Source organism: Carcharodon carcharias, chromosome 10 (assembly GCF_017639515.1).
Source record: "Carcharodon carcharias isolate sCarCar2 chromosome 10, sCarCar2.pri, whole genome shotgun sequence".
In the NCBI taxonomy this organism is placed as follows: domain Eukaryota; kingdom Metazoa; phylum Chordata; class Chondrichthyes; order Lamniformes; family Lamnidae; genus Carcharodon; species Carcharodon carcharias.
The window spans coordinates 111,975,884-112,552,599 of NC_054476.1; the positions used below are offsets into that span (position 1 = coordinate 111,975,884).

The window sequence follows — 576,716 nt, forward strand, 5'->3', positions numbered from 1 at the left end:
TGAGTCAGATGATGAGCCTCTGGAATCGGTCATGTCACAGTTGCTGAAGCTGCAAAGGCAGACTAGAGAATATCAGGAAGGGATGCACTCCTCAGATTGCAATGCACAATGGAGGAGTCCGTCCATCTTCAGGCTGAGGTGATAGCACCAGCATCGCAATGCACTGAGGGGCAACACTGGCAGGATGGCGGCCGCCATGGAGACCTTGGTCCAGGACATCGGTCCTGCACTGCTGCGCAGGCTGAACTCCATCGCTGATGCCATAGTTGGCCTCCAACAGTGTGTATGTGAGATGGGTGCTGGGCAGCTCGATCTCACTCCAGCTGCACCTTCTCCTCAAGGAGTCAGCCTGGGGCCCTCAGGTACCCATAGGGAGGAGGATCAGCAGGTCAACACTCCGGGGCCATCCATCCAGGTGATTCTGAGAGGGTCCGGCCCATCTGAATCTCCTCTTTCTGTGACCTCAGCAGCTCCAACTTCTGCAGCTGCTCCAGCAGCTCTCCAGGCCGAGGAGGATGCCACTGCCACACAGCAGGACCCCGAAAGCAGGCCGGAGTCCTCCAGGTCTCGGCCCTCCAGAGGACACCTGTCAAGGTCATTACAGACAGCGTGTAGCAGTCAGCAGGCCGCCTCCACTGCTCTGGATGTCCGGGGAGTGCCAAGATGTAGCGGCAGGTTTAAGAAAGTTTAGGAGAATTAGTTGCACAGCCTGGGCACGGGTGTTGATCACTTGTACATAATGTTCACTATTGTCAATAAACTCCGAGGAATGTCTCCTTGTCCATGGCTCCTTGTTCTGATGAGCAGTGTTCTTGTCATTCAGATGTGAAACATTTCTGTGCAAGATAAAGGCAGTCTCAGTCCAGGGCCTCTTCCTTGTGCTCTGTGCAGCCTTCAGACCAAAGTGATGGTCCAGCCTCACACTCCCTGACCACATTACTGATGCCTGCACGTCATTGCTGCCAAAATGTCATGGGCAGGCATCACGGAGTTCCATCATTCTCTCTGTGTGCTCTCAGCACCTTTAAGGTGGGGCTGGCCCCTATCTCTTCAGCATCTGTGACCAGTGATACTGTGCTCCAGCTCCTGAAGGGCTCAGGTGTTAAAGGCAGACAAAGGATCAGGTAATTTTAAAGTTTCATGGCTGTATCTCTATGATATGACCCTGATCACAGAGCGCAAGTGAGCTGCCCTCTGCCAGACAGGAGTCAGACATTCTCAGAGGCTATGTGAAGATCTATGGAGTATCCTCACTGCATGTTGTCATCATCCTCCTGCAATCGAGTGACTATTAGGGCCTGCACTGCATCTCCATGACAGGAGCATTCTCACAGAGGGTATTGGCACTGCCATAAGCCAGACTGGAGGCAAATGTTCACAGATGCAATGTGAGGAACTATGGTGTCTCTTCACTGCATGTCGTCATCATTCTCCACAAATCTGACAGCTATGAGGGCCTCCCGAGCACGCCTGCCTCGTCTGGCCAGTACGAAGGTCTCATCGCTGTAATCGTCGCCCTCAAGGACATCCTCACCCTCATCCCTGCCAACGTCCTCCTCATCGGAGGAGACTTCCAGCTCCTCCATAGCCAGATCCTCTCCTTGTTGCAGCGCCAGGTTGTAAAATGCACAGCACAACGACGATGTGTGACACCCTCTGCGTACTGTATTGCAGGGCTCCACCAGACCGGTCCAGGCACTGGAACCACATCTTCAGCATCCTGATGGGCTGCTCCACCAAGTTGTGAGCTGCTACATGAGCCTCATTATACCTTTGCTCTGCTGCAGTCTGAGGCCGCTGCACAGATGTCATCAGCCACGGCCTCTGTGGGTAGCCCTTGTCCCTGAGGAGACAACCCTGCATATTCTGTGGACCCTGGAAGATGTTAGGGATCTGTGACCTGCTGAGAATGTAGGAGTCATGGACACTCCCTGGGAACTGTGTGCAGACCTGCAGGATACGTTTGTGGCCAGCCACACACCAGCTGCACATTCAGTGAGTAGAAGCCTTTGCGGAGGACGTAGCTGACCACATGTTGTGACGGAGATCTGAGCACCACATGAGTGCAGTCGATCACGCCCTGCACTGTGGGAAACACAAGATTTGGGCAAATCCAATTGCCCTTGCACCTTGATTGCCCTTGTCCTGGGCGAAATGAACAAAGTTGTGTGCCCTTACGAAGATGGCATCCGTGACCTCATAGATGCATTTGTGGGTGGAGGCTTGTGATATCCCACAGGGGTCACCTATGGAGCCCTGAAAGGAGCCACTGGCTTAGAAACTGAGCACACGGTCACTTTCACAGCCACTGGTAGTGGATGCCCTCCATGTCCCCGTGACACCAAGTCCTGCAGCAGTTGGCAGATGTGACTGACCAGTTCCCTAGACATGCAAAGTCTTCGGCAGCACTAGTTCTCAGTCATCTGCAGGAATGAAAGGTGGCATCTATAGACCCTGGAACAAAAACAAAAATTACTGGAAAAGCTCAGCAGGTCTGACAGCGTCTATGGAGAGGAAGACAGAGTTAACGTTTCAAGTCCGTATGACTCTTCATCACAATTAAAGAGAAGTAGAAATGAGGTGAAATATAAGCTGTTTAAGGGGGTGTGGGACAGGTGGAGCGGGAAAGAGGGCCAGTGATAGGTGGAGGCAAAGGAGAGATTGCCAAAGATGTCATAAACAAAAGGTCAAAGGGGTGTTGACAGTGATGATATTAGCTAAAGGATGTGCTAATGGTGATATTAAGGGTAGAAAGCAGGACGAGCAAGGTACAGATAGCCCTAGTGGGGGTGGGGTGGGGAGGAAGGGATCAAAATAGGCTAAAAGGTGGGGATTAAACATTAGTTTTAAAAATAATAATAGAAATAGTTGGGAAAAGAAAAATATATATATAAGAAAATGTATAATAATTATTAGAGAAAAGGGGATCAAGAAGGGGCTGAGGATGGAGGAAAGAGTCTATAAACCCTGGGGTCTAGCCAGCCAGTGACAGCTTGCTGTGGCTCTTCAGCTGTGCGGAAGCCCAGCCGCCATTTCTTCCTGAGGGTGTTGCCCCTCCATCTATACAGCCAGGCACTTCAGTCACTCTCTTCTCCATCATCTGCACTCTCTGTACGGCATACAGCTAGGTCATCAGGCTCCATGATCCTGATGTACTTCTCCTGCAGGATGAAAGAGAGAGAGACACGTGGTTAGCATGGGTGTACTAAGAATCTGTCCTGGTTAAGTCTGAAGGCCCCTTAATGCATCCCAGAGCATGCTGGTCACACTCTGATTGCTGGCCAGAGTTTAGTGTGCTGCATGGATGCCCAAAACCCCACCTTCTCCACCCCACTCCACCTGACTGATTGGTGACAGCTTTGCCCACTGGACTGCATGCTGTGCTCTCAGCTCAGGCACAGGCATTCTCCTCACCCGTACTGCAAGGCAGACCTGTTAGCTTGAACCATGGGGGAGACTGGTCCAAACCAGGATGCTGACATTGCAAGGGGCTGTGAGAGCCTCCACCAGTGACTGCTTCATGGCCAGCTTTAGCAAGGAAACAGTACAACATGCACAGTCGTCTAACAGTGCTACAGTCCACTAAAATGTTCATGAATTTGCAGTCTGTGCTGGGGGGTGAAAAGCTTTGGAGCATTTGGGTCGCATTTTGATGCCTCTGTGTTGCTTGGGTGGGCAGAGAATCTAGAGGCCTGACTCCAATCATATCAATGTGGCTGTGCCTGAACTATCTCAGCTGCAGATGAATGGTCACTTTATGCAAGGTGTCCCTAATGCGTGGCCTCTTCCCTTGCCCACACCACCCACCCTTCACCCCCCATGTGTTTCTGTGCTACCTTCAACTGCAGGGCAGCCCTTGCCCCCACCCCAAGTCACCTCAACTGCAGGCAGCCCTTGCCCCCACCCCAATACACCTCAACTTGCAAGGCAGCCCTTGTCTCCAACCTCTCCTCACAGCGCCTCAACCTTGAAGTCCAAGCAGGCGACCTGGGTGAGCGCTCTGCAACGTTACTGTGTGCTGACCTCCGAGTTCTCCTCAAAGCTCACACCTTTTTTATGCTGTTGTGAAACACGTTGGAGTGAAAGGGCGTGTGATCCGGTGGGGAGTGGAGGAGGGGTGTGATTCCAGTGGGCTGGTTTTATAGTGATTTGCTGATGTATTACAATGAGTTTCCCGATGTCTGATGGCGGGAAATGCGCCGCACCCTCGGCAGGCAGCACAGACAATCACAAATTGGTTTCACAACATTGTGAAATCGATTTTTGGCCTTCTCGCCATATTGTCTGTTCACGCCACCAAACACGCCCAACATCAAGCAGGCACAGAAAATCCCAGCAAATAAGTGAAACCATTTGCTTTAGTGCAGTTTTTTAAATGTTTATTCTTCTCTCTAAGTTATACGCATCTTTGCCCTCTCTCTGGTTTTGAACTTTCTGCTGTCCATATGTATTATATTGAACATTGATGCAACATAAGGCACAGGAATTTTATATGATTTATTTATTCTATTTTATTTTGCAGTTATCATATTATAACCTACCTTAATAATGATTGTGGCCCTATCCTGTGGTCAGGTTGCCTAGGAGGCTGCTTGTTTAAGCACACAATTTGCCATTTAACAGATCTGCCCTGCTGGCCATATGGTCTAACAGGCCTCTATTGCACTAGCTCACGTCACAGCTTAAATACAAACATAATACCATTACACTTAAATAAACAAATCTGTAGAAGTACGTGTTGCAAGAGAAACAAGAGATTTCCAGCACAGAAATAAATCATTCATCCCAATGTATTTGTTCCTTTGCTGGAGCAATTCAAAATTATTACCATTTTCTCCCCATAGCCCTATATCAATCCCAGGACCCTGTCCTCGACACCTACCTTCACGCAAGGGCCAGCTAGTTTTTTAAAAGCCAGCAGCTCCATCCTGCCCAGAACAGGTGAGTTGGTTCAGAAGAAGGTTAATGAGGCCCCTTGGCTCTCAAATCTCCTCTAATGTACATTTCACTCCTGCCTCATCCCCTGTCTGCCTGAAACCCTCTGTCTCCATCCCTTGACAAAAAGACTGACTTTAAAGCATTGCATCCTTTATCAAATTGAACACCTAATTTTCCTGGCCACACTCTCTCGCCTGCCCACTGTGGGAAAGCTGTTTACCATGCAGCTGTCTCCACCATTGGCTAAGGATTTTAATGGGCAAGAAAGAGATATCACTTCCTTAGGAACATCAAGGTGCTTTCTGACTGACCTCATGCTGTGTTAGGACAGAACAAACTTCTTCATGTATGGGTCTGTAGCTGTATGGTTTCGACAAGACTGTTTTGGCTTTTGCCACCTCTTTACTATATTCTTGTACGATCTTCTGTTCATTCCAAACGACCCCTCTTCTTTTTCACCTCAGGATTTGTATCATTTCTCTCTTGCTAAGTTTACCTTTGATTAATTTGCTAATCAATGATTTGTTAATCTTGTTTACGTATTTATTCTGTACGGTCAACATTATGTCCATTAAGGTGGATTCCTTGCCCTCTACCAAAGTGTTGTTGAATAAATGTCTTCAATCAATTCACTTAAGCTCCTTCCTCTTTGCTTTAAAGTCAGCCTATAAAAATAAAATATTTGGATTCCCTACTTAAAATTGTATATGCAAGTTGTGTTTCTCTCAGCTTAAATCATTTTAATGACATTCATGCAGCTTGGAAGGCAAACATCCTGGAGACTTAAGTTGATTTATTTTTGATCTAAGGTTGTGGGAGTTTGACAGCAATGACAAAGGAAATTCCTATGAGTGATTGAACGCACATTAATATTGCACCTCGTAGAATGTCAGGGCATTTCAAAGTACTTTACAGCTGACAAAGGACATTTGAAGTGTAGTTGCTGTTGTAATGTAGGAAACACAGCAGCCAATTTTAGCCCAGCAAAACCCAACAAACAGCAATGAGATAATGAGTAGGTAATCTGCTTTTAGGGATTTTGTTTGAGTGATAAATATTGGCCAGGGCACCAGGGTGAATTCAGTGTTTTTCTATGGGCAGAATTTTGCCCTCATCGGGAGGGTACAGCGGGCAGAATTTTGCCCTCATCGGGAGGGTACAGCGGGCAGGCCAGGAGTGGTTGCAAAGCCAACCCCTGTCCGTGATCGGGCCCTGACCGCGATTTCACGCTGGCTGGCCAATTAACAGCCAGCTAGTGTGAAAGGCACACTGCAGCGTTCAGCGCTGCTGGGGTGAGGGCGGGAAGAGCACGAGCGCTGGAGTTCATGCATGCGCATAGGTGCACGCAGTAAAAGCTCCCTGAGGCAGGATTTTTAACAATAAAAATAAAGAAATTAAAAATAATGAAAACATGTTCCCTCATGTGACTCTCACATGAGCAGGGACATGTTAAGTAGGAGTGTTAAAAGATTTTATTTATTTTTTAATCACTGGTCGAAATCTCATCCCATCCGTGGAAGAGGTTTTGCCAAAAGCCTGCCCGCCAACCAAACAATTGGACGGACAGTGAAAAATTCGAATCAATTAACTGATTAAGGGCCTTAATAGGCCACTTAATTGTCAGCAGGCACGCTGCCGACTCCTGCGCACACTCACCAACTGAAATATCGCACGAGTGCGCGATGATGTCGGGACGCTCACCTGATGTCATCTCGCATCATTTTATGCTCATTTGAGTCGGGCAAGCGCCCGAAGGTGAATGGAATGTTGGCAGTTATTGCAAGAGGAATGGAATATCAAAGGAGGAAAGCTTTACTGTAGCTGTACAGGGTATTGGTGAGACCACATCTGGAGCACTGTGTGCATTCTTGGTCTCCATATTTTAAAAAAAAAGATATACTAGCTTTAGAAATAGTTCAGAGAAGGTTCACTGGACTCATTGCTGGGATGATGGGTTGGCTTATGAAGAACAATTGAACACCATGGCCCTTTACCCATTGGAGTTTAGAAGAATGAGGTGATCTTATTGAAACATTTAATATCCTGAGGGGACTTGATAGGATGGATGCCCGGAGGATGTAAAACAAGGGGATATAGTTTAAAGAGATCTCCCTTTTAAGATGGAGATGGGGAGAATTTTTTTCTCTCAAAGCATCATTAGTCTGTGGAATTCTCTTCTCCAGAGAGCAGGGGGAGCTGGGTTACTGAATGTATTCAAGGCTGAGTTACACAGATATTTGATAGGCAAGGGAGTCAAGGGTTATGGGGGGCAGACAGGAAAGTGGAGTTGAGACCGCAACCAGATCAGGCATGATCTTATTGAATGGCAGAGCACTCAAAGGGATGATTGGTCTACTCCTGTTCCTATGTTTCTAGATTATCTTCTCAAGTCCCTGGAGTGGAATTTGGTGACATAGCCTTTTGTCTCAGCGGTGACATACTGGACTTGCATATTGTTAACTGAAGTCCAGATGGGCTCCTGGTGGGCTGGGGCGGGGCCGTGGGTATGGTTAAACTCATTGTACCAATTAAACTTCTCTTGTATTTGTAGTATTTATGGTTTTGTTAAATGTTGGACTGTGCCTTTAAGAATAGTCCTGTGATGTAAGATCACATGATCTGTGTAAACCAATGTGTCAGCAGCACAGGCTACCTCCACAGGGAGTTTAGAGATAGAGATGGAGTTGAAAGCCCACATGTAGTTGCTGTTGGCTGTATTGTAAATAAATCTAATGTTTCCACTTAGAAAGTTGCCTGCAGATCAACTCTATTACAAATGGGTGACTTGGACACACTGCAACAAACTGACAACAAGGATAAATCAGGACAAACCAAGAGAAATCAGGATTGGTACTGTAACTCGCCCAGTGATTGTGAGTATCAATGTCATTTAAAATAACAGAAGATATACTCACCCAAAATGCCACAATTTGGTAGAATTGATCCCTTTAAGCCAGCCATAGGTGATTGGTCTCAGTATATAGAACTTCTTTTAAGCAACAAAATCATGGGGGAAGAGAAGAGGCGAGCAATCCTCTTGAGTACTTGTGGGAGCAAAACCTACAGTTTGATTCAAAGTTTGACGGCACCCAGTGCCCAGATTTGAATAATTTTGGGGAATTGGTGGACCTCATGAAGGGACATTTTCAATCCAAGCCCTTAGTCACGATGCAGAGGTTCTGCTTCAATTCGTGAAATTGAGCCCGATGTGACACAATTGCTAGCTATGTGGTGAATTTGAAGCAACTAATGGAACATTATGAGTTTGGTGAGACTCTAAACGACATGCTTAGAGGTCATTTAGTCCATGGTATGAAAGAAGACACTATTCAGAGAAGGTTGCTGGCTGAAGTGAATCTGGATTTTAGGAAGGCATTAGAAATAACACTGGCCATGGAAAGAATGGTCAGAGATTCACAAACAATAGAAGGGGCGCAAAATGGTGTGTACTCCAAATCAGGTGGGAACAGTCAGCTGAAAGTGGCTCAAGAAAGCGAGACTCCATCGCGAAGCAGGAAACCGAGAAATAAGAAGAAATAATTTAGCGGCTAAATTGAAGAACAACTTTAATTGATGTGGAGACAATCAGTCTTTTAGTGATTGGCAATTTAAAAAAGTAGAATGTTACTTTTGTCACAGAAGTGGACATATAATGAGGCAAAGAGAGATTTAAACAAGCTTGCAAACAACAGAAGAAGCTCAATGAAATCTATAGTGTAGAAGAACCTGAAACAACAAATTCAGTCAGTGGAGCTTCCACCACTGTAATTGGAGAACAAACTTGCAGATATTTAAATAATGGTGAACATCAATTAAATTTGGAACAAATATCTGCCAAGTTGAAAACATACACAGGCAAAGAAACCCAAGTAATAGGTATCAGCAGAGTAACTGCCCATCATAGAAACCAATTGGCACAGCTATCAGTGATGATATTGAGTGGCAGAGGACCAAGCCTTCTAGGGCGAAACTGGTTAAGGGAAATCAACCTTGATTGGCTAATGAGATTTCAAAAGGAAGCTGGAAGAGTTCAAGTCTTGAAAAAGGAACAAGGCAAAGTTTGGCAGAAGGAGCCTGAAGAGTTCAAGGACTGCAACAGGATGAAAAAGGTGCATGAAAGGACTCAGTAACCTAAAGAAATACATTCTATCTCAAACAAAAACATGGAAGAACAGCAGAAGAAACTCAAGGAGGCCCTGCTGAGTGACAGATTTCAAGACAAAGTGAATAACCTTCTCAAAGGAAAAGGAAAACCTGTTGAAAAACCTTCACGCATGACAAGATTCCCTCAGGTCAAAGTTAGTGCCTCTGGAGCAGTACGAGGAGAAACAGAAAGAATTCAGCCCCTTTCTGAACAAACTGAAGAACCAGTTGGCAGAGAGGTGACACATCAATGTTCAAGTTTCTAGAAGGCAGCCAACAAATACAAAAAAGAGACAGAAGAGCTGGAGAATCTGCTAAATGAGGCCAAAAAGGCTGTGAAAACAAAAGTCAGAGAGACTTCCAGGAGGCGAGTAGATAATGAAGTTTTGGGAGACTCAGCTACTGAACTAAGGCAAGTTGAGATTCCACCTGAGAGAAGTCTGGCCAAAAGTGAAGTCAAAATGAAGGCCGAGACTAAACGCTGTGGTAGAAAGAAGGCAAAAAGGAAGAAGTTTCCTAAAAGACAATAAAATTGTGTCTGGTAACACCTATAAACACTCAAAGGAGGCAATAAACAAATGATCAAACTGTGCCTACTTTGATATTATTCCAGTCCCTCACAATGGTTTGCTGGATGATGATGTTGAAGATAAAATCAAAGAAGCACAAGTTACTTCCAAGGTCTTATCTGGAAAGAATTCTAGGTGCTGTAGACAATATGAAGAATTCAACAGGTGATTCATTGAAGACCAAGCTTGCATGCTTTCTTTTTCACTACAGAATGACCCCCCACATGATGACAGGAGAAACATCTGCAGAATTGTTGATGAGGCACCATCTTAGGACAAGACTGAGCCTAATATTTCCAAATTTGAAGGGGAAGATGGAGAAGAGTCAAGGAAACCAAAAAGCTGCACATGACTTGCATAGCTGTGAGAGACAATTTACTGTTGGAGAAGCAGAATATGTGAAGAATTTCAGTGGAGAACTGAAGTGGTTACCGGGTAAGTGGTCCAGTAAGTTCAGTGACCGGACCATTATCATTTTTAAAAATTCATTCACGGGATTTGGGCTTCACTGGTTGGACCAACATTTTTATTTCCCATCCCTGGTCGCCCTTGAGAAGGTGGCGGTGAGCTGCCATCTTGAACCACTGCAGTCTATGTGGTGTAAGCACACCCACAGTGCTGTTAGGAAGGGAGTTCCAGGGTTTTGACTCAGAGACAGTGAAGGAACGGTGATATATTTCCAAGTCAGGATGGTGAGTGACTTGGAGGGGAACTTCCAGGTGGTGGTGTTCCCATCTATCTGCTGCCCTTGTCCTTCTAGGTGGTAGTGGTTGTAGGTTTAGAAGGTGCCGTGCTGTCTAAGGAGCCTCAGTGAACTCCTGCATTGCATCTTGTAGATGGTACACACTGATGCTACTGTGTGCTGGTGGTGGAGGGAGTGAATGTTTGTGGATGTGGTGCCAATCATGCGGGCTGCTTTGTCCTGGATGATGTTGAGCTACTTGAGTTTTGTGGGAGCTTCAACTCATCCAGGCAATTGGGGAGCATTCCATCACACCCCTGACTTGTGCCTTGAAGATGGTGGACAGGCTCTGGGGAGTCAGGAGGTGAGTTATTCATTATATGATTCCTAGCCTCTGACCTGTTCTTGTAGCCACAGTATTTATATGGCTAGTCAAGTTCAGTTTCTGGTCAATGGTAAACCCCAGGATGTTGATAGTGGGGGATTCAGTGATGGTAATGCCATTGAACATCAAGGGGCGATAGTTGGATTCTCTCTTGGTGGAGATGGTCATTGCCCGACATTTGTGTAGCGTGAATGTTACTTGCCACTTGTCAGCCCAAGCCTGGATATTGTCCAGGTCTTGCTGCATTTGGACATGGACTGCTTCATACCGCATGGAAATGGAAGGCCAAATCATCCATAAGCATGTGGACCATTTAAGAAAAAGAGAGATACCACAGCAAGATATGGTTCCATCTGTAACCACTACTGAACCAGTGTTTCCTGTTGAACATTCTCAACCAAGGACTGACATGTCTGATGTCTTTATCAGAGTGGAAGACACTGCAAGTGCCCACTGAGGTACCTGTTGTTCGTGCGGCTCCAAAGAATGTGGTTCCTGATAAAGAATCTGAAACCGTGGAGCTGTGATGTTCCACATGAAGCAGGAAACTGCCTGAAAAATTGAACTTGTAAATTTCATAACCTGTATAAGTATTATAAGGTCATGAGTTAAATATAATTATAAAGACAATATGTACACCAAAGTTAAAGGGGGAGGAATGTAGTAATTATGGTTTTGTCAAATGTTGGACTGCACCTTTAAAAATAGTCCTGTGATGTCAGATCACATGATCCATGTAAACCAATGTGTTAGCAGCACAGGCTACTGTCAGTCAGTGTAGAAATAGAAATGGAGTTGAAAGCACATGTGTAGTTGCTGCTGGCTGTATTGTAAATAAACTTAATGTTTCCACTTAGAAAGTTACCTGCAGATCAACTCTATTACAAATAGGTGACTCAGCCACACAGCAACATTCCTTTCTAACAATTTGCCAGAAGACTCCCGAGGGTCTGGAAATAAATCAACAATTAGTTCTCAGCACCAACTGAAGTATTTGTTGAGACGCAATACTCAAGATGTCCCATGGGGACTTCGGCTACCTAGGTATCTGGGATTTGATGAGATTGTAGGACTTAGACTTAGCTGGGTTGGGAGAAGCCTGTCCAAACCTTTGTAGTCATGGATTGGGATCAGCCCAGGAAAGCTTACATTCGGGGTGGGGAGGGTAGTGGTGTTGCGGATGGTATGGCACAGACCCAAGAAAGACTAGTTAAGACAAGTTATGAAGCTATGGGATGGCAGGGCTTAGGGACAGGCTGCAGGAACAGTTTTCTGGCTCAGACAGACAATAACAACAACTTGCATTTACATGATGTCTTTACTGTGGTAAAACATCTCAAGGCACTACTCAGATGCACTGTCAGGAGTTGGCACTGTGCCAGATAAGGAGATGGTAGGGCAGGTAACTGAAAGTTTGTTCAAACAGGTAACCTTTAAGGAATGTCTTGGAGGAGGACAGAGAAGCAAAGAGGTTCAGGGAGGCCAGACTTTTAGGGGCTGGAGAGCTGAAGGCATCGGCTGTCATTGGTGGAGTGAAGGAAGTGGGGATACACTCGAGAGCATGGGGATCTCAATAAGGTTATGATATCACTGGTTTGGTTGAGTGGGCGGAAAAATGGCAGACGGGATTCAACCCAGAGAAGTGTGAGTAATGTATTTGAGGAGGGCAAACGAAGCAAGAGAATACTCAATAAATGGGACGATATTGGGAGGGGTAGAGGGAGTGAGAGACTTTGGAGTTTATGTTCACAGGTCCCTGAAGGTGGCAGGACAGATGGATATGGTGGTAAAAAAAAGCCAGATGGAATGCTTTTCTTTTATGGATGAGTTATAGGATACAAAAGCAGGGATATAATGCTGGAACTGTTAAAATGCTGGTTAGGCCACAGCTGGAATTTTGTGTACAGTCTGACACATTACAAGAAGGACATAACAGCTCTGGAGAGTGTACAGAGGGGATTTACAAGAATGCTGCCAGCACTTGAAAACTGCAGCTATGAGAAAAGATTGGATATGAATATATGGAAACATATGAATTAGGAGCAGGAGTAGGCCATATGGGCCCTCGAGCCTACTCCACCATTCAATAAAATCATGGCTGATCTGAATGGAACCTCAACCCCACATTTCTGCCTACCCCCAATAACCTTTCACCCCCCCTTGTTAATCAAGAATCTATCTAGCTCTGCCTTAAAAATATTCACAGACTATATGCTAGGCTTGTTTTCCTTGGAACTGAGGAGGCTGAGGGGTGACCTGATTGAGGTTTACAAGATTATGAGGGGTCTAGATAGAGTAGACAGGGATGCCCTGTTTCCCCTAGTGGAGAGGTCAATTACTAGGGGACACAAAGTTAAGGTGATTGATAGAAGGATTGGAGGGGACATGAGGAAAAATGTCTTCACCCAGAGGGTAGAGGGTGTCTGGAATTTGCTGCCTGATTTGGTAATGGAGCAACTCATTTAAAGTGTACCTGGATCTGCACCTGTAACCTGCAAGGTTATGGACGCGGTGCTGGAAGGTGGGATTGGAATGGGCAGCTAGTCTTTAATATTATCTTTTTCGGCCAGCCCCAGACATAATGAGCTGAATCTTTTCTTTGGCTCTCTAGGGTTGGGAGAGGTTACAGAGTTAGCGAGCAGAGAGCCCATAGAAGGACTTGAAGATGGAGATAAGAATTTTGAGCTGGGGAAGAGACCGTATCATGTGTTTTTAATAGCTCATTGTCCATGTGATCTCCTGGACTAGTTCCAAATGCTTGAGGAATTTTCGAAGGAATTTTCCAGAAATGCTCTTTTACCCTTTTTAGTCCATGGATTTTTTTTCTCCCAAGAGATCACATGACTGTGCAGAAAGGGTGGTGGGGAAAATGAAAAGTTTAGGATGCTTCAGTTATTATGAGTGTAGAGCAGACTTGATGAATCAGCTGTCCCTCTGCTGGCCATCAGTTCCATTTATTTGTACTGATGAGATTTCTCAAGACCCTTCTCCTGGACTCCAGCACATGTACAAGTGTTAGAAGATAATGGGGCAAGACACAGGCCTGAATTTTACCCTTGGCAGGCATGCGCGATCAGTGGGCCTGGGAGCAGCCGGGAAATGGACTGGAGTGGGGGTGGGGGGGAGGCGGCTGTGGGAAGAGGGCAGACGATGATGCCACTGTGGGCACGCAAGAGAGCTCCCTGAAGGCAGACAGTTGCCTTAGGGAGCTGCAGACCTGTAAATAATGAAATAAAGGTTTAAAAAGCTGCAAAAAAATGTCCATGCATCACAACCAAGCACCTGAAAGCACACCTCATATAAATGCTGTTCACAGGTATTTATTTTTATTTAATTTCATAACTGAGATTTCACCCCACCCAATGGATGAGGTTTGATGAAAAATGTAATGGCCGCCTGGCCAATTCACCCGTCCGCCAAGCGTAAGGTTGGGCAGGCCATGAAAATTTGGAGTTAATTGCACCATTAATGGGCTTAATTGCCCTCTTAATGGTCAGCCGTTGCGCTTCCGACTTTTGCGCATGCCTGCCCAGCGAAATACCACGCAAGTGTGCGATGAAATCAGGACGTTCACCCGACATCATCTCACGCAATTTTATGCCCGATTGGGTCAAGCACGTGCCTGCCCACAGGACTTAAAATTATCCTCTTTGCATTCTTTCCAGTCATGGTCTGATGCCCAGATACAAGAGACAGAAGGATAGACCAATGTCTCCCATCAAATTTAATGGCAATTTTTCTCGGCATTTAAACACCTCAATCTGTTTTATTGCACTTTTTATTGAAAATATATCTATGTGGGAACTAATGCCCTTAACTCTGACAATTCATTAATCTCCATGTTGCAGGACTAGTGTTCTGAGTAGTCAGTGTGTTCCAATGATGTTAGTATTTCTCAAAAGTGCCAGACTCCCTTCTGACAAGCATTTCCATTATTTAAGAGATTTATCATCCTGTCACTGATAAATATCTTTAATTTAATTCCATTTATTTTGGAAAAAGGATGACTCAAGAATGTAGCAACCTCATGCTGCCCTTCTTCAGCAATTGTGCTCAATTTGTTTTATCCCCACATATAAACACAAGTATAAAAACAAAGTACTTATGCTAAACCTTCATAAATCACTGGTTATACCTCAGCTGAAGTATTGTGTTCAATTTTGGGCACTATGCTTAGGAAAGATGCCAAGGTCTTAGAGAAGGTGCAGAGGAGATTTACTAGAACAGAATCAGGTTTGAGGGACTTCAGTTATGATCAGGACTTGAAAAGCTGGGGTTGCTTTCCTTTGAGCAGAGAAAGATCAAGAGAGATTTGCTAAGTAATGTGTTCAAAATTATGATGGGGTTTTGGTAGAGTAAATAATGAGAAACAATTTCCATCGGCAGGATGGTCAATATCCAGAGACGCTGATTAAGATAATTAGCAAAAGAACCACCACCTCCAGCTGGTTTTAACATCTGTCATCTAGTTAATCACATAGACATCTCATCAATGTTTTGCTCCTACTGCTTAGATCTATTGTCTCACCACAAGGTTCTTTCCTCTCAAAATGTGGTGACAAAGATCAGTCGGTTGCATAATTTCCATTTTAGCACAATAAGCAACACAGTCAACAGTTTACCCAGTGAAGTAACATGTCAGCTTTATCTTATTTACGCATTAAGCACTCCACCCTATACCCTCTTTAAGTCCCAGTGATCTGGAATACACTGTCTGAAAGAGTGGTGGAAGCAGATTCAACAGTAACTTTCAAAGGGGAATTAGATAAATATTGAAAATGAAAGACTTGCAAGGCTATGGGAAAAGAGCAGGGAGTAGGACTAATTGGACAACTCTTTGAAAGAGCCAGCACAGGCACAATGGACTGAATGGCCTCCTTCTGTTCACTAAAAACACAAGATCACAAGTGCATTCTCCTATCCTGAAGATAATACCCTTTCCTTGGTTTAGGAATGAGGAGGTACAAATATTGGAGAGTAACTACTTGCAGGGGAACTGGACCAAACAGTTGCTTTTAATTTGGGCATCTGCATTCAAATGCAGCCCAAACTGATAGGATGATGGATCACTGCTTGTGAGTTTCTTCTGGGCAATTTGTGCAACCTCTGCAATTTGGTGTTGCACTGGAACTACATTGCAAAGCTAGCTTCTTATTTCCACATCACTGACATTGTCATCATAAAAAGAATGGCTGATGTGGGAAATGCTGGACCGGTGAGGAAAAAGTAAGCCTTGCATTTATATAGCACCTTACACAACAACAGGATGGCCCAAAGCACTTTACAGCCAATGGGGTATTTTTGAAGTGCCGCTGTTCTGGCTTAGGAAACCCAGCAGCAAAACTGTGCACAGCAAGCTCGCACAAACAGCACTGAGATAATAGCCAGGTTATTTCTTCTTGATGTTGGTTAAGGGATAACCATTGGCCAAGCACCGGGAAGAACTCAGCTGCGTCTCTTCAAAAGAGTGTCACAGATCTTTCACATCCATCTGAAAGGGCAGGAAGACCTCAGTTTAATGTCACATTTGAAAGGCAGCTCCACTAATAGTACAGCACTTCCTCAGTCCTGCACTGGAGTGTCAGCCTTGATTTTGTGCTCAAGTCCTGAGTGGAGCTTGGAAACACAATCTGCTGATTCAGAGGTGAGGCTGCTACTCACTGAGCCAGATCTTGCACCTAGAAGGGGCTCTCCTGAGGTCAGAACTGAGTAGAGGGAGTTTAGCATTGCACCAAAGTTGTGCTGCATGATTCTGCATGAGTCAATGTAGGAAATACACCAGGGTCACATCCTGGATCAAAGATTTGGGGCAGAGTTTTCCATGCTGGCTGGCGTCGGGCATGTTCAGTGGTGTGAGTGGACAAAATGACGAGAAGGCCAAAAATCGGTTTCATGATTGAAACCAGTTTGTAATCGTCCGCTCTGCCCATCAATGATGGGCCGTGTTTCCCGCTGTCGGAAGTCAGGAGCCACATTGTAATACATCTGCATATCATTATAAGCCCATCCTGCCAGAATCATCTCCCCACGCTAGATCACCCACTCATGCCGACATGTTTCACAACAATAAAGCATGAACTTGGTGGGCTGCACTTTGAGGGGAACTCGCAGGTGAATGCACAGTAATGCTGCGCAGCGCTTGTGAGGGTCACCTGGTGGACCTCAAGGTTGAGGTGCATTGGGTGGGGGAGGTAAGGGCTGCTCTGCGGTTGAGGCGAGTTGGGGGGGGCCAAGGGCTGCCCTGCAGTTGATGGTGGTGCACAAGCACGTGTGGGATGTGGAGGGGAGGGAAGGGGCCAAGCATTAGGGAAACCTTGTATAAAGTGACCATTCCTCTGCAACTGAGACAGTTCAGTCACAGCCACATTGATATGATTGTAGTCGGGCCTCTGGCTTCTCTGCCCACTCAAGCAACCCAGAGGCATCAAAGTGGCACCAAATGCTCCAGAACTTTTCACCCCTCAGGCACAGACTGCAGACCAGTGACTGCAGAAGAGTTGGACAACTGGGCAAGTTGTACAATCTTCTTACTAAAGCTGGCTGTGGAGCAGTCACTGGTGGAGTTGCTCACAGCCCCTTGCAATATCATCATCCTGGTTTGGACCAGTCTCCCCCATTGTTCAAGCTAACTGTGCAGTCTTGCAACGTGGGTTAGGAGAATGCCTGTGCCTGAGCTGAGAGCACAGCATGCAGTCCAGTGGGCAAAGCTGCCGCCAATCAGTCAGATGGAGTGGGGCGGAGGAGGGTGGGGTTTTGGGCATCCATGCAGCGCACTAAACTCTGGCCATCCATGCTAACCCACTTGTCTCTCTCTTTCATCCTGTAGGAGGAGTACGTCAGGAACAGGGAGCCTGGTGAATGAACTGTATGCCTCATGGCTTACAGAGATTTAAGACAATGGAGGAGAGAATGACAGGGATGCCTGGTTGGGCAGAAGGAGGAGCAGAACCCTCAGGAAGAGGGTTCATACATGCCTCCCAAGAGCCACAGTGAGCTGTCACTGGTTGGTGCCGAGCGACACCCAGGGTCTATAGACACCACCTTTCACTCCTGAAGATGAGAACCATTCTCGCCGAAGACTGCGCGTGTCTAGGGAACTGGTCAGTCACATCTGCCAGCTGCTGCAGGACTTGGTGCCACGGGGACATGGAAGGCATCCACTGCCAGTGGCTGTGAATGTGACTGCGGCACTCAATTTCAACACCAGTGGCTCCTTTCAGGGCTCCACAGGTGACCTCTGTGGGATTTCACAAACCCCCACCCACAAATGTATTAATGAGGTCACGGATGTTATTTTCGTGACTTTTTGCATTTTTCCCAGACCAGGACAGCCAGGTTGCAAGAGCAATTGGATTCACCCAGATCTCAAGTTTCCCACAGGTGCAGGATGTCATTGACTGCACTCACGTGGCACTCAGATCTCTGTCATAACACGCGATCAACTATGTAACTGCAAGGGCTTCCATTCACTTTACGTGCAGCTGGTGTGCGACCACCAGGAATGCATCCTGAAGGTCTGCACATGGTTTCCAGGGAGTGTCCACGACTCCTACATCCTCAGTCAGTCACAGATCCCTGGAGTCTTCCAGGTTCCACAGAAGCTGCAGGGATGGCTCCTCGGAGACAAGGGTAGAGGCTGTGGCTGATGATACCCGTGTGGTGGCCTCAGACTGCAGCAGAGCGAAGGTATAACGAGACTCATGTTACAACTTGCACCTTGGTGGAGCAAACCATGAGGATACTTCTAATGACATTCCAGTGCCTAGACCGGTATGGTGGAGCCCTGCAATATAGTTCACAGAGGGTGTCCCACATCGCTGGGGAGAGGAGCTGGCTGAGGATAAGATAGAGGAGCTGGAGGTCTCCTCCGATAAGGAGGACATAGACAGGGGCGTGCGTGAGGAGGTCCTTGAAGGTGACGATGATGGCGATGAGGCTATGACACTGGCCAGACGAGGCAGGTGCTTCGGAGCCCTCATTGCTGCTATATTTGTGAAGGATAATGAAGACATGCAGTGAGAAGACACCATAGCTCCTCAGATTGCATCTGTGAATGTTTGACTCCAGTCTGGCTGATGGCAGCATACATACCCTCTGTGATAAAGCCTTCAGTACCTGACTCCTTGAGGAGTCCAGCATCACTGGTCACAGATGCTGAAGAGATGTGGGGGGCAGCCCCCTCTAAAGACGGTCTGTGACGCCTGCCCACAACATTCTGGCAGCAATGATAAGCACCATCAGTAATGTGTCCAGGAGGTGTGAGGCTGGACCATCACTTTGGTCTGAAGGCTGCACAAAGCACAGGGAGGAGGCCCTGGACTGAGACACCTGCCTTTATCTTGTGCAGAGAGGTTTCACATCTGAGAGACACGAGCACTCATCATCAAAACAAAGAGCTATAGGCAAGGAGATATTCTTGTCAATTTATTTACAATAGTGAACATTATGTACAAGTGATTAACATCCGTGCCTGGGCTGCGCAATTACATCTTCTTAACCACCCGGTGCGGAAGGGGGTTGGGAAGGAGGAGGACCTCCTCGTGAACCTGGTCCTGGGCCTGGTCAAGTTGGCCATTAACAGGTCCAGGCAGCGGGCGATGGACGGGGGAGTCCCGCCCAATTGTTTGTCCCTCTTCCGCGGCTACGTTCGCGGCCGGGTGTCCATGGAGAGGGAGCACGCAATGTCTGCCAGTACTCTCGAGGTCTTCCGTGCTCGGTGGGCACCGCGGGGACTGGAGTGTTCTATTGACCCCTTTGATCACATTTTGGTTTAAAGTTTGTAAGTTTCCTTTAAACTTTGTCCTTAGTTTTACAGCTGACCTGAATTAGGGGCTGTGCTTGATTTATCCCGCATTTTGTTAATTTAGTTTAATTGTTTTAACTCAAAAAGAGTTACATCTTCTTAACTTTCCTAACCCTGCTGTTACGTCTTGGTGCTCCCCAGACATCCAGAGCAGAGGTGGAGGCAGCCTGCTGACTGCTACACCCTGTCTGTGATGACCTTGGCTGGCGTCCTCTGGAGGGCCAAGACCTGGAGGGCCCCGGCCTGCTTTTTGGGTCTTGCTGTGTGGCAGTGGCACCCTCCTTGGCCTGTGGAGCTGGATCTGCTGAGGTCACAGGAAGAGAGGATTCGGATGGGCCGGACACTCCAGGAGTCACCTGGGTAGATGGCCCCAGAGTGTGCACCTGCGATCCTCCTCCCTATGGTTGCCCGAGGGCCCCAGGCTGACTCCTTGAGGAGAAGGGGAAGCTGGAGTGAGATCGGGCTGCCCAGCACCCCTCTCACATACACACTATTAGAGGATAGCTATGGCATCAGCGATGGAGTGCAGTCCGCGCAGCAGTGCAGGAGTGAAGTCCTGGACCAATGTCTCCATGGCAGCCGCCATCCTGCCAGTGTTGACCTCAATGTGCTGCCATGCCGGCGCTATCACCCCAGCCTGAAGGCGGACGGACTCCTCCAACGTGCCTTGCAATCTGAGGAGTGCAGCGGACATCCCTTGCTGATGTTCCCGAGCTTGCCTTTGCAGCTCCAGCAACTGTGACATGACCAAGTCCAGAGGCTCATCATCTGACTCAGACTCAGCAAATTTCTGGCCTCCAGCATTCCTCCGAGTGTTGGGGACCAGGGAAGTCCCTGCTGCCACCTGCTGTGGATCAGACAGTGCAATGTGCTCACCAGATTGTGAACCCAAGGTCTAAAGCCAGGTCTCACCAAGATGTGTGTCTCTGCATAGGTGGAGGGTGTGGGTGAGCTCTGTGACAGGACTTCAGGGAGGGTGCCTTCAGATTCCTCTTCAGAGGTTTCGATTGGAGGCCCTGGGTTATGGACTCCGTTGGCTTTTTTCCAGATGTGCCTGCGAAAGGAAGGAGAGTGCATGGCAGTTGACTATGAAACGGGACACATCACTCACAGCATGGTTGTCTGATGGATGTTGCACTGCTGGACCCTCACTTGGTAAAGTACCGCCGACCTCACCATCAGCACAGGAATAGTCCAGATCCTAACCAGTCAGCTGGATGGTTCTATTTTCAAAATCCATGAAGACCTTGATTTCAATCAGTCAGCCCCTTGTGGTGTTGGGCATAGACTCAATATTTATCCACTTGCTGTAGCTATCGACAAAAACAAGGTACCCTTTCCTTTCCACTTCAAAGAAATCAACATGTACTCATTCCCAAGGTTTTCTTGTGTTTGAACACAGAATGAAAGGAGCATTGAGTGGATCATTTCTCATTCTGGGACACACTTCTCAACTTTTCACTAACTCTCCAATACCTCTAGCTACGTTTGAATGGCTTCTTGCTATTGCTTTTATATGGACCATTCCTGTGTGCTCTTGATGAAGTTCCTCTTACAATTTCTTTCTAAGTTGTGAAGAAAATATCATTTTTTTCAATATTACTGTGGGGTACCGTGAAGCAGGCTTGTGGGGACTATCTGTCGTGTGTGTGTGTGTTTGTGTGTGTGACAAATTTAATTAGACTGAAGACAGGCTGCAAGGTTTAAATCATCAAAGTGTTAGGATGTTTGATGTGGAGATGAGTGAGCTAAGATGGGATACCAGTAGACAGCATGAATAGGAATTTGCATTAGCAGATAAATGAGGGGTGTATTTTTAGCTATTGAATTTCAATGAGAGAAAAAAAGAAGTTTTACAAATGGCAAAGATCATAAATAAATAAAGCAAAGTTATTATGTTTATTTTTCCCAAAAGTAGTGGCTGTAAAGACAACATGAAAGATTTTTATATTCTGGGAAATTTAACTTCCAAAAGACAGTTAAGAACAATGGGTTTAAAGATGAAAGGGAGAAAATGTATTTAAGGGAAGATTGAAAACTATGAGGGGTATGGCCATGTGATTTTGAAGAATATGATATGCAAGCACAATCTTGTGAAGTAAGCAGCTTCTAGCCACCCCAGAGAAGTGTCTGGTTTTTCCAGAAAGTGAGGTTTTGTTACAAGCCTTGGATTGTCATTGTCAAGTGAGAGGGAGAGAGAAGCTTGTGAAATACCCCTCTTACAGCAACAGTGGGCACCTTGCAGTAATTTTACTGGATGTTTTATAGATTAAGAATCTATAGGGACTGTTGCCTGGAAAAGGGTGTTTATTTGTGAGTGTAGCTAACTAGAAATCTTTTGGGAAATATTAAAGACTAAATTTAACTGTGTAACTGTAATGTTGTGCGTTTAAGTTTTCTTTTCTTTTAATAAATAAATGTTTAAATTAAATATTTAAAATCTCCAAAAGTGGCAGTGGAATCTTTACTTCTGACTTCAATACACATACCTTCTTTTAATAAATACAAATTGCAAAATCGTTGTGATAGCCTGACCAAGTTCCCCTTTGGGATTTGGTTAGCCCAGCAAATGCCACCTGCCATTTCATAGCAAAGCCAGGTTTGCCCAATCCCTGGCCCATGGCTCAGGTCCAGCCCACCATGCATCTCTACCCTGACCCCCAGGCCCAGTGTTCAAAATGCTGGTAAGTGGAGTGGAATGTTCTGCAAGGAGCTGTTCCTCCAATCACAGGCCAGTTTTCTCCTGCATTTGCTGCTAATAGGCTGAGCTTCTTGATGTGAGTGAGTGAGAGTGTGCATATGTATGAGAGAGTGTGTGCGTATGTGAGAGAGAGAGAGGATGTGTGTATGTGTGTGTAGGTGTGTGTGTGTGTGGGGGGGGAGTGGGTGGGTGTGTGAGAGAGGGGGAAAGTTTGTGTGTGTGAATGAATGAGTGTTTGTGTGTGTGTCTGTGAGAACGCGAGTATGTGAGAAAGAGAATGAGTGTGTGTCTTGCTCATTCCCAGTCTCAGGGTTCTCAATTACCTTCATCCCCACACGCCAATACATAGTAACACGCACTCACATAGTGAGTGAGGGTGAGTGAGAAGCAGCCTGAGACTGGGTGTGAGCAAGATACACACAGACACACTCACCTTCTTACACTCTCATTTAATTTACTATTTTTTAAAAAAACTATCAATTTATTGCTTTGACATTGCTTTCTTTTTTCTCAGCAAGTTGTTTCTTTTCTTCATAGCTCAACTTTTTCTTGAAATTTATGTTTAATGTTTTGCCAAACCTTGTTTTTCCAAAATTTGTTTATTGGCTCCTTGAGTGAGAAAAAAATTGAAATGTGGATCATCGCCTGAGAAGGTTCGAGGAGCCTGCTCTAAACCCTGGTGGAATAATGACACTTAAACTCCATAGGAGACAACCTTGATCTATGCTCAGTTCATTTTTGCATGTGAAATACTCCTGTAGCTTTTCATCATCTCACTCTTTAGGTCAAGTTGTTCATGACACAATTGAGCACTTTACTGATCACCACATTAACGCTAGTTTCTTCACTAATTTCTCTGGCAGGTATTGGCATGTCATTTGTTGATGTGAAGTAATTCACAGGTAACTCAGTGGCTAAGAATGAATCAGCATACATGGGAAATCTTGACAGAACATCCGCATTTTCATGATCTGTTGACTTAAGATATTTTATCATTTGGTCCCCCTTGCTCAAAGACCACTTTCCCACAGGGATAGGCACTTTGAGTAGAACTGGGGGCATTTAGATGGTTGTTGGGTACATGGCAATGGTAGCATCTACATTTCTGACTCTGAGACTGTGAACCTGGCTGCTGTGGCCTGGATCCCGTTGAAACCTGGTGGACCTCACCTGTTATCTCAAAATAGGAACTCCCTTGCAATTGTCTCTTTCTGCCATTTGCATGGGTGTAGCCTTATCGCAGACTTCCTTCCATATCAGTTAATAAAAGCTTGGTCTGGATTTTATTGTTCTTTAGGCCTTCTGTGAATGTGTCTCTAAGGTTGATTTCTAAGTTTGCACCAATACCCACGGCGACAAGAGACCTTCTTTAACTCCAGGATGTAGTTAATTTCACCTGGAAACTGCTTCCTTGACGGAATGCAAGTCTCAGTACAATTTCCTTTTAGTCATGCCATAAAAGAGGTCCAGAAACTCATTTATTTCAGCATTGTACTGGGGTTTAATGGGCAATACTGGTTAGACACTACAGCAAAAGCATCTGGTCCCATCATGGTGCAGAAAACATTTACCTTATTCCCATCTCCTATTTTAATCACCTTCAGCCAAATGTGTAACTTCTGTTTACATATTACAATCGGCCTTCTTTGTTAGGTTGAATTTTCCCATTGTCCCCAAATATGCCTTCTGTGCCAATTTTTTTCATTCAGTTAAGTACATTGCTGACGCATGAGCTGTTTGCAAACACAATGGGCAGAATTTTGCCCTTGATAGGCGGGCGGGCCTGACCGGCTTGGCGGTGGGCGGGCAGCCGATCACCGCAGCCGAAACGGGACCCGCCGCCATTTTGAGAGGGTGGGCCAATTAAGGCCCGCCCAGCGGGCGGCCCGAGGGGAAGTGCTATGCACTTCCTGTGCTGGGGGGGAGGGATTCCCCAGCTGTCAGAGTGGGCTCTCTCGCGCATTTGCGTGAAAGAGCACACATCTCCCTGAGACTAAGTGCTGTCTCAGGGAGAGCGCTGACATTTTTTGAAAGTTGAAAAATAGAAAAATAAAACAATTATTAACATGTCCCCGTCATGTGACAATGTCACATGAGATGGGACATGTTAATAAAAATCACATAAACTTTATTAAAGTTTTTTAAAACAGACATGAAACCTCATCCAGCCACTGGATGAGGTTTCATGCTTTTTCAGAAGCCCGCTGGGGCTTCTGGCCTGGTCGCCAGCCTTAAGGTTGGATGGGCAGGGTCTTTAATTAGCTTAATTATCCTGTCAATGGCCTCAATTGGCCGTTGACAGGTCGGCGGGCAGACAGCTGATCGCGCTGTGCCTCCGCCTTCCTGAATATTTAAATGGGGCGGGATGATGTCGGGCGTTCCTCCCAACGTCATCGTGGGTCATTTTCTCGTTGGTGTGCAGGCCCCGCCCCCAACTTGCCGACGGAAAAATTCTGACCAATGTGTATACAAGAAGCAATCTTCCAGACTGTGCAAACTTCCTCAAAGTCAACTTTTGAGCATTCCAAAACATATGTCACAGTCTTTGCTCCTTAATTCCTCAAGTGAAATGCAAAAATAAAATCCATTCCAACTCTGTCGCCATCTTTCTGTTGTATACTGTACTGAGAAAAGATTCACCATGTAGACTCACTGTAAGCAGCCATATTGAAGCACCTTTTTTTTAACACCTCCCCACCAGAGAGGGCAGCAGCTTTACAATACACAACACTCATTATGTTATGTAATTCATGTTAATTTCTATAATAATTTTGATATAGGTAAGTGAGGTTCTGCATTTTGGGAAAAAGCACAAGGAGGCCACATACTCCTTGGAAAAATAAGAGGCCAAACAGGTTAGAAGAGCAAAAGGATGTAAACAGACACACAAAACTACAAGAAGTAACAAAAAGTAATCCATATAAAATGCAAACAAAAGACTGGAGAACAAAATTCAAAAGTAGAGACGTTAGGTTTAAACTGCTGCAGAACCTTGACTACACTTGGAATACTGCGCTCAGTTTTACCTCGTTATTACAAGAAGCATATAGAAGTTCTGGAGTAGGTGCAAAATTGATTTACAAGGATGATACCAAAACTGGGAGGCTGTAACAATCATGAAAAACGGAACAGGCTGGGAGTCTTTTCTCCAAAAAAGAAAGCACATTAGTGAACCAGATGGGTTCTTATGACAATTGATGGTAGTTTCCTGGTTACCATGAGTCCAGCTTTCATTTTTTTGTTAATAGAATTTAAATTCTACGAGCTGATGTGGTGGAATTTAAACCAGTGCCCTCAGGGGTCTCTGGTTTATTAGTTTAGTACCACAGCAGGAACACTGCAGCATCCACCTACTCCTAAACAAACATAAATCTTATCACTTTCTTTCAAATCAGAGTTTGTTCTTGAAACAGGGGCCTACAGTGGGGTGAGATTCGGGAGTGAAGAATTACAGAATGAGGTAAGCACTAAGGCCACACAACACTCTGTGGGCTAGGAACTAGAGTCTGTGGGCGAGATTTTCCGGTCCTGCTAGTGGTAGATTTTGTGGCGGGCAGGAGCGGAACATTTGGAAAGAGGCCAAAAATCAGATTTCCACCGGCGGGAAATCAGTTCGGAATTTTCCCTTCACCACTTTCATGATGGGCATGTCGATTACCCACTGATCCATGTCAGGGATGTCATTTGCATACATTACCATGTCATGAATTCTCATTAAAAACAACAGTTACCAGAATCGCATTCCCCCTCCCAATCTAGTACCATGCCGGTGGGAAATTAGATTGGTCTAAATCATGTTCGGGAATGAGTGATGTGCAGCTGTCTGCCCCTACTTCTCTTGTGACTTTGGGGTGGGTGCAACATTCAAAGCCTACCTGCAACAGCACTGGTCCTGTTCCTCAGCAATGCCAGTGTGATGCCACACTGCTGGGGGTGTAGGGTTGGTCTGCTCATGGTGGATGCCTCCATATTCTGGGAGGGCAGCACTCAGTGTGTGCTGAGGGTCTCAGGCATTGCTGCACTCTGAAACAGAGGCCAGCATTGAGATCAGGGGGCGAGGAGTGGGGAGGTGGGTGGATGCCAGGGTAAGGATGGCAGAGACAATGGGGTATGGAGGGGGGGAAATCGATGGCAAAGGGGAGACTGAGGGTGGGGAAGCTAGAGCCCATCATGGAAGACTAGAACGCAGACACAGAGGTAGATGGGAATTGAACTGTATGAATGGGTGGGCATGCACACATACTCCAGAATAGGAGTGGGGGGGTGGTGGGGGTTGTGTTAGTGTGGCACAAGAGGATGAGTTGCACAGAGACTCGTCGAGGGAGGTGGGGGGGTTGGGGGTAGAGCGATTGTTGTGATCAATCATGAGGGAACGGGAGAGCTCATTGAAAGGCAGTCATAGTCCCTGGTCTGGGGCCAAGAGGTCAGAGTGAGAGATTAGAGGCAATCCTGGGGTCTTGTGGGCCACGCTACAGGGCTATGCAGGGCACACACGTAATAGTCCTGCTTCAGGGAGGGGCAAGGCCTGTGCACTCAGTTGGGATCAGGCACAGCTTGGGCGTGGTCATTATCTTACAGTTGGTGGCAGTGAGGTTGTCTGGCTCAGTACTGGGCTGCAGCTGGGATGGTCATGGTTAGGGAAGGCATCTGCAGCCTGTAAATGAGGAAAACATAATAAAGGGGGTACTCAAATCTCTCCTGGAAGGGGTCTCTCCTCTATAAGTTACCATGCACACAGCTTTCAGATGGGGAGGGGTGAGGTCCGCATGGGGCATATGGACGTCAACAGTGATGGGTTCAGGGTGGGGGAAGGCTGGAATGTCCACCACAACAGCAATGAGATTCAGGGTTAGTGGGGGAGGCTGGAGAATAACCGGAGGGAACGCTATCTGCACCTTGTGAAGTTCCAGGAAAATTGGAGGGGCCCGAACACTGACAAGGGTAGGGTCAAAGCTGGTCTCAAAATAAAATGTAGCACCACCATCTTGAAACCCTGAATTTATTGTGCAGCTTAAAATTGAAACTGGAAAAGAATCTGCGTGGAAGGGGCCTCAGGCAGTGTGGAAGGAGCCCACGGCTGGACTCAGGGGCCTTTCAGGGGGCACCTTCACATTGCCTAGAGTCACAACATTCAAATATAGTCAGAGCTGAGAGGAAGACTTCCATGAGAAGGTGCAATTGGAGCCACTGCCTTTTGGTGCGCTTTAGCCAAGAGACCACATGGGTCATCAACTTCGCAATACAGTTTCTCCATTTGAACATCAACAGAGAGGTATGTGAGATTAGAAAATGCAGGCAGCCGTTAAGGAAGCACAGCTGCTGCATATCTGCCATATCATCAATGAAAGCCTCTAATGTGCTTTCTCCAATTGGCATGGGTAACAGGCCAAAGGGCATCCAGTCATTGCTCATGTGCAAGTTGAGCTATATCAGCATGCCAGATCAGAGATTGCAGGAGTGCCTTTGGTAAGGTGGCACATTTCGTGAAAGTGTCCAAACCTCTTCCAACCTCAATGACATTGAGATGTCAAGTGTCAAGGTTGGCATCTTGGTCACATAGATCTGTGAGTTTGACTGCACGCTATATCAGCAAAAAGCCAGTAGCGCAGATGCAGCTCTGGGGCATGACATTGGCTTTCTGTTTGCGAGTGGGAGGTTTACTATATTTACCCAGTATTCATTAATCTGTTAGATCCATCAGTCCACAGAGAGAAGGAGGATTGAATGATGGAGACTGCACTCAATGCTGCCTTCTTGATGGCAGTGATCCAATGGAGGAGGAGAAGGACCTGATACCACCTAGTGCAACTTCGAGTGGAGGCCTGGCCTGAAGTCCATGGTCCAGGGGAGCTCCAATAGGAACCAGAGGATGACGAGGTTAGACCCAACCCACGGAGGCAGCTTACACAATCAAGAGACTACCAAAGAAGACTTTTGTATCTGGAGATGAGTGAAAGACAATGCTGTGCAGGTCTGCGCTTGTCAAGAGATGTGGTGGATCATATCTGCCACATTCTACAGGAGGATCTAATGCCCCATAGACTGGGAGAACATCCCCTGCCAGTGCCCCTGAAGGTCACTACCACACTCAATTTATTTGCCAGGGGATCGTTCCAGGGATCCACAGGGGGCCTCTGCAGCATCTCTCAGTCCTCAACACATAAAGGTATTGAGGTGACAGACACCGTCTACAGTAAGGCTCATCATTATGTGAAGTTCACACTCGATGAAACTACCCAGGCTGAGAGATTTCTGGGGCTTGCAGCTTTCTCAGGCTTCCCTAGAGCACTGGGCGCAATTGATTGCACACGTCTGGCTTTGAGAGCTCCATAGCAGCAGCCCCTGATGTTCATCAACATGAAAGGGTTCCACTCACTCAACGTTCAGTTAGTGTGCGATCATCAGAGGAATGTCATGCATGTCTGTGCCAGGCACCCTGGGAGTTACCATGACTCATACATCCTGAGTCACTCCCAGGTGCCTCACATATTCGAAGGTCCTTGGCGATTACAGGGCTGGCTGCTTGGGGATAAGGGGTTCCTGCTCAAATGATGGCTCATTGACACTCGTGCATCGTCCTCAGAGTGCCTCGAAGGAGAGATACAATGAGGCGCATAGCTTGGCATGATCCATCATTGAGAAGACCATTGGCATCCTGAAGATGCGCTTCTGATGTTTGGACAGCTCAGGGCTCTGCAATCCTCTCCACAGAGGGTATTCCAGGAAATCATGGTCTGTTGTGCCCTTCACAACCTGAGGCTTCAAAGGGGGAATCCCTTGCCAGAGGGAGACATGGAGAAGGCTGAGAGCTCCTTAGATGATAAAGAGCAGGAAATGTAGGAAACTGAAGAGGGAGATGGAGGCCAACATCCACATGTGGATGCCATTGAAGAAGCATGATATGGAAGATGTACCTGTGCCACACTGATAGCCACAAGATTCCAGGAGGAGTAAGGTGCAGGCAATGGGGCACAGCCACATTCCTCCTGTCCCTTAGTGCCAGGTCAGTGTACTGAAAGGCCTTTACAATCAGTAACATTGAGAGCAGGTTCACCATTCAGACTAGCACCATCAACACTCATGATTCACCAGGTCCTAATCTTTGGGCAGTGAACCCTGTATCCATGTGCTCTGGGAAGTGAAAGTTGGCACAACAGCGCAAGCGCTGCATCAGCTGGACTTGATGCAGTCATCGCCACCTTAATGAGAAACTTTTAGCGGACACTGAGATGCACGCATGGCTGGAGAGACCTTCATGGCTGCAGTGGTCTCATTTTGAGATACATTTACAGCTCACTCTCCAAGGCTATTGTGCACATGTTGTAACCCTCCCTGTATGTCTCACCTAACTCTATGTTGTCTTGTAAGGAGTAGAGGTTACAAATGTATTTTGCAAACACTTCCAGTAAAGAGTTTGACACGTCTCCCTGACATAACACAAGGGCTGAGTAACTAATATGACCTGGCTACGCATCACATGAATATGAGGCTCACAAAGGGAGGTGATCACTGAGTGGCAGCATAGCTCACCCTTGCAAAAGATGGCACATAGATGCATATTCATGATGCTTTCAAATGACGAGACCATTCTCAAGAACAACAAATGTATTTATAAAGGTGCATGACATACACAGTGATTGAAGAGCTGTGACCTAGAAATGATGTAAAATTTCTTAATTCGTCTAATCCAACCGTTATGTCTTGGTGCATCCGCGACATCTGCAGCAGAGGTGGAGGCAGCCTGCTGACTGATAGTCCTGTTTTCTATGATGACATTGGCGGGTGTCCTCAAGAGGGCTGAAAACTGGAGGGTCCTGGCCTGCTTTGGGTCTCCTGCTGTGGGGTAGGTGCACCTTTCTGTACAGCTGGAGTGATGGGGTCACGGACACAGGGGATTAGATCAGATGGACACTCCTGGAGTCACCTGAGTTCATGACCCCAGGCCTCCAGCTGCTGCTCCTCCTCCCTATGAGTGCCTGAGTGCCACTGCCTGACTCTCTGAGGAGCAGGTGCTCCTGGAGGGAAATCAAGGTGCCCTGCCCCCTCTCGCCTAGCCACTGATGGATCCCACCAATGCCTATAGCGATGGAGCGCAGGTCCATGTGCAAATTCAGCAGGATCTACCGGACCAAGGTTTCCAAGGCAGCTGCCACTTCGAGGAGACCTTGAGGCACTGGCATGTCAGAGTCATCAGACTCCTCCATCTGTCGTTGTAGTCCGTTGACTGCCTCTGACAACTCTAACTGATTTTCTGCTGCCTGTCTTTGAATCTCTAGCATGTTTGACATGGTTACTTCCAGAGGCTCATCATCTTACTCAAATTCAGCAGGTACCTGATCTCCAGCAGTCTTCCGAGTGCCAGAGACCTGGGCTGTCTCAGTTGTGGAGATGTGTCTGTGAGCTGTTCTTCGGAAGTGACCCCGAACCTAATCTAGAACTATGACCCACCCGGGTGCGTGTCACTGCGCTGGTGGAGGGTGTAGGTGAACAAAGTGATGGGTGTTCTTCAAATGGATCCTTATCATCCTCCTCTGAGGTGGCCTGAAGACTAGGGCTTATGTTGCCTGTGCTGGTCTGCCTGAACCTGCTGGTACCTGTAGGAGAGAGCAGAATGATTTAGTTCATGAAACAGGCTGAATACAACATTGCATGTCACCCACTGACAGTGTCAGGATGTGATCAACTCAGGGAGGGCTCATCCATACAGGCTTGCTGGGAGAGACTGATCTCACCTTACTGACAGGAGCGATCACTGTATTCCCCCGCCAACTCAGCAGCATCCTCCTCGAATTTGGAAAGCTCCTGTCTGTTGGCCCTCCCTCCTCCATTCTGGGATCTCTCCCTCTTGTTGCGGGCAAGCTTGGCCTGCAGGAAGACAAATGGAGGAAATGTGATGCGAGGAGATGGAGGAGAGGCTGGGAAGCATGCACGCCGTGTGTGCTGAGCCCTCCCCAGCAAGGGCTGAGGATGGAGTTTGTGCAGCATGACAGATGAGATGCTGATGATGCTAAAGTGCCCATGAGACAATTAGTGCTGATGTCTCCCCGGGTAATATTGTGTGAGACCCCTGAGCAGTATAACCCTTCGAGTGCATGATGCCATGATGAGAGTGTGAAATTGGAGTGAGCTGAAGGTTGACTTATCCTGGCAGAGTGAATGAGATCATTCATCCTCTTCCTGCACTGGGTCGCGTTTCATGGGTGGGTGCCCGAAGAGCTGACCTGCCTTACAACCGCCTCAGAGGCCAGCGAGGTGAGGCTAGCGGACCTCCTGGAGCCAACCCTCAGGAAGAGGACATCCCAGTGCTAAAGGACTCATGGACAAGGGCCTCAAGGGAGTCATTACTGAACCTTGGTGCAGCTTTTTTTTGGGTGCAGCCATGTTGAAATGTCTTATCCAAACAGCTGGGCTGGAGACAGTGAGTGTGTCTGCTCGGGTGGCATTTAAATATGACGTGCAGACCTTCAACCCTATTAGGTTATGGTGGAGTGAACGAATCATGTGACTTGGAGAGCTACTTGCCAATGCATAATTAATTAACTTGCAAGTGTGAACTTGGGCTCAAATTCCCACCATGCCTGCCAGTGGGAAACATGCCACAGAACCCGCTCGCCACTGCACTTCATCTTTAAATTGGAAAATTCCATCCTGTCTTTCCTTATTAGACTTTGATGTGCAACTCTCTGGAATAGAAGTGAAGGAAAGTGACTTAGTTTGTTGGTATATTCCTTTGTTTAAAGCTAAATTATACAGAAATCAGGTGTATTTCATCTGAATTCTATTACATTTAGCTTAAATTTACATTTACATTTAAATAAGGATTATATGTACATGAGGATTCCATCTATAAAAGCTGTATAAAGACACTCAATGCTTATGGTATGAATACTAATCAAACTATGGGCACAGTTAACAATTTCAAAATGCAGATTGTTGCTGAGAAGCAGCAAGGCTGAAAACAAAGCTGATACAGAAGGCATAATTTATCTTGTCTTGTGAATGTATCTACGAACATACGAAATAGGAGCAGGAGAAGGCCATTTGGCCCCTCGAGCCTGCTCTGCCATTCATTAAGATCATGGTTGATCTGTTTGCGTTTCGAGTTCCACATTCCCATTTACCCCTGATAACCTTTGATTCCCTTGCCTAACAAGAATCTACCCACCTCCACCTTAAAAATAATAAATGACCCCGCCTTTACTGCCTTCTGAGAGAGTTTCAAAGTCGCACAACCCCATGAGAGAAATAATTTCTCCTCATCTCTGTCCTAAAAGGGTGACCCCTAATTTTAAAACAGTGCCCCCTAGTTCTGGACTTACCACAAGAGGAAACAACCTTTCGATGTCCACCTTGTAAATACAGTTCAGGATCTTACATACATCAAACAAGTCACCCCCACTCATCTAAACTCCAGTGAAAACAAGCCCAGTCTGTCTAACCTTTCCTCATAAGACAAACCGCTCATTCCAGGTATCAATCCAGTAAACCTTCTCTGAACCACCCCCAATGCATTTACACCCTTCCTTAAATAAGGAGACCAAAACTGCACTCAGTATTCAAGATGTGGCCTCACCAATGTCCTGTATAATGAAGCATAACGTCCTTACTTTTAAGTTCAATTCCTCTCGTAATAAAAGATAGCATTCCACTAGCCTTCTTAATTACTTGCTGTACTACATGCTAACGTTTTGTGACTCATGCACTAGAACACCTGGATCCCTCTGCACCCTTGAATTCTGCAGTTGCTCTCTGTTTATGTAATACTCTGCTTTTTTATCCTTCCTGTTAAAGTGAACAATTTCACATTTTCCCACATTATACTCCATCTGCCATATTTTTGCCCACTCACTCAACCTATCCATATCCTTCTGCAACCTCCTTATGTCCTCTTCACAATATACTTTCCTTTCTACCTTTGTGTCAACTGCAAATTTAGCTACATGCCTTCACTCACTGCAACTAAGTCATTCATGTAAATTGTAAAAAGTTGAGGACCCAGCACAGACCCCTGCAGGACTCCACTCGTCACATCCTGCAATCAGAAAAAGGACCCATTTATGCATACTCTCTGTTTTCTGTCAGCCAACCAATCTTCTATCCATGCTAATACGTTACCTCCTACACCATGCGCTTTTATTTTCAGCAATAACCTTTGATGTGGCACCTTATCAAATGCCTTCTTGAAATTCAAGTACAGTATGTCTACAGGCTCCCGTTTATCCATAGCTTATATTACTCCTTCAAAGAACTCCAATAAATTGGTTAAACATGATTTCCCTTTCACAAAACCATGCTGACTCTTCCTGATTACCTTGAGTTTTTCTCTGCCCAGATATAATCTCCTTAATGATCAATTCTAATACCTTCCCTACCACAGACATCAAGCTAACTGGCCTATAGTTTCCTGTTTTCTGCCTCCCTCCCTTCTTGAATAGAGCGGTTATATTTGCTACTTTCCAGTCTGATGGAACCTTTCCAGAATCCTTTGTGGAGTCTAAGTGCTGTCTGGAGTAAGAGTGCATTGGTATTCGAAGGAAGAGAATTTATGTTTCCAGTCCAATATGATTCTTCTTCTGAAGAAGTCATATTGGACTTGAAACATTAGCTTATATGTAATTCAATGTATACAGGATATTTCACACCAAGCCAGAATCATGGATAGACAGCGATGGACGAAAGGCAAAGAACAGAAGTATATTTCCAGTGGGACAGTGAGGCAGTCAGACACCTGACATCTCCTTGTCAAGCATGGAGCCCAGTTACTCTGAACATGGACAGTCTATTTTTTTGTCTTGTACACCACGTTTATTAAGAAACCCCACATCTCCTATTAGATATGACCATTAATTGAATATGAGGCCATACCAGAATTCTAATTCCATAAGACAGTTTCACCTCTGTGTCAGAGATGGCTCTGAAATGTCGGATATGACAAGGGGTGTGGCCTAGATATTGCAGCACACCCGTTTATCAGGCACTGTATGGACTGAGGCCCCATATTGGTGGGCAAGACTGGAAGTGTGCAAGCTCCATAATGGACAAGGACAAACAATATGCCCTTTCCTCACCTGAAGAAAGCATAAGGCATGTCAAATAAGGGGCCTGATATTTATTTGAGGTCTCCTTTCCAAGATTGATTTGTCCAAAGGCAGCATGCACTATCATGGAGACCTACTAGGTTTGACTACAAAAAGGAAGGCAAGTTATTTATCTTCTGAATGTGGAGCTGGAGAAATGGGTGTGCTTCTTTTAAACTCACATTTAACCCACCTCCAAACCTTAATCCTGACCTTTGGTCCAGGCTCAATTTCCTGAGGATGTTCCACTCCTTTTGGTCAATAGGCTGCATTCTGCAAAGGCTCTGGCTACACGGTCCAGGAACCAATATCTAGGCAGCCTTGGACCTCACTATACTGACACCGCCTCCCTAACAGCACTGTGGGTGTCCCTACAGCACATGGACTGCAGCGATGCAAGAGGGCAGCTCATCTTCTCAAGGGCAATTAGGGACGGGCAATAAATGTTGGCCTTGCCAGAGACGCCACATCCCGTGAAAGAATTTTTAAAAATTATGCCTCATCTTCCCCCCTTCCACACTGCACAGCCCAAAATTGAGCACACAGAGATTCCTGCACGATGCCTGTCACTGATGGGCTTTGCAGTGACAGAGAAGTCCTGGGCTCATACGATTAAATTTTTCTTTATTCATTCACAGGATGTGGGCAGCTCTGGACAGGCTGGCATTCATTGCCCATCCCTAATTGCCCTTGAGAAGGTGGTGGTGAGCTGCCTTCTTGAACCGCTGCAGTCCATGTGATGTAGGTACACCCTAGGGGTGTAAGAGAGGGAGTTCCAGGATTTTGATCCAGTGACCGTGAAGGAACGGTGATATATTTCCAAGTCAGGGTGGTGAATGACTTGGAGGGGAACTTCCAGGTGGTGGTGTCCCCGTGCATCTGCTGCCCTTGTCCTTCTAGATGGTAGTTATTGTGGATTTGGAAAGTGCTGCTGAAGGAGCCTTGGTGAGTTGCTGCAGTGCATCTTGTAGATGGTACACACTGCTGCTGCTGTGTGTTGGCGGTGAAGGGAGTGAATGTTAAAGTGGCGGACGGGATGCCAATCAAGCAGGCTGCTTTGTCCTGGATGGTGTCAAGCTTCTTCAATGTTGTTGGAGCTGCACTCATCCAGGCAAGTGGGGAGTATTCCATCAGGCTCCTGATTTATGCCTTGTAGATAGTGGACAGCCTTTGGGGAGTCAGGGGGTGAATTACTCGCCGCAGGATTCCCAGCCTCTGACCTGCTCTTGTAGCCACAGTATTTATATGTCCAGTTCAGTTTCTGGTCAATGGTAACACCCAGGAAGTTGACAGTGCGGGGATTCAGCGAAGGTAATGACATTGAATATCAAGGAGCAATGGTTAGATCTCTCCTGTTGGAGATGGCTCTTGCCTGACACTTGTGTGGTGTGAATGTTAATTGCCACTTGTCAGCCCAAGCCTGGATATTGTCCAGGTCTTGCTGCATTTGGACATGGACTGCTTCAGTATCTGAGGAGTCATGAATGGTGCTGATCATTGTGCAATCATCAGTGAACATCCCCACTTCTGACCTTATGATGAAAGAAGGTAATTGATGAAGCAGCTGAAGATGGTTGGGCCGAGGACACTACCCTGAGGAACTCCTGCAGTGATGTCTCTGCACTGAGTTGACTGACCTCCAACAACTACAACCATCTTCCTTTGTGCTAGGTATGACTCCAACCAGTGGAAAGCTTTCCCCCTGATTCCTATTTGCTTCATTTTTGCTAGGGCTCCTTGATGCCATACTCAGTCAAATGCTGCTTTGACGTCAAGGTCAGTCACTCTCACCTCACCTCTGGGGTTCAACTTTTTTGTCCATACTTGGACCAAGGCTGTAATGAGGTCAGGAGCTGAGTGGCTCTCCTTGAATCCAAATTGAGCATCAATATGTAAGTGCTGCTTGATAGCACTGTTGATGACCCCTTCCATTACTTTACTGATGATGAAGAGTAGACTGATGGGGCGGTAATTGGCCGGGTTGGATTTGTCCTGCTTTTTTTACACAGGACATACTTGGGCAATTTTCCACATAGCCGGGTAGATGCCAGTGCTGTAGCTGTACTGGAACAGCTTGGCTAGGGGCACAGCTAGTTCTGGAGCACAAGACTTCAGTACTAATGCTGGAATATTATCAGGGCCTATGGCCTTTTCAGTATCCAGTGCTTTCTGCTGTTTCTTGATATAACGTGGGGTGAATCGAATTGTTTGAAAACTGGCATCTGTGATGCTGGGGACCTCCAGGGGATGGATCATCCACTCAGCACTTCTGGCTGAAGATGTTTGCAAATGCTTCAGCCTTACCTTTTGCACTGATGTGCTGGGCTCCCCCAACATTGAGGATGGGGATATTTGTGGAACCTCCTCCTCCAATGAGTTGGTTAATTATGCACCATCATTCATGACTGTATGTGGCAGGGCTGCCAACCTTAGATCTGATCCGTTGGATATGGAATCACTTAGCTCTGCCTATCACATGCTATTTCCACTTTTTGGCACACAAGTAGACTTGTATTGTAGCTTCACCAGGTTGACACCTCATTGTTAGGTCAGCCTGGTGCTGCTCCTGGCAAGAGCTTCTGAACTCTTCATTGAACTAAGGTTGACCCCCAGGGCCTCAGGGGAGACCCAGGGCTCCCCCATCATTGAGGACGGGGATATTTATGGACCCTCCTCCTGCAGTGAGTTGTTTAATTGTCCACCACAATTAATTGTTGCCACAACTGGATGTGGCAGGACTGCAGAGCTTAGATCTGATCCGTTGGTTGTGGAATCAATTAGCCCTGCCTATCACTTGCTGCGTATGCTGTTTGGCACGCAATTAGTCCTGTGTTGCAGCTTCTCCAGGTTGATTCCTCATTTTTAGGTATGTCCGGTTCTGCGCCTGCACTCTTTATTGAACCAGGGTTGATCCCCTGGCTTGATGGTAATAGTAGAGTGGAGGTCATGAGGTTACTGATTGTGTTCGAGTACAATTCTGCTGCTGCTGATGGCCCAGATTGCCTCATGGCTGCTCAGTCTTGAGTTGCTAGATCTATTCAGAATGTATCCCATTTAGCACAGTGGTAATGCCACACAACACAATGGAGGGTGTCCTCAATGTGAAGGCGGGACTTAGTATCACATAGGAGTAACCACCTGGAGACAGTAATGGACAGGTGCATCTGTGGCAGGCAGGTTGGTGAGGATGAGATCAAGAATGTTTTTCCCTTTTGTTGTTTCCCTCACCAGATGCTGCAGACCCAGTCCAGCAGCTATGTCCTTTAGGACTCGGTCAGCTCGGTCAGTAGTGGTGCTACTGAGCCACTTGGGCCAGAATTTTACTTCCCTCAGGTGGGTGCCCACCTGCCCCGTCTGGGTGCGAAATGGCGTCTGATGTCATCATGCACTTGGGCAATCTCTCGCTCGGTGGGTGCACATGGCAGCTGGAAGTGCGCCTGCCGACAATTAAGCAGGCAATTAAGCCCATTAAGGAAGCAATTAAAAGAGATTTTTCATGGCCCATCCAATTGGCCAGGCGGCCTTTGCATTTTTGCTCAAACCTCGATCCAAAGTGGGATGAAATTTCCGTGGGGAAATAAAAGGAAAAGATATCTGGGGACTTTTTTAATGAGGTACGTTTTCAGGTGCTTGATTGTGCTGCAAGGATATATTTTGCTGCATTTCTGTTGTTTTGTTTATTTTGTGGAGGTCTGCAGCTACCTGAGGCAGCTGTCTGCCTTCAGGTGCTCAGTGGAAGTGCTCACCAGCACCCGTGGTGATGTCATTGCCCTCCCTCTTCCTGCCCTCACCGGCAGTTCTGAGCCTTTTTCAGCATCCATTTCACACTGCATGGCTGTTAATTGGCCAAGCAGCATGAAATCACAGTCAGGAGTCAATCACAGTCGGAGCCCTGTTTCCTATCCACTCCTGGATCCACCAATTGAGCGCGCCTGACGAGTGAGAAATTCAGGCCTTGGTGACAGACATTGAAGTCTGGAGTAAAGTGTCTTAGAAATTTGGGCAACAGGTGAAGCTAGCTGTTTCACGCTGTTACCATGCAGTAGCAAAATGAGTGTTATTCACCACTAACAGGATGCTGCCATCAAACCAAAAAAATGTTCTGCCTATCACGCAAATAAGCAATGTGTATATGAATTTCAGTGCCTGTGTGATGCCAGGTGTGTAGTCTGTATGTCCCAAAGACTAGCAGATCATATCAAACAGCAGGTCTATTCAGCTGTTCGCAACCGGCAAAGTACTGACCACACCCAACCAGCTTGTGCTAGCAAAACTCAAAACATAGCTTCCAATATTAGGTGTGATTCTGCAATTGGACAGCATTTGCTAAACACTCTTGATTGTGCCAAGAATTACACTGACAACCAGTTTAAAATTATTAGTCAGACGTGCACTATGGCTCATTAACACATGTTAGAAGCTACATATGTTCAAACACAGGGCCCTGTTCTTTTCAGTCAGAAGGAGCATATCCACGTCTTGCGCTTTTCACGACTAAACAAAATTTGGGGGGACAACCATTCCCTGGTTCATTTCCCATGGCAATGCCTTGACTAATCAGAATTGACATGACTGATTTGGATTTTAACAAAAGCTTGGCAGTTAACTGTTCCCCCGTGCATTCTCCATAGTGGGCAGCCTTCCCAATCCAGGACTGGTTGTAAGTTACCCGAAGAGAGATCTAAAGAATATTCAAAGTGGAAACCGATCCACATACCAACAACAATGATAACAGAGACTCCTTGGACTTCCTGAGCTAGTGTTTTGTGTCTCCATTCTGTTAGGTTAATAAATTTAGCACAAAAGTTAGAGTTAGAATTAAAAGCAATGGCTAAGAAAGCAGAAATAATTGAGTAATAGAACAGCATCTGGAATTGGAAGAAGCAAAAATGAATCCAGATAGCAGTTCATCTGAATTAGCTAGAATTCAATTGCAGATAAAGCAACTTGAAATGAAAAAAGAAATGGAAATGCAAAAGCTTGAGCTTAAGTTTCAAAGAGAGAAAGAAATCTGACAGCATGAGCTGGCTAGGGAAAAGCTTAGGGCACAGAGTGAAAGAGAGTCTAGTAGTTTGGATGAGGAATTAAGTCCCTTTAAGAGCTTTGATATAATAAAGGAACTTCATCTATTGCCTAAACTCACTGAGGTTTAGGCACTTATCTCATTTTATCTCATTTGAAAAGGCGGTTAACCAACTAACTTGGCCAAAGAACAAATGGACTCTCATTTTGCAATGTGTTTTGGTTGAGAAAGCTATGGATGTGTATTCTACTCTCTCAGAAGAACAATCTTCAAATTATGAGATAGTTAAAGCTGCAGTAGCTAATGCTTATGAGCTCCCCCCTGAAGCATATCAGTTGAAATTTTGGACTTTAAAGGAAAGGCCAGATGAGAGGTTTGTAGAAATCACTAGAGAAAAAGAATTGCTGTGGGGACTGGTGGTTTCGATCCCTGAAGTTAAAACCAAGTTTTGAGAAAGTGCAGGAGCTAATGATAATGGAAGGATTCCAAAATAGCATCCCAATAGCTATTAGGTCACACCTGGAAGACCATAAGGTTTCAAAGGTAACAAAAGTAGCAGTTTTGGCAAATGGGCATGCTATATCACATAGGCAGCTAGGGGCCAGTGGATCTCCATCTGTAACTCTTTCGAGTACAAACCCATTTCCATCTATTTCAGATGAAGTTACATTGTTTCATAGTTTGCCATTGTGAGATTTGAACTCTTGATCTTGAGGTTACAAACCCAGTACCATAACCACTTGGCTATTTAAACCAACAGAGAAACTAGGGGAACAGAAAAGAGTCTAGCTTTATGGAGAAGGCAGAAGTTCCAGTCAAGAAAAATGATAGTGTAGAGAATAAAAAGAGTGAAAATAAACGGTTATGCTTTTATTGCCGTAAGGCCGAGCACCTCAAAATCATTGTTGGAAGCTGAAAGTTAAAACAATGGCAGTCGTAAGAATGCTTAAAGAACCCTCAGAAAAGGCGGTACCAGAAGAGGAAATGGATACTAAAACCATAGCAGTGGTACAGGTGAAATGTGTTCCCTCAGAGCACAATAGAAAAGGGGATATGGTTTAGAATAGTCAAGAGAATTCTTTCTTGAGAATTGCTAAAGTAACTCAGGCTACTGGAAATTCTAAATGTTTCATATCAAAGGGAGAGGTGTTTCCCTTACTCTCCCAACAAAATAAGTACACCAGTTAATATTTTGAGAGATACTGGGACAAATCAGTCATTGATTGTGGTTGATGATACAATTTGTATTCCAGATAGTTGATAAAGGAAAAGATATAATAGGAAATATTCATGAAGTTTATAAACCTGTTCCCTTGTGTAAAGTTAATTTACGAAGTGACTTAGTAAATGGAATTGTTACAGTGGGAATTGTTCCTAGTTTACATATGGAAGGGATAGATTTTTAATTGGGTAATGATTTGGCTATCAGAGACAGTAATATGGCAATGAATGTATAATAACAGGCACTTAATCATGCAGATCTTAACAAATTCCTAAAAATTACTCTGGCCAACCAGAAGAAGCTTAGTGCTGCTAACAAGCAATTGAAGGAAAAACTGATCAGTGTTGAGAACCAACTCTCACACACCAAAGATAAGCTTGCTAATGATAAACGAAAACTGGTAAGAATAAGGGAGTGCCGGTCGCATGAAGTAAAAGGCTTGAATGAGGACTTGAAATGTCTAAATGATAAAGTCATTTGAGCAAATTCAACAAGGGTAGATCTTGATGAACTTCAAGGATGAGAAATCCCTGAGGTATCGCCTTGAACAGGAAAAGGAATTGCTGATGAATAGAACAGTTGGTTGAATACAGAATTAAAAACCAAGACCGATGAACTGTTAGAACTTTGTTGTGAAAAGAGCAATGAGCTTAGAAATAGCATTGCACCCACAGTTGATGAGGATGACGATAGTTGGACTGTGGACTTGAGCAAAACATTTCTTGCTGAGTTAAAGACTGAGAATAAAACTAAGAAGAAGAAGAAGAAGAAAAACAAGCGTTGAGTTATGACATTTGTGTGTGTTTACATGTTGCTAATCCTACTTGCATGTGTATTGATTTTTGTTTTGGTTAAAACTTTGTAATTGTATCATACGACGTGTAGTAGTTGTGAAACAAAATATAAAGTTTATCAGTTTTGTGTGTAAAAGCTATTTGTTAAAAGTATGATGTTAAGTACTTCTTGTAAAGGAATTGATGAGCCATTGTAAAGAAACCTTCACTGTAGCCAAGCTTTCCTTCTTTTAAGGGTTAGGTGTTAAGAAATCCATTGATCTGTGTGTCCCTGTGGTCATTGTAAACTGTAAGGTACAGCATGTTTCAATGAGATTGGTTGACTAACGCCTGAGTGGGTTCTTGAGAAACCAAAGGACTCTGTCGTGGTTGCATCTGTCATTTACTCTATAGTGTGGTGTGTATGACCAGTTTGTCTGTTCATTGCTGTGTACCTCATGTTAATCCTGAATATTAGAGTTTAATGTATATAGTAGATTGTTTTACTTTTCTAACTTTGTATAGTAAAGTTTATTGTGATCGTTCAAAACCCATGGAATCTAGTGGCTTTTTACCTAAAGTAGGTGTCTTGAATTTACTTTAATCTAAACTTAACTGGTCCCTAACTGGATCTCTCTCCATGTCCAGAGAATCTGGCCAAGGATTGTAACGATTCCCAATGCCAGATCTTCACTGTCCAGGGTTAACTTCATACTGTCAAACATACGAATTGGAAGCAGGAATAGGCCATTTGGCCCTTTGATCCTGCTCCACCATTCAATAAGATGATGGCTAATCTGATTGTGGTCTTAATTTCAAATTCTGTCTACCCCTGATAAGCTTTGACTCCCTTGTTAGTCAAGAACCTATCCACCTCAGCCTTAAAAATACTCATTGACCCTGCCTCCATCACTCTCTGGGGAAGAGAGTTCCTAAGATTCACAACCCTAAGAGAAAAAAATTCTTCTCTTCTCCATATTTAATGGGAGACCCTTATTTTTAAACTTCACATTTTCCCACATTATACTCCATCTGCCAAATTTTTGCCCACTCACTGAACCTATCTATGTCCCTTTGCAGACTCCTTATGTCCTCTTCACAACTTACTGTCCTATCTATTTTTGTGTAGTTAGCAAATTTAGCAACTATAAATTCAGTTGCTTCATCCAAATCATTAATATTGTCATGAAAAGATATTAATGTCTATAATATTGTTGGAAATTATTTTAAAATTGGAATTGTAGTAGGGTTTGTGTCTATGTGTGTGTCTCTGTGGCTTAGTTGGATTAAAGCCAGCTAGTCTGGGTACTTTGATGTATAGAAAGAAGTAGGTTTGAACTGGTAATTAGGTAAGCCTGAAAGAGTTTAGAAACATAGGTGTCAAGGGGGAAATTTGCATTTTTAAATAAACCATTTGAAAGAATGGATGATATCTTGCACCTAGCTGGGAGACGCCAAGCAATGTGTTTATATCACTAATAAAATTAGTGGAATGAAAATGTTATTGTTAGAAAATGTGACGTAAAAAGCTTAGGCTACCATGGAAAATTTATACTTTGCTTTTCCTTTGAATGTAAGCAGAAAGGAGTTTGTGTGTGTAAGTCAGAGGCATTTAACATCTAACCAGTCTGTAAGCCTACAACTGTTGTCTGCAAAGGAACCACGTTGCAAGACACCTCATTTTGAATTCATAAGGTCAAATGTGTTTTGCCTGGTGTCTGCTTAAAGTCTATGGGTTACTGTTGTCTTGGTGAAGATTTACCTGGGAGTGATTAATTTGGGGATTTGTTTAAAAGTTATTGTGGTAGTAATTTATAGACATGCATATGTGTTAATTTGTTGTTAAATTTAAAACTGTTTAATTTAGTTTTATATAAAAAACCTTGAGGTTCAGTGGTCTTATTCCTGAATTCAGAGCTGTATCTCAAACAAAGCAATTGGAAATATAGGTTAAGACAATTGTTCAAGTTTCCCTCTGGAGTTTAAGCAACTCAGCCTTTACCAACTGCTGTATCATAACAATATAAATTGTAAATAGTTGAGGCCCCAATATTGATCCCTGAGGCACTCCACTCGTCACATCTTTCCAACCCATAAAAGACCCATTTATCCCGACTCTCTGCTTCTTCTTAGCTAACCAATCCTCTATCAGTGCTAATATGTTACCCACCTACACCATGTGCTCTTATTTTGCATGATAACTTTTGATTTGACACCTTGTCAAATGCCTTCTGAAAACCTAAGTACAATATATCCACAGATTCCCCTTTATCTACATTGCTTGTTACTTCCTCAAAGAACTCCAATACATTAGTAAAACAAGATTCCCCTTTCACAAAGCCATTATGATTGCATTGGAATTTTCTAAGTGCCCTGCCATAACCTCCTTAATAATAGATTCAAGCAATTTAACTATGACAGATGTTAAGCTAACTGCCCTGTAGTTTCCTGCTTTCTGTCTCTGTCCATTCTTGAATAAAGGAGTCACATTCACTATTTTCCAATCTGATGGGACCTTTCCAAAATGTAGAGAACTTTGGAAAATTAAAACCATTGCACCTGCTATCTCAGGAGCCACTTTTTTTAAGGAGCCTAGGATGAAGTCCATCAGGACCTAGAAACTTGTTAGCTTTCAATTCTAATAATTTTCTCAGTGCCCTTTTCCCAGTGATTGTAATTGTTTTAAGTTCCTCCCTCCCTTTCACCTCCTAATTCACATATATTTTTGGGATGTTATTTGTATCCTCTACAGTGAAAACACATGCAAAATATCTGTTCAATTCATCCTTCATTTCTTTTTCTCACTCTCTAGAAGACCAATGCTCACTCTTTTCCTTCTTAAATATCTGTAGAAACTCTTAATGTCTGCTTTTATGTTTGTAGCTAGATTTCTCTTATGCTTTAATTTCCCACCCCTTATAATTGTTTAGCTATTCTTTGCTGTTCTTTATATTCTGTACAATCTTCGGACCTGCCATTCCATGGAATTATACACTTTTTCTTTCAATTTAATACTATCTTTAACTTCTTTAGTTAGTCATGGATGGTATGCCCTTCCCATATCACTGGAATGTATCTTTTCTGAGTATTCTGAAATATCTCCTTCAATGTCTCTCATTGCATCTCTACTGATCTATCCCTTAACCTAATTTCCCAGTTCACTTTAGCCAACTTTGTCTTCATGCTCTTATAATTGCCCTTATTTAAGTTTAAAACATTAGTCTTAGATCCACTACTCTCTCCCTCAAACTGAATGTGAAATTCAATCATACTATGATCATTGCTACCTAGGGGCGCCTTCACTATGAGGTCATTAATTAATCTGGTCTCATTGTACATTACCAGATCCAGTATAGCCTGATATCTGGTTGGTGCAAAACTGTGCTGCTCTAAGAAACTGTCCCTAAAACACCCTATGAACTCATCATCCAGTGTGCCATTATCAATCTGATTTGTCCAATCTATATGCAGATTAAAATCACCCATGATTATTGGTATACCTTTTTCACAAGTACCCATTATTTCTTCCTATATACTTCGTGCTACAGTGGTTACCATAAAGGAGCCTATAAACCACTCCCAAATGTGACTTCTTACCTTTACTACTTTTCATCTCTATCCAAACTGATACCACATCTTGTTCTCCAGAAATAAAGTCATCTCCCTCTATCATTACAATATCATCCTTAATCAACAGAACTCACCCTCCACTTTTTACTCGAATCATAGGAAAGTTACAGTACAGAAAGAGACCTTTCAGCCCATTACATAAAAACATAAAAAATAGGAGCAGGAGTAGGCCATTCGGCCCCTCGAACCTGCTCCACTGTTCATTACGATCATGACTGATCATCCAACTCAATAGCCTTACCCACTTTCTCCCCATATCCTTTGATCCCTTTTGCCCCAAGATCTATATCTAACTCCTTCTTGAAAACATACAATGTTTTGGCCTCAACTACTTTCTGTGGTAGCGTATTCCACAGCCTCACCACTCTCTGGGTGAAGAAATTTCTCCACATCTCTGTCCTAAATGGTCTATCCATATCCTCAGACTGTGACCCCTGGTTCCGGACTCTCCCACCACTGGGAACATCCTTCCTGCATCTACTCTGTCTAGGCCTGTTAGAAATTTATAGGTTACTATAAGATCTTCCCTCATTCTTCTGAACTCCAGTGAATATAATCCTAACTGACTCAATCTCTCCTCATATGTCAGTCCCACCATCTCAGGAATCAGTCTGGTAAACCTTCGCTGCACTCCCTCTATAGCAAGAACATCCTTCCTCAGATAAGGAGAACAAAACTGCTCACACTATTCCAGGTGTGGTCTCACCAAGGCCCTGTATAATTGCAGCAAGACATCCCTGCTCCTGTACTTGAATCCTCTGGCTATGAAGGCCAACATACCATTTACCTTCTTTACCGCATGCTGCACCTGCATGCTTACCTTCAGCGACTGGTGTACGAGGACAGCCAGGTCTTGTTGCACATTCCCCTCTCTCAATTTATAGGCATTCAGATAATAATCTGCTTTCCTGTTTTTGCTACCAAACATGATAACCTCACATTTATCCACATTATACTGCATCTGCCATGCACTTGCCCACTCACTCAGCTTGTCAAAATCACACTGAAGCATCTCTGCATCGTCCTCACAGCTCACCCTCCCACCCAGCTTTGAGTCATCTGCAAATTTGGAGATATTACATTTAGTTCGCTCATCTAAATCATTACTATATATTGTATATAGCTGGGATCCCAGCACCGATCCCTGCGGTAACCCACTAGTCACTGCCTGCCATTCGGAAGAAGACCCGTTTATTCCTACTCTTTGTTTCCTGTCTGCTGACCAGGAAACTATCCATTTCAATACACTATCCCCAATCCCATTCGCTTTAATTTTACATGCTAATTTCTTTACGTGGGACTTTGTCGAAAACCTTCTGAATGTCCAAATAAACCACACCCACTGGCTCCCCTCATCAACTCTACTAGTTACATCCTCGTAAAATTCCAGTAGATTTGCCAAGCATGATTTCCCTTTCATAAATCCATGCTGACTCTGTCCGATTCTGCCACTGTTTTCCAAGTGCTCAGCTATTAAATCTTTTATAATGGACTCTAGAATTTTCCCCGCTACTGACATCAGGCTGACTGGTCTATAATTCCCTGCTTTCTCTCTACCTCCCCTTTTAAATAGTAGGGTTACATTCGCTACCCTCCAATCTATAGGAACTGTTCCAGAGTCGAGAGAACCACAGAAGATGGCCACCAATGCATCCACTATTTCTAGGGCCACTTCCTTAAGTACTCTGGGATGTAAGTTATCAGGCCCTGGGGATTTATCGGCGTTCAATCCCAACAATTTTCCCAGCACCATTTCCCTCACTAAATCCTGTGTTCCCTAACATTTCTGGAAATTAGTTGTGTCCTTCAATGTGAGGACAGAACCAAAATATGTATTTATTTGGTCAGCAGTTTTTTTGTTCCCCATTATAAATTCCCCTGTTTCTGACTGTAAGGGACCTACATTTGTCTTCACTAATCTTTTTCTCTTTACATACCTATAGAAACTTTTACAGTCAGTTTTTATGTTCCCTGCAAGCTTACCTTATTTTCCCCTTCTTAATCAATCCCTTGGTCCTCCTTTGCTGAATTCTAAACTGCTCCCAATCCTCAGGTCTGTTGTTTTTTCTGGCCAAATTGTATGCCTCTTCCTTGGATCTAATATTGTCTCTAATTTCCCTTGTAAGCCATGGTTTGGCCACCTTTCCTGTTTTACTTTTGCACCAGACAGGAATAAACAATTGTTGCAGTTCACCCATGCGCTCTTTGAATGTTTACCATTGCCTATCCACCATCATCCCTTTAAGTAATGTTTCCCAATCCATTATAGCCAACTCGCGCCTCATACCATCGTAGTTTCCTTTATTAAGATTCAAGATCCTAGTCTCAGAATCAACTACGTCACTTTCCAACTTGATGATGAATTCTATCATACTATGGTCGCTCATCCCCAAGAGGCCTCACACAACTAGTTTGCCAATTATTCCTTTCTCATTACACAATACCCAGTTTAGGAGGCCTGTTCTATAGTTGGTTCCTCAACATATTGGTCCAGAAAAACATCCTGTATACCCTCCAGGAATTTCTCCTCTACGGTATTGTTACTAATTTGATTTGCCCAATCTATATGCAGATTAAAGTCACCCATAATTACCAGATGTTCCTTTATTGCATGCATCTCTAATTTCCTGTTTAATGCCATTCCCAAAATCACCACTACAGTTTGGGGGTCTACATACAACCCCCACTATTTTTTTTTCCCTTAGTGTTTCTCAGCTCTACTCATACAGACTCCACATCGTCGGAGCTAATATCTTTCCTCACTTTTGCGTTAATTTCCTCTTTAACCAGCAATGCAACTCCACCACCTTTTCCTTTTTGTCTGTCCTTCCTAAATACTGAATACCCCTGGATGTTCAGTTCCCATCCCTGGTCACCCTGCAGCCATGTCTCCATAATCCCGACTATATCTTACCTGTTTACATCTATTTGTGCGGTTAATTGATCCACTTTATTGCGAATGCTCCTCGCATTAAGGCACAAAGCCTTAGGGCTTGTCTTTTTAACATTACTTGTCCCGTTCCCACTATTTTTCACTGAGGCCATTTAATTCTTAGATTGATTTCTCTGCCTATCACTTTTCTTATTCCCCTTTCTGTCTTTTGTTCTTGTCCTTGATTTCCTCTCCTCTGACTCCTTGCACAGGTTCCCATTCCCCTGCCATTTTAGCTTAAAACCTCTCCTGCACTCCAGCAAATATTCCCCCTAGGACATCAGTCCCAGTCCTGCCCAGGTGTAACCCATCCAGTTTGTACTGGTCCCACCTCCCCCAGAACTTGTCCCAATGTCCCAGGAATCTGAAACCCTCCCCATCACACCATCTCTTCAGCCACGTATTCATCCAATATATCCTGTGATTTCTACACTGACTAGCACGTGGCACTGGTAGTAATCCTGAGATCACTACCTTCAAGGTCCTACTTTTCAACTTACTTCCTAACTCCCCATATTCTGCTTTTAGGACCTCATCCCTTTTTTTACCTATGTCGTTTGTACCAATGTGTACCATGACCACTGGATGTTCACCCTCCCCCTTTAGAATGTCCTGTAGCTGCCCTGAGACACCCTTGACCCTAGCATCAGGGAGGCAACATACCATCCTGGTATGTTTCGTTTGCGGCCACAGAAATGACTATCTATTCTCCTTACAATTGAATCCCCTATAACTATTGATTCCTACACTTTTTATTCCTCCCCTGTGCAGCAGAGCCAACCATGGTGCAACAAAAGCAGTTGTTGCTGCTTTCCCCTGAGAGGCCATTCCCCTCAATAGTATCCTGTTTGGCAGGGGAATAGCCACAGGAGATTCCTACACTGCCTGCCTAGTCCTCTTGTTCTGTCTGTTGGTCACCCATTCCCTTCCTGCCTGTGGACTCTTAGCCTGCGGTGTGACCACCTCTCTATATGTGCTATCCATGATATTCTCCGTCTCATGGATGCTCCACAGTGTCCCCAGCCGCCCCTCCAGCTCCGAAACCCAGGCTTCCAGGAACTGCAGCTGGAGACGCTTCCCACACACATGCTGGCCCTGGGAACTGGAAATGTTCCCAGCTTCCTACATAGAAAAGGAGGAGCACAACATGGCTTTGAGCTCTCCTGCCATGATTAAACCTTTTGGAAGGTACTTAATATCAAATAATATTAATTATTCTAGGGCCCTTCTTCCCTGCTCCTCATTGTTACAGAATATAGCCCTTATAAACAATGAACCACAAAATAAGACCTTAAAAACTATAAGCGATAAAAGTAGTAAATACTTACCCAACCGTTCTTATGGTACTCAAAGGATCACCTCGTTCCCTCCTCAGCAAATTCCCTCAGTCACCAAACCCCAACTTAAGCACTCTATTGCAGCCCAAAGCAGCACTCCAGTACAGGTCCATTGTATCTGCACCAGTGAGAAAAAAAAATAAAACGCTAGCTGCTCATTCTAATCCCACCTTCCTCATCTGGTCTGTAGCCTTGCAAGTTACAGCACTTCATGTGCAAATCCAGGTACCTTTTAAATGGGTTGAGGGTTTCTGCCTCCACCACCAAACCAGGCAGCAAATTCCAAACACTCACCACCCTCTGGGTGAAGAAGTTTTTCCTCTTGTCTCCTCTAATCCTTCCACCAATCACCTTAAGTCTCTGCCCCCTGGTAATTGACCCCTCCACTAGGGGAAACAGGGTATCCCTGTCTAGTCTATCTAAGCCCCTCATAATCTTGTACATCTCAATCAGGTCAGCCCTCAGCCTCCTCAGTTCCAAGAAAAATAAGCCCAGCCTATTCAATCTTTCCTCATAGCACCAATCTTCAAGCCCTTGCAACATTCTTGTAAATCTCCTCGCTCCTCTCTCCAGGGCTATTATGTCCTTCCTGTAACGTACACAAAATTCCAGCTGTGGCCTAACCATCATTTTATACAGTTCCATCATTACATCCCAGCTTTTGTATTCTATACCTCATCCAAAAAAGGAAAGCATTCTGTACACTTTCTTTACATATTAGCCACCTGTACTGCCACCTTCAAGGACCTGTGGACATGCACTTCAAGGTCTCTCATTTCCTCTACCCCTCTCAAGATCCTCCCATTTATTGTGGATTCTCTTGCTTTGTTTGCCCTCGCCAAATGCATTACCTCACACTTCTCTGGATTGAATTCCATTTGCCACTTTTCCGCCCAATCAACCAAATCATTGACCTCATTCTGGAGACAGCAGCTGTCCTTTTCACAATCAACTACACGGCCAATATTTGTGTCATATGCAAATTTCCCAATCATGCCTCCAACATTTAAGTCCAAATCATTAATGTATGCAACAAACAGCAAGGGACCCAACACTGAGCCCTGTGGAACACCACTGGAAACTGTTTTCCATTCACAAAAAAGATCCAACAACCATTACCCTTTGTTTCCTGTCGCGGAGACAATCTTGGATCCAACTCGCCACCTTCCCCTGTATCCCATGGGATCTCACTTTCCTGACCAGCCTGCCATGTGAGACAAGTCAAATACCTTACTAAATTCCATGTAGACAACATCCACTGCACTACCCTCATCAATCCTCCTTGTTACTTCCTCAAAGGATTTGATTAAATTAGTAAGACAGGACCTTCTCTTAACAAAACCATCCCGACAATCCCTGATTAATCTGTTCCTTTCTAAGTGACAGTTTAACCTGTCTCTCAGAATTGATTCTAATAATTTACCCACCACAGAAGTCAGACTGACCGACCTATAATTATTTGGCCTGTCCATTGCACCCTTTTTAAGTAATGGTACAACGTTCGTAGACCTCCAATCCTGGGTACCTTGCCTGTATCTAATGAGAATTGGAAAATGATCCTCAGAGCATCCACTACTTTATCCCTGGCTTCCTTCAACAGCCTGGGATACAATTCATCCGGCTCCACCTTCAAGGATGCCAGTCCCTCCAGTACTTCCTCTCTCACTATGCTTATTGTATCTAATGTTTCACACTCCTCCTTATTAACTAGAATATCTGCTTCATCCCTCTCTTTAGTGAAGGCAGAGGCAAAGTACTCATTGAGAACACTGCCTACATCTTCAGCATCAGAGTACAAGTAATCATATGCATCTCTGATAGGCCTACCCTTTCATTAATTATTCTCTTACTCTTAATGTACTGGTAAAACATCTTTGGGTTTTCTTTGATTTTACCTGCCAAATTTTTTCATATCCTCTCTTTGCTTTCCTAATTACCTTTTTTACTTCACCCCTGTACTTTCTATATTCTTCTAGGCTTTCTACAGTATTAAGCCTTTTGACTGTCATAAGCTTTCTTTTTCTGCTTTATCTTACCTTGTATTCTTCTGGATAACTATGGAGCTTTAGATTTGGCAGTATTGCCCTTTTTCTTTGTGGGGACATGTCTACACTTTGCCCGTAGAATCTCGCTTTTGAATGCCTCCCACTGACCTGTCACTGATTACCCTTCAAGTAGCTGTAACAAGTCCCCTTTCGCCAGATCCCCTCTCAGCTTTGTAAAATTTGTCTCTCCCCGATTTAAAACTTTTATTCTTATTTACTTCTTTACTCTTTCCCATAATTATGCTAAATCTAACTGTATTGTGTTGTTAGCCACTATGTCCAAAATGGCCACTCACTGCTACTTCATCCATTGCCCAGCTTAATTTCCTAAGACTCAATCTGAAATTGCACCCCCTCTCATTGGGCTTGTTATGTGCTGGCTGAAAAAGTTCTCTTGAATGCAGTTCAAGAATTTTGTGTCTTCTGTGCCTATTACACTGTTCCTATCCCAGTTGATATTAGGATAGTTGAAGTCCCCAACTATTATTGCCCTATTGTTTTTGCATTCAGAAATTTGCCTACATATTTGCTTTTCGATCTCCCTCTCACTATTTGGGACTCTATAATATAGCTCTACTAGTGTGGCTGCTCCCTTTTTATTTCTGAGTTGAACCCATATGGCCTCATTTGATGATTCATTTAGAATACCATACCTCCTCACAGCTGTAATTGATTCTTTAACCAATAATGCTACACCCCCACCTTTTTAGTCCCCTCTCTATCCTGCCTGAAAACTCTATATCCAGGGATGTTGAGCTGCCATTTTTGCCCCTTTTCAAACCAGGTTTCCATTATAGCGACGATATCATGCTGCCATGCGTCTTTCTGTGCCCTCAGATCATTGGCTTTGTTTGCTATACTCCTTGCATTTACATATACACATTTTAACATTGCCAAATTCCTGTGCTGTAAACCTTTTAACCTTTGCTTCTTCTGTTTTTCAGAGTCGCTCGCTAATTTCCTGTCTCCTGCTCATTGTTCTGTATTTGACCTATCTGAATCTGCCCTTAGGTTCCCATCCCCCTGCCAATCTAGTTTAAACCCTCCCCAGCAACACTAGCAAATCTCCCTACAAGGACATTCATCCCGGTCCCATTCAGGTGCAGGCCGTCCAGCTTGTACAGATCCCATGTTCCCCAGAACTGGTTTCAATGCCCCAGAAATCTGAAGCCCTCCCTCCTGCACCATCTCTTCAGCCACACGTTCATCTGGTGTATTCTCCTACTTCCATACTCACCAGCACATGGTTTTGGAAGTTATCAGGGATCACTAAATCTGAGGTCCCAATTGCTAACCTCTTTCCTAACTCTCTGAACTCACCCCTCAGCACCTCATCCCTTCTTCTATCTATATTGTTGGTACCAATTGAACCACGACCTCTGGCTGTGCACCCTCATCCTCCAGAGTGCTCTGAAGCCACTCGATGATATCCATGACCCTTGTACCAAGGCGACAACATACTATCCTGGAATCACGTCTGCAACCTCAGAAGTGTCTGTCTGTTCCCCTAACTATAGAATCCCCTACTACTATTGCTCTCCTATCTTTTCTCCTCCCTCCCTGCACAGCTGAACCACCCATGGTGCTCTGGTCATGACTCTCGCTGATCTCACCAGGGGAACCCTCTCCCCATTGGTACTCAGGACTGAGTACCTGTTAGAAAGTGGCATGTCCTCAGGAGACAGCTGAACTACCTGCCTTGCTTTTCTTGTATGTCGGGCAGCCACCCAGCACCCTTTGCCTGCTCTTTCACAAGATGTGGGATGACTACCTTTTGAAGCATGCTGTTCATGTAGCTCTCATCCTCACGAATGCTCCTCAGTGACACCAGCTGCTCCTCGAGTTCCAAGATACGGTTCTCGAGTTTTTCCATTTGGTGGCACTTTGTGCACATGTAGCTGTCCAGGACATGGATAGAGTCCAGGAGTTCCCACGTGGTACAGGATGTGCACTTGACTGGTATAAGCAACTCTTTCATGCCTCGAATTATTTATTTACTGCACTGAAATTGAAATTTAAGTAAATACTATAAAATGTTAATTAACTCTCATTCTATTCTTGCGCTGGTTTCTTTTTAAATCCCCAACTCTCACTGGAACCTTTGCTCTGTCCTTGCACTGGTTTAATTCAAATCCCCGACAGTAAATTCTAGCCATTTTTTTCTTCTTGTATTTACTGCTTTAAATGTGTTGCCACTTTAAGGCAGTAACCTTTTTTTACTCAGGCTGCAGTTGCTAGGACACAGTTGATTCCCCTTTTTTTTGGGCCTTGTTGCTGGGCATTGAAAAAAAACTTTGCAGGTGTTGTATTTTGCAACAAATATATCACTCCAGGTACAGATTGTTTTTTTGTATTGCCCTGCACTGCAGTGGGCTTGGAACTTAGATATGCCTCTATTTTAGTTTGGGAGAAAAATCTGCACTCCTTATTTAAAATGGGAGTGCTTGAAGCTATTTCCCTTTCAGTTTAGAGTGCTTATAAAACTCAGATTTCAGCATCTCTAAAATGCTTGAGGGGTTGCACTCACAGCTTGTGTTACATTTCACTGGTACTGCTGTTTATTATCTTCTGGTCCATAAATTTCCTTTTTCTTAAACCTTTAAAACTGCAGCAATTTCTTCAGAGGTCTTGCAATGGACTTCTACTCACTTGGGTAGATTCCTCAACTTCCAAGTCTGTACTGAAGCTTCTTCAACATATTCTCGAAGTTTTTGTCTCAGGTGCATTTCAGCTAAGAGCTGAATTCCAGAAGTAAGGTCAGAGTGTTTGCTCTTGACATCAAAGCAGTGTTCACAGAATAAAGCGAAGGCTTTCTACTGCAGAAAATCATAAACTGTGATAATACAATCCGTGTTAGTTTTCAATAGACGATTAACCACCCACAACAAAAACAAAAACAGAATTACCTGAAAAACTCAGCAGGTCTGGCAGCATCGGCGGAGAAGAAAAGAGTTGACGTTTCGAGTCCTCATGACCCTTCGACAGAACTTGAGTTCGAGTCCAAGAAAGAGTTGAAATATAAGCTGGTTTAAGGTGTGTGTGTGGGGGGCGGAGAGAGAGAGAGAGAGAGAGAGAGGTGGAGTGGGGGTGTGGTTGTAGGGACAAACAAGCAGTGATGGCAGCAGATCATCAAAAGATGTCAACAACAATAATACAAAAGAACACATAGGTGTTAAAGTTAAAGTTGGTGATATCTAAACGAATGTGCTAATTAAGAATGGATGGTAGGGCACTCAAGGTATAGCTCTAGTGGGGGTGGGGAGAGCATAAAAGATGTAAAAAAAACCAAAATAAATAAAATAAATAAATAAATATTTTTTTTTCTTTTTCTCTTTTTATAATGGAAATAGGTGGGAAAAGGAAAATCTATATAATTTATTGGAAAAAAAAGAAAAGGAAGGGGGAAACAGAAAGGGGGTGGGGATGGGGGAGGGAGCTCACGACCTAAAGTTGTTGAATTCAATATTCAGTCCGGATGGCTGTAAAGTGCCTAGTCGGAAGATGAGGTGTTGTCCCTCCAGTTTGTGTTGGGCTTCACTGGAACAATGCAGCAAGCCAAGGACAGACATGTGGGCAAGAGAGCAGGGTGGAGTGTTAAAATGGCAAGCGACAGGGAGGTTTGGGTCATTCTTGCGGACAGACCGCAGGTGTCCTGCAAAGCGGTTGCCCAGTTTACGTTTGGTCTCTCCAATGTAGAGGAGACCACATTGGGAGCAACGAATGCAGTAGACTAAGTTGGGGGAAATGCAAGTGAAATGCTGCTTCACTTGAAAGGAGTGTTTGGGTCCTTGGACAGTGAGGAGAGAGGAAGTGAAGGGGCAGGTATTGCATCTTTTGTGTGGGCATGGGGTGGTGCCATAGGAGGGGGTTGAGGAGTAGGGGGTGATGGAGGAGTGGACCAGGGTGTCCCGGAGGGAGCAATCCCTACGGAATGCCGATAGGGGGGGGTGAAGGGAAGATGTGTTTGGTGGTGGCATCATTCTGGAGTTGGCGGAAATGGCAGAGGATGATCCTTTGAATGCGGAGGCTGGTGGGGTGATAAGTGAGGACAAGGGGGACCCTATCATGTTTCTGGGAGGGAGGAGAAGGCGTGAGGGCGGATGCGTGGGAGATGGGCCGGACACGGTTGAGGGCCCTGTCAACGACCGTGGGTGGAAAACCTCGGTTAAGGAAGAAGGAGGACATGTCAGAGGAACTGTTTTTGAAGGTAGCATCATCGGAACAGATGCGACGGAGGCGAAGGAACTGAGAGAATGGGATGGAGTCCTTACAGGAAGCGGGGTGTGAGGAGCTGTAGTCCAGATAGCTGTGGGAGTCGGTGGGTTTGTAATGGATATTGGTGGACAGTCTATCACCAGAGATTGAGACAGAGAGGTCAAGGAAGGGAAGGGAAGTGTCAGAGATGGACCACTTGAAAATGATGGAGGGGTGGAGATTGGAAGCAAAATTAATAAATTTTTCCAAGTCCCGACGAGAGCATGAAGCGGCACCGAAATAATCATCGATGTACCGGAGAAGGAGTTGTGGAAGGGGGCCAGAGTAGGACTGGAACAAGGAATGTTCCACATACCCCATAAAGAGACAGGCATAGCTGGGGCCCATGCGGGTACCCATAGCCACACCTTTTATTTGGAGGAAGTGAGAGGAGTTGAAGGAGAAATTGTTCAGCGTGAGAACAAGTTCAGCCAGACGGAGGAGAGTAGTGGTGGATGGGGATTGTTCAGGCCTCTGTTCGAGGAAGAAGCTAAGGGCCCTCAGTCCATCCTGGTGGGGGATGGAGGTGTAGAGGGATTGGACGTCCATGGTGAACAGGAAGCGGTTGGGGCCAGGGAACTGGAAATTGTTGATGTGACGTAAGGTGTCAGAGGAATCACGGATGTAGGTGGGAAGGGACTGGACAAGGGGAGAGAGAAGGGAGTCAAGATAACGAGAAATGAGTTCTGTGGGGCAGGAGCAAGCTGAGACAATCGGTCTACCGGGACAGTTCTGTTTGTGGATTTTAGGTAGGAGATAGAAGCGGGCCATCCTGACTATCAGGTTGGAAGCTGTGGGAGGAAGATCCCCAGAGGAGATGAGGTCAGTGACAGTCCTCGAAACAATGGCTTGATGTTCAGTGGTGGGGTCATGGTCCAGGGAGAGGTAGGAGGAAGTGTCTGCGAGTTGACGCTCAGCCTCCGCGAGGTAGAGGTCAGTGCGCCAGACAACAACAGCACCACCCTTGTCAGCAGGTTTGATGACAATGTCAGGGTTGGACCTGAGAGAATGGAGTGCAGTAAGTTCAGAGAGAGATAGGTTAGAATGGGTGAGAGGAGCAGAGAAATTGAGACGACTAATGTCGCGCCAACAGTTCTCAATGAAAAGATCAAGAGAAGGTAAGAATCCAGAGGGAGGGGTCCAGGTGGAGGGAGAATATTGGAGATGGGTAAAAGGATCCGTTGAACTGGGAGAGGACTCCTGCCCAAAGAATGAGCCCGGAGACGAAGACGGCAGAAGAAGAGTTCAGCATCATGCCGAGCCCGAAATTCATTGAGGTGAGGGCGTAAGGGTATGAAACTAAGTCCTTTGCTGAGCACTGAACGTTCAGCATTGGAGACGGGAAGGTCAGGGGGTATAGTGAATACACGGCTGGGGTTGGGATTGGAAGATGGGGTGGGGACGGAGGCACAGGCCGGGGTGGAGGGTCCTAGATGGGTGTTGGTGTCGATGAGTTGTTGGAGCTTGCGTTCCTTAGCACTTGAGAGAAAGAGAAAAAGTTTCTTGCTGAAGCGTCGGATGAGCCGAAGAATAAAATGAAACTGGGGGCATGCGCAGCTTTGAAAAAGGGTACGGCGGTGCTGCTGGAGGGAGAGGTCGAGTGTGTTCATATGGCGGCGCATGGCACTGAGTGTGGATTTCAGAATGTGACGGGAACAGCAGTCCGAGAAATGTTTTATGTCCTGGAGATACCTGTAATCCTGGGTGGGTTCGAAACATGAGGGGTGGAATTTCAGTTGAAATCCACGTGGGGTAAGTCGGAGATGGAGACAGTCACTGAGAAAGGAGATATGGCTGTGAAAGCGGGTTTTAGTAAATACCTTGTCAAACACCAGGAGGGAAATGGAAAGCAAGGAAGGTGAGCAGGGCAAAAGAGAGATACGGAAATCTTGTCGCAGAGAGGAACAGAACTTCTTCAAGGAGGTAGGCATTTCTTGAAGAGCAGTGGCAGTCAATTAAACACAGAGATAAAAACAAAAAAACTGCAGATGCTGGAAATCCAAAACAAAATTAACCACCCAGATAATTGATAAAATATCAAGAAAACGGATATTGTCCTGTGCCCATTTTTATCTCAATGCAGGGGGGGGTGACTTCATGTAAAATGAAGTCACCTCTGACTTATGAGTGGTCCGAATTGCTCCCACTCCCTGGGTTCTAGACCTTGGACTTATTTGGGGGTTGTGACAAAGTATAGCAGACAACTGGTTTTGGTGCAAGAAAAACTGGGTTTATTGAAGGCACAAATGAACTTATAACATTAGGATTACACTGAGTTTATACAGGCCTACAAAGTACACTTAGTTAAGAATGGGGAACACACGGCATAACGAGGGAAAATCACGCTACTAATCCCCTTACCCTTGTACCACCCACCCCCAAAACCTAACTAAATTGAACTAGGAGAGGTCAGGGATCATGCTCACCAACAGAGTTCCTTGACAGTTCGAAATCCAGCCAGGTAAGCCGGTTGCAATTTTAGGATATGCTCTTTGTGTCCTCTGGGGCCTGCCGTCCCCACGTGGTCCTGGTCTGTGGAACCTACAAAGATTCTTCAGTTGGGTGGAGGGCGCGGTTGTAGGTGGTCGATCTTCGTGGAGGGCTGCGGTTGCGGCCTTGTTGTCTTCAGTTCAGCCTGCCGCCCTGTGCCCCTCACCGTGATGTTGCCTGCGGGCCTGCAAACCTCCAGATCTCCTTCCTCTGCTTGACTCAGCTACCTCTCCCTGCTTAAACTCTGCTTCAACCACTCCAAAACTGCTCACCCTCCTCCCCTTTGTAACTGGTGGCCCAGTTATACTGTTTTTCGAATTTCTTATCCGAATCCAAATCAAGGTTAGTACTTTGTCTGATTTTGGTGGGCTCCTTCAGGTGATTGTTGTCTCGTTGTTTTTAATGGGCTCGCATGATGTTTATTGTTGTCTTCCTGTCCCCATCACTAGTCTTGAACTGCAAGTCATTGTATATGTGGAGTATTGATAGGTTCGTATAATTGCATTGATTGCTGCCTTCCTGCCTTAGTAATTAGTAGCGATTATTTATGCAAGATTTTGATGGGCTTTAGTTTCATGTAAAATGAAGTCTTTCTCTGGGTTGATTGTTTCAAAGGGAAGAATGCGTATTCTGTCTCCTCTTGTCTGGTTTCAGGCAACAATCCACACTGCACTCAACAAGCCCGGGAATGTCCAGTCCCAGGCCAGGCCTTCATGGGCCTAGCCTCCCGTATGCAGGTTTCTACACTTAACTCAGCCATTGGGCCCTCTGTCATAAAAGTCCAAAAGTCATATTCTTGTTGATGATATGAAAAATTGTGGGAATTTTGAGAACACTTCATCAACCAGCATCACTAAAACAAAGATTAACTGATCATCATGTCATCACTGTTTGTGTGAGCTTGCTGACCATCTCCAGCAAGATAGAATCCTAAAATTCCTGTCCTTCCTTTGAATATTCAGGTCTCAAGCTTTGTCATTTTGCAGCCATGTCTACATATGGCTATCAGATCATACATATTTATTTCTACTTGTGCTGTCAATCCATCTGTTTTGTTATGAATGCTACATGCATTCAGATACAGAGCCTTTAGTTCTGTCTTTTTACTTTTTTTGTATCTCTAGCCTTACCTGCTGGTGTACTCTTAGGTTTGTACTCTGTCCCTCCCTGCCACGCTCTGATTATCATTGCCCTTACTCCTATCTTGCTCCTTTGCCTTGTCTTCTCTATTTAATTTAACACATTTTCCCAAACGTGATCCCTTGCCACCACTATTTAGTTTAAAGCCCTCTTTACTGCCCTAGTTACACGACTCACCAGAACACTGGTCCCAGCATGATTCAGGCGAAGATTGTCCCAATGGTACAGCTCCCACTTTCCCCATTGCTGGTGCCAGTGCCCCTTCAATCAAAACCTATTTCTCCCACAATAATCTTTGGGCGATGCATTTAACTCTCTAACCTGATTTATCTCACACCAATTTGCTTGTGGCTCAGGTAGTAATACAGAGATTATTACCTTTGAGGTTCTGCTTTTTAATTTAGCCCGTGCTGCTCATACTTCCTCAGCAGAACCTCCTCCCCAGTTCTACCTCAATGGTACCTTCATGGACCATGATGACAGAATCCTCCACCTCCCATTGCAAGTTCCTCTCCAGCCCAGAGCAGATGTACCAAACCCTGGCATTGGGCAGGTAACACAGCCATCGGGACTGTCACTCTTGGTTGCAGAGAAATGTGTCTATCCGCCTGACTATACTGTCCCGTACTATCACAACATTCCTATTAACACTCCCCACTTGAGTGGCTTCTTGTAGCATGGTGTCATGGTCAGGTTGCTCCTCCACCCTGCAGCCACCACTTTATATATACAGGGCTACAAGAACCTCGAACCTGTTGGACAATTGCAAAGGCTGAGGCTAAAAGATGTGGGAAGCTGCAGTTATACCCATCATTTCTTCACTTGTATCAGAGAGGAGAAAACTATTGTACATGAAATCCTACAAAGTAATACAAATGATGAAGGCAGAGGGTTTATTTATTGTGGGGTAGTTGTGGAGTGGAAGAGAGGAGGAGGTTTGGGGGTCATTTTTCTTCACCTACCCCAACCTGAAAATGTTCATTTTTGATAGCTTATTTGCATTTTCCAAAATGTTGTAATTTGCACCTTGGATATGGGCATTGCATTAAACTTTTATTAAAAATAAGATGTTTATATTTTTTGAAAAGTGCTGGAGCCCTTCTCCACCTCCTTGCACAGCATCTCCCAGCATTGGATAAGCACTTAGGTAAGGATACTTGGGGGAGAATTTTCTCCCTGTTGGGTGGGCCAGTCGGGAGTGGGCACAGAGCCGATCGCTGCCCGTGATCGGCTGCACATTCCATTTTACCTGATGGCCTGCCCAGTGTGACATGCACCTGGTAGCTCTCAGCGCTACCTGTGCAGGCGGGAAGAGGAGGAAGAGTCGGGGCCTGCGCTCTTTTGCGCATGTGTATGAAAGAATGCAAAAATCTCCCTGAGGCACAGAGCTAGACAGTGTCACATGAGCTGGGACATGCTTATGAAATGAGCAAAATTTATTTATTAATTTAATAAAACCTTCATGAAACATCATCTCGCCCGTGGATGAGGTTTCATGAAAAACGAGAAGGCTGCTTGGGCTCTTTGCCTGCCCGCCAACATTAAGGTTGGAAGGGCGGCATTGAGAATTAGCTTAATTGGTTTATTAAAGGACTTAACGGGCCTTTGACAGTTCAGCGGGTGCACGCCGGATGCAGCTGTGCGCCCGCCGAATGTAAGATCTGAATGACATGCGGTGATATCAGGACGCACGCTCGATGTCACCACGTGTCACTTTACACGTCAGAGAATGGGGCCCGCCTCTGCTCGCCAACATGAAAATTCTCCCCTTGGATAAGCTCAAGGTCATTAGGCAGAATCAACATGATTTTGTGAAAGGGAAATCTGTTGAACCAACTTATTGGAGTTCTTTGAGGAAGTAACATGTGCTATAGATAAAGGTAGATGCCTTGTACGTAGATTTCCAGAAGGCATTTAATAAGGTGCCACATCAAAGGTTATTGCGGAAAATAGAAGCTCATGGTGTAGGGGGTAACATATTGGCATGGAAAGAGGATTGGCTAGCTAACAGGAAGCAGAGCATTGGCATAAATACGTCTTTTTCATGTTGGCAATGAGTGGTGTGCCACAAGGATCAGTGCTGGGACCTCAACTGTTTACAATTTATATAAACGACTTAGATGAAGGGATGGTTGCCAAATTTGCTAATAACACAAAGGTAAGTAGGAAAGTAAGTTGTGAAGTAGACAGAAGGAGGCTACAAACAGATATAGATGGGATAAGTGAGTGGGCAAAGATCTGGCAGATGGAATATAATATGGGAAAATATGAAATTGTCCATTTTGGCAGGAAGAATAAAATAGAAGCATATTATCTAAATGGTGAGAGATTGTAGAGCTCTGAGATTCAGAGGGATCTGGGTGTCCTAGTGCATGAATCACAAAAGGTTAGTATGCAGGTACAGCAAGTAATTAGGAAAGCTAATAGAATGTTATCATGTATTGCAAATGGAGTTGAATACATAAATAGGGAGGTTATGCTTCAGTTGTTCAGGGCACAAGTGAGATGACATTTGGAGCACTGTGTACAGTATTGGTCACCTTATTTAAGGAAGGATGTAAATACATGTAAAGCAGTTCAGGGAATGTTTACCTGGGATGGGTGGGTTGTCTTATGAGGAAAGGTTGGACAGACCAGGCTTGTAACCACTGAATTAAGATGAGTAAGGGGTAATTTGATTGAAACATATAAGATCTTGAGGGGGTCTTGACAGGGTGGATGTGGAGAGAATGTTTCCTCTTGTGGAAGAATCTAGAACTATGTATCACTGTTTAAAAATAAGCAGTCGTCCATTTCAAACAGAGATGAGGAGAAATTTTTTCTCTCGGAGGGTAGTGAGTCTTTGAAACTCTCTTCCTGAAAAGGCAGTGGAAGCAGAGTCTTTGAATATTTTTAAGGCAGAGGTGCATAGGTTCTTGATAAGCAAGAGGGTGATAGGTCATCGGCGGTATGTGGGGTGCAGATTTCAGGTTACAATCAGATCAGCCATGATCTTATTAAGTGGCGGAGCAGGCTCAAGGGGCTGAATGGCCTACTCCTGCTCCTTGAACATATGTTTGTATTGTTTTCCCCATACTCCCATACTTTTACCTCCTGTTGTTACTGCAAGTGATTGAAGGCCACCACATGTGAGCCAGGATTCCTGAAGATATGGTGCTCCTACCCGTGGTCTTCAGAATCACTCAGTCACATAGAGCAGCAGCAATTGCAGGAAGTTTGCCCCTGAAATTGGGCTGAGGTGTCAGTGGGCTTGGGGAGCCTAGACCCCATTTGAAAACACAGACAATGATTCAAAACACTGACTGCCCATCTAACAGTTGGCGTGTGTGCTGCTGTAGTTGAGGATATTGGCTGACCCTAGCAACTGTGTGTATGAGTTAGTTCACTTAGAATTTCATTTATTTTTTGAATCAGATGCTTTGTGACTGAATAGCAAACAGTTTCTGCCATGTCCTACTGATAATGTTCACTGTGGATTCTAATGTATAAGCTGTTTTTATACCTGTGGGTTGTGCGTTTGGTCATTTGTGACATGGGGTTAGGAGCAGATTGGTACAATTCCAGCCTTGTTGAACATTTTTAACATTATCTGTGTTTGTATATTATTTTAGATTCATGATTGACAAGGGAGTAAATGATATAGGGGGTAGAGGAAAGTAGAGACCACAATTAAATCAACCATGATCTTATCAAATGGTGGAGCAGGCTTGAGGGGCCAAATGGCTCATTTCCCGATCAGCACCAACCTTCATTGGTACCTCATCTTCATTTCTTTCAGCTGCACCTTTGGCATTGGGGTCTTCAGTCAGTTTGATCATGCACGTTACCAAACTGTGCCTAATCCACTCTGCCTCGCTATCGATGGACCCTCTAATGTCTGTTTTGCTGTATGTGGCTGCCTTGTTGCACTGCACCATTCTGTAGGACTGATGCGCAACCATGCCATGGAGTCTATTTATCCCTGTGCTGCATGCTCTCAGTTTCTGCGGGGGTGTGGGTGTGGGTGTGGGAATGGTGGGGGGATTAATGCAGTCAGACAGACTGACCCAATACAGGCAGACAAACTGCACTAGTACAGACAATTAGACGGTACTAATAAAGACAGATGGACTGCAATAATACAGACAGACAGACTGCACCGATTAGGACTGACAGTTTACACCGCGATATTCAGACTACTGCACTAGTACAGACAGACTGACTGCACTAATACAGATAGACTGCACCAATTCAGGCAGATAGATTACACTAATACAGACAGATAGACAGACAGACTGCTCTGTTAAAGAAGACAGCCTGCCTCAATACAGGCAGACACACTGCACAATTGTAAACAGGCAGATTGCACCAATAGTCACACTGCAGTAATACAGACAGGAAGACTGCACCAATACAGACAGACTGCACTAATTAAGACAGACAGACTGCACTAATACAGAGAGACAGACTGGACTAATACAGAGAGACAGACTGCACTAATACACACAGAGAGATTGCACTGATGAAGACAGATTGCACCAATACAGACAGACAGACTGCACTAATACAGAGAGACTGCACCAATACAAACAGATAGACTGCACTAATACAGGCAGTCAGGCCGCAGCAATACAGACACACTTCATTAATTCAGACAGACAGACTGCACTAATAAAGATACAGACTGCACTAATACACACAGACCGATTACACTGATGAAGACAGACAGGTTGCACCAAGCCAGACAGACAGACTGCACTAATACAGATAGGCAGACTGCAGCAATACAGTCAGACTGCACTAATACAAACAGAAAGACTGCACAAATACATACAGACTGCACTACTACAGAGAGACAGGCATCACTAATACACACAGACAGACTGCACTGATAAAGGCTGACAGATTGCACTAATACAGACAGGCAGGATGCTCTAATACAGGCAGACAAACTGCATCTATAAAGACAGACAAATTGCACCAGTACAGGCAGACATACTGCACCAGTTCATACAGACAGACTGCTCTAAAGCAAATAGGCAGACTGCATCAATACAGACTGCACTAATACAGACAGACAGACAGGCTGTACAAACACAGACAGACTGCACTAATACAGGCATAAGAATTGCACCAATACAGATAGACAGAAAACACTAATACAGACAGACTGCACTAATAGAGATGGGCAGAGTGCACCAATAAAGACAGGCACTCCAAACCAATATAGACAGGCTGACTGCACTAGTACAGACAGAGTGCACTAATACAGGTAGACAGACTCCACCTATAAAGACATACATCATGCACCAGTACAGATAGAAAGACTGCAGCAATACAGACAGACTGCACTAATACACACAGACAGATTGCACCAATGCAGAAAGACTGCGCCAATACAGTCTTGCTGCACTAATATAGACATAGGGCAGCATCTTTCAGCTGGTGAGCGGGGTGGAAGGACCCACTCGCTAACACATAAAATGACACGGGGATATGTTGGGTGTGCATTTTGACGTTACCCCGCGTCATTTAAATTTTCAGTTTGGCAGGAGCACAGCCGAATTAGCTGTGCACCCACTGAACTGTCAATGGCCTATTAAGGGCATCAAAAAAACGAACCAACCCGATTGATGGACCTGCCCGTCCAACGTTAATGTTGGTGGGCAGGCCAGGGGCTCAGGCAAGCCTCGGAAAAAAAATGAAACCTCATCTATGGGCAGGATGAGGTTTCGTGGGAGTTTTTTAATTTTTATCAAATGTTTAAATAAAAGTTATGGACATGTCCCAACTCATGTGACACTGTCACATGAGTGGAATAGCAGAGAATTTTTTTTATTACCTTTATTCCAACTTTTTAATCGGAGTTGATCTCCCTGAGGCAGCACTTTGCCTCAGGGAGATCTGTGCGCTCTTTCACACACAAGTGCAAAAGAGCATGCTTCTGGCTGAGGGAAACACTCCCCCCCGCCCCCCCCCCGACAGCCCCCCTCCCCTTCCTGGCAGACGTCATGTTGGGTGGGCCTTAATTGGCCCGCCCATGTAAAATGGTGGCGTGCCCCTGACCGGGCTGGGCTGATTGGAGGCATCCCCATTTGCGCCCGCACTCGCTCCCGTACATCTCCCCCCCTAACAGGGGGCAAACGTTGCCCATAAAGACTGCAATAATACAGACAGAAAGACTGTACTGATTAAGACAAACAGACTGCACCAATGCAGACAGACAGCACCAATACAGACAGACAGACTACACTAATGCAGACAGATTACGCTGATAAAGAGAGACAGACTGCACCTCTGAAGAAAGGCAGAGGGCACAAATACAGACAGACTGTACCAATACAGATAGACAGACTGCATTAATACAGACAGACAGGCTGCAATAATGCAGATAGGCAGATTGCACCAATAATGACGGACTGCACTAAGACAGACAGACTGCACAAATACACACAGACAGATTTCACCAATACAGATTGACAGGCTGAACTATAACAGATGGACAGGCTGCTCTATACCAGACAGACAGCGTGCACTAATACAAGCAGACAAACTTCACCTGTAAAGACAGGCAGCCTGCACCAATACAGACAGACAAACTGCACAAATATAGACAGACATGCTGTAATAATACTGACAGCCAGGCTGCCCCTACAAAGACAGGCTGCACCAATACAGACAGACAAGCTGCAGCATATAAACAGACAGGTTGCACCAATGCAGATAGAATGACTGTATTAATACAGACAGACTGACAGGCTGCACCAACGAATACAGGCAGGCTGCACTACTACAGGCAGTCTACACTAAAGCAAATAGACAGACTGCACAAATACAGACAGATTGCACTAATACAGACAGAAAAATTTCACCAATTAAGACAGACAGATTGCATCGATGCAGACAGGTCGATTACACAAATACAGACAGACCGACTGCAGCAATAAGACAAGCAGACTACACCAACACAGACAGCTGCACTAATACAGACAGTCAGGCTGCACAAATTCAGATAGACAGACTGCACCAATACAGGCAGACAGACAGCTCTAATACAGACAGACAGACTGCACCAATAAAAACAGACAGTCTACACCAATATAGATAGACAGACTGCACTAGTACCAACAGACAGACTGCACTAATACAGACCGATTGCAATAATACAGACTGACAAATTGCACTAAAAGAGATAGACTACACTAATACAGACAGACAAACTGTAATAATACAGACAGATAGACTGAAAATATAAAGACAGGCTGACTGCCACAATACAGGCAGACACGCTACACTAATACAGGCAGGCAGGCAGACAGACAGCATGGGTAAAGACAGACAGCCTGCCCCAGTACAGGCAGACATACCTCATTAAAGCAGAAAGACTGTACTATTGCAAACAGGCAGATTGCAGCAATACAGCCTGACAGACTGCAACAATACAGACTGACAGATCACACAGATGAAGACAGACAGACTGCAGCAATACAGACTGATGGACGGCACCAATTTGGTCAGTCAGATTGCATCAATTCAGACTGACAGAACCAATTCAGTCAGACAGAATGCATCGATACAGAGAGACAGGCTGCACTAATACAGATGGGCAGACTGCACCAATACAGATAGACAAACTGCCCCAATACAGACTGACAGAGTGAAGCAATGCAGACAGTCAGACTGCACCAATACAGGCTCACTGATAGCACTAATTCAGACAGACAGGCTTCACCAATACAGACTGATAGAACCAATACGGACAGACAGGTTGCACCAATACAGACAGACAGACTGCTCCAATACAGACACACATACTACACAGATACAGGCAGACAGGCTGCACCTATACAGACTGACAGACTGACCCAATACAGACCAACACATTGCGTCAACACAGACGGACAGACTGCACCAATGCAGATGGATAAACTGCACCATTACAGTCTGGCAGAGTGCAGAATTGCAGACAGACTGCACAAATACAGGCTGACAGACAGCACTAATTCAGACAGGCAGGCTTCACCAATACAGATTGACAGTCTGCACCTATACAGACAGATTGCACGGACACAGCCAGACAGACTGAACCAATACAGAATGAGAGGCTGCAACAATACAGGCTGACAGATCGCACCAATACAGGCAGACAAGCTGCACCAATACAGACTGAGAAACTGCACCAGTACAGACTGACAGACTGCATCAATACATTCTGACAGACTGCATCAATACATTCTGACAGGCGGTACCAATTCAGTCAGACCGACTGCACCATACAGACTCACAGAATCATTTCAGCCAGACAAACTGCACCAATACGTACTGACAGGCTGTACAAATAGAGATAGACAGGCAGACTGCACCAATAGTAACCGACAGGCTGCACCAATACAGAGTGACAAAAGGCACCAATACAAACTGCACCAATACAAATTGACAGGCAGCACCAAAAGAGACTGACATTACTAAAACAGAAAGACAGACTGTACAGATACAGACAGAGGGACTGCGCCAATAGAGACTGACAGAGCACACCAGTACAGACTGACAGACTGCACCAATACGGATTGACAGAATGTACAATTATAGAAAAACAGACTGCATGAATACACAGAGACAGAGTCCACCAATTCAGTCAGTCAGACTGCACCAATAGAGGCTGACAGACCCAATTCAGTCAGACAGACTGCAACAATACAGACTGACAGACTGAACAAATGCAGACACACTGAGAGCACCAATTGTGACAGAGAGACTGTACCAATTCAGAGTGGCAGACTGCACAAATACACACTTCACCATTACAGACTGACAGACTGCACCAATACAGAGTGATAGATTGCACCAACATACACTGACAGACTGCACCAGTTCAGACAGACAGATTGCAGCAATACAGACAGACATAATGCACCAGTACAGGCTGACAGACTGCACCAATTCAGGCAGAGAGACTGCAGCAATACAGTTGTACAGACTGCACCAATACAGACAGATGGATTGCACCAATTCAGACAATGAGACTGCACTAATATAGACCGACACCAATACAAATAGACTTCCCCCAAAAAGAGAGACTGCACCATATAGGCAGACAGACTGCACCAATACAGACTGACAGACGGCCCCAATACCTACTGACAGAACCAATACAGACAGACTGCACCAATACAGGCAGACAAGATGCAGTAAAACAGACTGACAGAGTACTCCAATACAGTTTGACAGGCTGCACACTTACTCAGAGACAGATGGCACAATACAGACTGACAGACTGCAGCAATACAGACAGACAATCTGCACCAGTACAGACTCGTAAACTGCACTAATACAGACAGACAGACTGCATCAATATAGACTGACAGAACCAATTCAGACAGACAGACTACACCAATACAGAATGATAGACTGTACCAATACAGGCAGACAGACAGCACCAATAGTGACAGACAGTATGCAACAATACCGGCTGACAGCCTGCACCAATACACATTGCACCAATATAGACTGACAGACTGCACCAATACAGACTGACAGAACAAATTCAGTCAGACAGACTGCACAAATACAGACTGAAAGACTGCACCAATACAGACAGGCAGGCAGCACCAACAGTGACAGACAGATTGCACCAATTCAGACTGACAGACTGCACCAATACACATGCACTAATACAGACCGACAGAGCGCAGCAATACAGATGGACAGAACCAATACAGAGAGATAGTCTACACCAATGCAGACCGACAAACTGTACAAATAAAAAAAGTCAGATTGTACCAATACAGAAAGACAGGCTGCACCAGTATAGGCAAAGAGACTGCACCAATACAGACAGACAGACTGCACCAATACAAACAGAAAGACCCAATACAGGCAGAAATGGTGCACCAATACAGACTGACAGACTGCACCAATACAGACAGACAAATGGCATCAATTCAAAATGAGAAGCTGCACCAATCTGTCAGACTATACAGAGTGCCAGAACCAAACAGGCAGATGGACTGCACCAATTCAGACAGACAGACTGCACCAATAAATACTGACTACACAAATACAGACAGAATAACTTCACCAATACATAGACAGACTGCATGAATACAGGCAGACCGACTGCATTTATACAGGCAGCGAAATTGCACCAATCCAGACAGACGGTGTACATAATGCAGAAAGGCAGCCTGCAGCAATACAGACAAATAGCACCAATACAGGCAGAGTGCACCAATACAGACATATTGTATCAATACTAACAGGCAGAGGCTACCAAGGTGGACTGAGAGTCTGCACAGATAAAGACGGACAGACTGCACCAATACAGACAGATGGACTGCACCAAGATAAATAGGTAAGCTGTACCAATACAGACTGACAGAACCAATAAAGGCAGATAGAATGCACCAATATGGACAGTCAAACTACACCAATACAAAAAGACAAACTGCACAAATACAGACTTACTGACTGCACCAATACAGGCTGACAGACTGCTCAAATACAGACAGGCAGACTTCACCAATACTGACCGGTGGACAGAACCAATACAGACTGACAGAACCAATACTGACAGAAATACTGCAAGAATACAGACAGACTGCACTAATACAGACAGGCAGGCTGCACCAATACAGACAGACTGCACCAATACAGACAGACAAACTGCATCAATACATGCTGATAGGTTGCACAAATTCAAGCAGACAGACTGCACCAGAACAGACAGGCAGACTGCACCAATACAGACTGAAAAACTGCACCAATACAGCATGGCAAATTGCACCAATACAATCAGGCAGGCTGCACCAATACAAACTGACAGAACCAATTCAGTCAGACAGACTGCTCCAAAACAGACTGACATACTGCACAAATATAGACAGAAAGACTGCACCAATAAAAAGAGACTGACTTGTAAGAATACAGAGTGATAGGCTGCACCAATACAGACTGACAGAACCAATACAGACAGCCAAATGGCACAAAATCAGTCAGATCGACTGCACCAATACAGACTGGCAGACTGCACGAATACAGACAGACACGGTGTGCCAATAGTGACAGACAGACTGCACCAATACAGACTGACAGCCTGCACCAATACACGCTGCACCAATACAGACTGACAAGCTGCATCAGTACAGACTGACAGAACCAATACAGACAGACAGACTGCGCCAGTGCAGACAGACAGACAAAACTAATACAGATTGACAGAGTGCACCAATAGAGACAGACAGGCTGCACTAATCCAGGCAGACAGGCTGCACCGATACAGACAGATAGAACCAATACAGACAGAAGGCACGAATTGAGTCAGACCGACTGCACCAATACAGACTGACAGAACCAATTCATTCAGACAGACTACACCTATACAGACTGACAAACTGCACCAATACACAGAGACACACTGCACCAATAGTGACACATAGACTGCACCAATAAACACTGCAACAATACAGACTGACAGACTGCACAAATGCAGGATTACAGAACCTATACAGGCAGACAGAATGCACCAATACAGATTGACATAGTGCACCAATACAGGCTGACTACACAAATACCGATAGAATAACTTAACCAACACAGAGACAGACTGCACGAATACAGGCAGTAATACAGACAGCGAGAGTGCACCTATACAGACAGATGGAGTACATAATGCAGAATGGCAGGCTGCAGCAATACAGGCAAACTGCACCAATACAGGTAGGCTGCACCAATACAGAGATACTGCACCAATAAAAACAGGCAGAGGCTGCCAATGTGGACTGACAGAAGCAATACAGACAGACTGCACCAATACCGACAGATGAACTGCACCAGGATAGACAAGCAGGCTGCACCAATACAGACTGGCAAAACCATTAAAGACAGACAGACTGCACCAATATGGACAAATGCACTGCACCAATACAGACAGACAAGCTGCATAAATACAGACTGACAGACTGAACCAATACAGACTGAAGAACCAATACTGACAGAAAGACTGCACAAATACAAACAGACAGACTGCACAAATACAGACAGACAGGATGCGGCAATACAGACTGACAGACTGCACCAATGAGGCCTGACAGACTGCACTAATTCAGTCTGACAGACTGCACCAATACAGACTGACAGACTGCACTAATTCAGACAGACAGACTGCACCAATACACACAGACAGACTGCACCAATACAGACTGACAGACTGCACTAATTCAGACAGACAGATGGCATCAATTCAGTCAGGTAGACTGCACCAATACAGACTGACAGAACCAACTCAGTTAGACAGACTGCACTAATACAGACTAACAGATTGCATAATGCAGAAAGGCAGCCTGCAGCAACACAGACAAACTGCACCAATACAGCGGTGTTGCTCCAATATGAACAGGCAGAGGCCAACAATATAGACTGATAGTCTGCACAAATAAAGACAGACAAACTGCATCAATGCAGACAGATGGGTTGCACCAATACAGGCTGACCGAACCAATAAAGACAGATAGACTGCACCAATATAGACAGACACAGTGCACCAATACAGACAGACAAACTACACAATTACAGGCTGACAGACTGCACCAATACAAACTGACAGACTGCACCAATACAGATGGACATAACCAATGCAGACTGCGCCAATACAGACTGACAGACAGTGCCAATACAGACAGACAAACAGCACCAATGCAGACTGCAACCATATAGGTAGACTGCACCAATACAGGCAGTCAGATTGCACTAATACAGGCAGTGAGATTGTACCAATGTAGACCAATAGATTGCATAATGCAGAAAGGCAGGCTGCAGCAATACAGACTAACTGCACCAATACAGGCAGCCTGCAGAGTGAATACAGACCAACAGAACCAATGAAGACAGACAGAGTGCACCAATGCTGACAGACAGACTGCACCAATATAGACAGACAGACTGCACCAATACAGACTGAGAGACTGCACCAATACAGCATGGCAAACTGCAGCAATACAGTCAGACAGGCTGCATCAATATAGATTGACAGGCTGCACCAATACAGACTGACAGACTGTACCAATACAGACTGAAAGGCTGCAGCAATGCAGACAGACTGGCTGCACCAACACAGACAGACAGAAGCAATACAGACTGCCAGACTGCACCAATACAGGCAGATGTTCTGCACCAATACAAAGAGAAATACTGCACCAATACCAAGCAACAGACTGTGCCAATACAGACTGACAGACAGCACCAAGACAGACATACAAACTGCACCAATACAGACTGAAAGGCTTCAGCAATGCAGACAGACAGGCTGCACCACCACCACAGACAGAACCAATACAGACAGAAAAATGGCACCAATTCAATCAGATCAACTGCACCAATACAGACTGACAGAACCAGTTCAGGCAGACAGACTGCACCAATGGAGACTGACAAACTACATGAATACAGACAGGCAGCCTGCACCAATACAGACTGACAGCCTGCATCAATAAGCACTGCATCACTACAGATTGACGGAGTGCACCAATACAGACTGACACAGCCAATACAGGCAGACACACTGCACCAATACAGAGAGACAGACAGCACCATTACTGATTGACAGAGTGCATGCATACGGACAGACAGGCTGCACTAATTCAGGCAGAAAGGCCACACCAATACAGACAGGCAGGACCAATATAGACAGACAGCTGGCACCAATTCAGTCAGATCGACTGCACTAATAGACTGACAGAGACAATTCTGTCAGACAGACTGCACCAATACACACTGCACCAATACAGACTGATAGACTGCACCAATGCAGAGAGTCAGACTGCACCAATACAGGCAGACAAACTGCACCAATACAGATTGACAGAGTGCACCAATACAGACTGACAGACTGCAACAATCCAGACTGACAGACAGCACCAATACAGACAGAAAGACTGCACAAATACAGACAGAGAGACTGCACCAAAGCAGAATGACAGTCTGCACCAATTCAGGCAGACAGGCAGCACCAATACAGACTGACAGGCTGCACCAACACAGACTGACAGGCTGCAGCAATGCAGACAGACAGGCTGCACCAATACACACAGGCAGAACCAATACAGACAGATAGACGGCACCAATTCAGTCAGATTGGCAGCACCAATACAGACTGACAGAACCAATTCAGCCAGGCAGACTGCACCAATTGAGACTGGCAGACTGCACAAATACAGACAAACAGAATGCGCCAATAGTGACAGACAGACTATACCAACACAGACAGACAGACTGCAACAATACACACTGCATCAATACAGGTTCACAGAGCACACCAGTACAGACAGACAGAAGAAATACAGATGGCCAGGGTGCACCAATACACACAAGCAGGCTGCACTAATTCAGGCAGACAGGCTGCACCAATACAGACAGACAGAACCAATACAGATATACAGATGGCACCAATTCAGTCAGATCAACTGCACCAATGACAGAACAAGTTCAGGCACACAGACTGCACCAATGGAGACAGACAGGCTGCGTCAATAGTGACAGACAGGCTGCACCAATACAGACTGACAGCCTGCACCAGTAAGCACAGCACCAATACAGATTGACAGAGTGCACTAATACAGACTGACGGAGCCAATACAGACAGACAAACTGGTTCAATACAGAAAGACAGACAGCACCAATACAGATTGACTGAGTGCATCAATACAGACAGACAAACTGCACTAATACAGACAGAAAAACTGCACCCATATAGACTGACAGACTGCAACAATCTAGACTGACAGACAGCACCAATAAAGGCAGAAAGACTGCACCAATACAGACTGACGGACTGTACCAATTCAGTCACACAGGCTGCTCCAATACAGACTAACAGACCGCACCAATACAGGGAGACAGGTTGCATCAATACAGACTGGCAGGCTGCACCAGTACAGACAGATAGAACCAATACAGGCAGACAGGCAGCACCAATTCAGACAGATAGGCTGCACCAATACAGATTGGCAGAACCAATTCAGCCAGTCAGCTGCAAAAATAGACACTGACAGACTGCACGAATACAGACAGACAGACTGCACCAATAGTGACTGACATACTTTACCAATACAGACTAACAGACTACACCCATACACACTGCACCAATACAGACTGACAGAGTGCACCAATACAGATTGTCCTAGTGCATGAATACAGACAGACAGACTGCACCAATACTGACAAACAGAGTGTACCAACACAGACAGACAGACTGCAACAATACACACTGCACCTATACAGGTTGACAGATGGCACCAATACAGACTGACAGAACCAATACAGATGGCCAGGGTGCACCAATACACACAAGCAGGCTGCGCTAATTCGGGCAGACAGGCCGCACCAATACAGACTGACAGAGTGCACCAATACAGATTGTCCAATGCACAAATACAGACAGACAGCTGCACCAATACTGACAAACAGAGTGCACCAATACAGACAGAGTGACTGCACGAATACAGACAAACAGACTGCACCAAACAGACCAACAGACTGCAGCAATACAGAAGGACAAACAGCACCAGTACAGACTGACAAACTTCACCATAACAGACTGACAGCCTATACCAATGTAGACTGACCGACTGCACCAATACTGACAGACAGACTGCACCAATACAGGCTGCAGCAATGCAGCCAGGCAGACTGCACCAAAACACAATGACAGACTGCACAAATTCAGACAGACAGGGGCTGCACCAATAGAGACAGACAGAACCAATTTACATGGACAGACTGCAAAAATACAGACAGACAAATAGCACTGTTACAGACTGACAGTCTGCACCAAAACAGACAGACAGACTGCATGAAAACAGACAGACGGACTGCACCAACAGTGACTGACAGACTGCAATACAGACTGAAAGATCGCACCAATACAGACAAACAAACTGCATCAGTACAGGCTAAGAAGCTGCATCATTACAGCCCAACAGACTGCACCAATACAGTCAGGCAGACTGCACCAATACAAGCTGACAGACGGCACCAATTCATTAAGACCAACTGCACCAATACAGACTTGGATAACCAATTCAGTCAGAAGGGCTGCACCAATTCAGACTGACAGACTGCACCAAGACAGGAAGACAGACTGCACAAATAGTGACAGGCAGACTGCACCAATACCGACTGACAGGCTGCACCAATACACAATTCACCAATGCAAACTGACAGACTGCACCAATATAGACTGCAGAACCAAAACAGACAGTCAGACTGCACCAATACAGTCATAGAGACTGCACCAATACCAACTGACAGAGTGCACCAAAACAGACTGACAGAAAAAACTAATTCAGACAGAGAGCGCCAATACACACTGACAGACTGCACCAGTATGCATTGCACCAACACAGGCAGTCAGACTGCACCAATACAGAGAGGCAGACTGCACCAATACAGAAAGACAGACTGCACCAACACAGACTGACTACACAAATACCAACAGCATGACTTCATGGATACAGAGACAGGCTGCATGAATACAAGCAGAGAGACTTCACTAATACAGGCAGCGAGATAGAACCAATACAGACAGATGGAGTACATAATGCAGAATGGCAGGCTGCAGCAATAAAGGCAAACTGCACCAATACAGGTAGGCTGCACCAGTACAGAGATATTGCACCAATAAAAACAGGCAGAGGCTGCCAATGTGGACTGACAGAAGCAATACAGACAGACAGACTGCACCAATATTGACAGACGGACTGCACCACGATAGACAGGCAGACTGCACCAATACAGACTGGCAAAACCATTAAAGACAGACAGACTGCACCAATATGGACAATTGCACTGCACCAATACAGACAGACAAGCTGCATAAATACAGACTGACAGACTGCGCCAATACGGACTGAAGAACCAATACTGACAGAAAGACTGCACAAATACAAACAGACAGACTGCACAAATACAGACAGACAGGATGCGGCAATACAGACTGACAGACTGCACCAATGAGGCCTGACAGACTGCACTAATTCAGTCTGACAGACTGCACCAATACAGACTGACAGACTGCACTAATTCGGACAGACAGACTGCACCAATACAGACAGACAGACTGCACCAGTACAGACTGACAGACTGCACTAATTCAGACAGACAGACTGCACCAATACACACAGACAGACTGCACCAATACAGACTGACAGACTGCACTAATTCAGACAGACAGATGGCATCAATTCAGTCAGATAGACTGCACCAATACAGACTGACAGAACCAACTCAGTTAGACAGACTGCAGTAATACAGACTAACAGACTGCATGAATACAGACAGACGGACTGCAGCAATACAGACAGACAGACTGCAGCAATACAGACAGACAGACTGCAGCAATACAGACAGACAGACTGCACCTATAGAGACAGACAGACTGCACCTATAGAGAACCAACTCAGTTAGACAGACTGCAGTAATACAGACTAACAGACTGCATGAATACAGACAGACGGACTGCAGCAATACAGACAGACAGACTGCAGCAATACAGACAGACAGACTGCAGCAATACAGACAGACAGACTGCACCTATAGAGACAGACAGACTGCACCTATAGAGACAGACAGACTGCACCAAAACAGGTTGACAGACTGCACCATTACTGAGAGGCAGAGATCACCAATACTGACTGACAGACTACACCATTACAGAGATACAAACTGCATTAATACAGACAGACTGCGCCATTACAGAGATACAAACTACACCAATACAGACAGATGGGCAGAACCAATATAGACTGACAGACTTAACCAATACAGGCAGATAGACTGCAGCAATCCAAACATACAACTGCACCAATCCAAACAGACAAACTGCACTGATACAGACTGACAGACTGCAACAACACGGAAAAGCTGACTGCATGAATACCGAAAGACAGGCTGCACCAATACAGATTGACAGACTGCAACAATCCAGACTGACAGACAGCTTCAATAAAGACAGATTGAATGCACAAGTACAGGCTGGCAGTCAGCACCAATTCAGTCAGACAGACTTCACCAATACAGACTGAAAGATTGCACCAACACAGAGAGACAAACTTCACCAATACAGACAGACAGAATACACCAAAACAGACTGACAGACTGAACTAATACAGACAATCAGGCTGCAGCAATACAGCCAGACAGGCTACACCAATACAGACAGACAGACTACAACAATACAGAAAGGATGACTGCACAAATACTGACAGACAGGCTGCACCCATAGAGACTGCCAGACTGCAACAATTCAGACTGACAGACGGCACCAATGCAGACAGAAAGACTGCACAAATACAGACAGAGAGACTGCACCAATACAGACTGACAGACTGCACCAATGCAGAGAGACAGGCTACACCAATGCAGACTGACAGGCTGCATCAACACAGACAGACAAGCTGCAGCAATGCAGACAGACAGGCTGCACCAATACACACAGGCAGAACCAATACAGACAGACAGACGGCACCAATTCAATCAGATTGGCAGCACCAATACAGACTGACAGAACAAATTCAGCCAGGCAGACTGCACCAATAGAGAATGACAGACTGCATGAATGTAGACAGACAGACTGTGCCAATAGTGACAGACAGACTGTAGCAATACAGACTGACAGACTACACCAATACAGACTGATAGAGTGTACCAATACAGACTGACAGAACCAATATAGACAGACAGGTTGCACCAATACAAATAAACAGGCTGCACAAATACAGATTGACAGAGTACACCAATACCGACAGCCAGGTTGCATTAATTCAAGCAGACAGGCTGCACCAATACAGCCAGACAGACACAATACAGACAGACAGACATCACCAATTCAGTCAGATTGACTGCACCAATACAGTCTGACAGACTACATCAATACAGACTGACTACACAACTACCAACAGCATGACTTCACCAATACAGAGACAGACTGCAAGAATACAGGCAGACGGGCCACAGTAATACAGACAGCGAGATAGCACCAATACAGACAGAGTGCATAATGCAGAAAGGCAGCCTGCAGCAATACAGACAAACTGCACCAATACAGGCAGACTACACCAATACAGAGATATTGCACCAATAAAAATAGGCAGAGGCCAATACTGATAGAGACTGCACCAATAAAGGTTGACCAACTGTACCCAGACAGACACACAGACTGCACCGATACAGACATTCTGCACCAATACAGCCAGACAGACTGTACCAATTCAGTCAGGCGGACTTCATCAATACAGTCTGATAGACTGCACAAATAGAGACAGGCAGAACAAGTAGAGACAGACAGACTGCACCAATTCAGACAAACAGGCTGCACCACTATAGACTGACAGGCTGCACCATACAGACAGACAGATTGCACCAACACAGACTGGCAGGCTGCACCAATGCTGATAGAGAGACTGCACAAATACAAACTCACAGACTGCACCAATGCAGACCAACATACTGCAGCTGTACAGACTGACAGGCTGCACCAATACAGACTGATAGAGTGCACCAATACAGACTGACAGAACCAATACAGACAGACAGGTTGCACTAATACAAATAAACAGGCTGCACAAATACAAATTGACAGAGTACACCAATACCGACGGCCAGGTTGCATTAATTCAAGCAGACAGGCTGCACCAATACAGCCAGACAGACACAATACAGACAGACAGACATCACCAATTCAGTCAGATTGACTGCACCAATACAGTCTGACAGACTATATCAATACGGACTGACTACACAACTACCAACAGCATGACTTCACCAATACAGAGACAGACTGCAAGAATACAGGCAGACGGGCCACAGTAATACAGACAGCGAGATAGCACCAATACAGACAGAGTGCATAATGCAGAAAGGCAGCCTGCAGCAATACAGACAAATTGCACCAATACAGGCAGACTACAGAGATATTGCACCAATAAAAACAGGCAGTGGCCAATACTGATAGAGACTGCACCAATAAAGGTTGACCAACTGTACCCAGACAGACTCACAGACTGCACCGATACAGCCAGGCAGACTGTACCAATTCAGTCAGGCGGACTTCGCCAATACAGTCTGATACACTGCACAAATAGAGACAGGGAGAACAAGTAGAGACAGACAGACTGCACCAATTCAGACAAACAGGCTGCACCAACACAGACTGGCAGGCTGCACCGATGCTGATAGAGAGAATGCACAAATACAAACTCACAGACTGCACCAATGCAGACCAACATACTGCAGCTGTACAGACTGACAGGCTGCACCAATACAGACAGACTGTCTGCACCAATGCAAACTGACACACAGCTCAGATATAGACTGCAACAATACAGACTGAAAGGCTGCACTAATACAAGCTGAAAGACTGCACCAATACAGTCACACAGACTGCACCAATATAGCTTGACAGGCCGCATCCAGAGAGACTCACAGACTGCACCAATGCAGACAGACAGACGACATCAATACTGACTGACTGTACAAATACAGGCAGACTGCACAAATACAGAGAGACAGACCACACCAATACAGACTGTCAGACTGCACAAAAAGAGACTGACAGACTGCACCAATACAGGCTGACAGGTTGAACCAATAAAGACTGACAGACTGCACTGGTACAGTCAGACAGACTGCACCAATACAGACTGACAAGCTGAGCCAATAAACGCAGACTACACCAATACTGAGAGATTGCACCATTCAGATAGACTGCACTAATACAGGCTGACAGACTGCACAACCACAGACAGACATACTGCACCAATACAGCCAAGCAGACTGCACCAATTCATTCAGATGGACTGCACCACTACAGACTGACAGACTGCACCATACAGACAGACAGACTGCACCAACACAGACTGACAGACTGCACCAATTGAGACTGACAGGCAGCACCAATACAGACTGACAGAATGCACCAATACAGACTGACAGGATGCACCAATACAGACTGACAGACTGAACCAATAAAAAAAAGACTGCACCAATACTGAGAGACTCTACCATACAGATAGACTGCACTAATACAGGCTGAAAGATTGCACCAACACAGACATTCTGCACCAATACAGCCAGGCGGATGGCACCAATTCAGTCAGACAGACTGCACCAATACAGACTGACAGATTACACCTATTCAGACAGACAGATCCAATTCTGATAAGCAGACTGCACCACTACAGACTGGCACACTGTACCAATTCAGTCAGACAGAATCCACCAACACAGACTGACAGACTGCACCAATACAGATAGACACACTGCACCAATTCAGGCTGACAGACTGCACAAATGCCGGCTGACAGAACCAAGACAGGCAGACAGATTGCACCAATACAGACAGACAGAACCAATACAAACAAACAGCACCAATACTGACAGGCAGCCTGCACCTAAACAGACAGACAGACTGCACCAACACAGACTGTCAGACAGCACCAAAATGGACAGACCATCTGCACCTATACAGACAGAGAGACTGCACTAATATAGACTGACAGATTACACCAATTCAGACAGTGAGGCTGCACCAATACAGACAGACAGAACCAATACAGACAGGCAGGCTGCACCAATATAGACAGACAAACATTTTGAATATAGACTGACAGACTGCACCAATACAGACTGACAGACTGCACCAATACAGACAGGCAGACTGCACCAATACAGACTGACAGACTGCACCACTGCAGATTGACAGACTGCACCAGACAGACAGGCTGCACTGATACAGACAGACAGACTGCACCAAGTCAGACTGACAGACTGCACCAATACAGACTGCACCAATGCAAACAGACAGGCTGCACTAATTTAGTCAGGCAGACTGCACCAATACAGACAGACAGACTGCAACAATACAGACTGACAGACTGCACCAGTACAGACTGACAGACTGCACCAATACAGACAGGCAGACTGCACCAATACAGACTGTCAGACTGCACCAATACAGACTGACAGACTGCACCAATACAGACTGCACCAATGCAAACAGACAGACTGCACTAATTTAGTCAGGCAGACTGCACCAATACAGACAGACAGACTGCAACAATACAAACTGACAGACTGCACCAATGCAGACAGACAGACTGCAATAATTTAGTCAGGCAGACTGCACCAATACAGACAGACAGAACCAATATAGACAGACTGCACCATTACCGGCTGACAGACTGCACCAAAACAGACAGAGTTGGAGGAAGCCCTTGGTGAGCTCACTGACTCATTGTATATTGAGGAAGTGAAAGCCCGTCCTGTTGATGAATCTGATTGGACAGTTGTTGGTAGCCTTAATGGTCACATGGGTACAATCAATGAGGGCCTGCTTCTGGGTAGATGATCGATGTTGCTGAATAACACTGCCCTTTGTACCTGAGAGGACACGTTTATCGTGAAATTATTTTAAGATCCAACTCTGGCAAAGAGGGGATCAGTGACCTGCGGGATGCATCGCTGTTAAGCTCCGCAGCTGATCCTTGGAAGGAGCCAAAAGCGAAGAGCTTCAACACCACAATGATTTTGCAGCTGCTGGCAGGGCATGGCAATCAGTTCTGTGAGGTGTGGGGTCTTCAGTGAAGTGGTCACACAGATCTCTGTGACCATCTGCTTAGGGGGTCGCAGTCTCCTTTAGCAGTGTAGATTTTGGTCATCTCCAAATAGCTCTGTCTTCAGAGGCAGATCTGTGTTGAGAGTTTGACCTCTGTGTCCTTCCTGTCCCCTAATGCCCTCCTGTAAAGGGTGCTGCTCCTCATCACCACTGGGCACAGAACCAGATGATCGTGCCCCCATTGCCAGCTGCAGCCTTCCTTTTGGACAAGTGGCTGCACTATTGTGATTGGCAGCCTTCCCTCCTGCCCTTCTGCCCCCCATGATGCCAGGGAGTTACAACTCGGTTCAATGCCTGAGCGCTGACTGCCTACTCTCCCTGTCAAGTGTGCCTCCTTCCCACAGGCTGAGCCCCATCTTCACTCTTGAATCTTTTATTGAGCCAGGGTGATACCCTCAGGTGGCCGTGACTTGCCTGCCCACACTGCAGACCCCCTCCCTTAAGCTGGTCAGCCATAGTCACTCGCCTGAAAATTTCAACCTCCCCCTTTAACAAGCTCATAATGGGCTCTCAATTAACTTTGATTAGCCTTATTTTGTGGGTGGATTGGATCACTGCTTCCCACAGCACCCCCACCCCCTTCCCCATCCCCCCTGGTGAACAGTGCCAGTGCTATAGGAATGGTTCTCTCAATACCAACATACCACCAAACATTGGTATTTTTGGGCACCACATCTGTCACTCTTTCTGCCCCAACGGAGCCTGAAAATTCAGCCCCTAGTAGTTGCTGATCACGCCCCAATGCTAATTTTATCTTTAAAGTCTACTAAATGTTTTTAATCACTTAACAGCCAAAATAGACAGCAGTAACTTTGTGTCATTCAGCTGAACTGCAGTCCTTATGAGTTTCAATGGAATTAAACACCACAACAAAGATGCTGCTTTTTAATTTTATCTTCGATCTGGGAATATTCCTGGATCATGCTGACCTGCATCCACAAAGTAAGGATATTCTTCAGTATGCAAATATGAAATATATTGAATTCATTTTCATCATGTCTCTGCCAATCCTTATCACAAAAGGGGGGAAATCAGACTTTTTGTAACAAAACCCAGGAGAACAATTTTCAGGATTAAGTTACAGAATCGACATGACCATCAGTAATGAGGACCCTTCATTATATTCGCAAAATTGTTTCCAATTTGCTTCAGACTCCATCCAGCCACAAACCCTGTGCCATGGTGTCTCTGAGGGTGTAATAGGTCAGACAGTCACAGGATGGCGAGAGAGGACTGTTTAAGGATGATCGATGAAGCATAGTTACAGTCTGGAGTGCGACATTCCAAAGGCCCTTCAGCTCACATTCTGCGTATTTTATACATTTTCTCAGGGGAGAGGTTACAGTTCATTAGGAGAGGAAGTGGGAAGTTTTGACTGAAAAAAAAGCTATTTACTGACTTCAAGGTTGCTGAGGTGAAAATGGGCAAGGGAATTCTCCAGGATTTACTGAATAGAAAAATGGAGAACAGTGTGAACACAATAAACACAAAAGGTTAGCCATTGGGAAGGTGAATTGCAGTGACTATCATGAGAGAAAATGTAAGGTGGAGTTTCTCTCAGCCCCCAATATCATATCATACAACAATGAGTGTCAGCTTTGTTTTAATGGGTCTGAGTCAAAAGATCGTAGGTTTAAGTCCCATTCCAGGGGTAGGATTTTTAACCCGGCGGGCAGGCATGTTCCCGACACACCTGACCGTTTAATAAAGCGCGTTGATGTCAGCCGAACGTGCAGATGTCAACGCGCAGTCTCACGATATTTCAGTAGGTGGGCGCGCGATGAAGGCGGAGGCGTTTCCACCATTAATTAAGGGGCTAGTTAAGGCCCTTGAGACACTGATTGTCTCTGACTTTACATAGCCCGTGTGATTTTTAGGCCGTCGCACGGGCAAAACAGGCAGGTGGGTAGGTCACAATTATCTAAACCTCATCCACGGGCGGGATAAGAGGGGTCAGTGGCCTTGTCAAAGAGATTAGTGAGGAGTGCAGGACATCACTTGCTGCTGGTTGCTTCTGTGAACAGGACAGCTTCATCTCGCTTCAGAGCTACATTCAGGGAATTTTGAGGCTTCATTTCAGGGTTCGGTGTTGTTTTCCCGGCCCCTGGAGGATTCACACTGCCTGGGGCCTTCCAGGTATCAGAGAGCCTTCCCTTACCCTGGGAATGGGGATTGTGGTCTCCGCTGGAGGCACCTCCTCTGAGGAGGAAGGGAAGGCCAGAAGGGAGGGGAGGCCAGGTGTCCCTATTCAGCCTCCAGGGGAGCGACCTGTGGGAGGTGAGGCGCAGGTACAAGGGGTGCAGGGCCAGCAGGAAGTCCGAGGCGGAAGGGGCTGCCACTATCCTGCTGCCAGGGTTTACAGGCGGTGATGCAGCTACCTCAATATATCTGATGTGCAGTGCCGAAGGAGGCTCCGCCTCTCAAGGGAGACAGTAACCTCCATATGTCAGAGGATCAGCCCTGAGATCAGCTCCAACTGTTTGGGTGGACACCCCATGCCAGTGGCACTGAAGGTCACAGTCGCCCTCAGCTTCTATGTCTCCGGCTCTTTCCAGGGCTCAGTGGGGGATCTGTGTGGAGTCTCCCAATCAGCTGTCCACACTTGTGTCAAGCTGGTGACAGAAGCTCTGTTCAGGCAGGTATTGACTTTCATTCACTACCATAAAGATGAGCTCAGCCAGGCAGAGTGAGCCAGAGGCTTTGCAGCCTTTGCTGGCTTCCCCCGTGACCAGGGTGCTATAGACTGTACACATATGGCCATCAAGGCGCCAGCAGGTGAGCCCGGTGCCTTCGTCAACAGGAAGGGCTTCCACTCCATGAACATGCAGATAGTGTGTGATCACAGGATGCAGATTCTACAAGTCTGTGCAAGGTACCCTGGCAGCTCTCACGACGCCTACATCCTCAGACACTCCCAGGTGCCGGGGCTCTTCAGTGCTCTAGCCCGGCTGGGTGGATGGCTGCTGGGTGACAAGGGCTATCCCCTCAGAAGGTGGCTCATGACGCCTCTCTGCCCATCCAAGAACAGAAGCTGAGCAGCGGTACAATAGGAGCCATGGCACCACAAGGGCTGTGGTGGAGAGAGCCATTGGTCTTCTCCAGATGCGCTTCTGATGCCTGGACCGCTCAGGGAGTGCACTGCACTATCCCCCAGACTGTGTGTTGCTGATAGTGGTTGCATGCTGCGCTCTCCACAATCTGGCGCTGGTAAGGGGAGATGCTGTGGAGGAAGAAGATCTTGACGCAGCTGCAAACGCAACAGATGATGAGTCCTGTAGTGAGTCCGAGGATGAGCACATTCAGGAGAACACTGAGGGGATAGACGCTGACCTGGGCAACCACCAGGGAGACAGGGACACCCGGGACGATTTGATCCAACGCTCCTTCAGCTAGCCTACCAAACAAGAACCACCACCACATGTCAGGGCTGCAGGCTCCTTACTCGATCCCTGACAGGACCAGTTCCTTGGTCAACAACATACACTCTGTGCCTGGGCAATAAAGTTTCAGGAGACACACGACCATCATAACATCATGGACTTCCCTGCACCTACAGAACAAATGAAGCATCCAGATGCCAGTAGCACAAAATAACATCTCAGTTACTTGTCAATGTCAAACATTGCTGAAATTAACATTAAACAGTGTTTGCAATCACACCATTAAAAAATGTAAAGAAAACTAGGGAAACAAATATCACCCTTGATAAGCCCATCTTGTGCTTAAGGTGCTTTAACTTTTCACTTGTGGGTGCTACATCTTGGTGCTCCCCCTCGCTGGCACCGACATTGGAGACAGCCTGCTCACTCTGCTGCCTGGTTGGCCTTGATGACCTTGCGGTCGTCCTCTGGCCCGTGGAGCCTGTGCTGGCTCCACCAGGGAGGGAGTGGCCAGTGGCACGGCTGGCATCTCCCCTGTCGCCACAGCCTCAGGGTACCCAATCCATCTTCCACACTGACACTGACCAGATGAGGTCATTGCCAGTGCGAGGGCTTGCAGGTCCAAGCGCACCCTTAGGAACCCCTGATTCAGCTCCTGGAGGAGCCAATCCATGAGAATCGCTACTTTCTCCATGGAGGAGGCAGTGTGCTCGGCCATGAGGGTCAACACTGCGTTTATTCTCCGGAGAGACTCCTCCACAATGGACATCATACACGCATTCCCTCATGTATCTCCGCCAGATCCTCCCGCACACCCTGCTGGACTACCAGCATCTGCTGCCTCAGGGACAACTCCAGAGGCCCATCATCAGCCTTCGGCTGAGCATATGCCTGGTCCCCTGCAGTCCTCTGACTGCCAGCGCCCTGGGCACTCTGCCTCCATCTGCACCTCAAGCAATTGTGAAGTGACCGTGCACCAGCATACTAGCCAGAGATGTAATGCCCACCAAGGTACTGTTATCTGCACCAGTGCCTACTTGATAGAGAGGGTGTGACGCAGGTGCACGGTGAGTATGGTGGTCCTCAGGGCTCAGGGATGGGCCTTCAGGCTCCTCATGATTACCACCTGCTAGTGAGCCTCAAAGGGAGAAGAAGGACATATTTAAGTCATGACACTGTCACTGTGTGTGCCTGGCACACTGATGAGACAGAGATCTGCATCATGGTGCCCTCACCTTCCGATTATCAATGGGGATTCCAGGTTTGAGGCTCACATCAATATAGAGACTACACTGGAATGGTTGCAATAACTGACATTCGCACCTCAGTGTGCTGCACTCTTACATTCCTCTGGCACCCCAACCTCACCGCGGCCACTTGACCGAGGTGCATGGCACCTCCCCAGCTCCAGGGCCTCCTGCTCGTACCGCGTGAGGATGAGGAGGTGTGGGGGTCCCTCGCCAGTCCACGACCTCTCAACATTGTTATGGGATATTTTTTCCTGAAAGGATAGAGGAGCATTGATTAGTCCACTCTCTACCTGCAGCCTGGCCAACCCCACCTGAGGAACACCTCGCAGGGCACATCCAGCTCGTGACACTGAGCAGCCAGGGCTCAACCCCTTGGCCAGATCCTACCTCATTGACATTTGCCACTCACACTCTAACACCTCTGAGGTCCACGGTGGGGTGGGCAGCTCTTAACTGCTCTGCAAAGTGACTCATGCCAACACGATGCTCACCCTTCCCAATCACAGGAGATCATTGAAGCCCTTCTGGCTCTGGACCCATGTGCGCCTCACCACATTGTGGCTGCTGACCCTGGATGCCACCTCCTCTCAGGCCTTTTTGGTGAGGTGGGGGGCCTCCTCCTCCCATGTCTGGGGATAAGGGTTTCTCTCCTGGCTGTCCCCTCCTCCAGGGGGGCAGCGAGACACTCATCGGAGAAAGCCGGGGCCAACTGCCCCATCAACCTGCCCTCCCACCCACCGTGTCCCCCCGCAATGGATTCCATTGTGCAGACTTCAGCGTCTTTCCGTGGCAGCCTTCCAGAATCAGCCACTGGGTCGCCATTGGACCCGGCGGGCATCATACCCCTGCCCGCCCTTTCTCACTCATTCATAAACCGTGTTTCACTCTGGGCGGGCCTTAATTGGCCCCCCCAGCGTAAAATCGCAGTGTGCTGCTGATCACAGGCGGCAGTCAGCTTCCCGAACACCCCCACCGATCCCACACTCCAAGGGCAAATTTCTGCTCCAGGTCTTGAGCACAAAAAGCAAGGCTGACACTCCAATCCAGTACTGAGGGAGTGCTGCATTGTCAGAGGTGCCTGGTCTCAGATGAGACTCTAAACAGAGGCCCTGTCTGCTCTCAGGTGGAAGTTAAAGATCCCATTGCACAACTCTGAAGCAAGGGAGGAGACTTCACTTTGCTGTCCTGAATGATATTTATCCTTCGTTTCTCACCTAAAATGGATTACCTGGATTACCTGGTCGTTATCAAATTGCTGTTTGTGGGAGCTTGCTGTGTGCAAATTGGCTGCCACGTTTCCTATATTACAACAGTGACGACAGTTCAAAAAGACTTCATTAGCTATAAAGCTGTCCAGTGGGGTGTCCAGTGGTCGTTCGTGAAAGGTGCTATAGAAACAAAAGTTTTTCGAGCACATCCCTATCACATCCCTACTGCCTATCTCACACAATATAAGGAAATCTAGCTCAGTGTGGGAGGAACTTACTGTGCTGTGACAGGTGCTCACTCACCACAGCAGTTTGAATGGGCCAGCTGCCAATAACTGGTACTGGGGGAGGTTCATGCAAGAAAAGGAACCTTGGAAAAGTTTCTTGCCAAAACGCGTGGGGGGTAAGGCTTTGACACACACTTTTCATTAAAAAATTGACACAAATAGGTTCAATAAAATTAGGACGCCTGATGCAGTAGAATCAATCAGAATTATGACCCAGGAATTGGATAGAGTTGTTTCCTTTTTACAGGCATAAAATGGGTGCCTAAATGTCCACTGTGGTGGCTGGAGCACATATGGTTATTCTGCACCAGAAGTGTGCCGCTACTCATATTGCAGTGCTCCGGGGGTACTGCAGTTAGCTTCCTCAAGCTGGTCTCATTCGGTGTCTGCACTAGGAATGTGGTGTCATTCTGGTGTGACCCAATTGCTAGTCTCATTGTGTTGTATAATCAAACCAATTAATGGATTCTTTCCATCATTTCCAAGTGCCCGAGTCCTGATGGACTTCATCCGAGGCTAGTAAGATAGATGATGCATTGGTTTTAATTTCCTAAAACTCCCTAGAATTAGGGAAGGTCTCATTAGATTGGGAGATAGCAAATGTAACTCATTATTCAAAAAGGGAGGGAGACAGAAAATAGGAAACTACAGGCCAGTTAGCATAACATCTGTCATAGGGAAAATGTTAGAAACTATTATTAAAGAAGCTAGGGCAGGGCATTTAGATAAGCTCAAGGTCATCAGGCAGAGTCAACATGGTTTTGTGAAAGGGAAATAGTGTTTAACCAACTTATTGGAGTTCTTTGAGGAAATAACATGTGCTGTGGATAAAGAGGTGGATGTACTGTACTTAGATTTCCAGAAGGCATTTGATGAAGTGCCACATCAAAAGTTAATGCAGAAAATAAAAGCTCATGGTGTAGGGGGTAATATATTGACATGGATAGAAGATTGGCTATCTAACAGGAAGCAGAAAGTTGGCTTAAATGGGTCTCTTTCACGTTGACAAGATGTAATGGATGGTGTGTCACAGGGATCAGTGCTGGGGCCTCAACTGCTTACAATTTATACAAATGACTTGGATGACTGGATGGAAGGAATGGTTGCCAAATTTGCTGATGACAGAAAGATATGTAGGAAAGTAAGTTGTGAAGAGGACATGAGACTACAGGAATATAAAGATAGGATAAGTGAGTGGGCAAGGATCTGGCAAATGGAATATAATGTGGGAAAATGTGAAATTGTCTATTTTGGCAGGAATAAAAGAGAAGCTTATTATCTAAATGGCGAGAGGTTGTGGAGCTCTGAGATTCAGAGGGATCTGTGTGTCCTAGTGCAAGAATCACAAAAGGCTAGTATGCAGGTACAGCCGGTAATTGGGAAAGCTAGTAGAATGTTAACATTTATTGTGAGGGGAATTGAATACAAAAGTAGGGAGGTTATACTTCAGTTGTACAAGACACTGGTGAGACCACATCTGGAATACTGTGTACAGTATTGGCCTCCTTATTTAAGGAAGGATATAAATGTATTGGAAGCAGTTCAGGGAATATTTACCAGACTAATACCTGGAATGGACGGGTTGTCTTATGAGGAAAGGTTGGGCGGACTAGGCTTGTATCCACTGGAGTTTAGAAGAGTAAGAGGTGACTTGATCAAAACCTTTAAGATCCTGAGTGGTCTTGACAGGGTGGATGTGGAGAGGATGTTTCCCCTTGTGGGAGAATCTAGAACCAGGGGTGACTGTTTAAAAGTAAGGAGCCACCTATTTAAAATGTTAATAAGTCAATTTTTTTTCTCTCAGAGGGTCATGAGTCTTTGGAACTCTCTTCCTGAAAAGGTGGTGGAAGCAGAGCCTTTGAATGTTTTTAAGGCAGATGCGGATAGATTCTTGGTAAGCAAGAGGGTGATCGGCGGAAGGTAAGATGCAGATTTGAGGTTACTGTCAGATCAACAATGATCTTATTGAATGGCAGAGCAGGCTCGAGAGACTGAATAGCCTATTTCTGCTCTTTGTTCGCATGTACTTTCTTTCCTCCCACCACCAGAACTAATACCTCTCCTGTGCTGGTGTTATCTCCATTGAGGAGGGGAAAGGAAAACAGGGGAGTAGTGAGAGGGAATTATGAGAGGGAAATACAGTTGAGCCCTGGCTACTTGCCATCATTAACATGGACCATGCAGGGCAAGCGATGCAATCCAAAAAGGACTGCAGGGAAGTATCTACTGCCATTTAGAGACTGAGTTGATATCTCCATCTCTCCCGCTTACCTCAATTCTCCATCTGGGTCCCAACACAGGTGAAGAAAATCCACCTCTTACTATAATCACAGCATGGGGTGCATGCCAAAGATAGAGTGCCAGGGCTAAATTATACGGGGCGCTGTGGTCTCCGCATGTCCCACGCTCCGTCCCCCAGCCTAGGGAATGAACGGCTGTCCCCGCAGTAGGCTGGAGGTGGGATTTCCACCCCTCAGTGACTGGAAGGCCCACCTCAGAGATTTGCCAGACAATCAGAGGCCAGCAGCCCTCAAAGTACTAGTAGCACCACTAGGCCAGCAATGTCCACTGCCAATACCGCATGTGGGGAATGAGGACTCAAGCTGTGATGGATTGGAACTTTATAAGTGTTGGGAGTTCGGTGCAAGGGTGAGTGAGGTGGTTGGGGCTGGGGTTTGATTGGCCATCTAGAGGAGGGAAACCTGAGGGGTGCATGGGTGGCCTCTGATAGGCCCAAGAGGCCAGTTAAGGAGAGACATCCATGTCACCCAACATCACTCCACTCAGACATCGCAAGGGGCTATGAGCGCCTCCACCAGTGACTGCACCATGACCATCTTTCACAAGGGGATTGTACAACTTCCCCATTTGGCCAATTACTCTGCTGCCCACTAAAACACACATTAATTTGCATTTTGCATCCGAAGGGTGAAAAGTTCTGGATCATTTGGTGACATATTCCCGCTTTTGCATTGCCTAAGTGGGCAGTGAATCTTCAGAGGCCCGACTCCAACCATGTCAATAAAGCTGCAGCTGAACAGTCTTAGCTGTGGAAGAATGTACACTTTTGACAAGCTTTTCCAAGTGAATGGCTACTCCCCTCACCCAAAATCCTCCCACCTCCCTCTGGCATGTGCTTGAGTCTTTCCTTGAGTCTGTGCTGCCTCGTCCCTTACCCAGCACTGCACAACCAGCCAGGAGAAAACGACTTGCTTGTGTCCCCCGCAAATGTACAGCGCCTCTTCCTTGGCGTCGTATGGGTAATGCTCGTGAGCACCATGCCAGGTTGTGTGCACTCACCTCCGGGTTCCACTTGAAGTTCAACTCACCAGGTCACAGCTTTATAGGCAAATGTGAAGCATGCTGTTCTGAAGTCACACCGACGTGAGCAGTAAATTTGACATGGGGGGATGATTCCAGCCAGCAGGGCTTATAATGAGATGCTAATGTATTGAAATTAGCTTTCCAATATGCAGCAGCGGGAAATGTGGCCGCCATTGACGAATGGAGCAGACAATCGCAAACCAGTTTCACGACAGCATTAAACTGATGTTTGGCCTTCTCGCCATTTTGCCCCCCCTCCCGCCTGCCTTGATGTCCAAAGCCAATGGGGTTGCAAAATTCCAATCTGTGTTTAACCATTTATGTACTGATTGCAAAGAAATGAATCTGACAGGCATTCTTGAGACTTAAAACAAAAAGGGGTTAGTTTTTGCTGAGTTAAAAACCAGAAAAAGATAGCAAAATATTTCAAAAGGTAAACAGTGCTTCTCAAACTTCCACAACCCACATTCACACATTCAGGCATGCAAAATTTACAAGTTATACTGTGGATAGTTACTCTCTTAGCTAAATTAAAATGCAATGCTGAAAGGTAAGGGAATGGAGAATTCACTGTTTATTAGTCCTTGGATGCGGCTGGAATTTTTCCAAGTTTTTTTAATTCTTGTTGAGTTGAAGCCAAGTAAAACTGCAAATGCTGGAGACAATTTCTTTTTAAAATGTAATCCGTCTTTTCCAGAAAGTCGATGAGTTTTGCACCTGAGGTTCCTTTCGTTGGAAAATTCACTATTTTTGTGCTGGATTTTTTTAAACTAAGAGATAGGGTGTTAACTTGGGAAATGAAAGAAGGGAGCTCCTACAGCTTGCATACTGTGTTAAAGAGATTTCAAAATGGTTACTTCAGTCACATGACCCCCCTTTCCCCATAATGATTTCTGAAGGTGTTTGTTTATCTAATTTCTGAACTGATGGTGCTTTGTTTCATGGCCAGGGTGTGTGTAGATTCTGTAATATCCCAACCATTAATCCCTAAATTAATCATTAATCAAGTTGATGTAATAGGAAGATATATCTCCATATAACCATTGCTCTAGCAGGCTTTCTGTCTCTGCTGGAGAAGGAGTCTTAAAGAAATATAAATACTATGACCAGTAGATCCCTTTGAAGTGTTTGTTGACATCCTCAGGAGTGAAATTCCAGAGAATTACATGTTATGGTATGTCTGAATTATATTCCACATCGGAATTTCCAGAAACGGGTCACTTGCAATGCTAGCTGTCAGATGACTTGTGACAGCTATCTTTAGTCAGTATCGTTTCTTGTCTTTAAAATTCTTTTTAAACAGTTCAGTACATGTCTGGTCAGCCAGTGAAATTACAGATTAATATCACTCTTGCACAAGTCACACCATCGTGACACACTGTCTCAGCAAGTTGCATCTCTTGGATATCTGAAAGGAAAAATGTACAAGGGTAGGGTTGTGGTGCAGTGAGGAAGAAAAGGTAAGAGATGTTTGCTTACCATGTGCAGCTTGTAAATCCGAAGAGGGCATGGGATGAGGAGGAGGTGGGTATGAGGAGGATGATTAAGTATGAGGATACTGTCATCTTTAATGGTTCAGCCTTGCTGCTGGCCACAATCTCAGAAATGAACATCCCACTAATGGCCAGAAGCACCTTATCCATGACAGGCATCAGATTCACCCGTCTCCTTCCCTCCCTCCCACCACCCCGCCACCCCCCCCCCCACCCCCAACCCCCCTCCCCTATCTGCCTCCAGCTGCGTGCCACCTTGCCCAGCAAGAGACAGGGATGTGTATCAGTGACTATGATGCAAGCTGGTTGACTGATGTGGCCATTATGGTTGAATAGATGGCAGTGTGTGCACATTGTGTGATGTAGTCTTTGCAGAGGGGTGAGGTGAAGCTCTGAATGTCAGGTATGATTCCTTATTGATGGAGATTGTTGCTAGGTGAGTGATGGTGAATTGAACAGTGGGTGCAGTAGATATGACTCGTGTGAGATCACTACATTTTTTTCAGCACTGTATCCACTTCATTCCTGCGATTGACATCCACAGCTACCTACCGCCTTTGACTGTGAGTCTGGAGTGCTTCCTTCTCCTGTGTGAACACTGGACATCTTTCCTTCTTTCCACGTTTTTTTTACCAAGCCCCCAGTGCAGCATTCAAAAACCTTGGAGCCCACTGTCTCCCCTGTTGTGCTAATCCTTCTCAGGTCAGATTCACTGCTGATGCAATGAGCAGTGTGGTTAGCACTGACTGGACACAAACATCATCCCAATGCTGGCAAATGGAGTTAGCATGTATCACAATCTCCATGTCCATTTCAGGGGTTATCCAATTTAATCCCTACATTTTGCAATAAAGCTTGACAGAGTTAAGACATCCAATGTGTGCACAACAAAGGATAATGGCTCACAAACAGCATCAACAACATTAAGACAGAGGGAATAATGACATATGATACACAGATTTGTGCTATAAAATCGATAAGAACACAATACACTGAAGCTTCTGGCAGATCTTGTCTTACTGAGGCTAACATAAGACAACATTTCCTGAAGGGAGTTTTCCTTGTATTTTTGGTACCTGTATCTCCTATAAGCTGCATGGTTGTGTTATTTGATTTGATTTAATAAAGGGCATAACTCAGACATTTTCAGTGTTTCCTAATCTTCAAATCTCGATTGAGGGAGGAATAACAATATTCAATGGAACCTCCACATAGGGGCAATAGGGATATATCCTCTACAAAACCTAACACACCCCATATATCACTAAGGAACCTCACCACACATTATGCAGTGAATGTGCTGGAATTGATTTCTGCACCATAGTGAGTATGTATGTGTAACAGGTTTCAATAACATTTGAGGAGGCCAGCAAATTGTTGGAAATAGATAGCAGTTGAGAAACTGTGCAGAAAAATATACAAGGCTGACTGCGAATCTGGATTTCAGTTTACGGACAGATTTGCTTTGACATTTATTGGAAGGCACATGGATCATTGCCTGGCAAAGCAACCTTCCTTCTTGCATTTCTGGTTTGGCAACCATTTCTTGTTTCTCACTCGCATCCTTGTGATCTGCCATGACTTGTACCTGCACTTTGACCTCCATGTTGAGACGTTTTTTACAGGATGAAGATGTATGCAGCAGATGAGTCATGAGGTGGTTGTACAGTAAGGCATCCTTTGATTATTCATGACATATGAAGAATGTAGCAATATGTCTGATAATTATCTGGCTGTAGAATGATCTTAGTTGTGACTGCACTTTGCTTCTGTCCATTGGGTTGTTTGTCATATGGACCATGACTCCAGAACCACAGAATCACAGAAACTCACAGTGCAGAAGAGGCCCTTTGGTCCATCTAGTCTGCACCGATATGTGAGAAACACCTGACCTACCTACCTAATCCCATTTACCAGCACTTGGCCCATAGCCTTGAATGTTATGATGTGCCAAGTGCTCATCCAGGTACTTTTTAAAGGATGTGAGGCAACCCGCCTCCACCACCCTCCCAGGCAGTGCATTCCAGACCGTCACCACCCTCTGGGTAAAAAGGTTTTTCCTCACATCCCCCCTAAACCTCCTGCCCCTCACCTTGAACTTGTGTCCCCTTGTGACTGACCCTTCAACTAAGGGGAACAGCTGCTCCCTATCCACCCTGTCCATGACCCTCATAATCTTGTACACCTCAATCAGGTCACCCCTCTGTCTTAAACAAAAACAGAATTACCTGGAAAAACTCAGCAGGTCTGGCAGCATTGACGGAGAAGAAAAGAGTTGACGTTTTGAGTCCTCATGACCCTTCTTCTCTGCTCCAGCAAAAACAACCCAAGTCTATCCAACCTCTCTTCATAACTTAAATGTTTCACCCCAGGCAACATACTGGTGAATCTCCTCTGCACCACCTCCAGTGCAATCACATTCTTCCTATAATGTGGTGACTAGAACTGCACACAGTACTCCAGCTGTGGCCTCACCAAGGTTCTACACAACTCCAACATGACCTCACTACTTTTATAGCCTCACGGGTTGGAGCCTTGCACTTCCAAGAACTATTGTTCCACTCTGCCTTCAAAGGTAATGTAAATCATTACCTTCAAATGAGGGTAGAATGAGAATTGCTGGTCATTCACCTCCATTATTTGTGTTGGTCATCAAATGCTATCTGGACTTTAAAAGGTGAAGGTTCCTTATGATTTTTATACAGTACAGCATTATGCCCAATAGTCCAGCCAACAATATTAACAAAACTGATGATCCCAAAATGCTGAGAAAGCTAACTAAAGTTATGAAGCTATTCATTCTATGCCTGATAAATACAAGAGTGGGTGCATTTGGAGTTATGATGTGTGACTGCATCTTGGCCTTATTGCTAAGTGTCAACCTCCTTAGGCTTGGTATGGTTGACCTGTTGCATAATGGTGAGACCCTGACATGATGGACACCCTGTTCCTATTCTTGTTTGTCCTCATTCCTAGTCATGATGCTTGGGGAGCAACGTGCAGACTAAACGGACTGGGGCTTTTTTCATGGGAGAAAAGACAGCTGAGGGGCATCATAGTAAAGGGTTGTTAAAATTTTGGAGGGGTTTTGGTGGGTTCAATGTCAAAAAAGTTTTCAACTTGTGGGGAATCTGACCAGCAGGTGAGACTAGTGAGAGTAGCCCAAAGAGATACCATTTCCGTTTTCCCCCTCTTCCTCCCTGGGAACAATGACATCCAGGAAGTCATTAGGTGGCTAATTACTCACAGCTTGGAATTTATAAGGGATCGTTGGTTTATGTTCTGGTTGTAAGTCTTTCAGAGCCAAACAATTAAACTAAATTAACAAAGTAAGGGATAAAATAAACACAGCCCCTAAGTCAGGTCAGCTGTAAAACCAAGGACAAAGTTTAAAGGAAACTTACAAATATCAAATCAAAATGCGATTAAAGGGGTTGATAAAACACCCCAGTATGTTCTGGTTGTAGGTGAATCAAGCTTGATTTCAGTGAAGGAAGTATTAAATGGGCTGAGACAGATTATGCCTTTTAATGAATTGTAGAAGTTGGTTAAATGTTAAATCTGTGCTTCCTATCTTGAGAAGAAATTGTGTTCAGGAGATGGTTCTGGTTAATGAGAGCAGTTCTCTTTAGGAAAAACTCCAATAAAATTGATTATTCCCTAGTCACGCCCTATTCATAAACTCCACCCAGTTTCAGTGTCCACCAGAGAATCGCCTACTTTGTCAGCTTCATTCAGGAGTCTTAGCCATTAGATACTGAGTGAAGGCTAATGCATTGCTTTCAGCTCAAGTTCAGCCACTTTAGTGACTTCAGCATGTTTTAAATGTTAGTTGATCTGTTGTTATTTATAGAACAGTACACCTGATTGGAGGGTAGATTCTCACCCTGCAGTTAAGGATTGGACAATATACTTATTAGAGTAGTTTGAAGCTGTAGAGGGCCAGTTAAGGAATTAGGAAATCCAGCTTCAATGGTACAGGGAATAGAGAGATCCTGTTACATAGGCTCACTGTGTGCTTGTCTCTCACTGTAATTCCACATTGGTCTCTGGACAAGTTCAGCTGGTTCCTTTCACCATCAACATACAAGCACCATCCCAGGACCCCAAAATTCCTAGGGCTTTGCTTAAAGTAGCAGTTATGCCTAGGAAAGAGGGTGATTGGGAGAAGTGGTCGACCACAACTGCACTCCATTTTGACTGGACCTTGAAATTCTGGTCTGATGTGCCGGTGTGGGGTGGGGCAGGCAGGGGAAGCAGGTGTGGTCTAAGGGTGGAGCAGGGCAGGGGAAGCAGGTGTGGTCTAAGGGTGGAGCCCAGACCCATTGTGTTGCAGGAATTTTTTTTCCCAGGAAGCTTCACCCTTCATAGGCTGGAAAGGCCTCAGGCCATTGGAGATTTGGAATAAAAGGCTTCAGCCAATCCCAGCTGCTCCGTTGATGTCCCCTTAAAAAATCTGGAATTAAAAATCTAACGATGACCATGAAACCATTGTCAATTGTTGTAAAAACCCACCTGGTTCACTAATGCCCTTTAGGGAAGGAAACCTGTTGTCCTTACCTGTTCTGGCCTACATGTGACTCCAGAGCCACAGCAATGCGGTTGACTCTTAAGTGCCCTCTGAGGCAAGAGCAATTAGGGATGGGGAATAAATGCTGGCCTAGCCAGTGACACCCGCATCCCATGAATGAATAAAATAAAAACATGTACCCCAGCAGCCCAACCTAGCTATGAAAATGATCCCACCCATTGAATATGGGATGGGCTCTCTGGGCTTGGGTGAGGTGAGAGGGGTTTCAGCTCCAAGGAATGGCCCCTCATATCTAATTAACATTTGTAGTTATTATTGTTTCTTAGCAAGACCCTCATTCCAAAAATCTTTGTTTTCTGCTCAATGACAAGCCCTCTATGCAGCTATATTTTCTTTAATACTATGTCTATGTTTATTAAACACCTTCCAAAATCCCATAAACCCAGTATGTCCTACATTCCCTTTATCTGTACACAAAGGGCAGAATTTCACCTTGTTGGGCGGGGGCAGGTGGGGGCAATCAGGAAGCCGCCCATGATCGAGGCCGGAAGTTGGGCTCACACTGGTGGGCCAATGAAGGCCCACCCAACGTGCAACATGAGCAGCAGCGCTCAGCGCTGCCTGTGTGGGCGGGAGGAGGAGGGCAAGTGGGGCGAGTGTGAATTTTGCGCATGCACGCGAATGAGTGCTCAAAAATCCCCATGAGGCACAGACCTCAGGGAGATGAACAGTTTAAAAAAAATTTTAAAAATTAAAACTCTTATAAAACAAGCGCCCTCATGTGACTCTGTCACATAAGCAGGGACATGTTATTAATTAAATTTTAAATATTTTATTTATTTTATTTTTATTTGCTTTAGGAAACATTATCCTACATGCGGAACAAAAACAGAATTACCTGGAAAAACTCAGCAGGTCTGGCAGCATCGGTGGAGAAGAAAAGAGTTGACGTTTCAAGTCCTCATGACCCTTCGACAGAACTGGAGTTCAAGTCCAAGAAAGAGTTGAAATATAAGCTGGTTTAAGGTGTGGGTGGGGGGGGGGGGGGTGGTGGGGGGGAGGTGGGAGTGGGGGGTGGCGGAGAGAGAGAGAGAGAGAGAGAAGTGGAGGGGGTTGGTGTGGTTGCAGGGACAAACAAGCAGTGATAGAAGCAGATCATCAAAAGATGTCAACAACAATAGAACAAAAGAACACATAGGTGTTAAAGTTAGTGATATTATCTAAACGAATGTGCTAATTAAGAATGGATGGTAGGGCACTCAAGGTATAGCTCTAGTGGGGGTGAGGAGAGCATAAAAGATGTAAAACAAAATAAAATAAATACATAAATATTTTTTTTTTCTTTTTCTCTTTTTATAATGGAAGTAGGTGGGAAAAGGAAAATCTATATAATTTATTGGAAAAAAAGGAAGGGGGAAACAGAAAGGGGGTGGGGATGGGGGAGGGAGCTCAAGACCTAAAGTTGTTGAATTCAATACTCAGTCCGGATGGCTGTAAAGTGCTTAGTTGGAAGATGAGGTGCTGTTCCTCCAGTTTGCGTTGGGCTTCACTGGAACAATGCAGCAAGCCAAGGACAGACATGTGGGCAAGAGAGCAGGGTGGAGTGTTAAAATGGCAAGCGACAGGGAGGTCTGGGCCATTCTTGCGGACAGACCGCAGGTGTTCTGCAAAGCGGTCGCCCAGTTTACGTTTGGTCTCTCCAATATAGAGGAGACCACATTGGGAGCAACGAATGCAGTAGACTAAGTTGGGGGAAATGCAAGTGAAATGCTGCTTCACTTGAAAGGAGTGTTTGGGCCCTTGGACGGTGAGGAGAGAGGAAGTGAAGGGGCAGGTGTTGCATCTTTTGCGTGGGCATGGGGTGGTGCCATAGGAGGGGGTTGAGGAGTAGGGGGTGATGGAGGAGTGGACCAGGGTGTCCCGGAGGGAGCGATCCCTACGGAATGCCGATAGGGGGGGTGAAGGGAAGATGTGTTTGGTGGTGGCATCATGTTGGAGTTGGCGGAAATGGCGGAGGATGATCCTTTGAATGCGGAGGCTGGTGGGGTGATAAGTGAGGACAAGGGGGACCCTATCATGTTTCTGGGAGGGAGGAGAAGGCGTGAGGGCGGATGCGTGGGAGATGGGCCGGACACAGTTGAGGGCCCTGTCAATGACCGTGGTTGGAAAACCTTGGTTAAGGAAGAAGGAGGACATGTCAGAGGAACTGTTTTTGAAGGTAGCATCATCGGAACAGATGCGACGGAGGCGAAGGAACTGAGAGAATGGGATGGAGTCCTTACAGGAAGCGGGGTGTGAGGAGCTGTAGTCGAGGTGGCTGTGGGAGTCAGTGGGTTTGTAATGGATATTGGTGGACAGTCTATCACCAGAGATTGAGACAGAGAGGTCAAGGAAGGGAAGGGAAGTGTCAGAGAAGGGTCATGTGAAAATGATGGAGGGATGGAGATTGGAAGCAAAATTAATAAATGTTTCTAAGTCCTGACGAGAGCATGAAGCAGCACCAAAGTAATTATCGATGTACCGGAGAAAGAGTTGTGGAAGGGGGCCGGAGTAGGACTGGAACAAGGAATGTTCCACATACCCCATAAAGAGACAGGCATAGCTGGGGCCCATGCGGGTACCCATAGCCACACCTTTTATTTGGAGGAAGTGAGAGGAGTTGAAGGAGAAATTGTTCAGCGTGAGAACAAGTTCAGCCAGACGGAGGAGAGTAGTGGTGGATGGGGATTGTTCGGGCCTCTGTTGGAGGAAGAAGCTAAGGGCCCTCAGACCATCCTGGTGGGGGATGGAGGTGTAGAGGGATTGGACGTCCAAGGTGAAGAGGAAGTGGTTGGGGCCAGGGAACTGGAAATTGTTGATGTGACGTAAGGTGTCAGAGGAATCACGGATGTAGGTGGGAAGGGACTGGACAAGGGGAGAGAGAAGGGAGTCAAGATAACGAGAAATGAGTTCTGTGGGGCAGGAGCAAGCTGAGACAATCGGTCTACTGGGGCAGTTCTGTTTGTGGATTTTGGGTAGGAGACAGAAGCGGGCCGTCCGAGGTTGGGCGACTCTCAGGTTGGAAGCTGTGGGAGGAAGATCCCCAGAGGAGATGAGGTCAGTGACAGTCCTGGAAACAGTGGCTTGATGTTCAGTGGTGGGGTCATGGTCCAGGGAGAGATAGGAGGAAGTGTCTGCGAGTTGACGAACAGCCTCCGCGAGGTAGAGGTCAGTGCGCCAGACAACAACAGCACCACCCTTGTCAGCGGGTTTGATGAATATGTCAGAATTGGACCTGAGAGAATGGAATGCAGTAAGTTCAGAGATAGACAGATTAGAATGGGTGAGAGGAGCAGAGAAATTGAGATGACTAATGTCGCGCCGACAGTTCTCAATGAAAAGATCAAGAGAAGATAGGAATCCAGAGGGAGGGGTCCAGGTGGAGGGAGAATATTGGAGATGGGTAAAAGAATCCGTTGAACTGGGAACAATTTCTCCTTCAACTCCTCTCACTTCCTCCAAATAAAAGGTGTGGCTATGGGTACCCGCATGGGCCCCAGCTATGCCTGTCTCTTTATGGGGTATGTGGAACATTCCTTGTTCCAGTCCTACTCCGGCCCCCTTCCACAACTCTTTCTCCGGTACATTGATAATTACTTCGGTGCTGCTTCATGCTCTCGTCAGGACTTAGAAACATTTATTAATTTTGCTTCCAATCTCCACCCCTCCATCATTTTCACATGACCCATCTCTGACACTTCCCTTCCCTTCCTTGACCTCTCTGTCTCAATCTCTGGTGATAGACTGTCCACCAGTATCCATTACAAACCCACTGACTCCCACAGCTACCTCGACTACAGCTCCTCACACCCCGCTTCCTGTAAGGACTCCATCCCATTCTCTCAGTTCCTTCGCCTCCGTCGCATCTGTTCCGATGATGCTACCTTCAAAAACAGTTCCTCTGACATGTCCTCCTTCTTCCTTAACCGAGGTTTTCCACTCACGGTCGTTGACAGGGCCCTCAACCATGTCCGGCCCATCTCCCACGCATCCGCCCTCACGCCTTCTCCTCCCTCCCAGAAACATGATAGGGTCCCCCTTGTCCTCACTTATCACCCCACCAGCCTCTGCATTCAAAGGATCATCCTCCGCCATTTCCGCCAACTCCAACATGATGCCACCACCCAACACATCTTCCCTTCACCCCCCCTATCGGCATTCCGTAGAGATCGCTCCCTCCGGGACACCCTGGTCCACTCCTCCATCACCCCCTACTCCTCAACCCCCTCCTATGGCACCACCCCATGCCCACGCAAAAGATGCAACACCTGCCCCTTCACTTCCTCTCTCCTCACCGTCCAAGGGCCCAAACACTCCTTTCAAGTGAAGCAGCATTTCACTTGCATTTCCCCCAACTTAGACTACTGCATTCGTTGCTCCCAATGTGGTCTCCTCTACATTGGAGAGACCAAACGTAATCTGGGCGACCGCTTTGCAGAACACCTGCGGTCTGTCCACAAGAATGACCCAGACCTCCCTGTCGCTTGCCATTTTAACACTCCACCCTGCTCTCTTGCCCACATGTCTGTCGTTGGCTTGCTGCATTGTTCCAGTGAAGCCCAACGCAAACTGGAGGAACAGCACCTCATCTTCCGACTAGGCACTTTACAGCCTTCCGGACTGAATATTGAATTCAACAACTTTAGGTCTTGAGCTCCCTTCCCCATCCCCACCCCCTTTCTGTTTCCCCCTTCCTTTTTTTCCAATAAATTATATAGATTTTTCTTTTCCCACTTATTTCCATTATTTTTAAATATTTTAAAATCTTTTATGCTCTCCCCACCCCCACTAAATCTATACCTTGAGTGCCCTACCATCCATTCTTAATTAGCACATTCGTTTAGATAATATCACTAACTTTAACACCTATGTGTTCTTTTGTTCTATTGTTGTTGACATCTTTTGATGATCTGCTTCTATCACTGCTTGTTTGTCCCTGCAACCACACCAACCCCCTCCACTTCTCTCTCTCTCTCTCTCCGCCCCCCCCCACACACCTTAAACCAGCTTATAGTTCAACTCTTTCTTGGACTCGAACTCAAGTTCTGTCGAAGGGTCATGAGGACTTGAAACGTCAACTCTTTTCTTCTCCGCCGATGCTGCCAGACCTGCTGAGTTTTTCCAGGTAATTCTGTTTTTGTTTTGGATTTCCAGCATCCGCAGTTTTTTTGTTTTTATCCTACATGCGGATATGGTTTCCTAAAAAGTGCAAAGGCCGTTGGCGTTTTTGCCTGACCACCGACCATAAGGCAGGCAGCGAAAAATTCTATTTAATTAATCCTTTGATGGCCTTAACAGGCTTCTTAGTCGTCGGTGGGTGCACTGCAGACTCAGGCTCATGCCCACCGAATGAAATATCACGCGACTGCGTGTTGACGTCAGGACACTCGCCCGACGTCAACATGCGCCATTTTATGCTCGAGCAGGTCGGGCACACGCCCACCCACTGAGTTAACAATTTTGCCCATAGTGAATTCCCCAGGTTATTCAATGAAATTAAGTCTTTTCTTCATTTCTGGTCACTGTTGCACAGGAAAATCCAAGACCTGAGGCAGTGTAGAGATGGGTCACCAAGCTACTCTCCAGAGGTAGACCAAGGATTTATGAGGGGATTAGCCAAATGACAAGGGACATTATGTAATGTAGTAATTGGAAAAGAAAAGATTTCCAGAATATCATTTCCAGTTGAAACCGCAGCTGGAACACAGGGGTGTAATATTAACACCAAGTTATCGTGTACAATGGGTGATAATGATTCATATAGCTTATATAACTCACTCAATGACTACAATGGCAATGAAATTCAGGAGAGCCTGTATCTAGCTCCTGCTAATACCTGGGCACTTGTGCCAAAATTGGTGAGAGCTGTCCCACAGACTAGTGAATTAACAACCTGGCATAGTCACACTCACAGAATCATATATTACAGACAATGTCCCAAACGCCACCATCACCCTCCCTGGTATGCCCTGTCCCACCAGCAGGACAGGCCCAGCAGAGGTGGCAGCAGCGTGGTTACCAGTCAGGAGGAAATTGCCCTGGGAGCCCTCAACATTGACTCTGAAGCCTATGAATTCTCATGGCATCAGGTCAAACATGGTCAAGGAAACTTCCTGCTGATTACCACATACCAACCCTATTCAGCTGATAAATCAGTTCTCTTCCATGTTGGCCACTATTTAGAAAGAGCACTGAAGGTAACTAGGGCACAGAATGTACACTAGGTGGGGGACTTCAATGTCCATCACCAATAATGGTTCAGTAACACCCTATATACTGACATGACCAAGTCCTGAAGGCCATATCTGAATGACTAGGCCTGCGACAGAAAGTGAGAGAACCACTAAGAGGCAAAGCATTTACTCGATTTAAACCTTATCAATCTACCCATCACAGATACATCTGTCAATGACAGTATTGGTAGAAGTGACCATTGCACAGTCCTTCTGAAGATGAATTCCCACCTTGACACTGAGGACATCCTTAACTGTGCTGTGTGGCATTACCACTGTGCCAAGTGGAGTAGATTTCAAACAGATCTTGCAACTCAAAGCTGAGCATCCATGAGGCACCTTGGGCCATTTGCAGCAGTAGAAGTATATTCAACCGCAATCTGTAACCTCATGGCTCAGCATATCCCCACTATCCCATTACCATCAAGCCAGAGGATCAACCCTGGTCCAGTGAAGAGTGTAGGGAGGTATGCCAGGCATATGAGGTGCCAAATTGGTGAAGCTACAACACACGACTACATGTATGCTAAACAGCAGAAGCTGCATACGATAGACAGAGCTAAGCAATCCCACAACCAATGGATCAGATTACAGCTCTGTAGTCCTGCCACATCCATGAATGTTGGTGGACGATTAAACAACTAACTGGAGGAGGCGGTTCTCTATGATAATGGAGTTCAGCTCATGAGTGAAAATGACAAGGCTGAAGTGTTAACCACTTTCAGCCAGAAGTACCTAGTGGATGATCCATCTCGACCTCCTCCTGAGATTCCCAAGCATCACAAATGCCAGACATTAGCCAATTAGATTGACTCCATGTGATATCAGGAAATGCTAAATGTACTGGATACTGCAAAGACTATGAGCCCAATAATATCTTGGCTGTAGTGCTGAAGACTTGTACTCTAGAATTAGCCCTGCCCTTAGCCAAGCCATTCCAGTATAGCTATAACACTGACACCTACCTGACAATGTGGAAAATTACCCAGGTTTATCCTGTCCACAAAATGCAAGACTAATCCAATCCATCCAATTATCACCCCATCAGTCTCCCCAGTCATCAACAAAGTGATTCAGAATGTTATCGACAGTGTTATCAAGCAGCACTTGCACAGCAATAACTTTGGTCGTGTCAGGGCCAATCAGATCCTGATTTCATCAAAGCCTGGTCTAATCATGGACAGGAGAGCTGAATTCAAGAGGTGAGGGGAGAATGACTGCCCTTGACATCACAACAACAACATATATTTATATAGCACCAGGAACTGGGCCAGCCATATAAATACTGAGCAGGCGAGAGAATGGCAGTGAGTTGCTCACCTCCTGGCTCCCCAAAGCCTGTCTGCCATCTACAAGGCTCAAGTCAGGTGTGTGATGGAATACTTTCCACTAGCCTGTATGAGTGCAGCTCCCACAACACTCAAGCAACTCAACACCATTCAGGACAAAGCAGCCCTGCTTGATCGGCACCAATCCATCACCATCAACATCCACTCTCTCCACTGCTGGCGCAGTGTAACTGCTATGTGTACCATATATAAAGCATATAATGACAATAGGCCAGGGTATCTTCAACGACCTCTGCCGCCTCAAAGGACAAGGGCAGCATATGTATGGGAACACCACCACCTGCAAGTTCCGCTCCAAGCCACACCATCCTGACTTGGAAATATATCGCCGCTCCTTCACTGTCACTGGGTCAAAATCCTGGAATCCCCCACCCTTCCCTAAGAGCTATTTGGATGTACCTACACCACATGGACTGCAGCAGTTCAAGAAGGTGGTTCACCACCAAGGATGAGCAATAAATGCTGGCCTGTTGACCCTTTCAATAAACAACTTATTCAAAAATTTAGTGTATTTAATTCATGTAGCTAGCCCATAAATGAGATATTCTTTGTAATCCTACAGTCCCTCCATGCAATAATCATTGGTAATGAATGCCAACTGTTCTCATAATCACATGGTTTTCACAGTAAAGACAATACGGCATGTACGCAATCTGGGTGCTTCAAAATTAAGTAATCTTTCTGTCTTTTTTATTCATTCTCTACCAAGGCCAGTATTTTCAACCTACCTACATACCTAGCAGGAAAGAACGAACAGGCTGAGGTTCTTCAGAAATGAGAAGTTTGATGGTGAGCTTCTTCCTTCCTTCTTGCTAGGCCATTTCAGAGTCAACCATACTGCTGTGGGTGTGGAGTCATGTGTAAGGCCAAACCAGGTAAGGACAGCAGACATTAGTAAACCAAACGCATTTTTACAACAATCAATGATAGTTTCACAGTCACCATTACTGAGACTAGCTTTATATTCCAGATTTATTAATTGAATTTAAATTCCACCAGCTCTATGGTGGGATTTGAACCCATGTCCCCAGGGCATTAGCTTGGGTCTCTGGATTACTAGTGCATTACCTTTACACCAACTTTCCCCCTAAATGTGTAAGATAGGCATTGGTATGGTCCAACTGATCTGTTTTATGCTGTGCAGTGTTGGTAATTTATTGACTATCCCTAGTTAGCACAATAAGGTTGATCTTTTAAAGTGGTGATAGGGGTTTAGTACAACTGAGTGAATTGTTAAGCCACTTCAGAGCATAGTTAGTGGCCAACCATGTTAGTGTGGTACTGGAGTCATATTTGACCCAGACCAGGGTAAGAAACAGGTTTCTTTCCCTTAAGGACCTTAATGAACCAATTGGTTTTATACAACAATCTGGCAGCTTTATTGTGACACTTACTGGAACAGGTTTTTCAATTTCCAGGATTTCTACACTGAATATAAATTGTCAAGCTACCTTGGTGAGATCTGAACTCAAATATTCAGGATCATTAGCCCAGTAATATTACCCTTACACTACCTTACAGAGCTTAACAACTCTTATTAGAATACATGGTTCTGGAAAAGTGATTTTAAATCATTACTGAAGTAGGACACAAGCTCCTTCAATTAATTACATTCTGTGTACTTGGGCGGTGATGTTTGACAATGGTGATGAACTCAAGGAGAAGATTACAATATAACAGGAATGATATTCAAAATCTATTTGTGTTCAAGAAAGAGTGGAGTATATTTTCAACTTGCTGGCTAGACAACAAAGTAACGTAGCAGATTGCTGGTCTGTAAGAGAAGTTACTCGCGTTGATTTCAATGGAAATAAACATCAGCAGCTCTGGGGCACCTTGGTAGCAGCCTTTCATTTTGTAAAACAAGGGTTTGGGTCGTGGTTCAGCTCTGTGGCCTGAATTTTTCCCGGGTCGGGCGGGATCGGCGGGAATGGGCAAATGCAGAGCCGACCGCCGCCCGTGATCAGTTCTGTACCACCATTTTACGCGAGATGGCCAATTAAGGCTCATCCAGCATGCACGTGAAGGAATGCTTCAATCTCCATGAGGCACGGAGCTGCCTCTGAGAGAGTGAAGCGCTTTTAAAAAAAATAAATAAATGCAATAAAAATTTATTGAAACATGCCCCCCATGTTAGTGTGGTACTGGAGTCATGTGACTGTGTCACATGAGATGGGACATGTTTTTAATTTTCAGAAAAAGCTTTTATTTAATTCATGGATGAGGTTTCCTAAAAAACATAAAGACCGCTTGGCCTTTTCATAATGTTCATGTTAATTACCTGTTTAAGGGCCTTAATAGGCCTATCAGTTATTGGCGGACACGCAGCCAACTCCTGCGTGCACCCACCAAACGAAACATTGTGGGACTGCGCGATGACATCAGGACGCACACCCGACATCATCGCACATCATTTTACGTTCCGACATGTTGGGCCCAAACCCACACGCCAAATGTAAAATCCTTGCCTGTGTTAAATATTGCCTGGTGTGGTTCAGGAGCCCCACTCTGGCAAGGCCGTCTTTGCCACATTTGCTGCAGAAGGAGACAATGGGCTGAGAAGGTGCACTATTTCCCTATTTTCTCTAGGGCCCTCTTCTGGACCAGCTGAGCTTTTCATTTCTTCTTCCCTCTTCCAATGTCCTTCCAAACAGTCAGCCTCCAGAGGTCAAGGGCATCAGCAACTGTCTCCCATCTTCATATCTCACTTCTAGGTGTCCTTGTAGTGGAGGTATGGTCACCTAGGAGGTCGTGACCCGTTGGCCAGTTCACCATACAGATAGTCTTTGGGTATACGGCCATAATCCAGTGGATGAACATGGCCAAGCCAGCATAGATGTCATTGGTTTAGCAATGACTGGATGCTGATGGAATTAGCACTCTCCTGGACCTCTGAGTTGGTCAGCTTGTCCTGTCAAGAGATGCTGAGGATGCATTTACCACTTGTTGAACAGAGACTTTGAGCTCCAAGCACCAATTCAGGCAGATAGAACATGGTGGTTCAGCAACTTACCAGCCAGGGTCAGACCGACTTGAGGTGGCTGACCAATGGGACACAATGGCCCTTCCGTCCATCAGAGACAGCGCATAGCACCCTATGCTAATCAAGTCGAGCTTATCACTTGTAACTGCTGTCTCCTATGTTGTGTTAACGATCTGCAGTGGAACTGGAGTGTCCTCTCCAGGGTGCAAGCCAGGGAAAAATTTATGGAGACCCTGGGATGCCCAAACATCAGGGTTCCCCTCTTGACGTCCCCGGCTGACTCCAATGGAATGCAAAGTACTACATTTGGCATCACCGTATTTAGATACTGAAGCAGTATATGTCCAAATGCAGCAAGACCTGGACAATATCCAGGCTTGGACCAACAAGTGGCAAGTAACATTTGTGCCACACAAGTGTCAGGCAATGACCATCTCCAACAAGAGAGAATCTAACCATCATCTCTTGATGTTCAATGGCATTGCTATCACTGAATCCCCCACTATCAACATCCTGGGGGTTACCATTGACCAGAAACTGAACTGGACTAGCCATATAAATACTGTGGCCACAAGAGCATGTCAAAGGCTAGGAATCGTACGACGAGTAACTCATCTCCTGACTCCTCAAAGCCTGTCCACCATCTACAAGGCACAAATCAGGAGTGTGATGGAACACTCTCCAATAGCCTGGATGAGTGCAGCTCCTACTACACTGAAGAAGCTTGACACCATCCAGGACAAAGCAGCCCACTTGATTGGCACCACATCCACAAACATTCACTCCCTCCACCACCGATGCACAGTAGCAGCAGTGTGTACCATCTACAAGATGCACTGCAGGAATTCACCAAGGCTCCTTAAGCAGCATCTTCCAAACCCATGACCACGACCATCTAGAAGGACAGGGGCAGCAGATAGATGGGAACACCATCACCTGCAAATTCCCCTCCAAGCCACTCACCATCCTGACTTGGAAATATATCGCTGTTCCTTCACAGTCACTGGATCAAAATCCTGGAACTCCCTTCCTAACAGCACTTTGGGTGTACCTACACCACATGGACTGCAGCGATTCAAGAAGGCAGCTCACTGGGCAACTAGGGATGGGCAATAAATGCTGGTCCAGCCAGTGAAGTGCACATCCCATGAATGAATAAAAAAATGATTACCAGTTTGGTTGCAGGAGTTGCTGGAAGGATGACATATTTTGCCATCTGTCCGCTTTGGATTTTTGTCAGAGTTTACTCCCTGAGCCTTCAACCCTCCCCAAGTATCCATGAGGCAGTGAGGCTATTCACCCATAGCTGGGAGTTTGGTTCATGAGTGCCAGGGTATGTCCACATGCCGATGGGCCTACACACTCCATGTCTGGGGGCCAAACCTCCTCCAAGTTCATCTGACCAGATTTATCAAATTGCGTTCCCCAAACTGTCATGGTCAGATTCAAACTGATGATCTCGCCTGTGGCTCCACTTGGTGGGTCGAAAATCTAGCCCATATTTCTGCACACACACTACCCCACAACAGGATGTTTGCTCTCTCGCACCCCTGTGACTCTGTGATAGGTTTTCAAGCCATTTCAACATAGAAATTTGTATCAGACAAAACCCCCGAGTTGATTTTAGGTATGACGAACATTACTGTTGAAAAGATCCAACTATAATGTTCCTCAGGAAAAGGAAAATGCCACCACAACCTGGTCTGGGCCTACACCTGATTCCTGACACACATTGTGTGGTGGGCACTTAGGGCAACTGGGGAGGGGCAAGAAATATTCACTTGCCAGTGTTGGCTATATCCCAAGAACAAAAAATGCCAGAAACTGGTACACAGGTACGTCTGCTTAAGGGGAAGATCAAAAGCACTTTCTGACAATTCCATGAAAGTCAATGGTTAATCTCTGGAATTAGATTGCTATTTGATAGTAGATGGGCCTACCTTTCTTAAGTAGGGGAATGTAAATGTGACATATCTCCAAGGTAATAAACTGGTGAGTTTTTCTGTAGAATTAGAAAGCTAACTTTAGCTACTATGAATACTGATCAAGGACAATAAGGTATTCTCGGTAGACCCTATAGTATTCAAACTAGTTTAATGTAGAACGATCTCTCAGACACCTTTTTTGTGCTACTTAAAAATGAGATTGAGTGCAGGGCATTCTTTATGCCTGAGTAGACAAAGAACCAGCCCAGAAATCATCATAATACTTTCATCATTTCAAGTGGACTGTTCATTCTTTGGGCAGTGCAGCCATAATTGTATCAACATATTTAGAAGAACAAGGTTAAAGTGTTCAGTTCATTTCAAGATATAAATCAGACTGTCTTCTTAGTAGCAGCACAGGTCTTCCAATTTAATCATTGAGGAATTTTACCAGCAATCCTTCAGGACTGAGATTACCTCCTCCACTCTCCCCCAGACCTTGGAGTTGCCTTTTGGTATCTTAATTAAAGTTTTCACTTTAATGACTTCAATAAGAGGCCTCAGCTACTTACAAAAAAAATGAGAAATCTGTAACTCACAACGTGAATGCTAAAACAATTGAAATTTTCCAGACTGAGATTGGTGAATTTTTAAAAAATTCATTCGTGGGATGTGGGCATCGCTGGCCAGGCCAGCATATATTTCCTATTCCTAATTGCCCTTGAGAAGGTGGTGGTGAGCTGCCTTCTTGAACCACTGCAGTCCATGTGATCTAGATACTCCCACAGTGCTGTTAGGGAGGGACTTCCAGGATTTTGTTCCAGCGACAGTGAAGGAACGGCGATATATTTCCAAGTCAGGATGGTAAGTGACTTGGAGGGGAACTTCCAGGTGATGGTGCTCTCATCTATCTGCTGCCCTTATCCTTCTAGATGGTAGTGGTTGTGGGTTTGGAAGGTGCTGCCTAAGGAGCCTTAGTGAAGTCCTGCAGTGCATCTTGTAGATGGTACACACAGCTGCTATTGTGCGTCGGTGGTGGAGGGAGTGAATTTTTGTGGATGTGGTGCCAATCAAGCAGGCTGCTTTGTCCTGGATGGTGTCAAACTTCTTGAATGTTGTTGGAGCTGCACTCATCCAGGCAAGGGGAGAGTATTCCATCATACTCCTAACCTGTGCTTTGCAGATGGTGAACAGGCTCTGGGGAGTCAGGAGGTGAGTTACTCGTTGCAGGATTCTGAGCCTCTGACCTGCTCTTGTGGCCACAGTATTTATATGGCTAGTCCAGTTCAGGTTCAGGTGAATGGTAACCCCCAGGATATTGATAGTGGGAGATTCAGTGATGGTAGTGCCATTGAACGTCAAGGGGCGATGGTTAGATTCTCTCTTGCTGGAGATTATCACTGCCTGGCACTTGTGTGGCGAATGTTACTTATCACTTGTCAGCCCAAGCCTGGATATTGTCCAGGTCTTGCTGCATTTGGACATGGATTGCTTCAGTATCTGAGGAGTCGCAAATGTTGTTGAACATTGTGCAATCAACAGCAAACATCCCCACTTCTGATGATGGAAGGAAGGTTGTTGATGAAGCAGCTGAAGATGGTTGGGCCTAGGACACTATCCTGAGGAACTCCTGCAGTGATGTCCTGGAACTGAGATGATTGACCTCCAACAACCACAACTATTTTCCTTTGTGCTAGGGAAGACTCCAACCAGCGGAGAATTTTCCCCCTTATTCCCATTGACTCCGGTTTTGCTAGGCTCCTTGATGCCACACTCGGTCAAATGCTGCTTTGATGTCAAGGGCAGTCACTCTTACCTCACCACAGGCATTCAGCTCTTATGTCCATGTTTGAACCAAGGCTGTAATGAGGTCAGGAGCTGAGCAGCCCTGGTGGAACCCAAAGTGGACATCAGTGAGCAGGTTATTGCTAAGCAAGTGCTGCTTGATAGCACTGTTGATGACCCCTTCCATTACTTTACTGATGATCGAGAGTACACTGATTGGGCGGTAACTGGCCGGGTTGGATTTGCCTTACTCTTTGTGTTTAGGACATACCTGAGCAATTTTCCACATAGCCGGGTAGATGCCAGTGTCGTAGCTGTACTGGAACAGCTTGGCTAGGGGCACAGCAAGTTCTGGAGCACAAGTCTTCAGTACTATTGCCGGAATATTGTCAGGGCCCATAGCCTTTGCAGTATCCAGTGCCTTCAGCAGTTTCTTGATATCACGTGGAGTGAATCGAATTGGCTGAAGGCTGGAATCTGTGATGCTGGGGACCTCCGGAGGAGGCCGGGATGGATCATCCACTCGACACTTCTGACTGAAGATTGTTGCGAATACTTCTGCCTTGTCTTTTACACTGATGTTCTGGGCTCCCCCATCATTGAGGATGGGAATAATTGTGGAGCCACCTCCTTCAATGAGTTGTTTCATTGTCCACCACCATTCATGACTGCATGTGGCAGGACTGCAGAGCTTAGATCTGATCCGTTGGTTGTGGAATCAGTTAGCTCTGCCTATCACTTGCTGCTTATGCTGTTTGGCACGCATATAGTCCTGTGTTGCAACTTCTCCAGGTTGACACCTCATTTTTAAGTATGCCTGGTGCTGCTCCTGGCAAGCCCTCCTGCACTCTTCATTGAACCAGGGTTCATCCACTGGTTTGGTGGTAATAGTAAAATGGGGGATACATAGCATACAGGGCTACCGGCCAAGAGCTGGAAAATGGGATTGGAATAGGTAGGTGCTTGATGGCCAGCATGGATGCAATGGGCCCAAGGGCCTGTTTCTGTGCTGTATAACTCTATACCTCTATGATATGCCAGGCCATGAGGTTACAGATTGTGGTTGGGTACAATTCTGCTGCTGCTGTTGGCCCACAGCACCTCATGGATGCCCAGTCTTGAGTTGCTAGATCTGTTCGAAATCTACCCCATTTAGCACGATGGTAGTGCCACACAACACGATGGAGGGTGTCCTCAACTTGAAGATGGGACTTTGTCTCCACAATGAATGTGCAGTGGTCACTCCTATCGATACTGTCATGGACAGATGCATCTACAGCAGGCAAGCTGGTGAGGGTGAGGTCAAGTATATTTGCAGAGATCTGCCAGACCTGGTGTCCCCTTCAGCCCACTCCATGTTCAGAGCAGGGCCCTCCCATTGCACCCACCCTTCCCCCCCACCCCTCACACATGCATGTACGTGCACACACACACACACACACACACATACACACACACACTGTTAGTAGACTTCAGGAATCCATGAGTCAGCCAACTCCACATTCATTGTCCCAGCTCTTTCAAACTTAAGCCTCCACAATTATACCAACCCCAGTTCCCCTCTCCACAATGGTATTACGTCAAGCGTCTGGACTCTAGTGTTGACAAACTCCAGGACCATTCCAATGCTGCTAAACCCTACATCCTGTCCCTGGTACCGTTAACTTAAAGGCCTGCTAAAGTAAAAGTAAATGTCTAAACGGTGCTTGCTACATGATCTTACTGTGTGTCCTCTGCTACAAAATGATCAGGGATAGAGATTAAATTCAAAGGTAAAGGAATATTTATCTATGTTATATTATATTTAATCTTCTATGTGCATTACAATTTCCATTCAAAAGTCCTGTGTCAATATTTGTTATGGAATAAAACATATTCAAATGTCAATAATGCTGTATATCTTGACTGTGGCCGCACCACGTGAAGATGAAGAAAAGAGTAAAAAGAAGGAAAGACTTAAATTTACACAGCACCTTTACAACCTCAGGACATCCCAAAATGCTTTCTAGCCAATGAAATATTTGTGAAGTGATGTCACAGTTGTAATATGATGTATATGACAGCCAGTTTCACACAGCAAGATCCCATAAACAGCAATGTGATAATGACTAGATAATCCATTTAGATATTGAAAGTCAAGAAGGAGGGCAAGAAAGCAAGAATTGAAAGATGAGGGCAAGGAAATGCAAATGAAAAAGGATGGTTATGGTTGTTGGAGGTCAGTCACCTCAGCTCCAGGATATCACTGCAGGAGTTCCACAGGGTAGTGTCCTCGGCCCAACCATCTTCAGCTGCTTCATTGATGACCTCCTTCCATAAGATCAGAAGTGGGGATCTTCATTAATGTTTGCACAGTGCTCGGGGGATGTGGTGGCAAGGTGGTATTGTCACTGGACTAGTAATCCAGACACCCAGGGTAATGCTCTGGGGACCTGGGTTCAAATCCCACCATTGAATTTGAATCAAATTAAAAGTCTAATGATGACCATGAAACAATTGTCACAAAAACCCACCTGGCTCACTAATATGAAGGAAATCTGACTCTAGATCTACAGCAATGTGGTTGACTCTGAAATGGCCCAGCAAGCCATTCAGTTGTATCAAACTGCTACAAAGTCAATAAAAAGGAATGAAACCAGATGGACCACCTGGCATCGACCTAGGCACTAGAAACGACAACAGTAAACCCAGCCCTGTTACCCTGCAAAGTCCTCTTATTAACATTTGGGGGCTTGTGCCAAAATTGAGAGAGCTGTCTCACATACTAGTCAAGCATAGTCATACATCATGGATCATGTCCCAGACATCACCATCCATCCTGCTGGATAGTGGTGACACAGTGGTATACAGTCAGGAGGGAGTCGCCCTGGAAGTCCTCAACATCGACTCCAGACCCCAGGAAGTCTCATGGCATCAGGTCAAACATGAGCAAGGAAAGTTCCTGCTGACTTCCACGTACTGCCCCCCACACACGTCAGCTGATGAATCAGTACTCCTCCATTGAACATCACTTGGAGGAAGCACTGAGGGTGGCAAGGGTGCAGAATGTACTCTGAGTGGGGTACTTCAATGTCCACCACCAAGATTGGCTCGGTAGCTCCACTACAGACTGAGCTGGCAAAGTCCTAAATGACATAGCTGCTAGACAGTGTCTGCAGCAGGTGGTGAGGGAGCCAGCAAGAGGAAAAAATATACTTGACCTCATCCTCACCAACCTGCCATGATAGTATTGGTAGGAGTGACCACCACACAGTCCTTGTGGAGACAAAGTCCCGTCTTCACATTGAGGATACCCTCCATCGTGTTATGTGGCACTACCACTGTGCTAAGTGAGACAGATCTCACAACTCAATACTGGGCCATCAACAGCAGCAGAATTGTACTCACCCACAGCCTATAACCTCATGGCCTGGCATGTCCCCCACTCTACCATTTCCATCAAGCCAGGGAATCAACCCGGGTTCAATGAAGAGTGCATGAGGGCATGCCAGGAGCAGCACCTGGCATACCTGAAAATGAGGTATCAACTTGCTGAAGGCACTGGATAGTGCAAAGGTTATGGGCCCTGACAATATTCCAGCAACAGTACTAAAGACTTATTTTCCAGAACTTACTGCACACCTAGCCAAGCTGTTCCAAACTACAACACAGGCATCTACCCGTCAATGTGGAAAATTGCCAAGGTACGTCCTGTACACACAAAGCAGGACAAATCCAACCCATCCAATTACTGCCCCATCAGTCTACTCTCAATCATCAGTAAAGTAATGGAAGGGGTCATCATCAGTGCTATCAAGCAGCACTTGTGTAGTAATAACCTGCTCACTGATGCTCAGTTTTACTTGTGACCTCATTACAGCCTTGGTTCAAACATGGATAAAAGAGCTGAACTTCTGAGGTGAGATGAGAGTGACTGCCTTTGACATCAAGGTAGTATTTAACCAAGTGTGGCATCAAGGAGCCCTAGCAAAACTGGAGTCAATGGGAATCGGGGAAAACTCTCCACTGGTTGGAGTCATACCTAACACAAAGGAAGATGGTTGTGGTTATTGGAGGTCAGTCATCTCCGCTCCAGAACATTACTGCAGGAGTTCCTCAGGGTAGTGTCCTTGGCCCGACCACCTTCAACTACTTCATCAATAACCGCCCTTCCATTATAAGGTCAGAAGTGTAGATGTTCGCTTATGATTGAACAATGTTCAGCACCATTCCCGACTGCTCAGATACCGAAGCAGTCCAAGTTCAAATGCAAAAAGACCTGGACAATATCCAGACTTGGGCTGACAAGTGGCAAGTAACAATCGCACCACACAAGTGTCAGGCAATGAAGTCTCCAGCAAAAGAGAATCTAACCATCACCCCTTGACATTCAATGCCATTACCATCACTGAATCCCCCACTATCAACATCCTGGGAGTTACCATTGACCAGGAACTGAACTGGACTAGCCATGTAAATATAAAAGCAAAATGTTGTGAGTGCTGGAAATCTGAAATAAAAACAGAAAATGCTGGAATCATTCAGCAGGTCTGACAGCATCTGTGGAGAAAGAAACAGAGTTAACGTTTCGAGTCCGTATGACTCTTCTTCAAAGACACATAAATACTACGGCTACAAGAGCAGGTCAGAGACTGGGGTTTCTGTAGCAAGTGACTCACCTCCTGATTACCCAAAGCCTGTCCACCATCTGCAAGGCATAAGTCAGGGGTGTGATGGAATACTCCCCTTTTGCCTGGATGAATGCAGCTCCCACAACACTCAAGAAGCTCAAGACCAATCAGAACAATGCCACCCGTTTGATTGGCACCCCATCCACCACATTCAATATTCATTCCCTCCATTACCAACACACAGTGCCAGCAGTGTATACCATCTACAAGATGCACTGCTGCAACTTGCCAAGTGCCCTTTGACAGCACCTTCCAAACCCATGACCTCCAGCACCTAGAAAGACAGGGAAGCAGACACATGGGAACATCACCACCTGCAAGTTCCCGTTCAAGTCACACACCATCCTACCTTGGAAATGTATCCCTGTTCCTTCATTGTCACTGGACCAAAATCTCAGAACTACCTTTCTAACAGCACTGTGGGTGTACCTACACAACATGGTCTACCAGCAGCTCAAGAAGGCAGCTCACCGCCACCTTCTCAAGGGCAAATAGGATGGGCAATAAGTGCTGGCCTAGCCAGTGGGGCCCACACCCCATGAAAAATGTTAAAAATATAAATGTCTCCTCAAGCTCTGTTTACCAGTGACTCTTCACTACTCTAATATTACAAGGTGCCAGTTATGACTCAGTGGTGACAGTCTTGCCCCTGTGCCCTGATCCAGACACTTAAAGAACTCAATTTAGACTGAGGGAGCGCTGTGCTGTCATAGGGACAGAAACTTCCTTCAGAAGCAGCATGAAACCAAAATCCCATCTGTCCTGTCCTGTCAGGTGGATAGGAAAGATCGAATAACTGGTATTTATCCCTTAATCAGCCTCACCAGAACAGATTATCTGCTGGTTAAGCCATTGCTGCACATCCAGACTTCACAAATAGCAATCAGCTGCCACAGGTCCTGCATTACATCAGTGACTACTCTTCAAAAGTACTTCATTGGCTGTGAAGTGTTTTTAGGTGCTCTGAGGTTATGAAAGGCATTACATAACTGCAAGTCTTTTCCTGCTTTGGATTTGGGACTTGGCACTTTGCTATCCATTCTGTAGGATTGCTCCTCACCAAGGGGCAAATGTTTGTTTCTTATCTTTAATGATCTGCTTGCTAATATTATGATTTTAATAGTTGAAGTGCAAAGCCTGTTGACAACTTAGGTGAGCTGGGAATAATCATGACATTGCTCAATTATTGTAAATAGGCCAGGTAGAGGCCAAATGTGAAAGCTCAGTTTCAATGTTCGAATCTGAGCGAGGGTTAGGGTGTGAAGAACAGAGCCTGATTTTAAAAAAAGAGAGTGTGGATGGGTGGGGAAGGGAGGGGGAATAATAAATTGGGAAAAAGAGAAAACTATCTCGGGTAAGGAAGAGATAAAAGAGAAAGTGAGCTGTGTAAAGGGATATATATATAGATGAACAGAGATCTGAGCTGAAGATTGTGGGAAAGGGATAGATGTGAAGGGAATATTGTATAGGTGGACAAAGAGATCTGCACTGAAGATTTGAAACAAACGACTGGAAAGATGAACTAGGCTGGAAAGATCTAGTCTAGAAGTTTCGAGACTCTGTGGTGTTCTGGTAACTGATGAAAGTCATAATGCTTATAGACGGGGTCATCCATGCCAGAGAATGAAGGCAGTGGTGACAGAAAAATGAACCATTATCTCTCTGAGCATTGATATGATGCAGGTTCAGCAATCTCGTGCTTACTATCTCCCGCAGTCTCACACTGTTCGGTTACCTCGATAGTAGAGTGAGCTCAGCTTAACCCCAGACTTTGATTGGACAGTCACAAGATGAAGTATTGGTAGCTGAGGCTGAGAGGATCTGATAAAGTGTGTCTCTGGCTGTTTGATATGTAGTCGTGTTACCAAGGAGCTGTTCTTGGGAGACTATCCCATCGATTGCAGTTGGACAGCATGCATGTTGGAAGGCAATGAAAACCAGATCTGAGGGAAAAAGCTACAGTAACAAAAATATAAAAGGGTCATGTGATGCTTGTCCAACTTTCCATTTCCAGGTGCTTTCAGTCATATTTTCCACTTGTTGTCTGGGCCTTTTATAAAGAAAGCACATTTGTGTTCTTTGGCAGAAGTCCATCAGTGTGTTGGGAAGGTGTCTGTGCCAAGCTTCTCAAAATGGGCTTTCTCATTACTCCTGAAGCCAGAAGCGATTAAAAAACATTAATTGGACCCTGTTTTGTTTTAAGATTGAGAAGAAGCTGGCGAACTCAATCCAAGAGTGACGACTGCTTCATTTGACCTCCCTCTTTGCTGAATGTTACTCCCAAATCACTGTCGTTATAATTCCATGGATTATTTAATTCATTAACTCTGAAAGAGAAAATTCTCACACATGACATTCTACTTTACCCCCTGGATTCTGCCTGATCCACAACAAATGTAATACCGAAACCTAGAAGAGGGCAACATTTAAAATATTTTATGCTGATTGATTTCCAGTCCTCGTGCCCCCGAGTCTCACTTGCTCACTTTATGCTTCAGAACTGCTTGGGAAGTGGACATCTGGAATTTCTGCCCATAGACAAGATCAATTCAAAAGTCAACCCACATTGCACTACGGACTCGAAAACGTTAACCGTATTCCTCTCCACAGATGCTGTCCGACCTGCTGAGTTTTTCCAGCTATTTTTATTTTTATCTTTATTCCACATTGCACTATCTTTATTTGTGATATTATCTTGATTTGACAGGAGGAGACACATAGGGCTGGATTTTCTGCTCCCATTTTGAATGGAGTCTGGAATTAGGAAAATAAACTGCCCCTGAGTGACAAAGGCCCCTATTTCCATCTCCAGATATTTCCAGTGGAATGGTATAGGGGCAGTCAGAAACCCCACACACTGCAGTTTAGAAGCTGCTGGCAACATTCTGGAAGTGGGTAATTCAGAACTTCTTCAATTTTCATGGAGGCAGCTTTCTTAGTCACACTTGCAGAATGGAGGTGTGAACCATTGATTGGAGGTGGGAAGAGTGTCAAAGGTGAGTAAAAATGGTGTTGCCTCCTCTACAGTTCATCATGACATGCTGTAGCCTGAGTTAGAGCTGTGTCCATTAAAGTGAGTGATGGCAGTGCTGTGATTGGAAAAGACAAGTGACCATTAAATAAAGCGGTTGGCAGATTATTACTTCTGACAAATAGCAAGCTGCCAACTGAAAGACCAGCATTGTAAAAGTGGAAAAATGCATGCCCCCAAACCCTCGCACTGCCCCCCTCCCCTGCATGTTAAAAAATGTTTTATTTTTAACCCATGTTAAAGAGAAGCAAAAAGGATTGGATCCATTAGGTAAGTGACTTGACAGCACTGCTTGTGGGCCAAGAGAAACAGGAATATTTCCTCCAGATCCAGCAAGCTTACCTTGTAAACACCACTCTCAACTCCATGAACCTCCTCCATCTCCACCATCACTGAGCCCCAATTTCTCCTGCCACCTCCACAATCATTGAACGTTCCCCCCACAACATCCAATCACCAACTTTCTCCCAACCCTTACCCACTTTGAAATAGTAGATTCAAAGAACTATGCAGCATGGAAGAAGGCCAATAGGCTCATTATGACTGTGCTGATCTGTGAAGTAATTGTCCAGTTAGCCTCACTTTCCAGATCTTTCTCCAGAACCCTGCAAATTTATCCCCATTCAAGTGTTTTATTGAATCTCCTTCACCCTTTCAAACAATGCACACCAATTCCCAACAACTCATATAGAATTAGATCAAATATACAGGCTTTAAACAGGCCATTCAGCCCAACCTGTCATTGTCATTGAGCCTCCCTTCGTCCTTCCTGATCGAACATTACCAGCCTGCTCCTCTATTTTCTTCATATGCCATAAATGCATCTATGCAATTCACCTCAATTACCCATGTGGTAATGATTTCCACATTCTCGCCACTCTTTGGATAAAGCAGTTTCTCCTGAATTGCCTATTGAATATCCTGGTGACTGTCTTACAATGATGACCTCTAGTTTTGCTGATCTCCACAAATGGGCCAGATTTTCACAGAGGAGGCAGGAATCGGGAGGCCCCCATCCCCTGAGGCACACCTGGAACTGATCGGCATTGTCGTCAAGGCGGAAGCAAAATTGGAGAGGGGAGGGGTCGCCAGCCAGTTAATTACTGGGGGATGGGCAGGAATGGAAGTGAGACACCAGTGAAATGGGTCACGCTCTGGCCTGAAACGGCAACCATTCCCATGGCTGCTATCTGTGGATGATTTCAAAAAATGGAAAAATCCGCTTCTTCAAACTGGCCAGACTAGATGAAGAACTGGGAACCCAAGACAGGGTAGGGAGGTGTTAGCATCATTAAAATTTAATTGCTGTGCAGTAGATTTGCATCAAAACTTCCACTTTTTTAAATCACATAAAACATTTTCCATGCTGCTGACCCTGTTCCCAACAGGTTGGAGTTGTTCAGCTTTATACACCTCCCAATGGCCACCCAATCCCATGAAAAACTCAGGACGTTAGAACTCAAGTTCTTAATAAGCTCCTTAGTTACATACATGCAGAAAGATAATGATGCGAGTGACCACTTTCTTGACCTCCCACCGCCTTGTGAAAATTGGCAGTGTTGGGAACAGATGCAGCCGATCGCCATACAGACCACAGGAGCCATTGTTTTTTGGTCAGCTGCCTCTGTGTCAACCCAATTCAGTGCATGGAAACGTGCCAGATTTCCCCGCCCTGCACCAAGCAGGCAGAAAAAGAACAAGCTCCACATGCAAAGTCACGCCCCCAATTCTATTGCCAGCAGGTTTAGCAGCATGGGAGACAGGATGGGCCGTAAGCCAGCTCTATTGCAGTGATGGGCATTTTAGTCCCCCTGCATTTTGATGGAGTTGGGTCAGCCTCTGAAGATGACATGCTTCATGCCAGTCCAAAGGTGTTGTGAACCAGGGGGTAATCCTGTTTGGGATTCAGGAACCTTTTGACAGGTAATTTCAAAAATGTTGACAACTTCACATGTTATAATGTAATGATGCATAAGTTAAATGTGTGTTTAATGCAGTGATTAATGACAGGGCTTTGTTCTTAAAAGGTAGTCATTAAATTGACCAGCATTGGGAAAGTGGAAAAGTGTTCAAACACATTAGAGTACATTATCCAATGCATAAAGTGCTCTTTTGCATTGAACAGTTGTGATATTCAAATCTGACTATAAATTGTCCTCTGTGATTTAATCTGTTCATTGATTGAAAGCCCAGCCATCTATTCCCCATTGCCTTCATTTAAGCTTGATCCAATAGCTGAGCTCTTTGATTGAAAGCTCAAACATCTGTTCCCCAGCCTCAAGGCTTGAATAGATGGCTGAGTTTGTTGGTTCACAGCTCAGGCATTTGCTGCACTATTTTAAAGATTGAACAGATTGCTGAGCTTTGTTAATAACTTCAAAGGTTTTAATGCATTCAGCTCTGGGGCTTTGTTTATCAGCTATCCAATGAAATTATGAATGTTTGGCTAAGTTCTAAACTCCATTCATAGATTCAGCTCAGCAGCAGTTGTTGATACAATCATTAAATAGAATCTCATTATGAATGCTTGGCTGAGCTCTAAACTCAACTAATGGATTCAGTTCAGCAGGGGTTATTGACACAGCTGTCCAGGGGATTGCGAGTTTGTTTATCTTGACAGCTTAATGACAATTTAATAGGATTATGTTTTCTTGAGGTAACCTTTGAATAACAGTTTTATGGACATCTCAAAGACTTCTCAATGTTATTATAGGGCTCATGAATTATGTACATTGTGGATAATGGCTGAGTGACCATCGTGGGGTAATTGGATATGGCAGTTGAGTGAGTGACCATGGTGGGTGAGGGGGTATGGGGTGATGAGGGGGTGTGAAGGCATTGTGGCATGGGAATATGGAGTGGATGTTAGGGCATGGGGGATATTGAGGGAATATGGGAGCATGGGGGAGGGTCAGGACATGGTGACGTGAGAGGAAATAGGAGGATATGGTGGGGTTACAAGGAACCATGGGGGCATGAGCATTCATGGGTTGAGGGGGCATAGGGGATATATGGAGGAATTATAGAGATACGGTGGACAGAGGGGCATGGGATTGAGGGAGGTATAGATGTATGGGGAGAGAGGGAAGAGAGAAATTGGTTGAGGATTTGGGGTGAAGGTTAGGGTGCTTCACACTCATTTACAGAACGGAGCTGATGTCCCAGCGGAAGGAGGCAGGCCTTCTAACCTGTCCCCCTTGGCATTCGCTCACCTCATTTCCCATCTCCGCCTTCTTGTAGCAGGCAGCGGCCTCTACTCCATCCCGCTGCTGTCTCTGTGGGGTGAAAATACGGTGGGTGGGCACGGCTGCTCAGGAGGCAGGATTGCGATGTTGGGAAATGGCCCAAGTCTCAATTCCCACCCCAAGGGCAAAATTCAACCCTTTGTGTCTATGCTGTCAAAATGTTTCCTAATGTTAAAGACCACTGTTAGGACATTTTTCTGCCATTCCTTTTCCAGACCGAGCCTGTTCAGTATCTCCTGATAGATACAATCCCACACTTCTGGTATTGTAATTTTAAATTTTCTCTATGCCTTCTCCATTGTCTCAATGTCCTTTTTATAATATGATGACCAGATGTATACACATTAGTTCAAGTTGGGTCTAACCAGGGTTTGATACAAGTTTAGAGTCACTTTCCTATTTTTCAGTTCTATCTCTCTAGAAATAAATTCTACTGCTTGGTTTGATTTTTTTATGGCCTTGTTAACCTGCTTCACTGCCTTGTAGTGATTTGTGTATTTGTACTCCCAGGTCATTTTGTTCCACTACCCGATTTAAGATCTGAGCTCATGTTCTTACCAAAACATATTCCCTCACACTTGCCTACATTGATATTCATTTGGCAATTGTATGACCATTCTACAATTGTATTGCTCCAATTTCCGTGGTGATCAGCAAACCAAAATAAACAGATTTACCAAACAAAGGCCAAATGAAGGCGCTATCGAACAAGATTTCACTTTTTGGAACTTTTATTTAAACACACATCAGAATCTATATAAATTAAACATAAATTAACAGGCAAGCCTTGGTTGGTGCCAACTGAAATTACACATGGGACAGCAGATGCAGAGACTATCTCGAGTATTGCTGAGAGAAGAGACATGCTGTCAAAGCTTTTGTCTTCCAGTCATCAGGACAGATTCACAAGAATGACAAATCTCAAAGGGAACAACAATTTATGCCACTAATAGTGGCATACAGCACAAGAGCAAGGAGGTCATGTTGAGCTTGTATAAGACATTAGTAAAATCTCAGTAGGAGTACTGCGTATAGTTCTGGGCACAACATTTTAAGAAGGGCTTGAAGGCATTGGAGAGAGTGCAGAAGAGGTTTACAAGAATTATTCCAGGGATGAGAAATGTCAGTTATGAAGATAGTTTTGAAAAGTTGAGACTCTTTTCCTTGGAGAAGAGAAAGCTGAGAGGAAATTTGATAGAGGTAGTCAAAACCATGAGGTGCCTGGACAGGGTAGGTAAGGAGATATGGTTCCCATTGGTGGAAGTATCAGGAACCAGAGGGCACAGATTCATGGTAATTGGTAAAAGAAGCAAAAGTGATATGAGAGAAAACCTTTTCACATGGTGAGTGATTAGGTTTGGAATACACTGCCTGGAAGTGTGGTGGAGGCAGGTTCAATTGAGGCATTCAAGAGGGAATTCGATGATTATTTGAAAAGAAACAATCTGCGGAGTTGCAGGGAGAAGGTGGGAGAATGGCACTACGTAAAATGTTCATATGGAGAGTCAGCACAGACACAATGGCTGAATGGCTTCCTTCTGCACTGCAACAATTCTGTGATTCTGTGTTGAGTGGTTGGAAAGTAGACACTGATTGGTAGAGGTATTGCCATGGAGAATGCACCAGGGAACAGTTAACTGCCAAACCTTTGTTTAAATTCAAACCAGACAAGTCAATTCTGATTGGTCAATGTATTGCCATGGGGAATGAACCAGAGAATAGAAACATGGCAGTTAACTTTTCCCTAGTGCATTCTCCTTGGCAACATCTCTACCAATCAGAGTCCATTTGCCAATCAATCAGCACCCTCTTCTCATGTAGTATAAATTCTTGTTCCCTTTCAGATTTAGTATTCTTGCAATTCTGTCCTGATGATTATAAGACAAAAAGCTTCAACAGCATGTCTCTTTTTTCAGTAATGCTAAAATTCTGTACTGTCGAGTGACTTAGGGACTATCTCATGGCCTGAGAAGACAGTCCACCCTGCCTTTATGGTCCCACTTTCAGCCAGAAATTTCAAGCAGGATTCCAGTCCCTTTCCTTCAAAGACTTGGTTGTTTATCTGCAGGCAGTTGCCAGCTCTACTGTTTCCTCTTTGTGTCTGTGTGTTCTTTTGTGCACCACAAATTCTTCACATTTTAACTTCCTTCCTGTTGATACTGTTTCCAGGTCAAGAGTTGCCAGGTCACTTGGACCAGTATTTCTTATCATTCAGAAATTACTATTGACCCCTTGACAAGTAATATCAACTCTACAAAGTCCTTTTCAAATATTTTTAAAACAAATTACAGACTCTCCAAATATTTAAAAGTATTAGAAAATTTTCTTACTGTTATTGCTTCTGGATCAAAGGCCATAATAATATTAATGTCTTCTTGTAATTTGTTGCAGTCTCCCTCAGTATTGATTATCCTACCCACCCTACCATGCCACCATTTGGTGTCTTCCACAAATTTAGAAATGATGTTTTTGATTGGAAAGTCTAAAGCGTTAATATAAATTGTGAGCAGCAGTGGTCCCTGCACTGAGTCATTCAGTCAGCTAGCTAGCCATCCTTCTATTGGCTCATGACTCTCATGCTCTGGCCTTCTTCATCAGTCTATTTTTTGGCACCTTATCAAAGGCCTTTTGGAAATCTAGATATATTACATCTACTACATTACCCTTGTTGATTCTCTCTGTTACATCTTCAAAGAATTTATTGATGTTGATCAAGCAAGACTTTCCCTTTTGAAATCCATGCTGACTATTCACCTTTATATTTTTGGATTTTAGATGTTTTTTCATTCTCTCCTTTAAAAGGAATTCTATTATTTTTCTTCCTGTGCTGTGTGAAAAAAACAAATCCTCCCCTTAACCTGGGGCAGGATTTTTAGCTGAGCGGATGGGCGCACGCCTGGCCTGACCGAGCGTGAAATGACACACGATGACATAGGTCGAGCATGTTGACATCAATGCACTGTTGCGCAATAGTTCGGTCGGCAGTAGCCCGCCAACAATTAAAAGGCCTGTTAAGGCCATTAAGTTAACAATTTTGCTGAATTTTTCACTGCCCGTTCACTTAATGGTTGTTGGGCAGGTGAAAAGGCCAATGAAATAAAAACTTTACTTTTTAATTAAAGACATGTCCCTGCTCATGTGTCAGAGTCATATGAGGATACATGTTTCATTAATATTTTGTGCTGTTTAATAATTTTTTCAATATATTCTTCATCTCCCTGAGGCAGCTCCATGCTGATTATTCAGCACTCTTTCGCAAGCATGCGTGAATTGTGCTAGGCCTGCTCGCCCTTTTCCCTCCGCCCGTACAGGCAGCGCTCAGCGCCTCCACTTCTGTACCACGCTGGGTGGGTCTTGATTGGCCTGCCCAGGTGAAATCACGGAGTGCTGCCAATCGCAGGCAGCGATCGGCTTCCCAACTGCCCAAGCCTGCCCTCACCAGTCCATCACACCAAGGGCAAAATTCCGCCCCGGCTTTCTTTGTGAATTGTCTTAGATCTGTGTTCTCCGGCTACTGATCTTCCTGACAGTTAATAGAAACTTAACAGTCTGTATAAACATGGCAGAGAGACCAGTATCTTGCCTTCCAGTGGCCGCTATTGAGCTAGATCGATAGGTATTCCCAATGTCACGGAATGACTTGGGTCCTCTGTGATGGGCCAGGAAGCCCAGTTAAAACTAAGGCCGGGATTTTCCGGCCCCATTATGGGTGGGACCCGCCATAAGTCCATTGAATAGCAGTGAGGCTGGTAGATCCCAGCGGCGAGCAGGAGTGGAAAATCCTGCCCTAAATCTCAGGGACTGGATGTTGTAAAACCTCAAAAAAGCCTTGTTCCCGAAATCGAGAGTGGTATTCATCACAGTTATGTCATCAATAAATTCCTTGTTCTTTCAAAAAATTCCCAACAGCTTTCAAGAAAATTACCACCGATTGGTTTAAGAAATGCCAGTCACATTATGGACAACTGTCGCCCACATGCGGGTGTCATAAAATCCTTTCCTGAATGGGCAACAATTTCCTTGGCTTCTACTTTTCTGAATTTGCAAAGCTTTTAGGAAAAGCTGCTATTTTCAAATATTCATGTTGGCTTGTCTGTAAAAGAGCAAAAACTGGCCACAGGATGTCGAAACCATAGGCAGCCTCACTATAAGTAAACACATTAAACAGCTTTTCCCTACTCTGACAACCAGTGCAGGGAGGGTGTCTAGAAATTGTGATCCTAATAAATTGATGATTAGGGGCAGCAGTCAGTGAAGTACAGAGCGATGGAACAATCACGACACTGGCATATTGTGAGATCAAAGCTGGGTATCAGTCATCAGGGAACCCTTGAGTTTTGCTTGCTGGTTGCAATTTGTTTACAGTCACCAGTTTTGGGAAGGAAAGACTTGCTCGCTGAAATTCATAATATCAGGACATCCTAAAGCACTTCACAGGCAACAAAGCATAGAAAATGTGGCAGCCAACTTGGACAAGGCAAGCTCTCCCCTTAAAGAAATATGATAATAACCAAATAAACTATTTTAAAGATTATAAATATTTGCCAGGACACCAGGAGAACTCCACTGCTCATCTTCAAATAGTGCCTTGGGATCATTTACATCCACCTGAGAGGGTAGATGGGGCCTCGATTTAATGTTTGACAGTGCAGCACTCCTTCAGAACAGCACTGAGTTGAGCTTGGATTATATGCTCAAGCCTCTGGAATGGGACTCATGCCCACAACCTTCTAACCCAGAGGCAACAATGCTCCCACCTAAGCCATTCCGACACTTACCATGTGCAATATTTAAAAGGATGGTAAATTTCTATCTCAGCCCCAGTTTTTCGCCAGAGGTGCAGGTGTTGTTATTTAGGAGCAGGCTTTCCCTCTACAAAGGCTTGATTTTTGGCCTGTACATTTTGCTAAAGAATGAAAGGGTCAACTTAATCTAATCTGCTCACACAGCATTATGATAAGGTCTATTTGCAACTGGTAGCATAAAAATAGATTCATTTACCTCCATTCTTTAAGGGATATGATCCCAATGTCCTACTGCCAAAGGGGTAAGACCTTGCTGCCCAGTATCATCCTTATTGCCAAGGGGTAAAGGTTCCTCAGGTTTTGTTAAACCACCTTCTCCCAAAGCACATTCTTCAAACTTCAACCTCAATACCGAATGTTGTCCTATTCCACCATGGGGAGAATCACAACCAGATCCTGTTCTCATCAACACCCAGTAGTGGTTACTGGCTGCACATCCTCAGTTGGAAATGCTCCCAATGTTTGTCCAGCTCACCCTAATGGGGCAGAGGCCCATATTAGCACTAGGCTTATACCTAGAATTAGGTCTGTAAGCCTTTGTGTCTCTCTGCCTTGACTGCACAGCAAATGTAACTAAGGGACCTGCTGGAAGAGTAGATGCCCCATATACTGGAAGGCATCTACAAGCAATGGTACCAAGGTTTGAACCAAACATCTCCACCAAAGCCATTGTGAAAGCTAAAGATGGCTTATCTGTACCAGCATTACCTAATTCCCATCACACTCACATGATATTTAACAGGAAATCGAACCAACTTTAGACAAATTAACATTTTAATGAGACTCATTAGAAGATTTATATATTTCTTGCTTTAGGGCATGGTATTAATTTCATGATGTGTTATTTAAATAGGTTTGTAAGAAATGAAATTGAGAGACTGAGATCCTACAGTTCTAGCTCAGAGAGGTTGCTGTAATGCTGCACAGTTTTACACTTTTTTCAAATTGCTTTAGACTTGGCAAGTTTATAAAATGTAGATAAGATAATTCTCTACTTAATCTAAAATAGGATCATTCTTTTTTTCAAATGATTAATTCCCACATTCGAATTAAGCGAATCATTTGAAATTGTGTGTGTGGGTTGGGTTGTCCTGGTTGTGCTAACTTAGCATGCAAACTATATACACCTTAGGCATCTGTAGAAACCGCCAGTGGACATCCTTGGAGGTCAGTTAGATGCTCTCAATACTAACTTGCGCAGTTCATTGCAGTGGCATCTTATGCTATGTGAAGGGTCGCTCTCTTCAGCTGCCTCCTGTAGAATGAATCGAAGGTCTGCACTGTGTTAGCTGAGCCCTTCTGGGAAGGGAACTGGGTGTAAAAATTGGCTTCCAATGCCCTAAGTTAAAAATGGGAAGATCAGTCCAGTGCTATGTTCATGAAGGTGATAGACTGCAAAGGATAAGCTACAGGATGAGGATTAGAATATACTTGGAAATTGGGCAGTCAGGTTGTAGAGGAAACTCAATGTAAAGAAATGCAAACTGCTTCACATGGAGACAAAAGATCCAGGAAGGGGCTAATAATCTGATGGAGAAAATAAGGTGAACAGAAAACGAAAGGGATCGAAGGATCCTGTTTGATAATAAATTGAAGCTATTGTAACTCTGCTCAGTGGCAGTCAGCAAAGCTAATCAGATGTCAGGAAAGAATTAAGAGGTCAGCATTGAGCTGGAATGAAAGGTCACCCTGCCAGTTTAGAAATTATTGAGAACACAGAATTTAGTGCTCCCCTGCCAGTGAGTTTGTAGATGGGGTAGTGGGGTTGAGCATAAAATTTCTTGGATGGCCTTCCCACTAGGTTCACACCCATCCCGACCTCTCCGCAATTTAACACTGGGACAGGCTGAACCAAGGTTGGCAGGCCTGCCCTTGCCCCAATTGTGGCCTGTAAGTGGCCAATTATTGACCACTGAAGGTTTGTTTCCAGCTCAGACTCAATTTTCAGGCTGGCGGAAGGAGTTCAGGGGCAGGGGGGAGGCCCGAAAATAAATTGGATTCAGGCCTTGGGTGGAAATGGGGTGTAGCACCTCCATCAGCAGCCCCCTTTTAACATCAGGTGCCGCCCCATGAAAAGGCCCGGTCCCGGTCCCCACAGGTATTCCCACCATCCAAAAACTCAGCGACACCAATGCCCATCCAGGTCCCTCCATCCCTGCCCATCCCTCTGCCCCCATCCTGTCTTCCAATCCCAGCCCTGGCCGTGTCTTCACCATACCCCCTGACGTTCCCCTCTCCGACGCTGAACGTTCAGTGCTCAGCAAAGGATTCAGTTTCATACCCTTACGCCCTCATCTCAATGAATTTTGGCACGATGCTGAACTCTTATTCCACCTCCTTCGTCTCCGTGCTCACTTGTTTGGGCAGGAGTCCTCTCCCCGTTCAATGGATCCTTTTACCCCCCTCCAATATTCTCCCTCCACCTGGACCCCTCTCTCTAGATTCTTACCTTCTCTTGATCTTTTAATTGAGAACTGTCAGTGTGACATTAGTCGTCTCAATTACTCTGCTCCTCTCACCCACTCTAACCTGTCTCTCTCTGAACTTGCTGCACTCAGTTCTCTCAGGTCCAACCCTGACTTTGTCATCAAACCCGCTGACAAGGGTGATGATGTTGTTGTCTGGCGCACTGACCTCTACCTCACAGAGGCTGAGCGTCAACATGCAGACACTTCCTCCTACCTCCCCCTGGACCATGACCCACCACTGAACATCAAGCCATTGTTTCCAGGACCGTTACTGACCTAATCTCATCTGGAGATCTTCTTTCCACAGCTTCCAACCTCATAGTCTCCCAACCTCAGACGGCCCGCTTCTACCTCCTACCCAAAATCCACAACAGGACTGTCCTGGCAGACCGATCATGTCAGCCTGTTCCTGCCCCATGGAATTAATTTCTTGCTATCTTGACTCCATTCTATCTCCCCTTGTCCAGTCTCTTCCCACCTTCATCCACAATTCCTCTGACGCCCTATATCATATCAACAATTTCCAGTTCCCTGGTCCCAATCACCTCCTCTTCACCATGGCTGTCCAATCCCTCCACACCTCCACCCTCCACCAGGATGGTCTGAGGGCCCTTAGCTTCTTCCTCAAACAGAGGCCCGAACAATCCCCATCCACCATTACTCTCCTCCGTCTGGCTGAACTTGTTCTCTCACTGAACAATTTCTCCTTAAACTCCTCTCACTTCCTCCAAATAAAAGGTGTGGCTATGGGTACCCTCATGGGCCCCAGTTATGGCCTGTCTCTTTATGGGGTATGTGGAACATTCCTTGTTCCAGTCCTACTCACGCTCCTTCCCACAATTCTTTCTCCTGTACATCGATGACAGCTTCGGTGCCGTGTCATGCTCTCGTCTGGAGCTGGAAAAATTTATTAATTTTGCTTCCAATTTCCACCCCTCCATCATTTTCACATGGTCCATCACTGACACTTATTATTTCCATCCATTGTTTTATCTCTACCTTTTAATATATTTCGATCCCTTCCCCCCACCCCACCCCCACTAGGGCTATCTGTCACTTGCTTGTCCTGCTTTCTACCCTTAATGTCCCCATTAGCACATCCTTTAGCTAATATCATCACTGTCAACACACCTTTGTCCTTTTGTCTATGACATCTTTGGCAATCTCTTCGTTGCCTCCACCTATCACTGGCCCTCTATCCAACTCTACCTGTCCCACCAACCTGCACCCCCGCCCCCCTTTAAACAGCTTATATTTTATATCATTTCTATTTTTCTTTAGTTCTGATGAAGAGTCATATGGACTCGAAATGTTAACTGTCTTCCTCTCCACAGATGCTGTCAAACCTGCTGAGTTTTTCCAGCTATTTTTGTTTTTGTCTCTGAGGCAGGACTTCCTCCCAAGTGAGGGGCGGAAGTCCTGCCTCCAGCTAATTAATGCTGGAGCATTAAATGGCTGCAGGGCAGGCAGTAGCGCGGAGAAACATTCACCACTGACTCTTCGGATGGTGGGAAGGGAAACCCCACCACCCTAAAAATCTTGGCCTTCGTACAGTTCAAAAAAAATGAATGAGGGCATGGAGGGATTGGATTGTAGGGAGTGATTATGTAAATTGTGCATATTCTCACTGGAATAGAGAAGGGTGAGAGGTAATTGCTGTTCTAGGAATTCTATACAGACTAGCTAATTAGACCAAGACATGCTATTTCATCTTGTCCAGAACAGTGGAGCCAGAAGACATACTTGAAACAGGAGGGAGGAGGTAAATTAAACTGGATCTGCAGAAACAATGCAAGGAATTTTAACCATCATGGGGAGGTGGCTTTGGGTGCAGCAGGGAGCTAAATCCTCTGAAAATCAGATCAGGACCCTAGCCTCTTCCTGCCCATGTCTGGGTTTAAAGCGGGCATGTTTGCAGGCGAGTGGAGACTGTTCTGGAATTGTTGGTTAAGTAATTAAATATTCAAGTAAGTCATTAACTTATGTTTAACCAACCATTCTGGCTTTGACAGCCAGTGCACCTATTTCCCAAGCTAACAGCAATTCATCAGGGTCAATGAGGTGAGTGCACAGCGGAAGAGCTTCGGTACTGAAACTGACAGACTGGGAAGTCTTTGATCAGTGAAAGTGAAGAGCTGCAGCCACGGCCAGGTGAAAGGTTGCTGCTCACCGCACTCCTTCTCAGAGAGTGCTTTCACTGTTTAGCAAGCGATTGCTAATTTCTTAGAAGTCACTTCACCTGTCTTGTACTTAATTCATTTCCCTACAGCTGCACTTGCCCATAGCATTGGAGCAGCTTACACAGTTCCACCTTGATGAGGAACAAGAGGAGCAGCAACGTCAACAGCAGCAGCAGGAGCAAGACCTACAGCAGCTTGCTTCCTTTTCCTCAGTCACATGCTGATCCTCAGAGTAGAGAGGATGGACTCTGAGATCCATCTCCAAGGAGCTCAGACGCCCAACATAGGATTGACAGGCAGAGGATCAGCTCCTTCAACATGTCTGAGCACCTCATGAGGCTCAGGCTGTCATAGTCATTGCTGACATCCTCTGCCTGCTGGAACAAGACCCCATCCCAGTAGGCCCAGTTGGCACACATTGCCAGAGATTGTCAAGGTGCCTGTCACCCCCTGGGCACAGCCTCTGCCCGAGGCTATGTGCTGTCTTCCCCTACACGGCATGAAAGAAAGTTGAATCTTGGAAATGGTTTGTGTGTATAGCAGGGAAGGACAACATTGTATGAGGGGTGACTGTGAGACATAGTTGTGAGAGGGCAAGAGGATGAGGGTGCGTTTGAGTGTTTACTGTTCAGATGGGGATGTATGGAGGTGCCTGGAGAGAGAGAATGACTGGAGCTGCAAGGTGTGTGGCCTGAGGTGTGATGCATTGGAGAATGCTGGGCAAGTCAGTGTGGAGGTTGGCACCTGAAAGTTTTATGCCACTCACCTGTCCTGCCCTTTGCTTCTTTGACGGACAGATTCCCTCCTGCTACTGGCCTCCCTGCTGGTCAGTTATATTGAAATTCTGACCCAGATCTCCCACTCCCATCTCACACTCATTGGCTGCCACAATGGTGTCAGTATTCATTTTCTAATAAGTAATGCAGTCAGCACATTCAAATCCAACTCCATGGGCAGAAATTTGCCCTCGTCAGGTGGACATGGTGGGAGGGCCTGGGAGTGGTTGTGAAAGCGGCCACTGCCCGCGATCAGGCCCCGGCCGTGATTTCACGTTGGTGGGCCAAATTAAGGCCTGTCTAGAGTGAAACACGTGCTGCAGCGCTCAGTGCCACCTGTGTGTTGTGGGGGTCGGGGGGAGGGCGAGCGCGGAAGTTCACGCATGTGCGCGGGTGTTGCACAAGAAAAGCTCCCTGAGGTACAGAGCTGCCTCAGGAAGATGAAGATTTTTGAAAATAAAAAAGAAAGATTTTAAAAATGTTAAAAACATGTCCCTCAGTGTGACTCTGTCACATGAGCAGGGACCTGTTAGAAATTAGTTTGAAAAATGTTTCTTTTTTTTTAATGCTAATCAAAATCTCATCCTGCCCATGGATGAGGTTTCATAAAAAACCCAAAGGAAAAATCAGTCAGCATTCTCTCTGTGGTTTGCTATCCCCTGCTAGAAAATGTGTGCATTTATGAATGTTGGTGGGGACAGGGCATAGCTGGGCATCAGTGGAAAATAATGGCTTCAAACCCCTCACAAGATGGTGCCCACCAGCATCTCTGGAAGTGATCTGCCTAGGGAACGATCCTCAGCTCATTTCCCTACATCTTGCAGTCCAGCACTTTCCTCATCAGTTACTTGCACAAACCTCCCATTTTCAATTTCATTGAGCACTACGAGGAGGGAAAAAGCTTTGCTGCTGCCTTCCTCGTGTGTGGAAAGTTGGTGCCTTGGAGGTTAGCTCCAGAACCATAATCTGTCCAACAGGATGAGCTTCAATCTTTCTCTTGTTCCCAGGTGATTCTGATTCCTTAAGGACACTCTGGAGCTGGATTTGAAACTTAATTTTGCATTTGTGAGTTTTTTGTCATAAAGGAATGCTTATTAAGGACATCAGTCTCACAATCTCACCTCACTCAGAATTTACACTCATTTTAAAATATAACTGTGACAAAATATAATTGGAATAAACCTGTCTATATTTCTCAAGCTGGTATGGTGCTGACCTGTACAGGAACCAATTAAGGCATATGAGACTTTGAAGTAATATCACTAAGGAAACATGATAATCTGGAATAATACCCGATCAGAGTACTTGTATATTGCAATCATCCATCTTCAGGCAGCGTTCATTGTATAAGATGTTTCAACACAGGATTTGTAATCAGTTCAAATGATTGCAACCATCTCCAAACCCCTAAGTATTCAGGTTATTTCATTAGCTGGTCCCTCAACTGGTTGTGAATCACATGTTTCTGGTGGCAGGAATTAGAAGAATGTGGAATAATCACTCTGAAATTTCAGGGAGGTAAAGACTCTCTTAAACTCTCCTAGATGATTATTGAATGGGGAAGATGAACCTACTGCAGCCATTTAAGCTTCAATACTACACCATCTTCAGCTTCAATATTAGGCTAGCTTTCAAATGCAACACAATTTGTCCATAAGCAACTCATCCTCCAATGAAATCACCTTGTCAATGATCTAACCTATAACTTTGTTTTCTATTAATCTGGTTCTAGGCTTCTAGCATGCGATAAGAGTCTTGGAATCATGCAATAAAAAGGTTTGGGGGTTGTGGGGTGCATCGGGTCTATGCCAGCTCTTTAGAAGAGCAATTCAGTTAACCCCACTCTTTAAGAGAATCCCTTAAGGACCCCATTTCAATTTACTATTGAAAACTGTCTCTTTTTTCAATCTTCTTACCAGTATTAATCCTAATATTTTGTTGGTGTTGGCTCTTGCACATTCTTGTATGGCTGTGTGGCACCCCTCTGCATCCCTCCCCACCCCCAAACCATCTGCTCTGTCAAAAGGCCTCGTGTCCAGCACCAGGGCACGGGAGATTCCCAATTATCCCAACAACTAGAAACTGGTTAAGGGGGAGAGGGTGGTGCAGTGGTAATGTCACTGGACTATTAATTCCAGCGGCCCAGGTTAATACTCTGGGTTCATGAGTTCAAATCCCAAAATAGCAGCTGGTGGAATTTAAAGCAATTAATCAATGTGGAATATAAAGCTGGTCTCAGTAATGGTGAACATGAAACTCTTGTTGATTGTTGTGAGGACCCATCTGGTTCACTTTAGGGAAGGAAATCTGCTGTCGTTACCTGGTCTGGCCTGTGTGTGACTCCAGAACCACAGCAATGTGGTTGACTCTTAACAGTCCTCTGAAATGGCCTAGCAAGCCACTCATTCAAGGACAATAAGGGATGGACAATGCTTGCCAGTGATGCCCACGTCCCATGAATGTATTTTTAAAAATTCCCAGTGGGAACTTTAAGTCTAAATAGTCTAGAAAGATTAAAAAATTCTCCCTGGATATCATAAAGTATTTATATTGTCACTTCAACTAAGATAGTATCACTGGTATTTTTTTCTAATTGTTTCATGGGATGTGGGCATCACTAATTAGACCAATATTTATTGCCCATCCCTAATTGCCCTTGAGAAGCAGGTGGTGAGCTGCCTTTTTGAACCACCGCAGTCCATGTGTTGTAGGTACACCCACAGTGCTGTTAGGGAGGGAGTTCCAGGATTCAAGCCCAGCGACAGTGAAGGAACGGCGACATATTTCCAATTCAGGATGCTGAGTGGCAGGGAGGGGAATATGCAGGTGGTGGTGTTCCCATGTATCTGCTGCCCTTGTCATTCTAATGGTAGAGATAGCATGAATGGGAGGTGCTGTCGAAGGAGCCTTGGCTAGTTGCTGCATTGCATCTTATAGATGGTGCACACTGCTGCCACTGTGTATTGGTGGCAGAGGGTGTGAATGTTTAAGTTGGTGGATGGGGTGCCAATCAAGCAGACTGCCTGTTGTGAATGGTGGCAAGCTGAGTGGCCCTGGTGGAACACAAACAGCATCAGTGAGCAGGTTATTGCTGAGTCAGTGAAATTAGATAGCACTGTTGGTGCCACCTTCTTTCACTCAGCTGGTGATTAAGATGAGGCTGATGGGGCGGTAAGTGGCCAGGTTGGATTTGTGGACAGGACATCCCTGGTCAATGTTCCACATTGCCGCGTAGATGCCAACGTTGTAGTTGAACAGCTTGGTTTGGGGCCTGGCTAATTCTGGAGCACAAATCTTCAGTACGATTGTTGGGATGTTGTCAGGGCCCATGGCATTTGCAGTATCCTGTGCCTTCGGTCATTTCTCAATTGTAGGTGGACTGAATCGAATTGGCTGAAGACTGGCATCTCAGATGGTGGGGACCTTAGGAAGGGCCCATGGTGAATCATCCACCTGACACTTCTGGTTGAAGATGGTTGGTGTTATTGGTATTGTTTTCATATCTTCTTGGACCTGGCAGAATAATCTGAAGGATTGACAGGCTGGTCAACTGTCTGGCAGGCTGACAAAATCTGAACACTCTTAGCAGCCAACTTTATTCCAGCAAATATTGGTCCTATATTGATCAGGGAGCTGGGTGTTGGTTTGGGGGGTGGGGGGGGGGGGGGGGGGGGGGGGGGGGGGGGGGGGGGGGGGGTGGTGTGGGGAGGGGGGTGGCAGGGGTTGTAATATGAGGTGGGAGGGAGCAGCCACCAACACCCAAACACCCATTGGGTGTGTGTATCTCACTGCATGTCAACCTGGAATTCAGGGCTGGAGAATTGGAGAATATGACTTTTATTGACAAGCACATCTGAGTCTTTGTGCCATCAGTGTATGCTGTGGGCAGAGACTCTTGTATAGGGAAGGAGCCAGGATCAATAGGCAGACAACAATCATACAGCCTAGAGTGGAATAATTTGAGAGCGAGGGAGGCCTGAGAGATCAGTCCATGAAGCTGCACTAGTTAGGTCTGCTTTCAGTTTGGTTCGAGTGGATGTTGGAGAGACTGACTGGAAATTTCTAAAAAGTCTGGAACTTGCTGAAACATTATTTTCAGGGCAAAAGATGGAGAAATTTTGGCGAGAATGATGCCTATGTCTCCTTGATCTTTTATACTGATTCTACAAAATCTCCTTGGAAACTCTCTGCTCCTCATTAACATAGCTCTGCTTCCCGGTTCTCCCTCGGCCTCTGATGTTTGCATTGAGTCCCACTAGTTTTTGGCGGTTTTTCTGCATTTTCCTGTGTGCTAATGAAATTTCCAGGAAATTTTGGTGAAACTGACAGATGTGAAGTCATTGGAACTCGCTGGCCATTGTTCTTACAAGAAATTCTGAGCAAGTTTTTTTCTCTTAAAGTAATACTCTACATTTCTCTATATGTCTAGTTACAAGATTTACAATGAGTCAGTAAGTCTTCGTTTCATCTTTACCTTGCTCTTTGTTTCTGCTTTGGGTCTTTCCTGGTCTTGCAACACTCTTAGTTAGGAATGACAAAGGAAGCCAAAAACAAAACAGAATGATGGAGAAGTCCAGGATTGTTACTTTATTGCCATAGTTATGTTTAGAAAACTTCACTTCAAAATTCAGCTAGCAAAAGTGGAACAGTACAATAAATATAACAAATTCATTATTGTCCCCACACTCCTCAAGCTATTTACAGTAGTTTAAGCACAGAATACCCTGCAGCAGAAATAATAAGAGACACTTACGTTAAAGTTAAATTGTTCCCTTGATTAATTGGAGCAGCCTTAAGCATCCATGTTAAATTGGTCATCAATCGTCATTCCTCACTTTAAAATCAAGGTGTTATTTAACCCATTTTTGATTTTGTCTTGCCCCTGTCAAGAATTAGCATCTCCATTTATCCTTGATCCAAAGGGCTGACCTTTAACACCATAGGCTGGATTTTCCCCTGGCTTCAGGACCCCAACCAAATGGGGGTCCTGACCTCTCACTTGCCGGCAGCGAGACCAGCTCAGTGATCTTCTGGGATGCAGCCTCCTGACTGGCTGCCCCCAAGCTCGGACAATAGGCAGGCTCTGAATGTTGCAGGCCGACTCAGAGGGCCAGCAGCTCTGGAGCCTTGGCAGTCCCACAGGAACAGGTGGGTGCTGCTGAGATAAGTAGGGGACCTCAAGGGCATCTGAACATCCTCTGAAGAATTGAACATTCATTAAAGTAAACTGTGGTCACAACTGCCAGGCTGAGGAGGAATATCCCCCTCCGCAGGTTGGCCTGCAGTCCTAGCTACAGCCCTTGCAACCCAGCTGGGCTGCTTTGCAGAAAGCTCTTCTGGCTCCCCTGCCCTGCCACACGGAGCCAGCTACAGGGTGCAGCCACATCGGGGGGTGGGGACATCCGCTGTCTGAAAAATACAGACAGCATGTGGAGAGTTTCTTTACTTGGCACTTTAATGGCTACCCACCACTGGCAGGTGGATAGCTGTGACCCTCCAGAGGTTGGAAACATTGCGGCAGACCAGCATGCCGGCCGCTAGCGAGGAATTGCTGCCGCCTCTGCCTCTGCCCACCTACGTGGCAAAATCCAACAACGTGCGTTTGATGGGTAATGGGAAGCTGTGCTGGGATCCAAGGCCATGCATTTCCAGTGAAGCAGAGACAAAGATTCTCAGCCACATTTTTTTCCCCCCAAAATACAGGCACAATTCAGCTCTGGTTTGGAATTCCCACATCTTGTTCACCCACGAGGAGAATATGAACCATCTACCCTCACCAAGGGAAAATCCTGTCAAATCAAGGTGACTCTAGGCTGCCTCAGGGGTCAAAAGGAGTTTTCCAAATGCACATTAATGTCTATTTGTCTTGACAGAAGTAGCTTTTAAGCGAACAAGACTGTCAACAGTGAGCATCAGTTTATTTTAAATGGCTTTATATTAGTACTGGGGAAAAGATCTAAACCTTTACTAGCATATTTTTACCATGGTCATTAACAAACAAAAAGCTGCCCAGAACAGGTCCATAGAAAAGAGGCAATGGTCAGTATTAGGCCCCGACTATAGTGAGATTTGAACTCATGTTCTTTGGTTTATTAGCCTGGTCTGTAACCACTGCACTACCTGTTCATTATTAAACATCCTGGTCTGCTCCCTCACATGTAGCCAGCCGATTTCCCAAGATGGTGCCTTATGCATATGCAGAAACAGAGACTTCAGAAGGAACACAGAGGAGGTTTTTTTAAATTCATTTAGAGGATGTGGGCTTCACTGGCTAGGCCAGAATTTATTGCCCATACCTTATTGCCCTAGAGAAGATGGTGGTGAGCTGCCTTCCGGAACCGCTGCAGGCCATGGGATTCAGTGCAGTGGGATGACACTCAGCCTTCATCACACTGAAGATAATTTATTCTAACCAGCCCACCAAGGGTAAACACTGAGAGCAGAATGTGCATTGTCAGAATTTAAAGAAAATTCAAAAGACAGCTAAAAATGAGCGTTAACAGTGCAATGCCAATATTAAAGCAGAGTGGATAGGCTTGGATGAGTTTCTTTTTGTACTGTAGCTGGGATTGCAGATACTGCCTCCGTCTATCCAGTAAACCACCTTCATTGAACGTGACCCTTTAAGATCTATTGACAGTTCTATACGATACACACAGTGTACAGATATAAGCCTTGTCGGAACATCTCCACCAAAGCTTTAATTGTAGGTGCTGTGTACTCCGTACTCAGCCACATGATCTTTGTTGGTTTGGTCCAACAATTAAAATGGCCCCTGAGCAGTTAGGCTTCTCTGCAGGTGATTGGCAAACTAGGTCCCATAACACAGGGGTGCCACTGAGCATGCCCAGGACAGTGATACACGTCAAGCTAGTAGATCCTCCCATTTGTTAAGATGGAACAAGAGCTGAACATAAGAACTCCTTCATCCTAATATTCACAATTGCAGTCTTAAAAACAACTTGCATTTATGAAGTGTCTTTAACACAGGAAAGCGTGTTATTAAACAAAAGTTGAACCAAATGCAGGAGGAGAGATTAGGGTAGGTGACCAAAAGCTTGGTCAAAGTGTAGGTTTGAAGTAGTATCTCAAAGAGGGAGACACAGTTTGGGAGGTGGAGAGAGAGGCAGAGAGGAGGGGAGTTTTCAGGAGGGAATTCCTGAACCTAGAGTCTAGGCAGCTGAAGTCGTGACCACCAGTGGTGAGGCAAAAGAAGTGGGGATGCGCAAGAGGCCAAAATTGGAGGAACACAAGGACCGTGAAAGGTTGTAGGGCTGAAGAATGTTACCAAGATGGAAAGGTGATGAAGCCATTGAGGGCTATGAAAACAAAGTTGACATAGTGTTTAGGATGCATTGTGCCAGAATGTGATTTTTAACAAATGAAGTATGAATAGCAAACAAAATATAACGAGCATTTATGTTGTTTCAGCAGCACCAATCCCCTAGAATTTACAGCTCATTTGATGTTCTTTGGTGTCTATGGCCTGCACCTATTGGATTAGGTGAGAAGTTGCAGACATTCTGTCACTTGTGGAAGAGGCTATGACTCACTTAGGGCTAAGGTGAAAGTGAACAATCGGCCCCACACACAGCCTGGAGGTCATTGTTAGTTCACAGACAACTATATCCGGCAAGATTCACATGCCTAACGCATGTGTAAGGGCATGAGAAAGAGAAAGGATGTAAAAAAAAATGAACTCAACTTCAAAACAAATACAATACACATTTGTCAGGAATGAAATACTAAAAATAAAAATTCTAGAAAATGGTACGAGACAGAGGCAGGGAGGTGGAATAATAGTGTCCAGTTGTAATTAGCTTTGTAGTGCCTCTCAGTTGCTGTTCAGTTGAGTCTACACAATTTACAAGTATATCCCAGTCAGAAATATTTTCACCAAAGCTGTGAGCATTGGCTGCGTATTCTACAAAGATCTACTGGCCCAGAGAACTAAGGTCAAAGGGCAAGGAAATTCTTCACACATACTTTACACAATCAGCCACAACAGGCAAAATAATGCTTACTGCATATCCTGGGGCCAAAACGAGAGGCATCTTCACTTTGGCAGCAGCAGCAGGAACTGGGGAAGCATATTGCTGGCAGCAGCCAATTAAGAGGCCATTGCTGGGTCTGCCTTCCAATTAAGGATGGTAGCCCAACCCCATAGTTGCTGGCCCAGTCAAAGGGTGGAGCACCAGTGGCATGTCACTCTAGGGGCAGTCATTGCTGCCAGGAAGCCCGTTCATGGGCCCTGGAGCAACCAGCATGGAGGGCCCCTCTGGAACTCGCTGGGAGAGCACCAGTGTTTAATCGACCATTTCCCCAAGTGGCAGCAGGCCCTCCCAGCAGGGGCAAAATGCCAGCAGGAGCAAGAAGGAGCCCATTATTGGCCACTTAAGTGGCCCAATTGGCTGCCCGATGGGCGGTCGCACCACCAAGGTTCCTGCCACTGGCAATATGCCATGGTGGCAGGAAGATGCTGAGCTCCCCTCTCAATGTCTTTCTACTCCATTTCGCCAGCTCTCCCATATCCCAGCCTGTCTCCATGAAAATGCAGCCCAACAATTCTGACAGGAAAAAAAAAATGAGTGAAACATTTGCTGATATTGTGAACGTGCACAAGGATTTCTCTCCTGTTCTCATCCTGCAGATTTGAGTGAAAAGCAGTTAAAGTCACTATAATTTGCAGTCGTGTCTTTAGGAGGCAGGTATAACACTAGGCTATAGTATAAAAGCATTTCCTTTGTTGCTTAGAGGCTGTCAGGGTATTGTCTTGGTGCATGAGGAGATCCTAAATCTGTTTATGGGTGCGCTACAACGTTGCTGTAAGTAGCAAAGAGAGGAAATTCTCTCTCAGGATTTTTAGCCTCTGATCCTGCTTCAGTGAAGCAACTCCATGTGGTTCAGTTAAAAAAAAGATTGAATTGTGCACCGATATGAGGGCAGCAGGAATGACCAAACTGTGTCGTTAAGTATTAGATTAACGACCGGTTCCTACAATGCCATTTGAAGTTCCTGGACACACATTGTGAGAATAAGAAACCTGAAAATGTACTTTGTTCCCCAGCAAAGATTACTGCAAAGCAAGCTCCATTCTCCCACACCCAACCAAACACCCGTTCCACATTCAGAGAGCTGTGGACTACATGGCGGAGGAACAGAAAAAACAATAGTCTCCGAGATCCATATTTGGTCAACCTATTCAAAATATTGTAGTCTGTAACATTTAGAAAAAATTATAAAAACCCTTTAAATACAGGACATCTCAATTACAGTGAAAACAAACAATTCTCTTCTCCTGTTAATTAATACAGTCGAAAATTCTGCAGTGTAAGAGTTGGCAATAGTGCTGGTCTAATGATGTAAGAGGTCCTGTAAGTGTTTCTCTACACATCCTGGGGGAGGGAGGATCCTCTCAAAACAGCAATTTTATGAGTAAACAAACCACTGGAATTTTTTACCTGGCAAAATAGGAAACAAAATGTGTGTATGTGTTGTGTGCATGTGTGTGTGTGTGTGTCAGAAATGACAGGAAAATATATACTGGACTGTATTTAGATAATTAACTATGGGAGAGCTTTGCTTTAAAATTTGACACAAAAATCTCATGTCCAGATTAGTGATTGAGAATTCCGCAGAATGGGCTGTAGAAATTATCTCCGTTTTAGCACCTTTTCATTTGTTGAATGTAAAAAGTGGGTTTTGAGTGGATCCAGTGCTGTACTGCTAATGGGAAATGGGAAATCATCCATCCAAAATACTCTGAGCTCCTGTCAATAACTCCAATTTCTTAGCAACATGCTTCTGGATAGCTTGATAGCTCTTCCTGGTGTTGAGACCCATTCCTAAATGGATAATAAATGGGTGTGCAGCAACCTAATTGTCAGAGGGAAACTCCTTTTTTATGCTGTAAATGATGACACAAGCCCAACTAACCAGTGAGTTTGAATTTTCAGCAACCTCCTTAGAGAATCACACCACGTTGTTATTGACATTTTTTGAACTTGCTGCTACTATCTTTGTACTTCAGACTCACATGTGTATACACACAGGACAGTAGGCAAGCCTAGGGACTAGATTGGGATTATGAAAGTCCTTCGTAAATCCTATTCAATGGGTTTTCAGTGATAGCAGAATCTGACTTGTCTGGCTTTTGGTATTTATGGCCTAGTTAACCCATAAATGACAACTCCACTATTCAAGAGCTTTGGACAGATTGATGCCACAAAACTCTTATAATTTTCTTCTGTCTGGATCCAACTGCAAACTGCAATAGGAACTGAAGTAAAAAGTGATTTCCCTACCATTGCAGAGGAGGATATCAGCCTGGTTTTCACAAGAGAAAGACCAAAAGGTAACTATTGGTGAGTGATCATTTGTGTCTTTTCAATATGGTTATTGTCCTTACAGAAGGGGGGAGATTCATGGGCTCAGATGTTCTACGTTCCACAACAAGCACAAGAAGGATGAAAGGCACAGGGCTATTAGGAAATACTATATGAACTACTACATCATTCTGCGGAATGCTCAAGGTTACCAACATGCTGTTTTTAGAGTTCATTCCAGTTGACTGTTTTACTGTCACAGACACTCACATTTCTGTCATAAGCCAGATGTCCAGTTATTGCACAATTATATTCAGGGAAAGCTACAAAACTGGAAAATGCAAGCTGTTCACTCCCTAAGTGTCGGATCATGTGACAGTCATACATGCGACACTCCAGGAGTGAGATTCCCAGGCCAGCTCCTAGAACTTCAGCTGTCTTCGCTTCAGGTACTTGTTCTCTTCTTCATCTGAAGATGGAAAGAGAAGATCCAGTGTTAGAGGGACCTGCACACCATCATTAATCTCATTCAGCAAATCTGTCCTTCAGTGAATCTAATGTAAACAACCTCTTGGCTTTACTCACACTTTATTTAAACTTTCTTCATTTTAAGTAGTTTTATTTGGAAGTAAGTTGTGAGGCCAATATTGTACCACTCAGTCTGACTTCTTCAGCATTTACACAAGACAGTTTTAAAAAGCCTATTGAAGTCTTAGGCTGACAAGTTGGTTTACAGACATGTTATTATTACACTCACAGTAACACTTGGGTCAGCACTTCCAGGTCAGTCTTAGGCCTGTAGCTCCCAACTTCAAGCTCAGAACAGCATCCCAATGTAATAATTTCTCATTTCCAATACTGGCCATTTGTGGCTCCTCCACCTGATATTTGGAGCTACGTTTGTGGATTTTAATTTTTTTTTCATGGGATGTGGGCATCGCTGGCAAGGCCAACATTTGCTGCCCACCCCTACTTGCCCTTGAACTTGGCTTACAATGCTGACGCTAGACCCACAGCTACATTGCGTCACAGGTAGCCCATACTGGGTAAGGATGGTAGATTTCATTCCCTAACGGGCATCAGTAACCCAGGTAGGTTTTTATGACAATTGATGATAGTTTCATGGTCACCATTACTGAGACAAGCTTTCAATTCCTGATTTATTAACTGAATTTAAATTCCACCTGCTGACGTGGTGGGATTTGAACCCATGTCCCCAGAGCATTAGCCTGGGCCTCTAGATTGCTAGTCTAGTTATATTACCGCTATGCCACCACCTCCTGTCTCACTAATGCCTTTTCAGCCGTTATACAGGCTTTATCTCATTATACCAGGCTCAATTTAATTCCAGGTTCCAGAGCGATAGAGATCAAACCTGCAGCATATAATCTTCTAAGTGAGCATTGCCTAGTAATTTAAATCAAGTTACATTAGTAGAATGTGCTAATGATGACATTAAGCGTAGAAAGCAGGACGAGCAAGGCACAGATAGCCTAGTGGGGGTGAGGTGGGGGGAAGAGATCGAAATAGGCTAAAAGGTAGAGTTAAAACAATGGATGGAAATACATTTAAAAATAATGGAAATAGGTGGGAAAAGAAAAATATATATAAAAATATATATATATGTATAAAATTATAAATTATTGGAAAAGGGGGGATCGGAAAGGGGGTGGGGATGGAGGAGAGAGTTCATGATCTCATGTTGCTGAACTCAATATTCAGTCTGGAAGGCTGTAAAGTATCTAGTCGGAAGATGAGGTGCTGTTCCTCCAGTTTGCGTTGAGCTTCACTGGAACAATGCAGCAGGCTAAGGACGGACATGTGGGCATGAGAGCAGGGTGGAGTGTTGAAATGGCAAGCGGCAGGGAGATCTGGGTCATGCTTGCAGACAGACCGAAGGTGTTCCGCAAAGCAGTCACCCAGTCTGCGTTTGATCTCTCCAATGTAGAGGAGACCACATTGGGAGCAGCGAATGCAGTAGATTAAATTGAGGGAAGTGCAAGTGAAATGCTGCTTCACTTGAAATGAGTGTTTGGGCCCTTGGACAGTGAGGAGAGGGGAAGTGAAGGGGCAGGTGTTGCACCTTCTGCGGTTGCATGGGAAGGTGCAGTGGGAGGGGGTTGAGGTGTACAGGGTGATGGAGGAGTGGACCAGGGTGTCCCAGAGGGAATGATCCCTGCGGAATGCTGCCGGGGGTGTGAAGGAAAGATGTGTTTGGTGGTGGCATCATGCTGGAGTTGGTGGAAATGGCGGAGGATGATCCTTTGAATGTGGAGGCTGGTGGGGTGATAGGTGAGGACAAGGGGGACCCTATCATTCTGTTCTGGAAGGGAGAGGAAGGTGTAAGGGCGGATGCCTGGGAGATGGGCCGGACACGGTTGAGGGCCCTGTCAACCACCGTGAGTGGGAAAACCTCAGATAAGGAAGAAGGAATACATGTCAGAGGAACTGTTTTTGAAAGTGGCATCATCAGAACAGATACAATAGAGGCGAAAGAACTGAGAGAATGGGAGGAATCCTTACAGGAAGCGGGGTGTGAGGAGCTGTAGTCGAGCTAGCTGTGGGAGTTGGTGGGCTTGCAATGAATATTGATGGACAGTCTATCACCAGAAATTGAGACTGAGAGGTCAAGGAAAGGAAGGGAAGTATCAGAGGTGGACCATGTGAAAATGATGGAGGGGTGGAAATTGGAAGCAAAATTAATAAATTTTTCCAGCTCCAGACGAGAGCATGAAGCAGTCTTTGATGTACCGGAGAAAGAATTGTGGGAAGGAGCATGAGTAGGACTGGCACAAGGAATGTTCCACATACCCCATAAAGAGACAGGCATAACTGGGGCCCATGCGGGTACCCATAGCCACACATTTTATTTGGAGAACGTGAGAGGAGTTTAAGGAGAAATTGTTCAGTGAGAGAACAAGTTCAGCCAGACGGAGGAGAGTAATGGTGGATGGGGAATGTTCGGGCCTCTGTTTGAGGAAGAAGCAGAGAGCCCTCAGACCATCCTGGTGGGGGGTGGAGGTGTAGAGGGATTGGACGTCCATGGTGAAGAGGAGGTGGTTGGGTCCAGGGAACTGGAAATTGTTGATATGATGTAGGGCATGAGAGGAATCGCGGATGTAGGTGGGAAGAGACTGGACAAGGGGAGATAGAATGGCGTCAAGATAGCAAGAAGTGAGTTCCGTGAGGCAGGAACAGGCTGACATGATCAGTCTGCCGGAACAGTCCTGTTTGTGGATTTTGGGCCGGAGGTAGAAGTGGGCCATCTGAGGTTGGGAGACTATGAGGTTAGAAGCTGTGGAGGAAAGATCTCCAGAGGAGATGAGGTCAGTGACAGTCCTGGAAACAATGGCTTGATGTTCAATGGTAGGGTCATGGTCCAGGGGGAGGTAGGAGGAAGTGTCTGCGAGTTGACGCTCAGCCTCTGTGAGGTAGAGGTCAGTGCGCCAGACAACAACAGCACCACCCTTGTCAGCAGGTTTGAAGACAATGTCAGGGTTGGACCTGAGAGAACGGAGTGCAGCAAGTTCAGAAAGAGACAGGTTAGAGTGGGTGAGAGGAGCAGAGAAATTGAGACGACTGAAGTCACACCGACAGTTCTCAATGAAAAGATCAAGAGCAGGTAAGAATCCAGAGGGAGGGGTCCAGGTGGAGGGAGAATATTGGAGGCGGGTTAAAGGATCCGTTGAACGGGGAGAGGACTCCTGCCCAAAGAAGTGAGCACGGAGACGAAGGCGGCGGAAGAAGAGTTCAGCGTCATGCCGAGCCCGAAATTCATTGAGATGAGGGCGTAAGGGTATGAAACTGAGTCCTTTGCTGAGCACTGAACGTTCAGCGTCGGAAAGGGGAAGGTCAGGGGGTATGGTGAATACACGGCCGGAGCTGGGATTGGAAGACGGGATGGGGCAGAGGGATGGGCGGGGGTGGAGGGTCCTCGGTGGGCGTTGGTGTCGCTGAGTTGTTGGAGCTTGCGTTCCTTTGCACCTGAAATAAAGAGACAAAGTTTCTTGTTGAGGCGTTGGATGAAATGAATAAAATGCAACTGGGGGCAAGGACAGCTTAGAGATAGGGTGCGTCGGTGCTGCTAGAGTTATATATAGTTGTGCGTTAACAATAAATGGTTTATGTTGAACTATGCAAGCCTCCAGACCTTTTCGTGAGGCACCAAAGAACCTTACAACAGGAAGTTCACTTAATTCTAAATTAATAGCACAAAAAGATAATGAAGGAAACTTTTCAAGATTAAGAGGAAAAAAGAAATATCTTCTGCATTTTAACAGAAATGTATTTTTATTTATCTTTAAAATGCTGTATCAGATCAATCTTTATCACTTCTTTGACATTTAAAGCCTAATCTCTCATTTAAAGAGAGGGCAGATGGATGGAGATCAACTTAAAAACATGATTTAAAATGTCTTAGTCACAGGTTAAGCTCAAAGGTCTAGACTCTACACTTCAGAGAAGTATAGGTTTAAAGATATTCTGATCAAGGTTTATAGGATGGAGAGGAATTAGATTGTGTTGTGTGGACAGTTTGTTACAACTAAATAGAACCCCTTACAAGTTGTGTAAGACCACAACTTTTTTAAATTCGTTCACAGGATGCGGGCATCGTTGGCTAGGCTAGCATTTATTGCCCATCCTTGTTCAGAGGGCATTTAAGAGTCAACAATACTATTGTAGATCTGGAGTCACATATAGGCCAGACCAGGTAAGAACAGCAGATTTTCTTCCCTAAAGGACATTAGTGAATCAGATGGGTTTTTACAACAATCAACATGGTCATCTTAATTTCAGACTTGTATTGAATTTAAATCCCACTCACTGCTGTGGTGCGATTTGAACCTGGGTCCCTGGAGCATTATCCTGGGTCTCTGGATTACCTGCCCAGTGACATTTTCACTGTGCCACTGCCTAACTGAGTTAACTATCAGTAGATGATTCTTATTTCACAGAACAGTGGACCTGTGGAATATTCTGTCAATTCGTGCAAAAAACACTGACTCCCTGAGTTCCCTCCAGCGAGAACCAGGTCAGTTTCTTACTGGGGCGGAGATCACCTCATATCAAGGGGAGAGACCGCATAGAATGATCAGGGACAGACTAGTTTTAATTGCTCAGGTTGGTCACAGAGGAATCTCTCAGATTCCGCAAACCAGCCTGAATCCTCTCCTGTTTTTGCCTCTTCCGGGAGAGAACAGATGACTTTTGGATGAGGTAGAGACTGTGTGAATTATGAAGGCGTCACAGTTGTGTGGGACAGGCGGGATGGACAAGAGATAGTGTAATTGTTCATATGTTCACATCAACAACATAAAATGAAACATTCCTCCCAGCCACAGAGAGTTACTATCATATAAAAACATTCAAAAAATATTCCCTCCACATGTGGGTTGATGGTTCTATAGGTCATTGCAGTTTAAACGTACACAGCCAGATCACACTTACCTGATGTCACTGTCCAACAGATGTCAAGAGAGAAACGATTGCAAGGATAAAGCAGTTAACAGCAAAGTGAGGGTTAGGTTACACAGCATTTTAAACATGTATTAACACTCACAAGTGAATTCAATTTTCAATATTCATTTATGTTGTTCTGATCTAGAATGTGTTGCCTGACAGGATGGTGGAAGCAGGTTCAGGAATATCTTTCAAAAGGGAATTGGATAAATACTTGAAGGGAAAAACATTGCAGAGCTATAAGGAAAGAGTGAGGCAGTAGGACTGGATAGTCCTTTCAAAGAGTCAGCACAGACACGATGGGCTGAATGGCCCCATACAGTGTTCCCAGATTCTATGATCACAGTGAGCACAATACACCTGTGTGCAGTATTGTGGCTCAGCCAGAAATGGTGTTGCAAAGTGTTTGTCTTTGTGAACACAGAAGATAGAAATCTGTCACTTTGTTTTGCTCCAATTCTTAGTCATGTGACAAGAATTTTCAGTTATTTACTTGATCAAAACTAATGTTCAGACAAAGCTGAGGGAAACCCACAGGCCTTTGGTTGCAAATGAGATCAGCATTGGTGTAAAGTTAATGAATGGGTTTTACAGGAAAAAATTGGAAATTCTTATAGGAGAGACCGGGGTGATCAGGGGGTTGGGCAGGAGATAGAGAAGAAGTCAGGAAATGGCAGATGACCTGAAATGCGAAGCCTGAGGCCTATCAAATACTAAGTGCTGTTTGAAGAAGGACAGTTAATGAAGTACCATACAGAGATAAGTGCCTGGGAGGAAATCAACAGGAAGTTATGTTGCTGCAGATAAAAAGCACATATCGAGGAAGTACTGTGAGGCAGCAAACACATCTGCTTAGCAGAAATAAAGAACGCTGCTAACAAGATTTCAGAGGAAGGCTATTTTGAGAGCAAATGTTGAATTTAAGGAACCGTTTTTGCATTCTCCAAAAACACAGAGCTGCTGTATTCAACTTTTAAAAGTTGTGTGAAAATTGTTTCCATTTGAATCAGGAACTAAAGTATAGACACAAAATCACAATCCTTTGATGGACGAGGAAGCCCATTCAGCCCAGATTAACTCATTCATTCGGAAAATCCAACAGCTCTTTCCCCCTCCCACCACCACCCCACACCCGCCAACACTAACCTGCACCCCGACACACCACCCCAATACCACCCTGCACCCCCCAACATCACCCCACACCCCCCATCACCGTTCCCTGCCCCCACCCACCCCACCCACCACCACCACACAACCCCGCAACCCATGTAGCATTTAATTGGTTCTCACCAATAAGTGCAGAGATTTCCCCTCCACTATTTTATCCAATCGCTGTGTTGGTCACTGATTTGTGAATAACTCCAACGATATCAGTCCCAAATATGCCTTTCACTTGTTCAAAAGAGGAAATTAAACATCTGAGATGGGAAAGTATTGAAGGGCATGAAGGAAAAGTAGGAAAATTGGATTCCAATAGGATGGAACCAGTAGTGTCGGAATATGCTGGGTTATAAAAGGGTCTTCTATATTTCTGAGTTTATTTCTCCTTTTTGCAGTTTTCATTTGCAGCCTCATCAATTTCACAAGGGAGAAAGTTTTAAGCTCCATGATGCTATCCTGGCAGTGTGGTTACAAACTGACAAGGTTCGCTATTCACCAGAAATTCTATTACTTGAGGAAGTGCACAGTAACCAATGGCAACCCCATTTACTGCCGAGCAGCTTAGAAAGCAACAATTGTCGCCCACGTAAACTGTGCAAAAAGATCATTTTCAGTCAATTTGCGAGTAATAGTTGAACCAAGAGAAAGGGAACACACTGCCAGCAGGGCCCTCAGCAGAACTGTATTTTAAAGGGGGTTATAACTTTACAAAATAGTCATTTGAAATAAATCTCAGATTGTAAGGTATGGGAGAGAAAAGGCCAGTTTCTTGCATTTTGAGAGGACTTTTCCATTATTTAGAATTCTGAACAATATCTGGAAGTCAAAATTTTGATTCCGATAAAGATGAGTTTATTTAAATGTGACACTAAGCCTTGACACTAAGGGTTCCTTCACCTGATGAGCTTTTTCCTTCTCATTAGCAGCAATTTACAGAAACAGAAGTACCTGGATTGTTTTTGTCATTGTTAGTGAATGACAATTGGCTTTTTATGTGGCTCCTCACTAAGTTTAGATCCTACTTTCTCTTCATAACTTGAAGACTGACATAGTAATGAGTGTAGGTACCTATGGGGCGATTATGAACGCTCCTTGGTCTTTGGCATTCAAAAACTGTACTTTGTCCGTCTTTACTTCTGTTCTTAACCAAGACAGCATTCTCCACTTGAATGAGAATAAGTAAATATATATTTTAAAAGCCATAGCAAGAGTTAATTTTACTGATCCTGGATGACCCCAATAACACACAAGAAGCTCGATACTATCCTGGGCAAAGCAACCTATTTGATCCAACACCTTAAACATTCACTCCCTCCACCACCAACACACAGTGGCAGCAGTGTGTACCATCTACAAGATGCAGAAGAGCAACTTGGCAATGCTCCTTCGCCTGCACCTCCCAAACCTGTGACCACTTGAAAGTTCCCCTCCAAGTCACACACCATCCTGACTTGGAAATATATCGCCGTTCGTTCACTGTCGCTGGGTCAAAATCCTGGAACTGCCTTTCTAATAACACTGTGGGGGTACCTACACCACATGGACTGCAGCAGTTCAAGAAGGCAGCTCACCACCTCAAGGGCAATTAGGGATGGGCAATAATTGCTGGCTTGCCAGTGATGTCCACATCCCAAGATTGAATATTAATACAAAAAAGTAGGAATTGTTCTTGTATAAAGGCAACTTATATAATTTTAATTACTGTGACCAGTTCTAATGACCAAATGACTTCAAATATAATTGTCACTTCTAGCTTGTTACACAAGGATTAAAATGAAATAATGTGGAGTGTCTAATTTATAGCTCCATACGTAACTCAGCCTTTTTCCTGCTCTTCGTCCTAAATTTCATACCTTTAAACTTATATCTATGTACCTATTCTAAACTATGCAGTCACTGGAAATTGTCTGTTTCATTCTGTGACCCAACCCTTCATAATGTTAGATACCTCTATCAGGTCACCAGATAAGTGCCACTGTTCTAATGAAAATAGCCCCAATTTTTCAAGTCTTTCTTTGTATTTACATTTTCTGGTAAATCTGCTCAATTGTATTGTGGAGCCCAATATTATGCACAGGACACCTACCATGATCTTACAAAGGTTTTATATACGTTCAACATTACATCACAACTATTTTATTCCTGCTTCCTGTCTTAAAACCTGGTAATCCATCAGCTTTTTAAAAATTGCCCTTTCTATTCGACTTGTTGCTTCTAGTGCCTTGTAACCTTGAATCCCCAAATCTGTCACTCTTCCACATCACCAAACCTTCTCCCATCCAAAGTCTGATTACTTTGTTCACCTAAATATACCACTACACATTGACTGACATTGCATTTTACCAGCCACTTTTTGCCCATTCTACTATCTTATTGCCTTGCAGCTTCCTTTAGTCTTCAGAATGATTTAAGCACCTTCTATTCTCTTCTCATTTGGACACAACACCCCCTAGCCCTGTATCTAAGTCATTGATATACACATTGAACAGAAGTGTCCCAGAACTGAACCCAGTGGGTCACCATTACCTACTTCCAACCACCCTGAGAAACTGCCTTTAACTCCTGCTTTTCCTCCCTTCAAACTGGTTTGGAATCCAATGGGCTCTCCTGCCCCTAATTCCATACACATCATTCTCCAATGTTCTCCTTTGTGGTACCCCTTGCTAACGGCTTTCTGAAAGTCCATATACATCACATCCACTGCATTTACCCCCATCTCCCAAATCTGTCACTCCCACAAAAGTCTCCATCAGGACTTTTAATCACAAATTTCCTTTCTGAAATTTAGGTTGGCTGACTTAAATTATTTTCTCTTCATGTAAATATTTAGTAATTTCTTATTTCAAGATCCTAAATTTCTTCATAACGTTGATGCTAAATTAACTAGTTAGTAGCTATATGGGCTACTTTTCTGAAAATGGGTATTGCATTGATCATTCTCCAGTCCTTGCCAAACATTCACCCACAATATAATTTTCAGAGCCTCAGCGATATTCAGCGTTATGCAGATCTGCTGATTATTGATACATAACAGGGAGCCTACCAAACTGTCTGCATACATTGTACTGAACTGCACTAACTGCCTGTATACATTGCACTGCATTAAATGCCTGCATACACTGCGCTGCACTAACTGCCTGTATACATTGTGCTGCACTAACTGCCTGTATACACTGTGCTGCACTAACTGCCTGTATACATTATGCTGCACTAACTGCCTGTATACATTTGCGCTGCACTAACTGCAGTTACATTGTATACGTTGCACTGCACTAAATGCCTGTATATGTTGCACTGCACTAACTGTCTGTATACATTGTGCTGCACTAACTACCTGTATACACTGCACTACATTAGCTGTCTGTATATATTGCACGACACTAACTGCCCGCATATGTTGCACTGCACTAAAAGCCTGTATATGTTGCACTGCACTGTCTGTATATGTTGCACGGCATTAACTGTCTGTATACGTGGCACTCCATTAACTGTCTGTATACGTTGCACCGCAAAAACTGCCTGTATACATTGCATTGTACTAATTACCTGTATACACTGCACTGCACTAGCTTTCTTTATATATTGCACGACACTAACTGCCCATATATGTTGCATTGCACTAAATGCCTGTATATGTTACACTGCACTGTCTGTATACGTTGCACTGCATTAACTATCTGTATAAGTTGCACTGCACTAACTGCCTGTATATGTTGCGCTGCACTAACTGCAGTTACATTGTATACGTTGCACGGCACTAGATGCCTGTATATGTTGCACTACACTAACTATCTGCATACATTGCACTGTGCTGCACTAACTGCCTGAATACATTGCACTGTGCTGCACTAGCTGCCTGTATACATTACACTGCACGAGCTGCCTGTATACATTACACTGCACGAGCTGCCTGTAAACGTGGTACTGCACTAATTGCCTGTATACATTATGCCGCACTAACTGTCTGTATACATTGCACTGCACTGCACTAATTGTCTGTATACATTGCACTGTGTTGCACTGCCTGCATACATTGCACTGCATTGCACTAACTGCCTGTATACATTGCACTGTGTTGCACTGTCTGTAGGCATTGTGCTGCACTAACTGACTGTGTACATTGCTCTGCACTAGCTGCTTGTATACATTGCATTGCACTGCACTAATTGCCTGTATACATTGCACTGTATTGCACTACCTGTATACATTGCACTGCATTGCACTGTCTGTATGCATTGCGCTGCACCATCTGTATATATTGCATCACAGTGCCTGTATATATTGCACTGCACTTCACTCATTGTCGCACTGTGTCCACTATCTGTATACATTGCGCTGCGCTGCACTGACTGTCTGTATACATTGAAGTGCACTGCCAGTATACATTGCACTGTACTGAATTCATTGTCTGAATTCATTGTCTGAATACATTGCATTGCACTGCACTCACTGTCTGTATACATGGCATTGCAATGAACTAATTGCCTGCATACATTGTACTACACTAACTGCTTGTATACATTGCACTGCACTAACTACTTGTATACATTGTGCTGCACTAACTACCTGTATTCATTGCATTGTACTGCACTATTGCCTGTATACATTGCACTGCTCTGCAATATATATAATTACTGTGCTGCACTAACTGTCTGTATACATTGCGCTGCACTAACTGCCTGTATACATTGCACTGCACTAACTGCCTATATAGATTGTGCTGCACTAACTGTCTACAGATTGTGCGGCACTAACTCTGTATACATTGCACTGCACTGCACTAATTGCCTGTATACATTGCACTGCATTGCATTAACTGCCTGTACACATTGCACTGCATGGCACTGTTTATGTACATTGCAATGCACTGCACTAACTGTCTGGATACATTGCTCTGCACTAACTGCTTGTATACATTGCGCTGCACTGTCTGTATACATTGCATGCACTGGCTATCTGTATACATTGCATTGTGTTGCACTCACTGTCTATATACATTGCAGTACACTGCCAGTATACATTGCACTGCACTCACTGTCTGTATACATTGCATTGTACTGCACTCACTGTCTATATACATTGCATTGCACTGCACTCACTGTCTGTATACATTGCATTACAAAGAACTAATTGCCTGTCTACATTGCGCTGCACTAACTGTCTATATACATTGCACTGTGCTGCACTAACTGCATGTATACATTGCACTGCGCTGCCTGCATACATTGCACTGCTCTGCATGGACTGTCTGTATACATTGTGCTGCACTAACTGCCAGTACACATTGCATTGCACTGCACTCACTGTCTGTATACATTGCATTTCAAAGAACTGATTGCCTGTATACATTGCGCTGCACTAACTGCCTGTATACATTGCATTGTGCTGCACTAATTGCCTGTATACATTGTACTGCTCTGCACTAATTGTCTGTATACATTGCGCTGCACTAACCGCCTATATACATTTCACTGCACTGCCTGTATACATTGCATTGCTCTGCACTAACTGTCTGTATAGATTGCACTGCACTGTCTGTATACAATACACAGCACTGCCTGTATATATTGCATTGCACTCACTGTCGGTGTACATTGCATTGTGCTGCATTAACTGTCTGTATACATTGCACTGTGCTGCACTGTCTGTATACATTGTGCTGCATTAATTGCTTGTATACATTGTGCTGCACTGTCTATCTACATTGTACTGCACTAACTGTCTTTATACATTGCACTGTCTGTATACATTACACAGTGCTGCCTGTATACATTGCACTGCATTCAGTCTGTATACATTGCATTATGCAGCACTCACTGTCTGTATACATTGCATTGTGTTGCACTCACTGTCTTTATACATTGCACTGCACTGAACTCATTGCCTGTATACATTGCACTGCACTGCACTCACTGTCTGTATACATTGCACTGCACTCATGGTCTGTATACATTGCACTGCACTGAACTCATTACCTGTATACATTGCACTGCACTACACTCACTCTGTATAGATTGCATTGTACTGCACTCACTGTCTGTGCACATTGCACTACACTGAACCCATTGCCTGTATACATTGCACTGCACTGCACTCACTGTTTGTATACATTGCATTGTACTGCACTCAGTCTGTACACATTGCACTGCATTAAACTCATTGCCTATACATTGCACTGCACTGCACTCACTGTCTGTATACATTGCATTGTACTGCATTCTCTGTATACATTGCAGTGCACTGCCAGTATACATTGCACTGCAGTGAACTCATTGTCTATATACATTGCATTGCACTCACTGTCTGTATATATTGTACTTCATTGCACTCACTGTCTGTATACATTGCAGTGCACTGTACTCACTGTCTGTATACATTGCACTGAACCCACTGTCTGTATCCATTACACTGCACTGCACTGTCTATATATATTGCACTTCATTGCACTCACTGTCTTTATACATTTCACTGCAATGGCCTGTATACATTGCACTGCACTGCATTTTCTGTCTATATACATTACACTCCACTGGTCTGTATACATTGCACTGCACTCAATGTCTATATACATTGCACTGCACTGCACTCATTATCTATATACGTTTCACTGCACTGCATTCATTGTCTGCATATATTGCACTGGTCTGTATACATTGCACAGCATTAGACTCACTGACTGAATATATTGCTCTGCACTCACTGTCTGTATACATTGCATTGTACTCACTGTCTGTATGCATTGCACCGCACTGTCTGTATACATTGCACTGCAATCTCTATCACAGCATTAGACTCACTGTCTGAATATATTGCTCTGCATTAACTGTATACATTGCACTGCACTTACTGTTTGCATACATTGCACTGTACTCACTGTCTGTATACATTGCACTGCACTCACTGTCAGTATACATTGCATTGCACTGCACTCACAACATACATTGCAGTGCACTGCCAGTATACGTTGCACTGCATTGAACTCATTGTCTATATACATTGCATTGCACTCATTGTCTGTATATGTTGTACTTCATTGCACTGCACTCACTGTCTGTGTACATTGCATTGTACTGCACTCACAATATACATTGCAGTGCACTCCCAGTATACATTGCACTGCACTGAATTCATTGCTTATATACATTGCATTGCACTCACTGCTGTACATATTGTACTTCATTGCACTTGCTGTCTTTATACATTGCACTGCAATGGCCTGTATACATTGCACTGCACTGTACTCATTGTCTGTATACATTGCACTGCACTGCACTCAGTCTGTATATATTGCACTCCACTGCCCTCATTATCTATATACATTGCACTGCACTGCACTCATTGTCTGTATATATTGCACTGGTCTGTATACATTGCACAGCATTAGACTCACTGTCTGAATATATTGCTCTGCATTAACTGTATACATTGCACTGCACTCACTGTTTGCCTATGTTGCACTGTAATCAGTGTGTGCATTTCACAGCACTGTCTGTATACATTGCATTGCACTGAACTCATTGCCTGTATACATTGCACTTCACTGCACTCACTGTCCGTATACATTGCACTGGTCTGTATACATTGCACTGCACTGCACTCACTGTCCATACACATTGCACTGCACTCATTGCCTGTATACATTGCACTGCACTGACTGTCTGTATACATTGCTTTGCACTGGACTCACAATATACATTGCAGTGCACTGACAGTATACATTGCACTGCACTGAACTCATTGCTTATTTACATTGCATTGCACTCACTGTCTGTATATATTGTATTTCATTGCACTCACTGTCTTTATACATTGCACTGCAATGGCCTGTATACATTGCACTGCACTCACTGTCTGTATGTATTGCACTGGTCTGTATACATTGCACAGCATTAGACTCACTGTCTGAATATATTGCTCTGCATTAACTGTATACATTGCACTGCACTTACTGTTTGCATACGTTGCACTGTACTCACTGTCTGTATACATTGCATTGCACTGCACTCACAACATACATTGCAGTGCACTGCCAGTATACGTTGCACTGCATTGAACTCATTGTCTATATACATTGCATTGCACTCATTGTCTGTATATGTTGTACTTCATTGCACTCACTGTCTGTATACATTGCACTCCACTGGTCTGTTTGCATTGCACTGTATTCACTGGCTGTATATATTGCATGGAACCAACTGTCTGTATCCATTACACTGCACTGTCTATATATATTGCATTGCACTGCACTCTCTGTCTATGCACATTACACTCCACTGGTCTGTATACATTGCATTGCACTGACTGTCTGTATATATTGCACTGCATTAATTGTATACAATGCACTGCACTCTGGCTATATATATATTGCTCAGCACTGCATTCATTGTCTGTATACATTGCACTCCATTGCACTCATTGTCTATATACATTGCACTGCACTCAGTGTGTGTAGATATTGCACTGGTCTGTATACATTGCACAGCATTAGACTCACCGTCTGAATATATCGCTCTGCATTAACTGTATACATTGCACTGCACTGCACTCACTGCCTGTATACTTTGCACTGCACTCACTGTCTGTATGCATTGCACAGCACTGTCTGTATACATTGTACTGCACTCTCTATCTGTAAATGTTGCAATGCACTGCACTCAATGTCTGTACATATTGCATTGCACTGCATTCAGTCCGTATACATTGCACTGGTCTGTTTTCATTGCACTGCACACTCTGAATACAATGCATTTATACAGTGAGTACAATGCTATGCAATGTATACAGACAGTGTGTGCAGTGCTGTGCAATGTATACAGACAGAGAGTACAATGCAATGCATTGCACAGCACTGCACTCACTGTCTATATACATTGCACTCCAATGGTCTGTTAACATTCAACTCCACTGCACTCACTGTCTGTATACATTGCACTGCACTGCACTCACTGTATGTATACACTGCACCGCACTCACTGTATACATTACATTGCACTGCACTCACTGTTTGTATGCATTGCACAGCAGTGTCTGTATACATTGCACTGCATGCACACATTGTCCGTATACATTGCACTGCACTCACTGTCTGTGTACATTGCACTACACTCAGAGTGTAGTGCAGTGCAATGTGTATAGACAGAGTGTAGTGCAATGTACACAGACAGTGCTGTGCAATGCATATCAACAATGAGTGTAGTGCAGTGCATTGTATACAGAAAGTGAGTGCTGTGCAGCGCATACAGACAGTGAGTTCTCTACAACGCAATGTAAACAGAGTGCAGTACAGTTGAATGTATATAGATAGTGAGTGCCGTGCCATACAATGTATAGAGTGAGTGCAGTGCAGTGCAATGTATACGGAGAGTGCTGTGTAATGCAAACAGGCAGTGACTGCACTGCAATGTATACATGCAGTGAGTGCAGTGCAGTGCAATGTATACAGGCAGAGTCCTGTGCCGTGCAATGTTTACAGACAGTGCTATGCAATGCATACCCAGCAGTGAACGCAGTGGAGTGCAATGTACGCAGACAGTGAGTGCAGTGCAATGTATTCAGGCAGTCAGTGCAGTGCAATGTACACAATGAGTGCAGTGCAGTGCAATGTATATAGAATGTAGTGCAGTGTGGTGTATACAGTGATTGCAGTGCAACATATACAGACAGTGTTGTGCAATGTATACAGTGAGTACAGTGCAGTGCAATGTATACAGAATGTAGTGCAGTGTAAAAAGACAGTGAGTGCAGTGCAACATATACAGACAGTGTAGTGCAATGTATACAGATAGTGTGTGCAGTGCAATGTATACAGAATACAGTGCAGTGTGGTGTATACAGTGAGTGCAGTGCAATGTATATGGACAGTGAGGGAAGTACAACATATACAGACAGTGTAGTGCAATGTATACAGACAGTGAGTGCAGTGCAGTTCAATGTATACATACAATGAGAGTTGTGCAATGTATACAGACAGCACACTCTTTGTCTGTATACATTGCACTGCACTGACTGTATACATTGCACTGCACTGATTGCATGTATACATTGCACTGCACTGATTGCCTGTATACATTGTGCTGCATTAACTGCCCGTAGACATTGCTCAGCACTAACTGCCTGTATACATTATGCTGCACTAAATGCCTGCAAACACTGTGCTGCACTAACAGCCTGTATGTATTACACTGCATTTACAGTCTGTGTAGTTTGCACTGCTCTAATTGCCTGTATACATTGCTCTGCACTAACCGCTTATATTCATTGCGCTGCACTGTCTGTATACATTGCACTGCCCTGCACTATGTATATTTACTGCAGTGCACTAACTGCCTGTATACATTGTGCTGCATTAACTACCTGTACTGCACTCACTGTCATTGCATTGCGCAGCATTCATTGTCTGTATACATTGCACTTCACTGCCCTGTCTGCATACATTGCGTTCTGTTGCACTCACTGTCTGTATACATTGCAGTGTACTGCATTCACTGTCTGTACACATTGCACTCACTGTCTGTATACATTGCACTGTGTTGCACTCACTGTCTATATACATTGCAGTGCACTGCCAATATACATTGCACTGCACTGAATTTATTGTCTGTATACATTGCACACACTCAATCTCTGTATACATTGCACTGGACTAACTGCTTGTATATATTGCACTGTGCTGCGCTAACTGTCCGTATAGATTGAGCTGCACTAACTCTGCCTGTGAACATTGCGCTGCACTGCCTGTATACTTGCACTGAGCTGCCTGTATACGTTGCACTGCACTAGCTGCCTGTATACGTTGCACTGCACTAACTGCTTGCATATATTGCGCTGCGCTGCACTGTCTGTATACATTGCGCTGCACTGTCTGTATACATTACACAGCACTGCCTGTATACATTACATTGTACAGCACTCACTGCCTGTATACGTTGCATTGTGTTGCACTCACTGTCTGTTTACATTGCAGTGCACTGCCTGTATACATTGCATGGCACTGAACTCATTGCCTGTATACATTGCACTGCACTCACTGTCTGTATGCATTGCATTGTACTGCACTCACTGCCTGTATACATTGCACTCCACTGGTCTGTATGCATTGCACAGCACTTACTGCCTGTATGCATTGCACTGCATTCACTGTCTGTATATATTACACTGCACCTGTCTGTATACATTACACTGTACTGCACTCACTGTCTGTACACATTGCACTGCACTGGACTCACTGTCTTTATACATTGCACTGCAATGGTTTGTATACATTGTATTACACTCACTGTCTGTATATATTGCACTTCATTGCGCTCATTGTCTGTATACATTGCAACCCACTGGTCTGTGTGCATTGCACTTCACTTATTGTCTGTATGCATTCACTGTCTGCATATATTGCACTGCACCCACTGTCTGTATACATTACACTGCACTACACTTACTGTCTATATATATTGCACTGCACTCACTATCTATATACCTTACACTCCACTGGTCTGCATACATTGCACTGCACGGCATTCTCAGTCTATATATATTGCACTTCACTGTACTCACTGTCTGTATACATTGCACTCCACTGGCCTATATACACCGCACTGCACTCGCTGTCTATATACATTTCACTGCACTGCACTCATTGTCTTATACATTGCACTGCACTGCATTAATCTTACCCACATGGAAAAGGCAATAGACCTCAAGCAGATCATTTGATTTGAGGACCAAAGTAATTGCTGATATGCTTGTATTGAATTACTGGCTCAGCCACGGAGAGCTTCTACTAATTCTGACCAACAATGTTGAAGATAGTATTGCTGTCCCTGATGTACCTATCTGCTAAGAGAATTGAGATTAGGAGTGCAATATTTATTTTTCTCCAGAGAAAATTAAGTCTAACTGTCTTCATACATATGACTGTTTGTCAGAGTCTATGTATATTATGAATTCTGGATGTGGTTTGTAACATGCTACAGGATTGAAGAACATGTTTTAAAGTGGCATCTGACAAGTCTCAATATAACAGCACTTTCACCTGAATGGTATTATCCAGGCTGATGCTCTAGTGCAGTACTGAGGGACAGCTGCACTGTCAGAGGTGCTGTCTATCAGATGCAAAGTTAAAGCACCTTCCAAACCTGCAACCTCTACCACTTCAAAGGACAAAGGCAGCAGACACGTGGCAACACCACCACCTGCAACTTCCCCTCCAAGCTACACACCATCCTGAATTGGAAATATATCGTCGTTCCCTCACTGTAGCTGGGTCAAAATCCTGGAACTCCCTCCCTAACAACACTGTGGGTGTACCTACACCACATGGACTGCAGCGGTTTAAGAAGGCAGCTCACCACCACCTTCTCAAGGGCTACTAGGGATTGGCAATAAATGCTGGCCCAGCCAGTGACACCCACATCCCATGAAAAAATAAAAAAAAGAGGCTCTTATTTTTAAATGATCGTAACTTATTTAAAATTGCGACTGTTGGTGAATCAGTGTTAGAAAATTAAGGGTGTTTATAACCTGTGCAATGATGCCATCTGCGACTCACAGAAATGTACCGAGTTTTTAGCAACGCTGTGAATACTTCTGTCGTTAACATTGTCTAAACGATGTGAGGGAGAAGATTGTCTTGATTTAACTCATATCAGGTGACGCAGCAACACGAATACCTGGGTAATATAGGTTACAAATAAAACCATCTGCCTTCACAACCCTGATACCTGTTGGAACGTGACCAGGGACATCAGGTGAAGACAAGGTCTAAAGATGCTCCTCAAGCTTAATTAGCCAGAAAACCTTCATCGCCTAAGCAGGAAAGTACACCTGAGAGAGAGTTAGTGGAGAAGGTTTGAGCAATAAATGTCCCATGTGTAAGATAACCGGCAAAAGAACCGGAGGGGAGTTGAGAAAACTTTTTAGGTGGCAAGTTGATATGATCCAAAATGTATTGTCTTGAAACAGGTTCAGTTATAATTTTCAAAAGGGCATTCGATTTTATACTTCAAAAGGAAAGCTTTGCAGGGCAAAGAGCCAGGCTCTAATTGGGTAGATTTTTGAAAGAGGTTCCATAGACTGAATGGCCTTCAGCTGTACTGATCGAATGAGTGGTGCAATTGTGTCCAGTGATCTGCAATGTTAATGTCAGTAAGTGACAAACTAATAGAGATTTAAAATTACAACAGTATGGTATGCAAGATCACAAAGAGCCAGATTTAATGAAACCATTGATCAGCTGTTGACAGTATTAAATAAGGACAGTATTGCAGATACCCAAGTACCATAAGGTGAAAGGAAGAAGAAACTCAGATTTACAAAGCTCACAGTATCTCTCTTCATTAATTCATTGTGAAATAAAGGTGATGCCTTTTAAGGAACCCCCAGTGAGTACAGCAGGCTGTATTCAGGTACTAAAATCTGTCATTTTTTTCATTCCATAAGTTTTAAGATGGGATGTTTCAATGTTGATTTTTTAAAAACATATCAATGAAATGCACAGAGTCAGGGAATGTTTGTAAAATTGTTGAAATGTTTTAAAACAAAAGACTTGCTTGATTTTTTCTTGATGCCACACAGGCAGTTTTGATTTTTTTTTCAATGGGTTCAACTATTATCTAAGTTCCAGTTTTTGGCAGGATAAATTTTGAGACTAACGTTCTCTGGACAATAAAGAATTCAGATTTCAAAGGGTCACAATGAGCAGGAGAGTCCAGGCCTCAGTTAGCTGATCTCAGTCAGAAGTGGTAAGGGCATTCCAATACAGAGGCAAGGTCAGCATCAGCCTTTCGCTGTCTGGGCTCATTCACCAAGGATGGCCACTTGAGCAAGATGTCCACAAAGGCCACACCCAACATGAGTTGCCATTAAATTAGAGACAAGCTATTTAGAAGCAAAATCAGGAAACATTTTTTTTTCCCACACAAAAGGAAATGAGAATCTGAAATTCTCTCCCCTAAAAGGCCATTGGTGGTGAGGCTCAATTGAAATTCCCAAAACTGAGATCAATAGATTTTGGTTGACCAAGGGTACGAAGGGAGACGGAGCAGAGAGTTGAGATACAGGTCAGCCATGATCTAATTTAGTGGCAGCTAGAGCAGGCTCAATGAGTTGAATGGCCCCCTCCTATTCGTGTTTTTGGGGAAGTTTAGTAGGTAATCTATTGTAACCAATAGTTTGATGCCAGTTTCATAATTTTAACATCCCAGTGTCCAAATGTGAGAGGGGCCTATGGTTAAAGAGATATCATAGCTTTGAATCTGAATGATTAGAAGTAGAAAGTCACATTATACAGAATTTTAAACCAAGCCTGAGTACATTTGAGGGGAAAATACTTTTATTTTAGGTAAGCAACACATGCAAAGTGATAACAAAGATTACAGCATTGAGGTTTCAATAAATATCTTTCTTTTAAAAAAAAACTTTTTGTTTAATTTAAGTTTTGTTAGAAAAATAGCACTGCTATGAGAAGACATCATTGGCAACACTTCGTAACGTTTTCACATGCACATCAGCAGCATAGTCCAGAACCAAACACATGATACTGAGGAGAGTCAGGGGAGGGAAGCAAAAGTGATGGAACAAGAGGGAAAGAGAGAAAAAGGGGAAGGATGGAGACAGGGAAAAGGAAGTTGAAGAGAGAGGAAAGAGATTATGGAAGGGGGAGTAGAATAAGCGGCATAAACAGTAGGGGCCGGGAGGTAGCGGGGGGTGGGGGGGAGACAACCTCCATTTCTAGCAGAGGCCAAATATATTTGGACTTAAAAACATAAGATACTTGTATTTGTATCAAGTGATGTGCTTCCAGGCGTAGTCTCATCATAAATCTACTTAAATATTCACAGAGGAGAGGTTGAACAGGTTCACTGTGCTAAAACCATGGCACAGTATGTTTTACATTCTCTAAAACTTATTCAGAACATTTCTCCCAGTTGAGTAAGATAGGATAATCCAGCCCACAGATGTTTCCAGCAACCCTGTAAGTGCTCTATTGCTGATCTATTCAGGAGTGTGTTTGAGCAGAAACAGGGCAGCTCTTCCCCACCAATGTAGTTGTCTCATCTTTTCACACTAGGCCAAGGTAATCTCCTCAGACGTCCCCACCCAGCACCCTCCCCAGAAATCAGGGCTGCTCCCAAATGCAGCCTGGACCTCGGCAGTCACACTGTCATGTTGTTAACACAGAAACTCAGGATCTCCAAATTCTTCTGAAGACAGGGTGAAGGCCACCGGGCACCCTCTCAGGACAGGGGCCAATCTTTCACTGTACGTGGGGTTGCGTAATCGGGGAATACTTCAAGTCACAATTACTGCGTAGATGGGACGGTTGCCGAGCCTCAGAGTCTCCCCGAAACGTTTGTGCATCGGCACAATCAGGTGGAAGATGCTGGAATTCAATTTGCTAAGGGTAATCCAGGTACAAGCACTGGTCAAAACCAGGATTAGAACCTGGCTGGGCTAACTGGGATCTCCAGGGCTGGGCTTCCTTAATGCTGCATGCAGGACAACATAAACATCTTACATAATGGCTAAAAACCTACAACTGCAGCCATATTCCCCATGTGCCGGACTTGACACATCCCTCTGCTTTGCTCTGCTTCTAGTTGTGTCACCATGTGTTGGGATGCTAAGGAGATTTATTTTGCAAATAAAGTCACTGTGATTGCTGTGAAATCCACACCTTCATGCATATATTTACTGGGGCTGTGTGTCCATTTCCACTCCCCAAGGTGCACACTATCCCCTGGTCTCCCCTGATGCTCCTTTACAACTCGCTAAATGGATGCTAGCCCTTCCGTTTCTCCCTGTAGGGGAGTTCCTGACTTTCTCATTGCCCCAACAGTCAAGGTATCGAGAACATCCAGGCACAACCCACATTGTAGCCATCCCCTGCACTGCACAGTACATCGCACTGGCACATTGACCCACAGCATCATGACACTCAATGCCTTCCTTTCATAGTACACACTCATATGCAGAAATTTACAGCTTCCAAGGCAGAAACTACAAATGAAGGAATAAATCCCTAATGTCGATTGGGAACATGCTCCCCTTAACAATGCCCTTCACACATTGCTAACAATTCAATCTTTTACCCTGTTAGGTGCTAGCCATTGGCACTGCTGTGTGCTGCCCACAAGCTGCCACTTAGCTTTGAATTTGTAGAATTCTGTTTTCAAACATTCAGGGAGGTAATTAATAATCCAAATGAAATTCCCTTTTAACCCTTGCTTCCTGGACACAAAGCCCATCACAACTGTGCAAGCGGCTGCAAGGAGGCAGATGAGGGTTTCTAGAAACATCTGAGAAGGGGTCTAGAACACCACAGAAAAGAGCAAAGTGCAGGAAGTACAGTACCTGTATTTCACACAACTGCTATCTAGCATTGCACACTGTAGGCCAGGCGATATTTGAAGAAACATAAAAATGGCCACTTCTCACAGGACCAGGGAGCATGCCCATACATGAATTTAAATCTTTAAAACAACGCTCACAATTCCTACAGATCCAAGTTCTTCAATCCATCAATTGGATTTTTTTTGCTCCATTTGTCATTTTACAATTTTTAAATATGATTCAGAATTAAACAACAGCTGCCCTATTAGTTAATACAGTTTCACAATTCACCACTGATTTGCTTCAGGATTAGTAAATTATTTGTTAATAACTCGTCAATAAGAAAATTAAAATGAGTACTTCTCCAGTACTGACATGACATCACACTGGCACCAAAGGAGATTCCAAACTAGCCGCAGTTTCCACATAAAAATAACTGTGGTTTCACACTAAACACGCTCAGCCTCTCACCTACTGGGTGAATAGGAAGGGGTCAAGTATCAATCATAGTCAGAGTGACTTCCATAATCCATTCATTCATTCATTTAATTCATTCACTCATCACAAGACATTCAGCATATTCAGGAACCCTTCATTTTTTCTGCTGATTCCTACATCAGACAGGCCCAATTCTATACTTGTTTTAAAAGTTAACAAAATGTGTTCATTCTGACACTGCAGCTTCAATTGTCTCCATGGCCTGTGCTACAGGCACTGAGCAAACGTCATTGTGGACATTTGCTATTCCGAGGCCAGCACCGAGCTGCTCGGGGCAAGGAGCCCTCCCCCATTAATGAGCTTTCTTGGGACAGTCACGACAAACCTTCCTGAGGTGGTATTGGTGAGAAAGTGATTTTAAGAGGTACTAATTGTTCTCTAGTAATTTGGTGATTTCAATGGGTACACAGGTGTGGCGCCTGTAACAGATTACTTTGAGTTACTGTAAAGTTGTTTTCCAGATCTTTGCCCACTGAAGGTCACGGTCAATGATCTTGGCAAGCCACAGACAACAAACCACAACTTTTGTCTCTATTGACCAAGTGTGGTAAAAATGTGGCAGGATTCTCTGATCCAAGCCAGGATGGCTGGCTTCAGGTGGCATTGCAAGCAGAGGGGTTGGGGCAGGGAGTGGGGGGGGGAATGGGGCTGTTGGAGGCAAGGGGGCATTCACATTCCATAACTGCCACTGGACAGAGCATGACTGTGGACGTCATCTGACAAGAATCAAACACCAAGCTCCTCTGAACAAGCAAGAGCTATAAATTGAAGCGAGAATTCAAAACTAAATGAACCATAATGAGGGTTGACAGGGTGCTTGCAGCAGTTTCTACTTGAAGGGAATGTCTCTTTTTTCATTATGTCAGCTACACTCAAACTCACTGACTAAAAGCTGTTCTTTAATCAGAGCGAACACAAGGGGCTCTGGGTCAAGGACAGAACAGCTCCCCACAGGGCCTCGGTTTCTCACACTCGCTCAGTACAGCCTCCCCCAGACTGGGCTAAGCCAGGAGTTTCTAGCCCTGATTTTCATTCACCACCCCTGTGAACCACACCAATCGAGTGAGTTTCACCTGACAGGAACCAGATAGTTAACAGGCAAAAATATGCCAGAAAGTATAGTTGTTGTAAAGCCCAGAATGTCAGCGTCTTACACTGATTCCTTAAAAAAAAACTCCTCAATCATACAGAGCAATCCTAACAAGACAGACTCACTCTGTAATCTCACAGCAGGCCAGTCCTGGCAATCCACTCACGCCTGTGTCTCTGCCAACTCTGGTGCTAGGTAAATCATACACACGCTACGGCAGATGAGGTGGCAGCTGAGAGCAGGGTGGGCTGTGTTGGTGGTGGAGGAGCTGGTATTCATTTCAGGGCAGATTGAAGTGATGATACAAATAGGACTCTCACCTCCCCTCACCCTTTTGAACATCGCATGGGTGGCACAGAATTTGCAATCCATATTCAAAAGATTTATTTGCCAGTGTCTGATTTTGTGTGGCATGTATAGTGCAATCCACAACTCAAATAGAGGATAAGTATGACTGCTGTATATTGGGTCACACAGTGGTGGCGCTTTCAGCCCATTGGGAAGGGTAGTGAGTCCCACTCTGATACAATACTGTACTTCAGGGACGATAGCTCTATCTCCAGATTGGACTGAACAGGTCGACACACTGGGGCCTCATGCAATATGTACACAGTATTGTCTAATCAGTAGCTCAAGCATGAAGAGAACTTCTTTATCATAAAAGATAAGGGAGTTATCTGTGATTAAAATGATTCACCGCTGACATTGTACCAATTAAAATTCCCAGACCATGACAGTTTAACCTGTTGTTCTTCAAGGAATTATTAACCGAGAAAATAGATGGGCATCACGATTTATGAAGTAAGTTGGATTTTTATTGCTAATTCCATTGATTTTTCAAAATCTCCTAGAGTGAATTTTTCTCTCCCAGCTAAAACAAAAGATTGTGATGCTTCTTCAACGAAAAATACATCCCTTAATTTGCACTGATTGACTTGTAGCAATGGAGTTTGCCATGATACCAGTAAAGAATCAGTCAGGCACATTCTGTTCCTGCAGGAACCTAGTTTCGTGGCCGATTCAGGACTTACTGGTTTACTGGGTTAGATGGTTAAACACAATATCCAGAGATGAGTCACTAGTTTACCCTCTTATTCCGAACCTCTTGGGGCTTCAAAATTATGTTCTGCTGTTAGAAACACCAACAGGGTCATTCTTTCCCATTGGCTAGTTTTTGGATATTTTGAGTCTGATTTGAAACCGGGAAAGGATTGCATTGACTAATCACACTGAGCTATTCAGTATTTCCATGAATTAATAAACACAACAGTGAAATAGCATTTTGATTAAGCCCTGCAGCTAATCCTGGGCCTGGAAATCACCATGAATGCCCTCTCCTCCTGGCAACACAGTCCCACAGACATAAGCGCATTCAATAGGACCCAAGGCATCCCTTTAGGACAGACAGAGAGGATAACCAAGTCCCACGAGAAAAAAAGCAAGCTGGCATCAAGAAACCAGTTCCTTCTGGTCAGTGCTGCAGCAGGTCCTTGTAGGTTAGAGCAGACAGTAAAGCCAGCAAATGAGAGGGGCGGAGACTAAGACGAAGAGCCAGGAAATGTCCCCAAAGCATGCTGGAAGCCCACTATTGGTCTGACAAACTACAACAGGGTCTTTACCCTCTACGTAGTTGCGGGATATGTATTTGAGCGTTTCGTCCAGCAAGATGACAGGCAGGGAAATCTTCAGGACCACAACCCACTGAGGCCAGTTTAGAGCGGTCACCTGGAATATCAGCTGTTGAGTGAGAAAGAGGACAAAGTGACAAACTCATCACAGGAACATATTCAGCAGACAGCATGCATTTGCTATGACTTCAATTTAAAGCCTTGTCATTTATCTGCAACAATGCTATCCAATATATTAGCCACTAGCGGTATGTCTCAAATCTCTCTTGTGTTAAATCAATGTGATTGACTCAACTACTTGATGAAGTGGCCTAGCAAACCATTTGGTTAAGAGCAACTAGGGATGGGCAATAAATGCCAATCTTGCCAGTGATGCCCACATCCCACGAAGAATAAATAAGTCTCAAGTAGCTAATTGGGAATCGAGATGTCGCTAATTATATTTCTGATTAGTTAATTAAAATTAGTAACAAGCATTGTCATTGGTCATGTGATCGCAATACTTATTTGCATATTGCATACAGATGGTTTTAAACATTTTGTGTGCTTCTTGGTAATATGGTGAGATTTAAAAAATAGGGAATAGGTTTTGAATGCTCTGAGTGCTTTGCTTCCTTGGTTACTGAACGAGTATGTTCAGTAAATGTACATGTGTAAAGTGGATTTGCCTGTGTTCTACGAAAAATAGTGCATGCTTCAGTGATTTCTATTGGATGACACTGACCCATAATAAATTAAAGGTTTTACGTCTGAAGATAATTCCTACAAACTGTTTCCATTGTAAATTCCCATGTCAAAATTCATAATGGAACTGCCTATGTCAATGCTTCACCTTAAACAAGTGAAGGTGGTTTACAAGTTTACATTGGCAATATCCATTATAACAGCAGACATAAGAATTTAAAATGGAAATATAAAATTAAAGATTGAATGCACAACTTTAAAATGATTCTGAATTAAGTCTGTGCATCCTGGAAAAATTCTCTGATTTCTAACCCTGCTTTATCCAAAGTTACATCAGTTCTTGGTCTCCCATGCACACACACATGGGAGCTGAGCTCTACAGCAATTTGCTATAGATGTGGCACGTCCCATATTTGGGCATCACCATTCTGTGACATACAGTCACACCTGCAGTGATGCATATCTAGCACTAGATGGGGCTTCTGGTTTCAAGATGGCAGAAATAGAGGAACACAAAATGGGCACTGGTCTACAGACTACAGGACTACATTCCCTTTGTTAGCACTTTGCACTCAATTCCAGATCCATACTCACGGGCAATGGCTCCACATAGAGGATCAGGAAATGCAGTGACATGGATATGCAGATGGTCCCCAGCAGCCAGATATTCACCCAGGGGGGCATCCTCAACAAGGACTGGTTCTCAGACAAGCTGCAGAAAAAAGGATGATGAAATGTTGGAGAAGCTTAAAAAGCAAAATAAAACAAAATGGACAGGTTAAATTTGGAAGCTATCTATGGACAGACTGACACAATACTGTAAATTCAGCAAGACTCATGTGCTGCCTCAATAATTTACCACTAAATTCTCTGCTAGCATATTCATCAGACAACCAATACGTTTGGTCACACTTATACTTTTGGGGCATTTTATTTACGTTAAAGGTGCTATTATGATACAACTTGCTGTTAGAGAAACAATGGGAAACTTTTGTGTGGCCATTTAATGTCCAATCAACCAATCTAAGACACTTTTGCTACCATTCAAGCCCTGTTAGGTGACAGTACAGTTTGACAACTGCAACTAACGATCACAGGAAAATGTTAAACACACTTGAGTAAGAGGAATGGCTAGATAGTCAGCTTCATTCTATTTATTTAAAGTTCAACACTTGTCAGAAAGGGCTGTATTAAAGCATGGGTCTATGAAGTCAAATAAGGGGCACCCAATATAAACTCACCATAATGCAGAAAAATGAATAAAAACTCTGGATTATTTCATTTAGAGGCACTATATTGTGCTGGATATCTTTGTGCAGCTTTGTAAACATTGATGTTATGTTCATTCCCATGTTTTTAACCAACTCTGCAGGTATTTCATCTACTCCAGCTGCTTGCCAGTTTTAATCTCATTTATTGCTGCTCTTATCTCACTCTCTAGTATTTCTGGTCCAATGAAATTGCTGTCAACATTATTCTATTCTTCAACCTCAATCATTTCAGGTTTTTCATTTTTTTGCATATAGCTCTTCAGTATGCACCTTTGCCTTTTAGTTATTTCATCAGGGTTTGTGAAGAAATACCTTCCTTAATCTCTGTTGCTGTTGTTTTTAGTCCTTTTTACTTACACTTTGTACTAATTTCCTTTGCTTTTACAAACATCAGGGCCAGGATTTTAAGCCCTGCAGGCAGGCATGCACCCAACCCAAATGGATGTGAAGTAGCATGAGATGGCGTTGGGCGAGCACCCCGACATCATTGCGCTCTTGCGCGATATTTCGCTTGGCATGGCACACACGGCTTTTGGAAGTGCACCCACCAACAGTTTAAGTGGGCAATTAAGCCCATTAATGATGCAATCAACAGCGATTTCACATGGCCGGTTTTACGGTTTTTATGGTTTTACGGTTGGCGGACAGGCCCAGGTGACATTCACATTTTTGCTCAAACCTTGATCTAGGGCGGGATGAAACCTCCCTGGAGAAATACTAGTTTTTTATGAGGTTTGCTCTCAGTTGCTTGATTGTGCTGCGTGGACATATTTTGCAGCATTTTTGTCATTTCCTTTAGTCCGTGGAGGTCTGCAGCTCCTTGGGGCAGCTGTCTGTCTCCAGGGAGCTCACTAGAAGTGCTCACCCACACCCTCAGTTAGGTCGGCACCCGCCCTCTTCCCACCCCCACCCTGGCAGTGTTGAGCATTTCTCAGCACGTGCTTCACACTGGTTGGCCGTTAATTAGCCAACCAGCATGAAACTGCGATCAGGGGCCAATCACGGTCAGAGGCCTATTTCCCATCTGTTTCCTGGCCAGCCAATCACATGTGCCTGATGATCGAAAAATTCAGGCCCAGGTTAACCCTTCCTAGTTGATCCAATTCTTCGAGTATTCCACAATGCTGTTTTAACCATTGCTCTCGCACCTTTTTTGTTTTTCTTCTTAATTCGCTATTCAAGTGTCTGTATTTCAGTTTATCTTCTTCAGTAATTTTATTCTTTCATTTTCTCCTTTCTTCTATCTTTTACAACATTGCAGTTGTAATCCATGCATTCTTGATCCTCTTCCTCTTAAACACCCTGTGCTGTTCTTCCCTGCTTCCTTGACAGATTCTTTAATCTGTTTCCATTGCTCATTTGTGTTGAGGGTATCCTTATCAAGTGCTTTGTTTACTTCATTTACAAATTTCTCATTTAGTTCTTTCAGCCTCTCTAGGTTTCGCCATTTTTTGTGCATTCCACCTTGGAACTTCTTCAGCCTGGGTACTCTTTCTATTTTCACAAGATTATGATCTGAGTCTGTGGCGCTCCCAGCTGAACCTTCAAGTTCTTAACATTATTCCTGTATCTTTGCCTTACTGTTTCTTAATCCAGTTTAAATCTTCCTGTATCACCAAACATTTTCTGTGTCTTCTTTTATGATGCCCAAAACACACATTTGTTATCATGAGTCCTGTTCTTCTGCAGAAATCTACAAGTTTATGGCCTTGCTCATTTCTTTTTCCCAGGCCCATACGCTCCTACCTCTTTGTCATCTCTTCCTTTTCCAACAATACTGTTCCAACCTCCCATAACATAGCTCTACCCACTCTTCTGTTCAATGAGTTTTCAATTCTATCATGCTTTTCATCAATCCTCACATCTAGATGTTTACTTATCAGGGGAATGGCCACAGAATGCCAGGTAAACAATAGTGATCACCCTAAGAAAGAAGCCAAAGGCATGCCATGTTTTGACTTTTGTACAATTAGTCTGATTGCCCATCAATTGAAGATTGTGTTGGGAGTTACCTAACAAAGAGAGTGGATGGGAAAGCACAAAACTACATCGGAGATGACCAGTTTGGGTTTCAGCGAGGAAGAGGGCGGAGAGGAGCTATTGACATTATAAGATTAATAACTGAATGCAGTTTAGATGGGAATGCTGTGTTTGTTTTGTAAATTTTGAGAAAGCATTGGATTGAGTTGACTGGATTAAGCTCTTGATGGTGCTGAATGACATTGGGGTAGACTAGAGAGATAGACTTTATACTGTACATGGGACAAACAGCAACAGTGAGAGTAGCCTACAGAGATTTGGAACGCTGTGTAATTGAAACAGGAGTTTGACAAGGTTGTTGTTTATCACCAGCCCTCTTCAATGTCTATGCAGAAGCAATGATCAAAGAAGGGTTTGAAGGCACAGAATCTAGCATTAAGATTGGGGTGGTGGGGGGGGGGGTGCAAATGATAACATAAATTAGATTTGCAGATGACAAAACACTTGTATCAAGTATAAGAAATATTACAAACTAATAGATATACTAATAGATATACTAATAACAGCAGGCATGAAATTTGCAATCAAAGTAAGTATTGGCGAAACCAGTGATGTATATCTCAAAGTCACCAAGAAATATTCATATAAGGGGGAGAACTACAACAGATGCAAGAATTCAAGTATTTAGAGAGCTTAATACCTGCAGATGGAAGATGCAACAAAGACATAAGAACAAGGATGGCAATGGAAAAGGTTGTATTGAGCAAGAACAGGCTGTTACTAGAATAAACAACTCCAAAAGCAATTTGTAAAGAGGTTGATCTGGGGTGTTATTTTGTTTGGATGTGAGACTTGGACCTTATGAAAGGTGGAGACTAACTTGTTAAATAGCCTTGAAATGTGGGTTTGGAGGAAAAGGGAAAGGATCTGCTGGACAGAAAAGGTAACGAATGATGAAGTGCAGAGGAGGGTGAATGAACAAAGAAATTTGCTGAACGTAATTAGGGAAGACACATTTTAAGAAGAGACACATTTGTAAGAGATGTTATGCAGGGAAGGTATCAACAAAGAAGAGGAAGGAAGAGAATATCAATGTTGGATGGCATGAAAATTGAAGGAAGTTATTGGCAAATAAAAATGACACAGGATGAAAGGTAGAAGTGAGCCAAGGGCTTGTCTTTGGGTAGAGCATTCATGATGATGATGATATTGTGTAATGATCACAAGGGAAACCAGTAACTTTTAAAAAGAAAATCAAACTCCTAGTTATTAACTGAAATGTTTCATGTTCTAAACAAAACAAGTACTCCTAACTTATCACTATATTTCATAAACACTTATCCTTTATGCCGAGAAATCTCAACAGGGCACTCCCCATTCTGTTTTTCTTTCCACCCAGGAGTTCCCCTATACTTTACAGGATCTTGAGGGTTCTTTCACTTCTCCTGGGACCATACCAAGGTGTGCCACAGGTCTCTGGAATTCACTTTAATTCTCTTCAGTGTTCTTGCTATTCTCTGAGGCATGAGATTTCTAGGGTCCTTCCACTAGCATTTGGTTAAAGGAATCTCCAACTCTCCATAAGCACCTCACAATTCTGAACATTCAGCTCCAGCATGAGTTTCACTGTCTTCTTGCTTAGTGTCCTATAGCTCCTGTCAGACTTCTCTCCATCTGCCCATTTCTAAACTGTCACAGCTCCAAACATGAACTGCCTGTTTTGTGTGAAAAATCACACAGATAAACTCAAGGATAGCTCCCTTCAATCTATCTCCATGGTAACATGACACACTTGAGATGCCCCCAACTACAATTCCTAAACATGCCCTTAGATCTGAAAGGTATATGGACTCTTTAAGAATCTCCCTTATTAACCAATTGCTTTCCAACATTTTTTGATCTGGTGAATTACACAAATAATTTCAACCCCTTATGAAGTCAAACGTTGACATTTCATCTCCACCAAGGAACTCAAAAAGGGGCCGTCCGTTGTTTAAGGTTCTCTCACTTCAAACTGTCATCACTAAATAAACACAGGCCACCCTATAAATTACCATAACTTTAGCTCTGTTTATCAACTTTTCAAATTGCCTTTTTTTCTACCATTTAACTGATATTTAATACTTCAATCTGCAGCATAAAAGTTTTACTCCTAAAACATATGAATCATTAAAATAGACATTTTCACAACAATTGTGTTAAATTTGTTTTATCATTGAGGAGCTGTATCAGCCTATGGACCTATTCCTTCAGGCACTTTACTACCCATTTATGTTTCACTTGATCGGGAGATCAGAGAGAGATACCAGGAGGTCTTGATTTAGCTCTGCTGTTGGCCACAACCAGCAAGCTGAAATAGTGCATTGGATCCACGGGCACTTACAGAATGCAGATCAGAAACTGATAAAGGAGAACAACAACAATTTGCATTTATATAGCACCTTCGACATAGTAAATTGTCCCAAAGGATGTCACAGGAGTGTAATCAAACAAAACATGACACTGAGCCAGATAAGGAGGTACTAGGGGTGGGATTTTCCGCACCTGCCCACCGCTGGGATCTTCCGGTCCCGCCGGAAATCATTGGACTTCTGGCTGGGGCAGCACCTCACAAAGGGGCTGGAAAATCCTGGAAAAGCTTGGTCAAAATGGTAGGTATTAAGGACTGTCTTAAGGGAGGGAAGAGAGGTGAAGAGGTGTAGAGAGGGAATTCCAGAGCTTAGGGCCTCAGCAGCTGTATCAATAGTCGAGTGATTAAAATTGGGATGAACAAGAGGCCAGTGTTAGAGGAGTGCATTTATCTCAGAGGGTTGTGGGGTTGTAGGCAATTACAGAGATTGGGGGGTGGGGGGGGGCAAGGAAATGGATGAATTTGAAAACAAGGCAGGCAATTTTAAAAGTGAGGTGTTATTGCACCAGGCACCAAGGGAGGTCAGCGAGTACAGGAGTGAAAAGGATTTGGTGAGAGTGAGGACATGGGCAGCAGACTTTTGGATGGTTTCAAGTTTACGTAGTGTAGATGTGTGAGGAGTGCATTGGAATAGTCAGGTCTAGGGGCAACAAAGGCTGAATGAGGGTTTCCACAGCAGAAGAGCTGAGGTAGGGGTGGAGTTGGGCGATGTTTGGGGGTGGAAATAGGCGTTCTTAGTGATAGTGAGGATATCTGGCTGGAAGCTCATCTTGGGGTCAAATGTGACATTGAAATTGGAAAAGATGTGGTTCAGCTTTAGACAGTTCAGGGAAGAGGGATGGGGTTAGTGGCCAGGGAATGGAAATTGTGGTGGGAAATGAAGACAATTGCTTCAGTCATCCCAATATTTAGTTGGAGTAAGTTTTCACTTGTTGAGCAAGCAATCTGACAGTTTAGAGAAGTGAATGGTCTAGAGAGGTCATGGTGAAGTAGAGTGGGTGTCGTCAATGTGCACGTGGAACCAAATGTAGAAAAGTTAACTTCTCTTTTCTCTTTCAGATGTAGTTCTGCTGTATGGTAGATTTGAATGAATTTGGAGTTCTATCATTCAACATCATCTGGCAGGAGCAAAGCTCAGGAATTCCCGTAACTTGTATCTGCGTCATGTGCCATTCATTTATAACATCGAGCCCTTCACCTCCAGACACCAAATGACCAGTTTGAGTTCCAAACACCCAGCCTCAGTGAAGGAAATGAGATCATTTAAAGGTAGAATGTTGGTTGCTAGTGTGTGTGTGGGGGAGGGGGGGGGGATAGAATGACTGCCAACCAGCAGCTCTATTACCGTGAGTATGAGAAATACATCTCTTACTGTCACAGTCAGTGCTAGGAGTGTGGGGGAGAGGTTACAGCATGGAAGTGCAAGCTCACTGAGTAGGGAGGGACAGGGTCACTGGCCTGGGGAGAGGGGCAGGGGCACTGTATGGGTGGTTAGCGTTACTGTGAGCAGGGGAAGGTTACTGAAAGGGGGGTGTGGGGGCTGCAGGGTTTGCGTGTTACTGAGTGAGGAGAAGAATTATTGAGGGAAGGAGGGTTATTGAGAGTTGTGGGAGGTTTAAATGAATGGGCGAGGGAGGTTACTGAGTGTGACATTACTGTGTGTGGAAATGGGTTACCAAGAGTGGGGAAGGGTGGAGGGATTACAGCCATACCCACTGGAAACACATCCATCGCTGTCAAACACTGTTGCCCATTGTGCCGGTCTCTTTAGCCAGCTTGTTGCAGACAGACAGTATACTGTACCCCAAGCAGAGAAAGCAACTCTCTATACTCACCCTAGACCCGGGTGATGTAGTAGTAACCCATGCATATACAAACCATTGCACAGTGATTGGCTGTTACTATTGCCTAATGCAAAATATCTATAAGATGTCAAAATAGGTGGAAAAAATATCTGTGAATAATACATTTTGTGGCTTGAAATGAGGATTCTGTAACATTATTCATTTGGAAAGCAAATTAAAAATTTTCAGAGCAAGATATAAATTATACACTCAGAATTTGATCAGGAGCGATGCACCAAGAAATAAGGATCCTGAATAAAAATGTAATATTTTACAACGGACGATGTTCTAAACCAGCTCTCTCCTTGCTTCTGTATTTCCCTCTCTGCCACAAACTGAGGTAACACAGAATTTTGATAAGCAAGTGGTGTCTCAGTGAGAGTTGGTGAGGGCTTCCCTCTACAACCTGAGTTTGTCACATTGGGTGGCACCCATTAGAAAAGAATCTGGTGTGGAGAATGAAGCTGGGCTGCAGTCTTCAGGATGGCTCCAGGTCACTCACCTGTTCAGTGCATTGCACATTTCGATGGTCACTAGGACAGACAGGGCCATGGTTGTAGGATAACGAGACTCAAAGATGCCACACTCAATGTTTTTGTAGAGTGGGTGCTCTGGTGTACATTGCATGAAATGCCGCTGGGAAAGCAGAGAGAGAGAGAGGTGAACTGATTTATAAAATAGCAAGTGGATTACAATCACACATGTGCCTGTCAGGATTCACTGTCATGTAGCTTACATTATTTATAGTGGTGGCAGCCTTGGATTAATGGTAGCACTCTCAAATCTAAGTCTGACGGTATAGTTGGATCAAGTCCCAATCCAGAAACTTTAGTACAAAATTTAGCTTGTTGCTCCTCAGTGGACTGCTGAAGGAATGCTGCACTGTCAGAGATGCTGACTTTTAGGTGAGACATTAAATTGAGGCCCTGTCTGCCTCTCAGATGGATGAAAAAGATTCCACAGCTCTACTGAAGGAGGAGGAAGGTTAAGGGAGCAAGGAATTAAATAACTGCTTCAGTCCACAGCAATTAGGAAGAATGGACACACAGAGTGAAGGTAGTGGAACAGAAAGATACAGACACAAAGAAAGGCAGAATAAGACTTTTGTTTGCTGTGCATTTATAAAGCGCCCTTTCACAACCACAGGACATCCCAAAGTGCTTTACAGTCAATGAAATATTTTTGAAATGTAGTGACTTTGCAATGTAGGAAAGGTAGCAGCCAATTTGCATACAGCAAACAAGCCACAAACAGCAATACGACCATATAAGCTGTTTTATTGATGTTGATTAAGGGATGAATATTGGCCAGGGCACTGGGGAGAACTCCCCTGCTCTTCTTTCAATTATGTCATAGGATCTTTTACATCGACCTGAGAGGCGGATTGTTTAATGTCTCATTTGTAAGATGGCACCTCTGGCAGTGCAGCACTCCCTTACTGAATTGAATTGTCAGACTAGATTCAGAACTCAAGTCTCTGGAAAAGGATTTGAACCCACAACCTTCGGACTCAGAGGCGAGATTGCTGCTCACTGAACCACAATTGACACTTGCCCCTTTTGCTTGTTTAGCTCTCTCTTTTTCTCCGGATTGCTCCTCTTTGTATCTGTAGTTCTCTTTCTGTTATGCCTCCTTCACTCTGCATCTCCATTATTCCAAATTATCTGATTGTTGTGCACTGTAAGCAGTTATTTAATCTCCTGCTCTCATTTTTCCTTCAGCCCAACTGCCCTGATCCAATGGGCTGGCCAAGAGGGAGTTCACACTGTCAGGCAGCAAGATTGGAGAAGCAGCCAACCAAACCAGCCAGAAACAGAGCAATAATTTCTATTCATTTGTTGATGAGAGGGGCCTCTCTGAGCCATTGGTCCTTATGCTACAGTGGAGATAGAGAGAACTGTCAAGTACCAAGCAACAAAGCTAATTAAAAAGGCCAATGGAATGTTCACCTTTATCTGAAGAGGGTTGGGGTAGAAAGCTGCGGAGGGAGGAGGGGGTGGTAGTAATGCTTCAGTTAGATGGAGCTCTGTGTACTGTGTTCAGTTTTGGGAAGGAACAATATACTAGCATTGGAGGTAATGCATTGCATTCACCAGAATGATACCAGGGCTAAAAGGGTAAATTATATGGTCAGGTTTCATAAACATAGCTTGCATTCCCTTGAATATAGAAGATTAAGGGGTAATCTAAATGTAAGACACTTAAAGGTGTTGACAGGGTAGATAGAGAGAAACTGTTTCCTCTGGTGGGGGGAACCTGTACAGAAGGGTGTTACTTTAAAATTGGAGCAAGGCTGTTCAGGTTTGAAAACAGAAAGCATTTTTTCATGCAAATGGTGATGGAAATCTGAAACTCTTCCCCAAAAGGCTCTAGGTACTGGGAGTCAATTAACATTTTCAAGACTGAGATAGATTTTTGTTCAGTAAAAACACCAAGGGATATGGATAAATGGTAAATGGTGTCGAAGTGCAGATCAGCCATGATCTAACTGAATGGAGAAACAAGCTAAAGGTGATGAATGAACATTTCTGACAGAAGGCTATTGAGCTGAAACGTTAATAATTGGAGCTTTCAAGTCTGAGATTGCTAGACTTAAGTAGGATATCAAGGGATATGAAACAATGGTTACCACTGGAGTTGAGGTACAGGTCAGCCATGGGTCAGGCTTGAGGGGCTGAATGGCCTCATCCCATTCCTATGTAATAATGGCAAGTGTGGGTTTCCCACCGTGGCCTCATGTTGTACAGTTGCCTCTACCCTGGCCATCCCTCAAATAAAGCCTGATCTTTAACAATGAACATATAAAAGTGTTAGACAGAAAAACACCAGTAAGTCCATCTAGTCTGTCCCATACAGTCACAGTGCCTTGTGCATCATGATGCAGATACTCCCAACACACTCAGAGCCCTGGGAAAGGCAGAAAATCCGGACTAACTAGAAAAAACTCTGGTAAATGCCTCTTTTAACTTCTATAGATGTCCAAAACTAGTCCAGCACTGATCCCAACTTAAAGCTGATGGAAGGTATGATTGGCATGGCAGACTATGGGTTTACATTTGACATGCATACATGACGTGGTGTTTCTAGTGTGTGTTTGTGTTAGGGAGCACAAATGTGTGTTTAATCTGTGTGCATATTTGGCAGGTGGATTTGCACAGGGCCAATGTATGCAGTTGTTTAGGGTGTGCATCCAAGACTGGTGTGTGTGCCCATGTTGGCACACAGAGAAATGTGCCTACTTGTGACGTGTGTGCACGTGTTTGGGGCGGTGAGTAGGCTTGTCTTCATTTGGTGAAAATGTTTGTTGCTGCCTCATCCATGCTCCTCCCACCTTGCTGCCATTTGTTGACAGCTTTGTCCATTCGGAACTTTATTGGCTCTCAGATCAAGCTCATAATTAGCTCAAACTCCCATTTGAAAAAGAAATACTTGTGTCTGCATGCACCATATCACAACATGGAAGTGTCTGCACAATGAAGTACTTTAATAAAACACAGCCATTGCATTGTACAAATAGCCAGAGCAGGACCAGGATAATGTATCAGAGGTTTGTTTGGATTCAGTTAGGTTCAGTTGCTGGATCAAGACAGAGATTATAGTAAAAATCAATTGTTGAGAACTTCCAACAGATAGCCAATAACATAGTCAAGATTGAAACTTTGACCTCTACAAAAGAGCAGCTGTCATAAGTTATCCCTTCAAATGGTCTATTGCTAAACTGCAACACACTTTCCCTCTCCCTCCTCTCAGAATAGGTTTTATTGAAGCTTTGTTACCAGTTGGTTGAAGGTGACCTGCGGACCATCTTCATCATACATGAACCACCAAGTCGCTGCCCCAACCGTTGCCAGGCCGACATACACTGAAAGAGACCAGCAAGGAAGGGAGGGTGAACAAAACTGGTGAATGAGGAATCAGTCTGAGTGAGTGAGTGTCCACTGGACATTTTGCTTCTCCTGTTAATGTCAAACTACAGTTCGAACAAGTGTCCAACCCATAAATTGTGGGACAAATGCAGTTCAGGGAGCTGTTGCTGAGTATGTTTCTTACTCGCTGGGTTCTTCTGTTGGAACTTCAAATTAGTATTATAGAGGAAGGTAGGAGGCCATTCAGCCCATCATGTCTATGCCAGCTCTTTGAAAGAGCTATCCAATTAGTTCTTCTCCCCAGCTCTTACCCCAGAGCCTTATTATATTTTCTCCTTTTCATGAATATAAACAATTATCTTTTGAAAGTTACTGTTGAATCTGCTTCCACCACCCTATCAGACAGCGTGTTCCAACACGTAAACAAAAATTATCCTCATTCCCCCCAACTCTTGGTTCTTTTAACAATTATTTTAAATCTGTGTCCTCTGGTTACTGCCCCTCCTGTCAGTGGAAACAGCTTCTTCTTACTTCCTTTAATCAAAACTCCTCAATTTTGAACACCTCTATAAAATCTCTTTTCTTCTCCTCCCCAAGGAGAAAAATCACAGCTTCTCCAGTTTCTCCATGTAACTGAAGCCTCTTATGCCTGTTATTATTCCAATAATTTTCTTCTGTACCCTCTCCAAAGCCTTGACATTCTTCCTGACATGCACTGCTCAGTACTGGATGCTATATTCTGGCTGAGCCTGGCCAGCGATTCATAAAGATTTAAAATTCTTTCCTTGCTTTTGCACTTTGTACCTTTATTTTTAATAAAGCCAAGGATCCCCATGCTTTTTATAAATAATTTTGCCGCCTTCGAAGAGTTGAGCACATACCTCGAGGTGTCCCTGTTTCTGAAGAAGAGTCATACTGGACTCGAAACGTTAACTCTGTTTCTTTCTCCATAGATGCTGCCAGACCTGCTGAGTTTTTGTGGCATTTTCTATTTTTTTTATTTCTACATGTTTCTGCACCCCCTTTAAAGTTGTAACTTTTATTTTATATCACCTCTTTTCATTCTTCCAGCCAAAATATGTCATCATTCATGAACCTGGAGGTTTGCAAAGCGCTATCCCTAGCTTTGTTACCTCATTGGTGAATGAACTCTCAGTCAGAAGATGGGATCTGTTAGTGCAAGCAGCTCGAGACACACGCATATTAGTGGGATATAGATTCAAACTTAGTACGTGAGTCGCCCAAGGGTCCTCAGTAAGCACCTATGGAGCCCAATAAAGACAAAAGGCCAGACAGCCCTGAGGTGGAGGTGTACACAGGGTGAAGTTCTCCTGGTGAGCAATGACACTAGTCACAATGTTCTATCCCAGCTTGGCTGTCCAGTTTTAAACCTCCTTCCCTCTTCCCAAACTCAAACAGCTAGAAACCAATTCTTGAGTTCAGTCCATGCGCAGGGGCTTTTCTGTCCATCTGGTGGCCTGAGGCCTGCTAGAGTCTTATAAATGGATGCACAAGATGTTTTGAGCAGTCACTCCCCAATTGTTTTCTCCCCAACGATTGAGAGAGTGAGTTTTCTTTCAGGGTTTCTGGACAGACATCAACCTCCTGTCAGCAGACAAGAAATTAAAGCAGTGCAAAGCGTGACAGGATAGACTGATTGTCCATTTTCTTGCCCTTAGGGTTATAAGGACTTGATTTCGAGTCCTGGTAGCTATGGAAATACTGGAAGAGGACCTTGTCAAGAAATAAAGGGGGCGATTATAAGCATAACTGAAAATTCTCAAACATTTTAGTTAATTTGATCTCAAAGTCAGGACCAATGGGTCCTGCTTCAGTGGAAGCTTTTTAAGATCCTCACCTCCGATGGCGATGTAGCGGAAGAATAGCCAGCCGCTTATGAGGGACTCTTTGGGATTGCGAGGCGGTTTGTTCATGATCTCCAGATCAGGGGGATTGAAGCCCAGTGCTGTAGCAGGCAGACCATCTGTTACCAGGTTTACCCAGAGCAGTTGGACAGGAATCAGGGCCTCGGGCAAACCCAGGATAGCGGTGAGAAAAATGCTAAATGGAAAACAAGAGGGAACAGAAGTAATTAAAATTTAAACTGGAGAGAACATTAATTCATATAAAGTATGCTAACAGTAAATGTGCCAAACTATTTCACAGAAACAATGTGTTGCCAAACTCTCCCCAATGATGGTCTTGCATTAGTTGCCAGAGGCTGTACAAGAGCATCCTGGGCTGCATTTCTCTTAGGTTGTCCACCCGAGTGTAAGTCAACACCTCACCTCAGCTCAGCATCTTCCCCCATTGCCTGACCAAGTATGTCAACAGGTGATGTGAAGGGCAGTGTTTGCACAGCACATCTTGGATCAGCTCCCGTTTACTATCCTTTCTCAGGCTTTGATGGCGGCTAACCCTTGGTAAATGCCAATCACAAGGTCTTACCCATAACCATTGAGCTTTTTTCCTGGCTATTCACCTTGACAGGAGCTTAGTTTTATCGGGGGGGGGGTGGGGCTATCAATATATATCAGTTAACGGGACACACATCTTGGATTGGCATGACAGGGGTGGGCTGGGGGGTGATGGAGGGGGGCATGACAGGGGTGGGTGGGGGGGGCTGCAATGGAGCAGGGCAGTACTCCCTCATATTGTAACCAATCAGAATCACTAGTCATGGAATCTTCTTTCTTTAAGGCTGTTTATGAAGTTAAAGGTGGAATTTTAAGGGGTAATAGATTAATTTGGCTTTGCTTTCATGCCCAGACTTGGTACTGAGTGACCAGACAGTCAAACGTCAATCACATGCATCAGGAACTTTGGAAAAAGATCCTTCCACAGACCCTCATTGAAGGGGCTGAACGCCACGACGTTCACCCGGGCCTAAAGAACGGATCTCAGGAATTTATTTGTGGAAGGAATGCCTTTGCAGATTGGATGCAGACCATCTGATTGCTAAATTGCTATGCTCTGCTGCACCTATCCCACACCACCCTACCTCCCATCCCTCTGCCCCCTGCCACCTCCCCCCACCCATTCAGATTTAAAATGGTTGGGACTTGAACCAATTCCTACACTTACATTTCTGCAGCTCCAGGAAACAGGCTCCCCCAGCACCATCCCAGAGAAGGAGAAGCATAAGCATGCCAAAATGGATAGCTAAAGAGCCTAGGATATGTACCCATCGATCCATGACAAAAATCTCTTACCAGACAACTTCGCCCACATTGGAGGAGATGAGGTAACGGATGAATTGCTTCATGTTGTTGTAGATGGCTCGGCCTTCCTCAACCGCTGACACTATGGTGGCGAAATTGTCATCAGACAACACCATTTCTGCTGCCGACTTAGCCACAGCAGTGCCCGAGCCCATGGCAATCCCAATTTCCGCCTTCTTTAGAGCGGGAGCATCATTAACACCATCGCCGGTCTACAGAGAGAAAAGCTATTATAACTGAACCTTGCTTTCTCCCTCACTGTCTTTATACTGCTCCCAGAAAATGACTCATTTTCAGCAAATCTGCTTCCCCGACCATCAGCTTCTCCATATTAAATGCCAGCTTAGTTTGTTAGTGGCACTCTTGCCTCTTGAGTTAGAAAGTTGTGGGTTTAAGTCCCACTCAAGAATTCAAACACATCATCCAAGTAGACACGGAGGGAAGGGCTCTGAACAAGAGTCAGACGGACTCAAAACGTTAACCCTGTTTTTCTCTCCACAGATGCTGCCAGATCTGCTGAGTTTTTCCAGCATTTTGGGCAGAATATTGCGCTCGTCGGGTGGGTGCGTGCCCGACCCGAACAAGCGTAAAATGATGTGCGATGACGTAGGGCGAGCATCCCAACATCACCGCGCACTCGCGTGATATTTCAGGCAGTGGGTGCTTGCGGGAATTGGCAGCGTGCCCACCGACAATTAAGGCCACTAAAGTTCTAAATAAATTAAATTTTTCACTGCCCATCCAACCTTATGGTAGGCGAAAAGGCCAGGTGGCCTTTGGATTTTGTGTGAAAATTCATCCACGGGCGGGATGAGGTTTCGATCAGTGATTTTAAAAAAATTAAAATTTTTCAAACTAATTTCTAACGTGCCCCTGCTCACATGACAGAGTCACATGAGGAGACATCTTATTAAAGCTTTTAAATTCTTTATTTTCTATTTTCAAAATTCTTCAGCTCCGAGGCAGCTCTGTGCCTCAGGTAGCTGTTACTGTGCGTGCCCGCGTGCATGCGCACACTTCTGCCCTCCTTCAGCCCCCAGCCTAGCAGTGCTGAGCACTGCAGTGCGCATTTCACACTGCCTGGCCGTTAATTGCCCAGCCAGTATGTCAGGGCCTGATTGCGGACGGTGGTTGGCTTTGTGACCACTCCCAAGCCTGCCTGCTGCGCTCACCCAACGAGGACAAAATTTCTGCCCTTTGTTTTCATTTTACTCACTGAAGGAGTCAGAGATACTGGTGAAATCAAGCCTGCCTGACATAAATGATCTCAAGGTATGATCTGAAAAAGAGCTGGAGTGTTCTCCCTACGTCCTGCCCAGCATCATCATTGAAACATATTGTCTGTTCATTCATCTCTCTGCTGTTAATGGGACATTCAATAATCACCAGTGTCTACGCTTCAAAAGCAGTTCATTGTCTGTGAAGCAGGTCCGGATGTCCCTAGCACGTGAATGGCGCGAGAAAAACCCAAGTCCTTCCCTTCACCAAGGGCATGCCTGAATGGTTTCCTGTCCGGCAAATTTATTAGGATTTGCATCTACAGCTGGTAAAGAACCTGTTGTGCTTGACTTCTGAATTTATTGAGCACAGCCTATATATCCCCAACTCCCTCACCCCACGCTGACCATGCCTTTAGCTGAGCGGGATCTCAGCTCTTTAAATCTGCCTGCCTCTTCAGCTCTTTCTCCTCCCTCAAACCTAGATGTTTGAGCCAGCTTTTGGTTAGTCCTTCTAAATGTGCCTGACCTCCTTCTTGCACTCGGGTGTCAATTTAACTTTGATAACGAGCCTGCAAATTGACTCTTCGGACACCTTACAAATCTAAGTTATTGATGTTGCATGTGAGCGACTTAAATTGGCTGGACAGACCGAGCCAACCACTATATATGGCAGAAAACATTTAATATCGAGAGTCACAGGAGCTTTGACCACACAGCATTGTCCACTCTCCCTTCAACTGTTTCAGAGAGTCAAGTATTTTCACAGGATTTCCACCTGAAACTGTTGCAGGTTTTGTATCAGAAAAGCCACTTCTAAAGGGAAATGATGTACAGATAACATCATTTGGCAAGAATCAGAGATTGGGGTCAGAAGATATGTTTGGGGTTACACAGTGATCCTTGGCAACGTTTCTCTTCAGCAGGATGCTGGAAGGTGTATGAGGACAGCAGATGTTGGAGGGTGTGTGAGGACAGTAGAAAGTCACATATTTCCAGCCCGTGTTATAGCAAACATGTAACTGTGTCAAACTATGCAGCCGCTGCACTGATTTAAACAAGAAAAGCTGAACTCACCATAGCTGTGATCTCATCAAAGGACTGCAGGTACTCTATGATCTTGGACTTGTGGGATGGTTCAACCCGAGCAAAGCAGCGTGTGGAGCGACAGGCCTCCCGCTGCTCGTCTAGGGTAAGGTCATCAAACTCTCGGCCGGTGTAAGCTTTCTCAGTCACATCTTCATTTTCACAAAAGATTCCAATCCGCCGACAAATGGCAATGGCGGTGCCCTTGTTATCACCGGTGATCATGATGACACGGATACCTGCTTTCTCACACATCTGAATAGAATCAACAACTTCATTTCTTGGCGGGTCCAACATCCCTACACAGCCAACAAACGTCAGGTCAGTCTAAAAGGAGAAATGAAAGAAATTAGTGTTTGGACAGTAGATATCAGACAGCAGCACAATATGATGAGACTGTATTAGTCCAAACTTTCAGGGTGACAGTTATCTCACAGTACATGAATACCAATTTATCTACATTTTCAGAAACCTGGGCACATAATCTAAACTGGCACTCTTGTGCAGTACTGAGGGAGTGCTGCATCTTTTAGACGAGATATCAAACAGAGGTCTGTTCTGCTCTCTCAGATAGATATAAAAGATCCCAAAGCACTTTTTTGAAGTGAAGCATGGGAGTTCTCCCTGGTCCTATTTATCTCTACAGCAACATCTATCAGTGTGGAATCTTGCTTTGCACAAATTGCCTGCCCAGCAAGAGTGATAGCACTTCAAAAGTAATTAATTAGCTGTTAAGAGCTCTATGTCCTGATGATGTGAAAGGTGCTATATAAATGTATTTGTTTCATTCCTTACTGATACTGCATCTATATTTTTCATTTTGAAAACAGGGAAATGTTCCTGCTTCTCCACCTAGGCCCCCATTGTTACCATGAACAGATAGAAAGAGAATCATCCCACTTATCCTCCCACCTTCAACCTGACCACTGGATGCTGAGGACTATGATAGGCCTGTCACTCTGGCTGATCTGCAGGGAGCCTGCTGAGCTAGTGTAACTTGGAGCAACAAACTAATTTGCTTCAGCATTATCAGATCATCTCTCCCCATTGCTTAAAGAATGATTCCCACGTTACAAAGTGGGACATCCCTCCATCAGGCCAGACACATCTGAAAATGGCATAAAGCTGTTACCGACATTGTCTCAGCCAGAAAACTCTCTTAAACAAAGACAGACATGCACTTATACCTTTCATCACCACAGGACATCTCAAAGCACCTTACAGCTTTTCACATGCAGTCACTGTTGTAATGCAGGAAATATAGCAGCCAATTTACACATAGCAAGCTCCCACAAACAGCAATGGGATAAACTGCCAGATAACTGGTTTTTGGTTGAGAGGTAAATACTGGCTGGGACAGAGGGAATCTTCTCTGCTCCTTATCTGATAGCCTTGGGATTTTTTACATCCACCCAAGGAGGCAGACTGAGCCCTGGTTTACCATCTCCTCTAAAAGTGGCATCCCCAACAGTGCAGCACTCCCGTAGTGGTCACTGAAGTGTGAGCTTCACATTCAGGTCTCTGGACTGGGAATTGAAATGCAAAATATTCTGACACAAAGATGAGAATGTCATCAACTTAGCCATGGCTAGCACAGCTTGCCCGCAGTTCCTAGCTGTAAGGCGAGACTCTATCAAGGAATTGGACCATGTACTTGAACCCCCCCCAAATCAGAGCATCAGTTTTTTTTATAGACACATTGGGAGCTTGGAACCGGATTTGCCTGACTCCAGATAAAAGCTGTCACGTAATTCTGTTTTCTACAGCTGCAAATCACTGGGCTATATTTAGCGAGAGGAGTATTAGGAATAAGATAAATTACAGAACATTTTATTCCTGGAAGTGAACTTTGCGTTTAAATGTAATACTTGAGTTGGGTACCCTGCACAGCTAGGGGGGTGAATGGAAAGTGGTTTAAAGGTTCGAATTTCTCGGCTTGGTTTGGGTATGCATTTAACTACAATTGACTGTTATTATATACTTAACAGGTGATTTTGAGCCAAATGAAAAGCAGGAAATTCTGGCTTCTATGCATGAGCATTACCTTGTTAGAACATTTAACTGGAGCAGATGGAAAAGGATATATTTTTATTGCGTGGAAAGCATTAATTTAAAAGCAATCCACAGCGGAAAATCTGCTTTTTTTCCAGACTGAAGTAAGTCCCTTCATCTTCAGGTGTCAGGCTTGGCTCAGTGCCTTTTCACCTCGGAGTCAGAAAGTTGTGGATCCAAGTACCACTGCAGGGACTGGAGGATGTCTCCTGGCTAATACTCTCAGTGCAGTACTGAGGCAGAACTATTTGAAGGACTTCCCTGGTATCATAGACAACATTTGTCCTTCAAACAACAGCACTTAGATAGATTAGGTCATTCATCACACTGCTGTTTGTGGGACCTTGCTAAATGCTAAATGGATGCCACTTCTCTTCTATCTTACAACAGTGTCGACACTTTAAAAGTACTTCAGTGGCTGTAAAGTGCTTCGAGATGTCCCGAGGTTGTGGAAGGTGCTATATAAATGCAAGTCTTCCTTTCCATATTGCACTTTCATCCTTTGTGCATTTAAAAATTGGTGTGGTCTTGGTCATTGTTTAATAGCTGAATCATATTGACTCAATCTTAATAACAAGGAGTTGCAAGTGCTAAGTCCATAGATGTGTAGCATGTGACTCTGGGGAGTGTATTTGAAAGACAGAGAGCATGAGCGGTTAGTGAGCAGCTACAAGTTGGCAGAAAGGAACCGGAGACTGTGCTGTGTGACGGGAAGCTTTCTGCTTGGTTGCAATCTGTGGCAAGGAGGCTGGTGTGGGTCAGAGTGTGAGTCCAAATGTGGTGGGGGTGCAGAGCAGAGGACAGATTGCAGGGCAGAGTGGGAGACTAACAGCTTTATAATTAGCCCTCAATCATTGAGCAGCTGGTTACTGGGGAATACATAGGATGAAGGCCACATTCTCTGACATTCTGCCTTTTAAAGTTACGACAGTAATTCATATAGGTTAATCTCTTTGCTCAATTTCTTTACAAGTGAAATTATATACAGAAGCAAAAGGACATAACAAGGTCTGCAGCACTACTTAAAAATGGAACTAAATCAGTCCATAAGAGGTTGTATACATGTTTACATGTTTAATATATATCTTGTTGAAATATGTTCCTTTACAATATCTGACAAGCAAAAGGTCCTTTTGTAGACTTCCACAATTTGGTGTTGTTTATGGTGACACAAGTTTGGCTCCCCCACTGGAATCTGTTGAACTGAAGGTAAGAATCCAAAGCTGCACTTTTATACCCTGAGGCTTCTTTTATCTCATAACTATTTTGTTTGAAATAAAACTCAGATGTCAGATGCTATACCTTCCAAGTAATGGCTAGAAATTGTCATTTCCTTTATATATATATTCTGCACCTCCACCTCCACCCCCCCAGACTGGGTTCCACACATTACAATGGATTTTTCTGATGGTTCAGAAATCAGATTGAAAAGTCTTGCCTATCAGGCTGTACCTGAAGACCTGTTCCTGCCATCAAAGGACTGATTTTATTAATATATTCTTTCATGTGATGTGGGCACCACTGGCTGTTGCTCATCCCTAGAGTCAACCACATTGCTGTGGGTCTGGAGTCACATGTAGGTCCAACTGGGTAAGGATGGCAGATTTCCTTCCCCAGAGGTCACTGGTGAACCAGATGGGTTTTTATGACAACCGATTCATGACCGCCATTACTAATTTAGATTTATTAATTGAATTTAAATTCCACTAGCTGCCATGGTGTTTGAACCCATATCCCCAGAACATTAGCCTGGGCCTCTGGATTACTAGTCCTGTGACATTACAATTACACTACTGTCTCCCCCTGATTTCATTAGCCTTTTGTTTCTTGCGGGTGGAATCTCTATGCCATTTTCTAACTTAGTTACCTTCCAGACCTATTTAAAAAAGATCTATGAAATGAAGACAGAAATTTGCATTTCTGTGACAAGGGAGCAGACTGCATGGTCTTTGAATTCAGGAATCAGCGATTTGACTCAGCCTGAATTGAGGATACAAAACTTCTCTTTCTCTCTTGACTATAAAAATTCTGTATAACTCAGAGTGGGGCAGTCGCTATGCTCCGCTCTTAATGAACACAACAGCAGACCCAGCACTGATCATTTGAGCTACGTCACATCCAAACTGAGCCAAAGCTCATTTGACCCTAACTCTCTGCTTCCACACAACAGGCTAGCTTGTGCGGGATTGGGAGCACTTATACCGAGACAGGATAGAGTGCTCTTGTGACGCTGGTGGTTAAGATACATTATAAGGACGGAATAAGATAGCTTCACTCTCATCCTTTGTAGCCTGTTTCCCTCCTCCACAGACACATTTTACTACAGACTGAAATAACTCTCACCTCATACTCGACAAATTTTGTAGGATCCTCCAAGTCCATGTCCTCCTTCTTGGGTGGGTGGTCACGGGTTGCTAATGCGAGGCAGCGGAGGGTGTCCCGTCCTGATCCCCATTCCTTGATCACAGTCATGATCCTTTCCTTCAAACGAGGTGTCAGGGCCACCTTGGAGGTACCATAACGGACATAGCTGCAGCGCTCAATGATTCCTTCTGGAGCCCCCTGAAGAACAAAGTGCCTTCATGAGACAAGTAGTAATCAACATGCTGCAAGGCATAAGATAACTAGAGATTTTAACAGTTCTATAAAGTATAAAGCTTTATGCTCACTGCTGTACTTTTAATTTAAAATAGAACTCAGACAAACTCTTGCTCACTGCTGTACTTTTAATTTAAAATAGAACTCAGACAAACTCTAATTCCTACCCTTCAATGGGAATATCTTTGGAATTCTTTAATTCAGACAGTTGTGGATACTCAAGTTGATTTGCAAAAGAAGCAAATTTGACGTGAGAAAGAACTTTTTCACACAATGAGTGGTTCGGGTCTGGAATGCACTGCCTGGAAGTGTGGTGAAGGCAGGCTCAATCAAGGCATTCAAGAGGGCATTAGATGATTATTTGAATAGAAATAATGTGCAGAGATATGGGGAAAAGGCAGGGCAATGGCACTAGGTCACAATGCTCATTTGGAGAGCCGGTGCAGACATGATGGGCTGAATAGCCTCCTTCTGTGCTATTAAAATTCTGAGATTCTGAATTGTTGAGTAGATTCAAGAATTGAGATGGATAGATTCTCTGTGACTAAGGGAATCAATTGATATGGGGATAGAGCAGGAGAGTGGAGTTGATATCGAGGTTCAGCCATGATCTTGTTGAATGGCAGAGGAGGCTCAAGGTGCCATATGTCCTAATTCAGCTTCTATATCTTATGTTGTTGTATCTCAGTCTGTGTCCCTTCAGTTTGTTAAAATACAAACACTGCATTAAGCACACATCATGACTGGTAGAAATGGCTAAAGTAGCTGAGGGTAAATTACATAGATCAGTTTAGAACTAAAGTCTATTTCAAATCCCAAAATATGAATTACAGAGGCTTATATGGGACACAAATCTGTATTAATCACAACAGTATGATCTTTGCCTCAATCTACTTCCAGTGCCAAAGTATTCTGATTAAAGAAATATCTCCTACCCCTCTCTGTAGGTGCTAGTTTTAAATTGATACCTCTTGTCATTGACTTCCCAACCAAAGAAATTTGTCTTTTCTCATTCATTCTATTAAATTCACTCAATTTAAGAAAGCTCCATTACAAAACCACAGAATTGTTATGATGCAAAAGGAGGCCATTTGGCTTATCATGCCCACACTGGCTCTCTGAATGAGCAATTCACTTAGTGCCATTCTTCTGCCTTCTCCCCACAACCCTGCACATTTTTCCTTTTCAGGTAACAGTCCCTTTTGAATGCTTCAACTGAACCTAGCTCCACCACACTTTCAGGCAGTGCATTCCAGAGCTTAACCACTCCCTGCACGAAAAGTATCTCCTCACATCACTTTTGCTTCTTTTAGTAATTACTTTAAATCTGTGCCCCCTCGTTCTTGATCCTTCCACCAATGGGAACAGCTTTTTCCATATCTGTCCAGACCACTCATGTTTTGAATACCTCCATCATCTCCTCTCAACCTTCTTTTCTTTGAGAACAGTCCCAGCTTCTCTAATCTATCTTCATGGCTGAAGTTCCTCATCCCTAGCACCATTCTCGTGAATCTTTTCTGCACTCTCTCCAATGCCTTCACTAAAGTGTGGTGCCCAAAACTGCAATACTCCAGCTGAGGCTGAACGAGAGTCTTATACAACTTCAACATAACCTCCATGCTCTTGTACGTTATGCACCTATTAATAAAGCCCAGGATACTGTAAGCTTTATTAACTGCTCTCAACATGTCCTGCCACCTTCAATGATTTATGCACATCTACACCCAGGTCCCTCTCCTCCTGCACCCCTTTAGAATTGTGCCCTTTGTTTTATATTCTCTCTCCATTTTCTTCATACCTTTTTTGAAACAGATATTCGATCCCCCAATGATTTCCCCTTTTTTGAAACAGATATTCGATCCCCCACGCACTCGCACACAAACACAAAACAGGACAAAACAAACTGTCCCCATCAGAGGCTGGAGAATGGGAATGGTTCTTTTAAAAGGATAAAATTTGAAGAGATCTCAACACTGGTGATCTAACAGGATTCTGGAAATTCTTTCAGATGGATTTGTTGGTGAAACTGTCCTTAATGACTCTTATCACAACTTTAAGAACCCTTTAAAAAAAACAGATGAGTTATCCTGATGAAATGTTCCTGAGGAAGGTTTAACACGAAAGTGGGACAGAGAAAGGGAAAGAGAAAGTCTTTTTCTTGCAACCTGCTTCTCAGGTACCCACCTCTCCTTGCTACCAACCCCACCCCCCAATGTCCCTGCCACCAACCCCACCTACACACACACACCTACACACACCTACACACACACACACAGTTTTAAAGCCTAAGATGTTCAGAGAATATTTCTCATAGGCCAGGTATTTTTATCCTATCGGCAAGAGTCTTTAGCCTGACAACAGCAGTTCTTTGTTAATCTAGACATACAAAGTGTTTCTTCCCTCTCCAGGTGCTCCTCGCTGGACATCAATGTTGGCCCATGGTTCCTTGAAGAATGGCATACTCACAGCCCGAATTAATATTGCAAACTTTAAAAAATAACTCAGGAGGAAGAATGTCCGAAATTCAATGTCCTTCAAATTTTCCAAAAATGGATCCCTAACACAAAGGAAGACTGAAAAATTATGGCCAGTGCCTCTGCAATTTCCATTCACTTCCCTCAGTATCCTTGAATGCATCTCAACCAGTCCCGGTGCCTTATCAAATACAGATAACCTAACTAACACCTTCTCCTTTTTAATTTTAAACCCATCTAGTGTCTGAAGTATCTCTTCTTTTGCCATGGCCTGAGTAGCATCTTCTTCCTTTGCAAAGACAGATGCAAAGTATTCATTTAGTACCTCAGCTTTGTCCTCTGCCTCCCTGTGAAATTAAATCTCCTTTTTGGTCCTAATCATCCCTTTTTTTTTTAAACTTGTTCACGAGATGTGGGCTTCACTGGCTGGGCCAGCATTTATTGCCCATCCCTAATTGCCTTTGAGAAGATGGTGGTGAGCTGCCTTCTTGAACCGCTGCAGTCCTGTGGTGTAGGAACACCCACAGTGCTGTTAGGGAGGGAGTTCCAGGATTTTGACCCAGTGACAGTGAAGGAACAGCGATATATTTCCAAGTCAGGATGGTGAGTGACTTGGAGGGGAATTTCCAGGTGGTGGTACTCCTCCTTTTACCACCCTCTTACTATTGGTATGCCTTTGGAAAACTTTGGGATTCCCTTTTATGCTACCTGTTAGTCTCTTTTCATACTCCCTTATTGCTTCTCTTATTTGCTTCTTCACCTCTCCTCTGAACCTTTTCTATCTGACACCTGTCATGAGTACACTTTTTCTTCTTTACATTGTTTCTTCAGATGGCCTCCTTCTGTGCTGTAACATTTCTGTGATTCTGTGAAGGGCAGATTGCATAAACCTGGCTTGTACTCCTTGAGTTTGGAAGGCTGTGGGGTGACCTAATTGAAGTGATAAAATGATAAAGGGACTCGGTAGGATAGATACAGAGAGGTTCTTTCCTCTGGTAGGGGAATCCAGAACAAGATCAGCACTCTTAAAATTGAGGACGGAAATCAGCAAGCACTTCTTTCACACAATAATTTAATAGGGAACACTTTCTCCGAAAAGCTGTGAATGTTGGGGGTCAGTTGGAGCTATCAAAATCGAGATCAATAGATTTTTATTGTGTTAAGGGTATAAATGGAAATGGAGTAGAGGAAGATAAATGAGCTGAGGTAAAATCAGCCATGATCTGAATGAATGATTTAACAGGTACAGTGGGCTAACTGGCTTTCTCCAGTTCCTGAGCCTGAACATTTAACAAATGTCCCGATCACAGCTTGGGTTTGCTGGACCTTCAAAGGCGGCACTGCCAGGAGCGAACGAGCAAAGTTTGCAGATGCTGGAAATCTGAAATAAAAACAGCAAATACTGGAAATGCTCTGGCAACAGAGCTGTTCTGAGGAAACATCATCGACCCGAAACGTTAACTCTGTTTCTCTTTCCACAGCTGCTACCTGACCTACTGTTTTGACACCACCGGTACCATGATGGCTGAGCCCAATCACTTCATTTCTCTCAAAGAACAAAGGAACCTGCTACTCTACACAAAGCCTGAACTCTGAACCCGGTTTAATTGAATCAGCCAAATTCAGATGAATGCTGCTATTTGATCCAGTATGATACTCACCTGGACTGGTGCGCTCCAAGACTTCATCATTTGGTTAAAGTTTTCAGTATTTTACCCCTCACCCTCTCACCCCCTCCTGTTGCTGTTCAGTATTGCACTTACATTTTTGCCAGCAATGTGAAATGAAAATTCTCCGAGGAAGTGCATCCTCCTAATTTGGAGCACGTGTGGTGGAAATGGTCAATCTTTACTTTGCTGTATGTGATCATTCGACTTAAATTGTATTCATTCTCTCTGGATGACACACATCCTCAAGTCTTCACATAGTGTATCTCTGACCCTGGGCTATGTGCTGGATGGTGACAGTGATAAGAAGGGAGAGGAGAAAGCAAATTGAAGGGACAGTATCATTTGCATGCATTCACATGCCCCTTTTTGCGGCTTACCCCTGAGAATGGTTGGCACAGACATGCCCACTGATGGCTTTTTCAGCTGGGTAGATAGTGTAAAAGAAAGGGAAAGGGTGGGTGAATGCACAAAAGGAAATATTTCTAAAATTGATGCCAATGTCATTGTGGTTCAAAGATATCACTCTGCCTCCTGAGTCAATTTGGTTGTCAGATTGTTTGTTTGATATCCAATACCGGATGATCAGAAACTTCCTCCAATTAAATATTAAGAAGACAGAAGCCATTGTCTTCAGTCCCCACCACAACCTTTGTTGCTTAGCTACTGATGCCATCCCGTTCCCTGGAAACTTTGAGGCTGTTTGCAACCTTAATGTCATATTTGATAACGAGATGAGATCCCTACCACAGATCCACTTTAAGGCCATCTATTTCCACCATCCTAACATCGCCCCTGCCTCAGCTCATCTGCTGTTGATATCGTCATTCGTGCTTTTGTTAGCTCTGACTTCATTATTCCAATGCACTCCTGACTGGTCTCCCACATTCTAACCTCCATAAACTTGAAGTTATTCAAAACTTTGTGGCCAAATCCTGTTCACCCATTTCAGCAACAGCATCTTACATTTATATAGTACCTTTAATGTCATTAAATATCCCAAGGTGCTTCACAGGAGTGATAGAAAACAAAATATGAGCTATATATGGAGAAAATAGGTCGGATGACCAAAAGCATCATCAAAATGGTATGTTTTAAGCAGTGTATTAAAGGAGAAAAGTGAGATAGAGAGATGGAGAGGTGTAAAGAGGGTATTCCAGAGCTTGGGGCCTAGGAAAACTGAAGGCACAGCCACCAACAGAGGAATGGTTAAAATTAGGATACTCAAGAGACCAGAGTTAGATGAGCATAGATATCTCAGAGAGCTGTGGGGCTCTCTGATTCACACTGGCATCAGCTTAAACAACGCCTACATTTTAAACAACTTAATTTTCAAATCCCTCCATACCGCCCTTTCTTATCTCTGTAATCTCCTTCAGCCCCACAACACTACTCACAATCCCAGACCTCTGCACTCTGCCAATTCTGGACTCTTAAGCATTAATAATTTTAATTATTCCACTATTGATAGTCATGCTTTGAGCTGCAAAAGCCCCAAGCTCTGAAACTCTCCTTAAATCTCTCTGCCTTCTTGCTTAAAACAGATCTTTTTGACCAAGCTGTTGGTCATCTGTGGCTTGCTGTCAATGTTGATTGAGAAGACCCCTGTAAAGTGCCTTGGGATATTTTATTACATTAAAGGTGCCATATAAATTCAAGTTGTTCATGTAGGTTCAAGTCTCACTCCAGAGATGCAGAATTGAGAGAGTGCTGTACCGTGGAGGGCTGACATCTTTCGGATGAGCCCCCCCTTACCCCACTCTCTGCCTGTTCAGCTAGATGTAAGAGATCCCATGGTACTACTTTAAAGAAGAGCAGAAGAATTCTCCAAGTATCCTGGCCAATAGTTATCCCCCAACCAAAATCGCCAACAACAGGATTTGTTGTTTATGGGATCTTGTGGTGTGCAAATTGGTTGCCTTGTTTCCCAACAGTAAAATGTGACTACGCTTCAAAAGTACTTTATTGGCTGTAAATTGCTTTGAGACATCCTGAAGTCATGAATGATGCAAAAGAAATGAAGGTTTGTCCGTCTCTTCATCACATCATCAATGAGGTGTGACTCTCGCCATTGCAAACTAGTTAACAACTAGCTAGCAGGTGCAACATTGTGTGTTTTTATGTTTGTGTATTTAGGACAAAATCCTTGTCAGCTCAGAATAGGCTCTCCAGTTTCTTTAGATAAAAACAAAAAACTGCGGATGCTGGAAATCCAAAACAAAAACAGAATTACCTGGAAAAACTCAGCAGGTCTGACAGCATCGGCGGAGAAGAAAAGAGTTGACGTTTCGAGTCCTCATGACCCTTCAACAGAACGGGTTCTGTTGAAGGGTCATGAGGACTCGAAACATCAACTCTTTTCTTCTCCGCCGATGCTGCCAGACCTGCTGAGTTTTTCCAGGTAATTCTGTCTCCAGTTTCTTTATTCACTCCCAATGCCCTATTGCCAGGGAGCCGTGAGTTCAGGACTGATACATCCAACATCACAACCCAAACATCCCCTGATCGGATCCACTCTGGGTATAGTGGCTTACACTGGGCAGCTCAAACACTTCCTGGGAGAATTAGGCTGCTTAATGCAATTGAGACAAGAGGAAATCAAAGAGACCAACTGGCAGGGCTGCGGATTAGGGGAAAGCGAGTAAACGTCTTTCAAATTAGCCCCTGTAAGTGTCTCAGTGGGAGGCAGATTTATTCTCTGCTAAAATGAGGCCTTAAACCTCCTCTAATGTGCAGTCACTCCTGTAAAAATGGCAGATGGTACTCCTGCTCTCATCTCCCACCATGTGTCTGTGATGAAATCCCAGCACAGCTCCCATAAACATCTGATGGTGAAGCACAGGCTAGGTTGCAATAAACACTGCATACCTGGGCAACTGCCAAGGGCACCCGCATTTTACAAGGGTTGCTGTGGTAGAAATCATGAACAGAATGGACTCAAGTTAAAAACTGATTAGACAAATTGCTCCATGGGCATAACCTTTTCGATTCAAATATTGCTTATTTCATAAAACACGGTGAACGAATGTGCTTCCTGCTGGGTGAATGTTGGGCCTTCTGTGCTCTCTGTAGAATGTTTCCATCTTCAAAATGAATGGGTGAAAAATCCTACAGGACTCCCAAATCTCCCACCCGAGTTCCTGGTCCTGTGGACCTCCTCCAATGGCAGCGCAAAGTCATAAAGTCAAAGTTTTAAAAATAGCACAATCAATGTTTAATTTAAACAGTCACCATACCAGGTCTTCACTTCCTGCTTAAAATAACTTTGAAAGAAAATTTCTGCGCCTCTCTGCCCCCTCCGAGCTTCTATATTAATTCTGTGTTATATTTGCAAGGCAAGAAAGCCTGTAACAGATTAATACCACAACAAGACTTGAAGAGTGAATAAAGCATTGCTGGAAGCAGGTCATTTGTTGGGACTGGATTGGAGATTGTATAGAATTGTTCTTCCCAATGGTAACAAAGCTTTTCAATTACAGCGTGGCTCTGATATTGCTACATTCAAAGTGTCCTTCGAATTTTCTTGATGTTCTTTCCCCTCCCATGATTTCACTGTGATGTGCTGCTTTCCTCACTGGTGGCAGGGATGTTAGATTCTAATTAAACTGCGCTGGCTGACTGGCCTGGATTCACGCCATGACAGAGAGCCTCTCCATTGTGATAAAAAATAGTGGACAAGCCCAGAAATCGGAATTCCCACCCCTGAACACAGCAACTTGCATCTTCGCAGGGCTAGGAATGGTGTTGGGTCAGGGTTTATGCATATGCAGTTTACAGGGGCAGCTGGTAATTTAAGTCATCAGCTACAGCCACTGAAGTGGGGTTTGGTAGGACAGGACTGTGAAACCTGAACAGATTTAGGTCAGGTAAGAGCTAGACTGAACTCGGGTTTGTTTGGATAGCCAGGCTATCCCTTTGGAGAAGTATGGTACCCCTTTGGATAGGGTCCGGGGACACCTTTGGGGGAATTAAGGTGCCATGTGGAATTGTTAAAATTAGGCTTAAATGTGCATAAAAAGTTCAGAATCTCATTAGTGTCAAGCTTATAGGTATGATTAACAGGCCTGTCAGGAGCAACTATCAAAGGGAGCTGTCAAACGTTTAAAAGATATGCCCTTCAGATTTTTGAAAAGAAATTCTCTCGAGTGTTTAAAAAATTGCTTGCTATGGGAAGGGGGCATGAGGTGGCATGGAGAGTATGGGGGTTATGGGGAGTGCTACAGGGCATGAGGTGACATGGGTTGGGATGGATGGGATTTGGGGAGTGTGTTGGGGTTTGAGGGGGATGAAGGGTGAGAGCTGGAGGGGTGTTTTTTTGTTAAAGATTGAAAAAAAAACAATAAAACAAAGTGCCAAAGCAGGCCTTCCGGCCAGCCTGCCTCCTCACCTGGAAGCCTCCTCACTCATTCCAGGGGTGGTAGGCCCAACTTCTAATCCCAACCTCTGGGCTTCTTTTTCCTGGGTCGGGTTCGCTGAGTGGGAAAATGTTTCAACTCTATGCGCCCAACCTGGGAACGAAAATCCGGACCCCCCTCTGTGATGGCGTAGTGATTTCTTACCTTCACAAACATCTTGCTTCCTGTTCCCATTGTGGGTTTGGTGGGAGAGCAAAAGACAGACATGGACTTGCGATCACGGGAGAATTCCAGGGTCACTTCCTTCTTCATGAGCTGCTTGATGGTCTACAAGAAAGCGAGAGGGATGTCAGGATGTCAACCACAGATAGAAGCCACTGAGGAACTTCTCAAAATTGCCACACTGAATGAGTCAACTAGGAGCAACAAGAATTCCACTAAATATTCAAAACAAAATATCACAAGGTTTTATAAAAAGCAAAATGCTCCGGATAGTGGAAATCTGAGAGAAAAAAAGCAGAAAACTCTGGAAAAACTCAGCAGGTCTAGCAGCACATGTGGAGAGATAAACAGAGTTAGCTTTCCATGCCCTCTTCAACAGTATAAAATCTATCACATTTCTATCTCTCTTCAGCTCTGAAGAAGAGTCATATGGACTTGAAATGTTAACTCTTTCTCTCTCCACAGACGCTGCCTTACCTGCTGAGTTGGTCCAGCATTTTCTGTTTTTATCACAAGGTTTTCTTTTGAAGAAGCAAGTTAACACTGGACAGCAGAATTTTATGAATGCCGATGGTAAGCAAATCCTTCCAGAATAATCCCTGCTTTTCATAAATGAGCAAAGGCTCAACAAAGTTAAACCACAAACTGCTCCTGTGAATGTGTTTATGACTGAATATTTGATCTAGAGTAACCTAATGACAGTGGGTACTGTTGTTGGTTTTCCGGGAGTGCTAGCTTCGTTTGATTGACAACTTTATTACATTGTAATAACCTGATCTTTCTTTGAAGAGCTTTTTTCAATCCCTATGTGTTTATTTGGGTCAGATTAAGATGAGTGAAGTGGATAAAAGCTTTTTGTCATTGAAATAATGCATGGCTGTGATTGACCGGCACTCTTTTGAAGTTGTAAGCCGAGCAGCTTTTCTCAGTAGATTTTTAAAGTCTTGGCTTATAGTCTTGGTTTCAGGAGCATTTCAAAGATTTGCCAGACTTGCCAATGGCTCATTGGTTCTGTACATACTGGATACTGGGGGATACATGGAGGCTATGGAAGGGGATAGGGCAAATGAGCAGGCAAGGGAGATATGGAGGCATGGAGATATGGGGGAAAATGGGGGGCATAAGGTGGGTGAGGGGTTGAGGGCCTGACAGTCATGATTACAACTGGGCCGATGCCCCAGCCAATGGAGGTGGGCCTTCTAGCTTGCCGGCCTAGCCATCCACCTGTCTCCGTTGCTGCATCTGGCTTGCCTTCAGAGGTGGTGGGTCTGACTCCATCTCGTTCCCCACCTCCCTGGAACAAGAACATAGCGGGATGGGGCCTCCTTAACAGTAATGGGTTTGTGGATTCGGGAACTTTCCCGACTCACATTTCTCGTCTCCTTCACGAAAATCCAGCCCAAGGTGTTAGTGTCAGTCCAGTTTTTATGAGCAAGTGGAAGTTGAAGCCACAACTGACTGGTTTGGAGGTAAGATTGTTAACATTGAATTTGGCTGGCACATCATGACAGAAGGAGGGAGGGAAACATATATTTAAATGGAACAAAGGATTTAGCAAAATCCGATAACTATTTTGAGGATGAAAGTGTTCTGTTGAAGCACACAAGTTTGCTTCATTAAATCTACTTCAAGATGTAATGATTAGATGGTAGCACTCTGGCCTTGGGATCAGAAGATCATGGGCCCAAGAATTACCCAAGGACTTGAGCACAAAATCTAGGGCAGTGATTCAGTGCAGCACTGCAGACATGGTGCACTCTCTTTTGGATGAGATGTTAAACAAGGTGTGTGTAAAAGAATGGTATTCAGAGGAGATGGGCATTCCTTATGAAGTCATCAGCCTCAAACTGCATCACTGAAACAAGATTATCTGGTCATTTACCTCACTGGTGTTAATTGGACTTTACTGTGCACAAACTGCCATGTTTGCCTAGAAAAAAAAAACTGAATGGCAACATTTGAAAAGTATTCCATTGGTTGTAAAGCATATTAGGATCTCCTGTGGAAATGAAAGGTGCTATATAAATTCAAGTTCATTTCACACCATGTGGGCAATGGGAGGAAAGGGTTCTATTGCAAGTCTGCTCTTAATGTAGGGTTTCCTCAGCTCTTCTGCTAGTGCTACAACAGGTGAATGAGTGAGTTGCCATGGAAATTCAACCCAATGATGTTTAAATTACCAATGACTTGCCCCATTACAATGAGTCATGGGTACATGTGGGCGTTTCCCTGCATTTCTGTGACTTACTAAAACACATTCTATGACCATTGGCTAAACCTCCCAGCAACATGTAGCTGCAAATAAATATGATACCATCTCCATAGCATTGTTTCTCCATATTATAACCATGTAGAAGAAATCATGGCGATACAATAAGCAGTGCTTACATTGTTGCAATAAGTGGCTCTTTCCACTTTGGTGATGCCATTGAGGTCTGAGTTGAAAACGTTCATCTTTTCCACCAAACAGGTGAGGGCAGTTTCTGTAGCTTCACCAACCTTCTCATAAACTCCCTTTGCCTGGAAAAAGGGGGAAAAGGAAAAGGATGAGCACTGCACATTTCTAACCAGTGCACCAAGAAATCATCATGAGGTTTAGATCAGGGAATGGGAAAGATGGTAGTCTGATGGTCTGAGTGCAACCTTCTATCAGAACTGGGGCAGTCAGGCAGGAGGAGCCCCTCTGCAGGACTAATAAAAACAACAGAGAGTGGGGAGAGCAAAAGACAGAAGTCAAGAAATCCAATGTGTCAACAACATTCACACAGAGGCAGATAGTGGGTGAAAACAGGCTTTTAAATTCTCAACACATGATTCACTGGAGAATGAAAAGAATATTTATCATTCTATAACAGAGTTCTAAGGAGTTAAGATTCAGGCTATGTCCTATTTGGAATGATGGATGTCATTTGATGTTACACAGTATAAGATTAATTAAGAATCTTACTTCTGACTCATCACATACAACTGTACACACATCCCCACAGTCACACACGAGCTCCTATACTCTCGCACACAGTCACAGACATTGCCCCACAGTCACACAAACCCAGCACACATACATTCACACCCTCCTCCTCCCTCCCAGAAACATGATAAGGTCCCCCTTGTCCTCACTTATCACACCACCAGCCTCCGCGTTCAAAGGATCATCCTCTGCCATTTCCGCCAACTCCAGCATGATGCCACCACCAAACACATCTTCCCTTCACCCACCACCACCCCCCCCCCCACCCTCCCCCCACCCCCCCCACTCCGGCGGCATTCTGTAGGGATCGTTCCCTCCGTGACACCCTGGTCCACTCCTCCATCACCCCCCTACTCCTCAACCCCCTCCCACGGCACCTTCCCATGCAACCGCAGAAAATGCAACACCTGCCCCTTCACTTCCTCTCTCCTCACCATGCAAGGGCCCAAACACTCCTTTCAAGTGAAGCAGCAGTTCACTTGCACTACCCTCAACTTAGTCTACTGCATTCGTTGCTCCCAATTCAGTTTCCTCTACATTGGAGAGACCAAACACAGACTGGGTGACCGCTTTGCAGAACACCTTCAGCCTGTCCGCAAGCATGACCCAGACCTCCCTGTCGCTGCCGTTTTAACACTCCACCCTGCTCTCATGCCCACATGTCTGTCCTTGGCTTGCTGCATTGTTCCAGTGAAGCTCAACGCAAACTGGAGGAACAGCACCTCATCTTCCGACTAGGCACTTTATAGTCTTTTGGACTGAATATTGAGTTCAACAATTTTAGATAATGAACTCCCTCCTCCATCCCTACCCCCTTTCCGTTTCTTCCGCCTCCTTTTTGTTTTTTCCAATAATTTATATAGATTTTTCTTTTCCCACCTATTTCCATTATTTTTAAATGTATTTCCATCCACTGTTTATCTCTACCTTTTAGCCCTTTTAGTATTCCTTCCCCCGACCCCACCAGGGCTATCTGTACCTTGTCCTGCTGTCTACCCTTAATTAGCACATTCCTTTAGATAATATCACCACCTTCAACACCTCTTTGTCCTTTTGTCAGTGACATCTTTTGGTTATCTCCACCTATTACTGGCTTTTTGTCCTAACAACCCACCCCCCCAACCCCCCCCTTAAACCAGCTTATATTTCATCCCTTTCCTATTTTTACTTAGTTCTGTTGAAGGGTCATGAGGACTTGAAACGCCAATTGTGCTCTTCTCCGCTGATGCTGCCAGACCTGCTGAGTTTTTCCAGGTATTTCTGTTTCTGTTTTTGTTTTGGATTTCCAGCATCTGCAGTTCTTTGCTTTTACATTCACACCCCCTGAGTGGCACACACCCCTCCCCCAGAGTCTCCCTTCACTGCCACAGTTACACACATGCGCACGGACACATACCCCTACACAGAGAGTGTCTCTCTCACACACACACACACACAATGTACACAGACACACACACACAGACATACCCCCACACAGAGTGTCTCTCTCACACACACACACACACAAATCCCCAGAGTATCTCTCTCTCATACACAACATGCACAGACACATACGCACAGACCTACCCCCACACAGAGTGTCTCTCTCACACACACACACAATGTACACACACACACAGACATACCCCCAGAGTGTCTCTCTCTCTCACACACACACACACACACACACACAAACCCCCAGAGTGTCTCTCTCTCATACACAACATGCACAGACACACACGCACAGACCTACCCCCACACAGAGTGTCTCTCTCACACACACACACAATGTACACACACACACACAGACATACCCCCACACAGAGTGTCTCTCTCACACACACACACACACATACACAAACCCCCAGAGTGTCTCTCTCTTACACAACATGCACAGACACACACGCACAGACCTACCCCCACACAGAGTGTCTCTCTCACACACACACAATGTACACACACACACACACAGACATACCCCCACACAGAGTGTCTCTCTCACACACACACACACACAAACCCCCAGAGTGTCTCTCTCTTACACAACATGCACAGACACACACGCACAGACCTACCCCCACACAGAGTGTCTCTCTCACACACACACACAATGTACACACACACACAGACATACCCCCACACAAAGTGTCTCTCTCACACACACACACACACACATACACACACACACACACACACACACACACACACACACACACACACACACACAAATCCCCAGAGTGTCTCTCATACACAACATGCACAAACACACACGCATAGACATAACCCCACACAGAGTGTCTCTCTCACACACAAACATAAACAGACAAACACTCAGTCACAAACACCGCATCACATCCACCCACAACAGGTTCAAGAGAACAAAAGCAACAGAGGTGTAATTGAAAGAAAATGATTTGTGAGCAGTGAATAATTTCCAGGACAATATAACCTCCTGAGTACAATGTAGATGAAGCGTTTCATGGGTGCTTTTTATAATTGAATGTGAGAATTGTTGTTAAAACAAATAAAGCTGCGCTCACCTCATTGTAATCCAGGGAGGAGTCATTGCACAGTGCACAGACAGTAGCCAGCTCCACAAGCGCACTGAATTGACTGGGCTGGATGGGTTTGTTTCCCATTAATCTGTGAAGAACAAAGTACTTGCATTTAGATCATCACCATTTAAAAAACTTCATATAGTTAATCGCTTTCTGACATGTCTTTTGTATCAGGAAACACTGCCAATGGCACCTCAGTGTTTCTGCTTGCAGGGTTTCAGATGAGACAGGGAGGGGGATAAGGGGGAGTGGGGGGTGGAAATTTTGGTTGAAGGAACAATTATAATTGTAAGAAGAGATGATATGGCAGAAGGATCATCAAATGTGGCAGAATGCATTGAACTGAGGAATGGAAAGGGTTAATTACACTGCTGGGAGTGTACCATAGACCCTCAGAAGGAGAACAAATATGAAGGCAAATCTCTGAGAGGTGCAGAAACAATAGAGAATTTCAGCTACCCTCATTTTAACTGGGGTAGGGTCAGTGTAAAAGATAAAAAGGGTGCAGATCTTTTTAAAATGTATTCAGGGAAACATTTTTAGTCAGTATATAGTAAACCCAACAATAAAAACAAATAAAATGCAGGAAATACTCAGCAGGTCTGGCAGCAGCTATGGAGAGAGGAGCAGAGTTAGTGGACTGGATTTTTGCAGAGTCAGGCTAGGCATCTCCTGGACACCCTCCACAATTTTCGTGAAGTCAGGCCAGCTTCTCAATGACTCATGTTCACAACCCCTCAGAGCAGTCGTGAACCATAATCTGGAAGCAGGAACCTTTGGAAAGATAACTTCAAAACATCTTACCCAAACCCTCCATGCCAGCTCATGCCCTCAACCACTCCCAATGGCCCCTTATACACTCCATACCAACCAATACCCCTCCACCTAACCCCAATGACCTCTCATACCCTCCATGCCAACTCATATCACTTCCACACTGCCTGCCCCACAGCCATTTAATGCTCTAACAAGCATTAATTGATTGGAGGCAGGACTTATGACCCTTACTCGGGAGGAAGTCCCTCCTCAGAGAGCTACTGGCCAATCAGTTTGGTCGGCAGCTCTCTAGTCCCTGCAGCACCAGAAGCTGCAGTGGACTGGACTGGGACTGCAAGCAGTCCCCACAGTCTAATTCCAGGACCAGGTAAATATGGGGGTCTCAAGGTGGGGTGGGAAGGTGAGGTGCAGGGGGTGGGCAGAAGGGGTTGAGGATGTTGGTGGAGAGGCCAGGGAGTACTTGCAGGGGTCAGGCCTTCTGTGAGCATGGGCCCAATGTTAAAAGGAGGCCGCTGATGGAGGCACCCCACTGCCCCCTTTCCACCTGAGGCCTGAGCAGGGTTACTTATTGGGCTTCCCCCTGCCCTTGAACTCCTCCCCCCAGCCTGAAACTTGAGAATGGGTGGGAAATGGCCCTTAAGTGGTCAAAGATTGGCCACTTAAGGGCCTCATCTGGGACAAAGGCAGGCAGCCAGCTTAAGCCTCAACCATACAAGTGTAAAATTGCAGAGGGGTAAGGGCAGGCGGGAGTTCAATGGAAAGGCCATCCGAGAAATTTTATAGTCACCCTCTGCCCACAAACCCGCTGGCAGGGCAACGTAAGATTCTGCCCAGAGTTAATGCTGCAAGCTCAAGCTCTTTGGAACTGATTTATGAGGATGTTGCCTGGAGTGGAGGATTTTAGTTATATGGTAAAATTGGAAAGGTTGGGGTTGTTTTCTTTGCAACAGAGGAGGCTGAGGGCAGATTTAATTGAGAAGCCCAGGCAGATTGGAGGGGGATGATCTACTTCCATTTGCAAATAAGTCAATAACTAGAGCACATAGATTTAAAGTAACTTGGAGAAGGATCAGGAGAGGTTTGAGGAGAAACGTTTTCACCCAGAGGGTGGTGGGAGTCTGGAATTCACTGTCCGAAAGTGTGGTCGAGGCAGGAACCCTTATCGCATTTATATAGTATATGGAAATGCACTTGAAGTCCCGTAACCGACAGGGCTGTGGACCAAAAGCAGGAGAGGGGATAATGTTGGATAGCTCTTTACTGTCAGCACAGACAGAATAGGCTGAATGACCTCTTTCTGTGCCAAAAATTTCCAGGATTCTAATTTACATGCTCATTATCAGTTGTCCCAGAACTACATGGCATTACAGAAATGTTATGAGTGTTAGACCGTGGCCTGAAGCCTGATCTCTTATGTAGAATTTGAGTTCCATAGTCCCCATCTGGGAAGTACCCAGAATCAGTGTAAAATATGTATCTAAAGCAAAATGTTGCCAAGTCTGAAAATGGAGCGTTAATGAGAAATTGTCAAAAACAGTGTAAAAAACATATGAATTCTATGGAGTTTCTTTTCACTAGCAATGGTGACATATCACCACAACTGCTGAATTACAAATGTGGTTAGTGTAAGAAATGGTCAAAAGAAGCATCACTGAGGACATCTGGGATGTGGAATTATCTTACACATAAATCTAAGTTATCTTTCATATTTGTTGTAAGGAAGAAATCTACCACAGCAGACATTTATTCCATGCAGGATTATTTAAACTTCAGAGGGACACTTACACTCATTTATTATCCAACATACCCACATTTGGCTATTCAGCTGAAAATAGTCCATAGGTCATAAAGGGAGAGAGCTAGAGATTGGAGGCCGGGGTGGGGGTTGGGTGGTGGACGGTAGCCGGCTCTTTCCCCATGCTTTTTTCTCATTCATTATTACTTATTTACATATTTTGTCCAACATTTGCTTACCTATGAATTATCATCATCATCCAAATGGAGGGTATCTACTTCCTGAGCCCTGGAAGTCCCAGGTAAAGATATGTCATTCTCACAATCTACACTTGAGCAGATGTCAGTGAAGGTAGTTTGCTGAGGAGACAAGAGCACTGTTCTTTGTGCACGCTTTAGTTTCATTTTGACAGAATCATGAAAGCTGACATCCTGGTGTTGTAGTCAATTCTGACAAAGAGTTGTGAGTACTTCCTCGGTTTTTTCTTTGGTCTCTCTATGGTCGTTGACTACAGGTGCTGGAGCAACTTAGCCTGACGTGATGTGATATAACTGATCTGTCTCCAAGGAATTAAGGATTAACCACATTTTGAATGATATCCATGACATTTCTCACATCCTTTTCATCGTGCTCCCTTCTCATCTTGTCCAAGTCAATACAAGATCTCATTGATGTTCTGTGGCCAGCCATCCCTTGACAGCTTCTGCTTATAGCAGCCCTCTCATGCTGTGACAAGGTCCATCTTTGTTCAGCTCCCTTACTGGGAGTAAATCTGCCAAACCTCCCTTTGGCTTGGAGTCAGGGTTGGCTGTCTGTTCAATAACTTGATCACATGCAGTCTGAGAGAAGCCATACTCTTGTTATCTCTGGGCAACAAATTGTCCTGCTTGTGGCTCTGCATTGATATCAGGATGACTTTCTTTCAAGCTGCATGTCTCAAGCCAACATGCTAAAAGATATCTGGCATAGTTGACTCGATCATTAACAGAAACCATGGCAGCAGGAAAAATGAAGATCCCAGCTGATTACTCTGATTTCTCTGATAAATAGCAGCAATTCTTCTACCGTATTGATGGAACTCCTCAAGAACTGAAAGGTCATGCTATTTTTGCTATCAACAACAAAGTTGTTGTAGCAACTAATGAGTGGCTGGAATCTCTTGGAGCTGAGGATGTCATTGCAATCATCATTGGGCAAGGCCGTCTGAACTTCAACTGCTATAAGCCCGACATCTCAATCACTGTAGAGCTTCACACTCAACCATGTAAGTTCTAACACTGCTGCTGTAATGATGGTTGCTTAAAACATCATTGATAGAATCTGCTGCACCAGTTCAGATCAGTGACAAGGTCCTGAAGACCAGCTTCTACAAATCTTTTCTCAATGGAAGCTATAAATGCCATTGCAGTGTGAAACTCTCCCATGTGAAGAATTAGTCTCTGCATGAAGAGTGCATTCTTCCAACACATCTCCTGGGCCTTCATTTCAATTGTCTGGTCCAAAACTACAACAACCTTATCGACATGAAGAAAAGAGCTGAACTTTCAAGGTGAGCTGAGAGTGACTGCCCTTGACAAGGCCACATTTGACCGAGTGTGGCATCAAGGAGCCCTGGCAAAACTGGAGTCAATGGGAATCAGGGGGAAACTGGCTGAACTCATAACAAGCCCAAAGGAAGATGGTTGTAGTTGTTGGAGGTCAATCATTTTAACTCCAGGAAATCACTGCAGGAGTTCCACAGGATAGTGTTCTCTGCTCAGCCATCTTCAGCTGCTTCATCAATGACTGACCTTCCACCATAAGATCAGAAGTGGGGATGTTAGCTGCTGATTGTACAATGTTCAGCACCATTCACTACTCCTCAGATACTGATGCAGTCCATGTCTAAATGCAGCAAGACCTGGATAATATCCAGGCTTGGGCTGACAAGCAGCAAGTAACATTCGTGCCACACAAGTGTCAGGTAATGACCATCTCCAACAAGAGAGAATCTAACCATCTTCCCTTGACATTCAATGGCATTACCTCACTAAATCCCCCACTATCAACATCCTGGGGGTTACCATTGACCAGAAACTAAACTGGGTTAGCCATATAAATACAAGAGCAGGTCATAGGCTAGGAATCCTGTGGTGAGTAACTCACTTCCTGACTCCCCAAAGCCTGTCCACCATCTACAATGCACAAGTCAGGAGCGTGATGGAATACTCTCAACTTGCCTGGATGAGTGCAGCTCCAACAACATTCAAGAAGCTCAACATCATCCAGGACAAAGCAGCCCGCTTGACTGGTACCACACTCACAAACATTCACTCCCTGCACCACCAACACACAGTAGCAGCAGTGTGTACCATCTACAAGATGCACTGCAGGAACTCACCAAGGCTCCTTCAACAGCACCTCTCAAACCCACAACCGCTACCACCTAGAAGTACAAGGGCAGCAGACACATGGGAACACCCCCACCTGCAGGTTCCTCTCCAGGTCAATCACCATCCTGAATATCGCCGTTCCTTTACTGTCGATGGGTCAAAATCCTGGAACTCCCTTTTTAACAGCACTGTGGGCTCACCACCACCCTCTCAAGGACAGTTAGGAATGGGCAATAAATGCTGGCCTATCCAGTGACATCCACATCCCATGGTTGAATAAAAAAAAATCTGAGTTTGTTTGCAATATCAACACTTTGTTGCAAGATTGTGTTCACTGTAGCGAGCTCAGTCGGGCAGGCAGCGATGACTGAAGGGTAGCCTATCACTCGGGGTTTTCATGCAATTTCTGAAAATTGTATAATGATATTTGAAGATGGAAACATTGAGTTTTGGTCTCTAAACTACTAATGCTGTGAATTTTAAATACTTCAAAGGAGGGGGTTACGGAAATGCATTTTTTGAGACTTAGCCCACAGTCCATGTGTTTGTATATTGTGAAAGGATGGGGACAGAACACTATATCTGTATATTTCTGGGCACTGCATGCTCTCCTTCATGGATTGTACAAAGCGATTACATACAAAATGAACCAATAGAGTCGAATCCAACATCCAAACACTGTCCAATCTCTCAAACCTATTGCTTCTGACAGGTTGCCCAGCACTGAAGGAGGGCATTACAAAGAGTCAATGTTACAGATAGGAAGTTTAATACAGGTTTTTATTTGACAGTGAGGCTTAAACAGATGCTGTTATATTAGCATTGGTGCTAAAAAGAGCGTTTATGATAAGGAGCTGCCACACATTACTTGAACTGTGCAGCGGTATATGGGTTATCACAAACCATCATTTAGTTTCAAACAACACCAGAGGAAGTTGGTAACACTCAGCACTCTTGGAAAGGACAGAAAAGTTAGAATTTCAGATGTAGATCGGACTTTGTTGAGGACTGGCAATGTGTCCGTACATCAGATGTTAACTCCTCTGCTCTCTCCATAGAGCTGACTTGCCTAAGTGTTGCCAAAATTTTATTTTGTATTTCAGATTTCTAGCATCTGCAGCACTTTGTTATTTTTTCACTCATACTGTCAAATGATACAAGAATTTTAAATAAATAGTGACAGAAGGACTGTTGGTGAGTCATGAGATGTCATAATGGCAATGCCAAGAGACAAGTGTGCTGGAAAATTGACAGGTGCTTGTTTCTGACTGAGACAATGAGAATGAGAAAGAAAGAGAAAATGAAGAAAGAGGAGAAGGAAAATGACTGAAAGAGGATAAACAGAAAAAGAGAGAAAAGGAATGAGAGAGGGAGAGCGGGTGCAAGAGGAAGAATGAACAAGGGAAGGGAACAAGGGAATCAGGATGTGTGTAAAACTGGAAATTAGAGAGAGAGAGAAAGACTAAGTGTGAGAGTGAGAAAATAAACAAGAATAAGCATGAGAAAGAAGAGAGACAAGGAATGGGCAACAGCAAGACAAAAACAAGATGAAAACGAGAGAAAATTAAGAATGTAAAAGGACAGGAGGTAGAGGAATGAGTAAGGCTGGACTAATTTACCTTCCCTGAGATCTTCAATATCTGATAACTCAGACAATTGGTAAAAACTTCAACTTCAAAAGAGTGCTGTACCTACAAGACTGAACATCTACTGAGGATTCATAGAGTGCTCAATGTTTGGTCATGGTCATGTTTGATATTCCGAGATTTGTCCATTAAATCTAACCACGATTGCACAACATTTGTGAAACCAATGAGACTAAAGGTAACAACCGGCTCCAAAAGGAATCTTAACCCAGAGGCCAGTGCCAGGTTATTAGGATTCAGGAAAGCAGCACCCACTCAACGCATGAGCTGATCCTATCACTGCAAAGCAAAATCAGCTAAACTCAGTTAAATAGGTTTACAACAACAGATCAGCTCCATAGCGAATAAAAACCTTATGGTTTGGGATCAAACCTCAAAACCTTTAAATTACTTCTCTATTTGGGTCAATTCAGTGGAAGGGGAATCAGGAGAAAATATAAACCGTACAAAATATACAGTTTTTTAAAAAATTGAGTCCTCTGAGCTGCCAGACCGACAGTATTGAAATCAGAAACAGGTCATACTTTAAATTTATTTGCTGGATTTTTTTCTAACTTTAACATTTCCTCGCAGTCAGTCACAGGTTTTTCACAGTAAGTATCAATGCCAGCAATCTAATTCCTGACAACGCACCATGAACAGGTTTCAACTTACCCTGAACCAAAATAATTAGCACAATTCTACTTTGCACCTCAGCCCACTTCAACACATCAGCTGAATTTCAGGCTCCCCAGATGGCAGGTTTGCAGGTACGGCAGCCCCTTAAAATGCCCTTGGGTACCATTACCCATGGGCCAATTGAAGCCACTTAAACGTCTCATCCCACCACCGCTGGGACTGAACCAGCGGCAGGAGAAGCCCTTAGCAAGTGTCTAGTCAGGCAGCTCTCACTGTGCAGGCTGGTGATGGGAAAGGCCTCCTTAAAGGGCCCCCGGGCATAACAGAGGGCACCCCCAGGTCAGTATGGCCCAATGGCCTATCTATCCCAGCTCTTCAACCCCTCACCCCCACTGACCAGGGCCTTTTCGTGTGGACCTGGAGATAGCACCTCTCCCACTTACCTCTCACTCTAGCTCCGGCTCCTCAGTGCTTGGGACTGTTCCAGTCCCAGCAATGGTCACAACTCCCTCAGGCCCAACTGCCTGCTCAGCTGGGGTCAGAAGTCTCACCCTAAACCAATTAATGACCCTCTGAGCATTAAATTCCTGTGCACAAGCCGCTGGAGCTGGGGGGGGCAGGCTCATCCTAACACCTTTGCTGGGGTGGGGGCATGGGTTCCCCAGTACCTTGTTCAATCCAGCTCACTATTACAGCAAAACACTACATAGCTGTACGCAGCAGTTTAGCGCAGACATCATTCAGGCATTGCCATCAAACAAAGCCATTATTAAACCACCTTCCACCCATAGCCTCTGTCCCAACCAATATCTCCCACACTGAAAGATCATATCCCACCCATGCCCCTCACCCACAGCCTATATCTCCCCCCCCAACCCACTGCCCTCTTATGCACAGTCCATGTCCCCATCCCTCACAGCTCAAAATGGTGTGAAAAATTTCTTCAAGGTTATCCATTAAGTCACACCATCATTGAGATTAGTTGCAGTCTCAATGATCCGATATCCACCCATCAACATGGTGCATTTAGTAAAGCTGGTGCATTACTTGCCAATTGCCACTAGATGTCTATGGCACCCTCCTCCATACTGAGTTTAGACTGGTTAATGTTTAGAGCACTGCAGTCATGGGTTTTTGGGCGTACTCACACTTCTCCCTCTGGAGCGTAGGTGGATCCAGTGATGTTGAACTCATGCAGCTTACAGTTATCCCCCACCACGGTATCAACAATGAACATCTGTGGGAGAAGGAGATTAAATTCAAGTTAGAAACATATGGTAAGTTCCTCCCCTTTACCAGAGAATGAATCTCTTAAGAGATCCGCATTAACACTATTCAATACTTTGGAATGCATTCTTTCTGTGTCACACAGTATTCCCTTACCCCATCTCTTACCTCATTGCATCGTTCTCCAAGATTCCCTGTGAAATGCACAAGGTGGTATAGAACAAAAAAAGGCCTTCATTTTGGTCCTCCCGCAGACTCGTGGTAAATTCTTCCCGATTCTCAATGATAATCAAAGTAAAAACAATTTATTAATTCCCCCATGTTCAACCCTGCTTCCCCTGACCCACCCACATACCAATCCCATCTGGGATCTTTGTATCCCAAGACAAAGATTGGGTTTGGGTTTATCTTCACGCAGTGCCTCTGCAGCACGTCAAAAATCAGGACCTCTCTGTAGGGGAAACCCCCATATTATCAAGCCCAGTAACAACAACCACTACTCAGCATTTCCATCAGCCCCTTGAAGTATAAGGTGGCTGTAAACACTGGCTTAAAGAGTGTTCCACTAAAAGCCAAGGGCAAGCAGACTGTTGCTGATAAGGAACAGGATGTAACCACAAGGTTACGGATGTGGAAGTTTTGGCTGTTCCTTCAAAAGTGGAAAACGAAGCCTTTCCTTAATGAGTTTGCTGTTCTACAAAGGCAGCAGGTACATGTTTTGTGGATTACTCCTTTCAGCTAACATCTGCACAATTAGCAAGATACAGGATGTTGCAACCAAGCAATGTGCAAACATCAACTGTGAAATTAGCTCACTTGGTGTGGCAGTTACAGGCATCTTATTTTCTCTTCATTGTTCTAAAGAACACCTTGTACAAATAAACAAAGCATAAAGGCAATATTTTCTGATATATGAGAAAGAGCTTCATTCCTCAGCACAAAAACCAGGGATAAATAAGCTGCCTGTCAGCTGTGTATGGAACTGTTCAATGTGATTTACTGCTTGGATTTGCACTTTGATTGCAGAGATTTTGGCTTCATTGGTGTGGGAGCTTACTTTCATTTCCAAATGATTTCACTGATTAATTCTTGTGATAGATAACACTGGTACTTGAGGAGTACTCTATTCTATAGACAAAGAGCTTCATATACTGAACTGTTGTTGTGTAGGAAATGTGGCAGCCAATATTACATAGGATTACAAAGCACATAAAACATAAGAACATAAGAAATAGGAGCAGGGGTAGACCACACGGTCCATCGAACCTGCTCCACCAATTAGTATGACCATGGCTGATCTTGGGCTTCAACTCCACTTTCCTGCCTGCTCCCATATCCCTCAATTCCCCCAGACACCAAAAATCTGTCTATCTCAGACATAAATAGATTCAGTGATGCAGCATCCACAACCCTCTGGGGTAAGGAGTTCCAAAGATTCACAGCCCTTTAGGTGAAGAAATTTCTCCTCATCTCAGTCCTTTTATCCTCAGGCTGTGCCAACTGGTTCTAGATTCCTCAGCCAGGGGAAATAATGTCTCAATACCTACCCTGTCAAGCCCCTTCAGAATCTTGAATGTTTCAACAAGATCACTTCTAAATTCCAGAGAATATAGACTCAATTTACTCAGCCTCTCATCATAAAACAGCCCTCTCATCCAGGATCCAATCTAGTGAACCCTGTTGTACTGAATGAGGAAATGGCAGGGACATTGAACAAGTATTTTCTGTCTGTCTGCACAGTATAAAAACATAGCTTAAGGATGTTAGTGAGAAAGGATCTTGGCTCAGAAGATCAGCAAGTAGGATCAGTATGGTAGATTAGGAATAGCAAGAATCAGAAAATTCTGGTGGGAGTAGCTTAAAGGCACCCTAACAGTAGTTACATCATTGGACAGAGTATTAAGCAAGAAATTATTAGAGCTTGTAACAAAGGCAATGTAATAGTTATGGGAGGCTTTAATCTTCATGTAGACTGGACAATCAAGTTGGCAAAGGTAGTCTGGAAGATGATGAAAAGGATATAAAATTCTTTTAATGACAATTTTCTGGAGTAATATGTTGTGGAACCAACCAAGGATAAAGCTGTTTTAGATCTAGTATTTGTATAATGAGGAAGGGTCACCTTGTAACCAAGTCTCTGTAATGAAGATTAGATTTAAATTATTATCACTATCACCGTTATTTATCACAATCACTGTCACAAATCGCCATTCCTTCATTGTTGCTGGGTCGAAAACCTGAAACTCCCTCCCTAACAGCACTGTGAAAAGTCATATGGACTCAAAACATTAACTCCGTTTCTCTCTTCATAGATGCTGCCAGACCTGCTGAGTTTCTCCAGCATTTTTTGTTTTTATCTCAGATTTCCAGCATCTGCAGTATTTTGCTTTTATCTTCATTATTATGCGATTTGGAGTTGTTTATAGTTTAGGTATCTGACCAGGTCAGATGCCCCATCACTCCATATTCATCTCATGGAGTTCTTATTACAAATCTTTTAAAACAACATTGCTCCTCATTGCTGACTTTGGAGATATGTTAATCTCCAGTCTCTGATACCTTTGCTGAGTATCTTCACAACCAGCAGATTCTATTTTTTTTAATTCAATTGTGGGATGTGAGCTTCGCTGGCTAGGTCAGCATTTATTGCCCATCCCTAGTTGCCCTTGAGAAGGTAGTGGTGAGCTGCCTTCTTGAACTGCTGAAGTCCATGTGGTGCAGGTACACCTGTTAGGGAGGGAGTTCCAGGATCTTGACCCAGCGACAGTGAAGGAACGGTGATATATTTCCAAGTCCAAGCTAATGACCTCTAGCACACATTCACACACAGACAAATAAATACAGACTGTAAAAGCACAATTTGAACATTCAAGAGACTAACTGCAAAGTGTTGTATTTTGAATCTAAATTGATTTCACTTCGCAGTTAGCTGAACCACACTTCTGATCGCATGATACAGCGGAGAGGCAGCTGTGAGGAGCACATAATAAGGCCCTGATTGTTCATGCCACTACATTCAGTAACATTAAGTGAACTTTGGCCTTATCCGCAGTTTCATCAATAAAACTGCAACTGAAAAACTGGCACCCACTTCACGGTCTAATTATCCTTATTGATGCATGACTCCATAGTGTCAGGGTCTGGCACGTGCAGGGTTAATGTGCTCTGAGTACAGTTAAACCCAGACAGCGGCCAGAATTTCACGCTCCCCTGCCGGTGGGTGGAGGAGGAGGAGGGGGGCGTGAAATTAAAGGGACAGCATTCACACCGGGTTCCTGGCTGCCACGACTGCACAGCCATTCTACACTGGGGCAGGCAAGGCCTTGGATGGGAAACCCGCCCTTTCCTTCAGTGAGGCCTTACCTAATTATTGGCCACTTAAGGGCTGTTTCCCACCAGCCTCAATTTTTAGGCTGGCGGGAGGATTGAGCTAGCAACTCAAAAATGAAAAGAGTTAGATCTCGGGCGGGAAGTGGCGGGGGAGGTGCCTACATCAGATGCCCCATTCTGAAGTTGGGCCTTCACCCCTCCGGGCCATCCTCCCTGACCATCCCCTGCACCCCCCACACCCCACCCAGACTTGGGACCCCTTCAACTTACCTGGGCCTCCACTCCCTGGACTTAAGCTTTGAAGTCCTCCTCTTCTGTCCATTGCAGTGCTGTCGTTGCAGGGACTGGAGAACTGTCAGCCAGTCAGATTGGTTGGCTGCCCTCAAAGGTGGGACTTTCTCCTGAGTGAGGAGAGGAAGTCCCTCCTGCAGCCACTTAATGCTCATTCGAGTGCACATGGAGTCGGAAGGGGTGTGTTCCCCTCTGACTCTTCGGATGGCAAGAAGCGAGACCCCGCCATCTGAAAAATTTCAGCCAGTGATGTAAGAAGGCACATGACACAGGCGCAGGGGACAGTGTGGTGTTGAGCAGAGATGGGTAAAGGGCTAAGCATGGAAACAGCTCTTACCCTGTACCCTTTACTGTACATGTGTAAATGGCTTTAGTAGTTAATAAAGAATTACAGTTAACCTACTGAAAACAACAAAGACTTAAGACACACCGTCTGTAGCCAACACTCACCCAACAGACTCCTTCCCCTGACCTGCTGATCTAATAAGTGAAACCTAGTCAGTGAGAAATTTCTGTGCCGAGGAATAGAAACGTTTTCACGTTTAATAGGCAAAACCAGAGGCTCACAGGTCAAGGAGAGAGTAAACCACTGGGTAAACGTCTATTGGAACCAAGAAGCAATCTGTGCTGCTTCTTCTGACCAGTACTAATATGGTCAAAACTATCACATTCATCTCTTTGAGGACTCATCCAGCAAGCAGAGATATAGAGTGAAAAAAAGAATAAGAGAAGAGGGGGAAGAAGAGAAAGAGAAAGAAGGCTGATAAAGTGAATAGGGAGTGAAGCAGAGAGGTGGATAGAAAGAGAGATAGAGACAAAAAGAACAAGGAAGAGACAGAAACTGGGAGAAAGAGTGATCCCATCATGTCAGTGCAGGATGATATCGACCCAGGTGCAACAAGCCAACAACTGTTGTCCATACGTGTTATTCTATTCAGTACCCTTATGTTGTTCATAACACTCCTGTTTGCAAACACTACCCACATGCAGCAGTAATTGAAAAAAAGAGTTAATCAGTTTCTTTATTCAATGAATCCATTGACCTTGCCTGTGGAACACAGCCCCTTTCCGTTACCAAGTTATCTGTCACATTGTTCAAATGGAGGTTTAATTAATTGTACAGCGAAGTAATTCATTTGCCTCAGTTTAATCGATAATAGAGGATAAAAGCAGCCAACAGACTAATCAAGCTGGCAGGCCTTTGCCTCCCAATCTCAAAAAAACAAATCCCCCTACAATAGCAGCACAATTATGCCAGGTATCAAATGCTCAGCACTGTCCAGTTACTGAATCATAGCACAGATACTACCAGCACACATCCCCACTTTCTGGCATCTTTAGCCATCTGAACAATACAAAATATCGGAAAATCAAACCCTATCGTACGAACGTACGAAGTAGGAGTAGGGGTAGGAAGTGGGCCACTTGGCCCATCGAGCCTGCTCCGCCATTCAATAAGATCATGGCTGATCTGATTCTAACCACAACTCCACATTCACGCCTGCCCCCGATAACCTTCAAGAATCTATCAAAATACAAATCAATTGGAGAAGGTGCAAAAATGAATTACAAGGGTGAGAATTGAGAGGTTATAACTATCAAGAAAGACTGAATAATGGTCCTTACAATTTTTGTATTTGATTACAGTATTTGATAGGCTATAGAGAAGAGATAAAAGCAAAATACTGCAGATACTGGAAATCTGAAATAAGAACAGAAAATGCTGGAAAAACTCAGACCTGCTGAGTTTTTCCAACATTTTCTCTTTTTATTATAAAGAAGAGATGTTCTTTCCTCTTGGGGGTCATAACTAGGGGTCACAAATATAAGATAGTCATTATCAATGAAATACAGGAGAAATGTCTTTAGAGCATGTGTTTAATTCTTCAGGGGCTATTTAGAATGTGGAACCTACTACTATATGGAGTGAGTGATGCTGAGTACTTGAGAATGCATTTAATGGGAAGCTAGGCAAGTCTGAGGGAGAAGGGAATAGAAAGATAAGTTGATAGCGTGAGATGAAATAGAGTGGGAGGCGGTTCATATGGGCCTTCTCAAGGGCAATTAAGGATGGGTGACAAATGCTAGCATTCCCAGTGACGCTCATGTCTCAGGAACAAATAACAAAAGCATAAACAACAGCATGAATCTCTCAGGCTGAATGGCCTGTTTTTATACTGTAAATTCAATGCAAGATTCTCCAATTCCTCAGACAGTTTCTGTCAAAAACGATTTGAATATTCCAGCAGACTGGTATTTCTTGTAGTATAGGAAAATGACAGCTGCATTTTGTCACTTGATTGGACTGGTTATATGAGAATTTATTTATGTTTGGTACATCTCTCAGTACAGCACTAAACTCTCATAGGGTTGCAAATGCAAGAATCAGTGCTACATCCCAGTTATATTACAGCACTGACTCAAAATATAAATAAGATATTGCAACAGGGACAGATGACGGTATAGTGGTAATGTCACTGGGCTGGCAATCCAGAGGCTCAGGCTAATACTCTGGGGACACAGTTTCAAATCTCACCATGGCAGCTGGTAGAAGTTAAATTCAATTAATAAATCTGAAATTAAAAACTAGTCTCAGTAATGGTAACCATGAAGCTATTGTCAATTATTTAAAAAAAAACCCATCTGGTTCACTTAATATCCTTTTGGGAAGGAAATCTGCTGTCCTACATGCGACTCCAGATCCACAGCAATGTAGTTGATTCTTAACTGAAATGGCTTAGCAAGTTGCTCAGTTCAAGGGCAATTACAGATGGGCAAAAAAATGTTGCCCTTGCCAGTGACACCACATCCCATGAAAGAATTAAAAAATGGACTTCAGAACCATCGTCTCAGCAGTGGGAACACAGTGGAGCTGACATCAAAGGTAAGTTGTCACCTCTTCACACGCAGCATGGTCAATGTGAGCAGTAATTGCCCCAGGGAGAGTATCAGAGGATACGTGAGATGGGTAGTGAGTGATATTTAAGACTGTCCCAATGGTTGCAGATGGGTTTTTCCAGTCCTCTATTGTCCTAATGTCTGAAAGTGACTGGGCAAACTTAAGGAGGGGAAATTTAAGTACCTGATGGTAGACAGGTAATGATGGAGTCAGAGGTTTCTCAATTGAGAGAGTTAAGGAAGAATTGTCCCAAGATTTTCCTGCAATTAAGCTCCGTTTTGCCATTTGAGTGACAGGGGAAGGTGGAGCAGAAGGTTGTAAAACCTGATAAAAAGACTGAATAACAAAGGGACAAAAACAAAAAACTGCGAATGCTGGAAATCCAAAACAAAAACAGAATTTGGAAAAATTTATTAATTTTGCTTCCAATCTCCACCCCTCCATCATTTTCACATGGTCCATCTCTGACACTTCCCTTCCCTTCCTTGACCTCTCTGTCTCAATCTCTGGTGATAGACTGTCCACCAATATCCATTGCAAGCCTACCGACTCCCACAGCTACCTCGACTACAGCTCCTCACACCCCGCTTCCTGTAAGGACTCCATCCCATTCTCTCAGTTCCTTCCCCTCCATCGCATCTGTTCTGATGAAGCTACCTTCAAAAACAGTTCCTCTGACATGTCCTCCTTCTTCCTTAACCGAGGTTTTCCACCCATGGTCGTTGACAGGGCCTTCAACTGTGTCCGGCCCATCTCCCGCGCGTCCGCCCTCACGCCTTCTCCTCCCTCCCAGAAACATGATAGGGTCCCCCTTGTCCTCACTTATCACCCCACCAGCCTCCACATTCAAAGGATCATCCTCTGCCATTTCCGCCAACTCTAGCATGATGCCACCACCAAACACATCTTCCCTTCACCCCCCCAGCGGCATTCCTTAGGGATCGTTCCCTCCGGGACACCCTGGTCCACTCCTCCATTACCTCCTACTCCTCAACCCCCACCTATGGCACCTCTCCATGCCCACGCAAAAGATGCAACACCTGCCCCTTCGCTTCCTCTCTCCTCACCATCCAAGGGCCCAAACACTCCTTTCAAGTGAAGCAGCATTTCACTTGCATTTCCCCCAACTTAGTTTACTGCATTCGTTGCTCCCAATGCGGTCTCCTCTACATTGGAGAGATCAAACGTAAACTGGGTGACCGTTTTGCAGAACACCTGCGGTCTGTCCGCAAGAATGACCCAAACCTCCCTGTCGCATGCTATTTCAACACTCCACCCTGCTCTCTTGCCCACATGTCTGTCCTTGGCTTGCTGCATTGTTCCAGTGAAGCCCAACGCAAACTAGAGGAACAGCACCTCATCTTCTGACTAGGCACTTTACAGCCTTCCAGACTGAATATTGAATTCAACAACTTTAGATCTTGACCTCCCTCCTCCATCCCCACCCTCTCTCTGTTTCTTCCCCCTTCCTTTTGTTTTTTCCAATAATTTATATGGATTTTTCTTTTCCCACCTATTTCCATTATTTTTAAATCTTTTATGCCCCCACACCCCCACTAGAGCTATACCTTGAGTGCCCTACCATCCATTCTTAATTAGCACATTTGTTTAGATAATATCACCAACTCCAACACCTCTGTGTCCTTTTGTTCTTTTGTCTGTGACATCTTTTGATGATCTGCTCCTATCACTGCTTGCTTGTCCCTACAACCACACCACCCCCTCCACTTCTCTCCCCCCCACCTTAAACCAGCTTATATTTCACCCCTCTCCTTGGATTCACCCAGTTCTGCTGAAGGGTCATGAGGACTCGAAACGTCAACTCTTTTCTTCTCCGCCGATGCTGCCAGACCTGCTGAGTTTTTCCAGGTAATTCTGTTTTTGTTCTGAATAACAAAGGGCCTGATTCCTTCTTTATCATCCTCCCGGGATTTTCAGATATCAAGTTGCTGCTGTTGCCATTTGTTTCAGTTCACAGCCCTGCCAATGCAGCCCAGCAGTGTAGGCTTCTCAATCTTTCTTGGACTCGAACGCAAGTTCTGTCGAAGGGTCATGAGGACTCGAAACGTCAACTCTTTTCTTCTCCGCCGATGCTGCCAAACCTGCTGAGTTTTTCCAGGTAATTCTGTTTTTGTTTAGGCTTCTCATTGTTGGTTCATATAGACCACGGGGATGGTGTGAGGCAAGAATCATAATGTCATTAATATCTCTTCATAACAGTTGTACTTAATGTGTATAATATTATTGGAAATTATTTTTAAATTGGACTTGTAGTAGGGTTGGTGTCTGTGTGTAGCTTAATTGGATTAAAGCCAGCTAGTCTGGGTGCTTTGATGTATAGTAGTTTGAGTTGTTAATCAGATAAACATAAGGCTAGAAGGTAAAGAGTACATTTGCATTTGTTGAATAAACCATTCAAAAGAAGGAAGTAAAATCTTGCGACTGCTCAGTCTTTCCTGCTAATATGTTCATATCACCAATAAAATTGGTGCTACGAAAGGGGTTTTATTGTTAGAAGAGGTGGAGTTCAAAGACTGAGTGATACAATAAGAATTTACATTCAAAGGGAAGGCTAGGTATAAACAGAAAGGAGTTTTGTATGTGCAGGTCAGAGACATGTAGGATCTAAGCAGCCTGTAAGCCCTACACCCATGTCTGCAAAGGAACCAAATTGCAAGGGAGCTCATTTTGAATTCGTAATGTCAACTGTGCTTTGCCTGGTGTATGTTTAAAGTCTATGAGCTGAATTTTCTGGCTGGCGGGATGGGGGGTTGGGGCGGGGGGGTGGGGGGGTGGGGAGTGTAGGGGGGTGGGTGTGTGTGTGTGTGTGTGTGTGTGTGCGCGCGCGCGCGGAGCTGGAGCAGGCCCAATCGCCGCCCGTGATCGGGTCTGTGCTATCATTTTACGCAGGCGGGCCAATTAAGGCCTGCCCAGTATGAATGGCGGCTCCTGAGGACAGTGGGAGGTGGGGCGGGCGGCAGCAGGACTGCAACAGTTGCAATATTAAATTCAGACGTGTCACCATGGCTGAGGTTGCCTCTTTTGTTCTGCAGGTGGATGGCTTCCAATAATGTAATGAGTGCTTTGTGGGACATTCGGCTTTATTAACAAGAACCTTGTTAATGTTCCTAACCAGGCAGATTTTGCACTTAGGTATCGAGTATGCAGCCTGCAGTCTTGTCCTGGAGGTCCATCTGTGTTGTGCTAGCTGAAGGTTCATTGGATTAAAGCCTCGCGGGAGTCCCTGCCTCCCTGGAGTATGCCCAGGTCAGCGTCTACCCCCTCAGCATTTCCCTGAGCCTGCTTATCCTCAGACTCACTGCTGGACTCATCGTGTGCAGCCGCAGCCATTGCGCCTACGTCTTCATCGTCCATTGCATCCCCCCTTTCCAGCACCAGATTGTGGAGAGTGCAGCATACAACCACTATCACCAAGACACGATCTGGGGGGGGGTACTGGAGTGCGCCCCCTGAATGGTCCAGGATTTGGAAGTGCATCTTGAGAAGACCAATGGCTGTCTCCACCACAGCCCTTGTGGAGGCGTGGCTCCTAATGTACCACTGCTCAGCTTCTGATATTGGATGGGCAGAGAGGTGTCATGAGCCACCTTCTGAGGGGATAGCCCTTGTCACCCAGCAGCCATCCATCCAGCCGGGCTGGAGCACTGAAGAGCCCCGGCCTCTGGGAGTGTCTGAGGATGTAGGCGTCATGGGAGCTGCCTGGGTACCTTGCACAGACTTGTAGAATTAGCATCCTGTGATCACACACTATCTACACGTTCATGGAGTGGAAGCCCTTCCTCTTGATGAAGGCACCAGGCTCACCTGCTGGCGCCTTGATGGCCACACGTGTACAGTCTATAGCACCCTGGACACGGGGGAAGCCAGCAATGGCCGCGAAGCCTCTGGTTCGCTGTGTCTGGCTTGCCTGGTCCCAACAGTAGTGGTTGAAGGTCAATGCATGCCTGAACAGAGCATTTGTAACCTGCTTGACACAAGTGTGGACAGCTGATTGGGAGACACCGCAAAGATCGCCTACCGAGCCCTGGAAGGAGCCAGAGGCATAGAAGTTGAGGGCAGCTGTGACCTTCAGAGCCACTGACATGGGGTGTCCACCCACACGGTTCGCAGAGATCTCAGGCCCAGTCATCTGACAGATATAGTTGACTGTCTCCCTTGAGAGACGGAGCCTCCTTTGGCACTGCAACTCAGACATATTGAGGTAGCTGCTTTGTCGCCTGTATACCCTGGCAGCAGGATAGTGGCATCTTCTGCGGTCCCTTCTGACGTGGACTACCTCTTGGCCCTGCACCCCTTGTGCCTGCACCTGACCTCCCATAGGTCGCTCCCCTGGAGGCTGAATGTGCACTCCTGGCCTCCTCCCCCTTCTGGCCCTCCCTTGCCCCTCAGAGGAGGTGCCTCCAGTGGCGAGTTCAGCTCCCATTCCCAGGCTAAGGGAAACATGCAGGCCCAATAAAGATTCCTCACTGCAGAGTGCTGACCTGAAGGTTATGAGTCCAGTCCAAGCAGCTGGTATGCGGTTTGAAGTATTGCAGATCACACAGGCAAGTATCAGCAACTTTGAAATATCAACATTTGACAGAGCTCACTCACGACCCCACTGAGCCCACTTATCCCGCCCGTGGATGAGGTTTATGCAAATGTGTCCTACCCGCCTGCCCATTGCGCCCGTGCGCCGAGCCAAAGATTGCACAGGTGCTTAAAAGTCGCAGTCAATTGGCGCCTCAAGGGCCTTAACTGGCCTGTTAATTAATGGCGGGCGCGCAGTGGAGAGTGTCGCATGCCTGCCCAACGAAATATCGTGATGGCGCGCGGTGAGATCAGGACACCTGCCCGACATCATCACGTGTCATCTTACACTCGTGTGTGGGGCCCAACCCAGCATGCCAACAGGAAAATTCTCCCCTTTGTGTTATTGTTGCCTTGGCGAAGATTTACCTAGGAGTGATTAATTTGGGAATTTGTTTAAAAGTTATTACGCCAGTAATTTGTAGACATGTGTATGTGTTTAATTTCTTGTTAAATTAATAAATGTCTAATTTAATTTATATAAAAAACCTCAAAGCTTGGTGGTTTCATTTCTGAATTCAAAGCTGCACCTCAAACATACCAATTGGAAATATAGGCTATGACAGTTGTTCAAATTTCCCTCTGGGAATTAAACAACTCAGCCTTTATCACCTGCTGTGTCATAACACAATTTAGGATAAATTTTGTGCAAAGAATATCAGTAGTACCACGCTTGTGGATCCTAAATCTGCCTTTGGGCATCGTTGATTGAGCTGCCTTCTTGAACCGCTGCAGTCCGTGCGGTGTAGGTACACCCACAGTGCTATTAGTGAGGTCGTTCCAGGATTTTGACCTAGTGACAGTGAAGGAACGGCGATATATTTCCAAGTCAGGGTAGTGAGTAGCTTGGAGGGGAACTTCCAAATGGTGGAATTCCCATGTACTTGTTGCCCTTGTCCTTCCAGATGGTAGTGGTTGTGGGTTTGGAAGGTGCTATCCAAGGAGCCTTGGTGAGTTCCTGCAGTGCATTGTGTAGATGGTACACACTGCTGCTGCTGTGCGTTGGTGGTGGAGGGAGTCAATGTTTGTGGATGCCGTGCTTATCGAACGGGCTGCTTGCCCAGGATGGTGTCGAGTTTGAGTGTTGTGGGAGCTGCACTCATCCAAGCAAGTGGAGAGTATTCCATCAGACTCCTGCCTTGTGCCTTGTGGATGGTGGACAGGCTTTGGGAAGTCAAGGAGGTGAGTTATTCACCGCAGAATTTCCAGCCTCTGGCCTGCTCTTGTAGCCACAGGATCTAATCTATATGATTAGTCCAGTTCAGTTTCTGGTTAATGGGAGCCCCTAGGATGTTCATAGCGGGGGATTCAGCCTTGTTAATGCCATTGAATGTCAAGGGGCTGATGGGATGGGGCTAGGGTTTGGAAAGAGCTGTGATTCTGTTGTATAAATGGAATGCTGATGTTCTTTGTTGGCTGCACATTAACTTGTTCACAACTGGACCACTGGGTGAGACAGTGCAGAGAGGGGGTGGGGGGGGGTGTGGGTGGTGGTGGAGTGATAGGAAGCCGGAAGGGAGATATTGCAGCCAGAATACTCCTGAACACCTCCCCTTGCCTAAAGAGCAGGAAGAGTGAGATTCTGACTGCCCTTCTGTTTGAGCTGAGGAGCACCGAGTTTACTTAGGGTCTAATATCCAGAATTACTCGCATTACACCACTCGTAGTGATCCATCAGGGGCCAGTTTGAGTGAGTGTTATTTATTTACACTTGATTAATTGACTATCGATTGAAACTCATTTTAAAGTAACACAGCAAATGGATTGCTGTAATGAATTATTAGCACCCATTATTTTAGCATTGTATAAGTAAACAACTGGGCTGTAGTAATTACTGCAGAGTAAATCAGAATCTATCATTTTAATCTATGAAAGAGCTCAGTTTAACCCTATAACATCTACAATGGGAAGATATCAGTGGAGTGTTTAATTCTGAAGGTATTCTCAGATCTGAATCATGAGGGCCTTTTTATTCATGCCTGGCAACAAATGCTGGCCTTGCCAGTGGTGTCCACATCCCATAAAAGAATAAAGAAAAAATAACTTCTACCAGAGTTGTGATGGGACATCAAATATCCCAAATATTTATCTACGATTGGTGTGACCCTGCTGCGGATAAGCCCACCTTTGATATCTGATATAGGGCTAGTTAGTTGGCTAAATGGGTTTTTGGCAAATGAAGTTCAACACAGATAAATGTGGGGTGGTACATTTTGGTAGGAAGAATAGGGAGCTCATTTATTCCTTGGAAAGGTGCAGGTCTAGATGGGGTAGAGGAACAAAGGGATCGTGGAGTATGAATACACCAAGTTGTGCCCCCAGGTTAACAAGGTAATTAAAATAGCAAACCAAGTGCTAGGCTTTATTTCTAGAGGGATAGAATCGACAAGTAGGGAAGCTATGTTAAACTTGAATCAAACCTTGGTTAGACCACGCTTAAAGCACTGTGTGCAGTTCTGGTTGTCATATTATAAAAAGTGACAGAAGCACTGGAGAGGGTGTAGAGAAGATTTACGAGGATAATACCGGAACTACATTGGTATACAGATCCAGAAAGAATTGACAGGCTAGGTTTCTTCTCTGTTGAAAAATGAAGGTTCATGGATTACCTAAGAGGTCTTTAAAATGATGAAAGGTTTTGATCGAGTGGATAGAGGGAGAATGTTTCCTCTTGTGGGAAAGAGTATAACTAGAGGCCATCAATGTAAGATAGTCCTCAAGAAATCCAATAGGGAGTTCAGAAGAAACTTCTTCACCCAAAGGGTGGTGAGAATGTGAAACTCGCTACCACAGACTGTGGTTGAAGCAACTAGCGTAGATGCATTTAGGGGGAAGCTAGAAGAAGAAGAAGGGAATAGAGCATTACAATAGTAGATTTAGATGAGAAAGGATAGGAGGCTCTAGTGGAGCACAGACACCAGCATGGACTGGTTGGGCCAAACGGCCTGTTTCTGTGCTATATATCCTATGTAAGTTGGGAGGTCACATGATGGCCCCCTCTAAGAATATGGCCAGAGTTTGCAGTCAGAGAAGCAGGCAAGAGGGAATTGGGTTGTAGGATGATCACCCCACCACCATCACCCCAAGCCCCCTGTTACCCTATCATTTGTAAGCAATGGGGCAGGGAAGGTATAGTCAGCCGCAGTCCCAGCAGAGGCAGAGGAAGGAGATCAAGGTCAGCGCACAGGAGGCAGTTATTATCCTCACCACCCTATTTTCTCACCATTTCTGCTGCAATTCTCCCCAATTTCAAACTGGATAATGAATGACAATTCAGCCCACGATCGCTTTAACAAAAAAGTCTTGAAAACAAAAGTTGCTGAGGTGCTCCACTTTTTTCTGATAATCTAAAACAGGACATAGCAGACCAGCTGTTTGGTTATCCTATGGTCTTTTTTGAATTTGTTCTCAGGATTGTGGGCATTGTTGGCAAGAAGGGCATTTATTGCCCATCCGTAGTTGCCTTTGCGAAGGTGGGAGTGACCTGCCTTCTTATACCACTGCAGTCTAGTTGATGAAGATACCCTCACAATGCTGTTAGATAGGATTTTGACCCAGCAGCGATGAAGGAATAGCAGCATACTCAGGATAGTATTTGACTTAGAGGGAAACTTGGAGGTGTTGGTGTTCCCATGTGCTTGTTGTCCCTGTCCTTCTAGGTGATAAAGATTGGGTGGCAGCAGAATTGTGCCATGCAACATAACATTATGTGAGCTAACCCCACACTAGACCATTAATGTTTTGGGCTAGTTCCCTTTCACTAGTGCTGATGGTGTAGGCCTGTATCTGAACGCAGTGAAATCAGACACAGTTAGTCTGGGTGAGAACTACATTGTCATTCACTATCTCACCTTAGCACATACACAGAAAACTGATGAAAGCCTCTGCTTCTTGATTACTATCAACTGGGATTAGGCAAAATTGATTGTCCAAATTATTTTAAACCTTTTGGTCCTGAAAGACCTTCTGTCGTTAAAGCACCAATTGGGAAAAGCTGGCCTGATTTACACTAGGAGACTGCTGACTCTGAAAGAAGTGGACAAAGGCAAATTGAAGAAGCCTTTTATTCCACTCCATTCATCATTGCTCTCAACAGCCCACCTCATACTCTGCTTGTTGCATTACACAAGAGGCACCTGATCAATATTTCATTTTCAGAGTCAATTAACTTTTACTGACATTCAGCTCAGAGTTAGGCTCTCCTTAAAAAAGTTTCCGTTAATTGAGGAAGGGACAATACAAAGGTTTTTCTTTCAACTCCTGTAAAGCAGTAACTGCAATGTACTGAGATATGGATTAGAGTTTGTTGAAGAATTCAGATAGAGAGTCTTGTCTGGTAGCGCACAGTCTGTTACTCAGGTACAAGCTGCACAGGCCAGTCATCTTGCACAATCAGGTGACTGGATTCATACAACACAGCATACACTGTGGAAACTGGTTTTGGAGTGGGTATAAAATAATCCAGAGGGATTGTAGTTTGCTGCAAGAATCATTTCAAAGTAGCAATCGTACCAGAAACCTTCTAAGTCAGTAAGACTATAGCCATGAATATTCTGTCATTATACTCATGTTTAATTGATTACCCGGTTAAATAAAAGACACAGTAATAGAGCAATACTGGAGGTAGCGCAAAACTAAAGTATCTAACCCAAAACGACTTCCCCAAATTCCGAATCCCATTGGCACAAAAGGAATATTTAAGATAGATCCGGGACTTTTTGGCTCGTCTAACCCATAAGAAGCAATTGAAAATTGGAAGTTTCACTCTAATGCGTTCAGAGCTCTTTCTGAGCCAGATTTAACGCCCAGTGATGTGGGAGAGAGGAGTTTTATTCTGTCTCCATGTCACTGTGTACCCAGTCAAGCAATACTCCAGGTTTAGGTTTAAAATGGAGGAAGATATTCCATTTTCCAGTCCAGTAAGTCCCTCCTTCCTATAGAAAAATATTATTTAGCACAAACTGCCCTGGATTCATTTCTGGGGCTGCTACCACTTCACAAATGGAACTATCAAGCTTGCTGCTCATGTTACTGATGTGATGCTAAAGTTGATTCTGGGAGGTAGCCAAGAAGCCAAATAGCCAATAGAAAGCAGCAGTAATCTCCACTATGTGGAAGTGTTGGTTTACATTGGTCTAACATCTTTCAAAAATCTCTAGATTCAGGAAAGGTCCCAGAGGACTGGAAAACTGCAGATCTAACCAAGGAGGGAGACAGAAAGCAGGAAGCTATAGACCACATAGTGAAAATAAGGTTATTGTATAAGATAAGAACTCATAGTATCACAGTGCTGGGGCTTCAACGATTGACCAAGTAGCCAAATTTGCTCACAGTACAGAGGTAGATAGAAAAGCAAGTTATGAGGAGGATAGAAATGAAAGGGTTGCGGGGAAGATGGAGGGAGGTCGCTGGCTAGGCGGGGGAGAAAGGGTCAGAAGAAAGGGCAAAAAAGTGGCTCCCCACCCCAATCCCATTGCCAGGTCTCTCGATCAGACACTGAGTGAATGAGGGGCATCCACAGTAGTCCTATGTCAGGTTTGGTTTGGTTTACGGGCTCCCCATGAAGCAACTCCCCTACCCGCTGCAGGTTGAATACTTGCGGCAGTGGGATGAGGTTCTTAATTAGCATCTGTCCACATGCTTTCCTGCCCTGGACTTAATCAGACAGAGGTGGGAAGGCAGTGGTGTCCCCGCCCCCACACCCTCCCACTCAATTAATTCCCTTCCACCTCCAAACTCACTGCCGGGAGGGGGTGGAGGGGATCATTAAATTCCACTCAGAGGGTAATGCAAAAAAAAAAGTTATCCAATTTGATAGGAAGAATAGAAAAGCAAAATATTGTTTAAATGGTAAGAGACTTCAGAATGCTGTGGTACAGAGGGATCTGCATGGCCTTGTACACAAAACACAAAATGTTAGCATGCAGGTACAAAAAGTAATTAGAAAGGTAGGGAAGTCTTCCTGAAACTGTACAGGACAGTGATGAGACCACATCTAAGATACTGTGCACAATTTTCATCTCCTTATTTAAGGACAGATATATTTGCATTGGAGACAGTTCATAGAAGGTTCAGTAGATCGATTCCTGGGCTGAAGGAGCTGTCTTATGAGAAAAGGCTGAGCAGGTTGGACATATACTCATTGGAGTTTAGAATAATGAGAGGTGATCTTATTGAAACATAAGATTCTGAATGGGCCATTTTAAAAAATTCTCTCATAGTATGTGGGTGCCGCTGGCTGGGCCAGCATTTATTGCCCATCCTGAATTGCTCTTGAGAAGGCGATGGTGAGCTGCTTCTTGAACCGCTGCAGCCCATGTGGCGTAGATACACCCACAGTGCTGTTAGGAAGGGAGTTCCAGGATTTTGACCCAGCGACAGTGGCGATATATTTCTAGGATAGTGATTGGCTTGGAGGGATACTTGCAGGTGGTGGTGTTCCCATGTGTCTGCTGTCCTTGTCCCTCTTGATAGTAGTAGTCACAGGTTTGGAAGGTACTATCGAAGGAGTCTTGGTGAGTTGCTATTGTGCATCTTGTAGATGGTACACACTGCTGCTACTGTGCGTAGGTGGTGGAGGGAGTGAATGTTTAGGTTGATGGATGAGGTGCTGATCAAGCGGTCTGCTTTGTTCTGGATGGTGTTGAGCTTCTTAACTGTTGGTGGAGCTGCACTCATCCAGGCAAGTGGGGAGCATTCCATCACACTCCTGACTTGTGCCTTGTGAATGATGGACAGGCTTTGGGGAGTTAAGAGTGAATTACTCTTTGCATAATTCCCAGCCTGTGACCTGCACTTGTAGCCACAGTATTTATATGGCTGGTCACATTCAGTTTCTGGTCAATAGTAACCCCCAGGATGTTGATAGTGGGAGATTCAGCAATGGTTATCCCATTTAATGTCAAGGGGCAATGGTCGGATTTGCTCTTGTTAGAAATGGTCATTGCCTGGCACTTATGTGGCACGAATGTTACTTGTCATCCCAAGCCTGGATACTCTGTAGGCCTTACTGCATTTGGACACAGATTGCTTCTGTATCTGAGGAGTTGCAAATGATAGATGTTGAGATGGTGTATCCTCTCATGCAGGAATCTGGAACTGGGGACAGAGTTTCTCAACAAGGGTCACCCATTTAAATGGAGATGAAGAGGAATTTCTTCTCTCAGAGAGCTGAGAGTCTTTGGAATTCTCTTCCCCAGAAAGCAGTGGAGGCTGGGCCTTTGAATATATGAAGGCTGAGTTAAACAGAGTCTTGAAGTATAGGGAACACAGTGGTTATGGGGCTGTAGTAATCTGATGTGTAATATACCTTTAGGATAAGTATTGTAATGTCAGGTCACATCTTAATGCCCAATAGCAGAGTAGTGCGGGCTACCTGTTTGTGAGAGCATCGAGTTGGACACTGAAGAGTGAAGACAGAGTTTTAAGTTGTGAGCACACTAGTGTATTTACTGGGAGTTTAGTTTGTAAATAAACAGCATGTGTTTATTCCAACAATGATCTCCAGATGTTCTCTGTCTCTGTACCAACTCCGTCACCCCGCAACAAGTGTGCAACCTGGATCCTTTAGCCCGAACAAAACAAGGGCACTGGATCCAACAAACTGGTGATGAGATTAAAAGCACGGAAAAACCACAAAAAAACGAGGAAGAATGAAGGAAATCGGAGGATTTGAAATCAGGCCGTACCTCACACGGTAGTAGTAAGCAAAAGAAAATTTCCTTCAAAGCGTCAAAGTAACCCCTCACAGCAAGCTGCAATTTGGAAGAGTGGAGCCATTCGATCCAATCTTGGACAACTGGTCTCACGATGTTGAATGACATTGTGGGGGAGGAGAAGAGGCGTTTGATCCTTCTGTCCATGTGTGGGGGTAAGACATACGGACTAATTCAAAATCTGTTGGTGCCCAGTACCCCAGACTCCAAAAGTTTTGATATTTAGTGAACCTTGTAAAGAATCATTACCAGCTCAAGCCGTCGTTGACGATGCAACGGTTTAAACTTAACTCAAGAAATAGAGCTGCAGGGGAGACAGTTGCTTGTTATGTGGCAAGTCTGAAACAATTAACTGAATATTGTGAATTTGGTACATCTATTAATGATATACTTAGGGTCAACTGGTGTGCGGTATAAATGAAAACGCAATTCAGAAGAGATTACTGGCTGAGACAGATCTAGATTTTCAGAAGGCAATGGAAATCACTCTGGTGATGGAAGGTGCAGTGCGAGACTCAGAAGCCATTCGAGGAGCGCAAAATGGCGTCGCCCTCCATGTTGGGCAGGAAGCCTCAACCAAAAAGAGCGCGAAAGTGCAGAGCTTTATTCTGAAGTGGGAAGCAGCCATCGTTAGCAGACAAATTAAAAGGAATAACTTAGCAGCACAAACATGGCATAATAGTAACAGAGGTGGAAGCAGACAGCCCTGGACTGAATCACAGTTTAAAAAGATCGAATGTTTCTTCTGCCATTGAAATGGACACCTCATGAGACATTGTAAAGATAGAATCAGGCAGATTTTCAGACAAAGGCAAAAACTCAAAGAGATAAACAGCATTGAAAAGCCTGGAGTAATAGATGCGGATATCTGTTCGCTATATAATTTATAGGTAGGAAGAACGGAGCTTATCTATGTAACTATGAGAGTGAATGAGAAGCCTATCAGATTGGAGGTGGATACCGGAGCAGCCACTACGGTGATTGGTGAGCATACTTTAAAATACCTGAATCATGGAGAACGTAAGCTGAATTTAGAAGAAACTGATGAAAAGTTAAAAATTGACACAGGAGAAAACATACAAGTCAAGGGCGTATGTAAAGTCACAGTACATTAGAGAGGTCAAACAGTGAAATTACTCTTGATGTTAGTAGCAGGTAAGGGACTTAGTCTCCTCGGATGAAACTGGCTGAAAGAAATTAAATTGGAATGGAACGAAATCTTTCAAATATGAACTAATGGACTTTCACAGCTACTACAAAAATATGTCTCAGTTTTCATGGAAGAACTTGGAAAAATTGAGGGGCTACAGGCAAAAATTCATGTAGATCCAGAGGCAACACCAAGATCCATGAAGGCAAGACCAGTACCTTAGGCAATGATGATATGGTAGACATCGAACTGGACAGATTAGAAAAACTGGGAGTCATACAGCCAGTGTAATTTTCAGACCGGGCATCTCCAATTGTACCTGTTCTCAAATATCCGGGGACTATAAATTAACAGTTAATAAAGTGGCAAACTTGGATAGACACCCCATACCTAAAATTGAAGTTTTATGCACTACACTGGCAGGTGGAAAGGCTTACACAAAGTTATATTTGAGTCATGTTTACCAGCAATTGGAATTAGAGAAGGCATCCCAGAAGTTTGTCACCATAAATACACATAAGGGGTTGTATTAATACGCCTGCTTACCATTTGGCATATCTTCTGCTTTTACCATATTTGAAAGAACCATGGAAAGTTTACTACAGGGATTGTCTCATGCTGTAGTTTATTTGGATGACGTTCTTGTGACTGGACTCACTGAAAAGGAACATTTGATGAACTTGGAGGAAGTTCTGAAACATTTTTTGCAGGTTGGAGTGAGATTGAGAAAGGAAAAGTGCACATACCAGGCAAAAGAGGTAACCTACCTACGTCACGAGTTCGATTCACAAGGCTTACATCCAATTGAAGAAGAAGTGAAAGCCATTAAAGAAGCCCCAGGGTCAAAGAATACATCTGAACTGAAATCATTTTTGGGGAAACTATAGGTGTTTCTTGCCTATTTTATCGACAGAACTGGCACCACTGTATTACTCGCTCAAGAAAAACCAGAGATGGTCATGGCAAACACCACAAGAAGAAGCTTTCGCAAAAATGAACAAGTGCAACAATCATTTACACTTCTAGTATATTTTAACCCAAAGAAAGAGTTGATATTAACGTGCGACACATCACCCGATGGAGTGGGAGCAGTGCTTTCCCATCGAATGGATGGTGGATCAGAATGATCTATAGGGTGTGAGCACTGCAGAGAAAAGGTGCTCACAAATTGAAAAAGGCGGCCTGGCAATCATTTTTGGTGTTAAGAAGTTTCATCAATATGTACATAATCATCATTTTACTATCATAACACACCACAAGCCATTATTAGGACTATTCAGCGAAGACAAGGCTATACCCGCTATAGCCTTGGCAAGAGTACAAAGATGGGCATTGATCTTAGCAGTGCATGAGTATACTTTTATTCATAGACCTGGAAGTCAAATTACAAATGCAGGTGCACTCAGTCGTTACCCTTGCAATTAAAAGATGAGGATGTTCCAATTCCCCAGGAATACGTCTTGTTATTGAACTTCCTGGACTCATCACCGATATATATACATACATTTAACAAATTAAAGATTGGAAAAACCGAGACCCAGTCTTATCCAAAGTGAGAAATCAAGTTCTGCATGGTTGGTCACAAACACAAGAATCTGATGAAATGAAACTGTATTTCCAGAGAAGATACGAGATAACCAGCCAGGGAGGTATCTTATTGTGGGGAGCTCGAGTGATTGTTCCCCCAAAAGGACAAATGCCATTGTTATCTGAACTTCACAGTGCACATCCCAGAATTCCCAAAATGGAGGCAATAGCACATAGCTATATGTGGTGGCTGGGAATGGATGGAGGAATAGAAACTTAGTGAGAAATGTATGCAGTGAGAAAAATACCTGCAACAGACCCGTCACACCCCTGGGAGGGGCCAGGAAGGCCATGGGTACAAGTACACATCAACTATGTGGGACCTTTTATGGGAACAATGTTTCTACTTATCACAGACGCTCAATCAAAATGGATGGTCATATATGAAGTAAGGTTCCCCACATCTTCAGCGACAAAAAACAAGCTACAGCAAAGTTTTGCTATAAATGGATTATCTGAAGTGCTAGTATCAGATAATGGAACAGTATTCACAAGTGCTGAATTTAACCGATTTACAAGTCTCAATGTATTATTCATGTGAAAACATCTCCATACCATCCTTCTTCAAATGGACTCACCAAAAGAGCAGTTCAGACGTTCAAATCTGGTACAAAGAAGTTATCTGGAGATTCAATAATGACTAAATTAGCATAATTTCTTTTCCATTATAGAACCACGATGACAAGTGTCACACATCTGTGGAATTGTTGAGGAAGCGCCAACTCTGATCGAGACTGAGCCTAATTATGCCAAACTTGGCTGGGGGGTGGGGTGGAGTGGGGAGGGGGTGGGGGGGTGGTGGGGGGTGGTGGTGGGATGAGGGGGAGGTAGAAAGAAGGCACGGAGGTCAGAAAATGGGATATGATTGTCACAGAACACTTAACATCGAGAAAGTATTTATGAAAAATGTTTGAGAAGGACCAGCATGGTTGTTTGGTGAAATAATTGCTGTAATGGGACCTTTCATACCATGTGAAGGTTGAAGATCGGGTAATAAGGAGACATGTGGGTCACATACGAAGCCAAATATGCAGAAGTGATTCCACCCATGTTCGAGACTGAATCAACATTTCCTGTTGAAAGAACTCAACCAAGTTCAAGTGTATTTGAAGGGCCGACTGTACCTGAAAGAGTTGAATAAACAGGTTTACAGGTACCTGCTGAAGAACCTGAAGCTCAGATGACTTCAGTTAGGGAGGTTCCTAATCAGACATCAGAAGCTGTGGAGCTGAGACGTTCTACACGCATAAGGAAACCCCCAGAGAGACTGACTTTGTAAATAATTGAACTGTGTCAATAACTTGATATATTGAAAAATTGTAAAATGTATTTTTCAGCAAAGGGGGAGGGATGTAGTAATCTGAGATGTAATTAAGACAAGTATGGTAATATGAGGTCACAGGATCTTAATGTCCAATAGCAGAGTAGCACGGGCTATCTCTCTGTGAGGGAGTCTTGAGTTCGTCACTGATGAGTGAGGGCAGAGTTTTATGTTGTGAGCACATAAGTATCATTGTAGAGTTTAGTTTGTAAATAAACAGCATGTGTTTATTCTAATAACGACCTCTTGACATTATCTCTGTACCGACTCGGTCACCCCAAACAAAGCTTGCAACCCAGATCCTTTACCCCAACAAAACAATGGCACTGGATCCAACAGGGGAACAGGCAGGAAAGTAGAGTTAAGGCTGGATCAGCCATGATCTTATTGAATGGCAGGGTGGATTCAAAGGCTGTATGTTTTTATGTTTGAAACATAAAGGAGCTGTGTATATGACATACAGTTGTCATACACGTGGGACACAGCTGCCATGACTTATGGGCTTGCCTTGGCTTGTATCCAGTGTACCAGAATCATAGAATGGGTGCACCACAGAAGGATGCCTTTCAGCCCATTATGTTGGTGCCAGCTCTCTGCAAGAGCACATCAGTTATTCCCACACCCCTGTCTTTTCCCCATAGCCCTGCAAATTTTTTCTCTTCAAATAATTATCCAATTCCCTTTCGAAAGCCATGATTTGATCTGCCCCCACCACACTCTCAGGCAATGCATTCCAGATCATAACCACTCGCTGTGTAAAAACCTTTTCCTCATGATGCTGTTTGTTCTTTTGTCAATCACCTTAAATTGGTATCCTCTGGTTCTCGACCCAACTGGTTCACTAATATCCTTGAGGGGAGGAAATCTGCCATCCTTACCCAGTCTGGCCTACACCTGACTCCAGATCCATAGCAATGTGGATGACTTTTAACTTCCCTCTGAAATGGCCTGACAAGCCACTACATTCAAGAGTAATTAGGGATGGGCAATAAATGCTGGCCTTGCCAGCAACGTTCACATTCCACGAAGGAATGAATAAAAATATAGAAGGGGCTATGTCACCTTGCAAAAGTATCTGCCAAGGGGGAGAAAAGTTCCTGCAAAGTAAAAATTCAATATGGTGGGTTTTATGGAATGGCCATTCTTTAGCCAAAAATAATTCAAACACTTTCTTTAAAAATACTTGTACCAAAGTAACAACCTGATTGACAAGTGCCGCCTCAGATCTTGGTTTCCTAACTTATCCATGAGGTAAATTCCTTTGCTTCACATCCTGTACTGGGATAAAGTCAGCAGGCCTTGGGCCTTATTCCTGCAGTGAAATGCACCAGTCACCATGGTTACCAGTGTAAATCTGTAACAAGTCACTGGCCCCAAGAAGGATCAAATGTGTTTCAAGGAGCTACTTCCAGCACCAAGGTTTTCAGCTTAGTGTCACCCACACAACTAGCTTTCCAAGTTCTGTCGAAGGGTCATGAGGACTCGAAACGTCAACTCTTTTCTTCTCCGCCGATGCTGCCAGACCTGCTGAGTTTTTCCAGGCAATTCTGTTTTTGTTTTAGCTTACCAACTTCCTACCCCCTCCCCCTTTACCACAATACTCTCCAAGCTGATTAGGATAATGGGCTCAGTGATGGTGATTTCACAGATCATTCTGTAGGCACTTTGGAATCAGTCTGGAGGTGGAATAGGTTCTGTGGCCATGGAAACAACAATTTAAATTGCTAACCTAAAATGATGTGATTATTAACATAATTACAAGAATGAGTAACAGGGTATATACATGATCAATAATTGCCAGCTGTCATTGTAAATACTATTGATCAATCCTGCAAGGTGTGGTGTCAAACATTAACAGAACATCAATTAAAACTAATTATACAGACCCAGTAGAGAGGATTTTAAAAAATTCATTCATGGGGTGTGGGTGTCGCTGGCTAGGCCAGCATTTATTGCCCATCCCTAATTGCCCTTGAGAAGGTGGTGGTGAGCTGACTTCTTGAACCGCTGCAGTTCATGTGGTGTAGGTACACCCATAGTGTTGTTAGGGAGGGTTGGAGTTCCAGGATTTTGACTCAGCGACAGTGAAGGAATGGCGATATATTTCCAAGTCAGGATGGTGAGTGGCTTGGAGGGGCATTTGAAGGTGTGGTGTTCCCATGTGTCTGCTGCCCTTGTCCTTAAGGGAGGTGTGTGCTTTTAATGAAGGAACTTAACCTAAGTGGTTGCACCCTTTGTGAGGTTTAATTTTACTGAAATGAAGAAGTCTTGTTTTAAGACAAAAACAAAAGTAAAAATACCTGGAAGAACTCAGCAGGTCTGACAGCATCTGCAGGGAGGAACACAGTTAATGTTTCGAGTCCGTATGACTCTTCAACAGAACTAAGGAAAAATAGAAGAGAGGTGAAATATAAGCTGGGTTGGGGGGCGGGGTGGTGGGAAACAAGTAGAGCTGGATAGAGGGCCAGTGATAGGTGGAAATAACCAAAAGATGTTATAGACAAAAGGACAAAGAGGTGTTGATGGTGGTGATATTAGCTAAGTAAGTTTTGTTTTAATACAGCTTTTAAATGGGGACCACAACCTGGCCACAGACTTTCCTGTACTTGCTCTGCGAATGGCCATCCCATTACATTAACAAAGTTATGTAATATCGGATTAGCAATCCTCAAATTATCCAAGAGTTTCCAGGAATTTAATTCCTGGGCAATGCTGTGAGCAAACCCAGGGGAAAAATCAGTGATATTTAAATAATTATGTGTTCTTTTTTCATTTTCTTTGAATACTTTTCCATACAGGATTTACAAAAATACTGGAGATGGGAAAAATGGATGTTTGACTATGCAGAAATATTGGAAGCGAGATGTCTTGTGATGAAGCTTCTGGGAATATCGTTGGCAAGCCTAATGAGCGATTGGCACTCTTAAGTGTTAACTGTGATTGGTAGACATTAACAATTTGCCAAATGACTCTCGCTCTAACAAGCTCTTGTTACTCCAGGAAGGTCATACTGCTGTTTCCATTCATTCTACTCATTACAGCTGCTGTCAAGCTCAAAATAAACTCTATCCAGAACTGCTCCAGACAGGGTTAATTGCTCCTATCTCCTCTCCCTTGTTCGCCTCTCCCCTACTGCACCTGAAAGGAGGGGAATGGCTGAACATTGAACAGCCTCTGCTTTAGAACCAGCTGCTTGCATATACATGAAAGGTCTTCATTTCTATAGCACCTTCCATTACCTCAGGACATCCCAAACTGCTTTACTGCCAACAGTGTAGTTACTGTTGTAATGTACAAAACACAGCAGCTAATTTGTGCACAGCAAGCTCCCACAAACAGCCATGAGATGATTCCCAGAAAATCTGTTTTTCCAACATTGACTGTGAGATGAAATATTGGCAAGGAGGTTGGGTAGAGGTCTCCTGCTCTTTATAAAGTAGTGCCATGCGATCTTTTACATTCCACTGAGAGGGCCGCAGCTCTGAGAAAGCATCATCTGGATTCAAAACATTAACTCTGTTTTTCTCTCTTCACAGATGCTGTCGGATCTGCTGAGTTTTTCTAACATTTTTTGGTTCTATTTCGGATTTCCAGCATCCGCAGTATTTTGCTTTTACCTCAGTTTAACGCCTTATTTGAAAGAGCAAATCTGCCTTGGATTGTTCTATTTGTGATTTTCCAGGAGGTTACTGCTGTGTTTCTTTGCAACACATAACCAGATTTAGACAAGTGGTTAGGTAAATGGTGAGCATGTAGCCAGGTTCCATTGACTCTGCTACCAAGTATAAGTGCTGCACTAATACACCCACTTCAAAAGGAAGGGAGAGGGAGAGCAGCCATACGAGAAAGTGCCTCTTTGTTTGGGATTGCACAGTCCTTGTTTCCACACACTGACAAACCTGGCCTTTTTCAGTGAGCCAGAAGGGGAGCTAGAGACCAAGAGTCTCTCTGCAGCTGCTACTCTGATTGGCTGGCAACAGCTAGGTTTAAAGTCGGGTAGACATGAGCTCACATTTCCTTTCCATTTATTTACTAAAAAAAAATGTTTACACAGGATGTCCAAAAGCAGCTTGAAAAGCTCGTTTACAATGAGTTCCAGTCCAAGGGCACAACACACAGCTCCACAGTACAATACAAATCAATGTGGGCCAGTAGCATTTCAATCGCCTTTGTTCAATGCTGTTATCATTTGTACCCAGTAAAGCTCTCTAACTTTCACTGTGTATTGCAGCAAATACAGTATTCAATTAATGCACAGCAAGATCCCACTAAAAGGAATAAGTGACTAGATACTGATAGGGGCTGTGGGATTATCGACATCCCCTGAACTCTGGAACTCCTCCCGTTGCTCAGTCTTCTCTCCATCCTACATGCTTCTATAATTGTAGCTTGGTAACAGTTAACCAGTACTGCTCAATTCCCACTGCCTTTCCTCCTGCACTTTTCATTTGTAGTGCCACCCTGTCCTGGTGGCCTTGGCTTTTCACCCTTCCATAGCAAAAATATCTATCAAAATAAATGGTATTATTGTTATTCTGGGCTTTTGGGCCCCATTGGGGACAGGAAAATGCTGGCAGCAATATGCCAGTTTCACATCACCAGCCATTTTTGACACAGCGGTTTCGGGACTGTCAGGACTACCCACTCCAGGCGGCAGGTTGCCAATTAAGCTCGTTAAGTGCTTAATTAAGCCCATTTAGGGGAGGCTGATTGAGAGTTTCCACTTGACCTCTAGTTTCCTGCACTAGCGAGGACCAATTGAGTTACCTAGAGGCGGACATTCAGCAGCAGGCTTGCAGGCCCTTCCTGGCTCCTTGATGTGACAGCAGCCATATGCCATCCCTTAGAAGGGCATCACCGTCACTCCAACATGATGGTAGTCTGGCTGCAAGAACCATTTTCAATTAAAGTTTTTAAAAAGTTGGAGAGAAGATACCTCCATCTTGAAGCACCATCTCAGATACTTATCCTCCATCATAGCCTGCTGCTCCTCTTAAGCTGGAAAGCCTGTGATTGGCCCTTCAGCTGTAAGAGCCCACTTCTTCACCCTTAATTGGACAGTGAACCTGTCTCCATGCCAACTGAGGGGGCTCTCCATGAAAATCGCAACAGGTGACAGGTTTCCCCCACGTGGCAGGCTCAGGACCTACAAACGGTCCTCCAGCGAGAAAATCCAGCCCTTTAGTTTGAAGGACACTTTTGTGATGGTTCACTTTCCCACCACAGTCAGACTCTGCAATGAGTTATGGTATGGGGGAGCACGCGAGGCAGTGGAGGGACAGGGAGAAATCTGATGTAGGAAGCAGCATTTTTGCATGTATTTCGGAGCTAAATTTATGGGATTTATTCTCATACAGTGTAGTGACATATATCTTCACTGCTGTACAATGAAAGCAGCTTAAGTCTGATGAAAGCTCCCTTTAGGTAGAACTATTCTATTTCAAAGCTAGCTCCAATTATTATCCAGTCAGCAGCCATCGAGTCAAAATGGTTACGCACATACCGTCACTGCACATGGTGGTCAGATACCTTCTTGAATATAAAGGAGCGGCTCGTGAAGCCATTTCAGAGGGCATTTAAGAGTCAACCATGTTATGTTGGTATAAAGACACCAACTGTTCATTAGGGATTGTGTAAACATATTGTGGGGTTCATTTATGTATACATAGGTAGAAAGCTTGAAGACATCTGCAGCAGAGCTGTGTGTGTGTGCTCTGTTCAAAAGAAGAAGTGAAACTAACACTGGATCACATGACACACTTCCCGCCTAGTGATGTCATGCTGCTATCTCTTTCAAATCACATTGCAGAGAGTCTGGATTCACATTTAGGCCAGACCAGGTGAAGATGGCAGATTTCCTTCCCTAAATGACATCAGTAAACAAGATGGGTTTTTGCAACAATTCAGTAGTTTCATGGTCACCGTTACTGATACTAACTTTTTAATTCCATTTTTTATTTAATTAATTGAATTTAGGACCCCAGCTGCCATGGTGGAATTTGAACCTATGTCACTGGATCATTACTGCAGGCCTCTAGATTACCAATCCACTAACATAACCACTACACTAACGACTGCATCTCTTTATTTCATTCTGGATTATTCTTTTTGCAGCAATGGAGTTGAAGGTGGAGATAGTTTAATAGTTGTGTACCACAATATAAAGAAAATCAGTTCTCTGAATCACTCTCTTAACCATCTGACAACACACTTAGTGTTGGGTTGCCATGGTGTTCCTCATCTTCAGCTTCAGAGCAAGTTTCACTTAATACTGATCCTGACACTTCACTGGGAGTGAATGAGAGAAGCCAATGGAATATTGCTACTTTATGATTGAAATATAATGCAGCCCTTCAATCTCAGTGATGTTTTGTCTGCACCCTGCACTAAATCCTGATCTCCTCAAATCTCTGACCTCACTGACCTCCAGTGACTCCCATCCCATTTTCGCCTTAGACATTTGACTTTATCGTGGTGCTATATAAATGGAAATTGTCACATATAGAGTCCTTACTCTGGACATTCTTTTGAAAGAGTTCACTATCACAGGGTCAAACTCAAACCGAACCATCCAAGTTGTAATAAGCAAATAAGGGACAGGAAAAGAGGGATCTTTGTGTGTGGCAGATTAACTTCTTTTAAAGAATTGAGGCAAGAAATCTAGTATTCAACCTGTCTCCAAATACAAATGGAGGCTATTCGAAAAGTGGTACAGAAAAGAGAGATAGTGCTTTCATTAACTTCATTATGAATCCATGTCAAACTACAGCAAAAACAGAATTACCTGGAAAAACTCAGCAGGTCTGGCAGCATCGGCGGAGAAGAAAAGAGTTGACGTTTCGAGTCCTCATGACCCTTCGACAGAACTTTTTTTGTTTTTATCAAACTACAGCATACTTGTTGTCCTGAGCTGTCAGGTCAAGTAGTGATTTATAGAAGCATATAAATGACTCCATGTTGCTGGCTATCAAGTAACAAGAGAAATCTATTGTGTGCTGGACAATGATGTGGAGTTATGGTGTTTGACCAGTTAAATCACTGGCTTTCCCAGGGTTTTGCTCCTAGTGCCTTGACACCAGTATTGGCCTTTCAGGAGAGCCCTGATGTGTCCTTGCATTCACACTGCCAAATCTGCCTCTCAAAGTGGGACAATCACAGAACCAGTTTTCTACACAGTTGCAGTGAGGATAAGCGAGCCCGAATCATCAGGGTATAAGGTGGGGGTGTGCCAATGCACAGGTACCAGTCTCCCATCATCCAAACTCAACAGGGGCATTGCATCTGGAGTGTGTCTCACCAAATGAAATTTCTAATAGGCCCACATTTAATTAGAAATAGCTTTTGTCTTACTTTTTTATTGGATCATTGCACATTATCAATTATTCTATAGAGTTAATTTTTCATGCTTCCATTTCTGTCTGCCTTATCCCCAAGCATTCAGATATTCAAATAATCTTAAAGACAATTACGATAAAAGAGAAACAAGAGCTTCCAGTTACATTGAACTTTCATAAGTTAAGGACATCCCAATGAGCTTTAAAGCCAATTACTTCATTCCAACATGTAGTGACTGTTATAATTTTGGGAAAGACAACTGCCAATTTGCACAAAGCAAGCTCCCACAAACAGCAATGAGATAAATGGCCAGCTAATTTGCTCCTACTGATGTTAATTGAGGGACAAATATTGGGTGAAAAAGGGGTGAACTTTCCTCTTGAATAGTGCCACTGGCTCTTTTGTGCCCGCCTGAGAAGGTAAATGTGGCTTCCATTTAGTGCCTCATCTAAAAGACAACACCTCAAACGCTACTGTGCTCCCTCAGTACTGCATTGAACACTGCCATTGCACAGGAGACCATAGCTGAGAGCTGCAAAGCAATAGGGCAGGCTTCAGCTCCCAGGTTTGGACTCTCCTGCTGCAGCCACCTTCACTGCAATACAGGAAACAGCTCTGAGATTCTGCTCAATTTCTTATGCTACCTTTAGTAGAAATACGAAAGCTGAGCACAACTCTCTTGGCCCCCTCATGTGGTACATAACATTGTGGGGTGAGTGGGGAGGGAAAAGAAAGGGAAATGATTTGGTCATGTTGAGATCCTGAACAGCATCAAGATTCTTCAAAATCATTCAATTTAGCTGCTCCATCATCACCGCCTCTCAGGGCAATGACACTTACCAGATTTAACATTTATAATAACTTGACACTGACATATAGTGAGTCAGTCATCAGTGCCAGACATGAGTGAACTGTGAAACTTTTACCGCTAGGGTTTCTCTGCCCACTTAGAGACAGCTTCAAATTTCGAATGGGGAAATGGGCACTTGGCACTAGGCCATGTTTTCACTTTGCAAGCTAGTCGTGGGTGGGAATAAAGCTTTTAGTGCTTCAGATATCCCCTAGATCTGAGTAAAAAGGGCCATTACTCATCTTCATTATAAAGTGCTCAGTGCTATGTCAATGTCACCCATCCACAGTGTACTTGGGCACTTGTATTTGTGAGAACAAGCATTCAGTCTGATGCCATGTGACATTCTCACAAACAACTGGAAGGTACTCACACAAGGTTGGCCAGGAAATAGGCTGGTCAAGGAAAACAATGGCAACAACCAAATGTGTTGGAAACAAGGTATGTAGGTGTATTACAGGGAACTCCAAGCAAGAAAGTTCAAGCAAGAAAGGAACAGATGTGCCAACAGACCAAGCAAATAACAAGAAACAAAATAGCACAGATATGGAAATTTGCAACAGTGAAAATGCTCAGCAGATCAGGCAGCATCCCTAGAGAGAAGAGACTTGGGCGTGGATCTTCTCTTGTAACCTCTGGTCAGTCTCCTTTCTGACTGGAGAAGTACACAACCCCAATGTAAGTGTGCCCTGGCATGAAGCCAACATTGAACCTGATGCTCAATGGCCTCTTGGGTTGAGGGAGGGGATGTTACATTCAGTGACAAGGTGGAGTCACTCCAGAATTACCACAGACAGCTCTCAGTGCCATTCACAAACAGGAAGGTGTCAGATCAGTGATGCATTCCTACCCCTCGTTTGTAAATATACCCGAGCTGAAGAATGAATTAAAAGAGCATGCAGTAAATTTCCTTCCCAGGCCTGTGACTCTGGAACTTGATTTGGAATCTGATTTTGTCGCTCACATCCAATTGCCATTCCCTTGAAGGGTGCGGGGAAAGGGATGGTATTTAAATTCTAAAGCTAGCAGTGAGCATATGGAAAATAAACAACCAAAGTCAGACTTCCTATATGTATGAAGGACTGGTGTAAAACTGCATTATTACTTATCTTATTCATATGAATTGTCAGCCATGCCGGGTCAGTGGCACTCTTGGCTCTGGTGGAGCGGATGAAATGGTTCATAAATGTCAGAAATTTAGGGTCTTCAAATCCAACCATAATTACCCCTTTTTCCCACTGCACCCCCTGCCCAACCAAAAAAACAAACACCCATTCATATCAAACACTAGGGGGCTGCCCTAGTGGATTCCATATTGTACAAATATTGGGAAGACATTAATATATTATTAATGGGCCAGATGCTTTCTGATTGTCAGACTATTGGCATTTATGCATCTGGTCAACTCACTCAAGACAGAAGCTGAAGAAAGAATGGGGGATTTGCTGAATCATGAAACAAAAACAACATGGCAAATGTACCAGCTACTATAATCAGAGAGTCTGTTTTTATACTGTCAAGCTGCTGCAATCGAAGAAGCTTTTAAATAATTTCTTCAGAGATATTACCAGCACTTACAATAATGAAATCATCTAATAAAAGAGAAAATATATGAATTGATGGACAGAAGGACATCCAGTGGTCACCCAGTCTATCCAAACAATGATGATGTCTGGACTCCCCACCTTACCCAAAACCATGTGATGCCCAAGTCAATTTCGGAAAAGTATTTGAAAAATTCCTCCCTGTGCCACTAGACCAGTAAAACTAGTTCAGGAGATCACTCTGGTCTAGATGGTCCCGTGTTGGTCCTACCTTTCATATGATGAGATATCTGCCTCAACCAGAGAGAGAGAGGTCCATAATCAGAATGATTCCACACACACCCATTGCTCATGCTACACATTCTGTACTTTTACCTCTTCCAAATTAAAGTTAGAGAGAAAATAAAAATAGGAAAGTTTCCTCTTTGCCCTATCCTTGCTGGCCCTACTGCCAATGGTGAATCCTTAGCACAAAACTGCCCAGAATTAAGAGTGCTCAATCTCGATGACTCCACAAACACACACCGTACAAAATCAAATTCTGGTAGCAGCATAGGAACAGGAAGAGGCCATTCAGCCCCATGAGCCTGTTCAGCCATTCAATTAGATCATGGATCATCAATGCCTCAAATCTGTCCAACACTCTTGGTTCCAAAATCCTTAAAACACTTGCCTAACAAAAGTCTTTCAATCTCAGTTTTGAAATTTTCAATTGATCCTCCCCACCCTCAGCCTTAACAGTCTTTTGGGGAAAGAGTGTTCCAAATTTTCATTACCCTTTGTGATAAGGGTTCCATCTGTACAGCACTCCCAGACAGAATCAAATCCCGTAAGGAATTAGGGAGAAAATCCTTGACACAGAGGGCAGTTAGAAATTGGACTCTCTGCCACAAGGTGCAGTTGGGGCAAATAGCTTTGATACATTTAAGAAGGAGCTAGCGAAGAACGTGAAAGAGAAAGGTACAGAAAATATGTTGATGGGGTGAGGTGAAGAGGGGTGGATGGAGGCTCGAGTGGAGCGTACACAGCAACATCTACCTGTCAGGCAGAATGGTCAGTTTCAGTGCTATAAATCCTATGTAATTCGGTGTCAAATCCTGATTATATATAAACTGGGAACACCAGACCCTCAATCAAAGGGCCAAAAGTGGGAAAGGACTCTACTCCTCAGCAACAACTACCCTCACCTTGATGAGTTCGAGAATTGAAAACCTTGCAATTATTTCAATGTCTGGTGTAAAGTATAAATTTAAATGAATCATTTTTTAAGATATCCCCTGTAGACACTGACTGAAGGATTGTTCTTGTCTTTCATTTAACTCTTTGGTGCCTAGTAGTGTCTCACTATTCACTTTGGACATTAAAGGGGTACTGTCATCACACAGCAGTAGTGTAAGTGGATATTTTCTTTCTAGCAAGCAGTGTCCTGGAAACAAGCGATATAACCATTTAATTTGGAATATAAACAGGATAGCTATGTGCTTCACAAAATCAACCACTTGCTGTTGTCTTTCGATCTATTTTTTTCTTGCAGGATGTGGAGGATTCCATGAAGGATAATTTCTGAATAAACACCCTCAAGTGATACACAATGCTGATGGAATAAATACTTTAAACCACAAACAGAGTGGGGAAGTGACATTTCCTTGGGCCACCAGCCTTTGGCTGCTGCTTCACTCCCAGACTGACCCAGTGAAACAGCTTTTCCCCCACTACAGGCCAAACATGACTTTGATCATTGGTGGTGTTGCCAACTCTCCTGCCATTAAAGCTTAATCTACAGGGCATTGAATCCCAGGGAGAACAAATAATTGGGGCATTAAACAAATGGTGTCCTTTCTTTGAACAGATTTGCTTATTGGCTATAAAAATATTGGAGTTGGGGAGGGAGTGGGGAAAAGCTGCTTCACTGGGTCAGGCAGTTGGAAATAGAAAGTCAATGCAATGCAATATATCTAAGTAGAGTTAGTTACCCTAATCACAGATAGGCTATTTTATGCAGCTAGTCATAAGGGTGCCCTTTTTATTTTAAAATACACCATTCTTGAACTTAAGTCATTGAGTTGTGTTCTATTCTGAGGCACCGTGTTGCACAGTAACAACTCACAGGTACAAGTGCTCTATTCCTCAGGGTGTCTAATGTGCACAAGTGTGTTGACAATTTGCACTTGTGAATATAATAAGTCGGGCTTATCTGGCACAGTTCCGCCCAAGGTCCCTCCCAAATAGGTGTCAGCACATTGGTAAAATATGCATGGGATTAAGGACATCAAAGGTAAGCATTATTTTTACCTGGGACACACTTTGTATACTCTCCAGAGTGTTTGGAAAAGTAAACTTGGCCCTCTTGGAAGCAGAGACAGGGTTATAATGAGGAATAAGGAAATGACAGATATTAAACAAATATTTCCCGGCCATGTTCACAGTGGAAGACACAAAAATCATACCAGAAATAGTGGGGAACTAAGGGTCTAATGAGACTGAGGAACTTTAAGTATTAACATTAGTAATGAAATAGTATTGGAGAAATGAATGGGACTAAAAGCCCACAAATCTTCTGGACCTGATGGCTTACAGCCTAGGGTTTTAAAAGAGAAGGCTAGAGATAGTGCTTGCATTGGTTTTCATCTTCCAAAATTCTTTAGATTCTAGAGTCCTCTCCAGGGATTGGAAGGTAACAAATGTAACCCCACTGTTTTTAGACAGGAAGGACAGAATGCAGGAACTAGAGATCAGTTAGCCTGACATTAGTCATTGGGAAACTAGTAGAATCTATTATTGGGATATTATTATTAGTGGTAACAAAGTACCTAGAAAATCATGAAATGATTAGCCAGTACACCTTTTTCTGAAAGGGAAATTGTATTCAACAAGTCTATTACATTTTTGAGAGTGTAACTAGCAGGACAGATAAGGAGGAAATCCTAGCATCTATAAGGGGAACCTGGATGACATTTGGATTTTCAAAAGGCATTCAACTAGAGGCTGCTATTCAAGATTAGGGCTCATGGGACTGGAGTTAATATATTAGCATGGACTGAGGATAGGTTAACAGAGTAAGAATAAGTGGATCATCTCCAAGTTAGCAGTAATGCTAGTTGTAATGAGTTAGATAATGCAAAGATCCATGGTTGGGTCTAAGCTATTTAGAGTTGGTATGAATGACTTGGATGAGGGGGCTGAGATATCCAAGTTTGCTGAGGAGTCAAATCTAGGTGGGAAAGTTAGTTGTGAAGAGGCGCAGAGGCAGCAACGGAATACAAATGAATTAAGTGAGTGGGCAAGAGCTGGGAGATGGAGTATTGTGTGGGAAAGTGTGAATTGTCCATTTTATCCATTGGTAAGAAGAATAGAAAAGCAGAACTTTTTTAAAAACATGAGTTGGTATTCAGCAGGATTTGTCCTTGGGCATGGTTCACAGAAAGTTAACAGACATGTGTGGCAAGCAATTAGGGGAAAGCAAATGGTACAATAGCTTTTATTGCAAGGATGTTGGGGTATAAGAGTAAGGAAGTCCTGTTGCAATTATATAGGGTTTTGGTAAGATGTTACCTGGAGTACTGTGTAAAGTTTTGGTCTCCTCTCCCGAGGAAGGATATACTTGCCTTAAAACGTGTGCCAGGAAAGATCACTGTGGGACAAGCGGATTGTCCTATTAGGAGGGATTAAGTAAATTGGCCCTATATGCTCTGGAGTTTAGGAGAATGAGGGATGATCTCACTGAAACATTTAAAATTCTTAGAGGGTAACCAGGTAGATGCTAGGACGCTGGTTCCCCCAGCTGGGAAATCCAGAACAAGGGGGCATAGTCTCCAAATAAGGGGGCAGCCGTTTATGGCCGAGATAAAGATAAATTTCTTTACTCAGAGGGTTGAGAATCTTTGGAATTTTCTACTCCAGAAAGCTCTTGATGCTCAGTCATGAGTATACTCAAGGTTGAGGTCAATAGATTTTTGGGCACTTAGAGAATTAAGGGATATGGGGATAGGGCAGGCAAGTGGAGTTGACATAGATCAGTCATAATCTTACTGAATGGCAGAGCAGGCTTGCAGGATTGTATGGTCTACTCCTACTCTGTTTTTTATGCTTTTAAATATCATAAACAGTGAGAGGACAGTTGGGGAAGAAATTAAAAGCAAACAAATTTCTTTAACTTCCAGAGTGTTGCATTGAATTAATACAGCAATTGTTTGCTGCCTCATGCTCATTTAGTTTTCAAATTGGCATCAGTTTATTTAACACAGTGCTTTGTTTCATTTCTATCGAGTTGAATCCCTGGAGGGTGTTTTGTTTTGCTGAATTCATTGACTACATAAAGATGAGGCAAAGTGAAACATTTCCAAGCACTCCCGGGGGTAATGTGTCCACCCGGGTACCTCACGACATCCCAAAGTGCTTCACAACCGCTGAAATACTTTTAAAGTGTAGTCACTTCTGTAATGTGGGTAACACAGTAGTCACATTGTACACAGCAAGATCCCAGAAACAATACTGTGTTACAGGAGCTTAATGGCAGTTTCTCTTTTCCAGTGCCATGCTTTGAAAAGTTCTGCTACCAATGCTGAGATCATCCGGATTCTCTTAATACTCTCAAACCAACAGGACACAAAGCAAATCAAGCCCAGGCTCGGGCGAAATATTCCAGAACTCACTGGATTCTGGGAGGGTCCCAGTGGATTGGAAAACCACTAATGTGATGCCCCTGTTCAAGAAAGGAGGGAGGCAAAGCAGGAAACTATAGGCCAGTCAGCCTAACATCTGGCAACGGGAAAATGCTAGAGTCCATTATTAAGGAAATGTCAGGACATCTAGAAAAGCTTAATGCACTCAAACAGAGTCAACATGGTTTTGTGAAAGGAAAATCATGTTTGACAAATTTGCTAGAGTTCTTTGAGGATATAACAAGCAGAGTTGATAAAGGGGAACCGGTAGATGTAGTGTATTTGGATTTCCAGAAGGCATTCGATAAGATGCCACATAAAAGGTTATTGCACAAGATAGGAGCTCACAGTATTGGGAGTAATATATTAGCATGGATTGAGGATTGGTTAACACAGAAGACAGAGAGTCGGGATTAATGGCTCTTTTTCAGGTTGGAAAGACGTAACTAGTGGAGTGTCACAAGGATCAGTCCTAGGGCCTCAATTATTTACTATCTATATTACTGACTTGGAGGAGGGGGCAGAGTGCAATGTATCCAAATTTGCTAATGATACAAAAATAGGTGGGAGGGCATGTGGTGATGAGGGCATAAGGAATCTGCAAGGGGATATAGGCTGGTTGAGTGAGTAGGCAAAAACTTGGCAGGTGAAGTTTGATGTAGGAAAGTGTGAGGTCATGCACTTTGGTAGGAAGAATCAAAAGGCAGACTATTATTTACATGGAGAGAGACTCCAAAAAAGTGCAGCACAGAGGGATCTGGGCGTTCTTGTGCATGAAACACAAAAAGTTAGCATGGAGGTACAGCAAGTAATTAAGAAGGCAAATGGAATTTTGGCCTGTATTGCTTGGGGTTTAAAAATAGGGAAGCCTTGTTGCAACTGGTATTGGTGAGGCCACACCTGGAGTACTATGTACAGGTTTGGCGCCCGTATTTAAGAAAGGATATACTGGCATTGGAGGCAGTTCAAAAGAGATTCACTAGGCTGCTTTCTGAGATGAAGGGATTGACTTATCAAGAATGGCTAAACAGCTTAGACCTTTATTCATTGGAGTTTAGAAGAAAGGGGTGATCTCATTGAAACGTACAAGATTCTGAGGGGGCTTGACAGGGTATATGTTGAGATGATGTTTGCACTAATGGGGGAACCTCGAACTAGGGGGCATAGTTACAGAATAAGAGGAAACTCATTTAAAACTGAGATGCAAAGGAATTTCTTCTCTCAGAGGTAGTGAATGTCTGGAATTCTCTACCCCAGAGAGTTGTGGAGGCTGGATCACTGAAAGTATTTAAAGAGGGGGTCGGTAGATTTTTGAACTATTGGGGAGCTGAGGATCTATGAGGAGCTGGCACAAAAGAGGAGTTGAGGCAGATCAGCCATGATCTTATTGAATGGCGGGGCAGATTGAGGGGCTGAATGGCCTACTCCTGCTCTTATTTCTTATGTTTTTATGCAATGTTGCTCTTGTTGCCACCACTTGATGTTGGCAGGAAAAACTCATCTCACTCTCTCTGCATACATTACTATGTGCAAAAATTCATGGATACTAAACTGTGTTTTCCCACTGTGCTGCTGCAGTGGTATTTGAAGACACTGTGTTTTTCCTTAGCCCTGTCTATCTGGGTTAAAAAGTGCAGAACAGCCTAAAATTAAGTATTAACCTTCCACACAGTGAGGGGTTCTGAATACTGAACATATGAGTCATCATCACAATTACAATTCTCCTCTATCAGACCCTCCTAAGGCTTAAAGAACTTCTCACTGTATGGCCATGATATAGGAACAAGGGAAGGTCATTTGGCTCCTTCAACCTGCTCCATAATTCAGTTAGATCATGGCTGATCTGTATCTCAACTCAATTTACTTGACTTTACTCCAGATCCATTGATAATGTGCTGCTATTGGAGGCAGTTCAAAAGAGATTCACTAGGCTGCTTTCTGAGATGAAGGGAATGTCAAGGGGCAATCTATTGATCTGTCTTGAAATCATACAGTCTTTCATGAGAACAGAGTTCTAGATTTCCACCATGCTGTGTGTGAATAAAGTGCTTCCTCATTTCACTCCTGAATGCCCAAGCTTTAATTTTAAAACTATGCCCTTCTGCTCTGGATTCTCCCACCAGAGGAAATGGTTTCTCGTATCAACTACATTGAATTTCTTGATCATTTTAAACACCTCAATTAGATTTTATTTTATTCATTCAAGGGATGTGGGCTTCGCTGGCTGGGCCAGCATTTATTCCCCATTCCTAATTGCCCTTGAGAAGCTGGTGGTGAACTGCCTTCTTGAACCACTGCAGTCCCTGTGGTGTAGGTACACCCACAGTGCTGTTAGGGAGGGAGTTCCAGGATTTGACCCAGTGACAGTGAAGGAATGCCGATATATTTCCAAGTCAGGATGAGTGACTTGGAGGGGAACTTCCAGGTGTCTGCTGCCCTTGTCATTCCAGATGATAGCGATCGTGGGTTTGGAAGGTGCTGTCAAAAGAGCCTTGGTGAATTCCTGCAGTGCATCTTGTAGATGATACACACTGCTGCTACTGTGTGTCAGTGGTGGAGGGAGTGAATGCTTAACATGGTGGATGGGTGCCAATCCAGTGGGCTGCTTCGTCCTGGATGGTGTCAAGTTTCTTCAGTGTTGTGGGAGCTGCACTCATCCAGGCAAGTGGAGAGCATTCCATCACATTCTTAACTTGTACCTTGTTAGACGGTGGGCAGGCTTTGGGGAGTCAGGAGGTGAGTTACTCACCGCAGGATTTCCAGCCTCTGACCTACTCTTGTAGCCACAGTATTTATATGGCTAGTCCAGTTCAGTTTCTGGTCAATGGTAACCTCCAGGATGTTGATAGTGGGGGATTTAGCGTTGGTAATGCTTTGAATGTCAAGGGGCAATGTTTAGATTCTCTCTTGTTGGAGATGGTCATTACCTGACACTTGTGGTGTTACTTCCAACTTATCAGCCCAAGCCTGGATATTGTCCAGGTCTTGCTGCATTTGGACATGGACTGCTTCAGCGTCTGAGGAGTCACGAATGGTGAACATTGTGCAATCATAAGCGAACCTCCCCACTTCTGACCCTATGTTGGAAGGAAGATCATTGATGAAGCAGCTGAAGATGGTTGGGCCTAGGACACTATCCTGTAGAACTCCTGCAGTGATGTCCTGGGGCTGAGATGACTGACATCCAACAACCACAACCATCTTCCTTTGTGCTCGGTATGACTCCAACCAACGGAGAGTTTTCCCCCTGATTCCCATTGATTCCAGTTTTGCTAGGGCTCCTTGATGCCACACTCGGTCAAATGCGACCTTACTGTCAAGGGCAGTCACTCTCACCTCACCTCGGGAATTCAGCTCTTCTGTCCATGTTTGAGCCAAGGCTGTAATGAGGTTAGGAGCTGAGTGGCCTTGACAGAACCCAAACTGAGCATCAGTGAGCAGGTTATGCTAAGTAAATGCTGCTTGATAGCACTGTTGATGACCCCTTCCATCACTTTAATGACGATCGAAAGTAGACTGATGGGACAGTAAGTGGCCAGGTTGGATTTGTCCTGTGTGGGACATACCTGGGCAGTTTTCCACATTGCTGGGTAGATACCAGTGTTGTAGCTGCATTGGAACAGCTTGGCTAGGGGCGCGACAAGTTCTGGAGCACAAGCCTTCATAGCTATTGCCGGAATATTGTTCAGGCCCATGGCCTTTGCAGTATCCAATGCCTTCAGACATTTCTTGATATCATGTGGAGTGAATTGAATTGGCTGAAGACTGGCATCTGTGAGGCTGGGGACCTCCGGAGGAGGCCAAGATGGATCATCCACTCAGCATTACTGGCTGAACATTGTAGCAAATGCTTCAGCCATTTCTTTTGCACTGATGTGCTGGGCTCCTCCATCATTGAGGATGGGGATATTTGTGGAACCTCCTCCTCCAGTGAGTTGTTTAATTGTCCACCACCATTCATGGCTAAATATGGCAGGACAGCAGAGCTTAGATCTGATCTGTTGGGTGTGGAATCACTTAACTCTGTCTATCAATTGCTGCTTATATTGTTTGGCGCACAAGTAATTCTGTATTGTAGCTTCACTAGGTTGACATCTCATTGTTAGGTATCCCTGATGCTGCTTTTGGGATGCCCTGCTGCACTCTTCATTGAACCAGGGTTGATCCCCTGGCTTGGTGGTAATGGTAGAGTGGGGGATATGTCAAGCCATGAGGTTACAGATTGTGGTTGAGTGTAATTCTGCTGCTGCTGATGGTTCACAACGCCTCATGGTTGGCCAGTTGAGTTGCTAGATCTATTCCAAATCTATCCCATTTAGCACGGTGGTGGGTATCCTCGATGTGAAGATAGGACTTCGTCTCTACAAGGACTGTGCAGTGGTCACCATTACCGACACTGTCATGGACAGATACATCTACAAAAGGTAGGTTGGTGAGGATGAGGTCAATTATGTTTTTCCTTCTTGTTGGTTCCCTCAACACCTGCCGCAGACCCAGTCTAGCAGCTATGTCGTTTAGGACTCAACCAGCTCAGTCAGTAGTGGTGCTACTGAGCCACTCTTGGTGATGGACATTGAAGTCTCCCACCTAGAGTACATTCTGCAACCTTTCCACCCTCAGTGCTTCCTCCAAGTGATGTTCAACATGGAGGAGCACTGATTCATCAGCTGAGCAGGGGCGGGGGGTGGGGTGCGGTACATGATAATCAGCAGGAGGTTTACTTGCCTATGTTCGTCACAATGCCATGAGACATTCTGGGTCTGGAGTCGATGTTGAGGACACCCAGGGCAACTCCCTTCCATGTACAACCACTGTGCCACCACCTCTGCTGGTTCTGTCCTGCTGGTGGGACAGGGCATACCCAGGGATAGTGATAGTGGTGTCTGGGGCATTATCTGTAAGGTATGATTCCATGAGGATGACCATGTCAAGCTGTAAGGCAGCTCTCCTAATTTTGGTACTAGCCCCCAGATGTTAGTAAGAATAACTTTGCAGGCTTGACAGGGCTGGGTTTGTCGTTTCCAGTGCCTAGGTTGATGCCTAGTGGTCAGTCTGGTTTCATTCCTTTTAGACTTTTTAGTGGTGTGATACAACTGAGTGGCTTGCTCGGCCATTTCAGAGAGGTCAACCACATTGTTGTGGGTCTGGAGTCACATGTGGGTCAGACCTTTCCCTGAAGGACATTAGTGATCCAGATGGGTTTTTATGACAATTGACATCTGGTCATCAAAAATTCTAGATTTTAACTGAATTCAAATTCCACCATTTGCCATTGTAGGATTCGAACTCGGGTCCCCAGAGCATTCCCTGGGTCTCTGGATTACTAGTCCAGACAATACCACCATGCCATTGCCCTTTAACCATCTAAACTGAGAGAATACAAGCCAGGTTCCTGCAATCTATACTTGCAATTTAACCCTCTAAACCCCAGTATCATTCTATCAGATAAGGCATTAACCTGTTTGCAATATAGAATTCCCATTAGGTTACCTTGACAACATGACTCCACCTCAATCTTGTATGAATGTGTACATTAATAAGAATGATATTTCCATTTCCTGCAGGCTACAGGCAGAGTTGAATGCCTCCCCCACTGCCACCACCACCCCCCAGACCCCCATCCCCTGCAGGCAAGTTCAGAGGGGGAACAGCATTTGATAGGGTGGGATGGTGCAGGATGGGGACTCCACCGCCTTCTCGCCTCTGTTGGAGTGCCATCTTTTGGGTGAGATGTCAAAATAAGGCCCCATCTATACCCTCAGATAACAATGCAAAGAAGAACAGAGGAGATCTGTTCAGGGTCCTGGCAAATAGAGATTTCTGCCTACCACATAATTGAACGACATCTTGTATGAATTTCAGTGCCTGTGCAATGCCAGGCTGTACGTCCCAATGATTGGCTGATTAAATCAAACAGCAAGTTCCTCTGGCTGTTTGTAATAAGCATAGTACAGGCTGTAATCAACAAGCTTGCAGAACCCAAAACAAAACGTCTACTGTTAGATGTGATTCCATGAGAGGGCAGCACTTGCTGAACAATCCTGAGTGTGCTAATCCTCCACCAACAATCATTTTAAGATAATCCGTCAGGCTCACAACATGGCTTATTTATGCTCGCTGGAAGTGACAAACATTCAAACACAGGGACCCATTCTCTGCAAATAAAAGGAATATGTTCAAGCCCTGTGTCTCCTTTGAATTAATTGGGAGCTTGGGGAGCCTATCGCTCCTCTTTGCTTTCTCCATGGAAATACCTTGGCCAATCAGAGTCAATTTGCCAAGTAATTAACACCCCTTTTCTTCTGTAATATAAATTGTTATGATCGTTCGAAATTTAGTATTCTTGCCTTTGCCCTGATCAGTGCAAGATGAAAAGCTTCTGCAACATCTCTCTTTTCAGCAATATTCAATTTCTGTACTATCAAGCAGACCAATTATTTTGGTGTTGTTTGTGGAACATTGATGTGCGTAAATTGGCTGCCCTGTTTCCTACAATGAGATCTCTAAGCTTAGCTGGATTCTAAGCAACAAATGTGACATGTGAAAAATCAGTAGCCTTCATTTTCAGTGATGGTGAATGGCAATTGTGCAGAAACCTGTTCCTTGCACCAACCTACTGCTCAAATGGAACAGGATGGGAAAAAGGAATGAGGAAATTATGGGGCATAATTAATTGCACAGCAATCATGTAGAGAAACTCGCACAACAGACTACAATCTGTCAGTCAAATCTTGCCACTAAAGACAAGCTGAAGCTATGCATTCCTCAACTTTACTATCTTGCTTGACCACAGCAAAGGAAATGAACTCTAGCCACCCTACTCCAAAGCAAAAACAAAAATAAAAATACTTGGAAAAATTTAGCAAGTCTGACAGCATCTGCGGAGAGGAACATAGTTAATGTTTAGAGTCCGTATGACTCTTCAACAGAACTAAGGAAAAATAGAAGAGGGGTGAAATATAAGCTGGTTTAAAGGGGGTGGGACAGGTAGAGCTGGATAGAGGGCCAGTGATAGGGGAGATTGCCAAAAGCTGTCATAGAAAAAAGCACAAAGAGGTGTTGACGATGGTGATATTAGCTAAGAAATGTGCTAATAGGTGACATTAAGGGTAGAAAGCAGGACAAGCAAGGTACAGATAGTGCTAGTGGGGGTGGGGTGGGGGGAAGGAATCAAAATAGGCTAAAAGGTAGAGATAAAACAATGGATGGAAGTACATTTAAAAATAATGGAAATAGGTGGGAAAAGAAAAATAGATATAAATTATTAGAAAAAAGGGAGATCGGAAAGGGGGTGGGGATGGAGGAGAGAGCTCATGATCTAAAGTTGTTGAACTCAGTATTCAGTCCGGAAGGTTGTAAAGTGCCTAGTCGGTGCTGTTCCTTCAGTTTGTGTCGAGCTTCACTGGAACCTTGCAGCAGGCCAAGGACGGACATGTGGGCATGAGAACAGGGTGGTGTGTTGAAATGACAAGTGACAGGGAGGTCTGGGTAATGCTTATGGACAGACCAAAGGTGTTCCACAAAGCGGTTACCCAGTCTGTGTTTGGTCTCTCCAATGTAGAGGAAACCGCATTGGGAGCAGCGAATGCAGTAGACTAAATTGAGGGAAGTGCAAGTGAAATGTTGCTTCACTTGAAAGGAGCGTTTGGGCCCTTGGATGGTGAGGAGGGGGTAAGTAAAGGGGCAGGTGTTGCACCTTCTGCGGTTGCATGGGAAGGTGCCGTGGGAGGGGGTTGAGGTGTAGGGGGTGATGGAGAAGTGGACCAGGGTGTCCCAGAGGGAACAATCCCTGCGGAATGCCGCCGGGGGGGGTGAAGGGAAGATGTGTTTGGTGGTGGCATCATGCTGGAGTTGGCGGAAATGGCGGAGAATGATCCTTTGAATGAGGAGGCTGGTGGGATGATAAGTGAGGAGAAGGGGGACCCTATCATGGTTCTGGGAGGGAGAGGAAGGTGTGAGGGTGGATGCGTGGGAGATGGGCCAGACACGGTTGAGAGCCCTATCAACCACCGTGGGTGGAAAACCTCGGTTAAGGAAGAAGGAAGACATGTCAGAGGAACTGTTTTTGAAAGTGGCATCATCAGAACAGATGCGACGGAGGTGAAGGAACTGAGAGAATGGGATGGAGTCCTTACAGGAAGCGGGGTGTGAGGAGCTGTAGTCAAGGTAGCTGTGGGAGTCGGTAGGCTTGTAATGGATATTGGTTATAGACTGTCCGCAGTTTTTTGCTTTTATCCTACTTCAAAGCAAGCCTGTTAAGCAGAGGCTAATTGTGAAAATCTGCAGACTACCACACTGAAGAAATATGCAGAAGAAGTGAGCAATTGGGATCAGAGAGTTCATTTACCACCTTCCAGCTTTAGTGAGTTAAAAAAAAATCAGGAGGGATAAAAGCAATAAACAGTATTAAATCAGCTTACTGTACAACCACAACACTGCAGTCAAGAATGGCATTGATCTGAGTATCAATCAATGCCTTCAAAGTACTCACTATACAAGGCCCTACCGATGACAATCACTTATCAGTGAAGTAGGATTGACTTTGTAAATCCCCCTACATTCCCTGGCAAAGACCCTTTGAGAAAATAACCATTCCATAAAATTGGCAACACTCCTAAACATGATCATGTGATGAACCAACTAGCCATAAGTACAAAAATAATAGTCCTCAAAACTACTCAAAATGCGGTGAACCCCCATCTCATCGCCTCTCCCAATCTGTGTATCCAGAGTGAAAATCTTCCAGCTGCACCCACTTTCTGTCTCATGACTTTCTGTTACCCTAGCTTTGACATCTCTCACAACACCCCATTCCAATTCCCCACCCCTTATAGATTTCTGAGATCACATTTAGATTAGGTCCTCCCCTATGTTTGATTTCTATCATGTGTTAATTAGGTGTAGTTGGGGATTTCACTGCCATACTTTCATTTCGAACTACACCAGTATCAACTTCAGCCAACAATGGTGGATTACAGTAGTGCTATGGTTATGTTATTGGATTAGTTCCACATAAGTGTGTACAAATCTCACCGTGGCGTTTTGAGAATTTGAACCTGGGTGTCACATTGGGTTCACTGATGTCCTTTAGGAAAGGGAACTTGCTGTCCTTAATCTGTCTGGCCTACAAGTGATGCCAGTCTGATGCACCCTCAGTACTGCCCTCGGAGCAAACTACTTAGTTGTATCAGATCATTATTATTGCAGTAATTCAAGAGGACCCAACACCACTGACTTTTTGGGCAACAAAAGATGGGCAATAAATGCCAGCAACAATTGCTGGTAATTTAGCTGTGCTGTGGTCTCTCTCCTATTCTGGGCCTTTCGCTATGCTTTATTTATGTGACTTGTAAGTCAATTCCGAAGAAACTCGGGATTGTGGTGCTTTAAGTATCCAATCAATGCTCATTATTTTATCAAGCATTAATTTATGATTTATCAATTTGCCATATCAATTACTGAACACTGACATACAGTTCAATGAGTTCTGACTATTGTTAGTACATATCAAATATTAACAGCCAAGTGTATCTAGTAATGACTGAATGATGGGAAGATTACCCAGTGTTGATTTAGTGATCTTCAAGGAACACTCGGTGGCTAAACACAGGGCTTTTTAAAATCCACGATCTGCAGACCTTAAAAGACAGTGCTAGGAACAATCAGCTAGAACTCAAGAGTTTGACGTCTAAATACAAAACTCTTCAGATACTCTTCAGCCAGGCATCAGAGGACAAACTTAATCTCAACATCTTTCTAGCCAGTGCTAACGTTTTTTATTGGCTGTGTCTGTCAATCACACCTAACGTTCTAGCTTAATCACAAGTTATGTTGACCACTCTGCTGTCTTATCTTCCACCCTCAGCTTAGTTACTTGAGAAACAGGAACTGATGCCAATGGCTGGCTGGAGGTGAATCAAATGAGCTTCAATAAAGATACATCAAAAATGGCTGTGACGGTTGATATTTCAGATTTGAACCAGACAACAGCCTTTCTCGATATCATTTTGAGGCCCATGGTTTTTTTTGTTACTCATACCTTACTTGACTTCTGCTGCCAAGTGGCAGCTGGGTAAATTTGGAGGCTTTCAGAAAGACATGTGGTATTTAGAAGTATTCAAATTTTCCGGCCAAGTTCTTAAATGATTAGGGCAAATAAAAATGGCATTTCAATTGATATAAGAACCACATTATTTAGCTCTGACCAACAAGAAGCAAATAGTTAAATGGGAGGAACCGCTCTCTAGAAAGAAGAGCTCAAACTCAACTTGCACAACCCATGGGCACCCAAAACAAATTCATTGTAAACAACACTCACAGCCATCAACTCCCTTAACACGCAAAACAATAACATTAAAGACAAAAACAGAATTACCTGGAAAAACTCAGCAGGTCTGGCCGCATCGGCTGAGAAGAAAAGAGTTGACGTTTTGAGTCCTCATGACCCTTCAACAGAACTAGGTGAATCCAAGGAGAGGGGTGAAATATCAGCTTATATTTCACCCCTCTCCTTGGATTCACCTAGTTCTGTTGAAGGGTCATGAGGACTCAAAACGTCAACTCTTTTCTTCGCCGCCGATGCTGCCAGACCTGCTGAGTTTTTCCAGGTAATTCTGTTTTTGTTTTGGATTTCCAGCATCCGCAGTTTTTTGTTTTTAATAACATTAAATCTGTGTCTCAGTTACCTATTGAAAAAAGTGTTGAGTAAACTAACAGCTATGGGAAGACAATACAGAAGCTCAGATCTCTGCAGTGTTATATGCTTTGCACTGGTGTTATGAAGCAACAGCTTGAAAGAAAACAAAGAAAGACTTGCATTTATATAGTGCCTTTCACAGCTAAGCACTTGCAAGCAGTTATTTACTCTTGAAGTGTAATCATTGTTATATGGGAAATGCAGCAGTCAATTCTGCACACAGCACAGACTAGATAGCCTAACATCGATTGTTGGAAAGTTACTAGAGTTTATAACAGAGGGCAGGATGATGGAGTACCTTTAAAATGTTCAGTTAATAAGAGAGAGCCACCTTGGATTTGTAAAGGATAGACCATGCTTGATGAAGAGGTGATTATGGTAGTTGACAGGGGGATCAGTCTGCATGTTATTTATCTTTATAAGGCATTCAGTAAAGTCCCTAATAAGATATTGCTTGCTAAAATTCAAGATTATGGAATTGAAGGCAAATTATGGACCTGGTTAGGTAACTGTCTGAATGGCAGGAAATAGAGTAGAGATGATGGGTGGATATTCTAAATGCCAGGATGTGACTAGTGATATCCCACGAGAATTTATATTGGGGCCCCAGTCATTCACTGTATTTATTAACAACTTAGAGGATGGGACAGAGAGCCACGCATCCAAGTTTGTCAAAGGTTGGTGGGATTTTAAGCAGTGTAGATGAAGGCATAAAATTGCAGAGAAATTGATAATTAAATGAATGGACAAAGATAGGGCAAATAGAATTCAGTGTCAACAAATGTGAGGTCATCCATTTTGGACCGAAACAAGATAGAACAGGGTACTCTCTAAATAGTGAAAAGCTGGACACAGTGGAGGTCCAAAGAGACTTAGAGTTCCAAGTCCACATATCATTAAAATGTCAGGAACAGTTACAGAAAATAATGAAAAATACTTGGCCTTTTCTCCAGGGGACTAGAATACAAGGGGCTTGAAGACACATGACAGTTATACAAAACCCTATTTATATAACACCTGGAGAACTGTGTTCACCTTAGGAAGGATATATCGGATATATTGACATTGGAGGGATCACAGCGTAGATTTACCAGAATGATAAATGGACCCCAAGGGTTGGATTTTCATCTTCAAGGTGGATAGCGGAAGTCAGGAAAATTCCTAGCTCGACACGCCCAACTCAGCAAAAAGTGCCCACAAAAGCAGGATTGTCAAAGTCAGGAGACGGAGGCAGTGGGCTGGAGTTGGGCTAGCCAACCCAGGAAAGAAATCGGAAACAGCCACAGGGACGGCTGACTGCAGAGGTAGGTTGTTTAAAAGGCCTGCCTCAGTGCTGTGGGACTTCATCCCAATTAAAATAAAAACAAAATGGCCCTTCAGCCCTCACCCCTCACACACCCTCACCCACCAACACACTCCCCATGCCACTTCATGTCTTCCACCCACCCTCTATGGCTCCTCATGCTCTTCATGCCAAACTATGGTATTCATTCACCCCTGTGGTCCCTCATACCCTCCATGCCAAGCTATGGCACTCCAACCACTCCACATGGCCCGTCAAGCCCCAAATTGACATGGATTGTGAATTGGTTAACTGACAGGGAACAGAGAATAGAAATAAATGGGTCTTTTTCTGAGAGGTAGTCAGTGACTAGTGGGGTACTGCAGGGATCAATGCTTGGGCCCCAGCTATCCACAATAATATATCAATCATTTGGATGAGGGAATCAAATGTATTATTTCCAAGTTTGCTGACGACACGAAACTAGGTAGGAATGTGAGTGGTGAGGAGGATGTTTAGAGGTTTCAAGGCAATTTAGACAAGTTGAGTGAGTGGGCAGATACATGGCAGATGCAATATATCGTGGATAAGTGTAAAGTTATCCACTTCGGTAGGAAAAACAGAATGGCAGACTATTATTTTAATGGTGATAGATTGGAAAACGTTGATATACGAAGGAACTTGGGTGTCATTATACACCAATCACTAAAAGCAAGCATGCAGGTGCAGCAAGCAGTTAAGAAGGTAACTGGTATGTTGGCCTTCAACGCGAGAGGACTTGAGTGCAGGAGCAAGGATGTGTTACTGCAGCTGTACAGGGCCTTGGTGAGACCACACCTGGAGTATTGTGTGCAGTTTTGGTCTCTTTATCTGAGAAAGGATGTACTTGCCATAGAGGGAGTACAACGAAGGTTCACCAGACTGATTCCTGGGATGATAGGATTGTCGCATAAGGAGAGATTCGGCCAGCTAGACCCATATTCACTGGAGTTTAGAAGAATGAGAGGGGATCTCATGGAAACTTATAAAATTCTGACAGGGCTGGACAGACTGGATGCAGGGATGATGTTTCCTGTGGTGAGAGGGTCCAGAACACAGGGTCACAATCTCAGGATACGGGGTAAGCCGTTTAGGACTGAGATGTGGAGAAGTTTGTTCACTCAGAGAGTGGTGAACATATGGAGTTCTCTACCACAGAAGGCTGTGGAGGCCAAGTCACTGAATATATTTAAGAAGGAAATAGACAGATTTCTAGACACTGAAGGCGACAAGGAGTATGGGCAGAGAGTGGGAGTATGGCGTTGAGTTAGAGGATCAGCCATCATCATATTGAATGGCGGAGCAGGCTCGAAGGGCCGAATGACCTACTCCTGTTCCTACATTGTATGTTTCTATGCCAATCTAATCTCGTCCACACATCCTCCATGGCCCCTCATTCCCCCCTATGGCACTCCACCATACCCACCCATGCCCCCTGATGGCCTCTATGCCAAGATATGTCCCTCCACCCACTCCTCATGTCACAAGCCCCCTATGCCGAGCAATGGGCACTTCCGCGCCCACTGACCCACTACACACTCTGTATAGGAATTCACCTTTTAAAAGGTCCCCTCATGCACACTAGGGTTCATGAATCCTCTGAAGGGCTGAGAACCATGGTTCTTGAATAACCTGGTCCGACTCCATGAAAGTTGCGGAAGAATAGGACATACCTATCTCCGCAATGGAGCTGGCCAAGTCGGGAGTGCCAGGTGTGGGCTTACCACCCTTTAAAGGCACTCCTGGAAATCGGACAGTCTGCGAATGGGGTCAGGAATCCCAGGATCAGGACCCACCCACCACCTTTAAAGGGCTCTCAAGTCATCCGGACTCAGTGAATACCCAGTCCCAAGGATTAAGTTGCTAGGAGAGATTTTTTTTAAATTCATTCATGGGATGTGGGCTTCGCTGGCTGGGCCAGCATTTATTGCCTATCCCTAGTTGCCCTTGAGAAGGTGGTGGTGACTTGCTTTCTTAAACTGCTGCAGTCCATGTTGTGCAGATACATTCACAGTGCTGTGAGGGAGTTCCAGGATTTTGACCCAGCAACAGTGAAGGAACGGTGATATATTTCCAAGTCAGGATGGTGAGTGACTTGGAGGAGAACCTCCAGGTGCTGGTGTTCCCGTTTATTTGTTGCCCTTGTCCTTCTAGATGGTAGTGGCCGTGGGTTTGGAAGGTGCTATCTAAGGAGCCTTGGTGAATTCCTGCTGTGCATCTTGTAGATGGTACACACTGCTGCTACTGTGCATTGGTGGTGGAGGGAGTGAATGTTTGTGGATGTGGTACCAATCAAGCAGACTGCTTTGTGCTGGACGGTGTCCAGCTTCTAGTGTTGAAGGAGCTGCACTCATCCAGGCAAGTGGAGAGTATTTCATCACATTCCTGACCTGTGCCTTGTAAGTGGCGGACAGGCTTTGGGGAGTCAGGAGGCAAGTTATTCATTGCACGATTCCTAGCCTCTGACCTGTTCTTGTAGCCACAGTATTTATAGGGCTAGTTCAGTTCAGATTCTGGTCAATGGTAACCCTCAGGATGTTTATAGTAGGGGATTCAGCGATGGTAATGCCATTGAACATCAAGGGGCGATGATTGGATTCTCTCTGGTTGGAAATGGTCATTGCCTGACACTTCTGTGGCGCAAATGTTACTTGCCACTTGTCAGCCCAAGCCTGGATATTGTCCAGGTCTTGCTGCATTTGGACATGGATATGCTTCAGTAGCTGAGGAGTTGTGAATGGTGCCGAACATTGTGCAATCATCAGCGAACATCCCCACTTCTGACCTTATGGTGGAAGGAAGGTCATTGATGAAGCAGCTGAAGATGGTTGGGCCGAGGACACTACCTTGTGGAACTCCTGCGGGAGCTGAGATGACTGACCTCCAACAACCACAACTATCTTCCTTTGTGCTAGGTATGACTCCAACCAGCAGAGAGCTTTCCCTGATTCCCATTGACTCCAATTTTGCTAGGGTTCCTTGATGCCACACTTGGTCAAATGCTGCCTTGATGTCAAGGGCAGTCATTCTCACCTCACCTCAGGAGTTCAGCTCTTTTGTCCATGTTTGAACCAAGGCTGTAACCATGGTTAGGAGCTAAGTGGCCCTGGCGGAATCCAAACTGTGCATCAATGAGCAGTTGTTGCTAAGCAAGTGTCACTTGATAGCACTGTTGATGACCCCTTCCATTACTTTACTGATGATGGAGAGTAGACTGATGGGGCGGTAATTGGTTAGCTTGGATTTGTCCAGCTTTTTGTGTACAGGACATATATGGGTAGATGCCAGTATTGTAGCTGTATTGGAATAGTTTGGCTAGGGGCGTGGCAAGTTCTGGAGCACAAGTCTTCAGTACTTTTGCCGGAATATTGTCAGGGCCCATAGCTGTTGCACTATCCAGTGTTTTCAGCCATTTCTTGGTATCATGTGGAACAAATCCAACCTGGCCAATTACCGCCTAACTCTCAGTCATCAGTAAAGTGATGGAAGGGGTCATCAACACTGCTATCAAGTTGCACTTGCTTCGCAATAACCTGCTCACTGACGCCAATTTGGATTCTGCCAGGATCACTCAGCTCTTGAACTCATTGCAGGTTCAACTATGGACAAAGGAGCTGAACTCCCAAGGTGAGGTGAGAGTGACTGCCCTTGACATCAAGGGCATTTGACCGAGTGTGGCATCAAGGAGCCCTAGCAAAACTACAGTCAATGGAATCGGGGGAAAACTCTCCACTGGTTGGAGTATTTTCTAGCACAAAGGAAGATGGTTGTGACTGGTGGAGATCAATCATCACAGCTCCAGGACATCACTGCAAGAGTTCCTCAGGATAGTGTTCTCGGCCCTACCATCTTAAGCTACTTCAAGAATGACCCTCCTTCCATCATAGGATCAGAAGTGGGGATGTTTGCTGATGATTGCACAACGTTCAGCACTAGTTGCGATTCCTCAGATATTGAAGCAGTCCATGTCCAAATGCAGCAGGACTTGGACAAAATCCAGGCTTGGGCAAAAAATTGCTAAATAACATTTACATCACACAAGTGCCAGGCAATGACCATCTCCAAAAAGAGAGAATCCAACCATCGCCCCTTGACATTCAATGGCATTACCATCACTGAATCCCCCACTACTAACATCCTGGGGCTTACCATTGACCAAAAACTGAACTGGATTAGCCATATAAATACTGTGGCTACAAGAGCAGGTCAGAGGCCAGGAAGCCTGCAACGAGTAACTCAACTCCTGACTCCCCAAAGCCTGTCCACCATCTAAAAGGCACAAGTAAGGAGTGTGATGGAATACTCCCCACTTGCCTGAATGAGTGCAGCTCCAACAACACTCAAGAAGCTTGACACCATCCAGCACAAAGCAGCCCGCTTGGTTGGCAACACATCCATAGATATTCACTCCCTCCGCCACTGACGCACAGTAGCAGCAGTGTGTACCATCTACAAGATGCACTGAAGGAACTCACCAAGGCTCCTTAGACAGCACCTTCCAAACCCACGACCACCACCATCTAGAAGGACTAGGGCAGCAGACACCTGGGAACACCACCACCTGGAAGTGCCCCCCCCAAATCACTCACCATCCTGACTTGGAAATATATTGCTGTTCCTCCACTGTCGCTGGGTCAAAATCCTGGAGCTCCCTCCCTAACAGCACTGAGGGTGTACCTACACCACATGGACTGCAGCGGCTCAAGAAGGCAACTCACCACCACCTTCTCAAGGGCAATTAGGGATGGGCAATAAATGCTGGCCAGCCAGTGACACCCACATCCCGTGAATGAATGAAAAAAATACATTTCTGCAAACGGCAGATGATGCTAGATCAATTGTTAATTTTAAACCTTAAATTGATACATTTTTGTTAACCAAAGATATTAAGGGATATGGGGCAATGGCAGGTATATGAAGTTAGGTCACAGCTCAACCACGATCTCATTATAGATGGAACAGACTCGAAGGGCTGAATGGCCTTCTCCTGTTCCTATGATCTTATGGCAAAGCTTTTCAACCAATACATCATTTGTATCCAATCATGGATATAATCAAACCTCATCAATCTAGAGATGAAATGAGCAGTTACACCAGATTGACACCTCAGTGCAGTACTAAGGGAGGGCTGCACAGTCAAAAGCCAATTTTTAGATAAGACATTAAGCTGAGAGCTTGTGGATGTTAAAAAATTCCTTGCCACTATTTCCAATATTTAATTCTCAACTAAACCACAACAGAAAGATTATCTGGTCACTATTGAATTGCTGTATGTAGGACTGAGCTTAATTTGGCTGCTGTGTTCATATATTACCACAGTGATGACTACTTCAAAACTACATAGCCATCTACAAAGCTCCTTGGGATGACCTGAGGTCACAAAAGGGACTATGTACATGCAACTTATCTTTTTAGAAGCACCCACAAGATGAATGTTAGGTTGATTCCTTCTGTTTGTGTTGATTGACAGAGATATGTTAGCCTGGGAACCAGCAGGACACTTCTCTTCCCTGGATAGAGATGTGGAATCTTTTCAACATCCACATCAGCTGTCGGAAGAGGCAGATAACTCCTCCATTTAGCATCTTATGTGAAGGGTGGGATCTCTGATAATGTGTTTTTTTTTGCAAAAATATACTTTATTCATAAATCTTCAAAAACATTTCGAAACTTTTTAAATCACCATTACAAAAATACAAAGGTTCAACTTTTACAAACTGAAAACACAAGGTGCTTCAGAAAAAACAATGAAAATTTCAATCATTGGCAGACATAAATTTTAATCTGTACAGACTGAGGGGCTCTTTACAGTTCCCAGCCCCCCCAGTGCACTGTGGCAGCAAGGTCTTAGGCAGCGACCCTTCCCCATTGCGCCTTTGCAGCGGCTGCCCCAAGCTTAACTGTGTCCCTCAGCACGTAGTCCTGGACCTTGGAAAGTGCTAGTCCGCTACACTCGGTCGGGGACAACTCTGCGCTGGAAAACCAACAAGTTTCGGACAGACCAAAGAGCGTCTTTCACCGAGTTGATGATCCTCCAGCTGCAGTTGATGTTTGTCTCGGTGTGTGTCCCTGGGAACAGCCCGTAGAGCACAGAGTCCTCTGTCACAGAACTGCTCGGGATGAACATCGACAGCAACCACTGCATCCCTCTCCAGACCTTCTTTGCAAAGACACAATCTACAAGGAGGTGAACAATGGTCTCTTCCCCACCACAGCCACCGCGAGGGCAACGTGCAGAGGGGGTGAGACTCCTGGCGTGTAGGAAGGATCTTACAGGGAGGGCCTTTCTCACCACCAGCCAAGCTACATCTTGGTGTTTGTTGGAAAGTTCTGGTGATGAGGCATTCTGCCAAATGACTTTGTCAGTCTACTCAGGGAACCATCCCACAGGATCCACCCTCTCCTTTTCCCTCAGGGCCTTTAAGATGTTACGTGCCGACCACTGCCTGACGGACTTGTGGTCGAAGGTGTTTCTCTGCATAAATTTTCCCACAAGGGACAGGTGGTACGGCACGGTCCAAATACTTGGAGCATTCCGCGCCATCATGGCCAGACCCATCCTTCGCAACACCGGGGACAGGTAGAACCTCAGCATGTAGTGACACTTGGTGTTTGCATACTGAGGGTCTACGCACCGCTTGATGCAGCCGCACACAAAGGTGGCCATCAGTATGAGGGCGATGTTGGGCACGTTTTTTCCCCCTTTATCTAGAGGCTTGTACATCGTGTCCCTGCAGACACTATCCATTTTCGACCTCCAGATAAAGCGGAAGATGGCTCGGGTGATTGCCACCACACAGGAGTGTGGAATGGGCCAGACCTGCGCCACGTACAGCAACAGCGAGAGTGCCTCACACCTGATGACCAGGTTCTTACCCGCAATGGAGAGGGAGCGTCGCTCCCACATGCCCAGTTTCCTTTTTACGATAGACACTCGCTCATTCCAGTTTCTAACACATGCCCTGGTCCCTCCGAACCATATTCCCAGCACCTTCAGGCCATCTCTGGGATCTCTGATAATGTGTCACTGTCTTCAGACTTCACCGGATTGTCAGCCTAGTTTGTGTTCTCAAGTCCTAAATGGGACTTGAAGCCACAAACTTCACATTCAGGTGAGAGTGCTTCCTGCTGGGCCAAAGCAACACTAAAATAAAACTGACTAACAATTCCAAATTGACAGAACTGATCATCCTTTGCTTTGTTTAAAGGGGACGGAGATGCTACAGTTTAAAATTTAAGAGCAAGGTTTATTTATGCATTTACATTTAATTTTATTCATTCTCACATGGCAAGGCCATATTTATTGTCCTTCCCTAACTGCCTTGGGGCTCTTTCTTTCTTAACCAAGTGGTCAGATACAACTGAATGGCTTACTAGGTCACTGCAAGATAACATTCAATCATATTGGCTAGGATTTTACATTGGAGGCAAAGTCCCCATGTCTCTGACATAAATGCTGGGTGTGAGCCCGCCCCCACTTGGCTGGCACCCCCATCCTGCAGTCCTTTAACAGCCATCAAGCTATTAAATGGCGTGAGGTGAAACTTCCACACCAACCTGGGAAGGAAGTCCACCTCAGTGTGCCATCAGCCAATCAAATGGCTAGAAATTCTCAGGTCCCAGCAGTGCCACTGGGAGCAGTGGCCATTGCTGGGACCGCATCCAGTCCACAAGGGCACTCGTCAATGGAGCTGGACACGAAGGTTAGTCAACAAAGCGGACAGTGTGTAGAGTTGGGGGAGGAAGGGGATGGGGGAGGGGATATGTGGGGGTGGGAAGACTTCGTGGGCGGCCTCCAATCCCCTGAGGGAGCTTGTGAAAGAGGATCCCTTGCCCACCACCGGCCCTAGCAGTGAAGCTGTCAGGATTCACACTTGCTGCAGGCCTCCTCCTGTCCACGGGTAAAATCCCAGTGGTGGCAGGAGGAGGCCTTTAAGTGATCATTAGTGGGCCACTTTAGGGCCCCAAATGGCACATGGATGAGCAAGCCTCCCGATGCCTCTCCAACCATGGGTAAAATATGGCTGGGGAGGGTAGATGCTGAGAACAGCGGCCATAGAAATCCTCCCCTACCAAACCTGCCAACCCACACTGGGGCATATAATCCAAGTCATTATCTGGGTTATGGGACACATCAGGCTCAAATTCACTACAGGCAGCAAGTTTGCTTTACTGCAGGATGTTGGTGAAGCGTTGGGTTTTTTATGACAAGCCAATGGTTTCATGGTCACTTTTACTAATGCCAGGTTTTTTATATCCAGGTTTTTAAAACTGAATTCAAATTCTTAAACTGGGAAGTTGGGATTTGACGTTGCATAGCGTTTACAGCACAGAAACAGGTCATTCTGCCCAACAGGTCTATGCCAGTTTTTATACTCCACATAAGCCTCCTCTCACCCGATTTCATCTAAGTCTACTTACATATCCCTTTATACCTGTCTCCCTCATGTACTTATCCAGCTTCCCTTAAGGGCATGTACACTACTTGCCTTAATTATTTCATGTGGTAGCAAATTCTACATCCTAGCAACTCTCTGAGTAAAGAAGCTTCTTTTGAATTTTTATTGAATTTATTCCTAACTCTTATATTTATTACCCCTTGTTTTGGGCTTCCCTACAAATGGGCAGATTGGGCTGGGGCCGCGGCAGTTCAAGAAGGCAGCTCACCACCACTTTCTGAAAAATGCTGGCTGAGCCAGCGACGCCCACATCCTGTAAATGAATTTTAAAAATATTTTGCCGTTCCAACGTGGGGTAAACCCACATCAGGTGGGGAAGGAGGAAGAGGTAGACGGGCCAAATTTAGGACCCCCGTCCCCATTCCTGTCGTGGATTTTCTTTAAGGGAGCAGAATAAAGATGTGGGTCACAAACCCGCATGCACCAACCCCGATACCAGCAGCTCCATTGCAAAGTGATGATTTCAAATCTCCTGTGATTTTCAGGGAGCTGGGCTGGCTTCTGAAGGAGGTGTGATTCACGCTAGCTCAGAGGTGTCATGAACCATGGGGAAAGTCGTATCTGGAGTCGGGAACCTTTTGATAGGTAAATTTAAAAGGTGTTGCTAACTTCACATGTCATAATGTGAATAAGTAGATAAGTATATTTTTAATGCAGTAAAGAAGTTTCTTTTGAATTTTTATTGAATTTATTCCTAAATCTTATACTTAATACCCCTTGATAGGATCTTTGTTTAGTAAATTTAACTAAATAAATTTAACTAATCATTAAATTAACCAGAATTATGAAAGTGGAAAAGTGTTCTGATGCATTAGATTAATTTATCCAGTGGATAAAGTGCTCTACTGTATTATCAGTATTCAGGTTTAGATTTTACTGTGTCAATCGCACTATGTGTTTTGATCTTTTCTTTGACTGACTGGTCAGCCATCTGTTAGCCTTTGAAGCAGTGTGCAGATGGCCATCTATTCCAGTAGGTCAAAGGCTTTAATGTGCTCAGCTCTGGAGGTTTTGTTGGGACAATTGTGCACTGGAATTTCATTATGAATGCTTAGCTGAGCTCCAAACTGCAATAATGGATTCAGCTCAGCAGAGGTTGTTGATGCATTTATTTAGTTTGAATTAATAATGTTATGTGCTCCTAAGAGGATTATGCTTTTTGAAGTCATTTTTGAATGGCTGTTTATTTTGACAGTTTTATGTTCAGTTAACGGGATTAAGATTTTTTTTCAAGTGGAGTTTGAATAGCTGTTTATTTGTTTTGAAGTTTCATGAGCATCTCAAAGACTTCCCAATGTTATTATAGGGCTCATGAGTTCTCTCCATAACGGACACTGGCTGAGTGAACATGGGGGGTATATGGGGGTCATGGGGCATGAGCTGGTTGTGGGGTAGGGGGTGAAGGATGAAAGCTAGGATGCCTAACACTCATATGCAGAACAGGCTTGATATCCTAGCAATTGAAGATGGGCCTTCTAACCTGCCCATCTCTGCATCCTCATGCCTCAGTTCCTACCTCGGACCTATTTCCAGAGGTGGTGGCTCCAATCCAGCCCATCCCCACCACCCCACCATGAAAATAATTTGGGCAAGCACTGCTGGGCAGGAGGCAGTATCATGATGTCGGGGAAACAGACCAACTCATGATACCTGCTTCAAAGGGGAATATACGGCCCATTTCTCCACATTTACCCAATTAAACAATTCACAATATTTTAACGACCTCTATAAGGTCATTGCTCAGCCCTTTCTTTTCTAGAGTCTAGAGTCCTAGTCCGTTCAGAATTTCTTGAAAGTTATAACCTCTTAGTTCTCATATCATCCTTGTAAATCTATTGAGCTTTCTCCATTGCCTCTATATCCTTTTTGTAATATGGATATCAGAACAGTACAAATACACAGTACACCCAATGTGGTCTAACCAAGGTTCTATACAAGGTTCTATAACCTCCCAGGTCTCCAACTCTACCTTTTAGAAAGGAAAATCTTTTTAATGGTCTTGTTAGTTTACATTCCTGTTTTTAATGATTTGTGAATGTTTCACCCCTAGATCCCTTTGCTCAGCTACCCCATTTAGAGTTTTATTTTCCAAGGAGAATGTGACTTTCTTATTCGTCTTACCAAAATGCATCATCTCACACTTATCAACACTGAAAATTTTACCATCTACACCCTATGCTGTAAGTTTACTAATGTCTTCTTGTATCTTGCCACAGTCCTCTTCAATTTTATTGATACCTTCCAATATGGTGTCATTTGCCAATTTTAAAGTTATACCTCTGATTCAAAATACTTTCTGTAAATGGTGAAAATCATTAGTCCCAGCACCAGTGTTTGTGAAAAACTACCTCATAAATTATTCCTCTCAACCTCTGGATTACTAGCCCAGCAACAGAACAACTTTGATTATTTATTCCACAAAGAGCTCGTGGTTATGAATGTGGCTGGCTCCAGTGACAAGGAGTTCCTACAAAATTAATATTTGTTCTGTAACAGCTAATTAATAACTTAGATCAATGCTGCTCCACCTGATTTAACCTTTGCTGGAATAGTTTGTTGATTGACATCAATGTTTGAAACTCTAAAATGTGCTCCACCACAAAGCTCACACAAGACTGGAGAATGATAGAAGGTTCAATTGATCAGAACATGTATTGACAAACTGATCAACCTGCTGAAATTCCCTCTTTAGTTCCCCTATAGCTCCAAGTATAAATCACACCGGTCAATTTGCACACAGCGAGTTCCCACAAATATTCTTGTCTGTCAAACAAAAACAGAAAATGCTGGAAAAACTCAGCAGATCTAGAGAGAAACAGAGTTAACGTTTCGAGTCCATATGACTCTTCTTCAGTCTCGAAAAGTTATCTGTTTCTCTCTCCACAGATACTGTCAGACCTGCTGAGTTTTTCCAGCATTCTCTGTTTTTGTATCAGATTTCCAGCATCTGCTTTTACCTTATCTGTCAACAGTTTCGTTGCTTGAGGTTAAGAGTCATTGTACGATCTCACACTCAAATTCATGGCTGAAAACTTTGGAATGTCTTACCCATGCCCTCCAATAATTCCCAAAATTTTAGAACCAAACTTGCCCTTGCCAAACCGCATCCTAATTTACCTCATCATCACTCCTGCTCTCTTCAGCTTTGCTAGAGCCCTGTACTATGGACCTTATGCTACTCCAATAGAAGCTCATTATAATCTAACTGCCTCATGTTATGACCCTGTACTCAATGAAAGAACAAACATATGTCTTTATAGAGTCTTTCACAATCCCAGGACATCCCAAACCACTTCACAGCCTATGAAGTTCTTTTACAGTGTAGTCACTGTCATATCACAGGAAACAAAGTGGCTGAATTTTTGCAAAGCTAGCTCGCACAAACAGCAATGAAACAACTGGCCAAACCATTTGTTTTGGGTTGTCTTGATTACTTGCTGGACAAATATTGGCCAAGACACTGGGAGAACTCCCCTGCTCTGAAGAGTTCCATGGGGATCTTTTTATATCCGCCCAAGAGTCTCACCTGCAGGACGGCACCTCTGACAGCGCAGTTCTCCCTCAGTACAGCACTGAAGAGTTAACCTAGATTATGTGCTCAAGTCTCTAGGGTGGGACTTGAACTCACAATGTTCTGACTCAGATTTGGAGTGCTACCAAATGTGTCATGGCTGATACCTGAAATCAAAGTCACTGTAGTCTGAGTGATGGAATATGGTCACTGCAAATACAGGTAATAAGGATATATTTTTTCTCATTCCCCCACATTAGAACCAGTGTGTTTGTGGTGGGATATTTCTCTGTAACTATTGGGCCTGCGCTGAAAAGCCAAAGATCTTATATTTGTTCCTAGGTCATGAATAATCATTCAATAATAACCCAATGCCCTACTGGACATACCAGCAGTACCTTTGGCAGTTGGTCCACTTACCTTACAAACAGACATCTGATTGGTGGTGAGTGTTCCAGTCTTGTCAGAGCAGATGATTGATGTGCAGCCCAAGGTTTCCACTGAAGGAAGGCTCCTCACAATGGCGTTCTTCTTCGCCATGCGTCGGGTCCCTAGGGCCAGACAGGTGGTGATGACGGCAGGCAGCCCCTCGGGAATGGCAGCCACAGCCAGTGCCACTGCGATTTTGAAGTAGTAGATGGCGCCGCGGACCCAGGAGCCACCATGGACTGGGTCGTTGAAGTGCCCAATGTTGATAACCCACACAGCGACACAGATGAGGGATATGACCTTTGACAGCTGCTGCCCAAACTCATCAAGTTTCTGCTGAAGAGGGGTCTTCTCATTCACTGTGGCTGCCATCTGGTTTCGAATCTTGCCAATCTCAGTGCTGACTCCTGTGGCCACGACAATACCTGTCGCTTTCCCAGCTGCGATGTTGGTTCCCTGAAACGAATACCAAACATGAAGTGAGCTCATGAAGATTTGAGAGATTGCCAACTATAAAAATCAAAAGGGGAAAGAGAGTCTGGAGAGCACTTCTCATTTAAGTATTATCCATATTATCTGTTGGCAATACAATATTTCATATAGATTTAGAGTTAAATGCTTAATGTGTCAAGGAAATCTTCAAATTTCCCAATAATTCCCATTATAGCAGTCATCCTCCTCTCCCACAAGATCATTCTTGTACACTTGTGAATAAGTGGAACCAGCTACATCCCCCCTCTCTCCAATTCATTTTAACAGGAGACATCTCCAGTGAGTCATCAAGCATGCTTTGTACAACACAAAGAAATCCCCTCAGACAGTCCTTTCCCTTTAAACCAACTGTCGTTTCTAATATGTCCCAATTACAAAGATACTGAATGCATTCCTTTCAAAAAAGCAATTTCAATTTACCCAGAAAAATAACTTGCTTGCATATAGTGCCAGAGGTCACTCTTACAAAGACCGTTCCCATCCATTTACCCTATTTGAACCAAGAATTGAAAAAAAACCTTTCATGCACAACACAATAATCAAGATAGCTTGCAATCTATCAGAGAGTTGGCAATCTGACATCTCACTCAGACTGTCTGGGTTTCCCTGCCATCGCAGTCTGCACTTTTGTGATAAGTTAATATTCCATTTATCTATAGATGGCATAGATATTAGATATTAAATCTTGCCATCTTTTCCATTATAAATTCCTACATCCACATTTTTAAAGGAAACTGCCTACGTAAACTTGTCATGCTATTATAAGAATATTATAAACTTCCACATTCTCTTCTAGTACTTCTGCAACCCTTCCTTCACTGAACTCTAATAACAGGAACAAAATACTTAATGATCTCTACATCTCTTTCATTCTCTTAACAGAATGCCTCAGTCTCTTAGTGACCCAGTCCTCTTTGCTTTTCATGCTATTACTCCTTGTGTTGGCTGTCAGCCTTCTCTCAGCTGCTGATCGCCCTTTTTTTGTTTCTTGTTGCACTTTTGATATTTCTCTGTTCCATTAAAGAACTTTAAGTTTTTATTCCTCATTTTACTTTGACCTATTTTCCTTAAGCCTATGGAAATCTGTCCTTTTTTTCTTTACAGTCCTTTTACTCCTGGTCAGAATATTCTTTGTTTGTCCAATGTTTAAATATTTCCCACTGCTGGGCAGATGTTTTATCTATTAGAAAGGATATTCTTGCATTGGAGACAGTACAGCGAAGGTTCACCAAATTGATCCCTGTCCTGTGGGGATTGTCCTATGATGAGAGGCTGAGTAAATCGGACCTGTATTCTCTGGAGTTTAGAAGAATGAGAGGCAATCTCATTGAAACCTACAGGATTCTGAAGGGGCTTGACAGGGTAGATGCTGAGAGATTGTTCCCATTGGTTGGGGAATCTAAAACACAGGAGAGACACAGTCTCAGGATAAGGGGCCAATCATTGAGGACTGAGGTGAGGAGAAATTACTACACACAGACCTGTGAATCTTTGGAATTCTCTACCCCAGAGGGTTGAGAATGCTCTATCATTGAATACATTTAAGATTTTTGATCTCTCAAGGAGTTAAGGGATGTGGGGAGTAGGTGGGAAAGTGGAGTTAAAGCTCAAGATCAGCCATGATCATACTGAATGATGGAGCAGGTTGGATGGGCTATATGATCTACTCCTGCCCCTGTTGTATGTGTTCTTGTGTCCAATTAATCTGGGAAAGGTATCTTTTCACCCATCTATTTTTCCTGATTTCCACTCAACACTTTTGCTTTTTATTATGTTTTCTTTTCCCTTGATGTTCCCTGTCAGCCATGGTTCAGCTGGTAGCACTTACCTGCGACATGGAATTTACAGCAAAGAAACAAGTTATTAAGCCCAACAGGTCCATGCCAGTGTTTATGCTCCTCACCAGTTTACTCATCTAACCCTGTCAACAATCCATTCCATTCCTTTCTCCCTCATACACTTATCTAACTTCCCTCTAAATGCATGATGCTATTTGCCTTAACCACTCCACATGGTGGCAAGTTTCACATTCCCACCACAGTACACAAACCCATCCAATTTAGCCCCCAGTTGTTGAACAAATGAATTGGTTTCATTACATTCAGCTTTACTGTCCAGTTTTATGTGATAGTGAGGCATCTGCCTGCTCTTTCCCCTGTAGCAGGTTCTGAATGTCCCTCCTGTTGTGTTTTATGCCTTGGAGATATGCAGAGATGATACTCCAGTTTCTACATCTGAACAGGACTTTTATTTACAATGCTTTGAAAATGTCTGCTCTCTCATGCTTCCAGCTGCTTCTTTCAGTTTATCTTCAGTTTCTCAGTTAGCACAACCAGACCTAACTAATGACACACATAATCAAACACCAAGCAATTGAACAGTTGAATACTACATCCCTCTAGCTACTCAAGGCCTCAACCATTAATGAAATCATTGCATAATTTCCACCTTGGAAGTAAAATCAGGAGCAGACAATAGTGGGAGCATTTCCTGCAACCTGAGCAAAATGGTTTCATCACTGTCGCTTTCATACCTACCGAAAACAGCATGTTCTTCTTATCCTGGTTTACAGCTCTAGGGTCTGGTACTGGGTCACTGTGTTTGATGACAGAGACTGATTCCCCTAGACACAGAAAACAAACAGTTAGTGTGAGGAAGCATGAAATGTACAAAGCCGAGAAAGAAAGGCAATGATCTAGAGGGGTTGTCAGGGCACCAAGTCTACCCAGTGATTACTCACTGCACATTCAGTGTGAATAAAACCCAGGATCAGCATTGGTGCCATCGTAAATGGACACCTGAATATTATCAACAATAACTAACCAACAATGGGAGCTTAATGCTTACACTATTTTGGTACTTCTAAAAGGGCAGAAGAATTTATGGATGAATTCATACTTTAACAAAACAAATTTCTGAATATGGGGAAGGCAGTATCTTTTTGTTCATCCCTGAATAACCCGTTATGAGGTCTTGTGGCACAGTGGTAACATCCTTATCTCTGGGCCAGAAGCTCTGGGTTCAAATCCCACCTCAGGACTTGATGGCCATGGAAGGCCAAACAGGTTGATTGTCAGCCTGTAAACCCTTGTAATATGCTTGATGGCAGGTAGTAAGAGCAGGAGAGTTTCCTGATCAGCAAGAAGGCAATGGCAAACCACTGCAATACTTTGCCAAGCATAATCATGGACCAAACCAAGGGAAGACCATGGTCACTAATGCCCTTTTGGGGCATGGTACCTAAAGGAGGAAGAGGATACAGTCATAATGATTCGGAGTAAATCCAAAACCAGATACTGAACTTCTGCCACTTCGCAATCAGAAATCTTAGAGCTAGTTCTGCCTAATTAACAATCTCACCTTTGGCTTTGTAGCTTGGAAACTTAAATAAAGGAGCTTCTTACTTACCAATTGATTCTGGGCTGTGTCTGTCATTTCCAATACACTTACACCAATATATGTGTGCCCAGATGTGGTTGGCTATTTTATTTTTGGGACCCATTTAATTTGTGATTGCTGAACTCTTACAGATGATTTGTACTTCCCTTCATAGAACACTTGCAGAATTATTATCATACTGAAGGCACTAACTAAAGAAATATCCTGTTTCTCCCACTGCAGAGTAAATATTGTTCCTCCAGTTTGATGTCCTCAGTAAAAAGACATCTTGAATGATGCTCAATGGAAAGTTTAAATCAGGAGGACAGCACATTTACCTGGCTTTCAGGAAGGTGTTTCACTTTTTCAGGAGTCCATTAGCTACTTTTGCGAATATCAATACTTGTTTCAAACTATAACTAGGCAGAAGAAAAAGTTCTAAAGAAGAGTCATATTCAACTCGAAATGTTAACTCTATTGCTCTCTCTACAGATGCTGCCAGACTTACTGAGTTTTCCAGAACTTTGTTTTTATTTTATAATAGAATCCAATCAACTGGTTTAACCTCTATTTTTTAGGTTTGGTTCTCTTACTGGACTGAATTGAAGATTGATTTTAATACAATTTGATTGTCATTAAGCACATTTAAAAGCTCATATGCACAAATTCTTCACTGAGGAGGTCCAGACGTCAGATGACTCCCAAGAGACATGCACTGCAGCTAAACCTACCACTGGCTCCCACGTCCCTGTTTGTTAACTACTAAACTCTCCAGCAGGTCTTACCACTTTCAACTAAGTCCCCAGGCTAAATGATCAGGCCACAAGCTGACAATTCAGGAAGGTAGTGGAGTCATGCCTAGCCCTCTCAGGTGTTTACAAAAGAATTTTCATTAAGGATTAACATTTGCCTATCTGCCTTTCTCTACTTCTTATTTTAAAAATATATTATATTCAGAATAGCATTTACTTAAGTATTGTACAGTTATTCTATGGAGGTAAGGGACTTGTGTTAGATGACACTGGAGACAGTGGTTGTGGTAACACATGTTGCAGGCCGCAGTCGAGGATATCATCCACAGAGATTAGTTTGGGGATTATAGGGATGGAGATGGAGACACCATAAACCTTCATTGGCTTAACTGATAGCAAGATCACCTTGGCATCGGAAAGTTATGGGCTGAAATCCCACTTGAATGCATAACCTAGTCTGACACTGCAATATGGTACTGAGTGAGCACTATGTTGTTGGAGGAGCCATCTTTCAGAGAAGACGTTACGTGGGGAATCATCTGTCTGCTCAGGTGGAGGTAACAAATTCCAACAAATCAGCCAACAAATGATCTGATCATTTATTAATGTGCTGTTTACAGAGCCTTCCTGTGTGAAAATCGAATGATGCTTTCCCCTCATAAGTGTTACACTTCAGAAGTAATTGTTTGGTTGCAAGGTGCTTGTGGATTTAAGGTATGTCTTTCATCTGTTTTATGTTGATTGATAGGCTGGTTTTTTATATACATTTGTTCCTGGGATTTGGGCATCACTGACAAGGCCAGCTGTTGTTGTCCATCCCTTAATTGCCCTTAAGGAGGTAGGAACAAGGAGCAGGAGTAGGCCATTCAGCCCCTTCAGCCTGCTCCGATATTTAACTGGATCATGTCTGATCTTCTTCCAACGCCATCCCCATTTTCCTGCGCTATCCCCATATCTCTTGATGTCATTAGTATCTAGAAATCTATTGATTTCTATCTTGAACATACTCAATGATTGAGCTTCTGCAGCCCTCTGGTGTCAGAGAATTTCAAAAATTCACTACCCTCATCTCAGCCCTGAGGGGTCTACCTCTTATTCTTAGACTGTGTCCCCTGCTTCTAGACCCACCCCCCAACTCCCTGAAGCCAGGATGCTGCAGGTTGGGGAAGATCCAGCTAGGAATGAACAACATTTTGCTTAAGGTGAATAAAGGTTGAGATTCAAGACACCTGCTTTTGGAATAAAGCTACAAGATTCCACATGTGTTGAACAAACAGAAACAAACTTTACTACACAAGTTCAGAAAGATAAAACAATTCACAATATGTATCCTACACTGTAACATCCAGGGTAAGTATGAGGTACATGTGGATTAAAAGGCGAACTGTGGTTGAACACACCACACTACAGAGAAAATGACAGATGCAACTAACACAGAGTCCATGAATTTCTCAAGAACTCATCCAGACGTCAGGAAACAGCAAGTCAAACAACCTTGTTGAAACTCTGTCTCACGAGAGATTCCCAACTTCACCTTCAAAGATCTCTCCTTGGAATTCTCTCCAAAAGTTGCTGCCACACGGACGGCTTTAATAATGGCCTACCTCATAGGGTTTCAATCGTGCCTTCCAAGATTCCTTCTCCCTGGATTCCTGAGTTTGCACTTCAGCCTCTAATTACTGGCATAATTTCAGCTTTTTGCTAGACAGCTGGCACCACCTGAGTTTCTCCAAACTCCTGTCTTCCGGCAGTATCCAGCTATATATGACTCCCAAGGCTTCCTCTAAGCCCTCTTCAATTACCAGAGCTTCCCCTAAGCCCTCTTCTCAGCTCCTCGGAGCTAACAGCAGCACTTTGGCTGCATGGAGCTTCTTCCCTCTGCTCCTGACTCTCCCAAAACTGACCGTCTCAAGAAGAGCTGTTCAGTGACCTTTGAACTGTTGAAGGGACCTATCAAAACACTCCCAGAGAGTCCCACTCATGTTACTAGGCAGGAACCAATGTAATGAGCAATGTAATGAGCATCCTGTACCTTAAATGTTACAATCTCCACAGACGCCTAATGCAGCACCTAGGGACACACAGATTCAATGTATTTCATGATACCTTGTTGAGCTCTTTAAGAATTTTGTAAGTTTCAATGAGATCACCTCTCATTCTTCTAAACTCTAGAGAATACAGTCCCAATCTCTTTAATCTCTCCTCAATGGACAGTCCTGCCATCCCAGGAATCAGTCTGGTGAATCTGTGCCACATTCCCTTTACTGCAAGTATATCTTTCCTTAGGTAAGGAGACCAAAAATGTACACAATACTACAGGTGCGTTTTAACCAAGGCGCTATACAATTGAAGCAAGACATCTTTACCCCTGTTCTCAAATCCTCCTGTAATAAAGCTCATCATGCCATTTGCCTACTTAATTGCTTGCTGCACCTGCATATTAGCTTTCAGTGACTTATGAACAATTTATTTTGTTAGCAATGGTTGACTCACTTTTCCTGTTTGGTTTTTGTGCCCTAAAGAATGTATTTGGTTGTAAACCATGTATTAACATTGCCTGCCCACTGTCATACCTTTTAATGTGTTTTCCCAATCCAGCACAATCCAACAACTTGCCCCTCATGCTTTCATAGTTTCCTTTGTTTAGATTTAAGACCCTAGTTTCGGATTGAACAACACAGTTTTCAAACTTAATGGAAAATTCCATTATGTTGTGGTCACTCTGCCCTAAGGGTTCTTTTACAACAAGGTTATTAATTTGACCTCTCTCATTACATAATACTTGACTTAAAATAGCCTGTTCCCTAGTTAATTCCTCAACATACTGCTCTAGAAAATCATCTCGTACACATTCCATAAGTTCGTCCTCCACAGCATTAATGCTCATTAGGTTTACCCAGTCTATATGTAGATTGAAATTTTCAGGGACTGCGTTTGACCTAGGAACTGCTGATTCAGAAGGCCTCCAAGATGAGGAAGAGACTCAAACTTTGTGACCTCCCTTTGCAATCCAATCTCATTTACTCTTGCAGCTCATATTGAGCATTCAAATGAATTTTTTATATAATTTACAGGTTTCTGTTAGGTTACAAATCTTTTGATACTTCCTCTTCATGGCATTTCTGAGAGTAAAGAATTAGCAAAAGAAGATCTTCAGTTAGTTTAAGCGGAGACAATGCTGCTCACCACTCACTGATTTACTTTGAACCATTCGACTTGCCGTCATTTACTTTCCACTTGTCAGTAAGAAAATAAGCAGCTCCCAGAGTTCAGATTGATGATGTGGCCATGCCAAACTCTCTACATGCCAAACAGTGAGCTCATTATGCAGGTGGCATTTTTTGGACCCCTTCTGATTTGAAAAAAGGTACTGCAATTCCTGGTTTCCCACCATCCAAAAAAACACGAGGGAGCATGGGGCTAAGGATGGGGCTGTGGGTAGGATGCTGGTGAAGGACAGAAACGTAAGACTATACAAGGCTTTTTAATCTGGAATCAAACCAGAACAGCTTCCTTGGTACAATCAGATCAGCCTTTTATACCTGGGAATGGACTTCCCTTACTCTGACAACATTAGCCTGCATTTCGGTTGGTGCTTCCTAACAGCTTCATTTTGATTAATGTAGTTCAACTTATCAGGCAAAGTGTCTTAGAAATGGGGTGTACTAAGCAGTAACGCAGGTACTGCAACAATATAGGCATTGGTTTAAATCTTCCTCCAGGTCTCAGAGAATACAGGCCTCTTTGTTAACACAATAATGCTGTATAATAAATCAAAAGTGTCCCCAGTCAGAAATATGGTTAGGTTATTCTGAGAAACATCTATTTTAATTAAAAATCCTGGAATTTCTAAGACATGTATCTGGCACATTAATTACCACAGTTGTCATACTGATATTAATAAGGATTTCCACCCTAACATTCCTTGAATAGTATAGTGTAGCACTGTTCTCACATTCTCCAGGCACTACATCTTACCAGCAATTCATGGTGCCAAGTCCAGTAAACAGCTAGCATTCTTTCAGAAGCAGCTTTGGTCATACCCCATCGACATTAAGCTTAGCTGGTCAACGTTGAAGGGAGCCTGGTGATGTTACTTTGCTTCAGTTGGGAGGTGGGGGGGGGGGGGGGTGCATACACTTCCTTACTAGGGTTGTGATTGGCCTATTCTGAGCAAGATCAACAGAAGCCTGGGAACATACTGGGAATCACATTAAATGGGGACTTTCTCTGGTAACCAGGCCAAAATTTTTACCTCAACGACATCACTAAATTTGTTCATTATCACATTGCTGTTTGTGGGAGCTTGCTGTGCACGGATTGGCTGTTGTGTTTCCTACATCACAAAAATGACTTTACTTCAGTGTATTTCATTGGCTGTAAAGTACTTTAGGATGTCCTGGGGTCATAACAGGTGCTATATAAATTCAAGTTATTTTTAAAGTGTCAGTGAGTGTCTTAATGAAGTGGAGTGAGGGAGTGGTGAAAGCATAAAAGTTTGAGAAAATTGTACTTGAAAACTAATGGGAAAGGACCTTATTAAAGCAAAATGCACAGGACTAATCTAGGCAAAGAGTATTTACAATATGAAGATCAAGTCTAGAACTGGAATCGAATCAGGCCATGGAAATAGCTGGCACTTTGAATCACGATCAGGACTTGGCCCAAGGGCTGAACTGAATCTGGATTGGAATTCTGGCCCTGGCAAGAACCTTCTAGTTCATTCATGTTCATGTGAATGAAGCAAAAGTGAATAATTACCTTAAGCACCATGAAAACTCAATGTAACACTGCCTCACAATGGAGCTGGCTCACCCTGCAGGCATTTAATGGCTGTCACTCCGGTAATGCGCTCAAGGTGGGACTTCCATAGGAACATAGGGCTTAGGAATAGGCCATTCAACCCTTCAAGCCTACTCCACCATTCAATAAGATCATGGCTGATCAGGTTGTGGTCTCAACTCCCTTCCTGTTAGCCCACATAATCTTTGACTCTCTTGTCTATCAAAAACCTGTTCAACTCAGCCTCAAATAAATTCAATGTCTCAGCTTCCACTGTTTTCTGACGAGAATTCCACATAGTGATGACCCTCAGAGAAAAAAAATTCTCCTCACTTCAGTCTTAAAAGGGAGAACAAAATTGTGTCCCGTAGTTCTAATTCTCCCCAACAAGTGGAAACATCCTCCTGGTATCCACCCTGTCAAGTCCACTTCTATCTGGAAAAGATGTCCTGCCTCCAAGAACTTCCAACAATCAAATGTCTGGCAGCTATCTGATCCCAGCAGTGTCACCAGGACCAAGGGAGTTAGAGGGCCACGGTTGAGCGGATATGTAGGTGTGGGAATAACTTGGTGGGGGTGGGAGGGGGGCAATTCCAATGGGCACAGAGGGCCTGGAATTAACGGCCAGCCAGCATGAATCGCGCACTGAAACGCTCACTGCTACCTGGGTGTGGAGTGGGGGAGGGGCAAGGAGGAAAAGCGTGGGAGTCAGTGCATGCGCGGGGGAGTGCGCAGAGAGAGCTGCCTCAGGGAGCTGAAGATTTTTAACATTAAAAATTAAGCATTATGAAAAAAGGAAAACATGAGCAGGACATGTTAGAAATGAGATTGAAAATTTTCTATTTTATTTTTAATTAACATCGGAAACCTCATTCCGCCCGTGGATGAGGTTTCCTCAAAAATCCAAAGGCTGCCTGGCCTTTTTGCCTGCCTGCCAACCGTAAGGTTGAACGGGCAGGGAAAAATCCACTTTAATTAATTTATTAATGGGCTTAACAGCTCCCTTAATTGTCGGCGGGCATGTGTGGAAGTCAGCAGCGTGCCTGCCAACCAAAATATCGGTTGGGACACTCGCCCGATGTCATCACGCGCTATTTCATGCTGGTGCGTGCAGGGTGTGTGCCCGCATGCCGAGGTGAAAATCCAGCCCTTTGACTTGAGAGGCATTTCTTTTCTACTTCTTGATCCTTGACATAATAAAATTCACACGGTGCTAAAAACAAAGCAGACTACTCCAGATGCACAAACAGAATTCAATACTGAAATATCAATGGCCCAGACCAAGGACATCTATAACTGCATGAATTCTTCATCAGGCCAATAAAATTAAACTGAGCTGGGCCACTGCCCAGGCCAAAGAGATGAAGTTGGGGTGAATATGATTGATATCCTTTGCATTTTTTTTAATATTAAGTGGAATTGGTCACATGTCTGAAGTACTGAATGGACTCTGGTTTGAACTCGACCATCCGCGTTGTGTGAAGGTTCTCACCTGTGAGAATGGACTGGTCCACTCGGAGGGTTGTTGATTTGATGCTGATAATCCTGATGTCAGCAGGGACTTTATCACCAACTGAGGAAAGAAAGGAGGAATTTCCAATTAAACTATGCCAGCATTGAAATACCCATTATTGAAACCTGACCTAGAGCAAAATACGTGCAGTTCTCCTGATTGGCAGTTGTCCCCTCTGCAGTCTTTTCCCAAAACTCACAATTGATTATTTTCTTGTACATAATTGAATGAACGAGACTGGTATGGGCCCTGACTTTATCCCCCACTTAAAAAAATGCAATGCCAAATGGAATCTCCTTCCATGAACTTTAAACCATTCGTCATGAGCTCACATCTGACTTTTATATTTTCACCACCTCAATCAGCTCAATGAGGGGACTTGGCCTAAGGACTGAACTTGCAGATATCGATGAATGTCAACAAGGCATCCTCACGGGACACAGTTCTAATTCAAAGGACTGGTCCAGATTCTTCCACCCTACTTTACAGTGCAGAAAAATGATTTTCCAGTAACTTTCATTGCTGCACAGTGCCCGCAAACTCTTCTCTTGTTGTGTGACCACACCTTCTCTCACAACTCTTCCACGCAGGCTCTGGCTCAAGCCACAGTAGGAGTATTCACATCATGGCCCTTGTCAGGCTTTTTTTAAGCCTGGGAATCCTTCGAGAACACTACACCCAACTTTCTGATGAACTGAAAAGATTATATGGAAGCAATAGTTTGTCTAAGAGACTGAAAGAGAATCAAAAATCAATGGAGTGTTTTCTGTCTAATGTGACCTGATTGCAGAATGGCTGCTGCATGTTTTCATCCTCAAATGGTTTCTCAAGTTGCACGAGAGCTGTGGCAAGGTTAACTTACTTTTAACAAATCAACATTGTTTTCAAAATGTGTTATCTTTATTCTCATCTTATGCAATCCAAGAAAAGCAGCTGAACAGCTTCCACTTTCACTGCCTGAGGTGAATATTGGGGATCTCATGGCGGCATAGAGTGGCGGAGTACACCGGCATGCCGGAATCTCCAGCATATCTGCCCTCTTGGGTCAGCAGCAACTTGGTTGGCCCAGTCACGTGAGCCAAATGGATGATGGTCACACAACCAAAGACATGCGAGCTTGCTACCGGCATGAGGCCAACAGGTCGCCCACGTCTGCAATACAAGGATGTCTGTAAATAAGACTTTGGGTTGGAGTCGAAGTATGGGATGCTCTCGCTGCTGACTGGAGTCTCTACAGACAAGCAGTCAGGAAGGGTTTGAAAAACCACCACCTTCACAATTTCAACTAGGGATGGGCAATAAATGCTGGCCCAGCCAGAGGGACCCACATCCTATGAATGAATAAAATAAAAAGCAGAGGACAAAAGAAATGAGCAGGTGGCAGAAATAAGAGCCCACCAGAAGTCAACCTTGGGCCAACTCTATTCATCTGTGCTGGCTGTGGAAGGAACTGCCACTCATAATCAGCCTCTACAACCACAACAGCAATGTTCAATCCAACAACTACATACATTCTGTTGAAGGGTCATGAGGACTCGAAATGTCAACTCTTTTCTTCTCCACCGATGCTGCCAGACCTGCTGAGTTTTTCCAAGTAATTCTGTTTTGTTTTGGATTTCCAGCATCCGCAGTTTTTTTGTTTTTATTAATGACATACACCATGCAGTCCATTGTCTCCCTCATCAGTCAGATGCCTAATGATCTCTATCCACATCTCACTTAGAAACAAACTTACAGACCAGCTCATTGGTTTTCAAAAAGTAAATCTGATTAATCATACCCAATTGATTGCGTATGCCAACAAGACCACCTCATGGGCTGGTAGACAATTTAGAGCACAGGGATTGGCCTATATTACTGCAGTATTTCAAGTATCTTTTCCTGGTTTATCATTCTTAATACAAAATATGAAGAAAACAAACAAAACATCCCAGGGAGAAAATATCTGCTAAAATGCTTTCATCGAAAGAAAAGGTGGAACTTCCTCAAAAAGCAATATCAAGGGGCACTCCCTTGAAAAGAGATGAGTTAGAAAAAAACACCCAAGTCTCAGGACAAAAGTGGAAACTGCATTTGGGGTAACCATTAGCCCAAGGATCAATCAGTCTATTCAATACTTTCTAAAGTAGCATTACTGGAAAATGGGAGGAGCGGAAGAAAGATGAATACAACCAGAGAATCAAAAGTGCAAAAGGAGGCTATTCAGCCCATTGTGCCTTTGTCAAATCATAGAAAGAACAATATGATTAGACCAACTCTCAACCCTTTCATAAATTTTATATACAAGAAAAGCAAAACATTTTAGCACTAAGTCCCATTTTGAAAGGTACCATTGATTCTCTTAGGGTCCGGGATTCTCTTAAGAGTCCGGTATCGGAAACAGGTGGACCTGCAAAGGACACCTGTACGCAATTAGCAGATAAACAGAGGGTGAGGCTCGGTGCCTTCACTCACCTTCCAGGAGTGGAGACAGCTGGACATGCGAGGGTCACCTCTACTCAGGCAGCGGGCTGAGTTTGAAAAAAAAAATCTAGGAGTGACTTCACAGGAAAACTGTAAGTTCATTGATTGGTGACAAGCTGCTGTTAGGGAGTGCGTTTAAATAGCTTGAAACTAGAAAAATATATAATTTATATAGAAGTAGCTACTTGGATTTCAGTAAAGAGCACTAGCGATAGGGAAGTAAAGTTAAATCAAGTCAAAGGGAAATAAAGTAATAAAGTAAACCAAAGTAAGTTAAAGTTAGTGTAAGTATAGTAAAGTTGAGTTACTAGCAATTTATTCTACTTATTCTACTTTAAGTGTAATAAATAGGTTTGAGAGTTACGGGATGGCAGGTTAGCTTGGCCAATTGGAGTGTATGTCTTGCGATATGTGTGAAGTTGTGGACACATCATCCCTGACAAACATATCAATGATTTAGATGTGGGGACCAAATACAATGGCCATAATTTTCCCGTCGGCAATTTGGGGGCGGGGCCCGCTCGCCAATGGGAAAATGACATGGGATGATGTCAGGAGGAACCCTCGACATCATCCCAGTCCTTTTAAACTTTTAGGAAGGCGGGCAGACAGTGAAATCAGCTGTCCGCCCACCGACCTGTCAGTGGCCAATTAAGGCCATTGACAGGCTAATTAAGATCATTAAAGACCTGCCCGTCCAACCTTAAGGCTGGGATGAGGTTTCAAGACCGTTTTTAAAAAGTTTAATAAAGTTTATGTTGTTTTTATTAACATGTCCCATCTTTTGTGACATTGTCACATGAGGGGGACATGTTAATAATTTTAATATTTTTCTATTTTTAAAGATTTTTGTACTGTCAGTAATCTCCCTGAGATAGCACTTAGTCTCGGGGAAATGTGCGCTCTTTCGTGTGCATGCGTCAAAGAGCGCACTTTAACAGCTGGGGATTCCCCCACCGCACAGGAAGCGCATAGTGCTTCCTGTTGGGAAGGCTGCTGGCCAGACCTTAATTGGCCCGCCCACTCAAAATGGCGGCAGGCCCTGTTTTGGCAGCAGGGGTCGGCTGTCCACCCTCCATCGAGCCACTGGGGCCCGCATGTCCACCAAGGGCAAAATTCTGCCCAATATTTCAAGTTCGCGGATGATACAAAGCAGGAGGGAATGTGTGTTGTGAGGAAGATGTAAAGCAGCTACAGGAGGATTTGTGAATGAGAACTTAGTGAGTGGGCAAGAACATGGCAGATGGAATATAATGTAGAAAAATATAAGGTTATCTACTTTGGTACAAGTAACAGATGTGCAGTGCATTTCCTAAATAGTAAGAAATTAGAAAGTGTAGAAGTACAAAGGGATCTGGGTGTCCTTGTCCATAAGTCACCGAAAGCTAACAGGTAGGTGCGGCAGGCAATTAGGAAAGCTAATGGAATGTTAGCCTTCATTGCAAGAGGATTTGAGTACAGGAGTAGTGAAGTCTTGCTTCATTTGTATAGAAGCTTGGTTAGACTGCAGCTGGAGTACTGTGTGCAGTTTTGGTACCCTTACCTCAGAGAGGATATTATTGCCACAGAGGGAGTACAGCAAAGGTTCACCAGACTTGTTCCGGGGATGGAGGGTCTGTCTTATGAAGAGATAGTGGGAAAACTGGGCCTGTATTCTCTACAGTTTCGAAGAATGAGAGATGATCTCATTGAAACCTACAAAATGCTTAAAGGATAGACAGGGTAGATGCAGATAAGATGTTTCCTCTGGTTGGGGAGTCTAGAACCAGGGGACACAATTTCAAAATAAGGGGGAAGCCACTTATGACGGAGATGAGGAGAAATTTCTTTACTCAGAGGATTGTGAATTCTCTACCCTACAAGGCTGTGGAAGCTCAGTCATTGAGTGTGTTTAAAGTAGAGATTGATAGATTTCTGATTAACAATAATGTAAAGGGTTATGGGGATAGTGTGGGTAAAAGGCATTGAAGTGCTCGATCAGCCATGATCGTATTGAATGACGGAGCAGGCTCAACAGGCTGAATGGCCTTCTCCTGTTCTTATGTTCCTAATCTCCAAGGAATGGCAAGTAAAAATGAGGGGGGAAAGGAAAAAGGCTTTATGCAAAAAAATAGGTTTGTGGTCCTGTGAACTGTCTTAATTTATACACTGAAAATAAATTAATTCATTTCATTGTTTCAACAATTTGAAACATGCAGAATATTATAATTTCTAAAAAGAAAGGTATAGCAGTTAGAAAATATTCAGCAGTTCAAGCAACAACGTGATATTGAAGTGAAATCAGGATTCTCTTGTGAGAGTAGGGAATTGTTAAAGGAGTTTATACTAAATAAAGGTGGAAGAAGTGAGGAAGGAGTTGATTATCATTAAAGAGAGGAGGGGTTGATTATCATTAAAGAGAGGAAGGAATTGATTATCATTAAAGTGTGAGGGATGTTTTTCACATTTGCCTGCCTCTAACTTAAGTAAAGCCAACCTGGGATTACTTCGTGCCAATACCAAATCTCAAATAAGGAAAAAACATCCATCTTCTTGGCATAAAAAGTGCATAACAGAAACATTTTTCATATGTTGCTTTTCATGACCAACAGTTTGTACACCATGAAATAAACAATCGAACTGAATATCCAGCCCCCACACAGCCATCAACATCATAGTCCCTGGTAGATCTTCAGAGCTGCATGTCATTTCTGTCCTGCATTACTAATACAGCCCAGATATCTCCACACAGCAGTCAATGCCATTCCAGATGCAGAATGCAAAAGGCTAATAGCCACATACAGATGTACATTCACCTCTTCAGACAATGCCTCTCAGCAGTTAAATCCACTAGTTTCCCACAACATGGGTTGTTGTTTTATTACTTTCAAGGCACTATATAAATACAAGTTCATGTGTAAAGACAACACAGGCCATTAGAAGAAGCTGATTAGACAAGCTGCCACCGCACTCCACAGTGTCATTCAGTATCAGGCAGTACCTCTTACAGATCACCTACATCATGACCTGATCTAAGTTATTCGTGTCTTGCAACCTCCCTATTGCTGCAATGTCACACCCAGATTTCTCACAGCAACTATCTCGCAGCCTCTTTGAGTACATTCAGTTAGTGCCGATTTATAAACTGATCTGGAGCTGTGGTACTGAGCTCTCCAGCAAATGTGTTAACATAACCCAACTGTTCTCAATTTGGATCTTTGTGAAGTTAGAAAGAGAGAGAGGAAGCTTTCACTGCAGCTGTCTGGGCTCAAATGGAACATTGGTCCCAGAGATGAAAGAATAGTTTGCCAACTTGCTTGACTTCATGCCACCATAATGCCCAGTCTCTATGCCAAGTGCATGAACATACATTTTCCCTCTCTACCTCTTTGGAAATTTGTTCTGCTACAACAAGCATTCTTTATGCAAGTGAACTGCTCTCTATCACAGTAGCTTTAATATTTTGAATTCATTTTTCAAATGCTAAATAATTTATTGTTCTCCTAAAACAGGTCAGTATAATACCTCATTACTCATTAATTACCAGAATCTGACCAATGCCAACATCCTTTTCCTTGTCCTTGTTTCCTTGCTTCTGGATGGAATTTCCATAAGCAGAGAATAAATGGTCACTGTGTGAGAATGCCATTTGTTTTTGTGGAACAGCATGCAGCCAATCCCAAGGCAGGCTCCAGGCCCAATCCTCCTAATTCTTGGCCACAAAAATACAAGTGTTTTTTAATGGTGCAATCAACAACGAGCTGTGGTAGAACAGCCCAGGATCCTGGCAAGGCAATAGGAACGTGTGTGCAATGTACACAACTGCAGGGAGAGTTTACTTCAGTGTTGCCTTGGCAGCAATATGGAAACCAGTCCTGGAGATTCAAAGTGTCACTCAACCTCGCGTTTGTCCAGATCTGAAGGATAGGAAGCAGCCTGGGAGGCTGGTGTATATCAGGCTACTGTGTGTACTCTAATTGCAGGGATACCAGGTGGGAGGGAGTTGATCAGCTGCTTTGTCCCGCCCTTGGCTTAATGCTACAGAATTCCACCTATTTACATTGCAGGGAAGATTCCACCCAGCGGGACAAACAATTATACAGCCGCTGTGGTTTGAAAGTCACATTCCAGACCAGTTTCAGGCCCACAAACGTTCCTGTGGTAACTGGGGAAGGTTTGAGCAAGCCTGCAAGAAGTAAACCAGGCTGCTGGAATATTCCAGTGGCATCAATCTATGCATTGGCACCCATTTAAAATAGTGGATGGGAATAGTGCATGTTAATTGCTAATAACACCAGCTAGCTTGCAGCCTTCGATTGGCATCATGGCAGCTTCTAGTGAAACCAGAGACATGTTTGGGTTTCTGTGCTTCCAACAATAGCCACACTGACTCATGTTCATCAACACAGTATAGCCCAAGTCAGGGTCAATTCACCTGAAGACTCGCATTAATATTACATCTTTCAAGGCATCCCAAAGTGCATATACAGCCATGATGTACTTCTGAAGTATAGTTAACATTGCAATGAAGGAAAGATAGCAGCCAATTTCTACACAGCAAGCTCCCTCCCAAAAATAGCAATGTGTTAATGGCCAAAGAATCTGTTTTTGTGATGTTGCTTGAGGATAAATATTGGCCAGGACACCAGGAACAAAATGCCAAATGGGATCTTTTACATCCAACTGCTAGGGTAGATGGAGTCTCCATTGAACACCTCATCAGAAAGGCAGTTCCTCCAACAGTGCAGGACAATCCTGGGCCAGGATTTTCCAGTTGTCGGGCAAGGGCGAGCAGGGGCCAGGCTGGACAGGGGCGAGCAGGGGGCAGGCTGGGCAGGGGCAAGCAGAGGCAGGTTCGGCAAGGGCGAGCGGGGGCTGGCTCAGCAAGGGCGAGCGGGGGCAGGCTCGGCAAGGGCGATCGGGGGCAGGCTTGGCAAGGGCGAGCGGGGGCTGGCTCAGCAAGGGCGAGCGGGGGCAGGCTCGGCAAGGGCGAGCGGGGGCTGGCTCAGCAAGGGCGAGCAGGGGGCAGGCTGGGCAGGGGCGAGCAGGGGCGAGCAGGGGCAGGTTCGGCAAGGGCGAGCGGGGGCTGGCTCAGCAAGGGCGAGCGGGGGCAGGCTCGGCAAGGGCGAGCGGGGGCTGGCTCAGCAGGGGTGAGCGGGGGCTGGGTCAGCAAGGGCGAGGGGGGTAAGGCTGGGCAGGGGCGAGCAGGGAGCAGGCTGGGCAGGGGCGAGCAGGAGTGGCCATGAGACAGTCCGCCACCTGTGATTTCATGCTGGCTGGTCAATTAACAGCCAGCCAGCATGAAACACACTGAGCAGCTCAGGGCTGCCACAATGAGGGTGGGACGAGCGTGAGCGCAGAAGTGCGCGCATTAAAAGTTCCCTGAGGCACAGAGCTGCTGCTTTTTAAAATTAAAACAAAGAAATTAGAAATGTTAAAAACATGTCCCATTAAGTGACTCTGTCACATGAGCAGGGACATGTTAGAGATGAGTTTGAAAAGTTTTTGATTTTTTTCAAATCGTTGGTCGAAACCTCTTTTCACCCGTGGATGAGGCTTTGCCAAAAATACAAAGGCCGCTTGGCCTGTTCGCCCACCAGCCAACCAAGCAGTCAGATGGGCAGCGAAAAATTTCAATTAGTTCATTAAGAGCCTTAATAGGCTGCTGAATTGTTGGCGGGTGCTCAGCTGACTCCCGCACATGCCCGACAACTGAAATATCACCTCCGCCCAAGCCAAAAATTCTGCCTCTAGTATTGTACTATAGAAAGAAAACTTGGCTGTCACTCAATCTATGGAATGGAGCTTGAAGCCAAGACCCTCTGACTCAGAGGCAAGAGTGTTAACCACTGAGCCACACTGATGACTATTTAAAATTTTAAGCTAGTCAGTCATGCGGTAAATTTAATTATGGTTAAAATGGCAATTGTTTTACCGGAAGAGGACATTCCAGGAAAATGACTCACTCTTGGTGATTAGATGGAGGGGGATATACCAGCCTCTCTCTGTTATAACACTAAGGGGAGAACTTTCTGCTCGGTGAGGGTCTACTCGCCCAGGCGTAAAATGACACGGAGTGATGCAGCTGAGTCGGCTGCGCACCCGCCGAACTGTCAAAAGCCTGTTAAGGCCATTAATTAACTAATTAAGACTATTGAGAAAGCTGCCTGTCCAACAAAGAGCCCAGGCGGCCTTCACATTTTTCATGAAACCTCATCCATGGGCGGGATGAGGCTTCATGAAGGGTTTATAAATTAAATAAGTTTTCTAATTAAAATTATTAACATGTCCCAGCTCATGTGACACTGTCACGTGGGCGGACATGTCTTAATTTTTTTTTTATTAACATTTTAAAAACTTAACTCCCTAAGGTACCTCAGGGATGCTTGAGGGCGGGTATCACGCTGGGCAGGCCTTAATTGGCCTGCCCACATAAAATGGCAGCAAGGACCCAATCGGGTCCATGCCCACCCGCAACCCCCCCCCCGACGGGTAGAAAATTCTCTCCTAAGAGTCCCGAATGTACCACCCCTGAGACAAACTACTGGAAGGTGTGTACAGAAGCATTTGGTTAGAACTGGACTTGCTTTCAGGACATTATTGCATTGGTATGAACGTTTTGCCAATGGTATGACAATCAGACATAGGGAAATGTGAGAATACAACACTGATTATGTAGATAACCATGAAAATGCAGTTCAAAAGGGAAATTGAACAACAATGGCAGAAAGAAGTGCAATATAAATTGAGAAGCACTGAGGAGACAGTAAAGAAAGAGAGTTTTAAGGGTCCAATATTTAAACCACTAAAAGTTAGCTTGCACAAAGTGATCAGAAAGTGTAATGGAGTCATTGGATAACAATCAGGAGCAGGAATGCCTGACTGCTTTTCCCTCCCAAGCTTGTTCAAGGGATTAATGTAATTGCTTGGGTTTGCATTTATTGAACATGCTCCAAACCTCCACACTGTTTAGTATTTCCTGTAGTTACAGGGAACACAACTGCTTTGTGTCCTGCTACTTGCAGTAACCTGTCAACACTGTTCTTTGGAGATAAAGATACTTCACTTCCAATGATAGCTTAACTTTAAATGCCCATTCAAGTTACAAATATCCCCAATTCTGACTGCTCCATTACCCAAACCTCCAATTCCTCTTGGTTTCAGTTCTGTGGCATCAATGCATTGTTCATACTAAAACTAGTGTGAATTCAGAATTTTGAAATATCCAGCCAATCCAACAGACAGCAGCTGATGGCGTCAGCCGTGCCACAGGGGTAGCGCTCTTGCCTCAGAGTCAGGATGGTGTGGGTTCAAGGCCCACTTGAGATATGGGGCAGGATTTTCTGGGTAGCGAACAGGCCCGGGTGCGACCGGGAAACCGTGCACCATCCGCAATCGGCCCCCCACTGTGATTTCACATTGTCTGGCCAATTACCAGCCAACATGAAAGGCACGCTGAGAAGCTCAGTGCTGCTGGGGTGGGGGTGGGAGGAGTGTGAGCGCAAAAGTCTGCGCATGCGTGGGGTGGGGTGGGGGGTTGGGGCGCACACTGAAAGCTCCCTGAAGGCACAGAACTGCCTCAGGCAGCTGAGGCAATCAAAAAGAAAGATTTTAGAAATGTCAAAAACATGTCCCAACATAGAACTTAGTAACAATAACAGAAACATAATTAAAAATTCTCTCTAAAAATGTTTATTTTCTTTTAATTACTGTTGGAAACCTCATCCCGCCCGTGGATGAGGTTTCCTATAGAATCCAAAAGCCTCCTGGCCAATTCGCCTGCCCGCCAACTGTAAGGTTGGACGGGCAGTGAAAAGTTGCTTTTAATTAATTGATTAAGGGCCTTAACAGGCCTCTTGTCGACGAGTGCGCTGCCAACTCAAGCGCGCGCGCCCACCGAAATATCACGTGAATGCGGGATATTTGCCCAATGTCATCTATTTTACGCCCGATTAGGTCAAGCGCCCACCCACATGCGGGATGTAAAATTCTGCCCATGACCTAAATTGAGGCTCCAGGTGCCATTCTGAGGAAGCACTGCATTGTGAAAGGTGCTGTCTTTTGCACAATAATTAATCAAAGGTCCCATCTACCCTCTTGTGCCACAAAGGATTTCTCTCTTAATGCAGATCAATAAAAGGGATTGACTGATAATTTTGCTCACTCCTGTTTGTGGGGCCTGCTGTACCCAAACTGGCTGCTGCATTTTCCTACATTTCAACAGTGAACACACTTCAAAAAGTACTTAATTGGAGCTGAAGTGCTTTGGGATGTCCTGGGTAATGAAAGGTACTGCGTCAATGCAAATTTGGTCTTTTTATGTAATATTTGAAAGTGAGATCAAAGTTTTGTGTCTTTGATCAGCGCAGTCTGAAAATAATGTTAGCAAACAGAAACCTGCCTTGACATACTGGTTCCAGTCAGATGATGCAATTGGGCTTAAGGAGCACCACTTTGCGTTGTGACACTCTTAAATGTTACGCACCCGTGTGTGAGGTGTGAGGCTCCAGCATAGGAATGGGTACACTGTCTATTTTGGGAGTAGCTAGCTATTACAGAGTATCCCAGAGTAGAGTACTGCTCAGTCCACTGATGCTGCATTTGATTCCCTGTTGTGTTTTGCTTTGAAGTGTCGTTGGGAACAGATGTCTCTGTCCCTGGAGCTCTGTGCTAACCCAGAACAGCGCTTTTGTGTGTGATTATGTCTGTGCTTGAGATTACATTGACACTATGCATCCAGCAGCTACAATGCAAAATGTAGGATAAACTTTCCATTTCTACACCTCTCAGGCTGAGTTCACTTCTATACCATGTATCATGCTCTGGGGATATTGCTAGATTTAACATTGTAAATTGCTTTGCAGAGAAATATGACAACAGGAAATGCATACCATCCACCAGATTCTTTATATATATGTTATATATTGACATTGCATTGTTCTGATTTTTGGGTATCTACTCAACAACCTTGTGTACTTTTTAAATTTATTCATCCTTTTTAAAGCTTTAAAAACAAGCTGGCTACAGACAGGCCTTCAAGCCATAGACAGTATGATTCCTTTGTTCCTGAAGGCTAAAAAGTGGGAGCACCAAGCTGTGGCTTGGTGGAGGACACACTTGCTTCTGAGTCAGAAGGTTATGGGCTCAAGTTCCACACCAGGGCCAGAATCTTTGGGCCCCGCTCGCCAAGGCGTAAAATGACGCGTGGTGACGTGGCATGCGTCCTGACATCACCCCGTGTCATTCAGATCTTCAGTTCAGCAGATGGGCACTAGAGTCAGCTGCGTGCCAACCGAACTGTCTAAGGCCTATTAATAGACCTATCAGTTAAAATAACTAACCGAGCTGCCCGTCCAACCTTAATGTTGGCGGGCAGGCAAAGAGCCCAGGCAACCTTCGCATTTATCATGAAACCTCATCCACGGGCGGGATGAAGTTTCATGAAGGTTTTTAAACTTTAACTAAAATTTTTAATAAAATTCATAGGCGGGTCCCAGCTCATGTGACGCTATCACATGAGGGGACATGTCTTAAAAAATCTTTTCTTTATTTACATAAATTTTTAAAAATCAACTAATTTCCCTGAGGTAGCTCTGTGCCTCAGGGAGATTCCTGCATGCGCGAAAGAACGCAGGCTCCAACTCAGCCTCCTCCCCCCGACCGCACAGGGAGCACTCAGCACTTCCGGGTGCGCATCACGCTGGGCGGGCCTTAATGGGCCCACCCATGTAAAATGGTGGCACGCAGCCAATCACGGGTGGCGATCGGCCCACACCCGCTCCCGCCCAACCCCCCGACGGGGAGAAAATTCTCCCCAGGACTTGAGCACAAAATGTGGGCTGATACTCCAATGTAGTACTGAGAAAGTGCTGCATTATTTGGAGGTGCTTTCTTTCAGATGAGATATTACACTGAGGCCCTGCCTGCCTCTTGGTTAGGTGTAAACGATCCTATGGAACTACTTTGAAGAAAGGCAGGAGAGTTATCCCTAGTTTCCAGCCAATAATTATTCCTCAATAACGTCACAAAAACAATTTATCTTGTCATTATCACATTGGTGTTTATGGGAGTTTTTCTTATTCATTTATGGGAATGTGGGCTTCGCTGGCTAGGCCAGCATTTATTGACCGTCCCTAGTTGCCCTTGAGAAGGTGATGATGAGCTGCCTTCTTAAACGGCTGCAGTCCCCGTGGTGTAGGTACACCCACAGTGCTGTTAAGGAGGCAGGGTTCCAGGATTTTGACCCAGCGACAGTGAAGGAATGATGATATATTTCCAAGTCAGGATGGTGAGTGACTTGGAAGGGAACTTCCAGGTGGTGGTGTTCTCATCTATCTGCTGCTCTTGTCCTTCTAGGTGGTAGTGGTCGTGGGTTTGGAAAGTGCTGCCCAAGGAGCCTTAGTGAGTTTCTGCAATGCATCTTGTAGATGGTACACACTGCTGCTACTGTGCATCAGTGGTGGAGGGAGTGAATTTTTGTGAATAGGGTGCTGATCAAGCAGGCTGCTCTGTCTCGGACGGTATCGAGCTTCTTGAGTGTTGTTGGAGCTGTGTACAAACTGGTTGTTGCATTTCCTACAATACAACAGTGATTACACTTCAAAAGTACTCCACTAAGTATAAAGTGCTTTGAGATGCCCAGTGGTTGTGAAAGGCTCGATCTTCCTAAATGCCAATCTTTCTTCTCTTTCTTTAGCATGCATCTCCCAGCACATGCCTGCTCCACACTCAGTGAATAGTCTGGGGATTCCGGTCGGTTCACTGGTCTCTATTGAAAATGCCATTTCTATTCAGACAGCTAGCTATCTGCAGATAAGGGCAGTAAGAGACTAGATGGCATTAGCAAGAGCATTCCTGATGCTGAAGACAGACAAGGGAAGGAGAATCAAAGGTGGGACTTTCCTGCAATGGAAGAGGAGCACCAGGACAGGAGCCCAGGATGGAAGAGGAGCATCAGGACAGGAGCCCCGGATGGAAGAGGAGCACCGGGACAGGAGCACCGGGACAGGAGCACCGGGCCAGGAGCACCGGATGGAAGAGCAGCACTGGGACAGGAGACCCAGATGGAAGAGCAGCACTGGGACAGGAGCCCCGGATGGAAGAGGAGCATCAGGACAGGAGACCCGGATGGAAGAGGAGCATCGGGACAGGAGCACCAGAACAGGAGCTCCAGATGGAAGAGGAGCACCGGGACAGGAGACCCGGATGGAAGAGGAGCACCGGGACAGGAGACCCGGATGGAAGAGGAGCATCGGGACAGGAGCACCAGAACAGGAGCTCCGGATGGAAGAGGAGCATCGGGACAGGAGCACCAGATGGAGGAGGAGCACCGGGACAGGAGCCCCAGATGGAAAAGGAGCATCGGGACAGGAGCCCCGGATAGAAGAGGAGCATTGGGACAGGAGCCCCGGATGGAAGAGGAGCATTGGGACAGGAGCACTGGATGGAAGAGGAGCACCCGGACAGGAGCCCAGGATGTAAGAGGAATACCCGGACAGGAGCACTGGATGGAAGAGGAGCACCCGGACAGGAGCCCAGGATGTAAGAGGAGCACCCGGACAGGAGCCCAGGATGTAAGAGGAGCACCCGGACAGGAGCCCAGGATGTAAGAGGAGCACCCGGACAGGAGCCCAGGATGGAAGAGGAGCACCGGGACAGGAGCATCAGGATGGAAGAGTAGCACCGGGACAGGAGCCCTGGATGTAAGAGGAGCACTGGGACAGGAGCATCAGGATGGAAGAGGAGCATCGAGACAGGAGCCCAGGATGGAAGAGGAGCATCGGGACAGGAGCCCCGGATGTAAGAGGAGCATCGAGTCAGGAGCCCAGGATGGAAGAGGAGCATCGGGACAAGAGCCCCAGATGAAAGAGGAGCACCGGGACAGGAGCCCCAGATGTAAGAGGAGCATCGAGACAGGAGCCCAGGATAGAAGAGGAGCATCGGGACAAGAGCCCCGGATGAAAGAGGAGCACTGGGACAAGAGCCCCGGATGAAAGAGGAGCACCGGGGCAGGAGCCCCAGATGAAAGAGGAGCACTGGGACAGGAGCCCCGGATGAAAGAGGAGCACCGGGTCAGGAGCCCCGGATGAAAGAGGAGCACCGGGACAAGAGCCCCGGATGAAAGAGGAGCACCGAGGCAGGAGCCCCGGATGAAAGAGGAGCACCAGGACAGAAGCATCAGGATGGAAGAGGAGCACCGGGACAGGAGCCCTGGGGCATCTGTGTACACAGTTGTGTGGATGTGGCAGTGGCCATACTTGCTCTGTGCAGTGCTCCTTACACTGGCAGCTAAAGGGTCAAATCTGGGCTTCGATTTGGGAGCCTGTCCGCCTGAATTCCATAGGAACGTTTAGTGATGGCCTTTCACTTATTTGGGCGGATGATCAGTAAACATACACCACACATCTCTAGTTTCATTGGCACTTTTTGAGGTTCTCTGCCAGAATCACTATTAAAAAATGCCCCTTCCACCTTGCAGTAACTGTTCCAAGGAGCACTGGGAGAGGGCAAACATATTTCAAAACAATGCAAACCAATAAACCTCTGAACAGAGCAGGGTGCATGAATGAACACTTGGAATTTACTCAGCTAACATAATGATGCTGTAGAATGCCAATACTTCCCAGAGCAGTTAAACAAAAATCCTTGATAAATAGGCGTGGTTGAAGTGAGACACTGCCTGTTCAGTAAATATCTTGTCTCCTGCCAAGTTACTGAGCTGTTTACTCCATGGAATTTTTTTTCAATCCACTGGCTTTTTAATGCATTTTTAATGAAGTCTTCAAGGCCAAAATTTCAGCACATCACTCCCACTCATTCCAGACCTCTGAAATCTAGAACATCATACTGACTTAAAAATAGCAGATTTCTCACAAAAGACATTTTGCCTCCAGCAGTCAGCTAGAAATATGAAAAGATTAAAAAAGAAGTCTTTCCATCCTCCCCAAGGGACTCAGACTCGTCTCATTCGACAGTGACTTCATGATCTGCCTGTTTTTCTAAATATGGTTGTTGTCTTTCAGTGAGCGTGGGATGGTGTAGCAGAACCTCACACAGACCAGGGGGCCTTGTGTTTAGCAGCAGCTCGATGCCAACTCGGTATCAGTGGGGTGCGACATGTGGCCTCAGTCCGGGTCTCTGGGCAATGGGAGGGAGGGGGAATATCATCCAGGGCCCCTGCTCCGGAAAAGAGAAAGACGGGGACAAGGGCGACCACACTGTCATCATGGCAACCTCAGCTGCAAAATATGAGGTGGAAAATTTTCAACTGTTGCCAGATTAAGTTTGGAGCTGAAGAACAGCACTGGGGCAAGGTTCAATCTGTACTTGGTTCAAGCTATTTCTGAACAAAGAGGGTTTGATACATACCATGCCAAGTGGAAAGAATGAACACCCTATTCTATAAGTGTTACAGTACATTCACATACTCAAAATAATTCACCAAGACTTCATCCCCTTAAGAAATAGAAACAAAAGCATTGCACTTTGAAGCTTTTGGTTGTCCAAACAGCCATCATTGCTCACCCTCCATCTGAGAGGAGAATTTTACAAAATGCTAACAGCCTGCAGCAGTGTTGATCAATCATCTGCTACAGGAATCACAGGATACTTGCAGATAGAGTAAAAACAGTCATGTAATCACAATATTGGGATTGCAAAGACATTGAAATACTTCAAAACCATTATGTTATTTTATATGCCTTTCGTAAAATTTCCAATTAACTCTAATACCTACTCTGTGAATCAACACTTTAGCATTCTCTATAATTAGGGCTCTGTAGCAATATAATTATGGGATTGATTGCATCTAACATGCAGTCAATTTTACCACATTATAACACAATTACTGTGAACAAGAAATTAATAAAACAGAAAGATAAAGACCAGAAAATGCTAACTATACAAGTCAATCATGGTTTAACTTATACTAGTTACATACAGACTACAGATGGAAACGGGTTTGTACTCGAAAGAGTTACATTATAAAGCTTGGCCTAAGTAGCCAAGTGGTTATGGTACTGGGTTTGTAACCCCAAGATCAAGAGTTCAAATCTCACAATGGCAAACTATGAAACAACGTAACTTCATCTGAAACAGATGGAAATGGGTTTGTACTCGAAAGAGTTACAAATGCTCCAATATAGGCTTGGCCTAAATAGCCAAGTGGTTATGGTACTGGGCTTGTAACCCTAAGATCAAGAGTTCAAATCTCACACTGGTCAAACTATGAAACAATGTAACTTCATCTGAAAAACAGATGGAAATGCGTTTGTACTCGAAAGAGTTACATCTATAACCCCAACTCTACTAGTAAGACTACAGTCTGAATCATGGCAATTAAACCATAGACTGCAATCACCTGAGCTATACCAAGTACATTCTGGGCTGTACCACTGAATTGTACATCAGCTATAGTTCAGGATAGCCAAACCTGTACCAGTTGGACTATGCTAACCCCAACCATATATCAGCTAAACTGGAATAATCTCAAATTGCACCAGTTAGACTAGGGTGACCCCAACTATTTTGATTTTCCAGATTTTGACTGAACTACCCTGAAGGTAAGTTTTTCCTCAGTTTTCCTGGAAGATCATTAGCCCGAAATGTTAACTTTGTTTCTCTATCTGCAGATGCTGCCTGAGCTGCTGAGTGTTTCCAGTGCTTCATGTTTTTATTACACTGAAGGTATGGTTGATGGATGATTCAAGGCTACAGTTGTAAAGGCAAAATGATGCACTGCTGTTTTGTAATGAGTTCAGAAGACCCTGAAGCTTTGGATTGTGGGTGGACTACTTGAAATCCATGTGCATTGGTTGCAGTAATCACTTGGTTATAATGAAACAATGTAGACCCATCGAATAAATCATCATAATCGCAGACCAAAATGTAGCAAGATAAGTAACTATAGTTACAGGACATGCCAGTTCCAATAACTCAAACTACTGAAACTTAGGCTCCAGCAGAATAACAATCTTCCAATGAAGTGAACAGCTTCCAGCTATAGCTTATAGCTGTTTATACATTTGTTCCATTTTCTTGTTGTATTGATTCACTAACTCATGTAAAATTCATTACCTAAAGCCTCTGCTAGCTCAGGATAGGTCCTAACTTTTGGTCACAGTAGCCTGTTTTCTTCATTAGCTAGAATAAAGAATGTAAGAAATCTAAATGGGGTCCACTCTACTCAGGCAAGCTCAGCTTCTTCAGCAGAACCTTAGTTTAGGCAGGAGAAAGCTTCATAACCTTTCCAAATGACTGGTTTACAAAACAGCATGAACACATCTGGGGGGATCTCAATCTAGAGAGTTGCTCTCTCAAACTCAGACATCAAGGGCACGAGTAGCAGGAAGACCCAACTGAATGAACTCTGCTACTGGCCACACTGTGGAGAGCTACTATTCCATTTTGGTGATACAATGGTGGGTACTTTGAGGAGAATCCTGACCAACTGTGTCAGCTGTGGCTCAGTAGTAGCACTCATGCCTTAGCGACAGAAGGTTGTGTGTTCAAGTCGCAATGCAGAGAGGACAGCACAAAATCTAGCCCGATACTCGTCAGAGGTGTCATCCTTTGAACTAGACATGAAGCAGTGTGTTCTCTCAGATGGATTTAAAAGATCCCACAGCAGAAGAAGAGGAGGGGAGTTCTTTCCGATGTCCTACAAAATATATATCCTTAAACCAAAAACTTAAATTAGGTCATTTGTCTAATTGCTGTTTGTGGGTCTTTGATGTGTGGAAGTTGGTTGCCAGTTTGGGGTACCGTGTGGGCAGGCTAGTTCCAAAATCTGGGTCAGCACAAATGTGCATGGAGCTATCATCAAGTACAAAAGATTACAGAGGTTTGAGCTCCATGACAGCACCTTTACCCCAACACCTGCCCCAACCTCGCCTCCTTCCCCATACCCCCAGTGGCCGGTTTGAATACTCTAGCTAGTTCTCCCTCATCATGGGGATCAGCTGCAACAAATGTAATACATCACAGGACAAGATAACAGCCCTGAAAGTACCACTGTGGAAAGCCAGCAAGTCATTGAGTAACACATCTGCGCAGGTAGTTTGACATTTCTTCATATGAAACATTGCATTAGAAGTGAAACACACTTATTTTTGGTATTACTATCCTTTAAATTTTAAAACCATATTGCAGTTGCATTAAAAATATTGAGTTTCATGTGCACACAATCATCCAGTTTAGTCCAGTCAGGACAGAATCTTCACATGGTTGGAACAGGTGACTGGTGTTCCATATGGATCACTAGCATTAAGACACAGATCGGGTGGTGGAAGCCTCTCTTACCTGCAATTTCCACAATGTCCCCAGGCACGATATCTCGGGCTTTGATTCTCTGCACAGCCTTCCTGTCCATTCGATACACCTTGCCCATCTCAGGTTCATACTCTTTCAGTGCCTCGATCGCATTCTCTGCGTTCCTTTCCTGTAAATTGGATGTGAACAATGAATTCACTTGACAAGTAATGTCACAGTTTAATGATCCTTAGCAATGTTACACACAGCTCGACTCTGCCCGTCTTGCTAGGATTTTGCCCAGTCAGAAGGCCTGTGTGCTCATTGGTCAGTTCTCATTCACAAGTATGTGGCTTTCAAGGAAGAAACCACTGACCAACAAATCATCTGTTCCACAATACTCAGCTTGGCAGCAAGGCATTTGCTATTATCAATTTAATTAAAAATTGAGTAACTGAGCAAAGCTCAACCTCTTCTATATTGCATTATTTACTCACAGAATATGGGTATTGGTAACATGGCTGCAATCTTGTAGAATTAAGTGACTAGCTAGGCCACTTCAAAGGGCAGTTAAGGATTAACCATATTGGCTTGGGACTGGCATCACATTTAATTCAGACTGGATAAGGACAGCAAGTTCCCTTCCCTAAACTGGATTTTTAAAACAATCCGACAAGTTGACACCAGCTTTTTAATTTTATTTCCAGCTTTCCATTAAAAAAAACTGAATTTAAATGTTTAAACAGCTATGGTAGGATTTTTTTTTGTATTCATTCACAGGATGTCGGTGTCACTGGCTAGGCAAGCATTTGTTGCCCATCCCTAATTGCCCTTGAGGTGGTGGTAGTGAGCTGCCTTCTTGAACCACTGCAGTCCATGTGGTGTAGGTACACCCACAGTGCTGTTAGGAAGGGAGTTCCAGGATTTTGACCCAACAACAGTGAAAGAACAGCGATATATTTCCAAGTCAGGATGGTGAGCAATTGAAGGGAAACTTCCAGGTCCTGGTGTTCCCATCCGTCTGCTGCCCTTGTCTTTCTAGATGGTAATGGTGGTGGGTTTGGAAGGTGCTGTCTAAGAAGGCTTGGTGAGTTCCTGCAGTGCATCTTGTGGATGGTACACACTGCTGCTACTGTGTGTCGGTGGCGGAAGGAGTCAATGTTTGTGGATGGAGTGCCAATCAAGCGAGCTGCTTTGTCCTGGTTGGTGTTCAGCTTCTCAAGTGTTGTGGGAGCTGCACTCATCCAGGCAAGTGGACAGTATTCCATCACACTCCTGACAGGCTTGGGGGAGTCAAGAGGTGAGTTACTTGCTGCAGGATTCTTAGCCTTCAACCTGCTCTTGTAGCCACAGTATATATATATGGCTAATCCAGTTCAGTTTCTGGTCAACGATAATCCAAAGGTAGTGAGAATTCGGTGATGGTAATGCCATTGAATATCAAGGGGTGAGGATTAGATTCTCTCTTCTTGGAAATTAACGTTGCCTGGCACTTGTGTAGCACAAATGTTACTTGCCACTTGTCAGCCCAAGCCTGGTTATTGTCCAGGTCTTGCTGCATTTGGACATGGACTGCTTTGATATTTGACGAGTTGCAAATGTGCTGAATGTTGTGCAATAATCAGTGAATATCCCCACTTCTGACCTTATGATAGAATGAAAGTCATTGATGAAGCAGCTGTAGATGGTTGGGCCGAGGACACTACCCTGAGGAACTCCTGCAGTGATGTCCTGGAGCTGAGATAATTGACCTCCAACAACCACAACCATCTTCCTTTGTGCTAGGTATGACTCCAACCAGTAGAGAGTTTTCCCCCTGATTCCCATTAACTCCAGTTTTGCTAGGGCTCCTTGATGCCACACTTGATCAAATGCTGCCTTGATGTCAAGGGCAGTCACCCTCACCTCGGGAGTTCAGCTCTTTTGTCCATGTATGAACCAATGCTTTAACGAGGTCAGGAGCTGAGTGGCCCTGGTGGAACTCAAACTGAGCATCAGTGAGCAGGTTATTGCTAAGTAAGTGCCACTTGATAGCACTGTTGATGACCCCTTCCATTACTTTACTGGTGACTGAGAGTAGACTGATGGGGCAGTAATTGGCTGGGTTGGATTTGTCCTGCTTTGTCCAGTATGTGAACTCATGTTGCTTGTCCAAATCTCAGGCTTACTTGTCCAGTAACATAACCACTGTACTATCGTAACCATGGAAAGAACATTGGTAAACACTTCAGAAGTGGCACTATAAAGGTGAGTGGAAGATGCTGTTGGTGGTGACTTCCACTGTCGAGAAAGTGAGGAGCCAAGGCCTGTAGTTCAGTACCACCCCAGCTGTAAATAGCAGGATGGAAGGCAGGACAACATCAAATAGTATTTAAATGGCACCAAATTTGGGATTTAAAATCTGTAGAACATAGAAGGAAGTGAAAAATCAGAAGCAATAGCTTTCACTGCAAAGATAATAAAGAAAGGGCCCTTCATGCATTTGGAACCATGTTGTGGTGGATGTGTAACAAAGCTAAGCTATATCAGACTTACTCAAAGATTACATCTGATCAGAGTAAGTATAGGCCAGTCAAAGCACGAGGCTGATGCACTCTTCTCTTAGTCACGGCAGCTTTATCTTTTGGACTGCATTTCTCTGTATATATGAATGCCCTTAGTTTCCGAGTAAACATTTATCAACCTTTTAGTTATCTCACTTGACTTGGTATCCACATGGAGCAGTATGCTCCACATTCTCACAAACATCCTTCCTGGATTCATTTCTAATCACCTGAACTCACATTCTAAGATTCTGTCACCTCACTCTGGATTCCCTACTACATTAGATTGTATAGAACTTACAGCACAGAAATACACCAGCAAAACTGGAGTCAATAGGAATCAGGGGAAAACTCTCTACTGGTTGGAGTCACATCTAGCACAAAGGAAGATAGTCGTGGTCAGTCATCTCAGCTCTAGGACATCACTGCAGGAGTTCCTGAGGGTAGTGTCCTCGGCCCAACCATCTTCAGCTGCTTCATCAATAACCTTCCTTCTATCATAAGGTCAGAAGTGGGGATGTTTGCTGGTGATTGCACAATGTTCAGCACCATTCACGACTCCTCAGATATTGAAGCAGCCCATGTCCAAATGCAGCAAGACCTGGACAGTAACCAGGCTTGTGCTGACAAGTGGCAAGTAACATGCGTATCACACAAGTGTTAGGCAATGGCCTTCTCCAATCAGCAAGAATCCTAACATCGCCCCTTGATGTTCAATAGCAGTACCATCACTGAATCCCCCACTATCAACATCCTGGGATTACCATTGACCAGAAACTGAACTGGGCTAGCCATATAAATGCTGTGGCTACAAGAGCAGGTCAGAGGCTAGGAATCGTGCAATGAGTAACTCACCTCCTGACTTCCCAAAGCCTGTCTACCATCTACAAGGCACAAAACAGGAGTGTGATGGAATACTCCCGACTTGCCTGGATAAGTGCAACTCCCACACCGCTCAAGAAGATCAACATCTTCCAGGACAAAGCAGCCTGCTTGATTGGCATCACATCCACAAACATTCACTCCCTCCACCACCGATGCACAGTGGCAGCAGTGTGTACCATTTACAAGATGCACTGCAGGAATTCACCAAGACTCCTTCAACAGCATCTTCAAAATGACCACCACCATCTAGAAGGACAAGGGCAGCAGATGGATTGAAACATCACCACCTGGAAATTTCCCTCCAAGTCACTCACCATCCTGACTTGGAAATATATTGCTGTTCCTTCACTGTCGCTGGGTCAAAATCCTAGAACTCCCTTCCTAACAGCACTGTGGGTGTACGTACACCACATGGATAACAGCGGTACAAGAAGGCAGCTCATCACCACCTTCTCAAGGGCAACAAAGGATGGGCAATAAAATTGCTGGCCCAGCCAGCGAAGGCCATATCCCATGAATGAATACCAAAAAAAAGTCCAAATGGTCCATGCAAGTGTTTGTGCTCCATACCAGCCTCTTGCCACCCGTCTTCATACAAACCCTATCAGCATATCTTTCTATTCCTTTCTCCATCATGTGTTTATCTAGCTTCCCCCTTAAATACATCCATGCTATTTACCTCAACAACTCCCCTTAATAACAATTTCCACATTCAAACCATTCTCTGGGTAAAGAAGTTAATCCCAAATTTTCTAGTGGCTTTATTGGCAAGTAATTTATATTTACATCTTGTTCATGTCAACTCTATCACACACCTCCAGAATTTGAAAGATCTTTATCTCAGTAACTCCTCAGCCATTTCTAGAGAAAAGAGCTGCATATTCAGTCCTTCCTGATAGCTATAACCTCTTGCACCTTCTCCAGTGCCACTATATCCTTTTGGTAACATGGAGATGTGCACAGTATTACTCCAAGCGCAGTCTAAGCAAGACTAGCACAACTTACCTGGTTTTCAATTCTATCCCTTTATAAATGAATCCCATGCTTTCTGTACTTTTTAAAAATCTCAATAATCTGTGCCACTACTTTAGCCTTCTGCTCCTCTACCCCGTTCAGACTCTGAATTTTCCATGAAGCATATGGCTTCCCCATTCTCCCTAATGATACGCACCATTCACACTTGGCTAGGTTGAAATTTATTTGCCAATTACACATGCATTCTGTAAGTTTATTTGTCTTCTTGTATTTTATAATAGTTCTCCTCAGTACGCCCAATCTGGTGTCATCCCCAAATTTTTTAATTCCTGAGTTTAAATCATTTATATAAATTGTGAACAGCAGTCCTAACATCGTTCCCTGAAGAACACACGTATTTTAAACACTTTGATTAGATCACTCTCAGCCTTCTAAACTGAAGGAATACAACAACATTTGAATTTGAAAGTGGTCCGATAAAGATAAAGAATACAGACCAGCTTTATACAAACCGGTCCTCATAATTTAACCCTTTAAGTCCCAGTATTAACCTGGTGAATCTGTGCTGTAAGCTTCACAAGGCCAACATCCTATTTGATGTGTGGTGTCCAGAGCTGAAAGCAGTATTCCTGATGGAATCAGATCAAGGCACTCTGCAACTTAAGAATAACTTGTTCCTTTGAGGTAAAGGCCAATGTTTCACTACCTATCTATTAGCTTCTTGTGACACCCAAATCATGAAACGTAAACTTCTTTGCTCTCCACAGTTCTTATGTTCTCATCATTAAGAAAATGCTCTAAATTCCCGATTGCTACAGTTTTGCTCATTCACTTAATCCATCTGTGTCCCTTTGTAGCTTTCTCCTCCCATCTGCATCACTGGGTGAACCTCTCAATTTAGTATCATCTGCAAATGTGGATATTTAATTCTCCATCCCTTTATCCAAGTCCATATATAAGCTGAGGCCCCAGTATAGATCCCTGGAGAACACTGCTAGTCACATCCTGCCAATAACCTGCCAATAAGAGTGTATTCTCTTCATCTCTACCTCCCAAAAATGAGCAAACCATGTCACAAGGTTGCTTCCAATTTCATGCGCTTTCATTTTTGCTTGTAATCTCTGGTGAGATGTTCAAATGCCTTCTGGGAATGCATATAGATAACACTCCCTTAATTTATCATAAAGTCTTGTCATGCAATTCAATTAGATTCCAGTAACTTCTTATGACTGATGTTAAACTGACAGGTCTGTAGCAACATACCCTCTAACTATCTTTTGAGCGCACGGACAACTTGTTTCAGTGCATGAGCACGTGGTAAATGAAAGGGAACAGCTTGTGTGCAGTCCACACGGGGACTTTCAAGTCACTGCACATCCGCGCAGCTTAGAGAAAACATTGGCCTGTAGCTTTCTGATATACCTCTCCCTCCCTTCTGAAATAATGGAATAACATTAGTGATTCTCCAATCTAAAGACTCAATTTCTAAATTGAGTGTTCTGGAAAATTTTAACTAACATATCTGCAATTTCTCTTCCTTGTTTTATTAATATCCTGAGGCGGAAACCATTAGGTCCTGGGCAGTTTTCTACCTAAAGTTCCAAAATTTTTTCCAGTATCAGTTTTTTTTTTAAGTTATATTAGTTCCAATAAATTCCTCCCCTTGATTTAATTTTCTGTTCCTCTGTCTCTGTTTCTCCACTGTGAAAATAGAAAGAACTCATTTAACAAATCTGCCATTTCCTTGCTGTCCATTATTGTCTCACCTTCATCTGTCTTTAATGGGGCCACATTTTCCCTTTACCACTTTCTTTCTCAAAGTATGACTCTATGACTCTGTGTGTGTTGATAAAAACATTTTGCTGTTAGCTTTCATATCCCTTGCAAGTTTTGCACTTTCCTTTTTTGCTTTGTATACAGCATCCTTAAAGCACAGGAGGTCGTCATTTGGCCCACTGCGTCTGCACTGGCTCTCCGAATGAGGAATTCACCTAGTCCCATTCCCTCACCTTCTCCCTATAACCCTGCACATTCTTCCTTTTCAAATAATAATCCAACCCTCTCTTGAATTCCACAATTGAACCTGGCTCCACCACACCCTCAGGCAGTGCACTCCAGATCTTAACAACTAGCTGTGTGAAAAAGTTTCTCCTCATGTCTCCATTGCTTCTTTTGGCAATTACCTTAAATCTGATCCCTCTCATGCTTGGTCCTTCCACTACCTTTGTAGTTTTTATTTTAAATAGCTCTCCCAGTCTGCAGGCTTTCCACTTTACTTGCATCTGCGTAAACCTTTCACTTTAGCTTGATACTGTCTCTTAGCCCACTCATTGGCCATGATTACTTAACTACACAAGTGCAGCTTTTGCCTTTGGGGAGAATGTACTGGTATTGCATTGTAATAAAGAAATTTTCCAAAAAATACTTCCCATTGTTTACCTATTAAGAGTTCAGCCCAGTTTACTGCAGTCATTTAATTTCATATTTCCTCAAAGTTTGCCTTACTTAAATTTAAAACCTTGCATTGTGACGAGCACTTGTCCTTCTCAAACCCAATATCAAATTCAAGTGTATCATGATCAGTATTCACAATATGTTTATCATCAGCTTTTTTTAAACTAATTCTGCTCATCACTATATCTGCTATAGCCTGTTCCTTTGGCTATTCGAAAATATATTGTTTCAGTAAATTGGCCAAAATACACTGTGGAAATTCAGTCTTTACAAGCTGCTCTCTTTCTCCCATTTTATGTGAAAATTAAAATCATTATAACCAGATTATTTTTGCTACATGTTTCTATGATCACTATATTTATATATCACCCCCAACCCTTGTACATCGCTACTGTCAGGAGGTCTGTGAACAACTCCCAGAGTCATGCATTGTTTGCTGTTGATTAAATCTACCCAGTGTTTCCACTGCTGACTCACTCTGATTGAAGTCCCTTCCAACTGCTCTAATTGTGTCTTTAATTACATTGTTATTCTTCATTTTCCAATACCCCTGTCCTTTCTAAAGATCTTATAGGCTGGAATACGTAGCTCCCAGTCACTCCAGGGCTCTGTCTTGCCTACTGCATCATACCCATCAAGCTGAATTTGTGCTTCTAATTCATTTGTTTTAACAAGGAATTTACAGCACAGAAACAGACCATTCAATCCAACTGCTCTGTGCTGGTGTTTATGCTCCACGTGAGTCTCTCCCCCCGCACCCCCCAATCCACTTCATTTCATCTAACCTCATCTGTAACCTCATCCTTCAAATCCTTTCCCACTCATGTTTATCCAGCTTCCACATAAATGCTATTTTCCTCAATTATTCATTATGGTAGTGAGTTTCATGTTCTAATCACTCTGGGTAAAAAAAAATTTCCCCTGAATTCATCACTAGATTTATCATTACTGGACTATCTTATATTTATCGCCCCTAGTGCTATCTCACACTTGGTGGCATCCGCTCCACATCTACCTAGCGAACCCCCTCATAATTTTATAGACCTTTCTCAGGTCACCTCTTAGACTCCAGTCTATCAATTTCTGCTGATAGTTATATCCTCTCAGCTCTGGTACTTTCCTTGTAAATCTTTTTTGCACCTTCTCCAAACCTCTAAAACCTTTTTGTTACAGAGACCAGAACTGTACCAAGTGTGATTGAACCAAGGTTTTTACATAAGTTTAACATAACTGGGGAATTTTAATCCTGCAGAAAAACAGGAGAGAGTCAAGGAGGTTAAATTCTTAAAAATGGGAAGCCTACATCCAGTTTAACCACGGGTTATGATATTTATAATATTTAAATCAGCTGTTATAATATTTAAAATAGGCTGTGCACCTCAGAATTTAGCAGCCATGTGGATATAACAGCTGCAAGGTCAGGTTTCCCAGTGCTCTGGAAACCCGGCAGCTAAAGGGAGGTGAAAACTGCCAGATCCAACAGGTAGCTGCCTTTTTCCCCAGCACTCCCACCTGCTCCTTATGCCTCCCTCCCTGCACAATATCCCCCTCCCTCTGTCTCAGTCCCTGGCTTCAACTTTTTCGGCCTTCAGTGGCAGCCCTTCCCAGCCAACAGTCTCTCATACTGGCGAGATTCCTAGCTGGAAAGTGGAGAAAAAAATATGCAAATGTGCTCCTGCCATCAAATTCTGCAAGACATCCGAAGTTCTCAGATTTCCAGGCTGCTGAAAGTCACTCCCACGCCTTCCCTAGGTGAGCCAACATCTCTGCTTTTGAATTCTATTCCTCCAAAAATAAACTCCTCCGGTGCTTTTATTGCACTTTTTATGGCTTTGCTGGCCGGAATTTTATGTCCCGTGGGTGGGTGCACACCCGACCTGAATGGGCGTAAGGTCACGCAAGATGATGTTGGGTGAGCGTCCCAACGTCATCACGCACTTGAGCGATACTTTGGTCGGCGGGCGCGTGCAAAAGTCGGAAGAGCACCTGCCGACAATTAAGCAGGTAATTAAGACCATTAACAGCCCAACTGCTAGCGATTTTTCATGGCCTGTCCAACCTTACGGTTGGCGGATGGGCCAATTGGCCAGGCGGACTTTACGTTTTTGATGGAACCTCATCCAAGGGCAGGATGAAATCTCCGTTAGGATTTAAAATAAAAATAAACACCTGGGGACGTTTTTTAAAAATGAGATCTGCCTTCAGGTGCTTGATTGTACTGCATGGACATTTTTGCAGCATTTTTGTGCTTTCTTTCATTATTTGGAGGTCTGCAGTTTCCCTTGAGGCATCAGTCTGCTCAGTGGAAGTGCCCACCAGCACCCACGATGACGTTGGCACCCGCCCTCTTCCCTTTCTCAGGGCGCGTTTCATGCTGGCTGCTAATTGGCCAACCAGCATAAGATTGCACTCACAGCACGACCTCAGCCGGGAGCGGGAGTTACGACTTCGGGCGTACCCCAAGGGTAAGATTCAGACCGCTGTTTCTGATGACTCATATATCTGCACCCTCAATTCCCTTTGCACCTCTGAGGAATATGTGATCTCCTACCAGGATGCACCACTTCACACTGGTTTACATTGAAATTCAACAACAACTTGCATTTATATAGCACCTTTAACATAATAAAAAGGCCCAATGTACTTCACAGGGGCATTATATAACAAGATACTACAACGAGCCACAAAAGGAGACATTAGGGAGTGTTAAAAGTTTCTTAAAAGGAGGAAAGAGAGGTAGAGAGATGGGTTGCTTTAGGGAGGAAATTTCAGAGCTTTGGACATAGGCAGTTGAAGACGCAGCCATCAATGGTGGAGCAATTCAAGTTAGGAATCCACAGATGCTACAATTAAATGAATGCGGATATCTTGGATGGTTAGGGTTGGAGGAGTTTACAGATCTAGGGAGGGGCAAAGCCATGAGGAGTTAGAAATATATCATTATTCCTTCACTGTTGCTGGGTCAATTCTCTCCCTAAGAGCACTGCCGGTGTACCTCGCCACATGGACTGCAGCGGATCAAGAAGCTGGCTCACCCTCACCTTCTCAAGATAGGGGGAACAAATGCTGGCCTCACCAACAACACTCACCTTCCAAAAACAAATTTTAAAAATGTCTTGAGGTGACAAAAACATGGATGAGCTGAGGTAGGAGTAGAATCACACTCTTACAGTAGTGGAAATGGGAGGTCATGGTGATGGCACGGTCATCAGAAGCTCAGCTTGGAGTCAAATATTGCATTAAGGTCTGGTTCAGCCTCAGGTAGCTGCCATGGAGAGGGATGAATTTGGTGGCTAGGGAATGGAGTTTTGGCATGGATCAAAGACTATGGCTTCAATCTTTCCAATATTTAATTGGGCAAGAATTTACAGAGAATGAAGTAGTCATGAAAGGCAGTGCTAAGGTAGAGCTGGGGGCTATCAGCGTTCATCTGGAAAGTGACATGCTTTTGGATAATGTAGCCAACATATAGATGGGAAATAGGAAGGGGCCAAAAGATAACAGATGTAGCTGCATGAATGAGAAGAGAAGCCATCTTCCTTCCTATGTCATTTGTTCTAATAGAGAACACAACTAGTTCTCCCTTTCCAAGTTTCTTTGAAGCCAATTTTAAGATATTCCTTACCCTAGCACCAGGTAGGTGATGCTAATTATATTGTAACTAACTATTTTATTGCATTCGGGTGGTGGGCATTAACTGGGGATTCACATGTGATCCTATATGTAAAAGGAGACTGAAACTGTGGTTGGATTAGGAGGTACATGCTTGTAATGTGTATCTCTGAAAAGGTAAGCTCATAAATAAAGTGTGTAAAGGTTAATCTGCAGTTCTATCCTTCACCACCTAGGGCTTTCTAGATTGGAACAGAAAACAGACGCACTCCTGGACCCTGAACTCCAAAGTGCTTTGGCCATCACTTTCACAGCCTTTTTTATTGTTCTCACGGGGAACACATTACACTGTATCTGTTGGACAGGACCAGATTCTATGGCTCCTCCTTCCCTTCCTCCACTCGGCTTCCTCTAATGTGTTGACAGTCAGTCAGTCACACACTCCTCTTCCTTAATCAGTCTACGTGCTATGAGCATGCTCTAGAGTAAACCATCCAGCTGGTATTTGTCCGTCTCACGTATGTGTTGGAGTATCCTTGATTCAGGCTCCAGCTCCAGCTCAACAACTCTGAGATGGCGTAACTCTAGAAAGAGGCATTTGCAAAGTTGTGTTTTATCTGGGACAGTTCTATTATCCACCAATACTGCAGTCCAGGCACTCTTCCTATGCTACCATTACCACCAATTCTATATTTATTTATTGCAAATACAGTATTTAATTATCTCCAGTGCTAACTGATTTTAATGGTAAAATAGTCACTTCTATGCTCAGTTTAGTATATTTAGCCTATTACTTCTATTTACATCATTCCTTCTCAATAGCTTCACATAATGTCTCAGTGAGGTCCTCCTCAGATTCATTTCATTGTAATATAACCAAAATGTACCAGTCTCTCAGCACAACATTCCAGGCATCATCATGGATTTTACAGTGGGGGCAAAAAAAATCACGTGTTCTGATCCTAGCTCTGCTGTACTACAATAATACCTACTTACTTCTAAATGGTAAGCTTCTTGTAATGAATAATCTAGTAAATACATAATATTGCAGAGTACACAAAGTCAGACAGAATGGAAAAAAGAGGAGGGCTAGCCCTGATAATATAGGATTTCATAAGGACAACATTGAGAAAGGATCTGGTGGGAGTAGTTCACTAGTTCATAAAATGCTTTCATGATAGTTTTGTGGAGCTATATGTTGTGGAAACAACTAGGGAAAAGGCCATTTTAGATCTAGTATTGTGCAATTAGAAATGTCATAGTAAAAGATCCTCTGGGAAAAAGTAATCATAACACAATTGAATTCCATATCCAGCTTGAAAGTATACTTCAGTCTCAATCAAGAATCTTAAACTACAACAAAGCCAATTACAAAGGTATGAGGCTAGCTAAGGTTGATTAGATAAATAGACTACAATTTATGGTGATAAATAAACAGCAGGAAACATTTAAAGAAACAGTCAAAATGTCCAACGAATATAAATTCCATTAAAAAAACAAAACCTCAGAACGAAAGAAGTGGCTTACTAAGAAGGCTAAGAGTAATATTAGTTTAAAAGAAGAGGCTTATAATGTTGTAAAGAATAGGAGTAAGCCTAAGGTTTGGCAGTGTTTTAGAAACCAGCAAAGGGTCACCAAAAAGTTGACAAAATGGGAAAAAATAGAATGAGATTAAACTAACCCAGGATATGAAAAGATTGTAAGAGCTTTAACAAGTTTATAAAAAGGAGGAGGGTAGCTAAAATAAATATTGGTCCCTTAGAGGCAGAGACAGGGGAAATTTTAGAAGGAATGAGGAAATGGCAGAGACTTTGAACAAATATTTTGTATCTGTCTTGACAACTGAAGACACAAATTACAATAGCAGACATAAAGGATAACCAAGGGGCTGATAAGAATGAGGAACTTAAGGTAATTAATATCACAGAGAAAAAGTATTGGAGTAACTTGAGGGACTAAATTCTTGCAAATCCCCAGGACCTGATGGATATGTCTCATGGTTCTAAAAGAAATAGCTGCAGAGATAGTGATTGGTTATGATTTTCCAACATTTATTAAATTCTAGAACATTCCCAGCAGCTTGGATATTAAATGTAACACCGATATTCACGAAAGGGGGGGAAGAGAGAAAACGGTGAACGACAGATGCTGCCTGACCGGCTGAGTAATTCCCATATTTTCAGTTCTTATTTCATATTTCCAGCATCTAAAACAGTTTGCCTTTGTATATGATGAGACTTGCTGTACCCTTGAGGTAACTTCAATGAATTATGTACTTGAACCCCTAAATTATCACCCGCTCTGTGCTTCCTTTGTAGACAGTTTTCAAATTATCCTTTCAGTCAAAATGTACAACCTTACATTTCACATTTAGCTACATGTGCTGTATTACATTCACTTTACATTTAACCATTTCTGAAATGTTTTGATTTCTTTTTATTTACAAATTGCTACAGCTCCTGGTATAATGCCAGTAGAAAAGTTAAATAATCTTTATCTGATTCCCAAATCCAAAGTATTTACTAGAATGGCAAAAGGTTGGGGACCCAGCACTGCTCCCTTGGGAATATCATTCATCACTGTCTGCTAACACAAAACATGTTTTATCCCAGCCTTCTCTCTCTCTCCTATCTTCAGATCCATTTAATTTCCATGCCACATTATCTCCAATTTCATAGGTCTCAATTTTAATTAAAACACTTATAGATTCTGATAATAGAATGTATTGCAGTAACCAGATTCCAGAATCAAAAAGCCATCAGTTGGACTAGATTGGCCACAATTAAATCCTTGAAGCGAACGCCACAGATTGATGTCCTCACAGGAGAGAAGATTAGCAAATAGAAACAACCTAGAAGGAAAACCCATCTAGGCCAGACAGATCCAGCGCATTGACAGAGGGAGAAGGACATGCATCCTTCCAAAATTTTTCAAAGTTCAATGATTTGATTTCACTAAAAATCCACTGCCAATGTGTTCATGAGAGCAAATTATTCCAACTTTTTATTCACAACCTTTCCCAAAACTCTCAAGGTTTAAACCAGTGAAAATATCCTACGAACAGCAGAAGCGAGTCATAAGACATGCATTCTTAAACTCACAGCTCATTTTGACATCCACTACTGATTTCAAAAGATAGGAGACTAGCCATGGGGAGTTGTTTTGCAGATATTAAAGTTGGCTGTTCTTTTGGAATCAGATTGAAAATTGTTCATTTGATCAAAAAGAGCTGCCCTGTGTGTAAACGCAGCGTGTGATGCGGTAGTGAGCCACTGAAGTTAAGAGTGGTCCCAAATTTGAGTTCCGGCTTGTGCTGTGCTGAGATGATCTCAGGTTGCAATGACTGTGCTACAACTGGCCTCAGTGGTCCCAGACTAGATTGTCAGGTCAGGATGGGGTACAGGAGGATTCCTGCTCTTCATTCTTGCTGGATAATACTCGTACATGTGAATGTAGTGAGGATGGTCCTGGTGCTCTAGTTCAGACTGGATGGTTTACTGTCTACTGAATCGTAGCACGAGCCGACCACTTAGTGAGAGGAGTCAAAATTGGAGGGGGGTATCAGAGGCAAGAGGGCTGAATAACATCATACTATTGAGTTCTTACCTGCCACACACCAACCAGTGCATTCACAATCAGAATCAGAAGGATCACAAAGGGTTCCACAAAAGCAGTGACGGTTTCTTCATCCTCAAACCAAGCCAGAACCTAAAATACAAAAGGAAAAGTCATGAGTCTAAAGACTTCAGGATCAACATCAGCCATGTTATTGGCACAAACCAACACAAAAGCAGATTCATTCTGAGGGTTTTCTCTGATCAGGTACTGAAGATTCTCGAGTTGAAATTGGCCTTTGCCAACACATATTTAAATCAGGTGGAGCACAAATGAATACAAAAGCAAAATACTGCGGATGCTGGAAATCTGAAATAAAAACAGAAAATGCTGGAAAAACTCAGCAGGTCTGTGGAGTGCAAATGAAGCTGTGGTTTCACCAGCAGTCCTGTCCCCTCCTGCCCCATCCCCACCAGCACCCCTGGCAGAACCAATCTCCCGCAGCTCCACTCCCCCAGCAGCTCAAGCTGCACCACACCACTACCCCCCGCAATCCCCAGCAGCCCTGCTCCACACTCCCCAGCTACTCCATTCACACTCCTCCCTGCAGCAGCCCCATCTCCACAGCCCCCCCTCCCCACCCCCAATAGCCCTGTTGCTCAACCTCCAGCAGGCCAGGCAGCCCTGCTCCCCACACCCCCAGGCAACCACCCCACCCCGAGCAGCCTCACCCCCACCTCCCAGTAACCGTCCTCACTCTCCGACTGAAGGCCAATTTCACACCTCAGAATAGTAGTTACTGAGATTTCCAACCTGTGGCTATATTCATTTTATTATGAGTTGTAACTCTCCATTATAGCAATCCACTCCGGTTCACATGAAACATTCCCAGTTTTACAACCTCTAGGTATTGTCTGGGTCCTTCTTCAGATGGTTGACCACAGGGTAACAGACTATAATCAACACTCTGAAAAGCTCATGGGGTGCCTTCGCTGCCCATCCCTTTGCTATTATACCCACTGCTTTGACAATGATGCCAGGCTAGCCAAAATAAATTTGGGAGAACAGAAAACACGAAACAAAAACTCCACAAAGTATGTCTGAGGGAAACGGTTTGGCCCACTATCCTACAACATTCAATCCACAGAAAGAAGTAATAAAGACAGAAAATTGTGGAAATAGTCAGCCGGTCAGGCAGTATCTGTGGAGGGAGTCACAGTGTTAACATTTCAGGCTGATGACCTTTCGTCAGAACTGATTCCAATGGTAGGTCATCAACCAGGAACTTTAACCATTCTTCTCTCCACAGATGATGTCTCACTTGTTGAATATTTTCCAGCATTTTCTGTCTTTATTTCAAACTTTCAGAGTCTGTAATATTTTGTTTTTGTCACAGATATAAGTGCTTATTTTAGAAAATCAAATGACAGTACACGGCATACCTTATGAAAAAAGGTTGAACAGGTTGGGCCTAAACCCATTGGAATTTAGAAGAATGAGAAGTGATCTTATTGAAACATATAAGATCCTGAGGGGATTTGACAGGGGAGATAGTCAGGACGATGTTTCCACTTGTGGGAGAGACTAGAACCAGGGGATACAGTTTAAGATTAAGAGGTCTAACATTTAAAGACAGAGATGGGGAGAAATTCTTTTCTCTCAGAGGGTAGTTAGTCTGTGGATTTCTCTTCCTTGGAAAGCAGTGGAGGCTGGGTCATTAAATTTATTCAAGGCTAAGTTAGGCAGATTTTTGTTAGACAAGGAGTCAACGGTTATGGGGAGGCAGACAGCAAAGTGGAGTTGGGACCACACCAGATCAGCCATGATCTTATAGAATGGCAGAGCAGGCTTGAAGGGCTGAATGGTCTACTCCTGCCCCTAAGTCCTATGTTCCTATTATTGCTTGAACTGTTTTTCTCAACATTACTAGGCTAATGTTGGGATTGGTGTAAACTATTCCCTTTATTTATTCATCATTCTAGTCCCCCTTTAAGCACTTGTATCTGGTGGCCTTTTTCTCATTGTATAAATACAAGACACTCAGCTTCATCCTTATTAGGAATAGCTGAACTCTGACAGAGGAAGTAGCGGATAGCAGTTACTCTGGGTTCTGAATATTCTACTAGAAAGTGTCACAATAATGATGCTTTTGGATACGGCAGATTCTGATGCCAGTCCGAATGCCAAAGTCAGTCACTACCTGCAGCACTTTGCTAACCTGCAATTTCTGCTGCGTGTAAAATTAAGATGAGGGACAGAGATTAGCAACCATCACAGGCAAAAATGGCATTCACATTTGTTGAAAATTTGCAATATATAACCTCAAGCTCCTTACAATTCGCACTCTCTTGTAAGTAAGTTACAGGAAAATGATACACACACCTTGCACACTGAGAAGGTGCCATGCCAAAATGTCACCACCTCAACCCCCATAAAAAGGTGTCGCACCAATATTCCTCAAGCAGGGGTTCCCAAATTGTGGGTCACAACCCTTAGTGAGATCACAGGGCAAGGCTTCGGGATCACAAGTTCTGAGGCAGCAATGGCACCGGGGCTGCTTGGACTGAGTTTTGACAGCTGTGAGGCTAAATGTTCAGTGTTTTATTCTGTTAGTGGGCATAGCTTAATCATTTGTTATCTGAGGCCTGGTTGCTGCTATAATCAGAGCCTAGAGAAAGGTGAGTTTTAAGGACAAATGCAGCAGTTTGAAACCCCCTCCCCTACTCACCAACTCAACCCCCCGTCCCTCACTCAACAATTTTCTGCCCAGACCACCCCCCTCCAATTTTCACTCTGGGCCACATGAACTCAAGCATTAAAATGGGGTAACATTGGGAAAAGCAGTCCTACAGCAAGGTACCACTCCAATAGCTCCCCTCACCCCCCACCCTGCCTGCCCCACTGTGGAAAGACGACCATGTTGCAACCAAAATGACAATGGAAACCCAACCAAAATACATTAATGAATTTAACCCCAGGACTTTGGTTAGATTGCTTCCATAAGCTGGGCAGAAGTTTTGCTCCTGATCTTCTAGCCTCCTGTAAGGCAGCTTCAGGCTCATATCAACTTCTTCCTGGCAAGCAGAAAGATGAAGGAGCAAAGATGCAAAGTAGATTGTTCTCTTCCACATCCGTCCACCCATCAACTCTGTATTCTCTACTCTCCCAATGTTTTTTTTTATTATTCTTAGGATGTGAGCATTGCTAATGAGGCCAGCATTTTTTACATTCAACCCTAATTGCCATTTAGAAACTGGTGGTGAGCTGCCTTCTTGAATCCATGTGGTGTAGCTACACCCACAGTGTGGTTAGAGATTCTGACCCAGCAACAGTGAAGATGGTGTATGGTTTGGAGGGGAACTTCCAAGTGGTGGTGTTCCCATGTATCTGCTGCCCTTGTTCTTCTAGATGGTGGAGGTTGCGGGTTTGGAAGGTGCTAAGGAACATTGGTGAGATGCTGCACTGCATCTTGTAGATGGTACACACTGCTGCCAGTGTGTGTCAATAGTGGAGGGAGTGAATGGTGAAGGTGGTTCATGGGGGATTTGTTTTGTATGGTGTTGAGCTTGAGTGTTGTTGGAGCTGCACTCATCCAGGCCAGTGGAGAGTATTCCATCACACTCCTGATTAGTGCCTTGTAGATGATGGACAGACTTTAGGGAGTCAGGAGGTGAGTTACGTGCTGTAGAATTCCCAGTCTCTGGCCTGTTTCTGTAATCACAGTATTTATATAGCTGGTGGAGTCAGGTTTTTTTGTCAATGGTAACCCCACAGTGCTCAGGTGTTTATTCATCAATTAGAAGTGAGAAGTGTTGAAAAAAGCACATCACTATCTCTATACAATATTGAACCATATTGTTGCTGCTGTTAACACACAATAACTCTTCTCAGAACAAAATTTATTTGTGACCAAGCTTGGTTTGGTGGCGTGTATGAAGGGCAGGGAGGCGGTGGGATGTACCTCTCTGCCATTTTTGGTAATACACTGGCTGAGAGATCACAAGACAGTCACTCAACCTATGTGAGACTAGCTGGGATGGAGGTACATTAGATTAATTCTTCAATGAAGAAATATTGTACAATTAAAAAGGAACTGGGTGCATAATTCACTCATTTTAAAAAGTTAAAGTTACACTGTTTGTTGTAACTCAGCTCCCATTGACCACATCACTATTTTACACTTATTAGTTTATGTCCTTTTTTATTAAAATGAGTTTTACTTCATCCACGTGTCACAAGTTGCACGCATGGCTCTCAAAAGTTCCATTTATTGAATATTTCAGTCCGTGTAGTACAAAGAAGCTAAAAAGAAATAGTCTCCTGGTTATGGAATTAATGCTAATATCCAAATTTAAACCAATGTAGAAGTGAGCCAGAACAGCACAAATACCCTTACACACTGATGTTCATGGTATGGTGACCAAAAACTTTATGTACAGCATTAATTCTTTCAGTATGTCTGGATGTGTCACGAGTCATTAAACAGCCTGCCTTCTCAGGTGGATGTGAAAGGTCCCATGGCACTTTTCAAGGAAGTACAGGAAATTCTTCCGGTGTCCCAGCCAACATTCCTCTCAAATAACACCACCAGAAGTAGATTAGCTGGTCATTCACGTTGCTGTTGTCTGTAAGATTTTGCTGCTCAGAACGCTCTATGTTTGGCCAAGTAGCAATACTTCCAAAAGTAATTCATTCCATGAAGTGCTCGAGAAGCAACTAACTAATGGTAATTAACGATGATATATCTTTCCTTCCCTTTGTTAGCTGGTTAATTTAACATTACAAAGGAGGAAAAGAGTGTGAATTCTGTGATGAGTGGATCATCATCCAGAGGTTCCTAAACATGGGAGGCATGGTGAGATGATTCCAGCAGTAGTGGGAGACAGGCATGATGGGGAGGAGAAAGCTGTGTGGTTGGTGCATAGCATGACATTCACAGAATCTCACAGTGAAGAAGAGGCCTTTCGGCCCATTGAGTCTGCACCGACAAGTGAGAAACACCTGACCTACCTACCTAATCCCATTTACTAGCACTTGGCCCATAGCCTTGAATGTTATGACGTGCCAAGTGCTCATCCAGGTACTTTTTAAAGGATGCGAGGCAACCCGCCTCCAGCACCCTCCCAGACAGTGCATTCCAGACCATCACCACCCTCTGGGTAAAAGGGTTTTTCCTCACATCCCCCCTAAACCTCCTGCCCCTCACCTTGAACTTATGTCCCCTCGTGACTGACCCTTCAACTAAGGGGAATAGCTGCTCCCTATCCACCCTGTCCATGCCCCTCAATCTTGTACACCTCGATCAGGTCGTCCCTCAGTCTTCTCTGCTTCAACGAAAACAACCCAAGTCTATCCAACCTCTCTTCATAACTTAAATGTTTCATCCCAGTCAACATCCTGGTGAATCTCCTCTGCACCCCCTCCAGTGCAATCACATCCTTCCTATAATGTAGCGACCAGAACTGCACACAGTACTCCAGCTGTGGCCTCACCAAGGTTCTATACAACTCCAACATGACCTCCCTAATTTTGTAATCTATGCCTCGACTGTTAAAGGCAAGTGTCCTATATGCCTTTTTCACCACCCCACTAACATGCCCCTCCGCCTTCAGAGATCTATGGACACACACACCAAGGTCCCTTTGTTCCTCAGAACTTCCTAGTGTCATGTTGTTCATTGAATACTTCCTTGTCAAATTACTCCTTCCAAAGTGTACCACCTCACACTATTGCTAGACATAATGGGTTGAATTTCCCCAGGCTGATGGAGGCAGGTTCAGGGGCAGGGGAATTGTTATCCTGCCCTCTTCGACTTTCTCAGAGGCAGCTTGGAGCTGGCAGTCAGGAACCTTCGTTGCCGAGGTGGAAAGCCATATGCAGAGCTTAACTCAATTAGGAGTGATCTTGCACATGGATTCCCTGTCTCAGCAGCAAAGGAGTTCCACACTCTGTCTGGAACCCAGCAGGTTGGAGAAGGTGATTACGCATTGGGAAGAACCTCCTCAGTGAAACTGACAACCTGGGAAGGCTTTAATCAATTACACTGAAGAGCTTCAGCCACATCCAGGTGAGAGGCTGATGTTCAGAGTGCTTCTGCTCTCAAAGAGAGCTTTCACTGCTTGACAGGGGAATGTCAACTGCTTAGAAGACACCCCACCTGTCCAGCACATCACTCACTTCCAGCTGCACTTCCCTGCTTTCAGCCTTCACCATGGGGTGGGAGCAGTTTATGCAGCTCCACCTTCCAGCTCTGCTGAGTATCAAGGAGGAGCTCACCACTGCCAACAGCAGCACCAGCTGCCTTCTCCTCAGGACAGAGGGATTGGACACCAAGAGCCAGCTAGGAGGAGGTGACAGCCTTGACACAGGGTCTACAGGCAGAGGATAATCTTTCTCGACGCATCTGAGTACCAGTGTCTCAGGAGGCTCTCCCAGTAGGTCACTGCTGACATCTGCAGCCTCCTTCCCAGTGGAGCTGGTGGACACCCATTGCCAATGGCCAACAAGATGGCTGCCACTGGAGGCCAAGCATCCCCTGCCACCACCCCTCCAACCACACCATAACTCTGCCTTTCACTAGGTTGGACGCATGCTCACTTCTCCTGCAAGGGGTGATATTCATAATGGCTTGTGTGGAGAGGAGGCAAGGACTCCATTTGAGGAAGGTGAGTGTGAGGCATGGTTGAGCGATGGCAACAGGCTGAGGGTGAGTGTAAGTGTTGGCCATGTGAGGTACCCGCTGGAGGGGAATGAGTAGAGCTGCAATGTATGTTGTCCTGAGAATGCTGGACAATGAACAGAGTGGAATCATCCCAGTTTTACACAAAATATGGTGGTGGACAGGAAAAGGTTCATTTTACTCACTGGCCGCAATGGTGGGTTTTCACGCTATATCGTCCCATTCCCACCTTATTAATTTTGCAGCCACAGGAAAGATGCTGTATTGCTGGTGGGTGGCCTCTGATTTGCCCGCCACGCCGTTACCTCACGCAGGGCGCCATATTTAAACTGCAGCCACGTGCACACTTCTCAATTCTTGCAGCTCAAGAGGGCACCAGTGAAGACATAGCCCCAAAAGCCAAGAAGAGTGCAGTCCCCCCAATTCAGTGACGCATCCCTGGGAAACCTTCAAGATGCCGTAGAGGCCCACCATGATGCCCTCTAACACCACTCTGGCCTCAGGAGACCCATCAATTTCACCACTCCAGCTTGGGAGGTGGTGACAGAGGTGGTCAGTGCCAACGCTGCACACAAGAGGTTGGCCATCCAGTGCAGAAAACAGATGAATGATCTCATCCATGCCACCAGGGTAAGGTAACCATCTTATCACTAACTCTCACACTCACAAGCCCATCACACATTCATTGGCATCGAACTCACTGTCAACTCAAAGAACATCACCACTCACTGTCTAACATACATCCTCACATCTCCATCTGGCCTCATATCCTTTGGAAACTGCATCCTCAAACCTCACCATCTTGAGGCCACTTGCAGAGATCAACATACCTGACACACAACCTTCCCCAGTACAACTCTCGCCCTGTAGCACCTTCTCTTACCTGAGGCCACTTCTCCCCCCTCCCAAGCAAGCCCTAGCCCTACAGCTTTTTCAAGCCTCCCCTGCCTTACAACTGGTCTGGTAGGTAGAGACCAGCCCACAAGTCCCCCTAAAAGTGGTGGTGCTGCCTATGAAGCCTGATGCTGATGACAGTGAGTGCTGCCTGAAGCAAGATAGGCAAACAAACCTTGAAGTCCCGAGTGAAGTGCAGCCCGCCGGGTGCACGTCGCTTATGTTCAATTGTGAAAAACGCTGGTGTGCAATCACACCGACGTGCCCGGATGATCCAGTGTTTGTGGTGGGGGGGTGATTCAGATGAGGAGGGCTCATAATGAGACGCTAAAGTATTAAAATTAGGTTCTCCAATTCACTTTGGCAGGAACCGCGGCCACCGTCAACAGGTGGAGTGGATGATTGCAAGCTGGTTTCATGATGCTATAAAACTGAATTTTAGCCTTGTCGCCATATTGTCCCCGTCTCCCCCCGCCTTCAATGATGCCCGACGGCTGCAAGGCTGGAAAATTCCTGGCTCGGGCTCCTGAAACTGTTATGTAACTAACTGTCCTGAATCCTGGATTCTCCCAGTTGGAGAAATCATACTCCCACTGCTGACTTCCTCAGTCACTTCCATCCATGTTTGCTGGGTTGGAGTGGTTGTCCTCTTCGGGAGAGCTCATCTCACTGCAGTCATCTCAGATCCCATGGCAAAACTGCCAGGTAACAGTGACAGAGCTGGGGATCAGCCTTCCCAGGTCTCCTCTCCAACCTTATGGGTGCTGCAACCTCAAAAATCTGAGTCCTGCCAACCCTTGTAACCAATACCGTCATCCCTCTTTGACAGAATATACACATCATCCCGCCTACCCTCCATATTTGGTACGGGAATCTAGAGGTGGGCTCCTATTGGTTCACTCTGGTAAGGAGCAAATAAAAGGCTCGCTAACCAGGAGGCTGGGTTGGTCAGCCGAATACGACCCCACCATTGCACCAGAGACTACGGAGATAAGATTCCGCCTAATGACTTGCAAGTCTCGAGTGTCATCTCCCACTGTTAACTCCCAGTGTTACTCCATATATTTCCCGGTCAGTGGGCAGTAACAATAGGATTGGGCTTCATATTAAAATTAAAATGCAACAACTAACCTGGCTAAGCTGAAGTGTTCCTGGTTAACAGTTATAGCTACACTAACATTAATATGTAAAAATACAGTTTCTTAGAAAGATAGGAGCATGCATGGGCCAAGGTAGGTGGCAGAGATCGTGGGTTTGGAAGGTGCTGTCGAAGGAGTCTCGGTGAGTTGCATCTTGTAGATGATACACACTGCTGCCACTATATGCACTGGTGGTGGAGGGAGTGGATGTTTAAGGTGGTGGCTGGGGTGCCAGTCAAGCAGGCTGCTTTGTCCTGAATGATAAAAGCAAAATACTGCAGATGCTGGAAATCTGAAACAAAAACAAAAATACCTGGAAAAACTCAGGACTGACAGCATCTGTGGAGAGGAATACAGTTGACGTTTCGAGTCCGTATGACTCTTCATCAGAACTAAGGAAATAGAGAAATGAGGTGAAATATAAACTGGTAAAGGGGGGTGGGACAGGTAGAGCTGAATAGAGGGCCAGTGATAGGTGGAGGCAAAGAAGAGATTGCCAAAGATTTCATAGACAAAAGGACAAAGGGGTGTTGATGGTGGTGATTTTGTCTAAGGAATGTGCTAACGGGGACATTAAGGGGAGCAAGCAGGATAAGCTAGTGGCAGATGGCCCTCGTGGGGGTAGGGTGGTGGGGGGTGGGGGGTGGGGGGTGAAGGAATCAAAATGGGCTGAAAGGTGGAGATAAAACAATAGATCATCCTGAATAATGTTGAGTTTCTTGTGTGTTGTTCCAGGTGCATCCAGCCAAGCAAGCGGGGAGTATTCCATCTCACTCCTGACTTGTAGAATACTCTACACTTGCCTGGATGGGTGCAGCTGCAATCACACTTGGGCTTACACAAGCTTAGATCAGACCTAAGAATATCCCACACCCAGGATCCCTCTGTGCTGCCTTACACCATTTTGAAAATTAGGTTCCTTTTGTCAATCAATTCACCTCCCAAATACCCACCTCCACTACCCATACCTCCTCCCCTCAATACCCATCTTAAACTCCACCCAACTCCCCACCCTTGATACCGGTCTCCTCATGAGCCCACCAGGCACACAACCCACTAGGAAGTTGTATTGTATAAAGATCCATTACACAGAGCAGCTACCCTTACAGAGAAGTTGCAGGGTGCATTCCTCCTGCCCATTAGGTTGCTAAGCTTGTGAAGAAAGAATGAATCCTGGCCCCACAGAGAGGGAGGGGAGGAAGACATTGACACCACTCCTAGTCTGCAGAGATTCTCCTGCGAGTGGATTGTTAACTGGCCAAAGCCCGACACAGGTTAAAGCTTCTTGTTCAGTATAGTTTGGCAAGAAGGGAAAGTAATCCTGGTAAGCATTATTTCTTCTTCAATGCTTAGGTCCTAAATTTTATTTATTATTCCTTCATGGGGATGTGAGCATTGCTGGCTAGGCCAGAATTTCCCATCTCTAACTGCCCTTGGAAATAAAGAATATTCAGTGATTGTGCACTCTCAACAGTTTTTTGTCTGAACGAACTTGTGTGATCTCAGTGGTGGCCAAGGGCTCCTTGGTTGCGGGGTTAGCTATTTCACATGGCCAACAGAGGGTTAACTTGAGCAAGCAGTGCGTGGTTTACAGAGACGGAGACCTTTTGCAACTTGCTCCGCCTCATTTTCCACAGATGCTACAAATGCTGCTGGGCTCGGATTTGCATGTTGCTTCATTTCAAGCCTCAATTTGCATAAAGGCAAAGTCACGCAGCTGACAAGCCATCTGCATTGTCACAGCAGAGACTGAAGGCTTCTCCATTATTTACTGAAAGATAAACTGCCCGACTCTGACCTTCCCCTCTGTGGAAAGCCCAGTTTCATTGTGACGGGCTGCACATGGTGGCACCATACTAAAATTAGTCAAACATTTTCCATTTCCCTCCCTTCACACGCCAGCAGCTCCCATCCCCCAACCTCACCTACCCAAGTGAACACTCAAACAAATGCGATGAGTTGAACGAAGGGTCTGTGCAATTCTGATCAAAGATAAACACTCTCAAATCCGCCTTACTTTTCCTCAATTTGCTAACTGATTTGTTTAACAAATCCTATTCCAGAGGGATACTGCCCCAATTCAAAAGGTTTCATTTCAGGTATTTGCGAGTCTGCTAACTAGGTTACTGATCCAGTGTGGAAATTCCAGCTTCAATCATCAGGTTCTCCCTACAAGTAAACTAACATTCCTCCATCTTCCTGCAGTGTCTGGTGACAGAGTTCCCAAATCAATATGGTTCCACATAGACTGCCAATAAATACTATGGCAAAATACTGACCAGGTCCACCAATAACAGAAAGAATTTTACAACAAGCGCCACACAAACTTCCCAATTTTACCTGAGGAATAGTTGTCAGCTCCATTCAAGGCCTACTATAATCCCTCCCTATACCACTCTGGGCGCCAATTCACATGGCCCCAAGTAGGTTTGCATTATCTGCAGCCGACCAAAGTGTGGGGGCAGCGGGTGGTGGGGACAAGAATGCCTTGATTGGGGAAGTTTGTGGGGGGGAGGTGGGTGTGAAGGGAGTGACAATGTTAGAAATGAAGGTCCCTTTAAGAGTAAACCAGGATGGTCCTCAATGAATTGAGAGGTGTAGCCTGTACTTAAGAGTTGGGTTTTTGTTCCTGGACAGGGAAAGGATCCAGAAGGGGAGAGTGGAACCTGGTATTTATGCTAAACTACAGTTTAACAACGAAACAGTTGCAATTCTCAGAATGTCTTTTGCTGCCTGATTTGGTAAATGGATAATTAAACAGGAAGATCAGTCCCATGATTGGTGTGGGGGGGTGGGGGGGTACGGAGGGGGTGGCGTTTGCTGGGAGGCCATTTCCATGATCAGGGGAGTGGGGGGAATGGTGGTCAGTCCCCTGATTGGGGTAGGTGAAGGGAGGCTAAGATCATGGCAGCACTCCTGCTTCTCCTGGCCCCACTGGGATTATCTTTCTCAATGCTGGAACTTATGTTTTCAGGCCATTCTAGACTCTGACCCAGTCACCACATTGCATTTGCTGAAGGTTTCCGTCCAGTATCTCCTAGTGAATATAGATTATCTATTATATTATCTGTTATAATAGTTGGGTCACCATCATGTGAACAGGACACACAGCAGTAGAGCCTCGCCAGCTTTAGGTGGGTTTCCTTGCTGCCTGTTAAAAGGGACAGGGAGGAAGCTTGGCTCATCAGCGCCCAGTTGGCTCTAAGTCACAGCGTCATATTGAGCAGTACTTAATGCATGCAACAGGAATCTCACCCATCTACTAAAGAGCTAGTGAGAGCCCCACGTAGCCTTCTTTTAGGAACAGCCAATGAATTAAGTGCTAAATGCACAGTGGCAGACCTTCCCCAGGATCAAGAACCCCGGGGCTGGAGAACCCCATTCTCCAAGAGCTGCCTGCCGGTCAGAGGCTGGCAGCTATACTGCAGCTGACAGTGGGGGGTCGGTGTCTGCTACCAATAATACACCTATCCAAGGCCCAGGATCATCGAGGGACCCAGGCCAGAGGTGAGTGATGATGGGACAGAGGTCATGGGGGAGGGGAGGGGCCGCGTCAGCAGCAAGAGTAGAAGAGTGGTTCTCAGTGGGCCCCCCTTCCTGATGTTAGGAACCACGATTAGGCACTGAGGGCCTGACAGTGAGGAAACTGCCCCGGAAGCCTGCAAGTAACCCTAACAGAATTTGCATTTTGGGCTTCCTGCATAGTGACTGGCTCCACTGCTGGGTTAATACCAGACTGGCTCCACTGCTGGGTTAATACCAGAGTCGGAGAGATGAGGCCCTTAAATGGGCAATTAAGGGCCTTAATTGGCAGCAGAGCAGGGAGGCCATCCATGAGCCAACCACCCTGGACTTAATCAGGGCAGAGGTGGAAAGGCAATGGGGTCCCCAACCACCAGCGTCCTGCCCAATTAAATGCCCCCCACCAATAATCTCGACCTCTGGAAGGGCATTAAATTCCACTGAGTCAGCGGGCATTAAATTCCGCTGTGACTTAGAGCCAACTGGGCACTGATGAGCCAAGCTTCCTCCCTGTCCCTTTTAACAGGCAGCAAGGAAACCCACCTAAAGCTGGCGAGGCTCTACTGCACAGAAGGAGGCCACAGGGCCCATGGAATTCATGCCAGCTCTCCCAGAGCAATCCAATCAATCCAATCCACCCCCGCTCTATCCCCAGAGCCCTGCAGGTTTATTTCTTTCAAATGCTCATCCAATTTCCTTTAGAAATCATTGATTGTTTCTGCTTCCACCACCCTCTTAGGCAGCAGGTTTCTGGTCATCAGCACTCGGCGTAAAAATGTTCCTCCTCACATTCCGCTGCATCTCTCACCCATGTCCCCTAGTCCTTGTACCATCAGCTAATGGGGAGAGTTGTCCCTTCCCAACCTTGTCTAAACCTGTCAATCTTGCACAACTCAATCAAATCTCCCCACAATCTCCTTTGCTCCAACAAGAACATTCCCAGTTTCTCCAGTGTAACCTTGCAGTTAAAATCCCTCATCCTGGGAACCATTGTGGTAAATCTCCTCTGCAGCCTTTCAAAGGCCCTCACATCCTCCCCAAAGTGTGGTGTCCATTCTGAATGCAAAACTCTAGTTGGGGCATAACCAGAGCTTTATGAAGGTTCAGCACAACTTCCCTGCTTTTACACTCAATATTTGTGAAGCCCAGGATCCCATTTGCTTTGTTGATAACTCTCAATCTGTCCTGCCACCTTCAAAGGTCAATACACATGCACCCCCAAGGTCCTTCAATCCCTGTACACTATTTAGAACAGTATATTAAGTCTATACTGCCTCTCCCTATCCTTTCTGCCAAAATGCATCATCTGTCACTTTTCAGCACTTATCAGCACCACGGGTTCACCACCACCACCTTTTCAAGGGCAATTAGGGATGGGCAATAAATGCTGGCCTAGCCAGTGATGCCCACAGCCTGTGAAAGAATAAAAAAGCTTGGTATCATTGGAAAATTGTGAAATTTTACTCCATTAAAATATCCAAGCCATTTCTATAGAGTAAAAGAAAGCAGCAGTCCCAGCACTGACCCTTGGGGACACCACTGTCTACCGTCCTCCAGTCTGGTTACTGTCTTCAAGTCAATTTTTTTATCCTGATTACACTGACACAGACCCTCATATTCCAGAAACCTCAAATTTTGTTAATCAGCCTTTTTTATGGTACTTTGTCAAACACTTTCTTAAAACCCATCTAAATAGCATCCACTGCATTCCCTTCATCAACCTTCTCTGTTGCCTCATTAAAAAAATGCCTTTTACAAATCCGTGCTGGCTCTTAGTTAACTCAAACCTCTCCAAGTACCTGATTTTTTTTCCCCGATTATGGATTCCAAAACCTTGCCCACTACTGATATTAAATAGCCTATAGTTACTAGAATGTCACATTTGCCTCTCTCCAATTCTCTAGCAACCACTCCCATCCTCCCCATTTCTAAGGAGGATGGGAAGGTTGTGGCAAGTCCTTCCACTACCTCCACCCCCATTTCCTTTAGCATCCTGGAATGCAAGCCATCAGGAAGTGCAGGATTTTAGCTTCTGGTTTCTGCCAGGTGGGTGGGTTAATATCACTCCCACCCCTTCACTTCCTGGCCCCTTGAAATGCTAACACTGTGAAACTAAATCTTCTCTGCAGATTGGAGGAGGAATTGAACAATCAGTTCAAACATTAACCCAAGGCAACAAATAACAGCATGATCCTAGAAACACAAAGTCCTGCAGTTCTCCCCAAGTCACACAGTATCTTCATTTGGATGCAGATCATCATTGAAGAGTCAATATCCTGGAACTCTTTACCAAACACCATTGCGGGAGTATCTTGCCTGTGACACCCACTAGCTGAAAAAATATCGAAATAGGTTTCTTTCATATCCATTCATTGGAGAACGTATCTAAGATCAGCGAAACAGAGAGATAGGTATGCACTGTATGAACACAGAACAAACACTTGGATCTTTAAACAGGATAATGAATACAAAGTGCAAACTAATGGTCTCTAATGCTGGATAGTGGCAGGGTCAGCAATTCCTCATCCTGCGAGGCAGTACTTTGTAAAGGAATGTGGGAACTAAAACAGCATCTTCCAAATGACACCAAACCTTAAAGCATGAGGTGCGGAATCCAAATTAAGTTCGCCGATTTCCATGGGATCAGCCGCCTTGTGAATAAGGTCAGAGAATCCATGGGCTGCAGGGTTAAGGTACTTCCCAGTTCATCTGGTCCATTTGGCCAAGCACAATGGAAACACAGTAAGACAGACAAATGTTTGTTAAATTAAAGCCATGCATGGACCTCCAACCAGACTCAGTCAGCCAGACACAGTGAACGTGTAGGGTAAATCTCCAGATCTGAGGATGAACTCCAAGGTACAGGAGACTGTGAATGGAATTAATTGCATGGGATTGGCAGCAAGAACACAAATAATGAGACACAAAAATAACCAGAGATGAGTAAGAGAACTCCAAGTTTGACGTCAGATTGTGTTGGTTCGCCTATCACTTGCGCGATGGGAAACAGGGCAGTACAAGTGGGCTGGGAGAGGACAGCAGGGCTCCCACTCCATAACCCAATATCAATCAGTGGCCGTACAGCCAAGCTTCAGTATAAGCCAACATTTTCAACAGCAAAGCAGGAAGACTGGGTGGAAAAGTAAAGTAGAGAAAGACAGCATGCAAAGCACAATTGTGCAAGTGCACATCTAAAGAAAGATGTTTGGCCCCTTATCCGTATAATGTACAGATTGTCGTATCCATAATCCCAAAAAAATTCTGGCGTAAGAGCTGTTGAAGAGGCAATGTTGCTACAACCTTTACGAGTTCGGCAGGAGATGAACAGAGCAGAAACATCCATCATCCTACAGCACAATGCTGGGCCAGCAAGTTTAGACAGGGAACCATTGTCCATTTATACGCACATAATATCCTCCAGAAATCACCAGCCTGTGCTTCAATGGGAAAGGTAGGGGCAGGCGGGTGCAGCCTATGGCAAAGGCTAGGCTTAACAGGTGGTAAATTTGCTGTACTCAGAATAGCTTAACTGAATCCTGAGAGGCTGGGATGTGAGCAGAGCAGAATATGAGCTCCAGGCAACATGTGATTACCTGTTGCCATACTTCAAGAGGCAAAAAGCTGGTTCAAGTAATAGAGTAGAAGAGGTGAAAGATGATGAAAGCACTGACTGTGCAAATGGGCTTCAACTAGTTGGCTCCTGAAATTTGTAATGCAAAATTGTTCAACTTGTCTTTTTTCTAGTTTCTATTTATGATTAGCGATGTCACTGCAGAGGAATGCAGCACTTTGCTTTCCATTTTTGTCAGGCGGTTTACAATGGCAGCCCACCATCTTGTAAAATGATGGTGTGCACCATGGTGGTCAACTTTGTGTTAAGTATCACCAAATGTGGCTCAGGAGCCCCACTCTGGCATAGCAGTCTCTGCCGCATTTGCTGCAGAGGATGACAGTGGGCTGAGATGGTGCACAATTCACAGGTCTCCATTTTCTTTGGGTCCTCTTCTCAGCCAGCTGAGCATTTTGTTTCAGCTCGGCTCTTCCAATACCCTTCCAAACAGTTAGCCTCCAGAGATCATGGCCATCAGCAACGGTCTCCCAGTTGTCAGGTGTCCAACAGCTTCACATCTCACTTTCAGCTGTTCTTGTAGTGGAGTTATGGACACCCAGGAGGTCGTGACCCTGTGGCCAGTTCACCATACTGAAGGTCTTTGGATATACAGCTGTCACCCATCCAATGAACATGGCTCAACCAAACCAGTGCAGATGTCACTGGCTTAGCAATGAGTGTGTACCGTAACACACTCCAGGATCTCTGAGTTGGTGACCTTGTGCTGCCAGGAAATGCTGAGGATATCTCTGAGATAGTGATGGTGGAAACTGATCAGCCTTTTCTCCTGCCAAGCATATGTTATCCAGATCTCATCACTGTAGAGGAGTGCACTGAGGACACTGGCTTGGTGGACCCATAATTTGGGTCTGGTTGCTGCTCACTCTTACTCAGCTTGGACATAACAGCTGGAGCTTTTGCAATGCATGTGTCGATTTCAGCATCAAGTGACAGATTGCTGGTGATTGTGGAGCCGAGATATGTGAAGCTACCAGCAACCTCCAGTGTCACATTGTCAATGCTGATACGGGGTGATATGACAACATCCTGGACCATGACATTTATCTTCCTGATGCTGATGGTCAAACCAAACTCTTTAAAAGGTGTGAGAGAGTCTATCCATTTGCCACAGAAGGTGTTCCTCGGTGTGGAGTGTTAGTAAGGCATCGTCAGTATCAAGCAATTCTGATGAGGCAGTGTCATTAAATACTGTCAGGAGACTACCCAGCCAGCTAAACAAGGAGGCCCCCACAATTCTTCCCAGCAATATCCCTTAACCTCAAAGTCAGATCAGCATTAATACCGCACCAGTGAGTTTTTCTACAGCCTCAACACCACCTAATAAAAAGATTTGTATTTATATAGCACCTTTCATGACCTCAGGATGTTCCAAAGAACTTTACAGTCAATTAAGAACTTGTGTAGTCACTGTTATAATGCAGGAAACACAGCAATCTCCCACAAGCAGAAAGGTGATAATGACCAGACATTGTTGTGATGTTGGTCCAGGGTTAAATATTGGCCAGGACAGAAGAGCAAATTCCCCTGCTGTTCTTCAAAGACTGCCATGGAATTGCTCAGGTCAACTTGAGATGACAGACAGGGCCTCGGTTTGATATCTCATCCAAAAGGCAGCACCTCCGTCCGTGCAGCGCTCACTCAGCGCTGCACTGGAGTGCCAGGCTGAACTTAACACACACATCTCTAGAGAGGGGACATGAACCCACAACTTTCTGACTCAGAGGCGAGTGCTACCAACCGAGCCTGCCACTTAAACAAATGAAATTGTTAGAACGTGGATTATTTACTCTGCCCATCAGGAACTGGCCAGGCACATTTCACACAGAATCCTCGGACTTGTAGAGACTCATTCCATTAAGCTTGGCTCAATAGTATCTGGCACTCAGTGTGACATTCACTCCTCCTCTGAAACAGTCTTAAAATCAAATCACAAATGACTCAACCTCCACACTGTGGGGGAGCAGTTACAGCACTCCATTTTTGGCTTGAAATCTATAAAACCTGTCCTCACAACTTAACCCTTTAAGCCCCAGAATCAGTTTGGTGAGCCTGCACGGCTCCCCTCCAACATCAGTATATCCTTGTTGAGATGTGGTGCCCAAAATCAGATAGTGCTCCAGCTGAGGCGCTATGCAACTGAAGCAACACTTTTTTTTTTTAATTCTTTTGTGGGGTGTGGGTGTTGCTGGCAAGGTTAGCATTTGGTGCCCATATGAAATCAGTGATCAATTAAAATGGTTAGTCATTGATCACTGATATGACATTATAGGTTGAATCCTTGAATGATCTCTTTTTCAATTACTCTTTGGGACGTGGACATCATTGACAAGACCAGCATTTGTTGCCCATCCGTAATTGCCCTGGAGCTGAGTGGCTTGCACGGCATTTCAGAGGGCAGTTAAGAGTCAACCATATTGCTCTGGGTCTGGAGTCACATGTAGGCCAGACCAGGTAAGGACAACAGATCTCCTTCCCTTAAGGGCATTAGTGAACCAGATGGGTTTTTACAGCAATCAATGATAGTTTCATGGACACCATTACTGAAACTAGTTTTCAATTCCAGATTTATTCATGGAATTCAAATTCCACCAGCTACCATGATGGGACTTGAACCTATGTCTCCAGAGGATTACTGGATTACTAGTACAGTACCATTACCACAGTGCACTGATTCCCCATAAAGTACTTCCTCTCATTTGTATTCCAATCACCTTGGAATAACAGCCAGCATTCCATTCATCTCTTTATGCCGGTGTACTAGCTTTGAACTGGACACTTACTTGGACACTCAAATGCCCGCAATTCTCCACAGCTCCTAGTCTCTCATCATTTGTAAAATATTACAATTTTTTATCTTCTTGGATCCAAAGTGGGTGACCTCACACTTCTCAGACAATGAAATCCATCTGCTACAGTTTTGTCCACTCACTCAAAACACATCCTTCACCCAGATCTTTTTCATGACTCCCAGTAAGTGCCAACTCCTGCCACTGATTTCCAATCCAGCAAAGGGTGTTTGTTGCAGGACAGAATACAAAGATTACCGCAGGTGTCAGAAATCGGAAACAGAAAGTGTTGGAAATGCTCAACAGGTCGGGCAGTGCAAGATCTGACGAGGCAGTTGAAAGGCTAATATTTTTCCTTTCTCTATGGTTGCTGCCTGAGCTGCTGAGTGTTTGCAGCATTTTCTGTTCCTATTCCAACTGGATAGACACAGGGTAAGATTTCAATTCAGCATCAAGCAGTTGGAAGGAGGGTTTATTTAAATGGTAGCTTTTTTAGGAGCAGTGTATTAACCATTAGCAACACATTGATTGCGATCAGGGAGAGAGAGAGATAATGTACAATTGATTGCCATCTGACAAGAAAAGCGAGTGTTTCGGTGGGGGAGGCTAGGGGTGGAAAAATTGTTTTCTCTTGTGGACTGGCAAGTGCAGAACAAGGGGATGTATATACAAGACAGTCAAATAAAGAACTCAAGAGGAAATTCATTACAAAAGGAGTGGTGAGAATGTGGAATTTAGTATTAGGCAGAGTGATTGAAGCAAATTGCATTTATGTCTTTAAAGGGAGCCTTGAGGGAGACAGGTAGAGTGGGACATGAAGACAGGCTGGAAAATATAATTATGAGTGGGAGTTTATGCAGGGTATGAACTCCAGCATTGAGCAGTTCGGTCAAATGGCCTATTTCTGTGCTGTAGATTCTGTGTAATGCCGCATAAAAGCTTTGCAAGGATGGCCCTCACCTCCTATCAGAGTTGTTAATTATTGCATAGCCCGTGCATTGGGATGGGGCCACATGGACAAGACAGGGTGAGGTAGGATGGGGTGGAGTAGAGTGAGGTGAGGCAGAGTGGGGCAAGTCAAGGTAAGGTAAAGTGAGCGGAAATGAGACAAGATTGGGTAGGGCTAGGTGAGGCAGGGAGGGACAAGGTGAGGTGGGACAGTGGACCCTGCTGTGCATTTCCTGCCAATTCTGAGAGATAATTTGTTTTTTTTTGTAAAAGGTCATTTGACAAGTAACATAAATGCCATTTTCATACAGACCTCACTCTGCACTGTCCAAGTAAAAATAATGAGCTATCTAAAGTTAGTGACCCCTATATGCTCACTCAGGTAACACTAGTATTAAAAACCAATAGAATACCTTTGAACAGAATTGCTAGGCACTGTACTAATGAAGATTGTTGGAGTTGTTGCTTTATTTGGTAAACTCCCCTACAACTATGTTGGTAGGGTCATGAGGACTCGAAACGTCAACTCTTTTCTTCTCCGCCGATGCTGCCAGACCTGCTGAGTTTTTCCAGGTAATTCTGTTTTTGTTTTTGTTTTGGTAAACACACTTCCTGATGTGGCACTAACCAATAAAGACTTTCTGAGTCCTACCAGTTTGCCTCAGTGTCACACCACACCCTCCCCACCCGCGAGGTTGAGGCATTTAAATTAGCTGACTAGAACCCTCAATCTCCTGCAGCCCGACCAAAGTTACTCTACCCCTTCCATTGCACGATAGGAACATTCCACACAGAATAAAATAGCCTGCAGAACACTGCAGAGTCTGACTTTGAAGTCAAAACATTATTGAAGTAGAGAGTGAATAAGAATTGTTTATTATGCTGCTGAATAATGAGTCTCTGGAACAGGGTCAAAGATAATTATTCTTCGGCGTCTTACAATCTAATTGAAAGAGAGAACATTTTCAAATGTTTTCATTGCAAAATTAATTTTCAGACTCTTGAAGATGAGATTTTTAGATTCCGAACAAAGGGGAATATATTTGGAGCAAAAGGGGTTCTGTCACATGAGGTTGCATATTGGTTTCCATGGAAACCAGTGAATACTGTGTTTCAAGCTATGTTATAGTTGAACACCAGGACAGGAAGATGATCACCGTGTCTCACTAGTAATAAAAGTCGTCACTGAAAAGCACCAAGGCTCAACCTTCCCAACCGATCATAACAAATCAATGGCATTAAAGGGCATCCATAAGTTAACAATAGGGGATAGCTTTAATGTTATTTGATCCCACTTCAACTGTCTTAAACTTGTTTCCAATTCATCTTGCAAGTTCTGTGAAAAAATACTTTGCAATAATGAACAGTTGCAGCTTATAGAACCGACTACAGAACCTGACTGGACTCAGTCGGACACACTCCCTGCACATCCAGCCAGACCCTGTTTCGCATTCAATGTCACCTCTAAGAGGGAAACTGCATGTGTAATTAAGTAAGAAATGCCATTTTCTGTTCCGCCACATCACAAACCTAATTCCAAGTTTCTAAAATGTCTAAATTGTGAATCCCAGCATTGTAAATTCTATTGAGCTATACAGAATTCTCAAACTTTAAAACTAAACATAAGACTGTTTCGCCTTCACGTGAAAACTGAGGACACCAGAAGGTCAGAGCTATTTTAATAGATTTACTGATGTTAAATGAGTTGGGTACAGTGCAGCACTCAACTTGTAATCTTTAGGTTTTGCAGTCAATGTTTAACATGACAAATTCAGAGATTAAATTTTAAAATCTGTTCATTTGTTTGCTGGCACAGGGGAAGCTGCCATCCCTACTTATCCATCATTCACATCCACATAGCACGGATATGACCATAAAAGCCATTCAGTTAATAGGAATGGGCAACAACCACAGTCACTGGAACAGTCACTCATTCCCTAAGGACAAATTAATGGTCAGCTAACACAAAGAGGCCAGGCGAGGAGCTACAGGGAAAGGGCGGGGGAAATGGAACTAGCCAAGTTGCTCTCATAGAGAGACAGCATGGATAAGAAAAGCTGAATGGCCTCATTCTGTGTTGAAATCATTCTATGATTCTGTAACACCCAAGATAGTCTCAGGATATTCATTCAGTCGCTAGTCACCAAAAATTCACCAGACCCTCAGAACTACTTCCACATGGCAATCTGTTGCCGCCGATTGTTAAAGCACTAAGAAACCGACTGCAGCATAACAGAGTATTGCAGTGAAGCCAAAGTTGTACGTTCCACCAGGGTTAAATTTGCAATAACAATCAGCAAATGACAGTGTGATCTACTGAATTCTTCAAATCTGTTTCCTTCTCACTAAATATAACAACTTCTATTTATACAAAGTGTCTTGAATGTAGTAAGAGCATTCGAGGACACTTCACAGGCATGTTATCTAACAAGATCTGACACTGAACTACACAAGAGATATTAGCACTGGTGACTAAAAGATTGGCCAAGAGATTGATTTCAAGGAATGTCTTAAAGGAAGAAAGAGAGAGAGTTTTAGGAAAGGAATTCAAGAGTTTAAGGTCTATGCAACAGAAGGGACGCCCAGCAATGGTGCAGCGAAGGAAATCAGGGATAGGCAAGAGGCCAGATTTGGACGAGTGCAGATATCTTGGAGGGTTGTAGGGCTGGGGGAAGCTAAGGATGGATTTGATACCAAGGATAAATGGGTGATAAATGGTCAGTTTACAAGACATCAGCTCTTTTGTGCAGTGCCTTGTCAATTCATTAATTACTTCATTAACCAGCAATTGATTTTGGAGCTCCAAAGAAAGAATTAGTGCAGAAGTTTCAAATTTGCTTTTAATTTCATGGGAAGTGCGGTGTTGATGGTGATGGCGGTGGTGGGGTTTGGGGGGGTTACATGAGGGAGCAGTGCGAGGGAAAGGGAGAGAATACGTACTGACTCAGGGTGCTAATGAGGACAGTTAGCTGCCTCTGGCCTGCACAAGATAAACCTTTCTTCCCATCTTTCTCAGCATTCCAACCACAGTTAGGTTGGTTCTATTTTCACTCTTCTTAAAACTGACTGTTTCCCAGCTCAGGAAACCCAAATTGAAAAGTGGTTGAAGCAGAACCAAGTTTTCTACTGGACAACTGGCAAATCAACCTCAGCTATTTCTCTTCTTCAGCTCGGACCTCAGGGTCAGTGGGCTGAGGTCAGCTATTCTTAGAGAGGACACTCGTCCATTGTGCAAACATCTCAGCAGTTATGGGCTTGAGATCTTTAGAACCAGCTGAAATCATCTGTATGCATACTCTGTTCTGCTCATTCCTCAAGACTGCCTAACAAACGGACTCACTCCGTTTGGAAGTTCGGAGCTGTGCTTTATATAACTGCTCTTTCCAGGATAATAAACACATTTCACAACGACATCAAATGTAGCTTCCGACTTCAAAAAACAAAGGGAAATGAGGGAGAAAATACAAAAACACCAGCAATTCAGTTTACATCCAGTGGCAAGCATGTCACACAAGGGTTCCTTCTTTCTCATGAATCTCTGGAAAAATTTCTCATAACCCCAGAGAAGCCCTTTCTAGGATAATGTCGCTTGTGTTTAACTTGAAGTCATATTGCTGTATTAACCCTTTTGTAACAAGATAAAGGAGATGGAGTAGTGGTAATGTCACTGGGCTAGTAACCAGAGGCCCAGGCTAATGTTCTGGGTACATGGGCTCAAAACCAATCATGGCAGCTGGTGGAATTTAAATTCAATTAATAAAATCTGGAATTGAAAACTACTCTCAGTAATGATGACCATGAAACTATCATCACTTGTCATAAAAACCCATCTGGTTCACTGATGTCCTTTAGGAAAGGAAAACTGCCATCCTTACCAGGTCTGGCCTAAATGTGCAAGATTATGAGGGGCATGGACAGGGTGGATAGGGAGCAGCTATTCCCCTTAGTTGAAGGGTCAGTCACAAGGGGACATAAGTTCAAGATGAGGGGCAGGAGGTTTGGGGGGGATGTGAGGAAAATCTCTTTTACCCAGAGGGTGGTGATGGTCTGGAATGCACTGCCTGGGAGGGTGGTGGAGGTGGGTTGCCTCACATCCTTTAAAAAGTACCTGGATGAGCACTTGGCATGTCATAACATTCAAGGCTATGGGCCAAGTGTTGGTAAGTGGGATTAGGTAGGTAGGTAGGTCAGGTGTTTCTCACATGTTGGTGCAGACCCGATGGGCCGAATGGCCTCTTCTGCACTGTGAGATTCCGTGATTCTGTGACTCCAGACCCACAGCAATGTGGTTGATTTAACTGCCCTCTGAAATGGCCTAGCAAGCCACTCAGTTCAGGGGCTATTAGGGATGGGCAACAAATGCTGGCTTTGCCAACAATTCCCACAACCCAAAGAATAATTTTAAAAAGAGACCATTCAAGGATTCAGCCTATAAATGTCACATCAGTGATCAATGACTATTTTAATTGATCACTGACTTCACATTGCAGAATCTACTGGAAAACTAAGATGGCAGGAGATTTATATAACATCTGATCACATCCTCACAATCTCCCAAAATGCCCAAAGGATTAGTTTTTGAATGCCAGTGTGGTTTTGTAGGCGTTTGATTTATCCACAGCAAGCTCCCATGCAAATACCAAATGAATCATCACATCATTGTCCTTTCAGATAAGAATGGAATGTTGGCCAAGACACCAGGAAAACACTTCAAAGAATGTAGGGGGTGTTTTATTACCACCTGGGTAGGCAGATGGAGCCTCAGCTTGTTGTGTGGTGTACTGAAGGTAAGTAAAGGACGTTTTATGCTTATATTTCACCTGAAACACAGCACCTCTCCCACTCACTGCAACATTACAGCTGTTAGATTGATGGATCCTTAATATATAAAATTCTATCTGTTCCATACATGCCACTGGAGCACCAAGATCGCATAGTAATCTCCTTATGAGACATGGTGCGTAAATGTGATGACAACTGTTTGTCCACGTGGAGAGTAAACACCAACAGGGAATGTTTGGACCAAAATAGTCTGTTTCCATGTTGTAACTTTGATGTATTTCTACATATAGCCTGGATATGGACAGAAGGAGCACTCAAAGGGAAAAGGAGGTCCTCAGAGGAGCCTGAAGTCAAGGGAGAAGATAGTGAATTCCATTCAGTGAAGAATAGGGAGGCAAGAGTTTGACAGAGGCTTGGGCGATCGATGGAAGGGACAGGCAGCATAGACAATGGAGATTAAACTGAAAATTGAGAAAGGCAATCAGGAAGGCCCACAAGGAAAATATTCAATCCTGAAGCAGATTAACAATCTTCATATGAAATAATATCAAAGTTTCATGATGAACAGCCCAGCAATGATCTGGTGAGGCATTCTTGACAACTTGACCAAATGTGGGATTAAGATTATCTCAGGATTGCAAATCAATCTGACAAGTCAGCTAGGAAGGTTCATAGACATATGCAGCACTAAAGGAAGCCATTCAGTCCATCATGCCTGTGCTGGCTCTTTGAATGAGCTATTCAATTAATCCCATTCCCCTGCTCTGTCCCAATAGCATTGTAAGTGTTCTTTTTCCATTCAAATATTTATCCAATTCCCATTTTAAGGCTCCAATTGAACCTGTTTCCACCACGCTTTCAAGCAGCGTATTCCAGAAGCTGCAATTTAGGATTTAGGGTTGCCAACTGCAAATAAATGTATCCCTGGAGGTTCCATCACATGACTTGCCCCCCATGCTCCAGCCATTAGTTGGCCAACACCTCCATCCTTGTGAGGCACTGCCTTTCCTAGCAAAAAGACTCATTACTCAATTGGATGGTGCTTGACTGTCAGCCAAACAGCCTTTTTTTCCCACATTTACAATGGTTTTAGACTTGGTGAAGAGAAATATTCAAAGAAAATGACAAAAAATATATATTTTTTATTGTCCCAATGATGTTCCTACAGGGTTGCACACAGCAGTATCCTGGAAATTGATCTACAACTCCTGGAGACTCCCGGCCAATCCTGGAGGGTTGGCAGCCCTACTAGAATTGGGTTCAGATTGGCATTCAGGTCAAAATTCTGAGACGTCTAGGGATGCCTGTGCAAGTAGAGAGCCTGAGGTCTAGGGATGCCTGTGCAAGTAAAGAGCCTGAGGTCTAGGGATGCCTGTGCAAGTAGAGAGCCTGAGGTCTAGGGATGCCTGTGCAAGTAGAGAGCCTGAGGTCTAGGGATGCCTGTGCAAGTAAAGAGCCTGAGGTCTAGGGATGCCTGTGCAAGTAGAGAGCCTGAGGTCTAGGGAGGCCTGTGCAAGTAGAGAGCCTGAGGTCTAGGGAGGCCTGTGCAAGTAGAGAGCCTGAGGTCTAGGGAGGCCTGTGCAAGTAGAGAGCCTGAGGTCTAGGGAGGCCTGTGCAAGTAGACAGCCCGAGGTTTAGGGAGGCCTGTGCAAGTAGAGAGCCCGAGGTTTAGGGAGGCCTGTGCAAGTAGACAGCCCGAGGTTTAGGGAGGCCTGTGCAAGTAGAGAGCCCGAGTTCTATGGAGGCCTGTACAAGTAGAGAGCCTGAGGTCTAGGGAGGCCTGTACAAGTAGAGAGCCCGAGGTTTAGGGAGGCCTGTGCAAATAGCGAGCCCGAGGTTTAGGGAGGCCTGTGCAAATAGCGAGCCCGAGGTTTAGGGAGGCCTGTGCAAATAGCGAGCCCGAGGTTTAGGGAGGCCTGTGCAAATAGCGAGCCCGAGGTTTAGGGAGGCCTGTGCAAATAGCGAGCCCGAGGTTTAGGGAGGCCTGTGCAAATAGCGAGCCCGAGATCTAGGGAGCCCTGTGGAAATAGCAAGCCCGAGGTTTAGGGAGCTCTGTACAAATAGCGAGCCCGAGGTCTAGGGAGGCCTGTACAAGTAGAGAGCCCGAGGTCTAGGGAGGCCTGTACAAGTAGAGAACCTGAAGTCTAGGGAGGCCTGTACAAGTAGAGAACCTGAAGTCTAGGGAGGCCTGTACAAGTAGAGAGCCTGAGGTCTAAGGAAGCCTGTACAAGTAGGGAGCCCGAGGTCTAGGGAGGCCTGTGCAAGTAGAGATAAAAGCAAAAAACTGCGGATGCTGGAAATCCAAAAGAAAACCAAAAATACCTGGAAAAACTCAGCAGGTCTGGCAGTATCTGCGGAAAGGAGCACAGTTAACATTTTGAGTCCATTCTATTGAAGAGTCATACAGACTCGAAACGTTAACTGTGCTCCTCTCCGCAGATGCTGCCAGACCTGCTGAGTTTTTCCAGGTATTTTTGTTTTTGTGCAAGTAGACAACCTGATTGTGGCTTTTCCAACACCAAGGAGAAAGAAATTCCAGCTGAATTGTGACAAGATATCAGGCAGGCTGTTGGAAAATGAAGCAGCAGCCTTAGCTACGAGGAGCAGCCATTGAGGAGTAGCTTTGGAGGGAACGCAACCTCACGCTTACAGTTGGGACCAACAAGGGGTCGCCTGTAAAATAGAAACAGGAGGCAAATAAGAAAAGAGCACAGGATCACACCAAAAGCTGACTGTGGGGAACAAAAGAATTTGTGGACAGGTAGTGACTGCATTCGAATGGAATCTCCACTGGCCACAAACTCAACAGTATCAGACAACTGACGAGAAGATTACTTACAAACGAGACGCAGGCAGCCAGCAGGAGGATCCGCACCAGGAGCTCTTCAAATTGCTCGAGCACAAGTTCCCACAGGGACTTCCCTAGAAAATATATGGGCATCACAATTTATAGTGGCTGGCAGACAGACAAACAGACTCACTGTTGGAATGTTTCATATAAAAATATGGTTTGCTCCAAATGATGAAAACTAACAGGCAGCCAAAAAGGCAGGCCCCCATGATCCAATGGGACCAAAGGCAGATCACAGTTTCAAAATCAACCTGGAGAAAATGGTCAACAGGAAGATGGCTGGACAGTACCAAGTCAGTCAACATTAGTTTGTCAACATCACCCCAAAGTAGAGGTCTAGCAAGGCCTATACAAATAGAGACCCTGAGGTCTAGGGAGACCTGTACAAATAGAAAGCCTGAGGATAAGGGAGACCTGTACAAATAGAGAGCCTGAGGTCTAGGGAGACCTGTACAAATAGAGAGCCTGAGGTCTAGGGAGACCTGTACAAGTAGAGAGCCTGTCTGTGGCTTTTCCGATGCCAAGGAGAAAGAAACTCCAGCTGAATTGGGACAAGATATCAGGCAGGCTGTTGGAAAATGAAGCAACAACCTTAGCTACCAGGAGTAGCCATTGATTATCCAATCTAAACAGCTATTCAACCACTTCTGCTGGAAGGGCTTTTGTGTGGAGTTCAGATCACAACAGGAACACATGGTGCCTCCCATGGTTCAATAATCAGCAACTATTCATGGCCACGGTTCCCACCAGGATAACCACACTGCTTGGATAAGGTGCTGCAAGGCAAGCTAAGGGTCAGTGCCCTGGGAGAGAAGCTGGGGATGAGATGGGGGGTCGGGGGGAAGGTCAGGAATCTGAGAAAAACAGATTGGTTTAAAAGGAAAGTGTTTTGTGGAAAATAAGTCTCAAAGTCTTGTCAACCTGAAGCAGAAGCAGATTTTACAATGTTTCTGTGACTTGAATTCTCTCCTTTCCTGTGCAATGAGGTTAAATGCTGACCAAATGAAGGAACTGATAAATTGATTCATGTTTGCAAGAGACACATACAGTCTCCTCAACCAAAGGGTTCTCTCCAGTCCAGGGTGTGCTGTGCTGTGCTCATTATAAATGCATTATCTATAGTACGGTTTCATAGTCATTGTTATTATTAACAATGTCACCCTCTGAATAAGGCTAGGGGCTAAATATGTGCAAACAAGTAAATAACACAGGTTGACAATCGGTGTTCCTCCTTTTTAAGCTTAAATTATTCAGTGCAGCCCCATTTCGAATTAGCTGTCTTTATCTCACCGAAAGGCACTTTTGTAATGTTCTGTCTCCTCCTCTTCCTTCTCCTCCCCCTCCCACTCTACCAACCCTCCCCCGCCTCATTCCTGCTCAATCTGACAAGTCCTAACAGCGCATGGCTGCCAGCAAGGCTCAGATACAGCAAGAGGGCTGAGCAGGGGCCTACTGCATTTCTCTCTTTCCATCCTGTGTTGCCGTGGAAACAAGTGGCAGGGTCTGAAGCTTCCTTCAAACTGGCTTTGGTCCAAATGGCAACCTGACAGAGAATTAGGAGTAGTTGAGTCACTTGTCCTTTTTCAATTCTTGGAATTCCCAACAGCTTGGCTGGAACAACGCCATCACTCAGACTGCAGCGGGTCAAGAAGGCGGTAGCCTTCTCAAGGGCAGTTAGGGATAGGCAATAAATGCTGGCTTAGCCAGCAACACCCACATACCAAGAAAATAAATAAATAAAATTTGGATTTTCTTCTGTTTGTGATTATGCTGATTGTAGCTGTAGATTTCAGTGCATCCACAGCAAAAAGAGGTTGTTGATACATCAGAACTTGGCTCCATCTGCAGTTTAATCATCTACAGGTTCACAGTTCCTGAAGAGCAGAAACCCAGCCCAGTTACAGCCTGGCTAAGAGCAGCCTATCAAACTATTCATGTGTATGCAATGTGTGCCTCACTCAGATATGGCTGTGCTACATTCGAAAAATATTCAGGCCTACTGCGACTACCCCAAACACACCCATAACAGGAATTGTGAATGATCTTACCAAAGTATTTAGTAATTTTCAGCCCTCCTAAGGCAGCTGTTTCCACAACAGGGAGACTATTTAAGTTACATTTAGGGAAGGACACTTGTTTTATTCTACATTTTCCAAAGATCTGGAGATGCCAAACTAACTCAACTCAGCAATTGCAAACAGGCCTAGACAGCTGTTCTACCTCAGAACAGAGGAGATGAGTTTGTTAAGATGAAGTCCATTTTGTTGATATTACTCCTTGACTCAGCTACCTCAATGACCTTCCTATAAACTATCATGAGACAGCGCATCAGACTGAAGACTAATCTTCAGCAAGACGTGACCAGATAGAACTCTGCATAATGAGGACCACTTAAATAGTTTGGTCCGTTGGGGAGAGAGATTTCTATCACACTCTGCTCAGACAGTGAGATGTCCCCATGGTCACCAAGCACAAGACAGAAAGGAGGTGGTGAGGACAAAAAACAAATGGTCCAGAGGAAAGGTTTGGTACAAGTTAAATCAGAGGCTTTTGAAAAAGTTGAGGGAGCAGCTAGGCAACGGTGTTAAACTAGGAGTTCAAAGCAGTGGAGTAAAACTGCTGAAGGACTGAGTCCCAATGTTGGAGAGAATAAGAGATCAGTGTCAGAGAACTGGAGAGAGTCATGCTTCATTTGGGTAATACAGGGCAAAGTCATGGAGACACGAAGGGGAGGACAAACAGCTTAGAAGTCAATTTGCTGAGGCGCAAGGAGCTTGTGAACCTGAAGGAGGATGGGACGATGGCTTTTGTGGGATGAGCAAACAGGCAGCAGTGTCCTCAATCAGATGTAGCTTGTGGAGCATGAAAACAAACAGAAGAAGAAGAAGAAAAGCCTTAGAACAATCTAAGTTATAAAGGAGTGAATCCTGAGTTTGGTGGGGATGGTGGGGGTGTTGGCTTGACTCAGGGTTCAATAGTGATGGGGGTATGGGAGGGGCTTACTGATTCTGGGTTTGGTAGTAAATGGTGGGGGGTTGATGTTTAGAGGCAGCCTTGATCGGGAATTGATGGACAGGGGGTTTTGGGGGTGCTTGATTCAGAATTTCTGAGAGATGAAACGTGAGGGTGATCAAAGGTTCGACATACAAAAATAGTCTGATAATAGATCAGATGTTAGGATGTGAAGCGGAGTGTGGAATCTGTACCACTAGATTTTCATTCAAGTACAGACAGCCCAGCTGGAGAAATTAGTTTTCAATTCATTCCCCTCTTTAATAGTGATCCAATTAATGTGATAGGCCACACTTTCTTTGCCCAAGATAATTTGTTAATATTCATCTATTCATTATAGAGCATGATCAAGAAGTCCAAACCGGAAAAACTGCCCAATACAAACCAACAGTCTTTACAAGCAATCAATTTGACTAATTTAAAGTACAATTGGGAAAGTCAATATTTACCTTCTTCCGCCGGCAATTCTGGTTCAGATGGATCATGGAAAAGAAGAAGAAAAAGAATAAATTAGTAAATCAATAAACCGCTGGTGATGGAGGAAAGAGTGCAAGTTCACAATAGCAAATCTCAGAGCCCCTTTCCAAACCATCTATTTGTTCAATGTTCACTCGTCAGAGCTGACAACTGCAACCAATAATAGGCAGGTGACCTCCAAGTTTGGTACAAGTTAAATCAGAGGCTTGGCCTAAATAGCCAAGTGGTTATGGTACTGGGTTTGTAACCCCAAGATCAAGAGTTCAAATCTCACAATGGCAAACTATGCCTATGGCCATACTAGTCTGAAAACGCCCGATCTCGTCTGATCTCGGAAGCTAAGCAGACTCAGGCCTGGTTAGTACTTGGATGGGAGACTGCCTGGGAATACCAGGTGCAGTAGGCTTTGCCTACGGCCATACTAGTCTGAAAACGCCCGATCTCGTCTGATCTCGGAAGCTAAGCAGACTCAGGCCTGGTTAGTACTTGGATGGGAGACTGCCTGGGAATACCAGGTGCAGTAGGCTAAGAAAAGCTTGGCCTAAATAGCCAAGTGGTTATGGTACTGGGTTTGGAACCCCAAGATCAAGAGTTCAAATCTCACAATGGCAAAACTATGAAACAATGTAACTTCATTAAGCCTACGGCCATACTAGTCTGAAAACACCCGATCTCGTCTGATCTCGGAAGCTAAGCAGACTCAGGCCTGGTTAGTACTTGGATGGGATACTGCCTGGGAATACCAGGTGCAGTAGGCTTTGGGGCTTGGCCTAAATAGCCAAGTGGTTATGGTACTGGGCTTGTAACCCCAAGATCAAGAGTTCAAATCTCACAATGGCAAACTATGAAACAATGTAACTTCATCTGACTAGGAACAGATGGAAACGTGTTTAAAAAAAAAAAGTTGCTTGGCCTAAATAGCCAAGTGGTTATGGTACTGGGTTTGTAACCCCAAAATCAAGAGTTCAAATCTCATAATGGCAAACTATTGAACAATGTAACTTCATCTGAATAGGTAACAGATGGAAACATGTTTGTACTTGAAAGAGTTACAAGTTAAATCAGAGGCTTGGCCTAAATAGCCAAGTGGTTATGGCACTGCGCTTGTAACCCCAAGATCAAGAGTTCAAATCTTACAATGGTAAAACTATGAAACAATGTAACTTCATCTGAATAGGAACACATGGAAACATGTTTGTACTCAAGAGAGTTACAGTGAAAGGGAAAAGCATTTGGCCTAAATAGCTAAGTGGTTATGGTACTGGGTTTGTAACCCCAAGATCAAGAGTTCAAATCTCACCATGGCAAACTATGAAATAATGTAACTTCATCTGAATAGGAACAGATGGAAACATCTTTGTACTCAAAAGAGTTACAAGTTAAATCAGGTGGTGACCTAGCTGCATTAAGGTCCAAAGGATAGTGGATGCACCACCTCAGTAGTGGCTGAAAGCCTCTGTATGGAACAAAAGTGGTCTTTTAAATTCATTTCTCTATCACCCTCTGTTTTAAATAGATTCTCAACTGGGCCACTGTAAAATGGCACTAGAATCTCCACTTCTGCATCTATCACTCCCCTCCCCCTGCACCCCGCACCAAGAGAATGCAACCAAGTCCAAAAGCGACTAATGCAAAGTCAACAGCTCTGGCCAGGAGGGGAGTCAAAGAGAAACAACTTGCAATTACACCATGCTTTTCACAGCCTCCAGGTGTCTTGAAGCGTGTTTTGGAATGGAGTCACTGTTGTAATGTAGGCTGCCAATCTGCTCATAGAAAGGTCTTACAAAAAGCAATGGATAAAGACAAAATACTCTGAGCAGAATCATCCCAGATTTGCACAAAGTACAGTCATTTTATCCGCTGGCCACAATGGCAGCCTTTTGTGCCACGTTGTTCCATTCCTGCCTCATTAATTATGCAGCCACAGGAAACATGCCATCTCACTCCGATTTGCCCGCCATACTGTTACCTTGCCACTTCCTCACACAGGGCACCATATTTAAACTGCAGCCATGTGCACACTTCTCAATGTTTGCAGACCAGGGCTGCTCCAGTGAAGACATGGCCCCAAAAGCCAAGAAGAGTGCAGCCCCCCCGATTCAGTGACAGATCCTCGGGACACCTTCCGGATGCCATAGACGCCCACCAGGATGTCCTCAAATCCCACTCTGGCCATTAGTCTCATCACTCCGGCTTGGGAGGCGGTGGCAGAAATGGTCAGTGCCACGCTGCGCACAAGAGGTCAGCCATCCAATGTAAAAAATGGATGAATGAACTCATCCATGTCGCCAGGGTAAGGCCACCATTTCATCACTCTAAATTCACACACTCAAGGCCATCACACATTCACTACCAGCTCAAGGGACATCACCACTCACTCTCTCTCACACACCCTCACACCTCCATCTGGCCTCATTTCCTCTGGAGACTGCCTCCTCAGCCCTCAACACCTTGAGGCCACTTGCACAGATCAACATGTGCCCACACACACACACACACACTGAGTATTGTATTGGGATTGTCCGCAGAGATTTTGTGTTTACCTCTCTGGAGTGGGAAGTCAGCCTCACAATCTTGACTTAGAGGTGAGAACGCTACCTACTGAGCCTCAGCTGAAAGTTAGACTCAAGGCCTTAAAAAGTTTTTTTTTTCAGAAATAAAAATTCAAAACAGCTGAAGTGTTTGCACAAAGAAAGGTGTTAATCTGGGATTTTTCACGGCACAGTGAAGCAAAAGAATCAGGAGTCATACGTACAAGATACACGGCAGAGTTAGATATCAAATGTTTTTTTACCCAAAGGATGGGAGATAGTTGGAATGAATTGTCAGTTTGTGTAGTGGGTGCTGACTCTCTTTACATCCCACAAAGATCTGAACTACTTCCTAGCTCAGGTGAGGGTCAGGTCCTATAACATTTATGTGAAATACCAGGTAATGCAAACAGGGGCAATGTGGTTTCCTAGATTTGTTTTCTATCACCTAAGTGAGCTGGGGAAGAATTTCCCAAACTTATTTTTGCCTAACTGGCTTTGAGGTTTTCATCTATTTTGCCCAACTCTCCAGGAGATCCAATCACAACGTGCCGGACATCACAACCGTGTGGGGCATGAACCTGATGCTCTCTTCCTGTTCGTTTCTCATATCTTTGTGGATACACCATGCATGTACAGTTCAGCTGGCTGGCTCATTTTCTCCTCATTCTGCACATACTCAAGCTTATTTTGAAAGAATAAAATTGCACAGACCTGTAAAAGTCTGTTTGGTTGATTGTGGAATGGGACAGGTCTTTCTCAGTTAACGACAGTGTTTGGTTCTACAGTGCTGTTCCTCAAAGACTAATTGAAGAATGCATCCAGGATGAGAATAACAGTCATTGAAGCTGGGAACTTGTTTCAATATTCATTAATTTAAATGCTTCCTATTTCACTAAACATTCAAGGACAATGTAAACATGCTTCAAATTGATTGATGGAATTGGATAAACAAGTGAAAGCTCAGACCAAACGACTGACAGGACTGTCTCTCAGGTCTTGTACATTAAGACTTATATGGGCTCTGCTTTAACTTACTGAAGATTGCGTAAGACATGACGGATAAACAGTTGGGGGTCACAGTTCAACTAACGAATACTTAATCTGTCTTATAAGTGCAAGGAGCCTTCACAATATATCCACTGAACATCAAAGGGTAGCATTCGCTTGGGAATGTCCACCCCACGGGGCCTTCCCTGAGGGAACAGCCTGCCCCGTGGGAACAATTATTTCAAATGAGCTTGTGCACACATGGGTGTATTTGGAAAATGGAATATCTTAAAACAATCATCCTCTATGGTGATTGAAAACAACATTTCTATGTATGGAAGAGTGACATACAAATGCTTCCTTATCATCTTGGAAATGGTTTGTTGAGTTCCTATCTCAATGGTCGAACTAAATCTCTCTTATGTAGTCCTAATTTTGTCTGTGGAAACGTTTGCTTAAAAATAATGTAAAAATAACAAAACTTTTAAAGTTAGTTCTCCTCAGCACATACTCATTGTCCTCATAAAGGAGGGATGTCTATACATGTGTCCTAAGCCAAGCCATCTTCAGTTGCCTCAATGATCTTGTCTCCATCATTGGTCAGAAGTAGGGTTGTTCACTGATGATTGCATAATTTTCACATCCACGTCAGATACTAAAGCAGTCCACACCAGCTTGCAGCAAGACCTTGGCAACATTCAGGCTTTAGCTGATAAGTGACTAGTAATATTTGCGCCACAAAAAGTGCTGCCAGGCAATGACCATCTCCGACAAGAGAGATTCCAGCCATTTCTCCTTGATGTTCAATGGCATTATCATTGCTGAATACCCCATTATCAACATCCTGGGGGTTATCATTGGCCATGGACCAGTTGCCTGGATGGGTGCAGTTCTAAGGACACCCAAGAAGCTCAACACCATCCAGGACAAAGCACCCCCCCCCCCACCCCTGCTGATCAGCATTCCATCCAGCACCTTAAATATTCACTCCCTCTACCATCAACAAACAGTAGCAGTGGGGTGTGCAATCTACAAGATGCACTGCAGGAACTCATCAAGGCTCCTTCGACAACACTTTTCAAATCCGTGACTTCTGCCGCCTAGAAGAACAAGGGCAATAGACGCATGGGAACACCGCCACCTGGAAGTTCCCATCCAAGTCATTCACCGTCCTGACTTGGAAATATATCGCTGTTCCTTCACTGTCGCTGGGTCAAAATCCTGGAACTCCCTCCCTAACAGCACTGTAGGTGTATCTACACCATATGGACTGCAGCAGTTCAAGAAGCAGCTCACCACCATCTTCCCAAGGACAATTAGGGTTGGGCAGTAAATGCTGACCTAACCAGTGATGTCCACGAACAAAAAAAGTTGCAACTAACTTCCACCTCAACACCACTGAATTACCCTGCAATACCATAATCTGCCCACTTAGCCATCCTGGACATGCTGGGCAACAAGCCACGTCACAGAGGAGTAGGCCCAGGATCCCAGAATTCAGGAGAAATTTCTTTACTCAGAGTGTTGAGATTATGGAGCTCACCACCACAAGCAGTGTTTGAGGCAGTTAGCATCCATGCAGTTAAGGCAGATCTATAAGAGATTAAAGGAGAAGGAAACATGAAGGATAATGTTGGTGAGATGAAGTGAGGGGTGGGTGGAGACACATGGAGTAAAAACACCAACAATCCAGTTGAGTTGAACAGCCTGTTTGTGTTGAGAGTATTATATAATCCTGCAACCTGTGGTCAGAAATTTGTTAATGGTGGCTGCCTGTTATTTAGCTGGTCAAGTATAATGGCAGGCATACAAAATGGGCCACAGAGACTGAACATACTACATGGACATGGTTAGTTTCCAGCGCTTGCCATTGAGCTAATAAGCTGATTTGCACGGATGTTCATAGACACAGGTATATGTACAGTTCTTCACATATCGAAGGAAATTCTAGTGAGTGACATTAATTATTAAAATTAAGCCAATAGAGGCAAGACATTTTCTATTGCAGACATACATGGTTTCAAGCAGCAATGGGGTGGTCTAAACAAAGGCCGACACAGAGCAGCATTCTGCTGACAGGAACTCACTCCACTGTTATCACTGAACCCATCTCCTGCTTCACCATGCACTTCGGTTTAGTGTTTGTGCAGGGCTGTGTACAAACCCAATCATTCTGATAAATGCCAACCTCAGCCGCTTTTGCTTCTACCAATTTCACTTGGGCTTGTTTGCACTGAGCATTTTTTTTTTACCTTTACTCCAGTTGATTGAAGGAAAATTTCCTTATTTACAGAAGTGGCTTGGATCTACATACACCTGTCCACTGGTGCATCCTCCACTTCCTTCATTGGCAACCACGCCTGGAATTCCCTCCAGAAACCTCTCCGCCTTTATATCTCTCCTTGAAGATGCTCCCCCTCGGACCAAGCTTTCAATCACCTTTCCTAATGTCTCTGCCTATGGCTCAGTGTCACTTTTTCTGATTATGCCCCATGAAATGCCTATTGATGGGCTATCCAACAATAGGGGGCACCACAACCAATCTTGACCCTATCCTCATTAACAGTCCAAACAAAGTCCTTTTCCCCTACAGGTCACTGGGCAGCAATCAGGAGTGGAAGACATTTTCCCATTTCTCCCGGGAATGCAGTTTCAAGTGGGGCACCTGACAGATCAACTCACCCTGCACACACCAGCTATCAAAACTGGGGCCTTCAGGTCCCTGTAGAGCAGCACCACCATAAAGCAGTGCTAAAACATCTTCCAACACTCTGTACAAGGCCTCACATACCACCTTGCTGGCAAGCACTGCCATGTTAGATCTGTCAGCCATACAGTATTGCAAGTAAAGAGCAGTGATTCAGTACAACGCTGTCTGAGTACACTGCTAGGGGTGTTAACGCTCCAGAGAACTAGAGGCCCGATCAGGCTGACTAAAGGATTAAAGTCTCCTCTCTCACCTAGCAAAATGAGTTTGGACTGTCTCACTGAATTCACAGTAAACATTTCTCCCTCTTACACAGCTGCCCTTGTCACTTTTAGTCAGGCACCAGAATGGCTTGTGTTAGTAATGGATGTATCACATTGATGCAGTAGCTGGTGGTGCAGTAAGAGCGACACTTCCAAATGAGTGATCAAATAGGGATACCAACCCTCCAGGATGGCTTTGACGTTTCAAAGAATTAAAGGTTAATCTCCTGGGCACTGCTGCAGGCAACACAAGAGGTGAATAACTGGGCATTAACAGAATGTACGTTTTCATTCATTCATTTTCTTTGTGCATTTTCGGCTTTCAGTCATTAAAATCTCAGATGGAAAAGGGGCTGTTTGACTGATGGTCAACAATCATCCAATTGGGTAATGAAGTTTCTGCTTTCTGATTGGTTGTGGAACAGTGAGGGTTGACATGTTGGGTGGTCAATGATGGGAATGTGAGGAGTGGGTTGGTTAAGGTCACATAGGCAAACCTCGCAGCCACTAGTTGAGGTACATGGCTGACAGACAGTAGATAGTGCTTCCAGTGGGTGCTGAGAGGAGACAGAAGGCAAGGAATTACCGCTCATGATACTGGGATGAAAAACTCAAGGTACCTCTGTTCACAGTTTAGGAGTTCACCTTGGACAGGTTAATGTCTTCATTCAAAAGCAGGTAGAAGATTTTCATTAATAAGTGTTCACCCATGAATTTGTAGGCTATTCTTTGCAAATGAATTCAGATGGGGGAAGTGGCAACTCCCAGAGTTGGCAGGCTCCTTAATGAGCCACCAACATCCTGCACAAGGTCAAACAAAACTGCTGGGTGGAAGGGTATATTCTAATCCTACTACACAACAGACTATGGTGTATCTTATTGATTAGAGAAACCAGGAACAGACTATTCTGAAGCCTGAACCCAAGGATCCATCCACCTTTCACCAATGCATCCCCAGGCCATGGTAACCATCTCCTCTTTGCCATATTTCCTATATTTTTTGCCTTGGGCTATTCTGTGGTTGCCAACCAATTACACCTTCTGTGGACCCCGCTTTCCTTTTTTTATTGTCCTATTACCGTCCCTTTTTACTTTGAACCATTGTTCTGCGTGTTATTTAACCACTAACGCCTGCCTTTTACTCTCATCACAAACCCTCCCTATTGTTTCCCTTTCCCTACCACCCCCTCCCAGCTCCAACATTTCCCTAGCTCTGTATCTGGTTAAAATTTGTTATCTGTTCTAATGCAGGAATAGGAGTAGGCCATTCAGTCCATTGAGCCTGTTCCACGATTCAGTGGCATCATGGCTGATCTTCTTCCAGTTCTGAGAAAGATCATTAACCTGAAACATTGGACTGAATTTTCTCATGGATGTCAGGGGTCTGATACTGGGACCATTTCTGAGTCCCGACCCTTCACATATTCAGTATATCGCCCACCGGTTTCATTTTACATGAGGCGACCAATTAGTGGGCTCCCTCTGCATTTGCTGCCCAATTAAAGACAACAGACAGCACACAGATACAGGAGGGCCAATCAGAGGGCTGAAGGAAGGGATGGCCAACAGCCCCACTGGGAGAGGTGAGCACTGCTCAAGCAGATGGAGAGAGAGAGAGAGAGAGAGGGCACAGCAAGATGGAGGCGCTCAAATAATGGTCCAAACTGCATACAAGACCTAATGGCCAGAACAGTCAGGAAACATTAGCCTACAGGAAACGCCTCCAGATAATGGGAGGTTAGCAGCGGATGTGCCGCATTCAACCTTTCTGAATCCTTTATACATGAATGTCTTAAAGCCTATGATTGCAGTAGGACTTGCTGCCATGAAGCCACCTCTGATGCATTGCCAGGCTCCTGATATACGGTGGAGCCTGTATACTGGTCAGAAAACTTCACTGCCAAAATCGGGAGTAATGCCCTTTTATAAACCTTAATTGGCTACCTGCTGCTGGCAAGTGGTTGAGTTGCCGCTGGCACCCCACCCCAGGTAAAGTTCAGAAAGGCAGGAATGTGTTGTGGAGCCAATCTGACATGCTACATTTTAAATTCCCTCCCCTCCACAGGACTGGGAAAATTCCAGCTGTTAACTCGGTCTCTCTTCACAAACATTGCCTGATGCCCAACTCTGATTGCTGAAAACAGAGCATGCACAGTTACCAGTTTCTGCCATTTAAGATAAAGAAAGCAAAATTTTGCATTTCTATAGCTCCTTCCACGACCTCGAAACATTCCAAAGTGCTTTAGAATCAATGTTACTTTTGAAGTGTAATTGCCAAGTTGGGAAACACTGCAGCTTTGCGTGCACAGCAAGCTCCCACAAATGTCGATATGATAATGACTACATCCTTTGTTTTACTGATAAGATAGAATAAGGGGGAGTGTAGAATTAAGGTTTGTAGCTTAGAGAAAGAAATGTAAGGAATCAGTGAACTTCCAGAAGCTCACTCTTGTCCTCACAACACTTGCTTAGAACAAAAGTGTAAAACAGTATTTAAATAAAGATTTATTTTTATTTTTCATTGTCTATAATGTCTTAGGGATGCCCGAATGGAATGTACAGCACTCTATAAAAGCAATTGAAGATTTTTTAAATTTAAAGAACAAGATAACTTGGCTGGCACTCTTAACATCTTCGGGGGAACTAGACTCGAGATAAGTTTAAGACTCCCAATCACAATAGTTAATTCGCAGCACCTTGGGGGAAAAGAATTAAGGAATTTCACATACAATAGGGTAATAAATTACAATAGAGAGTAACAGGTCATTCAGCCCATCAGGTACTCCTCCATAAAGAAAAACAGAATTACCTGGAAAACCTCAGCAGGTCTGGCAGCATTGGAGGAGAAGAAAAGAGTTGACGTTTCGAGTCCTCATGACCCTTCGACAGAACAGTTCTGTCGAAGGGTCATGAGGACTCGAAACGTCAACTCTTTTCTTCTCCGCCGACGCTGCCAGACCTGCTGAGTTTTTCCAGGTAATTCTGTTTTTGTTTTGGATTTCCAGCATCCGCAGTTTTTTTGTTTTTAACTCCTCCATAAAGGACTATCCTAATCCATGTGACCAGCCTCTTCCCTTCTCCTTATATTCTCTGGAGTTTACAGGAATGAGAGACGGTCTTATTGAAACATACAAAATTCTGAAGGAGCTTAATAGGGTGGATGCTGAGGCATTGCTCCCAATGATCTGGAAACCTAAAACACAGGGGCACAGTCTCAGGATAAGGGACCAATTGTTTAGGACTGAGATGAGGAGAAATTACTTCGCTCAAAGGGTTGCGCATCTTTGGAATTCTCTACGCAGAGGGTTGTGGCTGCTCCATCATTGAATACATTTAAGGCTGGGATAGACAGATTTTTGGTCTCTCAGGGAATTAGGGGAGCAGGCATGAAAATGGAGTTGAAGCCCAAGATCAGCCATGATCATATTGAATAGCAGACCAGGCTCAATGGGCTGTGTGGTCTACTCCTGCTCCTATTTCTTGTGTGGGATCCTTTGATTCCCCTTTCCACAAGCACCTGTTCTTAAAAATTGACTGTTTCAAGCATTTGGTCTGCTGCATTCCACAACCTCTCAGATCCTGTCCCAGATTTCTTGCATTTAATCTGTTATCCAGATCCCCTCATTCTACAAGCTTTCAATCACTGGGTACACAGTCTGTTGACATCCGCTTTGTCCCATCCCTTCATGTGCTTTAAACAGATTTCAAGTCACCCATGAACATCTTTGACAAAATGAAAACAGCCCTGATTTCTTGGGACAGCCAATTTAGCAATTTGGCGTCAGTGCAGAAGTGAAGTCTCGAAAGGATTTGACCATGCTCTCATTCTGGCTGAATTTGGAGCTGCGTAACAGCTCCATTGTAAACCTCCTCTCTCATGCTAGCTGATGCCAGTTTGAAATCTGCAGAATTGACTTTTGCTGGAACAGACAACTTACACCCAGATGCAAGCCCTCACCCCTGCCCCCACCACCCGTTGTGTAGTTTGTATACAACTGAGACAAAAAAGTATGACTGCAATTTTCTCAGAGTTCATTGGCAGCATTGTGAAAAATATACCCATTACTGTAAGGCCAGAGCCAAATATGGATATAGTGCGGGGTGGGAAGTACTGGTAAATCTATCAGTAATCAGCAGTGAAGGAGTGAAGATAGCAAGAAAGTTCAATCCCCATTTTCTGATGACCAAATTTCTAGCTACTTTGTACTTTATGCAACATTGCAAATGCAACAACCTCTAATCTGTTATGACTTATGACTTTCAAGATATAAAAAACAAATGATTTGCAGCCCATACTAAGATAATATTCATTCTTTAACAAGCCTTTTGTGTTAACATTGTTGTTTGTGGCTCCTTCGTGTGGACACACTGCTAGATAGGACACAGAAACCACAGCAATTTGGAAATATTTACAGGCAGATGCTGAAGTGAAATGTCAGTCCTTGTGGATGCATTCCCGAGTGTTCTTCAGCTCACCCCTCTGCCTGGCTAACATGTCATGTCCTGAGGGAGACAGGGAGGCACAGTCTGGAACTCCAAACTCATTTTGTTTTACACCCAGCCTATACTTCAGGCATGACCCAATATAACAGACTGAGAATCCACAAACTGAGTAGGATCGCTAGGTACTTATAAAAAAAATAAAAAACTAATTCACCAGGTCCTTCACTCTTCCCAACTCTCCCAGACAGTGAAAACAACCAGAGACTTGCTAGCATATTTAAACTCTCCTAGATCAAGGTGAGAGGGTTTGTAACCCTCAGGCAACAGATATTGCCTGTCTCCATTAGCAGGAGCTGTACAGGTACCCATCTCCATTAGCAAGAGCTGTACAGGTACACCGTCTCCATTTGGAAACCCTCCAGGACTATTATTTTATTAGAACAGCCTACACACTGATAACAGAATACATAACGATTGGATTAAGCTATTGTTTTCTGGGTTTAACCATTATGTATTGAGTCAATTTATTTACGCTGCCTATCTATCCAGAGGGGATGATGCTGCATTATCCCACCCATCCATAAATCCTGCAATTATGTCATATATTAAAATGACAATGTCCTCCTTTCAGGACAAAGATTTCTCCTCTCTCCCAATAGTTCTCGCTGATTTATTGCGATTTATTTTGTTACTTCAATTAGCAGGATACACAGTGCAATTGTATCCTCTGAAACACAATTAAGAGATTGACTCCTGTTAGTTACAGTTAAAAGTGTCTCCTGAAAGACATGCGTTACTGTCAATCAAGAACACTGCTCAATAACAAGCTCACTGAAAACTGCAAGTTTGAAACTTGACTACTTTACACACTAATATCTGGAAATGACTCTAATTAAGGCTGAAGCTTTGTGAGGTTTGATGTGATAGGCTTTCAAAAGATAATTTAAAAAATTGAAGTCCAACGTCCTCCTCCCTCCGCCTCACCAAATAGTAAAATGTCACCCTTCTCAACACACCACACCTCATTCCCCAGTAGGGGGTCAAATGTTATCTTCCCCCATCCTGTGTTCAAGTGCTTGAGTAACGAGCTTGATGAAGGTCAAATATCTTTGAACGAAATGATGGAGGAAGTGTCGAAACAGAGAGGGTGGGCGGGAATGAGAGAAGAGACAACAGAATACATAAAATATCTTGTGTACTGATGTGTGTATCACAACCATCAACATTAGATAAATCCACAGCATAAGATGTTCTGTAACAAGCTCTGTACACAGGTAAAAGTGGCAATCTATATCAGTTACATGGACCAAGTAAGTGGAAATAAAGAATTATTTCTCTCCCTTCTTATCTCTGTCTTTTAATCTCATTTCTTTTTCTGTAGCTCCTCTGACAGTGAGATTTGTGCACGAGATCATAGAGATATTAAACCAAACACTCGAAGCACAATTTACTATGCAAAGAGAGCAGGGCAGCGGGATTAGTTTGGGATTGATACAGGACTACGTCATTTTGATCTTTTACTTGTCATTTTTACTATCATTTCCACCCTGGCCAAGCCATCCAACCCAGAGCGTGATCAGCTGAATGAAAAAAAAGAATGGAAGAAATGAGTTGCCTCATGTACCACTAAGCATGGAAGTGAAGAGAAAGAGATACAAAACTAAGAACAGAATATGTTCCCAAATGGGAACTGAATCAAGTCCAAACACTATGGCCTAATTATCCCAACTTCATCTGACTGCACTTTGGTTTGGCTTCTCTTATGCAATGTCATGACAAACCAGCTAGTTAATATGTTAAACTTTTAGCGTATATTATTCAGGCCAAACGTCCCAGCGATTGGCTGCTGGAATCAAACAACAGGTTCATTCAGTTGTGCCATGTAGGTAGAGTACAAACCATATTCAAACAGCCCGCACTTGCAAAACCCAAAAGAAAATGTGATTCTGTGATTGGGCAGCATTCACTGAACAATCCTGAATACGCTTATAGCTACACAAACAGCCAATTTAAGATAATCAGTCGAGCACAGAACATGGCTCATTTAACACTTTCTAGAAGTGACATTCATTCTCTGCAAACAAAAGGAATATGTTCAAGCCTTGTGCATTTTCTTAATTACTAGGAGCTTAGGTAGCCTTTCATTTCGGGTTGCTTTCTCCTTGGCAATGCCTCAGACAATCAGAGTCAACTTGTCAACCAATCAGCACCATTTTCTGTAGTATAAATTGTTGGGATTGTATGAAATTTGGCAGTCTTGTGTTTGTCCTGATGAGTGCAAGATGAAAAGCTTCAGCAACATGTCTCTCTTTTCAGTGATATATGGTGTTCACTTCTTGAACATGTCACATTTACTTCCTGCAACACTTACCCCACCGCACTATTGCGATTAACACCCATTTTTACTAAATAATAAGACCATAAGACATAGGAGCAGAAGTAGGCCATTCGGCCTATTGAGTCTGGCCCACCATTCGATGGGATCATGGCCGATCTGATAATCCTCAATTCCACTTTCCTGCCTTTTCCCCATAACCCTTGATTCTCTTACTGATTAAAAATCTGTTTATCTCAGCCTTCAATATACTTAATGACCCAGTCTCTACAGCCTTCTGTGGCAAAGAATTCCACAGAATGACTACTCAGAGAAGAAATTCCTCCTCATTTATGTTTTAAAGGGCACTCCCTTACTCTAAGATTATGCCCTCTGGTCCTAGACTCTCCCACAAGGGCAAACAACCTCTCAGCATCAACCCTGTCAAGCCTACTAAGAATCTGCTATGTTTTAATAAGGTCACCTCTCATTCTTCTAAACTCCAATGAGTGCAGGCCCAACCTACTCAACCTCTCCTCATAAGGAGATCTCTCCATATCCAGGATCAACCTAGTGAATCTTCTCTGGACTGCCTCCAATGCCAGTATATCTTTCCTTAGATAAGGGGACCAAAATTGTTCACAGTATTCTAGGTCTACTCCACTCCCTTTAAAATAAAGGCCAACATTCCATTTGCCTTACCTATTACCTGTTGAACTTGTATACTAGCTTTTTGGGATTCGTGCACAAGGACTCTCAAATTCCTCTGTGGTGCAATTCTCTACTGTCAACAACTGCCTTCACTCACTATGAGTGACACCCAAATCTGTTACTTGATTTGAAATGTGCTAAGCCACTTTAGAATGCAGAAATGCAATATAAAATACATTAACCAGTACTTCACAAATAGTGCACAAGAGGACTTCAATCCTTAACCATACTTTGGATTTACAGAGCATTTTTAACATAGAAACATGTCAAGAAGGAATAAAAGCAGCCTTTAGAAGAGCTAGTAGATAACTTAGTCAAAAACATGGAGTTTCAGACAGCTTTAAGATGACGAAGAAGAAATTGGATTCAGAAGAGTATAGGGAACAAGTTCCAGAGAGGAGGGCAAGACGGGGTACAGGCAGAGCTTTGGAAACCCAAGAATGGTTGAAGAGGTTTTCCTCTATCGCTGGTGCACTGTGGTTATAGTGTGTACCACCTATAAGATCCACTGCAGCAATTCGCCAAGGCTACTTTTAACATAATCTCCCAAACCCACACCTCTACTATCGAGAAGAAGGGCAGCAGAAACATGGGAACACCACCACCTGGCAAGCTCCACTGAAGTCCATTCACCATCCTAACTTGGAAATATGTTGCCATTACCTCACTGTCGCAGAGTCAAAATCCTGCAACTCCCTCCCTCACAGCACATGGACTGCAGTGGTTCAAGAAAGCAGCTCACCACCACCTTCTCAAGGTCAATTAGGGATGGGCAATAAACGTTGGCCTTGCCAGTGTTGCGCACATCCCACTGACAAATAAAAAAACAGTTCAAGTCCATAGGTATTAAAGGTACGGATATAACTTCAGTCCCAGTGTGGAGTATGGATGAGAATAGGGAGGCGATGGCGTTGTGGTATTGTCGTTGGACTAGTAATCCAGAGACCCAAGGTAATACTCTAGAGACCCATGTTTGAATCCCGCCACGGAATTCATAAAAACCTGGAATTAAAAGTCTAATGATGACTAATGTCATTTCGGGAAGGAAATCTGCCATCCTTACATGGTCTGGCAAAAATATGACTCCAGGCCCACAGCAATGTGGTTGACTCTTAAAATGCCCTCTGAGCAAGGGCAATTAGGGATGGGCAATAAATGCTAGCCTAGCCAGTGATGCCTACATCCCATGAATATAAAAACAAAGAATTCAATTCTATAACTTGGTTATAGTGGGATTTTGAATCTAGTATTTGAACTTCCATATTGCAGTGCTGCTCAATGTTAACTAGAGGTGGAAATTAGCAGTTTTGGTGGTGGTGGGGGGGTGGGAGCGGAGACCAAGGGACCGGGCATGCCACAGGGGACGTTATGGCCGGAATGTTGTTGTAGTGTTGAATATCCTAACAGCAGGACTGGAAGTGCCCAGGGCTTCCATTTGGAGGCGGAATAGCTAGCAATCACGCAGCACGCAGCCAATTACTTATGCCTTGGGGCGGGGCCTGGTCCTTGCAGTGGAGGTCCCCAGCTTTACCTCATGGGATCGAAGGTCCGTTCGCCATGTTTAAAAGCACCCAGACAGACATGCACTCCCTGCAATCCAACGGCACCACACTGGAAGCTTTTTCTTCCTGGAACTGCTTTTACACCCCCCGCCCCGCCACTCCCCATCACACCCCCCCCCCCCCCACCCCCCCTCACACACACACACACACACACATTGATCCCAGTACCCCTGCAGTGCCACCACCTGATCTCAATGCAACCGTGTTGGACCAGATGAGAGGAGGCAGAGATCTCCATACAAGTAAAATAACTCTTACTCAGTCCAAATCCACCAGGAAAATGCCATCACCTGCTGCACAAAGGATCTGTATGTCTTTGTACATGAATCACTATAAGTCAGCTTGCAGGTACAGCAAGAAATTAGGAAGGCAAATGGAATGTTGGCCATTATTGCAAGGGGGCTGGAGTATAAAAGTAGTGGAGTTGGAGTGGCTAGCTTTCCTGGCTTTGGGCTGCAAGGACCTGGGTTCAAGTCCCACTCCAGCACTTGATGACTACGAAAAAACCCAGCCACTGATGTAGACAAGCCAGTTTATATTGGTGCCAGGCTGGATAAATGGGGAGGATTAGTGTCAAGAAGGGTATCCAGCTGTAAAACCACCCACCAAATCTAAAACAATAATGGTTGTTTTGCCGGTGATCAACCAGCATTGTAGCAAGCCTATGAACATGGGACAAGCCAACAGAGGAACTGGACTTGCATTAGAGGCAATCAGAGAAGGTTCACTAAGCCAATTCCTGGGATGAAGGGGTTGTCTTTTGAGGAAAGGTCGAGCCTATACTCAACTGGAGTTTAGAAGAAGAAAGAGAGGTGATCTTATTGAAATATAAAGAGGCTTGACAGGGTATATGCTGAGAAGATGTTGCCCATCCTAGGAGAATCTAGAACTAGGAGGCACAGTTTAAAAATAAACGGATTTAAGATAGACATGGGGAGGACTTTTTTTTCTCTCAGATCATCAATAGTCTTTGGAATTCTCTTCCCTAGTGAGCAGTGGAGGCTGGGTCATTGAGTATTTTCAAATCTGAGTTAGACAAGTTATTTTATTGACAAGGGTTCTGGGGGTCAGGCAGGAAAGTGGAATTAATCACAGAATCACAGTGCACAATCAACACAATCAGATCAGCCATGACTGACAGAGCAGAGATTGACTGACAGAGCAGGCTCGATGGGCCCAATGGCTTACTCCTGCCAGTAGTTTTTACTTCGCCACCTTTAACTCGTCATGAATATAAAGGCATGTGTTTCTCATTTGCTGCAGAGTTAATTGTAAAGTTACTATTTAATCCAGTGGGCTTGTGTTTTAATGAGCATGCATGACTAGCTAAAGTATTAAAAAGAGGTTCCCGCCGCTTCACGTCAGGTAGTCCGATCCACCTTCAATCCACCGCCACCTAAATTCCCTACTTTTATCCTGTCAGGAAGCTGACATTTCGTCTCCCTCATAATTAAGAGTGCTCACCCACCTCATTTCCCACTCTCGGTTGCAGCACAAGATTTCAGCCTGCATACGGGATTGGCCAATCAAATGCAAAAAAAGCCAAGAGGAAGTTCTTCATCACTCAGAATGATCAACTCATAGAATAGCCTCTCCTCACCTGGAGGCAAAATCCAAAGAATTATTTAAGAAACTAATGATGTCACAAAGGAGGATTGCACTTTTTTTTTTACTTCCTCCATAGGATGTGGGTATTGTTGGCAAGGCCAACATTTGCTGCCTGTCTCTAACTGCCCTTGAACTGAGTGGCCATTTCAGAGGGTTGTTAAGAGTCAACCTCATTACTATAGATCTGGAATCATAAACAGGCCAGATCATGGCAGATTTCCTTCCCTAAAGGACATTAGGGAACCAGATGGGTTTTTACAACAATCAACAGTTTCTTGGTCACCATTACTGAGGCTAGCTTTCAAGTCCAGATTTTATTAATTGAATTCAAATTCCGCCCGGATTTAAACCCATGCCCCCAATGCATTAGCCTGGGTCTCTGGATTATTAGTCTAGTGACATATCAATACACCACCATCTCCCCCTTATGTGAAAGAAGATGGGTCAAATGGCCTTCTTCCTCTACTAATCTTTTCACATAAAGGTAAGTGCTAAGTCAGTCTGTCACTCTGACAGTAATCTTTCACCTCTTGGATCAGAGTTCAAATGCAGCTCTAGAGATTGGACCTACCTGATTTGAATTTGAAAACAAAAGCTTGGAAGTTAACAGTTAACTGTTTTTTGCTACATTCTCCGTGGCAACACCTCTACCAATCAGAGCCCACTTGCCAACCAATCAACACTCTCTTCTTATGCAGTATAAATTGTTGTTCTCTTTACTAGGTTCATCTTGCATATCTGTCCTATGTCCTGATGTGTGCAAGATGAAAACTTTGATAGCATGTCTTACGAGCAAAACTCAAGTTCTGTACTACTAAACAAATATTCAGGTTGTAATCAGAACTCTTACAGAAAAAGGAAGAGGGGGTGCGGGTGGGCAGCATTGGTACCAGTGCTGTGGGATCATCCATAAGAACACCTGAAAAATTTCTGGATTTCCCATTTGGACAGTCCCTCCCTGGTTATAACAAGTTTGTCATTGCAGACAATGCTAGACTAGAGTTGCCAATAATCCTGGTTTGCCCCGGAGCCTCCCGGAGTCCTGACAAACAGCAGCACCACAATTCTCGAGTATGCAACAAGGCCCAGGCACAGCCAATGAAACCACAATATGGATAGAGCAGTTTCTACTAGGGCAGAAAGGATTCTGGGTATTGTAGCTACCATTATTGATCAATTATCACAACGATTAACATGTCAGATGACCACCAGCAGGAGCATGTGGAAAGTGCAGATTGGAGAAGAGAGGTTACGTGTGGAGACCTCCTCAAATCCATTGAGCAGAATTAGCAAGTCTTCTTCGTGTGGTTTGAGAATGACTCGAATTGCCTGTCAACGCAAATATATTAACCTCATTAAGTATCGGTATCAAATATCACAGAATTGCTATGGCTCAGGAGGAGGCCATTTGGCCTATCACATCTGCAATGGCTCTCCAAATGAGCAACACAGTGCCATAAATCGGCACTGAGAAATTCATGTGTGGCTGACATCCTTTCATGGGCCATCCTCTTCATAAAATTTCAAGGGGATTGATTCCCCATTGGGAAACCCACTGATGCCAGTAATAGTACTGAGGGCAAAAAAAATTTCTATTATTTACAACAATTTACAGAAAGGCAGGTGAGAAAGCAAATTTGAGTAAGAAAGAAAATGTTTAAGAAATGACTGAAGAATAATACTGTAACCTTTCACAGAATGTCCATAGACCTGATGCTCAGCAACATTGAAGACCCACTTCACTAGGATGTGATTTAAATTTTGGTCACAAGCAATGGGAGCTGGAATGGTCCCTGACATTTAAGCTATATTCTTTCCCTCACCAAATGAATATTTAAATTTCATTCCCCCCTGTTTGAGGAAGGTACTTCCCCCAACTGCTGCAATTTGGCAGTGATAAGAGCATGGAGATCGTACGGTTCGGAGCTTAATTCCCATTTTCCTCTACTGCCACTCAACTGACACCCCCAAAACCAGGTGGTTTCCCCCTAGAAAATCTCACCTCATGTGCCCAAAAGACAATTCACTGCTTTTCCCAGCGTCACCTCCCCTTTCCTTGTTGAGTTAACTTTACCTACTCTCTCCATTCCACACATACACCTGGAAGAAATAAAGCAACCACACATATGGATGGCTGTTTTTGTTGGTGCTCAGGGCAGACATTTTGGTTAGCGACGCACAATTACATCTGCGCTGAAGGGCTAAATGTGTGATGTATATTTGCAGAAGATTGTTGCAAATTAACAACCCTTTCAACATTAAATATATGAAAAAGCACTCACAGCTGATTCCTTCCATACTTATGTCGGGTGCAGTGAACCCATTTGATTGCCATCTTGTACATTGTGCTGTAACTAATCTTCCTCATCTACTTCAAATCATATAATCACAAGTTCCTGAAAACTTGAGGAATCCTTTCGAAACAGATCAGTATACAAGAAGAAGCCATTACAGCTGCACAGTCATATAGCAAACTGAGCAAGTTGAAGAATGTTGTTAAGGTTGGTGCATTACGGTGGAGGATTACATTGCACTAGATACTGACCCTGCCAACGTGGCTCAAACCCTTGCTTTCAGCACAGCAGTTGTAGTTGCTTTAGCAGAGCAGGGAAAACAAGGCACGAGTTACAAGAAGGGTTAGGAGAGGGGACGGAGGGTGAAATCAAGGGGATAGACTGTGAGGAGGCTATTGGAGATGGGGTGAGATGGAGGAAGGCAGACATGTTTAAGGAGTGTATTCGGGAGTGCAGGGGTATTGTGGGTCAAAAGCCCCAGCACTGATGGTGAGCACAATAGGCCCGTTCCTGCAGGACAAAATCTATGTATCTTAATCCAGCTGTCTCCTTTCTGATACTTTTCAGAGGCTTCCAGAGAGGGAGAGAGATTAGATTAGGATTGATACAAGACTTTGGGGAAAGTGGGGCAGTGGGATTAGTTTGGGATTGATACAGGGCAATGGGGAGAGTGGGGCAGTGGGATTAGTTTGGGATTGATACAGGGCAATGGGGAGAGTGGGGCAGTGGGATTAGTTTGGGATTGATACAGGGCTACGGGGAGAGTGGGGCAGTGGGATTAGTTTGGGATTGATACAGGGTTACGGGGAGAGTGGGGCAGTGGGATTAGTTTGGGATTGATACAGGGCAATGGGGAGAGTGGGGCAGTGGGATTTGTTTGGGATTAATACAGGGCTATGGGGGGATTGGGGCAGTGGGATTAGTTTGGGATTAATACAGGGCTATGGGGAGAGTGGGACAGTGGAATTAGTTTGGGATTGATACAGGGCTATGGGGAGAGTGGGAGAGTGGGATTAGTTTAGGATTGATGGAGAGCACAGGGCAGTATGAGCAGTTTTGGATTCGGCACAGACTCAGTGGGTTCAGTAAAACTCTTAAATTTTGAGCATATTTATTAAGCCACGTTTAACAGAACTGCCACACCTAGATGACCGAGAGACTGCAATCTGAACCAGTGACTAGCGACAGGAAACACCTAACATGAACAGGGTATTTGTGGCATCAACTGAACGAACACCTTGTAAAACAAAACCAAAATTATGCAAATGTGTTTGCTGTTGCTGGATATAACATTTGACAGTGCAAAGGGCAGATCATTATAGAGAAAGAGTTAACTGTGCCGATCAGGATAAGCTGCTATGAAGCATTGGCTATAGGTAGCATTGAGAAAATGACAACTTTCCTTCATTAACCCCCAATACTAGTAATCTTTCATAAACCAGGTTAAGAAAAAACACAGTACAACTACCTTTTGTTTTGCTTTGTACAAATTCAGCAAAAGTGGGATTCCTGCTTGTTTGAGTCTTACAGATTGGCTGTGCATTACATGTAATTTAATGGAGCAGTCTGATCCATGACTCATTCAACCACCCTGTCAATACTTAAATCACTTTTTGAGCTTTCTTGCAAAAAGCTGTCTATCGAACAACACTGATTACAGAAGTTATACTGTGCATATTATTTATAAGAACTGTCTACGTAACCATTGATTACAGTAATAACATGTAAATGAACTAATAAATGCACTTCAGGGAGCCCTCACTGATTCTGATTGAACCTATGCTGAACTGCTTATCTTGTTTGTAATGCAGTGTTTCCTGTGTATAGAACAACGGCCATTTGGGCTGAGACAAAGTGGTTAACAAACAAGTCATCACTCAGCTAAAACAGCTTTGAACCTCCACCCTTCTCAGATTGCTAACTTGTGCTTAATTCCACAAATGCCATTGGCCAGCACCTTCCATCAGTCAATGGTCATTCTTCGTGCGAGACATCAGACTATTTATTGAGTCTTCCCAGATGAGCTTGATCTTATCCTCATGAAGCATCCATACAAGCATTTGTTCCAGCAGGAGGCACTCATCAGTTGCGGGGGTCCATACTTCTGAACCTAGTGACACTGAGGCTAATTGTAGTGTTTGCTGCTGAGGCTTGGGTTTGTGTGATCAATGGAACTATGGACACCTGAAATCCTGAGTGTGTGATTTAACCTATGAGTAAAGATTCAGGTCAAGTATTCCTTTATGAAGGGTGAAAAAGGTTTGATGTCCTGCAGACTTCAGAGGTATAGTCTTTTGATGTGAACCTTCAGTATGATTGCACCTCTTCTCCTCACCACCCAGCCTCATAATAGGCTTGTACATTCATTTGAAACTCAAGGTGGAACCATTCCAATGGACACCATTTCCTGGCTTGTCTTGACTTCTTTATCATCCTTCCTCTGTCTTCCTGAAGAATAGGTAGACACGGAAAGAGTGGGCAGGGATAAAGGCTGGGAGAGGATGGGTACACCACCCAATCTTCTGGTTTCAGTGGACATGCGAGTGTTCTGCACAGTGTTGTGGCTAATATTTATTTAGGTTAGCCAACACCTAAAAACATATTATTTATTTAATATCTCATTGCTTATTGTGGCAGTTTACTGTGTGCAAGTTGGCTGCCGTGTTTCCTATTGTGACCACATTTAAGTTATGTTGAACTTGTACAAGACACTAGTTAGACCTCAGCTGGAGGATTCCATCAAGTTCTGGGTGCCGCATTTTAAGAAGGATGTGATGGCATTGAAGTGTGGAAGAGGTTACGAGAATGGTTCCAGGGATGAGGAACTTCAGTAATGAAGTTAGATTGGAGAAGTTAGGGCTGTTTTCCTTGGAGAAAAGAAGGCTGAGAGTTGATTTGATAGAGGTATTCAAAATCATGAGTGGCCTGGACAGAGTAGACAGGGAGAAACTGTTCCCACTCATGAAAGGATTGAGACCAAGAGAGCACAGATTTAAAATATTTGGCAAAAGAAGCAAAAGCGACATGAGGAGAAACTGTTTCACACAGCAAGTTGTTAGGATCTGGAATGCACTGCCTGAGAGTGTGGTGGAGGCAGGTTAAATCGAGGCATTCAAGAGGGAATTGGATAATGATTTGAAAAGAGAATCCACAGGGGAAGGGTACTAGGCGAGTTGCTCATTCGGAGAGCCAGTGCAGAAACAATGGGCAGAACGGTCTCCTAAGTTGTCACCATTCTTTGATTAAATAGCTAATTTTCTGTACAGTGCTTTAGGATGTTCTGAGATTGAGAAATCCACAGATCTGCCTTTTGTTCTTTATTGTAATTTAATGCCTTTTTTAAAAGCAAATTGAGTACTTTTCTCTTACAAGAAGTTTCTGATTTGTTCTTTAGCATTGCCCAACAGACAAATTACAGCTGGCAGACAAAATGGCACGCTGATTCCTACCTCAGAAGAGATGGAAATGAGTGGAAGGAGAGCTGGGGATATAACTTGTGTTCTTGTGTGCAAGGAGTGGAAACAAATTCCTGAGCGAGGCAAGAGCCCATTGTGTGTCAAAGTCCTGAGCGGCAGTGATAATCAAAACATTAGGGCTGCCAGTAACAGGAAAAAACAAGCAACTGACGGAAACGAAATGGGATTCCCCAACCCAAGCTTGTAGGGAATCCCTGTCATTGGAGTTAAAGTCAATTTGTCCTGGGGTTCAACTCTCCTGTTTATTGAATTCGGTTACAAAAGGCAGCTTTTACTTGTACAAGTGAGCAGTGAGCTTGTTTTCTGCATGATTGCATGTTCATTGTAAATAATGCCCCCTCGCTGCCCTGACTTGCAGAAACAGAAAAGTGCAAATTTGATCCTCTTGGCTTTCAACACCATGTTAACATGTAACATCATATAGTTGACAAGAGCTCATAATTGATCAAAATCTGTACTCAGAACTCTGGATGCTTTTACTGCTCTTGAGTGATGAATGCTTCTGGGTTGAAGCCTTCTCCATTTTCCTCCTCCTCCCCACCCTGCACCCATTTTCCTCACTAATTTTCTCTCCTCCACTTCTCTACTTCCTGAGGGTTGGTTCCATGGATCTTGGCCACTCTGGTACCCTGACTTGAGGTGGTCACCCCACCGCTCACGGCAGTGCAGACAGAGATGGAATGGGTGGCCATCAGTCAGAAGAAAAGTTTCAGGCAGGTAGTCAGGAAATCCCATGGTGCATCTCACTCCAGAACAGTTTTTGTGTGTTGGAAAACGGTGAGAGTGACGTTTCCTCTGGGGAGTGCAGCCACACTCATGACACTGAGTGGCTCAGCTGCACAGTGGGGGAGGAAAAAGAAGGGAAGAGCAATAGTGGCAGGAGACACGATAGTAAGGGGAACAGACAGGCATTTCTGCGGCCATAGATGTGACTCCAGGATGGTATGTTGTCTCCCTGGTGTCAGGAGCAAGGATATCACTGAACGGCTACAGGGCATTCTAAAGGGGGAGGGCAAACATACAGAGATCATGGGTACATATTGGTACCAACGACACAGGTAGAAAGAGGGATGAGAGGCCCTGCAAACAGAATTTAGGGGGCCAGGAAGCAGCTTAAAAAACAGGACCTCAAAAGGTAATCGTCTCTGGATTACTTCCAGTGCCACGCGCTAGTGAGTATAGAAATAGAAGATTAGTCCAGATGAATAAGTGGCTGGAGAGATGGTGCAGGGGGGAGGGCTTTAGATTTCTGGGACATTGGGATTGTTCCTGGGGGCGGTGGGACCTGTACAAGGCGGATGGGTTGCACCTGAACCGGAATGGGACCAACATCCCTTTGGGGAGGTTTGCTAGTTCTGTTGGGGAGGGTTTAAACTAACTTGGCAGGGGGATGGGATCCTGAGAAGTTCAGCAAGGGGAGATTCACAGCCAAAATTAGAAGAGAGAGCAAGTTAGTCTGGAAGGCATAGAAATTATAGGCCAGTTAAGGCACAAGGGAGTTTGGCAAGATTGGACAGTATTTATTTTAATACAAGGAGTCTGACGAATAAGGCAGATAAGTTGAGGGCACAAATTAACACATGGAAGTATGATGTCATTGCTGTCACAGAGACACGGTTGAGATAGGGGCAGCATTGGCAGCTCAATATTCCAGGAATTAGGGTCTTCAGGCGATACAGGGAAGGAGGTAAAAGAGGAGGGGGTATCACAATATTGATCAAGGAATCAATTACAGCAGTAAGGAGGGATGACATCTAAGAAGGCTCTTCAAATGAAGCCATATGGGTAGAACTGAAAAACAAAAAAGGAGCAATCACATTGCTGGGAGAGTACTAAAGGCTCCCAAGCAGTCAGAGAGAAAAAGAAGAGCAAATATGTGGGCAAATTTCAGAGAAGTGTAAAAATAATAAGATAGTAATAGTGGGGGATTTCAACTTCCCCAACATTAACTGGGTTAGTCACTGTGTGATAGGTTTAGAGAGAGCGGAATTCTTAAAATGCATCCAGGAGAGCTTTTTAAACCACTATGTAGAAGACCCTACAAGAGAGGGGGCAGTTCTGGACTTAATTTCAGGGAATGAAGCCGGGCAAGTGGTATAGGTATCAGTGGGGGAGCATTTTACAGATAATGATCATAATTCCATTAGATTCAGAGTTGTTATGGAAAAGGAAAAGGATGGGCCACAAATCAGAGTTCTAAATTGGGGGAAGGCCGATTTTAATAAGAGCAGATATGATTTGGCCAGAGTGGACTGGGAGCAGCTACTTTTAGGTAAATCTGCGTCAGAGCAGTGGGACTCATACGAGAAGGAAATAGGGAGAGTACAGGGCCAGGGAGAGTACAGGGCCAACAAATTCCAGTAAAGATAAAGCGTGGGACCAACAAATCCAGGGAACGTGGATACAGGATTGGATAAAGAGAAAAACGGAGGCTTATGGCAGATATGGGAGGGCTCAAAACAGCAGAAGCCCTAGAGGAGTATAGAATGTGCAGGGGGGGGAACTTAAAAAGGAAATTAGGAGAGCAAAAAGGGGGCATGAAAAGACATTGGCAGGTAAAATAAAGGAAAATCCAAAGTTATTTTACAAATACATTAAGAGTAAAAGGATAACCAGGAAAAGAATAGGGCCCATTACGGATCATCGAGGTAATTTGTGTGTGGAGCCGGAAGACGTAGGTAGGCTTCTAAATGAATACTTTGTGTCGGTGTTCACAAGTGAGAGGGACGACATGGGTATGGAAATTAGGCAGAAGGACTGTGATATAATTAAAGAAATTAGCATAGAAAGGGAGGAGGTTCTAAGTGGTCTGGCAGGCTTAAATGTAGATAAATCTCCAGACCCGGATGAAATGTATCCCAGCTGTTGAGGGAGGCAAGAGAGGAGATAGCAGGGGCACTGGCAATAATTTTAAATACCTCTCTGGCCACAGGAGAGGAGCCAGAGGACTGGAGGACAGCCAATGTGGTACCTTAATTCAAGAAGGGAAGAAAGGATAAACCAGGGAACTATAGGCCAGTCAATCTAACCTCAATGGCGGGGAAACTATTGGAAATAATTCTGAGGGACAGGATTTATCTATACTTGGAGAGGCAGGGATTAATCAAGAACAGTCAGCGTGGTTTTGTTAAGGGGAGGTCATGCCTGACCAATTTGATTGAATTTTTCGAAGAGGTGACCAGGTGTGTAGATGAGGGCAATGCATTTGATGTAGTCTACTTGGACTTCAGCAAGGCTTTTGATAAGGTCCCACATGGGAGACTGATAATGAAGGTAAGAGCCCATGGGATCCAAGGCAATTTGGCAAATTGGATCCAGAATTGGCTGAGTGGCAAGAAGCAGAGGGTGATGGTCGAAGGGTGTTTTTGTGACTGGATGCCTGTGTCCAGTGGCATTCCACAGGGATCGGTGTTGGGTCCCTTGCTGTTTGTGGGATATATAAACAATTTAGACTTGAATGTAAGAGGGTTGCTTGGTAAGTTCGTGGATGACACAAAAATTGGTGGAGTGGTAAATAGTGAGGAGGATAGCCTTAGATTACAGGAGGATATAGATAGGCTGGTCAGATGGGCTGATCTGTGGCAAACAGAATTTAATCTGGATAAGTGTGAGGTGATGCACTTGGGCAGGACAAACAAGGCACGGGAATACACGTTGAATGGTAGGACACTGGGAAGTTCCAAGGATCAGAGGGACCTTGGTGTGCATGTCCACCAGTCCCTTAAGGTAGTGGGACAGGTGGATAAGGTGGTTAAGAAGGCATATGGGATACTTGCCTTTATTAGCCGAGGCATAGAACATAAGAGCAGGGAGATAATGCTGGAATTGCATAAAACACTGGTTAGGCCACAGCTTGAGTATTGTGTGCAGTTCTGGAATCCGCATTATAGGAAGGATGTGATTGCACTAGAGAGAGTGCAGAGGAGGTTTACCAGGATGTTGCCTGGGCTGGAGAGTTTTAGTTATGAGGAGAGACTGGGGTTATTTTCCCTGGAGCAGAGGAGATTGAGCAGGGACATGATTGAGGTGTATAAAATTATGAGGGGCATAGAAACAGTAGACAGGAAGGAACTTTTCCCCTTGGTGGAGGGATCAATAACCAGGGGGATAGATTTAAGGTGAGGTGCAGAAGGTTTGGAGGAGAATCGAGGAAGAATTTTTTCAGCCAGAGGGTGGTGTGAATCTGGAACTCACTGCCTGAAAAGGTGGTAGAGACAGAAACTCTCATAACATTTAAGAAGTATTTGGATGTGCACTTGCGATGCCAAGGCATACTATGGGCCTAGTGCTGGAAAATGGGATTAGAATAGTTAGGAATTTGTTTGACCGGCGCAGACTCGATGGGCTGAAGGGCCTTATTCTGTGCTGTAGACCTCTATGGCTCTATGACCAATGCATTGGGTTATAGATGTTGGCAGGCAGTTTGGGTAGAGACCAGTCTTCCTCTCACCTGTTTCCCAGTGCACAAACTCAAATTGCGATCCTAGTTTACAGATTCCTTCATGGCCTCATCCCAGCCCAGCCCACCCGACCCGTGTGGTGACTTGCAGCCCTGTGTCCCAGGTCTCAATCGTCAATTATCATTCCCAATGTAATCACACCACCCCGGTCTCCCTCTGGAAGTCTCTGAAAGGTACCACAAAGGGGACAGTTGGATTAAGATGCATGGATTTTACAGGAAGGTAGCAAATTAGATCAAGAACTGATTCGAAGGGAGGACACAATTTAAGACTGCTTTTCAGAACGGTTGTGTCCCAGTGTTCAGTTCTCTGTGTATATTTGGATACTGGGTTATAAAGCACGATGCCCTAATTTGCAGACAATAGTAAAACAGGAGGAAAATAATAATTAATAAAATAATTAATATAAAGGACTGAAGAAAGCTGCAAGAGGATATGATAAAATGGTAGAATTGGCAACAAAAAGTGACTGATTGAATTCAAAATCAGTAAACACGAGGCGGTGCATTTAGGTTAAACATAGTAGTAATATTCTGAATGGGGAAGAGCAGAGGGGCTCAGGTTCACAAGACATTAAAAGCAATAAAGAGTACCTTAAAAAAGCTGATGGAATAGTGGGTTTTATACAAGCAGTATAGAATTACAAAATACATGTCATGGTGAACCTATATAAAACCTTGGTGTAAATGCAATGTGCAGAGTTGTGCTCCATACAGTAGGAAGGACATTGAGGAAATAGAGGGTACAGCATAGATCTGCTAAAATGCTGCCTGGTGTGAAGAAATACAAATATAAAGAAAGACTTGGGGAAAAAATGGACTGTTTTCATTCAGAAAGAGGAGATTATGGGGGGATATGACAGAGGCATTTCAAATGATGAAGTTAAAGGACACAAACAGAAACAGTTTGTTTTCACCGACTGAGGGATCTAGACAATAGGTACGATATTAGCAGTGAAAATTTAGGAGAGAGAGAACAAGTGAAACTACTACAGTTAATGATTGAAACAGAGACATCTGGATACTTAGGAATTCCAACCAAAGTTGGGGCAAGGAATAATACTCATCAAGTTCCTGACCACCGTTCAATGATTTCTCCTTGAATTTTCAAGACTGAGATTGATAGATGTGTGTTAGGTTGGAGTATCAAAAGTCACATTAAATGGAATTGTGGTACAGATCAGCTATAGTCCGATGGATGGTGGAACAGACTCAAGGGGCTAAATGAACAGCCTCATCCTGTTTCTACATTAGTGAGTCCACAGGGTGACAAAAGCGAGGGACTTGGCGCCGCGCTGCCCCCACCCCCCCATCCCAACATTCACATAGCCTGACAACGTCCATTGCGTGAGCTCATGTATGAAGAATGGTCACTTTGGCAAAGTGTGGGAGCACAAAGGGTGCATGTGGAACCGAAACACAGCACAAGTCAGGAGAAACAGGAGGCTGGAGACATCAAAATAAAACAGTTGCAAGCACTGAATAAATAAACAGTGACACTGAAGATCTTTCCAAACTCAAAAAGTAACAATTCCTCTCGTCGCAAACACGATTCCTAAAGTGCAAGCTCGGCTAGTGATTTCAGAGAAGGAAAGGCCGGGCTGAATTACTGAACACCTGTGATGTATCTCTCACACAGGAATCCTCAGCTCAGCTCAGGCGCAAGTGACTCAAGTTCCCAAATTCCAGTCAGAAGGTCAGGCCCAGGAGGGCAAGCTCCTTGCAAATATTTCTAACTAATTTTAGAGGCAAGTTGCAATATTTCATTCGATTTGTGCATTAGTCCTGTTGTAAAATCTTGAATTTATACAGCATCTTCCAACATACAAAAAAAAAGTAAAATGCTTTAGAGAGGCATAATCAAACAGTGGAAACTGAGCCGTGGGAGGCATTAGGAAGGGCGACAAAAGCCTAGCTGAACAGGTGGGTTTCAACAAAGGTTAAAGAGAAGTGGAGAGGCAGAGGAGTTTGGGAAGAGAATTCTGAAGCATGGGATCTACAACTGTCAACAATGAGGAAGCTTTTCCTGCAGTTTACATTAACCCGAGTAATGGGAAATGGTGTCTAAAATCAGCATTTAAACAATTTAATTGGTCAGGTTTTTTTTTATATAATTCATTCTCAGGACATGGGCAAGGCCAGCATTTTTTGTCCACCCTTAGCTATCCTGGAAGACCAGTTTAACACAATAAACTGGTTTGCTGGGCCACTTCATAGACAACCCTGTTGTGTAGGACTGGAGTCAAATACAGGCCAGGCTGGGTCAGGACATCAGGTTTCCTTCCCTAAAGGACATCAGCGAACCTGTTACAAAAACAAAATACTGTGGATGTTGGTAATCTGAAATGAAAGCAGCAAGTGCTGGCAATGTTCAGATCTGGCAGCATCTTTGAAAGTGAAAGGTGATCAACCTTTGTTTCTCTCTCCTCGGATGCTGCCAGTCCTGCTGAGCTTTTCCAGCATTTTCAGTGTTTATTTCAGTAAACCAGCTGCGTTTTCTTTTTAAAAAAAAATCCATCAGCCTCACAGACACTTCAACTGTGCAGCTTTTTATTCCAGGATCATCTTTCTCACACTGACATGGTAGGATTTGAACTTGCCTTCTTGCATTCCTAGTCCAGTTACAAAACCATTATGCTGATGTAATGTGGTTCCTGATACTTGCTGGTTTAATAAACAGTAGGTTAGGAAAAAAAACACTTTCTGCTGGAAACTCATCTTTCTTTGGTACTTTTTGATTCATTCATCTAATCAACTGGATATTTGGCAGCTTAAAAGGGGTGATTAATTGAGCCAATTAAAAATACTTTGGTGCAATGGACAGGCTATGCATTGTAGGTGTGAGAGGTAACTGATGCATACTGCATACAAGATTTATAATTACGTTGATGGACATATTTGGGGAAGGAGTGACAAGATTTTTAAAACAATTCAAGAGTGAATCTGAATTACACAATTTTGCAATTCTAGACAGACAAATGGAATTAATGCCCTGACTATATTGATACTTTAAATACTCCTACCCTCCCTTTCTCCCCACCTTGATAATTATTACTATCTGTCTCAATATGTTTAATGTCCTCACCTTGAGACATTGCACAATTTTCAAAGCATCACTGGCACGGTTGAAAAATCTAAGAGGGACAGAGATATCAGAACACAATTGTCCCGCGCTGTAGTCTATGACCATCTGACAGTTACAGTGAAAATAAATGAGAATTCCCTATTGAATAGCATACAATCAGAACTCTGCATCTGTGTGTCCGACCTCTGGTCTGCAAGAGGAAAGCACTGTCATTTCAATGTCCTGCGGGATTTTCAGCATCACAGGTTCTAGAAAAGACCTTCAGAGCAATGAGAATCAAACGATTCTCACTTGTGATTAAACAGCAGCTTCAGTCAGGCTCTACTGTCACATCCTTTATCCTGATCACCCATCTTAGAGGATAAATAGGCTCAGTGCTGACAAAAGGGCTAAAGGTCAGAACAGTGAGGCAGTGTGAGACATGATGCTATTGATTCCACTGGTTCTATGGAGTAATAGTCAAGTTTAGCAATCCCACCCCAGCTCTTTGAACAAAGCTTGACCACAGCTTCAAACCGTCCCCCCTCTCCATCAGCTTACTCCTTCAGGAGGTTATTTAAATTCACAACACTCCTGGATGCAGCAGGTCAGTTGGTGCGTACGATTACATCAGTTCCCTCTCTGTCTCCTTATATAGGGCATGCTGTTTCACTGCAGCTCTCTCTCTCTCTCTCTCTCCTGGTCTCTCAATCCCACACTTGTAAAGTTAAGCACCTACACGAGAGGAAGCAATCCATTAACAAAGTAAATTGAAATTGAGGGGGTGAGGGGGAAATGTTGGGAACTATTCTATTTTGATTCCATTCAAAGGACTCATTTACCTGTGACAGTCAGTGAGTAGATGGATTTTAGAATTGTAGGAAAATTATGCACCAACATTTAAGCAGATAAGAAGTTATGAGTATTGTGATAAACAAGGGAGTTCTCTCTGGTGTCCTGGCCAACATTTATCCATCGACCAACGTCACTGAAATACAGGTAATGAAACTATCACTAAAATAGATTATGTGGTCATTATCCTATTGCTGTTTGTAAGATCTTACTGTGCACAAATGGGTTGCTGCCTTCCCCTAATTTACAACAATGACCGCATTTCAAAAAAATACTTCCTTGTGTGAAGAGTTTTTGAGATGGTGAAAGTGCTATAGAAATGCAATGTCCCTCTTTACTGATTATCTTTGATTAAAGAGCTCAGTCGATCCTAGACAAAAACTGCAATTGACTCAAACAAACAGGCCATCAGTAATTAACAGCATTTACCAATGTCACTGTTCATCAAAATAGTCTTAAAGCACCAATTGCTATAGAGACACAAGCTTTTCTTTTTTTTACTGGCCCTCCAGTGAAACAGGGACAATGGATGGAGTGATCACTGGGATAGTTAGGATAATCAGGAACCTCTGTTCATCAAACTATTGCAAGGGGTAACTGAGACATGCTGCACCAGCCTTAATCCTCAACCCCTGGCGTACACTAGGCTGACTCCTGTTCTTGTAATGTTTCATACCTCAGCCTCTGTTTACAATGAATCAGGAACATTTTTTACTATACAATTCATTCTCAGGGTGTGGGCATCACTGGCAAGGCATTTAATGCCCATCCCTAGTTGCCCTGAGAAGGTGTTGGTGGAGCTTCTTTTTGAACCGCTGATCATGTTTTGATAAAACTGAGAGTCTTGCTAGACCACTCCAACCACATTGCTGAGAGTCTGGAGTCACGTACAGGCCTGCCCAGGTAAGGACAAGAGGTTTCCTTACCTAAAGGACTTAGTGAACCAGTTACATATTCACGATAAACCAAGAGCTTCCTGGTCACTATTACTAATGCCGGCTTTTTGAAAATTAAATTCAATTCTTCTTAAACTGTCATGATAGGATTTGAACTCTCGGTCTCTGGGCACTAGCTCAGTACCAGTATTCAAGAGGAGGCATTTGTAAAAATCAGGACACACATGGTTAAATTGAGCCCAAGGTGTGCAGTTGGGACTGTACCAGGAGAAAAAAAAACTGCAATTATTGGCAAGAGCACCTAAAGATTCTGAGGCATTTTTGAGAGTGGATAGGGATAAACCATTTCTACAGGCAGGAGGGTCAGTAACTAGAATGGAATGAGCCAGGAATGGGATGAATTGGATAGCTCAAGCAAAGAGCCAGCATGTGCACAATGGGCTGAATGTTCTTCTGTGCTGTATAATACTAAAAACTTATCTTTCCAGCTTATCATCAACTGAACCACCTTCAGCTTCCAATGAGAGACAGTAAGCCTTAGTGCTAATCAGGTAACCTGGGAGGAACCAGAAGTGCACTGATCTCCTGAAGACTGATAATATTGAGTAAAATGGAATTGAACTGATCCAGCTGAAGAGCAAGCATAAACGCTGACGCACTGGGCCAAACTGCCTTACTCCCTAGTGTCATCTTTATGATTCTAAGAAATAAATCATGAGTGTGCAAGGTCATGACTGAAAAGTCACTACTCCCTTCAGAGACAAAGGGGATTGTCTCTGAAAGAACGTCTCTTTGCCCAAACAAGTGTCACCTGTGGCTCAGTGGTAAAACTCCCATCTCAGAGTCAAACAGTTGTGGATTCAGACCCAAGAGCATAGAAATCTAGACTCGTGCTTCAATGCAGTACCAAGGGAGCATTACACTGTCAGAGGGGCAGAGGGGCCATGAGGTGATATACCAAGGCCCTGTCTGCTCCACAGGTGAACTTGAAAGATCCTATGACACTATTTGAAAAGGAGCAGAGATGTTCTTCCCAGTTTTCTGACCAATATTTAGCCTTCAATCAATATCACTAAACCAGGTGTTCTGGACAGTGTCACGTTGTTGTTTGTGGAATCTTGCTGTGCATATTTGGTTACTGAAGTTCCCTACTTTATTAACAGTGAGTACACTTCAAAAGTGCTTCTTTGGCTGTGAAACACTTTGGGATGTCCCAAGATTGTGATAGGCACTACATAAATGCAAGACTATTTCCAAATTAATTAAAAATACTGTTAAATTCTGACATCAGTCACACACGTGAGATTATATTATGAATAACTGCCAGTCACTGTTGGAATTCTGTTAAAAATGCTTGTAGCTGCAAAGATTATTGGTGGGAGATTACAGGTAGGGAGCTGGCCCATTCCCCTCCTGACAGTCTACACCCACCCTCTCCACCAAGCTGTACCACAGTAACAATCCTTTTTGCTTTTCTTCCAACTATCCTCCTCTTATGCGCACACGCTGTAGCCATTCATCTGTACAAAACAGTTAATAGATACTGTTCAGTTTCCCAGATTGGCTGACTCTCAGTTGGTGAATGAATGGTTTGAACAAGCTGGGCCAGAAGGATTTGAGAATGTTCTACCTTGATCCCAGTTCATAGAAACCCTGACCTCAGCAATAACCACCATCCATTTTGGCAAAATCGCCTCAGAAATTTGTCTGGATTGAACGTCTGTGAAAAGGTCCCTGGAGGATTAGCAATTCTTAAAATGCTCAAAGAACCAATTTCAGCAAGTGGAACAGTTTTCTTCTTATAATCTTAAAGTAGAACAGTAAAATCCACAACAGTAGGAGAACTGGGTAGCAGGATGATTGGGGATAAAAATCTCATTTTGAAACCTAATGTTAATATTCCACATCTGCATTCAGTTGGTATTGAGGTCTACCAACAATGCCTGTGACATACAAAGGCTTTTGCACCCAAGTTAATATGGTTATTCCCATAGCAATGTGCAGCGTGGTAAACTACTTTTAGATGTCCCAATTTCTCACCACTGCTTTTTAACTCTTATTCCCTGGAACTCTTACTGGGCCTCAGTGATGCTTCTTCTACATTCTGCTCAAAAAGATCTTTCTTCTCAACTAGAATGTTGTGTCCAATTCTAGGCACCACAGTTTATGTAGCATACAAAAGCATTAGAGGCATCGCAGCAAAGGTTCACGAGAATGTTTCCAGGAATGAGGAACGGCAGTTAAGTGGATAGTTTGGTCAAGCTGGGACTGTTCTCCTGGGAGAAGTTTGAGAAGAGATTTGACAGGGTGTTCAAAATCATGGAGCGGTCTGGACAGCATAGATAGGGAGGAAATGTTCCCATTGGAGGATGGGGCAAGAACCAGATGGCACCAATTTTAAGTGATTGGCAAAGGAAGTAATGGCAACATGAGAGAAAGCTTTTTTTTTAAATGCAGGAAGTGGTTGGAATCTGGCATGCACTGCCTGAGAGTATGATGGAGGCAGATTCAACTGAAGCCTTCAAAACAGAATTGGCTAATTATCTGGAGTGAATAAAACCTGCTGGGCTATCGGGGCAGGGTTGGGGGGGGGGGGGGGGGGGGGGGGGTGAAGGCAGGTGAGTGAAACCAGGTGAGTTATTTTTGTAGAGAGCCAGGACAGACACAATGGGCCAAATTATCTGCTTCTCTGCAGTAACCATTCTATGATAGTGGAAGTCTAGACATTGGACATCACTAGGTCAGTCAGTCAGGAAGGAGTTACAGCAGAGCCACACTTAGTCCTCCATTTATTTAAACATGCATTAAAAGAGGCTGCTGGAGGATCATCAAAAATGGGTACTCTGGCTGATTCTGCCCCTGCCCAAGCCCAAGAATCCTAAAGCCAATTGTAGGCCATCTAAAGAGCCAAACACAGAAGAGATATGTTCTTATTCCAGATAGGATCCTAAGAAATAGCAGGAGTAGGCCATTTGGCCCCTCAAGCCTGTCCCACCATTCAGTAAGATCATAGCTGATCTGCCCCGGCCTCAACTCCTCTTTCATGCCAGCTCCTCATAGCCCTCAACTCCCCAATATTTCAACAATCTATCTACCTCCTCTTTAAATACTTTCAGTAATCTATCCTCCAGAAATCTCTGGGGTAGAGAATTCCAGACATAAACTACCCTCAGAATAAATTCCTTTGCACCTCAGTTTTAAATGAGTGTCAGCTTAGGTCTTCAAAATTTTATCCTAGAATGGGGTTCAAGATGGGAGGTGTCCCCCAGTCATAGTGAATTGCATGAACTAGATACATATGACACTCTTGCACCCTTCCCACTGGCAAATCAAGGACAGAAATGACATGAGCTTTGTTCAAGTGTGGCAATCTCAAGTAACCAGAGAAAAGCAGCAAATCTTTATTGAAGCTTTGCAAATCCGTTTTGTCTAGTTGACAAACTCTTTCACCTCCGACTCATCTCAATTTATTTGCTTCCATTGTGAGTGAAAATATGCTGCTGATCTGTGAAGCATCAAAAAGGCCCATTATCATCAAGCAGCTGCGAGTGCAACCAGCTGATTAACTGTCTCTGTGCTTGGTCCAAGCATGGTCAGTTGCACAACTGCAGTCTCAAACTAGATATCAACAGCTCTTTCCTTATCTGTCTTGGCACACTCATCTTCCTTCAACCTAGTTTGTGCACTAGTCTCTCTCTCTCTCAATGCATATTTCTGTAATTCTCCATGCAGGAGAGAGACAAGAAAGAAAATGGGAGAGGAGTGTGAAAACATAAATGGGAATTAAGGGTTCTGGAACCAAGGGGGGGGGGTAAATGGAGTTAAATTACAGATGAGCCACGATCTAATTGAATGACAGAACAGGACTGAAAGGCCTCTTCCTGTGCTGAGCAAGTGACTCACCTTCTTATGCCCTATCTGGACAGGTGCCTCTGGGAGAATGGCTTCGTGTAAGCATGTGACTTTCTTCAGCGAATTTGTCTCTTATTTGCAAATGAAAATAAAGCATCAATCTCTCTGAAACATGCTCATTGAAGACAATATTCAGCAGCTAGCATATCAAGGTCAAACCGTTCAAGTATGTTGTGGAAAAGTAAAAGCTCAGTCTGCGTGAAATGGTTTTGTGCATTCTGATCAGCATCATTTTAGCTATATTTGATAAAATTAAATTGGATTGAGCAGAGGATGTCAGGGAAACACTTGTGTTTTTCCCTATTACTAATATCAAAATCATGCTTTGTTAGTGCATCGAACTTGGTTCTGCAAAACAATTTACACATGTAGCTAGACATAAAAGCAATACATGGGTCACAGGTTTGGGACTGCCCACCTTTCCACAGGTTTGCTCCATGCTGTGCTACAGCAGTGGCACACATTCCCAGGACCACATTATCCATGTACACACTGAATTACGTTGATTCCCAATCCAGTAAAGCCTCAAGTTAAAAATTCCAATATTCTCAAATTGTTCCATGGCCTCAGCCCTCCTTATTTTTACATCCTCCTCAAGCTTACAACCCTCCAAGAACTCAGTTTTCCACCAGACCGGGTCTCTTACACATCCCCTAGTTCCGAAGCACAACCCTCACCGTCCCCAACCAGGACCCCAAACCTGCAAATACTGACACTGTCCCAGGACCCCTACCAATGACTCCTTCCCCCCCCAGAAGCCCCAGAAGCCCATAATCAGAGATGTCCAGGGAACAACCCCTCCTGCCACCAGCTGTAAATGCTGGCACTTTCTAAGATTACCCAAAATATTCACACTCCTGGGGAATCCGCTCCATCTGCTAACTAAAGGAACAATGATTAAATGCAGGAAGTGTTTTTACTGGTACATAGCAACAAAAATAAGATGCCAGTTACCTTGGGACCAAGGGAAGGAAGCATGCATTCTCCATTGCCAGGGAGAAAGTCATGAAACTATCCAGTTATTGTGAATAAGAGAGTGATGTACTGAATATAACTCCTGCCACTTGAGTGAGGGAGTGATGCACTGAGCTATTCTCCCCACTAGAGTTGTGAGATGAACACAAGTGTTCATAAATCTAATGTTGATACAGATCAATAACTGGAAAATCTTATCCATTTGAAAAAGGCAATAAATAACCTATTGATGGTTATTTTCCATTTGCAAACTCTGCCTTTTAATTTTGGTACAATTGTAAGATTTGTCTAATCAGCATTACTCAACATCAACATAAAGCAGCCCACAATCTCTGCTCTTTCACAGAGCACTGCCCACTATGGTATATATTAAATAGTGATGTCTCTCAGAGTGCAACACACACTGTGTACAGATTGAAAGGTCACAGCTAGACCGGAGCAGACAGTTTTTACTCGATAGTTACCTCTGGGGCCCATCATTTTATTTTTTGAAATTCACTGTATTGACTCCTGCTCCATGGTCTACACAGAGTTTAACATTCCAGAACAGAGATAAAAAACAAATCTACAGGAAGAAGAATAGTGCTCATACAGCTCTGGTCATCCCTGACTAAACACCTTGTAAAAGACCTCAAGTGGTACAGCACATTTCATCATATCAACTAACACATCCAAGCTTTGTGAAATTGGATTCCCACTGTACCAGGTCCAATTCTGCAAAGGAAGTTTCGGGCAATTTCCAAAAAAGTGATTTAAGATATTTTAAAGAGGAGAATAAAAAATGTTGAAAGGCTCCTGTATAAATCAAATCTTGTTACACTCTAGGCTCGACTATTCCAATGCTCTCTAAGACTGGCTTCCCATCTTCCATAAAATTGAGCTCATCCAAAACTCTGCACCCAAATCCTAACTTGCACCATATTCCAGTCACCCATCACCCATGTCCTCACTGATCTGCATTGGCTCCCAATCCAGTAAAGCCTCAAATTTAAAATTCCAAATGTTGCAAATCCCTCCATGGCCTCACCCATCCTTATCTCTACACCCTCCTCAAGGCTACAACCCTGCAAGATCTCTGCGTTCTCCCAGATCGCTTCTCCTGCACATCGCCTTGTTCCTTACCTTACCAATTGGTGGCAGTGCCTTCAGCTATCTAGTCCTTGCACTCTGGAACTATTAGCCTAACTCGCTGCTTCTTCGTCAAAAGATTTTGATCACCTATCTTAATATCCCTCTTTGCTTCAGTGTTGATTTCCTCTGCAGCACCTTGACACGTTTTACTACATTAAGGGCACTATATAAATGCAACTTATTGTTGAATGAACAGAGCAAAAAAAGGTACCAGTAGCTTAATAGCAAGAGAAAATGGAAAGTGGCATCAGGCATGATGGCCACCAGAAGGATGTACTTTTGAAAAGATCTGCTAACTCATTGGATTATATACTGTTGACAAAACTGTTTTGTGCACTCACAATTGTTGCCAAGCAGCAGAATTATGAGCAAGTTGCTTCTATTCTTAGTGCTTTTTCTCATGCTGTGCGAGATGCCTCAACAGGTCCCAACCTACAGCTCAGTGAGTTTTTCACCCTGTGATTTAAGACACTGGCATTTAATCAGTGGAAGCCAAGAAATTGGTTATTTAACTGATCGATCCAGCTCATTCAGACTCTGTCCATCAGTCCACTCTGAATCCCACATTAACAGGATTCTGAAACTCTCTCCAGGTTCCCATCTTTGCCGTGGAGAAGTTCATGTTTTATAAATTCACCACGATCCACTTCTAACTTAGTGCTGCAAAGCAGGAAGTGGGGCAATGCGACATTACATGATAACTTCAGCTCCTTCACCACGCTTACGGCATATTTACAGGGTGTAATAGTAAGACATTTCAATAGCGTCATGAATGATCAGATTAAAAGACTGAATATAGAGTATACAATGAACAGGATTAAATAGTTAAAACAAACGCCTGCCAGCGGGGAGAACACAGGATCAGCAGGACATTCGGCCCCTCAGTCCTTTTCGATCATTCAATTTAATCATGGCTGATCTGTGATTTAACTCCATTTTCCAGCCTTGCTTCCACAACCCTTACCTAACAAAATCTACGCACTTTCCCACAACTGTATTGTTTAGTAATTTACATATTTCTTCAGCATATCATTCCCCTCAGCAGGGGATTATTCCACTAAACCTCAGCTGTGAAGGCCTCCACAGCTCTTTGGGGGCAGAAATTTAATGATATGCTTCAACTATCAGTGAGAAATAGCCCAAAGTGAAGCTTCATTATTGTTTGTGACTTCAGCAGATCTCTCTCCTGTGCTAGAATGGGTTAACACTTGGAGACTGTGACAGCAGACATACCAAATAACATTGAAAGAAGAGGATCCCTGCCAGCAGCAGTTAGTGTTTGGTCCAATATTTCTCACCCAAGAAACCAGTCTTGTATTTTTTTTTAACAGTGCATTACACCACCACACATCCAATGAAACACTTTTAAAATGCAATCACTGTTTATAATGTAGAAACAAGGAGGAAATGAGACAAAATGGCTGTTTAGGTTGATTGAGACAAATATATCGATAGTGGCCAATTTTTGCTAGGCATGGTCCTCTCCACATTGACACCCATTCTCCTATTGCTGTTCCTTCGAGAATGCAGCACCTCCTTGGAGTCCCTGCACTAAACGATTACTTCCTACTTTACAGAGTATACTTGGTGTTAGTAAACACTTCCTCAAAGGTTAAAGTGCAAAGAGAGCTTTGTTTATCGCTAGGTTGCTGATTCATTTTTCTACTCCGAGATGACTGTTTATCGGGTTCAACCCCTGCAGTGCTGCTTTCTCTCTCTCTCTCGCAATGTTCCTGCTGTAATTTAAAACCAAACAGGCAGGCACTATCTGGGATGTGTTTCTGGACTCACTCCTCTGTTGTTTCTGACGAGTTCCCAGTACAGCAACTGTTAACACCCTGCGCTCTGGCTCAGCTACTGTAAATGCACCAGTATTAACGCAGTGGGCCGAATGGTCAGGTACACTCCTGGCGAGCTAATGACCACACTGCACCAACACACATGCCATTGCCATACTTCCTGTTCATTTCAAAAAGTTATTTCCAAACTATTGAATGGAATCAGCCTGCAGCACCAAGTAAACATGAATTCAAAGAACATCAACAGCACCAACATTTTAAAAAGGGATTAAAAAAACACAATCGCCTATATGAGATACAGGGGGCGATGTGTGCAGCGTTTACAAATCGAGTACCCTGTAAGTGACAGCTCATCTCAGACCTTTTTTTGCCTTTTAACAGTAGTTATTCTGAAATAAAATTGTACATATATCTCAGCAAATCCCATTAACGGCTGGATTCAAGATTTATCAATCACGCGGCAATATAAGTTACGCCGACAGAAACAAAAATATTTGCACTAAAAAGCAGGTGGCTATTGCCAGCTGTTACTGAATTTTAAACTTTGTTTAAAGATTAAAGGTAATTTGTTCGAATAAGATCAGAAGCTGTCGCGTTGGTCTCTGTATGGGACTGGAGTCTTGCCTTTGAACCCTGCACATCCAGACGCTACAGTTCCTGAAGAGAAGAGATGACCCAGGCTGAAAGGAGCGTGGACTCGCCTGCAACTTGGTCACCTTGTGAGGTGCATTGGGTTGGGATTAAAGGATGCAGAGACTGGGGGCGGGGAGGGAAGAGACCACATGTGTACGAATTGGAAGCTGGCTCAACCAGCAATCCACCACCATCTGTGGGTCTATACGGAATGAATGGGTCAAATGTCCTGTTTCTTTGGTGTGACTTTGTAACTTCTACATTCAAGGAACTGCCCCCACCCAAACCCCCGCTCAATCCCCCCACCACCCACGCCGGTCAGTCAGAGGACCGTGCAACATTTAAAAATCGTATTTATTCTCCTGTTTAACATTTTGGGCATGTTAACAGTAAAGGGTGATGCAGCAAAATTTGAGTCAAAAAAATCAAGGCAGGACATTTTAAAAGAGAGATTATTCAGTCCCTCGCTGGTTGAATTCATTACAACACAACTGCCATTATATTAGATATTAAATTGGTGGATTGGTTAAAGGAGCCAAAACAGTCGTTTCGGTGGCTACTAATTAGTTAAGTTTTCCCAAAAGACTCAAATAAAGGTACGCCCTGTTTTAGTTCTACATCAATCTCCTTCCATTGCCCGCAGCGTCCAACATCTAAGCCTGACCTACTGGATCTCCCCACCCTAACTAGATTTCAGTGATCCTTCATTCAGAACTCGAGTCATTCCACAGAACCCCCTACACTCCCACATTTTGTCATTCGTCCTTAATACAAAAATGGTAAATAAAAACTGCAATACTAGGGTCATTTCTGCATTCAACCATCAACTCCACAATTTTTAATTATACAGAATCATCGGACTGTATATTTAGAAAAACATTGTACACAAAAACAATCTCAAACACCTCTCACACACAAAATGTTGTAAAACCCCTGTCAACTCTAACAAATTCCTACAAAGTTGGTGCCAGACTATGAACCAACAACCCAGGCAGTGCCACTCACACTGAGGAAAATCACAGAGTTTAGGAATGATCCAAGTTGTACTGGGAGATCTCCAGGCCCCTGTCCTGTCAGAACTGCGACCTTCGCTAGCATTAATCTGCTACCTGTGTCGGACTGGTACAGATCCAGGCTGTCCCCTCACAGTCACACTCGTCCCTCTCCCTGCTCCCTCATACCTCCCTACACTCCTAACCTCTCACTGAACACTCATTCACTTCTTCCTCACATCCACATCCTTTTCTCCCTCATACACCCTTCCCTCAACCCCCCCAGTACCTCCCTCTTTTCTTCCCCTGAATCCTTCCTATTGCCTTAACCTTCCTCGTCACAGGGTATTCTTTTTACCACTCCCCGCTGGGTGCTCCCCTCCCGTTGCCCCACTCCCCGCTGGGTGCTCCCCTCCCGTTGCCCCATACCCCACTGGGTGCTGCCCATTGGTTGGTCAGCTCGTCTCACCCAGTCCCCATTGGTTGCTCCTCTCTCCGCCCTCACTCCCCATTGAATGCTCCACGCCACTCCCCCACTCCTCATTGGGTGCTCCTTGCCCCTCCCCCAATCCCCATTGGATGCTCCTCTCCCGTCCCTCACTCCCCATTGAGTCCTCCAGCTCCTTTCTCTCTCACTCCCTCACTCATACATGGGTGCCCTCCGCTTTCTCATTTACCCATGGGTGCCACGTTCCCTCACTCTCCCAGGAGTGCCTCCCTCACCTTTGACACACCCAGGTATGCTGCCCTTTCCTTCAATTCTTTCATTCACCCATGGGTGCCCCCTCACCCTTTTCATTCACCCATGGGTCCCCCATCTCCCTCACTCCTTTCATTCACCCATGGGTGCTCCCTCTCCCCCACTCCTTTCGTTCACCCATGGTGCCCCCTCACCCCTTTTGTTCACCCATGGGTGCCTCCTCTCCCTCACTCCTTTCGTTCACCCATGGGTGCCCCCTCCCTCACTCCTTTCATTCACCCATGGGTGCCCCCTCCCTCACTCCTTTCATTCACCCATGTATGCCCCTTCTCCCTCACTCCTTTCGTTCACCCATGGGTGCCCCCTCCCTCACTCCTAGTCGTTCATCCATGTGTGCTGCTTCTCCCTCACTCCTTTCGTTCACCCATGGGTGCCCCCTCTCCCTCATTCTTTTCATTCACCCATGGGTGCCCCCTCTCCTTCACTCCTTTTGTTCACCCATGGGTGCCCCCTCTCCCTCACTCCTTTCATTCACCCCTAGGTGCTCCTCTCTCTCTCTCTCTCACACACACTCACCGTTGGGTCCCCATCGCTCGGCATTTTGCTTCACTTGCTCCGGACTCAGCCCCGTGTTCTCATTCACCCCGAAGTAAGCTAGAACTTCCTCCACAGTCTTGCTGTGCGCCTTCTCCATGCTGTCGGCTCCCGAGCCCTGCCTGTTCCTGGGGGACTCACTGATCTCCGACTCCGACTCGGGCTCCGGCTGCAGCTGCTCTTCCTCCGTCTTCTGCTCTCAGCCCTCAGCCCTCAGCCGCAGGTGTGTTTGGCTCGGCGGAGCTGTCGACACTGACCCCACCCCCTCTCCCTAAGCCCCTCCCCCTTCCTCAGCCCCTCCCCTTCCCTGGACCCGACCCTTCCTCTGGCCCGCCCCTCTCACCCCGACCCCGCCCCTTTCCCAGGGCCTGACATCATCAGAAGCGGGTCCTGGCCGCAGCCTCTGATTGGCTGTCAGTGTAACAAACTCGGTCCTCTCCTTCCTTATTAAATCTGAACTGGCAGGCGGGCAGGAAGGCTTCCCTCTAGTTCCTGTGTGTGGGCTCACAAACATCATCTCCACACTGCAAACTGTTTGATATGGTGCAGAGTAACACTGATCACCGTGCCAAAGGCAGCCAGAGGGTCACAGTCCTGGCAGGAGACTCACTGTGTATCTCTCCCAATGTCTCTGTTTCATTTACTATCTGCTGAATCTTATATATCCTTATTTACCAAGTTTTTGTTCATGTAGATCTCTCCTGTGCTGTTCAATGACCCACATTTTGCCTTTTCTCTATATCTATTATCACTGATGATACTTTCTAATTCTTAAGTGGTCTACAGGTCAATTAACACATTAACATATTTTCCGTGATAACTGCATTGTTTGTCCCTCCACTAAGTTTCTCTCTATTTCCCAACCTTCACTATCTCTCAATCTTCAGATCTGATGAAATATGCACAGCTGAAATGTCAAGACCTGCCTTTCTTTTTCCAGATGCTGACTAACCCGCTGACTTCCAGCATTTTTTGTTTTCATTTCAGATTTTCCTTTTTATCTGATTGGAAATTAAAACTGGGAAGAAATGAAAACTTGGTGGAGGCAGGGGTTAGTTTGTGCATATTGCATTTTATGCCTCTTTTTGCCAGTTTATTTCGATCACTCAGTCATCCACTTTCACAGATATGATGGCAAATCAAACCCTTGACTGCCTCCTTGCCATCAGGCTACCTGTCCTACATCAAGTGCTGTATGAGTCACAATTTAAACCAACTACACATTGTGAATATTGAAGCTGTTGTCTTTGGCCCTTTCTCAAGTTTTCCTCCATTACTACTGGCTCCATGTTCTTCCCTGCCAGTCTGTCAGGCTGAACTAGATCACTCTTAATCTTATCGATCCTTGTTACCACTGTACTTAGAAATCTGGAATCCATTTTGGTAATTCATTGAATATTTTTAGGCAGAGCTAGATAGATCTTTGATTAACAAGCGAGTGAAAGGTTTTCGAAGGTAGGTGGGAATGTAGAGTTGAGCTTACAATCAAGTCAGCCATGGTCTTATAGGAGCAGGTTCAAGGGGCCGAAAGGCCTACTCCTGCTCCTAATTCATATACTCCATCAGGTTGAAGAATCTTACTCAAAAGGGTGAGACCACAATCACACATCAGGAGCTCTCTGTGTGAGCCTGAACACAAACTTAGTTTTTCAAACTCAAAAAAGGGAAAGCAAGGTATGGTAGATAGCCTGTTCTTGTGTGTCTATGATAGCTCCTTCCCTGAGTCCTTCCACCCTTGCTACATCTCTCCCCATCCTCCACAAAACATATCTATTCAACAGTGATCCCGACTGCCTCCCCTTGGCTCCCACCCCCCACCCACCATCTGCTCAGGTCCAACCCAAACCTCTGAAGCACCTTGGGACATTTTGTGACATTAATGTTGTTATTGCTTTACCTAGTCAGGCAAACAATCACACCACACAAAAAAATGTGTGAACATACCAGGAACTAGCTTATGTGAGCTGGCAGCCTGAGCAAGCCTCAGCACTACAAAGCACCAATGAGAAAGTTTGGACACAATCCCCACGTCTGACTGCTGTCCAGTAATTCTAATTATTAGTATGTGCAGAACATAGGAACAGGATTAGGCCATTCTGCCTCTCAAGCCTGCTTAGCTATGTAATTAGATCTGGTTGATCTGTACCTCAACTCCATTTAACTGCATTTGTTCCCTTACCATTTATACCCTCATCTAACAAGAATCTCTCAGACTCGGGCTAAAAACTTCAGTTGTCCCTCCATTCAGAGTCTTTTGGAAGATTCCTGTTGCCCTTAGTCTCTAAGTGTTCCTTGATTATTCTTTTTCATATTTCATTCATTTTTCTTTGTCTCTTTTCATAGCCTGCCTGACTAGGGGGCTTGTAAATGTTTCTCTTACGTTACTATATCATGGGCCTTTTTTCCCTGTGGATGCCAGGTGAGGAAAGAGCTGAGGACTGAGTGCCAAGGTCAAATATCAGACCAAAGTTCACCATCAAACTCAAAGAAGAAAACTTACAATTAAAAATGGCCTTTCATGAGCTTAGGATATCTCAAAACACTCCACCACCCATGAAAAACTCTATATTTTACATGTAGTCACTGTTGGAATGTAGGAACAATGGCTAGCGATTTGTGCAAGATCCCACATTCAGAAATGCTCTAATGACCAGATAAACTATTCTAGTGATGTAGTTTGAGGGAAAATCTTGGCCAGGACATCAGGAGAACTCACCTGATCTTTTGAAAAATAGCGTCATGAAATTTATTTTATCTCCACCGAAAAGGGCAGACAAGGGCTCATTTTACTGTTTCATTTGAAAATTGACATTTCTGACAGTGCAGCACTCCTTCAGTGTGGTACTGGGAGTGTGGATTGAAGCCACAACATGCCGTCTCAGAGGTGAGAGAGTTACCTACATGTTGAATAACGACTTGGATGAAATAGTGGAATGTCACCAGCAACCACAGAAACAGTCTCCCCCAGCACCCACAGAGACAGACTCCTCCAGCACCCAATGAGGCAGACTCCCCAAGCATCAAGAGAGCCAGGCACCACCAGCACCCACAGATCCACTCTCTTCCAGCACCCACAGAGGCAGACTCCCCCAGCACCCACAGAGGCAGACTCCCCAAGCACCCACAGATCCAGACGCACCCAGCACTCACAGAGACAGACTCCCCCAGCATCCACAGAGGCAGACTCCCCCAGCACCCACAGAGGCAGACACCCCAAGCACCCACAGAAGCAGACTCCAACAGCACCCAGAGAGAGAGACTCCACCACCACCCATAGGGACAGACACCACCAGCGCCCATAGAGACAGACTCCACCAGCGCCAATAGAGACAGAATCCACCAAAGCCCATTGAGACAGACTCCACCAGCACGCATAGAGCCAGACTCCACCAGCTCGCATAGATCCAGACACCAATGGCACCCACAGAGCCAGGCTCCGCCAGTACCTATTGATCCAGATTCCATCAGCACCCACAGAGGCAGACTCCACCAGCACCTATAGAACCATACTCCACCAGCACCCACAGAGACAGACTTCTCTAACACCCATGGAGCCAAAATCCACCAACACCCATACATCCTGACTCACCCAAACCCATAGAGCCAGACACCCCCAGCACCTCCAGAGAAGGACTCCACCAGCACCTACATAGACAAACTCTACCAGCACCCACAGAACCAGCCTTCACCAGCACCCACAAAGCCAGACTATATCAGCACCCATTGAGATTAACTCCACCAGGGCCCACAGAGACAGACATTGCCAACACCTACGTAGATAGTCTCCAGAAGCACCCATAGAGCCAGACTCCAACAGCAGCCATAGAGACAGACTCCACCAGCGCTCATAGAGACAAACTCCACCAGCACGCACAGATGCAGAATACACCAGCACCCATAGAGACAGACTCCACCACCACCCATAGGGACAGACACCACCAGTACCCACAGATGCAGACAGCGCCAGCACACTGGAGCCAAACAGCACCAAGACCCACATGGACAGACTCCAGCAGCACCCACAGAGACAATCTCCACCAGCACCCACAGAGACAGACTCCACCAGCTCCCACAAAGACAGGATCCAACAGCACTCATCGAGCCAGACTCCACCACCACCCATAGAGACAGACTCCACCAGCACCCAAAGAGAGAGACTCCACCACCACCCATAGGGAAAGACACCACCAGCGCCCGTAGAGACAGAATCCACCAGAGCCCATTGAGACAGACTCCACCAGCAAGCATATAGCCAGACTCCACCAGCACGCATAGATCCAGACACCAATGACACCCACAGAGCCAGGCTCCGCCAACACCTATTGATCCAGATTCCATCAGCACGCATAGAGCCAGACTCCACCAGCACCTATTGATCCAGATTCCATCAGCACCCATAGAGCCAGACTCCACCAGCACCTATTGATCCAGAATCCATCAGCACCCACAGAAGCAGACTCCACCAGCACCTGTAGAACCATACTCCATCAGCACCCACAGAGACAGACCTCACTGAAACCCATGGAGCCAAAACCCACCAACACCCATACATCCTGACTCCCCAAAACCCATAAAGCCAGACACCCCCAGCAACTCCAGAGAAAGATTCCACCAGCACCTACGTAGACAGACTCCACCAGCACCCACAGAGAGAGACTCCACCAGTACCCACAGATGCAGACAGGGCCAGCACCCTGGAGCCAAACAGCACCAAGACCCACATGGACAGACTCCACCAGCACCCACAGAGACAATCTCCACCAGCACCCACAGAGACAGACTCCACCAGCTCCCACAAAGACAGGATCCAACAGCACTCATCAAGCCAGACTCCACCACCAACCATAGAGACAGACTCCACCAGCACACACAGAGACAGAATCCACCAGCACCCATAGAGAGAGACTCCACCACAACCAATAGGGACAGACACCACCAGCGCCCATAGAGACAGACTCCACCAGCGCCCATAGAGACAGAATCCACCAGAGCCCATTGAGACAGACTCCACCAGCACGCATAGAGCCAGACTCCACCAGCTCGCATAGATCCAGACACCAATGGCACCAACAGAGCCAGGCTCCGCCAGCACCTATTGATCCAGATTCCATCAGCACCCACAGAGGCAGACTCCACCAGCCCCTATAGAACCATACTCCACCAGCACCCACAGAGACAGACTTCTCTAACACCCATGGAGCCAAAATCCACCGACACCCATACATCCTGACTCCCCAAAACCCATAGAGCAGGACATCCCCAGCACCTCCAGAGAAGGACTCCACCAGCAGCTACATAGACAGACTCTACCAGCACCCACAGAGGCAGACTCCGCCAGCACCCAATGAGGCAGAATCCCCAAGCATCAAGAGAGCCAGACTCCATCAGCACCCACAGATCCAGAATCCCCCAGCACCCACAGAGGCAGACTCCACCAGTACCCAATGAGGCAGAGTCCCCAAGCACCCACAGATCCAGACTCCCCCAGCACACACAAAGCCAGACTCCCCCAGCACCCACAGAGGCAGACTCCCCAAGCACCCACAGAAGCAGACTCCACCACCACCCAGAGAGCCAAACAGCACCAGGACCCACATAGACAGACTCCACCAGCAGCCAAAGAGACAGACTCACCCACACCCACATCCAGACAGCGCCAGCACCATGGAGCCAAACAGCACCAAGACCCACATAGACAGACTCCACCATCACCCACAGAGACAGTGTCCCCCAGCACCCACAGATCCAGACACCACCAGCACCCTGGAGCCAAACAGCACCAAGACCCACATAGACAGACTCCACCAGCACCCACAGAGACAGACTCCAACAGCACCCACAGAGACAGACATCACCAACACCTACTCATATAGACTCCACCAGCACCCACAGAACCAGACTTCACCAGCACCCACAAAGCCAGACTCCATCAGCACCCATTCAGACAGACTCCACCAGCACCCACAGAGACAGACATTGCCAGCAGCTACGTAGATAGTCTCCACAAGCACACACAGAGCCAGACTCCAAAAGCACCCATAGAGACAGAATCCACCACCACCCATAGAGCCAGACTACACCAGCACCCATAGAGACAGACTCCACCAGCGCCCATAGAGACAAACTCCACCAGCAGACACAGAGACAGAATACACCAGCACCCATAGAGACAGACTCCACCACCACCCATAGGGACAGACACAACCAGCGCCCACATAGACAGACTCCACCAGCAGCCACAGAGACAGACTCCCCCCAGTACCCACAGATGCAGACAGCGCCAGCACCCTGGAGTCAAACAGCACCAAGTCCCACATGGACAGACTCCACCAGCACCCACACAGACAATCTCCACCAGCACCCACAGAGACAGACTCCCCCAGCTCCCACAAAGACAGGATCCAACAGCACTCATCGAGCCAGACTCCACCACCACCCATAGAGACAAACTCCACCAGCACCCACAGAGACAACTCCACCAGCACGCACAGAGACAGAATCCACCAGCACCCATAGAGAGAGACTCCACCACCACCCATAGGGACAGACACCACCAGCGCACATAGAGACAGACTCCACCAGCACCCATAGAGACAGAATGCACCAGAGCCCATTGAGACAGACTCCACCAGCTCGCATAAAGCCAGACACCAATGGCACCGACGGAGCCAGGCTCCGCCAGCAGCTATTGATCCAGATTCCATCAGCACCCACAGAGGCAGACTCCACCAGCACGTATAGAACCATACTCCACAAGCACCAACAGAGACAGACTTCTCTAACACCCATGGAGCCAAAATCCACCAACACCCATACATCCTGACTCACCAAAACCCATGGAGCCAGACAACCCCAGCACCTCCAGAGAAGGACTCCACCAGCACCTACATAGACAGACTCTACCAGCACCCACAGAGGTAGACTCCCCCAGTACCCAATGAGGCAGAGTCCCCAAGCACCCACAGAGGCAGACTCCCCCAGCACCCAATGAGGCAGACTCCCCAAGCATCAAGAGAGCCAGACTCCATCAACACCCACAGATCCAGACTCCCCCAGCACCGACAGAGGCAGACTCCCCCAGTACCCAATGAGGCAGAGTCCCCAAGCACCCACAGAAGCAGACTCCACCACCACCCAGAGAGCCATACAGCACCGGGACCCACATCCAGACACCGCCAGCACCCTGGAGCCAAACAGCAGCAAGACCCACATAGACAGACTCCACCAGCACCCACAGAGACAATCTCCACCAGCACCCACAGAGATAGACTCGGCCAGCACCCACAAAGAAAGGATAAAACAGCACTCATAGAGCCAGACTCCACCACCAAAAATAGAGACAGACTCCACCAGCACCCACAGAGACAGACTCCACCAGCACCCACAGAGACAGACATCACCAACACCTACGTAGATAGACTCCACCAGCACCCACAGAAACGGACGTCACCAGCACCCACAAAGCTAGACGCCATCAGCACCCATTCAGGCAGACTCCACCAGCACCCTCAGAGACAGACATTGCCAACAGCTACGTAAATAGTCTCCACAAGCACACACAGAGCCAAACTCCACCAGCGCCCATAGAGCCAGACTCCACCAACACCCATAGAGACAGACGCCACCAGCGCCCATAGAGACAGACTCCACCAGCGCACATAGAGACAGACTCCACCAGCGCCCATAGAGGCAAACTCCACCAGCGCGCATAGAGGCAGACTCCACCAGCGCCCATAGAGCCAGACTCCACCAGCACCCATAGAGACAGACGCCACCAGCGCCCATAGAAACAGACTCCAGATGCATCCATAGAGACAGACGCCACCAGCACCCATAGAGACAGACTCCACCAGCACCCACAGAACCAGCCTTCACCAGCACCCACAAAGCCAGACTCCAACAGCACCCATTGAGATTGACTCCACCAGGGCCCACAGAGACAGACATTGCCAACACCTACGTAGATAGTCTCCAGAAGCACCCATAGAGCCAGACTCCAAAAGCACCCATAGAGACAGAATCCACCACCACCCATAGAGCCAGACTCCACCAGCACCTATAGAGAGAGACTCCACCAGCGCTCATAGAGACAAACTCCACCAGCACGCACAGAGACAGAATACACCAGCACCCATAGAGACAGACTCCACCACCAACCATAGGGACAGACACCACCAGCGCCCACATAGAGAGACTCCACCAGCAGCCACAGAGACAGACTCCCCCAGTACCCACAGATGCAGACAGCGCCAGCACACTGGAGCCAAACAGCACCAACACCCACATGGACAGACTCCAGCAGCACCCACAGAGACAATCTCCAGCAGCACCCACAGAGACAGACTCCACCAGCTCCCACAGAGACAGACTCCATCAGCACCCATAGAGCCTGACTCCACCAGCACCCACAGAGACAGGATCCAACAGCACTCATAGAGCCAGACTCCACCAGCACCCACCGAGACAGACATCACCAACACCTACGTAGATAGACTCGACCAGCACCCACAGAACAAGCCTTCACCAGCACCCACAAAGCCAGACTCCATCAGCACCCATTGAGACTGACTCCACCAGGACCCACAGAGACAGACATTGCCAACACCTACGTAGAAAGTCTCCACAAGCACACACAGAGCCAGACACCACCACCACCCACAGAGACAGACTCCACCAGCACCCATAGAGACAGACTCCACCAGCGCCCATAGAGACAGACTCCACCAGCAGCCAGAGAGCCAAACAGCACCAGAACACAAATAGACAGACTCCATCAGCAGCCAGAGAGACAGACTCCACCAGCACCCACAGATCCAGACATCGCCAGCACCCTGGAGCCAAACAGCACCAAGACCCACATAGACAGATTCCACCAGCACCTATAGAACCATACTCCACAAGCACCCACAGAGACAGACTTCTCTAACACCCATGGAGCCAAAATCCACCAACACCCATAAATCCTGACTCCCCAAAACCCATGGAGCCAGACACCCCCAGCACCTCCAGAGAAAGACTCCACCAGCACCTACGTAGACAGACTCTACCAGCACCAACAGAGGCAGACTGCCCCAGCACCCACAGAGGCAGACTCCACAAGCACCCACAGAGGCAGACTGCCCAAGTACCCACAGAAGCAGACTCCACCAGCACCCAGAGAGCCAAACAGCACCAGGACCGACATAGAAAGACTCCACCAGCACCCACAGAGACAGTCTCCACCAGCACCCACAGAGACAGACTCCACCAGTACCCACAGAGACAGACTCCATCAGCAATCATAGAGCCAGACTCCACCAGCACCCACAGAGACAGACATCACCAACACCTATGTAGATAGACACCACCAACACCCATAGAACCAGCCTTCACCAGCACCCACAAAGCCAGACTCCATCAGCACCCATTGAGATTGACTCCACCAGGACCCACAGAGACAGACATTGCCAACACCTACGTAGATAGTCTCCAGAAGCACCCATAGAGCCAGACTCCACCAGCACCCATAGAGACAGACTCCACCACCACCCATAGGGACAGACACAACCAGCGCCCACATAGACAGACTCCACCAGCAGCCACAGAGACAGACTCCCCCAGTACCCACAGATGCAGACAGCGCCAGCACCCTGGAGCCAAACAGCACCAAGACCCACATGGACATACTCCACCAGCACCCACAGAGACAATCTCCACCAGCACCCACAGAGACAGACTCCACCAGCACGCACAGAGACAGAATCCAACAGCACACATAGACAGAGACTCCACCACCACACATAGGGACAGACAACACCAGCGCCCATAGAGACAGACTCCACCAGCACGCATTGAGCCAGACTCCACCAGCGTGCATAGATCCAGACAGCAATGGCACCCACAGAGCCAGGCTCTGCCAGCACCTATTAATCCAGATTCCATCAGCACCCACAGAGGCAGACTCCACCAGCACCTATAGAACCATACTCCACAAGCACCCACAGAGACAGACTTCTCTAACACCCATGGAGCCAAAATCCACCAACACCCATACATCCTGACTCCCCAAAACCCATAGAGCCAGACACCCCCAGCACCTCCAGAGAAAGACTCCACCAGCACCAACATAGACAGACTCTACCAGCACCCACAGAGGCAGACGCCCCCAGCACCCAATGAGGCAGACTCCCCAAGCACCTACAGATCCAGGCTCCCCCAGCACCCACAAAGCCAGACTCCCCCAGCACCCACAGAGGCAGACTCCCCAAGCACCCACAGAAGCAGACTCCACCACCACCAAGAGAGCCAAACAGCACCAGGACCCACATTCAGACACCGCCAGCACCCTGGAGCCAAAAAGAACCAAGACCCACAAAGACAGACTCCACCAAAATCCACAGAGACAGACTCCCCCAGCACCCACAGATCCAGACACCGCCAGCACCCTGGAGCCAAACAGCACCAAGACCCACATAGACAGACTCCACCAGCACCCACAGTGACAGACTCCATCAGCACCCACAGAGACAGACTCCACCAGCACCCACAGAGACAGACTCCATCAGCAATCATAGAGCCAGACTCCACCAGCACCCATAGAGACAGACATCACCAACACCTACGTAGATAGACACCACCAGCACCCACAGAACAAGCCTTCACCAGCACCCACAAAGCCAGACTCCATCAGCACCCATTGAGACTGACTCCACCAGGACCCACAGAGACAGACATTGCCAACACCTACGTAGAAAGTCTCCACAAGCACACACAGAGCCAGACTCCACCACCACCCACAGAGACAGACTCCACCAGCACCCATAGAGCCAGACTCCACCAGCGCCCATAGAGACAGACTCCACCAGCGCCCATAGAGACAGACTCCACCAGCAGCCAGAGAGCCAAACAGCACCAGAACACAAATAGACAGACTCCATCAGCAGCCAGAGAGACAGACTCCACCAGCACCCACAGATCCAGACATCGCCAGCATCCTGGAGCCAAACAGCACCAAGACCCACATAGACAGATTCCACCAGCACCTATAGAACCATACTCCACCAGCACCCACAGAGACAGACTTCTCTAACACCCATGGAGCCAAAATCCACCAACACCCATACATCCTGACTCCCCAAAACCCATGGAGCCACAAACCCCCAGCACCTCCAGAGAAAGACTCCACCAGCACCTACGTAGACAGACTCTACCAGCACCAACAGAGGCAGACTCCCCCAGCACCCACAGAGGCAGACTCCACAAGCACCCACTGAGGCAGACTGCCCAAGTACCCACAGAAGCAGACTCCACCAGCACCCAGAGAGCCAAACAGCACCAGGACCGACATAGAAAGACTCCACCAGCACCCACAGAGACAGTCTCCACCAGCACCCACAGAGACAGACTCCACCAGTACCCACAGAGACAGACTCCATCAGCAATCATTGAGCCAGACTCCACCAGCACCCACAGAGACAGACATCACCAACACCTATGTAGATAGACACCACCAACACCCATAGAACCAGCCTTCACCAGCACCCACAAAGCCAGACTCCATCAGCACCCATTGAGATTGACTCCACCAGGACCCACAGAGACAGACATTGCCAACACCTACTTAGATAGTCTCCAGAAGCACCCATAGAGCCAGACTCCAAAAGCACCCATAGAGACAGAATCCACCACCACCCATAGAGCCAGACTCCACCAGCACCCATAGAGACAGACACCACCATCGCCCATAGAGACAAACTCCACCAGCACGCACAGAGACAGAATACACCAGCACCCATAGAGACAGACCCCACCACCACCCATAGGGACAGACACAACCAGCGCCCACATAGACAGACTCCACCAGCACCCACAGAGACAGACTCCACCAGCACGCACAGAGACAGAATCCAACAGCACACATAGACAGAGACTCCACCACCACACATAGGGACAGACAACACCAGCGCCCATAGAGACAGACTCCACCAGCACGCATTGAGCCAGACTCCACCAGCGTGCATAGATCCAGACAGCAATGGCACCCACAGAGCCAGGCTCTGCCAGCACCTATTAATCCAGATTCCATCAGCACCCACAGAGGCAGACTCCACCAGCACCTATAGAACCATACTCCACAAGCACCCACAGAGACAGACTTCTCTAACACCCATGGAGCCAAAATCCACCAACACCCATACATCCTGACTCCCCAAAACCCATAGAGCCAGACACCCCCAGCACCTCCAGAGAAAGACTCCACCAGCACCAACATAGACAGACTCTACCAGCACCCACAGAGGCAGACGCCCCCAGCACCCAATGAGGCAGACTCCCCAAGCACCTACAGATCCAGGCTCCCCCAGCACCCACAAAGCCAGACTCCCCCAGCACCCACAGAGGCAGATGCCCCAAGCACCCACAGAAGCAGACTCCACCACCACCAAGAGAGCCAAACAGCACCAGGACCCACATTCAGACACTGCCAGAACCCTGGAGCCAAAAAGAACCAAGACCCACATAGACAGACTCCACCATCACCCACAGAGACAGACTCCCCCAGCACCCACAGATCCAGACACCGCCAGCACCCTGGAGCCAAACAGCACCAAGACCCACATAGACAGACTCCACCAGCACCCACAGTGACAGACTCCATCAGCACCCACAGAGACAGACTCCACCAGCACCCACAGAGACAGGCTCCATTAGCACCCATAGAGCCTGACTCCACCAGCACCCACAGAGACAGGATCCAACAGCACTCATAGAGCCAGACTCCACCAGCACCCACAGAGACAGACATCAACAACACCTACGTAGATAGACTCCACCAGCACCCACAGAACCAGCCTTCACCAGCACCACAAAGCCAGACTCCATCAGCACCCATTGAGACAGAGTCCACCAGCACGCATAGCGCCAGACTCCACCAGCACCGATGGATCCTGATTCCATCAGCACCGACAGACACAGATTCCACCAGCACCCAGAGAGCCAAACAGCACCAAGACCCACATAGAAAGACTCCACCAGCACCCACAGAGACAGTCTCCACCAGCACCCATAGAGACAGACTAAACCAGCACCCACAGAGACAGACTCCATCAGCACCCATAGAGCCAGACTCCACCAGCACCCACAGAGACAGACATCACCAACACCTACGCAGATAGACTCCACCAGCACCCACAGAACCAGCCTTCAACAGCACCCACAAAGCCAGACTCCATCAGCACCCATTGAGAAAGACTCCAGCAGCACCCACAGAGACAGACATTGCCAACACCAACATAGATAGTCTCCACAAACAGACACAGAGCCAGACTCCACCAGTACCATAGAGAGAGAATCCACCACCACCCACAGAGACAGACTCCAACAGCACCCATAAAGCCAGACTTCACCAGCACACACAGAGACAGAATCCACCAGCACCCATAGAGACAGACTCCACCAGCACGCATAGAGCCAGACTCCACCAGCACCTATTGATCCAGATTCCATCAGCACCCATAGAGCCAGACTCCACCAGCACCTATTGATCCAGATTCCATCAGCACCCTCAAAAGCAGACTCCACCAGCACCTATAGAACCATACTCCATCAGCACCCACAGAGACAGACCTCACTAACACCCATGGGGCCAAAATCCACCAACACCCATACATCCTGACTCTCCAAAACCCATAGAGGCAGACACCCCCAGCACCTCCAGAGAAAGACTCCACCAGCACCTACGTAGACAGACTCTACCAGCACCCAGAGAGCCAAACAGCACCAAGACCCACATAGAAAGACTCCACCAGCACCCACAGAGACAGTCTCCACCAGCACCCACAGAGACAGACTCCACCAGGACCCACAGAGACAGACACCATCAGCACCCATAGAGCCTGACTCCACCAGCACCCACAGAGACAGGATCCAACAGCATTCATAGAGCCAGACTCCACCAGCACCCACAGAGACAGACTTCACCAACACCTACCTAGATAGACTCGACCAGCACCCACAGAACAAAACTTCACCAGCACCCACAAAGCCAGACTCCATCAGCACCCATTGAGACTGACTCCACCAGGACCCACAGAGACAGACATTGCCAACACCTACGTAGAAAGTCTCCACAAGCACACAAAGAGCCAGACTCCACCACCACCCACAGAGACAGACTCCGCCAGCAGCCAGAGAGCCAAACAGCACCAGAACACACATAGACAGACTCCATCAGCAGCCAGAGAGACAGACTCCACCAGCACCCACAGATCCAGACATCGCCAGCACCCTGGAGCCAAACAGCACCAAGACCCACATAGACAGATACCACCCAGCACCTATAGAACCATACTCCACCAGCACCCCACAGAGACAGATTTCTCTAACACCCATGGAGCCAAAATCCACCAACACCCATACATCCTGACTCCCCAAAACCCATAGAGCCAGACACCCCCAGCACCTCGAGATAAAGACTCCACCAGCACCCACGTAGACAGACTCTACCAGCACCAACAGAGGCAGACTCCCCCAGCACCCAAAGAGGCAGACTCCACAAGCACCCACTGAGGCAGACTGCCCAAGTACCCACAGAAGCAGACTCCACCAGCACCCAGAGAGCCAAACAGCACCAGGACCGACATAGAAAGACTCCACCAGCACCCACAGAGACAGTATCCACCAGTACCCACAGAGACAGACTCCATCAGCAATCATAGAGCCAGACTCCACCAGCACCCACAGAACCAGACTTCACCAGCACCCACAAAGCAAGATTCCATCAGCAGCCATTCAGACAGACTCCACCAGCACCCACAGAGACAGACATTGCCAGCAGCTACGTAGATAGTCTCCACAAGCACACACAGAGCCAGACTCCAAAAGCACCCATAGAGACAGAATCCACCACCACCCATAGAGCCAGACTACACCAGCACCCATAGAGACAGACTCCACCAGCGCCCATAGAGACAAACTCCACCAGCACGCAGAGAGACAGAATACAACAGCACCAATAGAGACAGACTCCACCTCCACCCATAGGGACAGACACAACCAGCGCCCACATAGACAGACTCCACCAGCAGCCACAGAGACAGACTCCCCCAGTACCCACAGATGCAGACAGCGCCAGCACCCTGGAGCCAAACAGCAGCAAGTCCCACATGGACAGACTCCACCAGCACCCACAGAGACAATCTCCACCAGCACCCACAGAGACAGACTCCCCCAGCTCCCACAAAGACAGGATCCAACAGCGCTCATCGAGCCAGACTCCAACACCACCCATAGAGACAGACTCCACCAGCACCCACAGAGACAGACTCCACCAGCACGCACAGAGACAGAATCCACCAGCACCCATAGAGGGAGACTCCACCACCACCCATTGGGACAGGCAACACCAGCGCACATAGAGACAGACTCCACCAGCGCCCATACATCCAGACACCAATGGCACCCACAGAGCCAGGCTCCGCCAGCACCTATTGATCCAGATTCCATCAGCACCCACAGAGGCAGACTCCACCAGCACCTATAGAACCATACTCCACCAGCACCCACAGAGACAGACTTCTCTAACACCCATGGAGCCAAAATCCACCAACACCCATACATCCTGACTCACCAAAACCCATAGAGCCAGACACCCCCAGCACCTCCAGAGAAGGACTCCATCAGCACCTACATAGACAGACTCTACCAGCACCCATAGAGGCAGAGTCCCCCAGCACCCACAGAGACAGACTCCCCCAGTACCCAATGAGGCAGAGTCCCCAAGCACCCACAGATCCAGACTCCCCCAGCACCCACAGAGGCAGACTCCCCCAACACCCAATGAGGCAGACTCCCCAAGCATCAAGAGAGCCAGACTCCATCAGCACCCACAGATCCAGACTTCCCCAGCACCCACAGAGGCAGACTCCCCCAGTACCCAATGAGGCAGAGTCCCCAAGCACCCACAGATCCAGACTCCCCCAGCACCCACAGAGGCAGACTCCCCAAGCACCCACAGAAGCAGACTCCACCACCACCCAGAGAGCCAAACAGCACCAGGACCCACATAGACAGACTCCACAAGCAGCCAAAGAGACAGACACACCCACACCCACATCCAGACACCGCCAGCACCCAGGAGCCAAACAGCACCAAGACCCACATAGACAGACTCCACCAGCACCCACAGAGACAATCTCCACCAGCACCCACAGAGATAGACTCCACCAGCACCCACAAAGACAGGGTAAAACAGCACTCATAGAGCCAGACTCCAGCACCAACCATAGAGACAGACTCCACCAGCACCCACAGAGACAGACTCCACCAGCACCCACAGAGACAGACATCACCAACACCTACGTAGATAGACTCCACCAACATCCACAGAACCAGACGTCACCAGCACCCACAAAGCCAGACTCCATCAGCACCCATTCAGGCAGACTCCACCTGCACCCACAGAGACAGACATTGCCAACAGCTACGTAGATAGTCTCCACAAGCACACACAGAGACAAACTCCACCAGCACCCATGGAGACAGACTTCACCAGCACCCATAGAGACAGACTCCACCAGGGCCCATAGAGACAGACACCACCTGCGGACATAGAGACAGACTGCACCAGCGCCCATAGAGCCAGACTCCACCAGCAATCATAGAAACAGACGCCACCAGCGACCATAGAAACAGACTCCAGCAGCACCCATAGAGACAGATGCCACCAGCACCCATAGAGACAAAATCCACCAGCACCCACAGAACCAGACTTCACCAGCACCCACAAAGCCAGACTATATCAGCACCCATTGAGATTGACTCCACCAGGGCCCACAGAGACAGACATTGCCAACACCTACGTAGATAGACTCCAGAAGCACCCATAGAGCCAGACTCCAAAAGCACCCATAGACACAGACTCCACCACCACCCATAGAGCCAGACTTCACCAGCAGCCATAGAGACAGACTCCACCAGCGCTCATAGAGACAAACTCCACCAGCACGCACAGAGACAGAATACACCACCACCCATAGAGACAGACTCCACAAGCACCCATAGAGAGAGACTCTACCACCACCCATAGGGAAAGACACCACCAGCGCCCATAGAGACAGACTCCACCAGCGACCATAGAGACAGAATCCACCAGAGCCCATTGAGACAGACTCCACCAGCAAGCATGTAGCCAGACTCCACCAGCACGCATAGATCCAGACACCAATTACACCCACAGAGCCAGGCTCCACCAACACCTATTAATCCAGATTCCATCAGCACGCATAGAGCCAGATTCCACAAGCACCTATTGATCCAGATTCCATCAGCAACCATAGAGCCAGACTCCACCAGCACCTATTGATCCAGAATCCATCAGCACCCACAGAAGCAGACTCCACCAGCACCTATACAACCATACTCCATCAGCACCCACAGAGACAGACCTCACTAACACCCATGGAGCCAAAATCCACCAACACCCATACATCCTGACACCCCAAAACCCATAGAGCCAGACACCCCCAGCAACTCCAGAGAAAGACTCCACCAGCACCTACGTAGACAGACTCTACCAGCACCCACAGAGGGAGACTCCACCAGTACCCACAGATGCAGACAGCGCCAGCACCCTGGAGCCAAACAGCACCAAGACCCACATGAACAGACTCCACCAGCACCCACACAGAAAATCTCCACCAGCACCCACAGAGACAGACTCCACCTGCTCCCACAAAGACAGGATCCAACAGCACTCATCGAGCCAGACTCCACCACCAACCATAGAGACAGACTCCAACAGCACGCACAGAGACAGAATCCACCAGCACCCATAGAGAGAAACTCCACCACCACCCATAGGGCCAGACACCACCAGCGCCCATAGAGACAGACTCCACCAGCGCCCATAGAGACAGAATCCACCAGAGCCCATTGAGACAGAGTCCACCAGCACGCATAGAGCCAGACTCCACCAGCTCGCATAGATCCAGACACCAATGGCACCCACAGAGCCAGGCTCCGCCAGCACCTATTGATGCAGATTCCATCAGCACCCACAGAGGGAGACTCCACCAGTACCCACAGATGCAGACAGCGCCAGCACCCTGGAGCCAAACAGCACCAAGACCCACATGGACAGACTCCACCAGCACCCACAGAGACAATCTCCACCAGCACCCACAGAGACAGACTCCACCTCCACCCATAGGGACAGACACCACCAGCGCCCACATAGACAGATTCCACCAGCAGCCACAGAGACAGACTCCCCCAGTACCCACAGATGCAGACAGTGCCAGCACACTGGAGCAAACAGCACCAAGACCCACATGGACAGACCCCAGCAGCACCCACAGAGACAATCTCCACCAGCACTCACAGAGACAGACTCCACCAGCTCCCACAAAGACGGGATCCAACTGCACTCATCGAGCCAGACTACACCACCACCCATAGAGACAGACTGCACAAGCACCCATAGAGAGAGACTCCACCACCACCCATAGGGAAAGACACCAACAGCGCCCATAGAGACAGACTCCACCAGCGCCCATAGAGACAGAATCCACCAGAGCCCATTGAGACAGACTCCACCAGCAAGCATGTAGCCAGACTCCACCAGCATGCATAGATCCAGACACCAATTACACCCACAGAGCCAGGCTCCGCCAACACCTATTGATCCAGATTCCATCAGCACGCATAGAGCCAGAGTCCACCAGCACCTATTGATCCAGATTCCATCAGCACCCATAGAGCCAGACTCCACCAGCACCTATTGATCCAGAATCCATCAGCACCCACAGAAGCAGACTCCACCAGCACCTATAGAACCATACTCCATCAGCACCCACAGAGACAGACCTCACTAACACCCATGGAGCCAAATCCACCAACACCCATACATCCTGACTCCCCAAAACCCATAGAGCCAGACACCCCCAGCAACTCCAGAGAAAGACTCCACCAGCACCTACGTAGACAGACTCTACCAGCACCCACAGAGGGAGACTCCACCAGTACCCAAAGATGCAGAAAGCGCCAGGACCCCTGGAGCCAAACAGCACCAAGACCCACATGGACAGACTCCACCAGCACCCACAGAGAACATCTCCACCAGCACCCACAGAGACAGACTCCACCAGCTCCCACAAAGACAGGATCCAACAGCACTCATCGAGCCAGACTCCACCACCAACCATAGGGCCAGACACCACCAGCGCCCATAGAGACAGACTCCACCAGCGCCCATAGAGACAGAATCCACCAGAGCCCATTGAGACAGAGTCCACCAGCATGCATAGAGCCAGACTCCACCAGCTCGCATAGATCCAGACACCAATGGCACCCACAGAGCCAGGCTCCGCCAGCACCTATTGATGCAGATTCCATCAGCACCCACAGAGGCAGACTCCACCAGCCCCTATAGAACCATACTCCACCAGCACCCACAGAGACAGACTTCTCTAACACCCATGGAGCCAAAATCCACCAACACCCATACATCCTGACTCCCCAAAACCCATAGAGCCAGACACCCCCAGCACCTCCAGAGAAGGGCTCCACCAGCACCTACATAGACAGACTCTACCAGCACCCACAGAACCAGCCTTCACCAGCACCCACAAAGCCAGGCTATATCTGCACCCATTGAGATTTTCTCCACCAGGGCCCACAGAGACAGACATTACCAACACCTACGTAGATAGTCTCCAGAAGCACCCATAGAGCCAGACTCCAAAAGCGCCCATAGAGACAGAATCCACCTCCACCCATAGAGCCAGACTCCACCAGCAGCCATAGAGACAGACTCCACCAGCGCTCACAGATACAAACTCCACCAGCACGCACAGAGACAGAATACACCAGCACCCATAGAGACAGACTCCACCTCCACCCATAGGGACAGACACCACCTGCGCCCACATAGACAGACTCCACCAGTAGCCACAGAGACAGACTCCCCCAGTACCCACAGATGCAGACAGTGCCAGCACACTGGAGCCAAACAGCACCAAGACCCACATGGACAGGCTCCAGCAGCACCCACAGAGACAATCTCCACCAGCACCCACAGAGACAGACTCCAGCAGCACCCATAGAGAGAGACTCCACCACCACCCATAGGGAAAGACACCACCAGCGCCCATAAAGACAGACTCCACCAGCGACCATAGAGACAGAATCCACCAGAGCCCATTGAGACAGACTCCACCAGCATGCATAGAGCCAGACTCCACCAGCACGCATAGATCCAGACACCAATGACAACCACAGAGCCAGGCTCCGCCAACAGCTATTAATCCAGATTCCATCAGCACGCATAGAGCCAGACTCCACCAGCACCTATTGATCCAGATTCCATCAGCACCCATAGAGCCGGACTCCACCAGCACCTATTGATCCAGAATCCATCAGCACCCACAGAAGCAGACTCCACCAGCACCTATAGCACCATACTCCATCAGCACCCACAGAGACAGACCTCACTAACACCCATGGAGCAAAAATCCACCAACACCCATACATCCTGACTCCCCAAAACCCATAGAGCCAGACACCCCCAGCAACTCCAGAGACAGACTCCACCAGCACCTACGTAGACAGACTCTACCAAGACCCACAGAGGGAGACTCCACCAGTACCCACAGATGCAGACAGCGCCAGCACCCTGGAGCCAAACAGCACCAAGACCCACATAGACAGACTCCACCAGCACCCACAGAGACAATCTCCACCAGCACCCACAGAGACAGACTCCACCAGCTCCCACAAAGACAGGATCCAACAGCACTCATCGAGCCAGACTCCACCACCAACCATAGAGACAGACTCCACCAGCACGCACAGAGACAGAATCCACCAGCACCCATAGAGAGAGGCTCCACCACCACCCATAGGGACAGACACCACCAGCGCCCATAGAGACAGACTCCACCAGCGCCCATAGAGACAGAATCCACCAAAGCCCATTGAGACAGACTCCACCAGAACGCATAGAGCCAGACTCCACCAGCTCGCATAGATCCAGACACCAATGGCACCCACAGAGCCAGGCTCCGCAAGTACCTATTGATCCAGATTCCATCAGCACCCACAGAGGCAGACTCCACCAGCACCTATAGAAACATACTCCACCAGCACCCACAGAGACAGACTTCTCTAACACCCATGGAGCCAAAATCCACCAACACCCATACATCCTGACTCCCCAAAAGCCGTAGAGCCAGACACCCCCAGCACCTCCAGAGAAGGACTCCACCAGCATCTACATAGACAGACTCTACCAGCACCCACAGAAGCAGCCTTCACCAGCACCCACAAAGCCATACTATATCTGCACCCATTGAGATTTTCTCCACCAGGGCCAACAGAGACAGATATTGCCAACAGCTACGTAGATAGTCTCCAGAAGCACCCATAGAGCCAGACTCCAAGAGCACCCATAGAGACAGAATCCACCACCACCCATAGAGCCAGACTCCACCAGCAGCCATAGAGACAGACTCCACCAGCGCTCATAGAGACAAACTCCACCAGCACGCACAGAGACAGAATACACCAGCACCCATAGAGACAGACTCCAACTCCACCCATAGGGACAGACACAACCAGCGCCCACATAGACAGCCTCCACCAGCAGCCACAGAGACAGACTCCCCCAGTACCCACAGATGCAGACAGTGCCAGCACACTGGAGCCAAACAGCACCAAGACCCACATGGACAGACTCCAGCAGCACCCACAGAGACAATCTCCACCAGCACCCACAGAGACAGACTCCACCAGCTCCCACAAAGACAGGATCCAACAGCACTCATTGAGCCAGACTCCAACACCAGCCATAGAGACAGACTCCACCAGCACCCATAGAGAGAGACTCCACCACCACCCATAGGGAAAGACACCACCAGCGCCCATAGAGACAGATTCCACCAGCGCCCATAGAGACAAAATCCACCAGAGCCCATTGAGACAGACTCCACCAGCATGCATAGAGCCAGACTCCACCAGCACGCATAGATCCAGACACCAATGACACCCACAGAGCCAGGCTCCGTCAACACCTATTGATCCAGATTCCATCAGCACGCATAGAGACAGACTCCACCAGCACCTATTGATCCAGAATCCATCAGCACCCACAGAAGCAGACTCCACCAGCACCTATAGAACCATACTCCATCAGAACCCACAGAGACAGACCTCACTAACACCCATGGAGCCAAAATCCACCAACACCCATACATCCTGACTCCCCAAAACCCATAGAGCCAGACACCCCCAGCAACTCCAGAGACAGACTCCACCAGCACCTATGTAGACAGACTCTACCAAGACGCACAGAGGGAGACTCCACCAGTACCCACAGATGCAGACAGCGCCAGCACCCTGGAGCCAAACAGCACCAAGACCCACATAGACAGACTCCACCAGCACCCACAGAGACAGACTCCACCAGCACCCACAGAGACAGACTCCACCAGCTCCCACAAAGAAAGGATCCAACAGCACTCATCGAGCCAGACTCCACCACCAACCATAGAGACAGACTCCACCAGCACGCACAGAGACAGAATCCACCAGCACCCATAGAGAGAGTCTCCACCACCACCCATAGGGACAGACACCACCAGCGCCCATAGAGACAGAATCCACCAAAGCCCATTGAGACAGACTCCACCAGAACGCATAGAGCCAGACTCCACCAGCTCGCATAGATCCAGACACCAATGGCACCCACAGAGCCAGGCTCCGCCAGTACCTATGATGCAGATTCCATCAGCACCCACAGAGGCAGACTCCACCAGCACCTATAGAAACATACTCCACCAGCACCCACAGAGACAGACTTCTCTAACACCCATGGAGCCAAAATCCACCAACACCCATACATCCTGACTCCCCAAAAGCCGTAGAGCCAGACACCCCCAGCACCTCCAGAGAAGGACTCCACCAGCATCTAAATAGACAGACTCTACCAGCACCCACAGAAGCAGCCTTCACCAGCACCCACAAAGCCATACTATATCTGCACCCATTGAGATATTCTCCACCAGGGCCAACAGAGACAGATATTGCCAGCAGCTACGTAGATAGTCTCCAGAAGCACCCATAGAGCCAGACTCCAAGAGCACCCATAGAGACAGAATCCACCACCACCCATAGAGCCAGACTCCACCAGCAGCCATAGAGACAGACTCCACCAGCGCTCATAGAGACAAACTCCACCAGCACGCACAGAGACAGAATACACCAGCACCCATAGAGACAGACTCCACCTCCACCCATAGGGACAGACACAACCAGCGCCCACATAGACAGACTCCACCAGCAGCCACAGAGACAGACTCCCCCAGTACCCACAGATGCAGACAGTGCCAGCACACTGGAGCCAAACAGCACCAAGACCCACATGGACAGACTCCAGCAGCACCCAAGGAGACAATCTCCACCAGCACCCACAGGGACAATCTCCACCAGCACCCACAGAGACAGACTCCACCAGCTCCCACAAAGACAGGATCCAACAGCACTCATTGAGCCAGACTCCACCACCACCCATAGAGACAGACTCCACCAGCACCCATAGAGAGAGACTCCACCACCACCCATAGGGAAAGACACCACCAGCGCCCATAGAGACAGATTCCACCAGCGCCCATAGAGACAAAATCCACCAGAGCCCATTGAGACAGACTCCACCAGCATGCATAGAGCGAGACTCCACCAGCACGCATAGATCCAGACACCAATGACACCCACAGAGCCAGGCTCCGCCAACACCTATTGATCCAGATTCCATCAGCACGCATAGAGCCAGACTCCACCAGCACCTAATGATCCAGATTCCATCAGCACCCATAGAGCCGGACTCCACCAGCACCTATTGATCCAGAATCCATCAGCACCCACAGAAGCAGACTCCACCAGCACCTATAGAACCATACTCCATCAGCACCCACAGAGACAGACCTCACTAACACCCATGGAGCCAAAATCCACCAACACCCATACATCCTGACTCCCCAAAACCCATAGAGCCAGACACCCCCAGCAACTCCAGAGACAGACTCCACCAGCACCTACGTAGACAGACTCTACCAGCACCCACAGAGGGAGACTCCACCAGTACCCACAGATGCAGACAGCGCCAGCACCCTGGAGCCAAACAGCACCAAGACCCACATGGACAGACTCCACCAGCACCCACACAGACAATCTCCACCAGCACCCACAGAGACAGACTCCACCAGCTCCCACAAAGACAGGATACAACAGCACTCATCGAGCCAGAATCCACCACCACCCATAGAGACAGACTCCACCAGCACGCACAGAGACAGAATCCACCAGCACCCATAGAGAGAAACTCCACCACCACCCATAGGGCCAGACACCACCAGCGCCCATAGAGACAGACTCCACCAGCGCCCATAGAGACAGAATCCACCAGAGCCCATTGAGACAGAGTCCACCAGCACGCATAGAGCCAGACTCCACCAGCTCGCATAGATCCAGACACCAATGGCACCAACAGAGCCAGGCTCCGCCAGCACCTATAGATGCAGATTCCATCAGCACCCACAGAGGCAGACTCCACCAGCCCCTATAGAACCATACTCCACCAGCACCCACAGAGACAGACTTCTCTAACACCCATGGAGCCAAAATCCACCAACACCCATACATCCTGACTCCCCAAAACCCATAGAGCCAGACACCCCCAGCACCTCCAGAGAAGGGCTCCACCAGCACCTACATAGACAGACTCTACCAGCACCCACAGAACCAGCCTTCACCAGCACCCACAAAGCCAGGCTATATCTGCACCCATTGAGATTTTCTCCACCAGGGCACACAGAGACAGACATTGCCAACACCTACGTAGATAGTCTCCAGAAGCACCCATAGAGCCAGACTCCAAAAGCACCCATAGAGACAGAATCCACCACCACCCATAGAGCCAGACTCCACCAGCAGCCATAGAGACAGACTCCACCAGCGCTCATAGATACAAACTCCACCAGCACGCACAGAGACAGAATACACCAGCACTCATAGAGACAGACTCCACCTCCACCCATAGGGACAGACACCACCAGCGCCCACATAGACAGACTCCACCAGCAGCCACAGAGACAGACTCCCCCAGTACCCACAGATGCAGACAGTGCCAGCACACTGGAGCCAAACAGCACCCACATGGACAGACTCCAGCAGCACCGACAGAGACAATCTCCACCAGCACCCACAGAGACAGACTCCACCAGCACCCATAGAGAGAGACTCCACCACCACCCATAGGGAAAGACACCACCAGCAGCCATAGAGACAGATTCCACCAGCGCCCATAGAGACAGAATCCACCAGAGCCCATTGAGACAGACTCCACCAGCAAGCATATAGCCAGACTCCACCAGCACGCATAGATACAGACACCAATGACACCCACAGAGCCAGGCTCCGCCAACACCTATTGATCCAGATTCCATCAGCACGCATAGAGCCAGGCTCCACCAGCACCTATTGATCCAGATTCCATCAGCACCCATAGAGCCAGACTCCATCAGCACCTATTGTTCCAGAATCCATCAGCACCCACAGAAGCAGACTCCACCAGCACCTATAGAAACATACTCCACCAGCACCCACAGAGACAGACTTCTCTAACACCCATGGAGCCAAAATCCACCAACACCCATACATCCTGACTCCCCAAAAGCCGTAGAGCCAGACACCCCCAGCACCTCCAGAGAAGGACTCCACCAGCATCTACATAGACAGACTCTACCAGCACCCACAGAAGCAGCCTTCACCAGCACCCACAAAGCCATACTATATCTGCACCCATTGAGATTTTCTCCACCAGGGCCAACAGAGACAGATATTGCCAGCAGCTACGTAGATAGTCTCCAGAAGCACCCATAGATCCAGACTCCAAGAGCACCCATAGAGACAGAATCCACCACCACCCATAGAGCCAGACTCCACCAGCAGCCATAGAGACAGACTCCACCAGCGCTCATAGAGACAAACTCCACCAGCACGCACAGAGACAGAATACACCAGCACCCATAGAGACAGACTCCACCTCCACCCATAGGGACAGACACAACCAGCGCCCACATAGACAGACTCCACCAGCAGCCACAGAGACAGACTCCCCCAGTACCCACAGATGCAGACAGTGCCAGCACACTGGAGCCAAACAGCACCAAGACCCACATGGACAGACTCCAGCAGCACCCACAGAGACAATCTCCACCAGCACCCACAGAGACAATCTCCACCAGCACCCACAGAGACAGACTCCACCAGCTCCCACAAAGACAGGATCCAACAGCACTCATTGAGCCAGACTCCACCACCACCCATAGAGACAGACTCCACCAGCACCCATAGAGAGAGACTCCACCACCACCCATAGGGAAAGACACCACCAGCGCCCATAGAGACAGATTCCACCAGCGCCCATAGAGACAAAATCCACCAGAGCCCATTGAGACAGACTCCACCAGCATGCATAGAGCCAGACTCCACCAGCACGCATAGATCCAGACACCAATGACACCCACAGAGCCAGGCTCCGCCAACACCTATTGATCCAGATTCCATCAGCACGCATAGAGCCAGACTCCACCAGCACCTAATGATCCAGATTCCATCAGCACCCATAGAGCCGGACTCCACCAGCACCTATTGATCCAGAATCCATCAGCACCCACAGAAGCAGACTCCACCAGCACCTATAGAACCATACTCCATCAGCACCCACAGAGACAGACCTCACTAACACCCATGGAGCCAAAATCCACCAACACCCATACATCCTGACTCCCCAAAACCCATAGAGCCAGACACCCCCAGCAACTCCAGAGACAGACTCCACCAGCACCTACGTAGACAGACTCTACCAGCACCCACAGAGGGAGACTCCACCAGTACCCACAGATGCAGACAGCGCCAGCACCCTGGAGCCAAACAGCACCAAGACCCACATGGACAGACTCCACCAGCACCCACACAGACAATCTCCACCAGCACCCACAGAGACAGACTCCACCAGCTCCCACAAAGACAGGATACAACAGCACTCATCGAGCCAGAATCCACCACCACCCATAGAGACAGACTCCACCAGCACGCACAGAGACAGAATCCACCAGCACCCATAGAGAGAAACTCCACCACCACCCATAGGGCCAGACACCACCAGCGCCCATAGAGACAGACTCCACCAGCGCCCATAGAGACAGAATCCACCAGAGCCCATTGAGACAGAGTCCACCAGCACGCATAGAGCCAGACTCCACCAGCTCGCATAGATCCAGACACCAATGGCACCAACAGAGCCAGGCTCCGCCAGCACCTATAGATGCAGATTCCATCAGCACCCACAGAGGCAGACTCCACCAGCCCCTATAGAACCATACTCCACCAGCACCCACAGAGACAGACTTCTCTAACACCCATGGAGCCAAAATCCACCAACACCCATACATCCTGACTCCCCAAAACCCATAGAGCCAGACACCCCCAGCACCTCCAGAGAAGGGCTCCACCAGCACCTACATAGACAGACTCTACCAGCACCCACAGAACCAGCCTTCACCAGCACCCACAAAGCCAGGCTATATCTGCACCCATTGAGATTTTCTCCACCAGGGCACACAGAGACAGACATTGCCAACACCTACGTAGATAGTCTCCAGAAGCACCCATAGAGCCAGACTCCAAAAGCACCCATAGAGACAGAATCCACCACCACCCATAGAGCCAGACTCCACCAGCAGCCATAGAGACAGACTCCACCAGCGCTCATAGATACAAACTCCACCAGCACGCACAGAGACAGAATACACCAGCACTCATAGAGACAGACTCCACCTCCACCCATAGGGACAGACACCACCAGCGCCCACATAGACAGACTCCACCAGCAGCCACAGAGACAGACTCCCCCAGTACCCACAGATGCAGACAGTGCCAGCACACTGGAGCCAAACAGCACCAAGACCCACATGGACAGACTCCAGCAGCACCGACAGAGACAATCTCCACCAGCACCCACAGAGACAGACTCCACCAGCACCCATAGAGAGAGACTCCACCACCACCCATAGGGAAAGACACCACCAGCAGCCATAGAGACAGACTCCACCAGCGCCCATAGAGAGAGAATCCACCAGAGCCCATTGAGACAGACTCCACCAGCAAGCATATAGCCAGACTCCACCAGCACTCATAGATACAGACACCAATGACACCCACAGAGCCAGGCTCCGCCAACACCTATTGATCCAGATTCCATCAGCACGCATAGAGCCAGGCTCCACCAGCACCTATTGATCCAGATTCCATCAGCACCCATAGAGCCAGACTCCACCAGCACCTATTGATCCAGAATCCATCAGCACCCACAGAAGCAGACTCCACCAGCACCTATAGAAACATACTCCACCAGCACCCACAGAGACAGACTTCTCTAACACCCATGGAGCCAAAATCCACCAACACCCATACATCCTGACTCCCCAAAAGCCGTAGAGCCAGACACCCCCAGCACCTCCAGAGAAGGACTCCACCAGCATCTACATAGACAGACTCTACCAGCACCCACAGAAGCAGCCTTCACCAGCACCCACAAAGCCATACTATATCTGCACCCATTGAGATTTTCTCCACCAGGGCCAACAGAGTCAGATATTGCCAGCAGCTACGTAGATAGTCTCCAGAAGCACCCATAGATCCAGACTCCAAGAGCACCCGTAGAGACAGAATCCACCACCACCCATAGAGCCAGACTCCACCAGCAGCCATAGAGACAGACTCCACCAGCGCTCATAGAGACAGACTCCACCTCCACCCATAGGGACAGACACAACCAGCGCCCACATAGACAGACTCCACCAGCAGCCACAGAGACAGACTCCCCCAGTACCCACAGATCCAGACAGTGCCAGCACACTGGAGCCAAACAGCACCAAGACCCACATGGACAGACTCCAGCAGCACCCACAGAGACAATCTCCACCAGCACCCACAGAGACAATCTCCACCAGCACCCACAGAGACAGACTCCACCAGCTCCCACAAAGACAGGATCCAACAGCACTCATTGAGCCAGACTCCACCACCACCCATAGAGACAGACTCCACCAGCACCCATAGAGAGAGACTCCACCACCACCCATAGGGAAAGACACCACCAGCGCCCATAGAGACAGATTCCACCAGCGCCCATAGAGACAAAATCCACCAGAGCCCATTGAGACAGACTCCACTAGCATGCATAGAGCCAGACTCCACCAGCACGCATAGATCCAGACACCAATGACACCCACAGAGCCAGGCTCCGCCAACACCTATTGATCCAGATTCCATCAGCACGCATAGAGCCAGACTCCACCAGCACCTAATGATCCAGATTCCATCAGCACCCATAGAGCCGGACTCCACCAGCACCTATTGATCCAGAATCCATCAGCACCCACAGAAGCAGACTCCACCAGCACCTATAGAACCATACTCCATCAGCACCCACAGAGACAGACCTCACTAACACCCATGGAGCCAAAATCCACCAACACCCATACATCCTGACTCCCCAAAACCCATAGAGCCAGACACCCCCAGCAACTCCAGAGACAGACTCCACCAGCACCTACGTAGACAGACTCTACCAGCACCCACAGAGGGAGACTCCACCAGTACCCACAGATGCAGACAGCGCCAGCACCCTGGAGCCAAACAGCACCAAGACCCACATGGACAGACTCCACCAGCACCCACACAGACAATCTCCACCAGCACCCACAGAGACAGACTCCACCAGCTCCCACAAAGACAGGATACAACAGCACTCATCGAGCCAGAATCCACCACCACCCATTGAGACAGACTCCACCAGCACGCACAGAGACAGAATCCACCAGCACCCATAGAGAGAAACTCCACCACCACCCATAGGGCCAGACACCACCAGCGCCCATAGAGACAGACTCCACCAGCGCCCATAGAGAAAGAATCCACCAGAGCCCATTGAGACAGAGTCCACCAGCACGCATAGAGCCAGACTCCACCAGCTCGCATAGATCCAGACACCAATGGCACCAACAGAGCCAGGCTCCGCCAGCACCTATAGATGCAGATTCCATCAGCACCCACAGAGGCAGACTCCACCAGCCCCTATAGAACCATACTCCACCAGCACCCACAGAGACAGACTTCTCTAACACGCATGGAGCCAAAATCCACCAACACCCATACATCCTGACTCCCCAAAACCCATAGAGCCAGACACCCCCAGCACCTCCAGAGAAGGACTCCACCAGCAGCTACATAGACAGACTCTACCAGCACCCACAGAAGCAGCCTTCACCAGCACCCACAAAGCCAGACTATATCTGCACCCATTGAGATTTTCTCCACCAGGGCCAACACAGACAGATATTGCCAACAGCTACGTAGATAGTCTCCAGAAGCACCCATAGATCCAGACTCCAAGAGCACCCATAGAGACAGAATCCACCACCACCCATAGAGCCAGACTCCACCAGCAGCCATAGAGACAGACTCCACCAGCGCTCATAGAGACAAACTCCACCAGCACGCACAGAGACAGAATACACCAGCACCCATAGAGACAGACTCCACCACCATACATAGGGACAGACACAACCAGCGCCCACATAGACAGACTCCACCAGCAGCCACAGAGACAGACTCCCCCAGTACCCACAGATGCAGACAGTGCCAGCACACTGGAGCCAAACAGCACCAAGACCCACATGGACAGACTCCAGCAGCACCCACAGAGACAATCTCCACCAGCACCCACAGAGACAGACTCCACCAGCTCCCACAAAGACAGGATCCAACAGCACTCATTGAGCCAGACTCCACCAGCACCTATTGATCCAGAATCCATCAGCACCCACAGAAGCAGACTCCACCAGCACCTATAGAACCATACTCCATCAGCACCCACAGAGACAGACCTCACTAACACCCATGGAGCCAAAATCCACCAACACCCATACATCCTGACTCCCTAAAACCCATAGAGCCAGACACCCCCAGCAACTCCAGAGACAGACTCCACCAGCACCAACGTAGACAGACTCTACCAGCACCCACAGAGGGAGACTCCACCAGTACCCACAGATGCAGACAGCGCCAGCACCCTGGAGCCAAACAGCACCAAGACCCAAATGGACAGACTCCACCAGCACCCACACAGACAATCTCCACCAGCACCCACAGAGACAGACTCCACCAGCTCTCACAAAGACAGGATCCAACAGCACTCATCGAGCCAGACTCCACCACCACCCATAGAGACAGACTCCACCAGCACGCACAGAGACAGAATCCACCAGAACCCATAGAGAGAGACTCCACCACCACCCATAGGGACAGACACCACCAGCGCCCATAGAGACAGACTCCACCAGCGCCCATAGAGACAGAATCCACCAACGCCCATTGAGACAGACTCCACCAGCACGCATAGAGCCAGACTCCACCAGCTCGCATAGATCCAGACACCAATGGCACCCACAGACCCAGGCTCCGCCAGCACCTATTGATGCAGATTCCATCAACAGCCACAGAGGCAGACTCCACCAGCCTCTATAGAACCATACTCCACCAGCACCCACAGAGACAGACTATTCTAACACCCATGAAGCCAAAATCCACCAACACCCATACATCCTGACTCCCCAAAACCCATAGAGCCAGACACCCCCAGCACCTCCAGAGAAGGACTCCACCAGCAGCTACATAGACAGACTCTACCAGCACCCACAGAACCAGCCTTCACCAGCACCCACAAAGCCAGACTATATCTGCACCCATTGAGATTTTCTCCACCAGGGCCCACAGGGACAGACATTGCCAACACCTACGTAGATAGTCTCCAGAAGCACCCATAGAGCCAGACTCCAAGAGCACCCATAGAGACAGAATCCACCACCGCCCATAGAGCCAGACTCCACCAGCAGCCATAGAGAAAGACTCCACCAGTGCTCATAGAGACAAACTACACCAGCACGCACAGAGACAGAATACACAAGCACCCATAGAGACAGACTCCACCTCCACCCATAGGGACAGACACCACCAGCGCCCACATAGACAGACTCCACCAGCAGCCACAGAGACAGACTCCCCCAGTACCCACAGATGCAGACAGTGCCAGCACACTGGAGCCAAACAGCACCAAGACCCACATGGACAGACCCCAGCAGCACCCACAGAGACAATCTCCACCAGCACCCACAGAGACAGACTCCACCAGCTCCCACAAAGACGGGATCCAACAGCACTCATCGAGCCAGACTACACCATCACCAATAGAGACAGACTCCACAAGCACCCATAGAGACAGACTCCACCACCACCCATAGGGAAAGACACCACCAGCGCCCATAGAGACAGACTCCACCAGCACCCACAGAGACAGACATCACCAACACCTACGTAGATAGACTCCACCAGCACCCACAGAACCAGACGTCACCAGCACCCACAAAGCCAGACTCCATCAGCACCCATTCAGGCAGACTCCACCTGCACCCACAGAGACAGACATTGCCAACAGCTACGTAGATAGTCTCCACAAGCACAAACAGAGACAAACTCCACCAGCACCCATGGAGACAGACTTCACCAGCACCCATAGAGCCAGACTCCACCAGCGCCCATAGAGACAGACTCCACCAACACCCATAGAGACAGATTCCACCAGCGCCCATAGAGACAGACTCCACCAGCGCACATAGAGACAGACTCCACCAGCAACCATAGAAACAGACTCCAGCAGCACCCATAGAGACAGACGCCACCAGCACCCATAGAGACAATCTCCACCAGCACCCACAGAGACAGACTCCACCAGCTCCCACAAAGACAGGATCCAACAGCACTCATTGAGCCAGACTCCACCACCACCCATAGAGACAGACTCCACCAGCACCCATAGAGAGAGACTCCACCACCACCCATAGGGAAAGACACCACCAGCGCCCATAGAGACAGACTCCACCAGCGCCCATAGAGACAGAATCCACCAGAGCCCATTGAGACAGACTCCACCAGCATGCATAGAGCCAGACTCCAGCAGCACGCATAGATCCAGACACCAATGACACCCACAGAGCCAGGCTCCGCCAACACCTATTGATCCAGATTCCATCAGCACGCATAGAGCCAGACTCCACCAGCACCTTATGATCCAGATTCCATCAGCACCCATAGAGCCAGACTCCACCAGCACCTATTGATCCAGAATCCATCAGCACCCACAGAAGCAGACTCCACCAGCACCTATAGAAAAATACTCAATCAGCACCCACAGAGACAGACCTCACTAACACCCATGGAGCCAAAATCCACCAACACCCAAACATCCTGACTCCCCAAAACCCATACAGCCAGACACCCCCAGCAACTCCAGAGACAGACTCCACCAGCACCAACGTAGACAGACTCTACCAGCACCCACAGAGGGAGACTCCACCAGTACCCACAGATGCAGACAGCGCCAGCACCCTGGAGCCAAACAGCACCAAGACCCACATGGACAGACTCCACCAGCACCCACACAGACAATCTCCACCAGCACCCACAGAGACAGACTCCACCTGCTCCCACAAAGACAGGATCCAACAGCACTCATCGAGCCAGACTCCACCACCAACCATAGAGACAGACTCCACCAGCACGCACAGAGACAGAATCCACCCGCACCCATAGAGAGAAACTCCACCACCACCCATAGGGCCAGACACCACCAGCGCCCATAGAGACAGACTCCACCAGCGCCCATAGAGACAGAATCCACCAAAGCCCATTGAGACAGACTCCACCAGCACGCATAGAGCCAGACTCCACCAGCTCGCATAGATCCAGACACCAATGGCACCCACAGAGCCAGGCTCCGCCAGCACCTATTGATGCAGATTCCATCAGCACCCACAGAGGCAGACTCCACCAGCCCCTATAGATCCATACTCCACCAGCACCCACAGAGACAGACTTCTCTAACACCCATGGAGCCAAAATCCACCAACACCCATACATCCTGACTCCCCAAAACCCATAGAGCCAGACACCCCCAGCACCTCCAGAGAAGGGCTCCACCAGCACCTACATAGACAGACTCTACCAGCACCCACAGAACCAGCCTTCACCAGCACCCACAAAGCCAGGCTATATCTGCACCCATTGAGATTTTCTCCACCAGGGCCCACAGAGACAGACATTGCCAACACCTACGTAGATAGTCTCCAGAAGCACCCATAGAGCCAGACTCCAAAAGCACCCATAGAGACAGAATCCACCACCACCCATAGAGCCAGACTCCACCAGCAGCCATAGAGACAGACTCCACCAGCGCTCATAGATACAAACTCCACCAGCACGCACAGAGACAGAATACACCAGCACTCATAGAGACAGACTCCACATCCACCCATAGGGACAGACACCACCAGCGCCCACATAGACAGACTCCACCAGCAGCCACAGAGACAGACTCCCCCAGTACCCACAGATGCAGACAGTGCCAGCACACTGGAGCCAAACAGCACCAAGACCCACATGGACAGACTCCAGCAGCACCGACAGAGACAATCTCCACCAGCACCCACAGAGACAGACTCCACCAGCACCCATAAAGAGAGACTCCACCACCACCCATAGGGAAAGACACCACCAGCACCCATAGAGACAGACTCCACCAGCACCCATAGAGACAGACTCCACCAGCGCCCATAGAGACAGAATCCACCAGAGCCCATTGAGACAGACTCCACCAGCAAGCATATAGCCAGACTCCACCAGCACGCATAGATACAGACACCAATGGCACCCACAGAGCCAGGCTCCACCAGCACCTATTGATCCAGAATCCATCAGCACCCACAGAAGCAGACTCCACCAGCACCAATAGAACCATACTCCATCAGCACCCACAGAGACAGACCTCACTAACACCCATGGAGCCAAAATCCACCAACACCCATACATCCTGACTCCCCAAAACCCATAGAGCCAGACACCCCCAGCAACTCCAGAGACAGACTCCACCAGCACCAACGTAGACAGACTCTACCAGCACCCACAGAGGGAGACTCCACCAGTACCCACAGATGCAGACAGCGCCAGCAACCTGGAGCCAAACAGCACCAAGACCCAAATGGACAGACTCCACCAGCACCCACAAAGACAGGATCCAACAGCACTCATCGAGCCAGACTCCACCACCACCCATAGAGACAGACTCCACCAGCACGCACAGAGACAGAATCCACCAGAACCCATAGAGAGAGACTCCACCACCACCCATAGGGACAGACACCACCAGCGCCCATAGAGACAGACTCCACCAGCGCCCATAGAGACAGAATCCACCAAAGCCCATTGAGACAGACTCCACCAGCACGCATAGAGCCAGACTCCACCAGCTCGCATAGATCCAGACACCAATGGCACCAACAGAGCCAAGCTCCGCCAGCACCTATTGATGCAGATTCCATCAACAGCCACAGAGGCAGACTCCACCAGCCCCTATAGAACCATACTCCACCAGCACCCACAGAGACAGACTTTTCTAACACCCATGGAGCCAAAATCCACCAACACCCATACATCCTGACTCCCCAAAACCCATAGAGCCAGACACCCCCAGCACCTCCAGAGAAGGACACCACCAGCAGCTACATAGACAGACACTACCAGCACCCACAGAACCAGCCTTCACCAGCACCCACAAAGCCAGACTATATCTGCACCCATTGAGATTTTCTCCACCAGGGCCCACAGAGACAGACATTGCCAACACCTACGTAGATAGTCTCCAGAAGCACCCATAGAGCCAGACTCCAAAAGCACCCATAGAGACAGAATCCACCACCACCCATAGAGCCAGACTCCACCAGCAGCCATAGAGACAGACTCCACCAGCTCTCATAGATACAAACTCCACCAGCACGCACAGAGACAGAATACACCAGCACTCATAGAGACAGACTCCACATCCACCCATAGGGACAGACACCATCAGCGCCCACATAGACAGACTCCACCAGCAGCCACAGAGACAGACTCCCCCAGTACCCACAGATGCAGACAGTGCCTGCACACTGGAGCCAAACAGCACCAAGACCCACATGGACAGACTCCAGCAGCACCGACAGAGACAATCTCCACCAGCACCCACAGAGACAGACTCCACCAGCACCCATAAAGAGAGACTCCACCACCACCCATAGGGAAAGACACCACCAGCACCCATAGAGACAGACTCCACCAGCGCCCATAGAGACAGAATCCACCAGAGCCCATTGAGACAGACTCCACCAGCAAGCATATAGCAAGACTCCACCAGCACGCATAGATACAGACACCAATGACACCCACAGAGCCAGGCTCCGCCAACACCTATTGATCCAGATTCCATCAGCACGCATAGAGCCAGGCTCCACCAGCACCTATTGATCCAGATTCCTTCAGCACCCATAGAGCCAGACTCCACCAGCACCTATTGATCCAGAATCCATCAGCACCCACAGAAGCAGACTCCACCAGCACCTATAGAACCATACTCCATCAGCACCCACAGAGACAGACCTCACTAACACCCATGGAGCCAAAATCCACCAACACCCAAACATCCTGACTCCCCAAAACCCATACAGCCAGACACCCCCAGCAACTCCAGAGACAGACTCCACCAGCACCAACGTAGACAGACTCTACCAGCACCCACAGAGGGAGACTCCACCAGTACCCACAGATGCAGACTCCACCAGCTCCCACAAAGACAGGATCCAACAGCACTCATCGAGCCAGACTCCACCACCACCCATAGAGACAGACTCCACCAGCACGCACAGAGACAGAATCCACCAGAACCCATAGAGAGAGACTCCACCACCACCCATAGGGACAGACACCACCAGCGCCCATAGAGACAGACTCCACCAGCGCCCATAGAGACAGAATCCACCAAAGCCCATTGAGACAGACTCCACCAGCACGCATAGAGCCAGACTCCACCAGCTCGCATAGATCCAGACACCAATGGCACCAACACAGCCAAGCTCCGCCAGCACCTATTGATGCAGATTCCATCAACAGCCACAGAGGCATTTTCCACCAGCCCCTATAGAACCATACTCCACCAGCACCCACAGAGACAGACTTTTCTAACACCCATGAAGCCAAAATCCACCAACACCCATACATCCTGACTCCCCAAAACCCATAGAGCCAGACACCCCCAGCACCTCCAGAGAAGGACTCCACCAGCAGCTACATAGACAGACTCTACCAGCACCCACAGAAGCAGCCTTCACCAGCACCCACAAAGCCAGACTATATCTGCACCCATTGAGATTTTCTCCACCAGGGCCCACAGAGACAGACATTGCCAACACCTACGTAGATAGTCTCCAGAAGCACCCATAGAGCCAGACTCCAAGAGCACCCATAGAGACAGAATCCACCACCACCCATAGAGCCAGACTCCACCAGCAGCCATAGAGAAAGACTCCACCAGTGCTCATAGAGACAAACTACACCAGCACGCACAGAGACAGAATACACAAGCACCCATAGAGACAGACTCCACCTCCACCCATAGGGACAGACACCACCAGCGCCCACATAGACAGACTCCACCAGCAGCCACAGAGACAGACTCCACCAGTACCCACAGATGCAGACAGTGCCAGCACACTGGAGCCAAACAGCACCAAGACCCACATGGACAGACCCCAGCAGCACCCACAGAGACAATCTCCACCAGCACCCACAGAGACAGACTCCACCACCTCCCACAAAGACGGGATCCAACAGCACTCATCGAGCCAGACTACACCATCACCCATAGAGACAGACTCCACAAGCACCCATAGAGACAGACTCCACCACCACCCATAGGGAAAGACACCACCAGCGGCCATAGAGACAGACTCCACCAGCACCCACAGAGACAGACATCACCAACACCTACGTAGATAGACTCCACCAGCACCCACAGAACCAGACGTCACCAGCACCCACAAAGCCAGACTCCATCAGCACCCATTCAGGCAGACTCCACCTGCACCCACAGAGACAGACATTACCAACAGCTACGTAGATAGTCTCCACAAGCACGAACAGAGACAAACTCCAGCATGACCCATGGAGACAGACTTCACCAGCACCCATAGAGCCAGACTCCACCAGCGCCCATAGAGACAGACTCCACCAACACCCATAGAGACAGACGCCACCAGCGCCCATAGAGACAGACTCCACCAGCGCACATAGAGACAGACTCCACCAGCAACCATAGAAACAGACTCCAGCAGCACCCATAGAGACAGACGCCACCAGCACCCATAGAGACAATCTCCACCAGCACCCACAGAGACAGACTCCACCAGCTCCCACAAAGACAGGATCCAACAGCACTCATTGAGCCAGACTCCACCACCACCCATAGAGACAGACTCCACCAGCACCCATAGAGACAGACTCCACCAGCGCCCATAGAGACAGACTCCACCAGCGCCCATAGAGACAGAATCCACCAACGCCCATTGAGACAGACTCCACCAGCACGCATAGAGCCAGACTCCACCAGCTCGCATAGATCCAGACACCAATGGCACCCACAGAGCCAGGCTCCGCCAGCACCTATTGATGCAGATTCCATCAACAGCCACAGAGGCAGACTCCACCAGCCTCTATAGAACCATACTCCACCAGCACCCACAGAGACAGACTATTCTAACACCCATGAAGCCAAAATCCACCAACACCCATACATCCTGACTCCCCAAAACCCATAGAGCCAGACACCCCCAGCACCTCCAGAGAAGGACTCCACCAGCAGCTACATAGACAGACTCTACCAGCACCCACAGAACCAGCCTTCACCAGCACCCACAAAGCCAGACTATATCTGCACCCATTGAGATTTTCTCCACCAGGGCCCACAGGGACAGACATTGCCAACACCTACGTAGATAGTCTCCAGAAGCACCCATAGAGCCAGACTCCAAGAGCACCCATAGAGACAGAATCCACCACCGCCCATAGAGCCAGACTCCACCAGCAGCCATAGAGAAAGACTCCACCAGTGCTCATAGAGACAAACTACACCAGCACGCACAGAGACAGAATACACAAGCACCCATAGAGACAGACTCCACCTCCACCCATAGGGACAGACACCACCAGCGCCCACATAGACAGACTCCACCAGCAGCCACAGAGACAGACTCCCCCAGTACCCACAGATGCAGACAGTGCCAGCACACTGGAGCCAAACAGCACCAAGACCCACATGGACAGACCCCAGCAGCACCCACAGAGACAATCTCCACCAGCACCCACAGAGACAGACTCCACCACCTCCCACAAAGACGGGATCCAACAGCACTCATCGAGCCAGACTACACCATCACCAATAGAGACAGACTCCACAAGCACCCATAGAGACAGACTCCACCACCACCCATAGGGAAAGACACCACCAGCGGCCATAGAGACAGACTCCACCAGCACCCACAGAGACAGACATCACCAACACCTACGTAGATAGACTCCACCAGCACCCACAGAACCAGACGTCACCAGCACCCACAAAGCCAGACTCCATCAGCACCCATTCAGGCAGACTCCACCTGCACCCACAGAGACAGACATTGCCAACAGCTACGTAGATAGTCTCCACAAGCACAAACAGAGACAAACTCCACCAGCACCCATGGAGACAGACTTCACCAGCACCCATAGAGCCAGACTCCACCAGCGCCCATAGAGACAGACTCCACCAGCGCACATAGAGACAGACTCCACCAGCAACCATAGAAACAGACTCCAGCAGCACCCATAGAGACAGACGCCACCAGCACCCATAGAGACAATCTCCACCAGCACCCACAGAGACAGACTCCACCAGCTCCCACAAAGACAGGATCCAACAGCACTCATTGAGCCAGACTCCACCACCACCCATAGAGACAGACTCCACCAGCACCCATAGAGAGAGACTCCACCACCACCCATAGGGAAAGACACCACCAGCGCCCATAGAGACAGACTCCACCAGCGCCCATAGAGACAGAATCCACCAGAGCCCATTGAGACAGACTCCACCAGCATGCATAGAGCCAGACTCCAGCAGCACGCATAGATCCAGACACCAATGACACCCACAGAGCCAGGCTCCGCCAACACCTATTGATCCAGATTCCATCAGCACGCATAGAGCCAGACTCCACCAGCACCTTATGATCCAGATTCCATCAGCACCCATAGAGCCAGACTCCACCAGCACCTATTGATCCAGAATCCATCAGCACCCACAGAAGCAGACTCCACCAGCACCTATAGAAAAATACTCAATCAGCACCCACAGAGACAGACCTCACTAACACCCATGGAGCCAAAATCCACCAATACCCATACATCCTGACTCCCTAAAACCCATAGAGCCAGACACCCCCAGCAACTCCAGAGTCAGACTCCACCAGCACCTACGTAGACAGACTCTACCAGCACCCACAGAGGGAGACTCCACCAGTACCCACAGATGCAGACAGCGCCAGCACCCTGGAGCCAAACAGCACCAAGACCCACATGGACAGACTCCACCAGCACCCACACAGACAATCTCCACCAGCACCCACAGAGACAGACTCCACCTGCTCCCACAAAGACAGGATCCAACAGCACTCATCGAGCCAGACTCCACCACCAACCATAGAGACAGACTCCACCAGCACGCACAGAGACAGAATCCACCAGCACCCATAGAGAGAAACTCCACCACCACCCATAGGGCCAGACACCACCAGCGCCCATAGAGACAGACTCCACCAGCGCCCATAGAGACAGAATCCACCAAAGCCCATTGAGACAGACTCCACCAGCACGCATAGAGCCAGACTCCACCAGCTCGCATAGATCCAGACACCAATGGCACCCACAGAGCCAGGCTCCGCCAGCACCTATTGATGCAGATTCCATCAGCACCCACAGAGGCAGACTCCACCAGCCCCTATAGAACCATACTCCACCAGCACCCACAGAGACAGACTTCTCTAACACCCATGGAGCCAAAATCCACCAACACCCATACATCCTGACTCCCCAAAACCCATAGAGCCAGACACCCCCAGCACCTCCAGAGAAGGGCTCCACCAGCACCTACATAGACAGACTCTACCAGCACCCACAGAACCAGCCTTCACCAGCACCCACAAAGCCAGGCTATATCTGCACCCATTGAGATTTTCTCCACCAGGGCCCACAGAGACAGACATTGCCAACACCTACGTAGATAGTCTCCAGAAGCACCCATAGAGCCAGACTCCAAAAGCACCCATAGAGACAGAATCCACCACCACCCATAGAGCCAGACTCCACCAGCAGCCATAGAGACAGACTCCACCAGCGCTCATAGATACAAACTCCACCAGCACGCACAGAGACAGAATACACCAGCACTCATAGAGACAGACTCCACATCCACCCATAGGGACAGACACCACCAGCGCCCACATAGACAGACTCCACCAGCAGCCACAGAGACAGACTCCCCCAGTACCCACAGATGCAGACAGTGCCAGCACACTGGAGCCAAACAGCACCAAGACCCACATGGACAGACTCCAGCAGCACCGACAGAGACAATCTCCACCAGCACCCACAGAGACAGACTCCACCAGCACCCATAAAGAGAGACTCCACCACCACCCATAGGGAAAGACACCACCAGCACCCATAGAGACAGACTCCACCAGCACCCATAGAGACAGACTCCACCAGCGCCCATAGAGACAGAATCCACCAGAGCCCATTGAGACAGACTCCACCAGCAAGCATATAGCCAGACTCCACCAGCACGCATAGATACAGACACCAATGGCACCCACAGAGCCAGGCTCCACCAGCACCTATTGATCCAGAATCCATCAGCACCCACAGAAGCAGACTCCACCAGCACCAATAGAACCATACTCCATCAGCACCCACAGAGACAGACCTCACTAACACCCATGGAGCCAAAATCCACCAACACCCATACATCCTGACTCCCCAAAACCCATAGAGCCAGACACCCCCAGCAACTCCAGAGACAGACTCCACCAGCACCAACGTAGACAGACTCTACCAGCACCCACAGAGGGAGACTCCACCAGTACCCACAGATGCAGACAGCGCCAGCAACCTGGAGCCAAACAGCACCAAGACCCAAATGGACAGACTCCACCAGCACCCACAAAGACAGGATCCAACAGCACTCATCGAGCCAGACTCCACCACCACCCATAGAGACAGACTCCACCAGCACGCACAGAGACAGAATCCACCAGAACCCATAGAGAGAGACTCCACCACCACCCATAGGGACAGACACCACCAGCGCCCATAGAGACAGACTCCACCAGCGCCCATAGAGACAGAATCCACCAAAGCCCATTGAGACAGACTCCACCAGCACGCATAGAGCCAGACTCCACCAGCTCGCATAGATCCAGACACCAATGGCACCAACAGAGCCAAGCTCCGCCAGCACCTATTGATGCAGATTCCATCAACAGCCACAGAGGCAGACTCCACCAGCCCCTATAGAACCATACTCCACCAGCACCCACAGAGACAGACTTTTCTAACACCCATGGAGCCAAAATCCACCAACACCCATACATCCTGACTCCCCAAAACCCATAGAGCCAGACACCCCCAGCACCTCCAGAGAAGGACACCACCAGCAGCTACATAGACAGACACTACCAGCACCCACAGAACCAGCCTTCACCAGCACCCACAAAGCCAGACTATATCTGCACCCATTGAGATTTTCTCCACCAGGGCCCACAGAGACAGACATTGCCAACACCTACGTAGATAGTCTCCAGAAGCACCCATAGAGCCAGACTCCAAAAGCACCCATAGAGACAGAATCCACCACCACCCATAGAGCCAGACTCCACCAGCAGCCATAGAGACAGACTCCACCAGCTCTCATAGATACAAACTCCACCAGCACGCACAGAGACAGAATACACCAGCACACATAGAGACAGACTCCACATCCACCCATAGGGACAGACACCATCAGCGCCCACATAGACAGACTCCACCAGCAGCCACAGAGACAGACTCCCCCAGTACCCACAGATGCAGACAGTGCCTGCACACTGGAGCCAAACAGCACCAAGACCCACATGGACAGACTCCAGCAGCACCGACAGAGACAATCTCCACCAGCACCCACAGAGACAGACTCCACCAGCACCCATAAAGAGAGACTCCACCACCACCCATAGGGAAAGACACCACCAGCACCCATAGAGACAGACTCCACCAGCGCCCATAGAGACAGAATCCACCAGAGCCCATTGAGACAGACTCCACCAGCAAGCATATAGCAAGACTCCACCAGCACGCATAGATACAGACACCAATGACACCCACAGAGCCAGGCTCCGCCAACACCTATTGATCCAGATTCCATCAGCACGCATAGAGCCAGGCTCCACCAGCACCTATTGATCCAGATTCCATCAGCACCCATAGAGCCAGACTCCACCAGCACCTATTGATCCAGAATCCATCAGCACCCACAGAAGCAGACTCCACCAGCACCTATAGAACCATACTCCATCAGCACCCACAGAGACAGACCTCACTAACACCCATGGAGCCAAAATCCACCAACACCCAAACATCCTGACTCCCCAAAACCCATACAGCCAGACACCCCCAGCAACTCCAGAGACAGACTCCACCAGCACCAACGTAGACAGACTCTACCAGCACCCACAGAGGGAGACTCCACCAGTACCCACAGATGCAGACTCCACCAGCTCCCACAAAGACAGGATCCAACAGCACTCATCGAGCCAGACTCCACCACCACCCATAGAGACAGACTCCACCAGCACGCACAGAGACAGAATCCACCAGAACCCATAGAGAGAGACTCCACCACCACCCATAGGGACAGACACCACCAGCGCCCATAGAGACAGACTCCACCAGCGCCCATAGAGACAGAATCCACCAAAGCCCATTGAGACAGACTCCACCAGCACGCATAGAGCCAGACTCCACCAGCTCGCATAGATCCAGACACCAATGGCACCAACACAGCCAAGCTCCGCCAGCACCTATTGATGCAGATTCCATCAACAGCCACAGAGGCATTTTCCACCAGCCCCTATAGAACCATACTCCACCAGCACCCACAGAGACAGACTTTTCTAACACCCATGAAGCCAAAATCCACCAACACCCATACATCCTGACTCCCCAAAACCCATAGAGCCAGACACCCCCAGCACCTCCAGAGAAGGACTCCACCAGCAGCTACATAGACAGACTCTACCAGCACCCACAGAAGCAGCCTTCACCAGCACCCACAAAGCCAGACTATATCTGCACCCATTGAGATTTTCTCCACCAGGGCCCACAGAGACAGACATTGCCAACACCTACGTAGATAGTCTCCAGAAGCACCCATAGAGCCAGACTCCAAGAGCACCCATAGAGACAGAATCCACCACCACCCATAGAGCCAGACTCCACCAGCAGCCATAGAGAAAGACTCCACCAGTGCTCATAGAGACAAACTACACCAGCACGCACAGAGACAGAATACACAAGCACCCATAGAGACAGACTCCACCTCCACCCATAGGGACAGACACCACCAGCGCCCACATAGACAGACTCCACCAGCAGCCACAGAGACAGACTCCACCAGTACCCACAGATGCAGACAGTGCCAGCACACTGGAGCCAAACAGCACCAAGACCCACATGGACAGACCCCAGCAGCACCCACAGAGACAATCTCCACCAGCACCCACAGAGACAGACTCCACCACCTCCCACAAAGACGGGATCCAACAGCACTCATCGAGCCAGACTACACCATCACCCATAGAGACAGACTCCACAAGCACCCATAGAGACAGACTCCACCACCACCCATAGGGAAAGACACCACCAGCGGCCATAGAGACAGACTCCACCAGCACCCACAGAGACAGACATCACCAACACCTACGTAGATAGACTCCACCAGCACCCACAGAACCAGACGTCACCAGCACCCACAAAGCCAGACTCCATCAGCACCCATTCAGGCAGACTCCACCTGCACCCACAGAGACAGACATTACCAACAGCTACGTAGATAGTCTCCACAAGCACGAACAGAGACAAACTCCACCATGACCCATGGAGACAGACTTCACCAGCACCCATAGAGCCAGACTCCACCAGCGCCCATAGAGACAGACTCCACCAACACCCATAGAGACAGACGCCACCAGCGCCCATAGAGACAGACTCCACCAGCGCACATAGAGACAGACTCCACCAGCAACCATAGAAACAGACTCCAGCAGCACCCATAGAGACAGACGCCACCAGCACCCATAGAGACAATCTCCACCAGCACCCACAGAGACAGACTCCACCAGCTCCCACAAAGACAGGATCCAACAGCACTCATTGAGCCAGACTCCACCACCACCCATAGAGACAGACTCCACCAGCACCCATAGAGAGAGACTCCACCACCACCCATAGGGAAAGACACCACCAGCGCCCATAGAGACAGACTCCACCAGCGCCCATAGAGACAAAATCCACCAGAGCCCATTGAGACAGACTCCACCAGCATGCATAGAGCCAGACTCCACCAGCACGCATAGATCCAGACACCAATGAGACCCACAGAGCCAGGCTCCGCCAACACCTATTGATCCAGATTCCATCAGCACGCATAGAGACAGACTCCACCAGCACCTAATGATCCAGATTCCATCAGCACCCATAGAGCCAGACTCCACCAGCACCTATTGATCCAGAATCCATCAGCACCCACAGAAGCAGACTCCACCAGCACCTATAGAACCATACTCCATCAGCACCCACAGAGACAGACCTCACTAACACCCATGGAGCCAAAATCCACCAACACCCATACATCCTGACTCCCCAAAACCCATAGAGCCAGACACCCCCAGCAACTCCAGAGACAGACTCCACCAGCAACTACGTAGACAGACTCTACCAGCACCCACAGAGGGAGACTCCACCAGTACCCACAGATGCAGACAGCGAAAGCACGCTGGAGCTAAACAGCACCAAGACCCACATGGACAGACTCCACCAGCACCCACACAGACAATCTCCACCAGCACCCACAGAGACAGACTCCACCAGCTCCCACAAAGACAGGATCCAACAGCACTCATCGAGCCAGACTCCACCACCAACCATAGAGACAGACTCCACCAGCACGCACAGAGACAGAATCCACCAGCACCCATAGAGAGAAACTCCACCACCACCCATAGGGCCAGACACCACCAGCGCCCATAGAGACAGACTCCACCAGCGCCCATAGAGACAGAATCCACCAGAGCCCATTGAGACAGAGTCCACCAGCACGCATAGAGCCAGACTCCACCAGCTCGCATAGATCCAGACACCAATGGCACCCACAGAGCCAGGCTCCGCCAGCACCTATTGATGCAGATTCCATCAGCACCCACAGAGGCAGACTCCACCAGCCCCTATAGAACCATACTCCACCAGCACCCACAGAGACAAACTTCTCTAACACACATGGAGCCAAAATCCACCAACACCCATACATCCTGACTCTCCAAAACCCATAGAGCCAGACACCCCCAGCACCTCCAGAGAAGGGCTCCACCAGCACCTACATAGACAGACTCTACCAGCACCCACAGAACCAGCCTTCACCAGCACCCACAAAGCCAGGCTATATCTGCACTCATTGAGATTTTCTCCACCAGGGCCACAGAGACAGACATTGCCAACACCTACGTAGATAGTCTCCAGAAGCACCCATAGAGCCAGACTCCACCAGCAGCCATAGAGACAGACTCCACCAGCGCTCATAGATACAAACTCCACCAGCACGCACAGAGACAGAATACACCAGCACTCATAGAGACAGACTCCACCTCCACCCATAGGGACAGACACCACCAGCGCCCACATAGACAGACTCCACCAGCAGCCACAGAGACAGACTCCCCCAGTACCCACAGATGCAGACAGTGCCAGCACACTGGAGCCAAATAGCACCAAGACCCACATGGACAGACTCCAGCAGCACCAACAGAGACAATCTCCACCAGCACCCACAGAGACAGACTCCACCAGCACCCATAGAGAGAGACTCCACCACCACCCATAGGGAAAGACACCACCAGCACCCATAGAGACAGACTCCACCAGCGCCCATAGAGACAGAATCCACCAGAGCCCATTGAGACAGACTCCACCAGCAAGCATATAGCCAGACTCCACCAGCACGCATAGATACAGACACCAATGACACCCACAGATCCAGGCTCCGCCAACACCTATTGATCCAGATTCCATCAGCACCCATAGAGCCAGACTCCACCAGCACCTATTGATCCAGAATCCATCAGCACCCATAGAGCCAGACTCCACCAGCACCTATTGATCCAGAATCCATAGGCACCCACAGAAGCAGACTCCACCAGCACCTATAGAACCATACTCCATCAGCACCCACAGAGACAGACCTCACTAACACCCATGGAGCCAAATTCCACCAACACCCATACATCCTGACTCCCCAAAACCCATAGAGCCAGACACCCCCAGCAACTCCAGAGACAGACTCCACCAGCACCAACGTAGACAGACTCTACCAGCACCCACAGAGGGAGACTCCACCAGTACCCACAGATGCAGACAGCGCCAGCACCCTGGAGCCAAACAGCACCAAGACCCAAATGGACAGACTCCACCAGCACCCACACAGACAATCTCCACCAGCACCCACAGAGACAGACTCCACCAGCTCCCACAAAGACAGGATCCAACAGCACTCATCGAGCCAGACTCCACCACCACCCATAGAGACAGACTCCACCAGCACGCACAGAGACAGAATCCACCAGCACCCATAGAGACAGACTCCACCACCACCCATAGGGCCAGACACCACCAGCGCCCATGGAGACAGACTCCACCAGCGCCCATAGAGACAGAATCCACCAAAGCCCATTGAGACAGACTCCACCAGCACGCATAGAGCCAGACTCCACCAGCTCGCATAGATCCAGACACCAATGGCACCCACAGAGCCAGGCTCCGCCAGCACCTATTGATGCAGATTCCATCAACAGCCACAGAGGCAGACTCCACCAGCCCCTATAGAACCATACTCCACCAGCACCCACAGAGACAGACTTTTCTAACACCCATGAAGCCAAAATCCACCAACACCCATACATCCTGACTCCCCAAAACCCATAGAGCCAGACACCCCCAGCACCTCCAGAGAAGGACTCCACCAGCAGCTACATAGACAGACTCTACCAGCACCCACAGAACCAGCCTTCACCAGCACCCACAAAGCCAGACTATATCTGCACCCATTGAGATTTTCTCCACCAGGGCCCACAGAGACAGACATTGCCAACACCTACGTAGATAGTCTCCAGAAGCACCCATAGAGCCAGACTCCAAGAGCACCCATAGAGACAGAATCCACCACCACCCATAGAGCCAGACTCCACCAGCAGCCATAGAGAAAGACTCCACCAGTGCTCATAGAGACAAACTACACCAGCACGCACAGAGACAGAATACACAAGCACCCATAGAGACAGACTCCACCTCCACCCATAGGGACAGACACCACCAGCGCCCACATAGACAGACTCCACCAGCAGCCACAGCGACAGACTCCCCCAGTACCCACAGATGCAGACAGTGCCAGCACACTGGAGCCAAACAGCCCCAAGACCCACATGGACAGACCCCAGCAGCACCCACAGAGACAATCTCCACCAGCACCCACAGAGACAGACTCCACCAGCTCCCACAAAGACGGGATCCAACAGCACTCATCGAGCCAGACTACACCATCACCCATAGAGACAGACTCCACAAGCACCCATAGAGACAGACTCCACCACCACCCATAGGGAAAGACACTACCAGCGCACATAGAGACAGACTCCACCAGCACCCACAGAGACAGACATCACCAACACCTACGTAGATAGACTCCACCAGCACCCACAGAACCAGACGTCACCAGCACCCACAAAGCCAGACTCCATCAGCACCCATTCAGGCAGACTCCACCTGCACCCACAGAGACAGACATTGCCAACAGCTACGTAGATAGTCTCCACAAGCACAAACAGAGACAAACTCCACCAGCACCCATGGAGACAGACTTCACCAGCACCCATAGAGCCAGACTCCACCAGCGCCCATAGAGACAGACTCCACCAACACCCATAGAGACAGACGCCACCAGCGCCCATAGAGACAGACTCCACCAGCGCACATAGAGACAGACTCCACCAGCAACCATAGAAACAGACTCCAGCAGCACCCATAGAGACAGACGCCACCAGCACCCATAGAGACAAAATCCACCAGCACCCTCAGAACCAGCCTTCACCAGCACCCACAAAGCCAGACTATATCAGCACCCATTGAGATTGACTCCACCAGGGCCCACAGAGACAGACATTGCCAACACCTACGTAGATAGACTCCAGAAACACCCATAGAGCCAGACTCCAAAAGCACCCATAGACACAGAATCCACCACCACCCATAGAGCCAGACTCCACCAGCGCTCACGGAGACAAACTCCACCAGCACGCACAGAGACAGAATACACCAGCACCCATAGAGACAGACTCCACCACCAACCATAGGGACAGACACAACCAGCGCCCACATAGACAGACTCCACCAGCAGCCACAGAGACAGACTCCTCCAGTACCCACAGATGCAGACAGCGCCAGCACACTGGAGCCAACCAGCACCAACACCCACATGGACAGACAGCTGCAGCACCCACAGAGAAAATCTCCACCAGCACCCACAGAGACAGACTCCACCAGTTCCCACAAAGTCAGGATCCAACAGCACTCATCGAGCCAGACTCCACCACCACCCATAGAGGCAGACTCCCCCAGCACCCACAGAGGCAGACTCCCCCAGTACCCAATGAGGCAGAGTCCCCAAGCACCCACAGATCCAGACTCCCCCAGCACCCACAGAGGCAGACTGCCCCAACACCCAATGAGGCAGACTCCCCAAGCATCAAGAGAGCCATACTCCATCAGCACCCACAGATCCAGACTCCCCCAGCACCCACAGAGGCAGACTCCCCGAGTACCCAATGAGGCAGAGTCTCCAAGCACCCACAGATCCAGACTCCACCAGCACCCACAGAGGCAGACTCCCCAAGCACCCACAGAAGCAGACTCCACCACCACCCAGAGAGCCAAACAGCACCAGGACCCACATAGAAAGACTCCACCAGCAGCCAAAGAGACAGACTCACCCACACCCACATCCAGACACCGCCAGCACCCTGGAGCCAAACAGCACCAAGACCCACAAAGACAGACTCCACCAGCACCCACAGAGACAATCTCCACCAGCAACCATAGAGACAGAAACCACCAGCAACCATAGAAACAGACTCCAGCAGCACCCATACAGACAGACGCCACCAGCACCCATAGAGACAAAATCCACCAGCACCCACAGAACCAGCCTTCACCAGCACCCACAAAGCCAGACTATATCAGCACCCATTGAGATTGACTCCACCAGGGCCCACAGAGACAGACATTGCCAACACCTACGTAGATAGACTCCAGAAACACCCATAGAGCCAGACTCCAAAAGCACCCATAGACACAGAATCCACCACCACCCATAGAGCCAGACTCCACCAGCGCTCATAGAGACAAACTCCACCAGCACGCACAGAGAAGAATACATCAGCACCCATAGAGACAGACTCCACCACCAACCATAGGGACAGACAAAACCAGCGCCCACATAGACAGGCTCCACCAGCAGCCACAGAGACAGACTCCTCAAGTACCCACAGATGCAGACAGGGCCAGCACACTGGAGCCAAGCAGCACCAACACCCACATGGAAAGACACCAGCAGCACTCACATAGACAATCTCCACCAGCACCCACAGAGACAGACTCCACCAGCTCCTACAAAGTCATGATCCAACAACACTCATCGAGCAAGACTCCACCACCACCCATAGAGACAGACTCCACCAGCACCCATAGAGAGAGACTCCACCACCACCCATAGGGAAAGACACCACCAGCGCCCATAGAGACAGACTCCACCAGCGCCCATAGAGACAGAATCCACCAGAGCCCATTGAGACAGACTCCACCAGCAAGCATATAGCCAGACTCCACCAGCACGCATAGATCCAGACACCAATGACACCCACAGAGCCAGGCTCCGCCAACACCTATTAATCCAGATTCCATCAGCACGCATAGAGCCAGACTCCACCAGCACCTATTGATCCAGATTCCATCAGCACCCATAGAGCCAGACTCCACCAGCACCTATTGATCCAGAATCCATCAGCACCCACAGAAGCAGACTCCACCAGCACCTATAGAACCATACTCCATCAGCACCCACAGAGACAGACCTCACTAACACCCATGGAGAAAAAATCCACCAACACCCATACATCCTGACTCCCCAAAACCCATAGAGCCAGACACCCCCAGCAAATCCAGAGAAAGACTCCACCAGCACCTACGTAGACAGACTCTACCAGGACCCACAGAGGGAGACTCCACCAGCACCCACAGATGCAGACAGCGCCTGCACCCTGGAGCCAAACAGCACCAAGACCCACATGGACAGACTGCAACAGCACCCACAGAGACAAACTCCACCAGCACCCACAGAGACAGACTCCACCAGCTCCCACAAAGACAGGATCCAACAGCACTCATCGAGCCAGACTCCACCACCACCCATAGAGACAGACTCAACCAGCACGCACAGAGACAGAATCCACCAGCACCCATAGAGAGAGACTCCACCACCACCCATAGGGACAGATACCACCAGCGCCCATAGAGACAGACTCCACCAGCGCCCATAGAGACAGAATCCACCAAAGCCCATTGAGACAGACTCCACCAGCACGCATAGAGGCAGACTCCACCAGCTCGCATAGATCCAGACACCAACGGCACCCACAGAGCCATGCTCCGCCAGTACCTATTGATCCAGATACCATCAGCAACCACAGAGGCAGACTCCACCAGCACCTATAGAACCATACTCCACCAGCACCCAGAGAGACAGACTTCTCTAACACCCATGGAGCCAAAATCCACCAATACCCATACATCCTGACTCCCCAAAACCCATAGAGCCAGACACCCCCAGCACCTCCAGAGAAGGACTCCACCAGCACCTACATAGACAGACTCTACCAGCACCCATTGAGATTTTCTCCACCAGGGCCCACAGAGACAGACATTGCCAACACCTACGTAGATAGTCTCCAGAAGCACCCATAGAGCCAGACTCCAAAAGCACCCATAGAAACAGAATCCACCACCACCCATAGAGCCAGACTCCACCAGCAGCCATAGGGACAGACACCACCAGCGCCCACATAGACAGACTCCACCAGCAGCCACAGAGACAGATTCCCCCAGTACCCACAAATGCAGACAGTGCCAGCACACTGGAGCCAAACAGCACCAAGACCCACATGGACAGACTCCAGCAACACCCACAGAGACAATCTCCACCAGCACCCACAGAGACAGACTCCACCAGCTCCCACAAAGACAGGATCCAACAGCACTAAACGAGCAAGACTTCACCACCACCCACATCGACAGACTCCACCAGCACCCATAGAGAGAGACTCCACCACCACCCATAGGGAAAGACACCACCAGCGCCCATAGAGACAGACTCCACCAGCGCACATAGAGACAGAATCCAACAGAGCCCATTGAGACAGACTCAACCACCACGCATAGATCCAGACACCAATGACACCCACAGAGCCAGGCTCCGCCAACACCTATTGATCCAGATTCCATCAGCACGCATAGAGCCAGACTCCACCAGCATCTATTGACCAGATTCCATCAGCACCCATAGAGCCAGACTCCACCAGCACCTATTGATCCAGAATCCATCAGCACCCACAGAAGCAGACTCCACCAGCACCTATAGAACCATACTCCATCAGCACCCACAGAGACAGACCTCACTAACACCCATGGAGCCAAAATCCACCAACACCCATACATCCTGACTCCCCAAAACCCATAGAGCCAGACACCCCCAGCAACTCCACCAGCACCTACGTAGACAGACTCTACCAGCACCCACAGAGGGAGACTCCACCAGTACCCACAGATGCAGACAGCGCCAGCACCCTGGAGCCAAACAGCACCAAGACCCACATGGACAGACTCCACCAGCACCCACACAGACAATCTCCACCAGCACCCACAGAGACAGACTCCACCAGCTCCCACAAAGACAGGATCCAACAGCACTCATCGAGCCAGACTCCACCACCAACCATAGAGACAGACTCCACCAGCACGCACAGAGACAGAATCCACCAGCACCCATAGAGAGAGACTCCACCACCACCCATAGGGACAGACACCACCAGCGCCCATAGAGACAGACTCCACCAGCGCCCATATAGACAGAGTCCACCAAAGCCCATTGAGACAGACTCCACCAGCACGCATAGAGCCAGACTCCACCAGCTCGCATAGATCCAGACACCAATGACACCCACAGAGCCAGGCTCCGCCAACACCTATTGATCCAGATTCCATCAGCACGCATAGAGCCAGACTCCACCAGCACCTATTGATCCAGATTCCATCAGCACCCATAGAGCCAGACTCCACCAGCACCTATTGATCCAGAATTCATCAGCACCCACAGAAGCAGACTCCACCAGCACCTATAGAACCATACTCCATCAGCACCCACAGAGACAGACCTCACTAACACCCATGGAGCCAAAATCCACCAACACCCATACATCCTGACTCCCCAAAACCCATAGAGCCAGACACGCCCAGCAAATCCAGAGACAGTGTCCACCAGCACCTACGTAGACAGACTCTACCAGCACCCACAGAGGGAGACTCCTCCAGTACCCACAGATGCAGACAGCGCCAGCACCCTGGAGCCAAACAGCACCAAGACCCACATGGACAGACTCCACCAGCACCCACAGAGACAATCTCCACCAGCGCCCATATAGACAGAATCCACCAAACCCCATTGAGACAGACTCCACCAGCACGCATAGAGCCAGACTCCACCAGCTCGCATAGATCCAGACACCAATGATACCCACAGAGCCAGGCTCTGCCAACACCTATTAATCCAGATTCCATCAGCACGCATAGAGCCAGACTCCACCAGCACCTATTGATCCAGATTCCATCAGCACCCATAGAGCCAGACTCCACCAGCAGCTATTGATCCAGAATCCATCAGCACCCACAGAAGCAGACTCCACCAGCACCTATAGAAACATACTCCATCAGCACCCACAGAGACAGACCTCACTAACACCCATGGAGCCAAAATCCACCAACACCCATACATCCTGACTCCCCAAAACCCATAGAGCCAGACACCCCCAGCAAATCCAGAGACAGTCTCCACCAGCACCTACGTAGACAGACTTTACCAGCACGCACAGAGGGAGACTCCTCCAGTACCCACAGATGCAGACAGCGCCAGCACCCTGGAGCCAAACAGCACCAAGACCCACATGGACAGACTCCACCAGCACCCACAGAGACAATCTCCACCAGCACCCACAGAGACAGACTCCACCAGCTCCCACAAAGACAGGATCCAACAGCACTCATCGAGCCAGACTCCACCACCACCCATAGAGACAGACTCCACCAGCACGCACAGAGACAGAATCCACCAGCACCCATAGAGAGAGACTCCACCACCACCCATAGGGACAGACACCACCAGCGCCCATAGAGACAGACTCCACCAGCGCCCATAGAGACAGAATCCAACAAAGCCCATTGAGACAGACTCCACCAGCACGCATAGAGCCAGACTCCACCAGCTCGCATAGATCCAGACACCAATGGCACCCACAGAGCCAGGCTCCGCCAGTACCTATTGATCCAGATTCCATCAGCACACACAGAGGCAGACTCCACCAGCACCTATAGAACCATACTCCACCAGCAACCACAGAGACAGACTTCTCTAACACCCATGGAGCCAAAATCCACCAAAACCCATACATCCTGACTCCCCAAAACCCATAGAGCCAGACACCCCCAGCACCTCCAGAGAAGGACTCCACCAGCAGCTACATAGACAGACTCTACCAGCACCCACAGAACCAGCCTTCACCAGCACCCACAAAGCCAGACTATATCTGCACCCATTGAGATTTTCTCCACCAGGGCCCACAGAGACAGACATTGCCAACACCTACGTAGATAGTCTCCAGAAGCACCCATAGAGCCAGACTCCAAAAGCACCCATAGAGACAGAATCCACCACCATCCATAGAGCCAGACTCCACCAGCAGCCATAGAGACAGACTCCACCAGCGCTCATAGAGACAAATTCCACCAGCACGCACAGAGACAGAATACACCAGCACCCATAGAGACAGACTCCACCACCACCCATAGGGACAGACACCACCAGCACCCACAAAGACAGACTCCACCAGCAGCCACAGAGACAGACTCCCCCAGTACCCAAAGATGCAGACAGTGCCAGCACACTGGAGCCAAAGAGCACCAAGACCCAAATGGACAGACTCCAACAGCACCCACAGAGACAATCTCCACCAGCATCAACAGAGACACACTCCACCAGCTCCCACAAAGAAAGGATCCAACAGCACTCATCGAGCCAGGCTCCACCACCACCCACAGAGACAGACTCCACCAGCACCCATAGAGAGAGACTCCACCAGCACCCATAGGGAAAGACATCACCAGCGCCCATAGAGACAGACTCCACCAGCGCCCATAGAGACAGAATCCACCAGAGCCCATTGAGACAGACTCCACCAGCAAGCATATAGCCAGACTCCACCAGCACGCATAGATCCAGACACCAATGACACCCACAGAGCCAGGCTCCGCCAACACCTATTGATCCAGATTCCAACAGCACGCATCATCCAGACTCCACCAGCACCTATTGATCCTGATTCCATCAGCACCCATAGAGCCAGACTCCACCAGCACCTATTGATCCATAATCCATCAGCACCCACAGAAGCAGACTCCACCAGCACCTATAGAACCATAATCCATCAGCACCAACAGAGACAGACCTCACTAACACCCATGGAGCCAAAATCCACCAACACCCATACATCCTGACTCCCCAAAACCCATAGAGCCAGACACCCCCAGCAACTCCAGAGAAAGACTCCACCAGCACCAACGTAGACAGACTCTACCAGCACCCACAGAGGCAGACTCCACCAGTACCCACAGATGCAGACAGCGCCAGCAGCCTGGAGCCAAACAGCACCAAGACCCACATGGACAGACTCCACCAGCACCCACACAGACAATCTCCACCAGCACCCACAGAGACAGAGTCCACCAGCTCCCACAAAGACAGGATCCAACAGCACTCATCGAGCCAGACTCCACCACCAACCATAGAGACAGACTCCACCAGCACGCACAGAGACAGAATCCACCAGCACTCATAGAGACAGACTCCACCACAACCCATTGGGACAGACACCACCAGCGCACATTGAGACAGAGTCCACCAGAGCCCATAGAGACAGAATCCACAAGAGCCCATTGAGACAGACTCCACCAGCACGCAGAGAGCCAGACTCCACCAGCGCCCATAGAACCAGGCTCCACCAGCACCCATTGAGACAGACTCCACCAGCACCCACAAAGCCAGACTCCATCAGCACCCATTGAGATTGACTCCAACAGGGCCCACAGAGACAGACATTGCCAACACCTACGTAGATAGTCTCCAGAAGCACCCATAGAGCCAGACTCCAAAAGCACCCATAGAGACAGAATCCACCACCACCCATAGAGCCAGACTCCACCAGCACCCATAGAGAGAGACTCAACAGCGCTCATAGACACAAACTCCACCAGCACGCACAGAGACGGAATACACCAGCACCCATAGAGACAGACTCCACCACCACCCATAGGGACAGACACCACCAGCGCCCACATAAGAAGTCTCCACCAGCAGCCACAGACACAGACTCCCCCAGTACCCACAGATACAGACAGCACCAGCACACTGGAGCCAAACAGCACCAACACCCACATGGACAGACTCCACCAGCACCCACAGAGACAATCTCCACCAGCACCCACAGAGACAGACTCCACCAGCTCCCACAAAGACAGGATCCAACAGCACTCATCGAGCCAGACTCCACCACCACCCATAGAGACAGACTCCACCAGCACCCATAGAGACAGAATCCACCAGCACCCATAGAGAGAGAATCCACCACCACCCATAGTGAAAGTCACGACCAGCGCCCATAGAGACAGACTCCACCAACGCCCATAGAGACAGAATCCACCAGAGCCCATTGTGACAGACTCCACCAGCATGCATAGAGCCAGACTCCACCAGCACGCATAGATCCAGACACCAATGACACACACAGAGCCAGGCTACGCCAACACCTATTGATCCAGATTCCATCAGCACGCATAGAGCCAAACTCCACCTGCACCTATTGATCCAGATTCCATCAGCACCCATAGAGCCAGACTCCACCAGCACCTATTGATCCAGAATCCATCAGCACCCACAGAAGCAGACTCCACCAGCACCTATAGAACCATACTCCATCAGCACCCACAGAGACAGACCTCACTAACACCCATGGAGCCAAAATCCACCAACACCCATACATCCTGACTCCCCAAAACCCATAGAGCCAGACACCCCCAGCACCTCCAGAGAAAGACTCCACCAGCACCTACGTAGACAGACTCTACCAGCACCCACAGAGGCAGACTCCACCAGCACCCACAGAGGCAGACTCCACCAGCACCCAGAGAGCCAAACAGCACCAAGACACACATAGAAAGACTCCACCAGCACCCACAGAGGCAGTCTCCACCAGCACCCACAGAGACAGACTCCACCAGGACCCACAGAGACAGACTCCAGCAGCACCCATAGAGACAGACGCCACCAGCACCCATAGAGACAATCTCCACCAGCACACACAGAGCCAGACTCCACCAGCTCCCACAAAGACAGGATCCAACAGCACTCAACGAGCCAGACTCCACCACCACCCACAGAGACAGACTCCACCAGCATCCATAGAGAGAGACGACACCATCACCCTTAGGGAAAGACACCACCAGCGCCCATAGAGACAGACTCCACCAGCGCCCATAGAGACAGAATCCACCAGAGCCCATTGAGACAGACTCCACCAGCAAGCATATAGCCAGACTCCACCAGCACGCATAGATCCAGACACCAATGACACCCACAGAGCCAGGCTCCGCCAACACCTATTGATCCAGATTCCATCAGCACGCATAGAGCCAGACTCCACCAGCACCTATTGATCCAGATTCCATCAGCACCCATAGAGCCAGACTCCACCAGCACCTATTGATCCAGAATCCATCAGCACCCACATAAGCAGACTCCAACAGCAACTATAGAACCATACTCCATCAGCACCCACAGAGACAGACCTCACAAACACCCATGGAGCCAAAATCCACCAACACCCATACATCTTGACTCCCCAAAACCCATAGAGCCAGACACCCCCAGCAACTCCAGAGAAAGACTCCACCAGCACCTACGTAGACAGACTCTACCAGCACCCACGGAGACAGACTCCACCAGTACCCACAGATGCAGACAGCGCCAGCACCCTGGAGCCAAACAGCACCAAGACCCAAATGGACAGACTCCACCAGCACCCACAGAGACAATCTCCACCAGCACCCACAGAGACGGACTCCACCAGCTCCCACAAAGACAGGATCCAACAGCACTCATCAAGCCAGTCTCCACCACCAACCAGAGAGACAGACTCCACCAGCACGCACAGAGTCAGAATCCACCAGCACCCATAGAGAGAGACTCCACCACCACCCATAGGGAAAGACACCACCAGCGCCCATAGAGACAGACTCCACCAGCGCCCATAGAGACAGAATCCACCAGAGCCCATTGAGACAGACTCCAATAGCATGCATAGAGCCAGACTCCACCAGCACGCATAGATCCAGACACCAATGACACCCACAGAGCCAGGCTCCGCCAACACCTATTAATCCAGATTCCATCAGCACGCATAGAGCCAGACTCCACCAGCACCTATTGATCCAGATTCCATCAGCACCCACAGAGCCAGACTCCACCAGCACCTATTGATCCAGAATCCATCAGCACCCACAGAAGCAGACTCCACCAGGACCAATAGAATCATACTCCATCAGCACCCACAGAGACAGACCTCACTAACACCCATGGAGCCAAAATCCACCAACACCCATACATTCTAACTCCCCAAAACCCATAGAGCCAGACACCCCCAGCAACTCCAGAGACAGACTCCATAAGCACCTACGTAGACAGACTCTACCAGCACCCACAGAGGGAGACTCCACCAGTACCCACAGATGCAGACAGCGCCAGCACCCTGGAGCCAAACAGCACCAAGACCCACATGGACAGACTCCACCAGCACCCGCACAGACAATCTCCACCAGCACCCACAGAGACAGACTCCACCAGCTCCCACAAAGACAGGATCCAACAGCACTCATCGAGCCAGACTCCACCACCACCCATAGAGACAGACTCCACCAGCACGCACAGAGACAGAATCCACCAGCACCCATAGAGAGAGACTCCACCACCACCCATAGGGACAGACACCACCAGCGCCCATAGAGACAGACTCCACCAGCGCCCATAGAGACAGAATCCACCAAAGCCCATTGAGACAGACTCCACCAGCACGCATAGAGCCAGACTCCACCAGCTCGCATAGATCCAGACACCAATGGCACCCACAGAGCAGGCTCCGCCAGTACCTATTGATCCAGATTCCATCAGCACACACAGAGGCAGACTCCACCAGCACCTATAGAACCATACTCCACCAGCAACCACAGAGGCAGACTTCTCTAACACCCATGGAGCCAAAATCCACCAACACCCATACATCCTGACTCCCCAAAACCCATAGAGCCAGACACCCCCAGCACCTCCAGAGAAGGACTCCACCAGCATCTACATAGACAGACTCTACCAGCGCCCACAGAACCAGACTTCACCAGCACCCACAAATCCAGACTATATCTGCACCCATTGAGATTTTCTCCACCAGGTCCCACAGAGACAGACATTGCCAACACCTACGTAGATAGGCTCCAGAAGCACCCATAGAGCCAGACTCCAAAAGCACCCATAGAGACAGAATCCACCACCACCCATAGAGCCAGACTCCACCAGCGCTCATAGAGACAAATTCCACCAGCACGCACAGAGACAGAATACACCAGCACCCATAGAGACAGACTCCACCACCACCCATAGGGTCAGACACCACCAGCGCCCACATAGACAGACTCCAACAGCAGCCACAGAGACAGACTCCCCCAGTACCCAAAGATGCAGACAGTGCCAGCACACTGGAGCCAAATAGCACCAAGACCCACATTGACAGACTCCACCAGCACCCACAGAGACAATCTCCACCAGCACCCACAGAGACAGTCTCCACCAACTCCCACAAAGACAGGATCCAACAGCACTCATCGAGCCAGACTCCACCACCACCCACAGAGACAGACTCCACCAGCACCCATAGAGAGAGACTCCACCACCACCCATAGGGAAAGACACTACCAGCGCCCATAGAGACAGACTCCACCAGCGCCCATAGAGACAGAATCCACTAGAGCCCATTGAGACAGACTCCACCAGCAAGCATATAGCCAGACTCCACCAGCACGCATAGATCCAGACACCAATGACACCCACAGAGCCAGGCTCCGCCAACACCTATTAATCCAGATTCCATCAGCACGCATAGAGCCAGACTCCACCAGCACCTATTGATCCAGATTCCATCAGCACCCATAGAGCCAGACTCCACCAGCACCTATTGATCCAGAATCCATCAGCACCCACAGAAGCAGACTCCACCAGCACCTATAGAACCATACTCCATCAGCACCCACAGAGACAGACTTCTCTAACACCCATGGAGCCAAAATCCATCAACACCCATACATCCTGACTCCCCAAAACCCATGGAGCCACAAACCCCCAAAACCTCCAGAGAAAGACTCCACCAGCACCTACGTAGACAAACTCTACCAGCACCCACAGAGGCAGACGCCCCCAGCACCCACAGAGGCAGACTCCCCTAGCACCCACAGAGGCAGACTGCCCAAGTACCCACAGAAGCAGCCTCCACCAGCACCCAGAGATGCAAACAGCGCCAGGACCGACATAGAAAGACTCCACCAGCACCCACAGAGACAGTCTCCACCAGCACCCACAGAGACAGACTCCACCAGTACCCACAGAGACAGACTCCATCAGCAATCATAGAGCCAGACTCCACCAGCACCCATAGAGACAGACCTCACCAACACCTACGTAGATAGACACCACCAGCACCCACAGAACAAGCCTTCACCAGCACCCACAAAGCCAGACTCCATCAGCACCCATTGAGACTGACTCCACCAGGACCCACAGAGACAGACATTGCCAACACCTACGTAGAAAGTCTCCACAAGCACACACAGAGCCAGACTCCACCACCACCCACAGAGACAGACTCCACCAGCACCCATAGAGCCAGACTCCACCAGCGCCCATAGAGACAGACATCACCAACACCTACGTAGATAGACACCACCAGCACCCACAGAACAAGCCTTCACCAGCACCCACAAAGCCAGACTCCATCAGCACCCATTGAGACTGACTCCACCAGGACCCACAGAGACAGACATTGCCAACACCTACGTAGAAAGTCTCCACAAGCACACACAGAGCCAGACTCCACCACCACCCACAGAGACAGACTCCACCAGCGCCCAAAGAGACAGACTCCACCAGCGCCCATAGAGACACACTCCACCAGCAGCCAGAGAGCCAAACAGCACCAGAACTCACATAGACAGACTCCATCAGCAGCCAGAGAGACAGACTCCACCAGCACCCACAGATCCAGACATCGCCAGCATCCTGGAGCCAAACAGCACCAAGACCCACATAGACAGATTCCACCAGCACCTATAGAACCATACTCCACCAGCACCCACAGAGACAGACTTCTCTAACACCCATGGAGCCAAAATCCACCAGCACCCATACATCCTGACTCCCCAAAACCCATGGAACCAGACACCCCCAGCACCTCCAGAGAAAGACTCCACCAGCACCTACGTAGAGAGACTCTACCAGCACCCACAGAGGCAGACTCCCCAAGGACCCACAGAGGCAGACTGCCCAAGTACCCACAGAAGCAGACTCCACCAGCACCCAGAGAGCCAAACAGCACCAGGACCGACATAGAAGGACTCCACCAGCAACCACAGAGACAGTCTCCACCAGCACCCACAGAGACAGACTCCACCAGTACCCACAGAGACAGACTCCATCAGCAATCATAGAGCCAGACTCCACCAGCACCCACAGAGACAGACATCACCAACACCTACGTAGATAGAAACCACCAGCACCCATAGAACCAGCCTTCACCAGCACCCACAAAGCCAGACTCCATCAGCACCCATTGAGATTGACTCCACCAGGACCCACAGAGACAGACATTGCCAACACCTACGTAGATAGTCTCCAGAAGCACCCATAGAGCCAGACTCCACCAGCACGCATAGAGCCAGACTCCACCAGCTCGCATAGATCCAGACACCAATGGCACCCACAGAGCCAGGCTCCGCCAGCACCTATTGATCCAGATTCCATCAGCACACACAGAGGCAGACTCCACCAGCAGCTATAGAACCATATTCCACCAGCACCCACAGAGACAGACTTCTCTAACACCCATGGAGCCAAAGTCCACCAACACCCATACATCCTGACTCCCCAAAACCCATAGAGCCAGATATCCCCAGCACCTCCAGAGAAGGACTCCACCAGCACCTACATAGACAGACTCTTCCAGCACCCTCAGAGGCAGACACCCCCAGCACCCAATGAGGCAGACTCCCCAAGCATCAAGAGTGCCAGACGCAATCAGCACCCACAGATCCAGCCTCCCCCAGCACCCACAGAGGCAAACTCCCCCAGTACCCAATGAGGCAGAGTCACCAAGCACCCACAGATCCAGACACCCCCAGCACCCACAAAGCCAAACTCCCCCAGCACCCACAGAGGCAGACTCCCCAAGCACCCACAGAAGTAGACTCCACCACCACCCAGAGGGCCAAACAGCACCAGGACCCATATAGACAGACTCCACCAGCAGCCAAAGAGACAGACTCACCCACACCCACATCCAGACACCGCCAGCACCCTGGAGCCAAACAGCACCAAGACCCACATAGACAGACTCCACCATCACCCACAGAGACAGTGTCCCCCTGCACCCACAGATCCAGACACCACCAGCACCCTGGAGCCAAACAGCACCAAGACCCACATAGACAGACTCCACCAGCACCCACAGAGACAATCTCCACCAGCACCCACAGAGATAGACTCCACCAGCACCCACATAGACAGGATACAACAGCACTCAAAGAGCCAGACTCCACCACCAACCATAGAGAGAGACTCCACCAGCACCCACAGTGACAGACATCACCAACACCTACTCAGATAGACTCCACCAGCACCCACAGAACCAGACTTCACCAACACCCACAAAGCCAGACTCCATCAGCACCCATTCAGACAGACTCCACCAGCACCCACAGAGACAGACATTGCCAACAGCTACGTAGATAGTCTCCACAAGCACACACAGAGCCAGACTCCAAAAGCAACCATAGAGACAGAATCCACCACCACCCATAGAGCCAGACTCCACCAGTACCCATAGAGACAGACTCCACCAGCGCCCATAGAGACAAACTCCACCAGCACACACAGAGACAGAATACACCAGCACCCATAGAGACAGACTCCACCACCACCCATAGGGACATTCACAACCAGCGCCCACATAGACAGACTCCACCAGCAGCCACAGAGACAGACTCCCCCAGTACCCACAGACGCAGACAGCGCCAGCAACCTGGAGCCAAACAGCACCAAGTCCCACATGGACAGACTCCACCAGCACCCACAGAGACAATCTCCACCAGCAGCCACAGAGACAGACTCCCCCAGTACCCACAGACGCAGACAGCGCCAGCAACCTGGAGCCAAACAGCACCAAGTCCCACTTGGACAGACTCCACCAGCACCCACAGAGACAATCTCCACCAGCACCCACAGAGACAGACTCCACCAGCTCCCACAAAGACAGGATCCAACAGCACTCATCGAGCCAGACTCCACCACCACCCATAGAGACAGACTGCACCAGCACCCACAGAGACAACTCCACCAGCACGCACAGAGACAGAATCCACCAGCACCCATAGAGAGAGACTCCACCACCACCCATAGGGACAGACACCACCAGCGCCCATAGAGACAGACTCCACCAGCGCCCATAGAGACAGAATCCACCAGAGCCCATTGAGACAGACTCCACCAGCACGATTAGAGCCAGACTCCACCAGCTCGCATAGATCCAGACACCAATGGCACCCACAGAGCCAGGCTCCGCCAGCACCTATTGATCCAGATTCCATCAGCACCCACAGAGGCAGACTCCACCAGCACCTATAGAACCATACTCCACCAGCACCCACAGAGACAGACTTCTCTAACACCCATGGAGCCAAAATCCACCAACACCCATACATCCTGACTCACCAAAACCCATAGAGCCAGACACCCCCACCACCTCCAGAGAAGGACTCCATCAGCACCTACATAGACAGACTCTACCAGCACCCACAGAGGCAGACTCCCCCAGTACCCAATGAGGCAGAGTCCCCAAGCACCCACAGATCCAGACTCCCCCAGCACCCACAAAGGCAGACTCCCCCAGCACCCAATGAGGCAGACTCCCCAAGCATCAAGAGAGCCAGATTCCATCAACACCCACAGATCCAGACTCCCCCTGCACCCACAGAGGCAGACTCCCCCAGTACCCAATGAGGCAGAGTCCCCAAGCACTCACAGATCCAGACACCCCCAGCACCCACAGAGGCAGACTCCCCAAGCACCCACAGAAGCAGACTCCACCACCACCCAGAGAGCCAAACTGCACCAGGACCCACATTCAGACACCGCCAGCTCCCTGGTGCCAAACAGCACCAAGACCCACATAGACAGACTCCACCAGCACCCACAGACACAATCTCCCCAGCACCCACAGAGATAGACTCCACCAGCACCCACAAAGACAGGATAAAACAGCACTCATAGAGCCAGACTCCACCAACACCCATAGAGACAGACGCCACCAGCGCCCATAGAGACAGACTCCACCAGCGCACATAGAGACATACTCCACCAGCGCCCATAGAGGCAGACTCCACCAGCGCGCATAGAGCCAGACTCCACCAGCGCGCATAGAGCCAGTCACCACCAGCACCCATAGAGACAGACACCACCAGCACCCACAAAGCCAGACTCCATCAGCACCCATTGAGATTGACTCCACCAGGGCCCACAGAGACAGACATTGCCAACACCTATGTAGATAGTCTCCAGAAGCACCCATAGAGCCAGACTCCAAAAGCACCCATAGAGACAGAATCCACCACCACCCATAGAGCCAGACTCCACCAGCACCCATAGAGAGAGACTCCACCAGCGCTCATAGAGACAAACTCCACCAGCACGCACAGAGACAGAATACACCAGCACCCATAGAGACAGACTCCACCACCAACCATAGGGACAGACACCACCAGCGCCCACATAGAGAGACTCCACCAGCAGCCACAGAGACAGACTCCCCCAGTACCCACAGATGCAGACAGCGCCAGCACACTGGAGCCAAACAGCACCAACACCCACATGGACAGACTCCAGCAGCACCCACAGAGACAATCTCCACCAGCACCCACAGAGACAGACTCCACCAGCTCCCACAAAGACAGGATCCAACAGCACTCATCGAGCCAGACTCCACCACCACCCATAGAGACAGACTCCACCAGCACCCACAGAGACAGAATCCACCAGCACCCATAGAGAGAGACTCCACCACCACCCATAGGGAAAGAAACCACCAGCGCCCATAGAGACAGACTCCACCAGCGCCCATAGAGACAGAATCCACCAGAGCCCATTGAGACAGACTCCACCAGCATGCATAGAGACAGACTCCACCAGCACGCATAGATCCAGACACCAATGACACACACAGAGCCAGGCTACGCCAACACCTATTGATCCAGATTCCATCAGCACGCATAGAGCCAGACTCCACCAGCACCTATTGATCCAGATTCCATCAGCACCCATAGAGCCAGACTCCACCAGCACCTATTGATCCAGAATCCATAGGCACCCACAGAAGCAGACTCCACCAGCACCTATAGAACCATACTCCATCAGCACCCAAAGGGACAGACCTCACTAACAACCATGAATCCAAAATCCACCAACACCCATACATCCTGACTCCCCAAAACCCATAGAGCCAGACACCCCCAGCACCTCCAGAGAAAGACTCCACCAGCACCTACGTAGACAGACTCTACCAGCACCCACAGAGGCAGACTCCACCAGCACCCACAGAGGCAGACATCACCAACACCTACGTAGATAGACTCCACCAGCACCCACAGAACAAGCCTTCACCAGCACCCACAAAGCCAGACTCCATCAGCACCCATTGAGACTGACTCCACTAGGACCCACAGAGACAGACATTGCCAACACCTACGTAGAAAGTCTCCACAAGCACACACAGAGCCAGACTCCACCACCACCCACAGAGACAGACTCCACCAGCACCCATAGAGACAGACTCCACCAGCGCCCATAGAGACACACTCCACCAGCAGCCAGAGAGCCAAACAGCACCAGAACACACATAGACAGACTCCATCAGCAGCCAGAGAGACAGACTCCACCAGCACCCACAGATCCAGACGTCGCCAGCACCCTGGAGCCAAACAGCATCAAGACCCACATAGACAGACTCCACCAGCACCTATAGAACCATACTCCACCAGCACCCACAGAGACAGACTTCTCTAACACCCATGGAGTCAAAATCCATCAACACCCATACATCCTGACTCCCCAAAACCCATGGAGCCACAAACCCCCAAAACCTCCAGAGAAAGACTCCACCAGCACATAGGTAGACAGACTCTACCAGCACCCACAGAGGCAGACGCCCCCAGCACCCACAGAGGCAGACTCCCCTAGCACCCACAGAGGCAGACTGCCCAAGTACCCATAGAAGCAGACTCCACCAGCACCCAGAGAGCCAAACAGCACCAGGACCGACATAGAAAGACTCCACCAGCACCCACAGAGACAGTCTCCACCAGCACCCACAGAGACAGACTCCACCAGTACCCACAGAGACAGACTCCATCAGCAATCATAGAGCCAGACTCCACCAGCACCCATAGATACAGACATCACCAACACCTACGTAGATAGAAACCACCAGCACCCACAGAACAAGCCTTCACCAGCACCCACAAAGCCAGACTCCATCAGCACCCATTGAGACTGACTCCACCAGGACCCACAGAGACAGACATTGCCAACACCTACGTAGAAAGTCTCCACAAGCACACACAGAGCCAGACTCCACCACCACCCACAGAGACAGACTCCACCAGCACCCATAGAGCCAGACTCCACCAGCGCCCAAAGAGACAGACTCCACCAGCGCCCATAGAGACAGACTCCACCAGCAGCCAGAGAGCCAAACAGCACCAGAACACACATAGACTGACTCCATCAGCAGCCAGAGAGACAGACTCCACCAGCACCCACAGATCCAGACATCGCCAGCACCCTGGAGCCAAACAGCACCAAGACCCACATAGACAGATTCCACCAGCACCTATAGAACCATACTCCACCAGCACCCACAGAGACAGACTTCTCTAACACCCATGGAGCCAAAATCCACCAACACCCATACATCCTGACTCCCCAAAACCCATGGAGCCAGACACCCCCAGCACCTCCAGAGAAAGACTCCACCAGCACCTACGTAGACAAACTCTACCAGCACCAACAGAGGCAGACTCCCCCAGCACCCACAGAGGCAGACTCCCCAAGCACCCACAGAGGCAGACTGCCCAAGTACCCACAGAAGCAGACTCCACCAGCACCCAGAGAGCCAAACAGCACCAGGACCGACATAGAAAGACTCCACCAGCACCCACAGAGACAGTCTCCACCAGCACCCACAGAGACAGACTCCACCAGTACCCACAGAGACAGACTCCATTAGCAATCATAGAGCCAGACTCCACCAGCACCCACAGAGACAGACATCACCAACACCTACGTAGATAGACACCACCAGCACCCATAGAACCAGCCTTCACCAGCACCCACAAAGCCAGACTCCATCAGCACCCATTGAGATTGACTCCACCAGGACCCACAGAGACAGACATTGCCAACACCTATGTAGATAGTCTCCAGAAGCACCCATAGAGCCAGACTCCAAAAGCACCCATAGAGACAGAATCCACCAGCACCCATAGAGCCAGAATCCACCAGCACCCATAGAGACAGACTCCACCAGCGCCCATAGAGACAAACTCCACCAGCACGCAAAGAGACAGAATACACCAGCACCCGTAGAGACAGACTCCACCACCAACCCTAGGGACAGACACAACCAGCGCCCACATAGACAGACTCCACCAGCAGCCACAGAGACAGACTCCCCCAGTACCCACAGATGCAGACAGCGCCAGCACCCTGGACCAAACAGCACCAAGACCCACATGGACAGACTCCACCAGCACCCACAGAGTCAATCTCCACCAGCACCCGCAGAGACAGACTCCACCAGCTCCCACAAAGACAGGATCCAACAGCACTCATCGAGCCAGACTCCACCACCACCCATAGAGACAGACTCCACCAGCACCCACAGAGACAGACTCCACCAGCACGCACAGAGACAGAATCCACCAGCACCCATAGAGAGAGACTCCACCACCACCCATAGGGACAGACACCACCAGCGCCCATAGAGACAGACTCCACCAGCGCCCATAGAGACAGAATCCACCAGAGCCCATTGAGACAGACTCCACCAGCACAATTAGAGCCAGACTCCACCAGCTCGCATAGATCCAGACACCAATGGCACCCACAGAGCCAGGCTCCGCCAGCACCTATTGATCCAGATTCCATCAGCACACACAGTGGCAGACTCCACCAGCACCTATAGAACCATACTCCACCAGCACCCACAGAGACAGACTTCTCTTACACCCATGGAGCCAAAATCCACCAACACCCATACATCCTGACTCCCCAAAACCCATAGAGCCAGACACCCCCAGCACCTCCAGAGAAGGACTCCACCAGCACCTACATAGACAGACTCTACCAGCACCCACGGAGGCAGAGTCCCCAAGCACCCACAGACGCAGACTCCACCACCACCCAGAGAGCCAATCAGCACCAGGACCCACATAGACAGACATTGCCAACACATACGTAGATAGTCTCCAGAAGCACCCATAGAGCCAGACTCCAAAAGCACCCATAGAGACAGAATCCACCACCACCCAAAGAGCCAGACTGCACCAGCACCCATAGAGACAGACTCCACCAGCGCCCATAGAGACAAACTCCACCAGCACGCACAGAGACAGAATACACCAGCACCCATAGAGACAGACTCCACCACCACCCATAGGGACAGACACAACCAGCGCCCACATAGACAGACTCCACCAGCAGCCACAGAGACAGACTCCCCCAGTACCCACAGATGCAGACAGCGCCAGCACCCTGGAGCCAAACAGCACCAAGACCCACATGAACATACTCCACCAGCACCCACAGAGACAATCTCCACCAGCACCCACAGAGACAGACTCCACCAGCTCCCACAAAGACAGGATAAAACAGCACTCATCGAGCCAGACTCCACCACCACCCATAGAGACAGACTCCACCAGCACCCATAGAGACAGACTCCACCAGCACGCACAGAGACAGAATCCAACAGCACCCATAGAGAGAGACTCCACCACCACCCATAGGGACAGGCACCACCAGCGCCCAAAGAGACAGACTCCACCAGCGCCCATAGAGACAGAATCCACCAGAGCCCATTGAGACAGACTCTACCAGCACGCATAGAGCCAGACTCCACCAGCTCGCATAGATCCAGACACCAATGGAACCCACAGAGCCAGGCTCCGCCAGCACCTATTGATCCAGATTCCATCAGCACCCACAGAGGCAGACTCCACCAGCACCTATAGAACCATACTCCACCAGCACCCACAGAGACAGACTTCTCTAACACCCATGGAGCCAAAATCCACCAACACCCATACATCCTGACTCCCCAAAACCCATAGAGCCAGACAACCCCAGCACCTCCAGAGAAGGACTCCACCAGCACCTACATAGACAGACTCTACCAGCACCCACAGAGGCTGACACCCCCAGCACCCAATGAGGCAGACTCCCCAAGCATCAAGAGTGCCAGACTCAATCAGCACCCACAGATCCAGACTCCCCCAGCACCCACAGAGGCAAACTCCCCCAGTACCCAATGAGGCAGAGTCCCCAAGCACCCACAGATCCAGACTCCCCCAGCACCCACAAAGCCAAACTCCCCCAGCACCCACAGAGGCAGACTCCCCAAGCACCCACAGAAGTAGACTCCACCACCACCCAGAGGGCCAAACAGCACCAGGACACACATAGACAGACTCCACCAACAGCCAAAGAGACAGACTCACCCAGCACCCACATCCAGACACTGCCAGCATCCTGGAGCCAAACAGCACCAAGACCCAAATAGACAGACTCCACCAGCACCCACAGAGACAATCTCCACCAGCACTCACAGAGATAGACTCCACCAGCACCCACAAAGACAGGATACAACAGCACTCATAGAGACAGACTCCACCAGCACCCACAGAGACAGACATCACCAACACCTACGCAGAGAGAATCCACCAGCACCCACAGAACCAGACTTCACCAGCACCCACAAAGCCAGACTCCATCAGCACCCATTCAGACAGACATTGCCAACAGCTACGTAGATAGTCTCCACAAGCACACACAGAGACAGACTCCAAAAGCACCCATAGAGACAGAATCCACCACCACCCATAGAGCCAGACTCCACCAGCACCCACAGAGACAGATTCCACCAGCACGCACAGAGACAGAATCCACCAGCACCCATAGAGAGAGACTCCACCACCACCCATAGGGACAGACACCACCAGCGCCCATAGAGACAGACTCCACCAGCGCCCATAGAGACAGAATCCACCAGAGCCCATAGAGAAAGACTCCACCAGCACGCATTGAGCCAGACTCCATCAGCGCGCATAGATCCAGACACCAATGGCACCCACAGAGCCAGGCTCTGCCAGCACCAATTAATCCAGATTCCATCAGCACCCACAGAGGCAGACTCCACCAGCACCTATAGAACCATACTCCACAAGCACCCACAGAGACAGACTTCTCTAACACCCATGGAGCCAAAATCCACCAACACCCATACATCCTGACTCCCCAAAACCCATGGAGCCAGACACCCCCAGCACCTCCAGAGAAAGACTCCACCAGCACCAACGTAGACAGACTCTACCAGCACCCACAGAGGCAGACTCCCCCAGCACCCACAGAGGCAGACTCCCCAAGCACCCACAGAGGCAGACTGCCCAAGTACCCACAGACGCAGACTCCACCAGCACCCAGAGAGTCAAACAGCACCAGGACCGACATAGAAAGACTCCACCAGCACGCACAGAGACAGTCTCCACCAGCACCCACAGAGACAGACTCCACCAGTACCCACAGAGACAGACTCCATCAGCAATCATAGAGCTAGACTCCACCAGCACCCATAGAGACAGACATCACCAACACCTACGTAGATAGACACCACCAGCACCCACAGAACCAGACTTCACCAGCACCCACAAAGCCAGATTCCATCAGCACCCATTGAGATTGACTCCACCAGGAGCCACAGAGACAGACATTGCCAACACCTACGGAGATAGTCTCCAGAAGCAGCCATAGAACCAGACTCCAAAAGCACCCATAGAGAGAGACTCCAGCAGCGCTCATAGAGCCAGAATACACCAGCACCCATAGAGACAGACTCCACCACCACCCATAGGGACAGACACAACCAGCGCCCACATAGACAGACTCCACCAGCAGCCACAGGGACAGACTCCCCCAGTACCCACAGATGCAGACAGCGCCAGCACCCTGGAGCAAAACAGCACCAAGACCCACATGGACAGACTCCACCAGAACCCACAGAGACAATCTCCACCAGCACCCACAGAGACAGACTCCACCAGCTCCCACAAAGACAGGATCCAGCAGCACTCATCGAGCCAGACTCCACCACCACCCATAGAGAGAGACTCCACCAGCACGCACAGAGACAGACTCAACCAGCACACACAGAGACGGAATCCACCAGCACCCATAGAGAGAGACTCCACCACCACCCATAGGGACAGACACCACCAGCGCCCATAGAGATAGACTCCACCAGCGCCCATAGAGACAGAATCCACCAGAGCCCATTGAGACAGACTCCACCAGCACTAATAGAGCCAGACTCCACCAGCTCGCATAGATCCAGACACCAATGGCACCCACAGAGCCAGGCTCCGCCAGCACCTATTGATCCAGATTCCATCAGCACCCATAGAGGCAGACTCCACCAGCACCTATAGAACCATATTCCACCAGCACCCACAGAGACGGACTTCTCTAACACCCATGGAGCCAAAATCCACCAACACCCATACATCCTGACTCCCCAAAACCCATAAAGCCAGACACCCCCAGCACCTCCAGAGAAAGACTCCACCAGCACCTACATAGACAGACTCTACCAGCACCCACAGAGGCAGACTCCCCCAGCACCCAATGAGGCAGACTCCCCAAGCATCAAGAGAGCCAGACTCCATCAGCACCCACAGATCCAGACTCCCCCAGCACCCACAGAGGCAGACTCCCCCAGTACCCAATGAGGCAGAGTCCCCAAGCACCCACAGATCCAGACTCCCCCAGCACCCACAAAGCCAGACTCCCCCAGCACCCACAGAGGCAGACTCCCCAAGCACCCACAGAAGCAGAGTCCACCACCACCCAGAGAGCCAAACAGCACCAGGACCCACATAGACAGACTCCACCATCACCCACAGAGACAGTCTCCCCCAGCACCCACAGATCCAGACACCGCCAGCACCCTGGAGCCAAACAGCATCAAGACCCACATAGACAGACTCCACCAGCACCCACAGAGACAATCTCCACCAGCACTCACAGAGATAGACTCCACCAGCACCCACAAAGACAGGATACAACAGCACTCATCTAGCCAGACTCCACCACCACCCATAGAGACAGACTCCACCAGCGCCCACAGAGACAGAATCCACCAGCACCCATAGAGAGAGACTCCACCACCACCCATAGGGACAGACACCACCAGTGCCCATAGAGACAGACTCCACCAGCGCCCATAGAGACAGAATCCACCAGAGCCCATTGAGACAGACTCCACTAGCATGCATAGAGCCAGACTCCACCAGCACGCATAGATCCAGACACCAATGACACCCACAGAGCCAGGCTCCGCCAGCACCTATTGATCCAGATTCCATCAGCACCCACAGAGGCAGACTCCACCAGCACCTATAGAACCATACTCCACCAGCACCCACAGAGACAGACTTCACTAACATCCATGGAGCCAAAATCCACCAACACCCATACATCCGACTCCCCAAAACCCATAGAGCCAGACACCCCCAGCACCTCCAGAGAAGGACTCCACCAGCACCTACATAGACAGACTCTACCAGCACCCACAGAGGCAGACTCCCCCAGCACCCAATGAGGCAGACTCCCCCAGCACCCACAAAGCCAGACTCCCCCAGCACCCACAGAGGCAGACTCCCCAAGCACCCACAGAAGCAAACTCCACCACCACCCAGAGAGCCAAACAGCACCAGGACCCACAGAGACAGACTCCACCAGCAGCCAAAGAGACAGACTCCCCCAGCTCCCACATCCAGACACCGCCAGCACCCTGGAGCAAAACAGCACCAAGACCCACATGGACAGACTCCACCAGAACCCACAGAGACAATCTCCACCAGCACCCACAGAGACAGACTCCACCAGCTCCCACAAAGACAGGATCCAGCAGCACTCATCGAGCCAGACTCCACCACCACCCATAGAGAGAGACTCCACCAGCACGCACAGAGACAGACTCAACCAGCACACACAGAGACGGAATCCACCAGCACCCATAGAGAGAGACTCCACCACCACCCATAGGGACAGACACCACCAGCGCCCATAGAGATAGACTCCACCAGCGCCCATAGAGACAGAATCCACCAGAGCCCATTGAGACAGACTCCACCAGCACGAATAGAGCCAGACTCCACCAGCTCGCATAGATCCAGACACCAATGGCACCCACAGAGCCAGGCTCCGCCAGCACCTATTGATCCAGATTCCATCAGCACCCATAGAGGCAGACTCCACCAGCACCTATAGAACCATATTCCACCAGCACCCACAGAGACGGACTTCTCTAACACCCATGGAGCCAAAATCCACCAACACCCATACATCCTGACTCCCCAAAACCCATAAAGCCAGACACCCCCAGCACCTCCAGAGAAAGACTCCACCAGCACCTACATAGACAGACTCTACCAGCACCCACAGAGGCAGACTCCCCCAGCACCCAATGAGGCAGACTCCCCAAGCATCAAGAGAGCCAGACTCCATCAGCACCCACAGATCCAGACTCCCCCAGCACCCACAGAGGCAGACTCCCCCAGTACCCAATGAGGCAGAGTCCCCAAGCACCCACAGATCCAGACTCCCCCAGCACCCACAAAGCCAGACTCCCCCAGCACCCACAGAGGCAGACTCCCCAAGCACCCACAGAAGCAGAGTCCACCACCACCCAGAGAGCCAAACAGCACCAGGACCCACATAGACAGACTCCCCCAGCACCCACAGATCCAGACACCGCCAGCACCCTGGAGCCAAACAGCACCAAGACCCACATAGACAGACTCCACCAGCACCCACAGAGACAATCTCCACCAGCACTCACAGAGATAGACTCCACCAGCACCCACAAAGACAGGATACAACAGCACTCATCTAGCCAGACTCCACCACCACCCATAGAGACAGACTCCACCAGCGCCCACAGAGACAGAATCCACCAGCACCCATAGAGAGAGACTCCACCACCACCCATAGGGACAGACACCACCAGTGCCCATAGAGACAGACTCCACCAGCGCCCATAGAGACAGAATCCACCAGAGCCCATTGAGACAGACTCCACTAGCATGCATAGAGCCAGACTCCACCAGCACGCATAGATCCAGACACCAATGACACCCACAGAGCCAGGCTCCGCCAGCACCTATTGATCCAGATTCCATCAGCACCCACAGAGGCAGACTCCACCAGCACCTATAGAACCATACTCCACCAGCACCCACAGAGACAGACTTCACTAACATCCATGGAGCCAAAATCCACCAACACCCATACATCCGACTCCCCAAAACCCATAGAGCCAGACACCCCCAGCACCTCCAGAGAAGGACTCCACCAGCACCTACATAGACAGACTCTACCAGCACCCACAGAGGCAGACTCCCCCAGCACCCAATGAGGCAGACTCCCCCAGCACCCACAAAGCCAGACTCCCCCAGCACCCACAGAGGCAGACTCCCCAAGCACCCACAGAAGCAAACTCCACCACCACCCAGAGAGCCAAACAGCACCAGGACCCACAGAGACAGACTCCACCAGCAGCCAAAGAGACAGACTCCCCCAGCTCCCACATCCAGACACCGCCAGCACCCTGGAGCCAAACAGCACCAAGTCCCACATAGACAGACTCCACCAGCACCCACAGAGACAATCTCCACCAGCACCCACAAAGACAGGATACAACAGCACTCATAGAGCCAGACTCCACCACCACCCATAGAGACAGACTCCACCAGCACCCACAGAGACAGACTCCACCAGCACCCACAGAGACAGACATCACCAACACCTACGCAGATAGACTCCACCAGCACCCACAGAACCAGACTTCACCAGCACCCACAAAGCCAGACTCCATCAGCACCCATTCAGACAGACTCCACCAGCACCCACAGAGACAGACATTGCCAACAGCTACATAAATAGTCTCCACAAGCACACACAGAGCCAGCCTCCACCAGCACCCATGGAGACAGACGCCACCAGCGCCCATAGAGACAGACTTCACCAGCGGACATAGAGACAGAATCCACCAGCGCCCATAGAGCCAGACTCCACCAACACCCATAGAGACAGACGCCACCAGCGCCCATAGAGACAGACTTCACCAGCGCACATAGAGACAGAATCCACCAGCGCCCATAGAGCCAGACTCCACCAGCACCCATAGAGACAGAATCCACCAGCGCGCATAGAGCCAGACTCCACCAGCGCCCATAGAGACAGAATCCTCCAGCGCCCATAGAGACAGATTCCACCAGCGCGCATAGAGCCAGACTCCACCAGCGCCCATAGAGCCAGACTCCACCAGCACCCATAGAGACAGACACCACCAGCACCCATAGAGACAGACTCCAGCAGCGCACATAGAGACAGAATCCACCATCACCCACAGAGACAAAATCCACCAGCACCCATGGAGACAGACTCCACCAGCACCCATAGAGACAGACTCCACCAGCACCCATGGAGACTGATTCCACCAGCACCCATAGAGGCAGACTCCACCAGCGCCCATAGAGCCAGACTCCACCAAAACCCATAGAGACAGACGCCACCAGCGCCCATAGAGACAGACGCCACCAGCGCACATAGAGACAGAATCCACCAGCGCCTATAGAGATAGACGCCACCAGCACCCATAGAGACAGACTCCAACAGCACCCACAAAGCCAGACTCCATCAGCACCCATTGAGTTTGACTCCACCAGGACCCACAGAGACAGACATTGCCAACACCTACATAGATAGTCTCCAGAAGCACCCATAAAGCCAGACTTCAAAAGCACCCATAGAGACAGAATCCACCACCACCCATAGAGCCAGACTCCACCACCACCCATAGGGACAGACATAACCAGCGCCCACATAGACAGACTCCACCAGCAGCCACAGAGACAGACTCCCCCAGTACCCACAGATGCAGACAGCGCCAGCACACCGGAGCCAAACAGCACCAAGACCCACATGGACAGACTCCACCAGCACCCACAGAGACAATCTCCACCAGCACCCACAGAGACAGACTCCACCAGCTCCCACAAAGACAGGATCCAACAGCACTCATCGAGCCAGACTCCACCACCAACCATAGAGACAGACTCCACCAGCACCCGCAGAGACAGAATCCACCAGCACCCATAGAGAGAGACTCCACCACCACCCATAGGGACAGACACCACCAGTGCCCATAGAGACAGACTCCACCAGAGCCCATAGAGACAGAATCCACCAGAGCCCATTGAGACAGACTCCACCAGCACGCATAGAGACAGAATCCACCAGCACCCGTAGAGACAGACTCCACCAGCACCTATTGATCCAGATTCCATCAGCACCCACAGAGGCAGACTCCACCAGCACCTATAGAACCATACTCCACCAGCACCCACAGAGACAGACCTCACTAACACCCATGGAGCCAAAACCCACCAACACCCATACATCCTGACTCCCCAAAACCCATAGATCCAGACACCCCCAGCACCTCCAGAGAAAGACTCCACCAGCACCTACGTAGACAGACTCCACCAGCAGCCACAGAGGCAGACGCCCCAAGCACCACAGAAGCAGACTCCACCAGCACCCACAGAGACAGACGTCACCAGCGCCAATAAAGACAGACTTCACCAGCACCCACAAAGACAGACTCCACCAGCACCCACAGAGACAGACATTGCCAACAGCTACGTAAATAGTCTCCACAAGCACACACAGAGCCAGACTCCACCAGCACCCATGGAGACAGACTTCACCAGCACCCATAGAGACAGACGCCACCAGTGCCCATAGAGACAGACTTCACCAGCGCACATAGAGACAGAATCCACCAGCGCCCATAGAGCCAGACTCCACCAGCACCCATAGATAGAGAATCCACCAGCGCCCATAGAGACAGACTCCACCAGCGTGCATAGAGCCAGACTCCACCAGCGCCCATAGAGACAGAATCCTCCAGCGCCCATAGAGACAGATTCCACCAGCGCGCATAGAGCCAGACTCCACCAGCGCCCATAGAGCCAGACTCCACCAGCACCCATAGAGACAGACACCACCAGCACCCATAGAGACAGACTCCAGCAGCGCACATAGAGACAGAATCCACCATCACCCACAGAGACAAAATCCACCAGCACCCATGGAGACAGACTCCACCAGCACCCATAGAGACAGACTCCACCAGCACCCATGGAGACTGATTCCACCAGCACCCATAGAGGCAGACTCCACCAGCGCCCATAGAGCCAGACTCCACCAAAACCCATAGAGACAGACGCCACCAGCGCCCATAGAGACAGACGCCACCAGCGCACATAGAGACAGAATCCACCAGCGCCTATAGAGATAGACGCCACCAGCACCCATAGAGACAGACTCCAACAGCACCCACAAAGCCAGACTCCATCAGCACCCATTGAGTCTGACTCCACCAGGACCCACAGAGACAGACATTGCCAACACCTACATAGATAGTCTCCAGAAGCACCCATAAAGCCAGACTTCAAAAGCACCCATAGAGACAGAATCCACCACCACCCATAGAGCCAGACTCCACCAGCACCCATAGAGACAGACTCCACCAGCGCTCATAGAGACAAACTCCACCAGCACGCACAGAGACAGAATACACCAGCACCCATAGAGACAGACTCCACCACCACCCATAGGGACAGACACAACCAGCGCCCACATAGACAGACTCCACCAGCAGCCACAGAGACAGACTCCCCCAGTACCCACAGATGCAGACAGCGCCAGCACACCGGAGCCAAACAGCACCAAGACCCACATGGACAGACTCCAGCAGCACCCACAGAGACAATCTCCACCAGCACCCACAGAGACAGACTCCACCAGCTCCCACAAAGACAGGATCCAACAGCACTCATCGAGCCAGACTCCACCACCAACCATAGAGACAGACTCCACCAGCACCCACAGAGACAGAATCCACCAGCACCCATAGAGAGAGACTCCACCACCACCCATAGGGACAGACACCACCAGTGCCCATAGAGACAGACTCCACCAGAGCCCATAGAGACAGAATCCACCAGAGCCCATTGAGACAGACTCCACCAGCACGCATAGAGACAGAATCCACCAGCACCCGTAGAGACAGACTCCACCAGCACCTATTGATCCAGATTCCATCAGCACCCACAGAGGCAGACTCCACCAGCACCTATAGAACCATACTCCACCAGCACCCACAGAGACAGACCTCACTAACACCCATGGAGCCAAAACCCACCAACACCCATACATCCTGACTCCCCAAAACCCATAGATCCAGACACCCCCAGCACCTCCAGAGAAAGACTCCACCAGCACCTACGTAGACAGACTCCACCAGCAGCCACAGAGGCAGACTCCCCAAGCACCACAGAAGCAGACTCCACCAGCACCCACAGAGACAGACGTCACCAGCGCCAATAGAGACAGACTTCACCAGCACCCACAAAGACAGACTCCACCAGCACCCACAGAGACAGACATTGCCAACAGCTACGTAAATAGTCTCCACAAGCACACACAGAGCCAGACTCCACCAGCACCCATGGAGACAGACTTCACCAGCACCCATAGAGACAGACGCCACCAGTGCCCATAGAGACAGACTTCACCAGCGCACATAGAGACAGAATCCACCAGCGCCCATAGAGCCAGACTCCACCAGCACCCATAGATAGAGAATCCACCAGCGCCCATAGAGCCAGACTCCACCAGCACCCATAGAGACAGACGCCACCAGCGCCCATAGAGACAGACTCCAGCAGCGCACATAGAGACAGAATCCACCAGCACCCACAGAGACAGAATCCAACAGCACCCATGGAGACAGATTCCACCAGCACCCATAGAGACAGACTCCACCAGCACCCATGGAGACAGATTCCACCAGCACCCATAGAGGCAGACTCCACCAGCGCCCACAGAGACAGACTCCACCAACACCCATAGAGACAGACGCCACCAGCGCCCATCGAGACAGACTCCACCAGCGCTCATAGAGACAGAATCCACCACCGCCCATAGAGCCAGACTCCACCAGCACCCATAGAGACAGACGCCACCGGTGCCCATAGAGACAGACTCCACCAGCACGCACAGAGACAGAATCCACCAGCACCCCTAGAGACAGACTCCACCAGCACGCATAGAGCCAGACTCCACCAGCGCGCATAGATCCAGACACCAATGGCACCCACAGAGCCAGGCTCCGCCAGCAACTATTGATCCAGATTCCATCAGCACCCACAGAGGCAGACTCCACCAGCACCTATAGAACCATACTCCACAGAGACAGACTTCACTAACACCCATGGAGCCAAAATCCACCAACACCCATACATCCTGACTCCCCAAAACCCATAGAGCCAGACACCCCCAGCACCTCCAGAGAAAGACTCCACCCTTACCTACATAGACATACTCTACCAGCACCCACAGAGGCAGACTCCCCCAGCACCCAATGAGGCAGACTCCCCAAGTATCAAGAGAGCCAGACTCCATCAGCACCCACAGATCCAGACTCCCCCAGCACCCACAGATCCAGACTCCATCAGCACCCACAAAGCCAGACTCCCCCAGCACCCACAGAGGCAGACTCCCCAAGCACCCACAGAAGCAGACTCCACCACCACCCAGAGAACCAAACAGCACCAGGACCCACATAGACAGACTCCACCAGCAGCCACAGAGACAGACTCCCCCAGCACCCACATCCAGACACCGCCAGCACCCTGGAGCCAAACAGCACCAAGACCCACATAGACAGACTCCACCTTCACACACAGAGACAGACTCCACCAGCACCCACAGAGACAGACTCCACCAGCACCCACAGGGACTGGATCCAACAGCACTCATAGAGCCAGACTCTGTCACCACCCATAGAGACAGACTCCAACAGCACCCACAGAGACAGAGTCCACCAGCGCCCACAGAGACAAACATCACCAACACCTATGTAGATAGACTCCACCAGCACCCACAGAACCAGACTTCACCAGCACCCACAAAGCCAGACTCCTTCAGCACCCATTGAGACAGACTCCACCAGCACCCACAGTTACAGACATTGCCAACACCTACGTGGATAGTCTCCACAAGCACATACAGAGCCAGACTCCACCAGCACCCATAGAGACAGAATCCACCAGCACGCACAGAGACAGAATCCACCAGCACCCATGGAGACAGTCTCCACCAGCACCCCTAGAGACAGACTCCACCAGCGCCCATAGAGACAGACTCCACCAGCACGCACAGTGGCAGAATCCACCAGTACCCATAGAGACAGACTCCACCAGCACTCATGGATCCAGACACCAATGGCACCCACAGAGCCAGACTCCACCAGCACCTATAGAACCATACTCCACCAGCACCCACAGAGACAGACCTCACTAGCACCCATGGAGCCAAAATCCACAAACACCCATACATCCTGACTCCCCAAAACCCATAGAGCCAGACACACCCAGCACCTCCAGAGAAAAACTCCACCTGCACCTACATAAACAGACTCTACCAGCACATATTGAACCAGATTCCATCAGCACCCACAGAGCCAGAATTAAGCAGCCACCAGGCCCTGTAGAGCCAGACTCCCCAGCACCCACAGGGCCAGACTCCCCCAGCATTCACAGAGCCAGACTCCCCCAGCACCCACAGAGTCAACCTCCCCCAGCACCCACAGATCCAGACTCCCCTAGCACCCACAGAGCCAGTCTCCCCCAGCACCCACAGAGACAGACACCCCCAGCACCCACAGAGACAGACTCCACCTGCACCTGTTAAACCAGTTTCCATCAGCACCCACAGAGTCAGCCTCCCCCAGCACCCATAGAGACAGACTCCATCAGCACCCACAGAGACAAACTAAAGCACCACCCACATAGACACAATCCACCAGCATGCATAGAGACAGACTCCACCAGCACCCATAGATCCAGACACCAACGGCACCCAAATAGACAGACTACCACAGTACCCACAGAGACAGACTCCACCAGCACCTATTGATCCAGATTGCATCAGCACCCACTGAGCCCAACTCCACTGGCACACACTGAGTCAGATTCCACCAGCACCCACAGAGCCAGACTCCATCATCATCCACAGAGACAGAGTTCACCAACTTCCACATAGATAAACCCCACCCCACCACCACCCCCCCACACCAGCACCCACAAGGACAGACTCCACCAGCACCGATAGAGCCGAAATCCACAAACACTCATAGAGCCAGACTCCCCCAGCACCCACAGAGCCAGACTCCGCAGCACCACATTGACAGAGTTCACCATCATCCACAGAGACAGACTCCACCAGCACCTATTGATCCAGAATCCATCAGCACCCACACAGCCACTAAGAGACAGACTCGACCAGTATAGAGACAGACACTCCCAGTACCCACAGACAGACTCTATTAGCACCCACAGAGACCAACACCTCCTGCACACATCGAGCCAGACACTCCCAATACCCACAGAGACAGACTCCATCAGCATCCATAGAGTCATACTCCCCCAGCACCCACAGAGCCAGACACCCCTAGCACCCACAGAGACAGACTCCACCTGCACCTGTTAAACCAGATTCCATCAGTACCCACAGAGCTAGCCTCCCCCGGCACCCATAGAGACAGACTCCATCAGCACCCACAGAGACAAACTAAAGCACCACCCACATAGACACAATCCACCAGCATGCATAGAGACAGACTCCACCAGCACCCATAGATCCAGACACCAACTGCACCCAAATAGACAGACTACCACAGTACCCACAGAGACAGACTCCACCAGCAACTGTTGATCCAGATTGCATCAGCACCCACTGAGCCCAACTCCACCGGCACACACTGAGCCAGATTCCACCAGCACCCACAGAGCCAGACTCCATCAGCATCCACAGAGACAGAGTTCACCAACTCCCACATAGATAAACCCCACCCCCCCCCCCTCCCCAACTCCAGCACCCACAAGGACAGACTCCACCAGCACCGATAGAGCCAAAATCCACAAACGCTCATAGAGCCAGACACCCCCAGCACCCACAGAGCCAGACTCCACCGGCACCTATTGATCCAGATTCCATCAGCACCCACACAGCCACTAAGAGACAGACTCGACCAGTATAGAGACAGACACTCCCAATACCCACAGACAGACTCCATTAGCACGCACAGAGACCGACACCCACTGCACACACCGAGCCAGACACTCCCAGCACCCACAGAGACAGACTCCATCAGCATCCATAGAGTCAGAGTCCCCCAGCACCCACAGAGCCAGACTCCTCCAGCACCCACAGAGCCAGACTCCCCCAGCACCCACAGTGCCAGAATGCCCCAGCACCCACAAAGACAGAATTCACCAATGCCCACATAGATAAATCCCCTCAGCACCCACAGAGCCAGACTCCACCAGCATCCACAGAAACAGACTCCCCCAGCACCCACAGAGGCAGACTCCCCCAGCATGCACAGAGTCAAAGTTCATCAACATCCACAGAGATAGACTCCACCAGACCCACCGAGACAGCTGGTGGAATTTAAATTCAATTAATTCATCTGGAATATAAAGCTAGTCTCAGTAACTGTGACCATGATTGTTGTAAAAACCCAACTGGTTCACTAATGTCCTTTAGGGAAGGAAATCTGCTGTCCTTACCTGGTCTGGCTTGCATATGACTCTAGATCCACGGTAATGTGGTTGACTCTTAACTGCCCTCTGAAATGGCCCAGCAAGGTCAGTTTCAGGGCAATTAGGGATGGGCAATACATGTTGGCCTTGCCAGCAACACCCACATCCCATGAAAGAATAAAGAAAAAACAGCCAGACTCCACCAGGGATCAGCACCATAAAGAAAGGTCTTTTAAAGAAACCCCAACAGCAAGTACCCGAGGAAAATAAATGAGAAATCATTAATCCAAGGACAAATCCCTTGAGAGTGGAAAATTCAACAATAAATCTCTAGCAAAACAGTAAAATGTGCACAAATTCTGTCTGCACACTCTCTCACTTAACAAATACTTAACACAATTTTGAATATACCAGAATATTGCAGCTACCACAAAAGAAAAAAAATGGTTTGTTCAAATAATTAAATTTTCAATGGAAACAAATTTGGACAGATCAGGATATTGATCCTATTGGATTTCTAATACATCATGACTAGAATTTAGCAGTAAAATAAGCTATGACATGAAATACTCAAGGACATAATTTTTGACATCTGTTATGCCTTTTGTTCTGTTATGTCACATAATAACACCGTTCTTGAAGGCTATAATCTCCAATTCTACCAACTTTCTTGCATTCAGTAAGAGAGTTGTACAACATCATGGTAAATTCCTGGAATGAAATCCCTGCTAAATTGAAAGGCCTTCTTTAGGACAAAATAGTGCATTATTTATTGGCGAAAATAAAGAAACCACGCTGAGTGTCCAAACTTCACAGTGCAGAATGCCACCAAGGCTAAAGGTCATAAAGTACAAAATGGGTACAAAAAGCCCAAGGAACTGAATTCCTGAGTTAACTTTGGAACTGCAACCCAATACACCCCCAAAACGTCTGGAAATAAAAAAAATGGGCCAGAATCTAGGGACAGCCTAGCTCTGCTCCAGTTTCTGGTCCATGGACCAGGGGTCAGCTCCAGTAGCACTTTGACCAGGCCTAGGATTTCAAGCCCATCGTATCTCCAGGAAGATACAAAAAGCTTTAACATAGCATGCTGATATGCAGCATTACCATAATTTTCCAAATATAATATGCACCCAAATACAGAATGCACTCCAATTTTCATCAATGAAGAGCCAAATTTGCCTGATCATCACATATAATATGCACCTAGACTTTTACAATACTGTGGTCAAAGTTTACCTTTATTGAGTGAGAAAAGCTGACTAAACAGGTGGATGTCGAAAGCATAAAAACAAAAAACTGCGGATGCTAGAAATCCAAAACAAAAACAGAAATACCTGGAGAAACTCAGCAGGTCTGGCAGCATCGGTGGAGAAGAACAAAGTTGACGTTTCGAGTCCTCATGACTCTTCAACAGAACTAAGTAAAAATAGGAGAGGGATGAAATATAAGCTGGTTTAAGGTGGGGGAGGTGGGGGCAGAAGTGGGGAAGGGGTGGTTGTAGAGACAAGCAAGCAGTGATAGGAGCAAATAACCAATAGATGTCACAGACGAAAGAACAAAGAGGTGCTGAAGGTGGTGATATTATCTCAAAGAATGTGCTAATTAAGAATGGATAGCAAGACAAGCAAGGTACAGGTAGCTCTAGTGGGGGTGGGGTGAAATAAGACTAAAAGAGCATAAAAGATATAGATTTAAAATAATGGAAATAGGTGAGGAAAGAAAAATCTATATAAATTATTGGAAAAAACAAAAGGGAGAGGGAAGAAATGGAAAGGGGGTGGGGATGGGTCCACAAGAATGACCCAGACCTCCCTGTCGCTTGCCATTTTAACACTCCACCCTGCTCTCTTGCCCACATGTCTGTCCTTGGCTTGCTGCATTGTTCCAGTGAAGCTCAACACAAACTGGGGGAACAGCACCTCATCTTCCGACTAGGCACTTTACAGCCTTCTGGACTCAATATTGAGTTCAACAACTTTAGATCTTGAACTTCCTCCTCCATCCCCACCCCCTTTCCGTTTCTTCTCCCTTCCTTTTGTTTTTTCCAATAACTTATATAGATTTTTCTTTTCCCACCTATTTCCATTATTTTTAAATCTATACCTTTTATGCCCTTTTAGTCTTATTTCACCCCACCCCCACTAGAGCTATCTGTACCTTGCTTGTCTTGCTATCCATTCTTAATTAGCACATTCTTTTAGATAATATCACCACCTTCAACACCTCTTTGTTCTTTTGTCTGTGACATCTTTCGGTTATCTGCTCCTATCACTGCTTGCTTGTCCCTACAACCACACCTCCCCACACTTCTCCCCCAACAACCCCCCCCCCCCACCTTAAACCAGCTTATATTTCACCCCTCTCCTATTTTTACTTAGTTCTGTTGAAGGGTCATGAGGACTTGAAACGTCAACTTTGTTCTTCTCCGCCGATGCTGCCAAACCTGCTGAGTTTTTCCAGGTATTTCTGTTTTTGATGTCAAAAGCATGTTTACCCTTGTGGGAGAGACTAGAACTAGGGGACACAGGTTAAAAATAAGAAGTTTCCCATTTAAGAATAAGATGAGAAGAAATGTTTTCTCTCAGAGAGTCATGAGTCTTTGAAGTGCTCTTCTCTGGGGAGGGGTGGAGACAGGGTCAATTAATATTTTTAAGGCAGAAGTAGATAGATTCTTGACTAACAAGGGAGTCAAAGGTATCAGAGCATTGAGAGCACAATTACATCAGCCATGATCTTACTGAATGGTGGAGCAGGCTCGAGGGGCTGAATGGTCTACTCCTGCTCCCAATTCATATGTTTGTATGCAAACCAAATGAACTGGCAGAGTGTTTTTTAAATTTATTCATGGGATGTGGATGTCGCTGGCTAGACCAGCATTTGTTGCCCACCCCTAACTGACCTTGAGAAGGTGATGGTGAGCTGCCTTCTTGAACTGCTGCGGTCCATGTGGTGTAGGTGCACCCTCAATGCTGTTAGGGAGGGAGTTCCAGGATTTTGACCTGGTGACATTCAAGTAACGCTAATATAGTTAGGGAAAAAATGCGTATTATATTCGGTAAATTGCGGTATAGTACGAAAGTACCCAGGCTTGGTATGTGAATTGCAATTCTTTGGCAAATTTCAACTATTTCTCTCTTTTTGGTTTCCCTTCTAAGGTAGTTCTCCCTCCTCGAGTATCGTTTAATAGGCATTGGTAGCACTCTCCTACTTCACTGACTGGCCATTCTTCTGGTCTAGCTGGTGACCAGGCAATTCAACCAATTTCACCCTCTTCAATCTACATTGGATTGTTCTTGGGAATAAATAATTCTTGCTCATTTGCTTAGGGACCAAACGCAGCTAATGGGCTAGAACTGACCTACTTTTTTATAAATTGAATTGAATTTGTTTGTGGACAATTTCAATTGAAAATAACTTAAAAATCCTTATTGAACATTACTACTGTAGGCAAAGCATAAGAACAAAAGGGAGAAAAAAAGCCTCAACCCACTTGTCTCTCTCCATCCTGAGTCCACATATGATTATCCCATCATGTACGCCCACCAACCTCCCACACATTGCATGTTGATTCTCAATAAAAAAAGGAAATTACATTTTTTAGAGACTTTTATGACCTCAGGACATTCCAAGGCACTTTACAGCCAATGACATATTTTTGATGTGTAATCGCTGTTACAATGGAGGAAATGCAGCAGCCAATTTGTGCGCATAAGCACCCACAAACTGTAATGTGATTATGAAAGATAATCTGCTTTAATTATTTTATTGATTGATTGAAGGATAAATATTGGCCAAGACACCAGAGAGATCACCCTTGCTCTTCTTTGTAATAGTGCCATCAGGGCCTCACTTTAACATCTCATCCAAAAGATGGCACCTACAATGATGCAGTGCTCCCTCAGTATGGCACAAGGAGTGTCAGTTGAGATTGAGCCCCAGATTTTTGCGGAGTCAGGGCAACTCTGGAAGCCTTTAAAAATGGCAGGCAGAATCGGGATGCAGAGGTTCCACCCTTAATTCCAGCAGTTCCCATTTTTGTTGGCAAAGGAAAGGGGTGGGGCGTGAATCACACAGGTGGGGAGCCCAAACACAGCAGGGCCATTTAAAATGAATGCTGAGTTCAAACAGATCCCATTTTCCCTGTTCCAAGGGCCTTAACATGCAGTGTGGGAGTCACGAATTTATGGATGAGGCACTTTCGCTCTTGAAGGACAGATAAGGTCTATGAGTCATGGTCTGAAGTTACTAAAATTCCCAGGCCCTTAAAAATGAAAAAGAAAGACTGCAGCTTTCAGTCGGAGTAAAAAAATATAAGACACTGCTGCTGGTGCACATTGTTTGACAGGAAATCTGGTGTAGCTTCGAAAAAAAAAATTAACCATCTAGTCCCACAGTTTCGATAGATTAATTGTTGCCATTTCCCAAGAGTTGTTACCAAGAGCCCATTATGAATGCTTGGTTGAGTTTCAGAAACTACAAATCCACTCATCTCAGCATGAGGGCTGAGTTTGCATTTTGTTTGACAGTTTAAAGAGCCTATTAAAAGATTAGCTGTCTTTGATGTAGTTAGTGAATTAAAGTTTGTTTGTTTTTGCAACAGATTAACCACTTGAGGGGGTTTAAATTTTTTAAGTGTGTTTCATAAATGAGAGTTTTTTTCATTATCAGGTGTGCCTGAATGAGAGCTCTCTTAGATTGTTAGAAGTATTTTTTTCATCCCCACATGGCTCCTGAGGTCTGTCCATAGTAGGTAGATGCTATGGAGGTGGCATGGGGAATGTGAGGGAATGGAGGTGGCATGGGGTTTGAACAAGCCTATGGTTGGCATGGGGGTGGTGACATGGATAGAGGGTTAGAAGACCTAAAGAGGACTTTTATATGGCTGGGCCAAAGTCTCAGAGAACTGAGGTGGGTCTACTAACCAAGCCACCTTGGCATTCACTGTCCCCCCATGACTATCTCTGAACTGTTTCCAGATTTGGTCAACCCAACCCAATCCCCCCCACCCCCCAACTCCCACCTCCAAAATGAAAATATGGAGGGCGGGGCTCTTTTAAAGGAGACAGGTCCGCCAAGTCACTTCCCATCTCAATAGCGAAAATCTGGCCCCAAGCAATCAAACCTCTGGAGTGGGGCTTAAACCCACAATCTGCTTCCTGAGAAGTAAGAGCTGCCCACTGAGACATGGGCATCTGGTTTCCTCCCTAAGACTCCCTTGATAATAACTTAAATATTATTGTTTATAACTCAATTCATTTTTAATAGGTAATAAGTTCCCTCCACTTTAAAGGCACCAAATGAACCTGAATCAATGCCCTCTATTATTATACCACACATTGTGGAGGAAAAATTATTTCTAATTTCTAAACTTGCTCGGGATTGTTAGTTTTTTACTTGTGTTTTCGAATACTTTGTTCTGAAGGAGATGTAGTTGAAGATTCTTTGGTGACCTTCTCTTCACTCTGATGTTCAACACAATCAGCTGGAATCTACATGGGTTTTTTCAGTGGAAAGCTGCCCAAACCTATAGAAATGAGGCCTAAGGTTCAGAGGGAGTTAGGAATCCGGTGGAATGTCTCCCCCTATGTTTTTATACCTTTAGTTTTACTTTGAAGACTGTGTTACTGTTCCTTTCTCCTTTGGTGAACCAACTCAAGTACCTAGACCCTAAGCCCTTGGATTCCTCTTTGCCTCGCTATCCCTCTCCCCCTTTAAGATACTCATTCAAACCAATCCCTTTGTCAAGCTTTTCATTGTCTGGCTCAGTGTCAAACTCTGTTTGAAGTGAAGTGCCTTGGGATATTTTACAAGGTTAAAGGCACCTGGTTGTTGTTAATGCTGCAACAAGTAGTTGCTTACCTTTTGTAATACTCTACTACTGCCCTGACTAATGTTGTACTAGAAAATGCAATAAGTACCATCAAAACACATGCTGGCGTTGAAATAAAACAAATTGTGTAAAGGTAGCTATGAGCATGGATGTATCTTCCCAATTGTAAAAGAAATGCAAAACATAGTACTTTGCTCGGATCCAGGAGGTACCCAGCCTGTTTGTAATACTATTAAGAGATGTTTCCAAGAATAACAAAGGAGAGGTGCATTTATCATATAAAGTACAACATACAAATTACTTTCCTAAGCAATCCAACCTGAGAAACAAGTTGAGCTTGTCTACTTTCTAATTACAGATCACTAATCAGTATAGGAACTTCCTTACTGATCCTTTCTGAATTATTTCAAATCCCTCTTTAACTTTTCAGGTGTCAACCATTGTTCAACTGACAGCATGCTCACCTCTGAGTCAGAAGGTTGTAAATTCAAGTCCCACTCCAGGGATTTGAGTACAAAAAGCAGGCTGACTTTTCTGAGCGGCAGTGAGGGAGCGCTGCATGTTGTAGATGCCTTCTTCCGAATGAGACTTTAAACCAAGACCCCAGCTGCCCCTTAAGTGGTTGTAAAAGATCCCACACCATTTGAAGAAGAGCAAGGGAGTTCCCGCTGGTCCCCTGGCCAACTCTACTAACACCACTGAAATACAAATAATCTGGTCATGATCACATGACAGTTTGTGGGAACTTGTTGTGTGCAATTTGGCTGCTTCATTCCTATATTATAAAACTGACCTGACCTCAAAAGTATCTTAAACGCAAACTACCGCAGATGCTGGAAATCTGAAATAAAACAGAAAATATTGCCAAAACTCAGCAGGTCTGTCAGAATTTGTGGGGAGAGAACAGAGTTAATGTTTCAGGTCTGTATGATTCTTCTTCAGAGCTAAAGAGAAGTAGAAATGTGTTGGAATTTATACTGTTTAAGCGAGGGTGGAGTAGGTGGAATGGGATAGAAGGTCAGGGATAGGTAACAGCTAAGGAGAGGTTGACAAAGATGTCACGGAAGCAAGACATAGGGAGCGTTGATGGTAGTGGTAAAGAGCAAAGAAGGTGCTGGTGGTGGCATAAAGGTAAGATAAAAGAAAGTGTTAATAGCAGAACAAGGATCAGAACTCTGTGGAAGCAAATCACAAAAACAAGTGACAGATGGCTCTGTGGGAGGAGGGAGGGTTTGTTGGGGAAATTATTTTTAAAAATAAACAAATAAATAAAAGAAAATAAAAAAAATTAATGTATATTTATATATACATTATATATATGCCTGTGTGTATATATATATAAAACAATAAATAAATAAAAATTGGATTTAATATATATATTTATATATGTGTGTGTATATATATATACATAAACATATATGTGTGTGTGTGTACGTATATATATATATATGTGTGTGTGTGTATATATATAAAACAATAAATAAAAATTGGATTTAATATATATTTATATATGTGTGTGTGTATGTATATATATATGTGTGTGTGTGTGTATATATATATAAAACAATAAATAAATAAAAATTGGATTCAATATATATTTTTATATATGTGTGTGTGTGTCTATATATATATATATAAAACAATAAATAAATAAAAATTGGATTTAAAAAGGGTCAAGAGGGAGGAGAGAGTTCATGGTCTGAAGTTGTTGAACTCAATGTTAAGTCCGGAAGGCTGTAAGGTGCCTAATCGGAAGATGAGGTACTGTTCCTCCAGTTTGCGTTGGGCTTCATTGGAATACTGCAGCAGGCTAAGAACATTCACTGGACCATTCTCTGTAAGGGGCTTTGACACATCCTACAGTCTTGAAAGGCAAATTCTAGTCTTTCTTTCATGACATCTGCATCCAAAACCAGACAAAAGGTCCCAAGATGATCAATAGGTGATTTGTTGGTAACGGCATTGAATTGCCTGAACACTTTGAAGAATGAGAAAGAAACCTAGCAAACAATGTGAAACTTCATCAGTGGGATTTCATTTCATTTGCACGTTCAGCACCTGCCTAGCAACAAGACAGCCTCATGACGCAGTAGAGGAATCCCTTTTCTCATAATGGATTTCATTTTATAGAAGTATTGGCGCAACACATTCTTGTACAAATTTCCTGTTTAAAATGAGCTATTTAGAGGCACATTTCAATAGTTCTTCACTTTTCGACCAAGGTCCCTTAACCGCTGCAAAATTGGGAATGTTTCACCAGCAATTCCTACTGGACATAGAGGACTTAATGCTAATTGTATTCAGGTGGTGGGTATTAGTTGTGAACTTGCCTATGTTCATATTTACAGGAGCAAGCTGAAAGTGGGCTTGTTGGCTAAAGGTGCACAATATGTTATGTATCTCCATAAATAAAAGCTTGTAAGCATAAATAGACTGTGTCCTATCTTTCAGTGCCTAGTTATTGAGTTTAGACACTCAGGTTCATCAAAAAAAGTCCAGGATAATCCATAGAGCATAAGCCAATAAATTCTCTATACAGTTTATGTTCAACTGAGGTCTGAGGAGTCTTATAATCCAGGGTTTACTTGTACCAACTTTAAAACTGATGTTTCACATCCTGCTGATTCATACCCTAAGGAGTCACAATATATGTTTTCAATGAACCAGTCGGAACTCCCTGAAATTAGCCTCACATCTTAGCAGAAATCATGTTGTATTGCATCAGCTGCACCATAGCCAGCTCCTTTGAAGTCAGTCAAACTGATAGTGAGTCAGCAAATAACAGGTGACTGATGCATTACCAGTCAAGGTGAATATCTACCCCATTTAATCCAGGTCATTATTTCACAGGCTGGAAGGGAAACAGTTGACATCTCAGGAATTTGTTTATGGGAATCCTTTATCCTACAACTCAACCTTAGAAGAGTCTCTGGTACAGCTTGTTAAAATGACCAGGTTTCCTGAGTTTACTTATCTATTTCAAAATTAATTTCACATCATCTCTTTTTACTAAGATATAAGGGCTGATTTTACAAACCATTGCCTTTGCTTCAGTGGGAGGAGACTGCAGATCATGAAATCAGGCAAGCAGGGTAAAATCTTGTTGAAATACCCTTGCATATTTGATGCTGTTATGTTGCTCACTGCAAATTTTCTTAAGAGGAACATGCTATGTATGATATCGTCCTTAACTAGCTGAGACTGACCTCCCTGGGCATCTGAGATAAGATCTTGTCTTTCACCTTTGCTAGAAGCTGTCATGTAGCTGTATTCTACGAGTGATCCCCGGGCGAGGTCCCCCAATTTGTCATGATCCTAGACAAGATACCCCAAATTGTTAATTTCTTGAACAGGACCACAATTTTATTGTGCTCCTGAGTGGGGAGGAATGAGCTGGCTCCCCTTCTTTATTCAACTCTCTCAGTTGGTCACCACAAAGTTAATTTAAAAGGGATCCCTTCCCACGTGGATACCTTTTCCCAGTCCAAATGTATTTATGTCTTAGATAGTAGCCAATTTAACTAGGCTTTCTTGAGTCAAAGAAAGAGTAAGCTTATTAGTTACTAAAAACCTGAGAAAAAATAATAGAATTGCACACACATACACACAGATCAGAAATGAGAAGTTGAGTCCAAAAATAAAAGTTTAAAAAGATATACAAATCAGTCTTTGGCTTGTCCGCGAAGAGTAGTTGGTGAAACATTGAGGCCATTAAGTTGAATGATTCCGGTAGAACTGACTTTGGCAGTTTAGCAGTTGGTTTGGAGACACTTGGTTCTGCAGGTTAGTTGAAAGGCATTGTCCGGTTTCCTTTTTGACTGTGGCTTTGCTGACTTGTGACTTGCCTCCAGCAACAGAGAGAGAGAATTTTACCTGTAAGCTGCAGGGATGCCTAGTTGATGTTCTTCTGCTGTGACCTTTACAGCACACACTAGCACACCAGAACTAGTACACACCGGTCAGGTTTGAAGCTGGCTTTTTAACTCATTTCCTTGTGTATTCCTGAAAGGGGAAAAACAAACATGTCTTTCACCCAGGGTCTGCTTTCATTCAAACCATTTCCACATGCTGAGACATAACTCAACAGGAGATGGTTTCTGCTGAGATGTGGTAATCAGTCTCCATTGTCTCCGCAGCCACAGGAAATTAAATTTCATTCTCTTGCAATGCACCTCTCCCTTTCAAGTGTCTCTGTCTGAAGCGGACCTTGACACCTTTTAGGTACAACATCACAGGGCCTTTCTGGACCAGTCATTCAAGTATATCCACATAGGAATTTTCCAGAAAGTGGTTACTTTACAGCCTCAGCCAACTTTTGCTTATATGTCTCTTTCGAAAAAACACATATCTTTCTTTCAAAAGTTTAATATGCCCATAAGTAATTCAGGCTGTGATCAATTGTCATCTCCTGGAGGTCACAATGCAACTCATTTGTACCATATGAATAAAGCAGTGTTCTCCCTTTGCTGAGGTGGCCAGCTACTCCCACTACAGGATCAAAACCTTTATTATCTATTTAAATATTTTACTTACTTTTGTTTGATCAGGGAATAGGAGGAACAACAGGGCCAGACATTGGGGGGCAGCTGGGTTATAATACAAAGTTAAACTGATTTAAATTGCTGGAGAGCTTTTCATGTTGGTTCAATGATGCTGCAGCGACTCCTCAACCCCAACTCATTCAGCGATCTTTCAAATTATGGATTTAAGGTTTGGAATAACAGAAACTCTAGTACCTTTGTGGAATTAACCAAAGCAGTACTAATTTGGGTAGATGGTGGCATAATGGTAACGTCACTGTATAGTAATCCAGAGGTTGTACCTAATGCCCTGGGAGCAGGGGTTCAAATCCCACTAAGGCAGTTGGTGGAATTTGAATTAAATGAATAAGTCTAGAATTGAAAGCTAGTCTCAGTAATGGTGGCCATCAAACTATCACTGATTGTCATAAAAATCCATCTTGTTCATTGGTGTCTTTTAGGGAAGGAAATCTGCCGTCCTTACCTGGTCTGGCCCACAGCAATGACTCCAGACCCACAGCAATGTGGTTGACTCTTAACTGCCCTCTGAAATGGTCTAGCAAGCCACTCATTTCAAGATCAATTAGGAATAGGCAACAAATGCTGTCCTTGCCAGTGATACCCACATTCCATCAAAGCATAAAGAAAAAAAAATGTGCTCCCATGTATGTGTAAGTATACAATAAATATATGTATATATAGGCTCATCATTATGGCTTTTGAATTGTGAACTTTTGTAATGTATATCGCAGTATCAAGCTTCGCACTATATAAAGGCTGTAAAAAAATTAAACTTCTCCCACGATTACCTCTGCCCTGGCCCTCAACTTGACTCTTTCTCTAGTTTCTCTCCTATCTCCCATTATGGCCTCCAGACTCATCTTGTCCATGAGACTTGCATCCTGCTCTCTCGACCCTATTCCCACTAAACTGTTGACCACCCAACTATGATTCCTTGCCCTCATGATATAGTTAACGCTTTCCCTCTCTACATGTAATATCAACCTCCCTTAAAAAATTTGCCATGGTGGCCCTCTCTTCAAAAAATCCACTCTCTGTCCATGCAAGATACTGCCCATTTCCACCCTCTCTTTTCTTTGCATGTGGCCTCCCAAATCTATGCTAAGCTTTCCCATATGTTTGAATTTGTCCTGTTAGGTTTCTGTACTGCCACAGAGCTAATTGACCCCTACGTCGTAAATGGTTATACACATGGTAAGTTCTCCCTCCTCACCTTTCTCCTCCTATATCTCTCCTCCATTGTCCAGCTGAGGGGGGACTGCCTTTGCCTGATTCCATTTTCATCTACAAAACCAAAATACTGCGGCTGTTGGAAATCTGAAATAAAAACAGAAAATGTTGGAAATGCTCAGCAGGTCTGACAGCATTTGTGGAGAGAATAACAAAGTTAATGTTTCAGGTTGATGACCTTTCGTCAGAGTTCTGATCTCTCTGTCACGATTTCAAGTTCATTAGGTGAGCGATTGTGGTAACTGGACGTATAGTCACTCCCTCCTGCCAATCACGGGTCATGTGATGTATGCCATATAAGAAGAGCACCTCAGAATCTTGATTTATAATCACCTGAAATTGTATATACGTTTGTTGGGTTGTTTAAATGTTTTTCGGTAAAGAGTAATTGTAAAGGACTAAAGGGGGAGGAAATGTGGTAACTGGATGTATAGTCACTCCTTCTTGCCAATCATGGGTTATGTGATGTACCGTGGGGGCTCCGACCAGTGAGCTCTTAGTGCAGGTAATCCATGGAGCGGGACTTTTCTGCTGAGAGATCTGGTCGAGCGTGCAAGCACCGAAAATGTCTCCATAATAAAGTTTAACTGTTTCTTAATGAAACCAGTCTGCTCCATAGAATCATCACTGCAATTTAATTGAAAATATATTAGAATCTGTAGTACCTGTTACTCCTGTGTCATCGATATGTAAAAGTGTCACACTGTATGGCATTTAATAGCTGCTATTTCAAAGTGAGATTCACAATCTGGCTATCAGGCCATCAGTCACTCAAAATGCTTTCTGAATGTTTTTATCTTTATTTTTCTCATTAACTGAAATTTCTAACATCCAAAATAAAGTTTGGAGCAAAGTAACAAAACTGGTATTCAACAATACCATGGTTACATTTATTCTTAATTGTTACTTTTAACGCTTTCATTAAAGTTTTCACTTGAAGGCCTCAGCTTCTCCTAAAAGCCTGGGCATGGATTAGTTATTTTTGCCCAGCGCATGAATTTTACATGTACAATTTGAGCAACAGCAGTGTACCTAATTTCCCAGGGTCTGTTATTATTGTTCTGTCAGCTATACTGATAGATTATTTTTCTTTAGCTTCTAGTACTTTCTACTCAGTACTTTCTCCTTAAGTCATTTTGAAAAATCAGCAAAGAAACTTTACGTTTTCAGGTAACAACAAAAACATGATATTTATACAGTATCTTTAACATAACAAAATGTCCCAATGTGCCTCATAGGGCCATTTGTAGAAATTGTAAGTTAAACCATTTCTTACTGTTATGGGGATCATGTGACTGAAGACGAATCATCCTTAAGTGCGGGGAATCTTAGGAGCGGATCTTTTTAGCCTTGGTCTTGGAACAAGCATGTAGCCTCATCAGGAGTCCGTAAATGAAGTTTGCTGTTTCTAACAAGAAACCCATCCTGTACTCCAAGTTTATTACAATTGGCGACGAGGATAAATAGTGCCAATGCAGCACCTCGCCTCGCAACTGTGGGTATTTTGATTTTTAAGGGAACAAAAAAAGTATACTCACCAGCAATGCTTCCCTTTGGCAGAATTGACCCTTACGACTCATCTGTCAAGGACGGGAGTCAATACACTGAACGATTAGGTTTCTATTTTGCAACTAACGAAGTAATGGCGGAGGAGAAACAGAAGGCAATTCATCTAAGTGTCTGAGGGAGCAAAAGCTATCAGCTAATCCGTAGCTTGATGGCTCCAAATGAGCCAAATTCCAGATCCTTCACAGAGCTAGTAGACCATGTGAAGGGACATTTTCAGCCTAAACTCTCGGTGACCAAACAAAGATTCAAGTTTAACTCTCAAGTAAGGGCCTCCAGTGAGTCACCAAGTTAAAACAGTTATCGGAGCACTGTGACTTTGGTGATACTTTAGACGACATGTTGCCAAGATTATTTGAATTGCAGCACAGACAATGACCTCATTAAGCAGTGTTTCCTTGTAGAAGTTGAGATTGACCTGAAGGGCGCCATGGAGATAGTGCTAGAAATGGAGAGCACCGAGAGGGATTTGCAGGCTCTGCAGAGTGTGCAACATGGCTCCATTTTACAGTTAGGGCGGGAACCTGCCACCGGACATGGCACAAAGATCAGGGAGGGTACAGTGAAGTGGGATATGGTCCCTACCACTAGGAAAACAAAAAGAAATGCTGGAAGCAGTTCACCAGTAACCCAGAAGTTAAAGTGTTGACGTTGTGGGGGAAATCATCCACCCAAAATCTGTAGATTTATAGTGGCAGAATGCCACTACTGCCACAAAAAGGGCATGTTGTTAAACAGTGGAGGACTAGATCAAGGCAGCCATTCAGACAGCAGCTCAAGTTAAATGAAATGCACCATATAGAATAGTCAGGAGTTACTGATGCTGACATTTATTCCCCACACAGTCTGAAAGCCAGGAAAACTGAACCAATCACGATTACACTACTTGCTGTGTGTGGTGGTGGTAGAATTGGTTGAAACAGGGCCGCGATGTGAACACTTCTACCTTGGCCCCTTTGATATTCACTTAACAGAGCTGTTAGAAATCATGCTTCGGAATCGCCGGTTCTGTGTTGAACTAGGTGGGAAGCGCAGCAGGTGGCGTATTCAGAAGAATGGTCTTCCTCAGGGAAGCATGCTTGCACCGCTGCTGTACAACATCTACACGAATGACCAACCTATAGACGGTGTCTCACGCCGTTTTATATATGCTGATGACTTATGTGTCACTGCCCAAAGCACTGATTTTAACACCGTGGAGAAAATTCTTTCTGAGGCCTTGGAGGGACTAACATCCTACTATGAAGAAAACCACCTTCGCGCAAATCCATCAAAGACGCAAGTTTGTGCATTCCACCTCAGAAACCATGAAGCTAAACGCCACCTTAAAGTAACCTGGTGTGGAGAAACACTGACGCATTTCGAGCACCCTATCTACTTAGGAGTTACCCTTGACAGATGCCTCACCTTCAAGAACCACATCGAAAAGACAAAGGCAAAAGTGAGCGCATGAAACAACATCCTGAATAAGCCCACTAACACAAAATGGGGATCAAGCTCGAAAACATTGCGAACCAGTGCACTTGCTCTTTGCTATTCCACTGCTGAATATGCCTGCCCTGCATGGGAAAGATCCACTCATGCTAAGAAGATGGATGCCGTTCTGAATGCAAGCTGCCGACTTATCACAGGTTGTTTAAAACCAGCAAACACTAACAGCCTATATATCCTGGCGGGTATCGCTCCCCCTGATATAAGAAGAGCGGTAGCCAGCAAGAAAGAGCGACTCCGTCAAACATCAGATGAGAGGCACACTCTACACGGTCATACACTTAGATCCAGCCGCCTAAAGTCAAGGAAGAGCTTCATGAACAGTGTTGTTCCATTACAATCAACTCCATCTGAAGCCTGCATCGCCTTGTGGGAAGACCGGCTCCCCAGTCTCGAACAACCCCCAGTGATGGAAATTCTACCAGATGAAAGCCTTCCCCCAGGAGCTAATTGCAACTGGGCAAACTGGAAGTGCTTTAACAGACTTAGGACTGGTATAGGTCATTCAAAGGTGTCACTAATCAAATGGGGATATACAACCAGCCCGACAACTTGTGAATGTGGAACTGAGCCACAGACTATGCAACATCTCCGGCAATGCTATCACTACAGGAACCCTGCACTGTTGCAGATCTTACCGAATTCAACAAGGCCCAAAAATGTGTCCAGTTCTGGCTGGGCCACGAATAGACTGTCCGTGGACATGATAAGAAGAAGACTGTTACACTTCAAGTGGTGGGAGAACACGTCTTTATATACCTCTAAGGAGGTACCCAGTCATTGAGTTTGGAGAAAACTGCTGCTCAGTTAAAAACATATACAGGAGAAGCCAATCAGATGAAAGGCATCACCTCTGTACCTGTATCATACAGGCAACAGACAGCTCAGTTGCCAATAATTGTTGTAACAGGAGAAGGGCCCAGCAGGTCAGGACAGGAGGAATTCCAGGGTTGCTGAAAAAGTATGATATAGTATTTCAAGATGACTGGAGGAAAATCAAAGATCTATAAGCTAAAATATACATGGACCCTGAAGCAATACCCCGGTTTTTTAAGGCAAGACCTGTGCCTTATGCTGTAAAAGAAAAAGTAGATGTGGAATAATGTAATTTGGAGAAGTTAGGAATAAAACAGTCAGTCCAGTTTTCAGAATAGGCAGCACCCATAGTCCCTGTGCTGAAACCGGACCAAACCATTCGCATCTGCAGAGATTATAAATTAATGGTAAACAAGGCTGCAAAATTAGACAAATACCCAATCCCAAAGATTGGAGATATGTATGACAAACTTGCAGGAGGAAAATCCTAGACTAAACTAGACATGAGTCACACATATCAACAGCTAGAGCTGGACAACACATCAAGAAGTTATGTCACCATAAAGATGCACAAGGGCCTGTACCAATATACACACCCACCCTTTGTGTGTCCTCTGCCTGTGCGATTTTCTAAAGAACCATGGGCAGCTTCAAACAAGGACTTCCCAATATATAGTGTACCTGAACAATGTCCTAACCACAGGATCCACAGAGCAGAACATGTGGCAAAGCTGGAAGAGGTCCTGAAGAGATCTTTAGAGGCTGGTGTTCATTTAAAAAAAGAAAAGCGCACCTTCCAAAGAAAGGAAGTTGCATATCTGGGTCACTGAGTGCCCAAGGGATGCATCCATTAGAGGAGAAAGTCAGGTCAATCAAGGAAGTGCCCTCTCCTACCAACATCACTGAGCTGAAGTCTTTTTGGACATGATAAACTACTATAGGCGATTCTTGTCTAATCTATCTACAGTGTTAGTCCCTTTACACTTATTATTGAAGAAGAACCACAGATGGTCCTGGAAAGCACAGCAAGAGGAAGCCTTCACTAGAGTTAAGAAACTGTTACACTTGTTGTGACTGCTAGTGCACTATGACCCGTCTAAGGAATTGATACTCGTGATGCATCTCCCTACAGAGTGGGAGCAGTATTGTCACACAAGGTGGAAGAAGGATCTGAAAGACCAATAGGATATGTTTCCAGAACTCTTTCTGCGACCAAGAAAGGTTACTCACAAATTGAGAAAGAGGCCTTATCTTTCATATTTGGAGTAAAGAAGTTCCATCAATATTTGCACGGTCGATGCTTTACCACAGTGTCAAATCACAAACCACAGTTGTGTTGTTTAGTGAAGATAAGGCAATCCCACCGAAAGCCTCTGCTAGGATTCAAAGATGAGCTTTAATTTTGTCGGCATATGAGCACAATTTTATGCACCGTCTAGGTGTGCATATAGCAAATACAGATGCCCTCAGCCATCTCCCTTTGCCTGATAGTATTACACACATGCCAGTACCTCAAGAGCTGGTACTTATGTTGAATTTCCTGGGCTCCTCACCAGTCTGTGCAAGACGGGTCAAGAATTGGACAAATCGGGATCCAATTTTTGCAAGAGTCTGTGAACAAGTATTACGAGGATAGTCAAATGCACAAGTTCCTGAAGAATTAAAACCATTCTTTGTATTTAGATCCAAACTGAGTTGTCAAGATGGTATCCCTGTGCAAGGAGAACCATTATTAGAAGAACTTCATAGTTGCATCCTGGTATTTTGAAGATGAAGATGCTATATCTGAGACGAAGTTATATCTGGTGGCCAAACTGCAAGGTCCCACAAACAGAAATGTTAATGATGTTGGTTGAGGGATAAATATTGGCCATGATAGCAAGAGCTTGTCCCTTGTGGATGTGGCATCTCTTACATCCACCTCAGAGGATAACTGGGGATAGGCTTAATGTCTCATCTGAAAGATGGTATGTGCCTGCACAGCTGATAATGAACCCTGAGATGGCAGGACAGGCCTGTAACCTACCCCAATTATCGATAACTTGTTTTATAAATGGATCTATAAATAGGTGAATGCAACCTCACAGTTAAAGGGGCATAATCCCTGTTTCAGGCAGCAGCTTACTACGCTTAACTCCCTGTCGCTTGCCATTTTAACACTCCACCCTGCTCTCTTGCCCACATATCTGTCCTTGGCTTGCTGCATTGTTCCAGTGCAACCCAACACAAACTGGAGGAACAACACCTCATCTTCTGACCAGGCACTTTACAGCCTTCTGGACTGAATATTGAATTCAACAACTTTAGGTCCTGAACTCCCTCCTCCATCCCCACTCCCTTTCTGTTTCTTCCCCCTTCCTTTTGTTTTTTCCAATAACTTATATAGATTTTTCTTTTCCCACCTATTTCCATTATTTTAAAATATTTTTAAATCTTTTATGCTCCCCCCACCCCCACTAGAGCTATACCTTGAGTGCCCTACCATCCATTCTTAATTAGCACATTCGTTTAGATATATATCACCAACTTCAACACCTATGTGTTCATTTGTTCTGTTGTCTGTGACATCTTTTGATGATCTGCTTCTATCACTGCTTGCTTGTCCCTACAACTACACCCCCCCTCCACTTCTCTCCCCCCACCACCCCCCCCCACCGCACCCCCCCCCCCCACCCCAACACACACACACACACACCTTAAACCAGTTTATATTTCACCCCTTCCTTGGATTCACCTAGTTCTGTTGAAGGGTCATGGGGACTCGAAACGTCAACTCTTTTCTTCTCCGCCGATGCTGCCAGACCTGCTGAGTCTTTCCAGGTAATTCTGTTTTTGTTTTGGATTTCCAGCATCCGCAGTTTTTTGTTTTTATGTTAAGCAAAGGAACAAGTCTACCTGAGACTACAGGAGGTTTATCTACACAGACAAATAGAATTACTTGAGTTGATGCGATTGGCTGCTTTCAGGATATAAATATTCACATTAGCCAGTCTGCATTGAGAAGCAAAGCATAAACTGCTAGGTTTAAACGCCAATAAGAAGCTCCCAGCAACAGGAGAGAGCTTGGCATGGTTTCAGGATGACCAAGGTGCCAATAGCACAGATCTGGTTGATGGAACCCATGTACCTATGCAGACCCAGTTCACCAGGAAATGATTTCAGTCAATGAACGTTACAATAAGATAAAAGCAAAAAACTGCGGATGCTAGAAATCCAAAACAAAAACAAAAATACCTGGAAAAACTAATGTTACAAGCTGTTTGCCTGTGACCATTGACTCACCACATCACTTTGGGTATTCTGTCACAAGGCATTTATTCTGCAGCTATTCTCAGTGCCACTACTGTTATTTGGATGGACAGATGGGCCAGGGATATTGTCTTGAGCTATGGTTTATGACACCAGTCCAAAGCCTATGAAGCTCAGCTAAAAGAAAATATGATGAGGTATATGCTATACAAATAAAACCATTGGAACAATGAATCAAAATCCTGCTGATTGTGGCTTGTCTGAATTGTTGCCCTCTTTAGATTCTTCCCTTTCTAAGTCCTCCACATCCGAGTAGATGTCTGGCTCCTCCATGACTCCATCTGGTAATACAGATGCTTTGTAATGCTAGGTTGTGCAGAGGACAGCAAACAATGATGATGCACGACACTCTTTATGGTGAATATAGGAAAGCCCCACCTGACTGGTCCAAACATCAGAAACACACCTTTAAGAGGCCAATAGTCTGCTCTATTAAGGACCTTGTGGCAGAATGTCCAGCATTGTACCGCTCCTCAGATGCACTCTGTGGACGACGAACAGGCATCATTAGCTATGTCTTCTAGGGGTACCCCTTATCACTGAGGAGCCAACCCTCTAAGCGCCAAGCTCCCTCAAATATCTCTGATGCCTGGGAGTGACTCAAAATGCACAAGGTATGTGAGCTCCCTGGGTATCTAGCACAAAACATGCTGGATCTGCTTTCTGCAATCACAAATTAGCTGAATGTTCAGATTGAAGTCCGTTCTTATTAATGAATCTATAGGCTGCTGCCAGGGAGCTGTCAAGGCCACATGTATGCAGTTGATGGTGCCCTGCACTTGTGGGAAGCCTGAGTTTACAGCAAATCCCACAGCTCTGACAGCCTGGCTTGCTTCAACCATGCGGAACTGCACGTAATGGTGCGTTTTACTGAAAAGGGCATCTGTCACCTCCTTATGCATCTGTGTGTTGCAGACTGTGAGATTCTGTGATGGTTTCAGTGGAGCCCTGGAAGGATCTGCAGACAAAAAAGTTTGGCACAGCAATAACATTCAGATCAATCAGCATTGGATGCCCTCCAAGTCCGTATGGCATGAGTTCCTAACAGAGAATGTGGCAATTATGAGCCACCACATCCCTAGAAAAGTGAAGCTGCCTGTGGTACTGTCTTTTACTCATCTCCATGTATGAACTGTGCCTTCTGTAGACCCTTGGTCATGCCAAACGTCTTTGTGGATTTAGCCCCTTCCTCGTCAACATCTGGGACATCCTTGGGCCCCGCTGGCTCTTGTTCCTCAGGGCGATGGTCTTCCCTGAGCTGAGCCAATAGGCCACAGGCCCTTCTCCTCATTCTCAACAAGACTATCAAGAAGACAGCATTGCCTGCAGCCTGTATTCTTCACTCCTTCTTCTATCTGAACAGATACAATTGAGCAATCAATGGTAGTTCCTGTTGAATGGTCTCCCTTCATACACAAGGCAGGAATCCAGTCTCCAGCCCTTGATTTCCCCTTGGTCTGTACATCGCATACCATGGCCACCCCTTGCAGGATGAGATCACCCTGGAGTATGACAGGGGGCAGAGCTTTCCCCTCAAATGTGACTCCACATTCACAACAAGGGTCTTCATTACGGTCACAAAGTCCCAGGAGCCACACTCAGCCTTGTGTTTGTTGTACTCCAGTGGCCTTGATAATAACTATCGATCCCCAGTCCTTGCACTTATGTCCTGACTGTAAACATGGTACCTTGAAAGCCATGACCAGTACACTGGGAACATGGAGACTTGTAGGGTCCATGCTGCCTCTGCACAGCATACGTGGCCCTTGATTGTTTGACTCTACACCCATTCTGACATGTCTCTGTAAGGATCAGATGCCAATTAAGACCATAAACACCGCAGCACCGAAACTTAATGGATTCCTGCCTGAATGTTCACCATTAGTAAAGAAGCCAAGCTTGTTTATTGTGCAAGAGACCCTCGAGTCCAGCGCTCAGCTGAGACATACTCTCCATGGTTTAAGCAGGACATTTATAGAGTGTGCCATCAATTGGCCAAGAATTGCTGTGTTGAACTCCTCCCAAACACTCAGAGACCCCCACCCCCACCCCCACTCCAATTGATTTTTTTCTAGCTTGCTTTTTGAAATGTGTCATTGTAAGGTGAGCTCGAAAATGGTGTTGCTGATATTCATCTGGGAGACCAGCTTCCAACCTCCCCCAATCACTCACCAAGTTCCTCCCATCCTCCTCCATTCTCACTGTCTCCTAATTCCCCTTCTCCTATCACTATCCAGCCTCCCCCGTTACCCTTGACCCCATCATTATCCATGAGGATATTCCTGTTCTCTCCGAGTCCTTTAATGTTGATGTCCCAAAGCTGTTTATTGACTTGACCCGCCCCTTCTCAAGATCGCAGCTACCTTTACTTTTTGGGTTCCGCCCACCCCCCCTACCCCCCCACCACCATGAGACCATCCAATATCCTTCCATGACTTTTCAGCTACTGACGTACAGCTACCAACATTCCCCTGCACGTTACTGTGCCCTCTGCCTCACAATACCATGACTCGAACATCCAGGACTATATATCTTAGGTGACTGACCACACCCTGCACAACATACTGTTCATGACCATCACTGCCCAGAAAGGCTTCCTCTACCCAAGACCAGGACCAAGACATGTATACCATGCAGAGCCCTCTAATATGATCCGTACAGCCTCAGGACAGTCCCTTCAATATGCCCCCAACATTGTGGCCTCAGCCCCAGAACAGTCTCTGATTCTTCCTTGGACAGTCTTATAACTCTTGCCTCAGGACAGTCTTTCACTACTGCAGTATGTTCCTTCACCACCCTCAGTCCTGCCTCTGTCTCTCCCTCCCCTCTCATGTTCTGCACCTCCAACGCCCAGCCCTGGCTCCGTTTCACCCCTCCGCACTGGTCTTGCCTCCTGTGCCCAGCCTTGGTGCAGCTTGTGCTTCAGGCACTGGAAATCTCACAGGTACGATCTTAAAGGAAGGTGAAAGCAGCATCCACTGACCTCCAAGTTATGGTCGAACTGAAGCTCAGCAGGTTCACACCACTTATATAGCTTCTGGAAACAGATTGTTCTAATTATCCACTGGCGAGGCACTTAATTTGGAGGGGGAAGATAATTCCGGCAAGTTGGTCTTTTAAGGAGCATTCATGAGATGCGAATGAGTTCAAGTGTGGTTCCCAACACAACTCAGCAGGAAACTCAGCTGCCCTCTAACCCACTATCAAAGCCGGGAGAACAAAATTCCAAACTAATTTTCCATCGGCAGGAAACTGTCTTTTTCCATCACATCAAATTTAGTGCCCCGCTCATCATGACTCCCACTGCTGGGAGGAGTGGAAATTTCCACCCAAAATTTATCCAGCCACAGTCACTTATTTATTGGTGGCTGTGGTTGCCTACATTGCAACAGTGATCATAGTTCACGAGTAACTCTTTGGCTGTAAAGAACTTTGAGCACAGTGCTATACAAATGCAAATTCTTTCACTTTGTCCTTTACGAATATATAAGATAAGCTAATTGCTTTATATTGCTTTCAGGCATCGGTGTTGTTGAAGATGCTTGCAATGGTTTTACTGTAACATTCTGAATAAATCCTCTGCAGTTGGTGAAGTGATTTTAAAGCACTTCCCCATGAGCGGTCTCCACCTGAAGTCCATGTTTGCTGGGAGGATTTCTATTTCTTTGCTGATTACTGGGAGTCACTCTACATGAGGTCACAACCTAAGATCAAATCAATGTTTGAAAAACACAACAGTCCCTGTTGAAATACTACATAATTCCAAATTAACTTTGTCACATGTGCAGGGACATGTTATGAATGAGATGCAAGCAATAATTTTTTTTAATGCTCCAGGCATTTTTTTTCAAAGATTTAAAGGGCAGGACATTTAAATGTTTTGACAGCTTTACATCTCCCTTTCACAGATCCTCTTGACAGTTTTGACAGGTCCTCTTGATAGTTGCTTTTGATAAGTCTGTTGACAGTTCCAATGAGCTTGACAATTGATACACTTAAGCACTGTTCATGTATATTCAGCCTCCTTTTAACAATTCCAAGGGGCACCTTACTGCCACAAAAGAGCAGCTTACCACCACCAAAAGGCATCTGACCTACCCCAAAGGTGTCTTTGGGCCAGATCCAAAGGGAGCTTATTACTGCAACCATTTAATCTGCAGATTATACATGTAGCTGGATGAGAAAATCTAATTGCAGATGCATTGTCAAGAGTTTAGAGCTCAAAGGAAAATAGAACATTTAAAACCTGGACACTGGACTGGGATGATTTCTATTGATATCAAGGATTTGTATATATACTGCTATGTTAATGCATGCAACTGATAATGCAATAGTGTGAGTATATAGGTAAGTGTAGGAGGTAGTGTAAGATGGGTTAAGAAAATGAAGCCGTCTTTTTAACTTATGACGGTTCATTTCTTCATAAGGAGAGGGGTGACACGAACGTGTAATAATTCTCATAATGTTATTGTGATTTATTGTAAAAGTAGATTAGTAGTGGGGTTTAGATAGTTTGTGTGTGTGCATGAGATTTAATTGAATTGGAGACAGCTGGTCTGGAGGCTTTGACTCATCAAAAGAAGCTAGGTTCGACATGCTAAATACGTAAAAATGACTGAAGTTTTAGAATGTGAGGTAAGGAGAATTTGTCTTTTTAGATAAATCAGGGTAGTTTGAATTTCAAAGAGATGGTAGGATGATATACCTAGCTAGAGAAGTTAGGCCAAGCAGTGTGTTTATTTTTTCCGAAGGTTACTGATAATATGAGCACCATGCAATGATTTATATCATGAGAAAAGTAAAGCTCCAAAGACATATGGGAATAATGAAATTTACATTAAAAAGGGAATGTTATTAACTTAAGTACAATATGTTAATGAGAAAGTGGTGGCCGTAGCAAGTTTCAGCAGACGAAAACTGGAGGGAAGTACATCAGATTGTTTTACCATTTGGTTATAGAAATGAGATCCTGAGAATAGCTCATGAAATTCCAATGGGGGAACATTTAGGAATTAGAAAGACACAGGCAAAAATGCAAAAACATTTTTATTGGCCTAGATTGCATGGAGATGTAGTCAAATTCCGTAGAACTTGTCACAAATGTCATGTGATAGGGAAACCACAAGCAGTGATTAAGCAGGCACCTTTAATTCCAATTCAAGCATTTGAAGAACCTTTTACTAGGGTCATGATTGATTGTATAGGACCCTTCCTTCAGACTAAAAGTGGAAATCAGTACTTACTGACAATAGTGGATGTGTCTACATGGTTTCCTGAAGTGATACCTTTTAGAAATATTACAACAAAGAGAATTGTGAAAGAGTTGACTAATTTTTTTACAAGATATGGTTTACTAAAAGAAATACAATCAGATCAGGGCTCAAATATCATGTCACAGCTGTTTAAGGAAGTAATGAACAGTTTGGGGATAAAACAGTTTAAGTTACCAGCTTACCATCCTGAATCACAAGGGGATTTGGAAAGATGTCAGTAAATTTAAAAACTATGATGAGGGGTTATAGCCAGGGCTATCCACAGGATTGGGATATGGGAATTCCATTCTTGTTGTTTGCTATTAGGGATGCTCCTAACACGTCAACTAGATTTAGTCCTTTTGAATTAGTCTATGGTCAGGAGGTAAGGGGACACTAAATTGATTCATGAGAAATTGGTGAGTAAAAATTCAGAAACTACTCTCCTGGATTATGTATCAAACTTCAGAGAAAGATTGGACAGAGCATGTGAGTTAGCTAGGGAACATTTAAAGAAATCACAGCAAGTGATGAAAGTGAAGGCAGATAGAAAAGCTACAGATCGTAGTTTAGTTGCAGGGTAAAAAGTGTTAGTTCTGTTACCAGTACTAGGTGACTCATTGAAGGCAAGGTTTAGTGGGCCTTACAGGATTGAAAAGAATCTGAGTGAAGTAAATTATTTAATAAATGCTGCAGATAGAAGAAAGAAGCAGAGGGTGTGTCATGTAAATATGCTTAAAAAGTACTTTGACATGGACAAGGACTAAAATGAGTTATTAGAGGTGGTAAATAAGGAGACAGAGGTAGAAATGAAGGATTCTGAAATCGATTTTCCTCTAATCAAATTGGATAATGCAGGGGTACTTTAAATCTAAATGTAACATTGAGTTACCTTCCAGACAACTGTCAAAGTGATTTGGAGAAGCCAATGCAGTCACAGAAAGCTATTTATGGGAATAATTTGGGGAGGACAAATTTAGCCATACATGGGGCAGAATTTTCTGCCTGTTGGGTGGGCGGGCCTGACCCAATCTCCGGCACGTGTGAAGCCGATCCCCACCAGTGAAGTGGGCCGCACTGCCATTTTATGTGGGCAGGCCAATTAAGGCCCACCCAGCATGACGTCCGCCGGGAAGCGCTATGCGCTCCCTGTGTGGGCGGGGGGATTCTCTAAAAGCGAGAGTGCGCTCTTTCACGCATGCGCACAAAAGAGCGCACATATTCCTGAGGCTAAGTGCAACCTTAGGGAGATCACTTGAACCTTGAAAAACATTAAAAATAGAAAAAAACTTCCCTTACATGTCCCCCTCACATGAGTTGGGATATGTTCATAATTTACAGGATAGCTTTATTAAAATTTTTAAAACCCTGCATGAAACCTCATCCCGCCAGTGGATGCGGTTTCATGTTTTTTTCTCCTTCCTGCTGGGGCTCCTGGTCTGCCCACCAACCTTAAGGTTAGATGGACAGGTCCTTTAATTGTTTAAATGATCCTGCCAATGGCCTCAATTGGCCATTGACAGGTCGGCGGGCCCGCAGCTGATTTTGCGCACCCCCACCTTCCTGAAAGTTTAAATGGGGCGTGGTGACATCGGGGCATCCGCCCAACGTCATCCCATGTCATTTTACACATCGGCGAGTGGGCCCCACCCCCTGCTCACCAACGGCAAAATTCTGCCCATGGTATATGTGTAGAAGTTTCATCTTCGCTAAGGCAACATCCTTATAGATTAAATCAAACAAAGTTATCACAAGTACAAAAAGAAATTTAATTCATGCTTCAAAATGACATCATTGAGTCTAGTTGCAGTCTCTGGAGTTCGCCTATTATGACGGTACCGAAACCAGATGGAACACAAAGACTTTGTGTAGACTCTCAAAAGGTGAATGCAGTGACAAAAGTGGATTCATATCCTATGGTTGGCAGATTTCATTGAGAAAGTGGGACAATCAAAGTTTATCACAAAGATTGACTTGCTGAGAGGATATTGGTAAGTACAGTCATCAGAGAGAGCAAAGGCCGTATCGGCTTTTGTGATACCAGATGGACTATATCAGTTTAAAGTCATGCCATTTCATATGAGAAATGCACCTGCAACATTTCAAAGACTGGCAGAGTAATTGCAGGACTGAGCAATTGTGCTGCTTATATTGATGACTTGATAATTTTCAGTTAAACATAAGAGGAGCATTTACAACATCTGGAAGAATTATTTAGTCAACTACAAGGAGCTAATTTGGTGATGAACTTGGCTAAAAGTGAATTTGCAAAAGTGTAAGTTACATATCTAGGCCATACCATTGGACATGGTAAGGTGGCTCCGAAAGATGTGAAAGTCAAAGCTATCATGGATTTCCCCATGCCTACAACAAAACAAGAAATTTTGAGATTTCTGGGCATGAGTGCGTTTTACTGGAAATTTGTACCAAATTTTAGCCAAGTGATTGCTCCTCTGACTGAACTATTAAAAAAGAACAAGAAGTTTCAATGGACACAGGAGTATCAGAAGGCGTTTGACAGTTTGAAAACTGCATTGACTATGACACCAGTTTTGGCAATACCCAATTATGCCAAGCAATTTAAGTTGGTCATTGACGCAAATGATATAGGCATTGGGGCCGTACTGTTGCAAGAAGATGAAACTTGAATTGAGAAACCATGAGTATTTTTCATGAAAGTTGAATGTGCAACAGAGAAGATACTCTACGATCGAAAAGGAGACTCTGGGTCTGGTGTGAGTGTTGCAGCATTTTGAGAGTTATGTTGCAAACAATTCGTCAGAAACAATTATTTATACAGACCACAATCCTTTAAAGTTTCTGGACAAATTTCGACACAGAAGTGCAAGGCTATTCAGATGGAGTTTATTAATGCATCCATTTAATCTATAGATTATACATGTAGCTGGACGAGAAAAACTGATTGCAGGTGCATTGTCAAGAGTTTAAAGCTCAAAGGGAAATAGAGCATTTAAAACCTGAACACTGGACTGGAATGATTTCTGTTGATATCAAGGATTTGTATACATACTGTTATGTTAATACATGCACCTGGTTATGTAATAGTGTGAGTATATAGATAAGTATAGGAGGTAGTGTAAAATGTGTAAAAAAATGAAGCTGTCTTTTTAAATTACGATGGTTCATTTTCTCAAGGAAAGGGGTGACATGAAAATGTAATAATTCTCATAATATTATTGTGATTTATTGTAAAAATAGGTTAATAGTGGGGTTTGGTTAGTTTCTGTGTATGTGTGTGTGTATTTGTGATTTAGTTGAATTGGAGACAGCTGGTCTTTTGACTCATCAAAAGAAACTAGGTTTGAAATGCTAAATTCGTAAAAATGGCTGAAGTTTTAGAAAGTGAGGTGAAGAGAATTTGCATTTTTAGATAAATCCGGCTACGTTGAATTTCAAAGGGATGGTAGGATGATATATCTAGCCAGAGAAGTTAGGCCAAGCAGTGTGTTTTTTTTTCCCGAAGGTTACTGATAATATGAGCACCATGCAATGATTTATATCATGAGAAAAGTGAAGCTCTAAAGACAAATAGGAATAATGGAATTTACATTAAAAAGGGAGAAATATGTATAAAGCAGAATGAGGCTGCGTCAGGAAGGCATTACAAGATCTACCAGAAGTGTGAAAAGCCTCCAGCATTTGTGCATTAAGCTGCTGTCTACAAAAACTGAAGCTGGGAAAAGCCAATTTGAATTCTACTGTCCAGGGTATTGTGTTGACTTGCCTCGATTTGTTTATATCTATATTTTTTTACTGTTGCCGTAACAGGGGTGTAACTGGAAGCCAGATTAATTAGGGGCTTTGAGAGTTATTATAGCAGTAATTTGTAGACCTATGTATGTGCTTGAAATCTTTTCTTTTGTTAATAAATGTTTAATTTAATTTTGTAAAAAATATCTAGGTAAGGATTTTCCCTCCACCAGGGGGATGTGCAGGAGCAGACGCGTGCAGATGTGCCTCTGATTGGTGGGCCAATCAAGGCCCACCCAGCGTGATGTCTGCCAGGAAGCGCTTTACACTCCCTGTGCGGGTGAGGGGGGAATTCCCCAAGCCGGGAGTGTGCTCATGCGCGTGAAAGAGCGCACTCATTTCCCTGAGGCTAAGTGCTGCCACAGGGAGATCGGTGCCAAATTTAAAAATGGTCAATGGACAAAAATAAAATTTCCCTGACATGGCCCCTCCTGTGACAATGTCATATAAGTTAGGACATGTTCATCACTTTTATTCAAACTTTTATTAAATTTTTAAAAATCTTCATGAAACCTCATCCCGCCAGTGGATGAGGTTTCATGCTTTTTCTGAAGCCCGCCAGGGCTCCTGGCCTGCCCGCCAACCTTAATGTTGGATGGGCAGGTCCATTAACTACCTGAAATAGTTTTTAAATGGCCTCAGTAGGATGTTGACAGGTTGGCAGGCGCACAGCTGATTCGGCTGCAACCCCACTGGCCTGAAAATTGAAATGACATTGGGAGTTCCGCCCGATGTCATCCCACGTCATTTTACACGTGGGCGAGCGGGCTCCGCCCCCCCACTCGCCAACCTCAATATCCTGGCCCTAGATTCTTGGTGGATTTATTACTACTGAATTCAGGGCGCGCATCTCGAAATAAAATACAAATTGCAAAATTGTTGCGACCATTTGATCAAGCTTCCATGTGGATTTGGTTCACTTCGCACACATCATCTGTTACCTCATAACAGCTCCCTTCCCTCCACAAAGAGATAGTCTGGCTATCCAAATGAACACACCAAATTTAGACCAGCTCTTACCTGACCTAATCTGCATACTCCAGGCCTTCCATAAACCCAATTCAGTGAAGGAAATGATGATCTGAGTGGCCAACTGCCTCTGTAAACCCTGCATGTGTGAAACATGTACCACCCCCATTCCCACCCATGTGAAAATGGGAAGTGCCCCGTGTTCAGGGGCAGGACTTGTGGTTTTCAGGCAGAGAGGCACTCCGTTGTGGCAAAAATCCAGACCCTAGTGTAATACATCCAAATCTGCTGACAATACATAAATAGGTAGGAAACTAAGTTGTGAAGAGGTGCAAAGGGATACAGGCAGTTAAGTGACTGGATAAGAAAGTGACACATGGTGAATAACATAGGGAATGTGTGAAAGCATCCACTATGATAGTAACAGTAGAAAGGCAGAATATTTTTGAAATAGTGAGAGACTATCAAATATTGGTATGCAGAGGGATTTGGGTGGGCACACAATTCACAGAAAGATAACAACAAGTACAGCAAGCGAGTCGGAAAGCAAATTATATGTTAGCCTTAATTACAAAGGGGTTGGAATACAGGAGTAAGGAAGTCTTGCCACAGTTATATAGCCCTTCAGTGAGACCTGGAGTACAGTGTTTAATTTTGTCTCCTTACCCAAGGAAGATTATATTTGTCTTAGAGGTGATGGAGCAAAGATTCACTAGTAATTCCTGGGAAAGAGGATTCTCCTATCTGCAGTAATTGAATAGGATTGAATAAAATTCTCTGGAGTTTAGAAGAATAAAAAATTATTTTATGGAAATGTACAGAATTCTTAGAGGGCTTGTCTGGTTGGATGCTGAGGTGTCATTTCCCCACCTTACAGATCATAGTCTAAAAATGAGCGGTCAGCCATTTAGGACTGAGATGAGGAGGAATCTCTTCATTCAGGGGGTTGTGAATCCCAGGAATTCGCTCCCCTGAATATTCAAGACTGAATTCAATAGAATTGTGGGTACTACCGAAATCAAGGAATATAGGGGTAGGGTGGGAAAAGGTAGTTGATGTTGAAGTTCAGTCATAATCTCATTGAATGGCAAAGCTGGCTCGAGACCATAAGACCATAAGACGTAGGAGCAGAAGTAGGCCATTCAGCCCATCGATTCTGCTCCCCCATTCAATGAGATCATGGCTGATCTGATAATCCTTAACTCCACTTTCCTGCCTTGTTCCCAAAACCTTTGATTCCCTTACTGATTAAAAATCTGTCTATCTCAGCCTTCATTAAACTTAATGACCCAACTGTTACAGCCCTCTGCGGTAAAGAATTCCACAGATTCACTACCCTCTGAGGGAAGAAATTCCTCCCCATCTCTGTTTTAAATGGGTGACCCCTTACTCTGAGATTATGCCCTCTGGTCCTAGACTCTCCCAGAAGGGGAAAAAACTTCTCAGCATCTACCCTGTCAAGCCCCCTAAGAATCTTATATGTTTCAATGAGGTCGCTTCTCATTCTTCTAAACTCCAATGAGTGCAGGCCCAAACTACTCAACCTCTCCTCATAAGAAAATCCCTCCATACCCAGGATCAACCTAGTGAACCTTCTCTAGGCTGCCTCCAATGCCAGTATATCTTTCTTTAGATAAGGGGACCAAAATTGTTCACAGTATTCTAGATGTGGTCTGACTAGTGCCTTGTATAGTTTTAGCAAGACTTCCCCATTTTTATACTCCATTCCCTTTGAAATAAAGGCCAACATTCTATTTTCTCCACATATTACCTGTTGAATTTGTATTCTAGCTTTTTGTGATTCATGCACAAGGACTCCCAAATCCCTCTGTGCTGCAGCCTTCTGCAGTCCTTCTCCATTTAAATAATATTGAGCCCCTCTATTCTTCCTGCCAAAGTGCATAACCTCACATTTTCCCACATTATATTCCATCTGCCAAGTTTTTGCCCACTTGCTTAACCTGTCTATATCCCTCTGTAGACTCCTTGTGTCATCCTCACCACTTGCCTTCCCACCTATTTTTGTATCATCCACAAACTTGGTGATAGTACATTCACTTCCCTCATCCAAATCATTAATATATATTGTAAATAATTGAGGCCCTAGCACTGATCCCTGTGGCACTCTACTAGTTATAGGTTGCCATCCTGAAAATACCCCCCTTAAACAAACTCTCTGTCTTCTATTAGTTAGCCAATCCTTCATCCATGCTAATATACTACCCTCAACACCATGGGCTCCTATTTTATTAAGTAGCCTTATGTGCGGTACTTTATTGAATGCCTTTTGGAAATCCTTTTTATCTATCCTTCCTGCTACCTCCTCAAAGAATTCTAATAAATTTGTTAGGCATGATTTCCTCTTCATGAAGTCATGCTTGATTACGTTATACATTTCTAAATGCTTTGTTATTACATCCTTTATAATAGACTCCAACATTTTCCCAATGACAGATGTTAAGCTAACTGGCCTATAGTTACCTGTTTTTTGTCTCCTTCCCTTTTTGAATAAGGGTGTTACATTGCCCATTCTCAAATCCTCTGGGACTTTTCCAAAATCTAAGGATTCTTGGAAGATTACACCAGTGCATCCACTATCTCTGTAGCTACTTCCTTTAATATCCTAGGATGCAACCAATCAGGTCCAGGGAACCTATTGGCCTTTAGCCCCATTAGTTTCCCTAGTACTTTTTTCTAGTGATAGTTATTGTCTTTATTTCCTCCCCCACTTTTGCCCCTTGATTATTTAGTATTTTTGGAATGCTATTAGTCTTCTACCATGAAGACTGAAGCAAAGTATTTATTCAACTCCTCTGCCATTTCCTGGTTCCCCATTATTATTTCCCCAGCCTCATTCTCTCAGGGGCCTATGTTTACTTTGACCTCTCTCTTCCTTTTTATATATTTAAAGGAGCTCTTACTGTCCATTTTTATATTACTTGCTAGTTTACCCTCAAAGTTTATTTTCTCCCTCTTTATTATTTTTTGGTCATCTTTTGTTGGTTTTTAAAAGTTTCCCAATCCACTGGCTTACCACTAATCTTTACCCCTTTGTATGTTTTTTCTTTCAATTTGATACTGTCCTTAACTTCCTTGGCTAACCATGGTTGGTTTATCCCCTTGCTTGAATCCTTATTCCTCATTGGGATATATCTTTATTGAGAGTCATGAACTATTTTTTTAAATGTCTGCCATTGTTCATCAACTGTCTTTTCTGCTAAACTGCTTTCCCAGTCCACTCCAGCCAACTCTGCCCTCATTCCATTGTAATTACTCTTATTTAACTTTAGCACAGTTGTTTCTGACCCGAGTTTCTCACTCTCAAACTGAATGCTAAATTTCACCATATTATGGTCACTGTTTCCTAGGGGATCCTTTACTCTGAGATCATTTATTACATATTACATATGTAATATTACATATTACATATGCCTCATTACATATTACCAGATCCAAAATAGCTTCATCCCTGGTTGGATTCACAACATATTGTTCTAAGAAACTGTCCTGAATACACTCTATGAATTCTTGCTCGTGTCTACCTCTGCGAACTTGATTTTCCCAATCTACATGAAGATTAAAGTTACCCATGATTAATATACTGCCTTTTTTACATGCCCTCATTATCTCCTGATTTATTCTCTGTCCTACAGTATAGCTACTGTCAGGGAGCCTATAGACTACCCCCATCAGTGTCTTCTTCCCCTTGTTATTTCTTACCTCCGCTCATATGGATTCTACATCTTCTGATCAAGATCCTTTCTTGCTTTTGTACTTATTCCATCTCATACTAACAAAGCTACCCCACCACTCTTTCCTTCCTGTTGCCCTTTTGAAAAGTCACACACCCCTGAATATTTAGTTCCCAGCTTTGATTTCCTTGTAACTATGTCTCCATAACAGCTACAAGATCACACCCATTAACTTCTAATTGTGCCGTTAATTCATTAATTTTGTTCCGAATACTGCATTCATTTAAGTAAAGGCCATTAATTTTGCCTTTTTACCATTTTTTCCCCTTTGACCCTACTTGCTACTTCTTTTTAATGTTTGTGTACTCTGTCCCTTCCTGTCGCACTCTGGGTATCATTATCTAAATAGCTGCCCTGCAAGGCTGCCATGTCCCTTTGCTTTGTAAGCCTATGTATTCCCTTTCCAGAATCCTCCCCCCAACCCCGTATTTAGTTTGAAGCCCTCTCTACAGCCCTAGTTATTCAGTTTGTCAGGACACTGGTCCCAGCATGGTTCAAGTGAAGCCCGTCCCACTGGAACAGCACCTTTCTACCCCAGTGCTGATGCCAGTGTCCCATGAACTGTAACCCATTCCTTCCACACCAATCTCTGAGCCATGCATTTAACTCCTTGACTTTATTTACCCTATGCCAGTTTGCCCGTGGCTCAGGTAGCAATCCCAAGATTATTACCTTGGAGGTTCTGCTTTTTAATTTAGCTCCTAACTGTTCAAATTCTTTCAGCAGAACCTCCTTTCTAGCCCTATCAATATAGTTAGTACCAACATGGATGAGGCCAACTGGATCCCTCCCCTCCCACTCCAAGTTCCTCTCCAGCCCTGAGGAGAAGTTGTTAACCCTGGTGCTATTTCTTATGTTATAAACATCAGCAAAAACCTGATGCATTGATTGGCCTGTTTCTGAGCTGGAAATGCTTTGCAATACTATGTAAGAGTCAGTCTGGAACATTAGGAATGGGAGTAAGGCCAACAAACCCCTTGAGTCAATTTCTCCATTCAATCATGGCTGATCTGTACCTCAAATCCATTTACCCAAATTTGCTCTGTAGCCTTTGGAACCCTTACCCAATGAAAATCTATCGATCTCAATCTTGAAATTGATCCTTCATTGACAGACTTTGGGGGAGGGAGTTCCAGGTTTCCACTGGTTCCAGAACCTGCTGTGTCTGGGTTGGTATTTGGGTGAGGTATGGGAGGCCATAAAACTGCACCAATCACTGTGCCTTACGTAGAGGAGAGGGGAACATTGAGACAAAGAACATGCAGTTTCAGGATCAAATGTAGTTTGGGGATTTCCAGTTGCAGACAAGTATTCCATTCCAACATGTGTGAAAGAGGAAACGCTACTGCTAAATATTGCACATTAAAACTGGAGATTTCTGGAGTCATGGAATGAATCAGTTCTCAACACATTTGAGATTAGTAACAGACAGTGGTAGGAAGCAGGAAACAATTCACATCAGGAAGACATCACCCACGATCCCAAAGGGAAGTGCTCATCCTTTCCAATGCCAACAGCTGGATCATTTTCCACAGTCCAGCCATTCTATTTATTATTTTGTGTGAGGCAGCAGTAAAAGCATGATATCATTCTCCAATTAACAGTGCTGCCAGCGGTCTTCCCCTGACCCCATGATATCATCAGCAGCAACTCGAGTTTGTCAAATAGCCAACTGAAAGAAAGCCAGTGCACACCTCTCATTTCCTACAAATATATTTTTCACCCAGCTTTTGCTGATTGTTACTACTTAACATTGCTGGGGCTTCACAATTAACCCCAGTCCCTAATCTCAGCCATCATTAACATGATTACAATTGATGGTATCCCTTCTCTTTCCCATCCTAAGATGCTAAGGTTCAGTTTGAAACATGTAAAATTCTGAGGGGGCTTTACAGGGTAGATGCTGAAAGGATGTTTCCTCTCATAGGGGAATCTAGGACTGGGAACACAGTTTAAAAATAAGAGGTCTCCCACTTAAGACAGAGATTGAGGAGGAATTTCTTCTCTCAGAGGGTCGTGAGTCTTTGGCAATTTCTTCCCCAGAGAGCAGTGAATACAGGGACATTGAATATATTTAAGGCTGAGTTAGACAGATTTTTGATTGACAAAGGAGTCGAGGGTTATTGCGGGGGGTGGGGTGCAGGCAGGAAAGTGGAGTTAAGGCCACAATCAGATCAGCCATGACCTTACTGGATGGGCCGAATGGCCTACTCCTGCTCTTAATTCTTATGTTAATTGTTGAAAGCCTATCGTCACCCCAGTTGTTGAAACCCAGTGTCACCTCAGCTAACCAAGTAAAGGATGGCAGGGGTCAAAGCTGATTGATTTCGGCCCCACACTGAAGAGCAACACCTTCCCATTCCTTTCCCGATACTGAAGCTAGTGGCTTTCAAAGAGGTAGATTCCAGGAAGCTTGGTGGTGGGGTGTTGGGGGGGTTGGGGTGGCGGGGGGGGTGCGGTGTTGGTGGAGGGGCTTGAATGCTGCACGCATCCTGGCATGAACTTCAGATCTGAGACTTTTTTAAACTCTCAGGTCTCAACTATACATTCTGAATCAACTACATGCCCGATGGGTGGAAAGCAGTAACTGGGCAGCAGACGGGAGCAGAAGTTTGAGTTGCCCTGAGGGGTGATGCAGGAGCAGGTGAGGAAGCCATGAGGCGGGGGAGCCAGCCCTGGTCAGCAGAGGCCCAGATTTTTCCTGTGGAACTTAAAAGTAGGTTACTTATCTTAAAGGGTCTCCACTGCCTTCAGATCAGGTGTCAATGCAGTCTCCTCAGGAGAAGGTTAAAAATTGAGGCCCCTGCTCATGCCAGAGGACCACTGATTAGAACTTCAAGCCTGGACCTCCCACTTTACTGGGAATCCCTCGAGCAGTCTTAAATCAAAACATTGGCCGGGATTTTCCGGCTCCATCACAGCGGTACCCACCACAGGATGTTCGGTGGCCCAGCCAAAGGCCCATTGACTTTCGTAGGGACCGGACGATCCCGGCAGTGGGCAGGGCAAGAAAATCCTGCCCAATGTTTTTGACTCTCTTCAAAGCTACTTTGAGAGCCCCTGGTCAGGGGAAGTTCCCATCGTGGGGAATGCTGGCTTAAAGAGAGATGACAAAAATAACTTGCCTTTTATACGGCACCTTTAACGGTAGTAAGATGTCCCAAGGCACTGAACAAGACTGCAATCAGACAAAATCTGACATCAAGTCATATAAAGGAACATTAGGAAAGGTGACCAAAAATTTGGTCATAGAGGGAGGATTTATAGTGCAAATTAAAGGAGGGGCAGAATTTTACATTGCTCCAGGGTCCCCACACCCTCAGCATAAATTTCAGGGCCGAAATCTTCCCTAACTCCAGTGGGTTGCTCTGTAGCCTTTTAGTGCTTGGTCGGGCATTCATTGGCTCAGAGTGTGACTTCCACCCCCATCAGGGGAGGAAGACACACCTTCGAGAGCAGCCAGCCAGTCAAATAGCAGGAGCTGTCTGGTGCTATCAGCATGATCAGTACTGGTGGCCACTACTGAGACTGCACCCAGTCACCAAAGGAGATTGTTGCTGCAATCGGATGCAGAGGTAATTTGTGGTGGGTTTCAATGGGTCAAGCTATCAGTTCCTGGTAAGGGGATTGCGGGGGTGGGGGAGGCGGGTGAGCTTTTGGGGTGGGCAGACTGGAGAAGGGGTCTCCAGGGGGCCCGAAAAGAAGGTACCACTCCCCCCCTCCTCCCAACCTTGCCCACCACCAACTTGAGCAGAGAGAGAGAGATCTGTCCGGCACAGGAATAATTGCAACAGGGGCGGGAGGGCCATTAAGTGGCCATTAATGGCCTCAATTGGCCTATGGGCTGCCTGATGTCTTCCCTCACCACTCATAACATTGTGGAGAGGTGGACAGGCAAGCGTCAAACGATGCCCATGGTATTACGCTCAATATTATGCCCTCCACCTGCCTTCCTACCTGCCCCCAGGGGAGACTAAAATTCTGCCTGAAGAGTGAGAAGTGGAGAGGCAGAGAGGTCTGGGCAGGAAATTCAGAGCTTAGGGCCTTGGCAGTTAAAGACACATCCACCGATGGTGTGGCGGTGGAAATCGGGAATGTACAGTTCAGCACCGAAGAAACACAGAGGTCTTGGAGGGTTATTGGGCTGGAGATGGTTTTTTAATTCATTCGTGGGATGTGTGAGTCACTGGCTAGGCCTGCATTTACTGCCTATTCCTGATTGCACTTGTTCAGAGGACATTTAAGAGTCAACCACGTTGCTGTGGGTCTGGAGTCACATGTAGGCCAGACCAGGTAAGGACAGCAGACACTCTCTCACTCTCTTTCTCGCTCTCCCCCCCACCAACCCCAACACCTTAAACCAGCTTATATTTCAACTCTTTCTTGGACTCGAACTCAAGTTCTGTCGAAGGGTCATGAGGACTCGAAACGTCAACTCTTTTCTTCTCCGCCGATGCTGCCAGACCTGCTGAGTTTTTCCAGGTAATTCTGTTTTTGTTTTTGTTTTGGATTTCCAGCATCCGCAGTTTTTTTGTTTTTATTTTTTAAGGACAGCAGATTTCCTTCCCTAAAGGACATTAGTGAACCAGATGGATTACAGAGATAGGGAGGGTTGTAGGGCTTGAGGAGGTTACAGAGATAGGGAGGATTATGGGGCTGCAGGAGGTTACAGAGATCTGGAGGGTCATAGGGCTAGAGGAGGTTACAGAGATAGGGAGGGGTGTAGGGGCTGGAGGAGATTACAGAGATAGGGAAATTATAGGGGCGGGAGGAGGTGGCAGAGATAGAGAGGGTTATAGGGCTGGAGGAGGTTACAGAGATAGGGAGGGGTGTGGGGACTTGAGGAGGTTACAGAGATAGGGAGGGTTATAGGGCTGGAGGAGCTTACAGAGATAGGGAGGGCTATAGGGCTGGAGGAGATAACAGAGATGGGGAGTGTTTCAGGAGCTGGAGGAGGCTACAGAGATAGAGAGGCATTTAGGGCTGGAGGAGGTTACAGAGATAGGGAGTGTTTCAGGGGCTGGAGGAGGTTACAGAGATAGGGAGGGTTTTAGGGGCTGGAGGAGGTTACAGAGATATGGAGGGTCATAGGGCTAGAGGAGGTTACAGAGATAGGGAGGGGTGTAGGGGCTGGAGGAGGTTACAGAGATAGAGAGTAACTTGAACACAAGGATGATCATTTTACAATTGAGGTGTTGTTGGTCTCGGAGCCGACAGAGATCAGTGAACATAGGGTGATGAATGTAGAGGAGTTGATAAGGTAACAAGCCTGTCTCAGCCAATCCTCAGTCTATGCTCCCTTCAGGCAAAGTCTTCTCACCAGGAGCACAGGATCATGGAATGTCTACTCGAAGCAAGTTTTAAAATAAATTATTCCTGTAAGCAGCCAAGTATGTAAGAGCATTTCAACAGAAATGGCACAGAGTTTACAGAGCAGGACCAACATTCCCTGTAAGCAGCACAAGTAGGTGGCAGCATTTGGGAATGTTCACAGGCCACACACAATGGCGGTCCCTTTTAAATGAGCAGCTTGGCAGAAAGTTTAAAATGACCACACAGCCCAACAAAAGGGCTGCGCGCAGCAAGGAAACTTTGATCAGGATCCTTTATTGCTGCAGTGAAGCACTTTGCAGGAACCCAGGAAAAACATATCTGAAACATAGTTCTCACTAGAAAAGAAGAAGTAAAACAATATGTATTCAATTCTTTCTTTAAAAGCAAATGTGATTATAAATAACACAAACAGTGCCTCTGTTTACTTGCAACCTGCCTGTGAAGCTGAACAAGAGAAATGACCAAAATAGAAATGCAGGTATTTGTATCAGCAAATTCACCAGCTGTCCCTCCATTGATTATGTTGTTTTTGTAACTGCTAGGCGCCATTCTTTCTTGGACTCGAACTCAAGTTCTGTCGAAGGGTCATGAGCACTCGAAACGTCAACTCTTTTCTTCTCCGCCGATGCTGCCAGACCTGTTGAGTTTTTCCAGGTAATTCTGTTTTTGTTTTGCCATTTCCTTTATCTTGTTCTCCGAAAGAAGTTATAAGAAACTCACCAATACTAAAATATTCTCAGTAACCGATGCCATCAGAACGTGAGATTAGAAGGAGGCCATTCAGCCCCTTGAGTCTCTTCATGGTTGATCCTGTATCTTAACTCCATCAATCCACCTTAGCTTCATGTATCGTGATATCCTTGGCCAGTAAAAATCTATCGATTTCAGATTTAAAATGTGTGTGGGAGAGGGTGCCACACTCCTATATCCTTTGTGTCAAGAAGTGTTTCTTAGCTTCTCTCCTGAATGGCCTAGTTCTCATTTTAATATTCAGTCCTCTTATCCTAGATGTCTCTCACTAATGTAAAAATCTGTCCTATGAATTACTTTCAAATAACAAAGAAATTTAATACAATCACTCCTTAACCTTCTATATTCTAGGGAATACAAACCTAACTTTGAAATCTCTCTTCATAGTTTAACCCTTGGAGCCCTGGTAATTGTTGTGGTTTTATGATGATATAAAGGCATCAATCACTCATAAGGGATTTTGTAAACAAGTTCTGGGTTCATTTATTTAGACTAGGCACATGGAAACATTTATAGGAATAGATACAGAGCTTGAAGACATCAGAGCTCTATGTGTGTACTCTGCTGAAAGCAAAAAATGAAACTAAAATTGGATTGCATGATGCACTTCCTTCTAGTGATGTCATGCTGAAATCCCTTAAAAGCATATCACAACAGCAATATTGTGGGGAATCCACGCTGCATTCCTTCCAATGTCAATATATCTTTACTATGGTGCTCAAAACTATGCACAATACTCCATATGTGGCCAATTTGATAGCTGCAGCAAAATCTTCTTCCCGTTATGCCCTCTAGATATGAACACTAACATTCAGTTATCCTTTTGAATATTTTTTGTGCCTGACCACCACCTTTTATTGATCTTTGTACTTGGATCCCTAAACCACTTTGGGCCTTCACTGTTCCTAGCTTTTCAACATTTAAAAAATACTCTGATCTATCCATTTTTTGCTCAGAATGGTTGACAGCATACTTACCTGCATTGAAATCCACCTGCCAAAGTTTTCCCCTCAAATTAACCTACCAATATATTGTTGTAATTTTATGCTCCCTCCTCCACTACTTACTATGCCATCAATCTTTATGTGGTTGGCAAATTTGGATATATAGCTCTCTATTGTGCTACCTGACTCATTAATAAATATATAGAATAGTTGAGGTCCCAGAATAGATCCTTGTGTGACACCATTAGTCACTTCGCTACAGTACTTCTACCTCGTAACCAATCCCCAAACTAGGTCAATAATTTGTCTTCAGTTCTATGAGTTTTAATTTTAGCTAATCTCCAATGTGAAACCTTACTGAATGACATCTGGAAGTCCATATAAACTGCATCCATAGACATTCCCTTATCTGCTACTTTACTACTTTTGTAAAAATTTTAATTAGGTTCATTGGACGTTTTGTGTTAATAGGATCAAGCTGGTTGGTGAAGCAGAAACCAAGAGACAGAGCTTTTCTTTATTGAGAGAGTTTATTGGCTTGTCAGTTTCACAGCTCTCCTCCCACACAACCCAGTGTCCCAGCTATCCCTATTTATATACCCGTCACCTGTTTCTCTTAACCTTAACAATGTAATTGACAAGATATTAACATTTCGTACCTTTTACAAATCTTTCCAATTAGTTCAAATTTCTTTATGTGCCCTGGTCACTTTGTGCTTAAATATAGATTCCAATAACTTCTCAACTTCAAGAGTTAGAATAGCAGATCTATAATTTCTTGTTTTTTCTCCCTCTCTCTCTCTTTCACCTTTCTTTGTCACCTCCAAACCATGTGCCCACATATAGAAGGAGGTGAACAAGAATGATAACCATTCTGGGGGGTAAGAACAGGTTGGACTGTTGCTGTGTATTGAGTCTCTCCTCTCATATCTGTTAACAAGACATTACATTCTGATTTACCATAGGCTGCATTTGCAATAACAAAAATTCAAACATTAGTTATGTTGCTTCACAAACATCAATTCATTATCCAATTCTCAAATCCTTTGTTAGCAGGTGCCAGTGAGGAATTCCAACCTCACCAGCTGAGGCTGGCACACTCAAGGTCTATAATCATATTTTGTCACTGTTCCCTCCATCATTATCACCAGCTCTGACATCTCATGTACCAGAGTCTGAGGATGTGATAGGCCAATGTAAGAAATCAGTGCAGGCACAGGCACATCTGTCAGAATTTATGCAGTGGTATGTGATGGCATTGTTTCCTCACCCTAGTTCCAGGCAACTGCTGTAATATCAGGGAATATGGGAACAGGAGGAGGACATTCAACCCCTCAAACCTGTTCTGCCATTCAATTAGATCATGGTTGACCTTCACCTCGACTCCCTTTACCCACCTCTGCTCCATATCCCTTGAGACATTTACCCAACAAAAATCTATCAATCTCACTGCTGAAAATTACATTTGACCCCCAGAAATGACAGTCTTTCTGGGGAAGAGAGTTCCAGATTTTCACTATCCTCTATGTGAAAAAGTGTTTTCTGATTTCATTCCTAAATAGCCTAGTTCTAATTTTACAACTGCACTTCCTTTTAGATTCACCTACTCGAGGAAATAGTTCCTTTGTTGATCATACAGCAAGTCTTGTCTGAGCCAGGCTGGCAACAGTCAATCGGGACATTTGCCTTGCAATGGAAGAGTTTGCCCTGCTCGGTGAATGTTGGAACCTTCCGGAAACAGGGCTGACCTGATGCGACTGGAGTAGCTCCCTTGTTTCCTATTGGTGGTTACTGATTGAAGTCACCCACTTTTAATTCAGTCCGATTAAGCGATTGCATATCTGATCAATATTCTAACAGGTGAATTTTTATTTCAGACAAGTTAGTTTTTGATTGTGTGATCTTTCACACATGATGGCCGGGATTTTATTGTTGAGGGAAGTTTCCCAGCAGTGGGCTGCATACCAGGCTGGCTATCCACCAACTCTAGGTGGGCAGCCACTTTGAATAATTAAAGGCTCAAGTAAGGACCATTTTCTCAGGTCACTGGCATTTTTCCTGTGGAGAAACAGCCCCTAGCCACAAAGGGAGACCACCAGCAGCATGAAGTCAACCTCCCAGCTGCTGCTGGGTGGGGGGCATCAGAGCCAGAGGTTCCACACCCCAAAGAGGGTGCTGAGGCCAGGAAAGGCTGCCCCACAGCCCCAACGACACATCCAGAGCGGCATCCCCTCCGTTTGGTGGGCCCTACCACTCTCTGTTACCTAATTTTTAAAATTCAACTTCTTTTCTCGATGGTGCCCCTGTGTTGAGGCGCCCTCATGTTCTCCAGCAGCCTGAGCAGCATCTTCTTCTAATGGCACTGCTCAAGCTCCGGAGCTGCTCACCCTCTGTTTAGGCCTGCAGCATCAATCAGCAGTATGGCACCCTTCATTGGACAGTGGGCCCAGCAGACAGCCAATTAAGAGGCCAGCCCCGGGAAGATTGCTAATGGGGTCCCACAGCCTGTCCTGGGAGCTTGCAAAACTTAAATGGTCCCGACTTCAGGTCTAAAGTGGACAAAGCATCCCCATTTAGCAGAAAGAATGGGTACAAATACATCAAATTGATATCGTTCCTTAAATTCTGTTTTGAACGCATTGATCCTGGTAAAATTAAGTTTGATATCTGTTTGTACTTTTTGCTTAAACCAGGGGCGGGGTAGCCCTGGCCCGGGTGCTGGATCTGGCCCGTTGCACTTTTTCAGAGATTTCAAAAAAGTATATCACATGAATATGATGCAAATGTCTCTGCCATTTTAGGCCTCACACTTCCCAGGCCATTTCCCAAGAGCTGTCAAAATGTAGCAATCCTTCCATGTGCTGCACTCTGGGCCAGCCACGGCCATGTTCTGATGCCTGAGCCTCGGCCGCAGTCACCAGAGGCCCAGGCTGTGGGGAGAGCGCGAGGCCCGAGATCTGGGAGCAGGAGCGCAAGGCAGAGACAGGAAGCTGCCGGCTGCTGATTGGGTGGTGAAATGTGAGTAACCCAGGCGGGGGAGAAAGGGAACAGGACACTCGGCTCCATTGGCGGCTCACATTCCCTCCCCCTCCCTTCCCAACTCCATTGGTGTCCCAGAACAGGGGCTCAACCTCTGCCGACTGAGGAAGAGGCCCAGGCTCTCGGCCCAACCATAGCCTTAGACTGGGAGTTGGCCAGAGCTTAGGGTTATTGAGTCACTGCCCTGGGCTGGTTTTGGGGGTGAGGTAGAATGGGAAAGGAGATGGAACGGAGAGAGAAAAAGAGAGACACAGACAGAATGGGAAAGGAGAAAGAGACAGACAGACAGAATAGGAAAGGAGATAGAGAGTGGGAAAGGAGAGAGAGAGAGACAGAGTGGGAGTTGGAGAGAGAGAAAGACAGAAAGAGTGGGAAAGGAGAGAGAGAGAGAGATAGTGGGAATTAGAAAGAGAGAGACAGACAGAAAGAGTGGGAAAGGAGAGAGAGACAGACAGACAGAAAGGGAATCAGAGAGACAGAGTGGAAATCAGAGAGAGAGAGAGACAGAAAGAGTGGGAAAGGACAGAGAGAGACAAAGTGGAATCAGAGATGGGGAAAGAGAGAGAGAAAGAGAGTCAGAGTGGTCCTTTATAAGAAAAAAAGGTTCCCCATCCCTGGCTTAAACAATAACATTTAATCATCACCTTGGTTTTGAGGTAAGAGGTAAAGCAACAAAATACGAATTAGGAATTAATGAGCTAACCAAGTTTAGAAAGGTCTAACAGTCTAAGGCGGAGATGGTGGCATAGTGGTAATATCATTGGAGTAGTAACGACCAGACTAACGACCTGAGGACATGGGTTGAAATCCCACCAAGGCAAATTGTGGAATTTAAATTCAGTTAATAAGTCTGGAATTGAAAGCTCGTCTCAGTAATGATGACCATGAAACTGTCACCAATTTTTTAAAAATCCATCCGGTTCACTATTGTCCTTTAGGAAAGGAAATCTGCCATCCTTACCTTCTCCGGCCTACATGTGACTCCAGACCCACAGCAATGTGGTTGACTCTTAAGGATCCTATGAAATGGCCTCGCCAGCCACTCAACTCAAGGGCAATTAGGGATGGGCAACAAATGCTGGCCTTGACAGTGATGCCCACATCCCCTGAAAGAATTTTAAAAGAAGATATAAAGGGGGCAGCGTAACATTTTCTAATTCACAAATGTGTGATCTTACAGATCTTACAGAGTAAGGTGCGTCACAGGTCACTGCTGCAACAGATTGCATTTATATAGTACCTTTAATATAGTAAAACGGCCAATGGCATCTCACAGAAGATTAAATAAAATTTGATACCAAACCTCATAAGGAGACATTAGGCGAGGCAACTAAAAATTTGATCAAAGTGATAACTTTTATGGATGGTGTTAAGAGGGGAGAGGGAGAGATGAGGATGTGAAGCGATTGCATTTATAAAGTGTCTTTCATGATCACTGGACATCTCAAAGTAATTTACCATCAATGAAGTAATTTCAAAGTGTAATCATTGTTGTTACCATAAGTAAGAAACATAGGACCAATGGAGACAAATGGAAATTAGAATCAGAAACTTACATCAGGAATGAGAGGGCATTCGGCTCATCATGCCCGTACTGCCTCTTTGAAAGAGCCACCAATTAGTCCAACTTCTCTGCAAATAGTTCCTTTTCAAGAATTTATCCAACACCCTTTTGAAAGTTATTGACCCAGATCTCTCAGTCTCCACATAGTCGGAGATTGGATGTACCCCCCCAAAGATGTGCTACGGGGCCCCTGGAAAGTCTCCGTGCCATATTCTGTGGGAATTGCCCCTGAAGTTTGAACTTCTGATGGGCAATTCCCCTGCTACCCGGCCCCTCTGAAAACGTCTCCAACTCTGAGTTAGAGTCAAAGAGTTCGGACAACTGCAACTTACTTACCTGGATAGTTACCCAAGAAATGTTAGACAGATTTAAAGCTAGTCTAACACCTGGGTAACTATACACCTGACCTCCCAAAATGCCTCCGATCTCCTACTCCACCCCTGATCCTCCCCCAATCCAACTGACCCAGCCTGACCCCCATGACTCCACTCCTGACCCCCCAACTACCCTAAGATAAAAGCAAAATACTGCGGATGCTGGAAATCCAAAACAAAAATAAAAATACCTAGAAAAACTCAGCAGGTCTGGCAGCAACTGCGGAGAGGAACACAGTTAACGTTTCAAGTCCGAATGACTCTTCAACAGAGCCAAGTAAAAATAGAAGAGAGGTGAAATATAAGCTGATTTAAGCGGGGGGAGGGTAGAGCTGGATAGAGGGCCAGTGATAGGTGGAGATAACCAAAATATGTCATAGACAAAAGACAAAGAGGTGTTGAAGGTGGTGATATTATCTAAGGAATTATCTAATTAAGGGTAGAAAGCAGGACAAGCAAGGTACAGATAGCCCTAATGGGGGTGGGGTGAAGGAATCAAAATAGGCTAAAAGGTAGAGATAAAACAATGGATGGAAATACATTTAAAAATAATGGAAATAGGTGGGAAAAGAAAAATCTATATAAATTATTGGAAAAAGAAGTGGTGGGGGGGCGGAAATCGGAAAAGGGGTGGAGATGGAGGAGAGAGTCCATGATCTAAAATTGTTGAACTGAATATTCATTCCGGAAGGCTGTAAAGTGCCTAGTCAGAAGATGAGGTGTTGTTCCTCCAGTTTGCATTGAGCTTCACTGGAACAATGCAGCAAGCCAAGGACAGACATGTGGGCATGAGAGCAGGGTGGAGTGTTAAAATGGCAAGCAACAGGGAGTTCTGGGTTATTCTTGCGGATAGACCGAAGGTGTTCTGCAAAGCTATCACCCAGTCTGCGTTTGGTCTATCCAATGTAGAGGAAACCGCATCGGGAGCAGCGAATGCAGTAGACTAAATTGAGGGAAGTGCAAGTAAAATGCTGCTTCACTTGAAAGGAGTGTTTGGGCTCTTGGACGGTGAGGAGGGGGGAAGTAAAGGGGCAGGTGTTGCACCTTCTGCGATTGCATGGGAAGGCGCCATGGGAGGGGGTTGAGGTGTAGGGGGTGATGGAGGAATGGACCAGGGTGTCCCGGAGGGAATGATCCCTGAGGATCCCCCATCTACCCTCCCTGGCTCTCCCTGACCTGACCTGACCCAACCTAACACCGACTCCCTGATTACCCCATGATGTGTCAATACCCCAACCGCCCAACCCAACCTCCCACCTTACCCAGATGCCACCCTAACCCCTCACCCACCCTACCCCCTTACTCACTTCCCTTACCCACCCTACACCCTTACCCACCCTAAACCTTTACTCACTTACCTTACCCACCCTACACCCTCACCCACCCTACCCCCTTACTCACTTACCTTACCCATTCTACCTCTTTATCCACTTGCCCACCCTCCCCCGTTTATTCAGTTACCTTACCCACCCTACCCTCTTATACCTTACCCAGCTTACCCACTTACCTTCCCACTCTATCCCCTCACCTCCTGTCCATAGCTGCTTTCAAAGAAGCTTTGGGACATTTAAACTCTTTACTTACCAGAATACGGCAGCTAATGCAGTAAAAAGGGGGTGTGGCTCTGCGCAAGATTCTCTTTGCTGATGTCTCCGAGGTTTCCTGCACTGAGTTAGGATGGAACAGTCCCCCATCAGAAGATTGCCCAGAGAAATCGGAGCAGGGTAAGTGGGTATTTTTTTGCCTGATCAGTATCGGAAACGATGGGGAGGAATTTTATGTTACCGTCACGGTGTATGTGGCGGACCTTTCAAAATTAAGTTAATTGATTTCAGCAGGACCAGGAAATACTGCTGGCAGGAGGGGCCGTAAAATTCTGCCCAGGGGCTCTGACCCTGCCCAAAGGATTTGGGCCTTTGTTAAACCTGCTCCCACCGACCTTTCAGGCAGTGCATTCTAGATCATCAATGCTCATTGTGTAAAGACTGGTCTAACAGCGTCTTTCTGATCTATAGTCTGAATCTAACCAGCATTTTCAAACTTGCTAAATTCTGCAGATATAAACACCAATTAAACTCTGATTGGCCTCAGTCTCAGTTGATTGAACTATTAGACGTTGTGGCTTCAAACTCAACTCTGCAGCTGAGCATTCATTTGAGGTAGTTAGAGAAATTGCACCTTGTATGCTTAAAATGATACAAATCTACATTTTAGCATCAGAATTATACCCAAGGTGAAATTTGGTGGAGGTGCCCTGCACTCACCCCACCCCTACCATTCTCAACTGTAATTTCAATGGAAGAGCCCTGAGAAGCTGGAAAATTGTAGATTAGTTGAATCCATGAACTCCACCATTTTAACTTCTGTTAATGATAATGATTCTGGCCACAACACCCAAAACGCTGTTGCAAAGTAGCCCTGTGTGTTTTTTTCATTCTTTCACAGGATAGGCCAGCATTTATTGCCCATCCCTAATTGCCCTTGAGAAGGTGATAGTCAGCTGCCTTCTTGAACCGCTGCAGTAAATTAGAATCAATTTTGAAATTATAAATCAATTTTGTACAAAAATATTATCGGACAGATTGGGCTCCATAACAACAGTGCTTCCCTTGTCTGTCCTCCCATGCCCTACCCTAATCTATCCAGACCTACCTGACTTCCCCTCCCCTGACGAGGCACGCCCTTTGCCTCTATATATCTTGTTGCTTTTTCTCTTTGTGCTGATATTTTTTTCTGGCTACTTGCCATAGGCACCATGAGGCCTCCTAAAGCTCAATAATGGCATCTAAGATGTGGCCACAGATCTCAGATGGGGTGTGCACTGGCACCATCTTGGCAAAGATGATGTCACAGGCATCTAACTACCGCTGGCAGCATGCAGAACAGGTCCACCCTGCGCATTTATACCTGGTGTCTCACCACATGCAGGTCACGCCTATAAGCTAGGACACAATATTACGGGGGCAAAGTTGGCATGGAGCCAACCCGCTCCATGCCAGCCCGCTCCCCCCAGCCATAACACATTATGCCCAAGCTAAATAGGGGTAATGTGAGACTTCCACCCCTCACTGGGGAGGAAGTCCTGTCCTCAAGAGCTGCCAGCCAATCCAATGGGCTCGTAGCTCCATCAGTTCCAGCAGTGCCAAGAACACATTGTTGAGCACTGCCAGGACCACCATGAGGAGGAAGAAGAAGACCCGATGGATCCTGGAGACAGATAAGTGTGGGGCGGTTTGGGGGAGGCAGTGGCGTAGTGGTATTGTCACTGGATTAGTAATCTAGAGATCCAAGGTAATGCTCTGGGCACCCAGGTTCAAATCCCACCATAGCAGATGGTGGAATTTGAATTCAATAAAAATCTGGAATTAAAAGTCTAATGATAATCATGAAACCATTGTCCATTATCATAAAAACCCATCTGGTTCACTAGTGTCCTTTAGAGAAGGAAATCTGCTGTCCTCACCTGGTCTGGCCTACATGTGACTCCAGACCCACAGAAAAGTGGCTGACTCTTAAAAATGCCCTCTGAACAAGGGCACTTAGGGATGGGTAATAAATGCTGGCCTAGCCAGTGACACTCACATCCCATAAATGAATTTAAAGAATAGTCCATGTGATGTGGGTACACCCACAGTGCTGTTAGGAAGGGAGTTCCAGGATTTTGACCCAGAGACGGTGAAGGAACAGTGATATAGTTTCAAGTCAGGATGGTGTGTGGCTTGGAGGGGTACATATGTGTCTGCAGTCCTTGTCCTTCTAGGTTCTACTCTCTTTCCCATCCCCCACCATCTCCAAACATTGGGCCGTTGACTGTTGATTGGTGATCTACTGTAGCCTTCGTGCCTAAAATCTGGAGGAAACAACAGGCCTCCATTCAAGGCCACAGGCATTTTCCTGCAACCCCAAGCACACCTTCAGCGATGAACAAACCAAACAACATCTTATTATCCCTTGCTTTGCTTCACTGCTCACAGCCAGCACACTGTCACCTCTCTCTTCACCATGCAGTCAGGCTGGTTTTTTTCTGGCCCCTGGCTGCAAGCCCGAGCAGCTCCATCCAAAATTGCTCGATGGTCTGCCTGTCTGAACCAAACAGAAATTTGCATTCAGATAGGGCAAGCGGCCAGAGAAAAATATCAGCACAAAGAGAAAAGGAAACAAGATATACAGAGGCAGAGGGCGTGCCTCGTCAGGGGAGGGAAAATCAGGTAGATCCAGATAGATTAGGGTAGGGCATGGGAGGACAGATAAGGGAAGGACTGTTGTCAAGTCAGGTAAGACAGTAGAGCAGGGTAGAACAGGGTGCAGCAGAGCTGGACATGTCAGGGTAGAGTCAGGTAGGGGCAAGCAGGTTAGGATAGGTCAGTACAAAGGCAGGATAGGATCACACAAGCGGGACATTTGTAAAGCAGGATATGGTGCAATATTAGCAGGGTAACATTGTGTGAAACACAAAGAAAGAAGCGGATAAAGAGGGGCAGGAAAACAGAAGCAGAGCAGAACAGAGTAAAAGCTGGGCAAACAGTACAGAGGTAAAGCAGGATAAAGCAGTTAGTAAGGCAAAGAAGGAGCCAAAGGTAGCAGAATTAGCACCACACAAACTTCTGTTAATAGGAAGTAACTAAGGAAATGTGTGTTGTTCTAATGTTTATACTCCATGGCTCCAAATAATTCAGCACTGAATTTATATCTATATTGTATTATTCTTGAAGGAATATCCGCAAATTCTAATAATTAAAAAATAAATCACGAACCACTTAAGAAAATACTTTGAAATGAAATTATAATCAATTTTGTACAAGAATATTATCGGACAGATTGGGCTCTGTAACAACCAATTTTTAGGCACTATGAGGCCTCCTAATGCTCAATAATGGCATCTAATGGCCACAGATCTCAGATGGGGTGTGCACTGGCACCATTTTGGCAAAGTTGATGTCACAGGCATCTAACTACCACTGGCAGCATGCAGAACAGGTCCACCCTGTGCATTTATACCTGGTGTCTCACCACATGCAGGTCACGCCTGTAAGCTAGGACGCAATATTATGGGGGCAAAGTTGACATGGAGCCAACCCGCTCCATGCCAGCCCGCTCCCCCCAGCCATAACACATTATGCCCAAGCTAAATAGGGGTAGTGTGAGACTTCCACCCCTCACTGGGGAGGAAGTCCTGCCCTCAAGAGCTGCCAGCTAATCCAATGGGCTCATAGCTCCATCAGTCCCAGCAGTGCCAAAAACACATTGGTGGGCACTGCCAGGACCACCATGAGAAGGAAGAAGAAGACCCAATGGATCCTGGAGACAGATAAGTCCAGGGTCTTGGGCGGGGAGGTTTGGGCAGTGTAGAGAGGGGGTTGGATGGTGCATTTTATGGAGCAGGAGGACAAGAAGAAAGAGGGGTACTATTTTAGAAGGCTGCCCCCAAATCTGCAAAGGGCACCATCCCTTCCCTCCTGCCCTTTGAAAATCCTTTCTTAAGAAACAGCCTGCCCACACCCACCCAATTGCCCACACCAACCATATTATGGTGCCGGCAGTGCACTATTGGGGTAAATTAGCTTGCTCACGAGCTCAATTGACCCTTGATTATTTATTTAAATATGGCAGGCAGGCTGTCAATTTCAGCACCACAGTAATATGGGGGTGAGCGGGAAGGTGATGGGGTGGGCATTTGGAAGGCCTTGGAAACAATTCTATCGCCTCATCGCACTGATCCCTCCTAAGGGGGCTGGTTCATTAAGCACTTCCTCACTAGTAACCAGTAGGTTCCTTAAGCTGCTCCTCCCACCTCCTTGAGGCCTGCTGCCTCTAACTTTCCTACTACCCCCTCCTCCATCAGGTCACCTTCCATTGACTGCAGGTAATTTGGTGGGGTCAAGAGGTCACTGGAGAGGAAGTGCTGCAGATCTTTGGAGCCAAGTCTACATCTTCAGAATTACCTGGAAAAACTCAGCAGGTCTGGCAGCATTGGCGGAGAAGAAAAGAGTTGACGTTTCGAGTACTCATGACCCTTCGACAGAACTTGAGTTCGAGTCCAAGAAAGAGTTGAAATATAAGCTGGTTTAAGGTGTGTGTGTGGGGGGTGGAGAGAGAGAGAGAGAGAGAGGTGGAGTGGGGGTGTGGTTGTAGGGACAAACAAGCAGTGATAGAAGCAGATCATCAAAAGATGTCAACAACAATAGTACAAAAGAACACATAAGTGTTAAAGTTGGTGATATTATCTAAACGAATGTGCTAATTAAGAATGGATGGTAGGGCACTCAAGGTATAGCTCTAGTGGGGGTGGGGAGAGCATAAAAGATGTAAAAAAAAAATTTTTTTTTATATATATAATGGAAATAGGTGGGAAAAGGAAAATCTATATAATTTATTGGAAAAAAAAGAAAAGGAAGGGGGAAACAGAAAGGGGGTGGGGATGGGGGAGGGAGCTCACAACCTAAAGTTGTTGAATTCAATATTCAGTCCGGATGGCTGTAAAGTGCCTAGTCGGAAGATGAGGTGCTGTTCCTCCAGTTTGCGTTGGGCTTCACTAGAACAATGCAGCAAGCCAAGGACAGACATGTGGGCAAGAGAGCAGGGTGGAGTGTTAAAATGGCAAGCGACAGGGAGGTTTGGGTCATCCTTGCAGACAGACCGCAGGTGTTCTGCAAAGCGGTTGCCCAGTTTACGTTTGGTCTCTCCAATGTAGAGGAGATCAGATTGGGAGCAACGAATGCAGTAGACTAAGTTGGGGGAAATGCAAGTGAAATGCTGCTTCACTTGAAAGGAGTGTTTGGGTCCTTGGACGGTGAGGAGAGAGGAAGTGAAGGGGCAGGTGTTGCATCTTTCGCGTGGGCGCCGCCAACTCCAGCATGATGCCACCACCAAACACATCTTCCCTTCAACCCCCTATCGGCATTCCGTAGGGATCGCTCCCTCCGGGACACCCTGGTCCACTCCTCCATCACCCCCTACTCCTCAACCCCCTCCTATGGCACCACCCCATGCCCACGCAAAAGATGCAACACCTGCCCCTTCACTTCCTCTCTCCTCACCGTCCAAGGACCCAAACACTCCTTTCAAGTGAAGCAGCATTTCACTTGCATTTCCCCCAACTTAGTCTACTGCATTCGTTGCTCCCAATGTGGTCTCCTCTACATTGGAGAGACCAAACGTAAACTGGGCAACCGCTTTGCAGAACACCTGCGGTCTGTCCGCAAGAATGACCCAAACCTCCCTGTCGCTTGCCATTTTAACACTCCACCCTGCTCTCTTGCCCACATGTCTGTCCTTGGCTTGCTGCATTGTTCCAGTGAAGCCCAACGCAAACTGGAGGAACAGCACCTCATCTTCCAACTAAGCACTTTACAGCCATCCGGACTGAGTATTGAATTCAACAACTTTAGGTCATGAGCTCCCTCCCCCATCCCCACCCCCTTTCTGTTTCCCCCTTCCTTTTTTTTTCCCAATAAATTATATAGATTTTCCTTTTCCCACCTATTTCCATTATATATAAAAATTATTTTTTTTACATCTTTTATGCTCTCCCCACCCCCACTAGGGCTATACCTTGAGTGCCCTACCATCCATTCTTAATTAGCACATTCGTTTAGATAATATCACCAACTTTAACTTTAACACCTATGTGTTCTTTTGTACTATTGTTGTTGACATCTTTTGATGATCTGCTTCTATCACTGCTTGTTTGTCCCTACAACCACACCCCCACTCCACCTCTCTCTCTCTCTCTCTCTCCACCCCCCACACACACACCTTAAACCAGCTTATATTTCAACTCTTTCTTGGACTCGAACTCAAGTTCTGTCGAAGGGTCATGAGTACTCGAAACGTCAACTCTTTTCTTCTCCGCCGATGCTGCCAGACCTGCTGAGTTTTTCCAGGTAATTCTGTTTTTGTTTTTGTTTTGGATTTCCAGCATCCGCAGTTTTTTTGTTTTTAAGTCTACATCTTGCCTAGTCAAAGAATAATGCAGGGGTCAGAAATTCCTTTCCTGGAAAACCCAGGGGTGAGGTACTTTGAGTTATTGTCTGGGAGACAGTGGGAAATGCAGTGGCTATTTGGAGAGACTTAGACTGTTTAAAAACAGCTGATGCTTAATCTGACACAAAATATCAGCCTCAGTTAGGGAAAATGAAATTCTGTGTGACTATCTGTTTGAAGAAAACAACAGGGCTAAAGTAACTCATCAGGATGTAGATTTACAAAGGCATAGACTAGGCCGTGCGTTATGGAAGATTTTGCACTGAGGAATGTCACTTGTTATTCATTGGTAAAGCTTGATGCAGGACAGATGGCTCGAAGCTGAGGTCATTTCATACCATTTGCCATGAAGCAATTATGGCACATTTATTCAAAGCAGACCTGTAATTATGCACACACATCGACTGAGAGGCCTTACCAACAAGCTTGCTTGGCCTAAATAGCCAAGTGGTTATGGTACTGGGTTTGTAACCCCAAGATCAAGAGTTCAAATCTCACAATGGCAAACTATGAAACAATGTAACTTCATCTGAAACAGATGGAAACAGGTTTACTCAAAAGAGTATCAAGAGTTCAAAGCTCACAATGGCAAACTATGAAACAATGTAACTTCATCTGAATAGGAACAGATGGAAACGGGTTTGTACTTGAAAGAGTTACCAACAAGCTTGGCCCCAATCCGGATAACGGCTTTAACAAGCCTAGTCTGCTCGTTAATGGCATTATAAAACTTAGTTCCAGGGAATCCCTGTAGCTGTGCAGGGGCTGGCTTCTGCTGATGTTGACAAGTGCTTAGCTCAGTGGAATGAGCTGGGAACTCACCCTCAGCTAGAAGGAAGGAAATGGGCATTACTGTTCAGTGTTATAAATAACTTTTTGTTGACGACCAGGGAATCCTAACTGGAACAAAAGTCTGTATTTTCAATGTGCTGCGGGGATGTCGATTGGAATCTGTGCCAGGGACTTACCCTGGATAGAAAGTTTTCTGGACTGGCTGTGTGTTCTTTCCAAACCGCCTTAGCTTTATAGCCACATTGAGTTTTATGTCCTGCTGCGGCAGATAGATCTATTGTATAAAAACTCAGCATCTCAGCCAACTTGTAAATGAAAACCATCACCATCCCTAACTTAATGCAAGTTATTTCCAGCCAGAGGGAAAAATAAACCAGAACATTTGACTTTTTGAAAATATTGTAAAGTGGCTCAGTGATATCACTCTCACGTCTGAGTCAGACAGTGGTAGGTTCAAAGACTTGAAAACATAATCTAGTTTGACTTTGGTGCTAAGGGAGTGTTGCACTGTTGTAAATGCTGTCTTTTAGATTAAACATTAAACTGAGGCCTAAATTAGGTGGAACTGAAAGATCCCACGCTATTTAAAGAAGAGCTGTTGAATCTTCCCAAGTGTCCTGGCCTATATTTATCCCTTAACCAATATTACTAAAACAGATTATGTGGTCATCGCTGCCTGTGGGATCTTGCTGTGCACAAATTTGCTGTGACTGGTATGATATAAATGCACGTTTGCTCTTTTTCCTCTTCCCTTCCTCTCTCCAGTTGGGAAACCAGGGCACTGCAATTTCAATGTTTAGCTGTTAACCTGGCTAGTCCAAATCAGGCCACATTTTGAAATATGCAAACCCAAGTAACTATAGTTAATTAGAGGCAAAAATTCTACTGTACCATGCAAATGCATGGGTTGGTAATATGTGTCTTCCTGAACTTGAGGCATGCTCCAGAGAAACAGAGCTGAATTTTTACTCCCAAAAGACTGCAAAAGTCAATCATGGGGTAGTTTATTTGCATGCAAATTTCAGGATCCCTGTCAATTCCTTGTTTCCTGTTTTTTATGATTTTTTTGCCCTGTAAGACCCTCTTGCAGTAATGTCCGGGGGCTTAAGATGATTGACCTTCAACAACCACAACCTATGACCTAGGTATCCCAACTAGTGGAGGGTTTTCCCCCTGATCACCACAGACTTCAGTTTTAACTAGTGGTGACATGTCCAATCAAATGTTGCCTTGAAATTAAGAGCAGCACTGTCTGCTGAAGTGCCGCCGATCTCATTCGTGGTGTGGCATTGCACTGTCTTCTGCAATGGAGGGTGAAAAAATTTTGTAACATAATGACATTGCCATGACAATCTTGTGATTCCAAGGAACAGGTGCTTTCCAAGGACTTTTTGATCATCTGCCATTTATTTCTTTCAATAACCCTTCACAACTGAATGATTGTCATAACTGGTAAACAGTCCATGTTTAAAGAGATCAGGCAACTCATCTCTGAGCATGCATAGTGTTATAACTGGTTCCTGGGCTAGGTCACCCAGTTTCTTAACTTCCCGAATGGGACCCCAGTTTTGTTATGCTCCCGGGTGAGGAGGAATGTGTTGGCTTCCCTTCTTTATTCAAACCCCTCGGTTGGTTGCAGTAAAGTTAATTTAAAAGGGATCCCTTCCCCCAGTGGATACCTTTTCCCAGTCCAAATGTATTTATGTTTTAGAAGGAACCAATTTAACCAGGCTTTCTTGAGCCAAAGAAAGAGTAAGTTTATTAGTTACTAAAAACTTGAGAAAAATAATAAAAATGCAATACACATACACCCAGATCAGTAATGAGAAGTTAAGAGTCCAAAATAAAAATTTAAAAAAGATATAGAAATCAGTCTTTGGCTTGTTCATGAGGAGGAGATGGAGAAACGTTACGGCTGTTAAGTTGGGTAATTCTGGTAGAGCTGACTTTGACAGTTAAGTAGTTGGTTTGGAGGCACTTGGTTCTGCAGGTTGGCTGAAGAAGCTGTCCTTTCCATTTTGATCGTGGTTTTGCTGATTTGCCTTCAACAACAGAGAGAGGGAGAGAGACTTTGCCTGCAACCGCAAGGGTTGCTAGTTGGTCTTCTTGTGCTGTCACTGTCACAGCACACCAGTACAGACTACACTGCTCTGCAACTAGCTTTTTAATCCATTTTTCCATGCGTATTCCTATAATGGAAAAAAACCATGTCTTGCCCCTAGAGTCCGTTTTCTTTGATCTATGACCATTTTACGGATTCTGAGATATGAATCAACCGGGGATGGATTTTAGATGCCTGCTGGGATGTGATAATCAGCCTTTGTCTCTGCAACCACAGGAGATTAAAGTTCAGACTTTTGCATCTTTCCTATCTCCCTTTTAAGTCTCTCTGGCTGAAGAAGGAAATGACACCTTTTCAGGTGTGACATTCCATATTCTCTCAGGACAGGTCGGTCAGTATAATCCACTTAGGACTTTTCCAGAAAGCGGTCACTTTACATTATCAGCCATCATTTGCTCAGTATCCTTGCTTCTATTTCTTTAAAAACACACACTTCTTCTTTGAATAGTTCAATCTGCCCGTAAGTAATTTGTGGCTGTAATCGGCTTTTATGACAATAGCAGAATGATTTTAGCAAAATATGTTGTGGGTTTGGGTTCAGGGAGCCTCTTACAAGGATCTTGTGTTTGGAAACAGGTTCCAAGGCAAAGGGGACCTCCTGTTCCTCTTGATCCAATAAAGGAATGAAAATATTGTTCTGCCTCTTCAAGTGCTGAACCTGGTCTAGCCTGGTCCACCAGGGAAGGGAAAGAACAGCAGTTTCCCAGCTCAAGTCCAAATTTCAGTCGGGTCCTGATGATGTCATCACCACCCTATATAAGGAAGGACCAACCAACCTTGTATGGGTGTCCTTGTTGCCTGTTCAGGACAGCAGGTTAGCATTGTGAATGGCAGGCCGCTAGCAAATAAGCTCGGGATCAGGACCTTCAGCTTGCAATTTGGGCCTTGTTGGAGAGATCAAAGATTGGAAAGCTTGGATTTTGAGATAAAAACAAAAAAACTGCGGATGCTGGAAATCCAAAACAAAAACAGAATTACCTGGAAAAACTCAGCAGGTCTGGCAGCATGATGCTGCCAGACCTGCTGAGTTTTTCCAGGTAATTCTGTTTTTGTTTTGGATTTTGAGATCAGGAGCATCAGAAATTGGGATGGTGACTGTACAAAGCTCCTACAGGTTTTTATTTAGGCATTGCTCAGGATTGGTTTTCCCTGAGTGCACTGGCACTGGTTGCCTCAGGACAAATCAATGTTGCAGGAAGCTAAAGCAGGCATTTTGCCCTTGTTTGCCTATGTGAAGGGCCTAATGGGAACACCATCACCTCCAAGTTCCCCTCCAAGCCACACACCATCCTGATTTGGAACTATATTGCTGTTCCTTCACTGTCACTGGGTCAAAATGTGGCTGTACCTATACCACATGGACAGCAGCGGTTCAAGAAGGCGCTCACCACCAACTTCTCAAGGGCAATCAGGGCTGGGCAACAGATGCTGACCTTATGGCAATGCTCACATTCTGTGAAAGAATAAAAAAGTACCTGCTTCAGCTGTGGGCAAAGAACATTTCTTGTCTTGTCTCTCCCAATTTGGCAGCAGCATATATCCAGTCAGAAGTCTGTACATGTTTCCTACCTATCATTTAGGAGCCTTGGGAAGCCATGAAGCACCTGAAAAATGGGCACTATATGCCTTATTGAACCCCCATGGATGTCACTGGGGGTCTCCTTGTGTCATGCCTGGATCTCTCTAGGCTAGTTAATAGAGATTGATTGCTATGATTAACCAACAGCTCTGTTATTGTTACATCTTGCACCTATGGGGCAAATCAGATGGACCAAAGTCATTTTATGTTCGCAGTTCTTCTGCCCATCTTTAAAGACATTTGGAGCTTTAATAAGGTTCATGCTGATCATCAGAGAGGCTTCAAAAATGCCAGAATCTTTTCTTTGCCATCTGGTATTGCAGCTGTGAATAGGGTATGAAAGTGTCAGCACCCGCAGTTGCAACATGCAGTCCCAGCCTTTCCCTGCATCCTTTAAAAATATCACACAAGGGATGTGGGCATTGCTGGCATTTATTGCCCATCCCTATTTTCCCTTGAGAAGGTGGCAGTGAGCTGCCTTCTTGAACCGCTACAGTCCATGTAGTGTAGGTACAACCACAGTGCTGTTAGGGAGGGAGCTCCGGGGTTTTGACCCAGCAACAGTGAAGGAACAGAGGTAGAGGGCGATATTTAATGGAGGCAATGTGGGTCCTGACCGCAGGGTGGATGTCCCACCACCAAGATCTGTGGGCCAATCATAATCCAGCAGCTCTTCATTGCTCACTAGCACCACTGGGGAGGAAGTGGCTGCCACTGGTATAACACCCACCCAAGGCCCAGGATCACTGAGAGACCCAAGCATAGGTGAGTAATAGCAGGAGGACGCTCATGCGTTGGTGGTCAGAGGGAGAGAGATGTCAGCAGCAAGATCATGGGGGTGGCTGTCATCCGCTCATCTCCACCACCCCCCCCCCCCTCCCCCGACCCCTTTCCAATGCCAGCTGTCTCATTCAGGCATCAGAGTGCCTTTGAACCTGCGACCCCATCCCCTCAAGGGCCAAAAGCAATTCCATCAGGGTTTACTTTCTGGTCTTCCCACATGGCGAGCCCCCCAGCAGCAGCAGGGTGAGACCCATACGTGGGCATTAATTACCCAATTAAGGGCCTCAATTTGTGGTGGGGTGGGAAGGCCTATGCTCTGGGCTTAATTGGGGCAGAGATAGGATGATGGTGGAGTCTCTACTCGCTACCCTCCTGACCGATAAAATGCCTTGTCAATTAAGTTCCACCCACAGTTCCGAGTCAGGATGGCATGCGACTTGGAGGGGAGTTATAGGGATGGTTTTCCCTTGTCCTTCCAGGTAGTAGAGGCCATGGGTTTGGAAGGTGCTGTTGGCGAGTTAGTGCAGTGCATATTGTAGATGGGACACTCTGCTGCTATTTGCACCTCTGGTCAAGGAACTCAATGTTTAAAATAGTGAATGGGCTGCCAATCAAGCAGGCTGCTTTTTCCAAGAGATTTCTGAAAAGACATTCTATATCCCCCAGCTATATCTGAAGTTAAATAATCATAAATCCATGGTGTCAGAATACCCACTTGAAGGTGAATCAAAGACAGCCTGATTGGCAAGAACGTGAATGCAATTCTCATCAATCTTGTTAGTGTTTCCTGGATCTGACCATCTGTAACCATCTGGTTCGGATTATTATTTCAGCGCAGTGATGTGCTCTCTTGGGCAGTGAAATAGTTAATACACAATAGAAAAGAATTCACATTAAATCTGACAGACTGTAGTACACATTGTTTTTATATAATTTTTTATATAATTAGAAATCAATAAACTACTCAGTAAGTAGACACTAACAACATCAGTTTTGGGTTCACCATGCAACTTGTATGACCTTAAATTCACACAGGCATCATCAGGTACCCACAGAGACAAGAACAACAACTTGTATTTAAGTCATACCTTTAACATGGTAAAATATCACATGGCACATCACAAGAAAACAAGTTTAACATACATCTACATAAGGAGCTAGTAGGCCAGATAAGCAAAACAACTGGTGAAGAGATGTCATTAAATGTCTTGTGGTGCAATGGTAGTGTCCTTTCCTCTAGGCCAGAAGCTATGGGTTCAAATCCCACTTCAGGACCTGATAGCCTTGCCAAGTGCATTAATAATGTAGACAAACAGCTCTCTATAAACCCTCCCAATACACCTGAAGGCTGGATGATAAAGAGTAGGAGAGTTTCCTAGTCAGCCATACTGCAGCAGGCAAGGAAAACTGCAGTAATTTGCCCAGCATAATTGTAGACCAATCCATGGTTGTCAATGCTTTGTCTGGGCATGGGAGGAGGAGGTCAAAGAGGTGGATATGAAGGATGGAGAGGAACAATAGAGAGCTTTAGGTAGAGAATTCCAGAACTTAGAATCCAAGCAGCTGAAAATATGGCTGCCACCAGTGGAGCAAAGGAAATCAGGAATTGGAGGAGGGTAGATACTTTGGAAGATTATAGGGCTGGAGAAGATCACAGATAATAGGGAGGGATGGGGCCATGGAGGGATTTGGAAACAAGGATGAAAATTTTGAGGTTAATGTGCCAGGCCAGGAGCCAATGTAAGCCAGAGTCATGCATGCACACACAGATATACATAATGGCATAGCAAGTCTTTCAGTTGCAGAGTATGCACACACAAGGCAATGTTTTCAGAAGGAAGCAAATAGTACAGGAAATGATTCAGGGGAAACATATCACACATGATAAGGCTGCTCAAATGACACACATATGAAATTTACAGTTATTAAAATGCAGGAAACCACTTTCAGTTGGTTAACCCTCTGAAGGTTTCTCATTGCAGTGTATACGTTGTTTCAATTTCAAAAAAAGCACAATTAAAAGAGATTATTGTTTTGCAGCCACGGAATAACTCCAATATATTAAAAGATTTGCAGCTAGCATGCACTTCCTGTTTTGTCACATTTAGTTCCTGTGTATCATGATCTTGTACCGTGCCTTTTTATTTAAAGGTGAGGGATATTTTGTAATATTATTATCTCACATAATTCTGTCACATTTTTCTGACACATTTATTTTCCCATAATTCTGTCACTTTGGGTGGAATTTTACAGGCCTCGGTTCTGGCGGAATTTGGGGCCATTTCCAGGTTTGTCATCCATCCCTCCAAGCAGTGGGTCATCCAGGTGAATTTTTGCAGGGACCAGACAATTACGAGGGAGCTTACAGGGTTGGCTTCCAGTTAGGCAAGGGTGAAGAGTCGAAGGCCAAATGAGATTTGAGTATTTGGAAGGAGACTGGCAGTCCTCAGAGTGATGAGGCCATGCTTAATGGATAGCAAATTGAAGACATAACAACAGAAGGAAGATGAATCCCAGAAGGGGAAGGGCAGCCCCAAGACTCACGGACGAGGCACTTGAGGTTATGGTAGAAACTGGGAGGGATCAGAGGAAGGTGTTCCTTCCAAAGGCAGGTTAACTGGCTGGAGGTCACAGAGTAGGTGAGCAGCTGGAGTGTGGTGCAGAGAACATGGATCCAATACAGGAACCACGTCAATGACTTTTTGAGATTCAGCAAGGTGAGTGCCATGCAAATGGCAGCTGGCAGCCTTCGCTCTCTCACCTCCAAAGTCATCTCCAGCACACATATCCTTTGAGACACACAATTTGTGGCTACACATAAGAATGTCTGCCCAGGCTTCGCCTTAACTCTCCATCTCCATCTACAGCGCTGAACTCCCTCTCAATGCTGGTGGACCCCATCCCACAGTGAGCCTCCTTAAATATCCTGCCTATGTCCTAAGCAAGGACTGAACTCATAAGGGTCCCCACTCTCTAAATGTTCTCACTGTAGGAGAAGAAGGCAAGCAACTGGGAGCGGGACAGAGCAGTGATGGAGTGGCATCCTCGGCCATCCTGATGCCAATGAAGGATAATGCCCTGGAATCAGTGCAGGAAATCACCAATGGTGAGATGGGGATCAGAGTGACTAATGAAAGCATTACAATGGACACTTACAGCTGAGCTCTAAAATGTGATTTATGTAGAGACTTGTTCACCCATATGAAAAACTAATGATCCAGAAATGCAAGATCTTCATCTCTCTCTATCACCCACAGGCAGCAATGGAGGTGCAGCAAGAGATGGGGGAGGAGCCAGTGCAGTCCTCAGAAGAGGGGTATCACTCTGGGGAAGCATGGTCACATAACTCATGCACACGCTCACGCTCACTGGGTCCTGAGGCACAGATAGAACGTGTGATGATATTGTATGCACGCCAATGCTGCATTGTGATGTCACTATGACATCACCGTGTGTAAGGCTGGAGGATAAAAGGTACAGCCTCCATGTTAGATGTTCACTATTGCCTGTGATCTCCATTGCAGCTGTTCACTACTGTCTGTGACTCTGTATCAGTAAGACTTTATGTATACCTTATGTGTCAGCCATACAGCCAAATAATCAGCCTATGTAGCTGTTAGGACCCAGGCTGGATCAAGGCCTGTGCAGAGCTGTATATAGCTGTTGCTAGTAATAGACTTCATGTAATTGTGCTCAACCAGAACTCTCGTCAGTATCTTGCTTAGTCTAGATAGCACAGAGACAGATCCCTTGAGGGCTATATTGAGACCCTCAACCTATATGGTGTCAGCAGACTGTAAGAGACACAACGGAAAAGGTGGTACAAGATGAGGAGCAGTTCACATGTGAACTGGAGCTGAAGGCAGGGACAGCTGTGGAGAGTCCCATTCAGAGGCCTGAGGACACCCCCAGATTTGTTCATCTGGACACACGTATTGAGCCTCGGGGGTCATAACTATGTAGGTACTTAAGGGAAATGGTTGGCCTTCTGTTGGAATCCCCAGAGGCAGTGTGCACCCTTGCACTGAAGATTAAGGAGTCCATTGCAGTGCCAGGATGTGTCAGGCACTCGAGCTCATGACTGCCTCCATTGAACAAGTGGCCAAACTCTTAGAGAGGTAGACACAGGCAGACCAATGAGTGGCTGAAGGCAAACAACAATGGTTTCCATTGGATGCTGGTGAACTTGGGAAGCATTGAGCAAACAGTCATTCTGATTGGCTGAGTACTGCAAGTGCCCTCCCACTCTTAGCAGAGAAGTGGAAGTGGGTCTTGAGAGGGAGGAGGTAGACAGGGATGATAGCAGTGAGAGCTCTCCTCAAGGTACTCCCATGTCACAGCCCTTCCCAGCTTCCTTTGACAGAGGCACAGCAGCTGACCCCTGACCCCATGACCGAGGCTGTCGCTGCATGATCTGCAGGTGGGGCAGTTTTTGGAGGGGCCTTTGCAGTCTCTGCAACCCAGGGGATGCCCACCATGGGCAACTAAAGTGCAAGAGCCTGGGAATGAACAGGCTGCCTCCAGATGTGCTACAACCACAGCGATAGCATCATACAGAAGAGAAAAAGAACGCGGAAACAGTGTTATATAATAAAAGCAAAATACTGCAGATGCTGGAAATCTGAAATATAAACAGAAAGCATTGTAAAACTCAGCAGGTCTGACAGCATCTCTGGAGAGAGAAACAGTGTTAATGTTTCAAGTCCAATATGACAAACTCAATGTCTTGTTGTTCCCTGGGAAGTGTCATGGTGTACTTTATTCTGAATGCCACATTGACAATGGATAGATTGGAGTAAGACTGTAGGTTGTCAATGCAGTGCAGGGCTGGAATGTGCTGAAGGTTACTGGCAGTGGAGACTATTGTTTATAGAAAGGGGGAGGTGTGCAGGTCTGCAGTGTGAGCACAGGCCAATGGATAACAGGCTTCTCTGGCATGCAGATCTATGACAGGATGCATCATAGGCAGCTCTGGATGGTCATCCTCTGCCAGGACATTCTCCTCCTGTTCTTCCTCCTTGGAAGAAGCTGGTCTTTCACCAACATCCCCTGGTGCCAGCTCCATTTGTCTTTGAAGCGCCAGGTTTGCCGAGTGCAGTATAGCACCACGATCTGGGACCTTGTCAGCCCATGTTTAAAGCTAGCCCAGGATGGTTAAGGTACCTTAACTACATTGTAAGCAAGCTAGTGGTGCCGCTAGTTAGTAGGCACCAATTGTATTTCTTGTGTGCCTCTGTAGTGGAGTTCCACACTGGGGTCAATAGCCGGGTCTTCAGCAGGTATCCCCGTCACTCAGGGATCATCCACTGAAGCTGCGTGAAGAGCTGAGCCACCTGAGATGGGTGGAGGATAAAGGTATTTGTGACAGGTCCCTGGAAACTTAACACAAATCTGCAGGATCCTGTGGCAGTGGTCGCCTATAAGCTGCACATTGAATGAGTGAAACCTTTATTCACAAATACACCTGGCCAGTCAGAGGTGACTTGGTCACCAAATGGGTACTGTCGATGATATCATGAGGAAAGCTGGCCTTCCAGATGGAGTCTACAGCCCTTCTGGGCTTGACTGACCACATCTGTATTGAACCTCATGTACTATGTTGCTCTCTGATACAAGGTATCTGTCACCTGGCGAATACAGTGTGGGCTCCGTTTCTGGCTGCACCCAGAAGAAGACACTAGCTGGGACACAGGATCTAAATGTGGGTCGGCTTCCATGACCTGTAAGTGCAGCTCTGCCTCCGAAGGCTGCGGCTGTTGCACCAGGTGATTGCTGACCTGTACATGGAAGAAGACCTAATGGCATTAGAAGCAGGAGGCTAGCCATTGTACGTCACAGTCAAAGTGACCATAGCTTTGAACTTCCACGCATCCAGTTCTTTCCAGGGCTCAGCCGCTCATATCAACAGGATTTCAAAATCCAGAACCCTTCCCTCTGTGCCTCTCTAGCTCACTTTCCTCCCTTAAGACACTTCTCCAAGCCTACCTCTTTAGCCAGCATTTGGCTACCTGACCTAATTACTCCTTCATGGCTCAGTGTCAGTATTTCTGCCAGCACACTTGTGGAATTGCCAGGATTTGTAAATAGAATAATGAGTGGGGCTGGGCTGACGATGAGTTTTATTTAATTTTTTAAAAATTAAACTGAAAGTGCTAACAACAACATCTTGCATTTATCTAGCGCCTTAATGTAGCAACACAACCCAAAATGCTTCACAGGGATGTGGGCCAGAATTGAAAGAACAGGAGTATCTCAGAGGGTTGTGGGGTTGGAGGAAATTCTGGAGATAGGGAGAGATGAGGCCATGGAAGGATTTGAAATCAAGTTTGAGAATTTTAATCTTAAGGCATTGCTTAACTATGAGCCAAAGTAGGGCAACGAGCACAGTGTTGCATTAAATTAGTGTCAATGATTCAGATTTTGGGAAGAACTGTGTGCCTAAACAGGATAATAAATCACATGCCTTCAACACTCACATTCCTCTTTGATCAGAATCACCACTGCTACCCACAAGACTTTGGAACGCAGGATTTGCTGGATTAAAAACAATTCAAAGCCATCGAGTTTGCCCTTTACCACCCTGGAGTGCCTGCAGTTTAAGCTGTGACATGTTGTGTCCCACTTTCAGTCTCATTCCTTGGCCAGGAGTACCCCAGAATCGATCCCACTGCCTGAACTTGGCCAGAATTACATTGAACACCTCCTGATGCACACAAACAGAGTTTCCTCCACGTTTCCAGCAATGTTATGGGCTGAAGGAAGATGAATCCCAGAGGAGGAAGGGCAGCCCCAAGACTCATGGACGAGGCACTTGAGTTATGGTAAAGACTGTGAGGGATCAGAGGCAGGTGTTCCTTCCAAAGGCAGGTTAACTGGCTGGAGGTCACAGAGTAGGTGAGCAGCTGGAGTGTGGTGCAGAGAACATGGATGCAATACAGGAACCACGTCAATGACTTTTTGAGATTCGGCAAGGTGAGTGCCATGCAAATGGCAGCTGGCAGCCTTCGCTCTCTCACTTCCGAAGTCACCTCCAGCACACATATCCTTTGAGACACACAATTTGTGACTAAACGTAAGAATGTCTGCCCAGGCTTCGCCTTAACTCTCCATCTCCATCTACAGCGCTGAACTCCCTCTCAATGCTGGTGGACCCCATCGCACAGTGAGCCCCCTTAAATATCCTGCCTATGTCCTAAGCAAGGACTGAACTCATAAGGGCCCCACTCACTAAAAGTTCTCACTGTAGGAGAAGAAGGCAAGCATCCGGGAGCGGGACAGAGCAGTGATGGAGTGGCATCCTCGGCCATCCTGATGCCAATGAAGGAATGCCCTGGAATCAGTGCAGGAAATCACCAATGGAGAGATGGGGATCAGAGTGACTAATGAAAGCATTACAATGGACACTTACAGCTGAGCTCTAAAATGTGATTTATGTAAAGACTTGTTCACCCATATGAAAAACTAATGATCCAGAAATGCAAGATCTTCATCTCTCTCTATCACCCACAAGCAGCAATGGAGGTGCAGCAAGAGATGGGGGAGGAGCCAGTGCAGTCCTCAGAAGAGGGGTATCACTCTGGGGAAGCATGGTCACATAACTCATGCACATGCTCACGCTCACTGGGTCCTGAGGCACAGATAGAACGTGTGATGATATTGTATGCACGCCAATGCTGCATTGTGATGTCACTATGACATCACCGTGTGTAAGGCTGGAGGATAAAAGGTACAGCCTCCATGTTAGATGTTCACTATTGCCTGTGATCTCCATTGCAGCTGTTCACTACTGTCTGTGACTCTGTATCAGTAAGATTTTATGTATACCTTATGTGTCAGCCATACAGCCAAATAATCAGCCTATGTAGCTGTTAGGACCCAGGCTGGATCAAGGCCTGTGCAGAGCTGTATATAGCTGTTGCTAGTAATAGACTTCATGTAATTGTGCTCAACCAGAACTCTCGTCAGTATCTTGCTTAGTCTAGATAGCACAGAGACAGATCCCTTGAGGGCTATATTGAGACCCTCAACCTATATGGTGTCAGCAGACTATAAGAGACACAACGGAAAAGGTGTTACAAGATGAGGAGCAGTTCACATGTGAACTGGAGCTGAAGGCAGGGACAGCTGTGGAGAGTCCCATTCAGAGGCCTGAGGACACCCCCAGATTTGTTCATTTGGACGCATATACCGAGCCTTTGGGTTCATACACAATGTGGGTACTTAAGGGAACTTGGCTCATGACTGCCTCCATTGAACAAGTGGCCAACCTCACGGAGAGGTAGACACAGGCAGACCAATGAGTGGCTATAGGCAAACAACAATGGTTTCCATTGGATGCTGGTGAACTTGAGAAGCACTGAGCAAACAGTCACTTTGATTGGCTGAATACTGCATTCAAAGGTGTCCAAGTGCCCTCCCACTCTTGGTTAGCAGAGAAGTGGAGGTGGGCCTTGAGAGGGAGGATGTAGACAGGGATGATAGCAGTTTGAGCTCTCCTCAAGATACTCCCATGTCACAGTCCTTCCCAGCTTCCTTTGACAGAGGCACAGCAGCTGACCCCTGCATGATCTGCAGGTGGGGCAGTTTTTGGAGGGGCCTTTGCAGTCTCCGCAACCCAGGGGATGCCCACCATGGGCAACTAAAGTGCAAGAGCCTGGGAATGAACAGGCTGCCTCCAGATGTGCTGCAGCCACAGGGATAGCATCATACAGAAGAGAAAAAGAACGCGGAACAGCATTATATAATAAAAGCAAAATACTGCAGATGCTGGAAATCTGAAATATAAACAGAAAGCATTGTAAAAACTCAGCAGGTCTGACAGCATCTCTGGAGAGAGAAACAGTGTTAATGTTTCAAGTCCAATATGACAAACTCAATGTCTTGTTGTTCCCTGGGAAGTGTCATGGTGTACTTTATTCTGAATGCCACATTGACAATGGATTGATTGGAGTAAGACTGTAGGTTGTCAATGCAGTGCAGGGCTGGAATGTGCTGAAGGTTACTGGCAGTGGAGACTATTGTTTATAGAAAGGGGGAGGTGTGCAGGTCTGTAGTGTGAGCACAGGCCAATGGATAACAGGCTTCTCTGGCATGCAGATCTATGACAGGATGCATCATAGGCAGCTCTGGATGGTCATCCTCTGCCAGGACATTCTCCTCCTGTTCTTCCTCCTTGGAAGAAGCTGGTCTTTCACCAACATCCCCTGGTGCCAGCTCCATTTGTCTTTGAAGCGCCAGGTTTGCCGAGTGCAGTATAGCACCACGATCTGGGACCTTGTCAGCCCATGTTTAAAGCTAGCCCAGGATGGTTAAGGTACCTTAACTACATTGTAAGCAAGCTAGTGGTGCCGCTAGTTAGTAGGCACCAATTGTATTTCTTGTGTGCCTCTGTAGTGGAGTTCCACACTGGGGTCAATAGCCGGGTCTTCAGCAGGTATCCCCGTCACTCAGGGATCATCCACTGAAGCTGCGTGAAGAGCTGAGCCACCTGAGATGGGTGGAGGATAAAGGTATTTGTGACAGGTCCCTGGAAACTTAACACAAATCTGCAGGATCCTGTGGCAGTGGTCGCCTATAAGCTGCACATTGAATGAGTGAAACTTTTATTCACAAATACACCTGGCCAGTCAGAGGTGACTTGGTCACCAAATGGGTACTGTCGATGATATCATGAGGAAAGCTGGCCTTCCAGATGGAGTCTACAGCCCTTCTGGGCTTGACTGACCACATCTGTATTGAACTTCATGTACTATGTTGCTCTCTGATACAAGGTATCTGTCACCTAGCGAATACAGTGTGGGCTCCGTTTCTGGCTGCACCCAGAAGAAGACACTAGCTGGGACACAGAATCTAAATGTGGGTCGGCTTCCATGACCTGTAAGTGCAGCTCTGCCTCCGCAGGCTGCGGCTGTTGCACCAGGTGATTGCTGACCTGTACATGGAAGAAGACCTAATGCCATTTGAAGCAGGAGGCTAGCCATTGTCCGTCACAGTCAAAGTGACCATAGCTTTGAACTTCCACGCATCCAGTTCTTTCCAGGGCTCAGCCACTGATATCAACAGGATTTCAAAATCCAGAACCCTTCCCTCTGTGCCTCTCTAGCTCACTTTCCTCCTTTAAGACACTTCTCCAAGCCTACCTCTTTAGCCAGCATTTGGCTACCTGACCTAATTACTGCTTCATGGCTCAGTGTCAGTATTTCTGCCAGCGCACGTGAAATTGCCAGGATTTGTAAATAGAATAATGAGTGGGGCTGGGCTGACGATGAGTTTTATTTAATTTTTTAAAAATTAAACTGAAAGTGCTAACAACATCTTGCATTTATCTAGCGCCTTAATGTAGCAACACAACCCAAAATGCTTCACAGGAATGTGGACCAGAATTGAAAGAACAGGAGTATCTCAGAGGGTTGTGGGGTTGGAGGAAATTCCGGAGATAGGGGGAGATGAGGCCATGGAAGGATTTGAAATCAAGTTTGAGAATTTTAATCTTAAAGCATTGCTTAACTATGAGCCAAAGTAGGGCAACGAGCACAGTGTTGCATTAAATTAGTGTCAATGATTCAGATTTTGGGAAGAACTGTGTGCCTAAACAGGATAATAAATCACATGCCTTCAACACTCATTCCTCTTTGATCAGAATCACCACTTCTACCCACAAGACTTTGGAACGCAGGATTTGCTGGATTAAAAACAGTTCAAAGCCATCGAGTTTGCCCTTTACCACCCTGGAGAGCCTGCAGTTTAAGTAGTGACACGTTGTGTCCCACTTTCAGTCTCACTCCTTGGCCAGGAGTACCCCAGAACCGATCCCACTGCCTGAACCTGACCAGAATTACATTGAACACCTCCTTATGCACACAGAGTTTCCTCTACATTTCCAGCAATGTTATAAGTTGAGGAATTTCTCAGCACTTGTCTTCACATGCCAAGAGAACTGCATTCATTTTTTAAAAATCTCTCAGCTTTTTGGGAGCGTTCCACAAACTACTTTTGAAGCTCTGGTTTAGTTTTACTGGTTTTTCAGGTAGGCATGCATGCCAGAGAGATTTGAAAACCCAACACATTGCAAAATAGTTAACAAAATAGGTTCCCTCAATTACTCAACACTTAAACAAAAATATTTTTTTCAAAAGTCAATGAAAGCATTTTGTTAACCATTGTTTTTGTAACCATATATGTCTACATATAAATACATATCTTATTTTCACAACTTGCCTGCTGTACTTACAGTACAACAGTGAGTATACTTCCAAATATTGCTGAAAAGAGAGACACATTGCTGAAGCTTTTTGTCTTGCACTCATCAGGACAAATGCAAGAATGCCAAATTTCAAACAATCACAACAATTGGCTGTGGTGTTGCCATGAAGGAAGCAATGGGAAACTATAGGCTCCCCAAGCTCCCGGGCTATTCAAAAAAGGTGCAAGGGTTGAACACATTCCTTTTGTTTGCAAAGAATGGGTACCTGCATATTTTGCTTCTAGCAAGCGTAAATGAACTACATTACAAGCTTGACTGATTATCTAAATTCGTTTTTGTGAAGCTATTAGCGCACTCAGGGCTGTTCAGCCCATAATATGTTTAATTTATGCTTGCTAGAAGCAAAATATATTCATACACAGGGACCCGTTCTCTGCAAGCAAGAGGAATATGCTCAAGCCTTGCACCTTTTTTGAATTATTTGGGAGTTTGGGGAGCCTATAGTTTTCTGTTGCCTTCTCGGCCTGCAATGTCTCAGCCAATTAGAATCAACTTGCCAACAAATCAGCACCCTTTTCTGCTGTGGTATAAATTGAAATTTGGAATTCCTGCATCTGTCCTGATGGGTGCAAGATGAAAAGCTTCAGCAACATGTCTCTCTTTTCAGCAATATTCAAGCTCTGTATTACCAAGAGACTTCAAAAATACTTCATTGGTTGGAAAGTCCTTTGGGACACCCTGAGATTGTGTAAGATGACATATAAATGCAAGTTATTGAAATTTGCAACTCTCATGAGATTTCAAAATCACCAATTCTGTTAAAATGGTAGACGATTTGGAACAGGTTAATTAGCTAACATTACTGAATGGAGATGAGAAGAAAGTAGAATACAAATGGAAAAGTTTTAAGAACTAGATTTTTGAAAAAAGAGGGAATCAAATACCTACCCAAAATCAAATGAAGGGAGTGTGGAAAGAAAAAGCCAAGGTGACCGACTGCTCATAAACAAAGATAAATAAGATGCAAACAAACATGCTCCTACAGACAAAAAGAATCTAATACTCAACTAAACAGAATTATTTACAACGAACAGCTGAAGAAAACTAAGGCTATTATTCGATTAGTTAATAGGATAGTGGAAAGGAGGACCATCTTGGAAGTAATGGGAAAAGCTTTTCTGATTATGTAAAGAGTCAGAGAACTGTCAAAAACTGTATTGGACGTTGAAGGATGCTCAAAGATGGGTTAGGAAAGACCCACTGTGATAGAGGAAATATTAAAATGACTGCTTTGCATCAGTCTTGATACTTGAAGACAACACTCAACTGTTAGAATTTAATGATGGTAATAACAAATCTAATGTTAACAGATGAATATATTGTTTAGCTGGAATTAAGAACCTGAAAATGACGAAAGCAGTCAAGCCAGATGATAATCAGCCATGGGTATCCTCTGGGAAATGAGACTTCTGCTGCGCGTACCCCAAGTCCATACTATTATCTGGTTTTCTGTCACTCTCAGAGGATCTCAGAGGACCACCTGATTTTGGGTGTGCTGTGTGTACAAGATAGCACTATTGTATGGGACAGGCTAGAAGAACTGAAGGGTCTTTTCCTGTTTGTCAGTGTTCCTGAGGTTTTCTTTCTTTCATTATCGATTAAAATATTAACCATATTGTACGTATATGGTTTTCCTGTGGTATGCTGCTTGCTTCCTGCACTTGAACTGCGATACTTTGTTTATACTGACCAACAATGACTCCTTGCCAACAGCTGCCCTAACCCCACCCTGCTGAATTTCTCTAGCTATATTTATGGAGTTGTGATATTTATTTGTGAAGAAAATGATATATTCAAGAATCAAATAATCAAATAGTTCTTCAAAGTTGCAGAAATTGTTCAGCAACGTATAAGCACCAAATGCAGTCCATCCCCCACCCACTGCATCAAACCTGACCATCTCCACACAGTGCAACAACCCTGAACCACTCCACCCAAAGCACCAACCCTGACCCTCACCACCCAGAGCATCAACAGTGACCCTTCTCACTCAGAGCATCAACACTGACACTCACCACCCAGAGCAACAACCCTGACTCTCACCGGCCAGTGCATCAACCCTGACTCTCACCGGCCAGTGCATCAAACCTAACCCACCCCACCCAGTGCATCAACACTTACCATTGCCACTCAGTGCATTTACCCAGACCCTCCCCACCCAGAGCATCAACCCTGCCCCTCCCCACACAATGCATCAACCCTGACCGTCCCCACCCAGAGCAACAACACTGACCTTCTCCACCCAATGCATAAAAACCTGACACTCTCCACCCAGAGCATTAACACTGATCCTCTCCATCCAGAGCACAAACCCTGATCCTCACCGGCCAGTGTATCAATCCTGACCCTCACCAGCCAGTGCTTAAACCTGAAGACACCCACACAGTGCAAAAAACCTGACCATCTCCACACAAGTGCATCAACCCAGAACCTCCTCACCCAGTGCATCAACCCAGTCCCTCCCCACCCAGAGTATCAGCCCTGACCAACCCCACCTAGAGCACCAACCTTGACTCTCACTGGCCAGTGCATCAACCCTGACTCTCTTCGGCCAGTGCAACAAACCTGAGCCTCCCCACCCAATGCATCAACCCAGACCCTACCCACACAGAGTATCAACCCAGACCCTCCGCATCTAGTGCACCAACCCTGACCCTCTGCATCCAGTGCATCAATCCTGACCTTCCCCACCCAGTGCATGAACCCTGACCCTCCCCACCCAGAGCAACAACATTGACCTTCTCCACCCAGTGCATAAAAACCTAACACTCTCCAACCAGAGCATTAACACTGACCGTCTCCACCCAGTGCACCAACCCTGACCCACAGCGGCCAGTGCTTAAACCTGACCCCACCCACACAGTGCATCAACCCTGACCATCTCCACCCAGGGCATCAACCCAGACCCTCTTCACCCAGTGCATCAACCCAGACCCTCCCAACCCAGAGTATCATCCCTGACCAACCCAACTTAGAGCACCAACCTTGACCCTCACCGGACAGTGCATCAATCCTGACTCTCATCGGCCAGTGCATCAACCCTGACCCTCCACAATCAGTGCAACAACCCAGACCCTACCCATCTAGTGCATCAACCCTGACCCTCTGCATCCAGCGCATCAATCCTGACACTCCCCACCCAGTGCATCAACACTGGCCTTCCACACCCAGTGCACCAACACGGACCCTATCCACCCAGACCAACAACCCTGACCCTTACCAGCCATTGCATCTACCGTGACCTTCCTCACCCAGTGTATCAACCCAGACCCTACCCACACAGAGCATCAAGCCTGACCATCCCCAACTAGTGCACCAACACTGGCCCTCTGCATCCAGCGCATCAACCCTGACCCTCCCCACCAGTGCATCAACATGGAACATCCGCACTCAGTGCATCAAAACTGACCCTCCGCACACAGAGCATCAACACTGACCCTCTCCACACAGAGCACCAAGCCTGACCCTCACCGGCCAGTGCAACAACACTGACCCTCCCCACCCAGTGCATCAACACTTACCGTCGCCACCCAGTGCATCAAACCAGACCCTCCAGGCCCGGAGCATCAAGCCTGCCCACCCCACCCAGTGCATCAACCCTGACCCTCCCAACATGGAGCATTAAACCTGGCCCTCCCTACCCAGTGCATCAACCCTGACATTCACTACCCTGTGCAACAAACATGAGCCTCCCCACCCATTGCATCAACACTGACCCTCCCCAACCAGAGGAACAACATCGGCCCTCGGCACCCAGTGCATCAATCATGACACTCTCCCACGAGAGCAACAAACCTGACCTTCTCCACCCAGTGCATCAATCCTGACCCACCCCAATAGAGCAACAAACCTGACCTTCTCCACCCAGTGCAGCAAGCCTGACCTTACCTACCCAGTGCATCAACCATGACCCTCTCCACCCAGAGCAACAACCCTGACCCTCTCCACCCAGTGTACCAAAACCTGACACCCTTCACCGAGAGCATTAACACTGACCCTCTCCACCCAGAGCACCAACCTTGACCCTCAATGGCCAGTCCATCAACCCTGACCCTTACCGGCCAGTGCTTAAATGCTGACCATACCCACAGAGAGCATCAACATGGACCGTCTCCACCCGGACCATCAACACTGACCCTCTCCACGCAGTGCATCAAGCCAGAACCTCCCCACCCAGAGCATCAACCCTGACCCAACCCACCTAGAGCATCGAACCTGACCCTCCCCACCCGTGCATCAAGACTTACACTCCCCACCAATTGCATCAATCCAGACTCTCCCAACCCAGTGCACCGACCCAGCCCCTCCCCACCCAGACAAACAGCACTGATCACTGATCCTCCCCACCCAGTGTATCACTGACCCTCTGCACCCAGTGCATCAACCCTGACCCTCCCCACCCAGTGCATCAACAGTGACACCCTCCACCTGGAGCATCAGCCCTGGCCCTCCCCACCCAGTGCATCAACACTGCCCCTCCCCAACCAGTGCATCAACCCTGACTCTCCCCACTGAGAGCAATAAAGTTGACCTTCTACAACCAGTGCATAAACCATGACCCTCTCACCTCAGACCATCAAACCTGTACCTCTCCACCCAATGCATTAACACTGATCCTCTCCAACCAGAGCACCAACCTTGACCATCACTGGCCAGTGCATCAACCCTGACCCTCACCGGACAGAGCTTAAACCCTGACCCTACTCACACAGAGCATCAACACTGACCCTCTCCACCCAGTGCATCAATCCAGACCCTCCCCACCCAGAGCATCAACCCTGACCCACCCACCTAGAGCAACAACCCTGACACTCTGCACCCAGCGCATCAACATTGACCCTCCCCACCAGTGCATCAACACTGACCTTCTGCACCCAGTGCTTCAAACCTGATCCTCCCCACTCAGAGCATCAACACTGACGCTCTCCACACAGAGCACCTTTCCTGACCCTCACTGACCAGTGCATCGAACCTGACCCTCCCCACCCAGTGCATCAACACTGACACTCTCCACTCAGTGCATCTATACATACCCTCCTCACCTAGTGCATCAAACCAGACCCTGCCCACCCAGAGCATCAACCCTGACCCAACCCACCCAGTTCAAAAAACATGAGTCTCCCCACCCAGTGCATCAACAGTTACCATCGCCACCCAGTGCATCAACCTTGACCCTCCTGACCCGGAGCATCAAGCCTGCACACCCCACCCAGTGCAACAACCTTGACCCTCCTAACCTGGAGCATTGACTCTGGCCCTCCCCACCCAGTGCATCAACACTGACCCTCCCCAACCAGAGGAACAACACTGGCCCTCCACGCCCAGTGCATCAAAACTGACCCTCTCTACCCAGTGCATTAACTCAGACACTCCCCAACCAGTACATCAAAAATTACCATCCCCACCCAGTGCAACAACCCTGACACTCCCCACTCAGAGAAACAACACTGACCCTCCGCACCCAGTGCATCAACCCTGACCCTCCCCACCCAGTGCATCAACACTGATATGTCCCACCCATTGCATCAACCCAGACCCATCCCACTCAGAGCATCAACCCTGACCCTTGCCACCCAGAGCATCAGTCCTGACCCTCTGCACCAAAAGCATCAACACTGAGCCTCCCCAAGCAGTGCATCAACCCTGACCTCCTCTATCCAGTGCATCAATCCTGACCCGCTGCACCCAGTGCATCAAACCTGACTCTCTCCACCTAGAGCAACAACGCTGACCATCTCCACCCAGTGCATCAAAGCCTGACTCTCCCCACCCAGCGCATCAACACTGACCCTCTCCAACAAGAGCATCAACACTGACCCTCTGCACCCAGTGAATCAACCCGGACCCTCCTCACCCAGTGCATCAACTCAGACCCTCCCCACCCAGAGCAACAAACCTGACCCACCCCACCTAGAGCACCAACCCTGATCCTCTGAACCCAGCACATCAACCTGACCCTCCCTACCCAGTGCATCAACACTGACACACCCTACCCAGTGCAACAAACCTGACCTTTTCCACCCAGTGCATCAATCCTGACCCTCCCCCACGAGAGCAACAAACCTGACCTTCTCCACACAGTGCAGCAACCCTGACCTTACCCACCCAGTGCATCAACCATGACCCTCTCCACCCAGAGCAACAACCCTGACCCTCTCCACCCAGTGTACCAAAACCTGACACCCTTCACTGACAGCATTAACACTGACCCTCTCCACCCAGAGCACCAACCCTGACCCTCACTGGCCAGTCCATCAATCCTGACCCTTACCAGCCAGTGCTTAAATACTGACCCTCACCTCCCAGTGCATCAGCACTTACCATAGTCACCCAGTGCATCATCACAGACCCTCCTGACCTGGAGCATCAAGCCTGCCCACCTCACCCAGTGCATCAATCTTGACCCTCCCAACACGGAGCATTAACCCTGGCCCTCCCCACGCAGTGCATCAAAACTGACACTCCCCTCCCAGTGCAACATAAATGAGCCTCCCCACTCAGTACATCAACACTGACCCTCCCCGACCAGAGGAACAACACTGGCCCTCTGCACCCAGTGCATCAATCCTGACCCTCCCCCACGAGAGCAACAAACCTGACCTTCTCCACACAGTGCAGCAACCCCGCCCTTATCCACACAGTGCATCAACCATGACCCTCTCCACCCAGAGCAACAACCCTGACCCTCTCCACACAGTGCACCAAAACCTGACAACCTTCACCGAGAGCATTAACACTGACCCTCACTGGCCAGTCCATCAATCCTGACCCTTAACGGCCAGTGCTTAAACGCTGACCCTACCCACACAGTGCATCAACACTGACCCTCTCCACCCAGATCATTAACACTGACCCTCTGCACGCAGTGCATCAATACAGACCCTCCTCACCCAATGCATGAAGCCAGACACTCCCCACCCAGAGCATCAACCCTGATCCAACCCATCTAGAGCACCAAACCTGACCCTCTGCACCCAGCGCATCAACCCTGATGCTCCCCACCCTGTGCATCAACACTGACCCTCTCCATCCAGTGCAACAACACTGACACTCCGCACCCAGAACATTACACTGACCCTCTCCAACCAGTGCATCAAAAATTACCATCCCCACCCACTGATCAACCCAGACCCTCCTCACCAGAGCATCAAGCATGACCCACCCATCCAGAGCATGAACCCTGACCCTCCCCACCCAGTGCATCAACCCTGACCCACCCCACATAGAGCACCAACCCTGACTCTCTGCCCCCAGTGCATCAGCCCTTACCCTCCGCACCAGGTGCATCAACACTGACTCTCTCCACCCAGTGCATCAAAACTTACCATCCCCACCAAGTGCATCAACCCAGACCCTCCTCACCCAGAGCGTCAAGCCTGACACACCCACCCAGAGCATGTACCCTGACCCTCCCCACCCAGTGCCTCAACCCAGACCCTTCCCACCAAGACCAGCAACCCGGACCCTCCCCACCCAGAGAAACAATCCTGACCCTCCCCACCCAGTGCAACAACCCTGACCCTCCCCACCCAGAGAAACAACACTGACCATCTGCACCAAGTTCATCAACCCTGACATTCCCCACCAAGAGCACCAACCCTGACCCTCAGCACCCAGTGCATCAACCCTAACCTTTCCCACTCAAAGCATGAACACTGACGCTCTCCACCCAAAGCACCAACCCTGTCTCTCACCGGCCAGTGCATCAACCATGACCCTCCCCACCTAGAGCAACAACACTGACCTTCCCCACCCAGTGCATAAAACCTGACCCTACCCACCCAGAGCAATAACACTGACCCTCTCCACCCATAGCACCAACCCTGACCCTCACTGGCATAGACATCAACCCTGACCCTCCCTACCCAGTGCATCCACACTGACACGTCCCACCCAGTGCATCAGCCCAGACCCATCCCAAACAGAGCATCAACCCTAACTCTCCACACCCAGTGCATCAACACTGACGCTGCACACCCAGTGCATCAACCCTGACCCTTGCCACCCAGAACATCAAACCTGACCCTCTGCACCAAGAGCATCAACACTGAGCATCCCCACCCAGTGCATCAACCCTGACCTTCTCTACCCAGTGCATCAACCCTGACTCTCTCCACCCAGAGCAACAGCCCTGACCATCTCCATCCAGTGCATCAAAGCCTGACATTCCTCACCCAGCATATCAACATAGACCCTTTCCAACAAGAGCATCAACACTGACCCTCTCCACCCAGTGCATTAATCTGACCATCCCCGCCCAGTGCATCAACACTGATACTCTCCACCCGGAGCATCAACCCTAGCCCCCCCACCCAGTGCATCAACACTGACACTCCCCACCCAGTGCAACAAATCTGACCTTCTCCACCCAGTGCAGCAACCCTGATCTTAACCACCTAGTGCATCAACCCTGACCCACACCACCAAGAGCACCAAACCTGACCCTCAGCTCCCAGTACATCAACCCTCACCTTCCCCACTCAGAGCATGAACACTGACGCTCTCCACCCAGAGCACCAACCCTGTCTCTCACCGGCCAGTGCATCAACCATGACCCTCCCCACCTAGAGCAACAACACTTACCTTTTACACCCAGTGCATAAAGCCTGACCCTACCCACCCAGAGCAACAACACTGACCCTCTTCACACAGTGCATCAAACCCTGAAACCCTTCACCCAGAGCATTAACACTGACCCTCTCCACCCAGAGCACCAACCCTGATCCTCACTGGCCAGTGCATCAACCCTAACCCAGTGCTTAAATGCTGACCATACCCAGACAGTTTATCAACAGTGACCCTCTCCACCCAGAGAATCAGCACTGACCCTCTCCACGCAGTGCATCTATACATACCCTCCTCACCTAGCGCATCAAGCCAGACCCTCCCCACCCAGAGCATCAACCCTGACCCACCCCACCTAGAGCACCAACCCTGACTCTCTGCCCCCAGTGCATCAGCCCTTACCCTCCGCACCCAGTGCATCAAAACTTACCATCCCCACCAAATGCATCAACACAGACCCTCCCTCCCAGAGCATCAAGCCTGACACACCCAACCAGAGCATGAACCCTGACCCTCCACACCCAGTGCATCAACCCAGACCCTTCCCACCGAGACCAGCAACCCGGACCCTCCCCACCCAGAGAAACAACCCTGACTCTCCCCACCCAGTGCAACAACCCCGACCCTCCCCACACAGAGAAACAACGCTGACCATCCACACCAAGTGCATCAACCCTGACCCTCCCCACCAACAGCACCAACCCTGACCCACAGCACCCAGCGCATCAATCCTAACCTTCCACACTCAGAGCATGAACACTGACGCTCTCCACCCAAATCACCAACCCTGTCTCTCACCGGCCAGTGCATCAACCATGACCCTACCCACCTGGTGCAACAACACTGACCTTCCCCACCCAGTGCATAAAGACTGGCCCTACCCACCCAGAGCAATAACACTGACCCTCTCCACCCATAGCACCAACCCTGACCCTCACTGGCATAGACATCAACCCTGACCCTCCCCTACCCAGTGCATCCACACTGACATGTCCCACCCAGTGCATCAACCCAGACCCATCCCACCCAGAGCATCAACCCTAACTCTCCACACCCAGTGCATCAACACTGACCCTTGCCACCCAGAACATCAAACCTGACCCTCTGCACCAAGAGCATCAACACTGAGCCTCCTCACCCAGTGCATCAACCCTGGCATTCTCTAACCAGTGCATCAACCCTGACCCGCTGCACCCAGTGCATCAAACCTGACTCTCTCCACCCAGAGCAACAGCCCTGACCATCTCCATCCAGTGCATCAAAGCCTGACATTCCCCACCCAGTGTACCAACACTGACCCTCTCCAACAAGAGCATCAACACTGACCCTCTGCACCCAGTGCATCAATCTGACCCTCCCCACCCAGTGCATCAACACTGACACTCCCCACCCAGTGTAACAAACCTGACCTTCTCCACCCAGTGCAGCAACCTTGACCCTCAGCACCCAGTGCATCAGCCCTCGCCTACCCCACTCTGAGCATGAACACTGACGCTCTCCACCCAGAGCACCAACCCTGTCTCTCACCGGCCAGTGCATCAACCCTGACCCTCCCCACCCAGTGCATCAACCCATACGCTCCTTAACCAGAGCATGAACCCAGACCCTCCCAACCCAGTGCATCAACTCTTACAATCCCCATCATCCCAGACACTCCCCACCCAGAGCATCAACCCTGACGCGCCCCACCCAGAGCACCAACACTAATCCTCCGCAACCAGTGCATCAAAATTGGCCCTTCGCACCCAGTGATTCAAATCTGAATCTTGCCAACCAGAGCATCAAACCTGACCCTGCCCACAAAGTGCAAGAACACTGACCCTTCACACCCAGTGCATCAACCCTGACCCTCCGCACCCAGTGCATCAACCCTGACCCTCCCCATCCAGTGCAAGAACACTGACCCTGCACACCCAGAGCATCAAACCTGACACTGTGCACCAAGAAAATCAACACTCACCGTCCACACCCAGTGCATCAACACTGAAACTCTCCATCCAGTGCAACAACAATGACACTCCACACCCAGAACATAACACTGACCTTCTCCACCCAATGCATCAACCCAGACCCTCTTCATCCTGAGCAGCAAGCCTAACCCACCCACCCAGAGCATCAACCCTGACCCTCCCCACCCGGTGCATCAAAACTGACACACTCCACCCAGTGCATTAACTCTGACCATCCCCAGCCATTGCACCAACCCTGACCCTCCCCACCCAGAGAAACAACACTGACCCTCTCAACCCAGTGCATCAACCCATACGCTCCTTAACCAGAGCATGAACCCAGACCCTCCCAACCCAGTGCATCAACTCTTACAATCCCCATTATCCCAGACACTCCCCACCCAGAGCATCAACCCTGACGCACCCCACCCAGAGCACCAACAATGATCCTCTGCAACCTGTGCATCAAAATTGACCCTTCGCAACCAGTGATTCAAACCTGAATCTTGCCAACCAGAGCATCAAACCTGACCCTGCCCACAAGGTGCAAGAACACTGACCCTTCACACCCAGTGCATCAACCCTGACCCTCCGCACCCAGTGCAAGAACACTGACCCTCCACACCCAGAGCATCAAACCTGACACTGTGCACCAAGAAAATCAACACTCACCATCCACACCAAGTGCATTAACACTGACCTTCTCCATCCAGTGCAACAACATTAACACTCCACACACAGAACATAACACTGACCCTCTCCACCCTGTGCATCAACCCAGACCCTCTTTATCCTGAGCAGCTAGCCTAACCCACCCACCCAGAGCATCAACCTTGACCCTCCGCACCCAGTGCATCAAAACTGACACACCACCCAGTGCATTAACCCTGACCTTCCCCAGCCATTGCACCAACCCTGACCCTCCCCATCCAGAGAAAAACCACTGACCCTCCGCATCCAGTGCATCAGCCCTGACCCTCCCCACCGAGAGCAATAAAGCTGACCTTCTCAAACCAGTGCATCAACCATGACCCTCTCACCTCAGACCAACAAACCTGAACTTCTCCACCCAATGCATCAAACCCCGAAACGCTCCACTTGGAGCATTAACACTGACCCTCTCCAACCAGAGCACCAACCTTGACCATCACTGGCCAGTGCATCAAACGTGACCCTCATCGACCAGAGCTTAAACCCTGATCCTACCAACACAATGCATCAATACTGACCCACTCCACCCAGTGCATCAACCTAGACCCTCCCCTCCCAGAGCATCAAACCTGACCCACCGCACCTAGAGCACCAACACTGATCATCTGAACCCAGCTCATCAACCTGACCCTCCCCACCTAGTGCATCAATACTGACACTTTCCACCCAGAGCATCAACCCTGACACACCCGCACCCAGAGCATCAACCCAGGCCCACCTACCCAGTGCAGTAACCCTGACCTTACCCACCCAGTGCATCAACCATGACCCTCTCCACCCAGAGCAGCAACCCTGACCCTCACTGGCCAGTGCATCAGTCCTGACCCTTACCGCCCAGTGCTTAAATGCTGACCCTACCAACACAGTGCATCAACACTGAACCTCTCCACCCAGAGAATCAACACTGACCCTCTCCACGCAGTGCATCTATACATACCCTCCTGACCCAGTGCAACAAGCCAGACACTCCCCACCCAGAGCATCAATCCTGACCCAACCCACCTAGAGCACCAATCCTGACCCTCTGCAACCAGCATATCAATCCTGACACTCCCCACCCGGTTCATCAACACTGACGCTCTCCACGCAGAGCAACAACCCTTACCCTCTGCACAGAGTGCATCAGACCTGACTCTCCCCACCCAATGCATTAACACTGACGCTCCGCACCAAGTGCATCAACCCTGACCCTCTCCACCCAGTACATCAACACTGACCCTCCACACCCAGACCATCAACACTGACCCTCTCCAACCAATGCATCAAAACTTACCATCCCCACCAAGTGCATCAACCCAGACACTCCACACCCAGAGCATCCAGCCTGACCCTCCCCACCCAGAGCATGAACATGACCCTCCCCACCCAGTGCATCAACTAAGACCCTCCCCACTGAGAGCATCAACCGTGGCACTCCCCACCCAGTGCATCGACACTGACACTCCCAACCCTGTGCAACAAACATGTGCCTCCCCACACAGTGCTTCAAACCTGACCCTCCACAGCCAGTGCATCAACCCTGACCCTCCCCACCCAGTGCATCGACCCTGAACCTCCCCACCCAGAGAAACAACCCTGACCCTCCGCATCCAATGCATCAACCCTGATCCTCCCCACCAAGAGCACCAACCCTGACCCTCAGCACTCAGTGCATGAACCCTGACGCTCCCCACTCAGAGCGTGAACACTCACGCTCTCCACACAGTGCACCAAACGTGACTCCCACTGGCCACTGCATCAACCAATACCCTCCCCACCCAGAGCAACAACACTGACATTCTCCACCCAGTGCATAAAGCCTGACCCTACCTACCCAGAGCAATAACACTGACCCTCTCCACCCAGAGCACCAAAACTGACCCTCACTGGCAAAGGCATCAACCCTGACCCTCCCCACCCAGTGCATCAAAATTGGCCCTCTCCACCCGAAGCATCAACACTGACCCTCTCCACCCAGTGCATCAACCCATACGCTTGTTAACCAGAGCATGAACCTGGACCATCCCCACCCAGTGCATCAACCCTTACAATCCCCACCCAGTGCATCATCCCAGACCCTCCACACCCAGAGCATCAAGCCTGACCCTCCCCACCCAGAGCATGACCCTCCCCACCCAGTGCATCAACTCAGACCCTCCCCACCGAGAGCATCAACCCTGACGCACCCCACCCAGAGCACCAACACTGACCCTCTGCAACCAGTGCATCAAAATTAATCCTCCACACCCAGTGCATCAAACCTGAACCATGCCACCCAGAGCACCAAACCTGATCCTCTGCATGAAGAGCATTAACACTGACCCACCTCACCCAGTGCTTCAACCCCCACCCTCCCCATCCAGTGCATCAACCCTGACCGTCCTCACCCAGAGCATCAAGCCTGACCCACCCCACACAGTGCATTCACCCAGACCCTACCCACCCAGTGCATCAACACTGACACTCTGCAAGCAGTGCATCAACCCTCACCCTCGGCACCCAGTGCATCAACACTGACCCACCGCATCCAGAGCATCAACCCTGACCCTCCTCACCCAGTACAACAACACTTACCCTCCCCACCCAGAGCATCAACCCTAATGCTCAATGGCCAGTGCATCAACCCTAACCCTCACCAGCCAGTGTTTCAACACAGACCCTCCCCACCCAGAGCATTAAGTCTGTCCCACACCACCCAGTGCATCAACCCTGACTCTTCCCAGCCAGTGCATCAAACCAGACCCTCCCCAACCAGAGCACCAACCCTGGCAATCCCCAACCAGTGCATCAAAAATTACCAACCCCACCCACTGCATCAACACAGACCCTCCTCATCCAGAGCATCAAGCCTGGCCCACCCAGCAAGAGCATCAACCCTGTCCTTCCCCACCCAGTGCATCAATACTGACACTCCCCACCCAGAGCAACGAACATGCCCCTCCCCACCGAATGCATTAACCCTGACCCTCTTCACCCAGTGCACCAACCCTGACCCTCCCCAGCCAGAGAAACAACACTGAGCCTCCGCACCCAGTGCATCAACCCTGACCCTCCCCACCGAGAGCAATAATGCTGACCTCCTCCAACAAGTGCATCAACCATGACCCTCTCACCTCAGACCAGCAAACCTGAAACTCTCCCCCCAGTGCACCAAAACCTGAAACTCTCCACCGGGAGCCTTAACACTGACCCTCTCCAATCAGAGCACCAATCTTGACCATCACTGGCCAGAGATTAAACCCTGACCCTACCAACACAGTGCATCAACACTAACCATCTCCACCCAGTGCATCAACCCAACCCTCCTCACCCAGTGCATCATCCCAGACCCTCCCCACCCAGAGCATCAACCCTGACCCACCCCACCTAGAGCACCAACACTGACCCTCTGAACCCAGCGCATCAACACTGACCCTCCCCACCAGTGCATCAACACTGACCTTCCGCACCCAGTGCTTCAACCCTGATCCTCCCCATTCAGAGCATCAACACTGATGCTCTCCACCCAGAGCACCTACCCTGACCCTCACCGGCCAGTGCATCAACCCTGACTCTCACCGGCCACTGCATCAACCCTGACCCTCCCCACCCAGTGCATCAACACCTAAACTCCCCACCAACTGCATCAACCCAGACTACCCCAACCCAGTGCACCAACACTGCCCCCCCGCACCCAGAGAAATAGCACTGACCCTCCCCACCCAGTGCATCAACACTGACCCTCTGCACCCATTGTATCAACCCTGACCCTCCCCGCCCAGTGCATCAACACTGACACTTCCCACGCATTGCATCAACCTAGACCCTCCCCACCCAGAGTATCAACCCTGACTCACACCACCCAGTGCATCAAAACCTGACACTCCCCACCCAGCGCATCAACACTGACCCTCTCCAACAAGAGCATCAACACTGACCCTACCCACTCAGTGCATCAACTCAGACCCTCCTCACCCGGAGCATCAAACCTGACCCACCCCACCTAGAGCACCAACTCTCATCCTCTGAACCCAGCGCATCAACCTGATCCTCCCCACTGAGTGCATTAACCCAGACACACCCGACCCAGAGCATCAACCCTGGCCCACCCACCCAGTGCAGCAACGGTGACCTTACCACCCAGAGAACCAACACTGACCCTCCGCACCCAGTGCATCAACCCTGACCCTCCCCACCGAGAGCAATAAAGCTGACCTTCTCCAACGAGTGCATCAACCATGACCCTCTCACCTCACACCATCAAACCTGAACCTCTCCATCCAGTGCATCAAAACCTGAAACTCTCCATCCGGAGCCTTAACACTGACGCTCCCCAACCAGAGCACCAATCTTGACCATCACTGGCCAGTGCATCAACACTGACCCTCACCGCCAAAGCTAAAACCTTGACCCTACCAACACAGTGCATCAACACTGTCCCTCTCCACCAAGTGCATCAACCCAACCCTCCTCACCCAGTGCATCAACCCAGACCCTCCCCTCCCAGAGCATCAAACCTGACCCACCCCACCTAGAGCACCAACCCTGATCCTCTGAACCCAGCATATCAAACCTGACACTCCCCACCCAGTGCATCAACACTGACACTCTCCACCAAGAGCATCAACCTTGACTCTCCGCACCCAGAGCATCAACCATGGCCCACCCACACAATGCAGCAACCCTGACCTTACCCACCCAGTGCATCAAGCATGACCATCTCCACCCAGAGCATCAACACTGACCCTCTCCACGCAGTGCATCTATACATAACTTCCTCATCCAGTGCATCAAGCCAGACACGCCCCATCCAGAGCATCAACCCTGACCCAACCTACCTAGAGCACCAAACCTGACCCTCTGCACCCAGCGCATCAACCCTGACACTCCCCACCTGGTTCATCAACACTGACGCTCTCCACGCAGAGCATCAACCCTGACCCTCCGCACCCAGTGCAACAACCCTGACCCTCGCCACCCTGAGCATCAACACTGGCCCTCTCCACCTAGTGCGTCAACCCATCCCTCCTCACCCAGTGCATCATCCCAGACCCTCCCCACTTAGAGAATCAACCCTGACTCAACCCACCTAGAGCACCAACCCTGACCCTCTGCACCCAGTGCATCAACCCTGACACTCCCCACCCGGTTCATCAACCCTGACGCTCCGCACCAAGTGCATCGACCCTGACCCTCTCCACCCAGTACAACAACACTGACCCTCCACACCCAGAACATCAACACTGACCCTCTCCAACCAATGCATCAAAACTTACCATCCCCACCAAGTGCATCAACCCAGACACTCCACACCCAGAGCATCCAGCCTGACCCTCCCCAACCAGAGCATGAACATGACCCTCCCCAACCAGTGAATCAACTCAGACCCTCCCCACCGAGTGCATCAACCGTGGCACTCCCCACCCAGTGCATCAAGACTGACACTCCCCACCCAGTGCAACAAACATGCGCCTCCCCACACAGTCCTTCAAACCTGACCCTCCCCAGCCAGTGCATCAACCCTGACCCTCCCCAGCCAGTGCATCGACCCTGACCCTCCCCACCCAGAGAAACAAGCCTGACCCTCCGCACCCAGTGCATCAACCCTGACGCTCCCCACCGAGAGAACCAACCCTGACCCTCAGCACCCAGTGCATGAACCCTGACCCTCCCCACTCAGAGCGTGAACACTGACGCTCTCCACACAGTGCACCAAACGTGACTCACAACGGCCAGTGCATCATCCCAGACCCTCTCCACCCAGAGCATTAACCCTGATGCACCTCACGCAGAGGACCAACACTGACCCTCTGCAACCAGTGCATCAAAATTAACCCTCCACACCCAGTGCACAAACTTGAACCTTGCCACCCAGAGCACCAAACCTGATCCTCTGCACGAAGAGCATTAACACTGACCCACCCCACCCAGTGCATCAACCCTGACTCTCCCCATCCAGTGCATCAACCCTGACTCTCCCCATCCAGTGCATCAACCCTGACCATCCTCACCGAGAGCATCAATCCTGACCCACCCCACACAGTGCATTCACCCAGACCCTCCTCACCCAGTGCATCAACACTGATGCTCTGCACCCAGTGCATCAACCCTCACCCTCGGCACCCAGTGCATCAACACTGACCCACCGCATCCAGAGCATCAACACTGACCCTCTCAACCTAGAGAACTAACCCTGACCCTCACCGGCCAGTGCATCGACTCTGACCCTCACTGGCCATTACATCAACCCTGACCCTCCTCACCTAGTACAACAACACTTACCCACCCCACCCAGAGCATCAACCCTGACGCTCAACGGCCAGTGCATCAAACCTAACACTCACCAGCCAGTGCTTCAGCCCAGACCTTCCCCACCCAGAGCATCAAGCCTGTCCCACAACACCCAGTGCATCAACACTGACCCACCCCAGCCAGTGCATCAAACCAGACGCTCCCCAACCAGAGCATCAAGCCTGGCAATCCCCAACCAGTGCATCAAAAATTACCATCCCCACCCACTGCATCAAATGAGACCATCCTCATCCGGAGCATCAACCCTGGCACTCCCCACCCAGTGCATCAACACTGATGCTCCCCACCCAGTGCAACAAACATGAGCTTCCGCACCGAGTGCATCAACCCTGTCCCTCCCCACCCAGTGCACCAACCCTGACCCTCCCCACCCAGAGAAACAACAATGACCCTCTGCACCCAGTGCATCAGCACTGACCCTCCCCACCGAGAGCAATAAAGCTGACCTTCTCTACCCAGTGCATCAAAACCTGAAACTCTCCACCCGGAGCCTTAACACTGACCATCTCCAACCAGAGCACCAACCTTGACCATCACTGGCCAGTGCATCAACCCTGACCCTCACCGGCCAGAGCTTAAACCTTGACCCTACCAACACAGTGCATCAACACTGACCCTCTCCACCCAGTGCATCAACCCAATCCTCCTCACCCAGTGCATCATGCCAGACCCTTCCCACCCAGAGCATCAATCCTGACCCACCCCACCTAGAGCACCAACACTGACCCTCTGCACCCAGCGCATCAACACTGACCCACCCCACCTAGAGCACCAAACCTGACCTTCCGCACCCAGTGCTTCAACCCTGACCCTCCCCACTCAGAGCATCAACACTGACACTCTCCACCCAGAGCACCTACCCTGACTCTCACCGGCCAGTGCATCAACCCTGACTCTCACCGGCCAGTGCATCAACCTGCACCTCTCCACACAGTGCATCAACACTGACCCTCTCCACTTAGTGCATCAACCCCAATCCACCCCACCCAGAGCATCAACCCTGATGCACCCTACACAGAGCACCAAACCTGACCCTCTGCACCAGTGCATCAGCACTGAGCTTTGCCACCCAGAGCAATAAACCTGACCCTCCCCACCCAGTGCATCAACACTGACCCTCACCACCCAGTGCATCAACACTGACCCTCTCCACCTAGTGCATCAAAACTGACCCTCTCCACCCAGTGCATCAACCCTGACATTTCCCACCCAGTGCAACAACCCTAACGTTCCCCACCCATTGCATCAACCCTGATCCTCCCCACCCAGTGCATCAAACTTGACGCACCCCACCCAGAGCACCAAACCTGACCCTCCGCACCCAGCGCGTCATCCCTGACCCTCCCCACAAGTGCATCAACACTTACCATCGCCACCCAGTGCATCAACCCAGACCCTCCCCAATCAGTGCACAAACACTGACCCTCTGCACCCAGTGCATCAACTCTGACCCTCCCCACCCAGTGCATCAACACTGACCCTCCACGTCCAGAGCATCAACACTGACCCTCTCCACCCAGTGCACCAACGCTGAAGGTCACCGGCCAGAGCATCAACCCTGAACAGCACTGACCAGTGCATCAACCCTGATCCTCCTGACGCATTGCACCAACACTGACCCTCCCCACCCAGAGCTTCAACACTGACCCTCTCCACTCAGAGTACCAACCCTGACGCTCAATGTGCAGTGCATCAACCCAGAACCTGACCAGCCAGTGCATCAACCCTGACCCTATCCACCCCGATCATCAACACTGACTCTCCCCACCCAGTACATCAACACTTACCATAACCACCCAGCGCATCAACCCTGATGCCCCACCCACCCAGTGCATCAACATTGACGCTCTCCACCCAGAGCACAAACCCTGACTCTCACCAACCAGTGCATCAACCCTGACCCTCCCCACCCAGTGCATCAACACTGACCCTCTCCACTGAGTGCATCAAACCCGATCCACCCCACCCAGAGCATCAACCCTGATGCACCCCATCCAGAGCACCAAACCTGACCCTCTGCAACCAGTGCATCAGCACTGAGCTTTGCCCCCCAGAGCAACAATACTGACCCTCCCCACCCAGTGCACCAACCCTGACCTTCTCTACCCAGTGCATCAACAGTGACCATCACCACCCAGTGCATCAACACTGACCCTCTCCACTGAGTGCATCAAACCTGATCCACCCCACCCAGAGCATCAACCCTGATGCACCCCATCCAGAGAACCAAACCTGACTCTCTGCAACCAGTGCATCAGCACTGAGCTTTGCCCCCCAGAGCAACAATACTGACCCTCCCCACCCAGTGCACCAACCCTGACCTTCTCTACCCAGTGCATCAACAGTGACCATCACCACCCAGTGCATCAACACTGACCCTCTCCACCCAGTGCATCAACCGTGACGTTTCCCACCCAGTGCATCAACACTGACCCTCTCCACCCAGTGCATCAACCCCGATTCTCCCCACCCAGAGGAACAACACTGACCTTCTCCACCCAGTGCATAAAACCTGACCCTCCCCACATAGAGCAACAACACTGACCCTCTCCGTCCAGTGCATCAAACCTGACCCTCCCCACCCAGTGCTTCAACCCTGACCCTCCGCACCCAGTGCTTTAACACAGACCCTCCGCAGCCAGAGCTTCAACCCTGACACGCTCCACCCAGAGCAACAAACCTGAACCTCACCGGCCAGTGCATCAACACTGACCCTCCGCACGCAATGCATCAACACTGACCCTCCCCACCCAGTACAACAATACTGACCTTTGCCACCCAGAGCATCAAAAATGGGCCTCCCCACCCAGAGCACCAACCCTGACGCTCAACAACCAGTCCATCAACTCTGATCCTCACCAGCCAGTGCATCAACCCTGACCATCCCCACCCAGCACAACAAAACGTATCATCAACACCCAGCACATCAACCCTGACACCCCCCCCCCCAACACCACCCAGTACATCAACACTGACCCCCACCATTCAGTGCATCAGCCCTGACCCTCTCCAACCAGTGTATCTACACTTCCACACTCCACACAGTGCCGCAATCAACTCTGAGCCTCCTCGCCCAGTGCATCAATCCTGACTCTCTCCACCGAGTGCACCAAACCTGGCCCTCCCCATCCACTGCATCAATCCTGACCCTCTACACCCAATGCATCAACCCTGATCCTCCAAACCCAGTGCATCAACCCAGACCCTCATTATCCAGTGCATCAACCCTGACCCTCCACACCAGTGCATCAACCCTGACCCTGCTAACCCAATGCATCGACCCAGAAGATCCATATCCAGTGCATCAACCCAGAATCTCCCCACCCAGTGTATCAACCATGACACAGCCATGCCCAACACCCAGTGCATGAAACCTGACCCTCATCATCCAGTGCATCAACCCTGACCAACCTCAGCCAGTGTATCGATACTTCACCAATCCGCCCAGTGTATCAACCAAGATTTTCCCCATCCAGTACGATAACCCTGACCCTGCCCTCCCAGTGCATCATCCCTGACTCTCCCTGCCTGGTACATCAATCCTGACCCCCTCCACCCACCAACCCTGGTCCTCACACCCACTGCATCAACATTGACTCTCCATACCCAGTGCATCAACCATGAGCACCACCATTCAGTGCATCAACCCTGACCCTCATTATTCATTGCATCAGCCCTGACCCTGTCCACCCTGTGCATCGACCCTTCCACTTTCCACCCAGAGTATCAACCCTGACCCTCCATACCCAGTGCATCAACACTGACCATCTCTACTCAGTGCTTCCAAACTCACCCTCCCCACCCAGTGTATCAAGACTGAACCTCCTCACCCAGGGCATCATCTCTGAATCACTGCATCAAGTGCATCGACCATGACCCTCCCCACCCAGTGCATCAATCCTGACCGTGCTCAGCCAGTGTATCGACACTTCGCCACTCCACCCACTGTATCAATCCTGACCCTACCCACCCAGTGCACCAACCCTGGCCCTCCAGACCCAGTGCATTAACCCTGACCCCCACCAACCACTGCACCAAAGATTACCCTCACCATCCTGTGCTTTAACACTGACCCCCACCACCCACTGCACCAAAGATTACCCTCACCACCCTGTGCATTAACCCTGAGCCCACCACCCAATGCATCAAACATTACCCTCACCACCCAGTGCATCAACCCTGACCCCCGCGACCCAGTGCATCAACAATGACGCTCTCCACCCGGTGCATCAACCCTGACCCTCGTTATTCATTGCATCAGCCTTGACCCTCTCCACCCAGTGCATCCACCCTGACACTCCTCATCCAGTGCATCGATCGTTCCACTCTCCATCCAGTGCCTCCATCCTGACTCTCACCACCCAGTGCCTCAAGCCAGGCTCTCCACACCCAGTGCATCAACCCTGACCCTAGCACATAATGCATCGACCCTGCATCTCCCCACCCAGTGCATCAACCATTACACAGCCCCATCCTACACCCAGTGCATGACACCTGACTCTCACCATCCAGTGCATCAACCCTGACCATCCTCAGCCAGTGTATCGACACTTCGCCAATCCACCCAGTGTATCAACCAAGATTTTCCCCATCAAGTGCGATAACCCTGACCCTGCCCACCCAGTGCATCAACCCTGACCCTCCACACCCGATGCAACAATCCTGACCCCCTCCACCCGTGCACCAACCTGGGCCCTCTTACCCAGTAGATCAATCCTGACCTTCTCCACCCAGTGCATCAACCCTGTCACTCTCCACCCAGTGCATCAACCGTGACCATCCACACCCAGTGCATCAACCCTAAGCACCACAATTCAGTGCATCAACCCTGACCCTCATTGTTCAGTGCATCAGCCCTGACCCTCTCCACCCTGTGCATCAACCCTGGCCATCCTCACCCTGTGCATCGACCCTTCCACTTTCCACCTAGAGTATCAACCCTAAACCTCCATACCCAGTGCATCAACACTGACCATCTCTACTCAGTGCCTCCACACTCACCCTCCCCTCCCAGTGTATCAAGACTGACCCTCCTCACCCAGGGTATCATCTCTGAACCACTGCATCAAGTGTACCGATCATGACCCTCCCCACCCAGTGCATCAATCCTGACCATGCTCAGCCAGTGTATCGACACTTCGCCACTCCACCCAGTGTCTCAACCCTGATCCTCCCCACCCAGTGCGTTAACCCTGACCCTACCCACCCAGTGCACCAACCCTAGCCCTCCAGACCCAGTGCATTAACCCTGACCCCCACCACCCACTGCACCAAAGATTACCCTCACCACCCTGTGCATTAACTCTGACCCCCACCAACCAATGCATCAAACATTACCCTCACCACCCTGTGCATTAACCCTGACCCCCACCACACATTGCATCAACAACGCGCTCTCCACCCAGTGCATCCACCCTGACACTCCTCACCCAGTGCATCGATCGTTCCAGTCTCCAGCCAGTGCCTCCATCCTGACCCTCAACACCCAGTGCCTCAAGCCAGGTTCTCCCCACACAGTGCATCACAACAGACCCTCCCCACCCAGTGCATCAATCCTGACTCTCTCCACCAAGTGCATCAACCCTGACCCTCCACACACAGTGCATCAACCCTTAGCACCACCATTCAGTGCATCCACGCTGACACCCATTATTCAGTGCATCAACCCTGACCCCCCCAAACCCAGTGCATCAACCCTGTCCCTGCTAACAAAATGCATCATCCTTGACCCTTGCACATAATGCATCGACCCTGATGCTCAATACCTAGTGCATCAAACCTGACACGGCATCCAGTGCAACAAGCCTGACCATCCTCAGCCAGTGTATCAATCCTGATTTTCCCCATCCAGTGGGTCAACCCGGACTCTGCCCACCCAATGCATCAATTCTGAGCCTTCTCGCCCGGTGCATCAATCCTGATCCTCTCCACCGAGTGCATCAATCCTGACCATGCTCAGCCAGTGTATCGACACTTCGCCACTCCACCCAGTGTATTAACCCTGATCCTCCCCACCCAGTGCATCAACCCTGACCCTACCCACCCAATGCACCAACCCTGGCCCTCCAGACCCAGTGCATTTACCTTGACTCCCACCACCCACTGCACCAAAGATTACCCTCACCACCCTGTGCATAACTCTGACCCCTACCACCCATTGTATCAACAACGCGCTCTCCACCTAGCGCATCCACCCTGACACTCCTCACCCAGTGCATCGATCGTTCCAGTCTCCAGCCAGTGCCTCCATCCTGACCCTCAACACCCAGTGCCTCAAGCCAGGTTCTCCCCACCCAGTGCTTCACAACAGACCCTCCCCACCCAGTGCATCAATCCTGACTCTCTCCACCAAGTGCATCAACCCTGACCCTCCACACACAGTGCATCAACCCTTAGCACCACCATTCAGTGCATCAATGCTGACACTCATTATTCAGTTCATCAACCCTGACCCTCCAAACCCAGTGCATCAACCCTGTCCCTGTTAACCAAATGCATCAACCCTGACCCTCGCTCTCAATTCTGCGCCTCATCGCCCGGTTCATCAATCCTGACACTATCCACCGAGTGCACCAAACCTGGCCCTCCCCAACCACAGCATCAATCCTGACTCTCTCCACCCATTGCACCAACACTGGCCCTCCCCACCCAGTGGATCAATCCTGACCCTCTCCACCCAGTGCATCAACCCTGTCCCTCTCCACCCAGTGCATCAACCCTGACACACCACACTCAGTGCATCAACCCTGAGCACCACCAATCAGTGCATCAACCCTGACCCTCATTATACAGTGCATCAGCCCTGACCCTCTCCACCCAGTGCATCAACCCTGGCCAACCTCACCCTGTGCACTGACCTTTCCAAGCTCCATCCAGAGTATCATCCCTGACCCTTCATACCCAGTGCATCAATCCTCAGCACCACCAATCAGTGCATCAACCCTGACTCTCCACACCATGTGCATCAACCCTGAGCACCACCAATCAGTGCATCAACCCTGACTCTCCACACCATGTGCATCAACCCTGAGCACCACCAATCAGTGCATCAACCCTGACCCTCATTATTCAGTGCATCAGCCCTGACCCTCTCCACCCTGTGCATCAACCCTGGCCAACTTCACCCTATGCATAGACCCTTCCAATCTCCATCCAGATTATCATCCCTGAACCTCCATACCCACTGCATCAACACTGACCATCTCTACTCAGTGCTTCCACACTCACCCTCCCTACCCAGTGTACCAAGACTGACCTTCATCACCGAGGGCATCATCTCTGAACCACTACATCAAGTGCATCAAACCGGATCCTCCCCACCCAGTGCATCAGCACTGATCTTCACCAGCCAGTGCTTCCAACCTGACATCTCCACCCAGAGCATCAAGACTGTCCCTCTGAACCCAGTGCATCGACACTGAACCTCCCCACTCAGTGCATCAATCCTGACCATGCTCAGCCAGTGTACCGACACTTCGCCACTCCACCCAGTATATCAACCCTGATCCTACCCACCCAGTGCACCAACCCTGGCCCTCCAGACCCAGTGCATTAACCCTGACCCCACCACCCACTGCACCAAAGATTACCCTCACCACCTAGTGCATTAACCCTGACCCCCATCACCCAGTGCATCAACACCAACGCTCTCCACCCAGTGCATCAACCCTGACCCTCGTTATTCACTACATCAGCCCTGACCCTCCCCACCCAGTGCATCAATCCTGACTCTCTCCACCGAATGCATCAACCCTGGCCCTCCCCATTCAATGCATCAACCCTGACCCACCCCACCCAGTGCATCAACCCTGAGCACCACCTTTCAGTGCATCATCCCTGACCCTCTCCACCCAATTCATCAACCCTGACCCTCCAAACCAGTGCATCGACCCTGACCCTGCTAACCCAATGCATCAACCCTGACCCTTGCACATAATGAATCTACCCTGATGCTCCATATCCAATGCATCAATCTTGAATCTTCCCATGCAGTGCATCAACCATTACCCAACCCCACCCTACACACAGTGCATCAAAACTGACCCACAGCATGCATTGCAACAACCCTTATCATCCTCAGCCAGTGTATCGACACTTCGCCAATCCATCCAGCGTATCAACCCTGATTTTCCCCATCCAGTGCGTCAACCCTGACTCTGACCACCCAGTGCATCAACTCTGAGCCTCCTCGCCTGGTGCATCAATCCTGACTCTCTCCACCCAGTGCACCGACCCTGGCCCTCTTCACCCACTGCATCAATCCTGACACTCCTCAGCCAGTGTATCAAAACTTCGCCTCTCCACCCAGTGTATCAACTCTGATCCTCCCCACCCAGAGTGTCGACCCTGACTCTGACTATCCAGTGCATCAGCTCTGACCCTCCTCGCCCGGTGCATCAATCCTTACTGTCTCCACCGAGTGCACCAAACCTGTCGCTGTCCACCCAGTGCATCAATCTGGACCCTCTAAGCCCAGTGCATCAACCCTGGCCCTCTCCACCTTGTGCATCAGCCCTGAACCTCTCCACCTAGTGCATCAACCCTGGCCCTCTCCACCCAATGCATCAAACCTGACCCTCCACACCCTGTGCATCAACCCTGATAACCACCATTCAGTGCATCAACCCTGACCCTCATTATTCAGTGCATCATCCCTGACCCTCTCCACCCAGTGCATCAACCCTGGCCAATCTCACCCTGTGCATCAACCCTTCCACTTTCCACCGAGTATCAACCCAGACCCTCCATACCCAGAGATTCAACAGTGACCATCTCTACTCAGTGCTTTCACACTCACCCTCCCCACCCAGTGTATCAAGACTGACCCTCCTCACCCAGGGCATCATCTCTGAACCTCTGCACCAAGTGCATCGACCCTGACCCTCCCCACCCAATGCATCAATCCTGACCATGCTCAGTCAGTGTATCGACACTTTGTCACTCCACGCAGTGTATCAACGCTGATCCTCCCCACCCAGTGCGTCAACCCTGACTCTACCCACCCAGTGCATTAACCCTTGCACTCCAAACCCAGTGCATTAACCCTGACCCCCACCACTCAGTGCATCATACATTACCCTCAACACCCAGTGCATCAACCCTGACCCCTACCAGCTAGTGCATCAACACCGACCCTCTCCAACCAGTGCATCCACCCTGACACTCCTCACCCAATGCATCGATAGTTCCACTCTCCACCCAGTGCCTCCATCCTGTCCATCCTGACCCTCACCACCCAGTGCCTCAAGCCAGGCTCCCCTCAACCCCACCCCTCCCACCCCCCCCCCCACCCCACCCCCACCAAGCCCAGTGCATCAACTCTGACCCTCACCACCCAGTGCATCACACCTGACCCTCGCACATAATGCATCGACCCTGATGCTCCATATCCAGTGCATCAATCCTGAATCTCCCCACCCAGCGCAACAATCATTAAGCAACCACACCCTACACACATTGCATCAAACTTGACCCTCAGCATCCAGTGCATCAATCCTGACCCTCCACACCCAGTGCATCAACCCTGAGAACCACCATTAAGTGCATCAACCCTGACTCTCCACACCCAGTGCATCAACCCTGAGAACCACCATTCAGTGCATCAACCCTGACCCTCATTAATCAGTGCATCAGCCCTGACCCTCTGCATCCAGTGCATCAACCCTGGCCAACCTCATCCTGTCTATCGACCCTTCCACTTTCCACCCAGAGTATCATCCCTGACCCTCCATACCCACTGCATCAACACTGACCATTTTTACTCAGTGCTTCCACACTCAACCTCTCCAGCCAGTGTATCAAGACTGACCCTCATCACCCAGGGCATCATTTCTGACCCTCTGCACCAAGTGCATCGACTCTGATCCTCCCCACCCAGTGCATCAACACTGAATTTCACCAGCCAGTGCTTCCACCCTGACCTCTCCACCCAGAGCATCAAGACTGTCCCTCTGCACACAATGCATCAACCCTGAATGACCCCACCCAGTGCATCAATCCTGACCATCCTCACCCTGTGAATCGACACTTCCACTCTCCAGCCAGTACATCAAACCTGATCCTCACCACCGAGTGCCTCAAACCAGACCCTCCCCACCCAGTGCATTCACCATGTCCCTCCACACACAGAGCATCAACCCTGACCCTCCTCACCAGTGAATCATCCCTGACGCTCGATATCCAGTGCATCAACCCTGACCCTCCACATCAAGTGCATCAAGCCTGACCCTGTTCACCCAGTGAATCAACCCTTACCCTCCCCACCCATTGCATCAACCCTGACCATCGCACCCAGTGCATCGACCCTGATGCTCCATATCCAGTGCAACAACCCTGACCCCCACCACCCATTGCAACAACACCGAAGATCTCCACCCAGTGCATCAACCCTGACCCTCCTCACTCTGTGCATTGACCTTTCCACTCTCCAACCACTGCCGCAACACTGACCCTCACCACCCAGGGCCCTCAAACCAGACCCTCCACACCTAGTGCATCAACCTGGACCCTCCACCTCCAGTGCATCAAACATTACCCTCACCACCCAGTGCTTCAACCCTGACCCTGCACACCCAGTGCAACAACACTAGCCCTCTCTACTCAGTGCTTCCACCCTCACCCGCCACCCCCCCCCCCCCCCCCCCCCCCCCCCCCCCCCGCCCCCCACCCACCCAGCCTTTGTATCATGACTGACCCTCCTCATCCAGGGCATCATTTCTGACCCACTGCACTAATTGCATCGACCCTGATCCTCCCCACCCAGTGCATCAATGCTGAACTTCACCAGCCAATGCTTCCACCTTGACGTCTCCACCCAGAGCATCAAGACTGTCCCTCTGCACACAATGCATCGACCCTGGCCCTCCCCAACCAGTGCATCAATCTTGACCATCCTCACCTAGTGCATCAGCCCTTCCACTCTCCACCCAGTGCCTCAAACCAGACCCTCCCCACCCAGTACATTAATCCTGACCCTCCATACCCAGTGCATCAACCTGACTCTCCTCACCAGTGTATCATCCCTGACGCTCAATATCCAGTGCATCAACCCTGATCCTCCATACCCAGTGCATCAACCCTGACACCGTTCACCAAATGCATCAACCCTTACCCTCCCCACTCAGTGCATCAACGCTGACTCTGACCACACAGTGCATTGTCCCTGATGCTCCATATCCGGTACATCAAACCTGACTCTCCCCAACCAGTGCATCAACCCTGACCCCCACCACCCATTGCATCAACACCGACGCTCTCCACCCAGTGCATCAAACCTGACCCTCGTTATTCAGTGCATCAGCCCTGACCCTCTCCACCCAGTGCATCCACCCTGACCCTCCTCACCCTGTGCATTAACCCTTCCACTCTCCACTCACTGCCTCAACCCTGACCCTCACCACCCAGTGCCTTAAACCAGACCCTCCACACCCAGTGCATCAACCTGGACCCTCCACCTCCAATGCATCAAACCTTACACTCCCCATCCAGTACATCAACCCTGACCATCGCACCCAGTGCATCGACCCTGATGCTCCATATCCAGTGCATCAACCCTGAAACTCCCCACCAAGTACATCAACCAATAAACCCACCCACCCTCCACCCAGTGAATCAAACCTGACCCTCCACATCCAGTGCATCAAACATTACCCTCACCACCCAGTGCATCAACCCTGATCCCCACCACCCAGTGCATCAACACCAATGCTCTCCACCCCGTGCATCAACCCTGACCCTCGTTATTCACTGCATCAGCCCTGACCCTCCCCACCCAGAGCATCCACTATGATACTCCTCACCCTGTGCATCGACCGTTCCACTCTCCACCCAGTGTCTCCATCCTGACCCTCACTACCCAGTGCCTCAAACCAGGCTCTCCCCACCCAGTGCATCAACCCTGACCATCCCCACCCAGTGCATCGACCTTGACCCTCCTCACCAGTGAATCTTCTCTGATGCTTGATATCCAGTGCATCAACCCTGACCCTCCTCACCCAGTGCATCGACCCTGTCCCTCACACCCAGTGCATCCACCCTGATGCTCCATACCCAGTGCATCAAGCCTGACTCTCCCCTCCCAGTGCTTCAACCATTATACCTCCACCCCTCAAGCCAGTGCATCAAATCTGACCCTCACCATTTAGTACATCATTCCTGACCATCCTCAGCCAGTATATCGACACTTCTACTCTCCACCCAGTGTATCAATCCTAAGCCTCCTCACCCAGGGCATCAACCCTGACTCTGACCACCCACTGCATCTACTCTGAACCTACTCGCCCGGCGCATCAATCCTGACCCTCACCACCCATTGCATCAACCACGACACCCACCACCCAGTGCATCGAAACCGACGCTCTCCACCCAGGGCATCAACCCTGACCATCATTATTCAGTGTATCAGCCATGACCCTCTCCATCCAGTGCATCAACCCTGACCCTCCTCAACCAGCGCATCGACCCTTCCACTCTCCACCCAGTGTCACAATCCTGACCCTCACCAAACTCTGACTCAAACCAGACCCTCCCCACCCAGCGCATTGACCCTTCCACTCTCCACCCAGTGCCACAATCCTGACCCTCACCACCCAGTGACTCAAACCAGACTCTCCTCACCCAGTGCATCAACCCTGACCCACTCCACCCAGTGCATCAACCCTAACCCTGCACACCCAGTGCCACAACACTAATCTACTCAGTGCTTCCACCCTCACCCCCACCCAGCCTTTGTATCATGACTGACCCTCCTCATCCAGGGCATCATTTCTGACCCACTGCACCAATTGCATCAACCCTGATCCTCCCCACCCAGTGCATCAATGCTGAACTTCACCAGCCAGTGCTTCCACCCTGACATCTCCACCCAGAGCATCAAGACTGTCTCTCTGCACACATTCCATCGACCCTGGCCCTCCCCAACCAGTGCATCAATCTTGACCATCCTCACCTAGTGCATCAGCCCTTCCACTCTCCACCCAGTGCCTCAAACCTGACCCTCA

The 576,716-nt window shown here is 46.3% G+C and overlaps 1 protein-coding gene and 3 non-coding genes across 4 annotated transcripts; 3 read left to right on the forward strand and 1 right to left on the reverse strand.

Moving 5' to 3' along the window:
- Positions 1-137,309: 137,309 nt before the first annotated feature.
- Positions 137,310-393,257, reverse strand: atp2a3 (ATPase sarcoplasmic/endoplasmic reticulum Ca2+ transporting 3). The gene is made up of 21 exons (XM_041197530.1): positions 392,993-393,257; positions 350,077-350,094; positions 346,604-346,686; positions 319,435-319,536; positions 305,411-305,549; positions 286,649-286,729; positions 278,782-278,867; positions 275,744-276,208; positions 213,985-214,073; positions 205,671-205,773; positions 202,572-202,703; positions 200,166-200,288; positions 191,211-191,429; positions 186,807-187,142; positions 184,504-184,724; positions 183,150-183,352; positions 181,202-181,287; positions 177,928-178,061; positions 170,515-170,632; positions 169,228-169,345; positions 137,310-143,542 (listed from the first exon to the last, which is right to left on the reverse strand). The coding sequence occupies exons 1-21, from the start codon at positions 393,108-393,110 to the stop codon at positions 143,496-143,498; spliced, it is 3,021 nt and encodes a 1,006-aa protein (XP_041053464.1). The 5' UTR covers positions 393,111-393,257; the 3' UTR covers positions 137,310-143,495.
- LOC121283662 lies at positions 350,392-350,510 on the forward strand. The gene has a single exon (XR_005944311.1). It is a non-coding gene; the product is annotated as a 5S ribosomal RNA (ribosomal RNA).
- LOC121283727 lies at positions 350,513-350,631 on the forward strand. Its single transcript, XR_005944364.1, has one exon. It is a non-coding gene; the product is annotated as a 5S ribosomal RNA (ribosomal RNA).
- On the forward strand, positions 350,744-350,862 carry LOC121283738. The gene has a single exon (XR_005944369.1). It is a non-coding gene; the product is annotated as a 5S ribosomal RNA (ribosomal RNA).
- Positions 393,258-576,716: the final 183,459 nt, after the last annotated feature.

Coding starts and splice junctions, on each gene's coding strand:
- atp2a3 (XM_041197530.1), bottom strand. CDS start 393,110: ATGGAGAAGGCGCACAGCAAGACTGTGGAGGAAGTTCTAGCTTACTTC. Junction 305,550..319,434: donor CACTGGTTGGTGTGTGGCAG/GTAAGAACTCAA, acceptor TCCAATTTACAG/GAAAGGAACGCAGAGAATGC. Junction 181,288..183,149: donor CCGCTACATCGCCATCGGAG/GTGAGGATCTTA, acceptor GGTCTCTTTCAG/TGTATGTCGGCCTGGCAACG.